Source organism: Cheilinus undulatus, linkage group 3 (assembly GCF_018320785.1).
Source record: "Cheilinus undulatus linkage group 3, ASM1832078v1, whole genome shotgun sequence".
Lineage (NCBI taxonomy): Eukaryota > Metazoa > Chordata > Actinopteri > Labriformes > Labridae > Cheilinus > Cheilinus undulatus.
Window position 1 is genome coordinate 48,810,339 of NC_054867.1, and position 505,140 is coordinate 49,315,478.

The window sequence follows — 505,140 nt, forward strand, 5'->3', positions numbered from 1 at the left end:
TAAAAACAGAGATGTAAAACTCCCAAGTCAACAGGGATTTTTAGTTGTTTACTTGCAAACCTGATTATAAAATATTAATGTCTGCATTCATCTCAAAATATTTCCCACATTTTAGCATGAAAACAGGAGCAAAACAAGAATGGATGGAACAAGGTTAGCATGGCTGGTAGAGTTTCCATCAGTGTCTGTTAATTATAATTCAGACTAATGCTATGTATTGTAAAACAGGGTTTTAAATCAGGATGTGGAGCATCACTGAGAGTGAACATGAGTGTAAACATGCTCATCGGTGTGTCTCAGGTGTCTCTGCTCTGTTGAAACACAGCTGATAGTAGTCTGGGCGGCTGTCTGTTTCATCATCCGTTTATGGAGCTGGGCTTTTGATGTGTAACTGGGGTTTCCAGCTAATATGAGTTCTGCATTAACAACCCCGCGCACATGCTTGTTTCATCCCGCTGATGGATGACAGTAAATAATGAAGCAGATATCTGGCATTTACAGTACAGGGGCCAGATGATACACCAAAGTCTGGCCCCCAGTGAAACAAATCTAAGATAATTACAGGACTTTCCACAGCACTAACAATATCAAACAATAACATTTTTAACCCTTACAAGTAGAGATGCCCTGATTGATCAGGAACTGATCTTTATAGGCTGATATTTATTGAAAACATGGGACAGCTTGATCAGAATCAATACTTCTAGTCACTGATAACCAAAACTGATCACCTGCAGTTAAAACTCTGGTGTTTAGCACTTCATATGGGGTGTAGTATGCAGGGGTGTACCTATGGATTTTTGGCCCCCAGAAAAATATTGTACAGGGCCCCCCTTTACCAGCTAGCCAAGCAACAAATGAGGCATTTTAATGTATTTTTTATCCATAATTTCCAAATTTATTAGTAATATTTTCACTATGGTTAAATTGAACCTACTTGCATTATTTCACAGCACTGGACTAAACCATTTGGACATTTTTAAGGGAGGAGCAGCTGTGAGACCCAATCATGCCCAATCAACTACATTTACCACAGGTGGACTCCAATCAAGGTGCAGAAACACCTCAGCAAAGATCAAGAAGAATGGGAGAAACCTGAGCTAAATTTCAAGTGTTGCTGGACAGGGTCTAAATACTTACATAAATGTGATATTTCAGTTTTTTATTTTTAACACTTTTGCAAAAATTTCTAAAAATTATGTTTTCCTGTTATGTTATTGGGTACGGAGTGTAGATTAATGAGAATAAAAATGACTTTTTTCCACTGTAGCGTCAGGCTTCAAAAGAACAAAACTTGCAAAAGTTAAGAGGGTCTGAATAATAGTTTGAATGTTCTTACTGACAGATACTGTTAGTTTTGTCCTACTCTGTTGTTAGTTGAAGCATGTTGTGGCTGAATTAGGATGGCGTTTGCACCCTTTTTATCAAGTTATGCTGCCATCTGCAGGAGGTCCCAGCGCATTATAAAGCTGAGTAGACCGAGCAACCACTAAACTAGCATATGTTTCAATTGATCTAACCCATAGATCAGGGGTGTCAAACTTAATCACAGCAGGGGCCAGATTCTGAACTTGGGTGTAACCCGAGGGCCTAAAAGGGTCAATATTTAACCATTCATAATTTTGCGATTTAAAGGGGAAAATGAGAAGTTCAAAACTCAAAATCGGAGATGGAAAGGGAAACTTATAAGTTTAAAAGGTAAAATATGAGATAGAATGCTGAAACCATGAATTTTAAAAGTCAAAAAGTGAGATACAATTCAAAATCATGATTTTTAACAGTCAAAATATAAGGTAAACATCGAAATCATGAGTTGCAAATGTCAAAATATGACAAAATTAAAAATCATGAGTTTTTAAGGTAAAAATTGAGATAAAAGTTAATTTGGAGTTGAAAAAAGTCAAAAAACTGAGATAAAGTTAAAAATCATAAGTTTTGAAGGTAAGAAAATGAGATAAAAGTTAAAGTTAGGGGTTCAAAAAGGTCAAAACATGAGATAAAAGTCAAAAATTGTGACTTTAAAAAGTAGAAAAACTGAAATAAAATTAAAAATCACGAGATTAAAGGTGAAAAAAAGATGAGATAAATGTTAAAGTTAGGAGTTGAAAAAGGTCAAAAAGTGAGATAAAAGTAAAAATTGTGATTTTAAAAGGTAAAAAACTGAGATAAAGTTAAAAATCATGAGTTTTGAAGGTAAAAAGATGAGATAAAATTCAAAGTTAGCAGTTGAAAAAGGTCAAAACATGAGATAAAAGTCAAAATCCTGGTTTTAAAAGGTGAAAAACTGAGAAAAGTTAAAAATCATGAATTTTAAAGGTAAAAAATGAGATAAAAGTTAAAGTTAGGAGTTCAAAAAGGTCAAAACATGAGATAAGAGTCAAAATCAAGACTTTCAAAGGTCAAAATAGGATTTAAAATTTAAAATTATAAATCTAAAAGGTAAAAATATGAGATAAAAAGTCAACGTTATGAGATGTAAGGATTAAAATATGAAATAAAAAGTCAAAAAACATAACTTTAAGTCATAACTGTTCGATGCAAAACTGAAAATATAGAAAAAACGCAAATTTCTTTGCCATGTTCCTGACTTTTTATCCAATTATTTTTACCGTTTACTTTTTTTAATTTTCATGACTCAACAAGGATATTATAAATCATTAAGGTTAAGTTTACATATTTACACTGGAGGAAATCTGCAGACATCATACTGGTGGGCCAGTTATAATAAAAGTATCATATGATCTGGTGGGCCGGGTATAACTGTACAACGGGCCAGATTTGGGCCCCAGGCCTTGAGTTTGACACCCCTGCCATGGATGATTGGTATCTGCAGCTAAATAACATGATCAGGGCATCCCTAGTTATAAGTTCTGTTGTAAAATTATCATGTTTTTAAAGCTGTCTGCAGCCAGTGTGTACTTGCATGACCCTCCTAAACAAATCACGGAAGCATCTTGGAAGTGACTCATTTTTCGTACCAGCAAATCATATTTGCAGCAGCCGCAACAAAACAGGAAAAATGAAATTCTTCCTTTCTTTAAAGAGAGCTCAGATTCAATTTTGAGACACAATAGAAGGTATCGTACATTCACATTGTAAGGGATGAGAGACAGGCTGGCAAAGCTAATAAAGTGATGCTAATGTGCTTTGTGATGCAGTGGAAGTCCCCCAGCTTTCAGCTCCAAACAGATGGGATCTCTCCCTCAGGATCAGATAAAAGATGTCCATCTCTAACGCTGCAGAGCATGGCACACTCAACAACAACAAAAAAAAGGCTGCCTCACAAAGCCGAATTGTCATGGCTGCTCGCTCACAACTCCTTCGCATAAAATAAATGTGGCAGTCCACATTATCGCATCCATGATGAGGTTAAATTGAGGCGTATCAATCTTAACTAAGGCAGGAAGAGGAGCCAGATCAAAACAATCACAGGGAGCTAATGTGTGTCGGCCTCTGCTGCGGGGAAGATGATTATGCACAATCCTGAACATTCAAAGAGGCCCACAGGCTGACAGTACCTCTAGTAAACAGTATGTCCTTATTCCACAGGCTAAATCATGGCATGTCAAGCCCCGTAACCAAGGCAACACCTTCTCATCATGAATTCAAATCCCTTAAATTTATGGAATAGGTGATTCAAGGCTAAGCCGGCCAGACATCTATAAATACACATCACCTAGCCATATATTACTCAGATCACACTGTCAGTGGGAGCTGCCATACCATGAGAATATTCTCTAAACCCTCCCCGCTTGTCCTCGCCACTGCTCCTTCCCTCAGTCTACGGAAGCCCTTCCCTCCAGAGATAACCGCCGCAGAGATCACCCTGTCCCTGCGTCCCCCGTCCCGCTCACAAGGACGACCTCGCACCCACATTTCAGGGTCGTCACTCAGCTCGTAGATGGATCCATCCTCCACGCTGTGCTCCAAGGACTCCAGGGAGGAGTCCGAGGCCTCGTCGCCCAGCGCCGTTAAAGGCCGACCCGGAAGTCCCGACGTGGAGCGCAGCTTGTACTGCAGCAGAACGCCGCGGCCTTTCCCCCTCCCCTCGCCCTGGTAGGAGCCGGACTGCTGCAGGGATTCCTGGGAGGACGTGTCGCTGCGGTCTTCGCCCCCACAGGCGGAGTCCTGGGCGTCTCCAACGGAGTCCCTCTTCAGGAGGTCAGGGGACAGAGAGCTGGTGGTGGCAACCAGGAAGTCAACAGGCCCCCAGTGAGCGTTCAGAGACACCATTCCCTTCCCTGCAGGAGACAGACAGAAGACAACAGTCAGACAACAAATCAACTGAGACGATAAACACTGCTCCTGTAGTCGGCTGATGGCAAATCATACAAAGTTCAATCATGAGCTCATTGTACAGTTTACCATATTGCAACTCAAACTCCAAAAAAGCTGGGTCACTGTGTTAAATGTTAATACAAACAGAATGCAATGATCTGCAAATTTCACAGACCCATATTTTATTTACAATAACACATAAACAACATACCAGATGTTGACACTTGAAGACTCATTTTGAAGTTGAAGGCAGCAAAACATCTCATAAAAGTAGGGACAGGGCCATGTTTTTCAATGTGTAACATACGATCTTTAAAAAACAGTCTGAAAATGTATGGGAAGTGAGGAGACTAGACATCTCTTCATGTTGTGGCACTCTTGTCTGATGTAGGATTTGAGCTGCTCAATAATCCTGAGTCCTCTTTGCCTTTTATTTTCATTTTATGACATTTGGTGAAAGGTCTGGACTGCAGGCAGGCCAGTTCAGCACCGGACCCCTCTATTGTGAAGCCATGTTGTTGTGATGAATGTGGTATGTGGTTTAGCATTGCCTCGCTGAAATAGTCAGGGCTTCCCCTCAAAGAGACGTTCTTTGGATGGGGGCATATGTTGCTCATAGGCACTATTGCCCCCCATACCATCACTAATGCAGTCTTTAAAATTGTGTGCTGATATCAAGCTGGATGGTCCCTCTCCTCTTCAGTCTGATCGGACATGGCATCTGTGGTTTCCAAAAATAATTTCATATTTTAATTAATCAACCACGGAACAGTTTTCCATTTGCCTCAGTCCATTTTAATTGAGCCTTGGCTCAGAGAAAACGTGACGTTTCTGGATAGCATTAACATATGGCTTCTTCTTTGTATGATACAGCTTCTTAAGCCCTAGCGGGACCAAATTTGGTCCTGCTCGCGTTGACCCAAACAAACTTGCTCTGTGCACTCTGTTTTTGCATAAAAATAGTCATGTTACTCATCAAATTAAACAGAAGAAGCTCAGCTAAAAGCCCAAATAAACCATTTTTACATTCACCACATCCAACTCAAAAAGGAATCAAATCAATGACCACATATCAAAGTGGCCGTAGTGCTACATAGCCAGACACTTCTGCCCCCTATGGGATGGTGCCTGGTACTACAGACACAAACACGGTCTCATATGAAAGCCCAGCCTCTACTGAAAATTCTAGTCATGTTTGTGCAGTATCCACTTGTTTTAACAGATTTTTTTTAGTTTTCTACAATTTATTTTGTGTTGTCTTTTGTGCCATTGAAAATAAATCCGCTCCTCTTGGTGTCAAAGACTTCCTTTTAAAGGGAACTATATAGAGGTCTGAATAATTTCAGGGAAAAAAAAGAATTCTATGATGCAGTAACCCTCTATAATGGTGTATGAGTAAAAAAAAAAAAAAAAAAAAAGTTTGATACCAAAGATTGTGCCAAATTAGTCAAAGGTTTTGTCCAAATGGCGCCTGGATATTTTTTTTTGCTAAAATCTCTCTTATTTTGTCCTGATAACCCTCTAGTGGCATGAAAGTTGAAAGAGGTCATGTCAAAATTTGGTGCTATGGCCTACTGAAGATTCAACTGCATTACTTCTATGGCATATACAGTGCTTAACAAATGTATTAGACCACCTGTCAATTTGTCTCAAAGACCATCCAGCATCATGAAGAGTTTTAATGCAGACTCCTTCATTTTCAGTGAGCTCTCCATGTTTTACCATTTGTAACAGGAATGAGGGATTTCAAACTGAATCCACCCAAATTTGAGCCGGCTCACTGGGCTTCTCTGAGAAGTCAGAAATGAATCAAGCATAACATTCAACCACTAAAACTCAATTTTCTGTTCAGGAATGCAAGTAAATAACTATAATTTGACATCATAATCAAGAAATAATAATGTGCTTTACTATGGTTAACAATAATAATTATATTTCAGCATTAACAATATCATTTGGGTTGAAGGGCTTCTACGTATTGGTGTATTAACCATTGCAGAAACATAAAAAAATTATTTTGGCAATTACCAATGCTGTTAATTTAGGGCAGGGCAGCTTAGGGTTAGGGTGGGCTAATAAATTTGTTAAGCATTGTATATGCTAAAATTGCAAAAAAAAAAAAAAGAAAAAAAAAAAAAGGCAAAAATGAAAATTTTAATTTGCCACCTTGATTCTCTCTGATCCAGTAAAATACATACACATATTTACACTTCTGAACAAATTTCACAAATGCCCTCTTCATTATTGTACCTTGATCATTCAACCAGAACTTGTAGTTACAGAGTTATACTCATTTAAAGATGGGCTGTAAATTTCGAGTGGTAGCCTAATAGAAGAGGCTCGGGCTTAGGTTAATTTGCATTTCTAGATGGCATTACATAATGTTGACAGACAAAGATTTCTGGAAGTGTTCCTTAGCCCATACTATGATTTCTAGTACAGAATCATGCCTGTTTTTAATGCAGTGCTGCCTAAGGGCCCAAAGATCACAAGTATCCAATGTTGAGCTTGTCCCTTACACAGATTTCTCCAGATTCTCTGAATATTTTGATGATATTATGGACAGTAGATGGTGGGATAAACAAAGCCTTCAAAATTTAACTTTGATGAACATTTTTTTATGAAATTCTTTCACAGTTTTAGAAAAAAATCTTTTGCAGATTGGGGAACCCTGGCCCATCTTTACTTCTGAGAGAATTTCTCTAAAATGCTCCTTTGACTGGCCTGCTGCCAACTAAGCAAAGTAGCTGAAAAATGCTCCTTCAACCGTTTGTTGCCCCGTCCCTACTTTTTGGAGATGTATTGTTGCCATTAAATTCAAAATGAGTTAATATTTTTAATAGGATAGCAAAATGTCTCTGTTTCAACATCTGATATGTTGTTTCTGTTTTATTGCTAATAAAATATGAGTTTATGTGATTTGAAAAATGTTATATTCTGTTTTTTTTATTTACATTTTACACAGTGACCCACCTTTTTTGGAACTGAGGCTGTACGTAATGTTATTTCCATAATTACTGCAAAGTAATTAAGATCAAATTACACTAGACCCACTTTTGATACTTGTTTTTGACAGAAAAAGTTGACTGCATCCTAAAAACTTTATCTACCAACTCATTTTTGAAAAATTGATGGGATGCAACATCATCAACAAAAGTTCAGCCACTCCCGTCCCCAGGTCAGGTCCACATATTATGGGACCTGAAGCTATTGAAAAGTGTGTATTGCAACATTTACGGCTAGAATCATGCATGGAGGGGGCAGCTAAAGTATTGAACAGTTCTTCTCCTTTATTAAGTCATAATCCCACATTTAAAGAAAATCTTGATACACTGTTAATGGACATTGTGGACAGCTGGTTGGATTGAAAAGCCTAGTCAATCAAAAATGACAGGGGACCAGCAGAGGTGGGGCAGAGTGACCCATGGACTGTGGGTCTGTACTTCACAACTATCACTGTAAGCTTAGAGCTCAACCACTGTATTGTTAGCTTGCAGGATTAGAAACTGTATGGTGAAAACATGAATAAAAGAGCGACACATCTGCAAAGGCACTGATATTTACATGTGCAATATTTCTTCAAGCCAATGAAAATCATCCTACTTGGGGATTACAAATGCACTTTTTACATGGAAGCTAAAAAAGTGATCTGATCGTGACGTGCATGTATTAGACATTTAATCAGAATCAAAGCATTTTGTGCTGGTCGTGTCAGAAACAGCAGAAGTTTTTCTTTCCTTGTTAAACAGATAGAAGTGGTGCTCTAAATTGTGAAGAACTGTTTTGCATTAATTTATGAAGAAAGTATAAACTAGTAGCAGCCAATGATCAGCTTTGATGTTAATAAAGTATGATGAGTTATGTACATGTTATTTTTACGATCCAGTTAAATCAAAATTGATTTTACACAGAGCGTTATTCCTTAGATTTGTTTTTTCAGAAGTAAACTACAGTCACGACTTCGCCTGTGAACGATAGCTGCAGGTCTCCTCCACTCATCTCTCCTTCTCTCCCCTATCTGTGACTTTGGATGTCTGTATTTTTTCCTCTTTATTTGAAAATGAATCTGTATCATGTCCTGCAGGTGATCCTTTTTTCCACTCTCTCCCAAATGAAACTGAAAGCTCAGCGGTACAAACTTGTCCTGCAGTCAGTAAACTTCAGGGCAGTGCAGGTCTGCAGGAGGAGCTCCAGACATGCACAGCTGAAGAGAGGCGTGGTGCATCAAGAGCAGTTTGACCCGGGCTAGGAGGACATGGATACTTATCAGAATTACAACGGGTATAATCCACCCTGTTATTAGAATTAAATAATCTGATTAGGCTTTATTGAAGTGCATCACACATTTGTATCTTGGCCAACACTCTTAGTTCTGATGATTTGTGTCCTGTACAAATGACTGTTGTGAACTTTGCTGAATGCAAAGTGAAACATCACATAGGAAGACAATTTTTCAGTATGTTAACCCCTAAAAAAGACTGAATCTCTGATGCTATTAAAAATCCAGTGTTAATGTTCCTTAAAAACCTACTTTAAAAAAGTGTGGTAGTGTTTACCCTTACTTCCCAGCTTTGTCTACAATCCCTGGATTATCCCATCTTTCCTAAACAGTTCATTTTATTCCACTTTTATTAATCCCACACTGTATGAGAAATAATGTTAGCTATAGTTTGTTTTTTATTTACATTTATTCAATAAAATGGCTTGGAATAAAACAGTCATGAGGTGCAGTGGAAAACTAACAACCTCATTCACTCTTTATTATCAACAAATGGCTGCCAGGCAGTTTTTAAATTACTCTGCAAGAATATAGACACAGTATGATTTGTGTGTTGTCTGCCTGGCAATATTTGCACTGATTCCTAGAGCGGCAAGAAAAATGTGAGGTGTGACCTCAATAATGTGCAGTGCACAGTAATTTTATTTCAGAAAAAGGAAAAAAAAATACACTTTACTTGTCTCCTGACCTCTGAAGAGGCTGCTCAGTCCCAGTGAGCCGCCCCCCTCTGATACATACCTGTTATTTTTGGGATGCCCTCCAGTTTGGGAACTGGCAGGGTGATGATTAAGCCCTGGGCGGTGCCCACCCACAACAGCCCCTGGCAGATCAGGAGACTCGTCACTCGGATACTCTTCTGACCTGACATACAGTTAGAAACACAAGAATGAATCAGATTTTATTCATACACCAAGCCATACAATGAGAGAAATACAGCAGGTTAAAGGACCTTTAGGGAGTTGTAAATAAACAACAAGAATTAAAAACAACTTTAAACAACAATTCTTATAGATATAGATTGATATACACTATATCAGGGGTGTCAAACTCAAGGCCCGGGATCCAAATCTGGCCCGGTGAACAGTTACACCCGGCCCACCAGATCATATGATATTTTTATTATAAATGGCCCACCAGTGTGATGTCTGCAGTATAAAAATGTAAATGTAGTAAACAGTAAAAATAACTGGATAAAAGGTCATGATGTGGGGAAGGAATTTGTGTTTTCTCTGTTTATTTTCAATTTTGCATCTCACAGTTATGACTAAAAGTTATGGTTTTGACTTTTTATTTCATATTCTAACCCTTACATCTCATAACTTTGACATTTTATCTCATATTTTTACCATTTAGATCTATAATTATGAATTTTAATCCTATTTTGAACCTTTAAAGTCATGATTTTGACTTTTATCTCATGTCTTCACTTTTTCAATTCCTAACTTTGACTTTTATCTCATTTTTTACCTTAAAAACTTATGATTTTTAATTTTATGTCATATTGACATTTGAAACTCATGATTTAGATGTTTACCTCATATTTTGATTTTTTTAATCTTTTTTATACCCCCACAATTCATTTTTGGTGAAAATAAGGTTGACATTTTATGGTTAAATATTGACCCTTGTAGGCCCTCAGGTTACACTCAAATTCAGAATCCTGCCCCTGCTGTGATAAAGTTTGACACCCCTGCACTATGTGGACAAAAGCAGTTGGCCACACTTGTTGATTACTGAATTTAGGTGTTTCAATCAGACCAGTTTCCACCGAAAATCAAGCACCTAGCCGCAGTCTCCTTTTGCAAACATCTGTGATCCTGAATGGGTCGTTCTGAAGAGCTCTGCAAATTCACCTTTGCAATAAGATGATCCATGAAATTTCATCCCTGCTGGATATTCCACAGCCAACTGTGATATTATTAGAAAGTGGAAGAGTTTAGGAACAACGGCAGCTCAGCCATAAAGGGGAGGACCACGTAAAGCTGTGGTGAGAGCTTCACGGAAGGGGTTTCCATGGCTGAGCAGCTGCATTCAAGTCCAATGCCAAGCGTCAGATGGGGTGGTGTAAAGCACACCGACACTGGACTGTGGAGCAGTGAAAATGTGTTAGTGGAGGGACCAATCATGCTTCTCTGTTTGGCAGATGGGTGAGTCTGGGTTTGGGGCATGCTGGGAGAATGTTACCTGCCCGACTGCACTGTACTGACTGTGAAGTTTGGTGGAGAAGAAAACGGTATGGGGCTGTTTTTCAGGATTTGGGCTACGTCCCTTATCTCCAGTGAAGGCCAATCTTAATACTTCTGCATACCAGGACTATAAAGACATGGTTTGATTAGTTCAGTGTGGAAGAAGCCCTGACCTCAACCCCATTGAGCACCTTTGGGATAAAGTGGAACAGAGATTACAAGTCAGGTCTTCTGGTCCAACATCAGTGCCTGACCTCATAAATACACTACAGAATAAATGGGCACAAACTCCCACAGAAGGAAGCCTTCAAAGAAGAGTGGAGGCTGTAAAAGCCTCTAGAGGGGCCAACTCCATATTAAAGTACATACATTTGAATACAATGTCATTACAGTCCCTTCTGTTGTAATGGTCAGACAGCCGAATACTTTTCCATATCATTCTTTTTTTTTTTAACTAAAGGTTTTGAAAAAATGCTTTATTGGATAATAAAAAGAGAATATTTACACTTAAACTGTTTGATCAGTGATAGCTCTGGGTGATTCTGAGCTCTGCTAACAGTCTGATTTTGAAAGAAAAATTTATAATATCCTTTCACAAAAAAATTAATCGTTAACAGAAAGGTCCTCAGAGAGTTAAACATGAGTTTCTACTGATTTAATGATCTGTAAAAGTTTCCAAAATATTTCATTAACTGATGAATAAAAGAAAAAGCTTTCATGGCTGTTAATCAGTAATAGCTTTGGGTAAGATAAATGCTCCTAGATCTGTCTGCATTCTTTCAAAATCATACAGTTAGAAAATTTAACTATTTTAAATGAGGCATGATTATGAACTTAAATTGATCTTAATGTTTAAAAAATGTCTCACAGCATACTCCATTCTCTAATTAAGATGATTTAAAGAAAAATTTGTATCATTAGCTATTAGCTGTAACTCTAGTTCTGTTATCTTATTTCAAAGAATTTATCCAGTTTATATAATTGACCTAAAAGCACAGAGGAAATTGATACACTATATTGCCAGAAGTATTCAGTCACTCATCCGAATAATTGAAATCAGGTGTTCCAATCACTTCCATGACCACAGGTGTAGAAAATCAAGCACTTAGGCATGCAGACTGTTTCTACAAACATTTGTGAAAGAACGGGTCGCTCTCAGGAGCTCGGTGAATTCCAGCGTGGTACTGTGATAGGATGCCACCTGTGCAACAAGTCCAGTCATGTAATTTCCTCGCTCCTAAATATTCCACAGTCAACTGTCAGTGGCATTATAACAAAGTGGAAGTAATTGGGAATGACAGCAACTTAGCCACAAAGTGGTAGGCCACGTAAAATGACAGAGCGGGGTCAGCGGATGCTGAGACGTATAGTGCACAGAGGTCGCCAACTTTCTGCAGAGTCAATCGCTACAGACCTCCAAACTTCATGTGATCTTCAGATTAGCTGAAGAACAGTGCGTAGAGAGCTTCATGGAATGGGTTTCTGTGGCCGAGCAGCTGCATCCAGGCCATACATCACCAAGTGCAATGCAAGGGGTCAGATGCAGTGGTGTAAAGCACGGCGCCACTGGACTCTAGAGCAGTGGAGACACGTTCTCTGGAGTGACGAATCGCGCTTCTCTATCTGGCAATCTGATGGACGGAGAGCAGAACGGAACTTGTCTGACTGCATTGTGCCAAGTGTAAAATTAGGTGGAGGGGGGATTATGGTGTGGGCTTGTTTTTCAGGAGCTGGGCTTGGCCCCTTAGTTCCAGTGAAAGGAACTCTGAATGCTTCAGCATACCAAGAGATTTTGGACAATTCCATGCTCCCAACTTTGTGCGAACAGTTTGGGGATGGCTCCTTCCTGTTCCAACATGACTGTGCACCAGTGCACAAAACAAGGTCCATAAAGACATGGATGAGAGAGTTTGGTGTGGATGAACTTGACTGGCCTGCACAGAGTCCTGACCTCAATCCAATAGAGCACCTTTGGGATGAATTAGAGAGAAGACTGAGAGCCAGGCCTTCTCATCCAAAATCAGTGCGTGACCTCACAAATGCACTTCTGGAAGAATGGTCAAAAAATCCCATAAACACACTCCTAAACCTTGTGTAAAAGCCTTCCCAGAAGAGTTGAAGCTGTGATAGCTTTAAAGGGTGGACCGACATCATATTAATGGATTAAGAATCAGATGTCACTTAAGTTCATATGTGAGTCAAGGCAGGTGAGCAAATACTTTTGGCAATCTACAGTAGTGTCCATATCTGGATATAAAGATAGAGATTAACACACTATAAAATAATATAAATAATAACAACACACATGTCTTTTGGAGTAATACATCATTTACATGTTTCATGAAGTGTAAAGTCACATAAAGTGCACTCAAAGTATTCAGACCCTTCACTTTTTCCGTTTTATCTTGCAGCCTGATGCTACAATCACTTTAATTCATTTTTCTTCTCATTAATCTACACTCAGTACTCCATAATGACAAAGGAAAACAGGTCTTTGAATGTTTTGCAAATTTATGGAAATAAAGTTGTGAAATATCATCATTGACGTAAGTATTCAGATCCCTTCCAAAAACACTTGAGAGACCCTGTAGAGTGAAAATAGATCTGTATTTAGGTTTGTTGTATGACAGGTCACTGTGTTATGAACCCCCAGGTCAAATTTCAGTAAGATAAAACATCTTTGAGTTTTAAAAATTAAGCTTCAAAATCATGAAAAATGAGGCAGTAAAATCTGCTCCATGGTGTTGTGGGCATGTCTGTTGAATGAGCTGAATCCACGCCCACTCAGGAGAAATAAGATCCTCTCAGATTAAAAAAATGCTACAATCTGAATGAGGAAAGCACTCATGACCTTGTTGACCTTAGAAGAAGACACAAAGTCTGTTTTCTAGCTCAAATCTCTGTTATGATGTTTTTAATGATCCATAGACCACTGTAGCTGATAGATTTGGCAAATTTACCTCACAATGAACAGAAAAAACAGCATTTAACTGACTGTTAACTTTCAATAAAGGCAGTGACATCAGCTAACAACACACTGTACTGAAATCAACTGCTCTGTGATTTTATATTGTAGGGTTAGAGGGGCGGGGTCATTCACCACTTTGGGCTTGTGACATCATGAGCCCACATATTAGCCCTGCCCACATTACACCCAGCCAGGAAAGAGATGAAAAACTTTCTAACGGTCCTAATCCAAAATTCAGTCACATGTAGATCTCAGTGTTTTCACATGTTTGCAGCAACCGTATTCCAACATATCTAGTGTGTTAAGACAAAAACTTTGGATTTCACTTTACAGGGTCTTTAAATTTAGCTCAGGTTCTTCTCATTTCTCTGGATCTTTAGTGAGATGTTTCTAAACCTTGATTGGAGTCCAGCTGTGGTAAATGAAATTGATTAGACATGATTTGGAAAGGCACACTCCTCTCTATAGAAGGCCTTACAGCTGACAGTGAATATCAGAGAAAAAGCCAAGCAATGAGGTCAGAGGAACTGCCTGCAGAGCTCAAAGGGAGGATTGTTGCAGGGCACAAGTCAGGAATATGCTGCCGTATTGCCACTTCCAAGCCCAGATCAGTGGAGGGCTGCAGTGATATTTGTCCTTCTGGAACTTTGTCCCATCTTCACTCAGGATCTCTGGAGCTCAGTCAGACTCTTGGTCAGCTCTCTTACTAAAGCCCTTCTCCCCTGATTGCTCCGTTTGGACAGCTGACCAGCTCTTGGAACAGTCCTGGCTGTGCCAAACTTCTTCCATTCAAGATTTATTGAGGGTCTGAACCTTCGGTTCGACCTGCAACAATCCTGTCTCTGAGCTCTGCAGGCATTCCCTTGATGTCATGGCTTGGTTTTTGCTCTGATATGCATCGTCAGCCGTGAGGCCTCTTATAGAGAGGAGTGTGCATTTCCAAATCATGTCCAATCAGTTTGATGTTCCACAGGTGGATTGCAATCAAGGTGTGGAAACATCTCAACAACCATCAAGAGAAATGGGAGGATCCTGAGCTAAGGTGGTCTGAATGCTTATGTAAATGTGATATTTCATTTGTTTTTAATTAAATTTGCAATAATGTCTAAAATTCTATTTTCACTCTGTCATGATTGGCAGCTAAGTGTAGCTGAATGAGAAAAAAAGGTTGTTTTTTGACTGCAGCATCAGGCTACAATGACTGAAAACTAGAAATTGTCTAGTAATTGGAAAAGAACAGGGAAATGCACAGATTTTACAGTTCTTATTTCTATAATGATTCTGCAAACCGGGAAAGCAGACTGATATATCTGAAGTATCAAGTATCACTGATATTGGTAGGAGTTTTCTGGACTGCAAGTTACCTCAAGCTTATGAAATAGTACATCAAACCAGGTTTTAAAAATTGTTATAGAATTTTTATCGAAATTGTATCCACTGAAAATTGCAAGATAATATGATGTAGGTGCAAACTGTCTCTCTCTTTTTTGAAGATTTATTTTGGGCTATTTAGAGGAGGACAGTGGACTGAGTCGGAAACGGGGGCAAGAGAGGGGAGAGACATGGGGAAAGGGCCACAGGGTGGATTCGAACCTGCACCGCCCATGTACATGGGGAATGCCTCAAACCACTAGGCCAGTTTTACTCAACGTGTGGCTCTGGAGCCATATGTGGCTCTTTTGTGATGATTTGTGGCTTTTTTATGTCTTAATTTGAAACCTTATTACCATTTCTGCCACTCCTTTTTGATACTTTTATCCTGTTTTTTGCAATTTTTTGCCCCTTTTTTGCCACTGTTAGCCCATTTAAAATGCATTTTGCAATTAAATGCCACCTATTTCCCATTTTGTCACTCTTTAATATGTTTTGCCCATTTTCCCACCTTTTTGCTGATTTTTCCCCACTTAAGTCAGTTTTCACTCTTTAAATTGTCACGTTTTTGCCGCTTTTGGACCATTTTTGCCACCTGTAACTCTTTCCCACCTATTCTCACCCATTTTTGCCACTTTACCCCTAGTGTTAGCGCCTTTTGCCTACTTTGCCACTTCTCATCTATTTAAGCTGGCTTTTGCTCGTAAACGCCACTTTTTACCCATTTTCCCTCATATTTTCTGATTTTTGCCAGTTTTTGACAATTTTCTGCCAGCTTTAACTTATATTTGGTCACTTCCCACCCATTTTTGCCACATTCTGCCCTGTTTCGCCACATTTCTCCCAGTGTTTGCTGCTTTTTTTTTTTTTTTTTTTAACCAATTTTGACACCTATAACTTGTTTTAATTGCCACTTTTCCCCACTTAGATTGTGGCTCTTGCAAATGTATTTTTCAACCATTTGGCTCTTTGTTTAGAGCAGGGTTGAGTAACACTGCACTAGGCCATCTGTGTACTACTAAATGCTTCTTGTATGTCTTAAATCCAAAACTTTAATAACAAAAAGAAGAAACTGAAGACATTCCAAAACTCTTAGACTATTTTATAAAAACTGAAAAAAGGCAAAGAAAGTGAATGCTAAAGTGGTTAACTGTGATGGCTTTGGCCAAGCTTCAAGCTCTGTGACCAGTTCAGTTTATCTATTATCAGTGTGTTTTCCAGATTGTTTCATTAAATGATAAAAATGTAAAAACTACCTCTTCTTGTGGATGATCAGTGTTGGCGTTGGTAGGGTTTGAGCTTTGTGATATAGTCAGTGTTCAGCAGGCTCGACACATACACAGCACAGCCACGTAGAGCTGGGGGTTATGTGAGATTATGAAAAAATTGGATTTGTCTACCTGCTGCTGACCCAGTTTGAAGAAAAACTCTCACAGAAGCTCGATGTAGGGAGCGCGGCTCTGTGAGCTTGATATTTTAAGTTTGAGATCTGAGTGTTTCCTAAATATTGAGCTTCAGAGTTTCACCTCCTACTGTACAAAGCAACACTGATACGAAGGGAAGTTATCTTTTATTACTAACACGAAAGAAATCCAGACGTTTTTCAAATACAGCCGTGACAATAAAGCAGGGCCTGTGTGACATGCAAAGGGTTCTAAGGTGTGTGTGAGCATGTGCAGTCACTGATTCACCGATATCTACCTGACTTTTATGTGAGATTTGATCTTATTTTTATGGCAATCTCATGAATTCACAAATAAACTGAACCTGTAAAGGGTCTTACCATCCAGAAACTGAACATTTACATGAGGGTTGTTAAATCATTTGAATAAAACTTTAGAAGAGAACAACTTTTACTTGACAGTTTAGATTTTATCATGTAAGATAGCGATGATCCAAGGTTATCAGCAAAATGAAGGTAGAAAGAATTAACTTTTTAGCTCTTAATAGCATTCAAAGTTTGATAAAAGAAAAAGCTTTTCTTTTAGAGATGGCCTTTAACTCTTCTTGTTTGCACTCTCACTGTATGACTCACTTTAAAACAAAACATGGCCGCCTAGTTCATTCTCATTTCAATGTTTGGGTGCTAAATCACAGCACTCTGCTGATACGAGTGATGGAAAAACCTTGGGTTAACACCCCATAAATGAGGTTAGTATTGAAAGTTTAATCATCTTAAACATTCCACACATCCTGAAATCCCACTGTCCATCATTTATTTATCCATCCGTCCCTCCTACATCATCCATTCATCATTCATTTATCCATCTATTCATCCATCCATCAATCAATCTTTCATCCCATAAAACATCAGCTGATCCGTTAATCCATCCATCTGCCAGTCTGTGTTCTATAATTCTAATGCTTTCCCCCTTTCCATCCATCCATCCATCCATGCATCCACCCATCCATTGTTCATTCCATCATGCATCAATCTTTTTATCCATCCATCCATCCAGCCATCTGTCTATCCATTTAACTTTCTGTCTATCCATCCATCCATCCATCATCCATCCATCTTTCTTTTCATCAGGCCTTCCATCTGTTTATCCATCCATCCATCCATCCATTGTTCATTCCATCATGCATCAATCTTTTTATCCATCCATCCATCCAGCCATCTGTCTATCCATTTAACTTTCTGTCTATCCATCCATCCATCCATCATCCATCCATCTTTCTTTTCATCAGGCCTTCCATCTGTTTATCCATCCATCCATCCATCCATTGTTCATTCCATCAAACATCAATCTATCTTTTTATCCATCCATCCATCCATCCATCATCCATCCATCCACCCATCCATCCGTCCATCCATCCATCCATCCATCTGTTTATCATCCATCCATCCATCCATCTTTCTTTTCATCAAGCCATCCATCTATTATCCATCCATCCATCTATCCATTGTTCATTCCATCAAACATCAATCTATCTTTTTATCCATCCATCATCCATCCATCCATCCATCCATCATCCATCCATCCATCCATCCATCCATCCATCCATCCATCCATTGTTCATTCCATCATGCATCAATCTTTTTATCCATCCATCCATCCAGCCACCTGTCCATCCATTGTTCATTCCATCATGCATCAATCTTTTTATCCATCCATCCATCCAGCCACCTGTCTATCCATTTAACTTTCTGTCTATCCATCCATCCAACCATCCATCATCCATCCATCCACCCATCCATCCATCCATCCATCCATCCATCCATCCATCCATTGTTCATTCCATCATGCATCAATCTTTTTATCCATCCATCCATCCAGCCACCTGTCTATCCATTTAACTTTCTGTCTATCCATCCATCCAACCATCCATCATCCATCCATCCATCCATCCATCCATCCATCCATCTTTCTTTTCATCAAGCCTTCCATCTGTTTATCCATCCATCCATACATCCATTGTTCATTCCATCAAACATCAATCTATCTTTTTATCCATCCATCCATCATCCATCCATCCACCCATCCATCCATCCATCCATCCATCCACCCATCCATCATCCGTCCATCCATTTATCTGTTTATCTATCCATCCACCCATCCATTGATCATTCCATCATGCATCAATCTATTTATCCATCCATCCATCCACCCAACTGTTTATCCACCCATCCATTCATCCATCCATACATCCATCCATACATCCATCTGTTTATCATCCATCCACCCATCCATTGTTCATTCCATCATTCATCAATCTATCTTTTTATCCATCCATCCATCCATCCATCATCCATCCATCCATCCATCCATCTGTTTATCCATCCATCCACCCATCCATTGTTCATTCCATCATTCATCAATCTATCTTTTATCCATCCATCCATCCATCCATCCATCTGTTTATCCATCATCCACCCATCCATTGTTCATTCCATCATGCATCAATCTATTTTTTATCCATCCATCATCTTTCCATCTGTTTATCCATCCATCCATCTGTTTATTCATCCATCCATACATCCATCAAGCCATATATCTATTTATCTATCCATCCATCCACCTGTTTATCCATTTATCTTTCTGTCTATCCATCATCCATCCATCTTTCTTTTCATCAAGGCTTCCATCTTTTTAACCATCCATCCACAGTGCCATTTTATTTACGTGTCATAATGTTGTTCATTATTTTGTTCATTACCATCTGCCTCAAAACTTTTTTCACTGTTAGCAACAAGTTGGCTTTTAATTGGTCTAATGTGTGCTTGCCAAGCACTTGAGAAAAACCTGACCCTGGTCAGAGCACTTCAAACTAATATTTCATTTGGCAAAAATGTTTTGCTTCTGTGAAATCCGTCTTTCTGTCTTTCTTTCTTTCTTTTTTTTTTTTTTTTTTTTTTTGTATTTGTGAGAGTTTTTAAAAGTAAATAAAAGGGGAAAAAAAATTAATCAGACAAAAATGTCTGGTGTGCAAGGTTATGATCAAAGGTATAACTTGCATATTTGACTTAGACACAAAGAGAGTCTAAGAACTGTCTGTATTCTGGTGTTTGAAAACAACAAGAAACTGGAATTAACCCATTAAAACCTACTGTTTCAGATCTAATACATACTTTTGTGAGACCTTTGTCTAAACAACACGATCAATAATTTCCTTAAGAACCTTTTAAATGCAATCTAATAAGTGAAAAAAATGCCTTACGGTGGGTTATACATCAAGTGTAACACAAAAAATATCTGAAATTCTATGGCATTTTTTTTATTTCTTATGGTTAAAAAAACATCTCATTTCTATAAAAAAAGGAGAAGTTTCAGGCTATTATTTTAGTTATCAGGCTTTGAAGGGTTAATGTCATGAACTCTTGCACAGACTTCTTATCAGAAGAGAGCTCTGCATGTGAACTCACATATGTAAATAACCTATCACCATATTTGTATTCTAATGTGATATAAACTTGTATCATTGCTTTCTGCAGTTCTCTATTATTTTGATAAATGATGCAATTCTGACTGATTCTCCGTTCCCTTAGGCCTCTGAATTTCTTTCTCAAAACTAACTTTTTTCTTAAAATCTAGTGGCAGAGAATAAAGGATAGGATAACATACAATATCGGGTCTGCAGTTTCCACTGACAGACTGCTTTTGCAGCGCTGCATCAGTGACAGGGAGAGGATAATTGTTCTCTTATTATACATGCACGGGCTTTGTTTCCACTTAACAAAAGGGCTGAAAAAACTCTGTTTGTTGTGGATTTATTTTCGCATTCTTTCTCTGGTCCCTCGGCTCCTGGCTCCCAATGTGGCCTAGTTTATCTATAGAACCATTCCCCATAATATCCATGGCAACCATAATTGAATTACACCAGCCCTCATCAGATCACAACTAAGAGGAAGCTGATTTACACGTGTAGCTGAATTTATATGTTTGTTTAGCGTGATGCTCAGATTATGATGATTTGCATGAGTGGCCCAACATTGTCATTAATTAATTCATGTCACTGTGCAGAGATGAGTCATTACGAGTAGGAAGCTGAGGCTGTTTGGAAGAGGAAGTGGAGGCAGAGCAGAGGAGGACAGTCAGCAAACACAGCATGAGCTTTTGGGTGAAGGCCTTGGAGGGTGCTTGTGTTGAGCAGACTTTATAATGAAGTGTTGTTTTTAACTCTGTAACACTTGGTCTGTTTTAAATACACTAGTGATGATGAAGCTGCCACCACTAGTAGGTTTGTCAGCTGCTTTTTGAAGCCAATAGTTTGGTATTTCGGCCATTTGTTGTTTATTTCTTGGAGACAACAATGACCAAATTTGTATGTGAAGAATAAACTGGAGATTAGCGAGGTTGTAATAGCAGTTATGGAGCGTATGCCAACGCCTACTTCACCTGGAGAATGTTCTACTTAAAGAGCATGCTCTCCATGGAATCACTCCATTTGCAGCTGTTTTTAACCAGAATTGTTGGTTGGCTTTCACATCAGGCTAAAGGAGATATAAGAGTGCACACAGAGTTATCATTTCTCATTTATCTAGATCTCCATAGGTAGAGCAAGCAAGTGAAACAGGAACAACACAAACCAAATCAGTTTTCAATGAGGGCTTAACTAAAGAAAAACTGTGACTGCAATTGTTTTTAATCTCTACAACGCTGAAATGAAACATAAAAAAGACATCATACTAATTAAATACAGTTTCTTTTATGCACAGCAATTGAAACTGCACTAAAATGATTTTAACTTCCATTATTGCATGCATGGATGGATTATTTGGGTCTATAATACCCCTTTCTCACTGGCCGAAAAAACAAACAATCTGCTCCTGTCGGCAGTGGGAAAGGCTCTAATCGGCATTCAGACCCACGTCGACTGACCCTGCAATGGACACGGGTTTTTATCGGCTCCAGTGGGAACGTCACACCCGGGTGAACGTGGGATGACTTTGGCGTAACGTGTCTACGTCATACTATCACGCCCGTCACTTGGGGCAACAAAAGGACGCCGGCAGCTGACGAACGTCTGTAACTTTTGCGACTCTTTGCCATCTCAGCAACAAATTTCATCCACCTTCGTACCATCAACGCTCGAATGTCCTTCAGTCTGCGCTGAGTTTGTATATTTTCAAAGAGGGACAAAAGTACAAAGTACGGTTGTGGTACACTGATGATGATGTCTTCAACGTGATGCCACACAGCTTGTCTGCTGGCGATCAGACCCGGGTCTGCAGGCAATGGGAAAGGAGTCACTTGCTGATTGTTAGCGGGTTTACCCATGTATAAAAAACCTGCTTTTACATGCTAATTTTAGTGAGAAAGCAGTATCTGTCATTTTCTAATTTCAAATCTAAACCCCTGCCTATTTTCATCCTACACTGATTCCAGCCCCCTGACAGAGAGTCTGATACACACAAACAGAAAAGAAGGGAGGAATGTGAAAGTTGTACAAGTGCAGCAACATGATTCCACACAAACTCACAAATTAACTTGTGGCATGCTGTTGCATTACTTATAAGCCATCGATAACTTCCAACGATGTTCATAGTCACATTTAGTCTACGTAAGCATCCATTTGATTGCACAAAAGCCGAAAGTGTTGTGCTTCCTGTGACTGATAAAACACTTCAATGTGCACACTGCCAGTGTAGATGCTAAAAAACTTAGCATTAGACCATGCAGGACACAGTAGCCAAATGCCAGTTGACTGCCAGCTGATCCTAATTTTTGCCTCCAAGCTCCCACAGCCAATCACAGCTCTTTTTCTCAACACAGTGCTGTATTTAAATGTGATGTACTTCTTTCTAATCCATTCTTGTATTACTGCTGATGCTCCACACTGCTGCTGCTGGCAAAGTTTAACCTCCTCCACCCCAGCCTCCTCCTTTATAGCATAAAGCTTGTTGCACCCTCATTCAGATTCATGCTACTATGGAATAATTGGTTTTAAACTAATTTCATTGTATCAAATTTTCTTTGTGATAAATGTATCTATCCATATGGGGGTTTTCTAGCCATGCACTCACCAGAAATTCTCTTGCCTTCTCTGCCAAGTAAAACCGTATTTCCATTATGCAATAAAAAGGTTCAATGTATGACAAGAGTGTTTTTGAATGAAATCGATGTAAGGTCTGCATAGTGTATGTGACCACTGCCCTGGCAAGAATTAAGACAAAGTGCTGCTGATAGTCTGAATACTCTTTTTTCAAATCTGTCATTGAGCATCTGCCTCAAGCATCACGTAGGTGTATCTGTGATGCTTCATGTGCCGTCAGGTAGACTGTTATTGTAGATTAGTAATGGAAATGAGAGAACTAGTGATTCTGATTTCCATCAAACAGCAGAAAAGGGGTAATATGACACGTTTCAGGTTACATAGTTGGCACCACACAACCTGTAATGTGACAGTTTGCACATACAGACGTTACAGTTGTGATAATAATATGGCATATCGTGGCCTTATTATCAACCAACAACAATAATGACTGTAGTGCATGGCATTTCTGATTGACTGTGCCCAGTCTGATGACGATTATTCATCAGTATTTCACCTTTATTAATACAAAGCTACAAAAACACTCAAACTTATACAGTACACATTAAATTATGAGCACAGCTTGTCATAGTGAGACTACTGTAAGTGGCACAAAACACCATGATTGCATTCAAAATGGGGGAGGAAAAAAGAAGCTACATCTGTTACAATAGAGCTCTTGCTCGGGCAAGGATTGAAATACATTCAGGGTCAATGAGTTTTGCAGTTTTAAATTGTTCCAATTAAAAGGTCCAGGAAGAGCTAAATGCCTCTTTCCACCCACACCAATAAACCATAGCAGATTGTCTCTGCCCAAAACAGCTGGTCACAGACTTTCTGGACAGTCTGTAAATGGTACAAATCACCTAACAAGCCATATTAGTTGTTTAACATTTGCCTAAAAACATCCCCAAAAGGCAAAATGCCCAAACACAGCTGAGATCTGAAGTTGGACGGGGAAGTGAACCGACAAATTACTCAAACTGTTTGTTTTTATTCCCGTCTGTAATCATATTTAAATGTGCTTTAAAGTTGGGACTTGTAAATATTGGGAATTGGCTTACTTCTGAGGCCCGGCTTCAAGTGGCCAGTCAAGGGCCTGCAGTTTTTGGCTCTAACACATTGGCTTCTTTCCTTTTTCAGCGCCTTGAAAAGCTCTGGAAAATTCCCTTATCTCAGAACTCTCGGCCACCTGCTCACATCGCCTCAGAGTATATTTGTACTTTGGTTAGAGAGCTTAAGTGACAGAGTGATACTTATGAACACCCACTCACGGGTTACTATGAAATCTGAAGGTGGTCGAGAGATGTAGGCGTTGTCTTTAAGAAGAGCGATAAAGCAGGATAATGACAAAAGCACTTGAGATTAAGGAGGTATAGCTTAACCCCGAGCTATCTGGCAGTTTCCAGTTTTTGCAGCGATGCACACTCTCTGCAGTGTGTGGTGGGTGTATCATGGGAGCTGGTGTATTTGCCTTAAAAAAGAAGATGTCTCCAAAGATAAATGTTCCCTCTGATATGTCACCAAGGACTTTATTTCGGAATATTATTTTTCACCCTAAGGATAGAACTATTAAAGGCATTAGTAGGGAAGAGATCAGCAGTTTTCTCTGCTTCAAAAACTTCTCTGTTGTTTACTGCAACTAGAATTCCCTGATGAGTATAAATCACATTAAGGAGAGAGGATTAGGGGGGTGTATCATTACTGCATGTCCTGGCATAAGTCAAGGAGAAACCTACAGGAGCAGGAAGACACTGACAGAGAGGAACTATCAGTATTTCATGTGCATTATCTGTGGTTGGGGGGGATCTTCTTGTCTCCTGTGAGCTCAACAAATCACAATCTAAGGCAGAGATTCTCTTTCTTTGTGGATCTTGAAGACATGAGCCGCAAAATTCTTTTCTTTTCGCAGAGCAAATCTCCTGAGGGCCGAGCCTTGAGGCTGCCACCCTCCCCTCGAATCTGCTGGATATTTCAAGGAGAGGCACTAACACTGTGTGGAAATGACCTTTGAGTCTGAGGTGACCCACCGTCCTCCTATACTATATCCAATGCGTCCTAACCATTAGTTACAGAAAATACTCTCTGTTGTGGCCTATTATACTAAAGAGCAGCACTAACTACCATGAGCTCAGCGATAGCAGCATTTAGTCCTGCTACAGTGATGACAAAAATATTCCCTTTAATGGGCAGGAATCTCAAGATGAACCAGCCTCAGGTTTACAGTCCTCTGCCGAAGCAGCACTGGGGTTGGGAGGAGCAGTAGGAGGGAGAAGCCAAAAGAGGAAAGAGACAAGAGAAACAACAAAACAACAAATGTATGGCTGACATGGCTACAAATGTATCTTTCATTTTGAAGAATACAGCTATAATGTCAGTAATGATGGTAGAAACATGTGAAAATGTGTGGCAATAGTAATGAGTAAAGAAAACACAACAATGTAATATTACCATAGCAGCAAGGATGAAATGAAATAAAGAGAAGTATAATGGCTTTAACAAAGAGGAAAGTTTTAAGCCTACTCTTAAAGGAGAGTGTCTGCCTCTTGGCTCCAGACAGGTAGATGATTCCAAGGGAGAGGGGCCTGATAACTGAAGGATCTACCTCCCATATGTCTTCTAGACACTGGCACTATGAGCTCTGTAAGTTAGTTTGATGCCTGACCATTATTAAGTTTGTAAGTGAGAGGAAAAATTTTATTCTGTTGTAGAATTTATGGGGAGCCAGTGCAGAGAAGCTAAGGCAGGAGTATTGTGATCTCTTTTCCTGGTTCTGGACAGCAGGGCAACCCACAAAATTGGCAGGGCCCCTCACAAACCCAGAGAATGGGCCCTCCCTGGTTGTGATTTATTGATGATATCCATTTTTTGCTGTTTGCCACCTTTTTGTTGCCACCCTTTTTGCCACTTTTGTGCATCTTTTAACACGTTTTGCCACTCTACATCCATTTTGGCAACTGTTTAGCCACATTTACCAATTTTTTGGACAATTTTCACCCCCTTTTAACCCGTTTTTGCCACATTATGCCCATTGTTGCCTGTCTTGCAACATAACAGCAATTTTTGCTACCTTTTCAGCACTTTTATCCCATTTCTGGAACTTTGCTTCTCTTGTTGCCACTGTTTTGCAACATTGCGGCCATTATTTGCTACCTTTTCGGCACTTTTATCCCATTTTTGGCACTTTGCTTCTATTGCTGCCACTGTTGTGCAACATTGCGGCCATTATTTGCTACCTTTTCGGCACTTTTATCCCATTTTTGGCACTTTGATTATCTTGTTGCCAATGTTTTGCAACATTACAGACATTATTTGCTACCTTTTCTGCACTTTTGTCCCATTTTTGGCACTTTGCTTCCATTGTTGCCACTGTTTTGCTACCTTTATCGGCACACTATGGTTTTGCAGCTTTTGCCTGCAACTTTGAACCCATTTTTGCCACTTTTCAATCAGGTTTTCCCCTTCTGTTTTAACCTTCTTCCACCCATTTTTGGCCATGCTTGCTGCCAGTTACTGCCCATGATTTTGGAATTATAATTATTTTCCACTAAAGTTGTCTGTTTCTTTTACTTTGTTTTGTGCCACCCTGACATTTGTGCAAATCATGGTTTAGCTATGAAGTTGACATTACTTTCCAAATGGTTTAGTCAATGTGCAGATCCGCATGGTTAACATTATTAAAAAAAAAAGGTAATCCTGTTTTAAGAAAGGGAGTTTAAATTAGGAAAAAAGGCTGTATTGTACTACCCCCTTGTTGCTCTGAGGGGAGTATTCAGGTTAGAAATAAAATATACTTTTCACAGATGAACTTTACAATGGACCATGGATTTGTTGACCTCCATGGGGCCCTAGAAAGCCCTCCCCTTTATCCCCCCTTATGGGCGGCCTTGCTGGTCAGTACAAGTCTTTAGTGACTTACAAGGACAGCCTGACAGGAGAGAACTACAGTAGTCTAACCTAGAGGTAACAAAAGTTTGTGCTGCATTGCTTTGAGACAAGATGTGCCTGATTTTAGCGATGTTGCGAAGGTGAAAGAAGGCTGTCCTTGACTCATGTTTTATCTGGGTGTTGATCAAATAAAACTCCTATACTCCTCACAGTGGTTCTGGATGTCAGGCTAATGCTGTTTAAGGCAGTTACATTCTTTGAAAAAGCCTCTCGGAGGCGTTTGGGGCCAAGCACAATAACCTCAGTCCTGTTTGAGTTAAGAAGTGGGAAATGTCTGGTCATCCAGGTCTTAATGTCTTTAAGGAATGCTTCTAGTTTAAATAAGTGAATACTACGTCATGCATCATAGACTCATACAGTTGCATATCATCTGCATAGCAATAGAAGTAAGCTGTAAGTATAGCTGTAAGAATCCCACCTTTTGACCAAAAAAAGAAATCTTTCTTACTTTCTTCTCTTGTACAAATCACCAGAGAGATCCCTTTGTAATTTCTGATGAGATAAAGCACAACCACAGCTTTGAGAGTTGCTCCAAAAACATCAATCAGCGTCTGGTGTGACTCAACAAAAAAGAGAAAATACAACATTTATATTGCTTGCCGAAGCAAAGGAAGATTTTAACATGTACTGAATGAGCTTTCCCCCCACACATTAAAGTCTAAACATGCTTCAAGTGTGCTGTTGGTGATTTATGTGTACTATAGTTTTCACCAGCAGGCAGTTTTAGGTATGCTTCATTGCTATCTAATTTGTTTACCATATTTCCTCCATTAAAAAAAAACAGGAAAACACCCACAGTGGCTGATAAATATTTCATCCATCATAAAAAGAGGGCACAGAGGAAGTAATAGGCTATATGTGGCATCCTAAACATACTGCAGTGAGATGTGAAACAGGGGTGAGAGGATTTTAAAGCAGAGCTGATGAGGAACAGGGAGAAAGTGGGCCAAATGGAGAGGAATATATCAAGTCAAAGAGGAGGGGAGTGTGGAGGTAAATGTTGAAGTAAAACAGGGAGGGTAGAGCAGAAACATGGACATTTAAAGAGAGATAAGAGTGTCCCCATGGGAACCCGTGCTGTGAGGCTCTTAAAAGCTGCCATTTTACTGCTCCTCAATGACTTTATTTCTTTTTTATTAATCCCTGCCTCTAACCCCAAGGCTTTATTATGGATTTAGGAAGGCCTGAGATGGATAGTTATTCAGGTGGCTCCCGAGAGTGCAGGACCTCATGAGCTACTCGGACAAGACGGGAATATCGTTTTGAGGAGGAGAGCACCATCAATTTTAAAATAATGCCCTCTGGTTGCTCTGATGTAAAAGACTAAATGTGACCCTTTATACTTGAGAAGTGATGTTTTGGGAGGAAAGTTAACGCTGGAAAGACCACGACAGTCATTTTGACTGTTTTCACATGTATAATATATAAGACCTCCCTGAATTAAAAGTTCCAATGTTGCTGGACCCTGACTTTTCCTAAATTCCTAAATTTTAATCAATCACACAAAAGCAAAAGAAAACATGAGCACCCCCACATAGAAAGACCACATGCAGTCATTTTGACTGCTAGGAATTTTCTGCACTTAAATTGATGATTTTTCGATTGATTTTTTCTGCAGAGGAAGCTGCATCTTGGTTGTTTGGCAGTATTCATTGTCCCTCACAGAGTAAGCTGTCTATTGGACCAGTTCTATTAGTACGTACGTAAAGCTGAGGAGGTTTTAGGCTTTGATTAGTCAGGATAAATGTGGGCTGATTTCAAATGACAATTTCAGGAGAGACAGAACAAAGACAGTGGTTTTTGTCTGGTGGGTCAGGACCCAAAAGTGGGCTGCAGATCTGTTTGTTTTGATCTGTGTGTCTGGAAAAAAAAAAGTCAAAGAGTCTATTATGTGCTTTTCCCCAATCATTTAAGTTTTTGACAGCAGAATGTAAAATAAAATTGTTTTGCCGATTTCCCCTGAATTTACAGTGAATTTACTTAAATTCACAGGAGAAATCTGTCAGTTAGCTTAAGCTACATGTGCTAAGGCTCACATTGCTTAAACTAAGCTAAATATAATGTAGCTACATAGCTAATGTCGCTACATAGCTAACATAGCTACATAGCTAAAGCGAAGCTCACAAAGCATCTACATAAGCTACATAGATCTTTTATCCACATAGCTACCTTAGCTCTAGCTATAATTGATAAAACTCAAGTTGCTAAAGATAACTTACCTACAGATAGTGTAGCTATCTAGCTAATTTAGCTATAGCTAAGCTCAAAAGGCAACTACATATGCTACATAGATTGATTATTTACATAGCTACATTAGCTGTAGCTACATTTGCCACAGTTCATGTTGCTAAAGCTAACTTAGCTAAATTGGCTTATGTAGTAGCATTAATTATGTAGCTAGCATAGTTGTGTTAGCTTCAGCTAAAGCTTACCAAGATAAAGAGAGCGTTTGTGTAACTACTTCTAAAATGGGTCTATACAGAATTAGATCCCAGGTTAGAGCTCTGACCTTTTTTTAAAGTTTGTTATGAAATGTTTAGTCTATAATGTTTGCAATGTGGTTATTTTGTGAATATAACTACCAGACGTTGGCTGTGAATTAAGTTATGTTTTTTAACAAAATCTAAAATTGAAAGTCTGTTGTTCCAGAAAATTACAGCCCTTCCTTTCTGAGATATGATGTCTCAGATGAACGGTCTGTGGGAGTGACGATCAGGGATGTATGGTCTGCAGCCAGACCCCTCTCAGAACTAGAGGTTTTCAGGAATTTTACCAGTGATTATCAGGATTTTGTATCAGAAACTTCAGCAGTCCTCTAAGCTATTATTTCAGGAATGTTTGTGTCCCATAAATTTCATTCATTATTCCATATGTTATTTTTCTTATTTTCATCAGTACCTTTGTTATGCCACATTTGTACGATCTGAGGTTTAAACATCACCACCTAATTATATAAATATGATGGACTGAATAGTGTATAAGAAATCCGTGCCACAATCTATTAGTATAGATCTCGTGGTGGGTCTCAGTGTTAGACCAGTTAAGATCCACTGTACTGAGACATCATCTCTATCTAGCTGTTATGGCTGTTATCATACTGCTAGTCTTACAGTGCCTTTGGTATTGTAGAAAAATACAGCAGTTCTGTCAAATCATAGGACAGGAAATCAATAAGCTTCTCTCTGCTGATCTAGATATGTTTGATATTTGGTGTATCTGATACATTTATTAATTTAATATATGGATAAGGGAAACTTTTAAAATGCTAACTGTCTATGCAAGAAAGTTTACAGAGTACAAGGTTAGATTCAAAGGCAGAGGGTAACACTGACCATAACCTTGCAAAGCAGATAGATGTCCAGACTCCATGTCTGCCAGCAGCCAAATCCATCTTGCAAAGCTCCAACTGCTACAACATTTATGCCAGACCCAAAAACAGTTCTGACCAATCAGTGACATTTAAGGAGAACAAGGTGGTAGCTACATGTGGGGTTTAGCTGTATTGGAAGCCAAAAAACAAAAAATAAAAAACTAAAATGGGTCAAAAATTGAAAAAAAAAAAAAAGGGTTTATAATGGCAAAAAAATGGTGGAAAAGGTGGTGAAATTGGATCTTTACAGTAGCAGAAATGGGTCAGAAGTAGCAAAAATAACCGAAAAAAAGCAACAGTGGGTGATAGTGGCAAAAATGGACATAAATATTGGTAAAAGGGAATTAAAAAGTGGTTGAAAAGGCTTTAAATTGGAAAAAAATGGGTGGAAATCTGGTGAAATGGGAAGAAAAATCAATAAAAACTAGCAAAATAGTTCTATCTAAGAAAGAATAAATAGGCAGATATTGGCAGAAATAGGTTAAACTAGCCAAAATGGTGAAATGTGGTTTAAATGGGAAAGTATCTAAAGGTGTTCTTATATGAAATGATTGCAGCTTGCTTTATGAGAGGACAATGTGGAAAAATATCTACATGAATAAGTAAAATGTACATTTTTGTGTTATTTCATATTTGAAACAGATATCCTAACACAATAAACATATCTCTGTTTGTATTGGGTATCTATCATCAGAGATTACAGAGTCTGTAATCCAGCAGTCAAAATGACCTCTGCTGGTCTTTCTAGCAGGGTTGGAGTTCTAGCCTTTTAAGTGTTACATTTTTTCCACCACTAAAGATGTGTTTCAGGTGCACTGCAGAGTAGAAGTTGACCTCTCTCTATGAGAATAGACTGTGATTGTGTTGTGTGATGAGTGTGTACCGGTGCTCAGCAGCGTCGAGCGTGTCGAGATGTTGATCTCCTGCAGAAGCTCCAGAGTTTCAGTATGAAAGAGACGAATGGAGGAGCCCTCCGAGAACGCCATCCACACCCCTCCACCGGCGCAGGCCATGTGAGCGACGCTGATCATCGGGTCTGGATGGACTTCAAACTTCTGTAATGGAAAAGATAAACCTTTTTACAGCATCGCACATGTTATCAAAATGAAAATTACTTTCATGACAGATGATGAAAGGTCTGAAACTGAAAGATAGCTGACAGCCTTTTGTCATATCTCAGAGACACTTGATCCATGTGTTCCAGTTTCTCATGACTTCCATATCCACCTCAGATACCGATGATACCCAGTGTGAATTCAGAGTGTTGCTTCTGTCAGAAACGAGACCCTAATCCCTATCATAAGAGTGATTCAGAGATAAAATATGTGAAGATCACCTCTTACACCTCAAACAAGATAATGTGATTATTCGTCTGTCTTATGCTATCGAGGGAAGAGAGGATAATTTGGAGAAATGGCGTCAGATAACATGCACATTGTACTAGTGCTGTATCAGTATTTACATAGCAAGAAGACTGACCAGTTATTGTTAAAGCAGGTGGGACAAGACCTTTAAGCAGAATGAGCGAATTTGAATTTTTATTTTTAAAAAACAAATGCAACGACTCTTTTTTCACAATCTAAATTTATCCAAACATACAAATGGAAGCAACAAATTTAAGTTGTGACTATGAGAAATGTGTCTTACTCCATCATATGTACTGAATCAGGGGTTCTCAACCTTTCAACCCGCAATCCCCCCAAATAAAGGTGCCATGGACACGGGACCCCCACTGTACCTGAAGGTGGTTGAACACAGCCGTGGGCATTCAAGAATAGTCATGTGCAGTCAAGGCCGTCTATAAGGGGGGTAAAAGGGAGAGCTTTCTGGGACCCAGCCAAATGGGAGGCCCATGGAGGTCAGTAAAATTATGGTCCAGTGTAAAGTTAGAATGTGATATTTGTTCTTTTTTACTTGACTAATAACCAGTCTTATCCAATTAAAAAATATATCTTTTTATCGATTGTGCTGTACTATATAGCCTCCTTAAAAAAAATGAAATTCCTTTTTCTAAAGAAACAAAAATAAAATTGGTTAAAGTGGCAAAGACAGACATAAAAGTGATGAAGAGGTTAACAGTGGCAGTATTGGTTTAAAAGTGGGAAAAAGTAGGCAGTGAAATCAGATTTAAAAGTGGCAGGAATAGGTTAAACTGGCAAAATGGGCACAGCAAGTAGTGAAATGTTGCTAAAATGTGCAATAATAGGTCAACAGAAGCAACAATAGACAGGAGTGGGTAAGAATTTCTTTAGAAGTAGTGAAAACAGGCAGAAAAAGTGATGGAAAGGGGAAGAGAGGTAATAAAATGGGATTAAGAAGTGATAGAAATTGGTTTGAAATGACAAAAATTGGTGGAAAACAATGATGAAAACGCACTAAAATGTGGCAAATAATGTTGAAAAAATTGTGTGGGAAAAGTGGTTAAAAATTGCACAAATAAATAGTTTGAACATCTGAACTAAGGCTGCAGTAATAGATTCTTTCTGTAAATTGAGTACTCTAATAATAAATAATGCATTTTTTTAGTCAGTCACTTTTGCTTTTTCAAGAGAAATAGTACTAGACAAACGAGAAAAAAATCTGGGCCCCTTAAAAGAACTACTTCTATATAAAAATTGGTTTTTAACAGGTTCTCTAAAGAAAATATGTTTTACAAAGTGCAATGAAGTTCTGATAGCAATTTACATTTCTTAAAGTTACAAGGAAAGGAAGTTAAATAATGACATTAGATTATGCCATATTTGGGGTTTTAGGGATCCTCTTCCAGGAAATTTGGGATGCTGACATTTTATTTCTTTTATTGTAGTTCATTTTTATTTTCCAATTTGTCATTAAAGTAAAGAAACACTTAATCATTTTAACATCCTCTAGTTTATGCATATAACCTATATTTCACATTCTAGCAAGAATAAACCTCCATCATTCACACAGAGGTCTGATGATGTCTGAAAGCTGAACCTTTAGATTACAGGAATATGGTCAATTTTTCAAAGGGTGATCACTTTTAATTTTTGCACATTTTTGTTTGTGAGTTCATCCACCATAATAATCTGAACTTTAAGACCATCCACTGACATGGAGAACATATTTTAAGTGATAAAGGTGCCTCTGTGACCTGTTGAATCCTGACTGTATGATGATGAACTTTAACCTATTTAGTCTCAGTCACTGTCTGTGGCAATAGTGTGTTTCTATTTAATTAGTGTCAATTCATTATCAATATAAGTCTTATCAAATTATTCAGGATGCTGAAACATTTTGAAAAAGACGTTGTAATCAAGACATCAGTGCGCTGATTTTGAAATCATTTATATTTAAACATATAACGTGACCCTGAAGTCTTCAGACACAAACTGAGCGCTGTCTCACACCAGCGAGTCCTGCAGGCAGCGCTTAAACCCAGAGATCAGCGTAGGTTCACCGGTGCAGGCCTTGTGCCATATCTGCCATGAAGCAGCGGTCAGTGGCTGCGTAAAAACGAAGGACGCATGCCTGTAAACATCACTGCATTATCTCCTCTTCTCTCTCGATTTTCCCAACTTGAATCATCCATGTTACATTATAGTAACAGCGAAAACAAGTGCATTGTGCCACACAAACAGCCGTCTGTGTGAAACACAGCACATCATGCAACACACGGTGCGATGTCCAGGCTTACTGCATGGACGTATACAGATACAGGAATGATTTAAGCAAAGCCTCGAGGCAGATAATTTGCCTCAAGGAATTTTTTTGAATCGAATCATTCGAATAATTCAAGGAATCGTTTCAGCCCCAAACTGAACCAAATAATAGTTTGACACACTTTTCAGCTCCAGAATGAGGGAACTGTTAGCTGGGACACCTGCTAACACCAATGCAACAGATTAAACATACACACTGATGTAATTAATAAATCACAACCATTCTCTGGGTCTGACAGGGGCCCTATCAAATCTGTGGGCAGACTTTCTTTTTATTTATATTTTTTTAAAACACCAAATGATTACTACATTGAACTAATTTTTGTAATGCATATATGCATATATATATTCATTAAAAAAGGTTGAAATACACAGTCTTAAGTCATTAAAAATCATAGTTTTTCTAATGGGTGTGGTGACCCCATCTCAGTGTCTTGTGACTCCGAAGGGGGTCACGACCCCCCAGGCTGAGAATCACTGATATATATAACCCAGTACCGTATAGTCTTGGTCTTTTCATGAAGTGTTTTGAGATCATATTTCTAATGAATGGTTGTTACACGAACAAAGATTGACTGTGATCATTTAGATATGATGCGAGTATCATTGTGAGATAATTAAAAGATAATTGATTCAGCTGTTATTAATATAACAGGTAGACTGTCATACTTACAGAATGAGCAGACCCTCTGAATGTTAAATTCAGCTGTTGCTCTCCCTTTGCTCTTGAATAAATAAGGTCTAACAGTCTCTCCTAATTTAGTAATTTACACAGCCGCTGACACATTAGTCATATTTTTGCATCATTTCCCTGGCTGCTATCTTTTCACCAGCACAATGGTGAAAGAGAGTTTCAGGCACACAGTCTTAATGAGCAGCTTGAACCAAATGCAATGAGCCTTATCATGGCGACACATGCAGGCCCTGCAGTCCAAGGCGTGACAAGGGCTGGTCCGGGCATCATCTTAGAACTCATATCACTGCTGGTGCATGAGTTTCACGAGGCTGGGCAATTAGTCAGTGAGAGCGAGTGAGTAAAGATGAAACTGCCACCCCTCCCCACACCCCAACCAAAGTGTACTAGCGGACAGGGATTACCACCTGTTTACGCGCCCTTGCCAACGGGCCCTCTTTTGTTTGAAATTGGGAAAAGGAACGACGCTTTGATGTGTTTTCTCTTCTAATTGACTCCTCAGCATGGTGCATGCTCTGCCTGGGAAAGAATAGGTGATGTTCTCTGCACTTTTTTTTTTTTTCAAGTACAGCCATCAGAAAATTACATATCCATAATTAAAAAAGGAAAATTTCCCTTTTAATAACCCATTGCATTTGAAATGATTTGACAGGTTTGTAAACAACAGCAGCCCCACTGTGCAGATATAATACATAATTATCACATTAATCATAATGAAGCGCGGTGGCTTTAGTAGGGACTTCCAGCTAATCCATGGCTGACATGCTGGAATTGTTGCATGCCATCTTGCTCACCATATGTTCAAAACCACCTGGAAGGCTTCTTGGTAACTACATGTAGCCTTTACAGACTCATTTGACTGCACTTCATAGAGATCTTAGAAAGCACTTGGAATTGTCTGAATCATTGATGTTAGTTCCCACTCCAGGGTATTTTTGCATTTTTATGCTGTTTCATAAACTCTTGGTCCTTTGGTGAAAATATTGATTAGCCCCCTGGCAGCAAAATATGTTTTGTCAGATAACCTAATTTTGAACTCAGCATTGAAACTACTAAGTGATACGAGGGAATCATACATCATCCTCCAAACTTGTCCAGCTCCACTCCCATGATCCAATGATGCTATTGGGTCACACTCAAAGTTCATGAACTGTGTTTGTGGTTCCAGGCCTCACCGTTAAAAAACCACAAATTTAAAAATGTATTCACTTATTTTAGTGAAACTGGGTCACATTTTAAGGATACAACATATTATGCTGGTTTTCCATCTGATGTCCTCCAGCAGCTGTGCCTGAACTCTGTGTGTTTGGAGAAGTTTCATGACGGACACTTTTCTCAGTTTTAGCCTCGAGCAACCCTTGATAAACTTCAGTTAACTCCGTAAATGCCAGGGCTGGATGCTGAGAGCAGCAGGAAAAGACAGCCTTGGTGACCAGTGTTAGAACAAATGCAAATTAAAAGTCAGACTTGTCTAAGGACCCGAAGTTCCAAAAAGGTTGGGATACTGTGTGAATAAAACATAATGCATTGATTTCCAATCTCATAAACCCATACTTTATTCACAATAGAACATTAAAAACATAACAGATGTTGAAAATGAGACATTTTATCATTTCATGAAAAAAAAAAAGAACTCAATTTGAATCTGATGGCAGAGGCACATCTCAAAATAGTAGGGACAGGGCAACAAAAGGATGGAAAAGTAATGAAAAACAGAAAAAAACAAATATTTTTATTGATAACACACAGTAAACAATAGTGACAAAGCATTTTGTTTGCACAGACTTCTTCTCCCTTCTCTTGGGGACAAAACAGTAAAAAATAAACATTCTGTGACTAACGGTCACATTGTATGCAAAGAAAAGTCCAGGCGCTTTTTTACAGTTAGATTCATTTGTGCCATTCCTTTAAGCACTGGAGACGCAACATCTTGCTACTGGAGGACAGCCTCTCCCACAATGCATTGCATGTTAACATTGCCCTCAACAAATATGGTGCTAACCACCCAAGAAAGACAACGTAAATGATTGAAAATTGATTAAAAATGGACAAAAAGATGCTTATTATCGGATCTAACGCCATGGATTTAATCTTTACAGACCCCAAAAAGCCACCGAAGTTCCGGGCTCACTTGAACGGCGTCCTTAAGGGCTGCGGAGACATCGAGGGTAGCAAACGAAAATGGTCAGCTTTCAGAGGAAAAAGAGTAAGTGTCTATGACTTATGGTTTAAATAAGGGTTAATGCCCAACAAGGTGTCCAATTATCAGGGATTAATGGACGACGTGGAGGCCTGAAACGTCAGGCACTCTCCGCGACTGTTATTTCAATCTTCTGTCAATAGTTTATAGCAGTTAGAACAGGAGGGAAGTGAGTTTTTTTGTGACACTCACCTCTCAGTGTTAAGGTAAGCCTGGAAACAAGACGTACATCAGATATAGAAGATAAGACCATCTTACGTTACTGGTCTTAACCTGAAGTCTGTCATTTTATTGATGTTAGTTAAGTGGCTGTTGATATCGGTCCGCAGATGAATCAAAATTTGAACTTTTTCTTTGAAACCAGAGATGCAGTGTCCTGCCAGCTAGAGAGGAGAAGGGCCATCCAGCTTGTTATCCTAGCACAGTTCAAAAGCCTGCATGTCTGATGGTATGGGGTTACATTAGTGCCTATGGCATTGGCCGCTTACACATCAGGAAAGGCAATATCAGTGCTGAAAAGTAGAGGTTTTAGAGCAGCTCCCATTTAGACAGTTTCTCTTTCAGGGAATACCTTGACTATTTCAGCAGGACAATGCTAAACCACATACCACATCCATCACAACAGCATGGCTTCACAGTAAAAGAGTCTGGGTGCTGAAATGGGCTGTCTGCAGTCCAGACCTTTCACTGATGGAAAACAAAAAAGACCCAAGACTGCTGAGCTGCTAGAACCCTCCACCAGACAAGAATGGGACAACAGCAACTGATCTTCTCACTTCTCTGACATTTTTTTACTGCTGTTAAGAGAAGAGTGGATGCTACACAATCATCAACATGGTCCTGTTCCTACTTTTCTGAGATGTGTTGCTGCCATCAAATTCAAAATGAGCAATATTTTTCATGAAATGGTAAAATGTGTCTGATGAAGAAATATTTCATAAATACCCCAAAACTGATGTGAGAGAAAGACAAGAGAAAGATGAGATGACTAAGGTTGAGCTGTTTACTAGTCTTGGCCAAGGACAAACATTGACATCAACACAGTGGGGTTAGGGTTAGGGTTGAAGCCAGATTTCTTAGAAGCCCAAAGTAGTTCACACTCTTATGCTTTTTGGTAAACCTTGATCTTGATCATAACTCAAAATATGATCCACAGACTCTGCCGTACTGGAGCCAGACTGCCTCTAAGGTTCACAGACACATAAGCTGTGAGGAAACAATCTTTGACCATAGGAACAAACAGCATGTTATCTAACCCAAGAATGCAAGTTTAGACTATCAACCCAGAACAGTAGAGACGCCAAAAGTCTCCACTCCTGACCGTACAGTATGACCTGGGTCTTGGATTAGCTTAGCAGAACGTCTATGAAGCATAGAAATTTCTTTAACAGTCTCAGTTTCAACATCTGATATGATTTTTATGTACTACTGGTGAGATTTGCAAATCATTTTACACAGTGTCCCAACTTTTTTGGAATTGGGGTTGTGCAAAAGAGCAATTCAAAAGTGCATAGCCAGAACTAGAAAGCTATATCATCACAGTATCTGGCAACAGATCTAGCCCAGTAAAGTGAAAATCCTCCTGAAAATATGGCCAGACTGAGACTTCAAATACTGCAAGGAAAAACCTTGAAACAGAAATCAATTCACCCTTAGTTTGACACTGTAAAACAGAACACTTTATAAATATAGAGTAAACATTTTACACTCATGTCGTGTCGAGTCAACACAGGATAAGTACAAGCCACAACAGTTAACCCCCATCAACACGCTGGTATTAGCCTGCTGGATCCAGTGCAGCTCACAGAGATGAGGTGGTCAGTGAAGCTTGACAGTAGTAATGTGCCCTTTCCACTCAACTCGGCAGTGTCACACTAACAGCAACATTCCTCCTTAAGTCCTCCGCCTGCGCTGGGAAATAACATCGGACCGGCAGCCACAAACACTCCAGCTGGCTTCAACAGCTCATTAGTCCTTCATTACGCCAGGTGACAAGGTGTCTTTGTCCTTTGCTGAGCGCCGAGTCCAAATCTCCACTCAGAGCTACGGCGAGGGAGTGGAGCGGACGTGTGTGTGATAGAAAAAAGCGAGGGGAAAAAGAAATAGTAATGGGACGAGGAAGGAACAAGGCATTGCCAGTCAGTATTGATCAGAGCCTGTATGTCCATATGCGCCCTACTTTGTTAAGGTTTGGTTACATGGGAGCGACTCAGGCCTCAGCAAAGTCTTCTGAAATGATGCAGAGATCGGCTAACTTGTTTACAAAGCTGAGATGTTTCTTCAACTCAAATGTTTGTTGGTTTGAATGAGATTGTAATTGTGTAAAAATCAAACAAAACATTGCAATTACTGTCATTTTTCATTCAACACCTACTGTGTGGCTTTCTACAGAATAAAATGGAATTTGATTGGCTGATGTCTTACTTATTTTCTCCAAAATTAAATTGTTTACTCCTCATTGTCTGCCTCGATTCCTGCTGATACCAAGCTCATTCAGTTGGTTTAAAAGAAATGTAAATTGGGTTATTTTTTGTGATTATTTTCAGGTACCAACAATGTTTTTGAAAGAAAGTGTTAGAAATGATTGCTTTGTTTTTAACATGTCAGAAAACTGTGTTTTCCGACAAAAGGACGAAGACATTGGACTGTTAAAAGACTCCCTCAGGTGGGCGTACTCGCCACTACATGCCTTACTTCAGCCCAAACATGCCTAAAACTTCTGCACAGAACTTTATCTTAGAATCTGTTCTCTTTCCTCCACAGTCAGTTATTTCAGTGTGACCACTGCAACCCTCCTCCACCCCAGCCACCTCCAATTCATCTCATCTGTGTCCATGTTAAGCTCCTTTGCGCCATACTACATCTCTTCATCGCCACCTCCAAGCCTCTCATTGGTGTCCAGGTCAAGCCTTTCTGTGCACCCTGCATCCTTTCATTACTACTTCCAAATCATCTCATGAGTGTCTGGGTGAAGCTCCACGGAAATCTGCTCCTCAGAAGTCCTACTCATCTTATCCTACATCCCTCCATCACTACCACAAGTGTCTACTCCATAGGGTGGGTATCCTGTCCTGTTGTCGGCCACACTACCCCTTCAAGTTCATAAAGACATCACAATGGAGACTATTTACCCATGACATTTCAAAATTCCAGACATACCAAAGTTGCAAAATAAATCATTGTTAACCCTGTATTCAGTCTCTCCTGGTTGAAGAATTTCTGTAACTCTTCTGGTTTTGGCCCGTTCAAGGATTGAAGTGATATAGGGTGACTTTTGTCATCTTTCTCTGTCTCAGGTCAAACTTCTAGATTAAAAACAATGAAAGACATCCAGTAACAGAGCACCCCATTCCTGTCCTAGTTGAATTTGGCATCACAGGCAGACTTCCTGTATGGACATGGTATTGGGCAGTAAAACATGTCATAGTTTGAAATTATGTCCATCAGCATTAATTCACTTATCATGATTCATTTGAAGTGTGAAACTAACAAAGTGCATTTTTTCAATCACATTTATAATATGATATTTTTGTTCTTTGATATATGAGTGTGGACCAGCAGCTGGACAAGGCTTTGTAGTGTCTTCCAGCTCCAGCAAAATGTATAGATTTCTGGGAGCAGATGGTTTGGGAACACCCCATATACAAAAGCATATCTTCTAAGTAGGGAGTACCGGTTGAAAACCCAAATTTTGCAAAGCAGATGGATTTGCCAGACCCTATCTCTGTCATCAGGTAAGTTTTGGTGGGAATTTCTAAAAAGACAGGACAATTAAGACAACAACAACCATCAATCAGCAGGAGAATCTCTCTGGATTTATTCACTATGACCACAGAGTGGCCATGGCAGAATGTGCCCCAAACCTTTTTATACTCTATTTTACAGCACTTAATTGCATGCCTACAATTACACACAGATTATAAAATAGGCCATAAAAATCTGTTCTCAGCTTACCCCCGCCTGAACAAACATGAATCTCCATGCCTAACCCCTCAGGTCAAAGATCATTTACAGTCTCCTGTCCAAAACACAGATGGTACTGTCATAAACAAAGGGACCCTTTTGCCATGCCACTCTTGATTGCCCCGAAACTTCTCCAAGAGGGAACTCCTGACTCGACATACTTTTTATAGCACACAAGACATGATTACAGGTTTTACATTCCATGAAAACAAGGGTACACATACTTTCCACTCACATAAGTCCATCTAAAAAGCTTCAATCCATAATAGTTGTGCCTAACTGAACATTGTTTGAACAAATCAGTGTCATTTAGGGAGAACAATGGTGGGGTTTAGTTGCACTCAAAGCTGTTTGCATCCCTGTCTCCAGTGTGGTGCTGTGCTATTGCTCTAGAATAGCGTCATTTTTACCAGAAGGTGACCACATTTCTGCATGAAATAAAGAATAGAGACAACACTAAAAGCTTTTCATGATGTAAAAGATGTGTTTGCTCTTCTGCTGACCTGCTTTGGCATGTTTTTGGGAGAGTTTCTGGGCGAAAGGGTTATAGGCTACTGCTAGTGGAGCAGTTAGCTCAGACTTAGCCACAGCTGCAGGTTTGTCAGAAGTGGACATTTTCTTCATCAAAACAAGGGCAGAGAAAAACACTGAAAGCTTTTCATGATGTGAAAGATGTGTTTGATCTTCTGCTGACCTGCTTTGGCATGTTTTTGGGAGAGTCTCCAGGGGAGAGGGTTATAGGCTACTGCCAGTGGAGTGATTAGCTCGGACTTAGCCACAGCTGCAGTTTTGTCAGAAGTGGACATTTCTTCATCAAAACAAGGGCAGAGAAAAACACTGAAAGCTTTTCATGATGGAAAAGACGTTTTCACTCTTCTCCTAGTCTGCTTTGGCATCGGTTTGCGATCATTACGGGTTTAGTTTGCCGGTGGACCCAGTGGCTAATGTGGGGTAGCTATTAGCTTGGATGTAGCTATAGGAAATCAGCAGTTTAAATTGGGAGTGGAACACATTTCATTTCTTAAAGAAGCACTAAGAGCCACACTGAAAGCTTGTGTCAGCAGAGAAGAAATTTTTGCATGTCTCCTGACTGACCTTGGCATCAATTTTACCCACTGAGAAGCTCCGCTGTTAACAATCTACGGCAGCGGTAGCCCGTCAGCTCAAGAGTAGCACATGTGTATAACGTCATTTTGTCTTGTCGCTCTGATTGTCCCGTCATGAATGTGACAGACAGAACATCCCTCCAGTCCCCTTTGAGGAATTTCGAAAAGTCCTGTACTTCACAAAAAACTTTCTATGGGAGCTTTCCCAGATGAAACAGTTGATTTGGCGTGTCAGGTTACCATAACCCACATGTGGCTTCTCTTCTGTTTGTCATTACCCTCTTTCTCTCCCTGATTTCCTACAATATCAACACTCCAATCTTTTCCAATTAAATGCAGAAAAACCCACAAAAATCTGGACTTATCAATGGGTCAAAAGAGCATATCTTTCCATTTTTAACCACACTATCTAGTGAGCAAAGTCAGAGTGATAATGAGTGATGAATATTACATGAAAATGCTGCTCTCAAGCCTTTTCCTTTTTTGTTTTCAAGACTTTTCCTTCATTTTTGTCTTCAAATATCTTGTGTTCGTAGCACTGACAAAGGTTCAACTTACAGGCTGTGTGATTAATGCGAGACATCTGCACCTTCAGACTGATGAAACAGCCTCTAAATCCTCAGATTTCTTCAGAAGAATTTTCCTCTCTTTCTCTACAAGCTGCCAGTCGTTTCTTCAGGTTTTGTCAGCACTAGAATTTCATGCATCCCCACTGGGGTGCTCTGTACATAATCGAATATTACAACGCTGAGTGTACACACTTGGTTTTAAATGGTAATGATCCTTTTGGTTTATGTTTCAGGCAATTTCTCACCCTGCATTATGTATACAACTGTGTTTGCCCAAAACAGACTGAAAAGGTTATATTCAAATTACATTGTGTCATCAAGGCATTGACCGTGAAGATACAAAACCGGAATAAATCAAGCAGTGGGGTGCAAGAATCACTGGTGTCAAACAAGGCAGGCGAGAGTGTCCAGCAAAGTCACGGATAAATGATTCACGAGAGCAGAAAATCCGACAAAGTGGAGAAACATCAGCAGGGGAAAACAACTGAAAGAAGCAAAGTGGATTTAAGTCCATGGCCCTTAAGCCTCGCTCCAAGTCATATCTCCTGCTGCAGGTGCCAAAGACTGCCTCTCCAGATCCTGGATATGCATCGCAGCCTCTATGAAGTCAGCCCTCTGGAGTCCATATTAGTGAGGAAGACAAGGTTAGCAAAGAAGTTACCAAAGCTGACCTGTTCAGCTCTGTGGGAGATACAGTGAACCAGAACTGTGCCTGCACAGCGTGGCCATTCAGCTGATTAAGCTGGAGTCTCAGGAGGACCGGGCCCAGGAAAAGAGGTGAAGGAATAGAAGGAGGCATCCCTATCTCATGTAGAATCAATAAGCATCTGTCTCTGTGTTGATCTAACAGATGTGACAGCTGCTTCCTCTTATTCACTGGAACTTTATAAAGACAAATATGCTCATTCCTCTATATATTTAAGTTTGCAGCAATCTGATTTCCTCCTCAGTAGTGACTCCTCAGCATAGATGTTTACAGATAATATCAGGTCAAAATGAAGAACTCCAGATGGGCAGATAGAGAAGTGCTACCAAAATCCCACATGTTCAAATTAGGGGGAAAGTCCTAAAGTAGTCTCACGACAGCAGACATGAATTAAAAACCTCCATCTAAAGTCTGAGGGAGTTAGACAACTGTGCATGGTATGTTTCTTCCAAGTGGTCTGTACAATCTGGCACAGTTCGGCATAATAAAACCCTAATCTTGCTTGTGTTTTCATAGTCAATGTCCAACTTTCGACTTGCGACTGTATAGGAAAATCCATCTCTTTTTAGAGATCTGGATCATTGGGCTTAGCTGAGTATTAAGAGTCAATCTTTTGGCTCTTCAGTTGGTACTTTGGCTTTTTAAATGAGCTAAAAAAATAGATCAAAAGGAAACTGTCTTGAGCAATCTCCTGTTGTTCCTGTAAAAAAAAACAGCTTATATGGTTTGCAAACAACTAATCACTAATAGGGTCCTTACCCCACAGGATTTGTTGGCTTAAAAGTAGCAGTGTGTATTGGCAAGATTTTAGAGATTCAATATGTATCATGGGGTGCCGATATCGAAATACTGCAGTATATTGCGATACTATGAGGAAGGCGATATACTATGATATATATATATATATATATATCTATATATATATATATATATATATATATATATATATATGCAGTGCTTAACAAGGTTATTAGACCACCACCCAAAATAAGGTTTATGCAACAGCTGCCCTAAATTAACAGCATTGGTAATTACCAAAATCATTTTTTTATGTTTCTGCAATGGTTAATACACCAATATTCAGAAGCTCTTTAACCCAAATGATGTTTTTAATGCTAAAATATAGTTATTGTTGTAATCCATGAATTTTCAAATTTACTGATTTTCAAAAAAACTGAAAAAAAAAGTAAAGAACATTATTATTTCTTGAATAATATGTCAAACTATAGTTATTTACTTGCATTCCTGAACAGAAAAATGAGTTTTAGTGGTTGAATGTTATGCTTGATCCATTTCTGACTTCTCAGAGAAGCCCGGTGAGCCGGCTCAAATTTGGGTATAAAAAGGTGAATTCGGTTTGAAATCTCTTATTCCTGTTTAAAATGGTAAAACGTGGACAGCTCAGTGAAAATGAAAGAGTCTGCATTAAGGTGGTCTAATAAATTTGTTAAGCACTGTAAATATATATATATATATATATATATATACGCACTGCCAGGCAGATTAGCTACAGATGCATTGTTTTTTGACAGATTTACCACCAGTAGAGAAATATCATGGATTTTGAATGTCCGGCGAAAACTACATTACATTTTAGTCTAGTTCTTGTCATCTTGACAAAAACTAAACTTAGTTTTTGTCAGTTTTAGTCATCACAGATCTATTTTTGTTAATTTAGTTTTATTCATGGAAAAGTCTAATTTCTAAGTCGACAAAATTAACACCATCAGTGTTTGAATGTGGACAAAATGGATCTATGCAGGTAAATTTGCCCTGTGGTGTTAAAAAGAGGACTAGAAAGTGCTATATAAGCAAGTCCCTTCACCATAATGAACAGAGCTGAAAATAAGATGTGTTAGACTGTCTTGACTGTCTCTGCGTTCATGTTTGAGCCTGATAAACTCAGCTGAGTTTTTTAAACTTCCAGAGGACTTTTCTTTTGATTCTTTTGCTCCTTGTTTTTCAGTCATAATGATGAATTCTAAACTGTTTATGCAGCTTTGCTGCTCGCTGTGTCTGTGTTGCTGTTTTGTTGTGTCTGCTTTGGGCTCAGCGAAGATTTTCTGACTTCTTTTTACCTTTTTTATGGTTGACTTTTAAGAAAAGATAATAACCCTGACTTCAGCACTGTTAGGCTGCAAACCTCACTGGCACTGCAGTGTTAGGTCTGACTGATAACAAGTTTATACAGTCAAAGAATTTTGTGCAGCCCTGCAGCACGTTTTGTTTATGTGTAGAAGCATTAAAGACACTGAAGCGTATGTGATGGTAAATGGTTAAATAAGTGCTGTAAATTTGTTACTTCCTAATCTGTTTTGTGGTGGAATGCTGCTCATTTCCATAAAAAATGAAACAGGTTCATTATGATGGAGATGCATTGTGTGTAATGTTTGTATTATAGCTTGTTTGTTTGTACACAATCAGCATCATATTTTAATGTCATCAGCTTTTATTTAGAAAGGACTGGTTTGCTTAGCACACGCTCCTTTTCACAGAAACTATTATAGCCATTTACAGAGCTACGCACGCTCACGTCTGGGAGCTATAATTAAATGCTAATGGTTTGCAGTACGCAGCTGAATACCATATTAACATCACCCAGAAGAGTTTGTTCTTTCTGTCACTCATTATTGTCTTCTACCGCTGCAAAAGTCACCCCCCCCATACACCTCTAATGACACAGCGGTCAGATGAGCATCTTGGGGAATGACTGTACAAGAATGCAAAGCATGACAGAGACGACACCCAGGATGTTTTTTTCTGGAGATAATAGCGCGCGCCGCTGTACCATAACTCAAAGCACAGCAGCAAAATGAAGCTTATTTGCGTGGGAGAGCCGAGGCAGACGCTGCACGGCTCTACAAAGGCTTTGATTCGTTGTCCTAACAGCAGCTCCAGGCAGTAAATCTTGATGACATCACAGATTAGAAAGCTGGCTCTCTGAGGCTGTGTGCATAAATCTTTTCAGAAAATGAAAGGAGAGGAAATTTTTTCCTCAAGTGCTGCAAAAACAACAAAACAAATAAATAAAAAAACACCTTGTCTGGCATTTTCTCTTATAAAGCAATCTATTTAAAGCATGGAGCCATATTTTAGTAAAGATTGAGAATATTTATCAGCTGGGCAGGTGGGAGGAGCTTAACTTGTAAGAAGAGGCAGACATAACAAACGTCCTTGAAAGTCACCCTTGGAGTTATTTCCTTTTGAGGTGATAGAGGACAAATATTGATGTTGATTCTAACATAAAAAAAATCCTCAAAGCATTATGGGATAGCATACCTGCTCGCAAGGTATTTTCCCCAAACTTTGAGGAATCATCAGGGTGTTTTTGGCAGATGTGAGCCGAGCCTTTGTGTTGGTTCAGCAGTGATTTAGGCCTTTGAACTCTTCTGTGGATGCTATTTTTGCCCAGTCTCTTTCTTAGTGTTGAATCATGAACACTGACTTTAACCCTCAGATACCCTAAAAAAACACTCATCGCTTGGTGTCCAAAAACAGACACCATACATGAATAGATGATAGATAAATATTATTCATTACTATTTTTACCACTTTTTTGGATTGATTTGATCACCAAAATGAGTCCTGATGAGAAATATCATCACATTATGATGTATTTTCAGGATTTAACCCTTTAAATGCCAGTTTAATAGCGGAAAATCCCTGTTATTATAAACATTAATCCACCATTTAAAGCCTATTGATATATTTTTGAATTAACATACCCTAAATACCACAACATATTATTCCACATTTTCTGATTTTAAAAATCTTCTGGGGGCCGGATGGGTAGCCGTGGTGGACCTGATGTGGTCCCCGGGCCACCAGTTGATGATCCCTGCTCTAAAGGATAGAAATGACAAAATGTGACTAAAACTTAAAGGCATTTAATCTAACGACTAAGACAGAGACTAAAATAGTTATCAAAATTAACACTGACAGGAACAGCTGAAAATTTGAAGCCTAATGTCATAAAATGTGTGTTTTTTTTTTTTACTGTGATGGCTGGGGGATAAAAAATTGTGGTTTTAATGAGTTTTCATTCATTTTTGGTCACAAAGGTATACTGAGTTTATACAAAAAGGGTACAGGGTGTATAATTCTGAAAGTAAAATTTTAAAATTCTATGAAAAAAAAATAGCCTGAAATCTATGTTGTTAGCATTAACACAGCCAAAATAATTTAAAAAAGAAATCAGAAAATACGTTAAAAAGCTGCATAATGGCCTTATGAGTCTGTAAGGTTAATGGAGTCTAGTGAAGCCTGCAGGTCTTTAAAACTAGTTGTAGTTCCTTTTGAGACCTCCTGGATGAGTTCTTGATGTGCTCTTGGATTAACTTTGGTAGTCCGGTCACTCCTGGGAAGGTTCACCACTGTTCCCAGTTTTCTCCATTTGTGGATAATGGCTCTTAATGTGGTTACCTGGAGTTCCAAAGCCTCTATTTGTCAGAAAGGCTCTGTTTTAAATAGTTTTTGAATTCAACAGGTCTGGCAGTAATTAGGCCTTAGAAGAGAAATTAATCTAACTCAGCTTTCAAATTCACAGTTGGTCACTGTTAATTCATGATTTACCTGGCCCTATTTTTCACACAAGGCCAGGTAGCTTTGGATGTCTTTTTTCCCTTAATAAATGACATCATAATTTAAAAGTTGCAATTTGTATTTACTCTGGTTGTCTTTCTGTAAAACTAAGATTAATTTGATGATCTGAAACACAAACGTGTGATAAATATGCAAAAAAGAATAAGAAATCCGGAAGGGGGAATACTTTTTCACAGCACTGAATATGCATGAAGGGTGCTCGTTAAACAAACTTGCCTTTGAGTGCAAGAGGAAGACTCAAGCTTTTTGTGCTTCTGCACTGAATATCAGTTTAAATTTCTGGTCTTGGAGCATACAGGAAAGGTTGAAAAAACAACAAAGTACTAGAGAGTTAGCTGAAAGAAATACACTTCATATTCTGATCCTTGACAGTGCTTTGTTGTCAGACTTCTGTTTGCCATTGATTGGTCTTGACAGCGCTGTAGGACAGAGATAGACAAAGATAGTCTTTACATTTGATGTAGGATGTACTGTCTGTCCTGGAAACACAGGTGAAGCACCTAAAGGAAGATTATTCATACATGGCAGTCGAGGTTGGGGAAAAGTCAAACATGCTGGCCACGTTCAAAGGCTAAAATGTGTAGGTTGCAGCTCATAGTTGTGGTCAGAAGGTTGTTGGTGCTCACCGACACACAAGGAAGAAATCAGGCGTGGGAGGTTACTGGTAAGAGCTTAGGACTGGCCTGAGGGAACAATCTGTACAGAGAGGGGAAAGACTAAAGTTATAATAAGCAGAGGAGAGATCCTGCTGAACCTCAGTGGAAACACTACTGATGGTTGGAATAAATAAATAAATACATACATACATACATACATACATAAAACTATATGTTTTGTTGCCGCAGGACGGTAAGGTAGTGGTGCACTTGCTACAAGTATGCATTCCTTATAAAACCTGAATTAAAACTGTGCTCATATTTCTTAAGTCAAACAAGTTTTCAGTAGATGATAGACTCTGTCAGGTTTGTTCCCTAAATTTGTTCACTAAATTTGTTTTTAAACCATGGACTTACAGGGTACAGCTTTAGACCGAGGGTATTTCAGACTGAGGCCTGAATGTCCGGCTAACAGGGCATCTGTATAATGCTTTGGAAAGAAACCAGTCATGGTTTTTGGGCATCTGACAAGCACGACTCCTGGGTGACCCCCCTGGGAGGTTTTCAATACATCCCCCTGTGGTAGGTAAGACAAACCCTCAACAAGAGATTTATATTTCTCAAGCAGTATGAAGCAAATATAAATCTACCTGAAGCTGGAAAACAGCATGAGTTACTTCTAAGCTAAAAGAAAAGCCCACTGCCGAGCAAACCAAGTCATTTCAGCCACAAAAGAGCCACTACACTGTTATTTAAATAGTTCCTAAAAATGTCTTGAATGAACCCGTTCATTTTAATGTAAAGATGAAAGATCAAATATATGGGACAGTGCAGAATTTTTAGGCATGTTTGGGCCGAAGACCAAGGTTGAAGTAAGGTGTAGATATGGTTAGTTAGCCGCCTAAGGGCAGCATTGGGCAAGAAGGTGGACTGACACAATCCTGGTTGTGCTCTGGACGTCTGAGAGCTCAGCTATTTTACTGGTAGCTAGCAGAAATGGAATGTTGTGGACTTTGACAAACTTCTTTGATATTGTGAAACAGGCAAATTCAATGCAACTTAAAGGTGTATCATGCAAAGATGAGGCTATAGATGAACACCATCGAGAAGTGCTGCCCTCCTCTCTGGACCAAAGCTCATTCAAAATGGAATGAAGCAAAATAGAAAACTGTTCTGTGGTCAGATTAATTCCTTTTGGAAACCCTGGATGCCATGTCCTGCAGGCAAAGAGGAGAGGCACCAAACAGTTTATCAGTGCACAGTTCTAACGGCCTGCATCTCTGATGGTATGGGGTTGCATTAGGGCCAGGGTGTGGCCAGCTTACACATCTGGAAAGGAACCATCAATGCTGAAAAGTACATCGAGGTTTTAGAGGAACATATGCTCCCATCCAGACAACGTCTCTTTAAGGGAAGGCCTTGCAAATTTCTGCAAGACAATGCTAAACCACATACCACATCCATCATAACAGTATAACATCGCAGTAGAAGAGTCCGGGTGCTGAACTGGCCTACCTATAGTCCAGATCTTTCGCTAGTAGACACATTTGGGATATCAAAATGACAAAATCTGGTTAAAAAGACCCAAGACTGTTGAGAAGTTAAAATCTTGAATCAGACAAGAATGGGATAACATTGTTTTTACAGAACTCAGGCAACTGGTCTCTTTACTTCCCGGTGTGTCTACAGACCGTTGTTAAAAAAGTAGAAGCTGCACAATGGTAAACATGGACCTGGCCTTACCTTTTTGAGATGTGTTGCTACCATCAAACTTAATATGAGCTAAAATTTCTATGAAATGGTAAAAATGTCTCAGTTTCAAAATCTGATATGTTGTTTATTTTCTATTGTCAATAAAACGTGGGTTTAAGAGAATTGCAAACCATTGTATTCTGTTTTAATTAACATTTCACACAATGCCCCAATTTTTTTTGGAATTGGGGTTGTACGTATCAGTGTAACATAGTCTATATTTTGGAGTAATTTCGATTTTACAGTTTAAAATCTTGTGTAAAATACATTTGATCAATCTTGAGCTAATGGAGAAACAGTGTATTTTGTTATGTGAGTGCTAAGAAGTTTTCTTTTTTTGGAAATTTAGGCAACATATATGCCAAACTAATTTACTGAAAACATATGTATTTTATTAATTTTCCAAACGCATCATGGTCAGATGATGATGTTTTGCAAACAACCTTCACATACACAGATCTGCAAAATGACTGAAATGTCATAGCCTTCATGCCAGGCCAGTGGATGATGGTTTAAGTTTCTAATGTGCATACACACAGAACCTCCTCCTCCTCAGAGTTAATGTTTGTGTGAGGGTTAAGTGAAGTAGGATTGCTACTCCAAGTAACTAAAACAACAAAGCATGCACATTTTAGGAAAATTTCAACTAGGGTAGAGCAGCATAAACAGAAAGCAGCATAAACAAGTGCTTTAGTCCACCTACTGACACATGGCTTTGCATGAAGGTTTGTGTTTCAAAGCAACTGCATATAGTCATTGAAACAGTGCCATTTCCAAAAGTTTGCAGTATGAAGTCAATTCTCCAAACCTTCCATTTCCAGGAACCCAAAAAGCCAACAAACACCAAACAGATAACCTTTATTTGCTAAAATTGTTTTCTAAATATGGCATTATCTGCTGCTATATTCTTCCCTTTTATGGGAAAATCTCCAGATAAATAAAACCAAATGTCTTCAATGCACAAAAAAAGCAGCCAGCACAGCAGCATTTGTCCACTAGGATAAATCTTTACCCGATGTATTCTAGTGATAAAATGACTGTGGTGTTTTTTGCCCTGCAGTGATTCAGTTATTTACCTGAGTGGCGAGGCTGGAGATGTCCACCACTGTGACAGAGTTCCCACAGCTTGCCCATACTGAGTCATCCAACACCAACAGTGTCCGCACTGGTTCTGAGCCCAGACCCACACATCTGCTGGAGTCAGGGTCCCAGAGGTCATCTGAAAAACAAACCAAAAAAAGAAAACCACCAGAACGTTAGAAAGAACATCCTCAAAACAACTAAACCCTCAAACCACGGTTTTTGACCAGAAAGCCTTTGTGCATGGATATTTAGAAGAGGTCATGATCAGTCAGGGTCCAGAGATTGGCATCTATGGACATAGTGTTTTAATTCATAGATTGTGTTAGAAATATGCGTAGCCACTGCCCTCCACAGGTTAAAAACAGCGCACTGCAAGTGAATTTTTCTATTGGCTGATTTGACATATGAAGGTGGTGACATGGTCGACATATGAAGAGCCAGCTTTTTTCATTACAGAGCTCAACAGTGACCATCTAGTGTAGCACAAACATTAAATTTATCCATTAAAAAACAGTTAACTTGAGTAGTAACAGCAAACAAGCAACAGATTCCCCATTCCTAGGAGTCGGTCAGGTGACGCATTATCAGGGATACGTTTTGGACAGTCGGATACCTAATTACTGCAGGGCCCGCCTCTCGCCCAATTACAGCTGGGATAGGCTCCAGCCTATCCAGCCCCCCCGCAACCTCTAACGGGATAAGCGCTGTAGAGGATGGATGGATGTTCTGGAGATATAAAAAAGGAAAAATGGTACCAAATGAAGAGCTGTATAGTAGCTTAAAAATTGGCTCTAATTACCGAGCTGAGCAAAATAATCCAGATCTTTAAAAAGAGCTGCGATTCCCTTCAGTCTGAGCTAGGCTGGGCAGACATATACAAAGCCATTCTTGTTGTTTTATATCAGATCACATCAGGTGACAGGGTGGTTTTAATGTCTGTCAGGCTGCATTACGTTTACTCTTCCATTTCATTGTGGATGATGGCATCTCAGACCACCTTTGTATGCAGTCTGAGCCATCAGATTTCAATCTGTTTTCAGTAAGCATTGAGGTGAATCCACACAAAGCATTGAGGATTACCTCTTGGTGTCTGAATGTCCAAATCTGATGTAAATCCTTGCTAATGTATTTTATAGATAGAATGACTGTCATACTGCTGGAATGTGGGTAGTTTTGCCTGGGTACACAAATAAAGCTTGTTATTTTTTTCTTGAAGGAAGGTTTCAAAAGGCTTGTGGTTCCCAGCTGTTTCTCCTTAGAGCGCCTCCTTTTTCGTTTTTACCAACAGCCGTTCCCCCTAACCCAAACAAAAAATAATTCATGTACATCCTGTCACAAATATAAAATTAGTTTAAAATTTTAAAGATAATATCCTGATATAAAAAGCCTTCTTGATCCATTTGTTTCTACCAGAAGATATCTGTAGCAACTATCCTTGAGGTGTGTGACTATAACCCAGCCAGCATGTCCATACGGGCCCCCTATGGGTCATATGTTGGCTACAAACATGGGTCTTAAGTGGGTTAATCCACAGCTTCCATGGTGGCTCCAACTGTGATTGCCAATTAATTTAAACTGAAATGGGGCTCATATGGGTCTCATAGGTTGAAATCAGCATGGGCAATCACAGGTGGGGCCACCATGGAACCTGTAGAAGCTGTGTGGAATCTCATTTCAGCCACTTGAACCAACAGTCTCATTCTTTTGGTCATAAAGCTCATGACTATAGGTGAGGGTTGGAACTAAGACAGACCCTTCACTTGGGGCGAAGACACCCTCCAAATCTGAGGGGAACAGTCCACCATTTTCAGGCAGAGAACCTTGACCTCAGACTTAGAAGTGCTGACTCTTCCTGACTGCTTCACTACAAACTGCCCCAGTGCATGCTGGAGGTCCCTGGCTGAAGAAGCCAACAGAACCAGATCATCAGAGAATAGCAGAGATGTAATTCTGAGGCCACCCAACCAAACCCCCCCCCAACACACACACACACACACACACCTGTGCTTCAAGCTCCTGTCATTGAAAATCACAAACAGATTTGGAGATAAGAGGCAGCACTGGCGGAGGCCAACAGGCCAACATGTCTGACTCTGTGCCTAGGACGTGAACACAGCCTTTCTCTTTGGATGTACAGGGACCTGATGGCTCCCCCTGCGGGACACGCTCATAAGCCTTCTCTAGGTTAAATCAAGGGTGTCAAACTCAAGGCCTGGGGCCAAATCCAGCCCTAGGATTGATTAAATCTGGCCCAGAAGATCATATCATATTTGTATTATAACTGGTCCACCAGTATGTATGCAGATTTCCTCCAATATAATAACGTAAACTTCAACTTGATTATTTAAAATATCCTTGTTAAGCCATAAAAAACAGAAAAAGTAAAGGGTAAGAAAGATTTCATAAAAAAAAATAATATTATGGGAAAGAAATTAATTTGTGTTTTATTTCATATTTTCAATTTTGCATCTCAAGATTACGACTCAAACTTATGATTTTGACTGTTTATTTCATACTTTGACCCTTTCAACTCATAATTTGCACTTTATGTCACATTTTTATCTTTTGGATTCCCAATTTTAAATTTTAAGTCATATTTTGATCTTTTCAACTCCTTACTTTGACTTTTTAATCCTTTATTTTGACTTTTAAAAACATTATTTCAATTTTTTCTCATATTTTGACACTTTAAAGGAATATTTTCACTTTTTTTAACATATTTTGACCTTTTACACTCCCACTTTTGAATTTAAGTCATATTTTTATCCTTTTAAGCCGGCATTTTGAAATGTAGCTCATATTTTGACATTTTCAACTCCTAATTTTTGGCTTTTTAATCCCATATTCTGGACTATCAGACTCACAAATTAAAAACTTTAAGTCATTTGAACCCATGATTTCAAAATTGATCTCATATTTTAACCTTTCAAACTTATGATTTCAACTTTCTCCTCGTATAATTGCTGTTTAAAAACTTTTTTTTTTTCAATTTTAGTATCGTGTTCTGATCTTTTGAACTAACAAATCTTAGCATTTTAGCATTTATAATTTTAGCATTAATAACATTTTAGCTTTTTTGAATTTCTAAATGATTTATCATCAGTGCTGTTTATTTTCATTTTTTATTACTGGTGAAAAGGAGGTTGACGGTTTATGGTTAAATCTTGACCCTGTTAGGCCCTCAGGTTAGACCTGAATCCGGCCCCTGCTGTGATTGAGTTTGACACTCCTGGTTTAAATAGTATTTTATATTGACTTGAGAGCTGCATTAAGTGAGGAGGGGGGCAATGTGTGGTCCCCAGGCTGCAAGCTGCTCACTTCTGGTTTAGGTGGACTAATATACAGCACATAAGCACAATTATAATGTTGACAGCTTCAGAGCAGATAAAGTCTCATGCTTCCCCCTGAGATCTTTGGGCATGGGGTAGCCCAGACCCCAGGGTGGTAACCAAGGTTCTAAAGGACCATACACCCTCATTTCACCCTTAGGTAGGTCCTGATCAGTCTGCCTTGGATGGTTACGACATTATGGCTAACAATCAACCCTAAAACAGCAGCACTAACTGTACAATCCTGCAGCTGATGGTGACAGTAAGAATGAGTTCGCTCACTTTATCCCTCTCCCCCTCCCAACCCTGCTCACGATGCTCTAAAGGCATTTTCTGAAATTCCAGGGCAGAAACACCTCAGCTGAAACTGTGGGGTTTACTTACTCTCTAAAATCCCTCGCTATTATCACAGCTAGCCAACAGCTCAGTTAATAAACTCTCGACACGTCCCCCACTTCTATTGGAACACACTGAGCAAGGCAATTAAATTCAACTCTTCCCACTTGTACCTCAGCGAGTAAGCTTGGTGTTTACTTTAAAAATACTCTTAAAATGTTGTTGAGCAATTACTAAAACATCAGCGGAGAGGGTTCACAGTGGAGAGGGTCATTTTCTCTCACTCTAATGAAAAAACAGCCATATGAAAGAAAACAAACTACAGGTTGACTTTATCAAGACTGCAGATTTCCATTTAAATGTCTACGCATCGTGCATCACAATGCTTGCAACCTTGCCACCCACGCTAATAAGCGGTGTACGCTTTAATCCACTTTCCGACTATTTATCATCCGTTCTTTTTCCCCTCTCTCTCCCTCCCTTCCTGTCTGACTCCCTCTCTTTTTGCTTCATCACTGTGAAAATGAAGCAGACCTTTTTTTCTTTGAGCTTTAATCACGGGGCACACGTTGCAGCCGCAACAGAAGCACATTAAAGAAGTGAATTACATAAGCATTTCCTTTGCTGTGCGTTAATGAAGCAAAATTAGAGAAGGGAGTGCACCCAGCCATTTAATTAACATTTTGAGTTGTTTATTTCTGCCTTTCATAGCAGAATAGCTTCACAATGCCTTCTGACTTACACAGGTTAATTGCTTGGCATGTTATAAAGGTCATATTTCCTTTTTTTTCCCCAAAATCCACTCTTGTAAATGTCCCTCTGGATCCTAGCAGTAAGCAAAGCAACAGCAAAGCTTCTCCCTCTTTGCAGAACAGTTTGTCACACTTCCAAACTTCTCCGTCTTGTTTTGCTAAATATTTTCATTGTAGGTTGACAGGATGTCTGATGTGAATATCTCGGTTAGGAGAGCTGGAGCGCATTATTCACCAGGCAACAATGTGTTGCATGCATTCATAAGCCTTTTGATACAAGTCTCAGCTGAAACCTTGGCATTTCCTGGCTGCTGCAGTCTTGTTTTTAGACAGTAGCTTGCTAGTCAAAGGCATAAATCTTTAACAGATGTGCCGAATCCACAAACATCCCCGCCATCCTCCAGAGCTTTTCTCTTGTCTGTTTTTTTTTTTAATATACAAAGCATGAATGGTAATATTTAATCAGCAGGCAGCAGCTTGGTGTAATTAATCATCCTTTCTGCTTGGGAGGAGAGAGCAGCGCAGGAGGACGGCAGGCACATTGATGTTCTATGGCCAGGTAAGAGGAACCTGGTGATAGAGCTATTGTGCTCCTGCTGACTGTGAAGGCTGCAAACCAGCGCTCAGATGGTGTAAAGCCCCCCTGGCCTCGTGCAATGCCTGACTAAACATGGCGTGCCATCTACCACATGGTGTTATTTTCATACTTACAGCGGGTGTGAAAATCACCAGGAAAAGGAATGAGCAGTGATTCTGAGGCAACTGTTTGAAAGGCAGCTCTAAAACACAATTATACAAACACTCTGTGAGTGAAAAATTCATCAGCCATGACTCATAACATCATTTCTAATAGGCCACATGAATGAAACCAATTAAGATTTGAGCACAAAAGATGTTTACCACAGAGCGGATTTGTACATTTATAATGAATGAAAACAATAGAAAAGCATGTGTGCTAATTATTTCACCAAAGGAAAAATATGTTGATTAACAAAACTCTTTTGCATCAGATACAATGTGGCATTTCATCATAATGTGCAGATATTTTCTGGATTCAGATATGACTGTGCTTCCTCTATTAATGGCACCTGCACTGTGGAGACGACTACCAGAGGAAATTAGAGAAGGAAAATCAATACGTTTGAAATCCCCTCTGAAAACACAACCTTTAAACAAGCTTTTCATGTGAAAGGTGTTTGTATTTCCTGCATCCCCTGTACTTTCCTCTGCAGTGCCCATGAAAAGCATTCACTCCTTTAGAAGTTTTATTCTTTTATTGACTTTATAAATCAATCATGATCAATAAAATTAGGCTTTTTTGACTAAAAAAAATTAAGATTGTCCACCAGGATTTTCCTACAGTGCTTAACAAATGTATTAGACCATAGCCCACTGTAAGGTTTATGCCACAGCTGCCCTAAATTAACAACATTAGTAATTACTAAAATCACATTTTTATGTTTCCTTAAGGGTTAATACATCAGTATGTAGATGCTCTTTAACCAGAATGATATTTTAATGCTAAAACATTATTGTCCATAAACTTTAAAATTGACTGCTTACAAAAAAGAGAAAAAAATAGTAAAGCACTTCATTATGTATTGATTCAGATGTCAAATTATAGTTATTTAACTGCATTCCTGAACAGAAAAAATAGTTTTGTTGGTTGAATGTTGTGCTTGAGTAGCCCAGTGTGCCCGCTCAATTTTGGGTATATAAAGGTGAATCGATTCGAGATTCCTGTTTAAAAATGGTAGAGCGATAAGAGACCTCGTTGAAAATGAAAGAGTCCACATTAAAGCACTCCATGATCCTGGATGGTCCCTGAGACAATTTGGGAAAGACCCAGAGTTCTCATGGTGTGGTTGAGTCTGCTTTGGAGTCAATTGCCAATACTGGTACTTACAAAATATGCCAAGGAAGAGGCAGGAAACTAAAGTCAGACACGTCAAGATTTGAAGTACTAGAGACAGAAGAAAGACCACTGCTGATCTTCAGCGGAGATGAATGCTTCTAGATCAGAGTCTGAGAAAGTCTCCAGAATGACCATAAGCAGACGACTGACAGAACGAGGCTTAAAGGGAAGAACAGCAGGGAAGAGGCCAATACTGAGGCTTGCAAACGTCCAGAAATGCCTCAGACTTGCCAGGGAGCTCAAACACTGGAGTCCCACAGGCACTGAAATCCCTTCAACTCAGCTTCCTCTTCTCTACATCCTCCCAGTTCATCCACTGTCCCTACTTAGCCTGAACCACAGCCTTAGTGCACCTTACTACTTCCTCCCGTCTACATACCTGCTCTACTACCAGCTTCCTTCTATCTTTAGGACCTGCTTTGTTAAATCAGGGCAGAGCACCGACCTAGGGTCGACAAGGACCCTACTGTGGCTGTAGGCATAAATGAGGGGTTTTTCCGGGAGAATCACTAACTAAGGCTCTAAAATGCTCCAAAACCACCAAACTTTACAGAAAATTGCATCCCAGTAGAAAGATTGGTGGAATTGTGAAAGTCCATCAAGCAAACGCAAGATAGGGAACTGGGTAAGAGCTGCATGCATTAAAATCAGTGCACATCTGTATCATGATTAACAAAAAATAGTCTATTGGGACCATCCTTCTAAAATGTACAGGAAGTGCACCACAAACAGCTTAAGGTCAGATTTTGGCATTTTTGGGTGATTCACAAGTGTCCTATTCTAACGAACTATTCAAATAGATTTTAGCTGATTGACTCTAGAATCTGTTTGCTCATACTAGACAACCTGGAGATCTAAAATAGTGTGACCTGTGAGTTTTCACCACAGGGCAGGGCCAGGACTGGAGCCCAAACTTAAACTATTTTTGTACATTTTTTGGCAGTAAAAATACACCACTAATGCCTTATAAATTTATAATGCTTATGTCAATCATCACCAAACTTCCCACGGATTATCACAGCACCCCCTTTAATCCGATTTCTGATTTTTTTTTTTTTTTTTTTTTTAGTTTCCCTTTAAATATTCAGCCCCCACACACCATTCAGCCTAGGCTCATGATTTTTGGTCTACATATGGGTTATCATAAGACCTACAAAAAAGCCTCTTGGACCCATGCCCAAATCCAAACAGGAAGTCCACCAGCTGCATCTCAGTTTCAAAATAAGGCATTTATGATGGTGCCAAATGATGTAAACCTATTATAACTTTAGTGTAAAAAAAAAGTCTGTGAACTTCTGCTCTTTCTTGCCAGACAACAGTATTACACTGACCACCATGCAAATGCCCCATCATAGCGCCCCCTACTGGCAATTAGGACATGCACTGAGGTGTGAGGGCCCTTCAGTGCTGCTTGCAGCTCTAGGTATTTGTGTTTCTTTAATCTTTTTTGATTTGATCATAGTTTTATTTAGGTTTCTTTTGTCTTTTTTATTTGTAACAGAGTTGCAAGACTGCCTTTAATTTTGTATGTCTTTCAAGACCTCCTACACAACTGTGTATGCTTTGTTTAGCATCAACCTCTGTTTTCATACAATAACAATTTTTGAGAAGAAAAAAAAAACTAACACCAACAAGGGCAGCACAACCTGCAGCAACCGATGATATCTGAAAGAGAAGGATCTTGTCATGCAATGCTGCAGAATCAGTCTTTCACATTGGAATAACCTGAAATGTCGTCCATCATTGATATGACCTGATTTATATAGATACACAGAAAAAAGATCAACTTGTTTATCTAATAGTGTTTGTATAGACGTGCACTTATCTACGTAATGTTGCAAGCACACACAATTATAAAGACAAGCCTCATTTAAAGTGTTTAAAAGGCTTAAAATGTGTTTAAAAAGAGAAGTGTAAAACATTAATGTAAACACGGTCCTCTTCATGAGTATGTTTAGCATTTCAAATTACATTTGGCTTACTTTTTTCATATCATACTGGGTTATGACATACAATTTACAAAAGTAAATGTGGCAAAAACACCATTTTTCTACCCAAACACATGAGAAATGGCAGCAGACAGCACAGTGGCAGACTAAAAACTACATCCATCTGTCTGCAGACAAAGCACCCTTGCAGTCACCTTACCATTGCTGCTTCTTCCATAAACCATCACAGTCCCATTCCTCAGGCCGGCGAACAAGAAGCGAGTCGAGTGCTTCAGGCACAGAACGGGGGAGCCCTCCGGGTTCTGCAGGGTCACTAGGCATTGGGCTGCGGTGTCCACGCTGCCGTAGACCAGTATGCTTGGAACACAAAAGCAGAGCGAGCCAACATGATAAATGAGTGTCATTTGAAATGACAGAGTGCCTCGTTTTCATGCAGTTTGATTTAACAGTGCACTTTGGAGCAGAGCATTGTGTATGTGCATCCACTCTGTCTTTCTCATGTTTGAAATGCCATCTGAACTTTGCTGCATCTTATTGTCTCCTTCAGGATGAAAAATGCTCACTGCTGTGTCTTTCTTTCTCTTAAAGTAGAAAATGTTAAGTAGCATTGGAGCTGACAGTCTTTGGAGTGTGCTAAAATGCTGAAATTGTTGTTTTTCCCCCCCTTATTTTATTTCATTGTCTATTTTTCTTTCTCCTGAATAGACACATATACTGGTGGAGAATGAGTCAGCAGTAAAAATCTGCTGACATAGTTTTAAAAGGACTAAACACCACAGTAAATAAAATTACAGGAAAGAGGAAACATCCCATTTAAAGCTGTGATGGAGGAATATTGTGTGTCTAAAGAAACAAAGTCTTCACTGTAACAGGAGACTGAGATTAAAGCCATCCCCTCTCACTCGCAGCAAGGATCAGAAGGTTTATTGGATTTGAAAATGAAACTGTGATCTTAGCAGCAGCAGATGTATTGCTGTTTGTTGGGGTATCAACTCTGATTTCCTGCTTTGATGAAATATTGACAAACAAATCTATACAGCAATAAATGTCTCTGGAGCATAACAAAGGGTAATAGAGGATAATGTCTTACAGCAAGAGATGTGGAGGATGCTGAGGAGCACTTCTATATTTGCTCTTTTTATTTCATCTAGTTTTGTGCTGCTCATTTCACAGCTGAGCCTCTAGAGACATCCTGCCATGATAAAACTACCCGTGACGACCTCATTAACCCTTGTGTTTTCATAATTTTTATATACTCCACTTGTCCTTAGGGTAAAATATGACTCATCTTCATTAAACTCCTAAAATAAAGCAGCTCCCTGAAGTTTAAACCCTCTAAACCTGACATGCATCACAGCAAATTCAGCTCACTGGAATAAACTCTGTGTGAGTTAAAATCAACTCTGAGTACATGTGAGACCATCAAATAAACTCTAGAGCAGAGTTAAGTAACTCTTTTCTGGGAGTTGATTTTTAACTCTTATCAGGAGTTAAAATAAACTCTTAGTTACTACTACTGCTCTCTCTAAGAATAAAGTTAACACCCATCTTGAGTTTAACTTTTGTGAACTCTTTCTAAATGTTAGTAGTTAACACTTTATAATGTTATATATTTTGAAGCACGGAGGTTAGTGGTGGGAGTATCAATATTACAGTATTGATATATCCATATTTACCAAGTACTCTTTTGTTATCGATCCCTCTAGCAAAGTTTCGATACCAAATGAATACTATAAAATATGTCTCACCACCGCTTCTCCTCCAAGTGCCTCCCTGCCCTCTCTCCTCAAGACTGTTTTGGCTTTACTGCTCGTCCGTTTTATGTGAATTAGAAGACCAATCAGACGTCGATCCCGCCGTACCGTGTGACTTTCGGTACCAAGCATAAATGAGTAGCAGATTTCAGCAACTCCACTCACTCACATATGAATTCATTTCATAGTCTGTGATGTGAACCTGGCTGCCTTTCTCAATCAATGTGGTCTCCAGTAAATTTCAAAATTGTAAGAAAACATAAAAAATACTGAGACCACATGCCAATACCATAAAATGTAGTATGTAATTGTTGAAACATAAAAAAATAAATATTTCTATGAAAATCACTTGTATTTGTCTGACTTGTCTTTCTTACATTTTTGCCTGAAACTAGTGGCTATAGGTGGCTAATATAGCCCTTCTATCTGAATTAAACAAAAATGAAATGGGCATTTTTATGCTGCTATGATAATATTTGATTTATTTCATTTTTTACCTGCTTGCACAAATATTTTATTTTGATTGAAGTTCTTCCCTTCAAGAATTTCTGAATGATATGCATACGCCCTTTTTTCCCTGAAATTTGTACCTTTTGAAAGTTTGCAAGTTAACTATTTTATTCTTCCTTCAAAAGTATCGGTATCAGTATTGATAAAATTGCATTGAAAAGTACAGGTATCACATTAAAATAATTGGTATTGCTCATCTCTAATGGAGGTTATATTACAGACCACTTTAAACACCACCAGATAAAGCTCTATCATGCCACTATAACCTGCCAATACCCACTGGTCATTGTGGCTGAGCTGGCATGCTCTGGTCAGGATGGACCAAAGAGATGGACAGCTTATCATACTTTTCAAAGGACCACTCCTAACCACAGTGTGTATAGCTCAATGGACAGTGTCACTCATGATGCAGATGTGTCTATCATCAAAATCAACAATAATCCACCAGAAACATGAGAAATGAAACACAGTGATAACTGTACATCAGGCAACATCTAAACGCATCCAAACACATATAAAAACATCTAAAATACCTCTAAAATACATCTAAAAACACAACGCATGATGGGAAAACTCCGCTCCCCAGATTTGAAGTGGCAGTGTAGGCGTGGCAACAAAGCTGCTGGGAATGAACTCAGGAACAGAGTTGATTCACTGCTCTCAACACTGTGTGAATGAAGTACTTTTTTACACTGCACAGGAGCATCACTGAACACTCGCTGGAGTCGAAGTGCATGAATGTACTCTGAAAATCTAACTCTTTCATTCTTTTTTGTTTAACTTCCAATTTTTTCACTCTGGGAATTTACCATGATGAAGAAATAACCTCTTATCCATCTCAAACTCTGTTATTTTCTACATTTTTCTCTCTTTAGGAGTGTAGTAAAACTGCTGTTAATCAGTGGAATCTGCTTGGCTTTATTGCAACACACCTGTAATGACTGTTTTCTTCACTAAATTAAAGATATTATTTGCATTATTATGATGCTGAATTAATGCATCCTTGGAACTGTGATTTTTGTGAACAAGACATGCATGCATAGCCTAAAAAAGTTGCTCAACAGTCCTTGGTCTTGTTTGCAAAATTTTTCATTTTTTGATGTGCCAAATGTTTTCTATTGGGGAAAGGTCTGGACTGCAGGTAGGCCAGTTCAACACCTGGACTCTTCCACTGTGAAGCCATGATGTTGTGATGGGTGTGGTATGTGATCTAGCATTGTCTTAGTGAATTATGCAAGGCCTTTCCTGAAGGAGGCATTGTCTGGATGGGAGCATATGTTGCTCTAAAACCTCTATCTACTTTTCAGTAATGGTTGTGCCTTTCCAGATGTGTAAGTGGCCCACACCATAGCCACTAATGCAACCCTAAATCATCAGAGATGCAGGCTTTTGGACTAACAGGCTGGACGGTCCCTCTCCTCTTTAGTCTGCAGGACACAGCGTCTGTGGTTTCCAATATGAATTTAAAATTTTGATTCATCTGACCACAGAACAGTTTTCCATTTTGCCTCAGTCCACTTTAAGTTTGCTTTGCGTTGGCCTGGCCTTGAGATGGCTGCCTTTTCAATCATGATCACCATATGGATGAAACTTCTTTGCATGACACAAATTTAACTTGCATTTGTGGATGGTACCATGAATGAAGTTAATGAACAGTGACTTCTGGAAGTGTTTCTGAGTCCATGCAGTGATTTCTAGTGCAGAATCATGACTGTTTTAATGTGGAGCTGTCTGAAGGACCAAAGATCACACAATTTTACCTTGAGGAACATTTTTCTGAAACTCTTTCACAATTCTTTAGAAGACACAGTTTTAGGCAGATTGGTGGCCCTTTGCCCATCATTGCTTTTGAGAGCCTCTGCTTCCCTAAAATGCTCTTTTTATACCCAGTCATGTCACTGACTTGTAGGCCATCATGGCTGGTATGTTGGACAAATTCAGCCTACACTGTACAAAACATAGCATTTAGCTGGCCGCTAATTTTCAATGAAGGCTGCAGACAACAGGTCAAATTAAGATAGTGTGCTCAGTGCTTTTACACTGTTGTAACATTTAAGGCATGGTATAATTTACTCTCTCTTGCACGTCATGGGGCACTAAATGTGCCCTGCCCAAAATAAACCTAGCCCTGAAAATGGTGAAAAAACTTTTAACGGTCTAAAGCCAAAATTCAGTCATACATAGCTCCCAGCCTTTTCTAATGTCTGCAGTTATTTAATTCCAATATACACTATATTGCCAAAAGTATTCACTCACCCATCCGAATAATTGAAATCAGGTGTTCCAATCACTTCCATGGCCGCAGGTGTATAAAATCAAGCACCCAGGCATGCAGACTGTTTCTACAAACATTTGAGAAAGAATGGGTCGCTTTCAGAAGCTCAGTGAATTCCAGCGTGGTACTGTGATAGGATGCCACCTGTGCAACAAGTCCAGTGGTGAAATTTCCTCGCTCCTGAATATTCCACAGTCAACTGTCAGTGGTATTATAACAAAGTGGAAGCCATTGGTAACAGCAACTCAGCCATGAAGTGGTAGGCCACGTAAAATGACAGAGTGGGGTCAGTGGATGCTGAGGCGCATAGTGCACAGAGGTCGCCAACTTTCTGCAGACTCAATCGCTACAGACCTCCAAACTTCATGTGGCCTTCAGATTAGCTCAAGAACAGTGTGCAGAGAGCTTCATGGAATGGGTTTCCATGGCTGAGCAGCTGCATCCCAAGCCATACATCACCAAGTGCAATGCAAAGCGTCGGATGCAGTGGTGTAAAGCACGCCGCCACTGGACTCTAGAGCAGTGGAGACGCGTTCTCTCAATCTGATGGACGAGTCTGGGTTTGATGGTTGCCAGGAGAACGGAACTTGTCTGACTGCATTGTGCCAAGAGTAAAGTTTGGTGGAGGGGGATTACAGTGTGGGGTTGTTTTCCAGGAGCTGGGTTTGGCTCCTTAGTTCCAGTGAAAGGAACTCTGAATGCTTCAGCATACCAAATGATTTTGGACAATTCCATGCTCCCAACTTTGTGGGAACAGTTTGGGGATGGCCTCTTCCTGTTCCAACATGACTGTGCACCAGTGCACAAAGCAAGGTCCATAAAGACATGGATGAGAGAGTTTGGTGTGGATAAACTTGACTGGCCTGCACAGAGTCCTGACCTCAACCTGATAGAACACCTTTGAGATGAATTAGTGCGAAGACTGAGAGCCAGGCCTTCTCGTCCAACATCAGTGTGTGACCTCACAAATGCACTTCTGGAAGAATGGTCAAAAATTCCCATAAACACACTACTAAACCTTGTAGAAAGCCTTCCTAGAAAAGTTGAAGCTGTTATAGCGGCAAAGGGTGGACCGACCTCATATCAAACCCATGGATTAAGAATGGGACGTCACTTAAGTTCATATGCGAATCAAGGCCGGTAAGCAAACACTTTTGGCAATATAGTGTATCTAGTGTGTTTAAATCCAAATTTCAGTTTTTACTCCTCAGGAACTGTACATTCTACTTGGCAAGGCCCACTAGGAGGCCCTGACATGTCAAAGAAAGCAGCCATTATGTCAAGCACAGATCAGATTTGTGGAAGACTAAAAATCAACAATAACATCCACACTGACTTCAACTGCAGAGGGATTAACATGAATTTTGAAGGCCTGGGGGGCTGGAGAAAACAGGAGAGAAATCTGACTGGATGAAGGCTGCACTGGAAGCAGGACATTTTTTTTTCCAATACATACAGTCGAGTACTGCAAAAAACAGGTCAAATAGATATATAATCCTGACAGTGTCTCAGCCAGCAGAGAAGGCCTTGCTGTCCCTAATGGCCCTTCACCAAATTTTACAATAATACCTTTTAAAAAGTTGTTTATTTATTTATTTCATGTGTGATGCTTTGTGTCATGTCAGTCTCTCACCGCCCATCGTCTAATCCCACACAAATGTTGGCAGCGCTCCCTGACGAGGCCTTGTGATCTCCTGCCTCCTCTTCCTCGCTCGGGGAAGGCTCTGGCACATATTCCAGACACCGCACACCCGAGCCGACCTGCAGACTCTTCACAGCTCTTGGCAAGGGCCTGTTGAGGGAAAATATCTCTATCTGCCCCTGGGAACCTTCTCCTCCACCCGCCACCTGTAGAGAGAGTTAAAAAAAAAAAAACTCGGTTTAAAAAGGTCAAGACCCGGTGTTAAGCTGCACCAATGGAGTGAATCATAACGCCGGGGGTAATAAACTATTCTGCTGAAACGGAACAGAAAAAAGAGATAGGAGGAGCAGAGAGCAGAGCCCGGCCGACCTGTCTCAGATCATGCCTGCTGTGTGTCTCACTGTCTTAATCAAATTAACGGGCAGTCCGGAGGATAATGTGCCTTTGGTTACACTTTCTCTACCTGTCAGCAATTTAATTTTCAAGAAAGTTCACATCAATTATCCTTTCAGACCTTGTCGTCTGAAGTCCTCCTTCACTTTTCTTGAATATCACTTAGAATGTTAAACACATAATGTAATGGATTCACAATGTCATCCAGAACATCAAACAATTCTTAAAACTCAGGGATCTTTTCATCAGCGGAGAAAAGAGAGGCTGTCGTAAGTTTCTGAAACACGGTGAGTTGTTTAACAATGAGGGGTTTTTATGAGTTTACAGGATCAAGTGACTGTTCTTTTGTCTTCTTAGACATAAACCCTGTCAGGAAGGTTACTTTGAAAAAGGAAAGGTTGGAGACAACTACGTACTTTGAAATGTTAGAGAAGACTTTTAAAAATGTTTGATGAAAAAAAGTTCAAATTTCAGACTAAGGTTAAAACAGATTAGAAAAAAAGTTATTGACATTTATCAGTCTTGAAAGGGTTGCCAAGCCATTTTAAGGGCTTTCAGACTCCAGTGAATAACAGTGAGCCATTATCCACAAATGGAGAAAACTTTGAACAGTGGTGAACCTTCTCAGGAGTGGCTGGCCAACCAAAATGACTCCATAAGTGCACGGACAACTCATACAGGAGGTCAGAAAGGAACCTTAAAGACCTGCAAGCCTGTGACTCTGCACAGGGTCTTATTGGCAGAACATTTATTTTACACCTTGATGATAAATGTTTCATTAACCTGCAGATCGCAAGCAGCCCAAACTGTAGAGAGTGATCCACTCAGATCACAGACAAGAACCATCTTTATTACCACTATATTCAACCAGTTGTTATCACTGAAAATGAATTAGAACCAGTGCTGGAATAACATAATCCCCAGTAATGGTAGCCATTAGGAATCACAGTCATTTTGTAACTCAACAACTAAATCTTTCAAATGTAGTGTGCCTATAAAAAGCATTCATCCCTTGTTTTACCCTTTATTAAAAAAAAAAAAAAAAACTCTTTCATATCAAAGTGAAATAGATTTCAACAAAGTAATGCCAAACAAAAATATGTAAGGTAAAATAAGTGTCTGAATAACTCAATCCTAAATTCAGAGCTAATTCAACAGCGGTCCAGACAATTGGTGCTAGTAGTCTCATAATTAATGAAATTGGGATTGCTTGAGTGCAGTGATTTTGTCTTAAGTAATTGCAGTATAAAGACACCTGTATTTGGAAGGTCCAGTCACTGCTTAATCAATATTCCTGGCTACCATTACACCATAAAAGCAAAATAACACTCCAAGCAACTTATTAAAGAGTGTAAGCCAGGGGATGGATACAAAAAACTTCCAAGGCACTAAACATCCCCCAGAGTTCATCAAGAAATGGAAGGAATATGGCACATGTGTAAATCTGTCCATATCAGACCAACCTCACAAACTGAGTGAGCGTGAAAGAAGGAGACTGTGAGAGAGACCACCAAGATACCTATGACTACTCTGAAGGAGTTCCAAGCTTCAGCAGCTGAGATGGGAGAGACTCTGCAGACAACTGTTGCCCAGGTTCTTCATGAGTCAAAGCTTTATGAGAGAGTGGCAAAGAGAAAGCCACTGTTGAAGAAAACTCAGATTAAATCTGGATTAGATTTCACCAAAAAGCATGTGGAAGACTCCTTGGTCAAGTGGAACAAAGTTCTTTGGTGTTTCTTCTGGTGCTTTTTGGCCAACAGACAAGAAGCTATGTTTGGCGGACACCAAACACACCACCCCTACTGCGAAGCAGTGGTGGCAGCATCATACAGTGGGGATGCTTCTCTGCGGCCAGCCCTGGAAGGCTTATAAAGGTAGAAGGTAAAATGAATGTAACAAAAAATAGAGGAAAATCCTGGTGGACGATCTTATTCAGTCTGCAAGAGAACCACGGCTTGGGAGAAGACTTATTTTGCAGCAAGACAATGACCCGAAGCACAGAGCAAAATCTACACAGACACGGTTAAAGAAACAACAAGGTGAATGTTAAAGGTGCAGACCTTAACCATATAGAGCAGGGGTGTCAAACTCAATCTCAGCAGGGGCCAGATTCTGGATTCAGGTCTAACCTGAGCACCTAACAGGGTCACCGTTTTAATCATAAACTGTCAACCTCACTGTCAAATATTTTTACTCCTTACTTTTTCAGATTTTGTGACTCAACAAGGATATCTTAAATCATCAAGGATAAGTTCACATTTTTATACTTGAGGAAATCTGCAGACCTCATACTGACGGGCCAGTTGTAATAGAAAAATGAGATCATCTTGCAGGCCTGGTTTAAATGTTCTGTCTGATAAGTTAATACACCAGCCTTGGTGTGAACAGGAATTTCTTGGAAATTTTTCTTTCCAAAGCCCAAATTCCATAAAAAAAATAAATAAATAAAAATACCTAAAATTTCTCTGAAAATTCTTAAACATATTTTTTAAAGTATCCCATGAAAAGTACCAAAATATTTCTTTAGATAGTCCTCAAATCTTTCAGTGAAACTTCCTCATAAAGCCTTAAAATTCAAATAAAATATTCCCCCAAATTCTATGCAAATTCATGAAAAATGTCAAGCAAATTTCCCAAATATAAAAGCAAATTCCCCCTTAAATTTCTTGGCAAATTCTAGAAATGTTCAAAAATGTTCTCCAAAATCCCAGGAAAATGACGGAAATCTCAAAAAAAAAAAAAAATTTGTAATTTTCTAAGAAAAATCCTGACAACTACAAAGGACAATCCCAAAACCCAAATTCCCAATCCAGTTCCCCCATAATGTGGTAATAGTTTCCCATATTCCCCTGAAAATGCCACAAAAAAAAAAAAAAGAGAGAGAAACTTTTCTACAATATCCTCCCACCATAAAAACTCGATAACGTCCAAGCAAATTCCCTAAAATATCCATACATCAAATTATCCCAGCATTTCAAGCAAAAACCTTAAACTTGAATGGACATTATTTTGTACAAGTAAGCCAAAGTAAAGTCAAGTCAAATCCCCGCAGGGAAATTCATAGTTTACACTCTGTTGTTTGTTTACATATTACACACACACATTGAGTGATGGCCCTGCTGCTCTTTGTCAAGCGCTGCCATGAGCTGTTGGGGGGTTCAGTGCTCAGGATGTGATGGAACCTCTCCAGCTACCACGCCAAGGTCCAACTCTGCTCCCACCGGGACTCGAACCACTGACCTTCCGCTCTCCAGCCCAGTTTCTTCCAGTCAAACTCCTTCCAGACTGAGCTACTATAATTAATGATACCAAATACCATGTAATACCAAAAATGATTACTATAATGTAGAGAAGCCAAAATATAATGTCCTCATATGTGGACGCAGGGTCTTAGGAGGATATACTGATAAAGTCTGGAGGAGTGTAATGCACCTTTAAGGCATTCTGTGTTTATAAGTTACTGTAGAGAAATGCCATTAAAGGGCACTTTGTTTTCCTTGTAATCATTTTAAGCAGCAATCTTGCCATAAATGTTTGCCTGTAATCAAGTGCCTGTTTTACTTTCTGCCTCTCAACTCAACAGAAACATCAGGATTTGTGTGATTATTGTTTGCCCATCTATAATCAGATAATGCCCATGCAACGTGGTAAGATTTATGTGTAGATTATGATAAAAGACCAAAAAAAAAGACATTAAATTTGGATTTTTTTTTTTTTTTTCATTTTTTCCATCTTACATTTGGAAAACTGTCATACAAATAAAGACAGTCTTAAACTGGGAAAAAGACTTTACAGGAAGGACTAAAAGAGATCCTGGCACATAAAACAGTACAAGAAAAAAACAAAGTTGTTTTACTTAACAATATCGACATTTTCTTGAACTACAAACGAGTTTGGCGCATCTGTGGTTGACACAAACGCAGACGGTGTTCTGGGTGTAAGTGAAGAAAAATGAAGATTAAAACAGCGATTTAAAAGCTGGAAGTTTCATGAGTCTAAATTTGGACTGAGTGGAAGTTTTTATCATTCAGAGCCTCATGTCATCGACGTGTCTGGCTCTCTAACAAAAAAGAAACCTTAAATGTTACCAGACGACAGTCCTGCTGTCATAACAATCCTCTCAAGGCGGATCACACCAAATAAGCTGAGTGTCTTGTTTTCCTGTGTTACACACTCATATTGGCCTTTGTGTAAGCCTGTCAGAGCCAATGCTGAGAAAATGCAGACAGCAGGAGCCCTCAGACCTCAATCTCTGATGCATTTCCAATTAAAGTGGCATTGCTCCCATTCCCAAACAATTAAAGTGTCGCTGTGGGTTTTCGGTGTAATTTCATCCATTACGCCTTTGTGGGGCCTGGGTGGAGGTCCAGACAGAATGCAATGTTCTTCTTGGAAGAGAAGCTCGGCTGCTTGCAGCTCGACACCGAAGATTTATCCTCTGTATGAATCACATCTTGCGCATGTGACATGAGCTAAATATAGTCTTTAGCTTTTCTCCTCCACGGTCACCCTTATTTGCATGCAATCATTTGTTTGATTTGTATCAGCATGCAGAATCTGGACAGGAGCGATCCTGTGGGCTCTTGAGAATGAGCCAGAACGAATAATGGTCTGTTGCACAGGCTGAAAAAAAAGCTGGGGAGGACTTATCTTTCAGCGAGGAGCTTTACAACACACAGCTTCAAGTGACTGTGTGTATTCACAGCCAGAGGCAGAGCCCGCCTCACCCCAAATCTTCCTCAGTTTACACATCCATGTGTCCATTTGTACCACAGAGCCCATCCATATACAATAATCCACTCTCTCCCAGTCAATGAACACCTTCTCTCCTCCATCTACCTCTGCAAGATACGCTACGCACATACTGTGCCCTGACAAAGTCATCACTACTTATTTGGAGAAGCAGATATTTGGAGTCGTGCCCTGGACAGATTTCACCTCTCAGCTTGGGAGACACAAAAACTTTCCAAACAGTAAATGCCCTGCCAGCATTAATTAGATTGTTGTGGATGTAGCGAGGAAGTGTAGGAGAATGATCATGATAGCACGGAAGCACAGAAGCCAAAACCACGGGTCACCACATCTTTGATGTACTCAGAAATGGATGCATTTTAAATCCTCCATCAGTGCTACTTGTTATGAATCTTAAAAGGGTCGTTCTATTTCCCTTTAGCACCTTTAAGCGCAGTCCTCTGTGGTCTAAATGAATTGTATGTGCTGTGCCTTAGTCAAACTGTGGATTAAGCAGACTAGGGATGCTTGCTTGTAAGCACCACAAATACCATTTAACCTAATGATGAATATTTGTAATCGCTTCTAGATCTCCAGCCTCGGTCAAAACACAGACGCCCACTTTAGCTCTGCTTAATGGCTACTGTCTTGCAACCATAAGGGCCTGTGTCCACAGCCAGGCTTTTAGCACTGGCAGTGCTCTTTTTCATACAAAACCAATGAAACCCAGTGTTTTTAGTGGCCACCCAGACCGACTCCCCCTGCTGAGAGCTAAAAATGCTATTATTGTCGCCACACTCACATTCTGCTCAGTTAGAAACAGTTAAACTTTCGGAACAGTGCAGCACCAGAAAGTGTCGTTGTCACTCCTCCCTCACTGGCCAATCAAAATCAAGAAGGAGCAGGCTGTCTGATGCCAGAGTTTTTGCCAGCAATGACAACGGGACGTCTGATCCGACTCATCTTTTCAGGTCTACTAATGCAAACAGCATTCCTTCACATTAGCTCTTTCCTTAAACAAATAAAAACATCAGGCTCAGGGATTTATCTGAGATAAACTCTTTGGACACAACAGAGAGAAACGAGGAATGCACAATCTTATCAGAATGATATGAGTTTGTGCAGGTATCACCTTCAAAAGCAAATTATCTGCATTGGCAGATCTGAAAATTTCTGACGATATTTACAACTGACATTTTGCCTTAATATCTGTCTGTATCAGCTGTAAATGTGAGCTGTAAACAAATGTGTTTGTGCAGTTTTAGGCAGGACCAACAGATCTATGTTACTTTGTATCCCAGAATGCATTGCAACTGGGCTGTTACAACCAATAGGAAGCTGTTCCGTCGTCATGTCATGCTTTGCTGAACCATGCATGTGCACAGACTTAGAAACTGAAGGAGAGGGACCGAAAAACTCATAAGAGAGAGAGAAATAAACACAGAGAGGCTGGAATCTGTCCGTCAGAGCCACTGCACTCAACAATGACTCTGAGGGACAAAAGCACAAGAACCTTTTTTATAAAAATGTAAATATTTTGAAGACTTTTTGTTGCTTAATGTATAAAAAAAATCTGAATTTTAATTTCAGATTAGCTTTTTTTTACTTTAAATCCCCATATTTTTTAATTAAAGTGACATTCCTGCAACACATATTCTTAAAGCACAGGTTATCTTGGAGAAAAGGATGTTTACAGCTTGGCTTTGCTCCACAGTGTTGATGTTTTACAAGATTTTTTAGGCAAAAAGTCCAGGCGAGACACAATAGCAAAAAAATAAAAAATAAAAAATAAAAATCTGTGAGTTCTAAGGGTTAGACTCTCTGTTTTCAGGACTGAAATGTGTTAATTTCAAAATTAATGTTGTCTTGTTGGGTAAATTTCACCTGCATGGTGGTTCTAGGTACAAAAAGCCCATTTATAAAATTTGGCTTTTTAAGAATAATCTTTTTGACACCAGGTGCTACAAAACAACCTTCAGTAAAAGTCCATGACTGACAGGCTTTAAAATCGTATCAATACAAAGTTAGACACAGTTGAAGAACAGCCTCAGGTAAATTTGACCTTGCTAAAGTCAAATAAAGACATTGAGTAAATCAACTTCACACTAACACTTAATGCTAGCTTTGTTAGCATTACATAAAGAGCAAAAAAATGACAATGATTAATGTAACTGACAATTCTGATGCAGATGACAAAGAGATGAAAATTTAACCCTTTAGCTGGCTAACCACTCACAGTCACTCTAAAAGCAAACTTTGGGCCCTACCAGAGAAAAAATGCAGCTGGACACAGTCCTTCCATCCATTTATCATCTATGTATCTGTCTGTCTGTCTGTTATGGAGGTAAATGGAGGACTGGAGGCTGGTGGTGCTAGCACTGCTAACATTACCAATATGTTCACTTTATCCTGGTGTTTTCTTAACTTTAGACTGGTTGACTAATTGTAGCTATGATTTGGATTTAACCAAATCTAAAATTATTTGTCTAGGGACATTAACTTTGACTATGTGCCAGATCTGAACAGCCTTTTTCAAAACAGTTTTAGAGCCTTTTTAAATCATGTGAGCTGCTCTAACATCATTTTATTGATTTAATGTCCCAAGAAACACCAAACAAACTGGTATTTAAAATATTGGCACCATTGCCAGTATATTTACCAACAGGCAGATGTTAACAACCACCCTTCCAGCAGGAGTTTGGCAGCCAGTCCTGCATTTTACTGTCCAAAGTTGATGAAACAGTCGAGCTTTAGATGGCTGGCACATAAGAACAAGTTTTCACAAGTGTGAACAGGATGTTTTCATTAAAAATAAAGTTCAGCCAATTCCCTCTTAGGTCCTCTGACTGGAGTCTAATGTACAGATGTATTAGTCTTTTCAGCCAATAATGGAGCTGCCTCTGTGCTGAGTTCTTCTGGTCTATAATATGCTATCACAGTGCTACTCGATGTGTGGCCCTGGAGCCACATGTGGCAGTTTTGTGATTATTTGTGGCTCGTTTATGTCTTAATTTGAAATATTATTCCCCAGAAAATCTTAGAAAAGGGAAACATTGACTTCAGCAATTAATCACATTAATCAGTTTGTTTCCCGGACTTATAAGAAGCCTGTAATTGTCCCACTTAATTGTCCCATCTATTCAATTTTTGCCCTTTTTCACCATTTTTTTTTTTGCCACTTTTTGCCCCTTCAAGCTACCTTTGCCATTAAGTACCCCTTTTTTCCTATTATCTGGGCCCATTTTTGCCACTTTTTCACCACTTTTTGCTCATTTAAGCTACCTTTTGTCATTAAATACCACTTGCTTCCTTTTTTTGCCTTATTTTGCCACTTTTGACTGCCTTTTGCTCATTTTAGTCACTTTTCTCTCATTTTCATGCCACTTTTTGGCCACTTCAGGACTATTTTTGGAACTTTTCACCATTTTTTCACCACTTTTCACCATTCAAGCTGCCTTTTGCCATTAACTACCACTTTTTCCCATTTTGCCTATTTTTGCCACTTCTTTATGACACTTTTTGTCCTATTTCTTGTCCAAGTTTTTTGCCCATTTAAGCTACCTTTTGCAATAAAATACATATTGTTTCCTGTTTTTATTTTGCCTTTCATTTATTTTTATTGCCACTTAAAGCCATTTTTGCCACTTTTCACCACTTAGAATGTGGCTTTTGCAAAGGTATTTTTCAACAGTTTGGCTCTTTGGTTGAGCAGGGTTGAGTAACACTGCTCTGTCAGTTGCAACGTTCATGAGCAAACAATGGCCAGAGCTTTGGAAAACTTTAGCTGTGGTTGAAGATGCCAGGTGAGGGGTTGGTATAATTATAGTGTCTCTCATTGTGATGTCACAGGGAGAGAAGAGTCTGAACGGACTGTCAGATTTAGTGTTTTCAGACTTACTAGAAGATCAAAGGGTTGGTGTATGCCACATTTTGCAGCTTGGTTCCAGATGCTCAAATATAATATGTGCAAAAGACTGAAAAGGAAAATGTTTCATAATATGTCCGCATTAATTTCCTGAATGTGCTCATAAAAGAGGTACACAAAGGCGTAGTTAGTGGTAGGATGTTGGACAAATTGGGACAAGGAAGGTGAAGACAAACGAGAACACTGGGGTATCAGGCTGATTAGACACAATGTCATTACTGTGATCAAAGCACACAAAAATCCCCATAGCCCATCTCACTTTAACATGATTAGTGTCGTCTCTTATTTGACAAGCCTGCCAGGGAGGCAGCAGCAGCTGAGGGTGGGAACATTCAGCTGCTAATTATTCATACAGGATCCACAGGCCTTCACTGTGATTGTAAGTGAGTGCAGGTTTGTTTTTTAAGTACATGTTGCTCTGTACAGTGTGTAATAGGTGTGCTGAGGAAGGTCAGATGAGCTTTATGCTCAAAAAGCTGCTTGTTCTCTTTGGATTAGTAGAAAGAGTTTAAGTGAAAGCAGAAGCGTACTGCAGAGGAAATTTCCTCCTGGGACTTCAGAAAGCAGCCTGCATTAGAAATGGTCTGCTGCTGTGTACACTGTTTCTTTACAAAGTGTTAGGCCACCTATAGAGGTTTTCTATATCCTGTGAGTTTGTATGACTTCAGATAAAGACCTAAAGGCAATAAAACAGCAGTTATTACTAACAAGACTCACTTTAAATAAAAAAAGAAAAAACATAAATCTCTGATGGCCACTCTCACAGACCGTTCATCTGAGACACTATATATCTCAGAAAGGAACAGCTGTATTTTACCAGTACAACGTATTTCCAGTTATAGATTTAAAAAAAAATTATTTATTTACGAAGTCTGATAGTTACAACTACGGCATAACCACATTGCAAACATCTCAGACTAAGAAACATTTCATAAATAAAACAGAGAAAAGGTCCGAGGCTTAATCTGTGATTAAGTAATGTATAGACCAGTTTCAGAAGTAGTTCCATAAACGGTGACTTGCTTTAGCTTGGTTAGCTTTAGCTAAAGGTACACTAGTTTAGTAATTAATGTTCCTGCATAAACCAATGTAGCTAAGTTAACATTAGCAATATGAGCTTTAGTGAGCATAGCTAAAGCTAACACAGCTACATAGATATCCCATCAACATAGACTACATAGCTCCTTTGTAAGCTTAGCTTTAGCTACTTTAGCTACTTTAGTTACATTAGCTACATCATCCATGGCTAAATTAACATAACCAATATGAGCTTTAGTAAACATAGCTAAAGCTAACACAGCTACATAGTTATCGCATCAACATAGCCTACATAGCTCCTTTGTAAGCTTAGCTTTAGCTACTTTAGTTACATTAGCTACATCATCCATGGCTAAATTAACATAACCAGTATGAGCTTTAGTAAACGTAGCTAAAGCTAACACAGCTACATAGATAACGAATTGACGTAGCCTACATAGCTGCTTTGTAAGCTTAGCTTTAGGTACTTTAGTGACATTAGCTACATTACCCATAGCCAAGTTAGCTTTAGCAATATGAGCTTTAGTGAACATAGCTAAAGCTAACACAGCTACATAGATAACGAATCGACGTAGCTTACATAGCTGCTTTGTAAGCTTAGCTTTAGCTACTTCAGTAACATTAGCATAGCTAAAGCTAACTTAGCTATGTAGATAAAGCAGATACATAGCTTAGGTAGCAGCTTTGTGAGCTTTGCTTTAGCTACACTAAACATGTAGCCAGGTCAGCGAGCTACAATTGATGCGTTAGGATGTTTACATGCAGGATAAGATTTTTCCTCTTTCAGATGTTTGTAATCTGGTTTACAGGATTTGAACTTTAACTTTTGGCATCCTGACTGTTACCTTAACCCTAACTCTAAACCTGATTTTATTTTGAAATTTTTAGCATGTCTTTCCATTCATAGATACAGGACATTTCAGCTGAATGATCTGTGAAAGGGGTCATCAGAGATAAACAGTCTTGGAAAAATCAGACTTTTTCCCACCATAGACAGCCAAATTAATTGAAAAACGCACTGCTCTAAAACAAATTTAGACATTTAAATTTAGACATTTAAAAAGTCACAGGAAGGAAAATGTAATTTTTGCATTTTCTTTTGTTAATTTTGACCTTATTTAATTTGGGTCTACTAGTTTAGATAAATCCTACTATGGTAAAACCAGCAATGACAATGTAAGTTTCGAAATTGGATTAAATGTAGGCAACATTTCTTTCTGCGACTCTTGCTGCATCATGTTTTCATTCTGCTATGCTTTATGTGAGTTTAGGTCCTACTTCTTTTAGTTGTTACTTATTTCATTCATATTTTGTAGTAAAACCTATTTACTTTTCAGTTCAACAGAACATCTCCCTTGTTGTTGTCATGTCTTTTAAGCCGGGCCGTTGCAACAATAATGTCATTCAGGACTACTTCTACAAAGCTACAATGCAAGGATATAAAGGGCAGTAAACTTCAGTTGGTTTAAATCTAGCCAGGATTAATAATAATAATTATAACATCTAGAATTTTATAGCACCTTTAAAGAAACCCAAGGACACTTTACAAGAACACATAAGACATGGACAGAATATGTGAGGGGTAGGATGAGTGTAAGGGGGGGTTTAGTGAAGGCTGTGGTGAACAGGTGGTGCTTGAGACGTTTTTTGAAAATGTCTAAATATGGAGCACTACAGATGTCTGCAGGCAGAGTGTTCCAGAGGGTGGGGGCTGCAGCACTGAAGGCTCTGTCTCCATAGGTTCGGAGTTTGGTTATGGCAGTAGAAAGTAGGCCAGTGTCTGCAGGCCGAAGGTTGCGAGATGGTGTGTATGGATAGAGGAGATCAGAAAGGTACTGAGGAGCCAGGGCATGGAGAGGTTTCTACATGAGGAGGAGGATTTTGTAGTTGATATGGGACCTGATAGGGATTAAGCTAACAATGACTGCTTATAGCCTGTTCACTGCTGTCAATGCTAGATAAGCATATATCCCTTTACTACACTGGATCATCCCATTGATAAACTGCCATTTAATAAGTTCTTTTTAGATTTTCATTTACACTGCTCCTCCTTCTGTCCCTTTGTTGTTTCTCCTGTTACCATGGCAGTTGTTGCTATTACTTGAATTATTCAGTTGTTCATTATTATGATTATTGTTACTATCACTGTGCTCATTAAAGAGATAATTAAAACATGCCCCATGCTAAGATAAAGCAGTAAAATAATGACCAACGACCAAAGCAACCTCCAGCCACCAGCCAACTGATCTCACTCATGGGAGCAATATCCACTGACAAACAACCAGTGTTTGGGTCTCTGCAGACAGACACCTTTAGGTTACTGGCATGCTACAAAAGTACAACTCTTCATCCATGGTATGAAATACGACAGCTTCCAAATACAAAATGTGATTATAATTTGATCAAGAGGTGTAATATTCAGTTCTGATCAATGCTCTAAAGCAGTAATCCTCTGACATTTTTCCTCTCAGATTCTCATCCAAAATGTCTTTTTTGAAAGCAAACTTACTCTTTGAAAATAAATGCCATGAAAAACTACAAGTGCTTCAGTCAAGCAGGCAGGATGAAAACAAACTTGAACCTGGCTTACTGAAGAATTTATTCCTTTAGACTGAATTTGTAATGAATTTAAAGTATGATGTTTTATGTGGTAAAATATTGGAATGATTTAGAAAAGAACAGATAAATGCAGATCTGGATGGTTGCACAGATTCTCAGGTCTTGATTTGAAATTAATGCTGAAGGGTTTTGGTGTGGTTTTCTTGCCCTCAAAGACTTTGTGACTTAACTTGAGAGTCCCTCTCACGTAAGAGGCAGTGATGGCATTCCTCTTGTGTGATGTTGTCTAGTAAACCAATCAAAGGATGAACTCCACTGTGGCTTTTGAGCTGTTTTAAGTGTTAGCACTCTCTGCTAACAGCTATGACTATTAGCTTCTATCTGACTGGCTGGTCTATTTTCATTTTTTAGAAATTTCCTGGTCATGATGTGTTCTATCAGAGGCTGTTATGTGATTCCAGAGGGACTTAAGCTCTGATCTTGGAAAAATCCAATTTTTAGAGCTGAGACTCTTCATAAATCCCTCTCAATGGAAAACAATACCCAAAAAAAAAATAAAATCACACTAAATCTTCCAAATTAAATCAAATTAAACTTCCAGTTGGGTTTAGGGTGAGGGTAAAGGTTAGGGTTAGTTGAAACCCTGATCTGCCAAACCAGATTAAAAAAGCAGAGGAAACAGTCTGATTATAGGAAACAAGCTTGCCCTCCATGACTCCAGCTCCAATGCATCTAACGTAGCAAAGGTTGAAGCTAAAGCTAATGAAGCGATATTAGTTGGGTAAGTCACATAGGTACGATAGTAGGTAACTTAGGCTTATGCTACTTTTATCAAGAGAACAGATACATTTACTACTTTAACTATGTAGCTTTGGTTATGTAAGCTAAAGCCAGGCCCACCCCTGCCTATACGCAGACTACACAAAGCGCGTAGGGCCTCATCACCTGGAGGGGGCCTTGCTTTGAGCGTTTTTTCTTCTCTGTCTTTTTCTCTCTGTAAATCAGACTGGTGTGTGTATGATAAATATGATCAAGGTATGTATGTACAACACTGTCTAAACATAAACTTTACCTGTTCTTCACACCTTAGTAAATTAATCCTCAAGCTATCTTTTTTTAGATCGTTGCCATCTGTGATCAATTATGTGCGTGCGGTGTCCACTCGCTCTGCCCCTCTCCCTCTCTCTGTTACACAGGAAACTTTCATCACACCTTTCCTGTAAATCCACCTCCTGTTCTGCAACCTTTCTTTTCAAACGTAACTTTCTACCATTGTTTAATTTGTGAATTTATGATAAAACTCCGTAAAGTCCCGCACTGGTTCTGATCAGGAATAAAATGACATCGTCAAACTTCCTCTCCCAAATCAGCTGTTTTAAAATCAGGTCACTAGTGAAAACAAATAATGAAGACGTACAATGTATGATGTTTCAGTAAAAGAAAGGCTACTGCTGCTTACACTGAAGCAGATTCACAATGAGGAAGAGAAAGAAGCAAAATGTATGAGCTGCTGTCTGTGAGGGAAAGGGAGAGGTGCAGGGGTGTGTGTAAAGGGGATAAGGGGGACAAGAGCAAGCAGATGGCTAATAAAGTAGGATTCATGTTGTGATGAAAATAAGGTACCCCAAGTGATGACCATTATATCTAAAAATTAAAAAAAACAGATGGATATAAAAAAAACATCTTTTTTTTTTTTTACTGCAACAAGGAATATGATCATTAAAAGCAAAAATCATTTTTGTGACTTTCTTTCAGATAAAGTTAGTTTTGGTCAAAGACACAGGTCTGAGGTAGTTTTTGGTATGTTATCCTCGATAAACACTTAATTATAACCACGAATTGTGTCTTCGCAACTATCTCAGGCTTTATTGCAAAAAGTTTTTATTTTTTTAGTGTTGTAGTAATGTATTTTTCTAGTTAGTTCAAGGTAATTTAACCCATTAATGCCTGAAAACACAAATTATAGCCAGAAAATTCTAATTTTTTGTAACTAAAATGTTTATTTTCACTTTCTACTGAAATCCAAAAAATCAAAATTAACATATATTTATTTTGTATCTTATTTGATACATTAGGTGATTTTGGTAACTCATAATCCACTCAAGGTCATTTTAATCATTTATCAGATTGTATTCAGGTTTTTTTTTAGTAATTTATGATTATATTGATTAGATAGAGGTATCATAAAAGTATGTATCAAATATGATACAACAGGTTTTGAGGGGTTAATAAGAGTAACGATAAGTGGATATGTCAGGGATGTGGGGGGCGGTGGCGGGCTTCATACCAGAGTCTGCTTAAGGCCTCACTCTGGCGGCCCTGGCTGAAGCTCACATTGCTAAAGCTAAAGTTAATGTAGCTACATTGGCTTACGTCTGGCCACCATCCAGCTCCACTGATGTTTTTAAAAGAAAACTGAAGATACATCTTTTTAATTTGGCTTCTAACATGCAGTAGTTTTACTTTTTATTAATCTTATTTTACTATTATTTTTTTATCTATGGTTTTGTAATTTTAGGACTAGTTAATTGTTCTTGTCTCTATTTCTTCAATTTCTCTTATTCTATTCCCTTCTGTCTTTTGTTCTCTTTGGTTTCTATTGTTCCTTACTGTCTGTATGTCTGCTCCTTGTAAAGCACTTTGGGCTACATGTCTTATGTATGAAAGGTGCTATACAAATAAATGGAGTTGAGTTGAGTTACGTAGTAACATTAACTACTAATCATACTCAGATTTGTGCTACTATGGAATAATTCCTTTTGAACTAAATCAAATGTATTCAACTTGCATGATCATAAATATACTTATCCATATGGGAGTTTCTAAGCCATGCACTCCTTGGAGAGTCAAAGCAAAGTGTAACTGTTCGTCCATTTTAAAATAAAATGTGTGATTATAGTGTTCCTAAATAAAATATGCTTTATAACTTTACAGAGACTGCAAATCTGTCCACATGTGTGGGTTCTCTCATTTTTAACATCTCTTCAGAGTTTAACAATCTTTAACACTGAGCCCGTCCTAACTTTTCTGTAAGCATGCTGATTGCTGTCGCCCACCACAGTTTGACATGCTACCTTTATCCTTTCAAGCAGTCCATGAGGCGGTGATCAGGAGCACTTTAGGCACCTGTAATAGTAGGAGCTTTAAGAGAAGGTGAAGATCACGGCGACCTCTGCCCCTTCAAACGCTGATATCAGAGTCCTCTAAATGCCAGCTCCCTCGTATCTCCTTCCCCATCTGAGTGAGCACCTGGTCCCTTTTTACAATAGCTCCACAAAGTAACTGAGTGTGAGATACTGAGCCGTCCACTCTGCCTGTGTGGGCCTACACTTGATTTAGCCACCTTTAAGGTCGATTGAGGATTACCTGATAAATTGCCCACCATGGCCAAAAAGGAGAGTGAACGAAAATTGAAACTTGAAAGATTAATAGCAGATTCTTTGCCTCGTTTTTTCCTCTGAATTCTCTCTGTTTCTAGATCCAGCTAAATTCCCACAAGAGCGGGGATTGTGATATCATATTCTCGCTGCACATATTTCCCCACTCATCACAAAAGACAGTGCAGCAGTTACCTACCACTTGCCTATAAACTGTATTAATTCACATTTTCCTGACAACACCACATAGAGGAATGTCTGCGTGTCTCACTCACAGCCTTGAGATACATTTTTCATTCTTTTTTAATGAAGGAGAGCAGAATGAAGGAAGGACATGGTAATTGTCTTAAAAGCTTAATTTATCTGCAAGTGTAAAATATGCATTATTTTGCCTTGTCTTGGTTTTAGTTATTTGGCATTCATCTGAGTGTGTGGGCTGGTGTAGATGCATGCATGTGTGAATGTGTGTGAGTGTGAGAGCTACACTTTACTTACCCAGAGGTAGCCTTGAGGTAAGGAGGTGCTCGCTGCAGAGAAGCCCAACAAAGCACAGTGAACAGGGCTGTGGAGGGCAGCCTCAAGCTACAAGAGAAGAAATAAATATTGATTTGATATGTCTGGCACAGTACTGCAACTTTTTTTCTCATTATTTTCCCTGTAATCACAAAAAAAGTCTTGTAAGTGACCACACAGTCACTGCAGCTCTCTGTTTATGAGGATGCATGTCAAACAAAGCTGCCTGCTAAAAACAAAATGCCTAAAGCCTGGTTACTACAAGAGCTTTATCATTTCACACAGTGATTCATGCCATTTTAACAAAATAAGCTGTGAATCAAGTAGCATAGAAACCAAGCAGCAAACTTCAGCGTTGAAAACGAGCCAATGTGGACGTGCAAAAAAGACCCCTGCAGTTCCTCGAGTGTCCACTTGAGGCTTGCTGCAAAACCACCAGAGGTCACATAAACCCCATTCTAAAAGACTATTTTTAGAGATCAGCCATGTTAGCAGCCTGGTTTGAAACAGTTTTTTGGTTGAATTAGTTCATGTTTAAGGGCACATACAGTACAAGGGACATTTTTTTACTTTTAAAAAGAAATATTTATGCATAATTAGAGGTATGGCTGCTAACGCAATTTAGTTAAAGACGTGATGCCCCTGATTGGCTGGCTAAACTGTCAAAAATACACAGTAAAGTCTTCAGTGTTAATTAAACTGCAGTAGTGTTAAATGTAACACTTTCCCCCAGTTTATATAATTCCCACGGGGTTACAAATTAGATTTCAACTTTTCAACTCAAGTGGTCATACTTTTACTCTTTTTAAGTGTTAATTTTTAACACTCAAAGTTGTATTTTATCACACATTAAAGTGTACTTTTAACACCACAATGTGTTCGGGTTGAGTGCTGATTAAAGTATCAAATAATTTTATTAGCACATTGCAATAGACTTTCAAACTGACTTTCCCACCTCACCATAAATACCTGTGACTATATGTAGCTTCCCTTGACATGGACAAAGCAGAGGGACGAGGTCAAAGCCAGGTGACAATTTCCTTGTGAGTGGTTCAAATTAACAGGAGAGATACAACTAACTCAGAGGATAGCTTCACTCATGGTGCAAAAGCATCTTGTATAAAAAACAACAAGAATCAACCAGTAACATGAGCAAAGGAATCCCAACAGTGATCACTGTTCAACTGGAAACCTCCAAATGCATGTAAAGACATTTAACACATTTAAAAACATTCACACACTCTGCCCAAGGGTATGATGGGATAACCCCCCATCTCCTAGAGTAGGACTAACACTGATCGGATGGACTTTGTCAAGTAACTCAGACACTGAGGACCATTTCACTCAGACTGGACTTAATATTACACTCCAGCTTCTGCTGATCAAATGAAAAACAAAATGAGATATGGCTCGCATTAGCATATAAAGCTTGTGCTTGACTGTACAGGTTGACCACAAGTTAGAGATGTTTAGCTGTTAAAGTTAGATCTCTTTGTACAAGCACAGATTTAGTGATTTGGAGGCCAAAATAAAAAACTGATATGAAGCTCATTGCCATTTATCTAATAGTAATCATAGGAAGTTGAACCAAATATTTCAAAGCATCTCTTTCCAGCAAGCAAAGCAGGATAACTACAGTTGACACCCAAATCTAAAATATTAATATCAACCCAGCCAACAGTATTTAATCAGCTCTTCAATGAGCATCAAAACTCAAACTCACCACATCTTAATATTTCAACGTGTTTCTCAGTCAGGTATAACTTTTGATGATCAATATAAGTGTAATATTTTTTCTATTGACACAAAGCGGACAGTTTTATTTACTGCATGCAATTTTAGCATGCAGTAATCAATCACTTCATTGTTTCAATAGTTCTAAAGAGAGCTACCAATCTACATTTCATTTTTTTTATGAAGATATTTTGGAGCATTTTTAGGAGCTTGGATCTTTCTGCTGCCATCAGGGGTCTTCTTCATCGACTATTTTGGGTAGGAAAAATCTATTTTAAAGATATTTTATTCACTACTGGCCCCTTATTAAACTTCAAAATACACATCTAAGTCATCAAGAGTAATTTTAGACGTATATATCACATTTGCAAACTTATAATGATGAAATCTTGGACCACGAGGACACAGGTGATTGCCTACCTTTGCCTAATAGTATAACAGCTTATGCCTTTGTACCTTGCACCAGAATTATGAGTTAGTTTAACTTATTCTTAACATTTTTTAACCATTTTAGGCACACAGTCCTGGCCAAATGCTCCATTATCTGTAATGCAGCTGTCAGTCACTAGTAGCCTTCGAAATAATTACTGCCCTGTGGCAACAATGCTCTTTACTCCGATATAAACAACCAATAATTTAAAGCACCAATGCCATGAAAATGCACCATCAGGTTGCCTTGGATGTCACCTATCAAGTAGGTCCACCATTAACCCTGAATATTTTGAGTGAAGTCCAGACTCCTAGACTGTCTACTTTCCTGCTCCTCCCTTATCTCCACTTGACTTAGCCTCTCATTGCACTAGAGACACTACAAGGTCTGTGTATATGGGTGCTGACTAAAATTAGTTTGGAAATATCAGCGTATCAAATATTGGCAAAAATCCAATATTTAAGCAGTTTATGGTGTCTATATTCAAAAATACTTGCATCATCAGTATATTAACCTACTGACAGCTGGTATCAGCCTGCTTTTCAGGAGGAGTTTGGCAGCCAGTCCCACACCGTACTGCCCAAGGTTGATGAAAGAGTCTGGCTGAAAACCACTGGCACACAAGAACAAGGTTTCCCCAACTGTGGACAGGATGATTCCACTAAAAATAAAGTCCACTCACATCACTTGTAGGTCCTCTGAGGCTGCATTGTGATGTAAAGACACATGTTGGTGTTTGAAGCCAAAAACAGAGCAGCTTTTATTTAGAGTTATCCTGTTTGACATTATTCTAAGAATTCCTAAAGTTGTGGAAAAAACAGTGAAGCCAACAGTGTACCTTCCCAAATTTTGAGTTCATGTTCATGTGCACAGGGGGGATTATGGTTGGGTTTTAAGACAGACACAAGTTATGCATAATTAGAGACATGACTGGTAAGACTGCAAGCCAGCACTGTAAAGCTGTTAGTCAGGATGCTTAAGGTTCAGTTATTTTGTGTCTTGGTAGTTTGAGATATCATATCAGTGTGATGACTGACACAGATTGGCTTTAAAATTCGGCTTCAGTAATCATCTGGTTGACATCTTAGACTTTGTCCAGCAGCCTATGATAGAAAAAGGCTTAATTACAGTACATACAACAGTCTTCTGTAGAGTCATATAAGAGGCAAGAAATTCCACATTTAGACATTTATTTCAGAAGATTTGTGCAACATTTAGAGACTAAACTTTGTTTTGTTTTGTTTGCTAATTTGTCATTATGTCTTGTCAGACAGATATCTTTTCAACAATGTGAAATGTGCAAGGAACACAGTTTGCCAAAGGCAGATTTGCCTTCTGGGGGATTAAAGTAGATCTTTTCTTCCCTCACCTTATCCTATCTTACATGTTCAAACTTTGCTACATAATATCTACAAAACAAAAGCTTTTTTTAAAGTTTTTAAGTTGCATTGACACTGACTAAAAGTAATACTGATGTTGATGATTATCTTTATATTTAGTGCCTGAAGCTGTTGCCTGGGGTTGGTGTCAGTCAGGAAGATGAACAATAGGCGGCAGAAAAACACTGTTGCCTATCAAACAATGCTCCCAGTACAGAATCACTTTGAAACACCACTTCTTGCTGCATATAGGCTGTAAGGAGATGGGAGGCCTATTTTGATGCTCTGCATTAAAACTGAACAGTTTAGAATAAGCAGATACTGATAAATGAGTAGCCACAACCCAAATAATGTTCCTTGTACTGCTAATCTTACAAAATCAAGCTTGAAGAACAAACTGCTTGCAAACCAGTTTGTTTTCGCACAATTTTGGAACACCACATACAGATTCTTTTTCCCAGTGTGGAGCTAAATAACATGGAGCAAACAATTCCATCTGCATCGCTGTGCAGCCTAGATTCTGGGTCGGCACTACAACTGGTCTCTGCAAGCTGACATTATCTCCTGAAGCTGGTGTGCTTAATATCGACAAATACGCCATGCAACTCCACTTCAAAAATTAAAAGCTCCAGCTCTAGTTCCCTTTGAGTTTGGCACCACTTATGGACAAAGTAATACATTTTGTTGCTTTACTGATCTTGCCCTGTGGCAAGTATACATAACATTTACAAGTACCAAAGTTGACAAGTATAAATACCAAAGTATTTCTCAAGTATTTTAAGTAGTTTAGTATTTTAGTAAATACATAACTTAAAGGCTCCTTCTTCTCAACTCTCTTTGCTAGGAATGGCATCCTTTTTGCAGATATGAACATTCTGCTGTTGGATTCTTGCGTTCCCATAAGCCACGAGTCAGATCAAAACACCTGCTGGGCAGTAGAGCAACCAGTTTGCAACTGTCCAGGAGCATCAGGCCCAACTTGGTATTGGCCTTGTAATCAGTGGTTTAGCAAAGTAAAATGGATGCGCTCACATAGCACTTTTCTAGTCATCTGATGACTCAGATGACTCTTTTTATACCAAAGATAACTTTGATCACCCCTTAACTCCATATTTACTCACTGGTGCCGAAGGCTGCACTCTTAAATCTGCTGGAACCCAATCTGGGTCATTTTGGTAATCAGCGCAGGGTCCAAAAAGGACCAAACCAAGTCTGAGTAATGTTAATTCAATGGGGTTGGGTTATGGGCTTGACCTAGCGAGTTGGATTATGTTTTTGACCCAAAGTTTGATAAAAAAAAAATTACCTGGCTGTTGGGTAAACACTACCAAAAACTTGGTTTCAGGATTTTATTTTAGATGATTTTGTTCCTTAAACCAAACCATCCATCCATCTTCTTCTGCTTATCTAGGGCCAGGTTGCGATGGTAGCAGGGTGAGAAAGTCAACCCAAACATCCCTCTCCCCAGCAACACTTTCCAACTCCTGCTGGGGGATCCCGAGGCATTCCCAGAACAGACAGGATATATAATCCCTCCAGAGCATTCTGGGTTTTTCCCAAGGTCTCCTTCCAGACAGATGAATAAAGAGACAGATGCAGAGCCAGGGTGCACCCTGAGATTAAAGTCTGTATTGTGTTCTCTATTGTAGGTTAACCCCTTCCACAGTCAGGAAGTGACCAACTCAGTGGATGGCTACATTCACAGTGCAGCGTTTAACAACGAAACAAACATAATTCACTAGAGACATGAGTAAAGGAACCCCAACAATGATCATCTACACACACATAAATGCATCTAAAACAAATCTACACTACCCACAAAAAGCATGATGGGAAAACTCCAACCCCCAAATTTAAAATGGTAGTGTCCCTCCCCCATTCCCTCGCCCATTAAGCAACCCATTGTTCTGGGTCTCTATTTCTTATCCAACAAACCTACCCAACCTGTGACCCAACAACTTTGACCCAGCATCTGGATTATAAAAACTGTGTGGCTATAATTGTGATCAGCTGGCCATCATCTGGCCTACTATCTGTCATAATCAATAGGGTTTTTCTAGTCGTCTGACTACTCCATATGCATTTTACATGGCAGGTCAAACTAACCAAGTCACATCTATGTGACTACTAGTTTATGCTGATTCCGTCCATACACCCTCACTCACCACTGATGCAGCAGCGGTAGCAAATTGGAAGTAAGATTCTTGCCCAGGGTCACATGTACATGTGACTACAGGAGCTTGGGACTGAACCCCCTACCGTCAAGTTGAGTGGTAACTGACTCCCAAAGCCACAAATGTGGCAAAGTGTGCAGTTGAGGTCTAAATTATCATTGTAATTGTTTGAACTGTGAAACCACAGTTGGTAAACTGGCCTTTTTTTTGAATGTCTGATATTAAAAAATACAACATGAGAAAAAAAAAAAACAAAAAAACAAGACACATGTGCCAGACTGTTCATGATAGCCTGTAACCTGAAGGTACAACATTTGAGATTAAATTCTACTGCAGCGCCAAGATCAAAAGAAAAACCCAAAACCAATATTTGATCTCTCGGGTATCATTGGAGGCAAATATTAGGGTTTTGACCTAGTTTGGCTTTCCCTACACAATTCATGCAATTACATTTTTAGGGCTTAGTTAAAGTGCTGCTTTTAGTTCTTTAACTAACGAGCTGTTTTCTAAAAAGAGGCCAAATATTGAGATCATAACCCAGAAGAGCCAAAATGTCACTAGAATAGAAATAAATCCATATTCCTTCAACATATATCAGATTTTTTTTACCCGAATCAGAGTGATGGAGGTTGACATTTACATCATGGAGGCTTTGGCAGACACATCAAACCCCCCTGTGGTGAAAGCTGCTCTTCTAAACAGCCATCCATCCGGCAGGAGATTATTTTTATTTTGGTGCATGACCGCTAACGGCGTGCCATATGACAGACAGAACGGTTAATTGTGTGATGTTGGGGCGCTTGGGGGAGGAAGGGTGTGTGAATTTCTGGGTGAGAAAGAGGGAGGAGGGAGAAAAGAGAAGGGTCAACGATGAGCACCGTGCGTCTTTAACTGTCGTCCTCGGCGGCGGCAAACATCAATCACAGGTAATTTATAGCCTCCCCTAGCCGGGCCCCTCCTACTTTTCTTGTTTGTTGTGTGTGTTTGTAAACAGGAAAGAAAAAATAGCAGCCAGATTTTTTTTTCTTCCCATCTGCACTGCGAGGTTATACCTCCATTCCCCCCCGTGTCGGTCTCCATCTATTTAAATTCACTCCACAGATGCACTGCTCGTCCTTTCTATCAATCTCACAGTCCCACTTTCCCATTTCTCCTTTCCTAGTGCTGTTGCAATGTCCGCTCTTGCTCCTTTGTTTCTGCCTTTCCTCCCTCTCCCTTCCTGCCAGCCCTCTGTCAAGTGCAGAGAAGTGTTTTTTTGATAGGTAATTAAGCGGCAGCCATAATAGGTGTCCATATGGAGGCCCTGTGGTTAAGAGAGGGAGAGTGCTGGTGGACCAGAGGGACTGGAGCGCTATAACAGACGACGCTAGTAGTTCAATGGTGGTTGGATTTTATCAGCCACCCGAGACTGGCAAGCATCGCAGGCCAATCTTTCCAGGCCTAGATTGCTTTGTATGTTAGCGCTCTCCTGAGTCAGTCTGGCGATGCTTGTGGGATCTATCCACTCCGTCAGAAGGGTCCCATCACTGCTTCATAAGGTATTCAAAGGCAGGAATGTGCACTGGGATCGTTCAGATAAAGAGCTGCTGTGTAAATGAAGAGGCTTGTTCCTTAATGAGATATCAAGCATTTGAAAATTCTGATGCCTCCTTTTGTTAAATGACTGGGTACAAGAGGAAATCTCATTTTGAATATTTTACCAGTAATTAGCTATTTGGTAATGACATCCTATTGTGCTTAATATGTTAAATAGCACTTCTTTTCATACAGGACTATTATTTAAATCCACACAATTAGGGAATAATTGGCATGATTTTGTTTGAGACGAAACCCTCAGCTTGTTACATGATGCAACACTGTGTATGTTAATGGCTGACATGGATCTGAGTACACAAGGAGATTGTGCTTCCACAAATGTGCAGACACTGATTATGATCAATACAGTAAACCTAGGCTCCACTTATTGAACATTTTCAAACAGCCAGTAGAAAGAGGCTGGGTGAGCACAACAAAGCCTAGGAGATCATTTCCACCTGTGAGTGTGCAAATTATATCGACAGGTACAAAAGGACATGGGGGTCTTGTGCTATGACCGTATCAGTGGGGATCCCAATGCTAATAAGGTATCAGTGAAGCACCATTTAAAAATCAATGAGATCCAAGCTTCTTCCAAGTCAATTGTCAGTCTCGTTTATAGCTCTCTTGTTTGTGTGTGTAGGTGTGAGTATGTAGAGCTCTGGGCGAAGGTATTCCCAGGTGTGAAGGCAGGATGAGAAAGGAAGGTGAGCTTGTAAACCAGCTGAGGGAGGTTTGATGGGAGTGCTTCTGGGAGTGTGCAGAGGAAAAAGGAGGAAATGGGCAGGTGAGCTAATTAAAGTGAGATTTGTTGATGTGATGAGAGGGCGGCCTCCCAGCTGCCGGTTACCGATGACCCAGTGGTCGACAAAGAGTCCGCCCCACCCATTACCCCAAGAGGGCGCCAGCCCATATGCTGTTTCCAGGTGTCTATGAGTAGCTCAGGAGCATCTATTGCTTTTCTAGGTGATTGATGGGAAAAGTGTGTAATTAGAGCAGCTCCTGCAGGATGGAATGGATGGTGCCATTTGTTTTGGGTGTCTTCCATCTAATGAGAAGAGTTTTTGCCAGTGGATGAATCCAGCGGCTGATTTGTAGATGCTGCCACCTTGAGGTGGCCTCTATCACCCAGTTGGCTTTGCAGCATCTGCTGCTGCCTGTGACAGTCGTATGGCAACCTGACACGCCAGATGGACTTGTTTCACACGTCCATCTGGAAACCTCCAATACTAAGCGTTTGGGAAACGTTTGGATGAACGTTCTGTCACATCTTTACAGGCCAATCAGAGCAACAAAACACGTGACGTAGCTGCGGCCGAGGTGCGTGTTCATAGATACTGAAGAATAACGCGAACCATGGCGACTATATACATGTCAGTTCACGACTTTTGACATTGTTGAAAAGAAACAACTCACTGCTGTTCTTCTTTCCTCTTTAATGAAGAAATGTCGTCAAGTTCTGATAAAACTGGCGCTTTAGCAGCATCCACGCTAAGCTCTTCCGCCATAATTGCACCGGCCTCTTGTTGCTGCTTGCTTACATCACAACTCCACCGTGCCTGACAGTACCGCCCCTCGTCACTGATTGGTCCTGTCACTTTCTGACCAGACCCAAACAGTAAAGACGGGAGCTTTGCAAGATGGATTCGCCAGAGAGAAACAAGGAAACAGGCGTATCCATCTGCTTTGCAAGGTTAGTGATACATTTATTTTCAGAAAGATGGTTTTAACTTTAGCCTCCACAAGTGGGTCACAGAGCTGTTTCCAGTAGGTAGTAAATAATTGCCTAGAAAACAAACAGTGGCAGAAAGTTTGAGGAAAATGTAAAACACCGATTCCAAAATAGTTGGGGAGCTGTTAAAAAAACGAAATAAAAGAAATGCAAATCTCATAAACCCATATTCTATTCACAGTTTACACAGACATCACATCAGATGTTGAAACTAAGACATTTTAGCATTTCATGTAAAAATATGATCTCATTCTGAATACGAAAGCAGCAACACATCTCAAAAGAGTAGGGACAGGGCATCAAAAGACTGGAAAACTAAGTGGTGCCAATGAAATACAGCTGGAGGAGCTTTTTGCAACTAATTGGCGACAGGTCAATAACATGTCTAAGTAGAAAAGGAGTATTTAAGAGAGGCAGAGTCTCTCAGGAGTCAAGATGGGTAGAGGTTCTAATATGCCACCATCTTCAGTGCATAATATCATCAAAAGATTCAGAGAATCTGGAGAAATCTCTCTATGGGAGGACAATGATCAGTATTGGATAATATTGATCTTGGGTTGCTCAGAAGACAGTGCAAAACAACAGGCATGATTCTGTACTGGGAATCCTGCATGGGCTCAGGAACACTTCCAGAAATCAATCTGTCAACACAGTTAGCTGTACCATCCACAAATGCAAGTTAAAGCCGTATCATGCAAAGACAAAGTCATATGTGAACATGATCCAGAAACACTGTCGTCCTCTCTGGGCCAAAGCTCAGTTCAAATGGACTGAGACAAAATGAAAAACTGTTCTGTGGTCGTAAGAATCAAAATTTGAAATTCCCTCTGGAAACCATAGATGCTGTGTTTTGTGGAATAAAGAGAGGAGGGACCATCCAGCTTATAAGGTCACAGTTCGAAAGCCTGCATCTCTGATGGTATGGGGTTTCATTAGTGTCTCTGAGGTGGGCAGCTTACACATCTGGAAAGGCATTAACAATTTTAAAAGGTAGATTGGGGTTCTACAGCAACATATACTCCAATCCAGATAACATCTCTTTCAGGGAAGACCTTGACTATTTCATCAGGCAGTGCTAAACCACATACCATATCTATCACAACAGCATGGCTTCACAGTAGAAGAGTCCAGGTGCCACAGAAAACAATTGGCACATCATAAAACAAAAAATCTGGTGAAGAAGACCTAAGACTGCAGCAACAAAAATCCTACATCTGACAAGAATGGGACAACACTCCTCTCCCTAAACCCCACAACTGGTCTTGCTACTTCCCAGACGTTTACAGACTGTTGTGAAAAGAAGAGCGGTTCTACACAATGGTGAACATGGCCCGTCCCTACTTTTCTGAGTTGTGTTGCTGCCATCAAATAATATGTTTTTCAAGAATGTCTCAGTTTAAACTGTATGCATGCAGTGCTTTTAGACATGTTCATTGTGTCTGTGTTTTATCATGGGTTTTATTCCATCTAATGTCCAAGCTGCAACATTTTACACTGAATAATTATGGGCAGTTGATTTTTTTTTTTTTTTTCTTGGTGTTGCGACTTCTCATTAAGCCTGGCACACACTGATTTTGAAAACGTGAGACCTCACACATGGGGACAAATAATGGCAGATTTAAGTGTTTTGTCTGACAGTGTGGTGTGCAACAAGACGACCAACACAGCACACCACACAATAACAGACTGTGTTAGAGTCTCATTTCTTGAAATCTCACACTGTCAAATTCAGCTTTATAGTAAACAAGCCAAATGTAGCTCACTCTTAGCTACCTGCTGTATCCACTGCAGTAGCAATTTCAGTCCCACCATTTATTGTCAGTTAGATTCTAGTTTGTTCTACACAACACTTTGTATCAGCACATGTATTGTGTCTACAAATCAATAAAGTGGTCCACCATTTCTGGCATTCATTTAACTTCATGCTTCATGTGTGACATTGTTTACATGGCTGTGTTTGTTGTGCTTCCTCTTTTAGTCAGCCTGATTCCTGATTTGCTGTGACTTAGTTCCATGAAATAATCTTGCTTATGTCAGTGGCCTTCAGGGTTCCCCCAACACAACCGGATTTCTGATGTTAAATATAGAATATGTTTGATAATTACAGAATGAAGTGGAAGCTCCAATTGTCCTCCGAGCAGATTGGTGAGGGACGGGACGCTCTTAACACAATCACACCACAGAAAATAAGTCAAGATAATCTTAGAACCATTCATTTGCTGACTTTAGATTAATCTAAACACATAATAAAAATTGTCACTGATGTGCTTACTCAAATACACTATATGGACAAAAGTATTTGGCCACCCCAGTTTTCATCTGTTCCAAGACCTGTTGCCAAAGGTGCATAAAATCAAGCACCGAGCCTTGCGGTCTCCATTTGCAAACATTTGTGATACAAAATAGGTTGTTCTGAAATGCTCATTGACTTCAAGTGTGTTACGATGATGGATGAAATCACTGCAATAAGCTGGTTTGTGAAGTTCCATCCCTGTTGGATATTCCACGCTCAACTGTAAGTGATAATATTAGAAAGTGGAAGAGTTTAGGAACAACAGCAACTCAGGCACAAAGCAGAAGACCACGTAAAATCACAGAGCGGGGTCAACGACTGCTCAGGTACATGGTGGGTAAAAGTCACTCACACTCCCATGATTCCATATCTGAGAATCCTGAACTTCCATTGGTATCAATGTAAGCACAAAAACAGTGAGCTTCATGGAATGGGTTTCCATGGTTACACAGCTGCATGCAAGTCCCACATCACCAAGTCTAATGCCAAGTGTTGGATGGAGTGGTGCAAAGCACACCAACACTGGACTGCAGAGCAGTGAAAATGTGTTCTGTGGAGTTTGTTGGAGGAAGGATAATGGTATGAGGCTGTTTTTCAGGGTTAAACCTCAGCACCTTATCTCCAGTGAAGGCCAATCTTAATGCATCAGCATAACAGGACATTTTGGACAATGCTATTTTTCCAACTTTGTGGCAACAGTTTGGGGAAGGCCCTTTTCTATTCCAGCATGACTGTGCCCCAGCGTGCAAAGTAAGTACTATAAAGACACGGTTTGTTGAGTTGAGTTTTGAAGAACTTGACTGGCCTGCACAGAGCTCTTAACTCAACACCATCGAGCTCCTCTAGGATGAACTGGAACAGCGATTGCGAGCCAGGCCTTTTGGTCCTATATCAGTACCTGACCTAAGTAACCCTTTAAAACCTGTAGGGGTGCCGGCACTCCCATTGCATTTCTATTTTTAACCGCAGCTAGAATTGCAACCAAATGAGACAGAGCAATAATTCTTTTGCATATCAAACTGGGGGTGTAACACTAACATACAGAGGTGTCAAGTAACTAAGTACAAATACTTCGTTACCTTACTTAAGTAGAAATTTTGGGTATCTATACTTTACTGGACTAAATATTTTTCAGCCTACTTTTAACTTCTACTCCTTACATTTTCAAGCAATTATCTGTACTTTCTACTCCTTAAATTTTAAAAATAGCCTCGTTACTCCTATTTCATTTCAACTTGTTTTCATTCTGGCTTGTCATCATTAAAAAAAAAAAACACAAATAAAAAAACCAAAAACCTATCCAGATAAATCGCGTCATCCAGATGGAGTGAATTTGATTGTAGTTGGATGAGAAGTATAAACATAATACCATTCTGACACCCTACTGGTTTGTACATGAACCATCGCACCTGCGCACGACACAAATCATGTCACACTCCAACAAGGAAATAGCAGATGTATGTAGCCTAGTACGAAGATGTCCGTGACAGAGACTCATGAGAACTTGAGGGAAATGTCCCAATTAAGCACCAGCGAGGAGGTTGGTAGTACACCTATATGGCTCTTGAATGTATTTGCATTGTACTAAAATGTGTTCATTTTCAATGGGCATAAATGCAGCTGAAACAGCTGCATCCTAAATTTTTCAACATTAACATTTTAATGTAACATTATAGTCATTATGCCCTTTAGAAAAATGTTTTTTGTGGAGTTGAGGTAGTGCACTGTAGGCCTGAAGTCTGGCCAGAAGAGTGGAAGCTGTTAAAAATGCAAAAGGGGGACTAAGCCCATATTTGAACACAATGTCATCACAGTTCCTGTTGGTGTAAAGGTCAGGTGACTGAATACTGTTTTCCATATAGTATATTGTGTGCAGTATTTAGCTTGACAGTAGTCAAACTCAACACTGCTTCTCTCTTCTTTTGTTATTTAGTGGTGATCAGTGAAAAGCTTTCAGAAGGGCTGCAGCCGCCATCTGGCAGAATTAGAGCATTACAACCAGATGCCAGTAAATAAAATCCAAAACAACAACTTAAATAGACATAAACGTTCCTACACCTTGTCTTTTTTCAAATAAATATGTTTTAATATCTGAATATAGCACATAGCAGGTATGTGCATGATTGAGGAGAGAGCTGCAGTAAAGTGTATGAGTCTAAATCTGACATGCAGAAGTTTTAATGATTCATGCTCCTGGCTGTCAAGCTGTCACAGCCCTGTCCCGTTGGTTTGGATGACTTTCCCAAATCCAATTAAAGTTGTTTTACTTCCCCAGTTACCAAGGTGCTCTGTTTTTCCTTACAGCGATAATTCTTTGAAAGCACCATAAACTTTTCTCGGATATATAAGTGGATTTATCGCACATCACATTTACTATCAGAGAGTGTCTATGCATCATGGGGGCTGTAATGTTTCCAGTGACAAGACGCTGCAGCCAGCATTTAACTGTTTGACCTACATAATGCTAACGTAATGGATTCTCTTTTTTGGAAGGAGCTCTCTGTAGCAACTTATAAAACACTGCACAAGGTGAAAATCCTGAGCTCACATTTTTTGGGCTGTTCAAAGGAAAAAATGAGTCTGCAAATAATACATATTGCAGTGTTTAGCTTGCTGAAAATCAAATAACAAATATTATCTCATAAAGTGCTTGTGTTCAGGGAACTGGGTGCTGTATATTACACCCAGGGAAAGAAATTATAGCTGTATTTTTTTCTTACTCCGTAGTCACAGTGCCTTCCCCCAATTCCACATACCAACAATCTTTTACACGCACTAACAAGCACTAATAGAAAACTTCCACTGTTTATTAACTGGTAATTGACTGGTGCTGGCGCTCCCTCCTCACTGCAACCCCACTGCCTAAGGCTACAGGCAGGACAGCCACAGAGTGAATTGCCAGTCAACCTGAAATTACTTACACCCAGAGCCCCGCTACACGTAATGCACACTAAACAAGCTACTAACATGAGAAATGTTGCAAAGTTGCTGCTCGGGTTATCAAGAAGGCAAGCTCTGATAGAGATGGGCATTCCTGCATGGCCTGAATAAATGAGGATTCTGAGTTTGTAAAGCATGTTTGCCCTTCATCTGACCTTCAGTGGTCAGAGGCTGTGCATCTCTAACAGGTATTTAAGCTGTGTAGCATGCACAACATCTATCGTGCACTAAGAGCTGATCTGCAGCTCATTCTGAGTGGGTAAGTGATTTATAAAACTAAAACTCTTTCCAAATCCGTCCTGTGCATTTAGAATGAGGTGCTCTGAAGTCCTCTCATACACAAAACGAGTACTACCTGGGGACCTGTGGCTTGAATAATTGATAGATTTAATTTCACTATGGTGTTTTGAATCAACACAACAGTAAATAAGCAGTGTATGCAGTCGCACACCTGCAGAACCTTAAGCTGAGTCAGTATGCATGCATAGCCAGCTAACTGAACCATGAGAGAGGACAGCATCTACTTTGAAGAAATACCCTCCTTTTTAAACCTGACAAAAGATAGAATATAGATAGAACAAATACAAAGTGTTCACATTTGTGACGGGCCAATCAGAGCAACAGGACAGAGAGACGGAGCAGACGTGCACGGCTTTTCTAGTAACCTGATTTGTACGGGTTAGCATTGCTGTAGTTTATGAACAGCTGAGTTTGTAGGTGGCTAAAATCCATGGTGAAGCCCATCGGGAGACATGCAGAAGCATCTCTGCCAAGAGAAGCTTTCTGTGTAACTCAATTTGATGAAGAGCTACCTCCTAGCTAATTGCTACACCTGCAGCCGCCATTGTATACGCCAGCTTGTGAAAACATATCTTACATTACGAAGTGCTTTCTATGGCTCTTTGCTCTTGATTTAACAAAGCAATGTAGTCCAGCTCTGATAAAACTGCCACTATAGCTACATCTGAGCAAATCGCTTCTGCAGCTGCCAGTGTATACACTGACTCAGTACGACCTCACTAAATCTCTCAAACTCATGCAGAAGCAGGTTGGCGGACGAGCAGAAACATCTTTTCCTTCAAGGAAAGCCTTCAGCGTTGCTCTTTTTTTCTTTATTTCATAAAGAAATGTGGTTCAGCTCTGATAAACTGCTGCTATACTAAAGCTACATCCATGCTAATTGCTACATTGGTGGCCGCTATTGCCATCAGCTTACAGTACAACTTGACACTGATTGATCAGAACCGTTTTCAGGTTCAGCACAAATACTGTGGGTTGGAGCTTTGCAAAATGGATTTTCCTGACTGCTTTGCAAAGTTACCATTATGTTAGATTTAAGGAAGGAAGGGACAAGAGTAATATCAGCATGAAACACGTTTGTTATACAGTTTTCATTGAAACAGCTGTGACTAATACTGTACGATCTTAAGCTTGATAAAGAGCTGTAAAGGCCAATTTGCATCTCCTTTTTCTGGTTATCAAGGTGCAGAGCTACAGATTATGGGCTGCAGAGATGCACACAATGTTTAAGTTAACCTACAAAGAATTGGAGGAAGAGTCAGAAGCCTTCCATGCATAAATATGTCATTGAAACTACCAACTGAATGTTGAGATATAATTTTCTTTCCAAATTTCTGATCAGCTACAATCTCTGGAGGGCTTGCAATTAGACATGCTTAAAGGGACACTGGTGAAAAAAAGGGTTGAAATTATTGCTTTTTATTAAGTAATAAATTAGGGATTTCTGGCACTTGCGTCATTGTTTTCTTCTGCAGTGACTGACAGGTGTAGTGTTGCATAAGGCCAATTCCTGACATCAGTCGAAGACAAAGCTTTCAGTTGTCGGTTTCAGAGTAAAACTAAGAATCATTCTGTAAAACTGGACCACTGTTAAAATTTCTAAAGGTACAATTCAAACACTTAGGGAAATTACAGCTCTTAAATAACTGATTCACACTGGGGATGTTGTAATAGAAATAAATGTTGTAAAGGCCAGTTTACACCATATTGTGTATTTTCCTACCACTAATGCTGCTCTTTGAAAATTGCGTTTCTACTACAGCCTAAATAAAGTGGATAACAGTCATTTAGGCAGGAGAGCATAGAATTACATTACAAGTGTAGCCAAAAATCAAAGGTGAAGCAAAATTAAGTTTATGTTCCTCTTGTGACTAAGATACTGTAGCTGAAAATTAACTGCAAAGTAGGGATGCTCCCAGGCAACCAATTTCAAATTTAGTGAAACTTAAATTTTAAATGCATTTCAGTCAGGAACACTGCCGTCATACATTTAACAATTTTATTGCAAAATGGATTTACAGTTTTAGTTGGTGGAGGAGGCTCTGCTCAAAAGATGCTCCCTGGGTTAGTCAAGCAGCATGCTTTGACTTTCCAGGGAGTGCATAGAAACTCCTATAAAAGATATATTTTTATGAGAATGGCTGAATACTATAGCGTTAATGCAGAAGCAATCCATGGTAGTGTGAATTTATACATGAGGGTTCAACAAGCTTTGTGCTATAAAGGAGGAGGCTGAGGTGGAGGAGGTGAAGCTTTGCCAGCGGCAGCACTGTGGTTCCAGCCAAGGTTCTAATAGTTTTGGATTTCAATAGTTTTTATTTTTATTTCATTTTCATTTTCCATGTTTGATTTCAATTTAGTTTTTACTAGTTTTTACTGCTGGTTTGTTAGTTTAGTTTAGTTTCTATTTCACAAAAATGCTTCTTTTCAGTTTAGTTTTTTTTAGTTTTAGTGTTAGTTTTAGTTTTTTCTGCAAAGCAGATGGATACACCTGTTTCCTTGTTTCCCACTGGTGAATCCATCTTGCAAAGCTCCCATCTGAACCATTTGGGCCCGGTTAGAAAGTGACAGGACCAATCAACAAAGAGGGGCAGTACTTTCAGGCGCAGCAGAGTCTTGATGTAAACAAGCAGCAGCAAGAGCTGGTGCAGTTATGGAGGAAGAGATTAGCGTGAATGCTGCTAAAGCGCCAGTTTTATCAGAACTTGACAACATTTCTTCCTTTAAAGAAGAACAAAGAACAGCATTGAGTTGTTTTCTTTTCAAAAATGACAAAAGTTGAGTACTTACATGTCTTTAGTCGCCATGTTTCACGTTATTCCTCTGTAGCTGTGCATGTACAGCTCGATAGCGGTTACGTCATGTGTTTTGTTGCTCTGATTGGCCCGTAGAGATGTGACAGACAGAATGTTCATCCAATCACCCTCCGAGTTTTTTTTTGAAAGCCTCTGCCTCTTCTCAAACGTTTCCTATTGAAGCTTTCCCAGATGGATGTGTGAAATAAATCCATCTGGTGTGTCAGGTTAGTTTAGTCCTTTATATTCAATCTTCAATGAAAAAAAGTGCTCTGAGAACGCATCATATGGCCTTCGTATTTATGGGGTCGGAGGTGGGCCACGAATAAAGACTTAAAAATGGGCCCTGAGTTGGAAAAGGTTGGGAACCACTGCTCCAGTGTATCGATATTTTCGACACCTTAACTATCTATCCATGAACATTAGAAAACTCTGCAACCGTAGCATTTTGATTAAAAGTACCAAAAAAGTTCTGAGATTTTAGTATACCGTACAACCCTAGCCTAAAGTGATTAGAAGTATTAAGAAAATGGTTAACCAACTCTTATGTCTGGTGTTGATTAACAGGAGGCTGGGCATTTTCAGCCTGAGCTTAGAAAAGAGTCTACTTTGTAATTTGGCAGTAGTTTTTGGTGCAGCTGGAATGTATTGTACTTAACAGTTATATTAAATTCATACTCATATTTGTAAAACCCGATCGTACTAAATATTTGATCATTTTGTATTTGAATGCTTTGGCAAAATCTCTCCTAAACGTCGTTGCCAGTATGAAAGCTTTGATGTGTATTGAAGCTGGATTGCATTGGCAGTGTTAGTTGTCAAACTGAAACATTGCAATGAGCAAAGACTGCAAACAAGAGTTTGCTGTTAAACACAATGTCATTCAACAGCACTCACACTACAGCCTCTATAATGATCATACAGCTGTAAAATAGGGGAGTAGAGTAGCATGCTACATAAGCCCTTATCTACACAGTGGTTATGGATGTTCACTCTCTTGTGACACATCCATACGGGGACAGCAAAATGCTTGTTTGCTCATTATCTGTTTTCCAATACATCAAAGTGTCTAATGAACCTAATACAAAAGGACAACAGGATCAAAGTTGGGACTCGCTGATCATGTTATGATTTCATGAGCCCGATGTCACCCTGCGATTTAAATTCCAGCAGCATCAACAAGCTCAGATCAAAGGGCCAACCACCTGCTGTGCTGGCAAGCCTGTGTTACGTTCAGAATATTCAAAGTCATTTGAAGACAATAAGATTAAACCTGCAGGAAAGGGCTGGGTACACAGACACATTTTTTAACTCTTCATAGGCCTGATTTAGGTCCTTTAGAGGTGGTTAGAGCCTGCGGTGAAACCATATGGCTATCAGCTTATTATTAAATCTGGCTCAGGACATTTCCCTCAATTTAATAACCACTGTCTGTACAGTAACGATTCCCTGTCTCCCCCGGCTCTGCCACAGATCATATCAGCAATAAGTGGAATGAAGTTGGAGAGTGGTTTTGCATATCGCCGCTCAGAGCCACAGCCTGACATTGGTAGGACATCGCAAACTCATATTCATGACTCGACTGAGATTTTCCTCCTCGTGTCCTTCACCGCTCCTAGCTGAACGATTGCAACACACCCAACAAATGTGATGCAAATTCGCTGTGTCGCTATGCCCCCCTCTTCACACACACTCACACACCCATACGGCTGACTCCCGCGGCCATGGCAGTTCCAGCTCTGGATGAAAGCAGCGTACTGCCCCTGCATTAATGGGTTCAAAAGAGGACTACGGGCCAAAACTTCTCTGTGTAGTCAATCACTTCCTCCATCTCTTCCTTCTCTTTTTTTTTTTTGCCAGAGACAGCAGACATCCGCACAGGGCCCCGACAAGCTTTGGATGAGCGATCTTAACCCACCTCAAACACAGAAACTGACACAACTGTTTGTCAACATGGGGTCCTAGATGAAACCCCGGGCAGAGGACTTGACAAGGCTTTCTATAATCCTTAATATCAGATGGCAAGAAGCACAGAACAAAGGCAGCCCAGGTGCCAGCTCAGTCGTAGCCATGTGTCGGTTGCTGCTGTCTTTGCCAAGAAGCTCGGCACGTCAAGGAGCACCTTCCTAATCTGAATCTGCCCCTTGGATCCTAATTCTATGGTGGCCTGTTTGGCAAAACATGAGACAAAGGCACATCACAACTGTTCACAAACACTAATCTGGCTGTTCATCCACCACACTTTGAGCCCTTTGTTTCAAGCCTGTATTTTAATACTTGAACTAATTATAACAGTCTTTTGTGAAAGAACCTGCTTTAAAACCATGTCATGTTGTTTGTATAGAGCACTGATTAAGAAGTTTTCCTTGAAAAGTTGCAAAGCCCTGAGGAAATAGGTTATTTGCAGGACATTTTAAGGGTATTTTTCCTTGGTTGTATAATCAGTTTGTAAAAAAAAGTCAGCTCAGAAAAGTTAAAGGTTTCAGCTAATCACAAGAAAAACAGAAATTCAGTGTATGGGAAGAAAATGAGGAAGGATAAAGCGTGGAGATAACGGAAGCTGAAGGAGAATGATCATTTTGGACCAGAGTAAGACGTATCAAAAGACTGTTTCAAAGCTAAGAGTTTAAGTGTGCCTGTAAATGTAAAATCAACACAGCAACCCCCTGTAAGATCATGTGTAAAGGCTTTAGCAAACTGTTCTTATAGTCTGGAAATTTAGCCCACTAGTGCACAGCTTCCTAGACAAAAACACATGCTAAAACTTTTAAAATGAAATCAGGTTTAATCTCTGGTTACGTTAGAATAAAAAAAAAATAATAATCAAAAACCTGACCATCAAAACTTAAATAAAAACATTTTAAAAAGTCATCAAAACAGCAAAACAGTCTGGTTATGGGAAGAAATCTTCCCTGTAAAAACACCAACACAAGGAACATAGCACAAGCTAACGCTTATAAAGCTAAGTTAGTTATGCAAGCTATGAAGGTAATGTAGCTATATAGCTAAAGCTAACAAAGCTACATTAGTTATAGCTACATTTGCTAAAGCTTGCATTGCTAAAGTTAAAGTAAACAACACTGGTTTACACAGTAGCATTAACTATGTAGCTAGCATAGCTTAGCTAAAGCTAACTGTGCTAAAGTGAGCAACTGTTATACCGTACTGTCAAACTGCTGGACTTTGTCTGAATAAAGCTGAATTAAAAAAAAACCTACAGAAAGATTGCATTGTACCAGCAAATTTGATCACTTCTGTTCAGACAGAGCTGGTATCCCACAGTAGTGGTCTGCAAGAGGCGGGGTCTGAGATCTGTGGTCTGCAGCTGACTGAACGGTCTACTTATGCTACATAAGCTACATAAGCTATGCAAGTAAGGTAGCTATATAGCTAATATATGCTCTAACTAGTTTGCTGAAGCTTGCATTGCCAAAGTTAAAGTAAACAACACTGGCTTACATAGTAGCATTAACTATGTAGCTAGCATAGCTTAGCTAAAGCTAACAGAGCTGAAGCAAACAACTGTTACACCGTACTGTCAAACTGCTGGACTTTGTCTATAAATAAAGCTGAATTAAAAAAATAAAAATCTAACATGAGAATTACTTTGTACCAGCAAATGACATCACTTCCGTCCAGACAGAGTTGATATCCCACAGTAGTGGTCTGCGAGAGGCAGGGTCTGAGACCTGTGGTCTGCAGCCAGACCCTTCCTGGTATTTTAGTACAACATGAAGCATTGGCTTTTGAAGCATTAGTTTCACTCCTTGGTATTCGATCAGTGCATCATCACATTTATGCACCAATACAATATCAGCATTTCAAGCAGTAGTCGACATTTGTCAGATACTAATGTCAGAATTAAAACAACTCTAGTTAATGCAAGTACATCTGCAGCTTTATATAATCATGATAATTGTTAGCGTTACAAACCAGACTCTTCCCTGACTGATGACACTGCATGCATGAGCTACCATTTTTACAGCGGCAAAGAAGAGCCAAACAAAGGACCCACTGCAGCAGCAGCAAAGTTTAGAGGCTGCATGTGTTTGCTACAAAAACCCTTCCAGACCAGGGTTGTCATATAGGGCAAGAAGTGACCTGGTTAATTTAATGTCAGATCACTTTTTAACCATAAATCGTAGCCTCTTGTTTGTTTATCCTCTTGTAGATAGCAGTTGTGTTGTTCTATTGATACTACCCATACCTGTGTAGCCCTTATGGCAAAGTTAATGGTGAGCCCAGAACTCAGGTGACTCTTCAGGACTTTAAAGACTAAATCCACAACAGTAAATACGATACTGAGCGTGTTTTGTCAATAATAATCATAAAAAAAAAAAAAATCCTGCAGAAACACTCCAAAATCTTTTGGAAACCCTTGCAGGAAAAAGTGAAGGCAGTTAGAGCAAGGAAGTGGGACCAACTCCATGTAATAGTAAGGCCGCCGAACACTTTTTTCCATCTAGTGTATTCATTTCAATAATACAAAACTTCATGCTCGGACAAACCGATAGGAAAGGGATTTGCCATACTGCAGATGGCAGTATGTGCAGAATCTGTTTGCAAATTTGCTAGGAAAAGAAAGAACGAGACAACCACTCGAGTCAACATACTGTACAGACAGTGGAGTCCATCCTGCTGGCTACTATGGATGTTTTCATTCTTCTTAAAGACCCTGTAAAGTGAAATCCAAAGTTCTTGTCTTAACACACTAGATATGTTGGAATATGGTTGTTGTAAATGTGAAAACACTGAGATCTTCATGTGACTGACTTCTGGATTTGGACTGTCAGAAAGTTTTTCACCTCTTTTCTGACTTGGTTTCAAGTGTTCGGGGCCAATATGTGGGCTCATGATGTCACAAGCCCACAGTAGGGAATGATCCCACCCCTCTAACACTACAATATAAAATCACAGAGCAGTCCATCTCAGTACAGTCTGTTGTTAGCTGATGTCACTGCCTTTACTGAAAGTTAACCGTCAGTTAAATGCTGTTTTTTGTTCATTGTGAGGTAAATTTGTCAAATCTATCAGCCACAGTGGTCTTTGGATCATTTAAAGCATCATAACAGAGATTTAAGCCAGAAAACTGACTTTTTCCTCTTCTTCTAAGGTCAAAAAAGGTCAAGAAGCAGGCTAATGTTATGAGTGCTTTCCTCTATTCAGACTGTAGCATTTTTTTTAAATGTGAGAGGATCATATTTTTCTAAGTGGGCAGGGCTTCATCTCACTTAACATACACACCCACACCATCCTGGAGCAGACGTTACTGCCTCATTTTACATGATTCTAAAGCTTAATTTTGAAGTAGAGATGTTTTATTTGACTGAAATTTGACCTGGGGCTTCATAACACTGACCTGTCATACTATAAGCCTAAATACATATTTATTTTCACTTCACAGGGTCTTTACGATGTCAGCAATGACCCAGTCCTACTTGCATATTAGAGCCACTGTAGGCTATAACTTTCACTCTTACACTGAACTGAAAGAGAGTTAAATGGTGAACCACTCTCTTCAGTCGATGCTACAAACAAAGAAAAAACAGGGTTTATGTGGCTCTTGGAAAAGGAAGTCTTGCCCGGAAACTGATCAGCACTACCAGCTGGCTTCACTAGAATTAGAGAGAAATTCATGTCCGTTCCCAGAGGCATATAACGTCTGTCAGACGCTGATAGTCTATGATAGCTGATTCATCCTGGGATTGGTCACAGATTAACTGTCTTGCACAGCTCAACCCTATGGTCGATGCTTCCTGCCAAAATGTAAAAGAAAAATGATCATGGCGACTCATTAATTCAGACAAACAGCAATTTAATAGATAGAAAACAAAAACGAATTTGTGTCAATGAAAGGGAGCAGACAAGCTGTCCTTAAATCTTTTCATTCACTGGCAAACAAAAATAAATTAAGCATCATTCAGAGTTGCAGTTGTCCATGTCTTGTAAGCAAGAAGCAGGAAGACTAATTAGCATAGCAGAAGGAGAAGGGTACATGTCACAGCTGAGGACAAGATTGACTTGGCACAACAGGAAATCAAAGAGGAGAGAGGGCCTTTTCCCCTCTCCTTTTCAACTAATGCAGTTTTCCCTTCTACTCCACAATGATGTATAATCACTGAGCAAGAATGTGACCGAATTAGCACATTTAGCAGATCTGCAGGATTTCCCTTCTGGGTGCATAATTTGTTCCTGCATGCTATCTTGACAAGTACAGAGCGAACAGAAACCCAGAGCCAGAGGAAGAAAACTCGACTTGGAGGGCACAGCTTGAGTGTCTATGATTCCCTGTAATTAGTATGTTAACTGTCACAGCAACAGATCAGGCCCTTTGCAAATGACCTCACTGTCAAGTAGTGGGCGTGTCTGCTTTGTGCTTATACATTTACAGGCACCACACTGCCCTCTGTTGGCAAGGAAAGGAAGGGAAGTGAGCAGTGCAGAAACCAGACTTGAGGCTATAACTGCTTTGTTAGTAATGTGTAAAATGTAATAAGAAAATTCCATCAACTAAATGAATGTCTTTAGTCCACCCTCACTGTGAAACCCAGACTCAGCACTTAAAAACACCTTGATCTTGTCTCTACGGCAGCAAATTAAAAATCCCAAATCCTCTCCACCATCCCTGTTCCAGCTGTTTAGTAAATTAATTAAAAGCTTAGCTACACAGGATGTAATGATGACATGACTATATTAGCATGCTGATGCTAACTCAGCCTCCTGGGTGCTTACACAATTTATTTCAGTGCACCTTCATTCATTTCAATACACACACACCACAGAGACACATTTAGGGCTGCTGTCCTGGTCAATAAACGCTGAGAGGGATTGGTGAGCTGCTGGTAAACATGGAGGACACACGGGAGACTAAGAAGAAGAAATATTCCCACAAGGTAATGCTTGTGACAGATATGATTTTACTGAATTCATGGTTAGTTTAGTCTTTTACATTAAAGCACATTATGTTCAATATATGTGCAGGTCTTGGTTAGCATTCATGTTGATCCATACAGGCAGTAGGCCACAAAACATAAATCATATTAGTGGACAAAGGCAGGGTGGTGAAATAAGTCAATAAAATACCAGTGTGCAGCATTGCAATTCACAGTTTAAACATGTAACCTGTATCTTCAGCTGGATATTACAAGTGTTGTGCATGAGCATGCTAAAAGTAGTATGTTAATTGAGCATGCTGATTTTTTGAGTGAACTATGAACTGATTGGTTCATGTTTCAAAAGATGATGGTGGTTCAATCTAGGGCAGCTGAAAGTCTGTTCAAAATCTGAGAGGGACAGACAACTATCTGGAGTGTTGACTGCAGTCAGAGTCTGCAAAGCCTTAAAGACAACAACAAAAACAACAACAACAACAACAGCACTTAGCACAGTGGTTCTCAACTTCGGAGTCAGGAGCCCCTTGGGGGTCGTGAGACAGTGAGAGGGGGTCACTCGATGCCTTAAAAAATGAAGAATATTTTTTTTAAATCATGCTGTTGCCACTTTAAACCATTTTTACAAAAAGTTAACAATTTTTCATCATTTTTTAACACCAATTTTGCCAATTTTAGCCTTTTTTTCCACTTTAAACCCATTTTGTCTATTTGAAACCCTTTCCACCAATTTTCTGCCGTTTTTTGCCACTTCAGAACCAATTCTTGCCACTTTCTGAGTATTGTTGCCTCTGTTGACCCATTATTGCCTCTATTAACCACTTTTTCTATCTTTTTGCCCATTTTAACCACAGTTAACCCATTGTTGCCCTTTAATATCAATTTTTAATCCCCTTCCACCTCATTTACACACTTGTTTGTACTTTAAAGCCATTTCACCCATTTTTTTAGTCGCCTTTTACCACTTTTTGTGCCTGTTTTTGCCACTTTAACCCATTTTTGATTATTTTTTTGCCACTTTTATCTAATTTTTTGCCACTTTTGACCTATTTTTAGCCATTATCAACCATTTTTAGCTATTTTTAACCCATTTTAGTTAAGTTTTAACAACAGATTTTTTTTTCATCTAAATGAAGGGCTAAATGAATAAATAAAGGTATTTGTTTCTTTGATAAGATTGGTTGTTATTCAGGTCAAATATAAAATATGGTTTTCACAGCGTAACTTCACAATGGACTTCTGTTCTGACCTCCATGGGCCCCTAGTTTGGCTGGGTCCCACAAACCTCCTCCTTTATCCCTCCTTATGGATGGCCTTGTCTGCTCACGACTATTCTTGAATGTTCTTGGCTGTTCAACCACCTTCAGGTACACAGGGTTCCCGGTCTCTGGCACCTTTATTTTGGGGGTCGAGGACTGAAAAGGTTGCGAACCACTGACTTAACAAGGTGCCATACATCTGGGACAAGTGTTCCTTGCACCCACACTTGATGCTCAGTGTACCCCGACCAGGATTGGAACCACAAGTCTTTTGAAACAAAGTCAGCAATGTAAACCACTGATCTATCCAGCCCAATCCCAGTTTTTCCTGGCTGACATCGATGTAGTGCATGTGACCATTAAGTGATATTTAGATCTGAGTCAAGCTCTGCCCTGATCAGCTGATCTGATGGAAGCCCTGATCAGGTGATGGCCAGCTTATTCGCTCTGAGCACTCTATCAGCCAATCACTTTACTTCTGCTTTATTTAAACTGCTCTTGCCTGGCCAGGCTCTGCTGCACTCTCTTCAAGCTGCTCTTGTGACCCTCCTCCACCCCAGCTCCTCCTTTCTTCTGCGTCTGACTGTCATATACCTCACCTTGTGGATATTAAAGTGGCTCCAACATCCTTATATATTTCTGTATGTGGCCTCAGTGGAAAAAGTTTGGACACGCCTGCCTTAAGATGTTAAAAGGCACAATGACCTGTGCTTTGTGCACCCTGTGTTGTAATACAACATAGATTTAGTAGTGAGATTTACAACACAGGGTCCATGCACTGTGTTTGTTTTGAACTGAGCAGATGCTCTACGCTATGTGAATTGTAGCATATTTTTCAAGAGAGGAGCAGAGTGGCACTTCTGGCATATGCTTGGGACCGGAGTGCATGCTGGGATGTTGCAAAGATTGACTAGAAAGGGAGTGGTTTGCTCTGGAGTGAGCTTTATGTGCAGATCGCTGTGCTGATAGAGTATGTGGAATTTCAGGGTAAAACTGAGCAACAGCTGCCCCCATTACAACTGTTTCACTTTCTCCTTTTGGAAATGACTTACTCTATTGAAGAAATTAGCTTTAACCTCAAGATTTCGATCACTCAAACTAGGGTTGTAGAGGGATTACAGTTTTAAATTGCAATCAATCTCAAAATCTCTCTAGTTTATCATGATTTAGCCTTTTAATCACATTTTAAAATTTAAATATTTTGCATTTAAAACTGCTTTTGTATCATTTTAGATTATTTTTTTACTGTCTTGAACTAAGAGTAACTGACCTCTTGATACAGACCTGCTTTTATAGGTATATTTTAACAAGAACTTAACCACTGAAAAGTGAACTTGTTACGAATCTTACTGGAACAGTGAAATGTAAATGTTTGATAACACAGGGTTCAGATGACTTTTGACTTTGCCACTGAGCTGTATGTGAGTTTTTAAAGTGAAATGAGACATCAAGGTGCAGTGGTGGAGTTATTTTACATCACTGCAGCTGCAGGGAGACGCTGATGTGGCTTAACCTAGGTTTACTGAAAGGCACAACAAAGCATGTGATTAAAAAATAAATGCACTACTTATGGATCTCGGTTAATTGTGATTAATGAGATTAATCTTGGAACCCCCACTAGAAGCTTTTTTTTACTCTAACTCCTGATGGAAGACAGGTGTGACAGATGACATAGATGAAGGTCAATGATAAAAACAGCATCCAAGAGAAAAAGGTTATCCTGCAGACTTCCTCCATGCCATATAATACTTCTATGTTATGATCCAATCTTAGTGGATGTTTTTCAGGAAGAAGTCAGCTCTTTTTTGTTAAATTCTCCAGCCCTCGCATCTATTTCCAGGTGCTTAGAGATGTGGTTTTCGCGCCTTTGTTTGCTGCTGACAAAGGACCTAAATTTATCCCGAAGGTCAGAAAGCACAGCAGGCAGTCACTCCTTTCTGCTTGAAAGTACCTTCAAACCATTACTCGAGTTCAATAAAGTTGACTGCTGATGCTGCTTTGCCCCAGCAGAGCAGGGATCCAGATCTACAAAGCGGAAAGCCTGACCTCTGCACACTCCTGCTACGTTAGCCGGGATGTTGGAAAGTGTCACACAGCTCCCTCAAAATTGTTCTCTGAGAAGGCCAAAGTTTTGACTGGTGCCCTGACCTCGGTGAGGGGTCCTCTTTGATCGGGGGTGTAAAGCAGTCAGAGCGTGTGCGCTGTCACTGGCGCCTGTATCCCTGACAGTGACAGGTTCGGTGTGTGTCGAGTTAAGTTTTGCCGAGCCAAGCAGCGTTGACCAGAAAGGCCAAGCTGTTGTGGCTGCGGTGACAGGTCTAGCGTGATTCACATTCACACAGACATTAGATTGACACTTCCTCCTGAATGCACATTTTAGAGGCCCAAAGCTTGTCTGCCACCTCTGAGCTCAATGCGGGGAAACCTATGGTTGACTTTTACAAAGCTTTAAAACTGATCAGGACAAACTATTGAACTGAATAATGTGATAAACAAATCTCTGATGACTGAGGCAAACAACCATCAGAGCAGTTTAACAAAACATAGCAATGTGTTTGAATCAATGAGTTTATTCTGCAGACAGCACCTGTTTAGTTTGGTAGCAGATGCTTAATTTGGTTCTGTTTCATGTCCTAAAAAAACAGCAGGATGGGCAAGGGAATATGGGCTCAAAATCAAATCTTTAATACATCTACACTCATCATTCTAAGCAGGCTGACGGCTCTATTAGGTACCTGTTTGACTGCAGATGTTGAACAGTTGCAGTGCTCTTTAAAGGCAATTTGCAGTGCCAGAAACATTTCATTGTTATGCAAGGTCATACTTAAAACGAGCAAGTTCAAAATTTATATCTAACAGATTAAAATGAGCCACTTCATGATCACAGTTTACAATTTTAGATTTTGAGCAATGTGCACAGTCCAAAAAATGCTTCTCATTTTTGCTGGCTGCACACATCTAGTAACCTTGCAGAGCAGAGGGCTGGTGTGAATCCACGTCTGTTATCAGGCACATCCATCTTGCAAAGCTAAACAGACAAATGGCTGTCATTGAGGAGAAAGAGCTGGTGGATGTGGGCTTGGTTTAGTCATACTGCAAGCTTGTAAACAATGGTGGGCAGTGAAAAGGTTAGTAGCATTTCTCTACTATAGAGGAGAAAAGAACCACACTGAAAGCTTTCCTTGTTAGAAATGGTATTTATACACCTATATTGGCTGGCTTTGGCAAGAGTGTTAACCAACTGGCTATGGTAAAAGTGAGCAATGACAGAGGCTGCCTCAATGATGCAATGCCTTCTGTATGTGATGCTGCTTGGATTGGCTGGCAATAAATGCAACGGACAGGAAAGCCTTCTGAAAGCTACTGGGTTTTCAGAGCATGCTGCTGAGTGCTTTTCTATCTGCAGTATGTTACTTGCAGAACCCAGGCTGTGCAGTTAGAGGGTATAAGTAGCATCAAAGTTGCTACAAAATCACAATAAGTGCCTCAAAGTTTAAGTTTTGGGACCACTTTTATTTACTCTCTTTGTCAACTGCCTTGGAAAAAATATACCAAATGCTTCTTTTTTATTTTTAAGCTGAATTATCAGAATGCATCTTGTTAAAAACGGCCTGGCTCTACATGTATGCTAGGATACTTTCACACCCGTCACACCCCCTTACTTCCTGGTCCCAAGACTCGCAAACAACTTTAACCTCCTGAGACCTGAGCTTCTGTTTCGATTAAATCTTTAGTTTCTCCCACTTACTTGGGATAAGTAGGACTTTACAGTTTAAAACAGAAGCCTGGTCTTTGAACAGGAATTTCTTTGAAATTTTCCTTTCCAAAACCCACACAAGTTACCTAAAATTTCTGTGAAAACTCTTAAATATACTTCCAAAAAATATCCATTATAGTACCCCAAAATTTCTTAGAAATGCCACTAAATGTTTCAGTGAAATCTTATCATAAAGCCGAACATACCAGTATAAAAGTTCTCAAAAAAATCCCACGGAAATTCCTGAAAATTCCCCAAATTTCAAAATCACTAAAATTTAATTGCAAATTCCAAAAAAAATGTACAAATACATTTTCCAAAATTTCATGAAAATGATCAAATGAACATCCAAACATTTTCCCAACCATACTTTAAAAAAATTACAAATACTTTTTCCACAAGTTCCCAAAGAAATTTTCTGAAACATCCCAATTTTTTCCTTTACTCACATGAAAGTCCCACAAGAAAAATTCAACGGAAATTCCTCCAAACACTTCCAATCAAACTGTCCAAAATATTTTTAAAAATTCCCATATATTTCCATGAAAAAAAATCCCTTAAACATCCAAACAGCGTATTCTCTAAACATTTTACTTAAACTTTGATGGACATTCTGGACAAATATCTAAAAAAATTAATAGCAGAAATGATTGCTATGCTGTAGGAAAGTGAAACTGTTATGTCCTTTTATGTGCATGCAGGGTCTAAGAAGGTTAAAAAAGATCACACCATTATATAACCAGAGAATAACCATCATGGACAGAAAACATCTAAGATGGCATCATGGTCTCGTGTTTGAGAAACACAAGTTTTGCTTGGAAAGCTTTGTGAGCTACTTAAACTAATTTTAAGTGTGGTCTGATCCATCTTTGTTGGGTGAATTTGCTAGTAAGATTTCAGGACTCTAACCGAGCGAACACACGGCCTTCGGTGAACGGTAACTGTCGCATCTCTATGTGTAATAATCTTTCGAAGCAGATGAATCTGCCAGACTCCATATCTGTAATCAGTCAAATCCATCTTGAAAAGCTCCAATCCACAATGTTTGTGCTGTTCAGACCAATCGGCATTATTAGAGAAGAACCAGGGACTCGGTGGTCGGGGTTTAGTTGTACTAGCCATTGCAATAGCTGCTGCAGCATAGCAGCAGTTCTATGAGAACTGGACCACATTTCTGTATTAAAGAAAGAGTAAAACAACACTTGGCTTCACTCTCCTGCCGACCTGCTTCGACTTGAGTTTGTGAGAGTTTGTGGTGGTTGTACTTTGAGTGGTTGTAAATAATGGCTGCTGGTAGAGTGATTCAGCTAAAAGGAAAAAAACTGGATTTTCTTCTCTCTTAATCTTAAAGGATGGATGGCACAACTTATATTTGTTTGAAGGCTTTTAGATTTTCTACACCTTTTGCTTGGAACAATCTGCAGACTGAATTGAAATTGCAGTATTTGGCTACTCTAGATGTCTTTAAATCCCCAGCAAAAATCCACACTTACCATGCCGTAGTCATGTGAAACATTTATCCAGCATACCAAGTTACCAAACTAGTACTTTCAGTAAAACAGTCCTTTCTTAAAGGGATGGTTGACTCCCAAGTTATGCCCAAATTAAGGCCCTAATCTACTTTATATTCTGTCAAAATTGTTTAGTTTCATGGATAGCACAAGGGTCAATTCTACTCTGGATCTGGAGAGGAGCCATGTGGACATGTAGATTACTATTGTAGTTGTCTGACTACACAAAGCTCTTTTAACACTGCAGATCCCCCTTCACACCCATTCACACCCATTCACTCTACATTCAAACATCAGACAGAAAATCATGGAGTCTATGAGCAGCCATCACTCAGAGAGATTAAATTGAGAGGAAGTAGAAAACACATTTTCACCATGTACCCTAGATTTAGATGCTGATGGCTCTCTGCTGATGGCACCCTGGCAAAATATTTGAGGATCGTTTGTGGAAATGATGATGATGATGAGGCCAAAACAGCCAAATTGAGGAATGCAGCTTAGTAGAGTCATAATTGTCAGATATGATCATGGCTCATGTCTGCATGCTAGGGCTGTCCTGCTAACAGAAATTTAACCTAGAATGAATAAGTGTAATAGCTGTGTGCTCTCTCTTGTGTTTTGTGATGAGCCAGGCATAAATCTTAGATATCTCACTGCAACTTTTGATAAAAAGCTCCAAAACTGCTATTACATATGCATATATTACAGCTAACAGTTGGTTAAGTAGCTACACAGCAGTGATTGATAATGAAGCTTGATTTTAGCTAGCTGAGCTTCAGAGAGTCTGGAATACTCAATATAATAAAACAATATAATGACAGAAATCATTGATCTTGATTTGGGAGATCCTTGATATATATCACATAGACGGACTTTACTTTTACCAAGAATGTCAAAACATCTAAGTGGAGCTTATAACAGATCAGCAAGGAATCAAAGAAAGTAGCTGTTAGCTAGTTAGCAACCTAGGTTGTTAGCAGCCTGCTAGCTCAGCTAGCTTACTGTGATAGGGCTGCCCAGAAATCTCCCATAAAGGTTTAATTTTTTTAACATTCTATAGAAATATTAAAGACCTCAGCATATTAGGACCTTTCTCTATTAAATAAATACTTCTACTACCACCACTGATAATAACAATAATAATTATAGTAATAATAGTAACAAAAGAATAAAATGAAGAGGGTCTGTTAATCTTCGAGAGGTACCTCAACATTTTCAAATGTAAAGTTTGAAATTCATGTGGAAAAAAATGTTTTTAACAAAAGGGATCTGTGTTTGGCTTTCCAGAAATACAAAATGACTTCAGAATGTTAAAGGGGCTATATGTAGGTTTTCTGCTTTTACACTTCCCTTTTTTGAGTTTCCTTACTTGCCTTCATAAGCCTGTTGAGTCATTTATCTGTAAAGAACTCAGTCCGAATTTTCCACAAAATCTCAAAGGATGTGACGTCGGGTGCTCCGTAATACTCACACCCCCCTGTTCTGTTTATACCTGGCTACGGTGTGTAGAATGGAAAGAAACGGCAAAGGTTGCTTATGCAAGTAAACAACCCAAACATCCACACAAACTCACTGTAAACATAAAAAACTAGTTTTATCTGCTGAAGCCTGTCAAGCTAAACGAGAGCATAACCAACGCAGGGGGGAAATAGAGGGTAAATACCAGTGGAGCGTTTGAGAAACGGAGGGAGCGTCGCTCTGTGCTTGGGATAAAAACTGATCCAGAGATGGCTGTCTTTCTGTAGAAAAGGTAGGACATGACTTTGGACCATGATATACAATGGAGTGTTTTATGTTCTGTAAAACATATGCTAAATTACGTTAGCTTGCTTACGAAGATGCCATCCAAACACTACTAACGTATTTAGTGTTTGATTTTGTTCCTTCACTTGACCTCCTCTCTACACATGATGCCAGTAAATCACCTTGGTCTGTGTGTATCAGCTGATAAACCGGAGACTCGTTCATGCACAAGGAGTGCGCCTCATGGACAAGCAACACAAAACTGTTGCAGTTTGCCTAATGGCCGGCGGTGTCGCTACACCGATGTTTTTTTCTAAAAGTTACATATAGCCTCTTTAAAAACTTCAAGTTTATCTCAAATATTTTAACTTGATCTCAGAAGAAGAGACCCTTTAGTTTTTAGAAATGACCTGTTGTACAAACCAAAATATTGCAGAAATGAAAAGTCTGAAGGCGTATCAAATGACAGGGATTTCCATAAACCTACATAAGTGTAAATTAACATTTATAACTGGGGCTGTGCAAGTAATATAAGTCCATATTTTTGTTTTTTGTTTTTTAATTGCATAAACATTTTCGTCCCTTACAGCTTACTTTGGCTAAGCCGTTGCAGTCTCCTTTCAGCCACAGGGATTTAAAATAAGTCCACCACTGCTCCTTAAAGTCTCATTTCACTTTAAAAGGAACCCGACACGATCAGACAGATTCGCCTAGCTGGGTATATATTTGTATCTCTTATATGTATTTTAAACAAGAAAACTCACTACATTTCTGAATCTTGAGTAAATTTGAGCTTATAAACTCACCAGGAGGCCGCACTGGAAGTGTGACATCATTTGGCCAGAGTGCACACTCTGAGAAACAGCACACTACTGAGATATGGGTCAGACTGTTAGAGACAGTCATCTAAGAGCCAAAACTTTAAGATTTTTATTTTCTTAATGGGTATCAAGTTTATGCTAAAATTAAAATACTGTTAACCGCTGTTTATTAGAAAAAACTACAGCAGGTTACAAGAACATCTCTAATTTTCCCTCTGACAAATCTTCACCCGAGAATATTAGCCTAAGTGTCCAACTTCTCCTGTCCTCTGCTCTGCACTGTATGGTGGAAATGTTTTCATACGTGTGTCTAATACTAATTAAAATATCTCTTTAAATAATAGATGACTTACATTTGGTGGTGAAGCTCACATTTGCCGAACATTAAACAACGGATGTATAATATAAGAAGAAAAAAATCACAGTTTAGTTGAATTCTCTTGGACTTCTAAGTGATCAGTTACAGACTTTTATCCTTCTGTCTCTGTTTCTCACTGCCTCAGTGAACTGATTTAAACTTTCAGAGTTTCTCTCATCTTTTATAACCATTAATTATCAATTTATGGCAAATTTATAATTAACCCTGAATATACAAACGTTTAAAAGTTTCAATGACATTTAAAGTATGCGCACCTTTGTAGAGGTTTTTATCATTTAGATCGCCCTCAACAAACAAAGAATACAGATGGAGTATTAATTAAACAATATTTAGACACACCGTCCGCCCTGGCTCGCACGAGTGACGGAGACACACAGCTAGAGAGCACACACACATAAACGGCGCTGACGCACATGGACAGAGAGCCACTTTAAAGCAGAAAGAGAAAGTTCAGGTCTGAGGTTATCCTGCAAATTCTGAAACATTTTCCCTAAACAGATAGAAGCCTTCGGTCTAACCAACATGTCAGTGCGAGTGTGTGTCCGTATATGTCTGTCAGTGTCGCGTTTGTGTGTGTCATACAGCATCAAAGCCCTTGGCGCTGCATAAAATAGACCAGCCACTTTCCAGTTATTCTGGAGGGAAATTTGAGCTTTGATGTGCCGAACAGCCTCTCTGTAACAAGTCTAAATCATAAGGGCTAACTGACTAGCACTTATAAATTCAACCCGCCATCGTGGCTAGAGTCACACTGCTACCCACCACAGCCAAAATCCACCCGCATTTGGCTAGTTGGCGGGTGTCAATGTCAAGTCCTGGACAGGACCCATCAGCGACGAGGGGCAGTACTTTCAGGCACGCCAGAGTTGTGACGTAAACAAGCAGCAGCAAGAGCTGGTGCAGTTATGGAGGAAGAGATTAGCGTGGATGCTGCTAAAGCGCCAGTTTTATCAGAACTTGAAGACATTTCTTCGTTAAAAGAAGAACAAAGAGCAGCAGTGAGTTGATTTCTTTTCCAAAACAACAAAAGTCGAGTACTTACATGTCTATAGTCGCCATGTTTCGCGGTATTCTCAGTAGCTGCTCACGCGCAGCTTGATAGCTGCTACGTCATGTGTTTTGTTGCTCTGATTGGCCCGTAGAGATGTGACAGACAGAACGTTCACCCAATCACACTCCCAGTTTTTTTCAAAGCCTTTGCCTTTTCTCAAAGGTTTCCTATTGAAGCTTTCCCAGATGGATGTGTGGAATAAATCCATCTGGCGTGTCAGGTTACGATTTATCACGATTAATTATAAAAATTCTGAGATGAATCCATATTTAAAATTTGAATTATTTGACAGCTCTAATTCTAGCTAATACTGAGGATCAGGTCTCAGAGAAAATGTACTTCCTAAAAGCCGTGGACACATCCTGCTGTTGTGTTTGAGTTTCTCTGTTTTTAAGCTGGCTTTCTCTGCAGCACAAGACAAAGGTGCTGCTACACCTGGGTGGATGTTTAGTGGTTCGAAGGAGCTTTTAATCTACACTGTGGCATCTCTTCACGACAAATCAGAGAGGAGGCTGATGTGTGCAGCTCTGAAAGGTAGCAAACGACCTTCAGGAAAACAGAGGGAGAGGAATTGCGTTGGATGTCAACTTGATGACTTTACTGAAAAAAGAAAATTAGAATAAAAAAAAACAGGCCGGAGGGGGAGAGGACATAAATCATCGGAAAGGCGTTGCATCAGGGAAAGGCCACCTTTTCACACTGTCCTTCTCCTTTTTAATCCATATTTCATAATAGAGCACACACTGTGCTGCACACATCCACAGCCCTCACAGTTAGCCCCCTCCTTCATCTTGGCTGTGGGAGCTTTGAGTCATTATGTTTGCAAAGTCATCCACCAGATAATACTAACACAGCCCTGAACACTGTATTTGCTGCTGCCAGGCATGCGGCTCGACAAGATAATTTTCTGTACATGCAGTCACTTTCATGTGGCTGTCTGGGTGCATGGGGCTGCTCTCTTATCACTCCATCAGCAGGGAAGATGGATGACACAGCGAATGAGAGGGACGCGCACAACATGACCCCGAAAGCACCAGCTCGTCCAGTAAACAAGCGGCGACCCCGGTGACAGTATGATTCCACCAGATGACAAAGACGGAAATGACCTGGAACACGTTTAATGCGTTTTAAGACCCAATCACACCCACTCTGACAACAGAAAACGGCCTGCATGAGTACATAAATAAATCATAATGGTGATCTGTGTGATCTATGTAAACTAGCTGAGTGTATTAGGGCCAGGCTTTTCTAAGCTGAGACACAGAGGCTAATCCTCTCGCAGAAAGAGAAAAGGAAGCTAACCCTGATGCAGCCCAAACCCTTTTCCAGTTTGTCATTCCGCACTTCAAAGCATACATGATGAAATCCCCCAAGGTATTAGAAGAGTTCTGGCATAGCAGCTATCCTCAGCCTCTTTCCTAGCCTAATGCCTCATAAATGGAGTCTGGAAACATGTCCCTGTACTATTTCGAAAGTCTTTGTAGCCTCGGATCTTTAAGAACCTTTTAGAGCTGCAGAGGAAGAGGTGCTTTCCTCCTGCAAGGAGATATGAGGCGTTTGTAAATCATTATGCAGCCAAGGGATTCCTGTCGCTGCGCTGTAATATACTGCACATACAGTACACATGTGCACCTTTTAAAGGATGTATATATCAGGGCAGGAAGCAGGCACCTGTCTCCTTTAGAGCATGCTGAATGAGTGCTTACACAGGAAACCATTGCTCAAGAAATAATGTGTCATAGATTAAGACGGCTATTCATTTGAGCCGCTCAGTCCCCTATATACGATATGATGCCATAAAAGAAAAAAACAATTGTGAAAAAGCCTGCTGAGTCGGCAGATCATTGGGATTCATTTACATCATCAGTACCCAAGCGGCAGACTTACCAAAATATCCAGACTGAAGTAAAAACCAAACATGTGGGGTGATAAACACATCAGTATATGTTGTCCAGTAATGTTATTATAGCCACAGACAAGTTTTACTACAATTTAGGCCAAAAAAAGGATCTTTTAAAATTTTTAGGGACAAAAAAAGCTGACTTTATTTCAGCTTTTAGCTACTAATATCCAGGAGTGTTAAGAGGCAAATATACAGTGCTTAACAAATTTATTAGACCACCTGTCTCAGAGACCATCCAGCATCATGAAGTGCTTTAATGCGGACTCTGCCATTTTCAGTGAGCTCTCCATGTTTTACCATTTTGAACAGGAATGAGGGATTTCAAACTGAATTCACCCAAATCTGAGCCGGCTCACTGGGCTTCTCTGAGAAGTCAGAAATGAATCAAGCATAACATTCAACCACTAAAACTCATTTTTCTCTTCAGGAATGCAAGTAAATAACTCTAATTTGACACAATGATCAAGAAATATTAATGTGCTTTACTATTTTTTCAGTTTTTGTGTAAATCAGTAAATTTAAAAATTAATGGATAACAATAATAATTATGTTTTAGCATTAAAAATACCTTTTGGGTTAAAGAGCTTCTACATATTGGTGTATTAACCATTGCAGAAACATAAAAAATGATTTTGGTAATTACCAATGATGTAAATTTGTTAGGCACTGTATGTAAGGGTTAATGCCCGATGAAGTGTCCAATTATCAGGGATTAATGGACAATGAAGACGCCTGAACCTCTGCGAAGTCCATTAATCCCTGATAATTGGACACCTCGGAGGGCATTAACCTGCTTATATCATGGTCACTTGCCAACGAAAATAATTAATAAAACTACTCATTTATAATTTCATACGTTTTGTGGTCAAAATAGAAAGTTTCACTAAAACAAGAATTTCTTTCCCCTAGCAGCCCCTGAGGGCTTGACTAATAACTGGAATAGCCATTCCAATCCATAATGTTCTTAGGGAATGTAAACGTTATTCAGTGCTCCAGTGAATAGGACGGGTCACGATGGAACAAACAAACTAGTCCACTCAGCGCACCTTCTGAACGGATTTATCAATGAAAAGACATGAAGACAAGTAAGACTGAGAGTCACCTGTGGTCAGATTATAAACCTGTACATTAACATTAACAGTCATCTGATAGAAAGCTTGGTTTTAGCAGACCAGCTGTTTGAATAAACAGCACTAAGTGTTAAGGTGAGCCTGGAAACAAGACGTACTGGTCTTAAACCTGGCGTCTGTCATTTTATTCATGTCAGTTAAGTGACGGTTGAAGCCGGTGCACAGGCTCCTTAGGCTGGCAGCGCTGTACTCCCTGCTCAGAAAATATGACTTTCTCAGGTTTCTATGGTTACTCCTAACAGAGTAACGGCTAACAGCTGCTGCACATGAATTTGGAACAGTGTAATGATTTTTTTGACCGGGGCTACTAGTGAAGTTTGAACAGCGTCCATATATCAGAATTTAATGGACACCAATGGAATTTCCAGAGCCAATCAGAATCGAGTATTCACCAAGACCATGGTATAAATAATACTAATTTACAATATGAGCTGTAATTAATCATTAGGCATCCAATTATTGTCTGCTGACACATCAGATTATAAAATGCTTCCGTAAAGCTTCTTTTCGTCGTTTTGTCAGTTGTTCTCTCGTATGACTAGTGAACCCTTCCTTTCTGGCTCCGCTGCATGTTTCTGTTTGAGATGCTGGATTGAATCATGCTGCTGCTTTTACTCAAGATGCCAAAAAAAAATGTACAAACTTTACACAGTATAGCCTTGCTCCTGAGGTCAGGTTTTGCTGGGTAAACTATACAAACACAGAACTTTCAGCACTAGCACACGTCCCTCTGCAAACACTTCTTTATCTGCGCTTGAATAGAGATATCGCTTTATTTTTGGTGTTGTGCATGCTATGAAGAAAATATTGTAATTGAAGTGAATAAATTAGATTACATATTCAAAAAGGACGAGAAGTGAAAACTCATTTAATCCTAACCCTTCTCAGTAAGATAAATTAGCTCTTTATTATGGCTCTGTATTAGTATCAATCAATTAAAGAAGTAACAGTTTATCAAAAGTAAAATAACTTCTCAACCATAAATCGTTAGCTCTTAATTGTTTTTCCTCGTGAAGCTAGTCGTTGTGCTGTCCCATTGACACTATTGATGCCTTGAGCCTAGAACTTGTGGGACGTTTGTGGGCTCTAATGAGTAAATCCACACCAGTAATTCTATTTGTTGAGCCATGTTCTGAGTCAAATATAGGGAAGAACATCTCTGCATATCGCCATCTAAAACAAATGTCCAGTACTTGCTCTCATTTTAACCAGACACAAAAAAGTCTAGCAGAAACTCAGATTCAAACAGGAAGTCAACGACCCTTAGTTTAAGTACAAGAATGACCTAAATGAAAAAACGAGGAATTCTAAAATGTGATAAAGAGGAAGCCACACTTGCAATGAAATTACAGAAATTTGGTGATTAATCACAATGACACATTTTAATCATTTGATAGCCCTAATTTTCACACATTTTCTGTGTTCCTTAAGAAGCACTAAATATATAAAGCCTGTCTAATTGACTGAATAGTTATTAGGGGTGTGAATCTCTCCTTCTGGAGACGATTCTAATTGAATCTCGATTCACAGACCACAATTCGATTTACTGCCGATTCATTACAATACAGAACGATTCGGTCCGATCCAATTCAACTCGGCACAATCTGATTATAGAATCAAAATAACTTCTGCTTTAACAAAAATTTGCAAAAAAGGGGAAAACAAGATAATTTCATACTAATCTAAGTTTACTTGATCTTATTCATAAAACAGACTAAATGCCAGGCCGCCTGTACTAACATTCTGAAATGATGTTAAAGAAAGTTTTTATCACACCCAGGTGTCTAACTTTGACATTAAATTGGGAGATAAATATTAAAAGGAGTTTTTACTGGTACATGTTCGTCCTTCTGTACTTGTAACTTCCTTAGCATTATTAATCCAAATAACAATACAAACTAAATATCAAATTTTCACAAGAAGCACACATTAAAATGAATTTAAAGTCACAAGGAGATTTGGATAGACAGAGCTCTGTGTGTCTGCTAGTACAGGAGAACAAGGGGTTAAAATAATATTGAAAACAGTCTAATTAAAACAGCTTTCTATAAATTTTATCCTTTCATATTTCCTCTTAATGTGAGTTTTCAGTCTTCATGTCACAAAATATCATTATTTCCTTTCTCTGTGTATCTGACCGTTCTTGATTGTTTTCATTCTTGACTTAATTCACTGGAGAACAGCTGCTCTCCAGCTCAGTGAAGTCCTCTCTGTTTAATATCATATCAGTGAACTCAAATGTATTGATTATGTCACCAATCAATCACTCCCAACAACATGTTAAGTTTGTAATCCCTGTGAATAAAGGGGCTGTTGTTACGGTGATAACTGAAGACTTGTTCAAGTTTTAACTCAGAAAAGTGTTTATGTTCGGGTCTGTTTGTGCTGCGTTTAGCATCTTAGCTAAACTTTAGCTCTGCCGTCTTAACAGGTGAGATTTATGAGCTGCCGTAGTTCTTAACCTCTTTCCTCCAGACATTTCGAAAGTCATCCTTCCTTCAAATAAAGTCCACATGACATTTTCCTGAGGTGCAGAACTGAAAGACGTTTAGACGACGACCAGTGAAACACATCCAGCTACATAACAAGCACCTACGGTGAACTGAACTCTCGTTTAAAGGTTAAAGGTCACTGCAGGTCATGCAAGAGTACAGATGCTGAGCCAGAGCATGGCGGAACGGGCTATGAGAACAAGCAGGAGAGCCTCATGAACCGATCTCTAACGTTAAAACAAGTCCAAAGACCGGTTCATGACGTATTTTTACCGATCCAGGGCTCCGCGGACCAATGCACTCAGACCGCTGATGTCGAGGTCGGTTAACCGATCCATATTGGATTATCTTTACACCACTATTAGTTATATTTAATCTTTAGAATGTGTGTTATAATTTAAAAATATACTTTATTTAAGCAGGTTTTAGCATAAAGAACAGCGATGCAAGACATGAGTGCACTTCTAAAACAAGGATAGAGCAATATCATAGTCTGGGTATGATTTAACCATGATTTGTAGTCAAGGATTTTGCTAAATTCAAGTTTGTATTCAAATTAATATCTTCAAAACTACAAAAAAACACCTCTTCAGATTGACATCAACCACCAAGAGCATAAAATGATGTTAATTGCTCCGTTTAGCAGCTGATGGTGCTGCACAGAGATGTGGTTCAGCTGTTACCCTTTCTGTTACAGTATCTCGTATTAATCCTTTAACCCTGCTACCTCACAGCCTCCCTGTGGGCCGACTGCCAAAACTGCTCCGTTTCATCTTTCAAAATGGCAGAGAGGGCACCGAAACGGAGCGTGCTCTGACTCCTTAAACAACAAAAACCATCAGAATGTGGTTTGTCTATTAACCAAGATAGCGCCCAGCTCTGTGTACGTGAGCGAGAGAGAGAAAGAGGGAGAAAATGAAAGAGATAAATTGAGAGGACTCAGTCTGCCCTGCTGTTCTCACTCAGCACACTTGCGATAAGGTTTATCTCCGGTGCCTAACGAGTTCGCTTAGTCGCCCTCTCCGGCTCCCACAGAGTTGACCAGGGTGCACAGCGCTGCATACAGCCAGCCGTGGGTTGAGCTCCCTCAGGTGACCTGTGCATGTTGTTCATGCTACGCTGCTTTGGAACTTTATTTTCTGTAGGAAATGACTCGGGCCCCTTCGGCCGCATCTCTTTTAATCTGGGATTTCTTTTTTTTCCCCTCCTTTTCTTCATCCTTTCTGCTCACTGTAACTCAGACTGCCAAGAGAAGCTGAGAGAGCCGGAGAAAGAGATGCCGCGGAGCTTTGGCACAGAGAGGCGTTTGTGTCCCAGAGGCAGAAGCTGAGGCAAAGATGGAGACACAGAGAGGGAGACGGGGGGGGGGCTGCTGAGTTAAGCCCCTAATCACAGTCTGCTCTGCATGAAGGACTTAAAGTCACTCCGTTTAATGCTACCTTCTCTTTAGTTAAATAAATACCACTGCTTACCTCTTCAGCATTCTGATACCCAGCCCCCCATTACTATCACATTCCCGTTCTTGGCATGTGCACAGCCGCAGTGCAAAGTCAAAGAGAGATAAATGCAACACAAGCCCATACATTAAGACAGTAAAACATACAGTATATGAACTCTTGCTCCTGCAGCAGTGCAAGCAGAGATGTCTACTTTTAGAAGTCTCGCACTCGACTTGACATCGCTTCTCTTTGCAGCAGGAGTTGTAAGAAAACATTCACGGTCTTTGGACTAAGTGGACCGACTATATTAAACCTATAAAGGTCAGACTATGTAGGAGGAAAAGTGAGAATATTGTATCTTCAGGCATCTAATAGCTCACTTTTTATTATGCTTTTTTCATAATAAACCTTCAACTTTTTGAGGAAATAGTCTAAGATCATGCAGGCTGTTAAGACAAAGTGCAGTGAGTGCATCAGATCTATAATTCCAGGAGTTATTTGGCTTAGGAGAATGAAAAAGTGAGAAAAAGTTAGAGCTTAAATTCTTTTCTCATATGAACTATCCTGCTCTCTATTCAGATTTTCCTCTTTTTTATTTGGCCATTTGACTACCAGCCCCCCTGGAGTTTTCCGATGAATCTAAGATGAAACTTCCCCGTTTGTAAATAATTTAGCACAATTTGATTGCAGAAAGCTTAATGAGGAGTCAGGCTGTGAAATAGATATTTGATGTAATGCAAAATTTAGTATGTAATAAGGAAATGTTGTTGATTAACTTCCAAGTGGCAGACATATTGATACAAACATATTAGAGTATGCACTGATGACATTATTAATTTGTTTCTGCAACCTTGAAGTAAATTAAAACTCCAATGGATTTTTTCTTTACAAGACTATTGTCAATTTTTCTGTCTTTTTATTTTTTTTTAACCAAGTTATATTTGCATACAGGGCTAAAAAAGACTGGAAAAATCTTACATGGCAACACTTTATCTATCTGAAGCAATTTTTAGCGCTTTTTTAAAAAGACTAGTTTTGTTTTTTATCTCAGTCTTTAAAGTATGGAGTAGTGAGTGTGCCAAATTACAAAAAAATAAATCTATAAAAGAATAAGCAAATAAAAGTGGAAATACAAAGACAAATAAATTAAAAAAAAATAATAATGTTGGTATATAAAGCAATATTAATCAAAAAAATGAACACCGTAAAAACATCCTGTACAAAAATATTCCACTTAAAACAAGAAGTTTTTGCCTCATTTTGATCAATTTATGCCTTTGAACCCATTTTTGCCATTTACCATTCCCATTTCACCACCTTTTCTGGCCATTTCTGCCATTTTACCACTTTTATACCCATTCCACCACTTTTCTGCCTGATTGTTCCCCTTTTAACACATTTTTGTCTTTTTCCACCCATTTTTTCCTATGCTGACCCATTGTTGCAACCCTTTTTCATCATTTTTTTTTTTGACACATATTTGCCATTTTTAACCACATTTCACTGTTTGTTATGCCGATTTTTGCCACTTCAAACCCATTTTTGCATTGTGTAAGTCCTTCTCACCCTTTTGTGGCTTTTTTTTGCCACTTTCTGGCTATTTTTTTTGCTTCTGTTAACCAATTTATGCTTCTTTCAATTCATTTTTGCCACTTTTAAAACCCCAGTTTACCATCCTTTCCACCACTCTTCTGCCACTTTAAACCCATGTTATTTCTGTTTTAAGAAGAGGGGTTTACATTTTTAAGAAGTTTATATCCAACCGCACAAAAAGATTAAAATATATACTTGTGGTTGTTATTCAGGTTAACAAAATATGGTTATCACAGCAAAAACCATGATTTTTCTGACCTCAGTGGGCCCCAGATTTGGCTGGGCCCCAGAAAGACATGTTGTTGTCAAGAGAGTACGTCGAAACAAGCCCATTTTGCTTTTATCAGTAAAGCCACCGCTTACGCTTTCAAGCCAACACCAAAAATATGAGTAACTACTAAAGAAACAAAATTCAAGGAGCTAAGACTTTTACATATTTAGGAAAGCAGATTTGGTTTAATGCACAGTGTAAGTAAAAATATGAGTTGCAAATAAATGTGTTTCCAGGAAAGAGACAAGGAAAACTCAGTTTGAGAGTTCTCAGTAAATAAACACACGTCATGTTCTCTTGGTAAACCTTATTAAAGATGGAAAAGGCTGCTGTGTCCTCTGTTGGCGAGCTCAGCTGCTTCATTTGTTTGAGCGAGACGAGGAGAGTACGAGCAGATCCCCGGAGACCTCCGGGTCCAGACGGCTCGGAATATCTAAATTAACTTGGCTCTGCTTCAAGCCAGGTGTAACACACCTTTGCAGACAGCTCTGCAATCTTAAGGGATGTCCCTTCCTTCCTGGACTTCCTTTAATTTTTTCTGCAGCCTCACCTCACCTTCCTCTCTCATCCTCACGGCCAGTAGACAACGGGTTAGTGCATATAGGTCTTAATCTAATGTTGGAGCATCGATTTGCGCTTGGGTGTCCCACAGCCATTAAGATAATTGCATGATCACTTTATAACATCCTCCCCTGGTGACCATGGTAATTTGGCTCTCCTCACCGCCCACCTTGCTCAGTCAGACCCACAACCACATTACAGCAGTAGAAAATGTGGTTGGAAATATCATCTTTCAGCCCCGGCAAATGGATTTCATACCATTTCCACTGACTTCTAAAACCCTTTTAGTCTACCTCTCACCTGGGCTGACCATTTGATCTATAGGAGGCTTCCAGGTCTTAACAGCTTGTATTGATCGGGACTCTTCAGGCAGCATCTTGAGCGGAAGCTCTTGTGTCACCTTGTAATGCTAACAGTCTGGGTATTTTGAGTGAGATCATCTCTGAGACAATGTATTTTTAGCCGTTAGGGCAAGGCAAGTGGGCTTTGATTGCCTTCAATGGAAAATGGCTGTGTTAATGGCACTATGATCTCTCTGACTAAATAAAGATGGCAGCAGCACTGAAGTGTAATGGCTGCTTCTGAGGTTAAGTTAGCGCCAGTGAAAGTCAAATCTCTTTGACAGATTGATCCAAAGGGAGGCTTTTTGCTTCCTGAGTAGGATCTCTGTTTAAAAATGTTGAATGCATCAAAATCTTCACTTTGAAAAGACAAAAACAAACTCAGAGAGAGGCAGTGATTTAAAATTTTAAAGGTAAAGGGAACACTAAGAGGATCCAGATGAAATAAAAGCTATCCATTCTTCCATCTATTCTCAGATCCTTCATCGGATATTGAAGTTAATGGTTATCTCTTTCCAATTTAATGACACTGATAACACTGGAGTATTAAAAAGCAGAGTTTTTCATTTATTAATAAGAGCTTCATCATCAGCTACAGCACCAGGCCATGAGTCAGCACACTGGTTTTCTATTTATCTTTTAATGGAGTGACACCTGCGAGCCGGTTCAGGCAGGCTGCACTGATTTCTGAGTTGACAAACGTCATTCTCCTCAATCCCCTAACAACACATCCTCCCACTCTGGAGCTTCATTTAAGCTAAAAGATATCCAGTCGTTCCCTTTGCTCTGTCCTTGCCAGCTGTGCTCTGCACCAGCACTCTGCTCATGTTTGAGCTCCACCTTAGCTTCAACTTCTATCTGGAGGCTCTGGCTGTGATGAGTCACGAAGTCAGAGTCTAAACAACAAACAGGAACTATGTTCTAACACTGCTTTATACATTCAAAACCATTGCAGACATGAGTAACACAACTCACATGTATTTACTGAAGCTTCTTCATTTGCAATAGGCATTTACTTTTTAAAGCACAGATTTCTGCCTTATGCTAGAGACACACTTGCTGTTGTTTACATGTATGTTCATGCATGAAGACTGCCATATGTCCCCTGAGTCAGTCTGGTGTGTCAGCAGTGCACATCTTGCATGACATTGAAGCAAGGTGCAGAATACACATGACTGGGAGGGGAACTGTGGAGAGTTGCATAAAGTATTCCCACTCCCTAGAGTGCCCATAACACCAAGACTGAATGATAGATTAGAAAACAGTGCTAGCAAAATGAATAAACGCCATTGCATTGCATTTAATATTTCAAACAATTCAAATCTTTGACTTTAACTCAGTAGGTAGAGCTGGTACCCACATATAGAATCTATATTCCTTGATGCACTGGTCCCAGTATTGAATCCCGGTCTCTACACTGCTTGGTGCATGTCTTCCCCACTACCTCACCCCATATTTCCTGTCTCTCTTCTTCTGTATATTTGTCTACTATCGGGACACAAAAGAAGCTTAAGAATGTTTTAATTTTTTGTACTTTGAATGCTTGGCATAGTCGTAACAGTCATAAACGAGGTGGCAGCAGCCTAAGCAGGGAAGCCCAGGCTTCCCTCTCCCTGGCCACTTCGACCAGCTCTTCCTGGGGGATCCCAAGGCGGTCCCAGGCCAGCTGAGAGACATAGTCTCTCCAGCGTGTCCTGGGTCTTCCCCGGGGCCTCCTTCCAGTGGGACCTGCCCAAAACACCTCACCAGGAGGGCATCCAGGAGGCATCCGGACCAGATGCCCGAGCCACCTCATCTGGCTCCTCTCGACGCGGAGGAGCAGCGGCTCTACTCCAAGTCTCTCCCGGATGGCCGAGCTTCTCACCCTATCTCTAAGGGAGAGCCCAGACACCCTGCGGAGGATACTCATTTCGGCCGCCGAGAGCTCAACCTTTTGGCTCAGCTCTTTCTTCACCGCGACAGACAGATGCAGAGACCGCATCACTGCAGATGCTGCACCCATCCGTGTGATGATCTCCCACTCCATTCTTCCCTCATTTGTGAACAAGACCCCGAGATACTTAAACTCCTCCACTTGGGGCAGGATCTCATTTGCAACATGGGGAGGGCATTCCACCCTTCTCCAGGAACAAAGGCACGCAAAGCTGCCTGCGACTGCCCCAAAATTAACATCTCAGACCCCAGTTTGGGAACCAATGCTCTATGCAGAAGTCATTAATTGCCTTCCAAGGGGAGTTCTTCGCTTCTTTCGTGGTGTCACCTCCAAAGAACTTCAGTCATGGTCCAGGTATATCCCTTTAGTGTTTCTTTACATGTGGACAAAATCTCTTTGCTACTAAATCCTCCATTCTGTGTTTATCATATGTGTCCTTACTGTAGCTGTTTCACTGCTTTTTACAATCATTCATTCCCTCTGCAGTGAGATTACTCCTTTGGTTTTAAATTTCTCACAGTCTCTCATCCGTTTACCTTCTAAGATGCTTTTATCCTTTTATAACACTGATCCCTTATTTCTCTCAGTTAGACTAATTATTTATCAGTAGGCCTAACTTCTATCAGTATTTGTTTAAGGTTCTGTTTTAGATTTAAGCTGCCTCCATCACTGTGTTTTAACTTTGTTTTTATGTACAGTCTGCTCTTAACCAAATGTCCCCAGAGGGATTAGTAAAGCTGTTTGAATTGGACTTATTTTATTTGAATGTTAATTTCTAAAAACAAATCTAGTTTATATCCCATCCAACTTCAGGACATTTTATCTTTACTTTCTTTTCCCTCCAATCGTCCTGCCTGATTTGTGATGGTGGTGGATTTACCTTTCTCTCTGCTGACTTTGTAGCAAACACGGGCATATGACAGGTCAGCAGCGGACACCAGAACGGGGCCATCGTCTTCCCTTCATCCTCTCCGTATAACCAGCCCGGTGAATTCTCCTCTCCTGAAAGAAAAGGGGGAGAGAAATCTTTTCATTTCCTCTCACAAAGGAGCACTGAAGTCATGTTGTTGGGAGTTTAGCAGCTTGTTTTGTTGTTGTTCTCACTGACAGCGTGCGTCTCACCCTCACAGCAGAGCCAAGCTGGAAAAATCTCCTTCAAGCCATGTCAAAACCACGCATCATAATCAAAGAGACGTTTCTCTACCTCAGGTATGTAATACGGGTGGTGTTATTAGCATGTGGATGTGGTAATCAGCCAGAGGCTTAGTCCCTGTTGTGGGAGGCGAGGCCAGGTACCGCCAACACAGGGTCTCAGTAGTGATTAAACCTGCTCTTAATCAACAGCGAGAGTCAGTGTCGGCAGGAAAAAGCTACTGCTGGATTCGACTTATTATAATGGATTTTCCTGGTGCATGTTTATATGTGCATAATTTAAAGCTTTAAAAACAACTGCACGTCTGACAAGGGACGGGCGAATGGGCCAAAATGCTCACCAAAACTAATTTTATCATCATACATTTTTATTTGCATGAACTAAAATATGGAATTAAGATTCTTACTGCGTTTTTCTTACTACATTTTCTGTAATAATTTGCAACAAGAGAAACTCTATATCTGCAGCAAGGCCATCCATAAGGGGTGATAAAGTTTTTTTTGTTTGTTTTTTTTTTGTTTTTTGTTTTAAGAATAGAATAATAGTGAAAAGAGAAACAACAAGTGAGTGAATGTGACAAATATACATTTCAATAGTCAAAACTGGTAAAAGAGGTAAAAAAAAAGGGCAAAAGTGGCAAAATGGGGAAAAATGGGGTAAGATGACAAAATGAAGTATTAAAAAAAACAATGAAACAAATGGGCAGAAGTGGCAAGAATGGGATAAAAGAAGCAAAAAAGTGGCTGAAATGGCAAATTTGACAAAAAAAAATTCAAAAGGCGGCTTAAAATAGCAAAAAAGAATACAGTGCTTATTGCTTAACAAATGTATTAGACCACCACCCAAAGTAAGGTTTGTGCCACAGCTGCCCTAGATTAACAGCACTGGTAATTACCAAAATCATTTTTTTTTCTGCAATGGTTAATACACCAATATGTAGAAGCTCTTTAACCCAAATGATATTTTTAATGCTAAAATATAATTATTATTGTTATCCATGAATTTTCAAATTTACTGATTTACAAAAAACTGAAAAAATAGTAAAGCACATTAATAATTCTTGATTAATATTTAAAATTATAGTTATTTACTTGCAGTCCTGAACAGAAAAATGAGTTTTAGTGGTTGAATGTTAAGCTTGATCAATTTCTGACTTTTCAGAGAAGCCCAGTGAGCCGGGGAGCTAACGGGGAAGATTTCAAAACAGGGTTAAAAGTTGTCAAAAAAATAAAAGTGGCAAAAATGGGCATAAATTGTCAAAAATAGGCAGAAAGTGGCAAAAAGTAGTTGTAGGAAAAATGGGTAAAAAATAGGTTGCACAAAGAAGCGGCAAAGATCCAACAAATGGTGAAAAGTTTCAAAACTGAGTTAAAAGTGGTAAAAAAAAAAATTAAAGTGGAAAAAAGGGCAAGTAGCAAAAAATGGACAAAAACTGACAAAAATGGGTGAAAATTTGGGGCAAAAAAGGCTCCAAAGGACCTGTCAGCAAAAACAGGCAACAGGTTACAAGAGGCAAAAAAAGTGATCCCTAGTGTACCTAGTGGGGAAGCAATCAGTATCACAAATACTTAGTCCTGCAGAACTCCCAGCATCTTCATCATCTAGCCAGATGATGGGAGACAAGAGTCTTGAGGAGTCCTTTACTGAGCTAAGAGGCTACCTGAGCCCCTCATCATACACAGAATTCCTCATTTTGTCACAAACATGCTTTTAATTTAAATGGTGATAGACTATCAACTCAATAAATAAATGAGCCACCAACTACCCTTCACAAATGAGTAAAGGTTACAAAATGGCTGTTTTATGTCAGCCACAGATGACGTCATCTGCAATGAACTTATAATTATCAAACAATTCATTAACAAACGCAGGTTGATGATGACCAGGGTCTGAATTCCCTAACATTCAGAGAATCATGTCAGAGCTCCTCACTTGGCTTAACATGGAGTCTTGGAGGGGAAATGCCATTCGCAACAAGTTTATTCTACAAAATGCATCACAGCACATGCAGTCTCTTCTAATAGTGATCGTCCTATCTGCATGAGGAGAGCTACAATTAATGCACCTGTGGAATACAACTGTTAAATTCAGGATCAGTGTGCATGTCTCACTTTGCACTGAAGAAAGTCCAATATGGACTTAAATGTCTGAATTCATTGTATTTTTCTGTTCAGTGAGACAAAAATCAATTAATTTGTTCTCTGTGAGCCTTCCTGTACTCTCCTATTTATTTGCTCTTATTCATTCACCAGGCTGATATTTTATGTATTTAATGCAAATTAATGTAATATTAGGTTGCCTCATAGTTGTAATTGTTACCACCTATTCTGTCTTTCCACTGTTGTCTTCTCTGAAAAACATCTTTGAAGTCCACTTCACTACTCCTAACCAATGTTCACCTTAGCAGCTCTCTGAGGGCTGAGATGCTTCATGAATAACTTTCTTTACTAGGATGTAGTCTTATCTTTCAAGGGGAATTCATAGAAAACATCACAATTCGAATAATGTTCTCAGAATTTCTTCAATAGGAGCAAAACTTTGTGCTTTGGGAGCTTTATGAATACAGCCTTTTATCATGGTACTTGATCTTCATAAAACTTAATATACATTCACTCAAATGTGTTTAGGGGCTGCACAGTGGTGCAGGGGTTAGTGCTGTTGCCTCACAGCAAGAAGGTCAGTATTGCTTCCCAGTCAGGGCCTTTCTGTGCATGTTCTCCCTGTGCATGCGTGGGTTCTCTCTGGGTACTCCAGCTTCCTCCCACCAAAGACATGCTCTTAGGTTGGCCGTAGGTGTGAATGTGAGTGTGCCTGGTTGTCTGTCTCTATATATCGGCCTCTGCGATTGGCGATCAATCCCAGGTGTATCCCGCCTCTCGCCCAATGACAGCTGGAATAGGCTCCAGCCCCCAATGACCCCCAACAGGATAAACATTATAGAAAATGGATGAAATGTGTTTAAATTAAACAAGTCTGTGATTTTTAAAGACATACAGTATATTCAAGTCTTGAGCTCTGTTTTGAATTCTTGTTTGTTCCGTTTTTGGGTATCATTGGCGAGATCATGTGTCTACTGCTGAGCGGGGATGGGAAGGGTCAGCTGCTGGATAAGGGAGTGGCAGCTGCACCCTAACAGGCACCTGGTGCTTTCCTGATCCAGTGCACCACACACCAGTGTTAATTTCGTTGACTAAAACTATGACTAAAAATGTTTGTCGACAGCCTTTTTTTCCATGACTAAAACTAGACTAAGACTAACAAAAACAGATCTGTGATGAGTAAAACTGACAAAAACTAAGTTTACTTTTCATCAAGATGACTAAAAATAATACTAAAAATATGATGTAGTTTTCATCACACATTCATCATCCTTGATATTTCTCAACTGTGGGTAAATCTGTCAAAAACAATGCATCTGTATCTATTCTGCCTCTCAGCTGTAGAAAGCAGGAACTCCAGGTCTGACAGAGTGCAGAACACACTACCATGATTTGGTACCAGATTTAGGCAAGAGAATAAATGCTTGGACTAAAAGCAAAGACTAAAATGTGAGGACTTTTTATGGACCAGTCTAGACTAAAATGGTTTGAGTTTTCGTCGAGTAAAATTAAAAAGAGTAGAAATGACTAAAACGTTTCTAAAACTAAAACGCATTTCATTTAAAGACTAAAACAAAGACTAAAATCAAAAATAGCTGCCACAATTAACACTGCCACACACTGGATGCCTGGGACCTGGTTGGCCTGGGGGGCGAGCATGTGTGTCATGGAGGGGCCAGCTGGGAGGATACCTGGAGGAATGGGTCATGGACTCAGGACTGTCCTGGATGATGGCCATCAGGAGGTGAGAGCTGTAGAAGTCCAAGGTTTATATGGTGAAGTGCCAAAGCGGCATATGCTCCCATACCTGACCTGACTTGACCAAACACGGTCATATTTCAACAGGACAGAGTCTGAGCCACAGAAACCAATGTGAGATAACATCAAAACTATGTCCATCCTTTATACTGTTATACTTTAGTAACTGAGGATATCAGCTAAAAATTACAGTTCTATATCTTTTTGCTGTTCAGTACGTTTTACACCGTGTCTGTTTCTGTAGTATGAGACTCAAAAATTCAATATAATCCCAAATAGCAGAAGTGCTTTTCTATTTAATACAAGGTCTTCACCACGGATCTTTTTCTGACTGTTAATAATCTTTGCAGGGCTTTTGTGACTTAAATAATAGTGTGAATTCATGACTAATAGATTCAGGATACTGTCTGATCTGTCCAGTGTTTTCATGCTGAGTGTATGAGCCTCATTTATTTAATTTCTCAACCACTGCAGTTCAGTTGGTCTTGTGCAAGGTCTTTAAAGGACATATTGATATCAGGCTGGCAATAAAAATGAAACAGTTGTCTAGTACAAATAAGCATAAGTCACAGCAGAGTTTGTCTCATGTTAATGCTGCTCGCTCGCTCCCTCTGTCTTGCATCACGGGTCAAACAGCACCAAGGTTGCAAAATTGGTTTGATTTGTTTTGGTCATGCAGATACATCACCCATTGGACCGTGATGTGTTTTGCACAATAATTCATGCACTTAAAAGAACAATCAAAATGTCACCTTTAACTGTACTCTGGTAGAAATGACTGAACTAACATAAATGTGACATCTTTTTTGGCAGTTTAATCCTTGTCGCTTTCAAAGCCAAAGTGCATCTGAATTTTAAAAAAAAAAAGCCTGTCTGGAACAAACAAAACATGTTCATACAGGAAGGAACTGCAAAGAATGATCAAGGGCAGGAATGAACGGCTAGGTAAAGCGTCTTTTTTACATCTTTCAATGATCGTCTTCCTGTGTTTGTGTCTTCGTTTGATGTCAGGGTTTGTCTTTTTTTAACGTTTGAGTGCGACAAATGTTTCACTCACCAGGCACTTTGAAAATACTCACAATAGAAAGCAAATTGTTCATGTCAAACAGGCCATGAAAATGACAAAATTATTCAGAGGGCACTTTTAAGGAGATATTTAAAGCAAGAATATCTAACTGTTCCTCCTTAAAAGTAGTTTCAAAGTTGATCTGACAGCACAATTACTTTCAGTGTTGCCTGCTACAGCACTAAGAAACTTTGGCAGCGGGCTGCGGATCTCTCAAAGACTGTACAGCTTTACGGAACATCTGCACAGGGTTCTGAACTGCTGTTGCTCCCTTTCCAGTGGGTCTTTGTGATTCTACAACACATGCCATGATCCGTCTCACAGCCAGGAGTGCCACTCACAAATCCACATCAGAGTGCATCAGCATAAACAGGAAGTAGAATGCATAAAGCCTCTGATTAAACCTCCATCACAACCAGTGGTACAAGCTAATCCAGCCACATGTAGGGTGCTAAGGACTCATTATGGCAGTGGTTCTCAACCTTGGGTCTGGGGACCCCTGGGGGTTCACGACCTTCAAAATTGGACAAACATGCCTCTATTGAAAGATGTTCTATCAACTGAGCAAACAAGTGAGTGATGATGATAAGCCGTTCATTAATGAGCCTATAGCACCACATTATGTAATAATGCAATAAATTTTAAATTCATTGTGTAATAACGCCGCATTTTATGAGCCACTAAGCGGTTAGAGTTAGGGCAAGGTAGTAGGGTATATCCTGGAGCCCACCTTAAGTCCTAGGGTTAAGGTTAGGTGTTTAGTCTAGAGCCCTGAAGGGGGGTTAGGTTTAAGCATTAGTCACTAAGCAGTTAGAGTAAGGGCAAGGTAGTTGGGTAGGGCATACCTTGGAGCCCACACTAAGTCCTATGGTTAGGGTTATTACATAATGGGGCGTTATTACATAATGTGGCACTACAGAGCCAAAGTAGCTAGCTCCTGTTTGAGTGCCAGTTTCCTTTCCTCCATCCTTTAGTCCATATTTAATCCACGTTTAAAAAGCCAAACTGGTACCAAGCGTAGAGCCGTTTTTGGAGCCAAACAATCAGCTCTACTGAGCTGAGCCAAATGATCACTAAAAAGAGTGGTATATGAGATGGACATCTGCTGAGGAAACACAGGTAAAACCAGACTTAAATGTTCAAAACAAAACTGTACTGAACAAAACCGGACCACTTTGTGGAAATGGACCATGCATGAGCACTGTAAGACAGCACTCATTCTGGCTCCTGCCTGCTGCTGCTTCTCTGTTACTGTTTTAGAATTGAAAAAGAAAAGTTGCCTGATAATTTCACCACTTTGGGGACACAGAAGCAGCAGAATGAAGACTTTTTATATTTTCACACTTCGAAAGCTTGGTATAGTCATGAACAGCTCAAAACATGTTTTTTTGGTAGCATTTCTCAAAGCAGAAATCACTACTTGCCCCCCATGGGGTGTTCTCTGCTCCTGCATGATGTCATCTACAAAGAACCTACTGTATAAAACATACTGTATGTATGTTTTTAGCACACTGCTTTGGCAATGCCAGTAAAGCTGACTGAAATGAACTGAATAGAGACGGTTTTACCGCCATTAGGCTCTAAAGAAGTTAGACACACACCAATACTGGTGCAAAGACATAAAGGAAGATTCAAGATTTTGTGTTTCAGGCAGACGACATGTATATTTCTGCCTACTCAGCTCCTGCCCTGCTAACTTTTTCATGTAATGTTCTGAAAAAACAGTTTGATTTAGCCTCTTTAGCATCTTGTAAAGATAAACATGGTTATGTTTGTGCCTGCTTCAGACAGATTAAGAGCAAAGAAGGCAGACAGCAATGTCTTCCGATCCCTAGAAGTTTGTCTTTACATCCCTACCTGTGGACTGGAAACAGACATCTGCACAAACACTGATGCCAATAAAATGTTTGAAATTAGAGTATATAAATAAATAAATAAATGACAGAGAGACTCATTGATGCATTTTAATAAAAATAATTCAGAGGACACATTTTATTTTAGGTAAATATTATTCTTAGCAAAAACACCTTTCAAAGCTTGGGGACCTTGTCTGGGTATCAAAACCGTACTCAGTTGTTGTGAGATGAGACTGTACTGTTTTTTTAATGAGGTGCAGTATTTTATTTTCGCCACTGTGAGGCGCATGTATGGGGCCAGGGGCCATGCATTGTTTTTTGTTTTTTTTTCCTTGAGTTGAAAGTTCATCCCTCCATAACCAGAAGTAAGCATGAGGTCGAGCCATTCCCTCAATAAACATGCCAGAAAAGGCTAAAGAGTATAACTGCCTCCATCAAGTTATTCCCCGAGTTCAACGCTGGTGAAGCTGCAAAGCTCAACACTGTCTGTCATCAACTTTGTGTTTGTTTAGCTCCTTACCAGTATTTAAAGTGTTTAGAGAGTGTTGAGTTGACAGAAGAAGACAAAAGTATAACTATGGTACTGTAATCTTGACTTAAAAATGTAAAAGTGATATTCATATTGGTTTAAATAAATAGTTTGATTAAATTTACCATATTTTTCCAAATTTTGCTAAGCAAGATTTTTGTGAGAAAGGAATTAAACGCCTGTTCCAAATAGCCGCCTGGTCTGCTCAGTGATTGAGACAAATAAATGCCCGGGCTATTATTTGGTGTTTTACGGTAAATTCACCCATTTTGGGATCACTTTATACCTTTAACATGGTATTGAAATTGTTTGTATTTGCTAGTGTTGTGTTTAAATTCAAAATTCTGGAATCATAAAAACATTTTACATATAAATGTGTAAAATTTGCACATAATCCAGGAATACTACTGTGAACTACTACCCAGCATTACTACACATGCATGCTGTCTCTAGGGACACTGTGGTGTGCACGTCTTAAGCCGGTTACACACCGTCAGTGGTAACTACCCTGAAAACCACCTCCCTCCGGAGGAGTACCTCGAAATGCAAAGAGTTTATTAAAGCGGCTGCTGTCGCCGCAGTACAAGGCAGCAATGACATAGAGATGCTTCGGTGAACGTCACAGCAGAGCCCGCCCACAAGTCCAGCACAACCCCCCTCCCCAAAAACACGTAGAGTACCTCACAATCTCTGTATATTAACATGTATAATGTACTAAAAATGAAGGGAAAAATACGGTTCTGTCATCAAAATAATTCCCCCTAGAAAATATGTTTCAGTGGTTGGTTCCACAATTTTTTTTCTGGTTGTCTTTGTATGACAGCAGAGGTGTGTTGTAGAGCTCAGGATATTCTGACACCAACACTATGAGCTCCTCCTTTGTTTGCATTGACCTGCAAAGCCTGCTATTTCCGGGTTCTCTCCCTCCTTCGATGTGATTGGCTGCTGCCAGACGGCTGCCGCCAGAAAGTTCAACACACTGAACTCCGAGCAACAGGGCAAAATCTGTGCACGTTCACATGGGCGGCGACCAATTCTGGGTCCTACCGCTGTGGTTAAAACTGCTTCCTGTCTGCCGCCCTTCCCTCATTAAAATGACTGGAGGCGGTGAGTTGACACGTGGTGGTGTATAACCAGCTTTAGTGCCTGGTCACTACCCAAGGTATCAACACTATGCGAGTTTTACCACAGTGCAGTAGCACTAAGAGACCTTTGGTGGATGCCAGAGGGCACCAAACTGGATTTGCATGTCATTCCTTTAGTCCAATATTGCTATAAATTGAAAAAGCAATATAATACCCTATCTAATACATCAATGTAGCTCCTATATCTTTCGTAAGTATATAAACTAAATAACCGGAGGATTGGCTGACTTTCTCCAGCAGGATACAGGGACTGTGAGGTCACTTATTGAAAGCTTTAACTGAGAGCAATTGCTGCAGGTGAGGCAGCAGGTGCATTAGTGTCCTTTTCCCCAGAGTAATCATCAACTTTCTTCAGCTAATTATTAAATTAGCATAAGTAATGCTCCATTTGGTGAGCTGAAGAAGTCAGTTGGTAAAAATGATTCTAAAAGAGAGACGGACACAGAGGTAGAAATAATCAAGATAATGGGATAAACAGAGATGAAACGGAGAGAGGATGTGAGAGAACACAAATTATCCTCAACCTTCAGTCTTTTCCTCAAAGTAATGGTGATGAATTACTCTGAACCAGTGATAAGATCAGACCTTAATTGGAAAATGCGTCTAAAAAGGACACCAAGGCCACTTTCCTGGGCACACTCTCTGAAGATGAGCACAAACTGTTTTCTCATTTTTTGAGTTTGTGTTATAGGTTTGAAGTCTTGATAAACACGTCAAAATATTAACAACTTGTCTTGAACTCAAAAGCATAAACAACTTCTGTTCATTTACATGTTTCCAAGAATTTTCTCTCCTGTTGCCATGAGTTTAACTCTGCCTTTTACTGAGAGCAGGACCTATGAGGACCTACCCGTGCCTGCCAATACATTTCATTTTCCGGCAACTGTTTGCAAGTTTTCCTGGATTTTGTTCATGTATAATGTGTTTGTTTTTTCATGTACATATTCAACTTACTGGGCTGACAAGCTGACATCAAAACACAACAGAAAGCAAATGGACAAACATTCAATTTGCTAGGATCAAGAGAAAGAAGTTTGTGGGCTTGGCTAGTTAGTCTGCTTTCTCTTTGTATGTTTTTTTACAAGAAAGGTGCTCAAACAAGGAATCAGCTAGGGAAAGGTTGTGTTTTTCAAACCTCGAATGGCCATTAACCTATAAAAAGTCCAAGTTCTTGTTATGAAATGCTGTTAGTTTAAATGGCAGATGTAACAGGAAGCCCACCTTCCATAAAGTTCAACTTTTGTCTGGTCAGTCCACAGAATATTTTCACAAAAGTCTGGGGATTCATCATGACGAGCCTTTGTGTTCTTTTTGGTCAGCAGTGGTTTTGGCCTTGGAACTCTCCCATGATGCCATTTTTGCCCAGTCTCTTCCTTATTGCTGAATCATGAACTCTGACCCTAACTGAGTCAAGTCAGGCCTGCAGGTCTTCAGATGTTGCTCTAGGTTTGTGACCTCCTGGATGAGCCATTGATGCGCTCTTGGAGAACTTTTGGTACGCCGGCCTCTCCTGGGAGTGATAACCACTGTTTCAAGTTTTCTCCATTTGTGGATAATGGCTCTCACAGTGGTTTGAACAAGGAGGGGCAATTATTTTTTCACATAGTGCCAAGTAGGTTTGGAAGGCTCTTTTTCTTAATAATGAAATAATGTTTAAAAAAGCTGTCTTTACTTGGTTTAACATGCGAATTTGGTTGATGATCTGAAACACTAAAAACTGTCCAATAGGGACGCAGGTGGCCTAGTGGTTGAAGGCGATCCAAAGGTACGCTCGGGTTCAAATGTCTCTTTCAAGCTCTTTAATCCCTATTTCTAATTCTGTCCAATGCCCTCCTCTGTCAATAAAAGGCATACAACGCCAAAAAAAATCAATCTTAAAAAACGGAAGAGAGAAAAAAAGGGTCAAATATGCAAACAAAAAATAGAAAGGGGCAAACACTTTTTCATAGCACTGTTTTTTCCTGATGTGCACACACTAGTTATTTATTTCACCTCCAGTAGTGAAAAAATGGATTTCTATGCAAAAGTGGACAAAAATAAATATGCCTAGTGTTAGTTCATGCAGGACACAGTAGTCATACGGCCAGCCATGTTTAGCTGATGGCCAACTGATCCAAATTTTCACCTTCAAGCTCCCACAGCCAATCACAGCTCTTTCTCTCAAAACAGCGATTGATATAAACAGGACAGAATTCTCACTAATCCCTGCTTGCATTAATGCTGATGCACAACACTGCTGCTGCTGGTAATGCTTCACCTCTTCAACCCCAGCCTCCTCTTTTACAGCATAAAGCTTGTTGCACCCTCATTCAGATCCATGCTACTGTGGATTAAATGCTTTTTAACAAATATTATTGTATTTAATACAAATTGTCATAAATGTATCTATCCATTTGAGGGTTTCTAGCCATGCACAGCCTGAGATGTCAAAGCATGCTGCTAGACTAACCCAGGGAGCATCTTTAGAGCAGAGCCTTCTCTTCTAAGTAAAACTGTAAACTCGTTTTGCAATGAAAAAATGTAAGACCAGAGTGTTCCTGACTGACCTGCAGTTCCCCCAATGTCTACCTGAGGACGCATACACAGGCCATGTTGCAATCGCTATTTTTCAGCAGAAATAACTATGGTATGGTGGAAGTAGTTCATGTTTTTACAGAAACACACTGTACATGGAGTTATTTGTTTCTGTAACCTGTCCTTTTGGGTTTGGAATTCATGCAGTGGGTCACACATTGCATATTTTTCTTATATTGTGCATTTCCACTTCAAAGACAGGAAAAATGGGTTGCTTCAATAATGCATGACTCCTTATATAAGATTTAATAATTTAGATGTAGGTACATCACTTTCACAAGTTGAAGACTCAAAAGAATCTAATTTACAGGATCAAAAATGACAGTACAGACTATAAAAAATAGCTTGATATCTATCATTTCTAACTAAGTAGACTCATATTACTCACATCATGTATACATGTCAAATACTACTTCATTACGTTAAAATAAGATAATGTAATACCATGATTATGGTTAGTTATATAATAGTTGCACTGAGGAACAGATTTGATGTTTATTGTGTGTATCCTCTGGAACAAATACCCTGAAATCTCTACCTCATACTAATCAAATCATGCTGGACGTGCCATAAATAGAACTCACCAACTATGAGTAAGAAGAAAAATCATATCAGACTCCTAATGGTAATTACTACTATGAGCCCAGGACATGCAACGTACTTTGGCTCCCAATATGTACCAATTAGTGTCAAAGAGCGACACGGCAACAAACTGCAGCAGAGACACTAATGCCAGCCGTCCGATACTATAAAAATCAAAAACAGAAGTTGTTTCACTATAAAAAGTGAGCTTTTTCAGCAAGTGGGCGGTCAATGTATGTACACTGTACATTACTGATTAATGTAGACGCTCAGCTTTGGATTTCTACCACATTGCTGTGAAACCGTAGGAGTTTTCTAGATCTGCTGCAGGGAAACAAAACAGCCAAGCAAACTGAGGTAAAAAACGTGTAAATAAATATCTCGAGCACGCACTTCATGACAAAAGAGCTGGAATAAAAATATTCAAATTTAAGAATGTGGAAGTATATTCCCTGAAAACAAAACAACAGACCACAGGGAAAATGTATTCTCTACTTCTCCTCCTCCTCATACAAAAACATGGTCAAAAACAATCATAGGCAAAATATTCCAGCCTCACTGATTTGGAGAGAAACACACACACATTTTTTTTGTTTTAGGAATATTAGACCATGTTCCTAAAACAGCTTCACAGTTGTGTCAGTGGAAAACTCTATTTATATACAGACAAATCAGATATATGATGAATCACAACAGCCAAATAATCATACTTATCTAAAACAAACACTCATTCAGACTCAGAGGCAGATAAAGTTACAGTCTTTATTGTAGCTCTCCAAGTTGGTTCTCACATTTTCAGCATACCAAATAATGGACAAGAGTACCTTGATGCAGAAAAGATGGCCGACATACATCCAATCCATACCGGAAGTCTCAACAGGAAGTCCGTACGTCTAAGGTTAGGCTTAGGCATTAAAGCCCGAGTGGTTAGGTTCAGGGTAAGGCAGTGGGGAAGGTGATATATTTGAGATCCAGCACCAAGGGTTAGGCTTAGGCGCAAAAAAAGACTGACAAACGCTGGCAGCTGAGTCCAACACGAAGAAGAAACTTCCGCTTGGGCTACTACCACTTGCAATGTTTTTGTTGCCTTTCACCCATTTTTATTTTGTTTTTTATCCACTTTTATTTTTCTTAACTTTTGCCCTTATTCGCGATTTTTGGCCCCTTTTTGCCATTGTCTGTCCCTTCCTGCCACTTTCTGTTGTCCATTCTTGCTGCTTTTAACCCAAAATTTGTTGCTTTTCCTCCCATTTTTGCCATGTTTTTCCCATGTGTTGCCCTTTATTTCCACTTGTCACCAATTTTGCCACTTTTTGCATTATTTTTGCAACATTTTAACACATTTTTGCTGACTTACCCTGTTTTTACGGCTTTTTTTTTTTTTGCTTATTTCTGTAACTTCCTTTTAACACCTCTCACCCATTTTTGCCACTTTTCATCCATTTTGTGTCTCTTTGTTCCCAATTGTGCCCCTTTTGCTGCTTTTTGCCCATTTTGGCCACTTTACAGATATTTTTGCATTGTTTCTGCAACTTTTTACTCATTTTTTTCTGCTTCTTATTATTGAATTACCCCATTTTAATCCATTATTTTCCTTTTTCTGTTTTCTTTTCACAATTATTATATAACCAAAGTTACCAACATTATTAACCAAAGTTTTTAACATTAACACCTCTTTAACTGAGTTGCAAACTTCATTCATGGTGCAAAAATCTTAAATTCTTGAATATCCTTCAGGATCAAAAAAGTATCTAATCTAATCTAATCTTACCTAATCTAATCTAATCTAATCTATTTTAATCTAATCAAATCTAATCTAATCTAATCTAATCTATTTTAATCTAATCAAATCTAATCTAATCTAATCTAATCTAATCTAATCTAATCTAATCTAATCTAATCAATCTTAATCTAATCTATTTTAATCTAATCTAATCTAATCTAATCTAATCTATTTTAATCTAATCAAATCTAATCAAATCTAATCTAATCTAATCTAATCTAATCTAATCTATTTTAATCTAATCAAATCTAATCTAATCTAATCTAATCTATTTTAATCTAATCAAATCTAATCTAATCTAATCTAATCTAATCTAATCTAATCTAATCTAATCTAATCTAATCTAATCTATTCTAATCTAATCTAATCTAATCTATTCTAATCTAATCTATTTTAATCTAATCTAATGCAATCTAATCTATTCTATTCTATTCTAATCTAATCTAATCTAATTTAATCTATTCTATTCTAATCTAATCTAACCTATTTTAATCTAATCTAATCTAAAAGGTTTAAAAACTGCAGATTAGGGGTTGATAGACAAAATTTAAGTACAAGTAACTTAAAACTTAAAATGAGTTCTATAATCTCAGAAAAATAGAGTTGAACTGGCTGTTGTGGATTTTTAAGTAAATATAACTCCATCTTTTGACCATCTTTTACAGTTTGTTCTGATAGTGAAGAGAAAAAAAGTTCCAATTTCTAAAGAATTAATTTGTTTAAAACAAGGAGTACAAGTAACTTGTGTACAATAATTAGAACAGGTTACATAAATATGTGAGTTTAATGCAGTGTTTCTGAATAAAATTGATGTCGGTTTTAACCTCATACAATATGTTGCTGATATCATGTATGATATTACCTCGCAGCTAACTTTGCAATGCAATGTTATAGGAGTTAGCTAATCGTGGCTAATGTTAGCTCCATATCATCTTTCCAGCTAAGAGTTTTTGTTCTTTGCCAATCAAACACTAGTGCAAACTGCAGCAATAGGCTGAAGTGAGTTAGGTTCAAACCATTATTTGGCAGCTTCCCTAATGGCATCAACTTTGGGCCACATGTGGCATTTATCTAGCACCTTCGGCTGAGATGCTGCTTGGAAAACTGTATGAGGGCCAAATCATAACCACATCCCTTCAGCATAGAGAATTTCTCATCTGGAGACTTCTGTAATTGAAGCACTTGGCCCATGTAGCAGTATTAGCTCTTGGGCCACTGGAGTACACTAGAGTACTGTGGCTCCTTCTGCTCCTCACTTAAACAAATGTGAGAGCTATTTTAGTGGGAAGGGCAGGCTACATAGTGTGTCGTTAAAGGAGGAGGTATGGAGCTCCAGTTTAGTTCAGCTCTTAAGGCGGCGCCCATATATGGAATCTAGAGTCCTCAATGCACTAGTCGGGGATCGATTCCCAGTCTTGGCACTGTTTGATGCATGTCTGCTCCGAGTCTCTCTCCATATTTCCTGTCACTCTTTAGCTCTGCAATCACAATAAAGGCAAACAAGCCCCAATACAATTTAAAAAAGGAGAGTATGCACCATTTACCACATATGACCAAATATGGATATAGAAACTGAACCTGTCTGGGTCATGTATGACCTGAGCAATCTGATCCGCGTTGGTCCAACATGTTAAAAACAACACATGAACGCATCCAAGGGTCTTTGCCTTGAATAAAAAATCCACCCTATCAATACCCAGCCTTTGCCATTGCTTCATTTCATCAGACATCAGCTGAAGTGAGCACATTTCTAAAATAACTTGTGTCTGTGAAGAGGTTCTTTGGGCTCATCTCATAGAGCTATGGAGGTACACGGGATGAAAAAGGGCATGAGCCGATATTCAGAATTCAAAGAAATAAGTTCACCAAATGTTTCCTCTCTGAATGAAATCAAAGAGCTTTAAAGGTTTGCCTGGTGAAGTCCTACAGAAGTGAAGGAGCTTTTTGGATGAGAGATGAAATGATTGAAGAATTTTAACAAAGTCCACCTGTCTTTTGGATGAAACTATTAACTGTGTAATAAAAAAATGACAGCCAAAAGATCAAAAGATCCTCCTATGTTAAATAAAATTTTATCAAGCCCCTATCTTTTCCTTATGGGTAGATATTATCAAGCTAGTGTGTTTAATTCCTCTTCTTCTGAAAACTGTCTCTGTAGTTACTGATGCTATAAAAGGCTGCACACTGCAGGCAAAAGTGACCTTACTCTGTTTTTTTGCTCAAATCTGTTTTTTTTTTTTTTTTCAAGTCAGTGTGAGAAAAGTCATATTGAATCTGATCTTTTCAAATCAGATTTCATATGTGAATGAAAATGAGCTTGGAGATTGCTCCTCTGCAATGTGACCTCAGCGTGAGCAGCAAGGCCAGCCATCAGCAATGCCTCAGAGCGAACAATGATAGGAGAATAAAAAGATTTTTAGTCATCCCTTTAAGACTAGATCAACATCGCCAAAGCATCAAATGCAGGAGGAAGTGAGGGAGAACAATATCAGCAAGGCAATGTTTAAAACATCATCTTTAGAGCAGTGAATCTGAATAAAATAATGGATTATATTATTTGGCATGTCTTACATTTGTAGACTTTAGCTGCAGCTGTGATGACATATGGAGCAGTGTGTGGTTTACTCAAATGGATATGAAAACATATTTGAAAGCAGTAATTGTGATTATTTTCATATCTAAAATGCTCAAATGTAGATGCATCGGTGCTTTGATTAGTTTCTGGTGTTGAGGCTTGCTGTGAGGCAACAGCGCTAACCCCTGTGCCACCGTGCATCGCTCTCTATTTTGATTTGCATTTTAAATTTTAAGTGAGGGACATCTAGGATTATAAACCTGGGACTTTTCTGTTTTTTATTGATGAACTGAACCCAAACCAAACCGTGACCTCTGATCAGTTACACCCCTAGTTTTTAGTTATAGTTTTAGATGATGAAATTCCCACTGATAGAATAAGTTCTCTTCACTCCATGCATATCCCATCTTTGCTGCTGTTCTGCAACCTGCTAGCACTGGAGTGTGATATAGGCCCAGTGGTGGACAGTAATGGAGTACATTCACTTGAGTACTGTACTTAAGTACATTTTCTCAGTATTTGTAATTTACTTGAGTATTTGTTTTTATGGAAACTTATGACTTTCACTCCACTATATTTCAAAGACAAATATTGTACTTTCAACACTTTCACTACATTTCTAGGAAGCTTGTTGCAAATGCAATTGGCCACACGCTGTGCTCCTCACAGAAGGGAACCAATCACGGTCACCGCTCACACCTGGGAGGGATTTTGGAAATAGGCCACGTCATCCTCGCTCTGTGTAGCAAGCTCTCCCGCCTTCATTCAAACAAAACTCAGCAATGGAGATGGCAGAAGAAACTCAAGCTGAAAAACCAGCACACCCATGGCCATATCTCAGCTCGATGTTTGAGATTTCAGATATGGATGTTTCATATCATCAAAAATTAAATGACAATAGCTGTCCATATTGTTTTTGATTGCATTTTTATGGTGAAGTTTTTACAGGCTTTTTGCAGCAGAGGGGTTCTACATGTAAGTCAGTACATCATTTGGTGGTTTCAGAGAGTTATAAGGTTCTATAAAAGCACTGAGAAAAACACACAGCAATGTACTGGTATTGGAAAATGTACTTTGTACTTTTGAATACTTAAGTATTTTTAAAAGTAAGTGCTTGAGTACTTTAACTTGAGTAAAATTTCACCGAGCAACTTTTACTTGTACTTGAGTAAGATTTGATCACGAGTATCAATACTTTGACTCAAGTACTTTGTCCACCACAGCATAGGCAACATTACAATAGTAATGTGAACATCCAAACATAAATACGTAGATGTAAGAGAAAAACCTGAACTGAACCTTTAAGTCTTGCAGCGTAAACGCAACCTAGGACTTCGTCTAATATTTGGACAGTCTATGAATGAGAGGGCAATTCATGATTTGTTCCAGACCTCTGCTCATGTTGCTGGAAACACCTCCGTCATCAGATTTGGCGTGTATTTTAAGCATGGCAAAACATGGATGAAGCAGGGTCTATAAAGTTTCTCGGCTATGCAAGGAATTCTTTAGAGAATTGTTTGTTTCTGCTTCAGTGTCCGCCACGAATGAAGATCTTTTAATTATGAAAACAATTATTCTAGGGAAAGAATATTACAGACGGAGCTAATTCCTCAGGTATTGTCTTTGTCTAAACAAAAGCCCATCTCTTTTATTGTATGAACACATATTAGACACCACAAACGCAGGGTAAGGGTCGCTTGATGTTTTGAAGAAGAAATTACAGCGAGTTCCAGCACACTGCAGTTTAATCATCTACAGTGTTAATTAAAGGCAATCTATATGAATGATGAGATTCCAGCAGCTAAAGGTTAAGGTCACTTTTTATCTACTGTGCACTCCTGCACTCCAGCTACTGTACAATAAGGGAGCATAACAACATCATTTCTGGAGGTGAACGTCTGGAATACTAAGCAGGCAGATTTACTTTCTCACTTTCTTTATTCCAATCATGCTTTTGTTTCAAGTCTTTTGCTGATGAAGATTAATTTGCAGAGCATGCCGCTCTATCAACCCCGCTGACACAAAGGGCAAAGATATAAACTAATTAAATACACCAGTGCAATTGATATTTCCCATGGATCAATGCAAGTGTGGGATCTGTTAATTAAATCCGTGATAATGTTTACTTATCATAAACATTTCCCATGTTTGAGCACAGCGAGATAGGGAGATAATCTTCACTGTCTGACAGATTAATTTTCAGGCTAGGGGAAAATCCTCCCAGCACATATAGAGTGAATTCCTCTTTTTGTAGCCAGGGGGGAGGCTTGTGTTAAACGCCTATATTCAGAGTTCTATCAAAGAAAACCTTTGGAGCTTCTTCATTCACTAAATGGACCAGTGGTACCTTTGGCTGCAGTTTTAGATATGGACTCAAGGTTTTTACACAAAGTCCAGGTTTTGGATGTGCTTTTTGGATCTGTAGTTGAAAAAGTAATAAAAAATAGAAAAGAAACAAAGAAAAAGAAAAATATTACACACAAAAAACTTGAATCCAATGCCTTTGCTTATCTATTCTTTGCAAAATTTTGCAATGAATAGATAGAATAGAATCAATTTTTTTGATCTTCAACTTTAATTTTAAACTAGGATGATCAAGTATGACCCCTTGAACAGACCATTAACCCTTTAATTTTTGCTAATTTATTAAAAATGGCGGATTTCCTGTTGGAGATAGAGAATTGCTTCCGCAGACTTTTTTGTAGAGCTCTTTGAGCTGAATCTGGGTCAAAATCCCTTTTAGGGGCTATTCCTTCATGTATTTTGGTAATACAACTTTATTTAAATCATAAGTCCTCTTGTTCATATTGTTATATTCTATATATTTCCTACTTTTTAGTCTTTTGTAGAGCTGACTCAGGAAGCAACGCACAAAAATTCCAATGTACCTGTACTTTCCTGTAATAAACATCTATTCTATTCTATTCTGAAAAAAAAAAAAAAAAGAATAATGACAAACCCGACCAATTTCAATAGGGCTCTTGCACCCTTGGTGCTCGGACCCTAAAAACCCACTGGAGAGACGGAGCGCATCTTTTTTGGTTCAGTGTTCTTTTTTTACAATGTTCTGGATACAAATTTTGGCCTTAATCTATCTTGTTTCACGGTTTTAATCTGCAGAAAGAAAGAGCTCAACACAGCGTTTTAGTGACATTTGAGCGAGACAAAAGGAGATAAATCTAAATCACTGATTCTAAAACGGTTTATCCTTATTATGAGAAATCACGTTGAAAGTTTCTACACATTTCCAATCTTGCAAATTCATTCTGGTAATTTATTGAGAAATAACCTCATTTTCTTGAGTAAAGCAGCTTTTATTATAAGAAAGAAACATCTGTTCAGAACAGGTGGTTTTAATGATATTAATGCATGTAAAAAAAAATGGGGAAGAGGAATCTGATCTGAAGAACAAAATAATGGCAGGACTGTGAGTAAGCAACTATTGGAGTTAGCATGCAGTGCCTCAACATGGCAGATTTAAACAATTAATAATGGACTCAATGTGCAAAGACAAGAAGAAAGTGAGTGTTGCCCTCTATAGTTTTAGTCAAGAAAAACTGTTTCAGTCTATTAAAGTACATTTTTGTCATTACTTCTTGTCAAAACATCTTTTAGCTTCAAGCTAACTTGATTGAACTTGATATCTGAAATACAGTCAAAATTATCTCTCTGTGTGCTACTACAGCAGCAGCCAGCTGAAAGTGGTTTCTTCTAATTCTGCTCGATCAGATCAGGTCAGGTATGTCAGCTAATGCCGGTTTTTGCTATGTCAGCCTTGGTCCTGTACCGCTCCAGCCTCCTGATGGCCATCTTTCAGGACCGCGCCAGGCATATACCAAGTGATTTTTATTGATGTATCAATCCTCCAAGCTGACCCCTCCGGTCTCTCCAGGCATCTGGACCAGCCCACCAGTTCCCTGGCACCCAGTATGTAGCTGTATCAGGCTTGGAAAGCGTGCCAGGTGCTGTTCCCATTTCAGGCAGCTGACCCTTCCCATCCTCACTCTCCTTAGCATGTTAGCATTAGACACATGGTCTTGCCAACGATACTTGAAGATGCACTGAAGTAAAAGAGTCCAGGCGGCACCTCTGGCCATTAGTCAATGTCCAGGCCTCACAAAAGTATAATAAGGCCGGAAGGACTGAAAGAACTCAACTTTGATCCACATGCTCAGATCCAAGTCTGCCGTTAATCTCAGCCTCCAGTCAGCAGATCAATTACACTGCCAAGGTAGGGGAACTGCTTTTCAACTTCCACGCTCTCACCATTCACAGATGCAGATTGGATGGAGCATCCAAGGCATACCCAGATGCCTTGATCTTTGTTTTGGCCCAGGAGACGTACATTCCCAACATTTCAGTTAGTAGTTATCAGCCCTCACGAGGACATCTACAGTCTCTGCAAGGATCACAGCATCATCAGCAAAGACCAGGTGACGGTCCAGTAGTGATGTGATAATGTGATGTTACTGAGCAACATTGCAATTTGCAATTATTATAGAAAACAAAAATGGTGTCATGAGTCTACTTGTTTGGTTATCAAGTAAAATGCAGAGAATAGTGATAGTTCTGAGGAGTGAATTTCTCTATACAAAACATACAGTATACACATGTTGAGGAGCTGAAAAAGAATCCAAACCTGAAGTTTTAAAGATACCGCCTTCCAAACAAAAAAAAGTGTTTTTGTCTTTCAGAAATAAAGGCACTTCTACGAAGGGCAATAGTGGCATTTTTATAGCCTTTAAGAGCTTTTCTGCTGGGATTTTTTAAACCTTTCAAGTACTACTTGATACACAAAGAATTGGAGGAAATTATGTGATTATGTAATTGCACCGCCTGAGATTGTGATTGTGATTAGATTAATTGTGCAGCATTCAATAAGTTCAAGATGCATGATTGTTTGATTTGATGCAAATATGTCTTTTTGCTTTGAACAGCAGTATGCATTAGCTTGAGCTGCTTGTCCTGCTGTTTCTCCTCACCTCTGCTTGCATTTGGACAGATTCTAGACACAGTGGAGAAATATCATGGATTGTAAATGTTTTACAGTCTAGCACTTAGATTTTAGGCTTGTCTAGTCTCCTTAACCAAACCTGGTTCGGTTCCTGGTCATGGCCTTTCTGTGCAGAGTTTGCATGTTCTCCCCATGAGTGCATGGGTTCTCTACGGGTACTCTGGCTTCCTCCCACCACCAAAAACATGCTCGTTATGCTAATTGGTGACTCTAAAATTGGCCGTAGGTGTGAATGTGAGTTGCCTGATTGTCTGTCTCTATATGTCAGTGATTGACTGGCAACCAGTCCAGGGTGTACCTCGCCTCTTGCCCAATCACAGCTGGGATAGGCTCTAGCCTCCTGTGGTGGCATATGGTCTGTTATGGAAAAAAAAAGCTTGTCACATTTTTCATTAACCAAATGAATACTAAAGCATATCCAAACAGCAAGGAAGATAACAAGAACATTTACACAACATGTCTGACCAGATGTAAAGACGTAAGTCCCTATGGCAGTGACACATGCATGGAATAATAAAAGTAAACCCCTCACAATCCCCTGTAGAGCCCCTGCTGTACTGTGGGTTCCTTCCAGCCCCCTTCCCCTATGTGGTATACATCAGTATGGCACAGGTTATCACACAGTGGATTAAGAGGGTGCGTCAGAGAGTGTGCCAGAACCTCCAAGCCATACTCCACTCATCTATTGATCCACACACGCGAGAAAAAGCAAAAAGACCGGCACACTTAGTAGAGTAACCACAGGCAACAGCCCCCTGCCTGCCCTCTGTTCCCTGCAGTGGGACTGATTGCTTGTCTCAATCATCCTTCCACCCCTCCCTTTCTCTTTCCCCACCTCTGCACACATAAACACACACGCTCTGACACCCACAACGGCTCCGTCCTTTTCCCCACATTCATTCCTCCGCTTCAGTCCCAGCAGCGATCTCTCATGATTTGACGGCCTCTTGTTCTTCTTGTGAGGGCCATCAAAGTCTGCAGACTTAACCTCGTCTGAAAGTTCTGGGACTGCATGGTAGGAAGCAATTAATTCTGCAGCGAGAAACTCCATTAATTAGGCAATGCTTCTGGCTATTTCAAGAAGACCCTTTAGAAACAGTAGGGCCAGTCTGAGAGCCATAAAAGATGCAGCGGCACACCAAGTTTTAATGGACCCAGGGGCTCCCAGCGTAGCACCACCATGGGCTGATTCTCCTTTTCTATTTCAAGGCCTTATAACCACACCACATGCACACACACAGAGACAAACCCAGTTTACTGGGAGGATGTCTTCTCTGGCTTGGCTGCCATATTCTGTCAGGAAAACCAGAGCAACATTAACATCCATCCGTAGTCCAACAATCTTATGAGAAACTTTAATCTGTGAACCACAGCGCCGCCCAAAGGCTTATTACTGCAACTACATTATCAGGACAAAAAAGAAACTGTTTTTGAGGTTCACTTGTATCTGAGAAGAAAAATCCAGTAAATTCACAGTAATCCACACAAAGTCAGCACAGTAAATGAAGTTATGGGGGTAAAACTTTGGATTCTGCACAAAGAAATTCAGTTTAACTTGGCTTTATCCGGAGGAAAGACTATAGCGTAGGTGGTGTTCATAGAAAAGAAAATAGCAAGATGTTAGAATAACTTTACTGCAATGCATTTATACAATATCTGATCAAAAATACCTATTCTGAATCAGTCACATTCACTCAGCAACTCCAAATAAAACGTGTGATTAGAATATTCAATCATCACTGAAAATTGATGATTGAAAATTGAATGCTTGTCAGCCTTGACATATTTGCTCCATAAATGCAAAGCTGCCAGAAAGTTATAATATCTCTCTTATATGGCTTCAATATGTCTTTCTTTCTTTCTTTCTTTGTTGCTCACTCCATGTACTCCAAAGTGCTGACATTACTGATGATTAACAGTCATTAACTACCCTAACCTTGCAAAGCAGATGGATTCACCCATTTCCATGTTTCTCACTGGCGAATCCATCTTGCAAAGCTCCCATCTGAACAGTTTGGGCCCGGTTAGAAAGTGACAGGACCAATCAGCATCAAGGGGCAGTAGTTCAGAGCGTGGCGGAGTCGTGACATTAGTCAAGCAGCAACAAGAGGCCGGTGAAATTATGGTGGAAGAGATGAATGTGAATGCTGCTAAAGCGTCAGTTTTATCAGAACTTGACAACATTTCTTTGTTAAAAGAAGAACAAAGAACAGCAGTGAGTTGTTTTCTTTTCAAAAACTACAAAAGTCGTGTACTGACGTGTCTACAGTCGCCATGGTTCGCATTATGCAGCTCTCTGTGACATTTACGCCTTGGTAGCGTCTATGTCACATGTTCTGTTGCTCCGATTGGCCCGTAAAGATGTGACAGAAAGAACATTCATCCAACGACCCTCCAAGTGTTTTTTTTTTTCAAAGTTCCTGCCCTTTCCCAAACACTGTCTATGGAAGGTATACCAGATGAATGTGGAGAATCACATCCACCTGCCGTGTCAGGTTAACAGGGCCCTCCATGACTCTAACATCTGAACATATTCAACAAAACACTTCAAGTGTTTTCACACATGCACAGAAGTCCTAGATTTTTCCTGAAATTTTCAGATGAGGTACATGTAAGAATGCAAACCACCAAGGTTTTCATTCTGGATTTACCCATAATTTTCCCCAGGAGAAAATGTGTCTGGGATGCGGGCAAACCAGTGCGTGAATGCAGTGTTAAGAAAAACTTAATATTAGTAAGCAGTATGGCTGGGGAATTAACTGAAACGTAGATTAAATCACAACATGGCCTGCTGCAATTTTCAAATCGCAGAAGCTGCAATACTTCTTTTACCTGAAATTTGTGACAAAATGCCAGTTAAAACTTTTTGGCAGCAGAGATTGTATCCATTACATGTCATGCAATCATTCATTTGTCATTTTTTTGTATATTCTCCCAAAACAACCTAGTTTCTTAATTTTTGTACATTTTTTTTTAAATCAAATATGATAATTTAATACAAATGATCACTCTCCCTTCGGTAGAAAAATTAATCTTCAATTTGCAATAATTTCATCACCTCCATGTGCTTAGATATAGCATTAAAAACCAGCTCAGATGAAGCCCTTGCCATCGTGCATTACTGCTTGCAAACACTGTATGTTCTTTACCATGGATGATGTTGCTTCTGTCCTTCTTTTATGCCAGGACTAGACCCTCATCTGACCCTATCTGTGGGCTTCATATGTAAACAGACATATAAGAGAGATTTCCAAGGCAGCCAGTTTTCCAGAAATGTTCAGGACAGCATGGCTGAAAAAGGCTAAAACTTTGAAGCGGCTCATATATTTGATTGTTCACCTTGCAAAGGGGCGCCTCAGGCAGCAGCTATGACTATTTTAATATCACAAAATCTGTTTTCCAAGTGGTTTAACCAATTTTAATGACAGTTATTGCCAGACCAGAGAGTGCCAGAGCAGCCACAAGACTAGAGCCATGCAGCTGTACTTCATTCAGTCTATTGTTATTCTGTCTGTCATTCAAATAACCATCAGCTTTCATCAAAGTTACTTTCTGTGGTCCGACCACATCCACTGCCAAAACAGCATTGTCCAAAAATCCTTCAAAAGTATAGTCATCCTTCAACAGTCAATAAAGTATGGCATTGAACTGCCCCTTGGTCAAATCTTCTGTTCGCAACACTCCCACTCTGTCTTTCATGAGATATTTTTATACAGCAGAGCCATGATGACTTATTTGACCTTTGGCCCCATAAGTGTCGTGATTGCACCCTCTCTTTCATCGCTATTTAAAACCATTTAATGCCATGAAAGGCAGATTGCTCACTACTTTTATTGGGGTCACAGGTTAGCAAATAAAGTGGTTATAAAATTACCTCACAAATACATGTAAAATCAGTGTAATAGCACTCAGAAAGTCCCTTTTCCTTTACAATTTAAAGCTCTTTCATCCATTTTTCTGTAGGTTAATTCTAACTGAAGGCTGCAGAGTTTTATAGAGATGCTATCAGTTTGGGTGAGATTGAAATTCACTGATATGACTTTATCACGCCAGGCTGGGATGTCCCTACTAATACTGGCACACGTGGAGCAGGGGAAGCAGCAGAGCATAGAGAAGAGGATACCACAGTTTCCTCCTAATTTGAGTAACGGGATAAACACTGGTGTGAAGATGAGCCTGGGAAAATGAGTTTTGTGACGTCTAATCACTCTCTAAATCATGCATGAGAGCATTAGCTAGTTGTGGTGTCCACCATTCAGGGACGTTGAAGGAGCATGGCACCCATTTCAAACCAAACAAGACCATGGTTGGGTGCGTTTGGAGTGCTGATTCGACGGTAGGTCTCCCCTGAGCATGGGCCAGACCTGCCTCCACCCGCGACAATGAGGAAGCCTTGGCGACAGCACACCATGCGTGAAATTAAATCAACAACTCGCTTATTGTAATTACATTTGGTAAATGGGAAGGCAAAGAGTGGGTGTAATACAATTAACATGTAATTGTCATCATGACCAGGTTGGCGCTGATCTTTTTCCCCAAGGGATTCAATGAAATCCATCACCTCCGCCCTCATCGCCTCCATTTGTTTTAAATGACTGATAGAGCGAGCACCAGCGTGTCCCTGCACTGATGTGTACAAGTGCACAAGTCTTCCATGGATCCTAACTGATGGATTTTATACCAGAAAAATGTAGATCCTTTACTGTAGCTCTGAATATAAAAGCATTCAGTTTAACTGGAATAATTTAAGATGACACAAAAAGTCATCTTGTTGAGCCCACTGTACACACAAATCAGCCTCTTATTGTTGCCAAAACAATGCTGTTAAAGTATTTTAAAATTTCTGATTTTCTCATTACCATGCTAGTGAATTTCATGTCTAAAAATAATAATTTCTAAAGCCTGAAAATAAGTGAATAACATTTAAATACACAAAATAATGGCATGGATTTGATAACAAGTCAAACTAAATGTCCTTTTAAGTATGGGAATTTAAATAATCGTACTTTAGAGACTAAAGATACAAGAAGTAAGGTCACATGATCCAGAACTTGAAAAGATACACTATGACTAACTGTATCAGTTAGTTTGTATAAGATCCAATTTAATACAAGTTTATTCATGAAGCACATTTAAAACAATTTATTACCAAAGTGCTGTACAATAAAATGAAAGACAATAAAAACAATTTAAAGTGAAATTTTAACTCCATTCTGAGTGAAATGGTCTTCAGTGTTCAAATTGTTTGACAGTGTTGATCCACCACTGTTAGTTCAACACCGTAAAGTGTAAGCCAATTGGTCTAGAGTTAAACTACAACTGTGTAAAGTCTTGTAAGCGCACTATACTGTTTTATTTAGTTTTTCAAGTTCACTAAAATGATTTTTGAATTTTAGTTCTAGTAATTTAGTTAGTTTTATTTAACTATAATAACCTTAGACCACTATGAACACTTTTAAGTGTTAAATTGAACTCTTAGAGTTTAATCAACGCAGTCAGTTGAACTGTTTTTAACTTTATTATAGAGTTGTGACTTTACCTGAACAAACTGGAGATCCATTCTCTTGTTGTTCTTGCAAACAAGAAAATATCATGATTTACTGTAAAATTAAATTAATTTACTGTACCATTTTATTGCAAAATAGGTATACAGTTTTACAAAGTGGAGAAGATGATTCGCATGGGTAGAAACCCCCACATGGATTGATACAGTATACTGAATACAATACAATTAGTTTAAAGCAATTAATTCATAGTAGCCTGAATCTGAATATGAGAGTACAACAAGCTTCATGCTGTAAAGGAGGAGGTTAGGCTTTGCTTGCAGCAGCAGCATGGTGCATCACCATTATAGCAAGCAGGGATTAGTGAGTAGTCATACTTGAATACACCACTGTGTTGAGAGAAAGAGCTGTGATTGTCTGTTGGAGCTGTGAGGCAATAACCGGGATCAGCAGGCCATCAGCTGATCACTGCTTGGCGTATGACTATCATTTCCTGCATAAACTAACTCTGAACTTGATCCCATCAAGTTTTGCAGAATCAGAATCAGAATCATTTTTTATTGTCATTGTACAATGTACAACGACTTTTTTTTTTTTTTTTTGCAGTTCCATTTAGTGCTCAAGCAGTTTCTCATTTAATATTGAAAGTGCTCCGGGATATGTGCTGTTTTTCAGTTTGTTAGTTTTGGTTCTTATTCACCTGAACCGTCTTCCTGAGGGTAGCAGTTAGAACAGGGTGGTGCTGGATGGGATGAGTCCTTCAGGATGCCCAGGGTTGTCCTGTGACAGCTCCTCTAAGGAGAGGAGAGCACAGCCTTTGATTTTCTCTGCTGTGTTGATGACCCTCTGGAGAGCTGTCTTCTCCTGAGCAATGCAGCTGGAGAACCACACTGGGATGCAGTATGCCAGTATACTTTCAATGGAGCATCTGTAAAAGGACACCAGCAGTTCCTTGGCTAGGGCATTTCTCTTCAGGACCCTCAGGAAGTGGAGCTGCTGCTGTGTCTTTTGGATCAGCACTTTGGTGTTGGTTTTCCAGGTTAGGTCATCATTCAGGTGCAGGCCCAAGAACTTGAAGTCTGAGACCCTCTCCACACAGTCCCCGTTAATGTGTATGGGCTGAGGGTCATATCTGTTTCTCCTGAAGTCCACTATTAGTTCTTCAATCTTAGTTGTGTTGAGGACCAGGTTGCTGATGCTGCACCATGATGACAGTTTTTGATCTCATCCCTGTACGTAGATTGATCTCTCCCTGAGATGAGCCCGACCACTGTTGTGTCGTCTTCGACCATGTTTAAGAGAAGAGTCAGTGATGGTCCTTCTTCATCGGTTCAATCAATGAATCAAACAAATCTTGCTGATTCTGCAGATAAAAATACAGCCCTGAACAAACACATAAATGTGCCTGCATACTTTGTCCTTGAAGCCTGCTCTGGGCATTGTTTGTTTTTGTTCAGACTTCCAGTTGTTGAACTAATATTCAGATGCCAGCAGCATTCAAACAGGAAAATATCATTCATAGATGTCTGATATCAACATTAGTGGCAAAATATAAGTAATCAGGGCATCTATATGTGCTGGGCTTCTTCCTTTGGCTGTTCTGAGCATTAGAAATCAACGCTGAACAGATGAATATTATGCAGACGGGTTGTTCAATTTCTGTGTTTGTGAAATGTTGTGTCACTCAGGTCAGAGGAACCATGCCGTTATTTCTGTGTTTATGACCCCTCTGCTCTGTAGCTAATCATGATTAACATTTCCATTAACCTCAGTTCATAAGGCTACATGAGACGGCAGATGTTGAGGATTGTTGTGGAATGAGCCTTAGACCAAAAACATGTTGTTCAAATGAGCTATTTGAGATTTCTCTCCATGATTGGAGGGAGTGACGAGTGCATCACTCTTTCAAACATAAGATTTACTTTCCTTTACTGGTGCAAACTTCAGTAGAAATTCTCTTCTTTGTGAGTATACTGTCTCACTGTACACATAGAGGAGAAAGAAAGAAAGAAATCAAACCTCTAGGATCTCACTGTTGAGTTAAAATTCACATACATGCTGTCACTTGTGTAAAAAAAGACAGTGAATCAGGGTAAACTACATCTGCTGGTGAAAAGCTGCTGTTTTCATTCCCTCTGCAGCTCCACTGCTTGAATCTGTCTTATGCTTGACATAAAGAAATCATGATTTCTGAGTCAAATATCCCCTCCTCTCTTCGTATTCCACTTGGCCTGAAAATTGCTCTTCCCTGTTTCTCACTACTTCTCATTTTATTTCACGTCCTCACTCTGCCAGTATATTACTTTCCTTGCACCTCGCAGCTTGTTCTCCTTTCACTTGGCTGCTTGTCATGTTGCTGATGGAGGAATCGAAGTCCTTGTTCTCGTGGTAACTTGCCCAGGAAAGCAGCGCTGGCTAAAGGCCTAAACCTAACCGTCTTAGATGTGTCAATTTCCCCTGATCAGTTGAGCAACTTGAAACTTTTTTAACTCAAAGAGCAGCAAAGATTTTACTTGTATCTTATCAGAGGAGTATCCTGGCTGTGAAGAGTGCCTGGGGATGTAAGGTGGAAAGATGGTGATTGATGTTGACTGATGCACCTTTATAGTCAGTCATTATGAAAGTGGAAACTGTAGTATTTGAATTTTGATAGCTATTTATCCCTTGTCTTCAGAGGGATCAGGGAATGGTTTACATATCTTTAAACCTCTATTAAACCAATAACCTTGCAAAGCAGATGGACTGTCCAGATTCCATGTCGGTCATCAGGCAGATCAATCTTGCAAATATCCCGTCTACAACGTCTGTGCCAGAAGACTAATCTGACATTTGAAGAGCATTTGAAGAGGTCCAGGTGGTAGCTATGGGCGGGGTTTTGTTGCACAGGAAGCCAATAGCAATGGATACCAGTAGTGATTAGCTTGAACGTAGCTACAGAACAGCAGCAGTTTTTATCAGAATGGACCACATATCTTTATTAAATAAAAGTAAAGAACAGCACTGAGAGCTTTTCATGATGTAAAAGATGCTGTTGTTCTTCTCCACACCTGCTTCGGCACAAGTTTACGGTATTTACAGTGGGGTTTGGGTGGACTGTAAGCCAGTAAAATGGGGGAAAGCTCTCTGGGGCCATGCCATGGGTGGCCCATGGAGGTCAGGAAAATCCTGGTCCAACGTAAAGTTAATCTGTGATAAACATAGTTTATTTATAACCTGAATAACCAGCACTCCTATCAAAGCACCAAATAATGACTTTTATGTTTATGCTGTAGAATATAGCACTTTCAAAATGTTAAAGCCAACAGAATAACCTTTTTGCAGAATAAGAAAAAAAATGGTTTAAGGTGGCAAGAATTGGCAGAAAAGCAGTTAAAGAGGGTCCAAAATGGGTTTAAGGTGCAAAGAATTACCAATAAGTAGCAAAAATGGGTGGTAAAAATGGTAAGAAGCAGTTAAAAAGTAGCAAAAATTGGCTAAAAGAGGCAATGATTGGTTTGATGTGAAAACAAATGTAGCAAAATAGGTGGAAACAGTAATGAAATGGGTTAGAATGGCACCTATAGTAAATGATTTGAACAACAGCACTCAATAATAGTATATCATTCATTTTTCAAAATAAAGTACTATGTAATTCAGGACAATAAGATTAGTATGGCCTGTTTATATATGGTGTAAACCTAAACTACAAACACACTATCTTATGGAGAACAGTTATAATGTGGAGTCGTTTGTTAAGTATAATCTGACTAGGATACGTTCAGGAACTCTACCTTTGGCCTAGAGACCAGCAGGTTTAATGCAATTCCAGAGGAGGACACGCTTTGTTGTGTAACTCGGGGGAACCCGAGAACGAGATTCATTTTGTGTTTTACTGTCCAATTAACAAGGATTTAAGGGATTTAGCTTTTCAGGAAAATGTCTTTGAATACTGCTGACATTTTTTTTTGGCTGGATGTCTGTAAAAAACTTGAGTTCTGTTTCAGAAAAGAATTCTATGCTAAAGCAGATTTTTACTCCAAAGCCTCAGAGAAAAGGCAGAGTCGACTGTTTACCACTGAGCAGGGAAAAGATCAGGGAACTTTGTAATTATAATAAATTTAACTTTTAGTAGAACACTGCAATTGTATTTCTGTTGTCATAATCCCATGAGGGTCAGACACATTTTGTGCACGACATGTAAATAAAGTACAATCAATCACTTAATAACAGTTTGACATTCTCTAAAATTAGGTAACTGTTTGCCAGGATGCTAGCATCAGTGCTACTGAACCAACACAAATGCATCCATCATTGATTAGTCCCAACTGGAGAGGGCCCGCTGGGTTTTTCAGGCGCCCAGGGTATGCCGGTAGTGATTAGCTTGGATGTAGCTATAGCATAGCTGAAGTTATATCAGAACTAGACCACGTTTATTTTACTAAAACAAGAGCAAAGAATGGCACTGAAAGCTTTTCTTGGCGCAAAAGATGTTTTTGGTACTTTTACTGACTCAGGACTTTGTAACACTAATGGGCAGGGTTTAGTTTTATCACAAGGCAGCAGCAATGACTTTGCCAGTGAAGCTATCAGCTCAGATGAAGCTTTAACAACAGGTTTTTGGACCAGTGTGCTTTATTTAAAAAAAAGTGCTAAGAACCACTCTGAAAACTTTTCTTTGCAGGGATGTGCTGGCCCCTCTCCAGACTGGCCTGGGCATGAGTTTTATCCACCAACAAGCTCCACAGTATGTATACTATGACAACGCCTTACTGCTCATGGGGGCTGCACATGCCCACCACCTCATTCTCATTTCCTGCTGTTATTAGCCCATATCAAATGTGACAGACAGCTCGTCCAATCACCTTCTGAGTAGGTTTCGAGAAGTCCGGACACTTTTAATGGGAGGTTTCCCAGATGAATGTAAAATATTTCCATTCAATAGATATATGACAGTATATCTAACATGTTGACTTTCTTTCTCTGTTAAAAAGGCATAAAGAGCCCAAAAATCTTATAAAAGCTATTGCAATGACCTTTTGGGTCATTCTGAACAGGATCTTGCAGAAATGGAGCGATACACAATGTTATGTAACGTCAGAACATCATCAGTGAATGTCTAACAATGAAGTAAAGGACATGAGTGAAAGCGCATTAAGTCTAAAAAGACCCTTGCTGTTACAGATTTTCATTTAGATGATTTAAAACTTCATATGAGATCTAAGTAAACTGGCAGGGAAAGGCCTTTGAATATCACCTATGTCCATAAGGTAGCTGTAGGAGAGGAGAGCTGCTGAAAATATGCCACTGTCCTCATCAGCATGTCTGCCTTGTTGTTGATAAAGGCTCAGGCAGCAAGGAAAAACTGGTGATGCTGCACTTCACTGCTTCCTCTGCACTCCTTCCTCCTGATGTTTTTGATGCCACTCTGACACAAACTGTCCACTGCCAGATGCACCGGAGAGCCGACAGATATACTGTATGCTTCCTGCAACTCTACACCCCCACTGTGAATGTGAGACCAACAGTTTTCAGCATTCTTTAGTCTACTCTTTTTTCACCATGCACGGATACTGAATCTTAAGATACCGGGGAGGAAAACTTGTGTAAATTGAAAACATCTTGACCTTTGCGAACATTTCATGTCAATGATCCTCAGAGGGCAATGCCTAGCTATTAAAAACTTTAACAGATACATCTGCGGCCACTCTTCTAAGCGAGGCATTTAATTGAGTGTCCTTTTAATCCACCGATAACCAATAACTTCCTCTCAAAGCTCAAATGCTCCTGTGCTGCGCTTACAGCAAAGGCCTCTGGGATGTGGGAACAACAATAAGATTGGAGCACACGAGAGACAGACTGGCCGCAAAACAAACACAGAATAAAGTCTGTGTGACAAGGAAGAGTGCTTAAGGCGACGCAGAGCACAGGAAGAGCCGGGGTAAAGAGGGCCGGGGTGGTGAGGGGGTTGGACTTGCGTGCCATCATGGCCAAATAAGCAGATTAATGTCCGCAGTAGTCCCGTGTCTTGTTTTCGCCACTGGATGACAGCACGCATTGATGAAGCCCACAGAGGAAGACCTCCTATAGAGGGTCACGCTGCGCAGTAGGGCTCATGCCCGAGCAGAGCGAGGCGAGGGTTGGGGGAGAGAGGTTAGGAAGATAGAAAACAGAACAGTGCTGCTCCCTGCTGGGCATGGTCCAGTCAGTCTTTTCCTCTATGATTGCTGACCACAATAAACAAGACAGCCAGACTTTAAAGGAGACATTGCTGCAGCTCTAAAAGGAGTGCTCATGCTCTCCCATGACCTGTAGTATCAACACAACCTTTAATGGGTGATGTTTGTTTTCACATTAAATGGTTGCCATTTCAGTCAACGTTATTCATCTGAAATTGTCAAAACAGTTTGCTTCTTTCCTCCACATATAAACTTCCAACGACCCTGCTGAGAATCTCCACATCTCTCTGATTGTAGAAGTCATAACACTGCTGGTGCACTTAGCAAACAGGGAGTGAGGAGAACACTGATGTGTCTGAGCTGCTGCCTTAAAACATTGTTATTACATTTCACTGCATTACATCATTCTGTTTAAATAGGAGTGACGTTGTAATCCGCTCCCTGTGTGCATGCCTCTGTCAGTGCGAGTGTGCTTACTTTGTGCGATCTTGGCCAAGTGCAGACGGTTGACCCAGGAGATCTTACTGAGGGGATTAGGAGTGTTGAGGACCACCATGAAGCTGACAGGACGTCCTGACCTGAATGTTGAGACAGAAAATGACATGTTAACACGAGCATGTATTTAATTTTTTACATACTTGTCATAATATCATCAGTGAACAACTTCATTCATTTCATTCTCTGGTACTAGGGCCAAAGAACTGTAATTTTTGTGTATAAAAATTCTTTATAATCAGTTTCTTAATTTCTAAAAATGCTGTCAATCCCTAACCTGGCACACCAGATGGATTTGTTTCACACATCCATTTGATAAACCACTCATACACAGCATTTGGGAAAGGACGGAGCGTTTGAAAAAAAAACTCGGAGGGTGATTGGATAAACATTTTGTCTCTCACATCTCTACGGACCAATCAGAGCAACAGAACATGTGACGTAGCCGCTACTGAGCAGTGACTGTAGACATGTCAGTACACAACTTTTGTCGTTTTTGAAAAGAAAACAACTCACTGCTGTTCTTTGTTCTTCTTTCAACGAAGAAATGTCGTCAAGTTCTGATAAAACTGACGCTTTAGCAGCATCCACTCTAGTGTCATTCACCATAGTTGCACCGGCCGCGCCCAAAAGTACTGCCCCTCATTGCTGATTGGTCCTGTCACTTTCTAACCGGGCCCAAACGGTTCAGATGGGAACTCCGCCAAACAAGAAAACGGGTGTATCCATCTGCTTTGCAAGGTTAGTAGATCCAAACATGGAACCAAAATTCCCTTCCTCTTCTTGAAAGAAAGATCACAGTAAAGGAACACAACTTCTTTTTGCATTTGTGGTTGCAGCATATTGCTGGTGTTTTTGCCATTTCTGTGTAAAAGAAATCTGGTGCATTCACCGCCTTCACTTTTTTCACTTCTGGCATGTTGCAGCCTGATGCTACAGTTGAAAAAAATCATATATTTTCTCATTAATCCACACTCAGTACCCCATCCTCACAAAGTGAAATCAGAATTTTAAAAGTCTTTGCAAATTTATAAAAATAAAAACATGAATATCACACTGACATAAGTAATCAGACCCTTTGCAAAGCACTTGAACTTTAGCTCAGGTTCCTCCCATTCCTCTGGATCTTTGCACCTTAATTGGAGTCCACCTGGGGTAAATCGAATTGATTGGATACCATTTATTAAGGCACACAGCTCTCCATAGAAGGCCTCACAGCTGACAATGCCTATCAGAACAAAAACCAAGCCATGAGGTCATGTGATGGCTGTTCTGTGTGAACATAATTAGGCTTTAATGTAGGCTAAAGGCTATTCTTAGTGGAAAACAAGTTTCTGCTTATCTAACATTAGGCTCAGGGTTTCCCATCAATCACATAGACTCTGGACTTAACCGCTCCTCCATTCTAATTTCATTACCTTCTGCCCTGCCAACATCACATTTTCAAAAGGCCGACATCCGCCTGCTCAGCAGTGAACTTGTACACAGGAAAATCTGGGGAGTCATTTTTCCAGAGCGACAAATATTTTACTCAAAAATAGTCAAATTAATTCTTTTTTGTCGGTAGTTATTACCAGCCACTGTCAGAGTTGGAGTAAAAACACGGATGAAATTCTGCTAGGGTCAAATTTTAACCACACCCACTCAGGTTTTCCTTCAGCTGCTATCACTCATGGACGGTCACGTCTGCAGCTCGTTAGCTGTCCCAGCTGCAGACAATCCTTGGCAATCAAGCTCTCCTCACCTGGTGATGAACTTTCAGACACTTGTGTACTACAGCTTCTAGGTAACATGGCTCCTCTGCAACCTCTGAATCTAGGGATTTTTCAAACAGGGAGCTCCAGCAGCGCTTTACCAGGGCGATGAAGAAGCACACTGCAAACATCAGGGGGTCTATAAGGGTCCAGGGTGACAAAAACTTTAATCTAAACTTAACTGAGAGATTAATGGATAAAGCCCTATTCTGTGGCTTCACTCAGTGCTCACTACTGTCCTTAGGCCTTTTTGCCCTCCAGGCTAGAGCAACGGTCATGTGACTGTAACCCCTAACTTTCAGATACTTGTTCAGTCTGTCTCAGCCTCGTCATGGAAAACAGGGCAGCAGATACACAGCATTTCTATTTCTGCCAGAAGCTGCAGCCCTGTACTTCAGTTTAGCACAAAGCAGATAAAGCAGGGTGGGAAGTTTAGCCGAAACCAAATTAGAATATCTGGTTAAGTTCCAGAATAAAATACTCTAAATTGGTGCCAGATATATACCAGATCATATTTCACTTTACTACATCGGCAAACATCATAATGGGGTAGTCATGTCTTTTTCTCACAGCATGATTCTGTAATTACTGAGTTCCTTGGTCTTGCTGGTTGAGCAGTCCAGTGGTGCTGCTCTGTGCTGCAATGAAAACTCAGCCAGTGGATGTTGACGCACGGTGGGGCACGCAGTCAAACTGCAGCACAGCCATGGTGGACTGGAGACAGACCAAGTGGAAGTCCAGGGTTAGTTATGAATATACAGACATTCACAAACAAGATCCTAAGTGCATGTGCTATTGTGGAGCTGCTGCACATGAAGGAGCGCCTGAGCAGTTGGGGGTCTAGTGCCACTCTCAAGGGCCCCTCAACAGTGCTCTGAAAGCAAGCTGACAAGTGTGGGACTTGAACTAGCAACCTGTGAATCCCAGGCCAAACCTAAAGAGACCGAGCTACTGCCGTCCCTCTTACCTCCCCGTCCCAATTTCAACAGCGTTTCTGAAGAGCAAAGATTCCTTTGTGAAGTATGCTTTAAATGTTAATTTATAGTCATCTCTTTAGACTTAAGTAGGTCATTTAAATGCAGTTATTAAAATGGATCAATTCTCAGTCTGAGTCATTTCCTTCAATTATTTATTCATGCTGAAACAGCTGTTTAGATATTGTCCTTGTGGCAAAATTTGTCTGAAAAATATCAATAAGGTGGTGAGAAACCTCTCAGCATCAACATGCAGGTTGTTTCAAAAATGTTTGGACATTTAAACATCATCAGGTGGAGCTCTGAATGCAGAAATATTTTAACGTGAAGGAAAAGTTAGACATCACAGAAGAGCAGGAAACTGGAGGTCTGCCTTTATTTCAAACATACAGTGCATGTGTGTTATAAGACTGAGACACAGACGTTTGGAGAAAGAGGGAGCCAACTACAGGACAAAGTTTTTCATTTCATGGGACTCTACGTTCAATCGATGATATGATTTCTCTCTGAACAGCTGCTTGTAGTTTTTACAGTCCTGTAAGCTTAGCTTTAGTGATTCCATGTCCGCACAGAGCGCAGGTTGCAGTGACCACACAGCACGGTCCCAGTTAATCACGTGGAGGTGGACTCTGCCTCTCACAGTGCAGCTAATGTTTGAACCCTGCTGGGATCAGCGTGAACAGCACTGGCTCTGATCACTGAAGGCTTTTTGTGTCCATTAAAGCTCAAACACAGCGGGACAAAAGATGTGTGTGACTATCGGTTAGTGACAGTGAAAAAGTTTGAGACAAGAAAAAGTGATACTTTGAGTCGATGGTCCACTACAAACAATTCCTGCTGCACTATGGTCTGGGGGCCAAATGTGGCCCTTTGTCTATCTTAAATTGGCCTGCGGCAAACTGTAAAACATAAAGGCACATGAAGCTTGTGCTTGACTGTATATTTTATGTTTTCTTATTGACATACGAGAGTATTTTTTTTTGTGTCGCCTTGGGGGCTCATCCGGGAATGTAACTATACTCTTTTGTCAAGTTTGTGAAGATGTTACAAATTACCTACTGTGCTGATTCTGTAAACAAACATTTTGACACGATAATTTATAGGACGCTGGAGGTCACTGTTCAGCCCTCTGGAGGTGTCGTGGGACTAACTGGACGAAACACTGACGAAGGAGGGTTCCCACTTGACAACCCCTGAGAAGTGCTGGTTTCTTACTACCCATGGGTCTGCATGGTTGATTTGTGGAGGCAAATAGTAATGGATTAGGGATTTCTTCACTGAGTGCTGATCCTCTTTATAGGGCACAAGTATCTTGTGTTTCAGTCAAAAAACTGACACGCATCTTTTCGTGACTTAAAATCTTTACCTAACATTGATATCATAAATAGGAGGTATTTGAAAGTGGCCCCACCATCCTTCAGATTTTTTGTATGTGGCCCTCGGTGGAAAAAAAAAGTTTGGACACCGCTGAACTAAGGGATTAATTGGTTGATTATGTTTTGCAATTAGTTGATGGTTTGCATTGTTTTTAAAAAAAATCATGAGAAAGCAAATGTCCAAGAGCTGGGGAAAAAATAAATAACAAAATAAATGTGGATTGGCTATTCTTTAACCGGCCTTTAACTGTATTTATTTTACTTTCTCCTTAAAAAGTGAAGGTTCTTTTCATGATGTGACATTTTACTGAAGACATCACAATCTAGCCATCTGTCCACTTATTGCTGAGCAAATTAACTCTTCTGCTGATTTCTACACAAATTTCAACATTTTTAACCAACACAACTTGCTAGAAAGTTTGGAGAGGGGGATTATTTTCTCAGAAACAATTAATGACAGTGGTTCTCAACTGGTCAGGCACCGGGACCCTCCACCTCCTCCTTAAGAGAAATCAAAACCCAAATTTCCCAAAAAATCTCCATTTATTTCATGAATGTTGGTTAATCAGTATTCTTGGCTACCATTACACCATGAGGACAAAAGAACACTCCAAAAATGTTGATATGTGGACATAAAATAGAAAAACTTATTGACCTAAGAGACGGGACAAAACACAATAGAAATGCAAATCATTACAGAAGGATTTGCATGCATACATCTTATATGACTCCATTTTCCCAAGATAGCACAGAAGAAGAGGGAGATAAATAGGTAGAAATCTTGAGGAAGATACTGAACTTTACTGGAGGGTTTTTTTTTTCTTTGGGGGGGCATTCGCGACTCACTTGTAAGAGTTTCCCAACCCACCAGTTGACAACCACTGACTTACGCTATATTGCCAAACGTATTCACTCACCCATCCAAATAATTGAAATCAGGTGTTCCAATCACTGCCATGGCCACAGGTGTATAAAATCAAGCACCTAGGCATGCAGACTGTTTCTACAAACATTTGTGAAAGAATGGGTCGCTCTCAGGAGCTCAGTGAATTCCAGCATGGTACTGTGATAGGATGCCACCTGTGCAACAAGTCCAGTGGGGAAATTTCCTCGCTCCTAAATATTCCACAGTCAGCTGTCAGTGGTTTTATAACAAAGTGGAAGTGATTGGGAATGACAGCAACTCAGCCATGAAGTGGTAGGCCATGTAAAATGACGGAGCGGGGTCAGTATATGTTGAGGCACATAATGTGCAGAGGTCCCCAATTTTCTGCAGAGTCAATCGCTACAGACCTCCAAACTTCATGTGGCCTTCAGATTAGCTCAAGAACAGTGTGTAGAGAGTTTCATGGAATGGGTTTCCATGGCCAAGCAGCAGCATCCAGGTCATACATCACCAAGTGCAATGCAAAGTGTCGGATGCAGTGGTGTAAAGCACGCCACCACTGGACTCTAGAGCAGTGGAGATGGGTTCTCTGGAGTGACTGATCGCGCTTCTCCATCTGGCAATCTGATGGACGAGTCTGGGTTTGGCGGTTGCCAGGAGAACAGTACTCTTCTGACTGCACTGTGCCAAGTGTAAAGTTTGGTGGAGGGGGGATTATGGTGTGGGGTTGTTTTTCAGGAGCTGGGCTTGGCCCTTTAGTTCCAGTGAAAGGATCTCTGAATGAAATCAAATGTGCTTCTGGAAAAATGGTCAAAAATTCCCATAAACACACTCCTAAACCTTGTGGAAAGCCTTCCCAGAAGAGTTGAACTACTACTTTCAGCAATATAGTGTATATGATAATTTTGAAATCATGAATTCATTGAATAAATTTTTCCTAATGACATTCCAAATATGTTTTTTAATACTTAGACCCCTGAAATGCAGCAGTTACAACATTTGGAAAAAAGCAACAACTCCAACATCCCACCTGTACAGAGAAGAAGTGTTTCCTGCTGCAGTGGTGGCATGAAAAGTTTCCATGAACTCTTTCCCCTGCAAACTGGGTCACTGTTGGTATCCATTGTAAGAGCCATGAATTCAAACTGACTGCACTTGCCAACCTTTTAAAAAGGAGCTACAAACTTTTCAGAGACACCTTTCAAGTCTGCAGGAGGTGAACATTTGATATTGAAAACATAGCTTTTGGAAGAAGCCCTTTAACCTCCAAATTCATGGTATCCCTGGTAAAAACACTCTGTCAGCACTGTTCATTAATGAAGGAAGGGGTTGAAAGTTCAATAAGTTATAAAAGTCAGATATAATCCTCAATAGACAAGTAGATGTGGCGCCTCACACACCAAACACTGACTCACCTGTGTGTGTATATTTCAGTCATGACTGTATAATTTAAAGTTTACCAGACTTGAAAAACGTCCCGCCGTCCTCTTCAAAGTAAATCATGTGAACACAGTTTGCCGAAGGCCTTGTAACATGTCAGAGGACATATCTTTAATCTGGAATTTGCATTTTGCCTCTGACCCTGAATGGTAATGTGGATGTTTCTGACAGTAAATCTGTTGTACCTTTCAGAGGCTGCAGAGAAGGAGAACATATTTTTTGATGTCCATGGGTAGGATTGAAAAAATCCACAAATATCAGCAAATAAAAGAAAAAAAATTTATTTAGTGGTAATAAAAATGATATTGCTATAACCTGAAGGAGTTTTTGTTTTCTTTATCATGTCTGTGACACTTTACCCAGTGAGAAATATTTTCCCTGGTTGTGAATTAAAAAAGTGTGTCCTTGTCCTAAACCTGCACATTCACTGCATGTAAGATAAGCCAACATTGCTAAACTGGCATTTAAGAAATATCTCTTAATTGGTGCAGCACATGCACTTTAAACATCAAAATTACATAAATGCTAAAGTTAAAGATGGTGACATGACGTGTGACCCATAGCTAATGTTTTTACTGCTTTAAAGGAAATGAGAATTATGGGTAATTCTAAACATTTACACTGTAAAAATTAATGTTCTGTAGTGTAGTTGCTTTCTAAAGAATTACATTTTGTTATGGTTGTAGCCTGTTGCTTGAGAAAAGAAAGCACTTTTTCTCCTTAATCTCATCTTTTTTTTTTTTTGTGCAAATGTATTACAAATAAAAATCTGAAATTTTACATTAACATAAGTATGCAGAGCCTTTGCAAAAACACTTGAAATGTAGCTCAGGTTCCTCTTATTTTCTTGATTGTTGCTGAGATGTTTCGATGTCTTGATTATAGTTGACTTAGGGCAAATTAAATAGAAGGACCCACAGCTGACAATGCACATCAGAGCAAAAACCATGAGGTCAAAGGATCTGCCTGCAGAGCTCAGATACAGGATTGTTGCAAGGCTACAAAAAAGTTCTGCTGCACTGAAGAGTCCCAAGAGCAGAGCGGCCTCCATAATTCTCCAGTGGAAGAAATTTGGGAAAACCAGAACTCCTCCAAGACCTGGTCACCCGGCCAAACTGAGCAATCAGTGGAGAAGGGTCTTGGTACGAGAGGTGACCAAGAGTCCAATGGTCCCTCTGAGTGAGCTCCAGAGATCCTGTGTAGAGATGGGGCAAAGTTCCAGAAGGACAAACATCACTGCAGCCTTCCTATAGTTTTCTGGCAGAGTGGCTAAGCCCAGATCGGTGTGTGCTTTTCCAAACCCTTACAGGTGGACTCCAGTCAAAGTGTAGAAACATCTCAGCAACAATCAAGAAAAACAGGAGTAATACATTTGCAAAAATTTCTAAAATTCTTTTTTCCCTTTGTCACGATGGGATACTGAGTGTAGATAAATGAGGAAAAAAGACTTTCTTCCAACTCTATTATCAGGCTGCAACACAACAAAAGTGAAATTAGTGAAGAGGGTATGAATACTTTCAGAATCCACATTTATATAGCCTTTGAGATTCATAAAGCCAAGAAAGTAAGAAAATGTGTCCTTTAAGGTCTTTCTGTGTAGGTAAAATGTATGAAAAAGGGCAGGGCTTAGACAGGAGGGATAAGCAGCCACAATAAAGCACACATGCCTGGTAGAAAAGCAGCGACACAAGCTGTAGTCTTAGACAGCAAACACACACCCGATGTAAACTGGCAGTTAGATCTAAAACTGTTATGTTAAAGTGAGATTTTTGTGCATGTAAGAAGCTACTTAAAAAAAATCGGAGCTTGCAACAGCGTGCAAAATAATAAAAAGAAAAATTTTCCCATTGGATGTGAGCACACCGTAATTTTGCATGACAATTCAGATCTTGATACTCTGAAATGACCATTATTTAGCTATTATTTTGGTTACTCTTAACTGATTTCTCCCTTTAATTTCTTGCTTTGAAGGCGCCCATGCAGAGAAAGATCAGATTTGCCGCCTGCTCCCTGGAGGACTGCAGACTGTTGAGCTGCTATCAGTTAACACTCTCACAGATAGCCATGGGCTGTCCCGTCTCCTTTATCCCCTCAGGTCTCTCTCTTTTCATGTGTTCAAAGAGCTACAAATTGTATCTTGGTAACACTGGGGCCACAAAGCACAAGGATACTCGAGGTAAACAAATAAATGTCATTCAAACACTGTTTTCATAGCTTGATCCATCATTGCTGCCCAAACGTAAGCACTCTAAGTCAGCTTGTGTTCACATCTCCCTCCACGTTGCCAAGTGTGATATTTTCTGTTCACAGATAGCTCAAGGATTGTTATTCTTTTCATACGTCTCACTGAAGGCCATTGTGTTTCTAAGGACCTGGTTTTTTGTTTCTCCCTTAGTTGTGAGACCACAAAAACTTCGACTTTCATTTCATCCGCTGGTTGACACTTTTACCAGGTATGTCTTTTTCATCTGCTCAGTCAGGCTGCTCCGTTATTATTTGAGGCAGGAAGGGAAGAAAGAGGTGTACAATCAAAAGGGAGCCATGCCAGAGAATGTAACAGTGAAAAACATAACCGTTATGCAACAAAATGGGTAAATGTCACTCTACCTGAATGACACGAAGGATTCTAAAAACAGAAATGACTGAGAGATAACCATGTGGAGGTCCTGTTGGAGGGATTCTAGATGGTGGCAAAGGCTACTTAAACAACACTCCTTTGGTCAATACCAAAAGTCAATACTGAAATGGGTCCCAAAATGCAAGGCCGCTCCTGGAGCCAAGTGTTTTAAAGGCACTATGTTGGCCAAACACAGGGACACAACTTATAACTAACAAATGTCTGCTTACAAAGAGGGCTTAGTAATGCAGAGGCTGTGTTTCATGAGAAAGACAGGAGCTCATCTCTGAGAGCAAACCCTGCTGAAGCCCTAACTAGTCACTCTTTTTAAGACCTTTATTGTTGGCGTTTAGAGAACTGTGTCAAATATGACAAAGAAGTAAATTTTACATCACAAACAACAAAAAACTATGTAAAGTTTAAGGTTGCTAATGTGAATTTAAAAACATTTGCTTCATTATTTCTCCATACAGTTGAAGGGCTACTTTAACATTTTGGCAAAGTCGCCCATTGCCATAATTTTAGTAATCTTAGTAATAGGTTTGTTACCTTTAGTTGTCAGTGCAAGCTGTTTTTAGATTGGTGGGGCTGTGATGCAAGCTGCTCAGTTAACGGTACGGGGACGTGTGGTATTTCTGGCTTTCCCTCATCAAACTCATCAAATACACAATCCAGCAACTCCAAAACGCTCTCGTGGACAAGTTGTGACCTGCACTGTTTTCACTCTCAAGTTTGAAGTTTTTCCACACCGCTGACGTTTTTAACACATGAAAGGTAATGTTGCCACTGCTGCTTTGTTGTGTGTGTGTGTGTGTGTGTGTGTTACTGGTGCGTTTACAGCCTTTTGTAAATTGTGCTCCATTTACGGCAACTGACTTAAATGATTGGCTGGGCTGATCAGATAAAGTTGCAGATCACCAATCAAATAAAACTGCTTAGTATCGGCTCCGATCTGATGCCTGTGATCGGGATTGGGACATCCCTGGCCATAATTCAAACCGGCCTCTTGTTACTGCTTGCTTACGTCACGACTACACCGCTCCCGAAAGTACTGCCCCTCATCACTGATTGGTCCTGTCACTTTCTAAACGGGCCCAAACGGTTCAGATGGGAGCTCTGTGAGATGGATTCACCAATGAGAAACATGGAAACAGGCGAATCCATCTGCTTTGCAAGGTTAGCTACCTCCTACTTGAACCTCACCATCCTTGGGTAAGTATACTGTAAGGGCATTACTGTGTTTATGTCCTCCTCCTGCTTTGCTTTAACCATGTCCCATTGCACATATAAACCTGAGCCACATGCATGGCTACAGGAAAAAAACTCCCTTCAGGGAAGTCATCGCCAATAGCATCGCAGGCCTAACTATGGACCTGGCAGACATTCAGACTGCAAACAGAGTTAAAGATTTCTGCGACCGACCAATGAGAACTCAGTTGACTCAGGCTCTTGTAACAAACTGTAACGTCAGCTGTTCCAGCCTTATTCATTGCACTGTTTAAATCAAAACCTATGCATGGCTTCCTTCAGCAAGTGTTTTGTCAACTTCTCTTTCAGCTTGTTTGCTGGGCCTGTATGTTAATATTTGACTCTCTCTCCTGTCAGCTAAAATAAAATAAGTTCTTCATGCAAAGCAGCGGAAAGTGAGACTGGCAGCATGGGACCTGAGTTAGCAATGACTCAGCCATTGACAGGAGCACTCTGTTGTTCTGATTGATCAGCCTTTATTGAACTACAAATACGCTGTCTGGCAGAGGATGAGACGTCTTCTTAAAGCACTAAGCAGCTTTCCAGAATAATGGCCCTGCTTCAGTCACCTGTATAGCTATTCCACAGTGGTTCGGAGGCGATGAAAAAAAAAGAAAAAGGAGAGTGGAAGGGAGCTCTTGGAAAAAAAGGTTGGAGGTTGGGCTCTCTGGCACACAGAAGGAAGACGATTTCACAATGAGACATCATTAGAAGGTAACAGAGTGGAGAACAGTGTGCAGCCTGGAATTCTGCTTCTGACGTACCTGCTGCTGCAAATTCATTTTCATTTCATATAGAGGAAGGACGAAAAAGGCAGAGCCAGCAGCACATATAGAGGAGATAGAGACAGGAAAGATGTAAGTAAGATCTCAAACTTCCTTGACATGACAAAAAAAGCAGAGCCATTGCAAAGAGGTGTAATTCATACCATTGGCTGCTAAAATATAGCAGAGGCAATTTGCCGAAGACAGAAGGGGAGACAGCGTGTGACGCGAATACAGCTACTCACTCGGTTGGATTCCTAAGGTAACACTTCATGCCCACGCGGCTTCAGACATGCTAAACCAAGAGCAGCCTCTGATTCCTCCCTCCCGCCTGCTGATTGACAGCCGCAGTGCAGGTGTGGTGCACTGCCTGAATGGAGAACTAGACTCGGGTATGCTGGCAGAGGGGAGATGAGGAGAGCTGGGAAGTAAAGCGAGTCAAAAAAAAAAAAAAAAAACAGGAGAGGAGGCGAGAGAGAAGAGGGCAGAGTGGGGCGAAGGAAGCAGGACTCGACTCAGGCTGATTTATGGGAGCAGGTCAGTGCCGAGTGCAGCGCCGAGGCACACGTGTGACACTAATGCACAAGGACGGGACAGATGTAGTAGTGAGTGCTGAGTGGCAGTCTGTCATGCACCCATCCTTCAGTTCACCTCCACCCTCCAGAGTCAGAGAGAAAGTCTGCTCTGCACATACTGAAAGGAGTTAAAGGTGACGGTTCAGAGTCCCGGCTGGAGTTTGTTGAACGAGTTCTGAATAGACTCGACAATCACTCAAAAAAATACAACAGATAGACCTGCAGTGGGAGCAGACTGAAGAGGAAACAAGATTGTACACATACACGATTATGAAAAGCAAAAGTAACCTTAAAATAAGAGACGACCAATGTGGAGGGAAGGTTTCTGTATTAGGATGTCACAACAGAATTTTAAACATGGAGATGGAACTGGGAGTAGGATGCTTGTATAAATCAAAAAAATAATACTTGTTTCAAAAGACGACAAAAAAGTAACATCTATTTGGTGGTTGGATTTCTTACAGGCTAAATGGAGTACCCAATCTCACCTCCTACTTCTATTTTTCTGCATCTCCCTCTGCTCTCTTTCTGAATCTCCCTCTTGTCTCTTTATGCATCTCCTTTTCTCTTCCTGCCTCTTGGTTTTATCTTTTTGCATCTCCTCTTTGTTTCTCTATGCATCGACCATTTGCCTCTCCCTGAATCTCATTTTCTTTTTGCATCTCCTTCATCTCTTTCTGCTGCTCCTTTTATCTTTCTGCAGCCCCAACTTGTCTTTTTTATGCATCTCCCTCCTGTCTCTTTCTACATTTCCTTCTTGTCTCTCTATGCATCTCCCTCTCATTTCTTTCTGCATCTCCTTCTTGTTTCTTTTGCATCTCCCTCTTGTCTCTCTGCCTTTGCTTTTATCATCCTATAGCCCCAACTTGTCTTTTTCTACATCTCCTTTTTCCCTTTCTGCATTTCCTTCTCTTGTCTCTTTGAATCTCCTCCTTGCATCTTTCTGAATCTCCCTTTTTCATTCTACCTCTCCTTTTCTCTTTCTGTGGCCCATCTTGTTTCTTTATTGCAATGCTTTTCTCTTTTTGTATGTCCTTCTTGTCTCTTTTTGCATCATCTTCTTGTGTCTTTCTGCAAACTTTTTTCCCTTTCTGTGTCTCCTAATTTTACGCAGCCTCAACTTGTCTTTTTCTCAATTTCCTTCTTGTCTCTTTCTGCATTTCCTTTTCTCTTAATGCATTTCCTTTTTGTTTCTCTATAAATCTACCTTTTGTCTCTTTTTGCATCTCCTTTTATCTTTCTGCATCTCCTTGTCTCTTTTAGCATCTCCCCTTTGCCTCTTCTTGAATCCCATTTTCTCTTTCTGCATCTCTCTCTTGTCTCTTTCCACATTTTCTTCTCATGTCTTTCTGCATAGTTCTTTTATCTTTCTGCACGCCCCAACTTGTCTTTTTCTGCATCTCCTTTTTTTGTCTCCTTCTGCATCACCTTTGATTTTGTATTTCCCTTTTGTTTTTTTCTGCATCTGGTTCTTATCTTTTTTGCATTTCCATTTCTCTTTCAACATCTTCTTGCCTCTTTCTGCATCTCTCTTTTCTCTTTCTGCCTATACTTTTATCATTCTGCTACACCCTCTTTTCTCTTGCTGCATCTCTCCTTTCTCTTTATGCATTCCCTTCTTGTTTCTCTTTGCATCTCTCTTTCTACATGTCCTTCTTGCCTCTTTCTGCAACTCTCGTTTCTCTTTCTGCATCTTTTTTCTCCTTATGCATTTCCTTCTTGTTTCTCTATGCATCTCTTTCTGCATCTCCTTCTCTTCTCTTTCCGCCTATCTTATCTCATCTTTTTCTACATCTACTTTATTATCTCACTTCTCCTTCTCTCTTCCCTAATTGCCCCAATGTGCCTTTTCTAGGCTCTTCTCTGGCCAACTCTTTAAAGGATTTCGTTGCAACCACACCTGTAGCTACCACCCTGTTCTCCTCAAATGATGCTGATTGAGGTCATTTTTTGACCAGGTACAATCTGATCAGCTTGACGCTTTGCAAAACAGATCAACCCAATGACAGACACTGAATTTGGTCATCCACCAGCTTTGCAAGCCTATAATCTTTTGTATGGTGGGACTTAGTATGAGTCAATCCTCAAGTCTAACTACTTGAATCAACAAGAACAGTGACTCTGAATTAAGCTGCATAAGTCAACCAGTCTGAAGGTTTACACGTCAGTTGCTTTAGTTCACATCTGTACAGTCACAGCTCCAGCTGTTGTGTTGTGACATTTGTGACAAATCTGTTTGTGAGAAAAAACAGAGGTGTTCAATCTGAGTGAACCCCTATGCAGTCATCATGTGACTTAAAGCTTCTTGATTGAGCACCCAGTGGTTATATCTCACACCCCCACCCACTCCTCTCAGCCACTAACTATATGCTGTCACCCAGTGAGTCACTAAGAGCATTTTAACACACTTTTCCTGCGTGTGTGTCACAGGATAATAAACATGCATTCTCTGTGGTTTGGCCTTTCATACTGATGGCCGAGAGATAATACCTGGTTGTCACTTCTTATACATGACCCCAGACTGTTTCTTTTAGCTACTGAGTTATATAAGCTCTGTGTAAAAGCATGTGCTAAACAGAGTTGGATAGATGATGTCACTGCTATCTTTGTGCTGCAGAAAAATACTGACATTATAAATGTTTAATACAGAAACTTATACTGATCTTGTTAAACTCTCTTATCTGTGGAGTAAAGTGAAAATGAAAGCTGCCTGCAAGGGCAGACAATGATGTTTTTAAACACCCCCTTGTCTGTAAACTTTATATTATTTTGATTTTTAATGACATTTTTAAATGCATATTGTCATTGTGAAGTAATTCTTACCCATGCTTATCCCGACATACTGGACGGACTGTTTCACCCCTTTATAAGATGGAGAGAGCAGTGAAGGAAGTCAAGGGTGGAAAGTCGATCAGATGCGTTGCAAAGGAGTGAAATATTGGTAGTGCAACCCTGTGGTGGTACATGAAGAAGAGGGAGGTAAAGGAAGTAAAAACTAGAGGTACAGAGGAACAGCCGAAGCAAAGAAGGTCTTTACAGAAGAGGTAGAGAGGGAGCTAGAAGATCAGATTTTTGATTTAAGGCCGGCTCAGACTACACGATTTCATTGGTCATTCTGATGGCACCATGTCAGACTATGCGACCAAAATCTTGTCCCGTCTTGGCCAACGGCCTGGCCACACTACAGGAGTGATTCGGACCACTCCCCGTATGCTGACGTCACCACTGTCTCTGTGACTGAGTGCCAGTTCACAGGTTGTCGGGAGGGCGGGCCATAGAGTGTTAATCACTCTACAACAGAAACACTCTGTGTGATTGTAGCAGTATTTTGCTCAAAAAAAAAAAAGAAAATAAGAAACAATTATGGATTGGATTATGGATAATAAGTATGAATGTATGAAGAGGAGGACAATATGGACTGGCTCTCCTTCAGATAGAACTTTAGGTACGCATGTAATAACGTAAATAAAAAAATAAAATGTACTCAATAGTTTTAGGGAATAAAAGGGGATAAAAGTGGTAAATCTTGTATTTGATGATGCAAAGGTAATGAGCAAATGTTCTCCTGGTGTTAGATGTCAGGATTCACGTTGTTGACATCAGGTCAGGGTGTCAATCTAGACGATGTACGAAAAATTCTGACATGCTAGCCTTGTTGAATCATGGTCGTGGGGCATCTTGGACACGTCATCAGTACAAAACCGTTTGTCATTCCCAACTCTCAAAATCAGGCCTGAGCTTTGACAACAAACTGTGATGGGCTTAAATCTGGCTGAATTCGTGTAGTCTGAGCCGGCCTTTAGACAACTTAGAAAGTTGTTCAGTTCTTTCCTGGCTCAGTTTAATTATGGAAGGGCAACCCAACCCGCTCGTCACTGGTCCCGATGGGGAATTACGCCACCTCAGTTAACAGCCAGTATCATGCTGTATTTTTTGTTCATTGTGAGGCAAATTTCCCAAATCTATCAGCAAGGATGGCCTACAGGTCATTAAGTATCATGACAGAGAGATTTGTGCCAGAAAACAGTAAATTTATTCTCCCACTTCTGTCCCAGAGCCAGGCAGCTGCACTGTGACAAAGTTCTCCAAGCGGAGTGCTTGTCTATTCTTCATTTGAACTAGATGGAGCTGTAACACCTTACCTGCTGAAGGTGTGTTTTAATCCATATTTCACTTGTCTTTAGTCATAGATGATAAAAAGAAGCAGACTGTGGCAGTCTCTTTACAAGCTTAAACAGTTTAATCCCTCCTGTCTGTTAGTGTCCTGATGCTAAAGTTCAGTAAAGTATCCGACGATAGGCATGGTCTCTTCCTGCCAAGTCTGTCACAATAAAAGCCTCCAATGCTTATCATAATTTAAGACTTTAATTTTGAAGAGCAACATCAGGAAATGTAGTATTTTCAGCAGCAACTTCACATGGACGTCTTATTGACAGAAGAGACATGACTTCACATAACTCAATAAGTAAGGTGTTTAAAATACCTGAAGAGTTAAATACACTATGAGAAAGTCAAACTGAGACTTTATAGCTCCAAACTGACATCAACGTGATTGTTTCTCTAGTAGCTGACACAGAGAACTGACAGGTCCAGCAGAGGAGACGGATGCTTCCTACATTTATTTATTTATTTATCATGAGTGGGCGTGGCTTCAGCTCATTCAACCGACATGATTTTGCAAGCAGCAACGTCCAGTCCTGAAAAAATGAAGCCAATGGGGAAGTCCAAAAAATTGCAATACAGAGAGTGTCCACTAGAGGCTGGCTTTAGGAACACCTGAAGTCCCATTTGAACTCATGGTAAAAAGCTGTTTTTTATACTAAAGATAAACTGGTTTACAGCCCGGTTCAAAAACCAAACATGTCCCATTAGCTAATGTCTTCATGTGCTCTCTCTGTAGAGGGGGGGTTTCTTCATACCACAATGGTTTAGATTATATTAAAGAAAAACCTCACTGCGCACTGATTGGCACGTCTCATTTGATTGACAGATAGCTCGACAGGCAGAAGCTACGTTTCTGTCTACCAGAATGCTAGCTAGCCAGCTGACAGGACGTCGACCTTAGTGGGCGGGCAGTTAGGTTAATCCAAAGTTCGGTTGAGACTACAATTTCAATATGGAAGCCGCCGTGGACTGGCTTCAAGAGTTGTTTGAGTCTGCCTATTGTAAACAGACAGCTGACTTCACACAGGGTTGGTTCAATTCTATCTACAGTCTATGTGATTTTGAAGCTTAATTTTATAAACTTAGAGATGCTTTCCATGACTGGAATTTGGTCTGGTTGTTCATAACACAGTAGCCGGTTGTACAACAAACCTCGAATAAAGATTTTTTTTCATCACTTTACAGGGGCTTTAATGGCAAATCGCAACCGAAATTTGTAATTTTTTTTCAATTAAAACCACATTTTTAAAATGAAAAATAAGAGAGGTTTGAACTTAAGAAGGAACAAAACATGATGTGACAAAGAGATGGACACATATCCTTCAAAATAAAAGCACATCATTGACATTTGCCATAATTTTTTCCAGGCACACATCTCTGACCCGCTGAAAATGGTTCCCAACTGGTCTAGTCACATCACCACCACCAGCAAGTCCTTTATAGGAAATCATGAGCCACATTTCTTGAAACTTTTAACTACTTTGCAAAAAATGTTGCCTTTTGGACCTTAGATTGGACATAAGAGTGAACAAAGAGACGGGACCAAACAAACTTATTCAAAAAGGTGTGCATGCATAAAAATTAGTTTACTCCACTTTTGATGGTTATGTGTCAATTTAAATTTAACCTTTCTTTTTTATAGACGCACATTTTCAAACCACCCAAAAAAGCTCCACATATGAGTTTTCAGCCCCAGCCCACCAGCTGAGAACCACTGCTTTACTGTGAAGCCATCCTGAGACAATATAGGATAAAATCCATCTTTGTTTCATCTGCTGTCTGAGTTTTCCCTCAACCTGTCAGTTTGCAAAACAAAGCACAGTCGTCAGAGGGTGTGAAGTGATGATGCAGAGAGTTTTAGTGCTGTTCTTTAATATCAACTTAAAAAAGGTGGAAAGTTTGGACAAATAAAAACTATCAGAAAGAAGATGCCACTAAAAGTAAGCAGTTTCTGCAAATTAATATGGATCCAAGCATGCACAAACACCCAGCACACCTCTCCTCATCTACACTCAGACAAACCTCTGCTGCCCAGACACTAAGCAAAGGTCAAAAGGATTCTCCAGATCCTCTTCAGGAGTCTGTTTGGACAAGACTCTGAGCTGGAATGAACTGGAAATGAAGCCTGAATCCATCATATGACTGAGAATGTAAGGTCTGCCATTCGCCTTGCAGGTAGCCTGCACAGCCTCAATAAAAGGAAGCATGAAAAAAGAAGCTTCAGGCTTACAATACAGCTCCTCCATGGGAATAGAGGATAAAGCAACAAACATATTTTGGTTAAAGTATGAAATTTAGACTGTGTATCTTTGGCTCGCCAGTCTGGCCCATGTATCTGTGCCTGTGGTTGCTCCAGCAGACACAGTAAAAGAGGATGTTAATGAACTGCTGTCACACGTAGGCTGGTGCCTTTGAGGCAGCAGTCAGGATTCTCTCCACGTCCTCTGTCTGTTTGCAGTGTGGAGGCTGTGATGTGCTGCCTGACTGCAGAGAGTCGCTCACGGCCAGACAGGAGGGGACCGACTCAGTACAGGGGGTCCCTGCTGCGGTTCCTACTCCGTCCCCAGCTGAGCAAAGGCTCAGCTTTATGAATGTGTGTGCGTCTCCGTCCGACATTTATGCTCGCTTTTGTGACGGTGCATTGGTAATCAGTGAGTAAACATGTATGGCACAAGATGAGACTCTTAGAACAAGGAGTCCTGCAGATTGCTTTTCATTCTAGTAACACGACAGATAAGAGAAAGGCAAAAATATGTGTCTGTGTGGGTGTGATTGCGTGGGAGTGTTTGTGTTTGGGACATAGACGGAGCCAGTTTGCCCACTGATCTCCAATGCAATCTGCCACTGCTGCACCCTGGGTAGTGTCAGAATGGTTTGGGCACCCGCTGTGCCACCTGTCACCCCCAGCCCTGAGGCTCTCTGCCAGTCCAACCACTCGACACCAAGGCCCAGGCTCAATTAGATTTCTTTCACACAAGCAGGATTGAGTTTTTTCTCTCCAAGAGGAGATTTATCTCTCTCTGTCGACATTGTTATCTTTTACCTCTCCTGTGGTCATCTCTGGGCAAGATTCAAGCACAGGTCGCACTCTACAAATTCACAACCAAAGAAACTCTGCTTGAAAGAAGCTGCTTTTTCAACTAGTCGCTGACCATTGAAACAGTTAGTCAACTATATGGATGAACGTATTTGCATTGTTACCAAACAGCTCATATTGAGGCATTATGCCAAGAAAGATCTAAATTACAGCAAGATTTTTGTCTCGGCTTGAAGATGGATGATTTTCTTCATGTCAAGTCTGGTTATGTATTTAATATACATGATAATAGTCTGCTTCACTGTTTACTGTCAAAATAGAAGAGGACAAAGAGATGAAAAGTAAAGAAAGAAATGTGGAAAAAGAGAAAAGATATTGTGTTTTAGGTGGACAGGCGAGGTGAGAGATTAAAAATGTAAATGAGGGACAAGACATTGCATAGCTTCAACTCTGCACAGGTAAGGCAAACATAAAACAGAATTTTAACCCTAAGGCATTACGTTAATTTACTGCCCTTTAAAGACATACAGGACAAAATTGTCTACTTCCAAAAAAACTGCTATTTAAACTTAACAGATTGATCTTTTTTCTGCTATTTTTTTGCATAAATCTCTTAAACAACTTCAACTGTGCTCAAAACTACCAAACATTCAACCACTTTGAGGATTTTAACGCTTTAAATGCCAGTTTAATTCCTTAGGGTGTACTCACACCTTCAGCCTAAAGTCCGGTACGTTTGGCCAGTGTGAGTGCAATCGTTCTGTGCTTCGGCGCGGCACGCTTCGCAGCCCTGGCACTGATGGATGAGGTGGGCCTAGGCACGGCACGGATGCAAATGCAGGAGCATAAGCACGGGAATGTGACGTAGCGTGAAGTAACAACAAGAGGACCCACCTCAGAGAGCCCACCAGGCAGCAGCTGCACGCTAGAGACAGCAGGATCCCAGTCCAGTCTGGCAAAGTCAGGGTTTAATGACTGTAAGAGGATTTTTGGTTTGTAAAATAAAGCTTCTTCCCTTGTTTTAGTCACAAACAGCAGCTCACAGGATAACAAACACCTTTCATCCTCCGTGCGTAAAGAAGAGTGCCAAATACGTAGACAAGTGTGTCCACGGCTGATTTAACCTCTCTTATTTAGAAATTATAATGCCAAACTATCATCCACTGAAATAACTTACCTCTAATTCTATTTCATGTCACCAAGAAGTGAAAGTGGGATGTTTGGTGCATCAGGCATCCAGGATTATGCTGAGAAAAGGCACAGTTCGTGGCACATAAAGTAATGCCAAGGGGATTCAGATAGTATAAGGACACGCAGAGGAATGATTGTAGGGGCACATACGAGTAAAAAAGGTCTGGGTTTCATTCAGCAGAAGTGCTTGGAACCCTGAGCAGGCTCCAGATTACATGCTGTGAGCAATAACTCTCCGCTATGAACTGCTTTTTCTCTCTCTCTCCTCACTGGGCTCTGTATAGTTAATGTAGCTGATTCCAGGTCAGGGGAAATAATTCTGGTGTCAGGTCAGATCAGATATCGTATAAATCTGTAACTATTTTACAGCCTTAAAAACAACACTTACGCATACTGGGTCATCAACGGTGGATGCTTTGTGTGATGACCTCGGCGCATGACTTATCCTTGCACAGGCCTGGATGCGTTGAGCAGTGTGAGTGCGGGCCAAAGTGGGGACGGGGAGGGGGTTAAATGGGCTTCAGCACGGTTAGAATACGGCACGGTACGGATGGCCTAGTGTGAGGACACTCTTAAAGTCAATGTTGTTTTCTATGAAAAAAGCAACAAAGTCACAGTTGAAGGTACCATGTTTTAGTAGTGATGTACAATGCTGATGTGATATGAGATCATGTTCCCCTTTGTAAGAACTGATCCATGTAACCAGTGACAAAAGACAAAATAATGTTACGACACAGAACCCCTGAGACTTGTTACCGTAATCTATGTTAACCCTGTGAGCCTCAAGCTATTTTCCTGTGTGCTGCAGTAATGTTGCTCAATTTTTAAAAAAGCTTTGGTACTATAAAGAAAAAAGAAAAAATCTACATAAATAGAGGTTTTTACACAGCAAACAGTAATGACTAAGACTTTTTTTTGCAAAAATTTGTGCTTCTATCTCTTGGGGACCAAAAAGTGAAAAAAATAATCATCCTGTGACAAAAACACTTCAAAATATTCACATATTTACTACAAAAAAGGCCTTTTCCTTTGTAGTACTAGCTCAGTTTGTACCATTATTCGAAGTAGTTCCAGCCTGTGAGACACAGCGGGACACATCACAGGCTCTCTGTCTCACTTTCTCTCCATTATGAGCTGCAAATGTTTACAAAGCATGTTGCAACAATGGAACAGCCTGCTATTGGTTGTCACAAAGCAAATATGGCAGACTGCATTAGCCACTGGCAGCAAAATTCAACGAACTGATTCAAAATGGATATTCAATATTTGAATTACTGGTGTGGATTTAATCTTGGAAGACCCTGGAAATCCACCCAGGTTCCTGGCTCACAAGAAAGCCTCTGCAAGGGCTACAGAGGCATGGATAGCGTCACTAGAAAGGCAACATAGGGGGCTTCCTCAGGGGGAAGAAGTACGTCGCTATGATGTAAATCGAAAAGTTATTTAACTTTTAGTAACCTGTGTCTCTTCCTGTTGTGTATGATGTCAGTCACACAGGGTCAAAAGGTCAGGGATTTCTGCATTTTTGAAAATACAGTTACTCATGTACTCGTTTTTTGATTTTTATCCATAACAACGGTCTTGCGTTGGCTGCTGCAGTTATGTTACACTATTTCCACATTGGGTGACAGTCTCTTATTTGCAGTTTCAGCAAAGATTGTAAAGATCCTGATCAATCCCTCCTTCAGAAGATGCTGTGATGTGCATGTTCAGTTTGAAAACACTGCACACTGACATGACCAGGGAATCATCCACAATTAAATCTGTCTACATTAATTTTGTCATTGAGTTTAGTCAACAACATAAACAAAACATTTAATCCCTATTAGATAACTGAGACTGTAAGACTGTAAGACTCTGACTGATATCTGCCCAGTTATGCATAAAAATACTTGATAAAAAAAAAAACAGCATATTGTTACTCTGAACAAGAGATTTGGATGTCTGAGTCAAACTTACAATATTTCAGCTTCAAATCTAAATATTTTAGTGCAATAAAAATCTGAATTACTTTATTAAAAGGTGATTGCAGTCTCAGTTTCTAGAGGCTTTTAGTTTTAATGTTAAACCACACCTTGGACATCTGTAGGGGTGGGAACTCTCCTCATCAGCTCAGTTGCTAATGACGTTATCACAAGAACTCAGCAAATAGGGTACTCCTTGTAGGGGGATTCGGGGACTGTCTTGTAAGCATGACATCTGGCTCCACCAAACATCTGAGTAAGCAGATTGGCCCTGCAGGCCTGGTGCGACAGCCGACGAGGAAGCTGGGAGATGTGGGAGAAGTGATCTGCGCAGCTCCGATGCTCAAGCTGTCACTTTAGCTTGGTTTGGCAGAGTCACATTCTCCCTGGCTCTGAAGCATTAGGACCGACTCCTCCGACTACTGCTGCCCCCACCGGCACCGAGCCAGGTCTTTCATGGGGAGGTCGATCAACACTCTCACTCTTTTCTTTACTTCCCTTCCTCCTCCTGCTTAGCGTCTCTCAGCAGGGCTCCAGCTTCTCTATCTCAATCGTTCTCCCTTTGTCCTCCCCCGTCTCTTTCTGATCCTTTCCTCAACAGATGCCACGGAGTGGTATCCATTATAATCTGCTGTTATTTGCTATTCCCATTTCCTGCGCTGCTCTCTAAGCTACTCATATGCTCTCTCTATGCTGTCTTTGTTCTTCTCTAAGTAGGTGTTCAGTCATTCAGGAGTCACTCCACCTGCCAAAATCCACTTTTGACATGTTAAGACAACCACTTAACACACTGAGAATAAAAAGGTAACCTGCTATTCATGCTCAGCTGAACCAAACTGAGACTGCTGCTCTTTTATTCCAACTGTAGAGGTAAAACATCACCATTGATCATTCTGGCAGTGCAAGTAATCTGTTTGGAAGCTATAAATAAGCATAAAAACAAAATTTTTAAGGTTATCGAGTTACTTTTCACAGCTGATTCTTGAATATAAAACCTAATACAAAACCAACCATTTGAAAAATGATAGTGGAAGCATGAATCTACCAAATACAGATATTAGTTTTCTTTTCAAAATCAAATGGATCTAAGTTCAGTAACTGATACAAGCTGTACAAAGATCCAGTTCCAGGTAGAAAAGACAAAGCTGTTCATTATTCAACCCAAGTACTAAAGGAAATGAATTATTTGAATCAGGTAATTACCCACTCACCTCAGAATAAACCCTTCTTTTACCTCTAATTTGCAAAAGGTCAGGATGTCCTGTTGGCACAGTGATAAGTGCATGCATTTAACCACACTTTCTTTTATTATGAGCTGTGCTATGTTTATCAAAATCATGTATTTTTTGTCAATCTCCCAGCTGTTGCATGTTTGTTTTTGTGGTTATGTTCCACCAGAAACAGAAAAACAAAATAACAGGGGTCAAAAAATGGGGAAACTAACAAAAGCTGCACATTCAATAAAATAAAGTCAAAACAAAAATGGATCATGGATAACTGAAAGGTTACAGGGGGTCATTGTTCCCCACTTCCACCCTCTAATTTAATCAAAAGGACAGACAAACATAAAAGTTGATCCAAAATAAAAAATAAAAAATAAAAAATAAAAAAAATTAAAAATAAAATAGAGAGTGGGAGAGTCTGCATCACCAGTTTAAATGCATGCATTGATTGCAGTCCTTGAACCCATCCATTCATCCATTTTCTATACTGAAAATTCCACTGGGGGTCCTGGGGGCTGTGAGAGGCAGAGTACCCCCTGGACTGCTCAGCAGTCAATCATAAGCCGTTTTTACACAGAGATTCTGCAATAAAGGCAAAAAGGAATGCCCATCTCTGTTCCGCAATGAGCAATTCACACAAAGGTGTGAATGTTGTTAAATTAATGATAAAGTCTGTAGCTGTTAATATTTCTCGAATGCGTTTATTGTGAACACCCCCAGCAGGAAACATGGTAGTCAACAGCAGCTAGACATACCTCAGAAGTGAAAACTACAGGAGCAGCTACAAGAAAGGATCGCTGCAGCCTTCCACAGATCTGGGCTTTATGGTAGAGTTGCAAGACAGAAGCCTCTCCACAGAGCAAAACATTAAGAAGAGTTTGCAAAAGAAACACCTGAAGGACCATCAGACTGCGAGGAACAAGATTCTCTGGTCTGATGAAACCAAAACTGAACTGTGGGGCCTCGGTTCTAAACATTATGTCAGGAGGAAACCAGGCACTGCTTACCACCTGCCCAGTACCATCCCAGCAGTGAAGCATGATGGTGGCAGCATCATGCTGTGGGAGTGTTTTTTTTCACAAGCAAGGACTGGGAGGATGGTCAGCATTGAAGCTGAGTAAGCTGAATGGAGTTAAGTGCAGAGATATCCTCAATGAAAACCTGTTTTTCAGCGCCCAGGACCACAAATTGGGCCAAAGGTTCACCTTTCAACCTGAGTGAGCCTGAGAGGATTTGCAAAGATGAATGGCAGAAAATCCCCCAATTCAGGTGTGCAAAGCTTGTTGCAACATTTTCAAGGTGATTCAATTAAGTAATGAGGAAAGGATAGGATACTCATTTCAATGTGAAATTTAGTTTTTTATTTTTAATGCATTTTCAAACATTCCTAAAATTTGGTTTTCTCTTTGTCACGGTGGGTATTTAAAGCAGATTACAGAGGGAAAAATGATTTAACCCTTAGGCATCACCGGGGGCATATTTATAATAATAATAATATCTTGAATTTATATAGCGCCTTTCAAGAAACCCAAGGACCCTTTACAGGCACACATAGACATGGACAAACTATGTGAGGGGTAGGATGGGTGTGAGGGGTGGTTTAGTGAAGACTGTAGGCTGTGGTGAACAGGTGGTGCTTGAGACGTTTTTTTGAAAATGTCCAGAGATGCAGCGCTAAGGATGTCTGCAGGAAGAGTGTTCCAGAGGGTGGGGGCTGCAGCACTGAAGGCTCTGTCTCCAAAGGTTCGGAGTTTAGTTTTGGGTATGGAAAGTAGGCTGGTGTCTGAAGACTGAAGGTTGCGGGATGGTGTGTATGGATAGAGGAGATCAGAAAGGTACTGGGGAGCCAGAGCATGGAGAGATTTGTACGTGAGGAGGAGGACTTTGTAGTTGATACGGGACTTGATAGGAAACCAATGGAGGTGGATGAGGGTCGGAGTGATGTGTGGGTGAGAACTCTAGCTGCAGAGTTTTGGACGTACTGAAGCCTGTCCAGGGTTTTGCTGGGAACTCCAGACAGGACTCCATTACAGTAGTCCAGGCGGGAGGTTATGAAAGCATGAATGAGTGTTTCAGCCACAGAATCAGGGAGTGAAGGTCGGAGTCTGGAGACGTTCTTGAGATGATAGAAGGCAGATTTGGTGACAGACTTTATGTGGGACTGGAAGGAGAGGGTGTCCATTTGGGTACATTTTTCCTCTTTCTCTGCTCACCTTTTTGGCTGTGTTAGTGCATATGGTCTAATTTTTTGCAACAAAGTTTCTTTCTAGGCAAATTTTTGAATTCAAATTTCAATTGCTTTAATATGTCAGGGGAACACTGTGGAACAAATTTACTACCCTTTAAAGAAATTAGGGACAAAAATGTCCACTTCCAAAAAAACAGCTATAAAAACTTAAAAGACTGATAATTTTTTTTCTGCTTTTTTTTTTTGTTTGTTTTTTTTGCATAAATCTCTTAAACAACTTCAGCTGTGCTCAAAACTACCACACATTTAATCGTTTTGAGGATTTTAAATTTCATCTGGAAAATATGTGTTTTTTTTTTTTTTAAATATGACCATCCTGTAATCAAACTGGCATTTAAAGGGTTAAAATCCTGAAAATTATTCAATAATCAATTGTTTTGATTAGAACCGAAGCTGATCAAAAGATTCGACCAAAAAAAGCAGAAAAAAATATAATTGAATACTATTTTTATTGCTGTTTGTCCTTTCGAGTCATTTTGACCTTAATGACTCGAAAGGGTCTTAAAATTTTAAATCGGATGATACACAAAAACTAACAATGCATCAAAGTGAATATTTTGGCTAATCATTAACATGTCCAAGCTGGATTTATAACTAATGCCCCAGCCATCCAACATTTGGTTTGAGGAAGATTTCACGTTTTTTTCATTTTTTCTAATAAAAAACAACATTGACTTTCAGTAATCAAACTGGCATTTAAAGGGTTAAAATCCACAAAATGATTGAATGTTTGGTAGTTTTGAGCACGACTAAAGTTGTTTAAGAGATTTATGCAAAAAAAGCAGAAAAAAATATGACTCTGTTAAGTTTTTAAAGCAGTTTTTTGGAAGTGGGCATTTTTGTCCTTAATGGCTTTAAAGGGTAGTAAATTAAAGTGATGCCTGAGGATTAACTGACTGTAGCATCACGCTGTAAGAGAACAATATTTAAAAAAGTGAAGGGGGTTAGAATATCTCCTGAATGCTTTGTATATATGATATTATAAAGTACAGTGATAACGCTGGTGATTTACACCCCTACTAGAGAAGGGCAAGGCACAGATGTCACTGTTTAAAATATTTATCAGCTATAGACTTCAAAAATTTACAGTGCTTATTAGACCACCCTAACCCTAACCAAAGTAAGGTTTGTGCCACAGCTGCCCTAAATTAACAGCATTGGTAATTACCAAAATCATTTTTTATGTTTCTGCAATGGTTAATACACCAATATGTAGAAACTCTTTAACCCAAATGATATTTTTAATGCTAAAATATAATTATTATTGTTATCCATGAATTTTCAAATTTACTGATTTACAAAAAACTAAAAAAATAGTAAAGCACATTATTATTTCTTGAATAATATGTCAAATTATAGTTATTTACATGCATTCCTGAACAGAAAAATGAGTTATAGATGTTGAATGTTATGCTTGATCCATTTCTGACTTCTCAGAGAAGCCCAGTGAGTCACCTCAAATTTGGGTGAATTCAGTTTGAAATTCCTCATTCCTGTTCAAAATAGTAAAACATCGAGAGTCTGCATTAAAGCACTGGTCTTTGAGACAAATATGACAGGTGGTCTAATAAATTTGTTAAGCACTGTATATTTTGTAAAGCTAGTGTCTTAAACAGTCAGCTATTTCAGCTGAACATTGGCATGAAAAATCCTGAATCACGGCAGCCATAAATGCACATTTTACCTGGAATAATCTGTATGGAAGATAGTACTCACTTGTCTGGCCTGCCAGGCACCTGCAGGCGTAAGCGACATTTGTTAGCACTCTGGATCTGTTCTTCTTTGATGCGAATAAGCCTCTGCAGAGCCAGACACCAGTCCTGGGCCACGGTGGTGTTCAGGTTCTTTGAAGGGAAAACACACACAGTTAAAACTTGATTCTCAGCTGTAATATGCAGCAGGTCATAGAGCTGAGATATAAGCACATTTCATGCAGACTGACCACAGGGGAGTACTGTGGATGTACATATATTTATATTCCCACACACAAACAAGCACATCCACCCACAGCCATGCTTTTATCCCCTCAATATAAGGTTGAATTTATTTTAACACCAGCATCCATTTTACTGTAAAAGCCAGTCCCTCAAGTCAAATAGAATCGAATCAATTTTCTGCAGTCAATGAGCTGCACAGAAGTGTTTCTTCTATTTGTTCGCTGGACAATATTATAACAGGGTGGAAAGTGAAAATCAGCCATTTAGTGCTAGGCCAATATCCCTCCTCCTGAGGCCATTGTGCTCATTAAGTGCAGGAAAGCAAAGGTGGCATCATTAGCCTGAGAGGCTCTTTGGTGATTGCAGGAGTGTACCCCCCTGGCTGTGGAGTGTACGGGGCTGTGAATGTAGCATGGCAGACTACTGGGAAGTGTCCTGATTCGAACGCTACAGGAGGGGCACTGATGGTTCCTTTTTGCAACATAGCAAATCTGACACTTCTATATCAGAGGGAACATCTCATTCCCACCATTGTGGCTCTGTTGATGAGGAGATAGAAGTGAGACTTCCTGTGGTTAGGAATTGAAGATTCAAGAGGCATGAGAGGCTGCCTCTTTGATCACATTTTAAACATCTTTAGACTTCTTTTTGCACTTTCTTTAAGAGGAATAGCAAAGAGGAGGTTTCCCCAAATGGTTTCCTTTTACCATCCGAACTTTATCTCTTAGTTCGCACTGAATCTCGGAATTTTAATTAACTCTGCAGACTTCTATTTTGACTTTGCTGCCTTTAGGGTGCTCTCAGGGCTTAGACGCTATTGTAAGGTGAGCTTAAATGTACAGAATACATTCTGTAATTTCCAAAGTATATATGAATATTTCCATTTGTCAGTCAAATGTTGAGATAACTGTGTTATAACCTGTTTGTAATGCTGGATGCAGTGTTTGGAGAACAAAAAGCACATCTGAAGGTCAACCTGTGGGCGAATGTCTGTTTTTAAGGGGACAAAATTGAACCAAAGCTTTTAGAGAAGCCCCAGAGAGTGCTGTCATGAATGTAACTAAGTGTGACTTCAGTGGTTTGGACCGGGGAGTCAGGTGGACTGAGGGAACCTCCTCAGATCGCTCCTTCTAGCTGACTTTGAAGCATTATGAAGAAAGGATGAGTGCTCTGATTCTTAAATACTCACTGTCTGTGTCATTTCTAAAGTAAGTTTCTTTAAGAGTGCACTGCACACTAGGAATGCAACAATTGTCCACATACTACGGGCCTGTTTGGTTCTGCATCCACTGTTCAATATGCACATGTAGATTTTTTTGTTTTGTTTTGTCTGTTTGTGTGTGCCTGTAAGTCCATGCACTGGGTTTAGGAAGCTTACACTCAATTGAAGTTCAGTCAAGACCACTTTGTCAAGAAATACACGATTAAAAACATTTTTCTTTATAGCAGTCATTAATTTACACTTATTGCCCTCATTTATATTTGGCAGCGGTTGTTCCGTGATTCCCCTGCCCTTCCATGCACCTACATGGAAAGCATCAAGCAGGAGGCTAGCAAGGGAAGCCTAAGGCAGGGAGAGATGCAGCAAAAAAAAAAAAAATAGAGCAGTGCAGGCATCAGCGCATCAGCCTTGTAAAATAACTCTCTGACTCAATGGGTCTTCATCTGGGTAAAAAAGCGTTAAATAAATGACAACAGAAAGGCACCGATTAATTCAGGAGCAGACTAAAGGAGGAGCTGGGGTGGAGGAGGGTTACAAAAAGGGGCTGCAGAGTGAGCAGTGAAGCGTAGCCATGCTGGAGCGCTCTAAATATGGCAGCATGAGCTGGCTGTTAGCTGATGAGGGCTTGGGTGTGATCAGCTGATCTCAATCAGCTTTGCTCCATGGCCAGCCAGGACTGACACTGTTGGCTAACTGTCGGAAATTCACAGCGACAGATTTTCTGTTTGCTAAGTGAAAAATTTTTACTGCACGATTTAATGATAATGTGCAATTGTGTTTATACTGGACCAAGGTTGTTTTAGTTAACTAAAACTATCTAAATAACTAAAACTAAAATTTAAAAACTAACTAAAATAAAATGGAAAAGGAGACAAAAAATCTTAAGTTTTAGTCTTGAAACAACCATACTGACTGGCACCTACACACAAGTCTGGGGAGTGTGAAATGACCTGATCTGATTGGTTAAGACTTCACATAGTGGTAGTTTTATGTCTGGAGTTGTATTCAAATATCATCATTAAGTAAATAAAATGAAAAGTGAAGAGTAGCCTGGTTTAATTTGTTTTTAAAAATGTATGACGCTCATTCAGCCTCATCACCTAGCCGTAAAAAAATAAAATTAACACTAAAACTGATAAAAACTAAACTAAAACGAAGCCTTTTTGCAAAATAAAAACTAAACTAACAATCCAGCAGTCAGAACTAATAAAAACTAAACTGAAATTGAACAGAGAAAGTGAAAATGAAATAAAAATAGAAACTAATGAAAAATCTATAAATCTAAAAATTAGTTTAATCTTATACTGGACAATATTGCAATCCAAATGCAATTGTGATATAATAGAGAACTGGTATCATGAGTATTCTTGCTTGGTTACGTAGGGAAATGCAGAGAATAATGAGAGTTTTAATGTTTGGGTTTCTCAACACCAAACATACAAATTAAAAAAAAAAAAAAATACATTATCTGAGTTATTTACAGTACTGCTTTTAAAAATAACTTTATATCTATCAAAAAAAAACATGACGAGTTTTTAGTTTCTTGAAGTGCAAATGCAAATGCAGTAGCACTAAACTTAAAGGAACTTTAAGAACTGTTTAATACCAAAATAATTTCAGCCTTTTATACGGTTATGTATTTGCACAGCCTGGCATCCTAAATGCAATCACAATTGCTGTTGTGATTAGATCAATCTCCCTGCAGTACTAAAAATTTCAGACAACAATGCACCTTAAATGTACTATGCAGGAAGGCAGTGCTAACTTTATAAATTGTCATTGGTGCAGCTCTGTCTCCTGTTTACTTCCCGTTGCATAGCCAAGTATATGGCTGCAGCCCAGAGACCAATCGTCTCTCACGCACTTCTGCTGAAGTGAAACCAACGATCGTTTTAACGATACTGACCCACTGAATCAGTCTCGTGGATGAGCCGACGGAGCACTGACTTTTTCCACTTCTGTTGCCTTCTGAGTTTTTTGATGGGGTAACTTTTCATTAAAACTGAACTCCATAAGGTGTAGGTACGACACAGCAGACCAGTGTTTGATTTTCATGGCTGAATTTCACATACTGAAAGAAAAAATATGTTTTCGGTTCCCATAATGCTTTTTGTGTAGCTTGTGCCCCCCGGAAGTACAAACCGGCACTTTTAAAACGGTTTCTCTCTTAATGTGTGAAATGTAGCCCAAAAATTTAGCCTTTTAATCCCTACACCTTTTGAAGTTCCTTTTATAATGAAAAGACGACTCTTTTTTTAAAAAAAATTATTGTAGGCATCGGAGATTGGCAGAGCACAAGAGCACCATCGGCTCACCGGATAGACAGGTTCAGTGGGGCTGTACTCTTTGCTTGTAATTCATGGAACAATGAAAATGTGTCATGGGGTGTTGAATAAATTTACTTCCAATAAACGTCAGTGCAGATCTTCAGTGAAATAAAAGCAGCCTTTATGCTTTCTTTTGCCTGCATCTGTAAGCAGGTGATGGGCAGAAATCAGCAATTTATTGTCGCTAATTTTATTCCTCAGCCTGGTATCAACTCATCCAAACAGAATGTAAGTAATGCTCTAAAATTTGAAGACAGCCCTAAGTCTCACACATAGTGCAATGCAGGGGCAGCCAGTCGCTACACATATTAGCAGGAAATAAATTAATTGTCTCCTAAAACACCTAAGACACAAATATTTAGAAAATAAATAATTCTTGACCCTTATGGCCTGGGCCATAATGACCGAAATGCTCCAAAAATTGTATCCGTATGGAACTGTGGGCTAACTCTATCGTTGCATCCCTACTGCACATGCATTTTTTAGGTTATAGTGACGGATAACTTTGTAATGCATTCTCCCACATGAAGGACGCCACCTGTTAGCACGACAGTGATGTCTGGGTGTACACTAATAAAAAGACTGTGTTAATGTTCATATCAAATAAACATACATTTGATGTTAAACGCACAAGCTTAAAGCAGAAGGAGAAACAGCAGAGACAGACTACAGGCCGTCTAACGTCACATCTTTGACAGCCCTGCTAGCATAGCTTAGCACATGATTGTGATGATATCAGAGTGAAGAGGAGACCTGCTAAGAGCTAAAGTGCCGACCAGAGAATTTCTTTTCCATTAAGTTTTGTGATATGAAGAAGCTTCAGGAAGCTAATGGTGTTTGTGGAGCTGAGTGAAAGCCACCATTACCGCTAACCAAAGCTCTGAGAGTAGGAAAGATGAGTGCTGATGTGTAACACACCAGAGAAGCGGCTGTTAACAACAGACTCGTTGACAGATCGCAGTTGATGAGAACTGTAAATCCCCATCCTTACTCTGAGTAACGGTTATACTACAGTTTCACAGTGTATTTCTGCAGAGGACTCTTGGGGAAACTCAAAGGCTTTTAGCATTTCCTATGTTATATAAGAAAACACATTCCCCCTTCGAGACGGTCCGGCCACAGTTTAAGTGTTGACATGAAGGTCCACGTACCTGGTACATCCCCTGCAGCGTTCCCACCAGCAGAGTGACCTCCTCCACGACAGAAAGGTCATGTTGCAGCTCCTGGAGCTCCTGGTAGAGCCGTGGAGGACCCAGGATGGCTTTACCTAAGAGGTGGGTCACACGCAAAGCCTTAGAGTTTGACTTAGCACTGACAGATTGAATATCCTTTGAGAAAGGAGAAAAAGTACATTTTAAAGTGGCAAAACAACTTTCCACAGCTCCAGGGGAAGACTTTAAAATTGCTTTCCTGGCTGGCCGATAGTCTAAAACCCAAAGGTATTCAGTTAGCATTTATCAATATCAGATATTTCTCATTTATGAGAAAACAGAGCCAGTCTGTGTTTGATAATTAACCCACAAATGAACTAACACCAATCAGCCAATAATTAAAATGATACCTTAAATCTTCACCTCTTCATTAGGATATATGTTTGTTGCTTTCATTTATTTCTAACTTTATTGGGTTCTGCTCCCCCTGCTTAGATTCAGGCATTTTCACTCCCTGCCCTTGAGGTTTCTAACTGTTTAATTGTCTTTTCTCACCCTGATTAGTTTCACCTGTCCTTCATCAACCCTCCTCCCCTTTCTAAAGTTCTTGTGCTCGTTTGTCTGGGCCAATTCGTCTTTGCTCTTTGTTGTTAGTGTACTAACTTTAAAGAGTCTTAAAGAATTACTAGAGTGACCTTAGCTTTGTTTCTGTGTTTTTGTTTCATATTCTATTATTATCGGCCATAAGAGGCTCTCTGTGGTAAAATACCTCACCTCATATGCAGATTGCATGAATCAACTATCCTATCTCATCTACCTCATGTTAATCTGCACACATCCTTTCATGTTTTATACTTTAATCTAAGCATACCTGGCAAATAATGCTGATTCTGATCCATGCATTAAACAACACAATACACTTACACCCAGGGGAAATGAATCACATTTAACCCTGTGAGCCCTCAGCTATTTTTAAACATTTTGGCTCGCCTGGACTTATTGTCTCAAAAGAATGGTGCAACGATGGAACAGCCTGCCAATGATTGCCCAGGCCTGTCACAAACCAGTCCAGGAAAACATTAAGGTGGCTAACATTAGCCACTAGAGGCAGGAATGATCAAAAATAGATGGAAAAATTAGGGGTGGGAGAAAAAATCTATACAGCAAAGTATCGCGATATTTTGTCTGGTGATATATTGTATCATCTCATCCACCAAGTATTGTTTTTTTTTCAAATGAATTGCAAATACGAACTCAAGTCTATGATAATGGAAAAATAAAATCAGTTGTTTGGAGAATTTTTTGTCCCGTGAGCTCGGCAGAGGCGACAGTCACAGAGCAGGAGAAAGTTAGTACAACAAACATGGCAGCACCAGGGAAAGGACTTTAGGAATGCAAGCAGGGCACGAAACAGGTGGACATGACACATGAGGTTTGCAAGAAGTGCTAAATGAAAATAAAATAAGGTGGAAATAGGACAAACATAAAGGCAAGACGAATGATAGTCAGCTAAACAGTTGGTACAAATCGCAATATATCACAATATATGGTATCACAATACTCTACTGTATTGCAAAATGTTTAAAATTGCAATAATACCCATCGTGACCTAAGTATCGTGATGATATCGTATCGTGGATAACAATAATAATAATTATATTTTAGCATTAAAAATATCATTTGGGTTACAGAGCTTCTACATGTTGGTGTATTAACCATTGCAGAAACATAAAAAATGATTTTGGTTATTACCAATGCTGTTAATTTAGGGCAGCTGTGGCATAAACCTTACTGTGGTTAGGGTAAGGGTGGTCTAATCAATTTGTTAAGCACTGTATGTTGGTATGCAGTTTGACATGGAGTAGTTAGTTCAACTAAAACTGGATTCTCAAAGGTCACATTTTTACTCTTTTAAGACAAGTTTATATTGGTCTCAGAGGTCCCCAAAACATGCCTGTGAAGTTTGTTCCTGAAAGAACACTCCAGTACTGGGTTCTTGCACATGTACAAACCCTCTGTTTCAGCCCTGCTCAGAACGAGCTGTTTCTGTGTCTGTGGGCTTTAAATGTTAATGAGCTGTCAGACTCCGCCCCTGACTCCGCCCCTCTCAGGATTTGGCTTAATGGATGTGGCGCTGCTGATCGTCCTCTCAGATGCCAGCTGAGAGGACGATCAGGTGAGTAGGGCGGAACCTTTTTCAAAGGTGGGAGGGCCAACCAAACCTGGGGGCGGTGCTAACTCGCCACATGACATCATGAGGGGAAAATCTGAGAATGGCTTGTTTCAGCACACATTTTCTGAAAGGTGGGGAAAGGGGTGGGGGTGATTTTTCTGATTCTTGGGGGGACTGTGGACAGGCCAGGGGCACATATTTTAGTAGAAAAGCCTGAAAACATGTATTTTGCATAATATGTGATCTTTAATTACATGTGAAGATTTGAATCCAACCAAAATCACGCTAATGTGAACTTATAAATGTAAGACTAATAAACTTAAACAATGTAGATGGAGATGACCTTACACATGACATAAAAGTCAAATGGCACAAATGCTTAACATAGCATTTGCTGCTTGCTAACTTGTTGCAAAGTCAACCAGAACTCGCTGCTAGGGGAGGTCGCTGTCGGACATACGTCAATCAACAACTACTGTATGTAGCACAGGACTGGTCACTTTTCACGTTAATATAGAGTGCAAAAGAATCTTCATATTGATTGGTTAGGACATTGTTCATATTCAACATCTGTTGTTGATACAGAGATATGATTTTCTGCCCAAAACTAGTGCAGACTGTAGCTGTCTGCTCTCCATAAAGCTCTGTTCAGTGCAGTGATGTCTGCGTGTCCAGGGTGTAGCTATAGAGTAAACCTCAGCACATATTTTTCACCCAAACATGCTGAAAAGTCCTGACCTTACTGTGTTTTGCAACAATTTGCCTTTAAACATATTTTTTGTTAAGGAAACAAAAGATTTAACATCATAGACGACCTTTATACGTATGATAAATGTATGCTTGATGCATAAAACAGGGGTTATCAAGTAAATTTGCCCAACCTTGGGCCAGATTTAGTTTTGACAGAGTCTCTGGGGGCCTGACTTTCAAACACACAAATATTAAATAGATATTTTGGGCCAATTAACATATTAATGTATACGTATTAGTATTAGTATTTTCTTTCAAATCCTGGGGAATGGGCCCTTCCCAATTGTGATTTAACACTAATATTTACCAATTTTGGCACCTTTTAATCCCTTTTCACTACATCATTTGGCCATTTCTGCAACATTTTTTGCCACTTTTGACCCATTTTTGAAATTTTTTGCTGCTTTTAAACTAAGTTTTGCCACTTTTTACCCATTTTGCCACTCTTTAACCCTTTCTAGCCACTTGCCTTGCCCTAATTATTGCCCCTGTGTGCCACTTTTTAACCTCTTTTCACTACTTTGCCTGGCTATTCTTGCTATATTTTAGTTAATTTTTGATACTTTTCCCCCTTTTACCTCTAACCCAATTTTTGCAATTCTGTAATCCTTTTTACCACTTTTCCTTCATGTTTAATCCGTTTAAATCCATTTTTGGCATTTTCAACCACTTTGCCACTTTTTTAACCCGTTTTCATTATTGTTTCTACAGTTTTGCCACTTTTAACCTGTTTTTTTGACTTTTTCCCCCCTTTTTAACTCTTTTCACCACTTCTTCAGCCAATCTTTGTCCCTCTGTGCCACCCCATAACCCATTTTGCCGCTGTCTAACCCCATTTCACCTCTTTTTCTGGCCATTTTTGCAACATTTCCACCAGTCTAAACCTATTTTTTAAATACATTTTAAAAAAATGTACTTATAATGGCTGACAAGTGAATTTCTGTAAAAACAGATCATATGTTTAGTCATTCTAAAACTACTCAATATTAAATGCTATAATATTAATTTTGGGGTGGGTTTAACAGCTGCAGACATTTAAAGCCAAACAATATCCTTAAAACCACATCATCTTCTTTTCCTCCTTTTCTGAATTTAATGATCTTCTGGGGCCGGATGGGAAGCTTTAGGGGGCCTGATATGGCCCTCGGGCCGCCAGTTGATGATCAGTGGCATAAAGGGTTACAGCTGGAGGTGTTGCTGCTAGACCACAGCATTTCTTTAGAGGACTGCTGCAGTCCATGATTTGTCAGGTGACAGGTCCAGGCTGTTTATGGTAGAATAGAGAACCTACACTTTATATGGTAGATACTCCTAATGTTATGGCTCATCGTGTACAGGTATATGCAAATGGAGAAACTACTCCAATATAAGCATTCAATTCAAATGGAAATTCAAGGTTGAAGTGTCCTACAGGAGAAAAGCCGAAGAAAAAAGGTGAAAAAATCTTCAGAGAGCCTGTGAAAGTGCAGAAAGAAAAAGTTGCTTTTTTGCTAAAACTCCAGTGGCACTAATAAAAGAGGTTCGATGTTGACAGGATCGATCTTCATTATTTGTTGAACCACAGAGGCTGAATTTATGAGTAAAAACAATCAGATGGAGAAACTGTTATTTGGAGCTATGATGCCCTTTTGCTGGCCAAAAGGAATGCAGGTGTCTCATTAGACGCAAAATTCAACATCGATTGGAGGCGCGCTACCTTCAAAGTCTCTCTCTGCTACTGCTGCGAATCGATAGCTGTGTCTCCCCCTGTCTGCCATCCTCCATCCCAGCTCCCCATGGCCCACATCTTCCCAGCAGGCTCTATGAGAGGTGCCTAATTAAATTCTGCAGGTAGATTTTGCTCGGGAGCTGTCCTGCACTGTCACTGCTGCCACATAAAGAAAAGTAGCAGAGGAGCTGAGCTGTAGATATGCAGGCTTAGTGAGGCAAGGGGGGCTCACACCTTTTGTCTACCCACGTGCACAAATAGAGTGAGAGAAGAGCTGAGGGAGGATGGGGAGAGGGATGAGGAGAGGGGTGGGATTGTTCATTTGTAGCTATTGAGATTTAATGGGATCTTTGTCAGAGGCAGCAGGTGACATCTGTCATTTGTGCAAAGAAATCAATAGGTGAGATGTCTGAATATAAAACGGTGCAAGCTGCAAGAAGAACAATGTCTCTCTGTCCTCTGCAGAGGGATTGCATGGACCCCTGTACAGGTCCGTAGTCTTCTGGGGCCTGCTGTTGGCTGCAGCCCGAGAGGTGAATGTGCTGAGTTGTAATCCAGCGTAATCCCGTTGGTGAGGCAGGATATGGTTTTCACACCAAGACATGGATATCCTCACCGGCCGCCAGGCACGTAGCTAAACAGTGTGAGGAAGGCCGAAGCCCAGAAGGGTCCATCCCTGCTTTCTCTGGAGTAATTCAGTGATCTAACAAGGAGCTGCTGTGGCAGTGACGCTAGCCAGTGGATTTAAAGACAATGCAGCTTCCACACCTGCATCAAAAACCTCCTCTGATCCGCAGCCAAAACCCAGTGGTACGCCTCTGATTGAGGAAAAAAACTGTTCCCCTGATAGCGGGTCAAAAGAAAGGCAACAGTAAGGGAGGGGTAATGGGGGCAGAGTGAAGGCAGGACTGGGTCAGAGTAAACAACAGGAACACGGTGCTTTCTAAAGAAGAGCACAGGAGGGTTTCTTAGTCATAGGCTTTACTTTTGCACGCTCAGACGCATTTTAATCAGCCTTTTTGAGCTTTTTTTCACTCCTGTTGGAGAGGATATTAACATACTTGATGGATTAACTTGTGATTCTTAATCTGTTGTAGTAAGATGGCTTTTTATTACAAGCTGATGGGCTGCATGGAAACTAAGAGAAGGAGAAGAGAGAGAGACATTTTCAAGGATAGCACCCCACGTTTTAGAGCAACATACTGGGGAGCAAAGTCTCCTGATTAACGAAGGCCAACATGCAATGGTGTTTGCTGAAAGTTTTTCAGTGCATGTTGATCCCATGAAGTGTTTCAGACTCATAAATGATACTACAGCAGGTAGCCCATTTATATTGCAGCTGCAAAAGTGCATGCACCATGCACCAAGGCTGTGGTCCCAGGCAGGTGGCCTGGGTTCTAATCTGGTCTGTGGTAGAGGGCTGCATTGGGAGCAGGATCCAGTTGGACCAGGGGCGTGGCTAGGGATTTTGGGCTCCCAGAGCAAAAATACCCCCCCTTAACTGGCTAGCCAAGAAACAAACGTTGCATCAATTTTTACAAATATATGAATTTTAATGTATTTTTGAGTCATAATTTCCCCATTTATGAGCAATATTCTTTCTATGGTTAGACTGTATTTACTTGTATTATTTCACAGCACTGGACTGTAGCATTTGGACATTTTTCAGTAAGTATTTATTTTACTCTATTTGATACAAATTTCAGTCTGTTGACCCATTCATTTTGTCGCTTTCGATTCAATAATGACACTAATTACTATGAAAAATAGATAAAAACACACTTTTCATTGCAGGCCCCTCCATGGCCCCTTCCTCTCGTGGACCTGGGTAAGCAGTACCTTTCCCCCCCTATGCTACACCCCTGAGTTGGACCAAATCCCTATCTTGACTTAAACTACATTAAAATGTTGTATCAGTGGACTAATATTATCATAAGAGTATCTTCTGTCTGTTGTTTCACTTAATACAGTAATCATTCATGTTAACAGAAGAAATCTGTGCACGGTCAAAATATTTTAAGGTGTCATGGGTGGGAAAAAATCAGACATGTAACGTTCGGCCTATTTTCCATTAAATTATTTGCCCTTGGAGAGAACTTATCAGGGAATCCTTTTGTATAGCCTAGCTTCACAGAGCATCCTGTTTGAAGGGACTACACACTGGGATCACTGGAAGCTAATGCCATTACTACCGCCAAGTACCTCATACAACTCAACTTTAAAAACAGCGGAATATACCTTTAGCCATAGAGGATAGAAACTTGCAATGGATAAAAGATAGAAGAAAATGAATGATGGGGATGAAGAAAGTCAAATATGTGGTGTTAGATGGTGCAATTACTTTTAATATTTTCATGTTGCTGTCTTACCCTCAGTTTCTACATACAGCGTGATGATTTCTATCAGGAGTCCGCATTCTGTGTTGTATTTTGAAATAACTGGATATTCTATGCTTGTTACTTCCTGTTAGGAGCTTTCTGATCGATGGGAGCTGACATGGTTTGGCAGCGACCGGCCCTGAAGATAGACCTGCAGCATGTCTCGAATGAAGTGGAGCAGAGTGTGAAAATTGAAGGTAAGAGTATCTTTATAAATGAGATGTTAAAATGAGCAGTTTGCCTTTATTTTCCATCGTGTGAGGACAGGAAGAGGACCCAGGAGAAGCCATGCTATGGCAGATAATCTATGGAGAGTCTTAAAGGACAAAATAGAACTTATTAGAATAAGTGAGTTTATTTCTGCCCTTACTCTTGGTGATTAACACTTTGACACTGACAGCTATTGAAATAATCCAGTGGTTCTCAGATAATTTAATAAAAAAATAACAATATTTTATAAATGATTTCAAATTCTATATTTACCAATTTTAGGACAATATATGCATTAAATTAGTTCAATGAAAAATCAAAACATGGTTATTTGCTGAGATTTAAATCAAAGTAATAATAAAAGCTGTAAAAAGTCTGCACAGAGAATCGTCTGGGCCCCGACAAACCTAGAGAAGGGCCCTCCACAGTTGTGATTTATTAATGATAGCAATTCATGTGTGTTTTATCAGTAGCTTTGGTGCTAGCATCCTGGCTAATAGTTCCCTCATTTTGGAGCTGAAAAGTGTGTCAAACTATTATTATTTGGTTCCAATGTTTAAAGTAGTCTTGTGCCACTTTTTAACTTTTCCCAACCATTTTTGCCACAGTGAGTTTCCAATTTTCATCATTTTTCTCATTATTAGTGGCCATTTATGCCTCCTTACCCATTTTTAGACACTTTAAACACATTTTTGCCACTTTAATCCAATTTCACCACCTTTTCTGCCCATTACTTCCACTTTTGAGACATTTTTAGATTTACATTTTTAGGACGGCTGCATAGTCTGGCAATGAAAAAGAAAGATATCTGTTGCTCTGATAAGAGTGGTTATTGTTCAGGTTAGAATAAAATATGGAAATCATGGCTTAAATTTACAATGGAGCATGATTTTGCTGACCTCCATGGGCTGCCAGTTTGGCTGAGCCCCAGAAAGCGCTCCCCTGTATCCCCCTTTATGGGCAGCCTTGTCTGCATGTGACTATTCTCAATTGTGCACGGCTGTGTTCAACCACCTTCAGGTACAGCCTAGTCTCTGGCACCTTTATTTTTGGGGTCACGAGTTGAAAAGGTTGAGAACCCCTGAAATAATCTAACTCTAAACTAATATAAACTAGCTTAAATAGGAAATAACTTTATGGAAAGCATTACACTTTAAAAAATATAAATAAAGGCTCTGCCCTTGCCCTAGGTTCACTGTAAATCTGTGGGAGTCACAACACTTCACTTGGAATTGCTCCAGTATGTAGATCTGACAGACTGGAAGAGAAACAGCCAGACAGAGGCGAAGGCAGACACAAGAGAGACAGGCGCGCGTTTTACCCTAAAGGCCAGCTTTCTTCAATAAAGAGGAATGCCAGGGTCTGCAGAAGATGAATAATGACTCCTCTTTGAGCCATGCTGAAGGAGTGCAGGACTCAGACTAGACACCCCACTGAATGACATCACAGGGGATGAAACTATAAATAGATGGGACAGCCTGTCTGAAAGAAAATTTGGAGAACAGCCCTGCAGATGTTCAGGGAGGTTTCTCTGGATAGACATGATTAAGGTGACCGCAGTGTGTCAGAAAAGTTGAATAAAGGAGGAGAGGATGTCAGAGTGGAGGATCCAGCAGTCTCTGTGGGGCGCAACGATGAAGAGGAAGGCGCAGGAAAAGCTGCATCGAGATGTGACCTTAAATGATCCCAGAACCTTGCAGCAAAAGTTGTGAGTATACACTACCTGAACAAAAAAAGAAATCCACTGAGAATCTAAACCGAGGCTGCATGCTGAAGATGACACAGGTATTTCTGAAGAAGGCTTCATTAATATTTAAGTCATGGAGCTGCAACTTTCAAAAAAAAGCCTGTACCATTACATCCTGATAAGGTTTTGTATCTCCCTTTGTCCCATGGTGCATTTATCAGGGATCTCGTCAAGCTCTGTATACACCCTAGTTTAGTGAGGGATGCTGGGAGAACTAGTGTTTCAACCAGCGATTCCTATCTACAGCTACTGGCTCTCTAATTGGGCCTGGAAAGGGAGGGAATAATCTCTGCAGATTGATGACTCCTCTCGAGATGTGTTTGTGGTCTATCAGAGAGTGAAATGAGACTGTGGGGATGCTGTGGCAAAGCGAGGGGGAGGGGTGTCTCTCTTCCGCCACATCTCTCTCCAAGATAAAACACCCAAGGCGGATGGGAACAAGTGACCGTCATCACTATCCTCCTCGCAAACACATCCTCAATCAGAGTGACAAGCAGCGCAGATGCATTGCCGGCCCTCCACGGGACACTTGAGAACAGAAACAGATTAGCCGTGCTGAGTCAGAGTGAGGAGCTGAGACCAGAAGTCAGTCCAAGTGATGAGATTAAACAGAGGATGACATACGGGGGGAAGGAATGAGACAAGACTGCTTGACATTTTTACCTGAGGTGCACACGCTGCTTGGCCGCCGAGCTCCGCTCTGTTGGTAGAAGGTGTCCTTGCTTTGAGAGGCGTCCTGCCCCACTTCCACGACCTGCACCTGCTGTAAGGGGGCGCTCCACTTCATGGTGTACTTAGGGCCGACAGGGACCAGGCTGCTGATATCTGGAGGGCCTCTGATAGTGATAAAAAGAAAAACAAATTGGAACATGTTTATGACCTAAACTTGGTCCTTTAAAGCCTTTTGACACACAGCGTTTTAAAATCCTTCTCTTTATGGTTCATACTGACTTAAACCCACTGTGTGTAAATTTTGCCTCTGGGGGCATTCGATCAAATAACGACAAAAAACAACATCAAAGATCCACCTGTCCGTGCAATGTGACAGTGTGGACCCACTAGACATTTCCAAGGCAAGTAGAGTCACACTTTAGGCTGTATCTGTCTCCACAGCTAACATGCAATTTGTTCATCTACAAGCTTTTACAACAAAAACTTTGTCCAATTTTGTCCACTTAGAAGGCAATCTAGAGAATAATAATAATAATAATAATAATAATAATAATAATAATAATGTTTATTTTAGGGCTGTCAAAATTGGAGCGTTTATGCAGATTAATCCATCATCATGATTAATCTGATTAAAAATTTTAATGCAATTAACCCATCTACAGCGCAGAATGACTCAAAATCCCTCAAACATCTCTGGCAACACATTTTGGGCAGTTTGTCCAAGTAGGGTTACCGTCGAGCATGCCGTTGAGCATGCACAAATGGGCCGGTGATCTGGTAGTGACCAACCAACTCGATATGGAAGACGCTAAACAGCACGTTAGCCCTCTCGATGAGAAACTGGAGTACAAAAAAACCAAGACAGAACAGTCGACCCACATAAAGTATTATGCACATTCTGCAGGAAGGAGTTTTCTTTTCACTGAAGCACTTCCAGCTTAAAATACCACATTAGCGCGAAGCACATGTTTGTCGGAGGTTGAGAAATGAAACGCGATTAATATAGATTAAAAATGAATCACTCAGATTTAATCAAGATTCATCTAAATTAATCCACAGCAACCCTGTGATTAATCTGATTAAAATTGTAATAATTTGACAGCACTAGTTTATTTAGCACTTATCAAAACCAACAGCACTAAGTGCTTCACAAAAACATCAAAGTTCATCGGTGAAAAACAATAAAAAGAAAAATAATCATTGATTTCAAAAAAGAAAACAACAAGTAGTAGTTACACGGTTTCCAGACTGAAAAGAAAAATACAAAGAAAAGAAAAAAACACAATATCAAATTTTGCCCACTAAACCCCCAAGCTACCCTTTAAAAAAAAAAAAAAAAAAAAACATTTGCCCTTAAAGGCCCTTTTAGGTCACTGGATATATTTAGAAATATTAAATATGAAAAAAAAAATCCTTTTTGTTTTAGTTATTAACTCCAGTCCCCATAATGTACCGCAAATGTGAGTTCATTTTCATCATTTTAACCCTCTAAATGCCAGTTTATTCAAATAATGCCACTTTTTGTTCTTCTTAATGAATGCAAAGCGGATTTTTTGTGCAGGGATTGTCAGTCTAGGATATACCAATGATTAGCAGCAACTCTGATTTTGATTTGAATTTTGAGTATTACTTGTGAAATTACAAGAAAAATTTAAAAACTCACACTGTCCCCATTGCAGCCCTAAAAGGGACACATTCACAATACCCTTCATAAATAATAAAAACATGATACAAAAATGGCATTCATTTCATTTTATCAACTTTTAAACTCTGAAATGAAATTGATTCATAAATGTAATTTTTTTTAGTTGTTATCATTTGTTTGTTTGTTTGTTTGTTTTTTTCAGACAGTTAAAAATGCACAATTCTGTCCTAGGCTAAACTGCTATTACCAGGTGCATCTGCATGAACAAATCAAGGTACCTGGCTGCATTGTTTACATTCTTGGTTGATTCTTGGTTCCCAAACTTTTTTATTTGATGCAGACATGGTTCTAAAGGTCAACTAATACAAAGACAGTCCAGAATACATTCCCACCATAAACAAATCCATGTTTTTATACCATGGCTATCAGATACAAAAATATAGCTTTTCTTGGTTTAATCAATACTTTATTTTTTCAGCAGATTTCAGTGCGTGTTTTGGCTGCATCTACACACTTACCTGCAGACACACTAATTTCTCAATGCACATACACACCAGACTGTGACATCCATAGAACACATCCAAAATAGTTTCAGTTGAAATAATTCATCCCACTGGTCTACAGCCACTGTAACAGTATATCCCATCAGTTCAAACAAGGTAATTATCTCCCACAACGCCTCTCTGCAAACATAGAAAAACAGCAACATCTGGCAGTAATTTTTTCGTGTGTGTAATTTTTAGCCTCTAAATGGCAGTGTTAGAGAAGAATTAACATGATTTCATATTTCTGTACTGCAATGGCAGTCAAATGAAAATAAGTGGCTTCAATGATAGTCAATGGGGCCAAAAAGGGCTCCAAGGGGAAGACTGCCAGTTTTTTGTCTGCGCAGTGGAAAATTTTGTCAACACAGTGTGGATGCTGAAATTCCAAAAATTTATTAGAAAACGAACACCTCATCTCAGCATAATAACTACCAAAATTAGACCAAAAAAAACAACTGAAAGGCCCTGAAAGGGTTATATGAGGGCTAAAGGGTTAAGAGATCAACTTAGAGGGTGCTTTGTCATTTTTTTCCTGAATAGAGGGCAACCTAGAGGATTTCCATCATGTTTCATCCACTTTAATCGCAACTTAGAGGACACTTTCTCAACTACAATCCACTTCAAGGGCAATCTAAATGGTGCTTTGGCAAATTTGGTCAAGTTACCAAGAGGACCCTTATAGCATTAACTCTTTAGAGAGCAATCTAGAAGCTTTTTAGCCTGCAACCCCTCAAATAAAGGTGCCGGAGACCTGGGACCCCCACTGTACCTGAGGATGGTTATAACATACCTGGACAAGCTCCTCAAAATATTGTCCATACCACATTGCTAGTGACAACTTCAGTAGAGGGGTTATTCTCTAAACAGAAGCTGACCAAGACATAGCACAGGAACAGATGTGGGGAAGGCAGGCTCTCTGGATTTATGCTGTAATCCATTGAGAGCCAAACAAGGTCATTCATATCTCCAAAACACATGGCCAAAAGAAGTTCCCTGTGAAATAAACGGCCTAATAGCTCATGAATCACCCTATGTATGCATTTTAACTTACTGAAGACACTCTTCCAGAGCTTTTGCCCCAAAAAAAGAGCTCTGATAAAAGACCTTTCCTCTCATACTGCTGACGTTCGAGAAAGAGAAAGTTGTTAAAAAGGCCAGAGTTAGAGGAAGCAGAGAAAAAAAACAACCTGAGAAAAATTCCCTCCCTATCCACATTCTGCCAACAGCACTACATCCAGCTCCTCATAGGAGGAGATTCTCTTTGAAATGTCATGAAGAAGACTCCAGAGAGGGAATTAGAATCTGTATGATCACCCATGTTCCTCGCCAAAATTGTACCCCTGGCTGTGAGGAGGAGTTCATTGCTATTCATGTATTCCTGTAATCACGCCGACAATCAACAATGTGATCGGTTTGTCGAGATCCTGCGGGGCAGACAAAGTCAACTCCGGGACACTTGAGTTGAATGAGACGTGTAGTGATAATTACTTTGAAGGCTGAAGAAGAAGAGGGGCTTTCAGCGACAATTTTGACAGCAGCTTTCGCAAAATGTACAAAATCCCTTTCCAGTGTGCTCCTCGAGAGAGGGAGAGGACGTGAAACTGGAGAGAGAGATGTGATCAATGGCACTGTCACATAAGATAAATTGGAAAGAAACCAAAAAATGTTTTATGTCAGTTATCTAGACCTCCTGTAGCTGTAGTTAGGCATTCTACCATTTGTTTAACGCTGATAAAGCTCCTGCAACCCAAGATAGCGCTCAATACCCCTAGCAGCTATTTCTCTTTGCTATGCAGTTTGCCAAAATATCCTTGCAAACCCAGGGCACCCCATTAAAGCCCTGTGCCACCTATTAGCAATTTCTCCTCAGTGTGCAGTTTTAACAGGCTCTGCTTTCAGAGCTTACACAACTCCATGCTGGAATGATAAATTATGAGCGCATTAGCACAGTATTTTTGACAGCAAGGACATTTAGCGTCAACAGGGACTTACTTGACATTTATGTTGGCACAGATGAGCACGTCATCAAAGAGGAAGACCTTTCTCTCCTTGGACTTCAGGACTTGTCCCCGTTCCCCGTACACGGTCTCGATGAGCGTCTCGCAGAGGACCAAGGACCCCTGCTCCGAGTTGAGTTGCTAAAAGGGACACAGCAGTCAGATCAGAGGCAGAGAGGAGACAGCTTCACAAAGAGGGGACAGTCCTCTAGGGTTCAACGCCCCGAGGACACAGGAGTCAGGCTTGGAGGAACAGATGTCTCATCGGGGATTAGTAACACATTCATGCTGCTGAAGGTCACTTAATGTGAGGATATGTACAAACATTCAGGCACACATACAGCTGGATGATGTGGCAAAACTTTTTTTTTCCAATGGCTAAAATTTATTTTTATTCTTCTGTAAATGTCTGTTGATTCAAGGGATCAAAATGTATTTAAATGTAAATATAAAGACAGCTACATGCATATACCCATGGCTAATATGCTACCTTTACCCTTGGCTGTGCTCTAACAACTTTAACAAAATCATTGGCCTGAATGTGCACGTTGTCAAAAACCGCAATTACAGTGCTGTGAAAAAGTATTTGCCCCCTTTCTGATTCCTGATTTTTTTTTTTTTTTTTTTGCATATTTATCACATTTAAATGGTTCGGCTCATCAAAACAATTTTAATATCTCACAAACACAATCCAAGTAAATACAAAATGCTGTTTCTAAATGATGATTTTATTTATTAAGATGGCTGCCATCTGATTATGGGATTCCAGGGTGTGTGTATCTTGGGTGTGCACGGCTCTGTTACACCTTTGTGTAAATTGCTAGTTGCAGAACAGAGACGGGCGTTCCTTTACGTCTTCATTGTGGAATCTCTGTGTAAAATTGGCTTGTGATTAACCACAGTTCTTATACAGCTGAGTTCAGTTTCACTGGCTACACCCAGGCCCCTGATTACTGCCAGATTTGTTGAATTAAAAAATCACTTAAATAGGAACCTTCAGACAAAGTGAAGTAGACGACAAGATCTCATAAAGAAATGGACCATGCCATGATCCAAAGAATTTCAAGAACCAGAAACAAAGTGATCTAAATCTATCTGTCTGGAAAAGGTTACAAAGCCATTTCCAAGGCTTTGGGACTCCAGCGAACCACAGTCAGAGCCATTACCCACAAATGGAGAAAACTGGGAACAGTGGTGAATCTTCCCAGGAGTGATTGGCCAACCAAAATGACTCCAAGAGTGCAATGACGTCTCATCCAAGAGGTCACAAAAGAACCCAGAACCACATCCAAAGACCTGCAGGCCTCTCTGGCCTCAGTTAAGGTCAGAGTTCATGACTCAACCATAAGAAAGACACTGGGCAAAAATGGCACCCATGGGAGAGTTACAAGGCCAAAACCACTGCTGACAAAAAAGAACACAAAGGCTCGTCTCACATCTGCCAAGAAATATCTGATGATCCCCAAAACTTTTGGAGAAATATTCTGTGGGCTGACGAGACAAAAGTTGAACTTTCTGGAAGGTATGCGACCCGTTACATCTTGGGTAAAAATAACAGCATTTGATAAAAAGAACATCATGCCAAATGAGATGCTGTGGTGTGACCCTAAACTAGCTCGTAAACCCTCCAATATGGCTGAGTTAAAAAAATTCTGTGAAAAAGAGTGGGCCAAAATTACTCCTCAGCATGCAAAGACTCATCACTAGTTATCACAAATGCTTGATTTCAGTTGTTGCTGCCAAAGGTGGCACAACCAGTTATGAGGTTCAGGGGGCATTACTTTTCCACACAGGGCCAGATAGGATTGTGTGCAACATCAGCCTCTGGTGGATTGACTTTTTTACCATCCACCCCAACGTAGCAGACACGTGTGAGTATGTGAGTGGTGACTAATTACCAATATAACATACCAATTAAGACAATTAATACTTTTTTTGCAGTAGAGATGTTTTGCTCTACATATCATGCAAACATTCAGGTGTTGTGTTCCTGCTTTCAACATTTTGAAAGACAGTGTTAGGGAACTAGGACCATTGTGACGAAGGGAGAGCTGAGCCAAGAGGCAAAGCTCTCAATCTACCGGAATGAGATCGCGGATACAATCAGCTGAAATGAGTTTCCTCCAGAGGGTGGCTAGGCTCAGCCTTAGAGATGGGGTAAGGAGTTCAGACATCCGGAGGGAGCTATAGAGCCACTGCTCCTTCGCATCGAAAGGAGCCAGTTGAGGTGGTATGGGCATCTGATCAGGATGCCTCCTGGTTGTCTCCCCATGGAGGTATTCCAGGAACGTCTGGCTGGGAGGCCTCAGGGAAGACAGGGAAGAATGCAGGGGAGGGATTAGTCAAGGATTGCCTCAGGATCCCCCAGCAGGAGTTGGAAAGTGTGGCTGGGGAACAGGACGTCTGGGTGGACTTGCTTAGCCTGATACACCCCGGACCCAGCTCCAGATAAGCAGATAAAGATGAATGGATGGATGGATGGATCATGATTTAAAAAAAAAAAGTGCTGGAATTGTGGGACTTAGTTTATCCTGATTTGCTCACTTAATCTTGACAGCCCTAATTATATAGTTCCTATATTGAGTGCCTTTATGTTATTTGTTTACATCTTTTTAAATCCAGTCCCAGACATCCTCACACAATTTCTGTGTGAAGACTGATTAAACAACCACAAGAATATAGTTACAGATGCACCACTGTTGCACTTTTATGCAGTCTAAATCAAAACTTGCAGTTTTATTGTTAAAGCACCAATCCAAGCCTACCAGGGTACAATATAAAGAGGCCAGTGTACAACAAGTGGCAGGTAAAGCTAAAATATGGAGTTCAAATTCTGAAACTTTGATGTGTTTGTTGTTCAAAAAGGTGCAATTTTAGTGAGTAATGAATCCCTGTGCTATATCAACACTGCTGTCTGCAGCGCAGTAACTCATCCGACCATATTTCACTGACTTAAATCTGCAGGCAATCTTTCGCTGCTCTCAGCTGTGGCTTGGAAAGCACACAAAATGAGTCATTAGTCCGAGTGGAACTACTGTTTGATGGCCACAAAAGCTTACAGCTCCCTGAAGAAGTGAACTTCTACAAGGATACACCCTTAAAGTCTTCAAGCATCAGTAGGCACAGAGGGCGCAGCACTGCGCACGTGTTCATGTGTGCGTGCGTGTACAGAGCCCATTCTCCCTCACATTGTTATCTGTCCTACGCCGGCGACTTGGATACTCTGAGACAAAAAATGAATATTTCATTGGATGGTTATGGGGGCAATAGAGGAGACCGTTTCCTATTGGAATTCTGCAGTGTCACCGCAGCAAATGGAATTCTGTGTGGAGTGGACCAGATTGGCCGAATCAGCTCATCTCTGAGTCCTGGAAAGCAAGAGCTGATAGAGAGAAATAAAAAATCGAGAGGGGAGGAGGGCAGACAACAGAGGGAGACGCAGTCGCACTGGGGGAAGAATAAAAGAGTGTATAAGTGGAGTGAGAAAGTAAGCAAGAGAGATAAAGTGGAGAGAGAGGAAGAGAGACGGGGTGAAAGAGATAGCTCTCTTACAGTTTCCAATTAAATGTCTCATTTACCCCCTAATTCTTCTTATTCAGAGCAGCATTTGTTCAGATTTTCAGCAGCGGGACTGTAATTTCAGTGTGGTAATGGAGAGGCAACGCCTCTGCCATTGCATTTGGTAGTGTTTAGAGGTGATAATGGGCATCATTTCTCCCAGATCATTCCCCCAAATAAAAATGCCTCCCTAGATTAATGTGCAGGAAAGTGATATAAGCGATTGCTGGGTACTAGTTAATTTAAAGGTGTTTGGCTCACAGTGATAACAGTGCAGAGGAGTTAAAGGCCTCTGGGGCTTGCTAGCAGCTGATTTGATTGGGCTGTGTGTGCGTGTACATGTGTGCACGTGTGTCCAGTCACCTTACTGAGCAGGCGATCACTGACGCTGCGGGCGAGCTGCTGAGTCTCCGCAATCTGGTCAGCCACTCGTTTCTGTTCATTCAGCTTCTCAGCCAGCATCTCCAGCTCCGTCAGAGCGAGCTGCAGGGGCAGACGGTCCACGTGGCCCTTCGGTGTGTTCTTAAGCATGTCCTAGAAAAGGTCACAAAGAAAGTTTCATGTAAGGGCACTGAAAGTTCGATTTTGTTTTTTAGTGTGATCATTTTCAGGACATCTGAGCTGTTCTTCCACAAGCCCTCAAGCATTAAAAGAAAACTTAGATAGATACAGACAAGAAATAAACACATTACAAGGAACCTCAACCCACAGTTAGGCCTTGCTGAGATGCACTAGAAAATAAGAACAAAACAATAAGTCCCTCATACAGCTGTGTCTGAAAGTGATATGGATTTTTATTTACTACAAACTTCATCTCTATAACATTTACCCCAGGGGTGTTCAAACTATGGCCTGAGGGCCAAATGCAGCCTCAGGTCCATTTTTAATTAGCCAGCAATCAGGTTAAACAATAAAATCAAATATGGCCCAAATCAGAACATACAGCTTGTACTTGACTTAAAGATGCACCAATCATCATGCCGTTTTCTCTCACATTTGACCATAAAATCAGATCAAAACTTTTCTAGCAGGTGACTTTTTCTGCCCAATAAAAAAATCTCTTTTAACACCCAGCAAGTAGATGTCCCCCTGCCAACATAAAGTTCTGTGGATACAACAGGCCAGGGGTTCTCGAAGGATGTGGCAAGGTATGGAAAAGCACATGCGGTTACTGTTTGGCCCACACCTCAGCCAAAGGTGCAGAATAAATGCCAAATTTGGCCCAGATGTCGATGCTGTCAGGGTGCTGTGGGTTACAAAATAGTGTTTTGCTTTAGCCACCGGTGGAAAAAATGATCGAAAATGGATTAAAACTTGAATAAAAAAGATTCAATAATGGATTCACGAGTGTAGGTTTCATCTTTCAAGATCGCTGAAAGTCATCCATGGTCCAAGCTTGATAGAAAAGGCTCTATAAGGGGTACAAAGGCATGGATAGCACCAATGGAATGGCACAAAGGCCGACTTCAAATGGGGAAAAAAGAAAGCGGCAACAACTTACATTTCAAAAGTTACATCACTTTTTATAACATGTGTCTCTTTTTGTTGTATATTGTCTCAGATGGTTGGGCTAGGTCAGGGTCATGCTGGTTCGGTACTTCCTGTCCTGGGTCCTGGGTCCTGGGCACCTCATATGCAATGAGCTGGATGAGGCTTGGAAAAGCGAGTCAGCATTAGACACACAGTCTTGCCAACTTTATCCAAAGATGCACCAAAAAGAACTTATCACAACACCACTGGCCATCAGTCAGCGTCCAGGCCTCATGAGAGAGTAGGAAGACCAGAAAGACCAAGGACCAAAAGACATTTTTCTGCATGCTCAGATTACAGGAACGCCACACTGTCTTTCTCAGTGAACCAGTCGCAAGAGTTGCATGAGTCCAAGTCTGCGGTTGATCTCAGCAAATCAGCAAATCTCAGCAACCAAGTGATCCTAAAATGCCTGGATCTTTGTTTTGGTCCAGGAGGCGTGCATTCCCTACCCCTCTGCCTCCTCACTCAACAAGTTAAAAGCCCCTACAACACTGATCATCAACTGGTGGCCCGGGGGCCACATCAGGCCCCCCAAAGCTTCCTGTTCGGCCCTGAAAGATCATTAAATTCAGAGAAGGAGGAAAAGAAGATTTTAAGAGTATCCTTTTGCTTTAAATGTCTGCAGCTTATAAATCCATCACAAACAATTAACATTAAAATAGTTTTAGAATGACTATTTGATCTGTTTTACAGAAATTATTGTCAAAATTAGTTGATATTTAAAAAATGGTTAAGGTTGGCAGAAGTGTTGAAAAAACTGGCAGAAAAAAAAGTTGTGAAAAGATGTTAAAATGTGTCAAAAATGGTAAAGGAGGAAAAAGGGGCAAAAGGTATCAAAAATGGTTGCAAATGACAAAAAATAGTGCAAGAAAGTAAAGTGGTTAAAAAGTGGCAAAAATTGAAGAAAAGTGGTAAATATTGATAATAGAGTGGCATAAAGTGCATACAACATGCAGAAAAAGTGGTTTAAAGGGGGTTAAAATCTTTCAAAAATTGGGTTAATGAGGCAAAAAGGGGCAAAAAGTATCAACAATGGGTTAAAAGTGGGAAAAATGCTTTTAAAGTTGCAACAATTGTTGAAAAAAATGTAATAAAAGTGGTTTAAAAGGGGCAAAAATAGAAGAAAAGTGGCAAAAATGGATAAAAGAGTGGCACAAAGGGGATAAAAAATGCAGGAAATTTGGTTTAAAGGGGGTTGAAATCATGCAAAAATTGGGTTAAAGAGGCAAAAAGTTAAAAGTGTCCAAATGGGTTAATATTGCTGCTAAATGACAATTAGGGAGGGCCCATTCTCTTGGATTTTCAGGGGTCCGGCCAATCCTGATGTCTGGCCTGCTGCATTATAGATAATAGGGATAGATCTCACTGGTAATGACTAAAAATGTCCTGTAGTTTAAAGGAAAATACAAATACTACTGCAATATTATTTCAATCGGACCAAAATGTTAATTTAATTTTTGTGTGTTTGAAAATCCAGACCGCAGAGTTTCTGTTGAGACTAAATCTGGCCTTTGTGCAAATGTACTTGATGACCCCTGCCCTACGAGGACATCTACAGTCTCCATAAGGATCACGGCATCATCAGCAAAGTCCAGATCAGTGATCTAGACACCACCAAAGGGCCATCGTCAGAAGGTTAACTGACTCGTAATTCTGGTGCTGACTACAAAGGAATAAGAATTCAACTTTATAGCTGGCTCACTGCAGAAATCCCTAGAGTAAATACATTTAAGACCATCTTTTATGTGTAAAACTTTTCTTTGTTGCTGTTTTTCAAAGACCATTCTTGCCAAATTGTTTGTGACTAAAGGAAAAGATGCTAAATTTGGTGAAACAGAACTGTAGCCTGTATTTGTAATCATATTGGCTGAGTGTCCCCTAACAAGTTGGGCTGGTCCAAACACTCGGGTTCTCCAGATGGTTTTGATTATAAGATATCAGGAGGTTTTTTTCAACAAATTTAAATCAGAAACTGAAGTTTCAGACACACAAACCTCAAGATAGCTGTCAAATTTCAAATTCTTTTCAAGGAAAGAAATAACTTAAACCACAATCTGATTATGATTTAAAACCTCTCACTCTATTCTACAATGAACTGACTCATAATAACAATACATGATCTTGTTGTCTTTGCCTTGAAAAGTTCAGAACCAGGTCAGACCATCCCTTTGGGGTTGGACTGTGCAGGATTTTGGCACGTATGTGAACATAACTGAGCCTTCTGTGGTTGAGTGCACCTCTGAAGCTCATTTTACTACATTTTCTGTCTTTTTGTGAGCAGCTCTGGCTAAAACAAACACCTTTGAAACTCTAAGGAACACTGTGTCTTGACTGTAGGCCTTGTGTCTTACACGTCTGTATTTGCCCTGCATCCATCACCCAGCGGAGACTTGCTGTTGTCTTTATCTGCATCTCAGACGTACCACAGCGCCTGGAGCTCTAGTCCCCCCGTAATGTAAGATTTAATACACACTTCCTTTTTGGAGAAACGAGTCTAGGCCAGGAGAAAATGCCTGATTCACATTCATAACTTATCTTTTGAATTCATGGATAATCAATGCCTACTGAGGGATGAAATGAGCTGCAGCAGATCCAGCAAGTCAAGCTCAAATCCAAATCTTTGCTCGGAAAAAGAGAGTGGAATTTAAAACCAGCAATATGAAAAACTGATGTGGCTAGCTACTTTTCAAGCCTCTGGCTAACACCGAAGTGTATGAGGTACAACTCCTTGTAGTTCTGATGAGTTTAAATCCATAATCGATTCCGCGGCCTTGTGGCTTTGCATCCTTATTAGCCTATGTGCTGCTGAATCTTTAATTTGACTTCTGTGTCACTTATCAGCTCGTACGACTCCACAAATTCACTCAGAAAATGAAAAGTGCAACACAATGAAACTTTCCATACCTGCAGGAGTAATATGAACTGTGGGAAGCGCTGAATCGGCTTAACCATCAGGCCATACAGCGTGATCCGGTCAAGACTGGAGGCCTGCTTCTTCTGCAAAGACAGAAATGAAGAAGAAGAAAAAAATTAAAGCAAAATATGCAGATAGAAAAAAAATCAGCGGTAAAGGTCATTAAGAGGAAAACTGTGATTCCTACTTGATGACGAGCCTGTCAGAATCTTCTATAGGCCGCGTGTAGGCGGGCGAGTGGGTGAGTAAGGTACGAGAATGAGGTTGCGTTAGTCATATGAGAGAATGAAAGAGGAGATTTACTTCGGTGTGTAATGTCAAATGTGGAGCTGTAGGCGGAGGTCAGAAGATATGGTTATGGGGAAGTGTCAAGTCTGAGCAGCAATGACACCATCAGTGCAGAGGGAGGAAATCACTGGGAACATCTAATAGAGGATTTTACAGCAGAGGTGAAATAAGATCATCTCTAAGACGCATGTAAAAAAGGGGAGATTACAGCTGCAACGTATGAGATCTGATATCTAGTTTAGAGAGCAGTGGCAAACAAAATAATTTCTCTTCTACTGCAAGTGTTCTCCCTCAATGGTAGGAATCTTGTTCACAAGATAAAACGGATTAAAACAGGAAGATATTAATTTAATTTATGCTGATTACACTCTGTAAAATCAACCAAATGACTACGTTCTGATATGATATGATAAGCCAGCTTTGTTTCCCACATCTTGATAAAGCATTTTAATGAATTCATGACGATTTCAATGATTCTGATGTTTCCATTTAACCCTTTATGGGGCAAAGAACCATATATGGTCACTTAATTCGACTTCCTTCTTGGCCTACCCCCCAACTCTCTGTGATGCATTAGAACCAAAAAGATTTTTCTCAGCCAATCAGACATCACAGAAGTGACATCACACAATCTGACCAATCAGCAGTAGCCCAAAGTGTCTTAAACTTCCTGTGACCTTCAGAGCTCAAAAAATGCAGTTCTACGTTTTTTTTTTTTTGTCCCATATAAATAGCCCTAAAATCAGAACTAACCATGGAAAATTGATGAAACTAACATTTTAAAGGAGTGCTAAGTAGCATGATAGGATTTCTAGCAATTACTGAAATTTTAGACTGAAAAATGGCAGAGCCAGAATTTGGGTATATGCCTGTTTAGGGGTGTAAACTGTTGTCTATATGGCCAACTCATATAGCAATCATACTCGGGGTATTTTTCCAGGCAAATAACTCATTTTAATGTAGGATAACAATACTCTATAGCAGGGTTCTCAAACTTTTCAGGGCTAGGGACCTCTAACAAGGCAGAAAATGTTCCAAGGACCCCCACATAACCCTTACACTGATTAAATATATGTTAACTAACCATTTCAACTCCTAGATGCTGTATTTTAAACTCTCCCACATAAATACAAGCTCTTGTCCAGTTGAGTGTGGCTTCTTACTTTTTGCAATCCTTTGAGCAGCTAAATAAGAATCCCCCTGTGCTTTGTCTGAGGTTGTGGTCAGGTTCACCATTTGTGTTTTCTGGCAGATGTCTTCCTCACCCTTTCATCTGAAAAATCTTTTGTTTTGTCCTTAAACTCTGCATGCTTTGTTATCAGAAGACGCTTTAGCTTGGTGGGCTTCATGGCTTCACATGAAGACGCTGATCTCAATAAAACCCAACTCCAGATAGCTGTCATCATATTTTTTCATATTTTTTCAGTTTATCCATTGTTTCTAGCTGGACCTGCACACCAAATGTGTCCTGAGCAAAGCAACTGATGAGTGAAAGATTTATGTGCTACTGTCATAATCATATCTGAGGTTTTATTGGCCCAAAGCTGACTTATGTGGGAGTCATGGATGTTTTATAGCGCTGTGGTCCTGATATGTATTTATTTGACTTTTAATGACATGGCATTACTTTGATAATTTATTCTGAATTATTAAGCGGACCCCCAAGCTGTTGCTCACAGACCCCCAGGGGTCCCCGGACCCCAGTTTGAGAACCACTGCTCTATAGTGTAGTCAGATGTTGTCACAGGTTTGTAAAAATATAGAGTGATCTAATGGTAGATTTCAGTGATTTATAGAAATGTTCAAGGTATCGATAGTACAACTACTGACACTTCACATCACTGACACAGCAGCGGGAGAATTTGAGGTTACGTTTCTTGCCCAAGGACACATCAGCATGTGACTGCAGGGGCCGGGGATCAAACCCCCAACCTCTAAGGTGAGTGAATAACCTTACCTGGGATTGACTAATGAACGGATGCTCAATACAATGAATCCCAGTCAAAGTCTGGGGGCCCTCGTGGCCACAAGGTTACCAAAATCAGATGAACAAATTTACTGGAATTTGACAACACTACAACAGGAAGATTTTTTCCAAAGTCTGCTGATTAAGCTGCTTTTAAAGGCAATTTTATCCCTTAGAAATATCAACCTACTTAGTGAGCCGCACTTTTTCATTCAGGTTTTATGAAATCAAATCCATTTTGTGTTAATTTTTGACTGAAAAACATTATTCTTTTTTATGTTGGTCCCTGGAGGCTCAACTTTTTAATCCAGAGGTGCGTTACAACTAGGAATAAGGCAGCTGTTTATTTCAGGAGGATTCTTTTATTCTAAGGTGATTTTATGGGAGGATTTTATTAATATTTATGTATTTGTTCTTTTCTGTGTCATTTCTGTTGGCTGAAAGAGCAGCAGTAATATTTCTTTTTTATGCTTCACATCCAGAAAATGACAAAGTGACTCCTGAGTGTCAAATTAAGGACAAATTTTACATCCTGAATCACTGTCCCATATAAAATTACAAACCAGATATCACCAAGTTATACAAATCACTGCAAAGAAAGGCAAAGCTTTCCTGATATCTGACCTTATTGACTTTAATATAAAATGCCCATCATTTCAAAGGCTGCTGTTCTGCCATTAAATTAAGTGAGCTAAAGCTTAGAACTAATTATGAAAATCTATATAGGGCAGGGATTTCTTGGATGTAACTCCCCCTCCTGGGATTCTTTTGAAACAGCTTGACTGACTGGCAGGCAAAATCACTTTAAATACCTAAAAGCCCCACTCCAGTACCTTCTGGCATTTTATTATATTTCATATATTTCCTGTCAAGACTGTTTGCCAAAAATCTGAGGACAAATTTGTTGTACTTAAAGTTTGAACTTTCAAGTTGTTGTGAAATCAGCTTTAGCAGAAGCTCAATGTCAAATAAAATCCTCTGAGTTTTCACTGGTGAAGTCATTTCCTGATCATGGAACATTTTATAACTTTATTTCCTCATTGTGATTAAACTGGAAGTGTTTTCTTTTTGTCTGATTTCTCTTCAGATGTTTTCTTGCAGTGACTCTCTGAGCTATTGCACTTTTCTGTCTCTTTACTTGACTCTGTTGAGAAGTTAGCAAGGTTAGTAAATTAATTTTATACTCCCGAGAGGAGGATGTAAGGAGGAAACCCAGATGGGACGGCTTGTAAGGAGCAGCTGCAGATCCTGCACAGCTGCCTCTCACATGCAGTGAAATTTAGAGAGGTAATTGCGGGTCTCAGTTTTCCTTGGTCAGGCCAGTAGCTGATGGGTTCATTAGGGTTTGAAAGACGCCACCTTCAATGCTAAAGGTTCAGGATACAAGTCTTTCTCTTTAATGCAAAAATGTGGCCCTCATTTAAATGTCAACCTACAATCCAAGACTAATCCTACACTTCTGACCCTAACCTACAGTATGAGTCATTTCCTTGTGCCTGCAGCTGCAGATGCAACAACTTTCTTCCGCCGTAGAAAGACAAATTTTTATAGATTTGTCGGTTTCAGTCTCAGTCATAAATGGGAAATTCATCAGCTTTGTCTTTTTTCTGTAAAAACCAACATTAATCCTCCTTTTCATGTTATTTGTTAAATCCATCATAAAAAAGTTGTAGCTCTGACATGATTTATGTTACGCTCCCAGTGCCAGCCTCTAATTTAAAGCTCAAAATAAATTTGAAAAAACAATGGGAGGACCTTCAATAAAGGTCCACATTGGGAAAAAAGGACCCCACTTTACTTGACTGGCTACAGACTTTTAGATGTATATTTAAACATGTAATAAAAACTGTTATACTCCAACAGTCAAACTAGGGAACAATCAACCCCCTTCTTTGGTTCCCTGTTAGTGGACAAAATTTGACATAGCGCCCTCTTTGGCACATGTCTAATAGAATGCCATAAGTTCCTCTGTATTAAGCTAGCATTAGTAGAATTGCATCACAACTTTTCTGTGCCCACTGTGTACTGCAGGCATCAATTTTTTTATTATTTTCAACCCAGCTCTTCAGACATCTTGTGGCCTCCACTGAAGCTCAACAAAGGAACCTCATCGCTAAATGGGGTTCTTTCAGTGTTAATGGTTAAGAGGTGCAGACAGACCACTGCATAACTGCAGTGAAGACAGTCAGTATATTCACATGCACAGATCAGTAATGGTTATAAAACTCCATTTAAGGACGACCGTCCTTGCTACAGTATGATTTGTGTTCCGCTCCCAATGTGCAAGGAGATAATCGGTTTATTATGGGTATAATGTCCAAAACATGGAGCTGTCCTTGTCCCTGCACAAGCTTTATCTCTGCAAGTAGAGCTGAACGATTTGGGAAAATAATCTAATGGCAAGTTTTTCCCTAAATATTGCGATTGCGATTTCATATGCAATTATTTGTTTAGCATTTCATCTCATGTATTTTCCGAAAAACACAAGCAGTAAATCATTCTATACTATAACCAACACAATCTAAGATTAAGCAAGGACTCAAAAATATCTAATTGTGATGATTTTGACTCATATTGCAAACTGAAGATGAATTTTTCTATTGAAGGGAGGGTGATAATTTTTATTTAATTTTCCTATTTACTATGAAAAATGTACAAAAATTAAGAAAGAAGGTTGTTTTCGTAGACTATTCCCTAAAAAATTACACATGAATGATTGCATGATATGTAATGCATAAAATCTCTGCTGCAGAAAAGTTTTAAACTGGCATTCTGTCAGGCCATATTACGATTTAATCAAATTTTTGATTAATTGCCCAGCCCTATCTGCAAGTTGTAAGATTTCTCTATTGTTATGTCACATTCATCAGTCCTGAAATACTGGTTCCGTTAAGTGTCTATGTAAAGCCTTAAGTTGCCATCTTCTAATTTTATGGAAAAAACTCTGATATCTAATACTGCAGAGCAGGATGGTGCAAGAGGTATCTTCAAAACACCATGCAATAAATGCACAGTAAATGTTGACAAGACAGCAACATGCAGGGCTACAAGAATGCCGCTGTGATGCTCTAGAGAACTTATAGCAAAGATGAAGAAAGGCTGCTGATTGCCAAGTTTAGTAGTGTTTCTGTGTTCTTCATTAAACTCTTGCACAATGCACAAGGGGATAATCAATTTATTTTGAGTATAATGTCCAAAACATGGAGCTGTCCTTGTCCCTGCACAAGCTTAATCTCTGTAAGTAGTAAGGTTTCTCTCTTGTTGTCATATTCATCAGTATTGAAATACTGGGTCTGTTCAGTACCCATGTGAAGTTGCCATCTTCTAATTTTATGGAAAAGACTCTGATATCTAATACCGCACAGCAGGATGGTGCAAGAGGTATCTTCAAAACACCATGCAATAAATGCACAGTAAATGTTGACAAGACAGCAGCAAGCAGGGCGACAAGAATGCTGCTCTGATGCCCTAGAGAACTTTCAGGTAGCAAAGACCATGATTGCTAAGTTTAATAGTGTTTCTGTGTTCTTCATACAACTGTTTAGGTTTTAGAGATGCACTGATGGTGACAATGAGGCCAATACTGATGTTTAAATTAACAAGTGTAATTGCCTAAACTGATGCTTTTGTTTTTCATCACTTCTTTCTGTGTAATGCTTCCAGTACACCAACATTCTGGTGTCGTGGAGGCGTTGATGTATTCTTTACTGTAAAAAAAAAAGTCTCTTATTTGATTCAAACATGCTAGATATTAGCAATTAAATTGACTGAACACAACTGATCTCTGTTCATGCCACATTATTTCCTGATCCAGTGGTGAAATACTGGGTGTGTTCAGTATTTATGAAAAGTTGCCATCTTCTTATTTTATTAAAAAAGACTCTGATAGCCAACACCGCACAGCAGGATGGTGCAAGAGGCATCTTCAAAATACCATGCAATAAATACACGGTAAATGTTGACAAGACAGCAGCATGCTGAGCCACAAGAATGCCACTGTGATGCTCTAGATTAAGTTATTACACTCTCTTGTCACATCCTCTGTTGATAATCTGGGGCAAAATTATCCATGATGGTTATGCAGGATAAACTGTTGTGCAAATGTTCACATGGACATGCATGATAGGACTAGTCTAAGCCTTAAAGACAGTCATAGTCAAGCTATTTCAAGGAGATAATTGTTAATCTCGCTGGTGCCCTTTGCTCATGGAGTGATCCAAAAATGCATCTTTAGGGTCAAAGCTGCATACACACATTGCTCCAGCCTGTTTAGACCTAACTGGGTTGTAAACATGCAAGAATAAATGACCCGCCAACTGCATTATCTAGGCGGGTTTCTGGTCCAACTTTGAGAATCTCAACTTATTCTGAGTTTAGTCAGATTGACATGTAAACATATATTTAAGATTTCTTTAGTGTGAATAACACAATAAATTGCTTCTTTACATCAACTACTATGACTGGCACTGGCGGCGCTAGCAGAATAGACTGACTCGATATCTGAGGTGAGTGGCCTTTAGCCCTGACAACCTCAAGTGGAACAGTACCTAAAAGTACAAGGCGGAGTGTTGGTTTTCCTTAACCACAGGTGGGTAGACTCATTGTAGAGTGTCTCCCCAGTAACTGAAGAAAAGTGGTCTGTAGCACTGTTTGAAAAGATTAGACCTGACTGGCTGAGCAGGCAGCTGCAAATTTGAGAGCCCCGCTCCGCAGAGGAGAGTGGTCAAGCTTTAAGATCACATTAGCGGGCCAAATCTGTGTGAAATAGAGCCGGCTGTGATTTTATTTTATAGAATCAGAAATAGGAGAGGATCTGTTCGTTTCTACTCAGGAATATTCACAAAGGCATGAACCCAGCCCTCACTATACTGACGAAGAAGGCAGAAAGATTGTCCACGAGGAGAATTTTACTTCGTTTTAAAATATTTATGGTATTATAACCAACCAAACTGTGTATAACTGCATTTTTTATCAGTGGAACGTTTGTGTGCAATATCCATCCAACTTCAACCTTTAACATCAACTCCAGTCTCAAACTTTCTGGTTTCCTCACATCATAACAGCGACAGTACTTCATCCTGTACACATGGATTCAACCCCAGCCACAGGTTAATGCCGTCTTCCTTTATCCTTAGTCTCCTCAGCCCATCACCCTTTCATCCCTCCATCCCTTCACCCTGTTTTATTATGTCATTCATACTTCACTCAACCATTTCTCTCATCATTCATCCTTTCACTCACATATCTTAAAACTGACCATCATCCCTTCATCCTTCCATCTCTTGGCCCTACCCTCACCCTTTCACCCCCTCCATCCCAAGACTCTTGTTTGTTCATCCTATCATCTCCATAACAACATAATTCTCTATTAGTGCAGTCTTTGTAGATGAAAGATCTAATTTTCTCTTTGAACTTCTCTGTGATCAAAGATGCAAAATATTAGAATTTTGCAGATGACAGATACGTCTATAATACCAATATGTCCACCTTTAACTTCAATTACTCTTGTTAGTATTTCTGCAAAGGCTGTTTAGAAACAGACATAAAGCACAGGAAATTTCATTTAATTCTACAATAAATGTTAAATGCATTCTTTTTCCATTGTATACATGCAGTTTTAAACACAAATAAGTTATTTCTTTGGGTTTGCTTCTACATTCTATTTAAAATAAAACAAACCATTATCTAACTTTTCTAACCCTGAGAGGTTGATGAGGCCATTTAGCAGCTTTTTTTCTCTAGCTATTGCATCAACCTACATTTAAGAGATTTTTTTAAACAGACTTTTTAAATCTTAATATCAGAACCTTTAACAGCCCAACAATAAGCACGTTATGTATACACCCAGGGTGTACGAGACCAAAACTGTCCCATTGAAACCCATTAAAACCACAATTTTGGATCCCCTAGCCAGGCTTTTATTCTCAAATCACTGCTTCAGATTTGCTGATAGTCCTGTTTGTCATTAAATGTCAGCCATTGTCCCATATTTGGCTTTAAAGGAAATTTCAAGTTATTTTACCTTGTTTCCTAAAGATTAACTACAGTAAAATATATATATATATATATATATATATATATATATATATATATATCAAAATCTTAAATAAAAAATGCAAAAAAAAAATCAAAGTTGTTGCTCATTATTATCAAAATCAAGGCTGTGATAATCCCCTTCAAGAAAATCCTATTTGCATTTCGCATATCAAAAATGTGCATATTTTTATTTTTAATTCACGCAAATATATATTTTTTTTACACACAGTGACATTGATAGTCTCTGGTTCCCAAGAATGAATTATATTAGGTATATATGACAGAGTGTGATCTTCATTAAAAAGTTTATAAATATTATTTTAAACATCTAGTATTTATATTGCTGCTTTTTTTTTGCATCTGTTGTCACTTTTCACACCTTAGAGTAAAAATGTGTTAAAATCTTAAAATCAACATAAATAAATAAATAATCACATAAAAAAAAATTCAATCGCATGCATTTGCATCTTTTGTGATTTGTACATGACAAAAAATGTAGCTCAACATCAAACAATAATAATAACAAAATAATAATAATAGTAATGATAAATAAGAAAAAATTCTAATTATAAAATAATAATAATAATAATAATAATAACAAGAAGAAGAAGAAGAAGAAGAATTTTCGATATGTGACATGTTTTTGATTTATGATCAGGTATGATCTTAATTGTGAAAAAATGCAAAAAAAAAAAATGCAAAAAAAAAAAACTTTGGAAAACTATTCATGTTTCTTGTTGGTGTGTAAGCTGTGTTAAAAAAAAATAAAATAAAATATATATATATATATGACCCCAGCGGGATTAGCAGTTTAGGAAATGGATGGATGGAATAAAATAGGTGACAAAGCTCACTGCACAAAGACATTTAAAATTTCAGTATTATGCTGATAATATTGTGCATTCCTAGTTCCAGTATAAAATAAAATGTACATTGGAGCTAAAGTTGTAAATAAAATATTTCACAATTCATTGTTATTTCAGGACCCCAAAGAGAATAAAAACTGTTTCAGACAACAGTTTATGGAAAAAGAGACTTCATGTTGGTTTTTCGGTGGTGCTGTGATGCATCTCTTGTTAGAATAACGACTGACAACAATGCTGAATGTTTAGTGTTACTTATTCAGTTGTCAATACCAATATTTTTCCCAATATTTTATCATTATTTATTTATTTATATTATGTGAGACTCCCGACATCTTCTCTCATGTTTAACCATAAAAACAGATCAGAGTCTGACAAGTAAAACAATCATAGACATGTTTGCCAAACCCAGTATTAAATTGACAAACGACAACAGTAATTATTGGCTACTGATATATTTTCATGCCTCATTATTTGCTGATGACTGATAATGGCCTACGGGGCTGATGTTGGACAAAGCCCAAATGAAAATGATGCGTCCATGCATGCTGAATGATAACCGGCCAATCAATGACAAACAAAACATTTCCTGAAAACAGTGATTTTAGTTGTTTTTCTGCTCTTTTGTAATGTTTTTGTAATGCCCTCCTGTTTTTCCGAATGTCATCTTCTGTGAAGTGTTTTCAGAGACATTTTGTTCAGTGAAATGTTTTGATTCATAAATGACTGCATTCAGAAATGAAGTGCTTGGTGAGTCTTTGTCTTTTGTGAAATTTTGGTGACTTTTAGTTTCTCCATGAAAATATCTGAAAATTGTAAACAAGCGTTAAAGTAAATATTTTCATGTTTTAAATCTGTCTTTGCACGCTTCTGGGCGGATGCCCGGAGTCAAAGCCCACACAACAGTTTAAAACCATGCAAGCGATTTAGTCTGCCATCAATTCCCTGTCTCTTCCCCCCTATTCTATCTAGCCAGTTTAATATTCAGTTTGTCTTCACATGACCAGTGAGAGCTGCAACAGGCAGATAAAGAGGAATGTTTCTCCAGAAGGGAAGGAAAGCATGTTATCTGGAGTAAATGTGGAGCTGTCAGCTGTGTGGTCTGGTTCTGTAAATCAGAGCTTACAGCTCAATGATGGAGGTCAAACTCATGCATGAATGTTGGACATCATTAAATACAGCACATTTTAATCTATTCTGGCATCATCCATGTTACTGGGCTCTATTTCCATGTTATTAATCCACGATTAACAGCCATGACATCAAGTAAACAGTAATTTTATTATCCGGTTGTGGAATTAGTCTTTTTTCCACTTTTCCTTTCACATATTCATTAAAGTTCTGCTGTTTCTTCTTTTTGTTTAACAGCTTGTTTTCTAGATGATATGTTTGTCTTTCATTCTTCATAAGATTTTTTCTTGTTTCATTAAAAACTCATGCAGGATTGTGAGATGTAATAAAAGATGTCAAGGACAGGCAGAAGAGCACAAATGTGATTACAACATGAATAGAAGAACAGACGAGTTTATTGCCTTGACAACCTTGGACGTTTAGAGGTTTACTACAAAACAGTTTGGCACGCAGAGCCTTAGTCCTGCCTCTGCACGTCAAGAAGCACTTTCACAAAATCAGGGGTCAGTTCCAAACCGTCCAAGGGCATGAATTACGGATTTGTGATGCTGGGAAAATTCTGGACTATTTCTTCAGCCAGCAGATGATTGTCAGAGAAAGCAGAGTCAAGAACTTAGCTTAGCTCCTCAAGGAGTGGACCGAGGCTGGAGTCAGATGGGCTACAAGTGTGGTGTCCCTAATGTCAAGCTACTCCTGAACCACAGACAACATTATAAGCATCTCACCGAGGCTAAGGAGAGAAGTGCTCCAAAATACTATTTTCAGATGAAACGAAATCTGACATTGCATTCGGAAATCAAGGTCCCAGAGTCTGGAAGAAGCTTTAAAAAATTCTATACATTAATATTTTATTCTACTGTCGTTGAGATATTTTTTTCACCTACAACTCCTGATTATTGACATCAGATATTCATTTCTTTTCAAGGATTTTAACGCTTTGAATGCCAGTTTTTTTGGTCATGATGCCACCATGTTTTTCAATTTGAAAAAAACTAAAAATTGATTTTTTCTATATACTACATGCAGAGTAATTTTTGTTTATTTTGAATTATTACAGCCTGGGATATGTCAATGATTAGCACAACATTGATTTTATTTATTATTATATTTTTGCATGCTCTCTATGTGCCAAATATGTTCAAAATTACACCATCTGGTGGTGAGTTTAAAAAATAATCAGTTTCAAGCAAAACCCCAAATTTAGGCCTTTCAGACCAGCAGGGCTCCGTTCCTGAACCTAATTTTGACCTGGCCGTTGCGTTCAAACCAGGAAAAAATTGGTTCTGAACCTGAAAAGTTGGTTCTCAGCTGGACCAAAAATAGTTGGTTCTTTCTCGCGAACCGTGACATCATCAGTGGGTGTGTCATATTCTAGGTTGTGAAGACGAGCAGAAAATGTAGAAAAAGTGGTCTGCTGGGGAGACAAATGTTTGCTGGTAATCTGGGCATCGACAGAATCCCAGGGGAAGCTGGACAGTAGAACAAGGAGGAGCAAGTTATTAGCAGCAGAGATAGCGAAGGCTGGGTTCACCTGAACACCAGACCAAGTCATTAATGAGCTCAAGAAGCTGAAGAAGGAGTCCTGGGGCAGCAAGACAGACTTGGGCAAAAGTGGAGCTGGAGGTGGTGATGCATGTCCATCATGTCCTCCCATTTTGGTTCTGCTTAAACTGGTGTGAACATGGGCTGGTTCACCAGAGAGCACCAGGGTTCTGAGATTCTAGAACAGAGCCAGAACCGGAACCGTGTCTGTCTGAAAACACCTATAGACACCTAGATATATTGAAATGCACGTTTAATGCTTTAATGGAAGTGAGACCAAAAATTGCAGTTTGAATGTGTTTCAGTGGTGCGTTTTTTGCGCTTAACAGCTTGAGTGTAACTCTCACCTGTAAACAGTGTATTTTAGACTTACTGTAGTAGCTAAGCTGTGAATAATCAAATAAAAATACACAACTTTGCAAAAATTCATGCCTTGTACATGAACTCAGCCAACATAATAAAAACTGAAGAATGAAACAATGCGCACAACCCTCGTAAGCGTTAAAGACCCAAAAGAGAAAGAAAGAAAAATCCTAACATTTTGATTAAAAACAGAAATAACGTACATAAGAAGACACTGCATTTGTATGGTACAGACTCTATATTTAATTAAAATGGTGATATATATTTCACAGAAAGACAGAATACCACCATTTCATCATTTTTTTTTAAAATCCAATTGTGATTGCACTGATGATTTTACACCCCACTGAGAAGTGTGTTTTACTCTAGCCTCTTTCTTTGGCCATCTGCTGACAATCTGGATCGTTAAAGTGAAATATTTCAAAAACAAAAAACTGCTTTCAAACTAGCCTGAGTTTAGGGTTTGATGCTCACCTTTAGAAACTCCAGGAAAGCTGGTTTGGACATGCATGCCTTTTTGATGAGAGCCATGGCATTGGTGAAGTTGTTCACATAATCGCTGTAAACATCCAGCACCATGGACTTTGAAAACTGTGGAGACAGACGGAGGAATTATCATATAAATTCATAGAAACAGTCCTGAAATAAGAAGGTATAAGAGGAGGGAGCACTGTGCTATTTGTTCTATTTTTTTTACACCATCATCGACAAACTCAGTCCCATAATTCCTTCCGACATATCTAAAGTCTGACTAAACATCCTGTTTACAGAGAGACCAGGCGGTAATTTCAATGTAAAGAGCGGCTGGAAAATGGACATTTAAGTATAGTACTTTAAAAAAAACTGATTTGTTTACCATGCTGGTTACTGCAACAACCTTCACGAGCCATTTGAGGGGTTGGTTGGAGGAATGAGGTGGTGGAGAGTAAGAGCTGAGTGTGAGTTGGAGGGAGTGTGTTTGCTGTGTGGATCTACATTCATTCTCTCTCCTCAATTAAATCCACACCAGGCACTTGATAGAGGCAGTGTGAGGAGTGGTGGGAAATTAGCCGGCTGCATGGAAGCATCAACCCTCCTGCTTTAACTCGTCTTTAGGATCATTAATGTCAGATATTACCGCAACCTGCATGCAAATGGTTCGCACTTTTAAACACACATTCAAACCAAGCAGCCACCTCCACTGATGACAGATGAAGCTAATGTTGAAGTGCAGAGAACTGCAGTTCCTTGTGTGTCCACTTGAGGCTGGCTGTAAAATCTAAGGACCCCCATTTTGCCCCATATTTAAATGTACATTTTTAAAGGAGATAAGCACTTTTAAAGCCTTGAATGTATAGGATTTTTGTTTCTTTGGCTCATTCCTTTGTTGGTTCACTCTGTATGGGAGCTGAATCTTTATATAACTCATCCGTGTTGATTAGATAAAGGCTAAGACTTATCCATGGATCTGCATAATTGTAGGCTACGCTACATAAACAAGGAGCTGTAGCTGTTTTCCATGAGGCTTAAATCCACCTCTGCTCCACATCAGTGCCTGTCAAGAGTGACCAGTTTAACCAGGTGTGCAATTTTCAGACAACTCAGACAGAAATTTTGAGTTGGTGCAACTTTCTTGGAAGGATAGATGTGACTCCCCTCATCCTCCTCTCAGCTGCCAGCTCAGAGGAGGAGCAGAAGAGGAGGGCGGAACTTTCTCCCAAGCACGGAGGGCCGACTATGCCAACCTGGGGGCGGTGCTAACTCCCCACATGACATCATGAGGGGAAATTCTAAGAACGGGGGAGGAGGAAAGGAAGGAATGGATTTTTCTGATTCTGGGGGGCATGGTGGACAGGCCAGAGGCCCATATTTATCTTAGAAAAGCCTGAAAAGATGTATTTTGCATAATATGTGACCTTTAAAATTCACAGAAGTGGACATAGAATGTGGTGAAAGTGGGAAACAATAGGTGAAAAGTGGCAAGAATTGGTTTAGAAGTGGAAAAAATGGGCAGAAAACATGTTGGAAAGGGTTTAAATGATAAAAATGGCTTAAAATAGGCAAAAAAAGGTGGAGAATAAACCCCTTAAAGCCTGTTGTATCATTTGATATGCTTATGATACCTCTATGCAATCGATATGATCATAAATTACTATAAAAAATTCTGATTACAATCTGATGAATGATGAAAATGCCCTCAAGTGGATTATCAGTTACCAAAAACACCTAATGTATAAAATGAGATACAAAATATATACATGTTAAACTGTATTGAAATTTGGATTTTTTGGATTTTAGTAGAAAGTGAAATAAATATTTCAGTTCCAAAAAATGAGAACTTTCTGGCTATAATATGTGTTTTCAGGCTTTAATGGGTTAAAGCAACAAAAAATTGTTCAAAGTTGCAAAAACTAGTGGGGTAAAAGTGATGAAAAAGGGTTAAAACGTGACAAAATTGGTTTAAAGGGGAAAAAAAGGTGCAAATTAAGCAAAATTCATGAAAAGTGGGAAATAATAGTTGCAGGAAAAGGCAGGAAAAGTGGTTAAAAAGTGGCAAAAATAAATTATTCCAACATTAGAACTCATTAATAATTTGACAAACTTTTCAGCTCAGAAATGAGGCCACTGTTAGCCGTTATGCTAGTACCAATGCTACTGATAAAATGCATTGATAGTATTAATGAATCAGAGCTGGAAGGGCCTGTTCTTGCTTGTCAGGGGCCCAGACAAATCTGTGTGCAGGCCTGAGCGTGACTGACGCACTGCTAATGAAAACTGTCAAAAGAGCAGAAATAAAAGAATTAAATGTACAAGATGAGGCCGGCTGAGACAGGAAAGTGCTATTCTATGGGAGTGAATATAACAATTAACAAATAAATATGAGTTTCTGATCTTTAACTGATTCTTCTGTGACTATAAAGTTTCTATTTTCCTGATTTTTCTGATGCATGAATACAGATTTACACAGATTGATGCCGGTTCATGTGGGGTAGCAGAACAGAAGTAGGTGGGTGGGTTGGCTGTGAATCCTTTTAAACATGTGCAGTATCATTTCAGAATCATTTGACCTTGTTGTAGAACAAACTGACAGCTCTGGTAGTCCAACCCCCAAGCTTCAAGCTCCCAGTGCATAAACACTGCCACATAAAAAAGACCCAGGTCAACGAGGAACACACAGTCCCAGCACTTTCTTTCTCCCGGCACAGCCTCATTTGACGGTAAGGTCTGAGGATATCAATGGAGCAGCGCTATAATGACCAGCAGAGAGGGAGAGGGTCGAATTGTTCCCTCTAATAGGCAAATAATGAGCAGACCTTATGGATGAGCACACTGTGGTGAGACCTGCTACAGAAAACTCACACAAAGCACTATTATTCTAGTGCCAAAGATTGTAAACACACATCCTAGAGATCATCAGAGGCAACGGGGATATTCATCACAGCTGTAATTGATTCCATGTTTGGGGTAAACTATCCATGTTTGCTCGATCTAAAAGCTGTATCTCATTATAGCATAATTCCGCTGGCTGAGATTGTGATGTAAACTTGGAGGGAAATGCCAAGAAAAAATGAGCGTCTTTAACCAGAATGCACTCATTTGATTGGATTTAAGACAGAAACAAACAAGGAATGCATACAAATAGACACATAAGGCAGCTAAGATGCCTCAGGTTTGCTTTTCTCTTTCCTACACATGATACTCAAACAGGCACACAGACTAACCGAGGCGACAAACAGGTCCCCGATTTTCTCGCAGCTGTCCCATTCAGCCACACGTGACGCCAGCGCAATCTGGAACATGGAGTGGCACTGCGTGATCTCCCTGACGCGGTAAAATATGGGCCGAATTTTCTTCGGACTCAGGATGCGTGGATCGGCTTCCATCAACGGTCTGTGGTATTCCTGGAGAGATGAGGAGAGAAAATCTGTTTTTTATTCATGTTGATAATGTGCTTTATGTGTGGGAGGCTGGATGGGTGCTTAAGATGAATCAGCAGACCACCTTTCATAAGCTTCTCTCCTTTTCAGCCGCATAAAAAGACAATAAAGGAGGTAGCAGACAAATATCCTATGAATCGAGGAAAATGAGGAAATGAAGCCTAGAGACACATCAATCTAAAGGATTCACCCATAAAGAGAAGCATCAGCTGCCAGCAAACATGCTCAGAACTCAAGGTGACTTGTAATCATAAAAGCTGGAATAATAATGGGAAAGAAAAAAAAACAGCTCCCAGCAGAGTTACAGATGCTAAAGCAACATGGTAAAAGAGGCATTGATTGATTCTTCAGTCAGCACTCATGGGGATATTAGCATAGCCTACAGAAATGAGTTGAAGGGCTCTTTGTGGACAGTATTCTTTGTGGAGGTGAGTAAACATGACTTCTTTGAATCCCAACATGTTGAAGTGTAGATAAATATCGTCTATGAGGCGAATATGGAGGATGAAAACAGGCTGTTTAACTCCATGAATTAATCCAAGTGAGCAGCAGGTTGTTTACGTGCAGGCCTCATCTCTGCAAATGATTCATCAACAGAAGCAACATAGGCAGGCAGCATAAAATGAACAACCACGCGATCTGTTCTTCTGCAGTAATGAAAGGAAGAGGTGAATATCCGTAATGCAGCTCGTGGCCTTTCATCCTTTTATGTTATCTGTTTAAAGACACCACATTTAGCACTTGGCTGGACTGTTTGAATAACAAGAGAGATTTCAAAGGGCTGACACCACCCTGTGATCCACACTATGAAGCATCGGTATCCTGAATGTGCTCCAAACCAAGATGGACCAGGATGTACAGTGCTTAACAAATTTATCAGACCACCACCCAAAGTAAGGTTTATGCCACAGCTGCCCTAAATTAACAGCATTAGTAATTACCAAAATCATTTTTTATGTTTCTGCAATGGTTAATACATCAATATGTAGAAGCTCTTTAACCAAAATGAGATTTTTAATGCTAAAATATAATTATTATTGTTATCTATGAATTTTCACATTTACTACTTTACAAAAAAACTGAAAAAAGGAAGTGTCTGTGTACATGTGCTTATTTTGGTTCACTGCAAAATCACACCGCCATCTACTGGCCTGGCTTGTATACTACATCGTTTTTGGTGTTTCCCGCAGTCTCGTGTGAACAGAGATCGTTTTGAAAGCGTTGCTGTCTGTGGAACTTTTTGGAAATGAAAATGGAAAACGAAGCAAAACATTGTCGTGTAAACGGGGCCTGAATTTATCCTTGTCCTGCCTATTATTGCCTGGAAGTGCATGTGGACAGGCGAGCCCCCTATTCTCTAGATTCTCTTTGAGCGAGACGTGGCAGTCATGAAGGCAGTCTGAAAGCTGTGACTTTTGAACATACACACTGAAATAAAAATTGATACAGGACATAGCCAAGCTTCCACACACCCAGTCTGAAATGTTACTGGACAGGGTTTGGTTAGGACATGCCTCAAAGAGCCAAGTAGAATCATCAAAGGTAAAATTACGACTTTATAAGGCATTTTTATGGCTTTTTCTTTTTTTTTACTGTCACTCCAGATTACAGACATGTCATTACAGGATCGTTTTTGTGTTCTATGGCCACACGAGTTTTGCTTTTAATCCCTCTGCTTATTCACACTCCCAAAGCTGCTCTGAAAACATGTTTTGACTTAAGAGACATAGGCAGGCAGCACAAAATCAACAACTGTGCAATCTGTTTTTCAGCAGCAATGAAAGAAAAAAGGGCCCATGTCTGATACGGCTTGTGGCCTTTCATCTTTTCATGTTATCTGTTTAAAGACACCACATTTAGCACTTGGCTGGACTTTTTGAATAACAAGAGAGATTTCAAAAGGCCTAAACCTCCCCGTGTATCACACGCAATCATGTCACTCCACAACAAAGGTAGCGCATTACGTCTCGACAAAGACAGATTTTGCAGGCGAATAAGGCGGCAATTGATTGCAAGTGATTCGATGCTCCTCTTATTTTCCTGTGATGAGGAGATAACGAGTCTCTTTTTGCCACTAAAAAAGGAGATTAAAGAGGAGAGGTTGCACCCCATCCTGTGCAGGCCTGACAGTCTCCCTCTCTCAGCATCAGCACAATGCCACAGAAATGAGGATGGCTGTTTTATCAGGATTATTTATGCCCAGACACCTCGGTAATTTGATGGATATCACCGCTTCTCTTTGCAGTGTAATTCATAACAGTTAAGCGGTGAAGATATTGCATGTGGCAGAGGAGGACAACGGGGACCAAACAGCTCACCTGCATGATTCTCCTCAGGGACTCCAGGTAGCTCCGCTCACTCTGAATGATGGAGCCGAGGATATGGCGTCTGACAACCTGCACAGACAACACACCAGTCAGGGAAATGCAGCACTAAGAGAACATGATGGGGCTGCGGAGTGCGGCATGCTTTCAGCTACGTATGCGGCAGGTTGATGGATTGCACTGTAATCATGAGTTTGTCACAGAGAGAAGGACTCAAAGATGTCTGAACAAGGACTCAATCTGAGAACTGAATGAGTGGATGCTTTTAGATGTGAAGGATGCGTTTGTGCTACTCTGTTTCTTCAGACAAGATCCAGAGAATAAAGATATGTAAAACACTGAAATAACAAATGGACATATTTAACACGACAGCCTGGAGTCTTATCTTAAGGCTGTTGGAAGAAGAATGTGTTCACATAAATGCAAGATGTTAAAGCGTCTGAGAGGAGCTCTTATTTTGTGTCAATTTTTGTGGCATTTCTGGACTAAAATAGAACATCTTATCTTGTTCAGATTCTTATTGGGCTTGTACATAAATTTGTTTTGATAAGTTAAAGACAAACAGTTGGTTACTTTAAATTCTGTCTTCTTCTAAACACAGCTGTCTGAAGGATGCATACGATGTGATAACGTGCCTACCTGAGGCTATGCAGGATTAGTAATTGTTAAATGACAGCTGCAGTGATTTAAAGATCATGCATGAAAAGAAAAGAAGTGCCTGCTGTGTTAATAGCTGATGATGAATCATACCGTTTTTTGTTTTTTTTTAAGCAGAAATGTCAAATTTTCCTAGACAAATGCTAACATATTAAGACTGGCTGCAGTTTTGACATTTAAATAAACATCGTGTCGGCTCTAGACTTTAAGATGGAATAAAAAAAAGAACAACTTGACCTCTCACAGATTATGAGGAGGTTTTTTATAACACTTTAAAATAAGATACAGAAAATATGCATGGTTAATAGAAAACAAATGAGTAACTAACTGTAGGTCAGCAGGAAATGAATGAGTGATTTACTACTGCTAAAAAATGACGGAGCGCTGGGGGACTAAAGATCACGGAAACACGATAAAGCTGGGGTGTCAAACTCTGAACTGAATTTAGGTCTAACCGAGAGCCTAATAGGGTCGACATTCAACTATAAAATGTAAGCCCCATTTTCATCAGTAATGTTTTGTGGGGGAAAAAAAACAAAATTCACATTGATTACACATGATTTTGAAATTTAAAAAGTCAGATTTATAGGTTAAAAGCTCAAAATCTGAGGTTAAAAGTCTAACTTATTTCTTCAAAGGCTAAGACATGAAATTCAGTCAAAAAAAGTTGTTAAAAGGCAAATGTATGAGCTAGAAAGTTGAAAGGGCAAATATAAATTTAAAATCATGAGTATTAAAGTTGTAAATATGAGCTAAAATTTTAATTGAAATTAGAAACATCAAAATATGAGTTAAAATTTTAAAACTGTGAATCTGAAAAGGTCAAATAATGACTCAAAATTTAAAAATTGTGAATCTAAGGTGTCAAAATACAACTCAAAATGTGAAAATTATGAATCTAAAAGGTCAAAATATGACTTAGAATTTAGAATTGTGAATCTGAAAGGTCAAAAATAATCAAGATTTAAAGTTGTGGATCTGAAAGGTTAAATACTAGTCAAAATTTAAAGGTGTGAATCTAAGAGGTCAAAATATGATTCAAAATGTAAAAACTGTTAATCTAAGAGGTCAAAATATGAATAAAAATTTAAAAATTGTGAATCTAGACTGACCTCACCACTGTCATTCATTCCCATACTTTGTACAGACTGTTGTATTGCACTGTATTTTGCTGCACATATCTTTGCGTTTTTGTACAGATTTTTGCATTTATTTTTGCACATATATTTTTGTATATATTTTTATTCTTATTCTAAACTCCTATTTATTTCTCTGTGCAAAATTTCATTGCCAAAGCGAGCTGCTTAACAACCTTTCACTGTTCCATGTTTATAAAAATGTTTTATACCGACAATAAAAAGATCTTATCTAATCTTATCTTATCTGACCTTATCTTATCTAAGAGGTCAAAATATGACTAAAGATTTAAAGTTGTGAATCTAAAAGTTCAAAATATGACTCAAAATTCAAAATTATAAATCTTAAAAGGTCTGTTTAAGGACTGAAATTTATTCATCCTCAAACTTTTACTTGAGTGTTTCAATGTCTGAAGTTTTAGGTCTGAACTATATTTCCCATTATCAGTACTGATATCAGTATTTAATCATATTATTGTGTAAATATTGGCGTATAGGATTTTGGAAAAAATTCAACATGTCAGTATCAGCAGCATGAAAAGTAAAATTATTAGTAGAATTGGCAGATATGGACATTTCTGCCTATGTTTATAATTACTATTTTGGATTTAAAAATCTGCCTATATCACCTGTAAATATCAGAATATTAAAGATATTAAGAATAAATAACTTTGTTAGTTTCTGGGTTAGTTGGTATCAGCTTGAATCATTTTGTAAATATTAGCAGAAATATATTATTGTGCATCCCTGATAGTTTACTTGTTTGTGTACATTTTATGAGGCATTATCTCCATATCATCCTTCCATCCCTCCATAGTAGCAGGCAGAGGAAAAAAATCACATTTTTCCTGATTGAGGTGACATTCCTGGTTCATCTTATTTGTCTCTGAATCACTCCAGTAATCAGGTTTGGCATCTTGTTGCTGTGGAAAACACTGGTTTGATAAAAGCCACCTAAAGTCACACTCGGAATTAAGGCAAAGCATTATGGGGCTAGGAATAAGGTGGGTAATGATTAGAAAAGAATAAGGTACTAACTGCCTACCATTTTTAATGGGTAGTTAGTGAGTAACTCCTCTAAAACTCTATGAAGTAAGAGCAAACCTTTAGTTCATTGCTTAATTTTTACATATCCATTAGCAACTCTTTAGAGCAGAGCGCGCAGCTAAGCACTGCTAAATAATTGAGATCTACTGATCTCACACAAGCCCTTAACATTTTTAAGCACACTATTGGCTAATCACACTCATGCTGCCATATTTAAACTGCTGTAGCCTGGCTATGCTTTGCTGCTCCCTCTGCCAACCACTTTTTACAACCCTCCTCCACCCCAGCTCCTCTTTCCTTGAACAGCCACAACAGCAATAACTGCAAACTGCTAATAAAGAAAAACTATTTATGACTGAAAATCCTGTGTGTTCCTTGACAGAGTGACTGAACCTAAGCTACTGTATAGTTGCAGTGATTATGTATGGTTTTAAAAATTGCTACAACACACCAAAACTTGGCTCAAAGCCCACCAGAGGGCCTTTCCATACCATTTGAGAACCACTGCCTTAGAGTCCCTTATTGTAGACCAGTTAGTTTCCTATTCTTTCACTAGTTAGTTACTCATTTGTTGGCTGATAATTCTACCAGTTCTAGGGTGTGTTACCCTTTTTAATAACAGGATACAGCTTTAAATGCTGCCATAAAAACAACTTTTACAGCCTCTGCAGCAAGGACAACATAAATGTTACATAGTGCACCAGCTGTTTAGTGAGGTCTACTGTGACCTTGATGAAAGTACTGTTTCTTCTTGGCTTTATTTCAGAATTAAACTGAAAAACATACCGTTACCCTGTCTGTGATATTGGTGTCCAGTGTCAGCTGACTAGTGTTTACATCTCTTCTCTAAAAGAGGCCATTATAGGGCTTTTCTATATCAGAGAATTCTCTTCTCTTTTATCTCGTTAATGATCCTGTTATGTCAAACATGTGAGTGGAATTTTCTAAAGAAAAAAGCTGTCCTTGAGACAGTAAAGTCCTACTCACTGCCTAACTGCATCAGTACAATAGGTAAACATAGGCTCTTTAGTTTAAGTGTCTGCTTTATTAGATAACAGCTAAGGTATTATAGACATGCAGAGCTAGCTGATGCTCTGGTTTGGTTTTAAAGGTCATGTAAAGACTGCTTCCTAAACATTCAAAATCTCCTTACAGAAGGTTTCTGACATGACAGTGTATCCCAAGGCTACTGGGAACAGATTTTGCTCAAATAAATGTTCCAAGTGCAGCACTTTTCTTCATATGCAAGCCACATTTATGGAAAAGGACATTTTGGAAAAAGCTGTCAGCAGCACCTGGTGGCTGGTCAGCCCCTCCGGCATGGGGCTCAGCTGTGGGGGTGGATGCTTTTCTTCCGACACAGCCACATCCAGGTACCCGGCATCATCCTCTTCTTCTGCACCCGTTCAGAAACGAAGGAGAGAAAAATGCGGAGAGGATGAAAAGAGAGAAAGTGTACGTGTGAGACAGAATAAGACGGGGAGGGAACAACAGAGAGGCAGCCTTCAGATCTCACTGCAGCTGGAGACACATTGCGACACACTAAGTATATTACCTCCAAAATATAAAGAGACTTCTATACTGCTGGAAAAGAGACAGGAAGAGAGAGAGAGGAGAGGAGAGGAGGCCTTCAGAAAAAAAAACGTTCAAACAGCGCTGTATCTCTGCTGGAGTGGAGGAGGAGCACAGACGTGTGTCTGCAGAACTCTACATCCTCATCTCTGCATTGGCACAGAGACAGGTTGCTGCACACATCCAGCAGCCTTTTTAAGGCCTGGACAGGAAAAATTACGACCACTTTTTGCATGGCAAACAGTCAAAAATGCAAGGCAGATATGGTTTCTTCATAAACCACTCCAGGGCTGAAATTTCTGATTTAATGAGCCGTTTATGGACTGTTAAATGGTATAGGGTAAAGAAATGTTTTAGTCATAAACACCCAAATTTGATGCTTTCTGGAACATTTCACTTTTTTATTGATATCCTGTAAAATGATATTCATCGTAAAACATTTTAGCAAAAGTGCTGAACTGATTCTGGCCTTTTTGATTATTTAGGAGGAGACTAACACTTTTTGTCAAAATAAAAGTGGCCATAAGACATTAGGTAAGGCTGAGACTGAAAGTAGACGGGTGTTTCATGACAGAACAAGTTTTATTTAGTGAGTAATATTAAATCAGAGGAGGGTTTGGGGTCCTACCAAAGGAAATTTTGACCATTTTTTCCTGTATTCTGCTGAATCTTTGTGAGACAATTTCTGGTGGAATTTAAAGTAGAAATATAACCCCAAATCCAAAAAGGTTGGGACATGGTGTAAAATGTAAATAAGAATGGAATGCAAAGATTTGCAAATTTCATAAATCCATGTTGTATTCACTATGGGACATGAAAACATATCAGATGTTGAAACTGAGACATTTGACCTGTTCATGAAAAATAAGAGCTTGTTTTAAACTGATGACAGAAACACAATTTTAAAAAGTGCGGGCGGAGCCTTGGCGGGGCATTCCCTCTTCTTTTAACAACAGTCTGTAAATGTTTGGGACATAAGGAGACCAGTTGCCGGAGTTTTGGGAGAGGAATGTTGTCCCATTCTTGTCTGATGTAGGATTCTAGCAAACTCAACAGTCCAGGGTCCTCCTTGTTGGATCTTTCGTCTATCATGCCCCATTTTTTTTTCTACTGGTGAAAGGTCTGGACTGCAGGCGGGCCACTTCAGCACCCAGACTCTTCTACTGCAAAGCCATGCTGTTATGATGGATTCAATGTGCAGTTTAGCAGTGTCTTGCTGAAATATGCAAGGCCTTCCCTGCAAGAGACATCAGCCGTTTTTACACAGAGATTCTACAATGAAGATGTAAAGGAATGCCCATCCCTGTTCCGCAACTAGCAATTCACATAAAAGTGCAACAGAGCCATGCACGCCCGAGCTTACACACACACCGGCATCCCGTAATCAGATGGCAGCCGCTGCCCAAGCTGCTGCTTTCAATGAAACTCGAAACTCTGGATTTCTCAGTTCAAAACTTTGTGTTTTCTAAATAAAATACAGGGAAAATAACTTGAAGATTCATTTTGATTGATTAGATCGATTAGATAGACTTTTTTCCTCCATGTTTCTGAGTTGGAGGTCCAACTTGAAGCAGTGTCACAGTGCACGTATTTACGTTTGAGGTCAGAAACTTCAGAGTACTGAGCTCACTTGAACACATCATGGAACTTTTCAGACGCTGCTGTGAGCAGAGGTGTGTCTGCTCTCTCCTCTCCTGTACAGAGTGTGATCAGCTCTCTAACCTCTCAGTCTCTGCAGCTAATCCACATTATCCTTTGTTTTATCCCACTGTTGTTTTCTCCGATGAAATGCTGCTTGATTAAACCGCGCTGGTTTTTAAATCTCTGGTTTATGGAGACAGCAGCGCACACTCGGCTGTGTGGAATGCAATGACGTCCTTTCACACTCGTTGCGGAAAGGTCTGTTACGGCTCTGATACTACCTCTCGATCCGGATCAGAGGTGGGGCAAGATCAACCCAACGGTCGCTTTCATACAGAACGGCATTGCGGAACAAAGGTGTAACAGACATGGAAAAGAGAGGCAGTGTAAAAGTAGCTACTGTCTTGATGGGAGCAAAAATTGCCCTAAAACCTCTGTCTTCTACTCAGCATTGATACCTGTCCAGGTGTAAGCTAACCCACACCATAATGCATGACTAATGCATCAGAGATGCAGGCTTTTGAGCTGCTGGACGGTCTTTCTCCCCCTTAGTCTGCAGGACACAGCATCCGATGTAGTTCCCAAAAAGAATTTCAAATTTTGATTGATGTGACCGCAGAACAGTTTTCTATTTTGCCTCAGTCCATATTAAATGAGCTTTGTCCCAGCTTCATTTCTGGATCCTGTTCACATACGGCTTCTTTTGCATAATGCAGCTTTAACTTGCATTAGTGGATGGCACTGCAAACCGTGTTGACAGTGTTCCAGTGTTCAACTTTTGCCTAGTCACTTGCTCACTGAGATTTCTCCAGATTCCCTGAATCTTTTGATGATATTTTGTTCTGTAGATTGTGAGATGGCAGAGTCTTTGCATTTTTATGTTGAGGAATAATTTTCTGAAATTGTTACACAACTTTCAGATGCAGTTTTGACACACTGTTGAACCTATGTCCATCTATACTTCTGAGAGACTCTGCCTCTCTAAAATGTTCCTTTTATACCCAGTCATCTTACTGACCTGTTACAATTAACCTCATGAGCTGTAAAATGCTCCTCCTGGTCCCTGCTTTTTTGAGATGTGGTGCTGCCATCAAATTCAAAATGAGCTAAAATTTTCATGAAACGCTAAAATATCTCAGTTTTAACATCTGTTTATGTTTGTCGTTTATGTTCTATTGTGAATAAAACATGGGTTTATGAGAGGTGAAAATCATTGCACTTTGTTTTAGTCATAATTTACACATCATCCAAACTTTTTTAAAATTAGGGTTGTTAGAGATGAGGGGTCTTATTTTGTTAGGTGCTTTATTCATCTGTTTAGTCTAATGTTTTAAAATATTCTTATCTATTTTTTGTCTGTTTTAAATTTTATTATTACTATTATTTATTATTATTATTATTATCATGATTATTTTTTCTCTGCATAAAACTCCTCATACTAATGACCATAACACTCAAATGGCCTCCAGTAGTCTGTATTGCTGTCTTAACTACTGTATGTCCTACTTGTATTTTTTATTTTAAATTTAAATTATTGTTAATTCAATTTCTTATTTATAATTTTCTTATTTGTTTTAATGTTATTATATATACATTTTTATTATTATATTTCAATATCATGAATATATATTAATATATATGCATTTATTTTATTTTATTTTTTCTTTTCTTCCCCCTCTTCATCCTTCACTGTCCCTCATGTTCTATTTGAATATCACTCGTCTGTCTTGTTATTTCTCACCAATAAAAAATAAAAATGAAATTAGGGGTGTATAAAAATTATCCATTCACATTTGAGACACCAATGCTGTTCCATTTATTAAGCTCATGTTGTTAGCTTGAATTTGTTGTTTTTTCACACAGTCATTTTAAAACTGAGTATTTACTTTAAAAATATAAATTACATATAATTCTCTTTACTGTTTCAACCACAAAAAATAAAGACCACACATACCTAACCCTATATAAAGCCCAAATATTATATCATAAAAAAAAAACAAATTTCACCAAAGTAAGGGGATTAGCTTGTTATTCAATGCAAACTTTTTTAAGATTTTTTTTTTTCACATAAATTCTGTTTATTGTAATATGGACAAGCTTATACCCATAAAAGAATAGTTGAATTCAAATATAGATATATATGGATGTTGAAGTCAAAGTGCCATGTAAACTTTAAGCCCTGTTACCAGGTAAAAATATGACTTTTAAAGTCTTTTGAGGTCTTAAAATCTTAAATCCTGACAGATATTGAACAGTCTCTATGGGAAAAACCCATCCCAACTCCATCTGTACCCATAATGATAACAGAAGCTTCCCTCGTTCCAATTAGAGACTTTGGAATGATAACAGAGGATTGATGGAAAAGAAATACAATGCAGTGCAGATTTCCCTCAATCAACACCTAAAAATAGCAGCGCTGGCCTCTTTACCTCTTTGTGATGGCTCACAGATTAGTTGGGGGTGTTGGTTTGGTATCTTTGGTTTATGGAGCCGCTCTATTCTCTTTTATTAGATGCTAATCTCCCTCTATTGTTAGGCATGGCTTTCCATAACGTAGCCTATATATCACATAGCATGAGTTGCTTTATCTGTCTTCCTCACACATCAAAAAATCTTCCCAGCATCATCTTTCTTAAACTGAAAGAGACTTTCTGTCTTATTTATTTATTATATTTAGAATCAGTGAGATCTTTCTTTTCCACGGTGCTTTCATTTCCCCCTGAAGGGACTCGTATAAAGAAAAAGTCAGACTTTCTTCCCTATCTGTCTTGAACACAGCTTTGGCTTGGCTAGCTTTATACATGAGAAACTGCCTATAGCTCAAGGAGTCAACTGTGAAGAGTTACACAAGCCAGACTTCACAGTAAATCACCATGACTAAAAATAGTTCAACTTTCATCCAGCTGACTAACACTTTCAACAAGTTTTCAGACTGGCCTGCATTACCCAGCTGGTCTTTTTTCTGCAGGAAGGAAACCTTTTTCATGACGGCTATTTTGGTCTTTTCGAGGCCATCCTTCGTCCCGCTCCTCGCCGCTTTCATGAGCTGCTGGACCTGTTCAGGAGGGGCACACAGAAACAAGGAAGGAGCATTAGAGCACGAGGAAAGCGTCACGCTGCGGAGATTTGATAACCTACGCCGCTCCTCCAGAGAGAGATGGAGAGAAGTGGCGCTCAGCGGGCTCATCATGAATCTCACCATCTGCGACTCCCTGCGGGTCCCAGTGCAGCCTCTAATCAGAGTCTGTGAGCATATCATGGAGAGATTATGGTGACAGAATGAGCTCCACGTCTAAGGAACACAGCTCAGTGCGGGAGAATTCAGTTGACCACAGACTGCACCCTGAGCATCATACAGGCCTTGCAACCAGACTCCACAGGCCCAGAATACACCCAGGGTGGCAGTATTTTTAAATGATGCTACTTCTGGAAACTAGGTCATTAATTGGGGGCAGGCTGCGCTGGTGTTTATGGAAGTAAATATGCGGAGTATTACTTAATAATTCATGTGTCCCATGAATGCGTCATGATATTAAACCAAGCAGTGGAAATACAGAGAGAGAGAGAGAGAGACTGACAGAGAGTCTCAAAGCAGAGTCGCAGTCCAAAGCAAAGCTGGGAAGGATGGTGCAGAGAGGCGGTTAAAGCTTCGAGTCAGCTGAGGATGTAACACAGCTTATTCCTGTCATGGTTTCATTCATATATGCAGTTTTGGTTGTTCATACAGTGATCTAGCTCCTCTGTCATTTCAGGGGTAGCCACATCCTCCAGTCTGTTGATCTGCCTGTAGATTATCCTCACCTGCAGATTCCCTTCACACACCTGTTTCCCTTTGACAGATAAGCTCCGAGCACAACCAGTCCCCCCTCACCAGCTCTCTGCCAGGCTGTCCTTGCTTGTCTTTAACCTTAGCTTTCTTGTAGTGGTGAGTGGTAAACCAGTATCAATACTGTCACCAGTAAATGTCTGCAGCAGAATGGATTTTCTCAAAACCATCATCACTGCTTAAATGCATGTTGTAGTGTACACAAGGCATAACTGATGCCGCCGTTTGCATGGCAGAGTGATATAAGACAGAAAACAGCTTAGTCTGAGTCTAGGCATTAGCATGTTTTGCTTTAGCATTAATGGGTAACTAGCTGAACATCACCCACTTGTGCTGCTGAAATTAACTTTTAGCAAAGTAAACTGGTGAAATGCATGCTCTTTTCTCTGCAGATCTGATGTCTGTAATAACAGCAACACAGTGTGCATGCTTGCTTTGCAGAGTTCTGCTTTGGCATGTTCAGGGCTTTTTAGTTTGAGTCATTTCCACTCGTGAAAGTTTTACTCTAGATGTAGTTGATGAAAACTGAAAAAACATATTAGCGCAGTTTTAGTCAAGTTCTTATATTTTTTTCCTGACCTTTGGTCAAAACATTTATTTTAAACTAATTTTACAAGCCATATTGTAAAGTCAAAATAAATGTTAAACACTTAGTGAAGCACTATCATACTTGAATTACTTTGAATATCCTGTAGAATGTACTGGCATACCTTGAATGGTCTCTGCTAATGTTTTAACCCATTGTATACCTAGTGGAGAAATATTGAGGTTTTTGGACATGTGCAGCACCAACATGTCAGTCTTATTTTAGTCTCCTTGATGAAATTAAACTTACTTTTGTCATTCCCAAAGCTTTACTTTTAGCTAGCTTTAGTCTCATCTTCCTTGAGGCAGTTGACAAACTTTTTAAGTCTGTGGTTCTGAACCTGGGGTCAAGGCACCACTGGGGCGGGGGTCACCTAAAGCCTGTTTCTTGCTTGACGCATCCGCCAGGTCGCGAGTGTCCACGCATCCAAAGTGAGGTCAAATATTAGGACGTCCCTTCGCCGGGGCCCGTGTGGCCAATTTTCGTCTGGCCGCTAACATCCCCGACACAGATGAGGCAGACGTCAAAATGGCGTTAAGCACTCTACAGACCTGGTTCTTGAAGACACTGCCCCCTAGCTTTTGGGAGAATATTAGTCTGTGGCGAATAGGAAGCTGGTGCTAGGTATAAATGCACCAGACGTTTCCACATCAGTTTTTGTCTGTGTGGCCATCTGTGTGGAAAGCATAACTGAGCCTTAAGACCTCAGGGGGGCACGGGGCCCTTTTTGCTCAGATATTTTCAAAATTAAATATGCATTTTGAAAAAAATCCTTAAAAACATAATGCACAATGGTGTATTGTAGCCATCTTTTATAAATCAGGGGAGCCGTTCATTTTTGAGAAAAAAATGTTGAAGTTTTGGAGAAAAAGTCGAATTTTTAAAATCATAAATACGTTTATTAATGACAAACATGCAATTTCCATCAAGTTCTTTACAATAAAAGTCCTTAGCTGATCTTTTCTAGATTGCTTTAAATGTGAACGCCCACATCAGGAAAAGTGGTTTGGTCAGGTGCAACTTGGCACTCCTCAGTAGGAGAAACAAACATAAAACTAAAGATGCAGTTAGACTTAGACAATGACTTTTCTGTCAGATCAATAAACCATCACAAATTTGTTTTAGGGGGAGAAAAGAGGTTGTTACATCTAAATATGCATTTAAACGCATGATCACTTTTAAGAATACTTTGAGATCAATTTTAGGCCATATTGCCGGGCTTATTTTCTACCATGTTATAGTTGTTTTTTAATCTAGTTTTTGGCCTGGCCTGTACTTTTGGTTTGTTCCAGCTCTGTTTGCTGCCTTATGGCTGTACCATAAAGCAAGCTTAACATACCCAGGCTTTCTTTAGGTGGCTGGTCTTGCCAAAGCTTCAAGGTCCTGTTAGAGATATTGGGTATCATGACGCTGATTATAGACTTTCTCTTTTAAATCAGGCTTTCTGTTTAGGCTGTGAGCATGCTCACATAAATGGGGGAGTTAAGCACATCACTTGACACCTCCAAGTCACAAAACCGGCTGTTGGACTCTGTCAGGTTGAATGATGAATAAATAAACGTATCTGTTGTTGCAAAAGAAGCAACAGCGCTGCTGCATTCAAGAAAGATGTTCTACGTCTGATGTTGCACAGAGCAGTCAGAAAGTATTCAGACCCCCTTCACTTTTTTCAGTTTTGTTATGTTGTGGCCTGATACAGTCGAAAAAAAAATATATTTTCATTAATCTGCACTCAGTACCCCATCATGAAAAAGTGAAAACAGAATTTTAGATTTTTTTAGAAATCTGGGTAAGACTACCAAAAAGGATCCCAAGAGTACAGAGAATAATTCTCAAGTGAAAGAAGTCTGGTACAACTAGGACTCTCCCAAGAACTGGTCATCCGGCCAAACTGAGCAACTGAGGGAGAAGGGCCTCAGTAAGAGAGGTGACCAAGAACCTGATGGTCACTCTGACTGAGCTCCAGAGATCCTGTGTGGAGACGGAACAAAGTTCCAGAGGGACAGCCATCACTGCAGCCCTCCACTAATCTGTGTTTTATTGCAGAGTGGACAGATGTCAGTGCAAAACACATGAAAGCTCACTCGAGGTTGCAAAAAAAAAATCTGTAGCATCAGGCTGCAACATGACAAAACTGAAAGAAGTGAATGGGGTCTGAATACTTTCTGTATGCACTGTATTTTCTTTGTAATTCCACAGGAAAATGTAAATACATTACAAATATTTATGTCTAAATCAATTTAAGCAGAAATAAGGTTAAAAGTAAATATAAAAACTGATTTATGCTATTTTAGCATAATAAAACCGTTACACTGTAGTAAAACTGACTAAAACAGCATATATTTCATTATTTATACCCCTTATTTGTCTTTCTAATTCTACCAGAAAACATCAGAAACATCACTATTATCAAATATCAGAATTCATTTAATCAGAAATAAGGCCAACAGTGAAAACAAAACTGATATGGACCATATAAGTATAAAAAACTTGTTATAATTTTCTAAAACTGGCCAGAAATCACATCTATTTTACTAATTATTCTTTTTATATTTCTATCAATTAATAAAATTGACCCCTGGATCACTCCTTAATTTTTACAAACCTGTTGCAACATTCAGTTACACCATAGAGTACTACCATCTGACATTATATGAAGTTATTTGTAGAGAACATACCCTTTGTATGACTTTTGGATGAGTTGGCCATTTTTCTTTCTATAGACTCAAATTACAACCCTAAATGGGTGTCTGTCAAAATTGTCCCTTCATTTTTCAAGCTAGGCATGATCATGACATTTAGCACTATTATTCAACTTTAAAATATTAGAGTTTCATCATCTTATGTTAGTGATGATGTCAGGGCCATTTGTTTGGGACCAGAAGAGACGTAAAGCTGCCTTTTTGAAGTTCTGGAGGAAACAGGAAGTTTGAGACACTCTTGGCAACTGCTGATTGGTCAGATGATGTGATGTCACTTTCTACTGTATTATACCCAGGAAAAGAGTTAAAGATATTTTACTAAAAACTAATCAAATGTTCCCTTTTTTAGTGATTTTATTACTTATTATTATTTTGGAGTAAAAACTGATGAAATTCTGCTGGAGTCAAATTTTAACCACGCCCACTCAAGTCTTGATTCAGTTGCTATCGCTCATGGACCGTCAGCTGCTGCTCGTTAGATGTCCTAGACTTAGCTAATCTAAATCCTTGGCAATCAAGATCTCCTCACCTGGTGATGAACTTTCAGACACCTGTGTACTAAAGCAGCTTATCAGGTAACCTGGCTTCTCTTCAACCTATGAATCTAGGGATTTTTCTGTGAGTTATTTTGCCTTGTCTTTCTCATTTTTTGGCCTTCTTTCTTTACTCTGCCATCAGAATGAATTTTACTCCAAATAGACAAAATGCTTAATTTCGCAATCAGATTATTTTCCAAAATCTTTCAGCCCTACCAAAGGCCCTGTAAAGTAAAATCCAAAATTTGTGTTGTAACACACGAGATATGTTGGAATACTGTTGCTGTAAACTGTAAAAACATTGAGGTCTGCATGTGACTGAATTTTGGATTTAGGCCATTAGAAAGTTTTTCCCTGCTTTCCTGGCTGGGTTTAATTTGGGCGGGGCAAATGTGTGGACTAATAACTCCACCCCTCTAACTCTGTGATAACAAATAACCGAGCAGTTCATCTCAGTCCAGTCTGTTGTTAGCTGATGTCTACCTTTATTGAAAGTTATCAGTCAGTTAAATGCTGTTTTTCTGTTCATTGGGAGGTAAATTTGCCAAATCTATCAGCCTCAGTGGTCTATGGATCATTTAAAGTATCATAACAATAAATAATAGATAATAGATAAAATAAATAAAATAATAGAATAATAGAAATTAAAAGCTCAAAACATAAGATAGAAGTCATAATCGTGCTATGAAAAATTGAAAATATTAAATGAAAATACAAATTAATTTCCCACATTTTTTAATCTTATTATTTTTACTCTGTATATTTTTCACATTTTTATAACTTAAGGATATTTGATAAAATCAAGGTTAAGTTTACATTTTTATACTGAAGGAAATCTGACCTCATATTTTAGGGCCAGTTAAAGAATATGACATTATCTTGCAGGCCGGGTATAACTGTACCACGGGCCGGATTTGGCCCCTGGGCCTTGAGTTTGACACCCATGTTCTAAGGTCAACTAAAAGGTAAAGAGGCAGGCTAGTAGTGTGAGTGCTTTCCTCAATTCAGATTATAGTGTTTTTTTTATTTGAGAGGATCATGTTGATGGGTTGCTCTCATCCATAAGGATGAGATTTTTTTGCTCTCTATAATTGTCAGCCATGTTTGGATTAAAAACGCCTGATTCTATCTGAAATTGTTTTGAATATTTCATCCTGTAATTTTTCACCATTTCATTTAGCGATGATATATTTAGACACTATTTCAGACAAAATGTGCATCACTAATAGAGTTCAGAGATAAACAAAACACTCACATTTGGAATAAAATAGACACAATCTGTTTGAAATTGAGTGGAGCCTTTTATACTGCTGTGTTCACTTGCCGCTGGAGATATACCTTGACGTCATAGTTGTGCTTGCCAGACAGCCTCATGGCCAGTTCACGTTTGGTCTTGGCACACCGCTCCCTCAGCCGACGCACTTCAGGGGAGAGCTACAGGTGTTGGACGGGGACAGGCGAGGCACGGGTGAAGGTCACATTAAGCCACAAAGAGGCAGAGGGCAGAGGAAGGAGAGAAAAGATGGGAAGAGGAAATACAGGGGAAAAAAAGGCAAGCTAGACAACAAATACCAAGCATAGAGTGAGAGCTTGCAGTTATTTTTGCATGAGGCTAATGGACACTGATTTATGGAGGGATGGGAGGATGAGTGCAGCAAGTTTAAGGGCAGATATTTAAGAAGTGAACTCTTCTGCAGCTCTCCCAGGCTGCTCGAATTAAGTAGTGAAGTGAACAAGTGGAGGACTTCAGGTGCACTTGGTGGAAAGTTAATCGGGTGAGACTAATTAAAAACAATGTGTTTTTGATGAGAGCTGTGCTAAAAGTGTTGCCTGCCCCTAATAGTCAAGGTCTCTTCATTAATTGTCCAACTGGTGAAGCAGCTGAATCCCTCCTTTTGCTCAGCAGCCTGGGACAAGCACACAGAGAGAACTTTGGGGGATTTTCATACAAAAGACACAGATAATTACCTGTGCAACTCATTTAAATCCGGATAAAACCAACATTTAATTCCTGGTGGTTTCTGTCTTTACTCAAAGTTTGGATTTAACTCTGTATTTTCAGGGATTACAATGAATTTCATCCCGATAAAAACATACTTAATATGCAAAAATATCTATACATTAATAATGATGCAACTCAGCAAAACACTTCCCTTTAAGTATGACTCAAAAGTTTCCCCATGCCTGCTCTTGTGCATGCACGTTAAAGGCCACTGGAGCAGAGAGGAAATGCAGCACAGTGTGAATGTGCACACAGTGCCATCATGTGGAAGGAAGCGGCCGTGTAGCAAAGCTGCAAAAAAAACTGATGAACAGCATCCTTGGCAGAGAAGAGGCAAAGAGATCTGAGGCTTTTCAAACAGAAATGCCTCTTGTTTACTTTCATCCCACAATGGAAGTATGAAGCCCAGACAGCCCGTTATACATTTTTCATGTTCTCTATGGTTTCCTTCCAGGTGTAGACATAAATAACGACCACTACGCTTGAAGTGCAGGGGATGAAATGCTCTGCTTGAGTGTTTTTTAAGTGTTGCAAAGCAGTGAGAAAAAGCTTGGAGAGTCATGGTGCTGTTTTGAATTAACTAAGGGTTTGATTCTGCATGCAACACTTAAACATCAACAGTACCTTGCTCCGTGTCGGCAGTTTGGTCTCATTATCAGACTGCTCGTCATAGCTTTCAAACTCACTGGAGCTCCATCCGTTATCTGCATCTGCAGGGGCGGCGTCTCTCTGGACATCCTCATAGATCAAATCTGCCCCAAGCATAAAGATAGTACAAATCAGCAGCTTCAAATCAACTTTTATGTGTGTTAAGACGTCAGTAATTGACCATTTGTTGGCTCTCTGCATGATTCAAAGCATGACTTCAGGCCAGATTTGTTCCCCCTGACGATCAAGAGGGCACATCCCCAGTCAAGACTCATCACAAACGATTGTTCATCCAAATAATCCTCCAGTGTGTGGTGTCAAAAGAATTATTTTACAACTTGCAATGGCATCAGAGCCTCCCTGACCTTGAAATGCCTCTGACAGAGTACCCACAACAAATCAGGGGAGTGAACAGACCGTAAAGTGTCACAAACTGGATGTTATGTACTTCAACCCTCCTCTCAGCCAGGATTTCCCCCTCATTTTTCCTAATTTTTGATATTTGCCACAACTATAATGCAGGCTAAGACAGCCAGCTAAGGTCTTTGATCATCCGTGTTTGTTTGTCTTCTGAAGTCATGTTTGGTCCTTGACAGTTCTCAAGGTCTGGCCGAGCTGTCTAAAGCCTTGGCTCTAGCGGCTCAGGGCCAAAAGTGAATTGCAATAAAAAAAAATTAAAAAAAATACAAAAAAAATATGTGGCAAAAAGTCCATCATGTGCTTTTAATGTGAAGTGTACACCTCATTCTCTTTGTTCTGTTCCATCTTTTTTTCCCACCCAAAGCCCAAACTGCTCCATTTTTCATTAAAAACATTTGGTTATGCTTGAGGGCTGCATGGCGGTGCAGGGGTTGACCCATGCGTGCATGCGTGGGTTCTCTCTGGGTACTCCAGCTTCCTCCCACTACCAATGACATGCTCGTTAGGTTAATTGGACTCTAAATTGCCTGTAGGTGTGAGTGTGAGAGTGCCTGGTTGTTTCTCTCCACATATAAGCCCTACGACTGACTTGCAACCAATCCAGGGTGTCCCTGGCCTCTTGCCCAATGACAGCTGGGATACGCTCCAGCCCCCAGTAACTCCGAAGGGGATAAGTGGTATAGCAAATAAAACGTTATAAGTGAAAAATTTCTGAAAATTTCTGTCACAATTTGTCTTTTGCAAAGGGTGGTGTTGGCTCCTGATGCTAAACCAGTTGAGAAACACTGGTCTTGTGTGTGCGCTCTCAGGATTATAAGATAAAAAATCCTTTGAGACTTCCCCAATGTCTGCAGTCTTCCATGTTTTATAATTAAGATTGAACATTGTCCAGTGTGTGGCCAGCCTTACCCACCAATCAAATGTCCCCCTCTCATGGCAACTGTAGCTGGGCTACTTACAGTAAAAACAAACTCTTACCAGGCCAAGTTTTATCAGTGCATCACAGTAAAATTAAAATTACTTCAGCATAGTTAAAAGGTGCCTTTGAGGCATTGGTTCTCTGCCTTTGGGCAAGTCTTGGTGTGCTTTGGGAGTTTGAACAACCATTACTATAACTATACAACATAAGTTATTTTATCAAGTTTTAAAGAGGCAATTTTTTGGGGGCTTTGTCAATGACTGATTTTCAAATATTAAGTAAAGTCATGGTAAAGCACTTTAAAAAAAAATTATACAATGGTCTGTTGGTAAGCAAAGCCCTTTCAGAGCCACCTCCATAGGGTTTTATCAATGAAACCCTTAAATGGATGTTGATTTTTCACAATAATATGTTATTTTTTTTATCTGGTCATAGGGGGGCTCAGCTTGTCTTCGAAACAAATAATGGGGGCCCCAAGGAATAATAGTTGGGAACCACTGTTCTAAACAACATGTTTTAAACAGTATAATAGCCATCATTTTTGTATTCAGCAGTACCAAAAGTTCAAAGAAGGAAGAAATACATATGCTTTGTATTTCAGCCTGTATTTCATAGACCAGTGATTACCAACCTGTGGGCCGGGGCCCCCTGGTGGGCCGCGAAGGTATTGCAAGTGGGCAGCCAAATCATTTCCAAAATAGTATGATTTTTTTGGGGGGGGGTTATATAAAAATAAAAATATACAGAATAATGTTTTAAATGTTAAAAGTCAGTTATGTTTAAAAGGGTAATAAAAATGTTCAAATATTCTTTTCATTATTTTGTTTTGTTTTTCCTTCAAGTATTAGATGTATAACAAGCAAATTGAGAGAAAGGAACCTTTGTTGTTATCTAGAGGTTACTGTGTGGACAACTCCTTGAAAATTGTAATACTGAAGGTGTTGCAACATCTTACAAATGCTGTGTTAGTGACTGTGGAGCTTCCAACACGTTTCTCCTGTATTCAGTTCAGTCCTTAATGTTCAATCTTCAACCCCCCCAGGGTCAGACTGTGGTTTAAGTCAGTTTCAAATTTAGCTCTGCCTTTGTACCCTTTTGGTAAGGTTTTACTCATCACATTGTGACAACCATCCCCATGATGGGGTTGGTTGTCACAGTCTGTCAGAGTGTCTTAGATTGATACTTCTTTGTTCTTTGTTTCAATAATTTGGGAGATGAGAAGGATTCACATTTCAAGCCAATGCCTTAAGCTTCAATTTAATGCAGGAATGACTACTGAAAGATGTTTAGATGTTGAGCTTTCCACACTACTTCTCTACTGGAAGCTGTTGAGTCAGCTAACTCTAAATAAAAGCTGGTCAGATCACCGGTTATTTTCAATTGTTTGAAATAGGAAGGAGCCCAGCAACGAGAGATTCAGCAGCCAAGGAGAGTGGGACTTGACAGAGGGTCACTTCCAAGTAAGAGTGGGGTTTGCCAAAGGGTGAGCTCTGTCACAGCTACTCACCATCGTCAGGAGAGAGGGGGTCCTCACTTGGAACATCATCATAGATCACCTCCAAAGCCTCCACCTTCTGTGTCTGGGCTTCAGCTGGCAAAGAAGAGCAGCAGCATCAAAGTTAACAAACACTGTTTCACACTGGAATCAGAATGGTTCCTGCCTTCTCTTTCTTTCTGATGGTTGCACCACCTGCTGATAAATCATCCTTTTGCATTCCTCCACAAAAGCCAGCAAAACAAAAATCCCTGCACACATACACAGGCACCTTTAAACTCTATTGCCTGAATCCTTTTGGCAACGGAGAGAGATAAAAGATAAAGCGCTGGTTTTCCAGCCTTCTGGAATTTACACAGCCTCTGAATATTTACACACTTATCCCATCATTTGCATTTAAAGGTCTTCTTCCCCTGGGGAAGCTGGCATATGGCTTGCGCATGTTTCTATAATGGGCTTTGTCCATGTGACGCAACATGATTGTATCCAGCTTGTTTGAGCTATTGACCCGTTCAGTCTCCACACTCGACAGGATTTGTCATTAACTGCTTTCAAAGTGTTTCAGCCTAATTTAGCTCAGTGAGCCTTATTGATTTGGTTTTAAACTGTGATTTGTCTGCAACACTTTCTTTTAAGCCCCGAACAGCAGCAATCACTGTTTTCAATTAATCTGATTGGAGATGTGTATTCTGCCATGGATTATTCAGCAGTCAAAAATTCGAAATAACCTTGGATAAAATCCAGGAGATGAACAAAGAGCAACTGTTTTTTTCTGCAAAAGAGGATTAGCTGCACAAATGTTCTTTATATCTCGCTCACTTCCCTACACTTGTGCATTCTGAGAGGATTCAGAACAGAGGAGAAAACAACTGGATTTGGGATATCATCCTGACTATCGGCATATCTACAGAGTGGCTGGGCCTCTGGGGAGCGGGGCTCGTTATTTCAAACATGCTAAACCAGAAGTTCTCGGCTGGGTTTCTCACTTTTAGACAACTTTTCCTTTGAGAAACCCAAGAAAATAAATTTAAAAAAAACCCACAGGTCATATTGACATTACTGTCAATCAAACATGTACTGCATTCATGTCAGAAATAAATAATTCACTATGATATGATTAGACTTATGCTGTTACTCGATTAAAAAAAAATCAAATTAATCACATCACTACGCTGTGATTAATCATGATTAATCACAGCATTTTTAAAAAAGTTTGAGAAGATTTTTAAAGGTTGTTTTTGTTAAGTGTTTCTATAATTTGGTGGGAAGGCAAAATAAGGACAGACAAAAAGACAAAACATAAACACATATTCACACTGTATTTATTTAAGTTTCTTACCAAAAACTAAATTTTCCCATTTTTATGTGACATTTGAACATCAAAACATAAAGAATACAGTCGTCTAATTTACTGAGGTTACCTGAGCGTATCATAATTTCCGTCATTTTCCAATAGTTCGCAAATTAACTTCCATTTTATCAATACCACCGTGGAGTTTTACTCTAGATTAATATTGTTAACAACAGTGTTAATTTTGTCGACTAAAACTATGACTAAAACTATATGTTGACGTTTTTTTTTGCCATGACAAAAACTAGACTAAAACTAAAAACAAAAATAGACCTGTGATGACTAATACTGACAAAAAGTAAGGTTAGTTTTGGTCAAGTTGACTAAAACTAGACTAAAATGTAATGTAGTTTTCGTTGGACATTCAAAATCTGTGATATTTCTTCACCGTGGGTAAATCTGACAAAATAAGATATAGTTGTATCTATTTAGCCTGTCAGCTGTAGACAGCAGGGACCTCAGGTTTGACAGGGTGCAGAGAACACACTACCATGAATTTTCCCAGATTTAGGCCGGCCACACACTACAGGATTTTAAGCCCGATTTTAGGCAAGATTTACTTCCCCCAATGATAGTGGAGGCATATCCCGACTTGAGCCTCGTCACAAACGATTATTTTTCTGAGTCGTCAGCATGTGTATGGTATCAACATGATTAATTTACTGCTCCAAATCGCGTTGTAGCCTCCCAGACCCTGAATCGTAAATATCAAACATGTTTGATATTTACGGTTCTAGGTCGTAGTGCTGCTGACCGAGTAATCACAACAACCAATGAGAGCGAGCAGACCAGGTAGAGCCACCAGACGGATCATACTTTCACTGCTCACAACCATAAACACGACTGTACCTCAATTAAAGCCAGGATTTCATCCTGAGTCTTTCCCTTGTTTTATGATTGTTGCTGCTCCTGTAACACATGCCAGGACAGCCTGTGGTGGAGAGACAGCAAGACGGTATTGACAGACATCCATGTTTGTTTTTTCTGAAGTCACGTGATCATGTGAGGTCGTAGGCAGGTTGACAGGTGTGTGGTCTCCAGTGATCTGACAATCTGGCTGAGTCATCTTGTGTGTGTGTTCAGAGGTTTAAAGATGAAAAATCGTTTGAAACTGTCCTCATGTCTGTGGTCTCCCATGGTTTTAAAATCGTCCCAGATTCAAAAATGGTCTCGTGTGTGGCCGGCCTTAGGCAAGAAAATAAATGCACGGACTGAAAGTAAAGACTAAAATGTGAGGACTTTTTGTGGACTAAAACCAGCCTAAAATGTTTTGAGTTTTGTTGACTGAAACTAGACTAAAACTAAAACGGATAGAAATAACTAAAACGTGACTAAAACTAAAATGCACTTTTTTTAAAGACTAAAACTAAGACTAAAATAAAAAATAGCTGCCAAAATTAACACTGGTCAACAAGCAGGACTTGCTCAAAGTTTAGGAGCACTTTTCAGCATTTATCTGAGCAGCTGAAGAAGAAAACTGTCCTGAAGCAGCTGAAGAGAGCGGTATGACCATGGCTTGATGCCGTGTTGTTGTTAGCATCTTTGCTAACATTAGCAAAGGTGTGCTTTGCCCAAAAGTGGTACGTAAGACTCGTCATGCTTCTAAGAACAGTTCATCACTGCAGAATGCACCAACAATTTTGGTTTTATCTTTGCTAACATTCGCCAGCTTTTTAAAAAGGAAATTGCCGTTAAGCAGACGTGGGTCTGTCTCACTCATCACTGCTGGCTGTGTCTGACCCTCTCACCTCTTCACCCCCAGGCACGTACACACCCACGCTGGAGGACTATGGGAACAAGTTGTGGTCAAACTTAGTCATATGATTAAATTGCGTTACCATTTGTTAATAGGTCATTTATCAGCTTTTTCATGACACCCATAATCCTCTGTTTCACAGTACCCTTTGGCATCTGTTGTAGGAAACAGTGAAGTGAAAGATATTTAGACATTATTCTGAGAAAACAATAAGAAGAGGCGTTCTAAAGGGGGTAGAGGAAATAACTGATCGTTTTATCTCTGCTTTTGAATCAGAGCTGGGTAAGAGTTTAATTTCAAAATTATACAGGTGCTCAGGAGATTTAAAAGGAAATAATATCCTTTATATTAAAGAGGAGTAGGAGAGAGGCAAGTATTGATTTAACTGTGGATAAATGGGAAGAGACTCTCAAGCAACTATGAAAACCTACTCCTCTTTAGGAGAGAGTACAGCTGGTGAAATATTATTTTCATAACACCAGAATAAAAATGTGTTATGATATAAGGTGGTGGAGAAACTGTGATGAGAATAAAGCCAACCACTTTCATGCTTTTTGGTGCTGCTATCAATCTGTCCTGGCTTAAATGAATGGTGCAGGTATTTAGGATGAAACTTTTAATGTATTATTTTGCCTGTTTTTAAGATTTGATGTCTCAAAGTAGTCTTTAGTATTTGAAAGCTGCACTTAAAACTCAGTCTCAGCTACCCTTCATTTTTATTTTACCTTATGTTATTACTACAACTGTATGACAAGTGCTGTAAACAGGCCGTCCCAGAGAATTGTCTGAACCCCTGAGAAACCCCAGAGAATGGGCCCTCCCAGCTGTGATTTACTGATATCAATGTCCGTGTGTTTAATCAGTAGCAGGGGTGATAGCCTCCTGGCTAACAGTTTCCACATTTACTAAAAAGTGTGTTGAGCTATTATTGGGTTCAATTTTGAAATTATTTATTCATGCTACTTTAAACCAGTTAAACCACATTTTCTGCCCATTGTTGCCACTTCTTTGACTCCTTTGACCCATTTTTGCAGCTTTTTGCCATTCTAGTCCCTCCTTTTTGTTACTTTTTACCCATTTTCATCACTTTTTTAAAAACTTTCTGCCACTTATATTAGGGTTGTTCCTATACTGATACCAGTATCAGAAATATGGCCGATACTGCTTTAAATGCAGGTATTGGTATCGGCAAACACACGAGTTAAGAGTTTATCAGATACTGTTTGGTTTAGCTTTATATTTTGCTTCGTTTAGCCATGCTAACTGTTAGCGCTATAAACCAGAAATCAATTCTTCTTTGCTGCCACTGTATGGACAGACTCGGTATCAGCCGATACCCAACACCTTGGTATCGGACTCATATAAGGAACGATAAAATGGTATCAGAACATCCCTAACCTATATGCCAGTTGAGGCCAATTTGCCTCCTTCCCCTTGATGGTTTTAACCCATTTGTTTTTGGGTTGTTTTTACCCATTTTTGCTACTTCTAACCCAATTTGCCACTTTTTGTCCAGTTTTGCAGCTTTCTCTTTTAAATCAATTTCAACCCATTTTTGCCACTTCTTGGACCAACTTTTGCTGCTTTTTGCCATTTTAGCTGCTCCTCTTTGTTACTTTTAACCCATTTGTCTTGTTTTTCTTTTAGTCCAATTTTGCCCTTTTTTTAAAATAAAAATCGATTTTAACCAATTTCAACCCATTATTGCCACTTTTCACTCATTTTTGCCATTGTTTGGCCACTTTTTGCCCACTTCTGCCATACTTATTTCATAACTTTGAACCCATTTTTGCCACTTTTCACTCATTTTTGCCATGTTTGGCCACTTTTTACCCAATTTTGCATACATATTTCATCACTTTGAACCTATTTTTGCCACCTTTTTGCTATTTTTTGCCTATTTTGACCCAACTTTGCTGCTTTATTTTTGAACATCAATTTGAACCCATTTCAACCAATTTTTGCCACTTTTCACTCATTTTCGCCATTGCTTTGCCCCTTTTTGCCAAATTTGGTGTTACAACCAGCTCGCTAGGGGAAAGGGAAGTAACATAAAAAAACCTAGGTGTTCAAGGTTTAAATAAAGTTATTTATTAACAAAAGTAAAGTTGGTTTGACAAACAAAAGTGAGGCAACTAAGGACAAAAAGGTGCTGTGCAAAACGGAAAAACGAGAACAAAAAGAGACTAACTTAGAGTTATTAAACTAAACTTTAGCAACACAAGAGAAACCAAAAACCTAACTACCCTAATTAACAAAAGAATCACAAAACAGCCCCCAAACTAACAGATAAACGGAGTGCGTGTATAAGGTAACTAATTAGGCTATACAAAAACCACAAAAGACTAGTGCCTCAACAAAGTTACAGAGATACAATAGTTTAACAATAATGTCAACTAGCAAGAGGCACGTGAGCATGGCTGGTTACAGCTTGCTGCCGTCTTCTGGTGGCTGGCTCTTTTTATCCTCTGCACTCTCTTCTGGTTGGTGGATTAGGCTGCAGGACCTCCAGGCCAATCAGGCTTCTTCTACACAGGTGGATGGAATCACTGCAATAAGCCCATGCAGCAGGGGCAACCTGAGAGCTGCAGAGTGCCAGGCAAACAAGAACACTCACACACACGAGCACACACACATTCAAATGGGGAGGTAAAGATTCCCAGACGGCGGCGGCCATAACATTTGGTCATACTTATTTCATCACTTTGAACACATTTTTGCCACCTTTTTGCTACTTTTATCCAAGTTTTGCCCAGTTTTGCTGCTTTATTTTAAAAAAAAATCAATTTTAGCCCGTTTCAACCAATGTTTGCCACTTTTCTCACATTTTTGCCATTGTTTGGCTACTTCTTGCCAAACTTTGCCACCTTAGCCCATGTTTGTCATATTTCTACAGAGATGCAAATAAAGCGCATGTAAACACGGTGTCCCAAAAATCATCAAAGCTGGGAAATAGCTCATAACGGGGATACTAAGGTTCACATAAAAACACTCAGTAAACGCCATGCAAATGCACATTTAGCTGAAATGGGACCATCCCTACTCTCTTGCATTAAGTAATTTGCCCCATACAAAAGGTAGATTCGGATCTCAGAAACTCCCCAGCTGCCTCTGTTTGAAACTCATATTCTAAAAACACAGATGGAGCTTTGTAATAGATTCCAGCTTGAGATCAATATAAAACAGTATCCATTTATCTTGTTTGGAGTTATCTTCCATTTTCCACTTCTTTTATCATAACTTAAGATGACTATGGAGGAGGTTTAATACCATTTTTATGACTTAATCAGTTTAAAATTACTATTCACTTTCAAAATAATGGCAGAAGCCTGCGTGGAAATACATCAAAAGCCCGGGACATAAAAAAGCGTCATGCAGCAGTGCAGGCCTCCTTTACATCTCTCATTTCTGAGCCACCTTCAAATAACAGCAGCGCTGCTGACGGAGCCGAAATCCAAAAGCAATTTTCCCTCATGGAAATGGTTCTCTATTGATCCTCATCCTGAATTAATTGGATTCATGTCATGTCTGTGTAGAAATCAAATCATGGCGGAGAATATGTGCGTCTGAGTCAGTGTGTGTTGCGTGGAGTAAAGTGAGTGTGCACATTACCGTGTCTTTACATGTGTGGGTCTGGACTCCCCCACAGCAGAAATCAATGAACCATAAGATGGCCATAGGACTGTAATAAGGTGTTCTTGCCACCTCTGATCAAGGTCAGAGGACGCAATGAGCAGCACTAACAAAATACTGGTACACTGGTTTATGTTGCCAATGTCATTACAGTGGGCTCCACAGATCTGTTTACGCAACTCTGGAGGCCCAATTGGTTTTCTAACAGATCTGTCCGCCATGTGAACACTATAATACACAGCAGGAATGAGCCTGAATCCCAAGGCAAGCTTAGGTTTAATCTTTCTGGTCTGAAATTGAACTCTTGATCTACAATATAAGGTGCATCACTTGGCTGTCAATATACTTTAGTCCTTTACCTTCAGAGATATCCCTTGAGCCGGAGCTTTCCTTGAGGATTTCTTTGCTGTGCTCTCCTGAATCAGCCGTCGTCTCTGCAGGAAGCGCCCGGAGCTCCGCTCCTCCTTCACCAGGAGCTGAGGTACTGGGCTGAGCTGCTCCTTCTGCCGCCGAGGCCCTGGAAGGAACCCAAATGTTAGCACAGTAGAACTAACAGAGAGTGCTGCGTGCCTCATTAAGAGTTAATTTCAGAGAGAGGAAGGGGAGGCAGAGTGGCCGGAGGTGGGGGCCGAAATAGTTCTTTGCTATCAGAGCATGCAAACAAACACTCCCTACAGTCAGACTGAACACATACTGCAGCTGTCAAGTTAATGTGATGTTTTTGAGGTAACTTATCTGCAGGCAGGAACACTGCTCTTCCAAATATGGGCAGCTGTGCATATCTAAATGTGACTACAAGGCTATGCTTTCATCCCCTTCTGTTTGGCTGCTTATTAAAATATGTGCACAGATAGGGAAAATAATTGATGGGTTAGAGAAGAGATGGGGGATTAACTAGTCTGTTTACCTGATCTCACTGCAAGTACTGCAAAATGTGACGCTGTAAGTTCTCCACCAGTGCCTGTGGAGCTTTACTGATAACTCAGAGCAGAGGTTCTCAACCTTTTCAGCCTGTGACGCCCAGAATAAAGGTGCCAGAAACCAGGGACCCCCCAGTGTACCTTTGGCTGGTTGAGCACAGCCACATTCAAGAATAGTCATGTGCAGACAAGGCCGCCCATAAGGGGGGGATAAAGGAGAGAGCTTTCTGGGGCCCAGCCAAACTAGGAGACCATAGAGGTCTGCAAAATCATGGTCAATTGTAAAGTTAAGTTCATTTTATTTTATTTTTTTGTTTGTTTTGTTGTTGTTGTTGTTGCCTGAATAATAATCACTATATATCGCAGCAACATCTATCTTTTTTTTCATTTGTGACATAGAATGTAAATTCTTTAATCTTAAAAACTGAATTAAAATGTGTTAAAAATGGCTAATATGGGTTAAAAGGGACAAACAACGAGGCAAATGGTAGTCAAAATGGGTTAAATTTACAAAAACATGCATGCAAAAGTGGTAATAGGGGTTATCAGTGTCAATGTTGGCTTGGAGGTGGTAGAAAAGGGCAGAAATGGGGGTGAAATCAGATTAATAAGAGGCAGAAATTGGTTTTAGAGTGGTAAAAATAGATGGAAAGGGGGAAAAAGCTGGTAAAATTGGTTTCAACTGGCAAAATTGGGTAAACTTAGGAGGAAAATTAGGCAGAATTGCCAGAAATGTGTTAAACTGGCACAGATGGGAAAAAATCAACTGTGAAATGTGGTTAAAATGGGTGTACAAACTGGTGAAAGGGGGTTAATCATGGCAATAATAGATCAACAGAGGCAACAATAGGAAGAAGGTTGCAATAATTGATTTATAAGTGCCAAAAATGGTAAGAAAAGGTAGTGTAAAGGGTTTAAAACAGACTAAAGGATCAAAATTGGAAGAATTGTTGATGAATTGGGATAAAAAAGTGGCAGAAATTGGTTAAAATGTGGCAAAATTGGTGTCAAGTGGAAAAAATAGGAAAAAATGGGTGCAAATTAGCCATCTCCTTGGTGTCTGAAACAAGCTCCAGGGAAATCTTCTCCTCAGAAGTCTTACTCATCTCATCTTACTCCTTCCATCACTGGCAGCAGTGTCTAACCTCCACAGTCTATCCAGCTGTCAACCTCACTACCCCTTCAACCTCTTAAAGACTTCACAATACAGTCAATCCACCAAGGCATTTCACAATTTCAAAAATTTTTAAAATTGGAAAATAAATCATTTCTAAACCAGTATTAAGTCTCTCCTGATTTAAATATATCTTTTTTTTAACCAAGAAAGCCTCATTGGGATCAAGAATCTCATTTACAAGAGTGTCCTGGCAAAGACAGGCAGCAGCACATTTAACAGAGTTATGGGTTAGCCAAGCAGCATGCTTTGCTTTGCTTTGCTTTTCATTGGGCAGAACTATCAACCCCATATACAGGAGATAGACACAACAATAATATCACTGCAGGTCAAATATAGTTGCATTTACTTTGGCAGCTGTCCACATTTCTGCAGCATAAAAGTGAACATGAGGGCGTAACAAAGCTGAGGATGCTGAGGTGGTGGAGGTGAAGCTTTGCCAGCAGCAGTTTGGTGTGAGCCGCGTTGGTGCAGCAGGGATTAGAGAGGAGGAAGTGGACAACCTTGTTGAGAGAATGAGCTGTGATTGGCTGACAGTGCTGGGAGACCATAATTCACTCTGTCAGCTGATTGGAGTTGGGACTACAGCTTCTGCGTCCAGCATGAACTAAACTTCCTTTCTATATCTAAAGCAAAGGGAAACAGAAGCTGATGTTTAGGCCAGCTACCAGGGTGAATATTGATCATTTATTTTGTATATTGTAATTGTCTCGTATCAAGTCTGTGTCTTTTATGCATCAGATATTTTCAACAATTATTTCGTTTAATACTAAAGGATTTTGTTTTTACTTTGCACCTTTTAGACAAAACATGCACTTAGCTGCATAAAAGTCATCCTGCACACGACGCCTATGACTGCCTCCCATTAACTGTGTTTTAAAGCAGCAGAGGAGTTAAATCTAGAGTAAAGCTTTCAATAACATCCTCCTTCACCCAAATAACACATTAAGAGGACTGCTCAGATTCATAATGTGCTGTCTAAGTGCAGACTTTTCTTCACAGGCCCTTTAGTCGTGAAACTTCCATCCACCCACACTGAGCCTTTTGTGAAAGTGAAAACAGTAAATTATTCAGAATTACAGAGTGGTTTACTTTATCATAATCATCTGCAACAAGAGTTTCTTCCACTTTCTTAGAATATTTCTGCATAGTGATCATTTCAGCTCACTCATTCTACTTATTGAAGAGAACTTTTACAAGGCCAAATGTGCAGGCAAATATAAAATCACACCTCCTGCTTGCTATGAGAGAGGTACCTAACCTGCCCCTGAGCACTGTCAAATCATAATCTGTCATGCCTGAGGCTTACCATAATCACCGCTGGCTTTTTGAATGGAAACATGCTCTGAACCAGCTATTAAAACCAGACTCTGACATCACAGGGGAAAATCTTGTTGACACAGCCATCACATGGCCGGCGTTGAAGCTGCCAGTAAGGGATTGTCCTCCCCCACATGACTGATAATATGACAGCATCCGGCGTGTAGGAGAGCCCCATCTACACTAATTAAATCCATCCCTCTGCTAAACACTCCGGCAAAGATTCGCAAAGCCAGCAGCAGGCACTCAGAGTGATGGGCAACCTGCAGACAAATAAGGACATGCCAGGAACATAATGTGCTCAAAATGCTGTCATTTACAACGTTTAAGCCTTGCAGACTCTGACTCTGCATTCATAGAAGAACACTATCTGTATTCAATGATCCTGTAAAGCACTATCTTTGCTCGTACGGTGCAGCAGCAGGTGAGTGGCGTGTTATGAGTCAGAAAGAAAGAAAGGCATGCCCACAGCAGACAAGGATCAACAAATAACAGTTGGAAGTTTGTAGCATCTGTTTTCATATCCACAGAATACTGATGGGTAAGATGTACTACAGGAGAATAATCTAGACCAGTGGTTCCTAACCTGGGGTCCGGGGACCCCTAAGGGGGGCGCAAAAGGTCTCGGGGGGGCGCGGGACCCTGTCTGCTTTGACATAGTCAAAATTTCACGTTATTATTTTTTTTAAAAATCAGGATTAGAAAGATAATGTACAATGGTGTATGAGGGCCAAACTAAAAGATTAAAACATGAGGAGAATCTGTTGATCTCTGGTCAAAAAGGTCAAAATTTGGGTGGGTAAAAAAATCCAAATTTTTGAGATTATAATGTCTTATATTTGCAAGATTTCAGGGTTTCAAAAGTCAGGAATTAAGGAAAAAAACAGATTTTAGAGTTTATAAAATCTTAAATTTGGCAAAAATTTCAAGTTTTTAAAACCATAATTTTACAGTGTAAAGTCAAAAATCAAATCAAGAAACCAAACTGAAAACCGCAGTAAGATTTTGACTTTTGCGCTTTATGAACTTAAAAATTCTAATCCAGGGTTCAGGCACGTTTGCTGCTTATAAAAATCATTAAAATGTTTTTTTCTCCTCATAAATTAACTTTTAAAACTTGAACATTTTTAGTTTGTTTTTTTTTTTAATTACCATTTCTTTTTTCCTTGAGTGGCCCTAATACACAGTTGTGATACAGGGTAGATTAGACAGAGCTCTTTAGGCTCTATAGTAAGGAGGGGTAAAAATATCGATTAATCAATGCATTGCAATCCCCCCACCCCCCAATTCAATATCAATTCAACATATAAGATGTTAGTTGCTCAACCATCCTGGGCCTTCTTTGCTGGATTTTTTTCTTTTTTTTTTTTTTTTTTATTTAACCTTTATTTCAGGATATATTCCCATTGAGATACAAAAATCTCTTTTACAAGGGAGTCCTGGCCAAGACAGCAGCATGATAAGTTTCACATATATGACATTAAACAGGACATAGAACAAAGGTTACATCAATCAACAAATCAGCAGCTTTCAGCAGAAATAACATACATGCACACACTGGTCGAATGTTCCCTAATTGTAGTTTTGAAATCTCCTAAGCTAACACAAAGCTCAAGTTTAAGATGGCAAAGACAGAGCAGAGCGAGTGTGAGGAATCCTATGAATGATGAATCCATGAGAACAAAGATTACAGTGACTGACAGCTTTTGGAGTCAGTAAAGAACAGAGATAAGGGGGTAATTCATGTAAAATAGTCTTATAAAGAAAGATATTAAGAGATTTTAAGTTTTGTGAAATGTTTTCTATTTGTGAAAGGTCTGGACTGCAGTCCAATTCAGACACAGACTCTTCTACTGTGAAGCCATGCTGTATGTGGTTTAGCACCATCTTTCTGAAACATACAGCATGGCTTCACAGGAAGAGATGTTTGCCTAAAACCTCCCTCTGATAGTTCCTTCCCAGACGTGTAAGCTGCCCAAGCCATAGGCACAATGCAACCCCATAAAATCAGAGGTGCAGGCTTTAGAACTGAGTGGTGACAGCAAGCTGCACACAATATAAATTTTGATTAATTTGACCACAGAACAGTTTTCCATTTTAACCAAGTCTATTCCAAATGAGCTTTTGCCAAGAGAAGGTGACAGCATTTCTGGATCTTATTCACATAAAGCTTCTTCTTTGCATGATACAGCTTAAAATTGCATTTGTGTTGACAGACAAAGATTTCTGGAAGTGTTTCTGAGCTCATGCAGTTATTTCCAGAACAGACTCATGCCTGTTTTAAATGCAGTGCTAACTGCATTAAAAAGAAAAAAATGCCTCAAATATCATGTTAGTTGTGAATAAAACACTAGTTTAAGAGGTTTGCAGATCAAACACATTCATTTTTGAAAAAGGGGTTGTTCATGACTTATTTTTTGACAATAATTGTTCAGACAAAAATAAACTTTTCCCAGAACCACTGGGTCTGTACTGCATGGTGGGTATGCGTCATCATTTGTTCTTTGCCCAAGGCTGTTGTTGGATTAACTGGCGCGACAGCTGGCATGGTGTGCCCTGGTATTTGGATCCTTTAAATTTAGCACTTTGTTGGCGTTTCATGAACCAGAATTCTCCACCAAAATCTCTGATGCTGTAGCCAAGTTTCAAAGTAAGCCTTGGTATCTACTGCATCCATGTTAGAGAGGATGGTGCCACATCCCCAGCCATGGGCTGCAGATGGAGGGAGATGAAGTTCAGGACAGAGGAGTCACTGCCTCTGCATGTGGGTGTAACATATAAACTGAAAGGGCTGAAAGACTCTCTTTGAAAATAACTTGAGAGATTCATTCTACAAAATAGTTGGATATTAGCTTTCTATTTCTGCTGATCAACTATTCCAAACACCCACTATATTGCCAAAAGTATTCACTCACCCAGCCAAATCATTGAAATCGGGTGTTCCAAGCACTTCCATAGCCACAGGTGTATAAAATCAAGCACCTAGGCATGCAGAATGTTTCTACAAACATTTGAGAAAGAATGGGTCACTCTCAGGAGCTCAGTGAATTCCAGCATGGTACTGTGATAGGATGCCACCTGTGCAACAAGACCAGTCGTGAAATTTCCTCGCTCCTAAAGATTCCACAGTCTGAGCAGATGCTGAGGCACATAGTATGCTGAGGTCGCCAATTTTCTGCAAAGTCAATCGCTACAGACCTCCAAACTACTTGTGGCCTTCAGATTAGCTGAAGAACAGTGCATAGAGAGCTTCATGGAATGGGTTTCCATGGCCGAGCAGCTGCAGCCAAGCCATACATCACCAAGTGCAATGCAAAGCATCGGATGCAGTGGTGTAAAGCACGCCGCCACTGGACTCTAGAGCAGTGGAAACGCATTTTCTGGAGTTAAGAATGGCGCTTCTCCATCTGGCAATCTGATGGATGAGTCTGGGTTTGGCGGTTGCCAGGATAACAGTACTTGTCTGACTGCATTGTGCCAAGTGTAAAGTTTGGTGGAGGGGGGATCATGGTGTGGGCTTGTTTCTCAGGAGCTGGGCTTGGCTCCTTAGTTCCAGTGAAAGGAACTCTGAATGCTTCAGCATACCAAGAGATTTTGGACAATTCCATGCTCCTAACTTTGTGGGAACAGTTTGGGGATGGCCCCTTCCTGTTCCAACATGACTGTGTGCCAGTGCACAAAGCAAGGTCCATAAAGACATGGATGAGAGAGTTTGGTGTGGATGAACTTGACTAGCCTGCATAGAGTCCTGACCTCAACTCAAAAGAACACCTTTGGGATGAATTAGAGCGGAGACTGAGAGCCAGACCTTCTCGTCCAACATCAGTGTGTGACCTCACAAATGTGCTTCTAGAAGAATGGTCAAAAATTCCCATAAACACACTACTAAACCTTGAGGAAAGCCTTCCCAGAAGAGTTGAAGCTGTTATAGCTGCAAAGGGTGAACCGACATCATATTAAACCCTATGGATTAAGAATGGGATGTCACTTAAGTTGATATGCAAGTCAAGGCAGGTGAGCCAATACTTTTGGCAATATAGTGTAGGTACTGCTATAATAATGATAATAATAATAATATAAAAACATGCTAGATATAAGACTTTGTCAAATCTTTCCCAGCATTCTCCTAGTTTTAGTTGTGCTTTACAACTAAAAGTCAGAGGAACCCTGGTTTAAATGTGCTCTGGTTTTGCCAGTTATGCAGACAAGTTTCTTAAGCACATGTGTTTGTATCGTTTTGGGGGGTTTGGCACTTTTGCACCTTGAGTGAGAGTGAAGCTAACCACTCAGTTAGGTACATTCTGCAGGTGTTCTATGCTCAATTAAGGAGTCCAGACTTCTCATGTCTGTCTCTTCCTTACATTGAGCAAATTCAACTTGGCACAATACCATGACTGTACCTTATTTCAGTGGAAAAGTGTGCAAATTAAGAATGTGTAAAATCAATGAGTTAAGGAAAAATCAGATGAAATACAAGAGTAAATGTTGCACGTTTAGTTAAACCTTTTCAAATCTGTTAAGCCTGTTCAGATGTTAAGTTGTGCATCAGTTTCACTGATGAACTTCACATAATGAAGGAGTACAGCTGTTGATAGTGGCCTTCCTCATTTGTGCAGTTAACTCGCTTTCAGTGGCTTGCAACAGACGCTTCAATCCACAGCTTTTTTTCCTCATAATCCAAATCAAATACACCTTAAATACACCTAACAGAGGGCAGTTTTTGACGAACAGATTCCTTAATTCAAAACAGTAATGTAACACCGAGTGTAGGATGTCTTACCCTGTAAAGAAATGCCCTTCAAAGGGGGTAGAGATATGTGGTTAAGTGCAAAAACATATCAAAATATCAGCAACCAGTTAAAAGCATTATACTGCAGCATGTGTAAGGATAATTTAAAGAGCTATGTCTACCGCCAGAGAGGGAAAGTTTTATTCAAAAGCTTAATATTGGGTTCAACTAAGGGCATGCTTTTTATTCATTTGCTTGGAGAAATGATCTGACTGAATAGCCCTATTTTGATATTTGCAACTGTTTGATCAAATTAACATCTGCTGTGGTCATTTAACCCCACAGAGATCAAATCCCAGCCTTTTAAAGCACAGCCTCAACCTCTTTAGCCTGTCTGCAAAAATTACTGACTCCAGATGTTCCTGACTTCACAATCTTCCAGCAAATGCCTCAAATCTCATTGCCTCTTTCCACTTCTGCCTCCTTAGGGGCTCTTTTTTTTCTTGTTCCGATGCTCATTAAAACTTAGTTTTAGGTTTTAAAATGTTGGTGTTGCTCCCGCCACACAACAGCCTTTTTTATTTTTTGTCTACTGGCATAGAAGTGAGAAGGCACATTTACCCAATGCAACGTAGCGATAAAACAAGATATCAGTACAGTAATGCATCATGCATGACTCATGAGTCAACTACATTTTTATTTAAAAAGTAAAATACAGCAGTCTTCACAGATTTCTCTGGTAATTTGGCTCTCATGAGACAACCTTATGACTCCACATGGTAGAGTTAAAGACAGTAAAATGAGCAGGAGTTAACCGGCCAAGAAGAATTTGACAGTACCATTCCATATCATATCTTATATTATATCTGTATCAGCAGATATTTGCTCAAAAAGCTAATTATTGGTATCAGCAGACATGAAATATTTTGTCTGTTCTTACAGCAGGTAAATACTGACTGTAAATATTTGCATACATTTTCTGTAAATTATAACCTCTATAAGCTGTAATTATCTGCATAGGTTCTTTGCATACACATTTTTAAAGTTATATGAATATAAAGACAAAAGAAACTAAATTAATGGAAATTAAAACTCAAACATTTTTTTGTATGTGAGTGAATAGTGACTGAGGGTTTTTTGCTCAAACCTTTTCTTCCATATCCCTGACTTTGAAGGACAAATTACAGCCTCTCTTTGACTTTTTCTCTTGTTTATGTGTCCTTTCGGTTCTCTTTTCCAGTTTCAAAGTCTGAACACATGCCCTGTTTGGCAAAGCGTGACGTAACAACCTGCCATTACAGTAGTCGTCACAGCCCAGTGTCAATGCATTCTGGGAGACAAACAGACAACATGACGACAACATCAGCCACAAGCTGCAGGAAAGATCAAAAAGTGGACCATAAATGGATAAAAAGACGATCAATATCGGAGTCACTGGTGTGGATTTAATGTTTAAAGACCCCTAAAAGTCAGCCAAGTCCCAGGCACACTAGAAAATGTTCTGTAAGAGCTACAAAGGCATGGATAGCATTATTAGAACGGCACAACAACAGGCTTTCAGAGGAAAAAAAAGCAAGTGGCTTCAATTAATGGCTCAAAAGTTATTTAACTTTGACCCTTCTTGTGGTGTATGACGACAGTCTTACCCGCAATTTCCACATACGTCTACTATGCCACACACCCAAGCGCTGTGGGGTCACCCCGACTCAAGGCAAGCAACCTTGTCCACTGGAAGTTTGTCTAGAGCGCTGCGCCTTGGTGTGCAGCCCAGAGATCACGGCAGAACTCCAAGTTTGCACAGGAATAGTATGTCAACAGCAGACTATTTTACCTTTTAGGGTTACTTTATCATCCTTTCTGGTATAAGTCCATGATATTATCATTTCCGCCATTGGGTGAGTACATTAGGAAGTTAAAAGGTTGATGTTTGCTTAAAGGTTGTGTGGTTTTATTTGCAATTCTTTGACTAAATGTCTTCAAAAGTTAAGTTTTCCTCATCGATAGCGCCGTTGTATCTCTTTGAACCACTGACCTCTCGGTGACCCTTTGCCCTCGCTGCAGGATGAGACGTTATGTTGATATAGTGATGATTTATGATCGAGAGACGTGCATTGTGTTGTATTTTGAAAGAACCGGATACTCTACACTCGTGATTTCCTGTTTGGAGCTTTCTGATTGATAGCAATTGATGAGGTTTGGTTGGGCTGTGCTGAAAATAGACCTGCAGCATATCTCGAATCAGGGGTGCACCACTGGTGGACTGAAGCGCAGGCAGTGGAACTGCTCTGATAGACTAGAGAGAGATTGTGGCGCAGTCGCTGTATGTGGAAATTGGAGGCTAGGGGGTTAACACTGAGGCAAAACTGCTCACTTCATAGTTGTCAGAGTGCCGTCAATTAGAATTACCGCATTTGTGTTTCTCTGCTTTCAAAATAAAAGCACCAGATCTCAAACTGTTCACAGGTAAAACAAAAATTCACAAAGGAGAGTTGTGTATATTTGCAGCAAGTGTCTGATGATGGGCGATAAAAGGTCATATTAAATGCTTGCATGCTGCCTTTAAATGTGCGCTACCTGTATCTAATCATAAAGACATGCATCACCTGACTCTTCGTAATGCATATGACAAACTTATCACAGCAGATGCAAACACATCTAGGTGAAGAAATATTCCTTTTGTGCTTTGGATATACTTTTTCTGTTGTGTAAATGGCCACAGCTTGTCTGGAAGTTCTGCTCTGACTACATACAGTGTTACATCACTTTAATTTACAGTAGGTGCTTGGCTGTGCAGGAGTGTCAAACTGCAAAGGACTGTAAAGAATAGCTGTGCTGTTTCCCTATAACGCTGGATCATTCGTCTCAATCTAAAGAACAAAACTGATCTCAACCCACATGAAAGCCAAATAAAGAGCTATTTGTCATCACATTACTTAGGATAAACTGATCTCTTGTCATTAAAACTGCTCATGTGGAAAAAGAGCGGAGCCAGAACAAAAGCGATGTATGCCGCTCGTCTGCCTGACTGTATGCATTCACGTCAGCCGTGAGTGATTTGAGCGTTGCGGCTATTGATCCAGGCATATCTTTGCACACCCCTTCACAACTTATCTGTGCCTTTAAGCCTCAGTGAGTCATATAGCTCAAGGAGAGAAACAGGAATGATTTTTCAATGCAAATGACACAGCCTGGGGCAAAGAACAGCCTAAAGCGGAAGCTGCCAGAATGCAAATCTCACACATCCATCTGTTCCCATTCCCTTCAGCTACAGTGCCAGGGCACTTCTACCTGCCAGAGCTCGACTTGTTTTGCCCTCTGGTTTCTCTTGAGCATCTTTATATCTGCACCAGTATTGTGCCAGCCATACTGATGGAGCTGTGCTGGTCCTGGGGTCATAAATCTCCTCCATAAACAACTGCCCACGCCTCACACTGAAGCACTGCCAGGATGAATGCAGCCCCACTGCCCAAAGTTCCTCTGTACATTCAGAGACTCCAATTACTGTTTTGTTCAGGTTATATTTGTACATTTAATGCTTTAACCTTATCACCTCCCTTATTCTTTCCCAGCACATCCAACTTGAGGTGAATCCAGCAAAGCGAGAGGTCGCCAAAGTAAGAGGAAGTGAAAAGTAAGTGTCTTCTATAGGTTACAGTAGATGAGTTTTAATAAAGAGTGAGAAGCTCTGCAGGTCTGCAAAAAGCAGCAAGACCTGTAGCACTTAATCATTAAAGTGGCCGCCTTAGCAGCATGCACTCTCTGCCTTAACCACCACAGAAAGAAAACCCCAAAATAATTTAAATCCTCCTGTATCTCCATGTGAAATGTAGCTCTGACGTCTCTGTGAGATCCAACTGTGGCATCTGGTGGTTGAATAAATCATTGCACAGTCTGACACTTGTCGCATGTCAGTCTCTCCATTAACTGATTTTTGTAAGATAAGATGTTGGTCATTATAGAAAGGCAGTTGAAAAGCGAAGCAAAATCAGGCTCCTTCCTGTCAAGAAGCAGGCCAACTTTGTTGTCTGTAACACCTTACTGTTTTTCATCTCTTCCTGTTTTATTGGGTGTCAATAAAACCCTGTGGCTTAGCTACTATCACACCCTCTTCTGATTCAGCATGGAGCTAACCAGAGGTCAAATGGCCCACATTTGAACATGAAGCTTTTGCTTGACTGTATTCCATTTCATAGTTTTATCACAAGACGGTGCTATCATGCTAATTCTGTAAACAAACATTCTGATGGGAAGAATTCATTGATGGTTTTTTGAGACTAAACTGAGACAACATTGATAAAAAATATTGGCAATCAAAATAATAATATCTTGTTTTCTAACTCCCTGATGAGTTTCAGCAGCAAATAGCAGAATCAATAATATATTCCAAGGGCGGAGCCAGTGGCAGCTAGGGCCAAACAGCCCCCCCCCCGAAATCTGATTTGCATCCCCAAAAACCTGGAAATGATTTTCTATTTGTCATGTCAGCCATTAAATCAAGCATTTAGTGTTAGTTCAGGCAGGGCACAGAGTCAAGCTCAGCCCAGATTGGCTGATCTAATGCAAGCCCTTGTCAGTTGACAGCCAGCTGGTATGCTCTATGCGTGCAATTGGCCAATCACTCTCATGCTGCCTTATTTAAACAGCTCCTGCCTGGCTACGCTCTGCCACTCTCATTGCAAGCTGATTTTGCAATCCTCCTCCACCCCAGCTCCTCCTTCATACTGCTGCTGACTTAATCAATGTTGTTCAGTTGTCATTGATGCCTGCTCTGCTCTGGTGCTTTTGCAGCATTTCTTCCTGCATTAGGCTTTCTTTATCGGCATAGAAAGAGCAGGAATGGGTGCTGTTCCTGCCTGATACTTTCCACGTAGGTTCATGGGGGGTAGGGAATCCCCCAACAGCCACATTGTTAAACATTAAGAACAGCAATAAGTGCTAAACAGTAACCTCATCTTGTAAATATCAAAGTGGCCACAACAACCTCATATATTTCTGTATGTGTTCCTTGGTGGAAAAAGCTCGGTCATCCCCTGTAGTGAAAAAACACGTACCATCAATTTCTACAAAACACAAAATTGTTTGCAGCCCTTTATGTGACTACTTAAGTGCACAGCCTGACATCCCAACTGTAATTAGATCAATTATCTGAAATTAGTGACACTGATTAGAAAGTTGAACTGTTTCACTTGAGAGTGCTTTTGTCTTGACACTTATGCTGACCTGTTTCCAGGTCAAAGTCAGTGTGGACACCGGAGCATGTGTGGAATGCCTAGGCCAGGTTAGCTGAGGTTTATATATGCAAGAGTAAAACTCTATCTGTATCATCTAAATGTGTCAGTCCTACCTCCACAAAATACCAGTTAGTACAGTTTCAGTCAGACTACCAAGTTTACATGTACTTTCCACATCCAGGTTTGGTCTGACAGGTTTTAAGCATTGACTTTTTGTGAGCTTCATGTTGAAGAACTGAGCATCAACAGTGGCTGCCTTAAATTACAGGGCCCTGGAGCAGCACTTTCCTCAACCATGCTGAATAGTATGTGATTTTTCTTCAGTTCTGCCGTGAAAAAGAACAAATACTTTAGATCAGTGGTTTTTAACCCTTTTTTCCAAAAGGCACACCAAAGGTTAAGCCAAAATTTTAAGGCACACAATATCTATATTGATACAAATTAGACTCTAAATAATGTTACAGTTATGGCTGCTCATAAGGGGGGAAAGGGGGAGAGCTTTCTGGGGCCCAGCCAACTGGGGGATCATGGAGGTCAGCAAAACCATGGTCCTTTGTTAAGTTAAGCTATGATAGCCAATATACTTTACCCTATATAATAAACACTCTTAGCAAAGCAACAACAAATAAGTTTCATTTATTTATGCTTTGGTATGACACAGCCTTTGTAAAAATGAAATCCACTCTAAACAGAATTACCTTTTTATTGGTAATGTCAACAATGTTGATGGACACACTGAACTAAAGGATGAGGAAAGTAATGTCAGCTTCATAGCTAGGCCATAATGTGCACAAGCATCAGGATGCAAGAAAATAAGCCAGAAAAAACTGAGACATCTTTAACTGGGAAGAACTGAAAAATTGTGAAAAGAAACAAGAGGTGAAATTTGACAAACATGGGTTGACGTGACAAAATTAGGCAAAAAGCGGCAAAAACGTGGAAAAAATTAGATTAAAATGTGTTTTTAAAAAGCAGCAAAATTGGGCAAAAAGTGGCCAAACAATGGCAAAAATTGGGCAAAAGTACCAAAAAATAGATAAAATGGGTTACATTTTATTTTGAAAAAAAGAAAATTCAATAAAAAAAATAAATATAGCGGCATAAATCAGCAAATTGGGTTAAAAAAGTGGCAAAATTGAGTAAAATGAAACAAGACAAATGGGTTAAAAGGGTCAAAGAGAAGAGGGGAAAAAGGGCCACAATTGGCATTAAAGTGTCAAAAAGGGGGAAAAATTAATTAATTAATTAATTGTAATTAAATTAAAAATGAATTTGGCAAAAGGTTAAAAAAAGTGACAAAAGTGGATAAATGTTACAAAAGGAGGGGCTCAAATGGCAAAAAAAACAGCAAAAATGGGTCAAAGGTGTCAAAGAAGTGGAAAAAATATGTAGAAAAGTAGTTAAGTTGGTTAAAAGTAGCATGCATAAATAATTTCAAAATTCGCAACCCAATAATAGCCAGGGCTCTTGCACCACTGCTAATGGTAAAACTCATAGACATTGATATCAATAAATCACAACTAAATATACACGTGTTTAGTGTGTGGTCTGCTGTTTTTAGGGCCTGAGCACCTAGAATGTGGGGGCTCTATTGTAATAGTAGGCGTTTCGTTTTCGTTCTCAATCTCGCCCATTTTTGGGGCATTAGATATGCACCGATTCGCATGAAAATTGGCACACACCTAGAAGTCAGAGAAAATGAGAGATTTATGTAGGTTTCAAAAATGGCCCCCAAGAATTGCATGAATAGCATCATCTTTCAGGCTTTTATGGAACACTATCAAAAGGCAGTTTTAATTTGTTTTGTGAAATTTGGTGAGTAGATACATCTTGGGGAGATCTACTAAATAACCAATGGGTCCATGTTTGTATCTCCAACAGGAAATCCACTATTTTGAATAAATGAGCTGAAATTGGAGTGTTTCGAGCCTGTTCCAGAGGTCATACTTGATCTAATTAATTGTTTTGTGCACATGCACTTGCATTTACTCTCATAAATGCACATTAAGTGAACATGCTCAGTTGTTTTTTGTATGTGTTTTGTTTCATTTTCTTAAACCTAACACCGAGAGTCTATTCTTAAAGGCCAGAGCTCTGCGGGCTTTAAACAGACACATACAAGCCCTGTTGTCATGGTGTCTTTTGTGTTTGTCTTTCCTTGCTACGGATTTGTGTGCACATTTAATGAAAACCATCTTTCAAGGAGTAAAGTAAACTAAGAACCAAATGACGGCATTAAACACCGCAGTGCACATAAAAACTCACTCATGAGAAATGTAGCACTAAGTCTAATAACCGTAACAAGCTAACGTACTGTCATTGCAGCCGTAAGAGAAGCTCATAGTTCTGCAATAACAATCTCAAAGTAATTCTGGTATAATATCTTGGTGAAACTGCTGACAGATGTGCTGACAGTCCTCACACCTTGATGGTGGGAAAGTGCTATTGATAGCTCTTCTTTAAAAGGCGGACTATTGACTGAGCTGGAGTGGAAATGTGCACTCAGCAGAAATCGCCCAGCGTGAGAAATTGCCAAGACCTCAATGTGGCTCGATTGCACACAAACATAAACACACACATTTGCAGTCATTCATGCACACACATTAACAAATCAGTGCACAAATAGAGATGGCTCTTTTCAGCACAGGAAAGTCTGCTGTCAGTCGAGGTTTCTGAGCACGCTTCCTCTGTAGAGGAACAGGTGGGGGCCTCATTAAAAGCAGGGTCTCTGCAGAAGAGTGAGACCATGAAAGCTGGACCAAAAAGATGAAGAGAAAGAAAATGGTATTGCTCTAACTGTTGATAATATCTGTAACAGATCAATCCATTTTTCAGGCCACACAGCTTAACATCATTTATTAAGTATGGCAGCACAGTGATGGTGCAAGTAAAGACATAATCAAGAGAAAAACAGGTCGATCTCTGAACTATAAATCCATTCAATTTTTTCAATTTCACATCTTAAAGAGCTCAAAGTGCCACATTACTCTGTCAGGAGCATGATGCTTTGCGAATACCAGCCTGGCTGTGTCAGTCTCTAAAATTAAAATTAAAAATTAAAAATTAAAAATTAAAAATTAAAAAACTAAAAAATTAAAAAAATTAAAAATTAAAAATTAAAAATATATAAAAATAAAAATAATACAGGAGGTAGAGCCTTCAGTTTTCAGGCCCATCTCCTTTGGGATCATCCACCAGTCCAAGTCCAGAAGGCAGACTCTGGAGTGGACTTGTGTTTGATTCTCTTTCACTAGGCATGAGACCATGTGAGCCAAGTGGTCACCATCCTAAACTCAGCTGGTTTCATTCAATACTGATTAAAATCCTTCCTTGGAAAAAACATGGCAAACATTGATTAAGGAATGGCAAAAACAAGTAAATGTGGCAAAAGTGGGCTAAAAGTGGGCTAAAAGGGGAAGAAGTCAGCAAAAAAAAGTGCAAAAAGCTGCACAATTTGGTGACAAAGTGTCAAGAAGGGAGAGAAGTGGCAAAAAATTGGTTTATTATTGGCAAAACGGGCAGAAAGTGAAAAAATAAATTTACTAGAAATGGTATTAATGGTTGAAAAGTGGAAAAATTTGATTTGGGGTCTTGTTCACGAGTGAGGGAAGAATGGAGCGAGGGATCGACAGGCGGATCGGCGCGGCATCTGCAGTGATGCGGTCTCTGCACCGGTCCGTCATGGTGAAGAAAGAGCTGAGCTGAAAGGCGAAGCTCTCGATTTACCGGTCGATCTACGTTCCCACCCTCACCTATGGTCATGAGCTGTGGGTTGTGACTGAAAGAACAAGATCACGGATACAGGCAGCTGAAATGAGTTTCCTTCGCAGGGTGTCTGGGCTCTCCCTTAGAGATAGGGTGAGAAGCTCGGCCATTCGAGAGAGACTCGGAGTAGAGCCGCTGCTCCTCCGTGTTGAGAGGAGCCAGATGAGGTGGCTCGGGCATCTGGTCCGGATGCCTCCTGGACGCCTCCCGGGTGAGGTGTTCCGGGCAAGTCCCGCTGGGAGGGGACCCCGGGGAAGACCTAGGACACGCTGGAGAGACTATGTCGCTCGGCTGGCCTGGGAACACCTTGGGATCCCCCAGGAAGAGGCTGGGGAGAGGGAAGTCTGGGTCTCCATGCTTAGGCTGCTGCCCCCGCGACCCGATCTCGGATAAGTGGAAGAAGATGGATGGATGGATGGAGGGAGAAAGTTGGCAAGACATTGTGAAACATGCCAGCAGTTGGATAAACGTGGCAAAAGTGGGTGAAAAGCAGCAACAATTGATAAAAAAATAAATAGATAAATAAATAAAAGTGGCAAAAAGAAGTGGCAAAATGGTTTAAAAGGGGAAGAAGTTGGTAATAAAATAAATTAGATTTGGTTAAATAGTTTTAAAGATTTAAAAGTTGGCAAAGAAAAAGTAGGGCTGGGCAATTAATCGAAAATAAGATTAAATCGCATTATGGCCTGTTGCAATTTTCAAATCGCAGAAGGTGCAATATTCCTTTGACCTGAAATTTGAGTCAAAATACCAGTTTTTAACTATTTTTTGCAGCAGAGATATTATGTATGACATATCATGCAATCATTCAGGTGCTATTTTTTTTTAATAGTGTGCAAAAAATCCTACCCTCTTCATTTTGGTACTTTTTCTTATTAAATATAAGAGTGACAAAAATGCTTCAATGCAGCAATTCATATCAAATTTGCAAAACAAGTCTAAATCATCAGAATTAGATTTTTAAAAGAATTGTTCAGTCCTTGCTCAAGAATGAGAAGCTTAAGGAATAAATGCATATCAAATCGCAATTGCAATACTGGTGGAAAAAATCGCCATTAGATTATTTTCCAGAATCGTTCAGCCCTTAAAAAAAAAGTGTGAAACATGCCACATATTGTTCAAAAGTGAGAAAAGTGGGCCTGATGCACTTTTAAAAAATTGAGAGATAAAAGTGGCAAAAATGGGGGGAAAGCAGCAAAAACTGATTAAAAAAAAAAAAAAAAAAAAGGCTAAAATTAGTAATTAAGTGGGAAAAATGATCAAAAAATGTGGTGAAACGCATTAAAAAGTGGCCAAAATGTTCAAATTCTTAACAAAAGAACCCCTAAAGAAACTTTTCAGCTTCAAAATGTGGAAACTGTTAGCCAGGATGTTAGCACTAATGCTACTGATCCAACACACACACACAATACATCAATAAATCACACCTGGGGTGGGTCCATTACCTGGGTGTGTCAGGGGCCCATTCTCTGGGTTTGTCAGCGGCCCAATCTCTGGGTGTGTCAGGGGCCCCTTTTTTGGGGGGTTTGTCAGGGGCCCAATCTCTGGGTTTGTCAGGGGCCCAATCTCTGGGTGTGTCAGGGGCCCATTCTCTGGGGTTGTCAGAGGTCCATTCTCTGGGTGTGTTACGGAACCCATTCTCTGGGTGTGTCAGGGACCCATTCTCTGGGTGTGTTAGGGACCCATTCTCTGGGTGTGTTAGGGACCCATTCTCTGGGGTTGTCAGAGGTCCATTCTCTGGGTGTGTTACGGAACCCATTCTCTGGGTGTGTTAGGGACCCATTCTCTGGGGTTGTCAGAGGTCCATTCTCTGGGTGTGTTACGGAACCCATTCTCTGGGTGTGTCAGGGACCCATTCTCTGGGTGTGTTAGGGACCCATTCTCTGGGTGTGTTACGGAACCCATTCTCTGGGTGTGTCAGGGACCCATTCTCTGGGGTTGTCAGGGGCCCAATCTCTGGGTTTGTCAGGGGCCCAATCTCTGGGTTTGTCAGGGGCCCAATCTCTGGGTGTGTCAGGGGCCCATTCTCTGGGGTTGTCAGAGGTCCATTCTCTGGGTGTGTTACGGAACCCATTCTCTGGGTGTGTTAGGGACCCATTCTCTGGGTGTGTTAGGGACCCATTCTCTGGGGTTGTCAGAGGTCCATTCTCTGGGTGTGTTACGGAACCCATTCTCTGGGTGTGTTAGGGACCCATTCTCTGGGGTTGTCAGAGGTCCATTCTCTGGGTGTGTTACGGAACCCATTCTCTGGGTGTGTCAGGGACCCATTCTCTGGGTGTGTTAGGGACCCATTCTCTGGGTGTGTTACGGAACCCATTCTCTGGGTGTGTCAGGGACCCATTCTCTGGGGTTGTCAGGGGCCCATTCTCTGGGTGTGTTAGGGACCCATTCTCTGGGGTTGTCAGGGGCCCATTCTCTGGGTGTGTTAGGGACCCATTCTCTGGGTGTGTTAGGGACCCATTCTCTGGGGTTGTCAGGGGCCCATTCTCTGGGTGTGTTAGGGACCCATTCTCTGGGGTTGTCAGGGGCCCATTCTCTGGGTGTGTTAGGGACCCATTCTCTGGGGTTGTCAGGGGCCCATTCTCTGGGTGTGTTAGGGACCCATTCTCTGGGTGTGTTAGGGACCCATTCTCTGGGTTTGTCAGGGACCCATTCTCTGGGGTTGTCAGGGGCCCATTCTCTGGGTGTGTTAGGGACCCATTCTCTGGGTTTGTCAGGGACCCATTCTCTGGGGTTGTCAGGGGCCCATTCTCCAGGTGTGTCCGGGGCCTAGCCAACTCTGTGGGCAGATCTGAGTTATTGTGTTGTGAATCTGGGATCAATTTTAATCAAAAATTGGTTCTAAACCTAAATGTGACTCAAAGAATAAGAATCTAATTGGACGGTGAGATATTGAAAGCTTTCAACCACACTGAGAACTATACAAACAAAATCATCCAATGTTTATCATTTTTATCCGCCAAAAACACATCATAGTTTCATATCAAGATCCAATTATTGCCTAACCTTTACCCAGAACCATTTAGACTTTCATATTTGGCTTCGAATCATTAAATTGAAATATCCAAATCAAATAAATGAGTATAGTTTGTTTTATTTTAGAAGTTAAATAAATCTGAACACACTTAATCAACAAAGAAAAGTGATGTGTCTACTGAAGAACTTATTACCTTATCTTAGTGTACACAGCCATTCAAGCTTTTATGTTGATAATCATCTCTTATGTGAAGATGGCAGCGATTTACAGCTAGAAACCATATTTCAGAGTTCACTTTATTTTCTTTGATACTGACTGATGAGATTCTGAATACCTAAGGCGTTATATGAGACGGCTGTCAAAGACAGCTTTGGTTCAAACTGGCAGACAGCAAGCTAAAGCATCCTTTGTAAAAACTCCGTCTGTCAGCTCCAGGGCTGCTGCTCTGTAGGTGACTTTAACTGTCGACCTCCCTGTGGAGGGGGGGGCAGGCAAAAAGACAGTCGCCTTTAGAGGAATCAATAAGCTATCACATTATCCTTTACTGCTGAGGCCTTGAAGCAAACTGTCTTCTTGATTATATGAAAGATGCTGTCTGACTGTGCCGGGGCTGACATCTTTTTATTTAGAAACCTGCTCAGCCATGAGTGTGTGTTTAGGCTACACTACACTTCCACAATAATACAGCGACGTTTGCAGCCAGGTTTTATGATTCTATTTAGGAGATGTCAGGATGATTTCAGACAGAATACACTCATTTTCTACCTTCAGTCCTTTCACAAGAAAACATTTTAAGGATGGGAATTTAAAGAACTTTCAGCACTCCAGTGCAAGTATAGTACAAGTATAAAGTACAAGTACAGAAGCATGGGACTTCTGGTGTTCTTCAAAATAAAAGTCCCCTAAAATTTACTGTCGAATAAGGAAAATGCACAGAGCTTTACACTTCCTAGTCTCAGACAAAGTAGCTTACAGTACCATACGACTCCATGGAGATATCTGCCGTTAAGTGCATGAGAACAGCCACTTCATTGAAAAACTAAAAACTAGCTCTTTTCTATTCTTGTAACTCTTATGCGCCATAATGGCGACCAACTGACACTTGAGTCAACTCGCTTTCCCACATTGTCAAATCAGAAAATTAACAGAGTGAAACAAGCCAAGAAAAACCACTAGAATATCCACCACTGATCTGAAATAATCATCTTCTTTCTATCACTGTTTTGTTGTTACTTCTCCTTGATCGGTGCACACAGCTTGACATCAGTTCTAGTTACACCTGTGGCGCTAAGTGGCTAATTGTTACCCCCCACTGGGCTTGGATTAGATTATTGACTTTTTAACCAGAGTTATTGCTCACTGACAGTCAACACAGTCAACCCCTTGATTTAAGGGAAAGTCACTGAAGGAATGTTAATTCAGAAATAATGCACTTAAAGTGAAGTAATGTTGAATTCATGTGCCAAATTTTGAGTTGTATTCAGATAGTATTAGTCTTGTTATGTTGCAGCCTCAACAGCTGTTTGATTTCAGTTTTTCTCTCATTAATCCACACTCAGTACCCCAGTCACGAAGTGAAAACAGAATTTTGGAAATTTAGAATTTAATTAATTAAAAATAAAAAAATGAAATGTCACACTGACAGAAATATTCAGACCCTTTACTCAGTTCTTAGTTGAAGCACCTTTGGCAGCAATTTAAATACAACACAACCATGTTTGCACACCTGGATTGGGGGATTTTCTGCCATTCTTCTATGCAAATCCTCTCAAGCTCAGTCAGGCTAGATGGAGACTGTCAGTGGACGGTCATTTTCAGGTCTCTCTTGAGATGTTGGATAGGGTTCAAGTCAGGGCCCTTTCTGGGGCCACTCTCGGACATTCACAGATTTGTCACTGAGCCACTCTTGTGTTGTCTTGGCTGTGTTCTTAGGGTTGTTGACATGTTGGCCCAGTCTGAGGTCCTGAGTGCTGCACAATCCTGATCAGTCTCCCAGTCCCTGCTGCTGAAAAACACCCCCACAGCATGATGCTGCCACCATCATGCTTCACTGTTGGGATGGCATTGGGTATTCCTCCAGACATAATGTTTAGAATTACAGCCAAACAGTTCAAAAATTGTTTCTCACAGTCTGACGGTCCTACAAGCGCTTCTTTGCAAGCTCAAGTTGGCTTTCACGTGTTTTGCAATAAAGAGAGGCTTCTTGTCACTCTGCCATATCAGTGGAGGGCTGCAGTGATTGTTGTCCTTTGTGAACTTTGTCTCATCTCCACACAGGATCTCTGGAGCTCAGTCAGAGTGACCTTCAGGTTCTTGGTCACCTCTCTTCCTAAGGCCCATCTCCTTGATTGCTCAGTTTGGCCAGGCAACCAGCTCTTGGAAGAGTCCTGATTGTGCCAAACATCTTCTATTTGACAATTTTGGAGGCCATTGTGCTCTTGGGAATCTTCAGTGCCGCAAAACGTTTTATTGTAGCTTTCTTCAGATCTGTGCCTTTCAACAATTGTGTCTCTGAGCTCTGCAGCCAGTTCCTTTGACCTCATGGTTTGGTTTGTGCTCGGATGTGCATTTTCAGCTGTGCTCCAGATCCAGAGAAACAGGAAGAACCTGAGCTAAATTTTGAGTGTTGTTGCAAAGGGTCTGAATACTCATGTCAGTGTGATACTTCAGTTTTGTATTGATAATAAATATGTAAAAATGTCAAATTCTGTTTTCACTTTGTCATGATGGGGTACTGAGTGTAGATCAATGACAATAAAAGTGAGTTTTTACTTACTTTTGACCATATTCAAAATCTTTTTTTTTTTTTTTTTTTTTTTGTGGTTTGAAATGATCTCGTGCAACTTTTTTACACAGTTTTGAGGGATACAGCTTTGACATCTCTGTATTTAGGAAAATGTGTAAATAAATAAAAAAAAAAAAAACGTTAAAAAAAAGCTTTTTAATTATCTTGTGGTTTTTGCACTTTTGAGCAATTTAATTTGTTACTCTGGACTTATCACGTACATATTAAAATTTGGTTTCTAAGGGGAGTATTGATGTACAAATAAACTTTCAAATAAACAAAAGTTAAATAAATATTTCAGTCTGAAAAAAATAGTATTGTATTAGTGTTTGTATTTCTTTTCAAAACGCAGGACATTTTAGGTGTCACAGTGAGATCTATCTGTATTTTCTGTATTGCAGCAGGCCACACAGAGACAGGCCAGCCCACAGGACTGTCTGGGCCCCTGAAAACCCCAAATAACGGGCCCTCCCCGCTTGTGATTCAGCACTACTATTAATTCATTTTTGACACTTTAACCCCTATTTCATTACTTCATTTGGTCATTTCTGCAACATTTTCTGCCACTCAACTTATTTTTTGATAGTTTTTGCCACTTTTATGACAATTTTTGCCACTTTGGCCCATTTAGACAATCTAGCCCCTTTCTGTAACTTTCCTGCCAATTACTGTTCCCGTGTGCCACTCTTTAAACCCTTTTCACCACTTTGCAAGGCTATTTTTGCAATATTTTTGCCACTTTTAACTCATTTTAATACTTTTTGCCTCTTTAAAACAATTTTTCTATTCTCTAACCCCTTTTTAACCACTTTTCTTACATGTTTTATCTCCTTTGTCAGACTCTTGCATCCATTTTTGCCACTTTAACTCATTTTCACTACCTTTTTGCACCATTTTTGCAACTAATAACTCATTTTCTATATACTTTTGCCCCTTTTTTCTCTTTTACCAATTTTTTGCCTCATTTTAACCTATTTCCCTGCACATTTTTGCACCTTTGTGCCTCTCCATAACCCATTTTGCCACTCTTTAACCCCTTTTCATCACTTGCTTAGGCCATTTTTGCAACTTTTCTCTCAGTCTTAACCCATTTTTAAAAATATATTTACTAATAATGAATGACAAGTGAATTTCTGGAAAAACAGATCAAAATCAGATTATTCTAAACTATTGCTTTTGGGATGGATTAAACAGCTGTAGATATTTGAAGCCAAAAGACTCTCCTAAAACCAGAACATCTTCTTTTCCTCCTTTTCTGAATTTAATGATCTTCTGGGGGCTGGACAGGAAGTTTTGGGGGGCCTGATTTGGCCGCCAGTTGATGATCAGTGTCATAAAGCGTTAAAACAGGCCAACGAGGCCGTGAGCTCATTAGAAAAATGTCCATGGAAATATATCCAGTGAATGTTTTTGCAGCTTCCCTCTGCTGGCCATTAGAAAGAATGCTGGTGTCAGAAATCTGCATTGTCCTTGTCCTGACCTACTGCACTACCAAAAATATTAACCATACTATTGGTTCCACTGTGACGCTACAGCATCATTCAAACAGTCCAGAGATGAGATCATCATTAAAATAACTTAAATCTATTGCTAGGGTGTTCCAGAGGTAGCAGGCCCTTTAAAAGGTTAGCCACTGCCCATGCATGTAGAAGAATTTAATGCCATTTGTATCAAAGACCAAACTGATGCAGGTGCACACTCAGACATGCACCCATTTAACAGTTTACGTTTGGATTACTTCCCCTGCAGAAGTCATCAAGGCAGATATTCTCAGTTGTCACAGCAGGAAAAAACATAAATGCAATTAATATAAGTCAACGTGACTGCTCTCATTTGGGCGTCCTATTTTATATTCTGGTACTTTTTTTTAACTGCAGTCTTAAAGGGACCATTAAGCAATTCAAGCCATCAATTTTCTTAGTCACATCTGTCTTTCTCCTACAATAAAAGTTAAAATGTTTGCAGTATAAAAGATCTATTGTGGCTATAAGGAGACAGCGCTGTTAATTCTTCTTAAAATGTCAGTATTCAGAGCCCTGAGCATAGAAATGTTTTTATCCACCTCAGCATAAATCATAAAGACAGTTACCTTAACTTTTAAGCAGAGAAAATCAACTCTGTTTGCATGGCTGCGTACCTTCAGGATTACATGGGAAAATGTGTTTCTTATGATTGGGTAAGCTGGCTAAATTGAATCCATCCAAACGCAGCATTAAGAGTAAAAGCAAGGCTATTCATATTACACAGTATGAATAATGGAATGCTGTGATTTCCCTCTAGATGTATCAGGGACATCACTTTATACTTCCACTTATCAGCGTGGATGTGACAACTCATCTGGAGTCTTAATTTACAAACAGACGCCGTACAGCATCGCAGTATCTGATAGCAGCGCTGTGGGGATGTTTGGATGGACTGCAGGCATGACATTATCTCTGACATGATGACATTACACAGAATTGAGTTCAACACCACCCATTTAGTAATTTTCTCCAGTCAGAAGAAGGAATAAAAGGCAGCTTACCAGCAGGGTGACTCACTGACTGGAACATCTGTCAAAATGAGAAAAACAGCAACCATGAGACAAACTATTCCAAAGCAAAGGAACGACATGTTGGAAAAATGACTGGGCAACTTTAAAAGTTAAAAATAACAGTTCAGGGTGAGTTTTTGATCTAGGTGCATATTTTCACTTCCCTCATGTACTTTCAAGATGAAAAAGCTGCTGTTAAGACTTAAGTTAAACTTTCTTACATGGAACTTATTCAAGCCCAAGGATTGTGGTTAATGTGCTGATTTTTGTATCAACTGGTTCGTTGAGATTGATCAGATGGCTGGTCGATGAGCTCTTGTTTGTCCAAAAGCTCATTTAGTCAAACAACCACAGAGTTTGGACCATCTTGTTCACAGTGTGGAGCTCCATGTTGATGTTTTTTTTATATATCTTACTACTACAATAAGTGTGTCTGTTTTGATTTGCATGCCACACAGTTGCTCCAGTTGTCCTTGATACCTCTCAGAAAAACTTCTTTGGTCTTCTGGTTCGAAGCTGGTGCTCTAAAAAAAATTTTAAAAATGTGCAGACTTTCTGTATAATCCCAAATTGTTGCAAATTTCACTTCAGTTTGCCCCGCTCCCTGTTCCTGTCCTCCACTACATCACTTCCCCTGTATGACATATACGCTCACTTTACACAACGCCAAAAAGCAGACGGCCCTCGCTCTCAAATACACACAAAAAGACAGAAATCACAGACAGTGCAATGTTTCTTTAGCCTGAAATGTGTAAAAAGAAAAGATTTTTTGTAGCAGCAGAGATTTTATGCACTACACTTATCTTTTTAGAATAATTTACAAAAATCCAACTTGTCTTGTTTATTTTTTTTTTGTTTGTTTGTTTGTTTTGGTTTCTTTTTTTTTTTTGGTAAAAAAAAAAAGAAAGGGATGAGACAAGATGACATAAAAACCTTTTATTTTTACCCAAGTTTTAAAATCATTTTCACCACTATATACATTACTTTTTTCTCCCTGTTTTTACAACTGTTAGGACATTTTGCCACTATTAGCCCCTCTTTACCATGTTTTATGCCATTTTTTTTTCTAATTTTTACTACATTTCACTACTTCACTCCTCCACTACTGGTTACGACCATATTTGCCATTTTAAACCATTTTTGTAACTTTCTGCATATCTTTACCTCTGTTAACCCTACCCTACTGAACTTATTTTTTTGTTTTAAGAAAAGGAGTTAACACTTTGAAGAAGACTAAATAAAACGGCATAGAAAATTAAATATATATATATATATATATATATATATATATATATATATATATATATATACTCTCAATTAAGAATAAACTCTTGGGCCCACTTTTGCCACTTTTAGCCAAACTGTGGCATTTTCTTTATGCTTTTTTGCCAATTTTTTCTTCTTTTCCAAAGCATTTTTGCCATTGTTAATCAATTTTTTCCACCTTTCAACCATTTGTCACTCCTAATCTTGCTTTTTGCCACTGTTTGCCTTTTTTTTCCACTGTCAACTAATTGTGCTGCTTTTTGCCAATTTTTTGCCACTTTCCACCCATCTTTGATACTTTTTGACCAATTTGTGCCACTTTTTTCACTTATTTTGCCAATGTCTCTCCTTTTAACCCATTTTTTCCATTCTTTGATCAGTGTTTGCCACTTTATGCTACTTTTCATTCACTTTCACTGCATTTTTTTCCACTTTTCACTCATTTTTCCTCTCTTCTTAATAACCTCACCCCTCTTCTATTGTCTCAGTTTCTTCTATCTTATACTCTGGCATCCTGACATTTGTGCACATCATGCCTTAGCTATGAAGTCTGACATTTCTTTCTTAATGCTTTAGTCCAGTGTGCCCATCGGCATTGTTAACATTGCCAATAAAAAGCTGATTCTGTTATAAGTAAATGCTTTAAATTTGAGACAGGCTGTATTTTACTACAGCATAAAGGAACAAAATTCATTTTTGTTGCTTTAAAAAAGTGGTTTTCATTCAGGGCAAAAACAAAACATGGATATCACAGCTTAACTTTACAATGGACCAGGATTTTCCTGACCTCCATGGGCCCCCTGTTGGCTGGGCCCCAGGAAACTCTTCCCTTTATTATGGGCGGCCTTCATTACAGCCTTTGCTGTTTGGACTACGAGAAATCCCAAAAATGTGAAAACTGTTGATAAAAGTTCCCTAAAGCCCAAACTGATGTTCCAACATGTTTCGTTCTGTCCAACACCCAAAAAAACAAAATCACTATACCAGGTCTGTTTTCTGACAGCGCTGACCCCTACCTGTGGAGATACTAAAGCACAAGAAGCTCCTATTTGTTCTCCTCAGACCCTGTTAGTAGAAGTCTGCACCGTTTAAAACTAATTTTGCATGGGTGTACTTTATCTTTACAGCAAATACATTCAAGCAATCTACTGTTCAGCAAATGCCACAACCAATTTAAAAAGTCTGCAGCCATGAAAATGTCATCTGGTGAGGCAGTGATGTGAATCTCAGCGCTCCATTACATAACAGAGCTCCTCTACACACTTTTATCAACACACAGAAGTACCTCCACACATCTACGCAGCCCACTTAACGGATTACCACACACAGACTTGGTAAAAAAGCTCTTTAATTAAGTGCTAATCTCCTCACTTTGTCCCACAGACCCTCTCCAGGACCTAAATCTCCCTCTTTATCTGGCCGTGTAATTACTAGTGTCTGTTTGGCAACGTTACCAGGTAGTAAATATATCATACTCACATCTACATAACTTCATCCAATTATGGGGAAACTTAACTGTGCTCTCCTATGCCTGTCTGCCTGAGGCCATAATTAAATCCTGTTAAAAGGAGATTAAAACCGCATACAACTAGCTGGAGTCACTCTCAACGTGAGGGGCTTTGGGAAACCAATCAGATTACATTAACTCAAGAGGAAAAGGACAATTTGCAGCTAAGAGGCAGTTCATCAAAGACAGATTAGTGAAAAGTGACAGCGTAGGTTTTGCTTCAGTGTCATGCCCAGTAGCAAGTAAATAACAGAAAACCTGGAGCAGATGAACCGTGTGTGTTCTGATTACAGAGCAGCAATTTTCACCACTTTGTTTCTGCAATAACAAGGAAATCTGTTTAAGCAGGAACGTGTAAAAATGTTAAGTTAAGATCCCACTGGAAATAGAGAAAGCCTGACACTTTAACCAAATTCACTGGTGTTAGCCATTAGAAGAGGTTTGACCATATTAGAAGTGGGTGTATTTGATTATTCTGTGTGCCACTTTATGCATAATCACAAAACTACAAAAATGTCTTATTCCTTCAGCATTTTAATTTAAGGCTAAGTCCCGCCCACAGTTTTGACCCCTGAAAAACACAGAGAATGGGCCCTCCCTGTTCATTAATGATCGTCAGCATCAGTGCATATGTCGGATCAGAAGCACTGGCGCTAGCGTCCTGGCTAACAGTTCCCTTATTCTGGAGCTGAAAAATGTGTCAATCCATTTTGCAACTTTTTTTTCATCACTTGTAACCCATCTATGCTGTTCATCACCCCTTTAGCACTTTAATCCCATTTATACAGTCTTCCCACCCATTTTTCTACTTTAAGCCTAGTTTTGTCTTTTTCCCCTTTGTGCTACTATTATTGCCACTTTTAACACATTTTTCAACATTTTCCATCCATTTGCCACTATTTATGCCTCTTTTAAATCATTTTTATTGTATTTTACCCTTTCTTAAGCAACATTTGCCAATTTGTGCCATAAATGCCATGTTGCTCTGTTTTTTGGCTCTGACCCTTTTATCCCATTTTTTCAGTCTCTGCCTCCATTTTTGTCTCTCTTTTCCCCCTTTGTGTTACTATTATTGCCACTTTTAATTCATTTTTGCTGTTTGCTGCCCTTTGTTACCACATTTTATGCTTCTGTTAACCCCCTTTTACCCAACTTTTTGACACTTTAATCCCATTTATGCCATTTTGCCACTATTATTGCCACTTTTAACTCATTTTTTTACATTTTCAATCCATTTCCACTATTTTTGCCTCTTTAAAGCCATCTGTATCGTGTATTGCCCTTTCTTAAGAAATATTTGCCAATTTGTGCCATTAATGCCACTGTTGCTCTGTTTTTTAGGCACTGCCCCTTTTATCCCATTTTTACCATTTATTTGTCCATTTGTCTCTTTTCCTCCTTTGTGCTACAACTACTGCTGCTTTTGTCACATTTTTGCCATTTGTGTCTCTAATTTTGTCTCTTTTTCCCCCCTTGTGCAACTATTATTGCCACTTTTAACCATTTTTGCCCTTTGTTGCCACTTTTTCTGCCACTGTTAACCCATTTCTGCCCTTTTTTGACACTTTATTCCCATTTATGCCATCGTTCCACCCATTTTTGCCACTTTCTGACTATTTTTGTCACTTTTAACTCATTTTGGGCATTTTTTTCAATTTTTTTAAAAACTTTTTTCCCCTGTAACCCATTTTTGCCACTTGATATTGTTTTTTTCACTTTTTTATTTTGTCACTTCTTATTCCGCTTTTGCCACTTTCCACCATTTTTGCCACAATTAACCAATTGTGCTGCTTTTTCCCACTGTTTTTTCCACTCTTAACCATTTTTTTACCACTTCGCACCCATCTTGTTAACCAATTTGTGTTATTTGTTGCACTTTTTACCAACTTCTTCACCTTTTAACCCATTTTTGCCACCATTTACCCATTTCACAACTCTTTGATCAATGTTTGCCATTTTTCATCCACTTTTGCCTCTCTTCTAAATAACCTAACTCTTTTTCCATTTTATGCCCATTTTTTGCCACTTTTCCCCCCTTTGTGATACTATTATTGCCACTTTTAGCCAATTTTTGCTTTTGGCTGCCTTTTGTTGCAACTTTTTTTGCATCTGTTAACCCTTTTATGACCCACTTTTTGGGACTTTAATTCCATTTATTCATCTATCCACCCATTTTTATCACTTTTCCTCCCTTCTAGTGATAGTGATGTTTGCGAGACAGTGTTATAGAAAGAATGTTTTTGTTGAGCATTGACCTAAAGCTGAGGAGAGCTGCCGTGAAATCAGACGGTGAAGCTGGTAAACTTTGGTAAATTAGGTCTTTATCATTTCAGAGCTCAGTGTCGATCATTACCACTCTGTAGAGAGAGAAGTCATTCATTTACAGAGTCTTCAATAACAACAGCCCAAACACAAGAATAACATCAACAACCACTTTCAGCTGAAAGTCATCAATCAACATGGTGACGATCTGAACCATAACACCACTAAAGCTGAGTGTATTGAGTGAATTACAGAAGTTTTCTGGCTGTTTTCTCTTTCAAGATTCAGCTGTGCTGTGGCAGTGGCATTAACCTTCTTAACTGTTGACAATGCCCTGTGATTTCTGTGTAGATTTTTAAAACCCTCCCTTTAGATAAGAATAAATAAACCGTGACATCCTCTTACATTCCTTAAAATATGCTGCATGTCTATTATGTGTATTACCATAGCCTAAATAACATTGCATAAAGCATTCAAGATTAAAATTCAATTTCCATCTGATTAATCATATAAATATCGCCCACATTTGCATGTATTACAGAAAGTGACTGATCACTTTCACAGTTATGAAAGAACTTTTAATTACTTTGCAACCATTTTTTCCCAATCAGCAATGAATATCCATCAAGAGTATGTGTTCATGTTAATGAGGCTTTCTAAGTGAACTTTTCCATCACACTAAAGGGGCACTGAGATTTTTACTTAACTGTGTATCAGCACGATGCAAAAATCTACGTGTGTTACCTTTTCTAGAAAGTGCTGTTGCATCCTTGTTGAGATTTCCCTCCTGTCCAGCAGGTGGCGACGTTTTGAGAAGTTTTCCATCAGTGCCTGTTTGTGGTAAACCATCTGGTGTCCCGTCTTTTTTGGAGGTTGCAGACTTTAAAGTGTCAGAGCTGATCCCTTTGCTGTCCTCCTGATTTTTCTCCTCATCTGTAGTGTCACCAAAGGAAAACGCTTCCCCTTGCTCTTCATCTTCCTCCTCCTCATCCTCTTTTGGTGGTTGCTGAGACATCACAGTAGACATAATCCCTAAAGAGAAGGGTTTGCAAAAGTCTTTAGTTACATGTCAGTAACGCAGCCATGTATAATTAAGAGTAGTCAAGGCTGTCCATGGGGGGGGGGGGGGTCAACGGAAGAGCTTTCTGGGGCTGTGATATCTATAATAAATTTTTTTTTTACCTGAATAACCCCCACCCTGATCAAAGCAACAAGCCATCTTGAAAATGTAAATCCCTTTTCTTAAAATCAAAATTGATCTGGACTAAAAATGGCAGAAAAGCTGGTGAAATGTGATTAGAAAAATAGCTGTAATGGGTTATTAACGGGGGAAAAAATGAGAAGAGTGACAAATTAAGGGTTAACTGTGGCAATATTGGCTTGAAAGGAGCAGAAATGGGCAGAAAAGGTGGAGAAATAGGATTTAAAAATTGGAGAAAAAATGGTTAACACTGGCAAAAATGGGTAACTTTGGCAGAAAGTAAGCAGAAGGTGACAGAAATTGATCAAACTGGCAAAACATTTGCGTAACAAATCGTGAAATTGAGTTCAAATTGGCAAAAACTGGGAGTAAAAAGTAGTGAAAAGGGGTTAATGGCAACGGTGTGTAAACCTTTTACTAAATTGTCTTAAAGGTCACATATTATGGAGAATACACATTTTCAGGCTTTTCTAACAAAAATATGTGACCCTGGCCTGGATCAGGAGGTACATCCATTTCCTGAGAGGGGTGTAGTCAGGGGCGGAGTCAGACATAGCATAGTAACCTAGGTTTCTAAGGAGGCCAGGTCATCCAGGTCAAAGTACATTTAACAACAAGAGAGAATCCCATTTTAGCCCAAACTCCCTGAACCTACAACTCAGCCGTGATTAAAAGTCTTTAGATTGGAGGCTAGTTTACAATAAAGTTTTAAGAATCTCTCCCACCGATGTGCCCCCTCCAGTGTTTCAGTTGATTTGTCCTGGATGTAGTCACCGCTTCATCATTTCTAAAATAATCTACTTTTGCAAAATCTCACATATTTATCCAGTTTTTTCCCCATCGTTACTTATATTTCTTCCTCCATGTCCTCTCTGGGTCTCCATATAAAGCACATTTCAAGTCAGAGAAATATTTCACCCTCTGCAACTAGAAAATTGCAGCACAGCATATTGCTGTTTAATCTAAATTTTGATTATTTGTCCAGCTCTAGAATGGAGTTAAAATTACACTTTCAGAGCTAAAATGTTTAACAATGAGATTTCAACACTCTAATTGTTGCTGTGGCGTCTCTGTATGCTAAGAGTTCAGACTGATTCGACTCTGGATCCCTGCGGTTATGACTGTACAGGAGACAGGGACAGAGAGCAATCCTCTATTTCAAACCACATTTCAGTTGCAAAAGTGCTCTTCCTGCTTCTCAATTAATCACCAAGGGTCAGCAACCTTGCTCAACTTCTCAATCAGCGTATTTGTGTGTGTAAGTGTGTGCTAGTGTTTGGTCATGTGCAAAAGCTGCAGCTCTGAGAGCCGATGCTTTGTAATGAATCAGAAGAGCCGGATTGCATGGAGTGAGAGCCAGCTCCCAGTTTTTTTTCCCCCTTTCGCTGCTTAACTCTCACAGTGCTCAGCCCTAGCTCTGGTCAGAACGTTGTTTTGATTGGCCAGCATGGCGGCCATGCGGCCAATCACATTTGAGGATAAAGGATTATACCATTATGTGAAAACAGAGAGGGGGGGTGTCGCTACCCGATCCATCCCGGATTTGTACTGCGCATGTGCAAACACGCGTCTACATCTGCTCAGCATTAATTCTAACCCTAACCAAAGGAATTTAAATGCTAAACCTAGGAATGGTTTTGTAACAGAATAAATGCACAAAATTAGGCAATTATAAGGCTTCTCATAAAAACACTGAATGCAAAAGGGTTTTCAACACACTAACCATTATTTTTTGCGAAGTTAAGGTAAAATATAGGGCTACAAAAGATTCCTAAATAAAGAGCTAGAGCTGTTCGGGAGTCGAAAGAGCCGGCTCTTCTTCCCATCACTAGTGTGTGCGTGGCGTAGATTGTGTAATGTTGTGGCTGATGGTGACAGCATGAAGGAGAGAGTGGACGTGCCTCCCAGCCCTGTCCACGCTGACACACTGATGTTCCAGGGTATTTCCATAGGCTGGAGCTCGGGGGTTTAGTCACACACATAACAATACGAAACAATACTGGGTTAAGGAAAACACCGAAAAAATCAAGGCTTTACCAGCAGAGTAAAACCTAGTCTGATTAAAGGCTAGATACTCTGAATCAAGGTTGTTATAGCTAACTAAATAACTAAAAATAAAATTCAAAAATCATTTTAGTTAACTGAAACTAAATGAAAACTAATCTTTACCAAAAAAAAAACCCAAACTAACTAAAACTGTATAGTGTGCTTACAAAACTAACTAAAAAAAAATAAAAATGGAGACAAAATATCCTTAGTTTTAGTCTTTGACACAACCATACTGACTGGCACTGACAAACAAGTCTGGGGAGTGGGAAATGGCCTGATCTGATTGGTTAAGACTTCACATAGTGGTAGTTTTATGTCTGGAATTTTATCCAAATATAATCATTAAATAAATAAATATAAAAGTGAAGAGTAGCCTGTTTTAATATGTTTTTAAAAATGTATGACGCTCACTCAGCCCTGACATCTATCCGTAAAAAAGAAAAACTAACACTAAAAATAAATAATCTAAACTAAAACGAAGCATTTTTGCAAAATAAAAACTAAACTAAACTAACAAACCAGCAGTCAAAACTAATAGAAACTAAACTGAAATCGATCAGAAAAGGATAACAAAATAAAAATAGAAACTAATGAAAAATCTAAACGTATTATAACCTTGCTCTGAATAATGAAGTTTAGAAAGTTCTGAAGTTTCTTCTTCCATTAGGGATTTGCAGCCCTTGAAATACTGCCCCACTTCCATTCAGAAAAAAAGGACGGCACATCAGCTTGCAACCAGTTTTTTTCCTTGAATCTGATAATAAGATGCACTTTGCATGAACCCGGGAATTATTGCTGCAGACTTTTACCGCTATTTCCAATGTACTGACATTTAAACAGCCACCCTTTATATGATTAAAAATTTTTGGAAAAGGGCAAGAAAGGTAAATGGGCTCTGGATTGGAATGCTTTCTGGGCTTATAAACAAACTAAAGCTGCTTAAAACAACCAGCCACATTAAAAATACCTTTGAGATAAAAATCAGTGTTGTACTGAATAACACTGGCAATGATCTCTGTGTGTTTACAGCAGAAATTTAGACTGAGACTCCCTGGAGTTATGGCCTTCTGTGCAAGCCGTTAAGTTTCCTTTCAGGGAAAAAAAACACCCTAAATTAAGAAACTTTTTAAACTTGTTTGAGAGTATTAATGAAATATTGCTCAATTAAAATAGAAGCACAACTATGCATTTGACTTCAGGTGCAGAGCAGATAAACAGAGAATAATCCAGGACGTAAACGACATATGGCCGCTGGAAAGACTCTTGGTTAGATCAGTCTGTGGAGGCTTAGTGGCAGATTAATTAAGATTTCCACTCTCCAACTGATGGAAACGTGCACCCAGACACAGCAGACCTCAATTATCTGAGAGGCTAGTTTCATTTTTGTCTTATCTGTGAGAGAAGGTATGGCAGAAGACATAAAATCATAAAGGAATTCATTAAAATAAATAAAGTGACAACAGTGCTGTACTATTATTTGTTTTACAACAGTCATGGAGTCAAGAAGCAACCCCAACAAAATGCTAGGCATGTAAATTGGCCGGAGTAATCATGGAAATTAGATTTTTTCTAAGCATATTTTCAAAATAAAATGCAGATTTTCCCTGACACACGTGCCCTCGAGGTATTAACACGCTGCAGAAACTGCACTTCTTCCATTTTTTTCACAAAGAGGGGGATTTTCTATGACTCTGTTTCTGTACATGTTAGTGTGCCACTCCTGAGCAGCATCTGCTTTGCATTTTGATTAGCTCAGAACTGCTTCCAATGCCAGAACATTCTAGGGCCTGATTGGAGCTTTTTGTCAGGCTCCTTTGGGAAAATGAGAGCACGGAGCGGAGGAGGCTGTACACGGGCCGGCTGCGTGGAGAAACAGCCCTGAAAGAAAGAAAGAAAGAAAGACGCTGCTGGTGGAATGTAAAATTCACTGTCAGCACTTACAGCGTAACCTGGAGACGAGGGATGCCATGATGTCAGTTATGGCTCTCTTTATCTTTTACTGCTGACGCCTGGGTTTGGACATGATGTTTTTTGGCACTGGGGTGCAGGAATAGTGATGGATTCGAGTAGGGGGTGACTTCATTCACGTGTTTAAAGGGGTAGTTAGGATGTTTTCTGGCAGGGTTGAGCTGTATACTGATCAGATGACAGTCTGCATTGTTCCTGTTTAGAGGTGAGAGCCGTATGGACTCAAAAGCTCAGTTATATAACACTCTGGACTACTTAAAAGAACCTCCCTACAAAGGGTCCCACTTAAAGACTCGTATCAGTTTAAGGACCAGTTCACAGGACCATTTCAGCCAAAAAGGGTCACATCTTGGCTGCTCATTTAAACAACAGCATGAAGGGAGCCTGAAAGTAAAAAAGTTTTAAAATGGATTTCAAAGCACAAACTTTTAACTAGGGCTGGGCAATTTATCTATTTTTATCTTATATTAGATTAAATCGCAACACTGCAAAAGGTGCAATATTTCTTTGACCTCAAATTCAAGTCAAACTCCAGTTTTAAACTTTTTTTGCAGCAGAGATGTTATGCATGACATATGCAATCATCCAGCTGCTATTTTTTTAGAGTTGTCTACAAAAAATCCTACCTTTCTCATTTTTGTACTTTTTTTCAGATTAAATATAAGAATGACAAAAACCCTTCAATGCAACAATTCATAACCAATTTGCAATATGAGTCAAAATCATCAGAATTAGACACTTTAGACCTCAAATTGAAATAGCAATTGCAATATTGGGGAAGAATATCGCATTTAGATTTTTTTCCAAAATCGTTCAGCCTCACTTTTAACAAAAGCACCGTCTGCATCGTTGTGCTAGCAAGCAATAAGCAACCTCTCACACATGCATGTTACTTTCCTGTCAGTCACTTGTCATGCAGCAACAGTGCACCACTGAGGTGTGTCTGCATGGATTACACCCATTTAATAAAACCTCATTTCTCTATTTTAATATGCAACCTCTAGTGTTGTACTCAAGACCACACAATCCAAGCCCAAGACTTGCTGGAGACCAGAGTATACCGAGACCAAGACAAGGCCAAGACCATATAAAAATCAATTTAAAAAAGATGACAAGGTTGAACAGTTAAAGAGCATTCTCTCTTTCATTTTAGTTTTCTTTTAAATCAATTTTACAGATAAAAAACAAGGTGTCCTCAACTCTTTCAAAGCACAACATGCAAAAATCTAAAAGTTATTTTATCTGAAAAGGAGATGTTTATCTAGATTTGTCAGGTGAATGAGGCCTAAAGTAAGTGTTCAGAGGTACTGTATTTCTTACTAGAAATAAGATGGACTGATGTCTGAGATTTTGCATGTGAAGCTATCTGTTGTTTGAGCGAGTGCTTCTCCTTATTATCACTTTAATGAGGTTGAAAAATAGCAGATCAGCGCCGGTCTCGACTGGTCTTGATGGAAAATCCCAAGTCCGGCCAGTCTGAGACTGAGACAAGTCCAAGTAAAAACGCTCTTGGGTCCAAGACAAGACAAGGACATTCAAAATGTAGTCTTGAGACTGGACTCAAGACCAAGACTATTCTCGAGTACTACAACACTAGCTGCCTGACCACTGTATACAAAGAAGATGTCTTGTTTCATTGCAAGGCCATTTATATTCAGTTGAAACAACTTTATTAATCCCTCAATGGGCAAATTTATAGCTAACATAGTGTTGCACCTACGAGAAAACTCTTCCATGCTACGAGTTATTTTTCCTCACCACACCAGAGAGTCACAGAGATAGTGAGGTGTGTCTGTGCACGAGGCTCACAGCTGTGACCTCTGGCTTAACTTGAAGACTCATTCCTCAAGGGCTCAAACCTGAGTTGGACTCAAGTTTTAGACTACATTGATGTTACATTCAGGTATTACTTAGCTTAATAACTCCTCCTATAGATCCTGTGTTCCCTGGACCCAACTTAACTTGTATAATACACATTTATGTATTCTTTTTTGGCTTAAAAAGATCAAAACTGATAAGTTGTGGAAAATAAACCCTATGCAGAAATAAGCCATTCATATCAAAGCTGTTTTTGCATCAGGCTGTAAATATGTTTATTCTGCCTGAAAAGTAAAGATTTCAATGTCAGATGTAATGCAGATTTTTGGCTTATGCAGCCAGCAGCAAGTGGACACTTGAGGACCTGCAGTTTTTGTACTTCTGTGCTCATTTTTTCAACTCTAGAGCAGTAATACTCAACCCGTGGCTCTTCTGTGATGATTTGTGGCTCATTAGTTTGAAATATTATTCCCCCAGAAAAACCTTAAAGTGGAAACTTTGACCTCAGAAATTATCAAGTGCAAGTTTGATTAATAAGTTTGTTTCCCACAATTATACAGTAAGCTTTAATTGTCAACCTTTATTTTTTGTCTGTATATTTCCATTGCTCTTATTTACAGTTTTTTTCCACTTTTAATCCATTTTCACTGCCTTAAGCCTTCTTTTTCCACTTCTTTCACCACTCTTTGCCACTGTATTTGCCACTTTTATCCTGTATTTGCCACTTTTTCACCATTTTCTGCCTCTTTCACCCTGCTATTTGCTAATTGCTATTTTTTCTCATTTTTTTGCCACATTCCACCCATTAAAGCTGCTTTTTGCCATTAAATGCCCCTCTTTTCCATATTTTTGCCACTTTCTGCTGCTTTTCCTACCTTTTTGCCTGTTTACTGTTTATTTTTACACTCATTTTGGCCATGTTTTTGCTGCTTTTCACCATTTTTGCCACCTGTAACTAAGTTTTTGGTAACTTCTCATCCTTTTCTTGCAACTTTTTCTTCTCATTTTTTTTCACTTTTTACACAGTTTTTACCATTTTATTCCTACTTTGCCCCTTTTTACCCTTTTTTGCTGATTTGTTGTCATTTTTTTAAACATTTTTTGCCACCTTTAACTTATTCTTAATGCCACTTTAACCCATTTTTGCCACTTTCCACACTTACAATGTGGCTCCTGCAAAGGCATTTTCAACAATTTGGCTCTTTGGTTGAGCAGGGTTGAGTAACGCTGCCCTAGAGGTTGCTGCTTGCCTCCAAAGCTGCTACGAAGACACTGCTGAGAGTAGGGGAATATGCATGTTTAAAAAAATCATGCACATCTAGAAGGGGGGTTATTAAAGTGGCAATGAAATGCTTTTATTTTAAAGACAACAGAAGATTTCTGCCGCCAGAGGAGTAAAGGTTTTGCAAATGGAGACAGAATGAAAGAGGAAATTTAATTCCAACCATCCCTTTAAGGAAAATTTAACTGTACTCTCGGCTTTATTTAGAAACCAATCCTCTGCATGTTTACAAGTATGAAATGCCCCAGCAGCCTCCTCTGTACCAAACACAGTTTCTACAGTCGGCCCACGCGTTGGTCCAATAAACAATGACTCTTTTGTGGAGGGAAAAACTTCTCCTCAGCCTAAGAAGCATTGTTTCTACATTTGTCACTGCAGCACTGATTAGCTCACAGGTCATTTGGGCCAGAGCTGTTCGGGTTTTATACAGATCATGTAAAGGGTGTGGAAATGGAGGGAAAGCTGCATAAAAAAGCTTCAGTGTGAGATTTAACTGAATTTGAATGGCCTTAAACTTCAATAGACTTTATGATTGTCAGCTTGAGTGAATTCATCAGAGATCATCAGTGGTATTGATCTGTGCAGATATTAATATTTCTACATCACAGGATTTCTCAGTTGGTTGTTGCTCTCTACAGAAGTTGAGTTTCCTCACGCTAATGCTTCAACAGAAAGCAGAAAGTTTCTCACCTAAAAAGGCTCCTCCTCAGAATCAAAATGACAGGTACTCTCAGAAACTGTCTTTGAAGGAAAGGCATTTGGACAAGCCATCAAACAGACTCCAGCTTAGAAAAATAAAGAGCCCCAGGAGTGGAGCTGTGTGAACGCTATTCTTGAGGGGAAAATAAGATACATCACAGAACAGAGATGAAACCAACTCCTACACACCCTGTCCCTGACCTACATAGAGCTTCGAAAACGTGCACCAAATGTGGTGATGAGGGGAGGGAGGCTGTATGGAGGAGATCAGGCATGTTTACATTTTGGTAGGTACACAGGGACAAACATTTGCTGATGTTACGTCTTGCAGAAATCAGCATTTGTGTCGCATCACTCTTTTATTAAGACTCTTGGATTTGGTTTTAATCCTCCATTGTTATGAAATCAAATCAGGAGGCCCTGATCATGTTTTTATCTCCTACTGATGCTGATCATCTTACCAAAGCCTAGGCTTCCTTTTCTTAAAGCTACTTTTAAACACAACATGATGACTTTTTTTACCTGTGCCTAATAGTCATTTAACTGACCAGAGTTGAAATTAAAGGGATACTTCAACATTTTGGCCAATTCACCCATTGCCATAATTCCTATAGTCTTAGTAATAGGTTCATTTCCTTTAGTTGTCGGTACAAGCTGTTTCTAGATCTGGGGGGACTGATATACCAGCTGCTCAGCTAACGCTATGTAGGCAGACGGTATTTCTTGCTTTCCCTCATCAAACTCATCAAATACACAATCTAACAACTCCAAAACGCTCTCGTGGGCAAGTTGTGACCTGCACATTCACCACGCTATGAAATAATAACATATAAAAACGGATAGAGTTGATTTAAAGCGGACCAAACAGCTCTGGTGTGAATGTGCTCTTAGTAAAGCACCAACACCTAACACTGGTACTGGCCTATCCCATACTTCTCAGTACCAAGAACATAAAAATAACAGATTATCCTCCATTTGAAGCATGTCTTATTAAAAAAACACCATAGTATTCCAAAATTTGACAGCTTTATTACCATCCTGGTCTCAAATTTAATAAAGAAGCCTCATTTAGTTAGTCAACAAGCTTTATTCTACCAATTTCAAAACAGATTTTGAAGGACTTGAATGAAATTCGGGGAGATTTTTCCAAAGTTTCTTCAGGTGGACTAGGACGACTAACCTGCAGCAGCAGGAAACAAGTTGACAGTGGAAGATGCTGCATCCCAGTTTAGTTTTATACACAGAGCTGATGTTCTCAGTACTGAGTGGCTGGAAATTCAACTACTCTACAGCAGGAGTGGAAATTTGGTGAAATGAGATGGACAAGTTCATATAAAGTGGCAAAAAAGGGTTAACTGAGACAGAAAAAAAATTGGCAGGTATTGGCAGAAATTGGTTAAACTAGCAAAAATGGGCATATCAGATAGTGAAATGTGGTTATAATGGGAAAATTTGGGTGTAAAAAGTGGTAAAAAGGGGTTAACAGAGGCAATTTTAGGCTTAAGTGGCAAAAATTGGTTTAGAAGTGGGAAAAACAGGCAGAAAAAAAGTGGTGGAAAGGGTTTGAAATGGACAAAAATAGGTGTTAAGTGGCAAAAATATGGAGAGGGGTTAAAATTTGGCAAAATTGGTGTAAAGAGGCAAAAGTGAAATTTGATAAATATTCTTAGCTTTTTAGGGCATCTGGAAACCCCCTCTCAGTGTCTTGTGACCCCCAAGGGGATCCTGACCCCAAGGTTGAGAACCACTGCTCTACAGTACACAGTCCCAGTTTCTCTCAGCTGCAGACATTAGAGTATAAACCACAGGTGATTGAATCCATGACAGCAAGCACCATTCCTATCTACCATCCATATTTCTACAGAAACCTGGACAGTAATGACCAGTTTCTGATCACTTGGGGCATCTTTAAATTCACACTGTGAAATCTCATACTGAGATGATTGTATCTCAGCTCCCTGTTGTTCCATTTTCCATTTCATGAATCAGTAAAGACCTATAATCTGCTTTAAAAACTCAAGTTTAGTGACACAGTTTAGAAACAGAAGAGAATAGGGTTTCCAGACCTGTAATCGAAGCTTTTGGCCTGGATTTTCAGATCAGCTGGGCTGTATTTAGTTTTAGCCACTGATTTACAGAGTGCTGTGTTTGACCGGCCTTTGCAGCCATTGGTCCGCAGCACTGGGCTACATATCAATAGACAATGGCAGAGAGCAGCAGCTGCTGAAGACTGAATAAACACCATTTGAAACTTGAACAGAAAGTCACTGAGAGCGCCTCTTCTTGAGGGTTTTTTCCTAACAGAAAACGACTAACAAACAGTCTGCAGATGACAAGAGACCAGCCGACAATCAGCAGCAACAAACAGTGCCAGGCAGAGACGTTGATGCTGCCTCCGGCGCTCCTTCCCTCTCCAGCTTCCTGGAGGATTTCCTATCAAGAGACACAAATCTGACAGTGCCAGTGTAGCACTCTTAATGATTCCACTTGCCATCATTCGGCATATTTTACTCTTACATTCTACTTTGATTGAGTAAACAGTGCTTATTCGGTCTTCTTACGAGTTTCCGTTGGGACTGGTGCTTTGAGTAACATGAGCACCATCTGCTGAGGTCCCTGAAGACTTGAGTGGTGGGGCCCAAAACCAAAGCCAGTTAGTAGATGCTGTCCCTGTGGTAGATTATTAGTAAAAAGCTCTGCTAAAAACTTTGAGATAAGTTTGTTGTTCTTAGTAAAAATACTTTTAATCCATGTCACACGTTTGTGATGATCTCCAGAATCAGTGTCAGATATCTCTGTTACAGTTTTTAATGTCTCTGCTAGCTAAAACTGTAGCTTCACTGTTGATCTCTATGGTTAGCCAATTACAACCCAAGTTCCAAAAAAGTTGGGACACAGTTCATTGTAAATAAAACCAGAATGCAATGATTTACAACCCTCATAATCCCACATTTTATTCACAGTAGAAAATAAACATATCAGATGTTGCAATTTAGATGGCAGCAACACATCTCAAAAAAGTAGGGTCAGGGCCATGTCTATCACTGTGGAGCATCCCCTCTTCTCTTGATGACAGTCTATAAACGTCTGGGAAGTAATGAGACCTGTTGTAGGAGATGTGGGAGAAGAACGTTGTCCCATTCTTGTCTGATTTAGGGTTTTAACTGCACGATATCGGTGGTTTCCAAAAAGAAATTCAAATTTTGATTCATTTGACCACAGAACAGTTTTCCAATTTGCCGAAGTCCATATACATGAGCTTTGGCCCAGAGAAGAGGGTGTTGTTTCTGGATCGTGTTCATGCATGGCTTCTTTTTTTTGCATCATACAGCTATAGGCCCAATCCACACAGAGATGATTTCAGGAGTATATGCAAAAGTTTTTTGTCGTATCGGCGTTTCATCCACACAAGCCATAAACGCTACTTTTTGAAGCCGGGTCCCAGAGTGAACAAATCTCTTTACGCCTACCCCTTCGTCTCTCTGTGTGTACAGCCAACCGCATCTTTCTTGAAACGACTACATCATAAATGGCATAGCCCACTTTTGCTGCATGCATGGGTTTAAGCCAAAACAACAATGGTGGATTACAGGGTTGTGTTCGTGCTGCAGAAGCTATTGAGCCTATTATGGCTTTTACAGCAAACCTGATGCTCATTCGACACCACCAAGAACAGCATACACCACAAGAAAACACAAATTTTATAAAAAGGAAACTAACAAAAACTGCATGAACTAACAAAAAGGGTCTTGGGTTTCTAAAAGGTGGCAGGGGATTAGGTCTCCACACAGACACCCACTAAGTCTATCAAAATGATAAACTAACTGAAAATATGAGAGTCATTCAAGTAAGTGGAGGGTAAAATAACAATATTTTTGTTTTTCTCCCACACACACAGACAAAGACACTCTAAACAACTTTTATTTTTAAATAAAACACAAAAAGAGAGCCAGCTGATGGTGTTGACCCTCACACACACACACAACCCACCTGAACTGAGCAGCAACCTGCTCCCTATAAAGGCTCCCAGCCCTCCTGATCACCAACAGCTCTCAGCTGGGAGCAGCCACTCAGGTGCACCAAGTTTCCCTAAACCAGCACAGTGAATTTTGACCAGGTTTGTGGGAAGAAAATCAGCAAATTACAAACAAATCTAGGCATTCATAACAAGCCCATGCAGTGATTTCCAGTATAGATGCCTCTTTATATTACAGTACTGCCTGAGGGCCCAGAGATCACCAGCATCCAGTACTGACCTTCGGCCTTATCCTTTGTAAACAGAGATTTCTCCTCTCTGAATCTGTTGATGATGCCATGGACTGTAGGTGCTGGGATACTAAAAAGGTTTGCAGTTTTACATTGAGGAATATTTTTCTGAAATCGCTGCACAATTTTTCGATCCTCCAACCTCCGCCCGTCTTTACCCATGGGACACACAGCCTCTTTAAACTGTTCCTTTTAGACCCAGTCATGTTACTGACCTGATGCTAATTAACATAATTAGTTAGAACAGTGTTACTCCACCCTGCTCAACCAAACAGCCAAATTGTTGAAAAAAACTTTTGCAAAAGCCACAATCTAAGTGGTGAAAAGTGGCAAAATGCAGCAAATATGGGTGAAAATGGGGAGGAAAAACTGGAAAAATGGTCAGAAAGTTGCAAAATAAGGCAAAAAAATGAGTGACAAGTGACTATAATGGGCAAAAAGCAGTCAAGATTGGCAAAAATCAGCAAAAGAATAGGGAACAAGTGGTATGTAATGGCAAAAGGTAGCTTAAATAGGCAAAATGTTGGCAAAAAATTGTGAAAAAGGGCAAAAATGGGAAAAAAAAGGGGAAAAAAGAAGAGGCAAAATTTTTTTAAAAAAGGAAACAGGTAGCTCATTTGGACAAAAGATCGCAGAAAATGGCGAAAGAGGTCAATATTGGGATAAAAATGGAAAAAATAGGGAAAAGGTGGCAAAAAGAAGCTGCAAAATGGCCAAAAAAAATAGGAAAAAGGGGTCTTTAATGGTAAAAGATAGCTTAAATGGGTGGAAAGTGTCAAAAATAGTGAAAATGGCAAAAAGTTTCCCCTTTTAAGGATTTTCTGGGGGAATAATATTTATTATTAAGACATAAAAGAGCCACAAATAATCACCAAAAAGCCACATGTTGAGTATCACAGAGTTAGAATATGCTCCTCCTGCTGTTTTTTGTTAGTAGCACTTACTTTTCCAGCCTTTTATTGCTCTGTCCTTTCTTTTTTGGATATTTTCATGGTATCAGATTCAAAATGAGCTAATATTTTTCATGAAAGGGTAAAACGTCTCATTTTCAACATCTAATATGCTTCTGTTGTGGTCGGTAAAAACTAGATTTTACCTGGAATCTGCCTTTTTTAAGAAGACCTTAGCTCTGACTTTCTTTGGCTGTCAGAGGGCATAAAACGTGGGAAGATGTTCCAACACATTTGTGGGTTTTATGCTTTGGTGAAACATTATTTTGCCCCAACAAAAATGTTAAAACTTTGAAGGAGTCTTTTGCATTATATATTATGGGCATAATGAATATTTAAAATTTCACTTTAAATGAATTTTTGAGGACTGTGTGCCGAGGGCCGTGTGGAATATGATATCAGTGTAAACATAATAAGAGGCTTTTCTCTGCTTATTTGAAATCGTCTGCTCTCTCATTCCTCCAGGTTTGCATCATTAAAACAGGGGCGTTTGATTAATTTATCAGGCCGTCTGGCCTTCATGTGCCCTCTGCTGCAGAGCAGCTCCTTTAGCGTCTGTCCACAGCAGCAGCGATGTGCTGCTGGTGTCACCTCAGCCAAGGACACAATGGGACCTGCCATCTGCCATGTGCGCTCACAGCGCAATAGAGCAACGGACTGGGTGTTGTATTCAACAAACAGAGCCGAGATAAGAATGTCCTGGATGTGTTGACTACACAATGCTTCAGTGAGTCAGGAAACTCCTTTTTGAAAACTGATACAACGCATAGCTGTCCAGGGGAGAAGGTGCAAAGTTGACTCTGAGTAGCTCTGACACAGACTTCAGCCTCGACTAGTTAAAGATGACTAATAAAACCTGTAACACAAGGCAATTATTTCATGTGTCAGAGTTTCTGGATTGCAGTCACCCACCCTTCCCTCACCAGACAGGCCTGAGAATCATCAAGTTTTCCATGATATCCACTGGAGAATGAAATAAGAAAAAATGTCAGTACAATAAACTGATTTTTGCACATTATGGATGAGCGCAACAGCCTTTCATACAACTATTTTAAACATCACCCCTGTGAGTGTGCTCCTCTTAGCTTGCACATGAGAGACCACGTCTTATACTCTACCTAAAATAAGGCACGAATAAAACTGTAAACTCAAAAGGCACTTTAACTTATGTTAACCCTGTTTTACTGGATAGATACCAGCCTGTAGAGTACCTCTTGGTCTGTTTAAAGACCCTGTAAAGTGAAATCCAAAGGTTTTGTCTTAACACTCTAGATATGTTGGAATATGTTTGCTGTAAACATGTAAAACACAGAGATCTACATGTGACTGAATTCTGGATTTGGACCATTAGAAAGTTTTCACCTCTTTCCTGGCTTGGTTTAATTTAGGTGGGGCCAGTATGTAGGCTGGTGATGACCCCGACCCACTAACACTACAATATAAAATCATCTCAGTACAGTCTGTTGTTATTTATTGAAAGTTAACGGAAAGTAAAATGCTCTTTTTTAGTTCATTGTGAGGTAAATTTGCCAAATCTCTCAGCCACAGCGGTCTATGGATCATTTAAAGCATCATAACAGAGATTTGAGCCAGAAAAAAGGCTTTGTCTCTTCTTCTAAGGTCAGAAAAATTTGGTTTTCAAACATTTTTTACCTAAGATCAACCCAAAATTTCAAGCCACACCAAATCCATGTCTATTTAAAGTTGCCTGTTAAAGGGATACTTCAACATTTTGGCAAATTTGCCCATTGCCATAATTCCTATAATTTTAGTAATAGGTTCGTTTCCTTTAGCTGTTGGTGCAAGCTGTTTCTAGATCTGGGGGGACTGATATACCAGCTGCACAGCTAACGCTATGTTAGCAGACGGTATTTTTTTACTTTCCCTCATCAAACTCATCAAATACACAATCCAACAACTCCAAAACGCTCTAGTGGACAAGTTGTGACCTGCACATTCACCACGCTATGAAATAATAATGTATAATTATGTAACTTTACAACACATAAAGCAACTACTCTGAACTATTTCTTGAGTGAACCACTGGGCGGAGTGACACAGTGCAGCAGCCATGTCTGGAGTGTAGTTCCGGCTTTGCATTTAACTTTAAAAAATCTCCGTCTCGTAATGTTCCATGATTATTTCATTCCCCCCAGATCTAAAAACAGCTTGCACTGACAAATAAAGGAAACAAACATATTACTAAGACTATAGGAATTATGGCAGTGAGCGAATTGGCCAAAATGTTGACATATTCCTTTAAAAATATGTTACAGTAAAAAAGCATATAGGGTTAGTTCAGGCAGGCCAGAACTGCTATGTAACTGACATGAGCTGATCTCATGCAAGCCCTCATCAGCTGATGGCCTGCTGATTCACTTTTCATCATGCTATAGGCTCATTGCCCTCATGCTGCCATATTTATACTGCTCTGGCCTGGCTATGCTTTGCTGCTTCCTCTGCAAACTGCTTTTTACAACCCTCCTTCACCCCAGCTCCTCCTTTCTAGACCAGCCACATAAGTTTACACATAAATTCACAACTGCTGTTAAAGAAACACTATTTGTGACTGCAAATCACATGGGTATCTTAACAGAAACTGAACTTAAGCTATTGTATAATTGCAGTGATTATGTATGGTTGTAGAAATTGCAACAGCACACAAGACTTGGCTAAAGGCCTGCCAGTGTGCCTTGCCACACTATTTGAGAACCACTTATGTAGACTGCACTGGACAGTACATCCCATGGGTTTGTCATTAGGTTCCATGTTTGTCCCACCTGTTACGGCCCATGTGAACTTAAAGGGGACATATTTTACCCTTTTAAGACACATTTATATTGGTCTCAGAGGTCCCCAACAGACGCCTGTGAAGTTTGTTGCTGAAAAAACACTTTAGTATAGGATTTTTGCACCATGGGACCTGTGGACAAAACCACATGGGACCTACAGTATATTAGAATCTGCACATAACCCATTCTGGGCCCAGATGAACTGGCTAGGATAAATATTCTGGGATTTCTTGACAGGAGAGCAAAGACTTTAATCTATGTCTTTACACTTTTAGGTGTCGTAGCTCCAGTAACATGAATACAGACTTTACGTGATTTACAAAAAGAGTTGAAACTCAATGAACTGATCTCATTGGACACTTTTAAGAGAAAGTTAAAAGACTTGGAGGCAGACACATCTGGATGCAAATGCTTTGATTAATTCTGTCTGATTCTGGTAAATAGCTGCTGCTTAAATAATTGTGTGTATGTTTTTTTTTTTCCTGCGAATGGACTACATATCTTGTATTATGTTGTATGACTGTTTTATGTTTGTCTGAAATTCTGTTCACTGCTGCTGTCTTGGCCAGGACACTCTTGAAAAAGAGATTTTTAATCTCAGTGAGGTTTTCGTCTGGTTAAATAAAGGTTAAATTAAAAACAAATATGAAAGCTTTCTGAAGCACTAGTTAAAGTATATTCAAATAGGTCAATCATTCTGATACTCCTTATTCTTGCAGAGAATTAAACTGAGTCAATAGAAGCAGAGTTCTGAGAACAGATCTGGGTGTTTATCTGTTATGAGTGCATTTAGACCAAATGTGATGTTGATGCTGCATGGTGAGGACCTAAAAAATTGAGATTAGATCCTACAAGGTTTGCCAAGATGTCATCATTGTTTTTATCCCACTTATGAGTTTCTCCAAACCTTTTTTAACTAATTTCACAGACTTTCTTATAGCTTACCCTGACATTTAAAGTCACCTGTGGTGTGTATTTCAAACCCAGAAGGTCCTTTTGCAAACTGTTCTTACTAAGAAATCAAATTGACAGCAGCTCAGATTTCACCACCGGGAGATTAAATGTCTGGAAATCTCTGAAAAATGCTTAAGCGGAAGCTCTAATCTGAACCTTTTTTTTCTGAATGCGCAGAAGACGCAACCTCATCCACAACTTTCACTTCAAACCCTCCATCGGGGAACACGTATCACAGACGAGTGTTTTGATCCGCTGTGACAAAGATCTAAAATGTCTGATGTAAACTATCAGTGACAATGTCATTTTCAGTGCAAAAACCAAACTCTTGCACTGGAAGAGTGGGCTGTTGCCTTTGGCATCAGTCTCTGTCTTTGTTCTGATGGCAGGTATCAAACCTGCTCTCTCTCTCTTTCTCTCTCTCTCTCTCTCTCTCTCATTGTAAAAGGAAAGCAGGCAAGCATTTGAGGTGGCAGTCAAATCAGATATCACATGTGAAAATATAATCTGAATTAAAGCAATAGTACAATGCTTTTAATATATGCCAAATCAAATCTTCCCACAATTCAATGCAAGTCTCAGCTCAAGATGTGATTGTAGATTCCTATGGGTTAGGCCATGAAACTGAAGTCCTGTTGCAGTTTTTAAAGATTCTGAAAAGGGCTGGGCATTATGAAAACATTCTTTGTAACTTGTTGCTCATGTAACTTCAAATCATGACCCGAAAGTTTTTTGTCTGAGCAAACTATATAATCTAAGAGGTACAAATAAAAATCTTTAGCCCTTCTAGAGAACTGGACAAGGGTTAATGTTGACATTAAATGATACATTTGCAACCTTCTGACCTCTGCTTACGCCACCAGAGATAGAATCACTGTCCAGACGGTAGACTGAGAGGTCAGGATATTCGAGGCTAGTTCACAGGATAGTTAAAGATGTCACCTTTGAATTCCTCGAGTTGGTTAAACAAATATTAATGCCAGTCATATTTGGAGCTCCGACTGTGGTGCACAACAGACATAATCTGGCTGTAGGTCCAGTTAATGAGACTCCTCTCTCTGCTCTACTGCCTGCATGGAAACAAGCACAGTGAACAGAGTGAAGCATCCTGTGGGACAGTGGCTCCTGACCTGGGGTCAGGGCTCCCCTGGAAGGGTACCAAAGATCTGAGAGGGGTGCAGGGCCCTGTCTGCTCTGATGTTGTCAAAATTAGATGTGTAAAACATTTTTGAAGTATATGTACAATAGTAAATGAGAGCCACCCATGCAGATAAAAACGTAAAAGAGGATCTAATCATTTTTGAGCAAAAAATGGAAATATTTGGAAAAAAAAGACAACTTTTTCTCAAAAATATGGGACAAATTAAGATTGTTTTCAACAATTAACTGTTTTTATTTATCTATTTATTCATTTATTTATTTATTTATAGAATAGCCCAAATATGCCATCATAATAATGGATAATTTATACAAAGTTATTTAGGCCAAAGCCTATTGAGTAACTAGGTCTGTTGTATTTGTTAGCCTTATAGCATATCTGCCCTTATTTTGTTGCCAAATTGCGATGTGTGCCTAACTCTACCATCCTAGCGCTGCTGATTCATTGTGCCTTTTTTTTCTTAAAAACCATAAAACATGACTGCTGCTCTGAGGCTAAGGATATCAGGATTTTGTCAATGAAAACAATAAATGGGTCCTGTGCTTAGCTTTTCTTTAATATGAGTGGAAGGGTGCTAAGTATAAAAGGTTAGGGTCGACTGCTGTAGGACCTGTGGGTCAGCGTTATTCTGGTGAAGAAAAAGGAGATAAAGTTGTGTGAAGACGTTCAGGTTGAGAGTTATGGTGGATATTAAGGAAGGAGATACACCCCTAATAATGCAGGAATGCATAAGAATGATGGCCATCCCTCTCCTGCTTTTTTTTAAATGTTGGCTTTGCATGTCCTCAAAAATGAACCCAACACAGGATGCAGTATGTAGGTGACCAGCAGTAGCAGTAAAGAGGGGAAGTGGATGAGTCGTTGAAGTCGTGGCAGAAAGTTATTTAGAGAGCTGACATATTTCTGCTTTTTATATTTTGACGGATTAATGAACAGTTAGACAAAGAGGCATTTACAGGGCTCTTTTCCATTTTCAGCAGCTGCTGTAACACCAGTAGCAACATAATCATGCAGCTGAATGACACCAGTCAACAGAATCAACTTGACCTTTAACACCAGGCCCGTATCTTCTGTGCATGGAGGAAATGAACAGAGAGATGGAGTAGAGACAGTGCTGATGGTGTGTTCTGTCCTCTGGTCATCAGTCTGAGCTTGTCTGATGTTTCTATTGGTTATGGATGACAATTATGCTAGCACTGATCTCAGAATTAACAGGAATCTGTAGTAACCTCCTTGAATTCACCATGCCTGTTGCAAATCTCCTAATTCTGTATCTCCTGGACTCTGTTGTGTGCCTTTCTAAGGTATCCTGCAAAAACATGAATCACACCAAGTCAAGTCTAACACAACGCTGATGATGCAGCTGAATGTATGTGTGAATGCAAGGTTAAATGGTGCTGCACTAGGCAAACCAACTTGGTATTGCTTACCTGCTGTCAATTTAAAATGAGAGCTCGATTTTGACTGTTTCTTCACTGTTTCTGACATTTTAATAGTCTGATATGTCCTAACTGCATGCAAGCACCAATATCTTATCCCATCATGCAGCATTGCACGCTCACTGTTCACACCTCATCCCTTACATATTTAATACTCTGCTCTGTAAATTTCAGGTTCTCTTTGTAAAAAAAAATGTAGTGCTGTTACTTTAAATGTGAAGAAATTGAAGAGTTGAGCTTTATTGGCAAGCTTTTAATACTCAATGCATAACTAACTCCGCTTTGTAAAACAGGCAAACAAACAATGTTGAGTGAGGAACATGGAGGAAAGACAAGGAAAGGGGCTTGTTTGACAGTGCTGGTGCCTTGTCATCTCCCTCTTTTACTTGTTCCATCTCAACATGATTGACAGAGAAGAAACAGGAACAGGAACGAGACGGCAGGTCCAAAATGTTGCACTGCATTGTGTGGCCCTGCAACATGAGATTCTACAGTAGGAATCGATGTATTCAAGCTGATTTTGGTGCTAATGCTCACTCCTATAAAGTGTGTTTAAAGAGTGTTTAAAGTTGTAGTAAGCAATTTATTTTCAGTGTCATATGTCCACAAAAACAACACAACCCATAAGGGTCTTCTTTTTGAAGCCATCTAAAAGAATAACACACTTCTGCAAAAGCCAATGAGGAGGCTAGTCCTCGTAGGGGTCCTACGTAGAATTTGTTCACTCTGAGACAAAGTGTTTTCTAACCTGTGATACGGTCATTAATTTCAGTGGAAAAGCGGTGCAAAATCAGGAGGAGGGGCGGAGCTATGGAGCCCAAACACGAAGAAGAACAGGAAGGGAGGTGGAGTAGAGTTGATTGTACACAGTTCTCAGTGAATGTTACATACTTGAGCGTTAACTGACTAGTACATTTGTTGGCTAGGAACATCGCAAAGTAATTCTATTAATCAGCCAAGAACCAAAAAGTGTTGTTTAATGCTCAAAATCAAGCATAAAGCGTTAGGTCAGGCAGGCCGAGGAATCAAGCGCTGCCATGTAATTGAGATCAGCTGACGTCCACTTGATTTCCACACTCATGCTGCCATAAATAAATTGCTCTAGCCTGGCTTTGCTTTGCTGCTTTCTCTGCAAGCCACTTTTGCAACCCTCCTCCACCCCAGCTCCTCTTTAATGCTGCATCTGACTTAATCGATGTCAGTCTGTTGTCACGGATCCCTGCTCTGCTCCTGCATTTCTGCTGCTTCGCTCCCTGTCTCAGGCTTTCCTTGTGTGCACTGGAAAGGCAGGAATGTGTGCTATTCTTGCTTCATGCTTAGAAGGGCAGGGGGATCCCAGAACAGCCACACTGCCAATTAAAAAGTTCATAATTAGCATCCATGTTGTATACAATTTTGCTACCAACAAGGTAGCAAAATTGGGTTATTTAGACCTTAGAGAACGCTTTCTGAAGAGCTGTTGGGAAATTATAAGTTAGTTAGAATTTGTCCTTCTATCATTAATTATCTAACACTCTCAGAGGAATGCAACCACATTTGGCAGGTGTGTCACCAGTGTCAAATGACAGACTGTGTACTTGGGCACCAAGGCTCTTACTTGTGTACTTATGATTGCATGAGTCTAAGTTTTGCTGTGTGAATGTGTGACAAAAGGAGAGAGTTCCCATTGATAGAGGAGCCTTTGTGGTTGCTTCAGGCCATGCATGCATTGATTGTAAATGTCTGGTTGAAGTGCTGCACTGTGACTAAGGAGAAAAAAATCTGATACAGTGAGTCCCTGGGGGTTGGGGGGACACTTGGACATCCGGCAAGTGGGGCAGAAACAGTGCCCTAGCTTAAAATGCAAATGACTTGGTCAGAGGTCCCTTAGCTCCCCCCTTTCTCACCCCCTTTCCTCCCTTTTTTCTGTTCAGGGTACAGAGGCAGCGTGAAATCCATCCTGGGAGGGGCTATTGTACTCCGGGAAGCAACCGTCAAACTGAAACTGTTAAGGCCAGGGTATCTCTGTTTTTAGCCCCAGGCTGTGGAGGAGCAGTGCAGCCGCACAGAGGTGTGTTTCTGGGATGATTCTCCAATCTGTCCCTCATCCTTCCTGGTGTCTGTGTCTCTGGAACTGCTGCTATCATAACAAGGCCTCACGCTTCTTTAGCCCCGGCTGGCTCAGGTTTAATCGTCCATGATAGTGTGTGCTCTGCCAAAAGGGCCACACGGGTATCTTCTGCCTCCCATCCTCTCCTCCTTTGCTATCCCTTGTCCACTTTGAGCTGTCGGACTGAGACACACAAGCACAAACCAGCACAACCCCCCATGCTCGGCTCCATCAATGGACAAAGCTGCTGTCTCTGCAACATGCTAGCTGTGCTTAGAGAGAGGAAGGAAGAGGAGGATAGAGAGGACAGGAAGGAAAGAGGGGAAAGTGTTTCCAGGACAACAAACATAAACGCCTCTCACCTCCTTGTCCTCAGTAGTGTGTCCTCCGAGAAGCTTCAGGCACTCCCTGTTGACCCTTTAATCCTCCCATAAACTCTCAGTTTTCAGCACACGGCCGGCTCCGGCTCACTCATCTTTATAGTCTCCTGTGAGGGCTGCTAGTGGCTCAAACAGATTGGAATTCTCCTTTGCTGTTTACTTTCCCACAACTTCTCCTCCTGCACCGTGTGCACTGGCAGCTCTGGATGAGGTAACCCTCTCTGCTCCCTCCCCCTTTTTTCTCCCAGCCTCTCTCTGCTTCTCTGCCTGTGTTCCTCCCTCCGTCTCCCCCTTCTCTGTCCCTCTCTTTTTTTACACGGGTCCTTTCACCCCCTCCAGTCTCATTTACCCCTTTCTTTTTGGTTTCCTCCCCTCTCTCCCAGACCCCTGCTGCTGCCCAGACAAGCTGCACAAAGCAGGGTGAGGGCGCTCACATGCAGCCGGCCAATAGCAGAGTGACAAAATCAAGCCTTCGGCCAATGAGGAGCCTTGTAGGAGGTGTGTGTACCAATCGGGGGAGATTATCAGGAAAAGTGGGCTGAACAGGAGGAATTAGGGGTAGCACTGTCTGAGAACACTTCCGTGTGGGACTGTACTTGTCTGCTCACGCTGTACTTGAGTCAGCTGGATGAAATACTGAGTGGCTGCTGGGGTTTAAAGAGAAAATTTTGCAACTAAATTGTAGGTCAATTACACAAAGGAGATTAAAAATGAGCAAACAAATCAATTAGAGCAATTTATATGATTTATTTATGAAGAGGCAAAATCTAAAGTATATTCCTCAAATTCAAAAAAACATTCAAATAACATTTTACATGAAATATAAGCAAAAACTGCAGGAAATGTGTGCTACACTTTTATTTTTTCCAGTGATTTAGATTTTTTATGAGTCTGTTAAAGTGCTTTTTAGTTCAGTCACATTTTAGTATTTTTTTTACCTTTATAGTTTCAGTCAAAGAAAACTCCAGAACATTTTAGTCCAGTTCAATCAATAAAAAGTCCTTACATTTTAATCTTAACTTTGGTCACAGTGTTTATTCTGGGCTGCACGGTGGTGCAGGGGTTAATGCTGTTGCCTCACACCAAGACGGACCCGGGTTCGCTTCTCAATCAGGTCTTTTCTGTATGGAGTTTGCATGTTCTCCCTGTGCACGCGTGGGTTCTCTCCGTGTGCTCCGGCTTCCTCTCGCCACCAAAAACATGCTCATTAATCTAAATTGACCATAGGTGTGAATGTGAGTGTGCCTGGTTCTGTCTCTATATGTCAGCCTTGTGATTGACAGGCGACTAGTCCAGGCCTTTCACCCAATGACAGCTGGGATAGGCTGCAACCCCTAATGGGATAAGCGGTATAGAAAATGGATGGATGGGTGTTTATTCTATTTAAAACGATTTAATCAACCAAACTGTACAGTTCATATAAATCAATATTGCACTATCAGTGCCTCACTCTCCTCTTGCCTGGCTTTGCTTTGCTGTCCCCACTGCAAGTAGGGTTGCCACCTTTTGAGCATGAAAATAAAGGACACCCCACAATCCTCGGGGCCACAGCTATCACGGGTCGGAGGAACGGGGTGCCATGACTTCTATTACCACTCTTTGAGTTTTGTTGTGGAGGCCATTGGTTACTTTTTGCAGTGTTTTTAATAGGGCTGAACGATTTGAGAAAATAATCTAATAGCATTTTTTTCATCCAATATTGTGATTCCAATTTAACATGCAATTATTCTTCAGGTTCCTCATCTTATAAGCCATTCTATATTATAACACACAAAGCTATTTCCCCAGAAATTTATATCAAACAACCCAAAATCTAAAAATAAATATTCAAAATTTCTAAGAAGATAACTAAGATTTATAAAAGTGCCCCCTACCCAAAATAAACCAAATAAACATCCCAAAAATGTACAAATAAATTCCTCAAATTTAATAAGAATTCTACAAAAAAAAAAAAAAATCAAAGTAAAACCCACCCAAAAAAATCAAATCAACTTCTTAAAAATTTACAGACAACCTGGGTCGCCTGCATGATTGTGGTGCTGAATTTTATGCTTAGTTAGCCAAATGAGGAGTCAGAGAGCTTTGGTTGCTCAGTTAAGAACAGGAATCCTTCCTCTTGCTCTTGAAGTCAGCAGGGTTAGAAATATCCCAGAGGAGCAGAGACTGTGTGAACTTTCTGATTTAGGAGATGCCAAGAATAAACCTTTTATTTTCTTTTTTATGAAGAGTTAAGATCACCTCTGATGAATGAAAGGTTTGTTAAAAATCCTGAAGTATGGGCACACAGATGATCTAGTGGTCTACAGCTCTACTCGGGTTCGAATCCGGTCTGTGGCCTTTTGCTGCATGTCTCTCCCCACTCCAGTTCTATCCACTGTCCTCCTTCTATCGAATAAAGGCACGAAAAAATCTTCAAAAGAAAAAATCCTGAAATATTCTCTAGCAATGATGATGACAGGATTATTTACTCCATTAGTATTACTTATATACTTTAGGGTACCTGGTCTTTTTGTATTGATTTTTGTGTCTTGTAAGCCTATATGAGTTGGGCACACTGTTTATGCATGACACAATAATGGATTAAATCCATCAAAAACTTTGATATTAAAAAAGCATGCTGATGAAAATACTGACATAGTTTATACGGACCGAGAGGACATATCAAGGATTGTAAATGTCCTACAGTCCTGCTCTACCACTGGGCTCTGGGGCATACAAACAGGGCCAACACTGCATGCAGCAAACAGGAGGAAATACCTGCACTCATGACAAACCAGCTCCAGTCAGTGGTATTCTTATCATGATTTATTTGGCTCTGTAAACAGACTTCAGTATCAAAGTGCTTCTAACTATCAATTGTAATTATATTTTTGGTGCCGGGCAATCAGAGCAGTTGGCAGCAAGAAAGATGCACTCTGGAGTTATATTTTGAATTTGTAGTGTTTTTCACAATTAAGTTGACCACATATGTTGGAAGAAAAACCCAAAACAGGTGAAAAAGAAGACCTCAGTCTCATCTACAACTCCTGACTAGCTTACAAGCTAACAACTGCCAGTAACTGCAACAGAGCACTGCCTGATCAACAGGAGACTACTGAATGCTGCCTACTGAGCTAGCATAGGGCGGCGCGTACGAACTCAGCGGCCCGGCGCTCCATCACTAGCAGCAAAAAAAAAAAAGAAAAAACAAAATCCTACACTTACACCAGAACTGACAGCGTGCCCACGGAGTTTACATCTTTCCCGACGGAGATCCGGAGAACGCGGCACTCAGACACTGAGAGGAGGAGGATGCAGAGAAGCACGACACCTTCAGCCAGTGGGGAGGAGGCAGAGATGGCATTATGCGAGAAGGCGGAAGTGGGACAAATAAGCCAGGCTGCAGGCTAGGCTAAGAGCGGCCCCTCACAAACCTGCCGTACTGAGCATCTTTCTCCCAGGTGCCTGCTCCCTCGCCAGCAGGATGGACAACGTGAGGCTGCAGATTTCTAACCACCACTTGGACAACTGTGTTTGCTGCTACAGAGGAAAAACGTAATTTCATTGTGTTTTTACAATGCAGTGACAATAAACGTCTATCTATCTATCTATCTATCTATCTATCTATCTATCTATCATAAATCAAACATCTCAACTGGAGCCACAAAAGCGCCTGACACTGAGTCTATTCTGCTTAGATTCCTTCAACACCTGAAACCCATCTGAAAGGATTAGACTGACCTGAATTCAACAGAAGGTTTGTTTTCAGTTTTTTCCTTCAGACCTTATACAGTCTAACTTGTTTCTTTTCACAAATATGAGGCATCATGTCATTTTGCCAGATTGAATTTCCCTTTATTTTAAATAAATTGCATTAAAATGTATTTCATTTCTGGCCTCATGAGCACAAGGAAAGCTGTTATCACTGAAGAGAAGCTCAAAACATTTATCAGACAATGATAGACCATGACTGCCAGTTGAAATCTTCAAAACCTTCAAATCCAAACCCAGAGTAAATGATAAGAGTTCAAAGACAAGAAAGAAAATAGAGCCCCGTGCTTAAACATTCAGCAGCACTGAGATATAGATATATACATATCATGGGTTTATCTTATAAGCTCTTCAAAAGTTTGGAATAACCTTCCACAGGAGCTTTATGGCTAAAATGACTGATATGAACTTTCTGAAAGCTCCTCTCTGCCTTTAGCTTGCAGAAATATGTCTTTTATAAAGTACAAAGTTGAGAAAATCAGAAAACGCCTCTGAACAAAGAATGACTGCAGTGACTGAAAATGTATTACTAAAAGAATTATAACCTTTAATTTATTTGCGGTTTTATCAGCTGCCTGTACTTCACTCCAATCATTCAATAAGCCCTCTGGTAGTCTGCATGAAAGAAATATAATGGCAGGATTGTATGAGCTGAAATTGCCAGTTTTACTCATGCATAAAAAGCAATAAAGCAATGAAATAATCCCTAACACCTCAAAATTGCTGTGGTTGGGAAAAAAGAAAATACTCTGTTATTCTATTTAATAACATTTTGGGCTTCAGCTTGCCTCATTAAAACTGTTTAACTAGAATTTTTTTGTGCTGCAGCCAAACAATGTAAGATTTCTAATTACAAGGTCTGTCTTACTTTGTTCCTAGTGGAGTTTATTTGCAGTCAGATAAAACAGAGGTTCCCAAAGAGAGGGCTGAGGCCCATTGGGGGGTCATGAGAGGCTGATGGGGGGATTAGGTGCCCTCCATTTTTAATGGTATATTCTATGTTGCGTTGGGCTATAAGTAAAAAAGGGGGAACATAGTGAAAGTAATGGGGGAAAAAACAAAGTACAAGCAAGAAAAATTAAAGAGACATGCAAGGAACTGAGAAAAGACTAGGAGCCACACAGAAACTAGAGTGGAAGTGAGTAGACACAGATATGACAAACGGGGCACAGCTGAAACTCATGAGGGCAATAGAGGAGGAAGACTAAAAATAAAATATAAGGCATGCAGACTACAAAATAAAACAGGACATACTATTAACTCAACTATAGAATAAATGAAAACATGAGAACACATACAGATGGCTAAATTTAGATCCCTGGTTAGTTGACAGCAGATTTACAAATCATTTAATCTCATTCTTAATATTTTCAGGCCCACAATCTCAGTCAAATTCAGTCTAAACTGTAACAGCTATCTGCCACTATAGTGTCCTCTATAGCTGTGCTTAATGCCTACTGACCTGCTTCTACAATGCTCTTTAATCTGATGTAAACACCAGTGAACTGAAAGGACCTCTAGGATCTTGTAGTTGCAGTGCAGTGTAGCAGTGTTGCAGTGTTGCGGTGTAATATTAACCTGCAAAGAACACTGAAGGTCCACAGTGGCAGCATTGCTAATTTAAGCTTCATTCTGCAAACAAACTTCATGTCTAAAAGTTGCAAGAATGTGTTTAATATGGAATCAAATATGGCTTAATGAGTGGAAAAGTGGTTATAAAAGGCATGAATGAATAATTTGAACATCAGAACCCAATTTTCCAGCTCCAAAATGAATCAGCTATTAGTCAGGATGCTAGCACCACTGCAACCGATCCAGCACACAAGCATTAAACCACTAGAGAGGCCCATTCAATGGGTTTTTCAGGGTCCCAGGCAAGTGGGCCTGGCAACAGGAGACAGCTCTCAGTAGGTCTGTCAAAGTGGCTCTGTCATGGCAGCTGCTGCAACAAGATAAGTCCTGTTATTATCAACCATTACAATGAAGGATTACTACCTTTGAAAACAGTTGAAAATATTTAAGGTCATGTAAGACCTCAACAAAAAGGAGCTCAGCGGAAGTTCAAGAAGAAGACTGTTTTTACTAGTGGTGGGAGTATCAATACCAAAGTATCGATTTATCAATATTTACCAAGTACTCTTTTGGTATCAATCCCTTTAGCAAAGTAGCGATACCAAATGAGTACTATAAAATACGTCTCACCACCGCTTCTCCACCAAGTGCCTCCCTTCCCTCTCTATTCCAGACTGTTTTGGATTTACTGCCAGTCCGTGTCACATGAATTTGGAGACCAAACATGCCTTACCTGCTCGTCCGGGTCACAACCTGTTCACAAGAGCATTTTGGAGTTGTTGGATTGTGTATTTGATGAGTTTGATGAGGGAAAGCCGGAATACCGTCTGCTTACATTGAGTTGGCACAGCAGGTCCGAACTCGGCAGCGGCAATCTAAAAATAGCTTGCACCGACAACTGAAGGTAACGAACCTATTACTAAGACTATAGGAATTATGGCAACGGACAAATTTGCCAAAATGTTGAAGTATCCCTTTGAGGACCAATTGGACATGTCGAGCCTGCCGTATCATGTGACTTTGAGGACCAATCATTAATGAGTTACAGATTTCAGCAACTCCACTCGCTCACATATGAAGTCATTTTATAGTCTGTGATGTGGACCTGGCTGTCTTTCTCACTCAGTGTGGTCCCTAAGTAAATTTCAAAATTGTAAGAAAACATACAAAAATACTGAGACCCCATGCCAATAACATAAAATGTATAAAGACCAAATTATAGAAACATAACAAGATAAATATTTCTATGAAAATCTTTGATGACTTTATTACATTTTGTTTCAAATAGATGGTTAATATAGCCCTTCTATCTGAATTTAACAAAAGAAAAGAAATCGACATTGGTCATGTTGTTGATATTTTAATTCTATATACAAGTTTGTGCTATGATTATAGTTTATTTATTTTTTTACCTGCTTAAACATTTTAATCTAATTGAAATTTCTTCCTAAATGAATTTCTGAATGGCCTGTATACGCCTTTTTACCCGAAATGTGTAACTTTTGAAAGTTTGCGAGTCCAATGTTTTTTTCTGTCTTCAAAAGTATCGCTATCAGTATCGATAAAATTACATCAAAAAGTATTGGTATCTGGCGCAGCGGTAGTCAGGTGGTTTAGGCACGCACCATATACGCAGGCGACCCAGGTTCAAATCCGGCCTGTGGCACTATTTCCTGCATGGCTCTCTCCGCTCTCTTCCCTGTTTCCAACTCTATCCACTGTCCTATCCAAAAAAGGCCAAAAATAAATCTTTAAAAAAAAAAAAAAAAGTACCGGTATCTTAACAAATTAAAAAACATTTTTATCGCCCATCTCTAGTTTTTACTCATTCATCAGTCCAGACTTGTATCCCTCTCTGTTTCCATCCTTTTCCCTTCTTTCTCTGGTGATCAGCTGATTATAGGCGAATACTCTTGGCAATATAGTGTATATAGATATATATTAGGGCTGAATGATTTTGGAAAAAGAATCTAATTGCGATATTTTTTCCCAATATTGCAACTGCGATTTCAATTCCAAAAAAAAAAAAAAAAGAATGGCACCTGAATGATTGCAAATGTCATGCATAACAACACTGCTGCAAAAAGTTTGAAACTGGTATTGTGACACAAATTTCAGGTCAAAGAAATATTGCACTTTTTGCGATTTGATAATTGCAGCGGGTCATATTGTGATTTAATCTGATTTTTGATTAACTGCCCAGCCCTAATATATATATATATATATATATATATATATATATATATATATATATATATATATATATATACACACAAATATATTATTGGAGCTTTAACCAACTCCATGGGGTCCCTAGTCTCTGGCCTTGTTATTTTGGGGGTCATGAGCTGAAGAGTTTGGAAACCTTTGAGATTAAACACAAAACTCAGACTCGTATCCAAAGATGACTAATGCATGAATTACATTTCATAATATGTTAAGACACATAGCTAAATCAGTTTAAGCTCACAATAAGCAAAGTAAGAGAGCAGGTTACAAAACCTGGTTTACAGGGTGTGGTAGATTTGTCATGTCTGCAACAAACTGAATGGGGTCAGGAACATTGTAAGTGAATTGTTTTGATCCACAGTCCCTTTATTCGTGATCTGAGTTATTGTTTGTTTTTAAAAGTACTTCCTTTGTCTCTGTCTAGTCATTGACTGCACAGTGAATGGCTTCTGTCTTCTATTTTTGTCTCTTGCTGACTTCTCAGTGTGTCTATTTCTGCCTCTAATCACATTTCGAGTGCTGCCTGCTGCTGCAGATTGTAACGTGCATCGCTGGAGGACACTGCAAATTAAACACAAGGTAGTGTGAGAGGTCAAGTCAAGACAGTCAATTACATTAATTAAATCAAGAGCCTCTTTGAATTAGAGTTTAAGTGTTTCGTATGTGTGCCTTTCTGAGACTGACTGCAGAGGAAAAAGCCACACCGCTGTCGATCCTGTCGTCCAGAAGATTTATTAAAACACATTGAACAAATACACAGAATACAAATAAAAAGATGACAATTCACTTTTTCATTCAATTTGCTATACAGCACAAATATCAGAACCATAACACTGCTTGGAGCTCATTGTCTGTAAATGCTAGATACACTACACCGCCTCCTGGAAGTGAAGCGTCATACCCAACGCTTCACATGCTGTGCATTCGCTGCAGCAAAGGTGCCTTTTATCAGGGTCTTTTGGTAGCTTTTGAAGCCATGTTAATAAGCATGTACATACATTGTTAACATATTTATAATATTAGACTGAAGCCTTTTTTTTCTTACAGACGTTACATTCATACCGACTTCAGTTTGATTGCATTACTCCGGAGTATTTTTGTTTTAGACGTCATCACTCCAGAGGGAAAAAGGACATGATTTCGATTGATGAGCACATATGGTGCACACTGCAGTTCTATGGCAACACCATCCAGCAGACATTCATCTCCTTTTTTTTTTTTTAAATTGATACATAAATCTGTTGAGATGGACTTATCTGAAAAAATCCTTCAAGTATTTACACGTTTTTGAGGTTCTATCAGTCGAGAAACCTAATACATGTCATGGTCAAGTATCTGATGGCGAAACGAGAAACAAAACGGCACAGATAACACTTAGAAAGAACTGTGCAAAAAAAAACAACATGATGCACTTTTTACACTTCAATCATGGTGCACTCAGATTCAGTCAGATTGATTTCTCTGAATCACTTTAGCTGAGGATTTGAAATGGCAAAAGAGTAAGAAAATACACTCCTCAAAGTTGTTCAAGACCACCTTTTCAGTTTAGATAAGCCCAATCACAGTCTTCCAATCCAGACACGGTCAAATAGCAGGAGTAACACAAGGATGAAACATGTCATACCTCTGGTCTTTGGAAAAAGAAGACATATAGGTCAAAGCAGTTTGCACCTTTAGTCCGAACATTCAAGCCAAGCCTTCATCATATCAGAAATGGAGAAAGCTTGGATTTAAAGATTGTTTTACTCAGTGGGTAGCCACTTTAGTGTGTGAATAGAAGCAGATGGGATGGATATGTAGCCCTAGCATGCTAACGTGGCTTCACACCAGGTACAGCAATAGGCAATAACATACACAATTCATAGACTTCAAACTTAAATGGAAGTGACAATATTTAAAGAGTTAAACAGTGGTCCTTAGAAGATGATGCACAGCGAGTTTCCTCAAAATCAAGACTGCAACAAAACTGATTCATATTCACATGACGGACATTTTCTTGTGACGTCAAGCTCTGTGTCTGTGGCTTTAAATGTTACTGAGCTGTCTAACTCAGCGCCTGACCACGCCCCTCTCAGAAAATTGATATGATTTAATGGAGGAGGGCGGAACTTTCTTAAAAGCAGGGAGTGCCTATTAAACCTGGGGGCGGTGCTAACTCCCCACATGACATCATGAGGGGAAAATCTGAGAATGGCTTGTTTCAGCACACATTTTCCGGAAGGTGGAGAATGGGGTTCTGGTACTTGAGGGGATTTTGGACAGGCCAGGTGCACATATTTTGTTAGAAAAACCTTAAAAATATTGGCATAATATGTCCCCTTTAAAAGCCACTGAAAATCACTCAACCACCATTCAAACAGTGGCAAACATTAGAGTTTAATCATAGCTAATGGTGATTCAACATGGAAGATCTAGTTTAGAGTGTTTCAGAGTTAATATTCAGCTTTTGGATGGTGTAAATACTTTTGATAGCAAGATTGTTGGTAAAGGCCAATTTCACTGGCTGTGTATTGGTAGCCAGTATATAATCAAAAATATTACTTTGCACTGAAATATATATCAACATTTAACATTTGATGTATGAAATATAGCCCCAGTATCCAGGTGGATTTCCACTATTGATTGCCTTTTTTGTTGCTCAGTAAAAGAAGTAGTAAAATGAAAACTACTGCTCACATTTCTACAATTTTCAGCCTGAATCTCAGTAGTTAGCTTCCTGAAAGTGTTTGTGATTCCCATATTTGAGCATGCCGTCAGAGGAAAATGGCCATCATGTAAAAACATCTGCACTTCTGTGGAGAAAACACTGCATTAAAGAATACATGATTATCTTTTTAAATGGCACCAAGTAACCAAATAGCATCTTATTTTAGCTTAACATAAAAAGAGGCAGACAAAGGCTCATTCTGAGACAAAAACTAGACTTAAAGTGAGATTGTGCCTTCAGCACTCATGTCCTTATTCAGTTCTAACAATGATAGGGAGACGGGAAAGTCCCTGGATGTAAGTAAGAGAAGAAAAAAGCCACCCTCCACTCAGGACTGCTCTCAGATAGCCCTGTCTGTGGATGTAGACCAGATGAGTTTCTGTTTATAGTGCAGTCCCACTGGTCCTGGCCTGGGGTTAAGCTCTACAGCCACTACTAACATTCAAATATAGTAAGAATCACAAATATTGTACCGTACACAGTAATACTCAGTCCTCTCTTGCAAAAAATCAGCGTCTTTTCCTTGCTTGATCTCCATTTTCATTGATTTCTTCCATGTGTGTACATATTTTCACTAAGTTAGACCTATGTGAGGTAAAATAAACAGCAGTCTCTGAGTATATACAGTACAAGAGGCCGGCCCTCACTGGTGTCTGCAGTAAAATGTGTCTGCAGGCTCAGCAGGAATCACTTTCTCCACTTTCACCAGCAGGTGGCAGTCTTTCAAGGATTCAGACAGACTGTATCCAGCTACTGCATACATGATCATAGTCTCTGATGCTGTCAAATCAATAATTTATCCACTGATTACTACATGAATGACAAAAATCACATTTAAAGTAACAATATAGGCCTTCAAATGATCAAACTGTGACTCAAATTGTCCTCTCTCCTCTCCTCTCACTGATGGCCACAGTCACAGTGTTGTGAAAAAACAATGGGCGCAGGGAATGAAAAAGTCAAAGCCAGCACCAACAAGACACACATTCGTAGATTAAAACGAGCCTTAATCGTGAGCATCGGACTCTCAGACAGGCCAGCTTCCTTGAGTTTCACCTTGTAGCGCAGCGCTGAAAAAAAAAATTCCACCTCTCCTGGCAATCAGCTCTGCAGCACAAAAGCAAACAACTCCTGAAATACTTCTACAGTCCTTAAAAGATAAAAGTGCAATTGTTAAGATAGATAGATCTGCATTAATCAAAAAGTTATTCATCCTATCCGCAGACAGAGAGCTTGATTTAAAGATTTAAAAGAGGAGGAGATGGGCGGCTGTCATCCATGCACGCTCCATCCCTGTGGCGTCTAATCTCAGGTCAGCTTCAGAGCTCGTCTAGTCTTCGATACAGATGACATCACTGGGTTTGCCTGACTTGAGGTCAGGAGTCGCCACGTCTCTCAAGGAGTCGAGTGACTTCTTATCCAAATGGCTTGTAGGAGGCGGAGGGCCGTTAGAGGACACTACAGGGGAAAGAGGTGACAGATTTAGGTGAATATTAGAGCAAGATTTGTTTGACATAAACCACATTATAGTTTAAGATATGAGATTTAAGATGTTGTTTTTCATTTAAGAAACTTCATCATCTTATTTAAAAAACAGAACATAAATTGAACATACCCATAATGTCTGCAAACCCTCAGTGTGTGTGAAACTAAGGTTAGTACGATAGGTCAAAGTTGAATAAGGACGTCGGTCTGTCAGCTGTGATGGATGTTTACAAGAAAGGAGAGTAAGAATAAGAATTAAAATTCTTTGTTTTTTGTTACAAAAATGTCTCCCTAACATGGAGTAATAATTAATTAATTTACCTATAATCATGTTGTGCATCTTTCCCTGACCTCTGACTCTGTAGATGTGACAGTCATTTAGAATACCAGTTTGGAAAATGCTTTAGATGGCCATTCAAGTTCTGGTTAACTTACAGGAATGTCTGTGCATACATGAATAGTCTAAAATCTTTATTGGTTGTAGGGCTGGGTGGTTAAAATAAATCTGAGAATATTTAAATAATGCATATTATATTATATGATGCGCAGAAGTCTATATCTTCTATATAAATGCTTTACCTTCTCTAAGCTAGACTTACAACCCTACATAGCATGATTCCAGATGGGTTTACTCCTTCATGTGGGACCCAAACTGGACTGAGCCTTCTGCACATGCAGTGGTCTGATGATGGAAAAGTAAATCAGCACAGCTTGGTTTGGCTTGGTGCGGCCAAAAATCATTGTGGAAAAGCCCCACAGTTCTCATTTATCCCCAGTGCAATTCATTTACATAATGGCAATTAGCCTTTAGGTTGCTCTTGTTCTTCTTGCGCAGTTACTGCTCATTTGCACATCTTCACATTGCACTTTACAATGGCAGTAATTTTTCCAGTTCAGTATGAGCTCTGGACTGACTTTTATTGCTGATTTTGTGTATGTTGTTCTTTATATTGTGTTAATATCATTATTTCTGATTTTCAGGCTTCTTAATTGGGTCTTATTTCACTGCTGATGTTGACCTTGTGTATGCTGTCTTTTGTGTGCTCCTGTTGCAAATTAATTTCCTCTTGTTGAACAGAAAGAGAGTCTGCATATTGACATAATCTAGGGCAGTGGTTCTCAACTGCTCTGGCCTCAAGAACCACCAGTCTGTCTTAGAACAGATCGTGACCCGAGTTTCCAAAAACTTTTCAACAACGTATGTTTAGTTCATTGAATATATTGCAGTTTGGAGCATGATGGGACCAAAACACCTGATATAAAAAAGGGACAAAACTGACAAATTTTATACTTTCTTTCCACATCATTTTGTGTCAATATTTGCTAATTTTCCAGAGAACTGTGTAATTACTTCGCTATCATGGGAAAAATAGCCATTTATTGCAAGAGGAGGAGCTAAAACAGCTGAAATATTGATCAAACATTAAATGTACCCAATTTCACAGTAAAACATGGTAAAATTAAAAGGTACTAATGCATTTCCAATAAGGACTTAAGGACTTTTGCCACCATGTTTTTTCAGACACCAAGTTATGACCCACTGAGAACTACTTCGCAATCCACTTTTGGGTTCTGACCCACCAGTTGAGAACCTCTGATCTAGGTGGATAGCATGTATTTTATTTGTATCCAAAGCATAGATATATATGAAATGTATAGAGCTCTTAAGTTTCTTCATGTTTTTGCTGTTAGATGCTTGCTAACCTGTTGACATTGGCAACCAGAACATAGTCTAGTCTTGCAAAAGGGGGTGGTGGTGTCCCACATTTCTTTTAGAGGCTAACCCAGCAAAGGATAACCATTCTTCATCTTGGATATTTAGTTCATCTAAAATGGGCCTTTAGTATTTTTGTCACTACACTTCTACTGTTTTAGAGAACAGGGCTCATAATGAAATTAACAGACCAAGAAAAGCAGATTTATGGCCCACAGACTTTAGGCTGAGACAACATGACGATACATTTTGAGTAAACATGAGCATTCCTCTGTGGGTAACACATAACAAAGCAATACACATGCTCACAATACTTTTTACTGCCTTTGCCATCTTAGGAGAGTAGATTTAGAAGTGTTTATACTTAGAGAAGTGGTTCTGAACTGGTCTTGCTTCAGGACCCACCAGTACTTTAATGACAAATCACAAACCCTATTTCCAAAAATTTTCAACATTGCACACTTAATTCATGAAAAAATTACACAGTTTGGATCTTGGATGGAACAAAGTATATGAATGAGAAAAAATAGGAAAAAACTAATGCTTTTTTATACTCTCTTTCCCATGATGATACCCATTTTTTGCCAGATATCTTGAGGAATTACCTCATGCAGATTTATTATTGCTCCATTTTTATTTTAGGCACACATTCACAACCCAGAGAAATAAGCTCTGCAAAATCATTTTTAGCCCTGACCCCCCCAGTTGAGAAACACTGCTCTAGAGACTGAAAAATAAATATATGCACTTTGCATGCCTGTGTATCCCCTGCATTGTACAACCAGGCGTACTGGCCCCTTGTGCATGTAAACACACTGAGGGATCAGCACCAATCAACACACTGAAGGAGTTAAGCTTAAAACCGGCAGCCCTCAAACCCTCCTTTGGAGACACAAGATGCCTGGTGTAGAGAATGCTACCAGTGCTGCAACTAATTGACATCACGGTACTACTGTCAGTTCTGAGCACCATTTCCTCATCTTCAAGGAGATCAAAATTTGGTTTCACCACTACTTTGACACTGTTTGGTTTGTTCTCTAAAAGCGAGGGGCATGCACCCTGGCATGTTCGACATGTGCAATCACAAGTGCACTGTTTGTTGTCTTGTCTGTTATCCCTGCACAAAATTCTGAGGAAATATCTTAAGGTTTTGCAACTTGTGCAATGCAAACTTTGCACTGATCTGCTAACAAGTTTTAACACCCAGCCCTAGGTTACAGCACAAAATACTGATGTGTGAAAGTATTTAGCATGTTTGTTATATGCTTGTAAAACATTGTTTCCCTCACTGTTTATTTAATTTAAATCTGTGTATTATCTCCAGTCCAGATATGTGGTTTGATACAGTAAACATGGATCCTCACCGCTGACATAAGGGCCCAGAGGCATCTGACTGTAGTTGACCATCGGCTGTCCACCGGGTCCTCTGAATCCTCCTCCAAAGCCGCTGCTGTACATCTGAGAGCAGCCGAAGCCGCCCTGACTGAAAGGCTGAGGCACAGATATAAGAAAGCCTAGTGATCCTGCTGCATACTGCAACCTAAAACAGCTCCTTTAAATAGAATAGCACATTACAAACAGCATGCTTAAGTCTTTTACACAACATTTAGCAGTTATGAGGGACTCTTTAAGGAGAGTTTTCTTCCTGCGGTTGGAAAGTAAGCAAATAAAAGAAACAAAGGATTGAAAGTCAGATTGCAGGCTGTTTCCTTGGTTACCACTCAAGTTGGTATGGCAACCAAATAAAGCACAGTCAGGGCACATGAGCGACCACACTGCTTCGCTGAAATAATCTCTTTCACTGTATAAAAGAGAATTAAACAGCCTTGGTGAACAGGTTGCAGGAAAACATGAAAGTAATGAGACAATGAAGCCTTTGTTAAATCCTCCGGGACCCAAGTGTGGAGAAAAAGTGGGGAAAGTAAACAATGTAAGAGAGATTCTTTTTTTATTCCATTACACCTGGGGAAACTCCTCCATGGGGGATTGGGAGTCTGAGTCTCTACAGGATTTTCAGGGTGTAATGCGGTTGCTGAGTCGTGACAAAAGAATACTTCAAAGTTTTTGGGCCGTGGATTTTTATTTTTTTTAAACTTACTCAGGCCTGCGGCGTATTTTAGAGAGCTTTGTTTTATCTCCATTAAGAGCTGCCAGCCTTGACTGCTATTTAACCTGCTAAAATCCAAACTATCAAGGAAAAGACTGATAATTCTTTGCAAAGTCTTCAGAGCGCTGCTATTCATTAAATTATAGATAGACAAGTGCATAAGTTCAGTGCTCGGAAATTGGATGGCTGTCCTCACTGGTGCAGATGGAATAAAAGAAATATAGATGGATAAAACTTTACTGAAATAGCATATAAAAGCCAGATATTGCACATTTTGACACGGTGGATGTGGTATACACCACATTTACAGATGCAGCAAACACCATCATGGGGCCGTGGCTGATCAATGCTATGCCCCTGGATTCGAGGAGCTGATCTGTTAAGCCTTTAAGCACATATTGCACTAAGCATACATTTAAAAAGTTAAACAAAGGATTGGCTTTCATTCAGCCAAATTTTGCAACCTATCATCCCTATTCTGGGAGTATCCCTGAACTTTTGCAAACCGTGTCCTTACCTGCTGCGGCGGAGGCTCATTCCCTCGACTGGTGAGGCGGCTCAGGATGCTCCGCTCAGACATCTGCAGGCGGGCCGACACCGGCGGGATCCTTGACAGCATGTTGGGCAGACGTGTCACGTCAGCTTTCATGTCACTCAGAAGCTCCTCCAACTGGTTCAGCACTGTGAAGGCATGAGAAACACATCATAAATGTGATGTTCACACTCATTGGAAAATTTCACATGTACCACCCTGATTCCAAAAAAGTAGGGGCACAGTGTATCAAACTCATTTTTTCATAACAGAACATAAACAACATATCAGATGTTGAAACTGAGACATTTTACCATTTCTTTATGTTGACCATCTACCATCCCCTCCTTCTTTTAACAACAGTCTGTAAACATTTGGGAAGTAAGGAGACCAGTGGCTGTAGCTTTGGGTGAGGAATGCTGTCCCATTCTAGCCAAGCAGCTCAACAGTCCTGGGTCTTCTTTGCTGGATTTTTAGGGCCCGAGCACAGAGGGTGCAAGGACCCTATTGAAACTGGTCAGGTTCATCATTATTACCTCTGCCAAGGAGGTTATGTGATCGGCAGGGTTTGTTAGTCTGTCAGTTTGTTTGTTAGCAACATAACATAATCTTCAGGAAATGTCAGAAATGGCATAAGGAAGAACTGATTAGACTTTGGGATTGATCCGGATCACCATCTGGATCCAGGAATTTTTTCAAGGATTCTGTACTATTAGGAGATAGGCGGATTGGCGAAATGGCGGAGTGCTTTTCTAGTTATTGTTATTTATATACGTTTTGAGCTTTTTTGGGCCCCTCATCTGGGGGGGCAGTAGCTCAGTCTGGAAGGAGCTCAGCCAGAAGGAATTGGGCTGGAGAGCAGAAGGTCGCCAGCTCAAGTCCTCGTGGGAGCGGAGCCCGACCCTGGCCTGGTAGCTGCAGAGGCTCCATCACGTCCTGAGCAATGTCCAAGTGCCCTGGAGCAAGGCACTGAACCTCACGGCAGGGCTTAGCAATGAGCAGCAAGGCCATCACTGTATATGTGTGTAATGTGTAAAAGCAACGAAACAGTGTAAACTCTGAATTTCCCTTCAGGGATAACTGAAGTACGACTTTACTTTATCTTCAAAAACGTAAAAATTCGGCACATATATGTTGGGTGTGCAAAATACAAACTCAAACTCAAACAGGAAATCTTCAATTTTGAATAATTTAGCCAAAATTGAAGAGTTTGTAGCCTGTCCCAGGGGTCATTCTCCATTGTCCTAGTTCATTTTATGACATGCCAAATAAGTTCTATTGACAAAAGGTCTGGACTGCAGGCAGGCCAGTTCAGCACTTGGACTCTTCTATTGTGAAGCCATGCTGTTGTGATGGATATGGTATGTGGTTTAACATTGTCTTTCTAAACTATGCAAGGCTTTCCCTGAAAGACACGTCTGGATGGGAGCATATGCCACTCTATCTACTTCTAGCCTTGGTTCATTACTGCCTCTTACCTTTCCAGCCTTTTGTTACCCATCCTGTGTTACGGGCATTACATTAAAAATGAGATAATATTTATCATGAAATGGTCTCAGATTCCACATCTGATGTGTTTTTTATGTTCTTTTGTAAATACGTTTTTGTTTACATTTTACACAGCATCCCAACTTTTTTGGAATTAGGGTTCTAGTATCCTAATTGAGAAAGCCATCAGAGAGAAAACAAAAGACAAATGCATCAGAATGTTTTTCAAAAACCACTGAAATGAATGCAAACTTCGAAATTAACAAACTAGAACACAATTTTTTCCTTTAACATCGTATAAATCTTTTTAGTAAATATTTCCATGGGGAAGGAATGATGAGAGCTTTTTCAGTTTTTATCCCATGCCATAGTGCAAAAAAAAAAAAAAAGCTAATTTATTTTGTGTTCTGGGGCCTGAAATTAAACACGGACGATAATTAGTTCCATAAAAAATTAATTGACAGAAAAATCAATAAGATTCACAGACAACAACATTTAACAGCCAAGTGTTAAACAGTCGTTGACCTTGGCCTCCTCACCCTGGTAATTAATTAATGTTTGTGAGTAAAAAATCATTACACAAAAAAGCAGCTGTGTCAAACACATCTCTACAATCTCCTCATCTAGGGTTACTGTGCACTTTTGATAACAAAGCGAGCAGGGTGTGATGGTTGTAGTTCATTCAGTTTTTGTTGCATTTCTCTCTCTCTTTCCCTTTTCTATTCTCTCCTCCTGTCTCTTCATCAGAGCATGTGCTTGTCAGGGGGCTTGGCTTCTCATGGTGCAGCAATGAGGCACACCTGTCCACAATCAACTCATCTACTCCAATATAAAAGCCTGAGGGTCTGTTCGAGAAGTCCAAATACTTCTGAAGTCCTCTCCCATCCATTTTCCTTAACCCTGGTGAAAAACATCACAGGGTTAAGGAAAGGTGGGAGTAAGAGGAGAAGAAAGGAGAACACTGGTGATTAAGAAATCTGATTGTACTTTTCCTAGGCAGAGGATATGGACGTGATGTGTGTTATTTGAGTAAAAACTACAGTTTAATGTTGATGGACTACAAAATTCACATCTGTCACTTAGCACACCGGGGCCAGGCACTATGTGAAAATCTAGAACAGAAGAAACGTGTCTCCTAATTAGGGATGTTCTGATACCATTTTTTCCTCCCAATACGTTTCCAATACCAAGGTGTTGGGAGTCAGCAGATACCAAGTACTCATCCAATACCAGTGTGAACTTTCTGGACTGACATTTTTGTGCCTTTATTTGATAGATGAAGGACAGTGGACAGAGTCAGAAATACGAATGAAACCGGGGGAGAAACATGCAGTGAAGGGCCTCAGGCCAGATTTGAACCCGGGCTGTCTGCGTACGTGGGGCACACCTCAAACCACTAGACCACATGTGCCCCAGAATAGCAAATTATTTTAAGCCTGTGTTTGACTCAGAGCATGGCTCAACAAATAGAATTATAATGTACAACATCTCTGTGACCCTAAAGTTGTTTTTCTACTGATTATTGAGTTTTACTCCTAAATATTAAAATAGCATTAATACAGGAGGCTGCCTCACAGGCTCTCTCCATCTTTCTCTCCATTATGCTCTATTCGGGCAGTATGACAGAATTACGGAGCAGCCTGCTGGCTGACAGATCCTCACAATGAGTACACGTTATGGCAGTTAGCATTCACGTTAGCATTAGAGCTAGCAGTAATAGCAGTAATAAACAATCGTAATTCGATTAAAATGGATGAAAAGACATTCAATATTGTGTTTTCTGGTGTAGATCTAATAATTAAAGTCCCAATAGCCACACAAGCTGAAAATGCTGCCGCAACAGATTCAGTGGCATCAATAGCACCAATAGGTAAGCAAAGCAGCTAGCTTCAAGAGAAAAAAACACGTAAGAGGCAACAAATTATGGTTCAAAAGTTATTTAACTTTTGATAAACTGTGTCACTTCTTGTCTTGTACAACAGCGCCGATCTGGAATGCATTTTTACGACCACATTCAGAGAAAAACTGTCACGCATCCACTATTCCTTGCTGCTGCAGTGGGTCCTTTAATTCTTCACTGCTCTAAAACAGTAGCCTGTGCATGATGTGCTTTCCTGCAGCGAAGAAGAATTGATTTCCAGTTTGTAGTACTAACATTCAGCATGGCTAAACGAAGCAAAATATAAAGCTAAACCAAATGGTATCGGATCGGTGCATAAACAGGGCTACTCGCAGATACCAATACCTGCTTTTAAAGCAGTTTCAGACGTATTATCAATACTGGTAATGAAATCGGAACAACCCTTCTCTATATCTGAATTTTCTTCATTGTCAGTGCGACTATATAAATGACATTCATTAGTTTAATTCCCAAATTTATATATTTTAATTATTTTTTATATTTATTTCTACTTTTGTTAATATTTCTCATTTCTGTCTCTCTCTTGTTGAGCTGCTGTAACGACCAAATTTCTGATAGGGGATCAATAAAAGTTTATTTCATCTTCCTTTTATTTTGCAACAGTATCAGATAGTTTTGTTTTATTGTCTACCTATCCATCCTGCCTTAATTCTCTTATTTCTGTTAACTATATAAGTCTACTCTGGTTTCGTCTTTCTTTCAGCTCATTTTGTAAAAGGCTCTATAATCTGCAGAGAAATTGAACAGACTTTATCATGGCCAACACTAGAATACCTCCAGGTCATTTTACTCAGTTAGGAACCTTCCTAAGCAAAAAGCACTATTCGAACTGACCCTGGGGCCCGGACCCTGAAGATAGAATTTTGTAGTCCACAAATGTTTAAGTGTAGTTTTTAAACAAATAACACACATCACGTCCATAACATCCACCTAGGGATAGTGCAGTTGGACTCCGTAATCACTGCTGTTCTCCTTTCCTCTCCTCTTACTCCCTCCTTTCCTTGACCCTGTAACATTTTCCAGCAGGGTTAAGAAAAAGTAGATAGGGAAGGACTTAAGAAGTTTTGTAGACTTTTTGGATGGACTCCTGGTCTTCACACCACTACTCTGTCAGACAATTCTGTCTCACAAGTGTTTTGATTCCTGCAAGTTTTTAATTCATACTACTGTGTGATTTTGATAACTGCTGAGATATTTCCAGTGTTTTCCAGTCATGATTAAAATTTTGAACTTCACGAGCCAGTCCGCTCCCTGTTGCCACTGCCTGCCTTTTTGTTGTCTTTTGAAAATAAACCCTTTTTTTTTTTTTTTTTTTTTTTTTTGAGTAAGTCTTCTGATTTTTGGGATCCAGTTAACCAGTACTAAACATGCAGGATTCCTTTCAGTGATTCTTAGGGGGTTTGGGGAAATTTGACCTTAAATCAGCCTTAACTCTTTCATAAATGTTTAATGCATAGCCTGATTTAACAGGCTAAACACTGACATTGGTTCAAATCAGTCATTTATCCCTGTAAAAGTCATCTGTGTGAGGTTGTTTTGTGAAGGTTAACCTTCCTTTGGCTAACAAGACAGAAAGAGCGACGATTATTGCTGTTTCTATTTTTAACCGCAGACCTTTGTGCAGCACGGCATTGGCAGGCTTGTTCCCAGCCAGAGACTCTTTGGACAGGTGCTGGTGGGACTCTGCCAGACATTCCACCTCAGTGAAGCGAGTGTTCAGAGCCATGGCCGGGTGACTGGGGTCCTGGGTCATGTTCAGGTACGCTGCCCGCCTCAGCTGCTCCTCGATCACTAGGGCCTGCTCCAACAACTGCAGAGGGGAAAATAGAAATATAGAAATGATGGAGAGAGATAATATTTTAGGAATAGTTTCATTTGTATTCAAGGAGAACAAATCTTTTAATCCTTGAATAAGTTGAGCTTCTTTCATCTATTTACACTGATAAAGATTTAGGATTACCTTGAAGCGGCGAGCCAGGAACTTGTTCTTCATCTCCAGGTAGTTCCCCTTGTGTATCTCCGTCTTGAAGGGCTCATTGAGAATGGCATAACGCGGGTCATTCTGGATGTCCTGCCAGCGAGCGTAGCCGTGTCTGAGATAGATTCCCAGTCAAGGAGAAACAAACAGCAGCAGAGAACCTCATAAAATCCCTCTAACAGAAAAGTTTTATTTCTCTCCTTACAGTTTGTAAATACCACTCCTTCAGCTGCGGCTCCCTCAGGTCACCAATAATTACATTACTTTTCCAGATGCTTAGCTCACACATCGAGGGGAAGGATACGTTACAATGCCAGCCAACAGCCAGTAGTCATGGCGACGGTGCCAGATGTCATGCATCTTTCCAGACGACAGCGCTGCTCGCTCCTCAGTTTGCCAGAGGGTGTGTAACTCTGAGTGTGAGACAGACGTTTTTACAGAAATATAAAGTTATACTCTAGACATTTATGACTCATAATGACAGCTCAGAGCAAATTAACAGCACAAACACACTTCAGGGCAAAACTAAAGAGATTTCATTGTCCCGTCGTTAGTAAATAACCTGCAGGGAGACACTGGAGCACAAAACTGAAGAGTATTAAAGACAGAGCACAAGTTAAATGTAGAGGAGAGATATTACATGAGGCCTACAGAGTCCCTATGAATAATCTAATGGGGAAATTTTGAACAATGCAATGTAAGAAGTCTTCAGGCATACACTATATGGACAAAAATGTTTGGACGCCTGACCAACAGGGACTATTATGACTGGCATTCTAATACATGCACTTTTATATGGAGTTGGCCCCCTTTTGCAGCTATAACAGCCTCCACCCTTTTCAAAAGGCTTCCAACAAGAGTTTAGAGTGTTTCTGTGGGAATTTGTGCCCATTCAATCTGTGGCCAAACAATGGCAAAATAGGCAAAAAGTGGTAAAATTTTGTCAAAATGGCTAAAAAGTGGCAAAATATGGCAAAAGTGGCAAAAAATGGGTTTAAAGTGATGAAACAAGCATGGCAAAATTGAGCAAAATGTGGCCAAACAATGGCAAAAATGATAAAAAGTGGCAAAATAGGGTTAAAATTGATTTTAAAAACAATGATAATAAAATAAAGCAGCAAAATTGGACAAAAAGCAGAAAATTGGGTTAAAAGTGGCAAAACTGGATTAAAAAAACATGGCATCTGGGTTTCAATGTCAAGGAGAAGAGGGAAACATTGTCCACAATTGGTATAAAAGTTGCTAAAAGGCAAAAATGTGTTAAATTTGGCAAAAAGTTCTAAAAAAAGGTGACAAAAATTGGTTAAAAAAGAACAAAAAGAAAGAGCTGGAATGGCAAAAGGCAGCACAAATGGGTCAAAGGTGTCAAAGAAGTGGGAAAAATTGGTAGAAAAATGGGTCAATTGGTTAAAAGGTGGATGAATACATCATATCAAAATTCATACCCAATAATAGTTCTCAGCAATTTTCAGCTCCTAAATGAGGAAACTGTTAGCTAGGTCGCTAGCATCACTGCTACCAGTAAAACATACTGACATTGATATTAACAAATCACAACTGGGGAGGGCCCATTCTCTGGGGTTTTGCTGTGGGTGAGCCTGATTACAGTACTTTGATAAAGGTTTTAGTAATAACATTCAGTCGCACAAATTCCCAAGGCCCACCTAGACTTGCCTCTTTTCACACCATTTGAGAACCACTGTGCTAGACAGCTTAGAAATTAAAGGAAACACATCTAAGTTTTTATCAACTATTTAACATCTTTGTTCATAAATGTGTTATAAAAAAATGTCATGTGATAACGCATGAAAAATGATGCCTGATACTAAACATGTATGACAGATGAATGTGATGGCTCACAGTCATGTGACAAGTTTGATTTTTGGATTAAGGCGATGGATGCTTATTGCATATTACAACAGAGGAACTTTTAGTAGTAATGCTAATGCACCAGAAACAGGGGTCTGATGGGATGGGTGTAATTCTGCCTGACTGAGGATGGGACAGGATGTTCTTTCCCAGTCTTGGGCCAGGAGTAAAATGTTTTTGTGGGCCAGGATCGGGGTAGGAATAACAGTCCTGTGTCAACCTTTATTTCACACTGAGAGCATGTCTTGTAAATCATAAAATGATTTAAATTATTCTGTAAATATCTAGTGGTCCAGTCCCCAATCCTCATAATTTTTTGAAATCAAAAATAGCTTGCAAAAGAGATTATGCAGGAAAATTTGCCTTCTGAGAGCAGATCACCTCATCCAGTGGCTGATGTAAAGTTTTAATGCTTGCAGTTACAGCTGGGGTGCTGCAAGTGACCCTTCATTTGTCTTTTAGACAAAATGTCACCTTCATTCTCACCTGTAAAACCTCCATCAGCGATATTAAACATGAACTTGGTTTTGTATCCGTTTTTGTCCTCCTTCCTGTTCTCATCCAGGTCATCCAGGGTGTCTTTGTCTCCGTTCAATCGACCCTCTAATGCCTCTTCACTCTTCACATCATCTGCAAAAGCAACAAATATGACTATTAGGCTTTTTCTGCTGCTACAAGCTGCTTTGTTTTTAAAAAATGAGCAAATTTATTCTATCATATCTTCTTGTTTTGGGATTCATGGTGTGTTTACCTGGCTTATTCTCCTTGTCTTCAGTTTTGGCCGGCGGAGAATCATTATCTCCTTTGTCTGAGGACTTCTCTGTTTCTTTGCAAGGCTCAACTGTTCAGAACAAAACAAAAGGACTCATTAAAGTTAGTGCAACAACTCTTTGAAGGAGAATAGTTTACTTTGCATGCAGCCCTCACCTTTAGGAGACGTCTGACTGGACGACAGCTCGGTCTGTTTTGAAGCCGACTCTTTTTGGTTGGCAGATGGCTCTGTCTTTGCACTGGGCGACTCGGTTCTGTCCCTCTCGTCTCCCGTTTTCTCCTCAGAGCTGGCCTTGCTCTCCTCGCTGTCAGCTGCCTTCTCTGGTGCAGGTGCTGCCTCTGCGCCGGACGTCTGCGGAGAGAATCCCAGACGAAGAGGAGAGGAGGAAAGTTTTCAGAGGGCAGAGAGGGGAGTGCAAAGGTGTCAGAGTTTGACAGAGGCATCTACTGGGGATGATAGGTGGTTAAAGTGTCATGAACCTGGAGAAGATTGACAAGATAATAAAGGAGAGGAGAATAAAAGTGATGGATAGTGGAAAAGAAAAAGGACTCACCTCCTGCTCCGACGGTTTCTTGCCATCCTGCTCTGAGGTTTCCTTGTCCTCAGCAGAACCAAGGAGAGACTCTGTCTTCTCTACAATCCATAAAACCACAGAAGCGACTCAAACTTTAGGTGAAACTTTGTTGAAGTATTAATTTTATGTCAGAGTTGGAGGATTAGCAGAGACACTTTGTTCTGACCTGGAGGGACTGGAGTGCCGGGCTGTGTGGCGATGGGACTGGCCGGCACAGGAGTGTTTGGATCAGAGGATAAACTCTCTGTCAGCTTCTTCAGCTCCATGCCGATGGGAATCAGATCCGGAGAGCTCAGCTTTCCATTTACATGCTCAAACTCCTGCACCTGAATAAAAGACATTTATTCAAGGGGTATACAATTAGATACTTCTTTTACAAGATGGCTTTATTTCCTCAATTCAAGAACTCAGAAAAATACATGAGGAATACCTAATGTTTTAGTTTAAATGTAGCCCAACAAGTCTGTTGTTATTTATTCTGATTATATTCTGTTTTTAATATGTACTAACTGTGTCTTTAACCCTTGTGTTTTCTCCATCCTGGCTTTGCATTTGTTGTCTTTGTGGGTCAAATTGGACTTAGTCCAGTTCCACTGTGCTTAAAGCATGATAGCCTAAAGCACTGACACTCAATGCTTGAGCCACGTGTGGCTCTTAAGTGATAATTTTTGGCTCTTTTTATGTCTTAATTTGAAATTAGATCAAATATAATTCCCCCACAAAACTTTAGAAAAGGGGAATGACTTCAGAAATTATCCATTGCAAGTTGCACTAATCAGGTTTTATCCTCTAAACTTGCAGTATGCTTCAACTCTCAAACATAATTCTCGACTTTTACTTTTGACTTTATATTTTTATTGCCTGTATTTGCTTTTTTTCCTCTTTTGAGGCTTTTTTTTTTTTTTTTTTTTTTTTTTACTTTTAATCCATTTTTGATGCTTTTTGCCCACTTTTTTCCCACTTTCATCCTGTTTTTTTTTTGCCCTTTTTACCAGTTTTTGCCCATTTAAGCTGCTTTTTGCAAAGTACCACTGCTTTCCCCATTGTGGCCCATTTGCTAGGCAGAAGACACTTTTCTGAATCATCAACCACCCATCTAAATGGCTTAGACTGATGCAGGAGAACACAAAAAGAACCAAACTTGTTCCGCAAATAATGATGACAAACAAAAGCTTTGGTGTCAGTATGTGAAAATGATTAGAACAACCTGAGACTGGTTTTCTTTTTTGATGTGCAAAATTTTGGAGGAAAAAAAAACAGGCTCAGTGTAAAAAGGTCTTTACTCTTCTGTATGTTGCTCATAGTGAGTATGCCTCGTTTAAATGAAACTACACCTTGTTTTAGAGTTGAATTTAGCAGAAACTGTGTTTTTTTTTCATGGGCTATATGTACTATTACAGCACCCCTGGATCATTTTTGGCCCACCAAGACAACAAAACCATACATTTTAACCATACCACCTTAATGCATATTAAAGACCCTGTAAAATGAAATCCATAATTTTTGTCTTTACACTCTTTGGAATATGGTTGTAGTAAACATGTGAAAACACCGAGATCTACATGTACCTAAATTTTGGATTTAGATTGTTAGGAAGATTTTCACCTCTTTCCTAAATTCCGATTGTAGCATTATTTTAATTTGAGAGGATCATATGAAGAGGTCATTTGCAAAACAGTTAAACGCCATTCTGGTAAATAATGAGCTGAGAGTTAAAATTAACATTGCAAAATCTGATAAAGCCTGTGGGAAACTGGGTCAAAGTTCATGTTTTGTGGAAGAAGCTGCTAGGTGCCGCTGTTCTTTCTTACCAGCAGCCAGAAAAAAAAAAAAAAAAAAAGTTACCTGTTTTTGCAAATGAACTCTTCATATTTCTCCTGAGTGGGCGTGGCTACAGCTCATTCAACAGACACACCCACACCATCCTGGAGCAGAATTTACTGCCTCATTTTTTATGATTTTGAAGTTTGATTTTTATAAACTTAGAGATGTTTTATTTGACTGAAATGTGACCTGTGGGTTCATAACACAGTGACCTACCATACAACAAACCTAAATACAGATCTATTTCCACTTTACAGGGTCTTTAAGTATTGATCATGAAGGGTATTCAAAGGGTGTGATAGGAAAACATGTTCTTGAGGGCAATGAGGTTAGAAAATACAAGTTTACTATCAAAAAACCCTTTAAAAAAACTGTCAAAACTGACCCCAAGAGGAAATAGGTTATACCTTTTTAACAGTTTAATGTGCAACCTTGTTTGATTGTTGTATTGTCTTGTATTTTTAAAGGTACAATATGCATAATTTTTGCACTTAAGTGCCAAAATCAGTTAAAATGACTTTATCATTTTATATTTTAGTTGACTGCTTTCATTATATCAAATACTTTAAAGAGTTTTCAAAGCCAGAGAAATTCTTAAACTTTCTAGATGTAATGGAAATGATTGCCATGACAAACAGGATGCATTTGCAATTGAAACGCAGGATGCCACGTAGAAGGCTGCCATTTAAGGAGGCATGAACTGCTCCTAGAAGCTGACATTCTGTTCTTATTTGTGTCTTGTACTGCTTACATGTGATGGGGCCAGGATTATTCTCTGTCATTCACTGATGCTAAAGTCACAACATACTGACAAAGCTAGCTGCTATTTAGATTGGATTGTGCTATAAAGATGCTTCTAAGCATCCAAATAACCTCCATTGAACTGTGAAAAGGTGAAACCTACTAAAACTAACTCCATTTATCAAGGACTTCACACACATTTATAGGCTTGTACCCGAACAGTGCCTCTCCCTCTGCCGTCAGTTTGACCTACTTTCCCTAATCTCTCAGAGCTCCAGCAGAAACTTGTTATTCAGAGTGAAGAGCCTCTTTGGTTGAACAGGAGTACCTTTTTCCTGACAAGAGACATGACTCCGATCCTGGTGAGAACATGCTGACGAGACAGGCCTTCACGTGGGACTCCGTCTGCAAAGGTTTCTGCTCCGTCTGCCCCCGGCTCACACAGGTGTCTCATGAACAGAGACACATAGGCCCTGAAGACAGAATCATTTAAGAGCACATGTAAGAATGATTCCTCAGAGGTATAACAGATTTCTAAACCACATTAAAACAGCAGCAGTCGTGGGAGAAGCACTTGTTTCAAGTTATTTAGGACCTACCTGAACTCTCGCTCACTCTTCCCTCTCAGGTCTCTGACCAGCCAGTGAGAGTTGAAGGCGTCCTGAGGAGGCATCCCCCAGCGCATGATGGCGTTAAGGAAGGCTTTTCTCTGGCGGGCGTTGAACCCTAGCACCTAGAGAGGAGGAGAGACAGATAGAGAAAGAAACTAATGAAGTATGGAATGCAAATAAAAAGGCAGAAAGTCATAATAGAGCAGAACAGAAGCTAAGCCATATAAAGCAGCACAGTTTTTGGGTGTATTTTTAGAAATTTGTTGATTTTGACCCCTATCAAGCTCCTGCCCAATTACAAGTTGCTTTTTAACACTATCAAATAAAGTGTTTCATGCTTTAAAACTTATTTTAAACACTCAAATCTCAAGTTACACTGGTTGAGTCTGTCTCAGGCTTCAGGAGTCTTTCTCTTTCACTTCTGAGTTCAGCAGCGGGTAGAAAAGTTCACACTAAAACTGGGTTTGTTTTCAGAATTAACTCTTTCTTTTGAATCTAAAAAGAGACGAGTGGCTGCCACAATTCAAAGTTTCCATGCTGTGAGGTTATCACTGATTGTAACGCCTTCACCATTATTTCTTGTCTACATGTTGGACTATCTCCATTGTCTACATATGTACAAAAACATTGGTGTTTTCTTATTAAAAGGGCTATTTTTGGTCTACTTCATTGATTACCTTCTGACCTACATCAGCCAAAAGAGCAAAGGCTCTAACAATCTTCTGCCTTTGGATCTTTTTTTGGTCCGGACTGAGTTGGAAAAAATATGTTTTATTTTACTGCTTCCTTTACTTGGAATAAATTGCTGTTTCAGCCCTGCTCCGAACGAGCTGTGTCAGTGTCTGTGTCTTTAAATGTTAGTGAGCTGACTCTGCCCCTGACCGCACCCCTCTCAGGGAAATTGATGTGGCTTAAGGGATGTAGCACTCCTGATCTTGTAGCACTCCTGATCTTCCTCTCAGCTACTGAGAGGAGGATCAGGAGAAGAGAGTGGAAGTTCTTCTAAACTGGGAGGACCAACAGAACCTGGGGGTGGGGCTAACTCCCCACATGACATCATGAGGGGAAAATCTGCGAACGGCTTGTTTCTGCAAAAATTTTCTGAAAGGTGGAGGAAGAGACAGGGAGGATTTTTCTGGTACTTAAGGGGATTGTGGACAGGGGCACATATTTTTGTTATAAAAGCCTGAAATGTGATTTTTGCATAACATGTCCCCTTTAAATGACTTGGAGGAAGACTAATCTGGCTGTAGGTGTTCAGACTGATATGATCAATTGAAAGGAATTATGATATTTGCTTTTTTGTGTTTCCTCATGTATTACAATCATGCATCCTGTTTTATGTTATTTGTGTTTGGCTGTTCTTGGCCAGGACACTCTTGAAAAGAGATATTTAATCTCATCCCAAAATAAATGATCATATTTTTACAGCAGAAGATCAGGTCTGCCATAAAATATTTTAGTTATATTCCAAGCACATATCTTTACTACCAAAATAATCCAAACATGCATGCTATAAATAACCAACACCATGTGTCTTACCTAATTTGATTCTTCCTTAATAGGTTTCTTGTACTGCCTTTTAAGGGTACAGTATGTAATATTAGTCTAGTAATATTAAGCAGAACAAACTTGGTAGAAATAAACATTCTATCTATAAGAATGCCTGTCTAGATTGGTGTTTAATCACCTAAACTTGGAATAAGTCTTTTATTCATACATGGTAGGGTCCTCCTTTATGAACTCGACCATCTTGGATTTTTGCATCTTGCATGTTTCTTCAGTACCACAGAGGAATATGTATCAGTATAGATAAATGTTGTGCCCAAGCTGTTGCATTTGATTACATTAGATGGTGCATAGTTTGCCAGCGAAGCGGTGAATCGGGAATACTTTGGATGATTCAAAAGCACAGGATATCCCATGATGTGTCATTCTTACCTCAATACTGCCTCCAACTCGTGCCAGTAATGGTGGTAGAGGTTTGTCTTTGTCACCTTTCAGCTGTCGACGAGACTGTCTGCGTCCACCTACAAGACAGGAGGCCAAAAAAATAGGCATGGCTAGATAAATTAAGGAGAATTGAGCTTAAGATTGTCTCAGTTGAGATAAAAGTGCAATAAATGTTACTGTAGTTCCGTGTCACTTACCTTCAGGCCTCTCCTCGAAGTCTTCGTCCTCGTCCTCGGACCCCACGGAGTACTCCGACTGATTGTCTGAAAGATCATCCTGCCATTCTGAGCCACACATCAGAGAGAAACAGTACATTGCATTCTGTTGGTGGCCACCAGAGGGCGCCATGGCACTGCAGATTACTACAGACCACTACAGCTGGGCATGCAGGTATACTGTACCTCCTCTGATAGTGAGGTGAGAGGAAAATCACTTTAAACTTAGAGAGTACTCTGAGCTGTGAGGGGCTCTGAAATCTTTTCACTCTGATGGTCAAATACTGTTGAACTGAGACCATCAGAGTCACTCTTTAAAGTACAGGATGTACAGGACTGTTGTGCTCAAAAATCCACTGTGAGAAAGTTATGAATGCACGAGGTGCAGGAGAGCAGAAGGCCAGTATAACACACCCAGTGACAGGTTTTATGGAGGTCGACAGCTCTTGTTTTAAAGTCACATTAAAAAAACATGGGTACACATTGTCATACCGCTTCTGTCCTGAACAGATGCCCCAGAATCAGTCTGTATTAAAGGAATCTAAGCTCAGCAAAAGCCTCATTCAATGAATTGATTTTGTTTTCAGCAGTGCTGGATAAAAAGTCAAAGACTAGATATTCCTGGTAGAAAACTACTCCGGAAGGGTCTCTCATCAGGACTGTAGCAATTCTATTCAGAGTATTTACACTTTCTGAAGCTCTAAAGCTTCAAAACATAACATTAAATATTAAAGTAATTTTTAATACTTGGATGTAAATCCTTTGTAGTTAGTGAATGGAGTCTGGAGACCATAGATATCACCAAATTCTGAGTGTCTTCCTCTGAGATGCATTGCTAGACCTTTACTGCAAACGCTTTCAGTTTCTGCTTGTTAGTGGGTCTTTCTGCCATCAGGTGCTGAATCTATGTGGGTCTTTGATGCTGTGTCTTTGTGGGTCTTTTATCCATCAGTTCCTGCACCTTTATGGGTTTTTCTTCTTGTGTCTCTGTGGTAATATTTTATGGCATAATCTGTGGCTAGTTTGTTGGTCTTTCTACCATAGGTTGCTTCTGGTTTGTGGGTCTTTCTGCCTTCAGTTGCCACATCTTGGTGAGTCTGTCTGCCATCAGTTGCTAAATCATTGTGGGTATTTGATGCTGTGTTTTTGTGGGTCTTTGTTGCTACTTGTTTTTGGTCTTTCTGCTGTTGGATGCTTCATCATTGAGAGCCTGTCTGCTGTCAGTTCCTGTGTCTTTGAGGGTTTTTTATGTCATCATTTGTGGCTAATTTGTTGGTCTTTCTACCATAGGTTGCTTCTTGTTTGTGCGTCTGCCTGCCTTACTTACTTACTACTCTTTTATGGGTCTTTGTTGCTGGTTGTTTGTGGGTCTTTCTACCATCGGTTGTGGCTTGTTTGTGGGTCTTACTGTTGTCAGTTGCTGCATCTTTTGGGGTCTTTGTTGCTGCTGGTTTGTGGGTCTTTGTTGCCTTTTTTGCTGGGTCATACTGCCTCAGTTAGTTTTGGGTCTTCCTGCCTTTAGTTACTATTTCTGTTTGGGTCTGTGTTGCTGCTTTGTCCGTTGGCTTTTCTGCCATCTGTTTTTTTGTTTTGTTTTGTTTTGTTTTTGTTTTTTTTTCAGGGGACTTTCTTGGTTGCTGGTTGTTTGTCAGTTTATGTTTCTACTTCTTTTGTTGGTTCTTCTTACTTCAAATCTTTATCCATTTATGGGTCTTTTTCTCTTGGTTTTGCCTTCGGTCACTGCGACTGTTGGGCTGAGAACAAGTGAATGACTTGGCCATTGAAGAATATTCCTTTTCTTTGCCTTCAGCAAGTTTTGTGTTTCTTTCACAATATGTTTGGTTCATTATCCATCTGCACTGAAAAACAGCCATTGGGTTTGCAGCATTTGGCAGAATGTGAGTAAAGTAAAGCCCTATACACTCTATCTTTCTACCTCTATCAGCAGTCATGTCCTGTTCCATCGGCAGTCATACATGCCAATGCCATCGCACCATCTCCACCATGTTTGACACATTCTAGCTTTGGATCCTGAGCTGTTCCTTTCCTTCTCAGACCTATCTCCTCCCTTCATTCCAGTACAAGTTTAACCTTGTTTCTTCTGTTCAAAGCATCTGATTCTAGACCTGGGGAGGCTGCGATTGCATTCTCTCTTTTTAAGAATGAAACATGTTGATTTGTCCACTCCTTAAGGTTTTACTATCTATTTTGTTTTGCAGCCTAATTAAGGCCTCCTTCCTCTCAGTGATACCTCCCTGGACTCCAGTTAAACAGTTACAAAAACACTTAAAATCATCTACAGACATTAAATTTGCTTCATCTCCCTTGAAATAACAAGGTAACAGACTATGCCAGGCCATGAAACTGCTTCTACTGTAAGTTAATTGTCAAAAGATTTTTTGACAGTTATCTCCTCAGGACAGAGGTACCCTAAATAAAATGGCTGTGAATCCAAAATATCATATGCCACTGTTGTGTGAAATCCCTTAAATTAAAGTTGAAAGTCTACCCCTCAATTACTTCTTATATTTTTTTGTTTCAAATCTATCGTGGTGGTAAAAAGAAGGAAAATTACGACATTAGTGTCACTGCCCAAATATCACAGACCAAACTCTGGGTCTTTTTTAGGTAATATAGAAAGACTAATAACTATATGCTGTTTACCGGAAAAATAGACTTATTGGCTGTAAAGCTCCCCCTTCATAGTGCATGCCTCTGAATTGAAACCTTTAGTGAGTGTGTTACACTGGTCTGCACACTATCCCTATTAACTAATGCTTAGATTCATGATGTTATTAGATACAGTGTTGTCTCTTAAGCAGCAGATTTAAGTGAGATCATCATAGCTTCAGTATAAATGTGTCTCTTTCAAATGCAGAATCAAACTTGCATAGAGGACAGACTATTCCACAAACGCCTGTTACCTTCATTATGTGCTTTGAGGGAAATGTGACACAGAACAAATGAAGTGTTGATCTTTAACACGATCTGTTTAGCAGTGATCAGTTATCTGATGTGTTTTCATAACAAACAACAGCTCAAGCAATGCCTTTCTAAAACACTGCAATTAGTATTGACTTCTGCAGCCATGCAAACTGCAGAAAAATCATTTGGAGAAGAAAGGAAGCAGATCTGTTCAATAAAAATCCAAACAAGGCTGAAATTGAGTGGGTTACTTGGAGAATAACGTCTCGTTCTTACAAATATGCTTTCAGCCTGCAGCGCTGAAGCCAGCTGTTATACCATTACAGAGGAAAGAAATTTCTGCTTGTGTTTAATTAAGAACAAGAATTCAAAGGTTATGCTGATAAAGAGGCTGCATTTATGGAAATAAATAGCAGATGGAAGCCCCAGCCTGGGAAGATTATATTAAAGGTTAACACTTCAGTCATGTGTCTTAAACAAATGTGTGGTGTACATCGACAGCACCTACCTTGGTCCTCCTGGGTCGTGTCATTGTAGTTGACCTGCTTCCTGATTCGTTTCCCTTTGCCCAGGTTTCGGGCCAGGTCCTCCTGCTGCTGCTCATAGTGATGGCGGAGGAGTTTCTCCCAGTAGTCCGGATCAACGTTCTCCTCCTGTTTGATGATCTCCCGCTCCACTTCCTCCTGAAGAGGGCACACACAAAGATAGTCATTAAATACTTTTCTTGGTTTCTTAGAGTTAAAATGAAAAAAGTAAAATAATGCAAATCTTCTCAGAACAAGAAAAACAGTGCTAAAACAAAGATGCTACTTTTAAAAAAATTACATTAAATATTTGAAACTGTTTATATCCTGTGGTAGCATCCATCCTGGGCGATCTAATAACAAGTGGACATTATAGGAAAGCCACTAAAGATGCACTGCTAGGAGTGCAGATGGCCTAGCGGTTAGGGAACAGCCCCCATGCACGGACGGACCGATTTCAAATCCAGCCCGTGGTTTCATTTCCACGTGTCATTTCCTACTCTTTTGACCCTATACAGTGTGAACTTTGTCAACTAAAACTATGACTAAAAATGCTTGTCGACAGCCTTTTTTCCATGAGAAAGACTAGACCAAGACTAGGGCTGGGCAATAAATCAAAAATTAGATCAAATCGCAATATGGCATGCTGTATTTTTCATATCATGGAAGGTGAAATATTTCTTCAGTCAGACCATGTATTGGGGAAACACCCAACTGTTAGTACTACTGTTAGGCACCAGGAATTTAATTGGGTTTACCTTATCTTTTAGGGATAAACTTCAGTCAGACAGCTAAAGCCCTGTCATGCCCTCTCTTTTATGAGGCTAATGAGCATGCCCAGACTCTCACCTCCCCGTCCTCCTCTTTCACCACGTATTGAGCCACTTTGAAGGAGCTCAGGTACTCATTCATGTTCTGGATCTCAGTGTCTTCGGTGGCGTCCTGGCTGCGGTCCAACAGCTTCGAGATTGCATCGTCATCGTAATGAATCACGTTGCCCTCTTCGCCATCTTTGTTATCACCTGTTCGATGAGAGGTGACTCCTAAGAGGGAATTTTCAAAACCACAGGAAAAAAAAGTTTGCCAGCACTTTAATCTTTGACATTTGAAAAAGATGGATTTCAAGCAGATCTTCTGAATGATTACATGGACTCAGTAGCTTTTGAAAAACTTGAACCTGTCAATACTTTGAGTTTTACTTCAGTGCCTTTGGTTAAAATGTGCAATTGCAGGAGAATTTCAAGAAGCAGGTACACACATTTGCCTAAATCTAGCAGAAATAATCTTTCTGAAGGGTGAATGTGCAACACAAAAACTGTCCTCCAACAGTTGATATATCTGACAATGATTTAGCAGCCTGGAACTCAAAGGGAAATATATATATATATATATATATATATATATATATATATATATATATATATATATATCCTCCAGATTGGAGGTGCATGCATACCCATGGTTCGTGCTGCCTCCATTTCATCCTTAAAAAGCTCCTCTGTGCCAAACTTGAGGATATCATCCAGTTCTTGTTTGGACATGGAGCCAGTTTTGGAGCCAAGGCCAGGTCGCACGACCAGATGAGTGAGCATCATCTTCCTCTTTGCCACCTGGGTGATTCGCTCTTCCACCGAGCCTCGAGTCACGAAGCGGTAGATCATCACCTTCTTGTTCTGTCCGATCCGATGGGCTCTGCTGAAAGCCTGGGAGAAGGGAGGACCAGGTGAGAGGGAAGGTATGGTTACATAGGGTTAAAGTTGTAGCAATTAAATGAAAGTTAGCGTGTGAAAAACTTACCTGGATGTCATTGTGTGGATTCCAGTCGGAGTCGTAGATGATCACAGTGTCTGCACTCGCAAGATTGATGCCGAGACCTCCAGCTCGTGTTGATAGCAGGAAGCAGAACTGCTGAGCACCAGGTGCTGTTACAAAAACCAAATGAGACGGTTATTTGTGTGCAAAAGGAAACAGTCAAAAAAGTACTTACACAGAACATTATTTTCTCTCCAAGACAAGAGCAACCATTGCTAAGACCTGGGAAAAATATTTTTACTTTCTTTGGACTATTTATATATCTAAATCTCTTTATTTGTGATGCTTGTACTTTTGTATAACTATGAAAAGAGGCTAAATAAAAAGTTTTTAAAACTGAAATGGGAGAAGGACTCTCTGGATGGTAACCTGCATCCACACAAACCCACAAGCATAGATTTTAGATTAGCAAACTCACCATTGAAGCGGTCAATAGCCTCCTGCCTCAGGCCTCCAGTAATCCCTCCGTCAATACGCTCATATTTATAACCCTCAAACTCCAAAAAATCCTCCAGCAGATCCAACATCTTTGTCATCTATAAATAAAAGCATGGCATTACAAGGTCTATGTGTCTGGAATCAAACTAAATATTAGTGTTAAAAACTGTGAGATGTCTGCACTTTTACTGAAATGATTTCTGATCAGATGTCTGGAACATTAGATCGTCTCCCACCCACGACTGGCATTGACTTCTGGATGGCTTAGTTTTCAGATTTCCATAGCCAACAATCAATGGAGGCTATGGCTCGCAGCCCAAACACAGAACGTGTTTGAATGAATTTACCTGAGAGAAAATGAGAACTCTGTGTCCTTCATCTTTGAGTTTTTTCAGCATTTTCTGAAGCAGCGTCAGTTTCCCTGAGGACTTCACCAGCAGGTTACCGTCGTACGAGCCATTTGGCAACACAGGAGCCTCCTGCATAGATGAAAAACAAACCCAGGCAGCAATTGAAGCAATTTTGCCAAAAAGAACAGCAAGTGAATCCTAGTAAAATATATTTAGAGGCATTATGCAAGAGAGGTTTAGAATTTTTGAAACTGGAGATGATAGCCTAATTCAATATGACCGTCATATTAAGGTGTGCTGACAGTGAAGTTTCATTGCAGCCCTGTCACGGATACATACTGTGAATGAAAACTTTTTAGTTGCACTTGTAGGTAATATGCATAATGTTTTCATGAGCACTCTCATCATACTTTTAACCACTTACTGCAGACTAGAAGTACAGTCTTGTTTGGGGATTAAGGATCTGTTCAGAAGATGCTCCCTGCAAGAAGCATGCTTTGACATTTCAAGGTGCACATTGCAAAAAAAAAAACTCCCCCTAATGATGCCAGAAAGAAGGAAACGTTGGTAGCACTGGGGTGAAAAAGTCTTTTGAACGGACTGCATTGTTCAGAGTATGAGCCAGTGATTGCTGTGACTGGTTGAGTGGTTGGGGACAAAGTTCATCAGCTGGTAGTCAGCTGATTGCAGCTGGGTGCATGACTTCTGTGTCTTGCCTGAACTAACACTGACCTTCGTTTAGGAATAAGGAAGGCATCATTCCAGTCTCCTTTCTCATTAAGTTTTTGAACAATCTCCTAAAGTTGCACAGTTTAATTTTTATTCTAATTAAGTTTAATAATTAAAATATTTTTCTCTTGATTTCGATGCTGTCGCAGCTGCTGTTCCAGCCCTTTCGTGTCCCTTGTCTTCTGTTGTCTTCTGCTCTGCCCAGAGGAAGCCACTGACTGCTCAACAAGGTGAACCTGACCTCTGTGCTTAAAACCAAACAAAAATGGGAAAACTGGCGTTTTATAGATTTTTGTCAGGGCAGGGGGCACAGAGCCTGAAATTCCATGTAAATTGGGAAGCATGGCCACCCTAATGTAAATAGAATTGATAAGCAGTCACACTGAAAAGATAAGAAACTAGCACAAAGAGTGAAATTAAAAGCATAAAAACCAGTTTCTCTCCTGTCAACACATAAATGCTTTAAGCAGAGTTTCTAAAAATCCTCTCCCTGGAAGTTGTTTTCCAAAGGTTCATTTTCAATGACCTAAAACAACATTTGTTTGAGTATGAAGGGCCAAAACACAGCAAAAAACTCTTTTTTTAAATACCCGCCTACATGTGGACAAGGCCTCTAAAGCCAGAGGCTTTATGAGTAGGGACTGCTGTAGTGCCTCTCAGTCAGGGATCTGGGTCTCATTGATTTTTGTTAGATAAGTCCTTTGTTATGATTTATTTCTCCGTCTATTCATAAATGAATACCTTGTTTTTTACTAGGTAGAAAGTGTGTATAAATTACATTAAAAGTCTGCTCAAAAGGGCCACCCTCAGGTGAGGCACAGATATCTGATATTTGTTAATGCTTTGACTCGTTTTCTTACCACAGCAGCTACAGGGAACAGGTAGGGATGATTGCAGCACTTCTTCAGGTCCATCATAATGTTCAGCAGAGACACTTGGTTCCCTCCTCCTTTGGAGTTCAGAGCCTCGAAATTTCGAGTCAGGATGAACTTGTAATATTTCCTGCAGGGCAGAATTTAAAATTCAGATTATCTCAGGGGTGGAAGTAAATTACTTGTAAGTACTCTCTAAAACCTGATTTTGTGACGTTGAAGCCAGGCGTGATCTCTTCAAAACACATCAGAATATGCAAAATGTCGTGTGAAAATCAATCAATATAGGACTTTCAAATACTCAGTAGTTTCATGGAGTGCATTAATGTAATGCAAAACAACATTTACTGTAAAAAACGACGGTTAAAATGTTGATTCTACATTACTTTTTCAGTGGTTTGAATTTTAAATAGAGCTGAACAATTTGCAAAAATAATCTAATTGCAATTTTTTTCCACAAAATTGCGATTGCAATTTAATATGCAGTTATTTTTGGGTTCCTCGTCTCATTTGGTTATTTAACACAAGCATGAATTAATTTCATATTATAACCTGCACAATACTGGATTAAAAAATGGGGATAAACAATTTTGAAAAAAAAAAAAAAAAGATTTTAGCTGCAATTAAAAATTTGATATCAACTGGCATATGGAAGGGGATTTTTACATTAAAGGACTTCTGTAAAAATTCTAAAAAAAGACTCTTGAATGTTTGCATGATGTGTAGAACATAAATTCTGCTGCTTACTGCAAAACAAAATTGCATTAAACTTTATTTTTTTTATTTTTTTTTTCTTACAAAATTTTAGGTTTAGATCTAGGTCTAGGTTTAGGTCTAATTTGCAATTAATTGCCCAGCCCAAGTTTTAAAATGAAAAAACCTGTAATTCAATGATTGGTGAAACTCCTGCACACTGCCTATATTGCACAAGAACATTGGAAACAATACAATACTGAAACAATGCCAAAGTTTTTGCACAATATATGGCCAATGTGCAGGGATTTGCATGTAATTTTTGGGTGCCTAGAACTTCCCTTTTTGTAAATGGGATATTGACTGATGGGTGCTGATATTGCATAATTATACTAGTATCTTAACTAAATTTAAAAAGTTTGGCATGTTAAACCAGGACTACATTGAGGTATTATAGTAGCTCAATAGGACAACTATGACTGCTTGCAGCCAAAACGTTCATTAAAGCAACTTTTAAAGTTGTCTTGTGTAAATCTTAGTTTAAAGTTTACATTTAAGTGAGTAGAAAGTTTCAAATTTCTGCCATTATAACCTGTTCTATTGCTCTGCTATGATTTTAAAAGACTACTGCAAACAGGAGTAAATGACAAAGAATTATTGAATGTGTTATCTGATGAAACAGCTAGCAGTAAACACAGAATAAGCTAATACAGTGTCTATGTGCTCACTTCTGCATGGGGCTGAGCTCCACTCGGACAATCAGCTCCGTCTTTGCGGGCATGTTCTTGAACACATCAGCTTTCAGCCTCCTGAGCATGTGAGGTCCAAGCAGGTCGTGAAGCTTCTTGATCTGATCCTCCTTTGAGATATCAGCGAACTCCTCCAGGAAGCCCTCCAGGTTACTGCACAGAAGAAAAAGAATACATTTATGAAAGTACGGCATTGTAAAGATGGACAATTTACTGCATGTTAGGCTCTACAGACGTGTCCATCTAAAGATGGATGCATTCGCTGCACCCTCCAGATACTGGTGTAGAGAGCAGAATTGGAGGAAATGATACAGATAAAAAGAAGAGAGGGAGGATTTACTTGAAGCGCTCTGGGGTGAGGAAGTTAAGCAGGTGGAACAACTCCTCCAGGTTGTTCTGAAGAGGAGTCCCAGTGAGCAGCAGCTTGTAGTAGATCTTATACCCATTCAGAATTCTGAAAAACTAGACAATGAGCAGCATTACTAGGACGCCTTCAAATATCAAAAGCATTGTGAATTCAAAGGATTTTGATATGTTTAAGGAAACGTTTTAAACTCATATCTACTCCTTGATTTTCCATGATAACAGCCATGCTGCTCCTTGGGAGTCAGAAATGCAGGTTTACCTTTGACTGGTTGTTTTTGAGTCTGTGGGCTTCGTCTACCACCAGACAGGCCCAGGTGATGGAGCCCAGGATGGCTTGATCGATGGTGATCAGCTCATAGGACGTCAGCAGCACATGGAACTTGATAGGAGTGTCCTTCTGTGAGGAAGTGGGAGTTAGAATTGGGACAAACATATGTATAAAGTTGCAATGCAAGAGGATTTAACCAGTAGCCAAAACCTGCATTGCAAGAAAAAAAAGTGACAAAAACACAGAAGCTATCTGGGTAAAAAAAAAAAAAAAAAAAATTAAAAAGCTTCAAACGTTTTGAATAGTGTGTATGTTTTAACCCAACATTGTTTTATGGCCAAAAAATCACTAAAAGAAACTGTACCCATCTGTTACCCTGTATAGCAAAGCGTCCTAGCTGGTACAACCAGTGAGTCCTTAAGGGAGCAATGCTCACTAAAATCACTGGAGGGTTGTGCATTTTCTCCTGCTAAGTGCCTCATACGGCCCAACTTCAAAAATACTGAAATATCCCTTTAAATCATGAACTTAGTTATGCAAAAAAATTCTGAACACAGAAATGAAATCATTAACATATTTATGAATGGAGTGATTGAGAATATAGTGATTGACAGGTGATGTCATGTGGTATGTGCCAGGCTGGGTCAAACCATCGTGCCATGTGGGAGATTTTTTTTTTTTTTTTTTTTTCAGGATAATAAAATTGAATAGCCTAATGCTAAATGTAAAATTCAGTTTATAAACTGAAACTTATATTTTGTTAAAATATTTTAAAGTTATTTCAAAGGATTTTTGCATGGAAACTATTTTTCATATCAACCTTTATTTAAATCTCCAGGATCATCAAGGTTTCCCTCATTTACAGTGATGTAGAGTTACATAATAACAATAATAAAAATAAAAATAAAAAACACTATTGCTGGTAATTATAAATTTAAATAATAATAATGATGATAATAAAATACAATTACAGATCATGAGCAACATTAACAATATTTTACTCAGAGAAAAAACATCCCAAACCATGGCAAAATGATTTAACCCTTAGAGCTCATGCGGCATGGATCTGTGCCGCAGGCACATCCCTTTCTAAACTTCTTGATAACATTTGAACCGTAGGTCAAAGACACTTAATTGTTTTTTTATCTGAAAGCTCTCTGTCGTGCCTTTCTGATTATGTTCTCCAAGCATTCGTAGCTCCTAAAGAACATTTTCTAGTGAGCCCAGAACTCGGCTGATTCTCCAGGCTCTGAGGACGGTGTTTCGTAAATAACAAGAAGTGAGAGGATTATAAAAAGGTAGATAACTTTTGATCCACAAGTCATAGACTTTTTCCTCTGAAAGCAGATCTTCTTGATCTTCTTCTTCAGCTTTCTGCCCAGGGCATCCCCATATTGTTTACCGTAATGCATTGTGGGAGGAGCAGTCGACCAGTTGTGTCTCTACTGCTTTAAAGAATGGCCCAAATTAATCTAACTGCAAAAAAAAGCGTGTGGTCTTTTTCTTTGTACATATGTAGATATTTTGAAAACCATTAGTCACAAAATGTTTATTTTTTCACTGTTGTGTCCCCAAGAGATGGGGGAACAAGCCTGTGCAAAGAAAAGGCTTAGTCACTTTTGTTTACTGTGTGCAATCAATAAATCTCTCTGAGTTTAAAATTCCAATTTGTTTGTCTTCAACTTTTTAAAAATTCAAGTGACATTACTGTGGTAGTTATTTTCTTAAAGCCCAGGTTGTCCTGATATAAAGGATGTATAGAGCTTGACTGTGCAACACAGGGTTGATGTTTTGTAAGCTTTTTAAGACAAAAAGTCCAGGCAGGACATGATGGTGAAAAAATAGCTGTGAGCTCTAAGGGTTAAAATAATACATATGTATTTTAAAATCTCTCGTACCCCCTGGAGTGCCTCCACGTACCCTGATTAAAAACCTCTGCCTTACCGCATGAAGAAATGTTGTATTGCATAATATCAAACCATATGTAGTATCAAACTGTATTGCTTAGTATGGAGTAATAATGCATTGTACTGCATGTTTCAGTGCTCTTGTATGGTGTGTAATGCTGTGGTGTCACATCATACCGTGCTGTAGCTAATCCTGCTGAATCAAATCATGAGGTATAATATTGAATCATATTATATGATATAATTGTATTTCACTAAATAAAATATTACATTATAAAACACCAACTTATATTAATACATACAACTGTGTCCTAACATAAGATCAAGTTTAATTTCTGATCTCCTAAAATATTTTTTTCATGTCATGTAGTATCATATTAAGAGAAACAACTCATATTCTAGTGCATCATATCCCAACATAATTATTGTATCATTCTGTATTTTATCATACAGCTTTGTATGATATTGTCCCGTTTCTTATGATGTATCTCAGTGAACCTGCCACTGTTATGATGAAGCTGCAACAGCACGTCGTACCTTCATGCGAAACACCTTCCGTCCTGTTTTCACAGCGCTATCCTCGAACGTGAACTCGTTCTCCCTGATGATCGCCCTGCTGTCTTTATCTCCAGTGTACGTCACCACGTAGAAATCTGGAGCCCACATCTCAAACTCCCTCTCCCAGTTAATGATGGTGGAGAGGGGAGCACTCACCAAGAAGGGGCCCTTAGAGTGACCCTAAAGAGACCAAGAGGAAAACAGATGAGCTATTACACCACAGAAAGAGATGAACCATAGATTTTATCGCTTTTTAACTCTCCAAAGTGCTTCATTCTTTATCTTCTTTTGGATGATAAGAATTCAAAGTGAATTTAGCCCTATAATAAGCAAAAATGTGGCATTATCTATGAGTTTGATAGAGGAGGTAATTCCTCCACCCTCACCTCTTTATAGAGCGAGTAGAGGAATACGATGGTCTGCACTGTCTTCCCTAGCCCCATCTCATCAGCCAGGATGGTGTCTGTTCCCTGTGCCCAAGAGAACCTCAGCCAGTTCAGACCCTCCAGCTGGTACGGGTGCAGCGTCCCCCCAGTGGCGTTGATGTACCACGGCTGGTGCTCGAACTTGATGGTTGGCTGGCGACATGAGAATACAGAAGAGTCATGAGTGTTTTAATGTTCCCATTGTCATCAACGACAATGGGAACATTAAAAAAAATTATCAGTAATGCAGAGCTATACGGTGGTAGAATTAAAATACGTTACCTTTATCATGCTAAGTCATGATAATTAAAGGCTTCACCCTGACAGAATCATTTAGGAATGAGCGATAATATCAAAGCATCATCTGCATAAGCTGATAACAATGGTAAAATCCAATATTTGGATTGGCCCCAAATTAACATTTCAGCTGATAAGACAGGCGGATAAGACATGCTGATAAGATGAGGCTCACACATCATGAGTCATAAATGTCTTTCATTACACCACACTCCAAAACAGCTGGTGGTATCACACATCTTCATAAAATGTATGTCAGAAATATACAGTATGAATTTAATTCAAGTTAAAGAATGTATTATAAAGAACTGCTTTCTAACCCTGCATCCGTATCCAAAAATGTGGACCAAAGCAGTTGTTCCAGTATTGGAAAGACTCCTCAAATACAACCATTTAGGAATTAATGCAATTTCATTCAGAGTATCTCTGTTATTAAGAGCTTAATTCAGCACTTGACATAATCTACAGACCTTTAATTTGCTTCATTTGCCTTGAAGTATGAAGGAACAGGCGGCATCGGCCCATGAAATCGCTTGTTGGTTTAGCATCCAAGTGGTGGATCTTAACCTATCCAGCATCAGGACGCACCACCAACTCTTTAACGTGAAATGACAACCCAAATTCCTCAGATTTTTTTTTATCACAACCAATTGTTTTAATAGAAAATGGAGCAGTTTCACCTTGAGATGGAACTAAACGTGATGAAACAAAGAGATGGAGGCATACTCTTCTAAATAAAAGCACTTCAAGGAATTTTTGCCACATAATTTTTTCCAAAGCACACAATCTGACAACCCTCTGAAAATGGTTTCACAGCCCACTTTTGGGTCCTGACCCACCAGTTGAGATTCAAGGCTGTAGATTTCCTGGTAATGGAGGTATTCTGAGTAAAATTACTGTAATTCTATGATTATTTTTGGGTCCTTGGGACATCCACAGCACGACTGGTTGCCTGTGGCAACCCAACTAACGCCCAGATGGTACCTAAGGCTGTGCTAACTTATTGCATCCACCCCTTTCCCCACCCTTAAGGTGTGAACTCTATATTGTCAACAGATTATTTTCCATTGCCCCCGGCAATATGCAAGGACATGAAAAGAATGGCCGGGGTTGTGTCAATCCTCCTTCCACCTGATGGCACCCTCAGATGGCTTACTCGCCACATCTGTGCCTTACGTCAGCCTCAGTTTTTAGCCAAAACATGCCTAAAAGTTCCACATAGTTCTGTACATATTGGAGAGAAAGCAAGTAATTAGTCTAAATAAGCAAGACAAAATCCTTAATCCTATATCCCAAGAGTACTTTTAAAGAGATTTCTAGTAGAAATCAGGAAGCAGCAATTAAAAAATCTGAACATTCTGTTATTAAAGTGCTGGAAAAGAGGATCACAGTTTGGGGAAAAACAAAACACATACTGAACCATAAATCACTGCACATTTTTCATTTCCATTTCTATAACCATATGTTTTTTTTGCTGTGTATAAGTTTGGCCTGACACTTGCAAAAGCAACATACAATCATTATGCATTCTTTAAAAGAGGGCAGACAGGATGGTATATAATTAGGAGTATTGAAAATTCATGAAAAAATTGCTTTTAAAGTCATTTGAATTAAAATGTACAGATTTCATCAAATTTAAAACAACAATTATGTTCAGAGGAGAAATAATCCTCTTATAGGCAATTTTTTTTAAAAGTCCTGTGAAAATGAAAGAGCTCAAACCTCTTACCAACCAACTAACTGACCAACCACTGTGGTACAGGGATAGTGGATCGTATGAAGTACCCAAAATCTTAGTTTATTTTGTGCTTATTCAGCAAATTTTCATACCTCCTGGAGGGCTACTGACTAGTGCTTAGATGGGGATAAAAAACACACTTTCCAGGTGCTCCCCCATCCAATTTCACCTGCCTATAGACAACATACATACATATACTGACCCCATCAAAATGAAATCATCAGTAAAATCTCTAAGTAATAACACTGTCTATATAAACTTAATCCATAAGCATCTCCCCAAAAACATAATAAATGTTGACACAAAACAATGAATAGCTTCAACAAAAACAATACGCCATAGATATTTTATGATACATGAAAGTGGAAAAGTTGTGTTTGGGTTGTTCCTATTTATTTGGTAGCATTTGGATTGTACACAAACTGGGATTGATAGCTATCAAAATAGGTGGCAAATAAACTAGAGATAATCTTTTTCTATATTTCATACTAAATTTATTTGAGGATTTGAGGAAATAACATCAAATCAATGAAGAAAAGTGAGAAAAGGGTAGTGGCAGATAAACTCTGTCCTTCATTCCTTTAAGGGCATCTCAAAACTACCCAAACTTACATCTATGATTGGAGCATCAGGAGGGACCTCCCTCTTCTGGTGGTCTTCCTTGAGTTTCTTTCCTTTCCTCACCACCAGGGGGCGTTGGTCTTCCCCGAGTATCTGCTCTCTGTCACAGAAAAAATGCAGGAACATGATGAGCCAAACATCTCAATCAGAGGCGTCACAGCCAGTCACAGAAGGGAACGCTGGGAGGAAACAACAAAGTATGACATGTTCACAACTGTTAATGCAGCCATCCTTAAGACCACAGTATTAAAGACAGCTGTGGTTCATAAGAGGTGAATGCAGTAATAAGATACTCTTTTTGAATAAGAGAAGCAGCTCAAAGTGATTTATGACAAGCAGAGTACATGCACCAAGACAGGCAGGATGCAAACAGAATACTATAAACAATGCATTTAACAGTACATGAAATATTTAATAATATAAAGCACATGTGAAGCAGTTCAGAACATGAATGCTTCTTATCTACAGGTGGTATGTTCATAGCTTCAGGGTTTAGTTGATAACCTACCTGTGGTCCCAGTATGAAGATTTATGACCATCATATTCTGGGACGTCGAAGTCGTCCACCTCCCAGGTACACTGGTCGTACGGCAGGTCTCTCCACTTGATCAGGTAATGAACGTCTCCATCTTTATCAAAACTACAGCAAACAAGAGGACAGTCATTCAGAGTAAGAGTATGCAGAAGAATAATCAAATTCAACATTTTTCATTGCATTATCCTTATATTACATAGCCTTTTGTATTTCATATGTTTTAACCTGGCTGTCTTCCATCTGTGTTACCACTCAAAAAGAGTTATTAAACTGTCTTTCTTTGTTTTTTATAGCAGGGAAATTATAACTTTGATATTCCAGTTTCAGGCATTCATGCCCTGCAAGAAAAGTTGGAAAAATTAAGGTGCAACATGTAAAATGAACATGAAGACCACCTCAAACTGGAACTATAACTGGCAAAGTTAGAGGAATTTTAATGTAAAACTTTTTAGCTGGCACAGCTGACATCATTTTTGAAAGAAGCTAGCAGAGAAAAGAAATGCTAGGTTGATGGTCAGAGAACTGTTCAAAAATGTGGGTGTTCACAGATTCCGTTTATACAATGCATTAAAATATTTATATTATCTTGGGGCATTTGGATAACAAGTATTAACCCTACTGCTAACGTCACTGTGTTGTCCGGACTGCATATAGATGAGGTCTGGGATGCCTTGCACATGCCTTGGTACAGTGGCGTAGACCCAGCTTTGAGTATACTTGTGTTCATCAAAGCCCACCCTGTCAACTGACATTATCTGCAGTATTTCACTTGTAAAGAAAAACACTGCTTTATTTACAGCCATGTGCGTAAGTTTAAGGCATGTAGCCATGGTCAGGCTTAACTACACTTCGGTTGTCCAGGCCTTTTCATCCCTTGTGACATGCCCCAAGACCATCAACAGTTTTCAGACCCTTGGAATGTCGACAGCACAACAAGGGGCTTGTGGCAACCCTACCAGAAAGTACCCTAGGCAGCGCTAACTCCCCACATCCACCCCTTATTTTGCCCAAAAGGTGTGGACTTTATTATTTAATCAACAGACTATTTTCCCATGCTCCTGGTAGTATGCAAGGGCATCTAGAGTACAACGTGGGTTTTTGTTCATCCACACTTCTGTCTGAGGGTGCCCTCAGGTGGGCTTACTTGCCATTACAGGCCTAATTTCAGCCTCAACTTTTGGTCCAAACATGCTTGACGGTTTTGCACAATACTGTCAGTCCATCCAGCGTTGTTTGTGGAAATGGCATTCCAGGGTCTTTGTAGAGATCAGCACTTTATTTGCTCAGCTGAGCAGTAACAGCCAATCTTCCAGTTCCAAAACAGCTCTACATTTGATATTGTTTTGCCTTTTTAATGTCTTTAAAACAGCAACAACACTGGAAACAACGGGAACCACCTCTCAGATGGGAGTTGGCTCTGGTCATTCACAAAACCTGGCTTGCCCAGAAATGACACATCACCATGCCCTGATAACTTGTCATCTCAAACTGAGATGACTTGTTAAATCAACATGTACTTTAAAAGCATGATTCTAAAAACATCAGAAAGAAAAGCTGTTAAAGGGCTAATTTGCCCTGTTCATTCTTATTACCAGCAGCCTCATTGCACATACCATGTAGGGACAAAGCCATGGTAAGAGAGCCACAGACATGATGTTTGCATAGGAGGCAGGCAAGTGAGTTCAAATATATGGTCATCACTGAAGAGGTCACATTATTTGAAAAATCAGTAGATAATTTTAAAGCAGCTGCATACTTAAAAATTCTTTATGTTATTATGTTATAACTCCAAGTGTATTAATACAAAAAACTATGAGAATGACACCCCAAACAGGGAAATGGGACTCTTCAGAGCACAAGACTGCATCAATATACCTAACAAAGCCATGTAAACTCAGCTTAATAGGGAGATACTTCTAAAATGTATAGTTCAGAGCATCTGTATGAAGACTTCAGCATGCAGGAGGGCTAAAAAGTTTGAAAATTTGCAAAGGATTCCCTGCTGTTCTTTAAAAAGGGAATGTTCACACTCACACTTTGAAATATCTGTAATTTTAAACATCCAGGAAATATTTCTTTAAATATGCGGCACAGAGGGGAATAATCTCCATGTACAACGTGATAATACAGGGCAAGTAAAAGGCAAGATGACAGCCAGCACTAACCACAGGAAGCACCAGCTTACCATCAAGAATTTAAGTTTTAGAAATGATTCCTGATAAGAGAATTAGTGTAACTGTGGGCAGCCACCTGTGGTTGAGTATCCGGTGGATCACCATCCACTCTGGTTTGATGCCGTAGCGGTAGAAACGCTCCTCCATCACGGCATACTGGGGGTCTTTGCTCTTCCTCTTCTCACTGTTGAGCTCCTCCTCCCCTGAGCCATAGTCGTACGGCGGTGGCTCGTCCATGTCGTTCTTCCGCTGGTAGTTCCGATACATGACGGTGTGGTAGAGCTCCAGCTGTGCAAAAACAATCAATTCTCTTTAGTTTCATTCAGCACCACCTCTGGCTTTTCCTTCAACACTGAAACATATCAGCTCTCAGTGGTATTGAGACAAATTTAATCAACTCCTTCTAGATACAGATTAGATTTAATGAAGAGGAAGGGGATGTAAAATGAATTAAGAAAGCTGTCATGTTTCTAAACAAGCATAGTGTTTAGACATCACTGAATTTAAAGTCTGCTCTGTGTGAGGGTGATGAATACTAACTGATCACCAATGTAGCTCTGACTGTTTGACACGCAAATATTATACACAGTAAAGATCTTTTTTTAAATTGATTAGATATATAAACAGTTTGACTAGACCCATGAAATTCTGCATGTAGATGCAGCTTGGGGAGATCTACAGAAAACGTAATGGGACCATGACTCTATCTCCAAGAGAAAAAGTACCATTTTGAATAAACTGGCCAAAATTGGAGTGTTTTGGCCGTGTTCCAGGGGTCAAACTTTATAAAACTCCTCCTAGGGATTTCATCTGATTGACTTGTTCTTTGGCACAGAGCTAGAACAGACCTTGATGATGAAAATTTACACAGGGCGTTTTCGTTAGTCAAAAGGCGTGGCCATGGCAGGCTGTCAAATTTGCATATTTTAGAAAAAACAGGAAGTTGATTATAACTCAGCTATGCATGGCCCGATCTGAGTCAAACTTCCTGTGTTTATAAAGGTTCCATGCGTGCCCACATTCATATGATCAAATCTATCATACATCATTGTGCCTCCTAGTGGTGAAAGAAAATGTCAAGGCTTACAATACCAGTAGGTGTTTAAAGCCATTTGAGAATTTCCACATCAAAGTGGTGACAGGAAGGCTAAAAGAAGTCTTTTTAAAGTCATAGCTCTGCTTTACATCATTGTACCCAAACACAATTACATGTGCTTAATAGCAGTCCCAGCCTGAATACATCTATATTTGGAATTTTGAAAAAAAACACTGATAACACCACACTCTGGCAGCAAGAAGTCACTGTTCCTGAAATCCACGTTACAATTCCTTCATGGTTGGCCAAATCATGCTAAAATTTGATCAAGCTCATTCCAAGACGCTGACTACACAAATTTGAAAGTCAAAATTCAACATCAAAAGGTGTGGCTGTGGCATTTTTTTCCACCATAAAAAGGAATTCGAATTTTCTGGATCTTGAGTCTGGGCTCCAAGATTCAGCAGCAGAACTGTAGCTCCCAGTAGCAGTTCTCACTTCCTTATGTAGAAAAATACATCCAGATAAACATGTTGTTTCTGTCGTGGCTGCTAGTGTGACAAAAAATGCAGTGTTACCTTTATAAAAATCAAGAACTTCTCTGGCTTTGAAAACTGTCAGAAATATTTGAGGTAAGTACCACTAGTGGACTCAGGGATGACGGGGGAGTTTAAAAATATTGCTACTAAAGTGCCCTCTCTGATGCCCCTCTTGGTAGATTAACTTGATAAAGACCTCTTTTAAGTGCCCTGGACAAAATTTGTCAAAGTGCCTTCCTAGCCCTTACGGGACCACGATCGCTTTGGCGTGATTTTATCATGCGCTACTTTAGTGACATGACACATCTTTCATTTCAGTCACTTTGTGTTGAAAGCATGTTCTTTGAGCTTTCTTTCAGTTGTTGTTTGATGCCAATGGGCCAAATAAAACAGGAAATATGATCATTTTAATTTGATATAAAAAACTAATGTTACACATAGGAGGCAGTGGACAATGCTGTACAGGACTGGCAATGGTATTTTTTATAATTTCAGCATTTTTTAATTTCTTTTTTAAAATGACAATAAATTGTGTTAATTGAACATTTTTAAAAATCCATGTTTTCTTGGAGGCCTTATATCTAAGACAGTTAATTAAACTTATAAAGATATAGTTTTCATTTTATAAAGTTGAGGTAGTGCCAAAAAAGATTATTCCAAACATGAGCATGGTATACACTTTCTGAGTGGTTTATTTTGTCAAAAGAAAACTAACAAAATGGCAGAATACCCGGTGGACCTCTAAGGGTTAAGTTCCTTTTAAGAAGACAAAATTTGAATTGTCTCTCAAGTACCCTTTAAGAGGACAAAGTTTGACAAAGTACCCTCTTTAATATCCTCTGAGTAGAAAAAAATGAATGAGTGCCTGGCTTAGTATCATTTAGGTAGATAAAATTTGACGAAATGTGCACAGTTAATTGCCCCCCACGCTGCCCTTTTAGTTGTCAATAAATGATAAAGTGCCCTCCAAGGTTTCCTTCAGCGGGCAGGGTGCCCTAACGGAGCAGATTCCCAACAGTGCAGAAAATGCACTGAAGTGTAGTAAGCTCTTGGTATAACGTTCATTTTTTACTAGTATCATCTGTTGGGCATCTTTGTGAAAATAAATGGTTAAAAATATCCATGTCAGTTTTGTTTTGTGTACAGAGGTGTAGTTGGAGTAATCCTACTAAAGAAGTTATATCTTAAGGTTTGTAACTATTTCAGTGAAAATGCTTGACAACTTGTACGCTGGTGCTCCACCGCATACAGCAGGTACCTTTTCTATCATTTTGCCCCTGTCCCTTAAACATCCTGAGTGCTCTACTGGTACTCACCTAAATATACATTCAACATAAAAATAGTCATATTTTAGTCAATGTAGATATTTTAGGGTAAGAATGCTATATATGTACCTAGAGGATTTACATCCGTTATTTCTTACAAGTTTCATTTAAAGTCTGCACCTTTTAGGGTCTTTTTGGTTGCTTTTGCAATACCTCTGCACACCTGTGCATATGCACTTCAATGATTTCACCTTAGATCAAACTAACAGACAAAACCAAACCATCTGACCTGCAGCTCGCTGACCCAGGAGCAGTGCCAGTAAGAAAGTCCGGCCCACTTCACAAAGAACTCCCTCTCTGGGTGGCCTTTGAGCGGAGGTTTGGTCAGAGGATCATTTGGCTTCCCATCGGGTCCTGCAGGCAGTTCAGCGGGCAGCGGAGGCTCTCCCCAGGTCCAGTGTAAGATTTTCTGGACTTTACCTTTGAGGGGAGGACACTGAGAACAGAAAAACCGAGCAGTGGTGTGATAAATTCAAGTATTTTACCTTGTGACACAGCAACACTGCATTAAAGCAGAGTGGGGATTCGGAGCAGGACAAGCATTAAATTAGGTTGTCTCCACCTCATTAACAGCCACCCACAGAGTCTTTGTTCTGTTTAACATAGAGAGTAATTAAAACATTAACAGGCTAATTGGGGAGCTAAAAATGCACACTAGAAACAACTGTGACTGAATGTACAAACTATCAAAAGGTAAAAAAACGACTCCACAGTTAAATCTCAGCACCTCATAATCCTGCAGAAGAGTTTCAGCCCCAGGCTTTGTGAAAATAAGGAAAGGAAAAGATCTTTTTCATTTTAAGAATCAAGTGAAAATGTCAGGATCTTCCTCTGATTCATTTGTTCTAATTCTTACCACTAATCATTGACTTTATTCAGGACAGTTTTGCCTGTGCTTCTATCTAAAAATATCTCTTGAGTCTTTTGTCAGACCTGGCACTTTACCGGAAACCACATTTACTCTTTAGACAAAAAAAAAAAAAAAATTGGTGCTGCTCTTCTATTTCCTGACACATAGGCTGAATTGTTGCTGCTTTTTTGCTTTATTCAGATCAGTTATTACAATGCAACATAAACATATCCTGTTAGTTTTCCTTCTCATGCATGGCTTAAATGTCTTTATATACAGACATTCCCCCTTAAAATTATGTTTTCAAGTCCGATTGAAGGTAGCCATACCATTTCTGAAGGAGGCTTTTGAGTCCAGTCTACAGTAACTGCTTTAATAAAAGCAAAGTCTCAAACTAACTTTTGATCAACAAACAAGAAGGAGGGGCTGAGCCTGGTCTTAAGATTCCTGACAAACAGCTACAAAATGCTGGCTTGCAGTTATATCAGCCATACTCTACACATGCATGAATCAATATCATTACGTAAACCAAATGAGACCATTTATAAAAATGTCATTAAGTAAATAAAGAAGTGTAGGAGGGATCGCATAGGCAGGGACATCAGAGAAGGAGGCGACATGCACACCCAACCCAACAAGGCAAACGCCATTGACTGAGTCTCAGTTTTAGGGACAGAAGACCAGAGAGGGGGCAGGTGGAGAACTGTGGTCTGGTTCTCTGCATTTGCCTCCTCTATTCTTCTGCAACCATGCATGTGTAACAGCTGTGGCATAATTGTGGTGTCAATAAGAAACGGGTTGTATTTACAGGACTGTAATAGCACTTCACAGTAAGTCAGCTGTGTCTTGGGTAAATTTGCTGAAATAAAAATGGTCTCATTCATAAACCGTCAGACTATTTAAAACACTGTGTTGAGTTTTAGGGATATTACTACTGGATTATAACTTGCTTAAATCTTGGTCACTTTTGGAAAAAAAAATAAATAAATAAAACTTACAGGAAAAAAGTTGTGAAGTTAATCATATGTTCACTTAAAAAGACTAAGTTGCACAGTGTTTCCCTTAAATCATACATTAAAAAGTATTATTCAAGATGCATTATGCATTTGCATGATGCAGCATGCATTTAAACAAAGGTTATATGTCAACATTAAACAACATTGAAATAGTATTTGGAGGAAAGTGGGAGCTCACCATGCAGCGTGGACACAGCCACTCTCCGTTGGGGATCTCAGGCAGAGGCGGGTTGAGGCAGTGGATGTGGTATGAAGACGGGCAGGTGTCACAGCACAGCAGCTCTCCTCCATCTTTACACACTCTGCAGAACTCCATGTGGTCATCCTCTTCCTCACCTGCTGGCTCCTCCTCTTCCTCCTCCTCATCTTTGGCCTCCCACTGGATGCCCTCCTTCTCCTGTAGAACACGGGACAACACGGAGGATAAGAAAGTAGTCATTAAAACGTATCCATCATTTTTAAGTAAATCTGACCTCAGTCCCTTTTTTATTCATGACTTTTAAAGTTATTACGGTCCTTTTGTCTTTCTATGGAGATAAAAACACAAAAATAATCCAGTAGACAGAGCTTCACTGAATGGTCTGATGACTTGTCATTTTTTTTTACAACACCTCAGTGAAAAGTTTTTAAAAAAAAATTAAAACACAGCAGGCTGAATCTGGTACAAAGCATCTTTTCTCTTTTTGAGACTAATGTAATTTTGTACATTGTCCTGGACACAGATAAACTTAAACTAATAAACTAAAACTAAAAGCAAGTTAAGAACTTCCAGATACTTCAGTGTGCTGCATAATCAAAAACATGACCCTCACTCTGCCCTTATAATTCTGCAGTTTAAGAAAACAGTGATATGGCATTAACTCAAAGTAGGTTATGCACATCTCTTTAAAAAATGACAACTGACTTTTGCATTGCTTTAACCAAGATATAACAGCCAAAACTTCGTAGATTTTTTTGCAGAACTCAATTTGCATGATAGATGGCCTCTGTCCATAGCCCTCATTTTTACTACAAAAACAATGTAGTCCAGCTTTTTTGCACTCAGCTTCCTGAGCTTTTATTGCTGCACTCCCAGCGCCCTCTGTTAAACTTTTAGAGCACTGCTGCACTCGTTGATATCACTTCTTCCTCAATGAAAGAACAAGAGGTGGCAGGGCTTGTAAAGTCAGCTTTATCGATAGCAGAGGATAAAATAACATGATTTCATCTCTTTGAGGGAACAATTTCTAGGTTAACAGCTGCAGCTAATGCCAGGAGGGGATTTTTTTGTCCTCATTTTTGTGTTTTCTGGATGATATTTCTTTGAATAAAGCCCCTTATAGGTACAAATAAAGGGAGCAGAAGTCAACTAAAGTAACCTCCCAACATTAAACACCAGTAAGAAGCACTGAGGTTGGGGTTGCTGCAAGTGCAAAAGTGACATTCAGAGCTGTTCAGACTTTGCATTTTCAGAGTTAAGTTTGCCAGTTTGTTTATGTGTAATGCTATACAGATTGAAAATGTAAAAAACAGTAGGCCGTCAGTGGTGGCTTTATATGCAGGGTCTAAAAGCTACACTATATTGCCAAAAGTGTTCACTTGCTCATCCAAACCATTGAAATCAGGTGTTCCAATCACTTATGGCCACAGGTGTATAAAATCAAGCACCTAAGCATGCAGACTGTTTCTACAAACAATCGTCAAAGAATGGGTCACTCTCAGGAGCTCAGTGAATTCCAGCGTGGTACTGTGATAGGATGCCACCTGTGTAACAAGTCCAGTGGTGAAATTTCCTTGCTCCTAAATATTCCACAAGTGGTAGGCCACATAAAATAACGGAGCAGGGTCAAGGGAGGCTGAGGCACATAGTGCACAGAAGTCACCAACTTTCTACAGAGTCAATCGCTACAGACCTCCAAACTTCATGTGGCCTTCAGATTAGCTGAAGAACAGTGCGTAGAGAGCGTCATGGAATGGGTTTCCATGGCCGAGCAGCTGCATCCAAGCCATACATCACCAAAGTGCAATGCAAAGCGTCGGATGCAGTGGTGTAAAGCACGCTGCCATTGTACTCTAGAGCAGTGGAGACGTGTTCTCTGGAGTGACGAATTGCGCTTCTCCATCTGGAAATCTGACAGATGAGTCTGGGTTTGGTGGTTGCCAGGAGAACGGTACTTGTCTGACTGCATTGTGCCAAGTGTAAAGTTTGGTGGAGGGGGGGATTATGGTGTGGGGTTGTTTTTCAGGAGCTGGGTTTGGCCCCTTAGTTCCAGTGAAAGGAACTCTGAATGCTTTGGCATACCAAGAGATTTTGGACAATTCCATGCTCCCAACTTTGTGGGAACAGTTTGGGGATGGCCCCTTCCTGTTCCAACATGACTGTGCACCAGTGCACAAAGCAAGATCCATAAAGACATGGATGAGAGAGTTTGGTGTGGATGAACTTGACTGGCCTGCACAGAGTCCTGACCTCAACCTGATAGAACACCTCTGGGATGAATCAGAGTGGAGACTGAGAGCCAGGCCTTCTCGTCCAACATCAGTGTGTGACCTCACAAATGTGCTTCTGGAAGAATGGTCAAAAATTCCCATAAACACACTCCTAAACCTTGTGGAAAGCCTTCTCAGAAGAGTTGAAGCTGTTATAGCTGCAAAGGGTGGACCGACATCATATTAAACCCTATGGATTAAGAATGGGATGTCACTTAAGTTCATATGTGAGTCAAGGCAGGTGAGCGAATACTTTTGGCAATAAAGTGGATGTCAGGTTACATGCTCTGATTCAGTGAAAACAGCTAAATAAGAGGAAGTGGTTTCTCAATTTGGAAGCAGCGCCCATAAAATGTCACAAGATGAAGGCAAACAAGCATTTGTGTTAGACACAGTCAATATAGTGCTTTAGGCGTTTTTCCCCTTATTGTTGGTTATTCCCTGTGAAACTGTGGATGATTTTACCCTTTTATGAATTTAATAACTGCACCATTAAATCTCGAATAGCTTGAAGAAAGCCCTGATTATTCACAAAAAATAAATAAATAATTGTTATTTAAATTCATATATCCACGTGATCCACTCACACAGTGTGGACAGCTCCATTTGCCCTCAGGGGCCTTCTCCAGTTCGGGGTCCAGACACACCAGGTGGTACGCTCTGGGACAGGTGTCACACAGGATGATCTCCCCGCCCTGCTGGCACACCTCACAGTAATCCTGGTGGTCTGTCTCATAACCGTCGCCGTCCTCCTCTGGAGGATGAAAAGGAAGTGGAAGTTGTCAAAAGTACTGACATTTTTTAAATTGCATCTATTTCATAAACTAGGTGCAAAGTGGAGGAATGAATCTGCACAGTTGTACAAAATATTGCATTATCAGTACCTGTGTGCAACTTCAATGAAGTGTAAGGAGGTGTCTGCAATAGGCCCAATAATAGGGACCTAAGATTTCTGCTTTTGTTGCCATTGTATCAAAACAGACCTAGACACTATCTTATTGTACTAGTATCATACTTTATCTTAACATTCTAATATTGTGACAACCCTGAAAGAGATAAACATTTTCACTGTCTAATGCGAAGGTTACTTTACTTCTTGATTTTACATGGGAAGAAAATAAGGAGCTACTAGTAGATCAGCAGTTACGTCTTTAGCTTAACCAGTTGGAAAAAAGAACTTGCGATGGAAAGGAAAGTGGGCAAAAACAGCTACAGCGAACAGAAAAAGTTAAATGTCTGAAATCAAGGTGTTAAAAAACAAAAAAAAATTGATTATTGCAATGAATAATTGTATCAAAATGTACTTAAATTAATACAAAACTGCATCTTTTTCATAACTGGGTGAATAAAAGAGAAAGGAATCCATCAAAGGTTGCAGGAAAACTCATGCATTCTATCTAAATTGCACAAAAACATTGCAAAAATGTGCTTTTGATGTTTGTTGGTTGCCATGATGTTAAAACACACATCTACCCTATCTTATTGTACTAGTATCAAACTTTATTTTATCATTTTGATATTCTGACAACCCTAAAAGAGAAAAATATGGTAGATTCCCACATAAGCAAGTCCAAATAAGTTGCTTTTTCTATGTAAGTAACCCAGAAAAGTCTCTAAAAAATTTTATCGGTTATGTTTTACTTTGTAATTTGTACTGTCTTATGCCAAGGTTACTTTACTTCTTCTTTTTACATGGGAAGAAAATAAGGAGCTACTATTCGATCCACAGTTAAGTCTTTGGCTTAACCCAGGGAAAAAGAACTTGCTATGGAAAGAAAAGTGAGCTTTATTTAAAAAATAAATTAATATCACAAGGTGTTAAAAAACAATAAATCTGATTATTTCAGTGATTTACTGCATCAAAAAGTACTAAAATTAATACAAAAACTGCATCTATTTCATATTTGGGTGCATAACAGAGGTATTAATCAATCAAAAGTTGCAGGCAAACTCATGCATTCAGTCTAAATTGCACAAAAATGTTGCAAGAAATTTGTTCCAAGACTAATTTTTCCATCATATCAATCCTGTCTTCTTGTACTGGTATCATTCTGTATTTTAAATTCTGGTGTTGGGACTACCCTTAAAGAAGTAAATGTGGTAAATTCCCACATGAATAAGTCCAAATGAATGCAACATTGTCAGATTTAAAGTGTTGACACAGTACAATGAGCTGGCTTTATGTGTGAATGAGATTCTGCATGTGACGGGGCAATGACTGCTGAGATCGAGCATCTGCCTTCAGGAGACATCCCCAAAACAAACAAAAATCTTCATTTTAATTTCCTTGTTATAGCCACAATCAAACAGTCTGGGTCTGAGGGCTTTCAGGGGGATTTTGGAGGGAAAACAAAACACAGACAGTAAACATACTTTTCCTTTTCTTCCGCCCACGTCGCGCCTTTTTCTTGGTGGCGGCCCCTGAGGTATCAGAAAGCACAGAGGCACTGTGGATGCTGATGTCATCAAAGTCCGACTCCTCCAGGAAGTCCTCCTCACTCTGGAAGAAACACAAAAACTCAAAGAGCTCAGAGGTACGTAAGCAATACTCATAAAAAAGCTTTAAAGTAAAAGTGGCAAACAGTCTGGTCACTTTGATGCTGTGGGAAATATAGAGCAGTGAAGAAAGTTGGAGGACGAATCAGACGGAGAAAATGGAAAATAAAACACACCGAGGAAGCTTTCTTCTTCTTCCCACTTTGGCCCGACTTTGATTTGGTCTTCTTCGGCTTAGGTTTCTTCTTCACCTCCTTCACAGACTTGCTTCTCTTTCTGACTCCTGGACCTGAGACACAAAGACACAGAGGGAGACAAAAGAGAAGCTTTTACACTAGAACCACCAAAGCATTTATTTATGGCTTTTCACTGTTCAGTGGTTTAACAATAACCATGAAAAAACAGGACTGAATTTCCCTTAAATCCTAGGATGCAGAGACCTATTCAGACATCACTGAGGTGTACTGAAGAAAAAAACAAAGAGAAAGAAAATTCAATGGTGACTATGAAGCCCATTTACCCCAAAATACCCACAGAGTTAAGAAAAAGGATAAAAAATTAAAAATAAACAGTCATCTCTAAGCCTTGATGAAAACAGCCATGGTCAAAAATATTGACTTTTTATATGATTAGGCCATCATAGTTCATTTTTTTAGTATTTCCTTCCATGTTTTTAACATTTTTCATGCTATGAGTGACTGGTTTCTTTTCTCTCATTGTGCAATGAAAAAAATGGTAAAAATCTGTAAAATAGTATAAATGTTTTTATGTTACTGAATTATGATTAAAAGTATCATTTGAAAAGATAAAATCATAATGACAGTTAAAGTTGGCTCTAAAAAACAAGGCATATAATGTTTTAAAATAACATTTTTTCTGATATTGTATCATGTGATTTCTTTAAATTATTATTTACATGGAATCTCCATTGTTTATTGCCATAGAAAAATTAATTATTCCTATGGTCCACACAGAAAAATATAGAATTAAAAAAAATACTAAAAAAATAAATAAATAAAACACAAATAAACCGACCATTTTGTTGACATTTTTGATACACTGTCTAAAGTCTTATGGATTGTGAAATCCTATCCTTTTTAACCCTTTCGCGGCAAAAACCTAACTTAACCTTTCATCCGAACACTGGCAAAATACATGATTCCATGATTTTGTATCTTGAAACTGATTTCAAATCATTTTTTCTGTGCCAGTGCCTTGCTTCAGATGAAGTCAAAGACATCAGTGTTTTTAATGCTGGCTTTTAGATTAAATATTTAAATGAGTGCTTCACTGCTAAACCAGTGTGGTCTGAAACCATTACTAAGAGCTCAAAGTCAGCTTGAAATTGCGTATTCTGCCAAAAACAGTGTTTAACACTTTGATACACTAAGACACATGCAGGAGAGCATGTACAAAATGACTCACCATCCAGTGATACCTGGTAAATGAGACCCTAACCCAGTTTAGTTGCTTTCTCTCTCCAAGTAACCAAGTTACGATTAATTCAGCTTAGTAATTTGTTTGATTAACTGCTCTTTGTTTTGCTTTTACATAGAAAATTGTACCTTCTTAAATAGTGATGCACACAGTTAAACATTGATCAAATAAGCTGGCGTGATATTTATGAGTCCATCTGGCCTTTCCCCTAGATGTAAGTATCACAAGCTTAGCAGTTAGCATGTAGTAGGAACCTTGCAGTATGACAGTTTTTTAAGTAATAAATGGAAATAAAGTGGTATGTAGGCTATCGAGGGTTGAACTCGCATGTCAATCCTCAACTGCAGTGAAAAGAGGCCAAATATCAAAGCACGATATTAATCTGCAAAGAAGAACGAAGGCTGGCGGAGCTAGCTGCTAATGGTAGCTAAGCTCTAAGGCTAACATCACAACTGTTAGCACAGCGACCCTGTGATAAATTCAACTGTTCTCTAAGTATTTTCTTCTCTTCAGACTGGTCAGTTAAACAGCATTTAACTTGGTGTTTAGCTGAATGGGGAAATAGACACCTAGAAACATCCCTAATCCTAAATCAAGGATACTTCCTGTTTGTAAAAATTAAAAAAAAAAAAACCTGCCTTATATTGGAAGAAACTTGTGATAGGGCAAAAAATAAATAAAAAAGCTACAGGTAACATCAAAAAAGTCAAATTTTGATCCCAGAGTATGGCGATTTCTTTGACTTGTTCACTGAACTGTCTGCAAGTTTTTAAAAAGTAAATTAGTCATCCAAAGACACCACAGTTTTTATTTTTCATCACTGTGAGAACAGGAAAAACTCTAAGCTAAGTTGCACTCAACTGCTGCCCTGCTTTTGATAAACTATGGCATACCTAAAAGGACAAAATAGCACACCATTTCATGCAACTTTAAAATTTAGTGGACTTATTATTGAGCTTAACTGCGTTGCGAATGATGCAGTAATGCTGACAGTCCTAGTTTTTACTTTGCATTTTAATTTTCCTGTCAGGATGTTTTTTTGTTGATGTTGCATTAGCTGCACTGAAAACACTGATTCCCATTTAGGCTTTGATTACGTATTTTTAACTTGGATGATTTGTAAAATGCTGTCAGCATTAATGCATTAATCACGACGCAATTAAAGTCCATAGTTTTTGCATTGGTTCTTTAAAATCAGATTAATCACATGTTTTATTGTACCTTTCAGCACACACTGGTAAAGCCCCTTCAGCATTTCCCTGTTGAAGCTACCACAGCTCCTTAATGTCTCATTTCACTTTAAAAACTCACAGACCGCTCAGAGGACTGTCATTATTTATGCTATGGATAAATAATGCCATAATCATAACCTGAAGTTACTTGTTTTCTTTCAAAATAAAAGCATCTAAAAAGAAAGTTTATTTTCCTTAGTGTAAGAAAAAAATGCAGTTTTTAATGCAAATAGAAGAATTAGAAAAAGCAACAAAAAGGGAGATTAATTAAAATCAACTACAGACATTCTGAGATTAATCAGAGTTTTTAAAATATTATCGTTCACAGCCCTAGTATGTTCAAATGAATGAGGCAGAATAACCTGTTCAAGCATTTTGGTAGTGCTACGGTTCCAGTAGTTAAAACATTCTTACTGTAACTTCTAAAACTACTTGTGGGTTCAGTCCCGGTTCAGCAGCTCTTACCCTTCCCCTCTTTGGTTTTGGCCTTTTTGATCGGCCCCGGCTGAGAGCCCGGCTGGCTGCTGCTGACAGACGTTGTCTGTGCCACGGTAACCGTTTCCACGGCAGCAGCCACAGCGGCGGCCACAGCGGTGGCAGATGCGCCTTTGAACGGGTTGTTGGCGCTGAACTCTCGCCACTTGGCCCCTAACACTGTCATCATCTTTGACATGGGGATCTTGGGGTTCTTCTTGGCGATGAGCGGCCTGAAAACAACAAGAGCAGCTTTATTATGACACGCTTCATTTCTGTTCACGTTATTTCTTCTTCTCTCAGCGCTGGAGGGAAACTGGGGGTTGATTTGCTGACAGCCCTCTGCCCCTTAAGTTTCCCTTGGCCTGCTTGGGTGTGTGTATGTCATGTTTGTGATTTGTCAGGCAGCAGCTTGAGGTCTGGCACGCCGGCCTGTGAAAGATACTGGGTCAGAGCAGCGAGTCCCCGAGTCTCCCGGCTGTCACAGGCATCCAGAAAGCAGCTGACGACTCACAGGGGAGACTCGCTGCAGGAGCTCATGCTCCACTTTGTTGAAGAGGAGGCTTAACCGAGCCCAGACGGCCCCAGGTGAGACAGACTCTTTAAACCAACAGCAGAGCTCTTCAGCTCAAACAAAAAGAGAAGTGTTTGCTCCTCACAGCTCACTCTGGTGTCTCTGTCTCTCTGTTTCTGTCAGTGAGGGTCTCTGACAGTCAGCAGACACAGAAACAGAGGAGATCTGTGAGCAGATAATCTCTACTGCAAGGTTCTGGATAAAAAGCAGAATCCGTGGGTGTGGAAGTGGATGTTGGGTTCGGAAGTGTTCTGGCTTCCTTTTTAATCCAAGTAGTTTATCTACAAGCGTTTGTCAGAGTAGAAATCAAGAAGGGCAGAGCATATCACCCTTAATAAAAACCAAGAAGCAGCAGTCATCTCAAACAATTTAGCTGGAATTAATGGCAAGCCTGTTTTATAGGCTAGAGATAATGATGCATGCTCCATGCACAGACTCTGCAGTCCTCTAGCACAGAGGTTCTCAACCTTGGGGTCGAGAAAGAGACACTAAGAGGGGGTCTCCAGATTCCCTAAAAAAGAATGAATATTTTTAGAATTCCACTGTTGCCTACACCAATTTTGCCAATTTTTGACCATTTTTCATCAATTTTTCACACAAATTTTAACACATTTTTGCCATTAAACACTTATTTTTTTACCATTTTAAACCCTTTCCAACACTTTTTTCTGCCTGTTTTTGCCACTTTTGAACCAATTCTTGCCAAATAAGCCAAATACTGCCTCTGTTGACCCATCATTGCCACTGTTCACCCAATTTTATCACTTTTTATGGCCAAATTTTCCCATTGTAACCACATTTCACGATCTGATATGCCCATTTTTGCCAGTTTGACCAATTTCTGCCAATATCTGCCTATTTTTTCATTCTCAGTTAGCACTATTTTGCCAGTTTATATGGATTTTTCTTACGATTTCACCAGATTTCCACCAATTTTTGCCAATTTAAAGCCTTTTCAGCCACTTTTTAACTCCCTTTAACCACTATTTATGCCAATTTTTGCTACTGTAAAATATTTTTGCCTTTTTTGGTTACTTTTTACCATTCTTATATTATTTTTGCCACTTCTAACCCCTTTATGCTACTTTTAAGATCCAACTTCACCACCTTTTCCCATTTCAATTTTTTTTGTTAACAAAATAGATTTACATTTTTAAGAAGGCTATAAACTACACAAATGATTGAAAAGAGATTTGTTTCATTCATAAGAGTGGTTATTTTTTCAGGTTGAATATAAAATAAGGATATCACAGCCTTACTTTACAATAGACCATGATTTTGTTGACCTCCATGGCCCCCAGTTTGGCTGGGCCCCAGAAAGCTCTCCCCTTTATACCCCCTTATGGACAGCCTTGTCTCCACATGACTGTTCTTGATTGTGCATGGCTGCGTTCAACCCCCTTCAGGTACAGCAGGTGTCCCCAGTCTTTGGCACCTTTATTATGGGGGGCACGGGCTTAAATGGTTGAGAACCGCTGCTCTAGCGGACTGGGTCAAACCCTGACCCTCAACACTTAACTGCATGTTTCTCACTCCTGTTTTTCTCTCTAGATCTCCTCTCTCTTCAGTGGGGAATAAAAAGCCTCCACAACAGTCTAAAACTTGAGCTGCCGCCTGGCTGATACACGCCTCTTTGAGGGATGCAATTGCTAAACATTGAAAGTACTTGCATTGGTCAAGAAGAAGGGCTGAGCTGTTTTCTGTGCTGATGTGATTCATAGAAATGCTTCAAGCAAGGACTGATCATGAGGCCCAATGATCTTGACCTTGTATCTCCAAAATCTAGTCAATTCATCCTTGCATCAAAGAGGGAATCCGTGCAAAGTTTGCAGAAATTCCCTCAAAGCACACATGAGATATTACATTCACAAGCCAGGCATGAACATGAGGTGCAATGACCTTGAACTTTGACCTATTTCCTGCAAATTCTAACCAGTTCTTTCTTGATTGAAGGCATACATTTGTGCAAAGTTTAAAGAAAATCCGTCCAAATATTATTGAGATATCTTGTTCACAAGACTGGACAAGATGTAGACATGGACAGCCTAAACATATAAAGGCATCTGCCGTAGCTAGTGCTAGTGTGAAGGTTTGAACGGAATACATGATAAAAAACTAATTCCCATCTTTTGTTGGAGAAATGCATGCCTTTTACTGTATGTCTTGCAGTAATCAGCATTGTTTGTGCATTTCCTCTGAAAAGGTGGGAAGATCTCAATATGCAGGATAACCATGACAAGTAGGGGGCAGTGTAGGGGCAGAGAGGAAGGGACAGAGTTATCAGTGCAACAGACAAATATGACAAAAAGCTTCGAGGACAAGAAGAGGAACCAAGTCTGCAAGTATAGAAGTAGACATTCTAGAAATTTATTCAAAAAAAAATGGGCAAGACTGTCCAACCTTTAAAGCAGGAGTTTACATCCTGCACAGTATTTCGCTTCATACAACCTGAGCTCTCTGGAGTGCCCTCTAGAGGTATTCTTTAGTAACGCTGCGTGCATAGCCAAGAATGTGAACAAATACGCTGATGATGCAGTGAGCTCTGTGTGAAAATGCAAGGTTAATAGACAAACATATCTCCAGCCATGGATGTAATTTTTCAACATCAATTCCCTTTGCACCTTTCAGAAAGAAAACAAAGGCAGTGCATGAGCAAAGAAGTCTTAACTATAGTCCTTAATTGCATGTTAGTTATACAGAGAGCCCTGAAATGTTTGCCATCATTCCCAGAGTCTACAGCATTGTCATCAGACAGCGAATGGGTTCAGAGATTGGTTCCCAGAGGATGGTGATTGAGACAGAAACTGTGAAGTTTACCTGAGGAACTGGCTGAAAGCTTTGTAGTTGGTGATGGTTTTATAGTCGTCCTCAGTGAAGCCGTACTGAACGTCTTCCAAACCCCACTCCTGCATCAGCTGGCTCGAGGATTTAGGTTCCTTAGGAAATACACATGGGAGACCAGGATTTACTCATACAGAAGTAACATTTTTAACTATTCATCACAGAGATGAAACTGTTCTTTTTTTTTTAGTTTTAGAAAGAAGAGACATCATGTTTTAACAGCCCCTTTACTGCTCTTTCTCCTTTCATTGACTGTATAGTTTGACCTTCAGTATGCAAAGTTTTTATGCACAGAAAAGCATTATAAACATCAAACAGAAATAAAAATTAAGACAACATCTCAATTTTCCAGTCTATAATATATTAAGTTAAAGTCTCAGTCATTATGTGAGTGAAACTTTCTGTGAGTTTGAAAAGGCCTGCTGCTCTCTCTCTTTATTTTAAAGGTAGATTTTTTTGGTGTTTTTATACCTTTCTTTAGAGGGAAGGTCAGTGGACAGAGACAGACAAAGGCACGAAAAAGAGAACAAAAAAGTTGAAAATTTCTCGCGCTTGTGTTGACCCCATACCTTATTTCAGGCATTTAACCAAAAACGCAGTCAAAACTCCCTTAGACTTTCAGACGAGGGAACAAGAAGTGCTAAAATGCAAACTGATGTTCATGTGGGTACAATCATGCAATGCTTTACGCTTAAACTTTTGTTCCTGGTCTGAAAATGACCGGACCAATCAGTGTCTTATGAGGAGAAATAGGCAGTGACTACAGACTTGGTTTAGTAGCAAACCTTTCAACAATGGCTGTCGGTTCAGAGCAAAGATCTGCACTGAAAGTCTTCTATGTGGGAAATATGTTTTTACTCTCCTCCCAAGAGCCTTCAGCAAGAATTTGATTTACTAGCTGGCTCGCCTGTTGATGATAATAATAATAATAACTGCAGCCTATTGAGCGCACATTTTCCTCTGCAGTGGCGTACGACTACAACAGCGTATGTTTTGTTGCTCTGATTGGCCCTTGATGAATGTGGTGAACAAAAGGTACATCCAGCCACCCTCTCAGTTTCTTCAGAAAGGTTCTTCCCTCCTTAAACAATGTCTATGGACCACTGATCATCAACTGGTGGCCCGAGGGCCATATCAGGCCCCCCAAAGCTTCCTGTCAGGCCCCCAGAAGATCATTCAATTCAGAAAAGCAGCAAAAGAAGACTTTGTGCTTTAAAGAGTATTTTTAATTCTTTAAATGTCTGCAATTGTTAAATCGTTGTAGAATGACTTAATATTTGATCTGTTTTAACAGAAATTCACTTGTCAGCCATTATATATAGCTATATATATATATACATATATATATATAGATATATATGTATATATATATAATTTTAATGGGTTAAGACTGGCAGAAATGTTGCAAAAATGTCCAGATAAAGTAGTGAAAAGAGGTTAGAGAGTGGCAGAAATGGATGATAAAATTGGTAAAACAAAAAAAGGTGCAAAATAAGTATAAAAAATGGGTTAAAGGTAGAAAAAAGGTGCAAAAAAGTTTTGAAATGGGGGTCAAAAAGTGGCATTAATGGATACAAGAGTGGCACAAAGGGAATAAAACATGCAGGAAAGTGGTTTAAAAGGGGTTAAAGAATGGCAAAAATTTGGCTAAAGAGGCAAAAGGGGGCTAGAAGTATCACAATGGGTTAAAAGTGGCAAAATTGTGCAAAAATAGCCTGGAAATGTAGTGGAAAGGGGTTAAAGAGTGGCAAAAATGTGTTTAAAAGTGGCAAAAATTATCAATAATGGGTTGAGTGGCAAAACATATTGCAGAAATGGGCAAATGAAATAGTGAAAAGGGGTTAAAAAGGGTCAAAAAAGAGTTAATATTGGTGCTAAATAAAATTTTGGGAGGGCCCATTCTCTGGGATTTTCCCTGGCCCAGTCAGTTCTGAGGACAGGCCCGTCTCCTTGTGGCCTTCTGCATTATAGATAACAGGGATGGATCTCACTGGTAATGCCTAAAAATTTCCTGCACTTTGAAAGAAAATACAAACACTAAAACAACAATATGTTAATCAGACCAAAAGATTTATTTAATTTTTGTGTACTTGAAAGTGCAGACCCCAGAGTCTCTGTCAAGCTAAATCTCATCCTTGTGCAAATGTAGGCTACTTGATGACCCCTGCTATCGACTGTTGGATGTGAAATATCACAATATATTAAATATAACACAGAGAAATTTTACATAAGGAGGATGTAAATTCTATTTTGTTGAGCACAAATTTTGAAACAAAGCAGACCATTTTTGAGTCTCTAAACCGTGTTTTTGGATGTCTTTAAAGTACAGACTGTCGTGAGGCTGGGATAGACTCAAGCCTCCTGTGACCCCCAAAGCAGACAAGTGCTGTAGATAACGGATGGATGGACAGTCTGTCAATGTAGTTTTCCCCTTAAAAATATGCTAATCTACTGTACTGTAGCAGTAGAAAGTAGAATTAGATATTTAATGTGGTGAGAGAGAAGCAGGAGCTGGACAGTGGGTGGTAAAAGGTTAATTACATACAAATGAATGTAATCATGAGTCATAAACTGGATCCTCAGTAAGATTTCATGTCCAGTTCCTGAACATGCTGCCTGCCTCAGTCTATGTTTCTAACTTCATTTTTTATTATTCATATTTTGGCTTCTATGTTTCCGCCAGTCGTCTGTGGGTGAGTGGAAATCTTCACATCCAACATCTTAGAATACCATCATATGAGGAGAAAATAACTTTAATCGATTCTTATTTTAAGACATTTTTTGTACTGTAAGACTCAGCCTTACTTTCATGTTCCCATCATCATCGTCGTCGTCATCATCATCCTCGTCCCTCTTCTTCTTCCTGGGCTTCTTCTCTTTCTTCTCCTTCGGTTTCTTCTTCTTCTTTTTGGTCGGGCCGTATGTCGTGCTGCCTTCGCTCTCTGAGTTTATTTCTGGACGTTCCCGTTCCTCCTCCACCTCTGAGGTCTCCTCCAGGTCGCTGTCCACTCTCGCCTGGATTCCTCCCTGAGGCAACAACAGACCAAGAACAATATGAACACGTGGAAATGAAAGATATGTGTATGAGTCAAAAATAGGAGAGATTTACTGAGATTTCTCTCCATCAGATAAAGAAAATACTGATGAATTAAGCTAATTTCTCTGGTTTATTTCAAAAGTCCTGATACAACAGAGCGCAGAAAAACATATTCCTAGACTCGATACATAAGAATTTCCAGTAGCAATACTGACCTCTAACCCTGCTTTATTTATTACAGCTCGGGAGTTTTAACAAGTTTGCAAGTCAGTACAACAATGCAATGCTAAATTTGTTGCTCCCCCCACAAAATTTTCAATTGTTGTGCAACAAAAACAGTGCAGAGCCTGGTAGAACGTGTCCCCTCAGACCCTTAGCAAGCTGTGCCATGTCCACGGCAAGCGGATGAAGCCAATGCGGAAGTGCAAAAAATTGCAATATCGCTAGTGTCCACTTGAGGCTGGCTACAGGAATGCGGGAAGTTCCATCTGGACACCAGTTAAAAAGCCAGTTTTTACACTTGAAATAAACTGGTTTACAGCCTGGTTCAAAAAACCAAAAGTGTCTCATCAGCTAGTGTCTTATTTTGCTCTCACTGTGGAGGGGGGGGGGATTTTTTTGTACCACAATGGTTTAGATTATATTTAGGAAAAACCTCACTGCGCACTGATTGGCACATCTCATTTGATTGACAGATAGCTCAACAGGCAGAAGCTACGTTTCTGTCACCAGAACGCTACCTAGCTATCTGACAGGATGTCAGGAAGGCCGTTAGGTTGATCCAAAGTTTGGTTGAGACAGTGATTTCAATGTGACAGCCGCTGTGGATTGGCTTTAAGAGCTGTTTGAGTCCGCCTATCGTAAGCAGTCGGCTGACTTCCCACAGGGTATGTCCAGTTCTTTCTACAGTCTATGGTATTAAGCTTTGGGCACATGCAGAGAAAGTTGGGTACGCAGGTAGAAAAGGTTTTCGACTATTTAGGGAAAGTTTCTTCCCCAGGTAGCACATGTAGAAAAAAAATTGTACACAGGTTGAATAAGGTATTAACCCATTTAGAGAAAGTTTAGTACGAGGGTAGAAAAGTTTTAAGTGCGTGCAGAGGAAGTTTTGTCCGTGGGGAAAAAAGTTTTTAGCAAATGCAGGGAAAATTCTGTACGCCAGTAGAAAACATTTTAGCACATTTAGAGGACATTTCATCTGCAGTTAGAAAAAGGTTTTAGTGCATGCAGAGAAAATTTTGTACTTGAGTAGAAAAAGGTTATAGTCTGTGTAGAGAAAATTTCATACGGGGGTAGAAATAGTTTTAGCACATGCAGAGAAAGTTTCATACATAGGCAGAGAATACTCCGTACGAAAAATGTGAGAGTGGCAGCTTCACAAGCAAACAAAAGCAGCCTGAGTCAGAGGAGAATGGTTTGAGTAGGAGCACGGAAAATTTTAGCAAACAACCAAAGATTGGTGAGCAAGCAGAAGTTTTAAGCACAGAGAAAATTTAAGCACAAGGAGGCAGTTTAGAGCACAAAAGCAAGTTTAAATGGAAAGTTTTAAGATAAGTCTGAGCCTAAAATCACTTGGACATGAGCTTTGCGAGTTTTGCGACAATACTGACTTCATATAAATGCATTTTTGAGATTTAAGGGTAGATGCACTCCAGGAGTTTGGTTATCCTTGAACTTTGCGATCCATATCTAAAAAGTCATATATTTTCATATTAATTTGTTCCTTTGTTCCACCTTTTAACATGAATTTGAGAAAGTAGTGTTGCTTTTAAGGTTGTATTTTGTTCGTTTTTCTATGGATTGCTTAGCTTGACTGCCCAGAATTAGTTATTTTAGTCTCCTGTTACGTTTTAATCTCCTTTTTCTCTGTATTGTTTAACATTTGATGTCAGTTTCCTGAAAGGTGCTATAAAAATAAACTGCAGACGTAACTGTGACTGACTAAAGCTGGTATAAAAAACAGACTCCTGGATCACCTCAGATGTAAAGGTTTAGAATCACCATAACAAAGGAAAAATCATCCCCATCTGAAAGGTTTCATCTTAGCCTAAATCTAAAATAGAGATAAATAAGGTGTAGAGTACACAAATTAAAAAGCTTAAAAGAGGCACATTTATTTTGTCAGAGTTGGGGATTAAAGCTCCTTCAGAGGCCACCTACGCTTAAAATAAAAAGCTGCCAGTGAACTATGAAGCACTGTGGATAAAAAGCTCCTTCTTGAAGGTCTTTGCATAAATTAAATTACATCTCTCCAAAATGTTTCTGCTTTACTAGCTGTATAATCCCTCTGCCTGTGATGTAAATTATAAATGATTATATTACAAGGCAGCAGTAAGCAGTGAGTTGATGAGGAGTCGCACGTTCACCTTTTACATAAAAACAAGCTGAGAAAGAGCTGGTGTGAGGCGGAGCCAGCGTTTGGATGTGAGTCCTGCCTGTTTAAAAAGAGACATCTGGATGGCTGTATGGATTTAACAGCTAACAGGTGTTGTTTGTGTGATCAGGAGAGTGACATGTGAGCTAACTCACTTGTGTGTGCTCATGAAGTGCGTAAATGACTCAGAAAAAAGTAAGAGGGGGAGTATTTGGTATTTTTTCCGTAGGCATCTAATAATTTGGTGCTTTTATGTGGATGTTTTTGTGAATTCTGCGCACATTTCAGCTGTCATCACACCAGTTTAATTTTGCCAAGAAACAAGGGACTCTTGGAGCTTCTTACTTTGTCTGTAATGCAGGAACCAGGGTCAAATTAAAGTTCCAGGGGCTTTATTTTGAAAGGAAAGTTATAGGAACTCTGGGGTCAAGCTTTTAGCTGTGAACATTTTTGATTGGTTTGCATTTTGCATAATCCATAAGAAGCAAATTTGTTTATCTGGATCAGAGCAAAAGATGGACGACACGACAGCTCCCCACAGGTGAAGCCAAAATATTTGTCACTCCCCTACTGAGTGATTGCAGTAGTCTCAAGCCAAATCAGTTAAAATAAAACTTTATTTATATAGCCCATTTCTTTCTCAGGCAATACAGTTTGCTTCCCAGTCAATCTTTCTTTGCATAGCATAAATTCATGGTACTTATTCTCAAGATACTTTACAAAACAAAACAGGTCTAAACCATGCGTTTCAAATCCTGGTCCAGGACCCCCTAAGATGGGTTTCAAAGGAGGGGCTACAACCATACATTATTACTACACCTATACAACAACTAAAGATATTGCAATGTGTTAAAAAAAAAAAAAAGCTAGTACATACATCTTTTTCTTAGGTTTTATCAATGAAACAATTAAAACTGAAAGTGATTTATGACAAATGCAGCACCCCTTTTGTGTGGGTCTTAGGGGGGCTCTAACCTTGCAAAGCTCCCGTCTGAACTGTTAGGGGGGTCAAGGGGCAGTACTTTCATTATGCAGTTCTCTATGGAGTTTACTCATCGGTAGCGGCTACGTCACGTGTTTTGTTGCTCTGATTGGCCCGTAAAGATGTGACAAACAGAATGTTCATCCAATCACCCTCTGAGTGGTTTTTCAACCCCGTCTATGGGAGGTTTACCAGATGGATGTGTCAGGTTAGGGGGGCTGAGCTTTTCTCAGAAACAATAAGGACAAAAGGTTTGAAAACACTGGTCTGAGCCATAATTTAATCAACAAACACAACAATAATTGATTCATGATGCACCATATCTTCTGTATAACATTAGTATTGGTACTTAATGACTTGCAAAGTTGGTTGATAGTAATGGAGATATGAACATTTCTGCTGATTGTTAAAGGTGGTAAGGAGTTTTAGGAAGAATCATGTAAACCGTGGTATGACTACTGGAAAAATTTAGTAAGGAAATGCCACTATACAGTATTGGATATCAGCAATAGTCCATTATTGTGCATCCCCAAAGGTCATATCCAGGAGGTTCCCAGGGTTGCAACCCTAGAATTCTGATTGGCCACCTAAAAGTTCCCAATTATGGCTATTTCTTATTTTAGAGGCGAGACTTCTACTTTAATTTTTTAGGCTGTGTTGCGTGCTGTTTGAATGTCTTTGCATGGCACATACTTGAAACTGTGAATTCTTTGTCTTCTCAATCTTCTTTCAAAACACTTTTAAAGACGTATCTTTATGGAGTTGCCTTTCTCAAATTCCTTTATATCCATGATACTTTATTTATATAAATGTTTATAGTTATATTCAAGATTATTGTTTTATTCAACCACTGATTTAGGTATCTTATATTCCTTTTATAAAATTATTGTTCCTTTATTATTCTTTTATAACGCCAGGATTTATTTGTATTTTTTTTTTAACTCAGTGAGACAGATCCAACTTTTTATGACCCTCTGGGGGACCCCCAAATGGCTTATTTTCTGTATCATTAAAGCAAAATTCTCAGGAAAAAGCTTAGACATAAATCAGCATGATAAGAGCAAACTATTGTAAAAGAAGGGAAAGTTTTTGATTTTTTTTTTTTTTTGGTTTGACCTACATCCCATGTGTCACCATTGAGGAGGCAGAGCTTATGAGTCATTCTTCAGGCATGTTCTCAGAGAGCATTTTGGCTTCGCTTTTGCAGAGCTGTCATGTTGTCCATCTTTTTATACAGTCTATGCATCATAACAGTGTACGATAAGTGTGATGTGGAGGAAAATAGCTGCAGCATGATTGTGTTGAAGAAGGTCCAGGCTTTAAAAGTTTGTATAACTTTTGGTGGAAATGCAGCTTTAAACAATTTTTTTTAGAAAAGGACATTTATTTATTCTTCTTCTTTAACTTTAATCTTCATCTTTTTTGTCTTCTTTGTGTGTCCTGTGAGTTTTTTGTATAAATCTCTGCACTCATACGTATATGTACAGTATTTGTGTGTGTGAGCATGTGCGTGCGTGAGCATGCTATGCAGAGAATTAGAGCACAGCAGCTCTGAGCTCCGCCCGCTGCCTGTTGCTCAGCAGGCCTGCGAGGATCCATGGAGGGACTTACAGGCGTTTTGCTCTGTAGCGCAGTGGAAAGGCTCACGTTGCCGCAGCGCCCGCCAACCCTATACCAGCAGCCCCGGCTGTGTTGCCATGGCGACCACATTTGAGCAGTGTCTGGCTCTAGCTCTCCCTTTCTCTCTCTCTACTCTTAGTTTTCTCTCTCTCTTTCTCTTTCTCATAACTCACCCCCCTCGTGCCTCTCTTTTTTCTCTCACTTTCTCTCTCTTTCACATCTCGTACCCCCCTTCCTCCGTTATTTTCTCTCTCACTCTCTCTAAACATTTCCCCCTTTCTCTCTCTCTCTTTTTCTCTCACTCTTTCTCTCCATTCTGCCACACACACATGCACTCTCTATCACAGTGGCAGCCAATGGAACGGCGCCATCCAATCAGATGCGTTTGCATAACGAGCTTGTTATGCAGAGGCCTGTGGTTGCAGAGCTGGTGCTTCGGCACCCGTCTAGACAAATCTCATTTATGCATAAGAAGGAGAGAGAGAGGGAGAGAGAGAGTAAATTAAGGATTGTAGATGGGGGATGGGAGTGGAGGTGGAGAGATGGAGGAGGGAAAAGCAAAGAAGCGGAACCACTGTTGAGAGAAAACTGCAAAAAGACGAGGTGCAACAAACCTCAGCGTGGCCCAGAGTTCAATGTTACACTCACATCAGAGGGCCGAAGACGACTCTGGCAGCAACAATGAGGGAGTCTCTACTTTCAGATGGAGGGAAATCAGATAAGTGCTGATAACGTAATCAAATTAGATGCTTCCTCGTAATGGCTCTGCCTCGGGGAGATTGCAGAGGACGCCGCAGAAAAATATCAAACGAGCACAGAAGTGGATATTCAATAAAAACCTAGTTCAACAAGAAATAACAGGGCTGTAAAACACTTTATGATTCCAAAACAACGGCCTCTTCTTCTTCCCAGAATCAGCAACAGCTCTCTGTTGACTCACAATCCCTGTGAGGATTTTGAACTTATAAAAACAAGGCTGGAGCTCATCTTGAACCCACTATTTCAGAGAGATTTTAATGCTGCAAGCAGCTCCTTTTACAACCTCTTCTTGTTCCTATAAAATTAAGTGCCCTCAATAAACCTGAATGCCCTGGATTTTTAGGATTTTTCTGGATTTCAGAGGACACAGAGCTACTCTTTAACTTCTTTTATGGTTGAAGAAACTTAAGATACTTCTTTATAAGGGCTGGTAAGGTTAATCACATTAGTCAGGATCAATTAAGATCCACAAATGTCCATGTTATTATCAAATTAATCCCATCCTTTATTGTCCCTTTCAGCACACTTTAGTCATGCCACTACGGCATCTCACTGCAGGCACAGTGATGTTCTTATTTCAGTTTTAAAAACTCACAGAGAGCTCAGAGGACAAGCCAGAAGTCATCTGCACCTTGTGATATCAAACATGAACTTTTTACTATCCTCTAATTTCCTTTTCAATTCATAAAAAGTTCCTTTTTCATGGCTGAATTCAAGTTGTAATCTTCAATCTGACCATAAAAGCAGGCCTGTATCCAACCAGGAAGTCAATGACCTTTAGTTATAAAGGAGAAAAATCCAAGAGAGTTTGAATGCAATACACAGGATGCAATTGCATGCAGAAAATCTGGGATTAATCATGATTAAAAATGTTAACTGTCTGTCAGCCCTATTTGAATGCAAAGTGTTTCAAACAATTTAAGTCCATTTTCAAAAAAAGAAAAAGGTACCACAGCTTAAAAACCCTTTTTAATAAGACAGGTGCACTTAAAAGGAATGAACCCATCATGAATTTCAAAGAAAATTCTGTACACTGTCTAAATTGCACAAAAACAGACTGCAGCCCTGAGCAGCTGCAAGAGATCATGGGAGAATTATGGGTTCACATGGGAAGAGTATGCAAACAACAAATTATATCGCCTTTCTGGGGTTGAGTTGATTTTCAGTGGTATTGCTTCTGCCATGAGTGACTACATTAGGACATTAAAAGGTTAATGTTTGCTACCAAACATGTAGAAAATGCTGTATTTTTTCTACTGTCTTCATCAGTGGCACTGTGGTAGCTATGTGGCCCACTGCATTATGAACTTGCTCTTCCTGCTGTTTGGATCAGTCTGCACTATATGGATGTCGCAGTTTGGCCTGTGCTAAAGATAGGCCTGGCACGTATCTGGAGCAGAGTTATGTGGTGCTTCTGGGATGCAGCGGTGACAGACTAGGGCGCATGCACTGGAATTTCAAAGATTGACCAGACAGCAGTGGTGTGCAATTGGCCCCCTCGTGGCCCAATTGTTCAAAAACGTGTGCTAAAGTGCCCTCTTGGGAGCCAAAATGCGTGTTGAAGTGCCCTCTTGGGAGGCAAAACGTGTGTTTAAGTGCCCCCTTGGGTGGAAAAAACACACTAAACTGCCCCCTTGGCTGGTTAAAACATGATAAACTGCCCACTTGGGCGGCAAAAATGTGTGTTTAAGTACCCTCCTCATTGGCAGAACACACTAAACTGCCCTCTTGGGTGGAAAAAAAAAAACACTTAATTGCCCTCTTGGCTGGTTAAAACGATAAACTGCCCTCTTACACACTAAACTCCAGAAGACCATTAGGACCAAGAAATACTGTGAAACATTACTGTTGCAATGACTTTTATGTTGGGCCCTTTTTTGATCTATATTGAGCCAGAATTATATCTCACAGAACCAGTTTGGATTATCTGGTGCTAATATGGTTTAAAATGCACTAGAATACAGGAAATGGCATCTACTTAATTGAAAATGTTCTGGGGGAAGACCCCCAGACCCCCTGGGGATTTATTTATTTATTTCTGTGTGTTCTTCACAGTCCAACATTCAATCTACACAGTTCTTGTGGATGCTGATCCTAACTACAAACTAACTTGAGTAGTCTGTCTAGTTAGTCTGTTTTAAGGCTATAGAATGTGCCATTTGTATAACATATAAACATGTTTAAAGTGCCCTCTAAAACACGCCAAACTTAGTGCCCTCTTCAGTGGCGAGAACGCGCTGTATGTGCCCTTTTTTTTCTTTTCGCCCCTGCCCTTGAAAAAGTCTGCACACCACTGCCAGAGAGGGAGCAATTTGCTCCAAGTGGTCATTGTTTGATCATTATTTCCCTGTCTATGCTGGCAGAGCGACATGCATGGTGAAAATAGGCAAGCCTTCTATTCTTACAATTCTTGGCGCATGAGATAGATGGGATGCAACACATATGCATGTCTGAAATATCTGTCTTGGTTTAGGTATGCTGAATTAAGAATGAAGCAATGATGCAGCTACCATGCATGCAGTCTGAAGCAGCTGTAAGACATGGAGGCGCTGATGTTGCATTTTTTTCTGTTGGTGAAACTTCCCTCTCTTCTCACTCTCATTGGCTGCTGTAGGTATTCTATTGGGACAGCCCAATCTGGAATTGCTATATCAGACATAATCCTAAACACTGTATAAATTGCACACATGCAATGGCAACAGTTTCAAACCCAAAGGTTGCCAATATATCTGTGCAAATTAGGCTGGATGCACATAGAGGATTTTAAAGTTTTTGCTGATCACAGATGTAACAGCAGTTTTAACCAACTGTTAATTTTACAACCAAACGCACACCCTAGATTATTAGGCAGGACCAGAAGACCACCAAATATCTGTTTGTAGTAATAACTGGAAAATAGAGCATGCAACAAGGTTCCTGTTTTGCACGGGCAACTGTGGATGTTCCATCAGAGTCTGTTTGGACGATTTCAAAGCTTTCCTGTGTTTAGTCAGGCTAAAGATTTGCAGAACTGTTTTAGAAAGTTGTCTGAACTGAGCAGTAGCAGCTGGATTCAAGGGTTTGGATTCAGTTTGTCAAATTGCAAGCAGCTGGTTCCAGGATGTTGCAATACGATAAATACGACATGTACATCAGCGGGATACATGTCACTATGTGAGCCAGTACATTGGAAATTTAGTACTTTAGGAGCTAGTTTATCCACATCAGATATCTTAGTTGGGACACAACTGAACTAGCAAATAGTTTTTGGGTTTATATGTGCAGTGAAATTGCTCTTCCACTCTGTGATGGTAATGACAAGGGGGATTTAGATGTGTAGTAATGTCCTTGCTCAGACAGATGTGCAGTACTTTGAGAGTTATGACGTCATTTATCCAACCAAGGTACATCCAACAGGTGTTCCAGAAGTTAAGGACCTTTCCCAAGGGCCCTAACTGGAATGAGTGTACTGACTAAGATTCTAACCATTGATCTCCCATACCGGTCAGTGGTGCAAACCACTGAGCTATCCAGGCCCCCCAACTAAATGAAAAAATTTAAATTGCTTCATATTCAGTGGCTGTGCAAGTCATTGCAATTCCCTCAGTAGCGGCAGTAAGAACTGATGAGCTTTTAGAACATTGCATAGAACATTTTTTTATAGTCTACAGGAGTTTATTTACAATTGTAATAACTGAAAGCATGAAATTACCTGGTATTTGGTGCATAGAACTTCTCATTTTTGTTGCTGTGGTACATTAAAAGTTGTTGATATAATCTGTCTCTTACTAGTATCATAATGAAGTTTAAGGACGTGTTCACACCTGATAGTCCGGGGAGTCGGTCTGTTTTGGAACAGAAATGGCAACATTGTTGCACTTTCCTTTGGTTTGGTTTGCATTCACACTGCCCTCTTTGGTCATGCGGACCAAACCGTCTGAACACCTACAACCTCTGCCCGCTAGGGGCGCTGTCGCCACAAGCAAACGGCGACAAAGGCATAGAAGGCGTAGAAGAAGACGAAACTCCTTCCACCGGTCTTTTCTTCCACATAAACAATTGTGGTTTCTGCTTGCATTTCAGCATTATGAGCAGCCAGCAAGGTGGTGAGCTGTCCTGCATGTCGTCTTTTACATGAGACGACTAAATCAGCATAGACTACAACGCGTTGCCATGGATACCCAGACGCCAAGGGAGGTACCAACATGTATTTGAGTGTAATAAATCACATACAAATCTGTATATCATTACGGTTTATGCCTCATCCTGCCTTTGGTTCACAAGTTGGTCTGCTTTGCGTTCCCACCTCCAACGAACTGCATCAGGGTTCGTTAGGGAGCGGTCCAGAGTCCGCTTGTTTGGCCCACAAGTTCAGTTCGTGTGAGCGTTCACACCACTCGGAACGAACCGGACTATCTGGGAAAATGGACGAGAGTTCGGTTAAAGCGGACCAAACAGCTCTGGTGTGAGCGCACCCTAACATTCTGGTGCACTGACAATTCGTTTCACTTTTAATGAGTAAAAGAAGCATGTAAATATGTCTCCCTGTCTCCTATGTCTCCCAGCAGCATGTCTGACCTGCGACTAGTTCATTCCACCAACAGTGCCTGACCTCAATTGACTTTTGGCCTGAGTCTGCAACCCACCTTTGGGGAGTGATTGGAAGTGAATTACAGCAGTCGCGATTCCTCAGTGGGAGAGAGACAGACATAAAGGGGAGGGCGGAGAGAAGGACTAAGATTTGCAGCTCCTATGACGCACGGGCAGCAACAAAAGCAGCGAGGAAAAGTGAGGTGATGCGTGTGAGGGACAGGAGAAAGAGGAGAATACAGAGCAGAGTCTGTGTGCATCTGTCTGTGTGAGGGAGAGAGGAGAGTGTCAGAGGGAGTCCCCCCCTCATTAGCTCACTGAGACCCCGGAGCTCAGTGTTTACCACAAGCAGCCAAAGGGCCGGGTGGCAGCCTGGCCCAGCCAAGCTCCTCACAGCACTGCTGGCATCTCCAGGCAGCAGAGGGGAACATCCTGGCTGTGTCGCTGACACTGTTAAAGCCATCGCCAACACAGGCAGAAAACACACGGGGAATACAGCGAATTCCTGTAATCACTGAATAGAAACTACCAGAACCTCTGCATTTGGCTGAATTATCACTAATCCTGCTACTTGAGATGCTGCTGATGCTTCTCCTCTTAAAGACACACTTACAAGTATTAATAAGATAAACCAGATGACCTTGTTTAATGTAAAAGCACTGCTGATTACAGTCATAAATTACCTACACCCACTAAGATTCATCTCTGGTGGCTCATCAGCTTTGCTTTCTGATGTTACACCAAATTCTGTAACTCTTCAAATTCACTGACCTACAAATTCTGCCTTCATCAACCGCATTTTCAGCAGTGTGATGGGGCTGGTGAACTCTCATATACCCAGTAGAATATTTCTGCCCTGCAACAAACTGCACAAGTAAGAAAGAAGCTTCTGCAATTTTTGGTCATTTTGCAGCTAAAAATTTAGACATTTCTTAGCTGCACTTTTAGAACATGTACACCCAATTTATACAATGCATTAGCAGGGATTTGTATCTGTTTGGGGCATTTGAATGTCAATGGGGGAAAAGGGCACTGTATCTCAAACAGGAATTGGCTCTCATTGTTAACAAAAGGAGTCAGCTCAGAGCCAGTTTGCCACGTTGGTAGGGAAGGCGCCCATATATTGAGAATGTAGTCCTCAATGCACTGGTTGTGGGATTGATTCCCAGTCTTGGTGCTGTTTAAGTGCATATCTTCCCCACTCTATATCCTCCTGTCTCTATTATGCATCCTTTCACAATAAAGCAACACAAATGGCCAGAAAAATGATATACAGTATATATAAAAAAGGAGCAAGCTCTTACGACCAGCTCGTCCTTGAGTGGAACATCAAAACTCCCTTTAAACTTCTCCTGAATTGAGTTATTATTTCAGTCTTCAACTGTTCAGTTCCACCTAGGATTTAGCTTTGTATCATGTGTCCTTCACGATACAATCAGATAAAACAGGATTTGAAATTTGTGAGCTGCACACATATAATTTAAATGCATGTTTATGTAAATTTTAAAAAGGCATCTTCATGACAAAATGATGAAGAAAAGCTTTTAAAAACTCACTCATATTCCTACCCATAGACCTGCAGAGAGGTAGTGGGAGGTAACTGTACACCTGTACAGTGTGAGCACACAACTTATGCACGATGGTGGTGCGTCGTAAGCGATTCAGTCGCACAGTACGAGTTGACATTCTGCCACAACTGTCGTATGGTCGGCTTGAAATTGCAAAGTGTGTACCTGGCTTTACTTTGGTTAAAATTTACTAGAGTAGAAGGAAAAGTACTGGTCTACAGATCTACTCAAGTAAAAGATAAGTCATTCAAATTTACTCAAAGTACTGAGTGCTGGTGCTTGGGACTTTTACAGTGAATGTGCAATAACAAGAAAATATGGAACTCCAACCAGGTTATTTATTATGAGGCTTAACCTAACGTGAAGTATAATGCAACAGCTGTTTTGGGAAGAAATATGGAATCATTCTCTTGCTATGTGCATGTACTGATCGTATGTGTTGTGAAAGCCAAATAGCTGGTCGTTTTCATGTTGCTGGCAGAAAGCCTGGACTTCCTTGTTGTGGCTTTTAGTGCTTTTTACTCAGTACTGTAACTAAGTACAATAATTCACCCAAAATATACTTAAGTAAAAGTAGTGATGTTAGAAACTACTCAACAAAGTACAAGTACAGAAAGAGCTACTCAACTACGGTAATTTGAGTAAATGTAATTAGCTACTTTCCACCCTTGACACTATTTGATGCTAATTCTAATGGCAGTAACAAGGTTATTTAAGTAAGTTTGTTATTTCTCACCAACATTTCTCTTTTTTCAGTCATTCGTCATCCTTCTATGACATCATAAAAGCCAGGATGTTGCTGCAAGAGCTCAAGAAACTTTCCAGTCTTACAGGACCAACTTTATCATTCTTCTTTAACTTCACCACGTTGTTTGTTGATGCTCATGACTTAAGTCTGCACAGAGCTCTCTGTACTCTCATTGGCCAATGCCACTGATGTCAAGGACCACATTGCAGAAGGAAGAAAGGAAAACCAAACACACCACATACTTGATTTTAAGAGATAACAAGGTATCCTAACCTGACATGCCAGATGGATTTGTTTCACAAATCCATCTGGAAAAACTCCTATAGACTATGTTTGGGAAAGGGCAGAGTATTTGAAAAAAACTCGGTGATTGGATGAAGGTTCTGTCTGTCACATCTTTACAGGCAAATAAGAGCAACAAAACATGTGATGTCATTAGCCGCTTCCAAGATGCACCGCTCCAGAACTGCATAAGAACCATGGCGACTCTAGACATGTCAGTACACGACTTTTGGTGTTGTTGAAAAGAAAACAACTCACTGCTGTTATTTGTTCTTCTTTTAACAAAGAAATGTCATCAAGTTCTGATAAAACTTGGGCTTTAGCAGCATCCACGCTAAGCTCTTCCGTCGTAATTACACCGGTCTCTTGTTGCTGCTTGCTTACGTCACGGCTACATCTGCTGGATCAAGCTATGACCCAGCAGCTAATGGTAGCTGCCATATTGGAAATATTATCTCTGCCAAACCGAAGCAGGCATATGGCACAACCTCACCAACTTCTAAGGTGCAAGAAGGATGAATAATGTCTTGAAGGAAACAGAAAGCCTTGGCAACACTTGCACTAAGTTAAAAGTTGTTCTGAACACCACAAATGTTGTTGGAGCTTTCTGTGTCCCTCATCTCTGCCCAGCCTTTAATTCATCAATTCTTCTACTGGGGTGTAAATGTATGTGTTTGCTGCAAAACCTGGCATTTCAATAAAGGACTTAAAGGGGGCTTTCTGGGCTTTTGGAGCCAGACTGAAGTGGACACTCAACGTTGTCACTTTGATAACTGGTTCGTTGCACTGCTGCAACACTTAACATTTAATCATGTTGTAGTATTGGCCACAGTTGAGCAAAAATCCTCAGAAACTTGTTAAAAACAACATGAGATTGGCTTTTCTTAGTATTTCCACCATGACAAAACTGGTTGAATCAAATCAATGTTAATGCTTGGAGCACTGCAGCTCAAACCTCTAACCAGTTGTCTAAATGTTAAAGACTAAAGGCCACAGACACTCAACTGTCGCTGCTCAGACTCCCACTGCTTTCTTGGCACAAAGACTGTATACTTCTGACCTACAGCCCCTTTCATCGCTAGCAGCACTACAGGCACAAATCTACGCTCTAAACTGGCCCCCAGTGCCCACAGCTTACACTGGCAATGACAGAGGCACTGCTGCCAACCTCCCCTAAGCCTGAGACAGTCCGCTGCCTCTCATTTAGATTACAGAGGCCGTCCTGCAGCCAACACACACCTCTCATCCAATTTCAGAGACATCAAAGGAGCCACGGTTGGAGAAATACGGGGTCGAGCCAAAACACTCGCCAGGCTTTTAAGTCCGAGGTCATGACAGATGGTGTTTAGTGTGAATTACATCTTACCTCCTTTTTCCTCTTTTTCACTTTGGGCATCTTCCCCTCCTTCATCTTTTTGGGCTTCTTCTTCTTCTGTTGTTTGAGGGAGTCGTTGTCCGAGAAGAAGCTGTCCAGAGGTGTGAGGGGAACGGTGTTGCGCTCACCTTCATCATCTTCATCTAACACAAATACAAACACATTAACAGCTTAAGTAACAATGCAGTACGCAGTAAAGAGTGCTTAAGATGATCAATTTGCAAATTTGGCCGGTGTTGTTGAGTTTGTCGACTCTACGGCCAATTGGGCTTGTAATGAGGCTGAATCTTTATGCTGGCAAATAAAGTTTGGCTTCAACACTCTAAGGCTTAAATCATTATTTTATCAATCCGTTTAGCAGAAAATGAAATGACAACCGTTCTGATGAGCATGTAGTTGTTTATTTGTAATTTTTAAATCAATTTGTGTTCTAATTACCCTCTGCCATGTCTCTCCTAAACTCTACGAGGAAGTCTTTTTCACAGTTTTTGTCCCAGTTTTGTGTCTAGTTCACTGTCTTTGCTTTCTGCCAAACATATGCATCCATCTGCTACTAAACCAACTGGTTCCTGACTGGGACCTGTGATGGAAATCTGGCGCTGTGACTGGAAAAGTTTGCAAAAGACCAGATGTTTTCTATGCTACCTATTTAAGCTGGTGAGATTCAAAAAAGCACAAACAAATTGGAATTGGTATTAGAATACTTGACTTGTCCTGATAAAGATCTTAAATTGGTTAAAAATGTTTAAGAATGCTGTGAAAAAAATTACAGTGATTGTTCTTTTCAGAAAAGCGCCTTTAAAAAGTAAAAACAATGCAACAGTATCAAGCAAACAGGAATGAGGGCCTACAAAACAGTGGTGAAGTCTTGCAAGGTAAAAGTGTTTAACTTCAGTGTTGAAATGCAAAGAAACTGCAGTTCCTCAAGCGTCCACTTGAGGCTGATTAAAAAAGTCAAGGAATCCTCATCAGGTCCCATACTGAGATGTTCTTTTGCAGTTGGAGCCTGGTGGTTCAAAAAACAATTTTGGTCTGTAAACTTATCTTTTAATTGCTAAAAAACAAAAAGGATGATTTTTTTCAAGAACTTAGCAGCTTTGATGAAATTGAAAGGCTAATAGTTATGTGTGGGCAGGCTAAATTGACTGACAGGTAGGTGCATTGTTGCTGTTTTCAGGGAGGCTTTAGGCCTGCTTCAGCACCATCTTTTTGCCTGTTACCCGTGCATACACTGTGCAATTTCAAGCCAACTCTATAGTGGGGGTGTTGGGGCAGGAAGTAATTCCTGCTGTTGTCATACTGATTTAAGATGCTGTCTGACAGTGTACAACAGAAAAAATACCCCAAAGTTGAGGATTCTGCTCCTGGTTCTGCTCTCACTGTGGAAGTCGTATGACCAATATATCAAACATGTCAGAAATCCATCCAACCAGTCAGGAGCAGTTTGTCAGACCATAGCCGGGTTGTGCTGGGCCGTTGTATTCCCCTGTGCACAGCAAAGCAAACACCTGATCCGACTGAAAGTCAGCTTGACTTCCAAGTGAGTTTTGTAACATAAAAGTCACAGCTGAATCCTATGAAATTTGCACAGTTTACACCTGGCTTTAGAGTTGATCATATTTCCAATATGTTGACTGGTGATGCCACTGAGACTACATCCATGTTTTAGACAGTTTATAGCCAGGAGTACGTTGTGATTTTCAGCCAACTCAGACATGAATTTTTGTGAGTCGTCAACTCACTTGGAAGCTGGACCAACCTTCAGCCAACCTTCAGCCTGATAATGCATCATTTGCAATTTACAGGGGGGCACAACAGCAAACCACAACCCAACCAGATGCTCCTGACTAGTTGGATGGATTTCTACCATGTGTGGTATTGATACATCCACAATGAGAGTAGAGCCACTAGCAGAATCCTTAATCTTGGGGCAACTGAGTACACAGTGTACACCCAGCTGAAGGGTCAAGGTAATGACAAAGAGTAAATAAGAGTCCAATTTTGTCAAAACTCAATTGGAAAGAATGCATTGATAATCTGCATTAAATAATTGAAGGGGAAATTACACAAAGATAACTTAACTTCTTGTTGAGTTAATTAACAACCCAGTGCTCTTCTTTTAAATTAACACCAGCACAAAAATGCCATGCTAAATTATTAGTTTATGTGATTCAACTGTATAATAGTAGGTCTTGAAGTTAGTCTTTGGTTCAAGCTGTTGTTGTCAAAAGAATTAGCAAGTACAGTAAAAAGTACAGCAAAGTACAATTCTTGAATATCAGAGAGGTCTTGCACGTATATTTATATCTTTAGACCAAAAAATAGATGGTTTTGCCTGTGCATGCCTACCAAGACTGTTACAGTAGTAGCTCTAAAGGCAACTTGATGACTGGGGCTATAAAATGTTTGAACGTAAAAGTTACTCTCCATATCAAAGTCAAGCTACAGCTCTAAAGGTCACATAAAGACGTGTCTGAGGGAGAAGAAACGGTTGATTCATGCAGGGGGAAATCAGTGTATGACTCAGGTCTCCTGCATAACAGAGCCAGTTCAGTACAATCAGCACAACTGAGGAGTGTGAGCGGCCATCTTTGGAGAAATTTAGTTGATGTGTTGCTTTGAGGCAGAGAGATCGTGTCCCTTAGCCTTAAAATAACATAGACACTATAAAAACAAAAAAAAAGGACTGAAAATGCCATCGCTTTTCATCTACAGAAAATGTTCCACATTTGAGCAATCACATGAGATTGTATTAAAAACAACCACCACACACCTGGATCCTCAAAAATGACTAAAAACAATCTAGTTTATATGCCAGGCCAGTAGTTGGAGGTGTGGCTTTTTGTCCACACACTAAGCAGTCCTGTTTAGTTCAATTCAGTTCAGTCTGGTACAGTAATCTTGTCTGTGTCTCCACAGCCAACAGTACCCTTACCTGGTAGGTGAGGGGTTGTAAACAATAGGGGGTGTGGTGATTGCCACATCAGCTACTTTATACTATGACATAACGGAAGAGCAACCAGTAAAGTCTGCCAATAAATTATCTGAAGACACAGGGGGCTGTACACAAAACCATCAATCAACCATCAACCATCAATTCAGCCATGAAAAAAACAACACATCACAATTCTTCTTGTCAAAATGTTTGTTTACAGAACAAGCATGGTAGCACTGCCTTGTGCTGAAACTTGGAGGTACAATACAACCAAGCCCTGGCTTCGTGTTCAAATGTTGGCCACATTTAATTTTATTTCTAGAATTTGCTGTGGGCCACATTCAGCCATAGTTTGGACACCACTGCACTAAACAAAGGGCATCCAGCATTTTGTGGTCCTTTTTCTTGGCAAGTACAACCAAAACAACCTTAAAACAACTCCCAAAATCCACAGGATATCTAAACATGGCTTCTTTTTGGTTCATCTAGTATTATTTCATTGCACACAGAATGAAGCTGCTTTCATTAATGCTGATGCACCAACCTGCCTCAGAGCCGTCTTTTTGCCTAAGCAGAGCATACAGTGTGCAATTTCAAACCGACTCTGCAACAGGGGTGTTGGGCATTAAAAAGTCATTCCTGCTGTTGCCATGATGATTTAAGATGCTGTCTGACAGTTTACACAGGAAAAAATACCCCAAAGTTGAGGACTCCGCTCATGGTTCTGCTCTCACTTTGGGAGTGTCTGGAGTCGTATGACCAAAATATCAAACATGTCAGTATTCTGCTGCTGCTATACAGTCAAAGTGTAACTTCCTCCATCCATGCCACCTCATTTATAGCATAAAGCTTGTCTCATTTATACTCATGCTACCATGCATTAAATGCTTTTGAAAAATTTCTATTATATTCAATACACATTGTCATAAATGTATCTATCCATATGGGGATTTCTAATCCTGGGAGCATCTTTGAAGCAGAGCCTTCTCCACAAAATAAAACTGTATCTCAATTTTGCAATAAAATGGTCAAATATCAGATCAGATAGGTAAGCTTGGTACCCCATTCCCAATTTTTGACAGTGTAAAGGCAAATAATTGTGTCCTGTCCCAAACCAAATTCAAACAGGCTGCTTAGTGGGAACAGTTTTTGTGATGAAAAAGCACATCCAAGCACACATATTCTTTCTCATACACAGCAGCAAGGTGTTAGCATACATTAACAGCTAAATCATGAATATTTGAGTAGACAGACAATGAATTGGAGCTGCAACTCCAAATGATTTTGTACTATAAAGTTGGTAAATTTGAAGTAAATGCCGACTGGAGTCTATCGTTGCCATTGTAGTCATGCCAACCTAAACATACATGGCTATTGACAGGAAACATGATGCACATGTGCAAAATGTCTGTATTTTCATGGGGAACTTTGCATTGCTAGTTCACACAATGACAGAGATGGTCAACTCTTGAACCCATTTTCAGTATCCCATGCCTTAAGGCCACCAAACGCCTTTTTTGTGTTAATGAGCAGCCAAAACATAACAAAAAGTTAGTGTTTTTGGTTGAAATCATCATATATATGTGTTCTCAAAACAAAGCTAAACTAAAAAGACCATTAATTCATTGGTTTAAGCACAAAAGTCCACATATTTAAACCTCTTCTCTGTTTTCTGTAATAGTATGGCTAACTATGAGGGGAATAATTTGAGTTTAAATAAAAAATACTGATTCAAACAGATGGAACAGAGGTAGTTCTCCTAAATGAAAATAGTTGCAGGCCTGGCACACTGTAAAAAGGAAGCAAATTGCACAGGCACTCCGAGTGTTTAATAAAATAAAAGTGATGAATCAATGCCAGACCAACAGGAGCACTTGGCAAAATAATCATAATCACACATCATTGAGCATGGATCAACTTCACCCGTCAGAGCACACAAATAGACGGAGAGCCTGCCCTGCTGCTAAATGGGAACTCCCTGGAGGACCACTGAGGTATACTGAGCATATCCTTCTGCCTGTAACGCTCGCCGGGACTAAAGCGACCTGCTGCTGGTTGTCAGCTGTGCTGTCTCCGAGCTGCTGTGTACAAACGCACCGACTGCTGAGCGCAGCAGACTCTTCTGATGCCACGGTGGGTCACAGAGGAGTAAGGAAGGGAGCGAGACAGTCCCAAACAATACATCACTATAAAGAGACAAACAGAGAAATTCACACAGGATGCAACCTCCTCGTAAAGGTCGATCTGATCTCGTTTTCTCTCTCCCCCTGTGTCTCTGTCTGTCTCTGCGTCTCCTTCGCTGGATCTATCTGCGTGTCTCCCAGGCTCTCTGTGTCTCACACAGACAGACTGGAGGGCATGAAATATGCAGCACATGTATCAGAGTCAATCAGGCAACACTCGCCCTGCAGTCTACCACTCCCCTGGGTAACTGGAGTGAGAGATTGGGGAGGAGGGATTCCTGTGTAGTAGAATGCCAAACTCACCGACCGTTTATCCTTTATTTAGCAAAGCTAGCAGGAGGCTCACTCACATATGTAGTCTGTACACATCAGTGATTTTAAAGCTTTAATCAGAAACAGGCTCATTGAGTTTCCTCTGACCACCGCTTAAAATGTGACACCCCTTCTTAAGTGCTAACCGGGGGAAAACTCTGGGTTTTTACTCCTTATATAGCCGGGAGAAACCATGTCTCATAGGCAATACTGGTGTTCGAAATGAAGGTAAGCACAAGTAAGCAGGAGGACTCACTCTCTATCTCTCTCTGTTCCTCTGATTATTGGTGTTTTCTCTTCAAGGTCAGGACTCATTTCTAATTTGTACCCCTACCCCTTGATTTTAAGTGCCCTGTAAAAAGAGATTTACAAGGCCCATCATCTTTTTCCACTTATCCAGGGTCAGGCTGCAGTGGTAGCAGGATGAAAAAGTCAAACCAGACGTCCCTCTCCCCAGCAACACTTTCCAACTCCTTCTGTGGGATCTGGAGGCGTCCCAGACCAGACAGGATATATAATCCCTCCAGCACATTCTGGGTCTTCCCCAAGGTCTCCTCTTAGCCGGGCAGGCCCAGGAAACCCCCAAAGGGGGGCACCCTGGACCAAAGATTTACAGGGTGAAGTGGGGAAATCTTCCTCTATTAAATAGGACAAAACTTCAAGTTCCTGGATGCAACAGGGCATTTCTACTAGAGTTGGGCATGGTTTGGGTTTTTCTGGTACAGGTGTTAAAACGATACTTTCAAAGTGTGGAAAATGGCTTTGCCCCAGAGGCTGAGCTGCAGAAATGCAAAGTGTAGCATGGTGTTGTCATCTGCTTTAAGATATCCTCTCCTGTTAGAGGTACAGCGTTCATTTTATTTGTACCAAAAGAAAAGCATGGATTCTTCAGAAGTGTGCAGATCTGAATGCTAAAGAGCAGTAATAAGCAGTTTTCAGAGCAGAAGGCAGAAATGCTTTGGCATCTTTGACTCACACATTTAGTGAGGGGTATCCAAATAAAGAATTTAAATCTGAGGGTTTTTTTTCACACCTGGCAGTCCAGGGGACTCGGTTTGATTGTGGACTGAAATTGCAACATTGCTCTACTTTCTTGTGTTTTGGTTTGCTCTTGGTCAAACGAACCAAAATGTCAGGCCGTTATAACCCCTGCTCATTTGAGGCGCCATCATCCAGAACAAAGAACAAAGCAATGAAGAAGAAAAGACGACAAAGAAAAAGACAATAGCTTCTTATCTACTGGCCAGGACAGAGACTGGAAATCCATCTCCTTCCACCAGCTTTTTTCATCACATCAACAATAGAGCAACACCGAATTTATGCTGTTTTAGGATTTCAGAAAAGCAGAAAAGCAAGGCAGCTGTTTATCAGGTTTATGTTACATGACATGAATGAATCAGTATCTAAGAAGAAGGCAAGCAAATAGAGCACAAGAGTCTACGGCGTGTTGCCACTAAATCACAGATATTTATCTGTAAATCATAACGCTCTATACCACTTCCTGCCTTTGGTTCACAAGTTGCTTCACTTTGCTTTTACACCTCAAATGAAGCACACCAGGGTTCAAATGGAGGCAAACCAAGACCCCTGCTCCAGAGTTCACCTGTTTGGTCTGCAACAGAGTTAGAATGAGCTTTCATACCGCTCCAAACAAACCAGACTATCTGGGGAAATGGACCCGGGTTGAAGTGGACCAACAGCTCTGGTGTGAAAGCAACCTGAGATTTGGTTCAGCAAGTATCCGATGTGTTTGTATTATCTCTTATCAGTGCAGGTTTTTGGTACTGAATTCTTAATTTCTACATCAATTAAAATGTTTGTGCAAAATAAAAGGGCCATAATGCATCGAAACATTTGATAATGTTCTAAGATTGCTGTGGCCATTTTCAAATCATGCCAATGATTTGCAAGACATTCTGGGAAATTTCCCATTACATTCTGTGTTTTTCCAGAGTGTGAAGGGCCATGCAGCCCTTGCATTTCACCCTTACCCCTCCATCCCAACAAAAACTGGGACACCCTACCCCAGACTCAAAATGTAGGACTAGGGCTAAGTGGTAGAGGCGAGGGGTGTATTCGTATTAGACTGTACCATGTCTGAGAACAGCCCAGCCCAATGAGCATCGGCTAAAGGCCCATTTATGCTCAACGTTAAATACGAATCTGTTAGAAACGCTGCCTCCCTTTTTGTCTTTTATGCAAGAGTTATATTATCAATACCTCCTCCACAGTCGCCATGTTTGCTTTTGAGTTTGTTGTATTATAAACTTTTGACTCTGCCCCCCTGGTGGATGTATTGGTTAACATCCATGCCAGCGTAAAGAATGCATGGAAGTATGTGAGCAGTGACGGTAACATCGTTTAAAAAGGACGTATACATTTTCATACATAAAGGGAGTATAAATGGGCCTTTAGGAGAACAAGGCCGTAGCTATGGACAGGGTCTAGCGGTACTCCAAGCTGGTAACAATAGCTCTTGCCGATTCAGGTATAACTAAAGTGAAGCAGCAGTTTTTATCAGAACTGGACATTTTTTTATCAAAAGAACACCAAATAACTAAACTGAAAGTGTTTCACTGTTTTTTCTTTTCTTCTGTCTGGCTTTGTTTTGAGTGTAATTCCCCTACTGTCTCCAGTAATAGTTTTTATCCATAACAGCTACCATTGCTAGCTCAGTACAGAGCTGCACATGCCTACTACATCATATGCATCATCACTCTAATTGGCATGTAATGAACAAGACAGACGGAACATTTGTCAAATCTCCCTGCATGGATCCGTGCAACCCTCCTCCACCCTAGCCACCTCCATGTCTAGCTCTTCAGATGGCCACACATCCTGCAGCCCTCCTCGTGAACACCACCTTCAGTATCTAGACTCCAGAAGGGGGGCTTTGTGTCCTGCTCGCAATCTTACTACCCCTATAAATCCACAAAGACATCACACAAGATAAAGCAGAGATGAAGCATGTTTACATCTGCCTCTATTGTACAACCAGTGTGATCTTTTGGCAGTATGTTCTGTGCTTGTTTGATGATAACATGCATATGTCAAATCATGCTGCTCTCATATAAATGCAAAACATGTAACTAAAGCATGGGATTCTGTTGTGCAATACACAATTTACATCATGTCTTGCCTCATTTGACTGGAGGATTCTCATGACCTGACACCCACGTATAAAGTAATATAAAATCAAGACCATTTCAGAGGCAGCCCAGCTTTAATTTCAAGATAATTTTAGAAAAGCATGTGTAAAAACAAGCCGATTTAACTTCTTATTGCCTACTTACATAACCATGTAACATCAATATCCATATCCGTTCATATGTTGACTTCTGAGGTCATTACCAAAGATAGACGGACAAGAAACCAAATCCAACATTTCAAAACGAAACCTCTAAAACCAGTGGTATAGCTTCACTGCTTCTTTACAGCATGGATCATTGTAAAAAGAAACTCTGGGTTTCCATCTATAATCCTATTTTTCTATCTCCATAGATCGGTACATGTACTGTACATAGATCATCTTTCTACGATTACTCTGACTTTCTTTTGTCTCCTTCTGTTTTCTGCCTGCCTCGCTAACAGAGCCACATGTTCCTCTCTGCTTTCTTTTCTCTTTCTAAATAAAGCCTTCACTTTATGTATCCAGTTTCTCAAACAGGGAGCTCTTTCATGTCTCAGATGTATCTTAGTCGCCTGGCAGGCAACTCATGAAGGCGTTACAGTAAGTCTAACATCTCAGTTAGACCCACAGATGATGACATGGCTTAGATGCAAATGGAAACTTCCCTGGATTACAGAAAAAAAAATACTACTGATCATTTTCTCTGCCTGTTCTTGCTCTCTAACTCTCTCTTTGAGCCTTGACAGATGTGTTGACCACAAGACCAGAAAAGTCGAAGTCTGCTGGACTTTGACCCTTATTTTGTAACTTGTATGAAAATCAGTAAAACTTGGCTTTAGCTGTGCAGAGTTTCAGATGTAGGTTTAAAAGTTGTCTGATATCACGATGGCTCATGGGCCATCTGCCTCTAAGTAGGTCTGACGCTTGGATCCGGACCAAAATATGCCAGCATGTGCTGGGTGGATTGACATTTTTTACAAAGTTCCCAGATAATGAATCCACATGACTTAGGATGCACTCATACTAGGCAATCCAAACTGTGCACAAAGTCCAGTTTGTCTCTTTCTTTGCCCTGGCACTTCTGGAAGAAGTGGGCTTCAGCGTGGTATGGCTACTGATGCACGAGTGAAAGCATGGGTACAGAATGTGGGTATGATTTATAATTAATGCAGTCCTTCCTCTTGATAATCATCTCCAACAATGGCAGCAAAGAGTTTGAGTGGTCTGTGTTTTAACTTGAAATCTGAACAGACAGGAACATGCAGAGTCAGCTGAATAAAACTCACAAAAACTCCTTGGGAAACTCCAAGACCATCTTCCTGATCCTGTACAAGAGGTAAATAGGCACAGGCCCAGTTGTGCCTGAAGCAATCTAAGTAAGGCAGGGGACTAAAGAGAGAGGGCACTTATGCTACAGCACAGTTTGGGGCAATCTGGAGTAAGTGTGCCTTTAGAGATCCTCCAACTTTTGATGGAGATTTGCACTTTCAAATGATACATCCAAAGAAATTTGGGATTGGATTCAATGAAACTGAAGTCATAAATAACATAAGCTAAGCTTACAAACTTCTTTGATTCCTTCTATCAGAGCCCAAGCAGTAATGTCATATAGGTAAGGCAGCATTTCACAACTAGAAAAGCACTCAGAGAGCACAGACCTCCGCCATTAGCCCTATCATTAACGCAACAGTGAATAATCCTTTAAAAACATTCCTGGATCCAGACAGTGATCCGGATCACTCCCAAAATCTAATTCGCCAACTACTCCATCCCCGGTGGGGTGGAGTCACGGTGAAGCAAAGCATTGGTTGCGCTAAGGGTGGACTGTCATGGTGGAAGCATTGCCTGCCTAGCCAACAGATGCACTGACAGTCTCACCCATGGTCTCACCGGACAACTGAAAGACATGGCAGAGTGTGAACAGTCCTCTATTCCTCCCAGCATTGTGAGTATTCTTGCTACAGTTTGCTGTCTTTCTCCCTATTACGCTTCGACCCGTCTCCTCGACAAGGCGTACATCTTTCAAACTCTATAAACTGATAAACGTTTAATAGAAAGACACCAAAAACATGCTGCTGGGATTGAAGTTACTCACGTCCACCATCTCCTGGTGTAAAGTGGTAACAGCGCAGACCTCTGCTATTAGCCCTATCTCCCAATAGTAAAGAATCCTTTAAAAAATTCCTGGATCCAGACGGTGATCCGGATCAATCCCAAAATGTAATCAGTTCTTCCTTATGCAATTTCTGACATTTCCTGAAAATTTCATGAAAATCCGTCCATGACTTTTTGAGTTATGTTGCTAACAAACTAACTAACTAACTAACCAACAAACTAACAAACAAACAAACCCAACCTATCACATAACCTGCTTGGGGAGGTAGTAAAAGCTCTCAGGGAAGCATCACTGTAGCTCAGTTGGTGGAGCAGGCGCCCATAAGCAGAGGCTATTGTCCTCAATGCACTGGTCAAAGGGTTGATTCCTGGTCTCGGTGCATGTCTTCCCTTATTCTCTCCCCCCATACTTTCCCTCTCTCTATCAAATAAAAGCAACCCCCCCCCCAAAAAAAAAAAAAAAATCAAACAAGCTCTCAGGGCAGAGATGGGCATTTTGGCTGTTCAGGGAGCTCTACAAACCATTTTGCTTGGACCATCGGCAATTGCCCTCCCCCCCGGATGTAATACTGGAGCAGTGCACAGAAGCAAGAGATCAAAAGGTCGCAAGAGAACCACAAGTTAACATGGGGTGAATAAGATCACACAGTAACCAGCTCAACATGAAGGTAGAACGTAAATACAGTTTTATAAAATTAGTTCAGGAACACAGACCAAATTCTCTACAGAACCCCATCTTAACGCCTCATATCCATATGCCTCGGACCCCGCTTTTACACCCTCTAACCCTAAACCCCCTTGTTTCTAATATCTCTGCATCTAAATACAGGAACTAAAGGGGGTTTCTTACTGAGAGCGACAAAGACAGTTCTCCCACCCAGAGTCTTAACCCCTCTGGTTCCCCCACTCCATACTACGTGTCAGCAGACACCAGTCAGTAATCCAGATCCTCCACCCAGGTCTTGAGTCCGGCTTCCTTACATTACGGCACACCATTGCAAGCTCAAGCAAGTTGATCATCCACAACCAACACCATCAATTAGAATCTCAAATCCTCAGGTTTCCTTCAATGGAACCAGCTCAAGACAGTCCAAAATTATCTCTGCATCCATCTCCTAGCTTCAACATAAACTTATTCCTGCATTCCTACATCCCAATATCTCTTGAACACACCCATCATCCCTCCATCTCTGGACTCTTATAACCATCTCATTATTGAACTATTTTCTTTATTGCCATTAACTTTGTTAATGAAACCACATTACTTTGTATTTCTGAGGTTGATTTGCTGCTCACTTGGATATTATTCCACAATTTGAACCATGATTGGCACTTCTTGCACATGCTACAAACAGACCAGAGCACATGCTGTGAAATTGCAAAGTTTGACTGGAAAGGGAACGATTTGTTACCAAGCGCGCTTCATGTGTGGATCACTGCACATGCAGGGGTATGTGGAATTTGAGGGTTGGACCTCAAAAAGAGGGCTAATGGTTAATGGTTTGTTCCCAGTTTTCCAGAGCCCTTTTTCCTTTTATAAGATTGTTCTTCCTTTATTTGGATAGGATAGCCAAATAGACAGGAAATATGTGGGTAGAGATTGGTGGAAAACATGCACCAAACTGGGACCAAGAGCTCTACCCTTTGCACATGGTCACCTGGTCTACCAACTGAGGTAAATCGGCACCCAGACACGGCCTGTCTGTGTGCTGTTTGCACATTCTCCCTGTCCATGCCTGGGTTCTCTACAAGTAAGTCCACTTCCTCCCACGGTCCAAAAACATGCTTTCTAATTAGTTACTCTAAATTGCCCGTACATGTGAGAGTGAGCGTGGCTGTTTGTGTCTTTATGTCAGCCCTGTCACTGACTGCCGACCAGTCCAAGTTGTGCCCCACCTCTTGCCAAATAACAGCTGGGATCAGCTCCAGTCCCCCGTGACCCTGAACGGGATAAGCAGTATAGATATGGATGGATGGATGACCTCAAAGTACAGCTGACACACCTACAGCCTCACAGCAGCACTAGACTTGTTAAAAACAAAGCAGAATCACTCACAAATACAAATGTTTTCTCAGTACTGCATCCATTTTTAGCAAGTGTGACACAAATGCATTCCATTAAATTACAAATTAAATAATGTCTGTGTTAAACACCTGCATAGCCTCCTAACCTGAGAGCTGCCTGCACTAAACGGCCTGTGAATTCCCCAAAGGGAAAGCCATGAGGGGAATGATAATCTCTCTGCTTGCTGTGCGGAGCAGGCTGTGCCAGGTGTTATGGGGGGGGAGAGGTTGCTCAGTCATGTGGCACAGGAAGGTCTGGCACCAGATTCTGTTAGAAAGAGGCCCAGAGCTCAACTTGGCAAACCAGCGCTCTGTAAAGTGTGGACGGATGGCACAGACACAGTTCTGACCTTCCTGCAAGGGCTTGGCCACCGGACTGACCCATTAGAGGGGAGATTCATGAGCAGCTCCCTAGTGAGGAAGCTACAGTTTACTGGAGAGCACATTAGCCCTTTTTCTATTGGCCCCTGTGTGGAAATGCACACATAATGTTGCCCAGCATGAAAGAGGAAGAACAAAACCATCATTTTCCCCCTCCTTATTGATAAAGTGGCTGAGGCTGTGACGCCTTCAGACAAAGACATCCTTGGACTATTAATAGAAAATCTAATCATCAAAGTGATGGAAGGATAAAGCCCAAGGAGCACCATTAAAATGATATCTATTACAGACAAAATATGCGCAGGATCATAATGTGTGCGATATAAAACTGGCTGAAATGCTGCACGGCTCGTGTGCAAAAAAGCATCTCCCGTCGTGCACGCGCATCAGGAAAAAAAATGGTGTCAACTTTCACAGTGAAGGATCCAAAAATAGACCCCCCTTTCCAATTGGGGATAACATTTGTAGGCACACAAAAGCCCATGATAATCTTTTCAATTTTAGGGAAGTGCAAAACAATTAAAAGAGAAAACACAATGGAACAATCTGTGACAGTGTAAGCGCCCGCAGTGAAACAAAGGGAATTAGGACACTTTATGAGCCACAACAAATAAAGGCTGTGATAGGATAGCGTTAAGGGGTCTGAAGCCTCCCTTGGGACCTGGCTCTACATTGTTGGCTTTTAATTGCATGGAAGCTTCTTGATTAGGGGGAGCATCTGACCGGGATGCCTGACCTTGTCTGTCACTTTGAAGCCTTTTGTTTCAGAAATTTTCTGCATGAAACAAAGGATTGTAAGATTTTGAGGATCCTTTGTTTTAAAAAATGGCACTAAAACCACAGACACAGGGAATATCTTTATCACTAAGGCTTTTCAATGAGGCACAAAGCACATGAGGATGTCTTTTCCAGCTGGGTTAAGTGAATTTTAACACAAAATCCTCTGATGTGTTTATTTCCAACATCATACAAATGCAAAAAGAAGACCTGCAGTAATTCTGACTGACAGATGAAAATGTTCTGATTGTTCAAACTGGATTACCTCTCACATATCTTCACTCATCTGCCGTAATCAATTGCACCTCTCCTCTCTCATACGTGTTTAACCCACACGGGGTTATTGGGGACAAGCATCAATGCTCGTGTTCTCCCTCAGGCTACGGCTGGCAGTCACATCATAGTCGACGCCTCCGCCGCTAAACACTCCTCCTCTCCCCCTTCTCTCGCTAGCTGTCTGTCTTTTTGTCTCCCTGCTGCACACCTTCCAAAGCAAGCAAATCTGCTCCAGCAAAATCACGTTTTAAAAAAGGGGAAAATGTTAGTTTGAATAGACAAGAAATATATTCCTAAAACGTGCCCTTGGATGGAAAAGCATGTCTGTGTTTTAGAAATACCGCACAGTGCTGATTATACAAACAATCCTCTAATTACTGTTGTGACAGTCAAACAAAAAGCTTTCGAGGTTGAAGACCTTCAGCGTGAACAGTGAACACGATGTGCACCATGGCAACCATGCTGTGTGAAAATTGTTCATTTACTTTCATCTTGCTGGTGCTAAATGTTTCTTACATGCTTTCAGCTGAAAGTCTCAATGTTTTCTCTTTTTCCATGCCTCATTTGAAACAAAGAAATTGACCTACTCCTACGTAATGAACGTGTGAAGCTGGCTAGCGTCAAGGCAACAAATAAGAGGAAAGATTAAGGCTGCAAAAATGCTGCATTCAACAAACAACTTCATTCATCACATATCTTTGGTTTTTAATTAAGTTTTCCAAATTTTGATGTGGAAGAAATTAAACAGGCAAGCAACGTTTAGTTTCTGCATGGCTTTTTGTCTAAAGAATGGAGCAGTGTTAGCAGTAAACTCCACATCCTTCACATCTTTGCTCCAACCAGCAGCACCCCAGCCATCATCAGAAAACTGTGAATTCAAGCGTGAATTGTGGGATCACGTGGTAATTACAAGTCCAGCATGAAAGTAGCATGTTAAACACAGAAGTTGACTTGCTGCTAATTTCAATGTTATTACCTCCGCCAAGGAGGTTATGTGATCGGCAGGGTTTGTTTGTTAGTTAGTTTGTTAGCAACATAACTCACTCATGGACAGATTTTGATGAAATTTTCAGGAAATGTCAGAAATGGCATAAGGAAGAACTGATTATATTTTGGGAGTGATCTGGATCACCATCTGGATCCAGGAATTTTTTAAAGGATTCTGTACTATTGGGAGATACAGTAGGTGGATTGGTGGAGGTCTGCGCTCTCAGAGTGCTTTTCTAGTTGCATACTGTGGCTTCTACCATGGGCGAGTACATCAGGAAATTAAAAGATTTATACTTTCTGCAAAAATCCTGTGGGTTTCCTTCTCAACAACTAACTTTTCTTCATCCATGGCACTGTGTAACTTCTAGGACTCTCTGACTGAGGCCCTGTCCCCACGGAGACATGTTCAGGAGTATATGCAAAAGTTTTTTGTCGTATGGGCGTTTCATCCACATGGACATGGCGTTTTGGGAGGCTGTAAATGCTACTTTTTGAAACCAGGTCCCAGAGTGAACAAATCTGTAAACGCTTACCATTTCATCTCTGTGTGGGCAGCCAACTGCATCTTTCTTGAAACAATTACGTCACAGATAGCATAGCCCACTTACGCCGAATGTGCTGCCGAACCAAAACAACAATGGCGAACTACAGGGATGTGTTCATGCTGCAGAAGCTACTGAGCTTATTATGGCTTTTACAGCAAAATCTGATGCTCCTTTACCACCATGGTAAACAGCATACACTAGCTCTTCTTAAATCCACTGTGGAGAACAACCAGGAGAAAGTTTATGGCAGTTTTCTGTGATCTTCTCTCTTTTGGTGGCAGCAACGCAGCGCCACGTACAGGCTTGGCATTTATACTACAGCATTTTCAGTGGTTCCATGCTTACGCAGACATTTCCTGAAACCATCTCGTATTTACGGAAAACTTTTTCAAAACGAAATGGAAATAATTCATTTTGTCTCTGTGTAGACAAGGCCTGAGCTGGTAGCCTGTAGCAGGATGGGATTTCATATTGATATGGTGATTAGATTTACAATCAGAAGACAGTGCATTGTGTTGAGAAATTGCCCAGATACTTTGTGCGATTTTCGTTTTAGGTCAATCTGCTCTACGTGGACTGACACCTGCTGGCAACAGCCTCCTCTGAAGTCCTCTCTAGCGGAGTATCAAGTAAGGCACAGCAGAGTGGCGCTTCTGGCACATGTAACAGACCAGACCTGCTATGGGTTGCACCAGCTGTGCATACTGTAAGTTCAAACGTTGCCTAGTCTGAACGAAAGTTCTTACGTGCGACGGAGTTTACGCTCTCCTAACATTTAAAGTGTTGCACCAGCTGAGATAGTTTCAGTGTAGGCTTAGGTTATAACTTAAATCTCACACCTACTCTCACACCTATGGCTGTCATAGTGATAGCTCTGAGAGACGGGATAACCCGGAGGATGACAAGGAGATGAGGATTTTACCAGCTATTTGGTGTCAGCGCCGCTTTCTCCATGATCAGTAACACTGTTGTTTCCCATAAGCTGAGATATTTTTTGTCGTCCACTGTTAAATCATCTCATGTTATTAGCGATTTCAACACTCAATGTCAGTGTAGTTATTTTATACTGTCTCTAGGTTTAGGCTGTAGGCTTCAATACTCACATGTGCAAAATGCCTTGTCATGTGTTTCATCCACACTCCATGCTGTTTTAGGATTAACGGAAGTTAGCATACGTTATTTTTAGCCGTTAGCATCTGTAGCAAATGGGGGTAAAAAGGCTTTTCGGTATTCATTGAAGTAAGAGAAAATGTCATATCTGCATCCATATCTGTTAGTTAGGACGTAAACCTCTACTATTTAAGATCACCCTTACATCCCTGGAGCAACCAAACAATGACACACTTTAAGTTATAACTTAACTAGGTTAAACATTGAGTTTTGTGTGGACTTTAAACAGTATTTAAAGGCAGAGCTTACATATAGCTGGTGCAACAGGCTACAGAACCCGTGATATAAAGGAAGCAATTTTTTCAGTGTGTACTTTGTATGCATATCATTGCACAGACAGAGTATGTGGAATTTGTGGGTTAAAGATTCCATGTGTCATTATTTGCAATGATTTGCACTTTCTATACTGACTTCATTGGAGGGCTGGGTATCTGTTTGACAGTTTGGACATCACAGTAACATGATGAATGCATCTTTATGGAGAAAAAATGCAAGTGTACACAGCCTCCACGTACAAATCTGCATCCCAATCCGGGTGCCAACTGTGCCCTGACCTGTTTGCAAACTGTTAAGTAACATATAAAGAAGCTGGCTCAACCAAACACTCAAAGATGGAAATACAGCAGAGCAACAAGACCCACAAGCTTCTTATCCCTCTCCTCAACTTTTCAAGTTGTTTTTAGAAAGCCTCTGGAAGTGAGGGCAGAGAGGGTTGAAGACAGTACTGATGGTACTACGTTTTAAAGGCTAAGTGCAGATATGCTGTTGTAAAGGAGCTCGACTTTAGTTGTGTATTGAAAGTGCTCAAGCTGCGTCACAATGTCTTTTTCTATGTTTACACAAACCAGTCTGTGGTCCATTACTGGCTCACAAAAACACTGATCTAACCCCCACACCTGCTGTTCTTTAGCAAACGTGGCAACACACCTCATTTTGCATTGTTTAGTTTTACTCTTTTTTGGTTTAATGTTAATTTTTTGTATTGTTCAATTCACTGCAGACAGTAACAATTACCAAAGGTAGTTTTAAACAGCACTAGATGGAACAAACTGCCACTGTCACCTCTGCCGGTTCAAAATAATACATAAGAGAAACATAAAAATATATACCTGGGGCTTTACGTTGTTTTTATTTCCTGTTGAACTAAACCCATAACAAATACAAACTGAACAATGGCCTTTGCTGTCCCCAATGAGCTGATTTGCACCAAGCTCTGCTCAAAAACACTTTACATATTTTTCTCTCTAGATAAAAAAGATGTAACTGTGAGACACCGGAAAATCGATATCAAACATTTAAGATCACTACATTGTTGTGTTTCGCTTGCTAAAATCATAGCTTCATTGTTGATCTCTGTAGTTTGGCATCTTAGCCAACAGTTTGCTAGATTTTTTTTATTTCTGTTTCCACGTTTTTGAAGAATATTACTAAAAGAAAGGTTGTGAGAGATCTACTATGCTATTGTGTGTTTTGTTTAAAACAACTTTAAATTTCACTTTAAAAAGTAAAGTTTAGGCCTTGTCCATCACAGAACACATTAGAAAGTACACAATCTCTGCCGTCTTACTTTGTGGGGTAGCTTTTTCATTGCCCTTAATGCTTGAACTGTGTCTTTTTTTCTAATTTTCTAAAGTTGTGATTAGAGATGATCACTGAAACTGTGCAATGACACTGTTAGAAAGTGAGAAATTACTATTATCATTAGCTGGATAAACAAATTGTTTATTTGGGGGCTTTAACATGCCCAGGAATTCAGCAAAATTTTCAAATCAATGCATCTAAGGATGTTTCATAAAAGGTTCCAGTGTGTCCCCAGGAAATTTACAGAAAGGGATCCCCATATGTATTAAACTTGTTAATAAATCATGTCATTGCCAACAGAAAATTCCCTTGTTTTCAGTGTTATTGCTGCTACATCTATCTAATTTCCCTTTAGGGGGTAGATAAAATAATCTTATCATGTATCTGTCCTAGGTCTTTGTCCTTGACATCAAACCGTTGGACACTTAAAGCCCCTCAGAGGCATTTTTGACTGGTTATGAAACAGACTGAAATAACTGATGCCTCTTTGTGACCTTAGAAAAGCAAACAAGACAATCAGAGACTAATTTAAAAGTGTCTATATTGTGTATTCCAATGCCTGAAACCGATGCCACAAGGTAGGTGTCACTAAAAATTGTTAAGCACCATGCAGAAAAAAACCTTTTAAAAACATTTTCTACTGCAAATATCCTCAGTGAGCCAGAATCACAACAAACACACACATATATATATATATATATATATATATATATATATATATATATATATATACATGAATCTAATGACTGCTACTGTTGCAAAACATCACTTTTAAAGATTATTCATTTATTTACAAGAGTTTTGCCATTCGGAGGTAAACTGTTAGGTTACATTAAAAAAAAATGCAAAAAGTAGCATGTTGGAGTACTGTACCATAACTTCTTGCCACTTGGTACATGCCACTGGTATCCAGATGGTACAGAGCTAAATGTATGTCTATTTCTAAATGAGGTGGCTCTACCATCTTTGCAGGGCCCAGAACTCAATCTGCAACTCTGCAGACTGATAACTGGAATAACAAAAGTGAAATCTGCAGCGCTTTAATATGATCACAATCTGGCAATGACCTGGGCAGAGACATAAAGTGTTTTAGAAATCAATCCATTTAATCATCCATCCATTCCATCCAACCAACAACATTCCATCCAACAAACAAAGCAACCAACCATCCATGCACTTAACCAATTATTCAACCATCCAACCAACCCATTAACCAACCAAACAGCCCATTAACCAACAAGCCAACCATCCCATTAACCAACCAACCAACCATCCAACCAGCCCATTAACCAACAAGCCCACTGGCCCATTAACCATTCAACCATCCCATTAACCAATAAGCTAACCAGCCCATTAACCAACAAACCATTCCACTAACCAATAAGCCAACCAGCCCATTAACCAACAAACCATCCAACCAGCCCATTAACCAACCAACCATTCCACTAACCAATAAGCCAACCAGCCCATTAACCAACCAACCATTCCACTAACCAATAAGCCAACCAGCCCATTAACCAACAAACCATCCAACCAGCCCATTAACCAACCAACCATTCCACTAACCAATAAGCCAACCAGCCCATTAACCAACCAACCATTCCACTAACCAATAAGCCAACCAGCCCATTAACCAACCAACCATCCAACCAGCCCATTAACCAACCAACCATTCCACTAACCAATAAGCCAACCAGCCCATTAACCAACCAACCATTCCACTAACCAATAAGCCAACCAGCCCATTAACCAACCAACCATCCAACCAGCCCATTAACCAACCAACCATTCCACTAACCAATAAGCCAACCAGCCCATTAACCAACCAACCATTCCACTAACCAATAAGCCAACCAGCCCATTAACCAACCAACCATCCAACCAGCCCATTAACCAACCAACCATTCCACTAACCAATAAGCCAACCAGCCCATTAACCAACCAACCATTCCACTAACCAACAAGCCAACCAGCCCATTAACCAACAAGCCCACTGGCCCATTAATCAACAAACCATCCAACCAGCCCATTAACCAACCAACCAGCCTATTGACCAACCATCCAACCAGCCCTTAACCAACCAACCTGCCCATTAGCCAACCATCCAACCAGTCTACCTTGTCTGTCTACCTATCTCGTATGTACCTTCACAAAAGTCACACAGAAACATTCTGGGTTTTTTTTCTTACTAGAACAGGGGCTCCCAACCTTTCCAGCTTATGTCCCCCACACTGGGGACCCTACTGTTCATGGAAGTAGTCATAGTTGCATGCAGCTTGCACATTTAAAATAATTATGCAGACTTCAATTTTAAGGAGTTTTAGAACACTACCTTGATTTTATCATACATGTCCCCTAATGATGATGGTTTTAAAACAAACTGGACTAATTTCAAGTTTATATTTTTACTTTAATGAGTAAAATATATAATTTGAAATTATTTAAATATGTTTTTTGTTTCTGGAAGGCAACTCATGATTTCCTCTCAGTGTCTGGTGACCCCCACTTTGGGGTCCACTGAATCAGAGAACCATCACATTGTTACTTGTGAAAAACAGAGGTCATGTTACTAATGTTTTTGAATGAGAGGCCTAGCTGGAAGCAATTGTGAAAAGGCATGCAGAAACATTTTGGGGAGCAGGGGGTAAAGCAAATGCCATTACCAACAACACTGCAAGGAGTTTTGAAGTGGCAAAGTTTTCAGAATGCCCACTTTATAGTTGCTTCCCTATTATATTAATTTAAGGATGTCTGTATTTATTTTGTCTGTACTTCATTTGACCAGGAAGCCCCTTGCAGAAAGATTATTGGCACTGACTTAAATGACCTTGGCTGGATGTTTCAAGTGAGGGCCACTCAGATGTCAAAGGCCATTCCTGAAGACCCTCAGCACCCTCTGCATGCAAAGTTTAGATGTCTGCCATCAGGGAGGGAGGTTTACTTATCCTACAGATACCTGAGGTCATTTGTTCGTTTGGCTGTTGGGTTTTTAAAGAAGCTGTAGACACCACTGCCATTACACATACCAAACACATGTGACTGTTATGTATCATTCTGAATCTTACTGCCCGTCTTTCATGATAAAATTCATGGGAGTTATGTACAACGTGTATGTATTTATATATTTTCATGAATTATTATTATTTCAGTATAGCTGGTGTGGACTTCTGTTGCTCATTAAATTGCCCCTTGGGGACAATAAAGACTTATTTTATGTTGTTCTGAGATTATAATCACCTTCACAGGAGACCAGTCAAGATAGCACACCAGTTACAATCAGAGAAAGATTTTTAAAAATTGCAATAAACATGAGGGACAAAGAAAATTAAACCAACTGAATGAATCTATCACATTGTTCAGTTAAAGGATTAAAATGATCCAGTGGGACTAGATTTTTCCAATGTAGTGTGCTCTGCAAATTATTTCAGGTCCAGGGAGCAAAATAAGCTACGGCTTTTCTACCTAGCTCAGAGCAAACCTCTGGAACCAGGTAGGAAATCCACCCGGGGGGACGAAGCTTAAAACTACTGGAGGTTCCCATCAAAAAATCATAAATGTATTGGGGGAGTTTGCACAGTATTGCCTTAAACACAAAAGATGCAGATAAAGCTGTCTATACTAAGAGCCAGCCAACTAATTTATAAAGTGCACAGTGTTGACTACAGGCATCAGAGTTGGTTATAAATCAAAGAGCATATGAAGTCAATCAATCCTATAGAAACAGCTACAAAGCAGGGACCGATGTCAAAGGTAAAAGAAGAAGGAGTTTTCTGTACAAAAATCAACACTATCGTGCCATATCTTTACTAGAAGTGGACCGAGACTGAGACAGATGTACAGCAGATACTGATGAAGCTGTCTTCTGGCTGCACATGACACACAACCCAGTTACCACATGGCAGCCATGCCCTCAGGCTAATCCCATCTCTGGTTTATCTAATAACCAGAGGAGCAAAATTCATGAATCTTATACCATGAAGACATCATTTTATCCAACCTGACATTGTGACTGGGATTAACTCATACAATCAGGGCCTTTCTCTGGTTACAAAGAACATTATTAAGGAAATAGAAGGAGGACATATTTCATGCTGTCTCACAAACTTCACAGCCAAGAGAAAATGGGGTGAGCATCCTTTGGCTGCTGGTGTCTTATACACAAGTCATTCATTAGGAATTTGGACTGCTCTGACCACTCATTAGATTATAAATATTCTTAAAGGAGAGTTAATTCCATTCATACTTCAGCTGGGTCTTTGCCAGAGATTAATTTAACACCCACTAGAAACATCGCACTTTTGGCTTTGCATAGAGTCATGCAAGTGAATGAGAAGCTGTGCTTTGCAGTATGTGGGTTACGGTTAATTCCAGCGAGTGCATGACCGAGAGCTGGAGGGATGCTGCCGACCTAACCTCTCCGCGGTCAGCCACAGCGCCCACAGGAGGGTCCGGGCAGAGGCACACTCAGATAAGCAGTGTTTACTGTAGTCTGCACGTGGCTTTCACACCTCTGCAAACAGGCAGGGTTGGAAAACAACGTTTGAAGTTGGAGCAGAGAAGGTGGCAAAAAGGAACGCCACGGAAGAGGAACAGAGCCAGGCATGAGTGGGAAATAATGAAAGGAAACAATGAGAGACGGGAGACAGTTTTTATCATGCACTTCAAGAATAGAGAGAAGAGTGAATGGGAATGAAGAGAGTAATGATGACATGTCGAGAAAAACGTTGAAATTTTGAGAAACAAGATTTTTTTTTCCTTTTTTTTAGGAAAAATCAAATCAGTACAGACATTTCTTTGCACAGTCTCATAAGAAGTCTTTATGCTGATGACTGAATAGTGTTTATGAGCTAAAAGAGAAAGAATATCTTTGTTACTTAAACCATTTCAGAAGTTCAGTTTTCATCTTTATAGTGGGTTTTATTGACTGTAGTCTCATCTGCTGCTCAAGTTGATTTTCTTCTATTCGATTTGTAAAAATCAATTTCATATTTATGCTAAAATGTTGACACTTCACTTCTTTGGAACAAAATTTTAATTTTATTCTTAACTTTTCAAATTAAATCTCAACATTTTAACTATTCTCACAGTTTGGAGTTTTATCTCAACCTTTTGACTTTATCCTCAGTGTTCTGAGTTTATTTTCAACATTTCCACTTTATTCGGAAAATTGTGTTTCAGCTTTGTTCTTGGATTTTTCAACTTTAATTTTAAAATTTCTGCTGTAAATTTTTCCTTTCTACTTTATTACTTAACATTCAAACCTTCTGATGAAATTGGACTTCAGTTTCACTGCTGTTGCATCTCTTCCTTCATTCTGATCCTGTACCATCTGCTGTGGTGCGAGATCTTGAAGTATTTTTCTCACTATACCAGCATTATTCTCTGTATTTCAAGTTTAACCTCAACAATACCACTTTTTCCTCAACATTTGAACTAATTCACTAAACTGTACACCCATCTTTCTTGTAACTTCTACATCTTTTTCTAAACATTTAAAATTTTTCTCCAAGGTTGACTTAGTCACAAAATTGTATTTGAACTTTAGAAATACACTTGAACATTTCAGCATCATTCAGAACAATTTTTACCATGTACAGTGCTTGACAAATTTATTGGACCACCTGTCATATTTGTCTCAAAGACCATCCAGCATCATGAAGTGCTTTAATCCGGACTCTTTCATTTTAACTGAGCTCTCCACGTTTTACCATTTTGAACAGGAATGAGGAATTTCAAACTGAATTCACCCAAATTTGAACCGGCTCACTGGGCTTCTCTGAGAAGTCAGAAATTAATCAAGCATAACATTCAACCACTAAAACTCATTTTTCTGTTCAGAAATGTAAGTGCAGCTGTGGCGCAAACCTTACTTTCGGTGGTGGTCTAATAAATTTGTTAAGCAATGTACATGATATTTATTACCTTGCAAAGCAGATGGATTCCCCGTTTCCGTGTTTCATACTGGCAAATCCATATTGCAAACTCTCATCTGACGGGTTTGGGCCCAGTTAGAAAGTGACAGGACCAATGAGCGTCAAGGGGCAGTGCTTTTGGGTCTGGTTGAGTCGTGACGTAAGCAAGCAGCGACAAGAGGCCGGTGCAGTTATGGCGGAAGAGATTAGCATGAATGCTGCTAAAGTGACAGTTTTATCAGAACCTGACAACATGTCTTCGTTAAAAGAAGAACAAAGAACAGCAGTGAGTTTTTTTTCTTTTCAAAAACGACAAAAGTCATTTACTGACATGTCTACAGTCCCCATGCCTTATGCAGTTCTCTATGGAGTTTACTCGTTGGTAGCGGTGCACCTTGGTTTGAGGCTATGACGTAACATGTTTTGTTTGTTGCATGTAAGGTTATAATATTCAGGCTTTATTTATGAAATGTTCTGCAATCTTATTTTTTTTGCATTTATTCCAAACATTTTGCCTTTATTTCAGATATAACTTTTATTCCAGAAATTTTGACTTTCTTCTAGATGTTTTGAAAATACTCACAAAATTGTACATTAGTTCCACTCTTGCAATTTCAACCTTTTTAAATGTTTTGACTACTTTTGACACTTTGACTTTATTATCAAAATTGCGATTTAATTTTTCTGGACTTTATAACTTCACATTCTGACTTCATTCATGAAACTACACATCAGTTTAACTTTTTTAATTCCAACCTTTTTTCTTGACATTTCAACTTTATTTGAATTTCGGCATTATTCTCAAAGTTTCAATTTTTCATAAAATTTAAAGTTTATTCACTAAATTTACAAAGTCCATATGTTTCACTCCAAAAATTGTAACTTTTTTTGTCCAACCTTTCAATGTATGCTTGATGTTTCAATTTTTCTTTGACGTTATGATTCCATTGACAAAATTGTATTTCAAATTTTTGAAAGTTTCAATTTCATTCTTGGAATTTCAAATTTTGACGTCTTTACTTAACACTTTTAAACTTTATTCACAAAATTTGTATTTCACCTTCATCTCTTTCAATTTCAACTTATTTCTGAACATTTTGACTTTATTCCCAGAATTGAATTTCAGTTTTCTTTTGATTTCTTCTTGACATTTCAAATTCTACAATCGACGGTATTTTGACTTTGTTCAAGAATCTGTGTTTCATTTTTACTCTAAATATTTTGACTTTTCCTCAACATTTACCCTATTTATTCCACTTTACTTGAGAATTGGGATTCAACCACTTTTTAAACCTGCGATTCTTGACAAGTGGCATTTGATTTTTCCCTGGAATTTCAACTTTTTCTAAATAAACTGTACTTTGACTTTAATTAAAATAGACATTTGAACATTTTGGCTTTGTTTTTCAAATTTTATTCCAATTATAATTAATGATAACTGAACAATAACTTCCTTCAACACCTTTCACCTTATTCTCAATTTTTTTTTTTTTTTTTTTTTTTTTTTTTTTTTTGACATTTCAGCTTTTTTCTCAACATTACAATTTTTCAAAAATTGTAATCAAGAATATCTTTCAGTCTTTGATGTTTTTCTTAGCATTTCTGACCTAATTCATCAAACATTTAACGTTAAAGTCAACATTTAAACTTTAATCTCAACATTTAGACTTCTTCCTCAGTGTGCATGATGGAAATCTGTCCCTCCTCTCATTTTTCTTCTCCTGTCTGACCCTAATACTCTTTCTTTAAACACGCATGTTGTCACTGCAGCCTTTTCCACCTAAAAGCACATGCACACAATCACAGCACAGACTGACACAGCACGGGATAACTGTCGTGGATTTTTAACAGCTCTCTGAAGCAAACTTGTGCTCTAAGGTGAACAAATCCACTCGCACACGCATGCACAAAGCAGCCTGCAGAAAGCATGCAGCAGCGCTTTGCATCATGCCCCCAAAAATCCGGCTGGATGTGAGGAGAGCCGGAGGCAGATCCACTAAAAAAAACCCGATCCCACCTTTAGGACACTAGGTCGTGCAAAAAATAATAGCATGACTGTGCTTATTGCACCCCAGCCCTCCTCCTCCTCCTCCTCCTCTTCCTCCTCTGTGGTCAGGACAAGCCCTTTTCCCCGCATTCAAGGCGTAGCGGCGCAAAAATAATGTGAAGGACACCCCGCCTCCCCCCTTCCCTTCCCTCTTCCCCTCACCTGGCATATCGTCTTCAAAATCCATGTCGTCCTGTCCCTCGTCTTCATTACTCAGCGACCCCGGCATCTTTATCTCATAGCCCCCAAACCCCTTTTAGGCTGAGAATACTGAAAGTTAACCCTCCAGACGCCGCAGCCCAGCCTCTTTCTTCACCCAAAAACAAATCTAATCCGCGCTCTGGTAATTTTTTAAATTTTTATTTTTTTAAACGGCATCTGGAGCTTTCTCTCCAGGACTGAAAAATAAAAAAAACATATCTTTATATTTTTTTTATTCCACTGATCTCTATCCAGGTCTTCCAGTCTGAAAAATAAGAAAGACAAAAATGGAACACACATGCCCAGATTGTGACGTCTGGTCTGTTGCCATGACGATGCATCCCATAATTTCACCCACAACTAGTTAGTCGTGCTCTCCTGGTAACCACTTTAACTAGTAGTGAGCTAAGAAATGATAAAAAAAAAGGGAAAGAGCGAGCTGAAGCGCCATGTGCCCCGCTAATAGACAGAGAGACAGTCCTGCTGCTGTCGCCTTTAAAGTCCGGAGAATAGAGACACAAACTTCTGCTGCTGCTGCTGCTGCTGCTGCACGCCGCACTCACTCAAACAAACAGGCTTTTTAAAGGGGAAATCTTTTTATTAACGCTTCAGATCCAACACTCATATACAGCCATGCGTGTCTCTTTACAGGCTGGGACATTTTTCTGAGGCGGATAAATAAATGAAAAGAAAGAGAGATGCACACAAGTGGTGTCTGCTGGCTCCTGCTGTGTGAGCAGTGCTGCCTGTCTGTGGTCTGACTGTTGTCGAGGTTACCACAGCTGAGCCACACGATCATGAAGACCCACAGAGAGGAAGACTCCACCGAGGGCTCCAGAAATAACACTTTACACACACTGCAGGCACCCAATATAGTCCAGTATACATATTATTAGTATATTTTTATATATTATCATTTTTAGCACTTTTATAATTAGGCTATGTAAGTTTTAAAAAAATATGTATTTTTAGAAAATAAATAAAGACATTAGTATCTAAAAGTCTAAAGGCTTAAAAATAACATGCATCATGACGAAAAGTCATAATAATGAAGTGGAAAGTAAATTATGACATAAAATGTCAAATTATAAGATAAAATTTCATAATTATTAAAAACAAAGTTTGACATAAAAAAGCAGATTATGAGATAGTGAGTAAAAAAGAGTAAAAGGCATGATTGTGAGGAAAAGATTTAATATGACACAAAATATAGGTAATTATGTGATTACACATCAAGATCAGGAGACAGTAAGTCATAAAAGTAAAAAAAAAAATGTAATTAAAAGTCAGAAATATGAGAGATAAAAGTTTTTAATTGGGGCTTAAATGCCATAAAAATATAAAAACTGAAATTATTAAAAACAAATTCAATATTGTGAGATGACACAACTTTATTATGAGATGGCAGATCATAAATATTAGAGAAAAAGTTAAAAATAAAAAGTTGTAAATCTGGCACAGTTGACAATCATGTAATAGAAAGTTGAAATTATTAAATAAAAAGTCAATATGATGAGATATGAATATGAGAAAAGTAACAAAAAATGTTCAAGTCAAAATTATGATACAAAAGTCCTTAATATGGCAGAAATCCATAATCATGTAAAAGTAGGTTGAAATTGTTAAATAAAAGTTCAAAATATGAGATGACAACTCTTTAATATAAGATGCTAAGTCATCAATATGAGAGAAGTTACATATTTTTAATTTACAGTAAAAAAAATGAGATAAAAACCCAAAGTAGGGAATAATTGCCATAATTATGTAAAGACTGTTAAAATTATGAGAGTCAAAATTATGAGATAACAGTTTGTTATTATGAGATGGTAAGTCATCATATGAGAAAAAGTGAAGACTATTTGATTTAATGTAAAAATTATGAGATAAAAAGCCCTACATACGGGATTAATGCCATAATTATGTAAGAGAAAGTGAAAATCATTACATTCATCATGATATTATGACAGGACAACTTGAAATTCTGAGAAGTTAAATATGAGATTAAAAGTCGAATTTAAAAAGAAAAAACAGAAACCTTGAGTCAGTGATCTAAAGTCAAAATTCTGAACTAAATTGAAATTTTTACTGTTTTGATTTTTTTTTTAAGTCATGACATTGCACCAACTTTTGAAATCATGACCATGTCTTAAAATTTAGACTTTTGAAGCAGGGATAGCTCAAGATGTAGACTTAACTCTTCAATGTCTTTTTTTCATGACTTTTCATCCCATTATTATCACTTTTAATATCGTAACTATGATCATAATCATGACAATGTCACAATGTAGGGCTTTTTAATCCTGTTACTGTAACCCAGGGGTGTCCAAACTATGGCCTGGGGGACCATAATGCGGCCCGTGGTCCAGTTTTGATTGGCCCACAGCAAATTCTACAAATAAAATGAATTATGGCCCGCATTTGCTTGACTGTTCTGTACTTCACAGTTTCAGCACAAGATAGTGTTACCATGGCAATTCTGTAAACAAACATCTTGACAAGAAGAATTAATTGATGTGTTTTTTGTGACTAAAGTAAGACAACCCTGTACAAGGTAAACATATTGGCAACCAAAATCATAATATTTTGTTTTCTAACTCCCTGATAGGTTACGACAGCAAATAGCAGTACCAATAATACTCTGGGGGGCAGAGCCAATGGTAGCTAGGGCTAAAAAGGGCCCCAGAAATCTCATTGGCACCCCCAACAACCTGGAAATTATTGAGTGTTTGCATTGTTTGCCATTAAATCCTCCTTCTGCTTCTGACTTAATGTCATATACCTTGCCTTGGATAATAAAGCGGCCCCAACGTCCTTATGTGGCCCTCCTTGGAAAAAGTTTGGACACCCCTGCTGTAACCTCTTCTCAGAAATGCTTGGCTTTAATTTTTTCCGTGCTTTCTATTTTTACTTGCACAATCATACACACCCATATCACATCTGTATCATCTTTTTCCTTGGCCCACCTCTCTAATTACCACAAGCAAATTTCTTGTTAAATCTCAAGCTATTTCACATTTACCCCTATAAGTGAAGCTGCATAGAGTCAAATATCTACGCTTTGATAGATTTTAGCCTGTGCTGGGGTTTTTTGTGAACATAATGGTTGTATATTCTTCTCTTGTCCTGAGTGATGAACAAGGCATCAACTTTTACTTTCCGCACCAGCACTTTGTTTGCAATAGAAGCATAATGCAAGTGTCTTACAGCTACTCAAATGTCTAAGCTCCAAAACAAAGTAAAATATAATTTTACATTAACTTTACAGAGATCACAAGTGAGGCTTCGCCTTTCTCCAGCAAAACATAACACTGTTGAGAGCCCAAATTACTTAATGACCAATCAAAATCATCCCAAATGTTTTGTATAAATTCAGAGGGATTTACTTTGAATAATTGGAACTATTACGAAAGAAAAAACTTGTTTTATAGCAGAGTTTAGTAAAAAATCATTTACACCAGGAACAGCATGGTGCAGACTGGTCACAAAATAAGGGTTCATAGTGCAAGTCTGCAAGAAAGGGCCAGCAGAGGGCGCTCATGTTACACAACATCCTGGTAAAAATCTAAAGGACACGACAGATCATATTTACACAATCAACAAGTCAAATAGAGGAAAATGATTGCAAGTGGAATCATTATCTCTGCATGCAGATGCAAGATCCTTCTAATAAAAGGTGCTTAAGTCATAAAGTTAAAATTAAGAAAATGGAGTCATTTAAAACAAACAATACTGCACAAAATTCAGTTACAGCTGTATTTTGAAAAGTTAATCAGCGTTTTTTCTAAATCAGTGTTTTTCTGTTTAATGGACTGAACCAGAATAACACATTTTTAATTTCTTGCATTTCACATTAGTGTTTGATATTATACCAAAATTTACAACTTTTCCTTTAAAAGTTAGTTGACTATCATTGCAGCATCAAATATTTAAATGTCCATGTTGAGTGTTTTTATCATGTCAAAGCTTGATCTAAAAGCCAACAGGACTTCAACCGGGTCGAGTTGACTTTAAAATCAAGCTTTGAAAGTCAAAGTGAAGGTCTGTATTTAAGTCCTCTACTGCTTATGGTGTAAGGACAGATTGTTAAAAAAAGCCAACACACATTCTCTCCTTTGTTTTGACTTTTTATTAAAAGTGATGTCAGGCTTAATCCTCCTCCTCCTCTTCCTCTTCATCTTGGTTGATCTGGAAGTAGCGCAGCTCGTAGCTCTCTTTGGTGTTCGCCACAACCCTCAACCAGTCCCTGAGGTTGTTCTTCTTCAGATACTTCTTGGTGAGATACTTCAGGTACCTGGAATAGAGAGGGAAAAACAGTCATGGGGATATTAGTGGAAAAGTAGATCATAATGAAAATAATGAGAACAAGATATGATGGTCAAGCCTTAACACAAAATGGGATCTATAAATATCCTCAGAACAAGGATACTGAAGTCCATGTAAATGCAGACATTTATTAAAAAATACTTGTTTATTCCATTAATCAATAACCATGATGACACAAAAATATTACAGATTAGCTGGTTCTGTTTAAGTGAACAGAAATATTGTCTTCCTTTTGATTAATGACAGCAAATAAAGAGTAGCTGGACAAAAACTATATGAAGACATCACTTTTGGCTCTTAGGGAAGAGAAACTTTTTGGACAATTTGTGAGTGAAATGGTTTCTACTAGGGATGCACCGATGCATCAGGTTAACATTGGAATCAGCCGATATCGGCCCATTTACAATCATCAGCCTTCTGTGGATAATTCGGCGTGAACAAATATCAACAGCTAGTGCTAATCTCTTGTGTATACTGGCATCTGGTACACAACTAAAACAATTTAGAATTTTTAATAAGGCAGCAAAAGTCACCTGTTAAACAAAAACTGATCTGTTTGCATGGTCAAGCATCAGAGACAATGTTGGCATAGTTAGAGTCTTACACAAAAGAAAGTAATGAGAAAAAAAATGTTATCAGTATTGGCTAGATTCTTACTTCAAACATCAGTATCAGCCCTAAATTTCAGTGTGTACACCTCTAGTTTCTACGTCATTGGATCAGTTGACTGTTTAATCAGCATTTAGATAATTGTTTGTCTCAACCCTGCTGTTTTACCATAGCCTCTGCATTCAGCTTTAATGCAACAATGTATTAATCTTATTTTGGGGGGTTTTTCATCTTTACTGACCTTCCAACTGAGCTCTCAAAAAACGTGACAAACTCTCGTTTTTCCTTTTTTTTTTTTTTTTTTTTTTGACAGAAATAGAAAAACGATCCACTTTCTCTTGTTTTCATTTTGGTCACAAAAATGGGAAAAAAATCAGAAAGGGGTCAAATTTTTGTTTTTTTTTACAATTCCATTATTCTGATTTTTTGTTTTAATGAAATACTTGAGCAAAAGGAAACCCATTGCAAAATGTGAACATTGGACCCCCTTTAAAAAAAAAAAAAAAATAGTTTTCCCATTTTTTGTGACCAAAATGAAAAAAATGAGAAAACGAATCATTCAGTTTTTCCAGTTTCTGGCAAAAATAGAAAAACAGAATAACAAGAGTTTATCCTGATTTTTGTCCAGTTTTTTGTCCAGCCCAGTTTCTATCAGGATCTGCCAGAAATTACACTGACCACTGAACCAGCATCTAACGTGACACTTCCTTTAGCAGTTTTGAAATGCTGGGTTTTAAAGGTGCTCTATAAATCTCCTTGTGTCATTTTAGTTTGAGACAGCATAAAGCTAGGGTTTAGTTTTGTATTTTTCCCAATTTAATGAGAAAGGCAAACAGAACACTTAACTGACAAAAAACAGTTTGTATATCTATTAAACTACAAGTATGAACACAAGTCATGGTTAAGCAGGAATACCATTATTAAAGTATATTTTGATAATTTTCACAACATGAAAACAATGTTTTTTTTTCTGCAGAGGTTACAGGAGATTTCAGCAGACAAACTAAGAGAACATCTGTCAGTAAATTTCCAGAAGTGTTGCAGTAAAGATAGAATGTGTTGGAGTCACCCTCTGGTGGTGGTGTTGGAAGATCAATTGCAGTTTGAGTATTCCAACTTATTGAATATTTTCAATTAGGGCCAGATGGTCAAAAAAAAAATCAAATCTCGGCATTTTTTAGCTAAAGGGCAATATATATATATGTTATGTTCTATAACAAATTAACAGACTCTAGAGTCTGCACACAGACTCTAAACTGTACAAAAAGGTTGTCTACATCTCCATACAGTGACGTTGTCAAAATTGTCTTGATGCTTAAATCTAATGAGTATCCAAATAATTTTAAAAAATGTTTAAATGATCACTGGTATCAAAAAGGGCGGATACTTAAAGGTCTTCAGTCATATTTTATTTTCTAATAAGCAGAAAATAATTGTCAACAAATGGGAAAAAAGCATAAAAGACATGGAGCAATGAAATTGCTCACTCCTACGCAGTTATCACTTTTCCAAATGTTGTCAACATATTTGTGAAAATTATACAGTATGCAGGAGTTTGCCGCCATTTTTAATGATTAAGAACAATATATCACCCAATATCTGGTGCCTTGAACTCATATTTTTCTTGATAAAGTATCAAATAGCTATTGATACAACTAGATTTCTTTTCTAATAATACAGATTCTCCGTTCATGAAACAAAAGGATAATTTCCCCATTCCCAAACATGTCTTGCTTGAGAATGAGGCTTTTAAGCCTTTCTGTTTTTATTGATCCATTTATATCCTCCAGTTTTTACTTTGGTGCTGCGTCTGTGTTTTACTGTTTGTGTTTTATTGGTTGTTTTATTGTTTTTGATTTTTACTGTAGGCACTTTGGTCAGCATTTTGTTGTTTTTAAATGTGCTTTATAAATAAATTTGGGTTGGATTAGATTGGATGTCCACCATATTATCTTCTGGCCCATAAACATGTTGCTGTTAGTGGTTCTTACTTTAAACTGTCTTTTTCCTGAGCATTAGGTGTGGCTTGATCCCTGCTGGACTCTCTCAGTTATAAGTCACTTCTGCTTTTTCAAAACCCTCAAATTCTCTGCTGCATAAACAGGCCTGTTTGTTAGTTTTTCACAACTCTCTTAATGATTAATGCTTCACTTCAATGTTTTGAGCATCAAAGAACATTTCTTCATTCTTTCTACTGCAGCAATAGCCTCTGCAGCAAAAAGAAGACTAAAAAAACACCAAAAATAACTACACAGCATGATCCCAAAAAGTCCAGATTTTTATTTTGAAGGCAGAACTGTCAATAAATCTTATTTACAACTAAAATTAAACATTTTAGTGAAAAAAATAAAAAGGTCTTTGCAATTAAATATTTTTCACACAACTTTTAGGGCCAATGCTTATAGAAATCCGAGTTATTTTTGTAGATTGATGTTTACACCACATCTTCCACTTCAAAATGTGTTAAGTCCATCACAAATATGCATTTATACCTTTACTTGTAATTGTGTAAACCTTTGAAAGCCCAATAATTCTCCAAAGGCTAAACTTATAACTCAACATTCCTAAGAAATACTGCCTTGTTTATTCATCACAAAGCCTTCAAGCAGTTTGAGCTTATTTATGACAATATTCTATTATCATGAGAAAATGAAACCCATATACATCCAGGTGAGGCTGAAAATTCCCTTTTAAAGTTATTTCATAAACATCTAGTACACATGGATAGAGAAATGAGTGGACAAAATTTCCATGAAGTGGTACCCAACAAACCTCTAAAAGCCACATCCCGATTTAAATACAATGAGTAAACCTCTAAGGACATTAGTAATGCTGCTTTTATAATGGATGCCATTCTTTTCAGCAGTCTTTGGTGAAAAACGGTGGGCTACTGTCAAAGTTCAGAACTGTGTTTTTCCCAAATATTTGTGTCATAACTCAGAAATGCAGTTGTAAGCTGCAGCAAAAGCATAAGAAACTATTCAGAAGACATTTATGGGTTTTCAAAATATAACAAGGCCCTACAAAAAAAAAAAACAAAAAAAAAACAATACTTGTGAGCAGCTACTGAACCTGATCTTTCTCTCAGAAGATTCATTTTTTTCTTTACAGAGCTGTAATATCTCTACAGACACACTCTTAGGAGATGTAGTCCTATAATGCGGCAGTTGATAGTTTTATTATTTCTTATATCATACAAAGAACTGTTGTTGTGTTTCTCGTTAAGTAGCTGCACCAGTCAGCCCTTCAAATTACATACTGATATTTTTCCTCAATTGTTTGCAGGCAGATTCTAAAAAAAGTTATTACAAGAAAACTAAATGCAAAAAACAAACTTCAGTAACCCCATGTTTAATGTTGTATTACAGCTGCATTGTGTGTTGTACCTCTTTGAGAAGGGAACTTCAGAGTTCACAGCGATTTTACTCTTGCTCCTCTCAATGGAGACAACACCTCCTCCAAGGTTCCCAGCCTTGCCGTTCACCTTGATGCGCTCCTGCAGGAACTGCTCCTATTGGTGTAGAGAAAAGAAAAGGTCTCTTGCTGCAGTGATCATGATGATAGACATACTGGTCCATAAAACTCCACAAAGTCAAGATGACATCTTGAAACCATGCTGGATTTTATCAAACTGAATGGATTTCATTTGATAGGGTAATGCAATTTAACATTATGTCCCAATACAAAACATACACTGATGCTCCACAGCTTCCTGATTTCTATTGGTTAAGGAAAAGTAAACTATTTTCAGCTGAGAGCACAGTGAGCATGGAGATAAAACACAGCTGATGCCCGGGGCATTTGTGCTCAGGAGGCTGAGCCCTGAATAAGCTGGACTGCATTAGAATTGTGTTGAAAATTAGCACTACTAGCACAATTGTCAGCTGTGGGCACAGTGCTTAGTAATGCAAAGCTTCTATTTGTAGAGGATTATGAGCCCATACTGTCATACAACATCCAAATTAGGAGGAAACACGTACCACAAAATAATCTCTGCTGCCTGAGACAGTATAGTGGCCAATCAAATTAAAACAGCTAAGGTTTTTTGATGCTGTTCTTGAGATTTTCATTTGCATATTTTCCTGAGTGTGTGGAAAGGATGGCTGAGAAGGTCATCTGGGCATCTATTCAAGATCCCAACAAGGTGCAGGAAGGGAGCTCTCTGCATTTCAAGAATCCCAAAAATAGACGGTTCCTGCATTAAATACAGCTAGGCAAGACAATTTTTGAATCTTTATTGGAAATGTGGGAGACCACAGACCTAAGGGCAGTTTCAGATAGTTTTTTCATCTTATAATTCTCTGGATGCACACACCAGACTTGGAGACCACACACCTGCTGTTGGCAGTTATAATTTCACAGTAAAGATTCCCCATCTACAAGACCCCCAAGATAATGAGGAGTTCATCTTTAAAACTGTGAATGAATTTGAAAGTTTTGGTCATGGTTTTATTCACTTTATATAATGAAAATGCCTAAGATAATTCACAGATGGGGTCTGTGGTGTATGTTGCCAGTTTAGAGGGAAAAAGAGAGGTTTATTAAAATGTTTATGAAAAAGGATTTATAACACTACAGATCAAATAGCCTGTGCATACCTTTCCTATACCATAAAGTCACACATCACACCTACAACACTGCACCACTGAGCTCCAAAGTGAATACTGTGTAGTATTAGGCACAAACAAAGTTGGCAACCTTATACTAGGTCTTTAGTTTACTAGGATATGTCCAAAACAGTCATATCCACTGATTGAGCAGGTTCATTTGACCCTGTGGTGTAAGAGTCTGACACCTACTGATCACTGTTTATCAATAAAGATGTCACTGATGTCTGATCTACTTACAAAGTTGGCAGCATCCATGATGCCATCTTCGACAGGGTGAGTGCAGTCCAATGTAAACTTCAGGATCTGCTTCTTCCTCTTCCCACCTGGCTTCCTGACCACCTGCTTTTTCTGTCACACAGATAGGAAGGCTATATCAGACCCACATACGAGACTGTGATAGCATATGGAGCATTTTAACACATGAAGGTAGAATTCAAACAATGACGAGAAATGAGAAAATAACATATAATCGATCATTATGTTTCCAAGAGCATATATGGCTTCCATTTAGGAAAAAAGGCCAAATAGTTCGACTTTACTCGCATGTTTTACGTTAACTTCTGCTAAGTGTTAGCATTACACTGCACTGTTAACCAACGTGGTGTTGGCTAACACAGTAAACAAAGCTACTAAAGACGCTAAAACATCCGTGGCTGCTTTATTTCTGTTTGTTTATTATTGGTAATTCTTTAAATACACTAGAGACGCTTTAATATATCGTAGAACTGGGGTTGAATTGGCAGTTTAGCTACTTACGATCGGTGCCATGGCTGTCACATTCAGCAAAAGGAAGGAGCAAAGGCTACGCAGGAGGATTAATACCTGACTGCAACATCGATCGAATCGATGTATCTGGGATTGATTAAGCTAAGTTTGGATTTTGTTGTACAGTAAACAGATAATAACCAACGCTAGCTAAACCCTGCAGGTATTTCTACTCTTAAAGCGCAAAATTAGACCTTTTTTAAATTATAGGAGTGTCTGGATTATTTAAAGGAAACAAATAAGGCAGCAACAGTAGAAAAAAGTTCTGATACTTTTGAATTTACCCGTCAACTGTCGCCTGATCCGTCGTCTGTCAATTAGAGCTAGCTTAAACTTGCGCTAAACTTTCTTGTATTTTAGCCTAAAATCTGTTTGATAGTTGGCTTTAAAGCTGCTTTTTTTAATCTCTAAAAAAAAACTGTTTCTAACCTGTAATGATTGACAAGTATTATGAATAACTGAATGTCTGTTGTTGGTTGTTAGGAAGACACAGTTTATCTCAGAACCTTACTTTGGAGTGAGTGCACAACAGTTAAACTGAGAAGAAAACACCGAATATTGTAAAATAATAATAATAATAATAAAGTAAATAAATAAAAACGTACAATAAAATTCAATATACACTGGAATAAAGTTTCCAGAATCAATTAAAATTAGTTAATATGTGTTGGGTTCAAACTGAGCGTTCTGTAAGAGACAGTTTCTGTATTAAAAATCAAATTACATGATCTTTTCATCTTTAACCTCCAAGGACATTTATGGGCTGATTTCTGGTTTATTGGGACACTTTAAATTTGTGCCATCTGACAGCTTTTTTGCATGAATTTGAAGACATGATACAGTTTTGTGAAACTGAAGATGTTGATTATCCAATTCAGGAGAAAGATAGTTTTATCATGTTGTTTGAAGGATTGTGGAAACTGGTTCAAAACTATTTTTCTGGTTACATTTGGGTAATTGGGATAGGACAGTTGATCCCTGATTGAGACTATATGCTTTGATTTACCTCTCTACGAATTTTAAGATTAAAAGTCAAAATCATTGGACAGACAGACATAATTATGGATTTAAAATAAGTAACAATTTTGACTAATGTCTGAATGATGACTTGCTTTCTTAAAATTTTGAATTATTTTCCTCATAATTTCAATTTTATGTTATAATCATATTTTTTTTTAAATTTTTTATTGTTTATGTGAGAATCATGTTCTTTGATTTTTTTAAACACATTCAACTCCATCCAACCCACCATACTCAAAGACAAGCTCACGGAGATGGGAGTGGATCCTTCCTGTGTTTCTTGGATCACAGATTACCTGACAGGAGGGCCACAGTTTGTCAAGCTGGGGAACTGTGTTTCTGGGACATTAATGAGCAGTACAGGGGCTCCACAAGGGACAGTCCTGGCTCCATTCCTGTTCGCACTGTATACATCAGACTTCAAATACAGCACTGAGTCCTGCCACATTCAGAAATACCCTGATGACACTGCTATCGTGGCATGTATCAGAAATGGACATGAAGCCGAATACAGGAATCTGATAAGTGCCTTCAGTGACTGGAGTCACAAAAACTGCCTGCTACTCAACACCTCAAAGACAAAGGAAATGATCATAGATTTCCGCAGATCCAAACCCCCTCTTCAGCCAGTGAACACTTGTGGCGTGGACATCGAGGTGTGACATCGTATTAATATTTAGGTGTACACCTGGATAATAAATTGGACTGGTCTAAAAACATAGACTTCATCTACAAAAAGGGGCAGAGCACCTTTTTTGCCTAAGACTCCAATCAATAGACATCTGCAGTAAGATGCTGCAGATGTTTTATCAGTCTGTGGTGGCAAGATTTCTGTTTTATGCTACAGTCTGCTGGGGAGGCGGTGTAAAACACAAGGATGCAAGGCGTCTAAACAAACTGGTTAAAAAAGCTGGCTCTGTGGTCGGAATCAAGTTGAACTCATTGGAGGATGAGGTGGAGAGACGCACAATGAAGAAGGTGGAGGCCATTCTGAGGAACATGGATCATCCACTTCATATCTCTCTCAATGACCAAAGAAACAATGGTGGTGGACGGCTCCTCTCTCTTTGCTGCAGGACAGAAAGATATAGAGGATCTTTCATACCATCAGCAATAAGACTACATAATTCTACCATAAACAGATGAGACTCCAGACAAATGAATTTCCCTTTGGGGATAAATACAGTTATTGTATTGTATTGTATCATATTTTCTTCTTTTTAAGTAGTGAACATGAGCTCAAAAAGGCAGAATCCTGGTGAACAATGGACATGTATTTGATTGTTTAATGGTTTGTGTAGATTCATGGCTAAGGAATCACTTATTTGGAGCATCAGAGCACACATTTCTCTCATTTACAAGGTTGATATATTTCTTAATATTATAAGCATTTTTGCACACTGTCAATCAGCTAAACTTATGTGGTCCCATTTACCAAAACCCTGCCTGGTCATGCAAAAACAGCCCATTTCCATAACATGAATATACTGTATGTCCCAATGGTTTTGTAACAGAAGTACATCATTTTAAATTTGCATCAAGATACTAGCCTTGTCCTCCTACATGATGTCACATCTATATTGTTATGCAGTCTAATTATGTGGTATCTCATTAATAGCTCAGAAAAAAAGTTTGAGTTAAACTCTTTTGGTTAACTGACCCATTCAACCTTCATTCATCTTCCCAGTAGCATAAAGCTTTGCTTTGAATGCCTCCTGTTTGTTAAATTTGCAAATGAGAAGCTTCATAATTACAGTAAGACCAAAGATATCAAAGTAAATGTTGGGATGCAGAGAGCTTTATGGTTACATACATTTGATGAAATCAGAAGCAAGATTCCTGTCAGACCATAGAATTCTAATAATATCCAAAATATTGACAGGGAGGCTAAAAATAGAAAGATGATGTAATTTACTTTAAATCATCAAAAATGACAGCTATCTCTTTCAGGCTGTTCAGTTGACTGAAAGAGATTCTGATTAACAGAAGCATTAAAGTTCATATCACCATAGTTTAAGTTTGTTTGTTTTTGTTTTGTTTTTGTTTTGTTTTGTTTTGTTTTGTTTTTTGCTTGTTTAACTATAACAGACAAAGCCTTTTTTATAGCACTGGAATTACGTAACTTTTCATGAGCATACTTTGCAGAGATGTGTAGGGTACTTTCAAAACAAAAAAAAAGTTTTATGTGACAAGTTAAAAGTATTTCTCATCATGTCTTGCGGTGGGTTCTGTGAATTGCAATGCCGTAACTTCAGCCCCTTACCCTCCTTTAACCCCTCCTTGGAGTCTTAGACGTAACAAACAGTGTGACATTACAAGCAGGACAACTGTATTTTTAATCCATGTGGGAAAGCAATATTGAATGTCCCTGTTGCACTCTGGCAGCTCTCTGGGGACTGGCATGAGGTGTGTGCAGTCAGCTGCCTGGAGAGGGACCCCATCGGCCTACTATTGAAGAGTTTCTGCATTGCTGTCATTCCTGCAGGGGGTAGCTGATAGCAGCAGTGAAAGGTAAGACAGTGTCTGTGTGTGCTTTCTGCAGATTGGGCTATAACATTTACAGTAGGATTTGTTAGATGGGTATTGTCTTGGTGTTGATTATTTCCTAAGTGTAGCTGTTGTCCATCTTTGGATTGTTTGTTATCGCTGAAGCCCCTTGGAGTTATTACACATCCAACAAGGTAAGAAGAACATTGTTTATTTCAATGAGTACATGTCCCTTCTGATTTTAGTGTTTCCTATCAGAATTTTTATAACTGCAGTATTTTGACCATAACACACTGAACCTTTTTTTTGTTCAGTGATAGCAATAAGTGGTCCCTTTTAAATCTCATGGCACACACATTTGTCACTGTTTACAACTTCTGTTTGCAGATGGCCGGTAACATCTTCCCCCACTTGGATAACCTGTGTAACGTGGAGTGTAGTAACATCCACCCCCTGGTGTGTCACCTGTGCAATGAGCAGTATCAGTCCCCGTGCTTGCTGGACTGCTACCACATCTTCTGCGCCCGCTGTCTGCGAGGACTGACCAATGACAGCCGCCTCAGCTGCCCCCTCTGTGGGTAAGAAACTGCATTGTGACTGACCAGTTAAAGCCCCTGTGAAGAGTTTTTTTTCACTGGTTCCAAAACAGACTAAAATGAAAAGTGATTCATGTTTGTTATCTAAGAGAGCAAACAAGGCAATAATCAACAGGTATGCCAATTTCTGTTGTGAAATTTTTAATTCCTCTTGCTGCTGCAAGGACGTAAAGTAGGTCCATCCATCCATCCATGTTCTACACTGCTTATCCCGTTAGGGGTCAGGCAGAGTAAAGGTGTCGGTTGAAATTATTAGCAGCACTTTCATGAAACTTTTTAAATTTATCCACAGCCAATGTTGTGGTACTTTTAGTTGGGATGAAGGAAAGAAAGCTGAGATTTTCTTTTGGGAAAACACCCTTTATTTATTTGTACTAGACAAGATCTGAAAAAGGGATCAAATGTCCTCTTTGTCCACAGGGGGTGCCAAAATCCACACAAATCAAAAAGTAGTCATAACAGCTTTATGGCTCTAGTAATCCAAGAGCAGTAACAAAGTAAACATATACTCTCTCTGTTATCTACACCTAGCAAAACCAGGTAGGACATTTTTTTCCCTTAAGAACTGCCTTGATTACTAATGGCATTGATTCAGCGTGTTGTGCATTGGTGGGAATGAATGTGTTGTCTTTACCAGTCTGACCATTCTGCTCTGAAGCCACCAGCAAGGCATTTTTTGGCCCAGAGATCTGCTGCTCACAGGATGTTTTCTCTGTTTCTTAACATTCTCTGTAAACACTAGAGATACATAAAAACCACTGGATCCGCAGTGGGTAAAATACTCAAACCAGTCCACCTGGCACAAACAACCGTGACATGTTCAAAGTCTCTTAAATCACCAGCACATCATCTTGTCCATGTCTACATACCTGAAAAGATGAGTTGCTGCAGTGAGATTGGCTGATTAGAAATTAACATTAACGTGCAGTTGAACAAGTATGCCTAATAAAGTGGCTAACAGATAGAGCTGTAGTCAACCAAAGAAAAACTTGGTCGACTAAAATCGCACCAGATCATCAATTAATCGATTGGTCGTGGGACGTACCAAAATCATCCTTTTTAACAAAATGGTGCCATACCACTGATTTTTTCGACATTTCTCAAGTAACGGGAAACATAGTATAAAGGTGCTTCACTGGCTTTGCTCTCCTCTAAGGTGGGAGGGTCCTAGCGACGTTGCTATGACTTTCTGGGTATTTAACCTGTAATTAATTACCCTTAAAGACACGAGTAAATTATATTTGAATAGTTAAATTAATAGTTATTTTTTGTGTAACTTATATTTTGTAACACTAGATAACTGAAAAAAATTAAAACACATGACTTCTCCCCTCTCACCCCTGCAAAAAATGGATTCTTCCAATTAAAGTAACACGTGCGATTATTCAACCAATTGGATTTTGGTCAAACATGAGGTCATCGACCAATTAATCAACCAATCGACTTGAGGCTGTCAGCCCTACTAATAGATCTGTGTTACTTTTCTCTACAGTGAAAACCTCTTACTAGTGACCTTATCTGAAATCTGAGTAAGAGTTAATGTTTTAAATCAAAGCGATATTCTTTACTTTTGTATGACCAGACACTTTTCTTACCCAGGGCATTTCATTTTGGAATATTTCACTGCTTTTGGACCTTAATTATCTTAATCAAGTAATATTACTTTTTACTGAGATTTTATCATCGCTCTTGTTTTGCTTAATGCTTGAAAAAATGGCAGTATTGCAGTGTTTTTTGATCCACACTGATGAGTGCACAGGACTGCTCTTATGCGGTGGTTGGTGCTGTTCCTTCACAACAAAAGGTTCCTAGTTTGGATCCCTGTAGGCCAGGAGTTTGCATGTTTCCCTCAAGCATTTGTGGGATCTCACAGGGTAATCTGAATTTCTCCTACAGAAATACCTGCTAGGTCAATTGGTTACTCTAAATTTGTGTGTGTGAGTGTGCGTGTTTGTCTGTTAGCTCTATGATTGACTAGTGACAGTCCAGGTTGGTCCAGTGACAACTGTGAAAAGCTTCAGCCGTCTGCAGTCTTGAACTGGACAAGTACTGTAGATAATAAATGGATGGATGACAAATTTAAAACTTCACATCAACAGAACACTGGAACTAATGGAATACATGTTTTTGTCAATTTGGACAAAGTACATCAACTATGCCTTCCTGCAGAATAAAAGACAAGAAAAAGCCACTTTTCAATCCATGGAACATAATACAAATCATATAAACTGTTTTGGCATTTTGTTTACATCACCAAATGGATATTCGTCTTTATCATACAAACAGGACAAGGAAGTGCTTACCCTTACATTAATCTCGTTCTTCAGTTAAGTAAATAATTCTGCTGGTAAAAAAAAGATTTTGTCAGGATTTTTTACTGTTAGAAGGATTTAATTTTTTCTCTGTGACTTATTTCAAGATGATATCAGAAAAATCCATTTTTAAAAACATATAACACCAACATTTTTGTGATTTTTGTAGCTGTAATTGTAATAAAAGTGTCACTTTCTTGTTTAGTTTGCAGATATTTCACCTGTTATTATCACCATTTTATTTTGTTGTATCTTTTTATAGATGATGACATTTGCAGTATTTTTAACTTTAGAGGAAAGTGTTTCATTAATAACTTGCCAGCTTACCAAGTACCTCTATTCATCTGTCTATTAAGACACATATCTAGCCAATCAAATGGCAGTAACCAATGCATCTAAACATGTAGACATGGTCAGTACAACCTGCTGAAGTTCATGCTGACCATCAGAATGAGAAAGTAAGTGGATTAAAGTGATCTTCAACATGCCATGGTTGTTGTTCTGGCAGGTTCATGTTGTTAATGCCAAGTTTTGGCTCTACCACATGAATATCACAGCAGAAAATGAGACTCAGTTGACTGGGAAATGTTTTTCCAGTCTTCTGTTGTCTTATTTTGCTGAGCCTATTAGCCTCAGGTTCCTATTATTCACTGCAGGACTGGTACCTGTTGTGGTCTTCTGCTGGGGCTTCAACATGCTTTGTGTCTAGAGATGCTCTTCTGTCTGCTCGAACCTGTCAGGTCATTCTTTCTCCTCTGGCTCTGCCATCAACAAGGCATTTTAGCCAAGAGAACTGTGGCCACTGAATATTTTATCTTTTAAGGACTATTCTCTGTAAACCCTAGAGATGGCTGTGATGGCAGGAAAAACCTCAGTAGATAAGCAGTTTGTCAAATAGACAGGCCCGTTGTGCACCAACAACCATGGCGTGTTCAGAGCCCCTAAGTCACCTTTCTTTCCCCTTATAATGCTTGGTTCAAACCTCACCGCATAATCTTGACCTCGTCTGCATGCCTAAATGCAATGGTTGCTGCCATGTGATTGGCTGATTAAATATTTCTGTTCATGAGCAGTTGAACAGTTGTAGCTAATAAAGTGATCAGTAAATGTATATAGTAAATGAATCTCTCATAATAAAACAGAACATTTTGATGAAAAAGCTCAACGACTGAATGTCATGATGATGGTCTTTAAGTGCAGGTGATCTGAAGCTGCTCCAGTACAGGTGAGCTGTATAATTCCTTACTGTTTAATATTAATTTGCCTCTTGTCTCCCATGGAGGGTCAAAGATTTGTATAAAAGAGACTTTTCCCACAGGCCCCAGTTTTGGGCAGCAGTATTCAAAGGGATCTGTTCCACTTAAGTTGATTAGTCGCTCTATGCATAAGACTTGAGTTGAATCCTGTTGGTTTCAGAAAGCGTCAAGTCTCTCTATTTTGATTTTTGAGGAGCTGCTTAGTGACCTGTCTGTGGCCCAGTCTGGGCAGGGCAGGCCTGAGTGGCTGCAGCAGCTGCAGGGTCGGAGTTCCTCTAAGACCAGTCACACTGCAAACAAAGCATAGCGGTATTTAACTCCGCTGCCAGCAGCTTAGAGCAATCAAAAGCAGTCACATGATACCAATCCATTTCATCCCCTATTAAGGAATGACACGTGTTTGACAGTCACCTTCAGGTCTGCAGTGTTAACTTTACCACCATCACAGCACATGGAGATGCAGAGAAAGAAGCCATGCTGCAGAGTTATTAAAAACTACAGCTAGTCTATCCTTCTTCATGACACAACAAGAAGTTTTATCCTTTTGTGCATATGCATTCACTTACTTGATTGTTTCATTTGTTTCACTATCAGAAATTGCTTGGTTCATGTGACGCAGCATTGTTACAACAGCAGATTTTAACATTTTAGAACAATTATAGTAAAAGAAAACAGCAGCAATTCCTGTTTGAATACCACAACAACAAAAATTGAACTTATGGGTTCCTGGAATTGGCCAATTTAATTTTTTTTCCAGAAAGTGTAAGAAAACTCCTGGACACTGTCTAAATTGCACAAAAACACTGGCCATGTTTCAGTAGCAAAACACTAACAATATTTTTGTACAAGAAAAATATCACTCTTTCTCATTGTCTTGTAGATTTTGGTAAAAAAAAAAAAAAAAGAAAGACCTTATGGGCATTGTTTTCTAATACACTGGTACTTTTTTTATATTGTCTTTCGTTTTAATAACAAGTAATGTATCCTTCTGAAGCATGTACTATCAAAAAATGTGTAAAAAAAAATAAAATGAAATAAAAATAAACTTTAAAAAATCCAAACTGACAGTGCTAGTACCTTGCAATATAACCCTGTCTGTGCAACATTGTCCTCTGTACAGTGGATATTAAAAGTGTATCCACACACCCCTTTTAAACATGCAATATTTTGTTACATTAAATTTCTAGCCCAAGACATACCATCACAGATCTTTTTCCACCTTTAATGTCATGCAACCTTTTTCAAACCTCAGCATGCTGCAGTCCAATTTGAGACCTGAAAATCTTCTGAGGCCCACCACAAACCCTTGAACAGCCATTATTTTGTTTTAATAGGGCATCTGCAAGGACACTGGAATTTTCTTTTCTAACATTTATTTCTGCTGATGTTCTTTATTGACCAGAAAGCTCTTTCCAAGTGGCATAAATGTCTCTGGAGACACTGATAAATTCTTAAAATCAAAACACAATCAACAGAGTGGTGAACGGAGTGTCACAAATTAATCCAACACCAGTTAAACCATGACACCAGTTCAATAAACCAGACAAAATATTTGATAGAAAGGTGACATGAGTTAGAACTTTAGTCTGTTTTGCTACTTCTGGGTCTTTAAATAACAGCATATAATGATGTATTTTATGATAATTTAAAATGTAATATATTTATTAATATATTTATTTATTCATTTATATGGTTTTTAGTGACCTCTTGAGTCCGCCTACAGTACCTCAATTACAATGAAAATACATTGCTTTCCCACACTTTGGGAAACACTGATGTAATATATAACCTGTCGAATTCAAGTGGAAAAAAAAAACGACTAAATTCTTAAAGGAGGAATTGATAATAAAATATGAGCATAAATGTACATGCCCTTTGACCAAGAATAAGAATATCAAAGTTTTATTAACTAAAATCACGAGGAAAAAAAAATCATCAAATAGCTTTTAGAAAAGCCTTTCCAAGAAAAATGTGTAGCTCTATTTTCTTTGTTGTTACTTTGTTCTGGCTGCTTCACATGTCAAATAAATTTCTAAACCCTTTTTAAAGTGCTATACAGATATTATTAAAATAAAAAACATATATATTGTTATAATAAAGCAATTAAAATTGATGTTGACTTTTGACTGTAATGTCACTTTTTCATGTGGGTCTTTGGATGGCTCAGCTTTTCTGAGATACAGTTCAAAGGAGCTTAAAAAAGAAGGTTTGATGCCGCTGCCCTAAACTAATACTTTGTAGAAGTACCTTTTGATTTTTATAACATTCAGTCTTCTTGTATCAGAATCCATCAGCAAGGCACATCTCCACTTTGCAAAATGTGTTCTATCTTCCTTTCCAAAGCACTTCAGTATCTGTCAGATTAGGAGGACATCTCCTGTGCACAGCTCTCTCCAGGTAACCACAGATTTTCAGCAGGGTTCTGGTCAGGGCTCTGGATGGGCCAGCCAGAACTTGAAGCTTTGTCTGGTTAAGCCATTCTTACGTAGATTGAGATGTATGCTTTTGGTCATTGTCACACATCTTTGGCTTTCTGGCAGACAACAAAAACATGCTGTTATTTTGAACTGGTAATAAATCCTTATATGCTAACTAAAACCCCAGTTACAGCTGAAAAAAACATCCCCAAAATATTTGCTGCCCCACTATGCTGCACCGTGGAAATGAGAGAATTGTTAAATATCATGATACAACCATCACAAAGCCAGTATTGTGTCATAGCTTCAGATTATTGTTACATCTATGTCAACACTGAGTTTTGAGGTCCTTTTTGTATCGAATATTATTAAATATTAACCCAGACATAGTCTGGACCTCAGGTAACTCTTTTATAATATGAACCTATGTCATTGTAGATTCTGTAAACTACAACCTACTGAATTGAATGCCTGTTTTTCAGAGCACAACACACTGAAATGAAAGGGGACAGACCCAGGTAATGATATGTTTCATATGAAAACAGCACAGCGTACACAGAGCTGTGGTGCTCTGGTTACACAGGCTCACTGCCTGGAAGCTAAGCTACTATTTCCATCAGTAACCCCAGCAGACTGCTAACAGCTGCTCTCTGAAGCACTGTGTAATCTAGGAATTCACTACTCTGCTATTAGTAGAACACAATGGAAGCCTGTTGCTATGAAAACCAGATAAAAACATGCACAGCATACATGAGCAGAGGGTATTTGTGTCACTGTTGCTCAATGACAACCTATCAAACATTGTTTAATACTGAAGGTTTTAATGGGACAGAAAATAGTCACTGCATATTCAAAAGTGGACCCTTTAAGCTGAAATGAACCAGTGATTGTGTGTTCATTTGGAACCCCCTTTATTTGCCAGGAATGCATTTGAAAAAGCAAAACAACCAATGCTTGAATTCACAATTAGCTAGTCTGGTTGCATCAGAATGGGCATTTTAAAGAGTTGTAACCTCTCTGGTTTTATTATTTCTTGATTATTTAATTGCTCATCAGTTTTCTTTTGGTTTAAGTCTACTGTTTTTTTACAGGAAGATGACCTTGTTGAGGTTGTGCTTTGGGAAAAATACACCTTTCATTTACTTCTCTTTGCTGCATTTCCAAAAACAAATTAGACCTTTCCAATACCCACACAAAGAAAAAAAAAACTTTTTACCTACTGTCCCAAGTTTAGAAGCTCAGTCACCTCCCGACTGTTTATCTCTTCCGTACACACCCAGTATTTTTTACCTTGAAGCTACATTTCTATGACCTTTCAATTTTCCCATTGTCTTCTCTCTCCTTTTCAGAATGTAAATATGTATTTAAATAATACTGTAAATTATGCTATACATGATGTTAAAAGCCACATGAACTAGCAAATCGATAAATGAGGATAATTGAAGAGGGTTATCCAAAATTGTACACAAGTGTTTTGCACTCACATGAGAATTTTTATCCCTAAATTATTTAGTTCTGTTTTTCTTAGTTTTTAAAAATCTTTTTTTTTTTTTCCAAGTCTGGCCTGTGGCTCTCTCATCCCTCTTTCTGGCTGTGTCCACTATCCTATTCCTATAATAAAGGCAAAAAGGCCCAAAATAAAAATTTAAACATTTTTAAGACAATTTATGGCCTTACATTTTTTAAAAGGATGGAGTAATTCTTGTTACTTTAATCCCTTGTTTACAAGACTAATATTCTTGAAAAAAAAATACATGCCATTATGTTGGAAGGGTCGTTTCTTCTGCAATCAGCTGGGCAATACATATAATTTTTAAGACATACGTTACTGATATGTTTTTAAATATATAGGCTAAGACAACCTTTTTTTATATATCAATATCGTTTATGCTAGATGATTAAATAATGAATGCCTAATGCTTGTTTGCAGCAGGATCCAATAACACTAATATACTAATTTATGACAATACAATCTATTTGTGATGTAAAGATAAAAGGGAAACTAAAATTTTATTTATTTTACTTCATTTAAGGAGTATTTTTATTTGCTTTCTACAAACCTGTGCTTAATTTTTACCCGATGTCCTTGAACATGGAGACATCTGTTGTTTGGCCCATGCAGATTTGACCTGCAACTCACTTTTTTTTTTCATGAGAAAAAAAAATATAGAGCAGTGCTGCACAACTGATGTAATCTAATTGCAACCTTGATGTCAGAGTCTGCAATTATGTAATTGCATAAAAAGTTGCTATTATTTTTTAAGTAGTACTTTAAATGTTTACAAAAATGCCTGCAGGAAGCCCTTTTAGGTTTGCAATGGTGCGACTATCGCACTTTGTAGAAGTGCCTTTTTTTATTTAAACTTTTTTATGAAAATAAATTATTTTGAAAGAAAAAACTTCCAGCTTTTTAAGCTTAATATATATATGCTTCTGGTTGAGAAATACAGACTTCAGAACTATCATTTTTACATTTTCCTTGATAACCAAGCAGGTAGACTCATTTATACATGTATTAAATTACAATTGCACATTATTACCCTATCCGTTAACTGAGATATACCTCATGCATTGTTCGCTTAAAACATTATAAAATTTCTGGTCCATAAAATCCAACTTCTGCTTTTTTGCAATTCATAAGTCTTAGCTTCATTGTAGAGGTTTAGTGTCTAACTAATTATGCAACTTGGGGATGAATATTCGAGTCCTAATCTTTAGTAGAACAAAAACACCCAACACCCAATAAACAGTGCTTCATTACATTTTAAGACACTTTATTGCAATGCATTTTGCTTACAGGTGTAAAAAAAATAATTTATCACATGGTTCTTGGTCCTCTCAGAAAGAAAAAAAAAACATATTTAGAGGCAACAGAGCGCCATCTCCTGGGATGTTACAAGAATGCAATAAAGTGTCAGAGAGCTTTGAATTAAAGGAAATATCTTTAGTACAGCTGTTTCTTACATAAGTTACCCAAGTGCTGTTTTTATTTATTGCCAGTGTACCATTTAACAACTTAAATCTCCTCTTATGATTAAAACAAAGACAGAAAAACCTTTCACCAGATGATTAACTTAGAAAGTAAGAAAACACCCAAAAATATGGAGTCATAAATATAAACTCCAGCACTTTTTCTAGATAGTATTATCCCTTTTTAGTCTCTTCAGCCAGCATTTCCAGTTCAGCTTTCTTCCTGGTATCCCTCTGTCTTCATATCGTTGATGCCCAGGTCTTCGTTTTGCTCAAATGTGCGGACATACTTCTCCACCGTCATCTCAGGATCTGGATCAGGCGCATAGACGTTCTGCAGGTAGCTGTTCCCTGCTGGGTCATCCAGGATAAAGTGAATTTTCATGTCTCCAGCGATGATCTTATCAATTTTCTCCCCAAACTCGTTTAGCTTCTGCACACGGTCAGTGGTGCCGCTGTCCCCGCTGACAAACGGGTTTTTGGACACGGTGAGATCCTTTATGTCCTTTAGGAGCCCCTCTAAGGTGGTGAACTTTCCGCCCAGGGCTGCCATCCCCATCTCGAACTCCAGCTCGGGGATGCTGATAGAGCATGTCTCTGATTTGAGGACATCTCGGGTCATGTCTGAGGGTTCAGTGACGTTCAGGGTGATTTTGGTGCCGAGCTCTTCCGTGGCTCCTCCGGATTTGACCTCGTTGGTGCGGTGGCTGCAGCTGTCGCAGTTGGTCGCCATGATGATGACCTCTTTGAAGTGAGGGATCTGGACCAGCTTCATGTTTGTGGAAGCGGGGGCGTTGCATTCAGGGCAATTTGTGCTGAAGGTTAGAACCTCATTTCTCATGGTGTCCAGGTCATTCCCAGCCGGCTCTTCATCAAAATCATCATCAGCTCGTATTCCCAGCTGCACGTCCTGCTGTGCTGTCCTCTTAAACCGGGTCACAGTGAGAGCTTCATCCTTCTGTGGGGCCACTGGATTCTCCACGAAGCTGTTCCCTGATGGATCCTCAATCACCAGAGTGAATTCTTCCTCAACATCTTTCAATTTCTTCAGCTTCTGGATGAATTCGTCTATCCTGTCAGCCACATCAGGGTCAGTGGCTCTCCTGATTGGCTGGTCCTGCTCCAGTCCTGCCATAGCTCGGTCTAAAAGCCCCTCAACGGTGGAGAGGGCACCTTTCTGGGTGAAGGCAGGGATTTCAAAGTCCAGCTCAGGGATCCTGGTGGTAGCACTGTCAGCTTTCACCACCTCTCGGTCTAAATCCTGTTTACACTGGACTTGAAGGGTGTAAATGATGCCCTGCTCCTGGATCCGCCCTGCAGACTGGATCTCCGTGTTAGACCAGCTGCAGTTATCGCAGCTGAACGAGCTGACTATGATCTCTTTAAAAAACGGGATTTTAGTGAGCAGCAACCGAGTCGTACCGTTCTGGTGGCAGTTCATACACATGCTCTCGATCACCGTGGGCTCCCAGTCTCCGTCTTCAGCGCCGATATCCTTGAAAACATTCCCGCCCCGGACATTTTCCTCGGAGATAACAGACATTTTTACGTCAAAAAGGGTCCTTTCTGAGGACAAACTGATTCTTAAATGCTGTCGTGTTTCACTCTCTTGAGTAATGAGCTGGAACTTTCCAGAAAACCCTCCACTCTACCTCGCCGAACACGTTCAGTCACGTATGGGGAGTGTTTTACATCCGCTTCCGCATGTTCTTCTACGGTTACCCACTCTAAACGTCATCACTGCCCCATTTGGTTGTCTCCAGTACTACATAGACAAACCTTGATACACAACAATTTAAAGTCCTTCGCGGAGTTAAAAACACATCATTTATTATATAAAGAGCATTAAAGACAACAGAAGGACATTAAAAGTAGTTGAACTCAAATTTAAGATAAAAAGAAGAACTTCCAAAAAGCAAAACTATTGTTATGTTATGGGAATCTTGTCTGTGTTCAATCAATGTACCCCCTGTGCGGACAGAATTTGAAAAAAGAGCCCTCTTTGGTACCCTCTATGTGGACTAAATTTGATTCAAAGCACTCTTTTTTGCCCTCTATGTGGACAAAATTAGACAAATCACCTCTTCAGTGCCCTCTTTGTGGAAAAAAATAAGAACTTTTCCTTTTGGTGCCATCTTAGTGGACAAAATTTAAACTTGTGTCCCTTTGGTGCTCTCAGTGTGGAACAGTTTTAAGATTGTACCCTCTCTTGTGCCCTCTATGTGGACAAAAGTTGATTTCATATCATCTTTGGTGCCTCTTTGTGAGCAAAAAGTTAACAAATATCCCCCCTTTAATCCCTATGTGGATGAATTTTGACTTACTGTCTTTTTAGTTCCATTTAAGTGGACTAAATTTGACTCATGCCCTGTTTGGTACCTTTTTAGTGGACAGAACTTGACTTTGTGCCCTCTTTTGTGCTCTCCATTTGGACAAAATTTGATGAATTGCCCTTTTTAGTATCCTCTGAGAGGACAAATTTGGCTTTGTGTCCTTTTTTATGCCCTCTAAGTAGATACATTTTGAAATACAACTCTTTGTGGTTCTTTGTGAGTCAATATTTCAGATGTCTGGTGATAGTGAGTTCCAGAGTTGGGGAGAAGAGTAGCTGGAAGCTCCGCTGAGATGGGCAGAGGGCACAGTGAGGTGGATTGAGGAGGAGGAGGATGGCGATGTGGAGGAGGTCTGACAGATACGGAGGGGCAGGATTGTGTATGGCCTTGAATGCATACAAGATGATTTTGACTTCTACCCTGAATTTAACCAGGAGCCACTGGAGTACACAGAACAATTGAATAAAATCAGTGCACGGATGCAGATCATCAAAGGCCTCTATGCTGCACTGAAACTTGTTAGCTTATACATCTTCATTTTAATGCATTTATGATGTACAGATTTGTTATTAAAAAAATAAATAAAAAATAGTTTCATGGTCTTGTATTCTTGTCCAGTTCTGTAGGGGATGCACTTTAGTTATTATTTGTTTTTCTTATCATTTTTTTCTTCACTAAGCTTGATGTGAAGTCTAACTTACTCTAGCAGGCCAAAGCAAGTTTATTTGTAAATCACTGTTAATACAGACAACAACACAGAGTGTTTATCAGAGTTTAAAAAGAACATATTAAGACAAGAAAAAAAAATATGAAACATATTATAGTCTAGAAGGAGCTATAATAAATATCCTCTTTTTCCACAGGTACATATCCATCGTAAAAGGAAATGGTGCTCTTCCCCCAGAGGACCGACTGCTAAAGTTCCTGGTCGACAACAACACAGACGCTGAGGAGACGGTGCAGTGTGCCAACTGTGACAGGGAGAGCAGCAAAAAGGTTTAAAACACTTAATTCATCAAATAAAGAAATCAACTCTAAAAATGAACAAAGAGTGTATAAAGTTAGAAATTAGAAATGAAACATTCCTTGTTTCCAAAGGTGTTTTTCAGTGTCACACCTTTCAACAATGTAAGCTGTGTTAGCACCAGTAGGGGGCGACAAATTAAAGCTAAATTTTTAAAATGAGAAACTTGGTTACCATATGTGTGTGCATGTTTTTTTTTTTTTTTTTTTTTGTCTTTCTCTTGCTTTAAATAAGATAAAAGTCTTATGTATTTACATACTTGGTCTCCTTCATGAACTTAAGAAATAATTCTCCTTGTTCATGCAGGACACAGGTGTGATGTACTTCTGTAACACCTGTAATCAGCCTCTGTGCAGCACCTGCAGGGAGCTGACCCACAAAGCCAGAATGTTTTCCCACCATGAGATCGTTTCTTTGGCCAAACGTACCAAAGCCAAACACAGGAACTGCTGTGAGTGCTACCTGCTGTTAAGCTCTCCACAGGAATATAACAAAGCATGACCAGTTAGTTTCTCCTATATACTCTGCTTTAACCAAATTTCTTTTTTAAGGAATACAGACTTTTTTCAGTGGACATGGTATCTCCCTGGCTATATACAGTATTTCCCTTTTAGGGTATAGTTTCAACACCATTTCTGTGTTTATGAATATTCACAGATATGTATAGATCTACTGTTAGGGTGTTGTTCTCTGCTACAACTATAAGCTGTGATCATTTACTGTAGCGGTTCTCAATTGGTGTAGCCTCAGAACCCACCCCTACCTTCTTTCTGAGAAAGCTTGATCCAAATTTCTGAACATTTTCAACCACTGATAGAAACTGTTGCAGTTTGAAGTCATTATAAGTTGCATTTTCAGTTGGATTTGGGGAAAATTAACCAAATTTGCAATGGGGGTTTAATAATTTTGATTGCAGCTGTATGTAAGTGATCAACCAGGAGAAAGCTTAAAGAGCACAAGGTTAAAACTTTCTCCTCAGCTCTTCATGACGAGCCCTACATCCTGTTCTCCAAAGAGAAGAAGTCTATGCTCTGTATCAAATGCTTCAGAGACACACAAGTGTGAGTGAATCTTTGAATTCTAATTTATGACCATCAGACGTTCATTACTTCTCACTTCTGCACAATAGACTGATTCCGTTCTTCCACTACAGGGAGAGTCGGACTCACTGCATCGACATTGAGACCGCATACGTGCAGGGCTGTGAGATGTTGGACCAGGCCGTTCTGGTGAGAGAGTCTATACGCATTCAGTATCATGAATAATTCAGGCACTCAGCAGCGGTGATGATAATGTGCAAAGGGATGCCGGCAGAATCTGTGGAGCTCATCACAGTGCAATTTAAATACATAAACATATGAATGAGGACGCTTTGTTCCATGATACTAAGGCTCTGCTGAATCAACTCAACTGAGATTTTCATTTCCTTTGATGAAAATTAACATGACTTTATATTTGACCTCAGAATGTTCCAAAAGAGTTTGATCAGGAAGTAAGAATTGTTATGTTTAATTTATTTTGATACAATTTTCATTTTAATGAGCATTTGTTTCTGCATTTCTAAATCAAAACAGCCATAACTCTGATTAAATAGAGACTAAATAGCACTAATTAAAGACTAGCAAACCTTTCAATTTAAGTTTCAAAGTGTGTTGTTGGTAATGTTTAACATGCTACACAGAACTGTGCATCAGTGTGCAAGATCTCAAAGAAATCATTAATGACAGAGAATCACAAATTGGAGCTTCAGGCAAGATTTGGATATTTTATGTTGTTGACTTAGCTCAGAATTACTGGTAATAAGTATTTTAAAGTGGCTATTTGTAACCTCTTGGCTTTAGGTTCTTTGCAGATGAGGTCATGCAGCAGCAGAGAACACCCCTTCATGGCAAATAGTGATTTCTACATAGAGAACCTCTACCAAAAGGCCATGTTTTGAGCTGTTGAAGACTATGCCAAGAATTCAAGTGTGAAAATATAAACATTCTTAATTCTTAAGATACTTTTGTGTCCCAAAAGCACAGTTGGGCATGGGACTACCATGTTCTGCATGGACTAACACTGAACTTCATTTTAAGAATGGTGAGAAATGGTGCTTTAAATATAAAATAACGAAAGGAATCTGTTTCAAAACTTATCAAACCCACAAACTCCATCCATCCATTTTCTACTTCTATCGCTTATCCCGTTCGGGGTCGCGGTGGGCTGGAGCCTATCCCAGCTGTCATTGGGCAATAGGCGGGGGACACCCTGGACTGGTCGCCAGTCAACGCAGGGTTGACATATAGAGACAGACAACCAGGCACGCTCACATTCACACCTATGGCCAATTTAGAGTCACCAGTTAACCTAATGAGCATGTTTTTAGTGGTGGGAGGAAGACGGAGTACCCGGAGAGACCCCACGCATGCACGGGGAGAACATGCAAATTCCGCCCTGACTGAGAAGTGAACGCAGGACCTTCTTGCTGTGAGGCAACAGCGCTAACCCCTGTGTGGTTGCCACCCACAAACTCAATAAAAGCAATCTTTTAAATATGTTGATGTGTTGTATGTTTTGAATTAATTAAGGATCAAATAATATGATGTGATATTGTCCTCTTGGAGAAATCTGCCTTGGAATCCATGTTCTGCACAAATACTGATGTACCCAAGTCCAATTCCAAAGCCTGTATTAAAAGTTATTAATAAGTTATGTGAAGCCAAAAATTATCTTTAAGTCAGTAATAGTAAGCTTGAAAAGGTAGGAGGTAAAAAGTAAATAGTAAAAAGTGCGAGAATTTATGCAAACTCTGTAGAGTCCGATGAGCACAGAGAGAACTAAACATGAAAAGTTTTATGACAGTATTTGAATTTCTTCTGAATTAAATAAACTCATTCCTGGCATATTTGTGACAAAGCAGTAGACTGCATGACATTTTACTGACAGCAGACCTCTTCCTCCTCCTCCTCCTCTGTCTGTAGGTGGTGAAGGAGCTGCAGACTTCAGCTCGAGAGGCGATCGTTCTGCTGAGAGCCATGATTGGAGAAGTGTGTCTGAATGTGGAGGAAGAGGAGAGTGCAATCTGCTCGCTCTTCAACAGCTTACAGGTTGTATAATCATCCAAATGTCTTTGTCCCCCCCCCCCCCAAAATGCTCAGTGGATTGATAAAATATGCAGAGAATACAGACATGGCGACTGTTGGCTGGGATAATTTCAGGGATATTAGGGCAATGTTTTGAGTGTCTGTTCCCTACAAGCTTCTTGCTTTGAATTTACAGAAAAATAATTTTCTAAAACAATAAATATGTTGCCTAAACCCATCTCAGTTGGAGGGAAGGTCTTATGTGTTCCAAAACCTTTTTTTCTGGTAACATTTGGATGATTGGGACAGCACATTTTATAACTGATTAAGGCTCCTAGGAGCGTTTATTTTTCATTTGCTTAAATTGGGTACAAGCAGCGAATAAAACGCCAACTTGTTTTATTGAGAAAAGGCTATTTCCCCGTTTTGATAATGCATTAGCAGAGAATTTATATCCCTTTCATTTGAATACCAAGTCATAATCTTTCATGTTTTGTGTCATTGCATTCTGAAAACAGTTTAATATCTGGTAGCTCAGACTGCATACAGAGGTGATATGGGAGAACTTCATCCTTATTTGACTGGTTGCATGAATGCAAGGCATACTGCCACTTAAACACTGGGGGGATCACCCTGTTAGATGATGTGATCTGCAGTACTGTGCTAGTAAACAAAATCATGGTTTTAATTATATGTTCGTCCAGCCGAACTCAGATTGATGGGAATTACAGCCCTTTTTTAGAGATCTGGATCAGTTTTCTCAGCTCCCTCTCTCTGGGAAAAAAAGCCTTTATTTTCATCCATCAGGTGAGGAATTAAACCCTCATGATAACTTTCCTGTTAAACCTCATGTCTATGGCAGCTGCAGCACTTCCAATGCTTGTCCACTAGATGTCTCTGTCATGTTAAATTTGAACCCTTGGACATCATCATCTTAGTATAATGAACTATCAATAGAGCGGATGTCACACAGTGGATTTTAACCTTTTTTTCTCTTCACAATGTTGAAAATTCATCAGGTATCAGAGAGCTCGAAGCCATTTTCACAGCGGTGTGAGAAATAAAAGAGTCTGTTTCCTCTGTTCTTCTTTGACAGGAGAAACTAGCAGAGAGGAAGAAGATTTTACTCAAAGCAGCTCAGAGGTAAAATAAGACACATATCAAGATTCATACTTCATTGTTGTCACTAAGCTTGTGCCACAATGTTTACCTTATTATCCTGCTGGCTCTGGAGGTTTGACAGGTTTCCCATCATGCCCTATTGTGTCTTTGGAGGGAATAGCAGTTCACTGTTTGCCTCCACAACACCAAACACATTCTAGGGGATGGATAGTCTACTTTTGTATGCCAAAATTTGCCTTATTTACTTGCACAGGTGTTGTACACTCTCTCTTGAGTAATGAACCAGGTAGAGGCTGTCACTTTTGGCATCAGTACACTGTTTATTCTGATAACAACAGAGACAGTAGGTCTCTCACAGCCCCTCTAGTAGAAATAAGTGCCAAAATACTTAAACATAGAGACAAATAATTCAGCTAATTGTTGGTTTACAAGCGACACCACAGGGATTAATACTGAAGCTGCTAATTAAGTTTGCTGATCTATATAACTGAATAAAAACAATAGAATCACTTTGATGTTTGATACTATTTTCAGTAGGGGTGCACTGATGCCTCAGTTTAACAAAGGTATCAATCCATGTTAACTTAGCTGAAAAAATCAGCCACTGGCTATTAAAGATGCAGAAACAGATAGTAGTAGTCAATGTTTATCTCATGTTTTCCGCCAATATAATTTTGGTGTCCAGTTCACCCAACTAAAAAATCAAAAATGAGATATTAACTGGGCAGAAGAAGTCACTTATTGGACAAACTTTTATCTGTTTTCATGGTCAAACATAAGAGAAAACATTTGAATATCGGGAGTATTATGCCTAAAGAAAAAGTCATGTGTTGACAATCAGCTAAATTGCTATTTTCCGTATCAGCCCTAGTTTCACAATCAATGGCTCTCTCTTTTGATGATTGGATTACAGATGAATATTATTTTACCACAAAAAGTCACCAATCTTAAAGCATTTCAGCAGACCTCATATTAAACCAGCACAGTGCAGACTGGCAACTATTCACTGGCCTCGCCAGTCAAGTCAGCAGGAACGCAGCAGAGAACTCTTAAGAACACATTGTTAATGGTATTTACACATTCAGAGTGGTAAATAAGTAAAACTTATGACATTTTGTTATTTTACGTTGTAAAAAAATGTAATTCAAAAACGTCTGTGAATGGTAGAATCTCATCTTTCACTTCCACCCTCACTTGGCATGCCACATGATTTACAGCTGGAGTTACAGAGCCAATAAGAGAGCAATGGGCACATGTTGTCACCTCTCATTGTGCATCATTGGATGAATCCTTTGTACATCACCTTGCACATACCTAATTGGTTGAATCCTTTGCGTCAAATTTTGCCCACCAACTGACACTGGAATCCCTAAGGTCCACGCTATCACAGTTTTTCCAGGAGAGGTAAGGTGAAAGACCGTAGCGAGAAGAGAGAATTAGACCTGTTGATGAAGAAGCTGAAGTCATTATTCAGCCTCATTTATCTCACATTTTAGACATTTGGTGAAAATAGAATGACGGATGACATTTATGCTCGAAAAACAATGTGACAAATTTCATTTTAGACATGTTTTCTGAGCGTACCCATTATTTTACCCTTATTCCACTACTTTTGTGAAGCTAAGACTCTGGTAAACCTATTTCAAGCACTTAAACAACTTGTAAAAAATTCAGCATTTATTTATTTAGTTGTTTATTTGTTAAGGGACCATGTACTAACCTGGATGGCTTATCATATAGTCAGAGTTTGAATTTTTGAATGTGGATTAAATTCCCACAATAATGAAAAACAGCAAAGGATGGAGGAAAGGAAACTGGCACTCAAGCAGGAGCGAGCTACTGCATACAACATTACAAAGACGTTTCGTAGCACATGCTCGCTCGTAATCTCTCGATCTCTCACCCCACAAGGTTTATTCCATTAATAGCACATCACACTTTCAATTAAAAGAATGTGTGTGACAAGATGAAGATTTTTTTATATGTAAGAGGCGCTTAGCTAGACTCTTAGATCAGTACAAGTTTCCTTAAGACTCTTACTTCCCTCCATCTGGCTAGACAACGCTAGGAGGTATGAAGGACTGAGTATTTTGTGATATTGATCGCCACCACTCCAGGAAAATCACTTGGACTGTGTTGAAAATCACTTTTTTGTAAAGTGTAGGCATAGTATTTAGTGTATATAGATTTCTTTCATGGTAATTGCAGAGCAGAGCTCCATTTAGAGCTGTTGAGTACAACCTTTCCTCCATTCCCATTTATTCCTAATGGCCACTTCCTGACCCCCAGCAGACATTCAAGATCACGTGATTGCAAACAACCTATAGGCTTGGCAAACATTAGCAACCAGCCAAGCCTGGAAATTTCAAAGGTGCATTACAAACTTTTTTTTCCGTCTGCTTTGCTTAAAAGATAGGACTGTAAAAAAGATTAGAATTAAGAAATTACAAAAGAAATATGATAATGATATCCATTAATTTAGCATTACACTACACAAAGCCAGGCACCAAAATAATTAAAAATTATACAACATCCCCTCAGCAATCATTAAAGTTTGATTTAATGTCAGCCAAGGTTTGAAACTAATTAGTCTCTAAGATCAAATTATTGCACATCAGTTTAATTTTACACAAGATTAATGACTAATTAGTAAAATCTATGGTTTCAGACAAAAAAAAAATCATTGTCTTTTCGGCATCTTTCTGTCTCAGTGATCTTGAAAACTCCCTTTTTCCAAACAGGAAGAGATCAACATGTTAAAATAGGAGTGGGAATGATTTCCACGACTGAATGACAAACATTTGTGAGCTCCGTGTATGTGAGCATATCGTGTTGCACTCTGTGGGGATCTTTAATGAGATTTTTTGTGCCCGCTGTCCTCCATCTCCCTCTCTGTCTCTCTCCCCATCGTTGCCTGGAAGTCGTCCAGCGGCTGTGTTCCTGGAAGGGTGTTAAAGTCTATTTATGTCGCTCTTTGTGTGTCCGCCCTGTGAGTGTTTGTTTCATGAGGAGAAGACAGATAGATTAGCCTCTGGAAATATGGACTATGCTGTCTGTGGCTGAACCTCATGAGCGAGTCCTCTGAGTGGTTCAGCAGGCGAGGATGTGAAGGGGTAGTGTTACATGATTGTGTGTGTTTCTGTGTGTTTGCAGTCAACATGAGGAGAAGGAGAAAGCGCTGAAGGAGCAGCTCTCACACCTCACTGCCCTCCTGCCAACCCTGCAGGTAGAGTTCACCAAAGACATGATAACAAACAATATACTGCAAAAAACAACTCTTACCTCAGCGTTTGTCAAATTTCTGTCTCATTACTCTCATTTTATGCCACAGTTGGCTGAGGAGTCCAGCTTATTTGAAGCTATTACACGCAAGAAAATAAGCCTGAGTTGCCTATAATGAAGTAAAATCATCGACCATTTGGGCAAGCAAAATGTGCCGGTTAAGTTTCTTGAAATGAGATGTACTTTACACTTCCAAGAATAACTTACATATTTCCACCATAAGCTATGATCAAATAAGTACTCAGATCATAGAGTAAAGTAAGAGTACTGCATTCACAATCCTTCTTAGGCAAGCCTACCCACAGAAACGCCAGGGACCCTGAAAGGCCCCGTAAATAGGCCCTCCAAAAATGACATTTTGTAAAATCATCACAGGCATATTGGACATGTAGAGTTAGCACTAGCCCCTTAGTTAACATTTGTGTCATGGACCTGGCTCTAATCAGCTATGCAGCAGACTGAAGCACTGGCTCTATACACTGACCTGACCGCCTTAGTCTGTTGCTCAAAGCCACCTTGTTGATATTACAAAAGTAAGGATAAAAGAGAAAACAAAGTCCCAGATTCCTCCCAGATGTGCTCAAACCAAAGGTAGTTGACTAGTTGTTGATGCAGCAGATTACTGTGTTAACTGGAAGAGGTTTTCTGAAATGTCCTCAAGCTCACGTTGTAGTGTCCATCACAAATTGATGCCGGTATTTGATGTAGTGTAGTTATCTTCTGCTGATATTATAGTCTGTAGAAGGTAAAATCTCTTAAATACTGACCTTATTACTGCACATAGAGAGCTGTTGTTCATAAAATGTTGGTCTATTTAACCACACAGTCCTTCAAAAAGTGGAGAACCTCGTGCCATCCTCAGTTTTAAAACAAGGATCCTTTCGGGAGTTCTCCTTTTACACTCAATCATGGTACTATAACTTGTTACCTACTTACCTGTGGAGTTTTCCAGGAGTTTTTGATGATTTTAAAACTTTCCCAGTCTTTTCTAACCAGTCCCAACTTTTCTTGAATATGTTACAGGCATTAAATTCAGAATGTGGCTATATTCCTAAAAATAATAAAGTTTGTCAGTTTGTCAGTCAACAGAATTTAAAAGTTTTAAAAGAATTCAAATCACTGTATTCTGCTTTTATTAACATTCTAAACAACATCACAATGTTGATGTTTATAATGTTGTGTATATATCAGGGCTGTCAAGAATAATCGGGTTAATCATGATAAATTAAGGTCCACCATTAGTACAGTAGTGGGGCGGCTGTGGCTCAGTAGGTTGTCTCACCAATGGAAAGTTGTGGGTTCAACCCCCAGCCCCTGCAGTCACATGTTTGATGTGTGCTTGCTCCCATTGCTGCGTCAGTGGCGTGTAAATGGGTATGGAAGTGTATGAATGGGATTAGCCATTACTGATGGCCAATTCGCCATAGCAACCTCTGCCATCAGCGACCGAATGTGTGAGTGAATGGTGTGAATGGATAGGTGTGACCTGTAAAAGCACTTTGAGTTGTCAGATGACTAGGAAGCACTATACAAGCTCAAGCCCATTTAAATTTTTTTTATCATGATTACTCTCATGCTCTATTGTCCCTTTCGACACACTGGTTCATCCACAGTGCCTCCCTGCAGCCACAGTGATAATAAGTCCACAATTGCTCTTTACTGTCTCATTTCACCTTAAAAAACTCAAAGACAGCTCAGTCATCTGAACCTTTTTAGTGCTCCCTTATTTTATTTTCAATCCGTAACAAGTTCCTTTTTCTGTGGTCAAATTAATGTAATATTTAGATCTACCTATAAAAGCAGGTCTGTATCCATCTGAAGGTTATTTACCCTTAGTTTAAGAAGGACCAAAAATCCAAAATGAAACAAAAAATGTTTTTATAATGCAAAAAGTGGAATTTAAAAATGTGATGTAAAGGGTGCAGTTAATTGGGATTAACTACAGAATTTGAGATCAAATGAGATTCAAATTGTAATCTTTTGACAGTCCTGGGCCCCAGAAAGACCTCTCCATTCTGTCTACATTACATAAAACGTTGGCTACCAAGGTATTTGTGCACTTTAGTGTGAAGAACATTGCTTGAAAAGGAAAACATTGCCCTGTATGCTTAGTGAATGCTTATGATTTCTTTGTTTTCGTGGTTTTAAAAGTAGTACCAGTATTGTTTGTTTTTTCATTGACTCATGTGGGGGAGTCTTGACAAAGCTGGCATCTGTAAATGGACACTGAGACTCCTTCTGGACAAGACACAGACTAAAAACATAGCAAAACACTTGCAAAATGTTTGCTGATGCATGGTGGTTAAGTTATTTAGCAACTATCTTTTGTGACTTACAAATCTGAGAAACATCCCCTGATGTAAATGTAGAGACATTAAAATTGTAAAATTCTCAATAAGTTTTGAAATAGGACAGGATAGCATGAACCAGTGGTTCTCAAAGTGTGGTCTGGGACCCCTCAGGTGGTTGCAGAACTGAGGGAAGGGGTCTTGAGATGCTTTCCAGGAAAGGAGAAAGAGTTCAAACTTTGTTTTCTGCTCCCAGCAATTCTTTTAAATTACTATATAATGTTTTAACATGGGGGATATTGGACATTCCCAGTCCTGGGAGAACTTTCTTCAATTAGGCCATAGTGACAGAATCATCCCGGTCTACTAAATGAGCCATTACAGGATGAGTGTAATACCATTTAATCACAATATCAGCCTGATGGTGTCTCATATTCCCTGCAGCTTGTTTGAAATCTAACCTTTTAATCTCTGATGTTTTTAGGTCCACCTCGTTACGTGTTCAGCCTTCCTGAGCTCGGCCAACAAGTTTGAATTCCTGGACATGGGTTACGTGAGTGCAGACACATAAACTCAACACTTTATTACATTATTGTGGGAATTATGAGGTTTGATGAATATCTGAGTCACAGTGCTGCAGTATAAGAGAGAATGGGTGTGAAAGAAGAGGCAGGAAGGTGAGTCTTTGATGACAAATAATGATTAAAAATAATCATAAAGGCAAGATTGAAAGTAGAAATGTGCTAAAAGCTTCTGACCACTGATTCTCACACTACTTTATATAAACCAGAAGTAAGTTCAGCCTTGCTCTGAGAAGTTAAAGCATCAGTTGGACAGATCTGGTGTTTAAATGGAGGCTGTCCGTATGGTGTGATCGAGGTGAAACAGGTCACTGATTCACAGTCGGATCTTCTTGCTTACGCAGCAACTCATGGAGCGTCTGAAGAGGATTGTGAAGCTCCCTCATCGACTGAGGCCGGTGCAGAGCAGCAAAGTGAGTACGGGTTGAACCCATGCAGAGCTGGAAAAGGTTACGTTCAGAGCGAAATCCTCTGCAGTGAGCTGATGAGTTTCACTTGTTTCTGCTGCAGTTTCAACAGTTTTTCATCTGAGGCCCCAAAGCCCAAAACCAATTTTCCTCCTAAGACAGTTGTGCTCCTGGTCGTGTAATAGCAGCTTTATTCATTCATTTATCAGGGACAACACACAGAAGTTTACAAGAGTATGGGGAAGATAAGGCTATAATGAATGAAACAAGCTGTGAAATATTAAAAAAGACTGCTGTAGCCAAGTCCTGTTACAGAAAGAGGCAGTAAAGTGTGTAAAGTGTTTACCATCCCAATAGGTCTGAACAAAACCACATTAAAGCCTCTATGCGAGGATGCAGAAGTTAATACCCTCCTATGCTCCTGTTTCGTTAAATAAATGTGATGAATATTTTACTATTTTGATGTTTTACTAGCACATCATTATCTACAGGGCTTAAGAAAGTGATATTGTTCATCATTTTTACTGTAAAGTGAATATTTAAGTGACGTGTAAGTGTGTTTTCTCTACCTTAGAATGCTTCAACAGTTAAAACTCTATTATATATCTACAATTTGGTTTATTGATAGTTGAGGCAGTAATGATGGTTCAGGCAGCTCTCTTCTTTTAGTACTTTCCTAAAAGTAATGCAGCCCTTCTATCTTTATTTCTGTCCTCTGTCTTCTCTCAGATCAACACAGACTACAGGAGTGAGTTCGCCCGCTGCTTGGAGCCTTTACTGCTGCTGGGTCAGCGCTGCCCTCCGTCTGTATCCAGCTCTACAGGTGCTGCAGCAAGGTGAGATGGTTAACCTGCTGCCAGATATCAGTCACATGTCATCAGCAGCTAATCCCCTTCCTCTAAGCTTTTATTTCACAATGAGCCTCAACATTACCGCGGCATGTTTCGGATCCTTCCAAGAAAGAAGAAAGTCTGGGGAGAAAATTTCACACTTGTGAGGCATCCAAAGTCAAAATCCCCAAATGGTTTGTGAGTACAGATGGTAGACAGCGATGACTGCAGCGAGAGGCGCCATGCTGAGTCCCGCTATGGCAGTTATTCTGTCTGTCAGCGAGCTATGTACTCTGATATGTTTATGTAACTCACCTTGCTGCACGCAGGCCAGGAAGGAGGCAACGAGCCTGATTTAGATTTTTGTTGTGGTCAGGCCAGGAAACAACAGATCACCTGATGAAATGTATGAATGAGCATGAGAGGCCAAGAGTTTTTTATGTCATAGATCACTTAGAGGGTAGTTGTTGTAAGTAGGGTTACTGCCACTGCTAGTGATGCTGATTTAACTCACTCCTGCTCCGTGCAAGCCCAAAAACTGGTATGTCTTTGTTCATAACATGAGGTCCACCCCAAAATCTTCTCACAGCATGCATTGGAGTACTGGAGTCAAGCTGTATTGTTTGCACAATAATAAGCACAAGCACACAGACCATGCACAAACAGATATGAACACATACTCCTCTGTCCATTCGCTGTTGAGCTGTCTGTGCCCTGCAACTACTTTTTGTCTTGTTTTAAAAAGAAAGAGACATTCTGTGTGGCTAGAACATGGCAACAGGTGATGAAATGTGTGCTGAAGTAGAGAGAAGTGAATGTGTTAGTCAGGAATCAGAGTGTTTCTGTAAATTGGAATTACTTGCAAGAATATGGGATGGAACAAATAAATTAGAGAACTCAAAAGGCCACTAAAAATGACCTCAGGGATCTGACCCAGCCCGAGGAACACCAAATAAATAGCCTTGCAGTTTCTAACAGTCTTTAACTCATCATTATATTCTGTATGACTGAGTTGGTTGGCCTTTATTCATTGGCATATTCTATTTCTAAGGCTATACTTAACCTGCTTCCCTCATACTTGTGTGATTTTATTCACGTAAACAGTGCTGGGAGCTACAGTCTTCACTCTGTGACTCAGACACAGGACAACATACTTGTGCTATCTGTCCCCAAAGTCTGTCTGAAAATGGGTAAAAGGAGTTTCTTGTTGCTGCTGCTCCTGCAGCAAACTATAGGAAAATATGCGTCAGGTGGAGCTGGTTTCTTTTTAAAAGTAGACTGAAGGTGTTGGAGGAGGATGCGTCAGATTGTAGATGTTTTGGCAGATTAATTTCTCCTCTGTGATTTAGGAACTGGTTGATCTGTGTTTGTGGAGTTTTTATGTTTTATGTTCTGTGTAATAACACAATATGCCAAGTACAGACCTTCTTTGGGACTTTGTTCAGTAAGAACATCACATCATAAGGCATATTTACTGAACAGAAAACTGATACTGTATATAGTTTTTATTCATAAATTTCTTATAATAAAGGGAAAGTCCACTTAAAGGCACACTTACATGTCTCCGTTTCATTCCACTGGAAGTGGTACCAGGATGCACATGTGCACCATGCACATTCTGGGACCGCTCTAGCGGACCCAGGAAATGCCTTCTAAGTGTATTTCTCCCTCATTAAGGGAAATTTTAACCAACTGAAGTCCCGAGGGTATCAGCAGGGGTTGGACAAAAGAGATTCCGTTAAGCTTGACCTTGGCTGCAGAGTGACACACTTGGGTCAACGTACGTTGACCTTGACTCTGGCAGTCCCTCCCCACCTCTCCAGCGAGAGGTGTGGCACACTGGGCCCCTGATGTATACAGCCATGATGCACATGCTTTAATAAGATAATAATGGTCACTTTTAAAATAATATTGATATTTCAGTGCATAATTTCTACACACTGCATCTTTAAATGTTAATTGTGCTGCTGCCTGTTTTGGCTGGAACACCCTTTATAACAAGATCATTATCTCTATGAGGGTTTTCCATCTTAAATACGTTTATATTAATTGATTGATTAAATCCTTTAATTGCCAGTATTGCCGTACTTCTGTTTCCAAGTTATGACTTTAAACAATGCTAGTAACTCTCTAATGATAATGCGCTCTGCTCTAATAGCATGGAAACAGAAATTAAAGACAAAGGCAGCCAGTATTGGCTAACTTGTTGTGTTCAATAATCAAATAAACACAGACAAACTCCTATACAGTGTCTGAACTGCAGAAAGACACCACCAATTTATCTGTATAATTTAGGCAGAGCTCTCCCTCATTTGTTTCTGGTGTTTTTGGTTAAAATGTGAGCTGTTTTTGTGCAACAAGCTATGTGCAATTATTTCAGTGCTTTACATTAACAGGCAGCAGGGCAAATGTGCAATTTTTAATGGTTAGATTTTTTTTCTCTGGCTTGTTGCCGTTTGTAGATCGGACAGCTGAAGAGGGACAGGAAGTGTGGTAGGGAAAGAGGGGAAAGACGTACCAAATAAAGTCAAGATCAGGATTTGAACATGCAACCAGTGCGTTTAAATCTATAGCTCATATATGGGTATCTGCTCTCCCGACTGAGTTAAACCAGTGCTGAAATGTGCAAAGTTTTCCCCAGCACTTAAACACTTAATGTCCCACCTCCTTAGTAATGTTTGCACTCTTTGCGCCAATCACATGGCATTATTTTGGCATGGTTTAATTTGTTCTTGTTTGGATTCTGCTTGTTATTGTGATACCTGTGCTTTTTGAGGCTCTGTATGCATTTGTGTACATAAGAACCATCAACCTGCAACAACAAAGAGAACTTAACCCATGGCTATATCTGACATACCTGTATGTACAGGTGCATGCTCAGCATAACTTTTTACTGCAGAAACTCAAATCAAAGCAGAAGTATTTGTCTACTTTCAAGTAAAAATGTTTAATTTTACCTCTTCAAGCCATATTCACCCCAAAAGTCCACATAAACATCTCATTTAAAGATCTAAAACATAAAATAAAATGCTTTTATTGCTTATAACTAGTCCAGCATTATCCTGGACTTGTTTTGGTTTAATTTAATTTCAATATTATAATTCCTATGAGTATTATGGTAAGCAACTTAGCCCTTACTTTCTGTATTTTATATCTTGAAATGAAACATTTATCTGGACCATTCGGGTGAAAGTGGAGTGAAATAAGTGAATGTATCGATGGAAATAGACCACTAACTTGAATTCCTTTAAGAAGTGTATCTATGCAACTTTAATTTGAACACCCAGTGTCTGAACAAAGAGCTTTGTCCTTCCCTTCTCTTCCCCACGTTCCTGTTTTCCCAACTGTTCACAGGTCCTTAAGCCCACCCACTAATGCCAAACATACTGACAACTCTCTCTTCCAACTTGCTTAGCGCCCTGCCAGTGCAAGACGCGGAGTGGGCTGGGATTGGTGGCCGCCCGTCTGGCAGGCTGGCACTATTTTTATCATAATTTCACAGAACTCTCCAGGATTCATCTGGAAGTTGGCACACGGGAGCAGGAGAGGACGGGCCGCTTTGTTCCCAGCCAGGCTGCTGATGTCACAGCTTTAGTTACGGGTGAAGACTTTAGCTGGCGTCAGTGATGGGTGGACGGAGGCTGGACATGCAGAAGGTGACGTGTAGAGAGGGAGACGTGTTGTAGACAGGTCTGCTGTTGCATCAACGCAGGGTAAGAAGGCAGGAGTAAGAGCTAACTCAACCTCAGGTAAATTTATTTGAATTTAATCACCAAGTTACAGCAGATAGTGATTTAGTTAAACTGGACTGATCACAGCTTTAAATACATGTCGTTTTATGGAGGTTTTATTTGGTTTTGCTTGCTTCAGTTTAAGATTTCATTACTCATTACCAACAACTCGGGCCTTATTTGATGATATTGTTTCTTAAAATAGGATGGGTTTTTTTCTGGACTCTTCAGGTGAAAGTGGCTTTTAAAGATATTTTTTGACTGAAAGTTAGAAAAATGAACTTATTGGAGTTTTTGCTACAGAGACTGCAGCAGTTTCAGCTTTTAATAAATAAAGATCTTGATTTGAAGTGATTTCGTATTAACCAAACCTCTTAAAACAAGTCAAAGCAACTAAATCTATTGTTTACTGGTAAAAACTTCATACAAAAACTAGAGACTGGAAAGGATTTAACTGCATGCAATTTGTTTTTAAAATGTGTCATATGTAGTAATTCTTAAAAATGCCAATCTTAAGCAGTTTATTAATATAATTTCAACCCTGAATATTTGTTTTCTGTATAAGCTTAGTATACCTTAAATCATATTATTCAATATCAAAAATAAAAGTAAGGCCTTAATAGCTTTAAACTGGTAAAATATCTGCAGGTGATGCAAGAAAAAAATTACTTGAGTGTCTATTATGAGATTTCTTTGTTTAGATAAGTCAGTAAATTTCATTTCAAGACACCCAGCCAGGCAAATTTGCTTGCTCCATTGGTATATGGTTTTTTAACTGACAAGAGTTTAAGCCTTTACTTTTCTCTCATATCTTACGATGAGTCTTATGTGTGCTTTTCTGACCAAAACAAGACAAGTGAGCCAGCTAAGGTTTGACTGGACTGACGCAACATTAAGCACGTGCACCTTAGAGGTAAAAGTAAATGCTCAAAGATTGCAGTTTTTTGCAAGTTTATTTTTTAAGTTTATTAAAATTAATAGCCACATTCATCTGGAAGGTTCAGATAAACATCTTATCTCAAGATATTTAAACCTGAATGTAAGGCCTAATTTATTTGCAGTGAGTTATGTTATCTGCATAGGCAGCAAGCAGGTTTGACCAAAATGTCTTTCAAAGAGATTTCCACATCTAAGTAGATCTCATCAAACACTTAACAAGCAATAAGCTTACCCCACTAACATATTTTCTTACTCTTGAGAAGGTATATTTAGTGTTTTCCCTGTTTTTTGCTTTCTGTATCTTGAAATAAGATTATATCAGGATTTCTCTGGTGAATGTGGGCTTTAGAAGTCAACCACATTTGTTAAGATTTAAGTTTTTGTGGTGTAGACTGGACAGATTTCAGTTTTAAATAATGTAGCTTTTGTTTTTTAAGCCGTGTTTTGTACTGACTTTGCTTCAGACCTTATTTGTTGACTTTATTACATTCTAAGATGTTTATCTGGGGGCACACAGATAGTCGAGTGGTTTAAGGCGCGCCCCATGCCCCATGGGTGGCCCGGGTACCTGTCCACTGTCCTCCTCCATCTAATAAAAGGCCCAAAAATGAATCTTTAAAAACTAAAAAGATGTTTATCTCAAAATTTGAGGTTAATGGGGCTGAAATAAAGTTAAACAGATATTTTTGACTGGAAATCAGATGAAGAAAAAATGAATAAAATTGAATTTTGCTGTATAGGCTGGACAGATTTTAACTTTTACACATGCAGATTTTATGTTCTTGATATGTAAAGTTCTGAAGAAACCCAAACTTCGGCAAGTTTATTTCCTAGTTTTAGACAAAATATATAATGAGATTTACATCCTTTACCAACCTGACAAATCCAAATTAGCATTTTATTCTAAGACATAGACTCAAATTTAAAAACTGAAAAAAATTATTAAATCTAATTTTCAGAAAGATTTGCTTCCTCACTTGGCAGATTCTTAAGTTCATTACAAACCAATTCCAGCCTTAATTTAATTGTAACAGCTTTCCCAGAGACATTCTTCTGGACTTGTCAGGTGAATGTGGATTAAAATATGAGATATTTGTGATTAAAATAAGACTCATTTACTTGCTTAGAATTTAAATTTGAACTTTTAGCACTTGTAGCTTTTCTAGTTGGTGTTTTTGATATGCATGCATGTTAAAGTAAAGCTGTTCTGAAACTTTAGAGGCCTGGTGGTATTAGAAGCAGAGTTATGCCCTAGTTTTTGACACTCTTCTACATTTTTATTGATGATTTTGTGACTCAAATCACTGAGTTCAAACTTCACATAGGAGGAAACAGGCTCTCCTCACTGATAAGTAATCTAGATTTTCTCCCTGTATTATTAAGTCTGTTTTTCGCCCTGGTTTGCATCTTATTTATCCTTGCTGATGCACCGAAACTATTTCCTCCTCTAATTAACCTCTCAGGCTGCATGTTTACCATACAAAACCCTGTGGGTCATCGATTGTTCATCTCAGATTTGACAGAGCAGACGTAAAGTTTTGTAGCCTTGGTCTTCCATGCATCTAATCCTGCTGCTGCTCTTGCAAAGCCTTTAATTGGTTGTTTTGGGATACAGCCGGAATGCTCAGTGGACACAACATTCACGTGTCAACCTGCAGATATGAACTCACGTATACGTTATTGTTGAGTGGCCTCAGGGCAGTTATGCAGCTCTCGACACAAAGCCAGGACTGTTGGTCCTCCTGGAGGTGAGATAAATGTTTGTTTATCTTGTTGTGATGTGCACACATTCCTGCACACTGCTGGTGGAGGAGATAAAGAAGAGATGTGAATGATTTCAGCAACAGTAAGTGCAGGGATTTACCTACGACACAAGATATTTATAGATGTACATAAGCTTTTTTTAATCACTGGACCGGACTTATAGAGATTAGGATGTCTCTCTCTGTCGCACGGCAGACCCAAAGGAAAGAATGGAGCAAAACTTGTAGATAGATAAATCAAACATAGATAAACACCCGTTTACGCCATTTATTTTGCAGGAATATGCCAGCGAATTTTAATCAAAAACATGACATTTTTTGGGTGCCACAGGCATTTATATCTGTTGCCATCAGGGGTGGCTTTTGTACTGTAGAGGGACATGATAATAAGCTGGAAGGTCCCTCTTCTCCACAGGACACGGTATCTGTGGTTTCAGAAAATAATTTTGAAATTTGATTCATGTGACCACAAAACAGTTTTCCATTTTGCCTCAGCGCATTTTAAATGAGCTTTTGCCCAGAGGAGATGGCAGTGTTTCTTAATCGTGTTTACATATGGCTTCTTCTTTGCATGATGCAGCTTTACCTGTCATGGTACAGCCAACTGTGTTGAGAGACAGTGATTTCTGGAAGTGTTTCTGAGCCCATGCAGTGATTTCCAGTACAGATTCATGCCTGTTTTTAATGCAATGCCACCTGAGGGCCCAATGATCATAAATGACCAATACTAACCTTCTGTCCTGGCCCTTGTGCACAGAGATTCTCCAGATTCTCTAAATCTTTTTATATTATGTGCTGTAGATGGTGGGATATTCACATTTTTTGCATTTGTACATTGATGGACATTTTCCAACAGTGGTTTTTTTTTTTGTTGTTTGTTTGGTTGTTTTTTTTTTTGCAGACTGGTGAAACTCTGCCCATCAAGAAGTGACAGAGTTTATCAAAAGTTTAATAACTTTTGAACCATAAATCATTGCCTCACTTGTTTTTCCTGTTGAAGCTAGCCGTTGTGCCTTCCCATTTACCCTATTGATGCCTTTGAATCCCTTTTCCGTGAGCCTGGAACTCGTGTGACTTTTCAGGTCTTTAGTGATTAAATCCACACCAGTAAACCCGATACTGAATGTTTTTATCCATTTTAATCCAATAACGACCATTTATTACCGCTAGCTTGAATGCTAACCATCATATTGTTTACCCTTTGAGAAGGTTTGTCACCCAATGGCAAGCTGTTCCGTAGTCATGTCACTCTGCCAGAATAGAGCGTAATGGAAAGAGAGACAGGCCATGATACAATACAATACATGAACTTTATTTATCCCCAAAGGGGAGTTCAATTGTCTGGGAGTCTCATCTGTTTACTTTAGAATTATACAGTCTTATTGCTGATAGTATGAAATGTTTTCTAAATCTTTCTGTCCTGCAGCACAGGGATAGGAGCCATCCACCACTGTTGTTTCTTTGCTCATTAAGGGAGATATAAAGTGGATGATCCATGTTCCTCAGAATGGCCTCCACCTTGCTCAGTGCATCTTACTGCAGATGTCTATTGATCGGAGTCTTCTCAGGCAAAAGAGGCGGCTCTGCCCTTTTTTGTTGATGAAGTCTACGTTTTTAGACCAGTCCAACTTATTATCCAGGTGTACACCTAAATATTTATACGATGTCACCACCTCGATGTCCACGCCACAAGTATTCACTGGCTGAAGAGGGGGTTTGGATCTGCGGAAATCTATGATCATTTCCTTTGTCTTTGAGGTGTTGAGTAGGAGGCAGTTTTTGTGACTCCAGTCACTGAAGGCACTTATCAGATCCTTGTATTCGGCTTCATGTCCATTTCTGATACATGCCATGATAGCAGTGTCATCAGAGTATTTCTGAATGTGGCAGGACTCAGTGCTGTATTTGAAGTCTGATGTATACAGTGCGAACAGGAATGGAGCCAGGACTGTCCCTTGTGGAGCCCCTGTACTGCTCATTAATGTCCCAGAAACACAGTTCCCCATCCTGACAAACTGTGGCCTTCCTGTCATGTAATCTGTGATCCAAGAAACACAAGAAGGATCCACTCCCATCTCCGTGAGCTTGTCTTTGAGTAAGGTGGGTTGGATGGAGTTGAATGTGTTTGAAAAATCAAAGAACATGATTCTCACATAAACTCCAGGTTCCTCCAGATGAGACAGGGCACGGTGAAGCATGAAGAGGATGGCATCATCCACTCCAATGTGTTCTATGTATGCAAACTGCAGGGAATCAAGTTTGTCTTTGACCTCAAGCCTCAGTAGGCGTAGAGGCTATGATGCAGCCTCCTGTATTACTTTTATTTTACTATTTAGCGGTAAAACTCAATAATCAGCAAAAAAACAACTTCAGGGTCACAGAGATGCTGTATTATGATTCTATTTGTTGAGCCATGTTCTGAGTCAAATATAGATCTAAAATAATTTGCTAGTCAGTACAGTCAATCCAGAAAGTTCACACTGGTATCGGATCAGTACCTGGTATTGGCCAATACCCAACACTTTGGCATCAGAATCTGTATTGGGAAGGAAAAAATATTATTGGGACATCTTTACTCCCATTAGTAGGTAGGCAAAGTCAGAGCCATGTCTGCATTTTGGTGATATTTTAACATAACTGATGCAGACTCAAGCTACTTGTCAAAAGGAAAATCTGATAACAATAAATCAAACTTATAAAGTAATTTTACATGTTGTAATGGAACTATTAATACTTACATTTGTTCTCCATATCACTGATCATTCATTTGTGAGTGCTTGTATTTGTTCTAGGTCTGAAAAACAAGTGGTATCAGTACATCCCTGTTTGATGGACAGGATAAAATGCTGATCTTTTTTCCACACAGGCACACCACGCACTGAGGACTATGTCTGATGGTATGACATTAATGTTTTATACCAGGGTGTCATATGGCCTGGTCAGTGAGCAGGTTTCATTCTGCCCACACAATGTTTAAGGAGACAGAATATTCTGGAAAACAGTTAAATCAGAGTTTTATATACTCTCAACATCGAGCACAATTTGAGTAAAACACATGCATACATACCAGGCTTAGGATGATTTACTTCAGGAAGGTACCAAAAGAAAAGCTGTTTGAGCCATCTCTTATTCCTGAGCCGAGTCAAATCATCCTGATCACTAAGAACAGGACTAGTTACAGCTTCACTGGAGTATTTTAGCACCTTTATTGGTGGAAAAACCAGAAAAACTCTGAGGCATTCTCTTTGAAACATAAAAATGCCTTCACTTTCACAGCATGCTCTTGTGGACCTAAAGACAAACCTCAGCACATTTTGGCTTCTGTAAGTCAAGACTTCCTGATGAAGGCTTGATGCTGAAACTTTGAAGTCCACACAGCTTTACCAAGAGAGGAAGCATTTTAACTTTTCAAAGAGAGTGCCATAGAGTTTTTCTGTTGTTCTTTGACTGCATGCATCCAAATCCTAAGAGCACTTCAAACATACACCTACAGTTGAAACCAGAAGTTTACATACACTATATAAAAAGGCACATAAACTTTTTTTTCTCATCGTCTAACATTAAATCAGATTAAACTTTTCCTGTTTTTGGTCAATTAGGATTACCAAAATTATTTCTATTTGCTAAATGCCAGAATAATGAGAAAAGGATTTTTTTTAGACAATTTTTTATTACTTTCTTCAAAGTCAGAAGTTTACATACACTAAGATTACTATGCCTTCAAACGATTTGGGAAAGCCCAGATGATGATGTCATATCTTTGGAAGCCTCTGATAGGTTTATTGACAACATTTGAGTTAATTAGGGGCACACCTGTGGATGTATTTTAAGGCACACCTGAAACACACTGCTTCTTTGTGTAACATCATGGGAAAATCAAAAGAAATCAGCCAAGATATCAGGAAGAGAATTGTGGACTCGCACAAGTCTGGTTCATCCTTGGGTGCAATTTCCAGATGCCTGAAGGTGCCACATTCATCTGTTCAAACCTTTATACCCAAGTATAAACACCATGGGAATGTCCAGCCATCATACCGCTCAGGAAGGAGACGGGTTCTATGTCCCAGAGATGAATGTGCTTTGGTCCAAAAAGTGCATCTCAACCCAAGAACAAAAGCAAAAGACCTTGTGAAGATGTTGGCTGTAGCTGGTAAGAGTGTGTCATTATCAACAGTCAAACCAGTCCTGTACCGACATGGGCTGAAAGGCCACTCTCCCAGGAAGAAGCCATTACTCCAAAAGAAACATAAAAAAGCCAGATTACAGTTTGCAAATGCACACAGGGACAAAGACCTTAATTTTTGGAGACATGTTCTGTGGTCTGACGAAAGTAAAATTGAACTTTTTGGCCATAATGATCATCGTTACATTTGGAGAAAAAAGGGGGAAGCTTGCAAGCCTGAGAACACCATCCCAACTGTGAAACATGGGGGTGGCAGCATCATGTTGTGGGGTTGTTTTGCTGCAGGAGGGACTGGTGCACTTCACAAAATAGATGGCATCATGAGGAAAGAACATTATGTGGAAATACTGAAGCAACATCTCAAGACACCAGCCAGGAAGTTAAAGCTTGGGCGCAAATGAGTTTTCCAAATGGACAATGACCCAAAGCATACTGCCAAACTGGTTACAAAGTGGCTTAAGAATAACAAAGTCAATGTTTTGGAGTGGCCATCACAAAGCCCTGATCTCAATCCCGTTGAAAATTTATGGGCAGAGCTGAAAAGGCATGTGCGAGCAAGGCGGCCTACAAACATGGCTAGTTACACCAGTTCTGCCAGGAGGAATGGGCCAAAATTCTTGCAAACTATTGTGAGAAGCTTGTGGAAGCATATTCAAAACATTTGACCCAAGTCATACAGTTTAAAGGCAATGATACCAAATACTAATGAAATGTATGTAAACTTCTGACTCTCAAGAAAATAATAAAAAAATTGTCTAAAAAATGATCTCTCTCATTATTCTGGCATTTAGCAAATAGAAATAATTTTGGTAATCTAATTGACCAAAAACAGGAAAAGTTTAATTTGATTTAATGTTAGACGGTGAGAAAAAAAAAAGTTTATGTGCCTTTTTATATAGTGTATGTAAACTTCTGGTTTCAACTGTATCTAACTCCAGGACGTTCTCCTTGCATTTTTTAGCTGCACTGCTGAGGTCAGCTGAGGTCAGAGCTGTACATATAGAGTTGTGCTATGGGCAAGGTTTAATGGTACTGAAAGCTGTTGGTAATGGCTGCCTCCACTGTGGTGATTACATCAGATAAAGCTTTAGCATTGCATCCATTTTGCTGGAACTGAACCACTTTCCTGGATGAAATAAAGTATAAAAACAACCCTAAAAGCTTTTTATGCTGTTAAAGGTGTTTTCACTCCTCTGCTGACCTGCTTCAGCATGAGTACATGATAGTCACAGGGACAGGATTCTTGTATACAATGGCTGCTAGTGGAGTGATTAGCTCAGACTTAGACACAGCTGCCCTTTGGTCAGAATTGGACAGCATTTATTTTTTAAACAAGCGCAGAGGGCAACACCGAAAGCCTTCCATGACAGAAAAGATGTTTTTTGTTCTTCTGCCGAACTGCTTCGGCATGAGTATGTGAAAGTTACTGGGAAAGGCTTAGTTGTCATGAGTGGTTGTATACAATGTCTGCTAGTGGAGTGATTAACTCAGACTTAGTCACAGCTGTGGTTTTATCAGAACTGAAAAACGTGTCTTTATTTAAACAGCAGAGCTTTCCGTGACAGAAAAGTTGTTTTTGCACTTCTCCCGCTCTGTTTCGGCATGGGTTTGTGATCATTATGATGGGGTTTTCTTGTGTATCCAGAGGCTGCCGCTATGGTAACGGTTAGCTCAGATGTAGCTTTAGGAAAGCGTCAGTTTAATCAAAACTGGACCACATTTCTTTAATAAACAAGCGCAAAGAGCCACACCAAAAGCTTGTCTTGGCACAGAAGCTGTTTTTGCACGTCTCCCACGCAGCATCAGTTTTACATGAGGCTCCGCCATGAACAGTGTAAGGCAGAGTCGGCCTGCACAAGAGTAGCACATGCACGCGAAGTCATTTGGCGCTCTGATAGCCTGTAACTGTGGTGGACGGAATATTACTTTTGAGGATTTTCCAAAAAGTCCTGCCCTTACCAAATGCTTTCTATGGGAGCATTCCCAGATGAAATATATTCAGTCAGTCTGGCATGTTAGGTTAGCTGCTTTCATTCAGTCAGGCATTTCAACAGGCATCTCAGATAGCTGCAGTCGGCATACTAGGTTTTAACCTAGTCTTGTTCAAGCTTTATTTATACTGAGGTATTGCTTGAAACACTTTTTAAAATGGAATCAAATGTCAGTCAATTGAAACGTAATTAAGTATAACATGAAAATTACATTTTGTGTGATTGAGTGAAGCACTTACATCCTGAAGATGAGTTTTGCACAAGTGGCTGTACCAACTGCTTCAAAATAACTTTTTTAAACTTCACAATAAAAATAAATCATGCAGGTCTTTACAAAGAGGTACACAGAAACTGACCTAGTTAGCCAGAATGCAAATTAGTAACTAACTGCTAGTTCACAGTAAGTTAAGATGTTGATGGTACGTAACATCTTATTAAATGTATTGAGAATTTAATGGTTTGATTGTGGCTAACAGTTCACTAATAGGTAGTTATTATCATTATGTTTGGTTAAATTCAGATTACTTACCAGTGTGATGCCTATAAACTGTGCCAACTTTAGTGTACTTTAATGTTAGTGTTACCCAATCTCAGATGAATTTGAAAGTAAGAAATGTTTTAGTCTTTTAATGTTAAATTGTATTTGGGTTCTTGGTAAGATGAGCAGGTTATAAGTTTGCACATAAATGATTGAAAGCTGAGTTTTTCAATAACATAAATGTACGATGTCTACATGATAAAACAGTCCAAACAGAGCTGACTGCAGATCATGTTTAACTTATTTTAAATGAGTCTCTAACAGCCAGATGCAGGAGCAGAGGTTAGCTGCTGTTGATGTTTTATTGATGGAACAGTTATTATTTTTCTCTCTCCCCTCAGGCACCAGTCCCCTCTCTCCGTGTCGTGCCGCTCTCCGTCCCTCAGTGAGATGCCCCTGGGCTCGGTGCTCGGGCGGAGGCCCACCTGTCACCGAAACATCTGCACCAAAGTCCTGCTGGCCGAAGGGAGGGAGACACCTTTCACCGAGCACTGCCGCAACTATGAGAACACCTACAGGGTGAGAGATGTGTGCCCGGTGGGGTGGTGGTCTGATAATTACCTGAAGCTTTTACCTGGTTTGAACTGACTAAAAGAATCTGCAGACACATGCACAACTCTAAGCACTGAAAACACTGGACTACAATGGTTTGGTAATGAAACTGGGTAAGAAAAAAGCAGCTTTAAACACAAGCCCTTGGTATTGATAGCACACTCTCATAACCTAGCAACAGTAAAAGACTGCACATGGATTGGCCAGTTGCTGTCTGTCCTCTGAAGGATTCATCTTAAAGCTTCAAGTTGAAAGGTTTGTTCCTGGTCAGAGAATGACTGGACCAATCAGCATCATCTGAGGAGAACATGGCACTGGCTACAGTGCTTAACAAATTTATTGGACCATCCTAACCCTAACCAAAGTAAGGTTTATGCCACAGCTGCGCTAAATTAACAGCACTGGTAATTACCAAAATCATTTTTTATGTTTCTGCAATGGTTAATACACCAATATGTAAAAGCTCTTTAACTGAAATGATATTTTTAATGCTAAAATATAATTATTATTGTTATCCATTAATTTTCAAATGTACTGATTTACAAAAAAATTGAAAAAATAGTAAAGCACATTAATATTTCTTGATTAATATGTCAAATTATAGTTATTTACTTGCATTCCTGAACAGAAAAATGATTTTTAGTGGTTGAATGTTATGCTTGATTAATTTCTGACTTCTCAGAGAAGCCCAGTGAGCCAGCTCAAATTTGGGTGAATTCAGTTTGAAATCCCTCATAAATTTTTTAAGCACTGTACATGCATGGTTTAGTTATCCTGCAAGCCTGTAAACAATGGTGGTCAGTGAGGAGGTTAGCATGGCTGCAGCTATGACAGTAGTTTTACCAGAACTGGACATTTCTTTACCAAGACAAGAGCTTTAAACAACAGTGAAAGCATTTCCAGTTGAAAAAGTTGGTTTTGCTCTTCAAAAGCAAAACCAACTTTTGTATGTAATCATCTAAAGGAGATTAAAATGTCTAGATTCCATTTTCAAAGAATACTTGTGTTTTCCAAATTTCACTTATTTTACGCTCATATTTTTTTTTATCAGAAGCAGTGTGCAGCAGTTTTACTGCTCTTATTTTTCATGCTTTCAGGGCAAAATTCTGTTTTGGGGGTCTACAAAAACAGGAGGGTAACTTTTTAAGTGAGAAAGGGGACCAGTGCATGTGGCCTCTGAGCGCCCAGTTACTCAACCTTGATTTAAATCATATTTAAAATGATTGAAAAAAATCCTTGATTACACCTTAATGTATATTTTCAAAAGTCCCAAAACTAACGAAACACAGCCAGAGGATTTAACTTACATGTCAGATTTTTATTATTTATCTATCTGATGTACAGAACTGGTGTCATGATTTAACTGGTGCTAGATTAACTGGAGACATTCTAAACTTTCAACTACACCAGGGGGCTCAAACCACGTGGCAACCTCTGGTCCTGAAAAATGAAGCCAATGCAGAAGTGCGAAAGATTGCAATACGGTGATTGTCGACTTGAGGCTGGCTGTAGGAACACCGGAAGTCACATACACAACACATGTTAAACAGCTGTTTTTTACACAAAAAAAAATGGTTTACAGCCTGGTTCAAAACTCAAATATGTCTCATAAGCTAATGTCTTCATGTGCTCACATTGTACAGGGGGTGGATTTTTTTTTTTTCTCCACAATCGTTTCAATTATATTTAGGAAAAACCTTGCTGCGCACTGACTGGCACATCCCATTTGATTAACAGATAGCTCGACAGGCAGAAGCTATATTTCTGTCAACCAGAAAGCTAGCTAGCTAGCTGACATGAAGTCGAGTTAGAGTTAGGTTGATCCAAAGTTCAGTTGAGACGGCGATTTCAATATGGAAGCCGCCGCAAACTGGCTTCAAAAGTTGTTTGAGTCTGCCTACGCTAGCAGACTGCTGACGTCACACAGGGTTTGTCCAATTCTTTCTACAGTCTGTAGCTCAATTTTAAGGTCTGGGGGCCAAATCTGACCTGTGATACAGCTAAACCCCCTGCTGGATCATATCATATTTCAATTATAACTGGCTCACCCGTATGAGGTCTGCAGATTTCTTCCAGCATAAAAATGTAAATTTAACCTTTATTTGACCTAAATATTTTTGTTAAGTTATCAAATTTTCAATTTTGCCTCCACAATTATCACTTACAGTTACCGTTTTATCTCATTCTTGGATGATCTTAATTTATAATTTTGACCCTGTTTCTCATATTTTGACCTTGTAGGTTCACAAGTTTAAATCTTAAGTCATATTTTGACCTTTTCAACTCATTACTTTAAATTATATCAAACGTTTTGACCTTCTCAACTCCTGACTTTGACTATTAATCACATACTCTGAAATTTTAGACTCACAATTTAAAATTTTAATTCATATTTTGACAATTTAAACTCATGATCTCAAAAGTTATCTCATATTGCAACCTTCAAAAAATAATTGCAACTTTCTATTTTTATATTTTAGCCTTTTAAAAACAGTATTTTGACATTTAATTTCATGTTTTGTCCTTTTGAACTATTAAGTTTGACTGTTTATCTCAGATTTTGAGTGTTTAAACTTATCTTTTTGACTGTTTTTAATCTCAAAGTCCTTTATTTTCAGGTCAAAATTATGTTCCCCTTAATTTATAACTGTTAAAAATAAGGTTGATAGTTTATGGTTAATGCTGACCCTCTTAGGCTCTCAAGTTAAACCTAAAATCAGAATCCGGCCCCTGCTGTGATTGAGTTTGGAACGCTTGAACTATACACTGACTTCCCAGTTCCCAGTTGAGACATCACTGTCACAAGGAAAGAGTTTGCAGAGCCGCGAAGTAAATTCAAAGATAAGAAAAATTTAGGTGACTTTGCAGATGCCTAAACAAAATTAAATAAAAACTGATGACTTGTTGATTGTGCTAACTCTTTCCACTCTTTCAACAGTATAATTGAAATTCTTTGTTTAAGAAATAAAAACATGGCATTAAATACTCTGAGTCTCATGTTGTTCTTTACAGAAATCCTTTCTTAGGTCAGTTTTTGTTAAAACTGCTGTTTCTGCTATGAGGAGCTCCTCTGATCCCCTGAGTCAAACATATAACAAATCCAGTCATCCTCAACCTGTCGAGTGAGCAGCAAGGTTTTCACACTCAGATGCACTTCAGCAGACAGCTGCACTCCATACCTCCAGAGTATCAAATCCTGACCACTGTATAAATGTCTGTGTTTTAGACTTTCCAGATGGAGATTCAAAGTCTGAAGGACCAGGTCCAGGAGCTGCACCGAGACCTGACCAAGCACCACTCCATCATCAACACGGATAAAATGGGAGAGATCCTGGACAGGTCGCTGCACATTGACAGCCAGATATCTGCACAGTACTCCACTGTGGAAACTATGAGAGTCATGTTTGAAGAGGTGCGTCAAGTGATGGTTTGACCTTCAGGGTGTACCTGACTCCGTCTGCCCGCTCACAAAAAAATATTTCTATGCTTGTCCTCAGTGAGGACCTCCAGCTGCATACTAACAGGATGCTCTCTACTCACAGCTGGAAATTAGAAAATTAGAAAGAAAATGAGAAATGCCAAGACATCCTGTGAGCCAAATAACTGCCGACTTTAGTAATTTATTTTTTGAGAATTACCTGACAATATTTTTCTCTCAGGTCTGGGATGAAACTTTTCAGAGGGTCACAAATGAGCAGGAGATCTATGAAGGTCTGTCTGAATTTGACAAAACAAAATACCTTTTTCTCCTTTTTTCTCTTTATTGCTCTAGTTTTAATGTGTCTCTATGTTTCTGATTTCAGCTCAGCTTCACGACCTGATGCAGCTGAAGCAGGAGAACTTGTACCTGACCACAATCGCCAGACAAATCAGCCCTTACATCCTGTCCATCGCCAAAGTCAAAGAAAGACTCGAGCCCAGGTGTTGTATACAGAGGATATTTTCACCTTGTTGTGGGGGGCTTTGTTGGAAAGCCACTGTTTCAGCTGAAATTCTTGACAAACAAAAAAATCTGCAAGGCTATTGTCAGTTGGTAATGAATGTGCACCCTGAAAAAAAACTGGGCACAATGTACAGAAGCCTTGTGTTGACATCCTTGTATTTTATGTGAATTAATTTATTAATTTCTAAATAACTGGATAACCTCTGTGCAGTGATACTAAAGAAAATATCCCCCTTTACATTCAGGAGTAAGATAGTCTGAAACTGGCTTAGATCAGAGGACTCCTTCTCCTTGGGAATCAGGGCTTGGGATTCCCACTGCTCTACATCAGGCTCTTGGCCCTTGATTGTTTTCACCCAAACTAACCTTAATAACGGCCAAAGAAATCTGAGGACATCAGGTGTGCTTTTATAAATCTTTTAAGGGACTCCGTTTGGCCCTGGGTCAAAAGAAGCATGCCATACAGCGTTTCATGTTTGATCTTGACTTTATATCTCATTCTCTTGATATACCCAAGCTGATTCTATTTTGCCTCTCTTTTTACTTGATATTTATTTCATCATTTAAAATCAGGGAATTTTTGGCAATTCATATCTGTGTTGATTTTTATTTGCATCTTTTTTTAACACACTATAGGCTGCACATCTAGATAGAACAAACAGTAAGCTGCACTGCTGTTGGTTAAAAGTAATAAATTAGGGAAACTTTAAAAGCAGAATTGTATTTTCCTTTTTTTCCTGCTGAACCAAACCCAAAACTCACCTTGACCTTAAAGGTGAAGTACTGAACCAAACCTCTGAAATATTGCAACACTGGGCAAGACACTCAACCCCATATTTCTTCCTCTGCTACATGAATGTGTGAATATGTATGGATGCATTAAAATGAGGTTACTTAATACTGATGGCCACACTCAGAGCAGCCTTCACCATCAGTGTGTGAATGTGGTGTGAGTAGGTCAGTATGACTTATAATGTTAAAATTACAGCATGCTGGCTGCAAACACCATGTGTTTCTAAATAAATTTAACATGGAGCTTCCTGCTGTACAAATTTTATGTTACTTGAAGACAATAAAATGTTTGTATGTGCAACCTCGAGCATCAGCAGGTTACTAAAAAGTGTCTAATAGTGGCTGAAAGGCCGATTACACAAAATTTCATGCGTGCATTTTTCTATCAAACTGCCTTTTCAGAGACTTTCAAACTGCTGTTTCCTTTATAAATTGTAAACTTAAGCTGAGATGATTTTTGAATGATGACACAATTATTTTTTTAACATAAGAAAACCCCATAAATGATCTGGAGCCAGCCGTGATTTATTTATTCTCCATGTTGGTTGTACTTCCCTGCCATAGAGCCTCATTGTTACCAGAAAACAAACTGTCACGGAGCTCCATTGTTGCTCCGGCTGACATATTCCTTCATTACCATGAACATGGACACTGTGTTTTATCTCAACTCACTTCCTCTTGCACTGTTCTGCTGCAGTAAATACTCACTAGAGCAGCAAATTTATATTAATCTGCAGCTGAAAGTAGCCCCAAACAAATGCAAATATTTACTCCTGTTTGCATAATAATTGTTAAAAACTGCAGCAGGAAGCATTTTGAGGAAAGTATGAAGTGTCTTCAGAAAATAAGCTAAACACTCATCCAGTTTTAAAGGTATAGTATGCAGCATTTAGGCATTAAAATAACTAAACAGATTTCAGATAATTGTGGTGTTGTGACTTATGTTACCAAGGGAATCCAGTAATATTCCAAAGTGAAGGCATATTTCATTTGGTCCTTTACTTTCAAGGAAAACATGAAAAATCCCAGGTTATATTTTGTCTCAGATAATAAAATAGGAAGTCGGACAACTGTTCATGAAATACTTATAAATATTTCGATAGAATAATTGACTTGATGTGATAAAATGACTACCTGAATATAACATATAAAAGCTCACATTGTATGATGTCTAATGATCCCAGTGTCTTTTTTCTGACTAAACCTTCTGTCATTATTTTGGTTTATAGACTGCAGAAACCACCAACTTTACATTCACATCAGAGGAGTAAAAATCTGAATGCAGAATATAAAATGTTTTTTTCTTCCTGGGGGATATATTTTACACAAGTTAACAGCAGTGTTAACCCTAAGAGAACAGCACAGTTAGTGAAATGCTCATCTGTATTTTCCAGGTTTCAGGAGGTCAAAGAGTGCCATGATGACCGCACAGAGACGATGCTGAAAATCTACGAAGACAGCAAGATGGACAAAGATGGCAAAGACAGGTATTGACATACACCGTACTCACCCATACTTATTATTATAAAACAGTTTTGTTTTTCTAGGTGTCTTTTTTTAGAATTTAGGTTGTGTTTTACAGTGTTTATATGACATCTAATTGTATTTTGTATTATGATATAATTCATGTTTGGAAAAGATCATTGGACAGACTTATTACAGACCTTTCACAACTGCAATTGTCATGTTTCTTATTTAATTGATTGCTGACAGAATATGAATGTTTTTTACACAATGTCACATGCAGTCGTTGCAAAAATTGCAAAGCCAAGCTTTCAAACGAATTTTTCATACCTTACATATATATAACTTCAAGAGTTTGTCTAGTTTTGTACACTTACAATAATTAAGACCTGCACTTTTAGTAAAATGTCTTTGTTCTCATGAGATTTCCATTGAATCTCCTCCGTTTAGATACTGTGTAGATTACTACACGTATGCACTTTATGTTCCTTTCTGTTGTTATTTTACACAGGTTTTTCTATGATAACAGATACATTTCAGTTGTTTCTTCAAGATCTTGATCTATCCATGCTGCAGTCTTGGCGTTATAGCGCTTGCTTTCCCATTTAAGTTGATAGGAAAAGATCTTGAGGAAGCAACTGAAATAGACACTACCATGAGAAATCAGCATTTTTATCCTGGCTACGGCTGAACTTACACAACGTGATTTTAAGCTGGACTTTAAGCCAGCACAGCCCCTCAACAATCACAAGTCAAGGTTCATTGCAAATGATTATTTGTCCAAGCAGTCCTTAAGTGTGTGGAGTCACATTTTTTTCTACGTTTTTATCAAACATGTTTTCTATGTTTGATTAGGTCGGACTGCCTCTGACTGAATACCCACAACAACCAATGAGACCTTTATCCGAACCAGGGTTTTGCACTTGTTCTTTTCCTCATTTCTTTCATTTTTGCTGCAGCTGGAATGCACACCAGTTGAGGATTTCAATTGTCCTCTGTGTTTGTTTTTCTTCTCTGAAGTAACATTTGATCAGAAGTTTCTGCAAGATCTTGTTAGTGGGGAATCTTCTCTGTTAAATCGTTCCTTCAGACAGCAGGTTATTGGTCTCAAAGTCCAGCCAAGTTGCGTTCAGAGGATTATAAAAGCATTTGAAACTGTCCTCATGTTTTTGGTTTCCCATGTTTTTAAAATTGTTTAAAGTTTGTAAATCATCTAGCGTGCAGCAGTCTAAACATGTGTCCTAACTGCAGGTGACCCAAGCTTGCACCAGTGTACACTGATTTCCATTGTTGTATCCTGGCAAGATTCGCAGTGTGACGAGGTGCATCATTTTTCTCCCAATCATTCTGTTCCTGTCTTGCTTTCTGTGGCTGTTGGTATGAACAAGGAACAAGGAAAGAGGGAGATGACAAGGCACAAGGAGAGTTAGATAGGAAGATTTCCTAGATTTCCATCTGTCCTCTCTCAACTTAGCTTGTTAGCTTGTTTAATAAAGCAGAGATAGTTGTGCATTCATAATATCCATATATGAAATGTTTTGCCCTGACTTTTGTCAACATGAAGGCAAAATTACGCAGTTCATAGTAGTCAAATGTTTTCAATACAAAGCCCCAAAATGAAAGTGTTAGATTTTGTTTTTTTTTTTTTTTTTGTTTTGTTTTGTTTGTTTTTTTTGTTTTGTTTTGTTTGTTTTTTTTGTTTTGTTTTTACAAGGGGAAATGTAAATTAGATAAATGAATATTGAACTGATGCACTGTGGGCAGCAAGCATGGGATGCAACATATCTGACGCTCGATTGGACAAACATAAGTCAAGATGTCATGAAAACAAATTTTAATTTTTATGCATGGAGTCCCTTTATTCCTTTTTGATTTTATCATAAATTACTTCTCTTATATGGTATAAAAACTGGAACATTTCAAAACAACAACACAAAACATGGTCAACACTATGCATTTCTGATGGAGAAGCCCCTCTAGGCCCCTGGTATGACATGCTCGCTGTGTCATATATAAAGCATGTGTCATCATAATAGTAACATTTATTCAGTACATGCTCATGTAAAGCAGCTCATTTATTTCGTTCAACAGTGACGACCAGTCGACAGAAAAGGACAGAGACATGAACAGCCGCCTGCTGATGCTCGAGTCCGGTGAGAGCTCTGTGAAGACAAGCCGCCCGTGCAGGCTGAGGGTCTCCTCTGAGACCACCAGCCACGACGAGATGCCTTCATAGACACCGTGTCACTGCATTTCTGCCCCCCCACCCTCCTGAGCTGCAGTGTGACTCGATTCAACCATAACAAGCCCAGGAGGGTTTGTTTCCTCCTCTGCTGAAGAGATACTGTATAACATTTTCTGTGCAGTGTGGAGCTGTCTTCATGGAGACACTAACTGGACGAATAAACATGGAGATCAAAGCTCAGCGCTGCCAGAAATGGATGTGGAGAGACTCCTGGGGCAGAGATAACTCCATGAAGAATTTATTCTGTCATTTTGTAGTTGACCAGGACTGCCTAATATGAAAAAGAGCAAATAGTATCTTATTTTCCTGCACTTATTTTTGTTTTTGTCCATGTTGTGGCTGTTAAAATGATAAAATGTTGTGAAGTATTGCTTTTTCTTTTGCAGTGTGAGAGGAATTGCTTTTCCCAGTCTCCATTCTTTGATTCAAACATCATGTTCAAACATCATGATTTTGAGCTGGAGGTTGATGATGGATGACCAAACAGCTCTGATCCCCCTGATGACTGTTGAACCAGTGTGACAGAACAGATGGGACACAGCAAATGTAATGATGTGTCTGTCAGTCTAGGTGTCAGTGGAGGTCACATGTTGATGTATCATCTCCCCCAAAATGAGGACGTCTCCTCCAGGATTATTTCTGCTGTTGGATTTTTCTCCTTAGTTATCACATCCACATGCAAGGAGCAAAAAAAAATTGTTGAATTACTGAAATTGTTGAGCTGTGTGAATATAACTGGCCTTGGCACAACCTCGATTTCCTGCTCGTGTTTTCTCTTTTTGAGTCCACACTCATCTTCAATATCCCAGCTCAGCAAGCTGACGTGTACCGCTGTAGAAATACAATAACATAAAGTCAACACTTCTGTCCTTGCTTCTGTTTTAATGAGAGGAAACAAAAAGTCTTCTCCTATTCCCACATAAAGCTTATTTCTCCAAAATTAAACCTCATATATCAGAGGAAATCTGGGGCTTTTTTAGGGCAATTAAAAGCAAGAGTGCAGTTTTTATTCCAACACAATCACAGCATTATAAATCACAAACTTACTACTTTTTACCTCATTGATACTGCAACTTCTCTGTGGCATTACATGCATGCATTACATGATGTATGAAATAATGTTCCTCTTAAGTCTCAGTTGACGTGACTTGAACTTTGTGGAGAGAAGACCCACTATGGACATTTTCATGTGATGTCACAGGACATTGTGAAGCTCAAATGGAGTTTTGGTTACAAAATATGTCATACTGTTTTGTGTTTGAGTGCAACTTTTATCAAATAAGGAACTTTGCAAAACAGCCAAGACACCTGTGGAAACCCTGGAATCTGGCATGCATTTTTATGAAGATAAAGACACTATAGCTCAGTCGTGCCAGAAACATCCAGCTGACTGCTCTCCGGTCATCTTGGAGATAAAGACACTGGATGTTTAGATCGTTAGCTGGGTTGGGTAAACTTTTTTCCTTGCTTGTATTGGTGCTTGGATATTTAACAGTTCTCAGAAATAATGGTGAAGATTGCTCATGGTAGAAAAATAAACTCAACATATGAGAAACATCTCTTAATAACTCCATCATTTTACTGCTGTTTCTCATCAGTATTTCTTCTTTCTCCCTCTCCTCTTGATTTAGCCCTAAATGACACATCATAAGTCAGAGAAGTTGGTGCAAGAACTTTACAAACTTTTCTGCTGTCTCATAGTTACATGTAATAGTGCCAACTTTATTATCTTTGTTGGCTTGTGACTTCTTTTGCCAGTGTTGCTGAAATGGTAAAACAAATTGTAAAATGCTGGACAAAAAAAAAAAAAAAATTAGCGCCAAAATCTACAGCTAAGAAACCTATGTTAGCTACATAAACTTCAAAGGTAGGATAGCTACATAACTACTGTAGCTAAATCCAAAGCTAATGAAGCTATGTTAGCTACATAAACTACATTAGCTACATAACTAATGTAGCTGAATCTAATGCTGTCAAAGATATGTTAGCTACATAAACTACAAAGGTAAAAAAGCTACATAACAAATGTAGCTAAATCAAAAGCTAACAAAGCTGTTAGCTACATAAACTAAGTAGATAAAACAAATCATAAGCCAAGATAGCTACATAGCTAATGTAGCTAAATCTTAAGCTAATTAACCTATGTTAGCTACATAAACTACACAGGTAAAGTAACTACATAACTAATGATGCTAAATCTAAAATTAAAGAAGCTACGGTAGCTTCAAAAATTACATAGGTAAAATAGCAAAATAACTAATGTCACTAAACCTAAAGCTCATGAAGCTATGTTACCTACAAAAACTATGTAGGTAAAATAGCTACATAACTAATGTAGCCAAATTTAAAGCTAACAAAGCTGTGTTAGCTACATAAACTAAGTAGATAAAACATATAACTAATGTAACTAAATCATAAGCCAACAAAGCTATGTTAGCTTTGTTAGTTACATAAACTACTTGGGTAAAATAGCCACATAACTGACAGCTAAATCTAAAGATAACAAGACTACATTAGTTTCATGACCTAACTAGGTAAAATCGCTACATAAGTAATGTAGCTAACTTTAAAGCTAACAAAGCATTGTTAATTGAAATAAACTACAGAGGTTGATAGCTCCATAACTAATGTATCTAAATGTAAAGCTAAAGAAGCCATGTTGGCTACATAAGCTAAGTAGGTAAATTATTCCATAACTAGCTTAGCTAAATCTAAAGACAACAAAGCTTTGTTTGATACATAAACTACATAGGATGAACACTTACATATGTAGCTTCATTTATAAGCCAACAAAGCTATGTTAGCTACATAAATCATGTAGCTAAAGCAAATTAATTGTTAAGCTGACTGTATATTGTTAAGATGCCTGTCTTGGCCAGGACACTTTTGTAACTGAGATTCCTAATCTCAATGAGGCTTTCCTGGTAAAATATATCTAAACAAATAAATAAATAATGAACTATGTTACCTACAAAAATTACGTAGGTAACATAGCTATATCACTAACATAGTTGAAGCTAAAGCAAATGAAGCTACTTTGCAAAGCTAGGCTCATTTTAGAATAGTTACATGAACAGTGGCACACTTTAGCCATATTAGCTTTAGCTTAGGCTTTCAAAGCTTTATTGGCTTGTGTCTCACTAATACTAACATTACCTATGCAGCCAGCAGAGCAATGTTAGCTTTAGTTTAAGCTAACGAAGCTAAAGTAAGGCCCCGATTTTTTACTTCTTTTAAAAATAATTAGAAATAATTGAATCCCAGATTAGAAAAAAGTCCTTTTTATGCTTTTATTTATGACATTTTGTTTTGTCTGTAATGTTTTCAATGTGAGTATTTCATTAAAGTCGCTAGTAGACAGCTGAGAGGTGTAAGAAGCTTGTTGATGGTTGCACGAAGCGATTGATTTCAGTTATTTTTCCCCAAGTGTGTGCAACTAAATATAAGGTTGAGGGTGCCAACAGTTTTGTCCAGCCCATTTTTTGTGCTTTTTGTAGAATTATGTCAAGTTTGGCTTTTTTATTCTGTTTTTTTGTGTTCTTCCAATGCACATAAAGAAAATAAACACATGTATACCAAAAGCATTTGTAATTGCAACAATTTCTGGGAGAAATGGTGTATTTTCTGGAAAAATTCCAGGGGTGCCAATACTTTCATCCATGACTGTATGTGTTCTGCAGCCAGACCCCTCTCACATGCTTTTGATGTAGCCAAACTTGTGCTGGTGTTAATGTTGCTAACTGGACTTTTGGCATGCTTACACATACTCACACAGTTGCTCTCCCACTATGCTGAAGAACAGAGATGCCTGAATGGACTAATGTGTTCACTGCTGCTTCATGTGACACTACAAAGATGCAAACCTGCCACCAGTGTCGGCTGTGATGGACAAGGCCTGTTTTCAGGTTGGAGGGAGTGACAACTTTGAAAAAGAAAATCTCAAAGGAACAGTGAGAACATGGATACTGCTGCTGTCTGTGCTGCTTCACTACACAATGAAGGACTTTTGACATAGCACGCTCTTTGCAGTACATAACGGTTCATTCCTGTGTTTTCATGTGGACAAAAATAGAAGACCACTGTTTCCTAAAGTACTCACCTATGAGAGGACTAGGCCTGACCACAGCATTACACAGGCCCTCTACTCTGACCAGCCTTAGACACATCTGAGTTTCAATGAAGCTTCTAAATCAGCAAAATGATTGGCAACACCTGTCATAGTACCTGCAAAAGGAGATGTTCCCATTGTTGGATACTTGTGGACAAAGATTAAGAGAAATGCACCTATACAGATAAATCTCATGCTGTTTATCAGACTCACAAAGTGTGTGAAAAAAACAACAGATATTTTTATGCAGTATGTCTTCCTCTAGGTTTACTTCTCTCCTTCATTGCACATCAGTGTCAGCAGCATGATTTAAAGTGTTTGCCCTGCAGGAAATCAGCAGGTAACTTTACCTCTGGTCTCTTTCTTTTCCCCCTATATCTGACTTATTTTTGTTGGTAGTGCTCTCACAGGCTGGATGTTAAATCTGACAGGAGGTGGGACATAAACATTTAGAAATCTGCTTCAAAGAAGCCGCTGTTTATCAGCAGAAACATTTAAATTTGAAATGATATCAGGAAATAAATTGAGCCTTTTCAAGGACTTTGTTCTCAGAAAAACAACCTTTCTGACAGGAAAGATTCAAGGTGAAACTGCCCCACCTGCTCTAAGCAAGGAGACAAAAATCTGCGGTTGTTTTGAGGCCGGGTAAGGACGGTAATAAGGAGCTCTGAAGGAGAAGGTTATTTACATTACAGAGCTACAGCAGGTTTGCTCAAAGACAGCGTTTTTCTGGAAATATTGGGGTCACGGTGGCCTTTAGGAACAGCCATACTCTGCAGAGGTGTCAGAGGTGCACATTCATTATAAATACATTTCTGAGAGCGGAGTAACAAATGGCTGCTCCTGTGCTCTGGTTCATGTTCTCTCTCCCTGCAGTCATTCATCATCTGCACTCATCGAGCCACCGGGTCCATGTTCTCCGTTCATTACTCTCGCCTTCTCTCAGTCTCTGCTGGAGACAGGGAAAAACACCCAAAGGTTACTTTACTTCAGAGGAAAGTTATTTCTTAGAACCTTTTACTGCACATTTGGACACACAAGAAACAGGTTTATTTTAAGACCAGCTGAGATCTAATCTGTTTTCCTTTAGCATAAAAGCAGATGATGATAAAGACACTTAAAGTTCGTTTTTAAACTCCTAAATCATCACACAATGAGAGGCACATAAAAGATGGAAGAAAAAGATAAAAATGAGATAAAATGAAAGTTTAATGATCTCCATAGGAAAAATTGGGTCACAGTGGAAATAAAGGAGTGTGACAGTAGGAATAATACAATTAGAGCAAATAGAGTGCTGAAGATAAAACCCACAAATGGCTGCATAATGAGGATGGAAACACAGCCATGAGTCTTAATTATTCTGCACATAAAACTGCAATCATCTCCAAAGATTTTGCTGACTTAAGACACACTTACAGGTTAATATATTTGCATTATTGGTATATTGGTCCCTGGATTATGGCTTAAAAAGATGGGAGCAATGAGGGCCTTTTGAAATGAAATGTGTGCACCAATCCTACTTCATGATGTCATACTTTTCCATTTTTTCCTGTTGATCACTAATTTATTAAAACTGTGTAAATTCAGAAATATTGAGGTATAACAGCACCTTATCATCACTGATGAGCCTCGACCTATGATTTTTTTCACTCACTGGGGTCTGCATCTCCCTCATGGGTCCAGTTAAAACTAATTTGAAGAAATCATCACTGAGGCATAAGATAGAGTTTACCTTAGAGGTCAGAGGTGGAAACAAGCAATTGTTGGAATTTTTTTTTGGAGGACCAATCAGCCTAAGCCAAGTATGAGCTACTGTATTTCAATATCTTGACTAGCTTAGTCTGTAGCCTGCATAGATGACTTGGATCAAACTGAGATAAGACAGCTTGGCCTATGCAGGATGGTAGACTGCAATTATAAATAAAGTTTTACAAAAATTAAAATTGTGTACAATGAATCTGTGGATATGTATGAACTAGGAGGATTCACTGGATGGATTCTCCAACGGTTAGGGTAGAACAGACAATAGCTGCCTTTCTATTACCCTTAGAAATGTGTAAAAATTTTAATATCGCTATAAAGAACTGGTTATGGAAACACCTGAATTTCAAAAAACCTCTAAAATATGACAAAAAAAGTTTTTACGTTCTAATGAGGAGGTTTTTCAGACATTTTGATGTAGAAGTCTGTTGCAAAAGTGTAATGGAAACACTTTTTCCGCACAGGACGTGACGTAGGATGTCATATGACCAGTCACTCCGAGACAACATGGCACGGTACGTGTGGACAGAGGAGAAGAAGAGACTTTTATTAACATCATACTTATATCCTTATACATGGCTTTTGCCATACATACGGACTTTGTATCTGTCATTTGTTTAAAATTATCAAAGCAACCGCCGTGGATGTAACCAAAACCATACCAACACTCAACAGGTTTTGAGCCTCCGGCTTCCCTGCAGCGGATTCACGCGAGATGAGCCTTTATGAAAATTGCAAGGCTCATTCCCAAAACTCCCTTCAATGGAAACGCATCCAAAGTAGTTGAGATTTAAGGAATATCGCTTTTATTTTGTGAAAAACTGTAATGGAAACCCAGCTAATGAGGATCACAAAAATGCAGAAGGCTGACTCAAAGAAAAGGTTAAAACATTTATTTTTGAAAGGACAACAGTGGTGACAGGGAGCAGACTGGCTTGTGGAGTTTGAAGACAAATCTTCACTGGAAAAAAACACTGGAGCACAGCAGGGCACGCAAGGCCAAAAACAAAAGAAACACCAGTCAGGAATCTGAACTTTGAGGAATCAAAAACTCTAACAAGAAGTGTAGAAAACTATCTGGCAGTGTAGCGAAGTGAAAACTGGGCTTATTTGTCATCGGATTGGAGACAGGTGTGCCTTAGAACACAGGTGTGCCTCATTGTTGCTACCAGAGAAGCCAGCCACGCCCCCTGCCACACACAGAAGTTAGAGAAGGAGCAAAAGAAAAAGGGGGAGAGAAAACAAACAAAAGAAACAGAAACCACATAGCAAAAATTCATCAAATGTACAACCATCACAGCTATAATTGAAGGAGTGTCCTGTTAACAGAAGTGGGTGACTGTTGTACCAGTAAAAGTAAAAAAAACTTTATTTTAAGTTGACTTTAAGTACCACGCAATAATTCGTTGCATTCACGCTGTCCAAAACAAATCGGACTTTGGGTTCAAATGCCGTAAAATCCAGGGCCGGGCCCCTGGTTTGAAAGTCGCCTATCTTTGCCCACCACACTTGGAGCTTGATCAGAGACTAAGAAAGATTGAAAATGCTGCTTTTGGTTGTCTTTGGCCTTTACTATCATTATGATGCTCTTTTAACTATTAAAATGAAAGTCATTCAGGATGATCAACTACTATTGTTAGACATTACTGCCATATAATGTGTAGTTTCTGTCTTAAAATCCAACCCCTTCTTAGCTTCTTATGCCCTTAAGAAGTGCTTCTGACAGTGTTTTTTTATTAACTCTCCAAAACAAACAAACAAGCTTCACCCTTGCCTAATGTTTAGGGATTTATGCCTCCTCTCTGCTGACTGCTGGGTAATTGGAATCAATTTTGATGCCGTTATCGTTGGTGACAGATGCATGAGGCTGAGGAGTGAAAAGGTTAAGGGTTGAGAGAAACCTCCCAGGGGACTTGAAATGCTGGAGGCATAAAAATGTCATTCCTGAATCAATTCCACGTATGAACACTGGTTTCATTTCTGAGGGCTGTCTAAGTGTCTCCAGCAGACAGGTGGAGGTGGAGGTGCATGGAGATGTTTAGGATTTATTCACTGAAATCTTAAAATATTGACCAGAGGTTTTTTCCTCTGCAGACCTTATATTTGATTATAGATGTTTAAGTCAAAGCAGGTCAATAATCTTTATCTGTAATTGACCCCATGCTGAATAATTAACCTCTGAGTCAAAGCTGAGGGTTTGATTTGACCCTAACACCTCCAAGGGGAATCATTTTATTACTATCATGTTTAGACTACATGTGGAAGTGTGTCAAGGAAAAACAAGCTCTTTGCTCTTTTTCTTGATAAATGAACTCAGAAATATTCCATTATGAAGAGATAATGAAGGAGTTTGTTATCAGAGGGTGAACAGCGAAAAACAGACATTAATAGATGGGTAAAAATAAGACAACACTGTACAAATTAAAGAAAAGGCAAAAGAGGGTAATATTAAGAAACAGTAGACCCCTACCAAGATAATGAGAGAGATTCTACCGTTACCAGTGCTGCACCCACACAAGGTGTTAAAGGTGAACATGAGAGGCCAGGCCCTCTCTGGGTCATCTGTGACCTCCTGTGACATTCTGACTCTTCCCTCTCCCTCCAGCTGATGGTGATTTAAGTCCTGTTTCCACAGCTGGTGCTTTTAACTGTGGTAGGGCTGGTAGTCTTGAGATTTCATTGGACCCCGCACAGATTCAAGACCTCCTGTGCCAGATGCAGCAAAGCAGCCCCAGAACATAACCGAGCCTCCTCCCTGTTTCACAGTAGCTACAGTGACATTTTATTTGTATATGCTTCATTTTTGCATCAGTGAACATAGAGCTGAAATAACTCGCCAAAAAGCTCCAGTTTTGTATCATCTGTCCAAAGGACTTTCTCTCAGAAGCTTTGTGGTTTGTCAGTATAGATTTTGGCAGATTCCAGTCTGGTTTTTCAGGATTTCCTTTGACAGTGGAGTCTTCCACCTTTAAACCAAATCACTGAGACAAATCACGTCTTCAGCATTTCTACCCACAAACCTGCCCACCATCCTGCCTACCTGCCTGTGCACCCACTGACCTATCTACCTACTAATATACCTACTTACCTACCTAGCAACCTATCTATCTACTATCCTACCTAGCTTACCTAACTACCTGGCAACCAATATATCTACCTACCTACCAACCTACCTACCTGTGTAACTACATACCTACCTACAAATTATCTCGCAACCTATCAACCATCCTACCTACCAACTAACCAACCTACCTACCTACCAAACTACCTACTAACATACTTACCTACCTATATACCTACTGACCTACCAACCTACCTACCTGTGTACCTACATACCTACCTACAAATTACCTAGCAACCTATCTACCACCCTACCTACCAACTAACCAACCTACCTACCTACCAAACTGCCAACTCACCTACCAACATTCAACTAGAAAATGGAGGAGAAACTTGTGGAGTCTGTTCGTGGGTACCCCGAGCATATGATTGTTCTGGTGGCACAGGAATAAAAAGGAGCTCGCTTGGAGGAAAGGGAGTGAGGAGGTCGGATTGCCTGGTAATTTGTGAAAACTTTTGTAGTTACAAAGCAACAATCCTCTCAATATAGTCAAGTTCAGCCATGTTTGTTGACAACAGACTGAACTTACATAATATATTTTGTGTTAACTAGAAGATATGTTACAGGAATACTTTAATATAAACTCGAGGTAATCTTACAACACCTACTTTCCGTACGGCACTGGGGTTATTTATCTACATAGGCAACAAGCACATGGCTATTTCAGGTGCAAATATATTCATAAGATGATGCGGATGACGTCAAACCTAGCCTGTCACTGATAGAGCTCAGCGCTACTGGAAACTATGCAGGGAAATCTTTACTAGAACACTCTTGGAAAGCAGGATTTTAATCTCAGTGAGGTTTTCCTGGTTAACCAAAGACTTAATATAATTAGCGGTATAGATGGATTTTGAGTTAGTCATCACTGCAAGTAATAGGCTGCAACAAAGAGAACTGTAGACTGCTGAGCGGCTTTAATACAGACACAGCCGCAGAGAGAGAAAGGCCTACGCCAAGCAGAGTTGTAGTGGACTTGGATGAGTGGGTTAATCTACCCATGACCAATTCTCTGATAAAATGGAAATGTATTTAACACAAAATCACTTCCTGCAGAACAGCATGGATCACTTGGGGCTGATAGCAAGGGCTCCATCTTTCCTCCTTGTAGCTGGTTGTTAATGCTCTGATTGTTGAATCTTAACCTCGGACACATGAGTCACTTTTCAGATGTTAAGTGAATTTTCTGAATTACAATCATAAAGGAATGTGTTTTGATATAACTGGAATAAAATACATATTTTTCTTTAAATGGTTTTATAGCCAACAGGATTCTATAAAAGATTGTTCCCCTCATGTTCTTATTGTGTTGGTCTTCTGCAGCCCTGAAGCTTAAATTCATTCTTTGGAAACCTCTCCGGGGATCGTCACTAGCGCAATAACAGAGCTGACAAATTGAGTTCCTTTTATTGCTTCGCCCAACAATGGCAGCCAGCGAGCGGCCGAGTGTGTCCTTGACTCGGAGGAATCACAGGTGTGAGCCTGAGGACGTGTCAAAGCTGCACGCATGCAGGACTCAGGAGAGGAAGCACCGCAGTACGTATTAATCAACAGCTTGTTGGGCTGCTGGCCATTACCTCCCCCTCTTCTCCTCCCTCCATCCTCTCCTCGTCCTTTATTCTCCCTCTCCACCTTCACCCCCATTGTCCTCCTCCTCCATGGCGTCTATTCTGGTCAGCACAAATAAAGGCATAAATACAGGTCAGGAGTAAATGAAGACCTCTGCCTGAGGAGAGAATCATTTATTCAGTACTGATAGCATGAGAAAGATAACAGGCCTAAAAGCAAGGTGATCATTTCCTCTCCTTTCTATGGTGATAATTTAGCCAAATCACTCCAACATTACGCCATAGTTTAAATAACCAAATTTATTTTTCATCGCTGAAAAATTTGTTTCATATCCATGGTGAATTACAGAGACAGATAATTGAGTTTGTCTTTCCTGTTTGGATTTTTGTAATCTAATAGTGTCTAATATTTCAGTTTTAATTGACAGTCATTGGCTGACATCTCTCTTGGCTGACCTACAGTGTGGAAAAATAAATGAATAAACTTAAGATGTAAATTTATCAGTGCAAACTGGCTTTACTAATTAGTCTCTAATTCAAGAAGGCAGATTTAAACACAGGAACCAACCAGACATTTCCAGAGGCATTCAGAGTGTATTTTATGTACTTTTCATTTTTGCTTTTACCAAAGACAAGTTTTAAGTAAACACAAATGAACATTTATTTAAAATAATAATAATAATAATAATAAAACGTTTTATTGTTTACCAATTGAAATAAAATACTTTTGGTCACTTCCCTGGCTTGGATCAAAAATAGGCCCTAGCATTAGCAATGCATCAAAACACTGATTTAAAATCTAGAGTGGCAAAATAATAACATTTTTGTTTGGATAAATTTTCAAAATAAGAAAAGACTGGTTTCTGTATTCTAAATCAGCAAAAATGAGCGCCTTACATTTTGTAAATAGTGGCATTTATAGTTTTAGTCTTTTTGCTCTCTAACTGCATACAATAAAGCATGGCACTTTTATTTTGAAAAGTAACACACTGCAATTGATTTGACACTCCTGCCCAGTTAATGTCAGCATCTGGTCTCAGGATTTGGGAAAAGAGACTTTTTTTAGTCCGTGCCTTAAAGGTATTTTGATTTTTGCAATAGAAAGTGAAAACCTTTTTCAAGCTGCTTTTTAAATGGTTTCAACAATTTAAATAGAAAATCCTCTATTTCAATTTTGATTACTGTATTTCAGGATGAAAATCAAATGACTGTTAATCTTTCATTTTTTTACATCCTTTTTAGAAACAAATGTCCAATGACCACACGTTGCTTCATGTCTTCATTAATAACCACTTTTAATTGAAATAATTGAGACGAATTGTGTTTTCTGCATTTCTACCAGCAAAACTACCCACCATCCTGCCTACCTATCCAACTACCAAACTACCTACCTGCCTCTTTATCTACCTACCTGGTCTTTAAACCTATTTACTTACCAACCTATCTACATACCTATCATCTACCAAACTACCTACCAACAGTCAACATACCACCCTACCTACCTACCTGCCTGTCGTCCAACCTACTTATCTTTCTACCTCCACACCAACCTACCTACCAACAAACTTACCTTCCTACCAACCTACCTACCATCCAAACAACCTACCATCCTTCCTACCTACAGGAAACTTATCTTTCTATTGACCTACCTACCTACCTACCTACTTACCTACCTACCTGCCTTACTTAGAAACCTACCAACCTGCTTTCTTACCCACCAGCCAACCAACCAACCTACCTCCCAAGTAACCTGCCTACCATCATACCTACCTACCAACAAACTAAACAACCTACCAACTTTCCACCTACATTCATTCCAACCAACCTACCTACCTGTCCGACTTAACAGCTAAACAACCAACCAACCAACCTACCTATCTACCTACCTACCTACCTACCTACCTCCCAACCTACCTACCTATCTACCTACCTGCCTACCATCCCACCTCCTACCAACAAAGAAACCTTCCTATCTACCTATCCACCTACAAAGATACCTACCAACCAACCAACCCACCTACCTATCTATTTACCTACCTACCTCCACATCAACCTGTCTACCATCCAACCAACCAACCTTCCATCCTACATACCTACCAACCAACCAACCTTCCTACCAACCTATCTAGATACCTATCAACCAACCCACCTACCTGCCTTACTTACAAACCTACCAACTTGCCTTCTTACCTACCAGCCAACCAACCAACCTACCTCCCCACAAACCTGCCTACCATCCTACCTACCTACAAACAAATCTTCCTACGAACCTCCCTACCTACTTACCTAATTACCATCCAACCTACCTGCCAACAAACTAACCTTCCTACCTACAGAGATACCTACCAACCCACTTACCTGCCCTAGCTCCCAACCAACCTGCCTACCATCCTATCTACCTGCCCACCCATCATCTTATCAACCTAACTACCCATCTTTATGAATCAGAGATTGATGGTCCATACAAAATGTCCCAAATGGGCCGTAGGTGGGCGGCACTTCTATAATTTGCCTAAAATCCAGATGGCAAGTCTCTCACTGATGCCAAGTGTTGCTTGCTTCTTTTAGTGCATGGTCCACACTGATGGGTGATCAAGGAAGGCAGTGTATCTGACTGGTTTTAGATCAGACTATCTGTCAGAGGATTTACTTTTTCTGCTGCAGCCCAGCACCAGGATCAGTAAAGTGTTGTCTAGTGATTACACAGAAGTGACTTTGGTAAACAGGGTAAGAGGCATGCTGTGGACAGAGCAATGCAGTTTGAAATTCAGGGCATAACATGGGATGGTTGGCAGCTTGTCCAATATCCCATCTCTCTCAGTCGTCATTTTCTATTTATTTATATTCACTTATCTAATGTCTGTCCTCTGAGATTTATGACATGCAGCTACTAGTACAGGTGAATGTTTGTTTTCATGCAGATGGAGTTTGAGTATGATTGCTCCTATGACTCAAAAATAAATTCTCTTTTCATCCATGCTTTCTTAAGTCAACCACAAGGATCTATACTCAGAGACTGATTCACCTTTCTTCTGTCCTGTTTCTCTTTAAGGGCTCACAGATTCAACATCCTTGAGGACAGCTGAGCATTCAAGCTCACGGAGTAACAACAATGACAGAAACCTTGACTACATGTTCATTGTGTGTATGAGTGTTAGTGCTCATAGTTTACACCAGTGTGTGCTGTGTGGGCAAGACATGAAATCAGGTGTTTAAAAATCCAAGTGCACACAGCATTATTACACTAATTACCTGTGTTATATCTGCAGAGCAGGCAGGAAATAATTGCTTCTCTTCTATGCAGTTATGAGTCAGCTGTGGTGTTGTGCTTCTGTTCTTTGTTGAGGCTGAGCTCATTGAGAAGACTGAAGGCAGTGTGGCTGGGGGAAATATGCACAGCAGAGTGCCAAAAACCGGGGCAGGTATGTGGAGAGCGGGAAGATAAATGTGTTGTCTGGCTGGATAAATAAAAGCAGGGCAGTGAGGAGATCTGTGAGAGGAGGAGGGAGGTGAGAGTAAACAGAGGTGTGTGACTGAAAAGAAGAAGAAATGCAGGAGGAATCTGAAAGCTTGCATGGCGGGGAGTTAACTGTTGTCCTCTAAAAGACTCTGTCCTGTGCATGTACAGTTTTCATATCTTCTAAATGATAGGGCAGTTGGTGTTAATGCAATAATAAAGGTGAGATTTTAGGTCAGAAACTAATGCATACAGTTTTTTAAAATTGTAGGCTTCTTGGCCTTGAAGGTGCATTCTTTAGAAAGTCTTATATCACTTAAGAAAAACCCTCAGACCTCTCACTGGAAAGGTTCAAAGTAATTTACAACTTGCGATACTGCACTTTCACTTTTTTCATTTTCCATTTTCAATCTATAGCAAGTCATTTTTTCTGCAGTTTATCTGATATCCTTACTTTCAACCTGCAAGAAGTTACACAATTTCTTTTAAAATTAAAGAACGTTTCTGTGCACCAGTGTTTAGACTCCATGGTGGGTATCCTATTCCTGCCGTTTGCCTCACTACCCCTTTAAATAATCACAATCAAGTCTAATCGACAAGGGCTTTGCACATTTTATTCTCAATAACTTTTTTTTTTTTTCAGGTAAAACTTAACCCTTTGAGGATAGCGTTTTTACATACAACAAGAAGAGACACATGTTACTCAAAGCTAAATAACTTTTGAACCATAAATTGTAGGCACTTGTTTTTTCCTCTAAAAGTCCTCCATTGTGCCATTCTAATGGCGCTATCCATTCCCTTGTAGCTCTACAGAACATTTTCTAGCAAGCCTGGAACTTGGCTGACTTTCAGGGTCTTTAAAGATGAAATCCACACCAGTAACTCCAATACTGAAGGACTTTTTATCCAATTATATCCCATTTTTCAATTGTTTATTCAGTTAGCCGGTTAGCCTGTTGCCATATTGTCTGTTTGTATCCCACTGATGTTGGAGATTGAGGCCCTGTCCACACGGAGACGAATTCAGGAGTATACGAAAAGTTTTTTTTTTTTTTTTTTAAAGAATAATATTTGGGCCTTTTCATGCCTTTATTTGATAGAGGAAGGACAGTGGATAGATTCAGAAACAGGGAAGAGAGTGGGGAGAGGCATGCGGTAGAGGGCCGCCCGCGTACATGGGTAACTCCTTAAACCACTTGACCATCTGCGCACCCATGTGCAAAAGTTTTTTGTCATATCAGGGTTTCATCCACACAGAAACAACATCTTGGGTGACTGTAAATGATACTTTTTGAAAACGGGTCCCTGAGTGCGCAAATCCGTAAATGACTACAGTTTCATCTCCGTGTGGACGGCCAACTGCAACTAAGACGCCTGTGTGGGTCCAACCAAAACAACAATGGCGGTTTACAGGGTTGTGTTCATGCTGTAGAAGCTACTGAGCATATTATGGCTTTTATAGCAAAATTTGTTGCTCCTTTACCACCACTGCGAAACGCATACACCATATGTTCATAAATCCAATGTGGAGAACAACCAGACGGGCAACTAGAAAAAAAGTTTGTGTCTGTTTTCTGTGATCTTCTTCTCTTGTGTGGTGCATTTCCATGGCAGCAATACAGCACCACGTACAGGCTTGGCACATATTCTACAGTGTTTTCAGTCATTTTCAGTGGATCCGTGCTTATGCACATATTTCCTGAAATGATTCCGTCTTCATGGAAAACTTTTTCAAAATGAAACGGCAATATATTGTTTTCATCTTTGTTTGGAAAAGGCCTGTTGGTTCAAATCCCAGTTAGGTCATTAACTTTGGATAAAAACGTCTGTAACATTGTAACATCACATCCATTTCCTGAGAGAGGGTGTGGTCAGGGGCGGAGTCAGACAGATCAGTAACATTTAAAGCCACAGACACAGAAACAGCTCGTTCTGAGAAGGGCTGAAACAGAAGGCTTTTAAGACACGCAAAAATCCTATACTCAAGTGTTTTTCAGCAACAAATTTCACAGGCATGTTTTTGGGACCTCTGAAACCAATATAAATTTGTCTTAAATGGTAAAATATGTCCCCTTTAAACTCGTATTAAGTCTCTCCTGATTGAAATGACATCCAAAAAGGAAAAGCCTCTTCTGAATAATGGGAATCTGTCTTGAAATGGAAGAAACTATTAAAAAAAGCTAAATCTGACAAGCATTTCACCAAATGAAGATATATAAAAAAATTTGGAATCATAACTAATCAAGAGCTACAGTATTTTTTGAAAACATTCAGCCTTCATCTTTTTCAGTCTTAATGTAGTGGCAGCTTCACTTTTGAGACGGCATCAGTCATGTCTCATTAAAAATCATCTAACCTTGTGCCTCATCCATTCTTTGTGGCAGAAAGACATTAGAGCTACTTTTTAAAAGCCTCTCAGAGTGTTTGAAAAGAGGGAATGGAAAGTATTTCATTGAATTATGATGTTGCCTTTCTGCAGATTATTTCTTGTACAAGTGTAACAAAGCTTATACCTTTTCATATCCAGGAATCTGGAGAAAAAAACTGTTCTGACCTGAAAATTAATGTCAAGACTTCTGTAAAGTTTCACTTTTTACTAGGTAGTGCTTCAGGCAAACTTTGATCACAAAGACACTGCCTTTGTCCCATTTCAAGGCCTACATACTTGGGAGGGGGCATTTGAAGGCTGATGTCACAGTGGAGTGTAGAAGGATGTCCCATTTTAAAGGTAAATTAAAATGTAAATGACAAACACGCCCTCCTTTCCCCGGCCAAAGACAGATCTATGTCCTGCATCCTTTATGGCTTCATATATCCCATGATTCACTTCGCACCAGTTCAAAAACTTGGTAGTGGTGGATTAACTTTTTTAATGCAATTAATCCAGGAGTTTAGTTTACAGCAATAAATCAATGAATTATTTCTACTGCATGTTTAAAATGAAACTTATTGGGGCGCAGGTTGCCTAGTGGTTTAAGGTGCGCCATATGTACGTGGACGGCCCAGGTTCAAATCCAGCCCTTTACAGCATGTTTCTTTCCTGCTCTCATCCCTGTTTCTGACTCTGTCCACTGTCCTCCTCTAACAAATAAAGGCACAAAAATGCCCAAAATAATTCTTTAAAAAATGGAACTTATTTTTTGAAAATATGAAACAATTCCTACTGGTCATTAATTTGTGAAGCAAAGGAAAGCAAATGTGCATTTCTTTATAATTTGAATTTTTTGATGCGTTACTTTAATGACTCCTGCACTGCTACACTAGTGTGGTCTGAGACTGACTTAAAGGTAGGAGACAGCTTTAAAGTGCTTATTCCATCAAATACACTGTTTAACATTTTAGAAATAAGCAGGAGTGCATGCACAAAATGACTCACTGATGTTCCCCAGTTCATATGTAAAAGAAGCCTTATGTTTCAGTTTAGGTGCTTCCTCAGAACCCAGAGGTTGACAGTTAACCTGTGGAATTTTTCAAGAACTCTTCTTTGTCATGGTTTACTTTGTGATTTATACTGACTTAAGTCAAGATAGGCCACTTACTTTTTGTTTGGATAAAAGCCTTCTTTAATATGAAGGAAATAACAAAATTCTGCCTGATCAAAATCTTTGACATCAGCTTCACCACAGAAAAAAAAACTTTCTTGGGCACGGGACACTGTCTGCTCTGACTTTGTCAAAACTAGAGTATATATTTTTAAGGCCATGAATAGAAACAGAATGTATAACGGACCAACCTGAAAAGAATCTCTGAATTTTGGGGCAAAAAGGTTTTTGTTTTTTGTTTTTTGTTTAGAATCCCCCAAATTTTGAGATGGTGAAGTAGAATATTTGAAGAAATCAAAGTCAGAATTTCAGAGTTCAAAAAGTCTGAAATTTTGACACTGGGAACTCAAAACTGTCAAGTTTTTTCAAATTTACAAGTTTTGAAAGATTATAATTGTTAAAAGTATAAAACTACAAGAAACCAAACTAAATACAGTCCTTTTCTTTAAGACACAACAGTCTCAAAAATTGACTTTGACAACTGGTAAAACCAATTTTTGTGTGTGTGTGTGTGTGTGTGTGTGTGTAATTAGCTTTTTTAAACTTGAGAGTTTTTTTTTTCTTGAAAATTGACTGATCATCTTTATTATTTGTTTTCTAGAGTACACTGTTGTAATAATGGTTAGCTTATAAGTGGAAAAAGGTTGGTAACCACTGGACTAGACCATTAAATTTCTCTTCAGCCTGAGCGACCAATATGGTCTGCTGAGGCTGCATCCTTCAAAGGATGCTACCCCTGAAATGGGACACAACTGATGTCATCTTGGTAAAATTAGAACAACACTACTCTATGTAGGACAGCGGTGTCAACCTCTATCACAGCAGGGGCCGGATTCTGAATTTGGGTCTAACCTAAGGGCCTAACGGGGTCAATATTTAACCATTGACTGTCAACTTAAACGATTTTGAGATTAAAAGGTCAACTCAAAATCTGAGATAAAAAGTTAAACTTACAAGTTTTAAAAGTAAAAACATGACATTTAAAGTCAAAATAATGTTCTTAAAAGGCAAAGTATGAGATAAAATTCCGAAACCCTTGAGTTTTAATTCAAAATGTGATATAAAAGCCAAAATTATGAGTTTTAAAGGGAAAAAAGAGCTAAAAGTCAAAGTTAGGAGTTGGAATGGTCAGCAAAACTGAGATAAAATTCAAAATCATGATATTTAAAAATCAAAATGTGAGATAAAAGTGACATTTTGGAGTTGAAATGGTCAGCAAAACTGAGAAAAAAATTAAATTCATGATATTTTAACAATCAAATTGTGAGATAAATATCAAAATTATGAGTTTAAAATGTCAAAATATGAGATTAAATTTCAAATTCATGAGTTTTAAAAGTCAAAATATGAAACAATGTTAAAAATCACGAGTTATGAAGGTAAAAAAAACGAGATAAGAGTCGAAATCATGACTTTAAACAGTCAAACTAGGATTCAATATAGAATTATGGATGTAAAAGGTTAAAATATGAAATAAAAAGTAAAAACCATAACTTTTAGTCATAATTATGAGATGCAAAATTGAAAATATAAAGAAAACACAAATTTCTCCTTCGTTCCTGACTTTTTGTCAAATTATTTCTACTGTTTACTTTTTCTAATTTTTATGACTCAGCAAGGATATTATGAATTATCAAGGTTAAGTTTACGTTTTTGTACTGGAGGAAATCTACAGACTTCAAACTGGTGGGCCAGTTATTATTAAAATATCATATGATCTGGTGGGCCTAACCCTATAACTGACCACGGGCTGGATTTGGCCCCCAGGCCTCGAGTTTGACATCCCTGATGTAGGATGATAAGTTGTCTCTTGTATGATCTATATAAGACTTTAAGAGGCATTCATACAACAGCAGTGACCGTTGGAGTTAGCACACCTCTATGCTGTGATGTGTCATCCTGATTTTAAAACAGGAACTCAAAACATGAGACACTTTCAAAAGAAAAATGACAGAAAAACCCTAAATGATGCAATCAGTGAGAAAAATCAACCCTGCAGCCACACTAACCGCCTCCCTCTACACTCTGACCACTTTCATCAGTCTGCAATGGTTCACATTAAAACTCAAAGAGCACTCTTTATTCAGGATTCAGTGAACAGAAATGTACGTCACTCAAAAGGAAATATAAGAGCTTTATGTGTTAACATCTCAAGGTTGTAAAACCCTTCATATAATGTGTGTGATTTGGTATAAAACTGTTTTACACAGCCGGAACCAGTTCTAACAGATCAGCTGTTTACATATGTAGGCTGCACAGCATGTGGTCTGTGATTTTTCTGAGCTTTACTTTGTAAACAGTGTTTATAGCAGTCTAAAGGATCCTTATTTACTGAGATTATCATTAACATGATTATGAAATCACTGGAAATGAGGAAACCCTATGCACATCCATAACATAAGCATCATGTTAATATTTTATTCCAGAACATTTTATTTCATAATAATAGACATTAAAGTCCTCTGAGTAAATGTGCATAAACATGAAAATTTAACAGTACTTACAAAGCAGAGCTCATTTCTTGCTCTTGTATGCTTTTAACTTTAATTTGGTTTAAGGACTCAATGTCACATGTTAGTTGCAAACGTACAAAAAAGAAAAGTAACTTCTAAGGCACAATAATAATCATTTTTCATTTCAGTCCTCTTATTTGAGAAAATATCCAGCGTTTAAAGCATTGCAGTGCTGCAAAGCAAAAAATAACTGGATCAGTATTATTAATACAAAATGCAAACAAGGAGAAGGTAATAGTTTACAGATCATAAAGAGGAACAGACGACACTCTTAAACAGACAGTTCAGATTTTTAGAGCAGCACAGAAGCTCAGCTATGTATGTTGTGGAGATACAGCATAATTAAGGAGAACCTAAAAATAGTCCCACCTAGAAAAATTCATATCACTTTCAGGGTGCCTTTACATGAGGGACCCAGGCCTGGATCTGAGTACTTTCAGCCCTAAAGTCCGGTTCCGTTTGGTCATTGTGAACTCATGCTGTTCACTTGAACCATGTGTGAGCTGGTCAGGCACAGTTCAGGTGTAAATGTTGGTATCCATGCAGTTGAGATGTGGATGTAGGAAGAACGTGACTGTTGGCATCTTAATGATAATAAAAGCATAGCTTGTAGCTATGCCTGCAAGATGGACTCCATTGTCTGCATGCTGCAGTAATGAATGCCAACCTGAATGGGTGCCATTGGCGTTTTGTTTCTTTCTGGTTCATTTGAAAACCAACTCTGCACATTTCACCACCTATTGTATTAGACAGAGTACAAGTGTGCTAAGGCATGAAAGGATGTCATAATGAAAAGAAATTATGTTAGCAGGCTAGTGAGGAGGAAGGGAGGGGAAAGCAACTGAACGGGGTACAAAACAATCATGCCTGATGTGAAAGACTGTATGCTGATTTTCTTGCACTGCCTTTGCACAAATGTCCGCTATGAGTCAGGGATGAACTGAGTAGATTTCGGATATTACAAGTAATTTGACCTCATGTTCATCCCTTTCCTATAACGTCTCTACAAATCAGACCACCAGAGAAACCACTCCAGCCCTTCTTCAATACCAACCACATCATGGATGCTTATATAACTGCCAGGCAGTAGTTCTAGTTTAACATAGTTACGCCCTTCACAGCTTGATGCCAGACAGCCCGTCCCTTTGGGACTACTCACAATGCTTCTGTATTCATGTTCTTGCTTCACACAACAGAGGCAGTAAGTACAGAAAATAAAACTGTGGTACAAATTAAATTCCATCAGCAGAGTAGACAGGGAGTTACTTTCATGGACCAGAGAACACAGAAGATAAACTCTCACAGAGTTTAAAGGCGTTGGAAAAGACAGGGGAAACTGAAGTGTTTGTTTATTGGATTGTTAAATTAATTCAATTTTATTTTATTAGTTCAATTTGTTGAGGGACCAAGTATGGTATTATACATAAATATTGCCATTAAAAGCATGAAGCTAACTCTAACAGAGTCAACAGAACTATTCATGCTATTTCCTGCTATTCAGACATGAATTTTGTGTCACATGACTAACTTGGAAGTAGCAGTGACTTTCAGTCTGATTGTGCATCGTTTCACGTACATGTGACATCACAGCCAAAAACGGCCCGGCAAGCTGCTCCCAACTGGTTGGATGGATTTCTGGCGTGTTGGATATCATGGTCGTAAGGCCGCATGCCCTCACCTAGCAAGAGCAGAGCTCCGAGTCATTTTTTTCTTTGTAAACTGTGTGACAGCAATTCAAATAACCAACAGCAGCTTTCCTCATCTATAATAAAGGGCATAGATGAGCAGGGAATAGGCCTACTGGACCTCCAGCTGACAGAATATTTGTTATTATTTGGCTGCTAGTTGCATTTGTTGGTGATGCTGTTGTGTTAAAGAAGGAGATGGCAAGAGTGGTTTTGTCGCTGGTCGTAGCTGGTTAAGCCTAGATCTGACTTCAACCACTGTGAGTGGGACTTATCAAAAAAATACTTCACTGAGATTTATAATAGCTCGTCCTGACTTTGGTTGTACACTGTGAGCATATAAATCATGCATGATAGTCG

At 39.5% G+C, this 505,140-nt stretch overlaps 5 protein-coding genes across 12 annotated transcripts; 1 reads left to right on the forward strand and 4 right to left on the reverse strand.

Annotated features, from left to right (window-relative positions):
• Window positions 1-2,756: 2,756 nt before the first annotated feature.
• Window positions 2,757-314,534, reverse strand: arhgef10la (Rho guanine nucleotide exchange factor (GEF) 10-like a). Of its 5 annotated transcripts, XM_041784008.1 has the most exons (27): window positions 314,325-314,534; window positions 292,041-292,328; window positions 286,253-286,280; window positions 261,187-261,344; window positions 254,100-254,183; window positions 251,230-251,357; window positions 249,942-250,037; window positions 243,900-244,008; window positions 239,036-239,136; window positions 234,895-234,972; window positions 232,361-232,540; window positions 229,134-229,250; window positions 216,461-216,553; window positions 212,387-212,557; window positions 208,461-208,606; window positions 204,270-204,442; window positions 194,641-194,756; window positions 189,720-189,847; window positions 162,525-162,625; window positions 129,135-129,256; window positions 81,811-81,897; window positions 65,284-65,498; window positions 59,311-59,468; window positions 50,824-50,966; window positions 30,760-30,931; window positions 9,296-9,418; window positions 2,757-4,241 (listed from the first exon to the last, which is right to left on the reverse strand). In XM_041784008.1, exons 2-27 carry the CDS (start codon window positions 292,321-292,323, stop codon window positions 3,697-3,699), a joined length of 3,855 nt encoding a protein of 1,284 aa, XP_041639942.1. In that variant the 5' UTR covers window positions 292,324-292,328; window positions 314,325-314,534; the 3' UTR covers window positions 2,757-3,696. The 5 variants fall into 5 exon arrangements, with proteins under 5 accessions (XP_041639942.1, XP_041639943.1, XP_041639945.1 ...); XM_041784009.1 differs by lacking the exon at window positions 249,942-250,037; XM_041784011.1 differs by lacking the exons at window positions 249,942-250,037; window positions 251,230-251,357; window positions 254,100-254,183; ... (2 more) ...; window positions 292,041-292,328; window positions 314,325-314,534 and adding exons at window positions 244,153-244,197; window positions 245,615-245,864.
• A 9,598-nt stretch (window positions 314,535-324,132) lies between these two features.
• chd5 (chromodomain helicase DNA binding protein 5) lies at window positions 324,133-422,837 on the reverse strand. 4 transcript variants are annotated; one of them, XM_041816596.1, is made up of 40 exons: window positions 422,549-422,837; window positions 395,960-396,111; window positions 381,460-381,681; window positions 378,631-378,749; window positions 375,231-375,472; window positions 372,273-372,385; window positions 371,974-372,100; window positions 370,188-370,354; window positions 367,310-367,528; window positions 365,495-365,701; window positions 362,442-362,653; window positions 360,165-360,296; window positions 359,648-359,756; window positions 356,962-357,153; window positions 356,555-356,755; window positions 354,102-354,236; window positions 353,817-353,938; window positions 353,456-353,629; window positions 352,023-352,164; window positions 350,431-350,562; window positions 350,064-350,181; window positions 349,631-349,755; window positions 349,290-349,536; window positions 348,683-348,876; window positions 347,818-347,992; window positions 344,367-344,453; window positions 344,158-344,246; window positions 342,205-342,338; window positions 341,934-342,078; window positions 339,207-339,366; window positions 339,020-339,099; window positions 338,622-338,817; window positions 338,446-338,535; window positions 338,181-338,324; window positions 336,130-336,238; window positions 335,808-335,940; window positions 335,462-335,657; window positions 330,424-330,587; window positions 329,164-329,290; window positions 324,133-326,058 (listed from the first exon to the last, which is right to left on the reverse strand). In XM_041816596.1, exons 1-40 carry the CDS (start codon window positions 422,613-422,615, stop codon window positions 325,931-325,933), a joined length of 6,027 nt encoding a protein of 2,008 aa, XP_041672530.1. In that variant the 5' UTR covers window positions 422,616-422,837; the 3' UTR covers window positions 324,133-325,930. The 4 variants fall into 4 exon arrangements, with proteins under 4 accessions (XP_041672530.1, XP_041672539.1, XP_041672523.1 ...); XM_041816605.1 differs by having other exon boundaries at window positions 344,367-344,432; window positions 354,102-354,239; XM_041816589.1 differs by having other exon boundaries at window positions 354,102-354,239.
• Window positions 422,838-426,698: 3,861 nt separating this feature from the next.
• On the reverse strand, window positions 426,699-432,971 carry rpl22 (ribosomal protein L22). The gene is made up of 4 exons (XM_041783237.1): window positions 432,886-432,971; window positions 432,367-432,477; window positions 430,906-431,030; window positions 426,699-426,878 (listed from the first exon to the last, which is right to left on the reverse strand). Exons 1-4 carry the CDS (start codon window positions 432,895-432,897, stop codon window positions 426,734-426,736), a joined length of 393 nt encoding a protein of 130 aa, XP_041639171.1. The 5' UTR covers window positions 432,898-432,971; the 3' UTR covers window positions 426,699-426,733.
• A 3,330-nt stretch (window positions 432,972-436,301) lies between these two features.
• On the forward strand, window positions 436,302-483,161 carry rnf207a (ring finger protein 207a). Its single transcript, XM_041783927.1, has 18 exons — window positions 436,302-436,425; window positions 436,789-436,979; window positions 449,149-449,281; window positions 449,616-449,760; window positions 450,289-450,370; window positions 450,463-450,538; window positions 452,273-452,398; window positions 453,471-453,517; window positions 456,650-456,722; window positions 459,551-459,619; window positions 459,992-460,060; window positions 460,784-460,890; window positions 474,371-474,548; window positions 477,808-477,993; window positions 478,241-478,292; window positions 478,385-478,502; window positions 480,711-480,803; window positions 482,872-483,161. Exons 2-18 carry the CDS (start codon window positions 436,789-436,791, stop codon window positions 483,014-483,016), a joined length of 1,890 nt encoding a protein of 629 aa, XP_041639861.1. The 5' UTR covers window positions 436,302-436,425; the 3' UTR covers window positions 483,017-483,161.
• On the reverse strand, window positions 445,740-447,643 carry zpr1 (ZPR1 zinc finger). The gene has a single exon (XM_041783926.1). It carries the CDS (start codon window positions 447,493-447,495, stop codon window positions 446,164-446,166), a length of 1,332 nt encoding a protein of 443 aa, XP_041639860.1. The 5' UTR covers window positions 447,496-447,643; the 3' UTR covers window positions 445,740-446,163.
• Window positions 483,162-505,140: the final 21,979 nt, after the last annotated feature.

What these genes read in the sequence shown, in the direction of transcription:
- arhgef10la (XM_041784008.1), bottom strand. Translation starts at nt 292,323, where the DNA reads ATGTCTACTGTGATGTCTCAGCAACCACCAAAAGAGGATGAGGAGGAG. An exon ending in GTCAGTGAGTCACCCTGCTG is followed by an intron (nt 261,345 to 286,252) that starts GTAAGCTGCCTT and finishes GGTTCCTTCCAG; the next exon opens with GGCCTCGGCGGCAGAAGGAG. An exon ending in TTATGGAAGAAGCAGCAATG is followed by an intron (nt 50,967 to 59,310) that starts GTAAGGTGACTG and finishes TTTGTTTTTCAG; the next exon opens with ATGACCTCTGGGACCCTGAC.
- chd5 (XM_041816589.1), bottom strand. Translation starts at nt 422,615, where the DNA reads ATGCCGGGGTCGCTGAGTAATGAAGACGAGGGACAGGACGACATGGAT. An exon ending in GCTTTCAGCCAGTTCCTCAG is followed by an intron (nt 375,473 to 378,630) that starts GTAAACTTCACA and finishes TGTTGTTTTCAG; the next exon opens with GCCGCTCATCGCCAAGAAGA. An exon ending in CTGATGCTCCAATCATAGAT is followed by an intron (nt 357,154 to 359,647) that starts GTAAGTTTGGGT and finishes TCATGTCGCCAG; the next exon opens with CCAACCATCAAGTTCGAGCA.
- rpl22 (XM_041783237.1), bottom strand. An exon ending in TCATGGATGCTGCCAACTTT is followed by an intron (nt 431,031 to 432,366) that starts GTAAGTAGATCA and finishes CTACACCAATAG; the next exon opens with GAGCAGTTCCTGCAGGAGCG. An exon ending in GAAGTTCCCTTCTCAAAGAG is followed by an intron (nt 426,879 to 430,905) that starts GTACAACACACA and finishes TCTCTATTCCAG; the next exon opens with GTACCTGAAGTATCTCACCA.
- rnf207a (XM_041783927.1), top strand. Translation starts at nt 436,789, where the DNA reads ATGGCCGGTAACATCTTCCCCCACTTGGATAACCTGTGTAACGTGGAG. An exon ending in ACAGGGAGAGCAGCAAAAAG is followed by an intron (nt 449,282 to 449,615) that starts GTTTAAAACACT and finishes TTGTTCATGCAG; the next exon opens with GACACAGGTGTGATGTACTT. An exon ending in CCCTCCTGCCAACCCTGCAG is followed by an intron (nt 456,723 to 459,550) that starts GTAGAGTTCACC and finishes TGATGTTTTTAG; the next exon opens with GTCCACCTCGTTACGTGTTC.
- zpr1 (XM_041783926.1), bottom strand. Translation starts at nt 447,495, where the DNA reads ATGTCTGTTATCTCCGAGGAAAATGTCCGGGGCGGGAATGTTTTCAAG.